We start from the raw sequence: 443,937 nt of genomic DNA, 5'->3' as shown, positions 1-443,937 counted from the left end.
TCATGCAAAACCCAGCTTCCTAAAGACATTAAGGCTTCAGGAGCTGCGGTCAATAAAAGAACTCTTAAACAAACAAAACACCCTTCACTATTTGTTGTTAGGAACAGGCCTTTCTGTTTATCTGGGGTTTTAACACACACTTTTCTATAGTATCTGAATGCCTCACAAGATTTTAAATATCAAAATAGCAGTCGCTCTTACTTCCTCCCAGGATGGGAGCTAATCCCTTACTTTGCCTGTAACAGTGTTACCAACTCTCATGATTTTATCCCAAGCCTCATACTATTTGGTGTTTTTCTTTGTCTCAGCACCTGGAGTTCTGTGATGTTATGAAAATCACAGTTTTTTGTTGTTGTTGTTTTGAAGAAAAGGCTAGCCCTCATGGCTGCTGAGAAAAATGTGACCTGGGTGCATCCTAATGGTTCAAAAGCCAGAAAGCAAAAAGGGCTCAACATTTTAAATCTCATTATTTTGAAGCCACTCTTCAAAATTTAGTGATTTTTGGAGAGACCTGACTCAAGATTTTTGGATGTTTGGGATTGGCAACACTGCAAAATAGCATAGGGTAGCCAAGCCAAAGAAATGTTAGTTTTGCATTTAGTTCTTCTACTTCCCCAAGTATAGGGATTGCTAGGCCCAAATCCTCAAAGATATATAGGCTCTTGAATACTCTGGGCCAATGTGACCCAAAGCATTTTGCTCCCAGTCTGCCCTTATGAGGCAGAGAAAGGGGTTATGCTGAGAACTGATCCGAGGAGAATTTCTTGGAATATTCCATTACCCATAAAGAGAGGGGGAGAATTTTCAATAAAGATAATTTAATTAACAAAACATTTGCAAACAAAGGCTCCAGTCCTACTACAATCACAGTAACAGTTCACAAGGGTGAGATCCGTGCATTAAAATGAGAAAACCTGAGGTAAAATCCTAAGGGGAACTTTCCAATCTGAGGACTGGAAGCAGATGGGTCGGCCTGCCCATCTTTGCTATCAGTGCTAAGCCTGACCTCAGTAGGTACCTGTGGCAATGGCAACAAAGAGCTGTGAGGTGCTGAGTGCCCGTAATTCCCACTGACTTCTGTGGAAGCTGCAGTCATTCTTTTAGCAGTGACCATGAAGCTCAAGTAAATTGCATCCCCCATCGTGTAGCCAAAAGCAGAATTTGGCCTCTATCAAGATCCCTTTCACACATTTAAATTCCTTCTCCCTCCATAATTGTCATTCATATAGGGCCCTATTCTGCAGTCCTTGTCAAGCACAAATCCTATTGGCAGTAGAATCTGGGCCCATGTTAATTATGACAATGATTTTAAAACCAAAGACAGGCAGTGTGATTATAGAGGTCAGTTTTATGAGTTCTGTAAGGATCAACTAAGTTTAACCATGCTGGAGATCCCTCATTGGGCATTCATTATACGTCTCCCTCACTCAAGTTAAAAGGGTTTCCCTGAGTGTGTTTCAATGAGTTTTACAATTTCTCTCAGGATTTGATTTTTTCAATCACCCTCATCCCAGCCTGAAAGCCCTAGTCTTACAGTAACTTTTTTAATGGACCAGGTTTTAAGATGAGTTTCTTGAGTAATAAATTATATTTAGGGTTGGCAGAATTTTTTTTTAAATAATTTCATCAGCTAATGATGTTTATTTCTAAGCATTTTTTTGATATTTATCAATTTGAATTTTCACAGTTGTGGGAAATTATGGGAGGTTGGTCAGACAATTATTTAATGACAATAGATGCAAAAAGTTAAAATTTTATAAACCCATTAAAACACATTGTCCACATCACATTGTAAAATATACTAAGTAAACATCCTTACATCAATAAATTATACTTGTTTTTACTATTCACTAATCCATTTGTAACACTCCTAATTCAAAAATCTAAATCACTGGATTTTGATTTTATTTTCAAGCAGCATTTTTCTTACTTTCATAGAATCATAGAATATCAGGGTTGGAAGGGACCTCAGGAGGTCATCTAGTCCAACCCCCTGCTCAAAGCTGGACCAATTCCCAACTAAATCATCCCAGCCAGGGCTTTGTCAAGCCTGACCTTAAAAACCTCTAAGGAAGGAGATTCCACCACCTCCTTAGGTAACCCATTCCAGTGTTTCACCACTCTCTGAGTGAAAAAGTTTTTCCTAATATCCAACCTAAACCTCCCCCACTGCAACTTGAGACCATTACTCCTTGTTCTGTCATCAGGTACCACTGAGAACAGTCTAGATCCATCCTCTTTGGAACCCCCTTTGAGGTAGTTGAAAGCACCTATCAAATCCCCCCTCATTCTTCTCTTCTGTAGACTAAACAATCCCAGTTCCTTCAGCCTCCCCTCATAAGTCATGTGCTCCAGCCCCCTAATCATTTTTGTTGCCCTCTGCTGGACTCTTTCCAATTTTTCCACATCCTTCTTGTAGTGTGGGGCCCAAAACTGGACACAGTACTCCAGATGAGGCCTCACCAATGTCGAATAGAGGGGAATGATCACATCCCTTGATCTGCTGGCAATGTCCCTACTTATACAGCCCAAAAATGCCATTAGCCTTCTTGGCAACAAGGGCACACTGTTGACTCATATCCAGCTTCTCGTCCACTGTAACCCCTAGGTCCTTTTCTGCAGAACTGCTTCCTAGCCATTCGGTCCCTAGTCTGTAACAGTGAAGGGGATTCTTCCGTCCTAAGTACAGGACTCTGCACTTGGCCTTGTTGAACCTCATCAGGTTTCTTTTGGCCCAGTCCTCTAATTTGTCTAGGTCCCTCTGTATCCTATCTCTACCCTCCAGCGTATCTACCACTCCTCCAAGTTTAGTGTCATCTGCAAACTTGCTGAGAGTGCAGTCCACGCCATCCTCCAGATCATTAATGAAGATATTGAACAAAACCGGCCCCAGGACCGACCCTTGGGGCACTCCACTTGAAACCGGCTGCCAACTAGACATGGAGCCGTTGATCACTACCCGTTGAGCCTGACAATCTAGCCAGCTTTCTATCCACCTTATAGTCCAATCATCCAGCCCATACTTCTTTAACTTGCTGGCAAGAATATTATGGGAGACCGTATCAAAAGCTTTGCTAAAGTAAAGGAATAACACATCCACTGCTTTCCCCTCATCCACAGACCCAGTTATCTCCTCATAGAAGGCAATTAGGTTAGTCAGGCATGACTTGCCCTTGGTGAATCCATGTTGACTGTTCCTGATCACTTTCCTCTCTTCTAAGTGCTTCAGAATTGATTCTTTGAGGACCTGCTCCATGATTTTTCCAGGGACTGAGGTGAGGCTGACTGGCCTGTAGTTCCCCAGATCCTCCTTCTTCCCTTTTTTAAAGATGGGCACTACATTAGCCTTTTTCCAGTCATCCAGGACCTCCCCCATTCGCCATGAGTTTTCAAAGATACTGGCCAATGGCTCTGCAATCACATCTGCCAACTCCTTTAGCACCCTTGGATGCAGCGCATCTGGCCCCATGGACTTGTGCTCGTCCAGTTTTTCTAAATAGTCCTGAACCACTTCTTTCTCCACAGAGGGCTGGTCACCTTCTCCCCATACCGTGCTGTCCAGTGCAGCAGTCTGGGAGCTGACCTTGTTTGTGAAGACAGAGGCAAAAAAATCATTGAGTACATTAGCTTTTTGCACATCCTCTGTCACTATGTTGCCTCCCTCATTCAGTAAGGGGCCCACATTTTCCTTGACTTTCTTCTTGTTGCTAACATACCTGAAGAAACCCTTCTTGTTACTCTTAACATCTCTTGCTAGCGGCAACTCCAAGTGTGATTTGGCCTTCCTGATTTCACTCCTGCATGCCTGAGCAATATTTTTATACTCCTTCCTGGTCATTTGTCCAATCTTCCACTTCTTGTAAGCTTCTTTTTTGCATTTAAGATCAGCAAGGATTTCACTGTTAAGCCAAGCTGGTTGTCTGCCATATTTACTATTCTTCCTACACATCAGGATGGTTTTTTCCTGCAACCTCAATAAGGATTCTTTAAAATACAGCCAGCTCTTCTGGACTCCTTTCCCCATCATGTTATACCTTTGCCCAGGTATAAATTTTTATTATTATCAATTAAAATATTTGTGATGGTTTATGTGTGTGGTAAAATTGATGCTTACTGATGTTTCCCAATAAAAATCTAATCCTTCCAAACCTAATTATAATGTAGTGTATATTCTAATATCCATTATCTACCATGAGTCTGCCTGCTTCTGTCCTAGCACTATTTCATAACACTAATTATTGGAATTATTTAGGGTGATTCAAGGGTATATGATCAGCAGTGATACTAATACTCTTACTAGTGTAAGAAAGGGACAATTTAGGCAGAATAGCAGGAAGGTTTCCTGCCAATGAAATGTATTAAGCTTTGGAGCAGTCTCCTAAGAAAGGTGGTGAAAGCCTCATTATTGAGCACATTTGAAACAAGACTAGACAAAACACTAGAAAACATACTGCTGAGAACAAATCCTACCCTGGTAGCAGGTGGGACTCAATGACCTAGTACGATTTTCCATTTCTGCACTTCTAAGGTTCTTTCATTTGCTGAGTCTGATTCACTGATGAGGCCACTGTGTCCTTTCAATGCTCACACACAGAATTGGGCAGGAGAAAAATGTATGCAAAAAGACAACTATTACAGTAATCGTTCACTGTTCTGCTCTGTTTAGGGGTACCCAGGCTCATGGAAGGCATGGTATTATTTGGCCCTCAGTAAATAATTTACTTACTCTAAAAATTGCCCAGTAACACCACTACTTAATCAATTATACTCCAGACAGCCTTCATTAAGGGCCAGTTCCAAGCTCCTTCTCTGTGGCTGTGGAGGGCCCCTCAGTGGTAGATTGGAGGGATAGTTTGATTGGAAGATGCAGGATGAGGCGGTGCCTCCATATGGAGTCTCCTGTTCTCTGCTCCTGCAGGGTGCTGCGTAAGAAACTGTGAATGCAACTTCAGCCATTGGGCTGAAGCCGCTCAGGCTGGTTGCTGGGCTCTGGATTTTGGCCTTAGTAATATTAAAATAAATATTTTAGTGGGCAAAAACAATACTCGGGTAATATTAACTACACATTGGTATTGTCCAAACAAAGAGTGAAAGATCGGGAAGACAGTGAGAGCAATGAAAGTAGCAAAGAAAGAGAAATAGACTAAAATCCACCTGAAGTGCATGTGTGGGCTAGTTGATTCTCTCTGCACTGAGGGAGCATGAAGGGTAGCTCCTGACCTTAATTTGTTTTAATGTTAAACACAATGTCCAAAATTTTCAAACTTGGATGCTGAACGTCAGGCAGCTGCAAACAAGTGGCCTGACTTTCTGATGTGCTGAGCACCCCCAGTTCCCACTGAAAATCTTTATTTTTCTCTAATTTTTAAATTTGTTTAACTGAGGGCTGGCCATATTCTGACCTCTAAGTGAAAATCTTCTTTAATGCAATGCAAGCTCTGTATGTAACTAATAGAACTCTTCAGCTTTCGGACAATGATTAGTTATGGAGAAGGACAAATGAGCTCAGGATGCAATTCTAGTACTAACAATGTGGGGGAAGGGCAATGGAGTGTTGAGGGTTGTAGTCATATGTCCCAAACAGGAGACTGAATCCAGCTCATCCATTCCTAGCTCTAAATACAGTGCTGAACTTCAACTAAATGTAATGTTACACTAACTAGAAAGATAGGGCACACCTTGCTCTAAAGGAAATCCATACCTTCAGCCTGAGGAATGGCAAGCAACCACTCTTTGATGGCTTCAAGCTGCGATATGCTGAGAAAGAACCTGCTGGGTTCCACTAATGCAGCAGCCAAGTGATGAAGAAGGTAATTTCATCAGCCCTTTCCTCTGGACCTCTGCACTTTGCTATTAAAGTTCTGTAGCTCCAGTGTTAACCCCACGAGGAGCTGAAAAATGTCTCTGGAGTTCTTGTGTGTAAAACCGGAGAAGCCAGACATATAATAGAACCAGCAATTTCACAGGAGGGTGTCCAATCCATGCACTGTACAACTAACCCGGCTGGGGATGGAGAATGAATGCTTTATTAGAAGCCAGCTAAATTATGAGCCATGCTGGGAAGTTTCCTTTAGGAGTTCCTTTCTATCTAAGGAAAGGTTATTCTGATAGCAAGATGTAAAGGTGTCGGCATTACCTGTAATGCAGTCATGGCTAGAGCTGTATGGTAATTTGCACTAAGACAGTGTCAAAAGTTGTATTTCAGAAGTTTTAGAAAAACAAATATCTAATCCTTTTATGATTTGTATTATGCTCTTGGCCTTAATGATAGCATGTATCAATGGGTGCCAGTTATGCATTGTGTAAAATACAGTAGTATTTTCCTTTTTCAGTTTTAAATTTACTAGCTTTCAATTTAATTGTGTCCCCTTATTCTTGTATTATGTGGAGAGGGTAAATAGGAGCATGTGATTTACCTTCACTAGTCATTATTTTGTATGTCTCTCGATCATATTCCTTCTTATTCGTGCCCCACCACCCTCAGCCACAGAAGTTTTTGGATGATAGTGCTTGCCTGAAAAACTTGTTCTGTTCTCATAGAATCATAGAATAGAATCACAGAATATCAGGACTGGAAAGGACCTCAGGAGGTCACCTAGTCCAAACCCCTGCTCAAAGCAGGACCAGTCCCCAACTAAATCATCCCAGCCAGGGCTTTGTCAAGCCTGACCTTAAAAACCTCTAAGGAAGAAGATTCCACCATCTTCTAGGTAACCCATTCCAGTGCTTCACCACCCTCCTAGTGAAAAAGTTTTTCCTAATATCCAACCTAAACCTCCCCCACAGCAACTTGAGACCATTACTCCTTGTTCTGTCATCTGGTACCATTGAGAACAGTCTAGATGCCAGATGATGATGATGATGATCCTGCTATAAAATGACAGAAAGAAAACTAATATTTCTAAATTAAAACACTGAAGCGCTCATTTCCTGTTTGGAGACAGGGAACATGATCAGTTAGGCCAGGGGTTCTCAATCTCTTTCTTTCTGGGCTTCGCCTCCCACAACATGCTATAAAAACTCCATGTCCCACCTGTGCCACAACAGCTGTTTTTCTGTGATAGATTAAAAGTTTTATTAAACTGATGGTTATACAGTTAAACACACATATATAATATAAAAAAGAAAAGGATAATAGGTACAAAAATAAAAAAAACCTGAATATTATCTTCAAGTATTAATATGCTCGAGCCCCACCAAGTGGGTCTGAAGCCGAAACACAACCCCCGCCCCCCGGGGCTGAAGCCAAATCCTCAGCTCTGCCATGTGGGGCTGAAGCCGAAACCCGGCTGGCTGCTGCGCAGGGCACCCTGTGGTGTGGGGCAGGCAATTGCCCTGCTTGCTACCCCCTAACACCAGCCCTAATGAAGACAACAGGCTTCAATATATCATGCAGGAAAATTAACACACACTGTGGTAAAAAAATAAATAAAAAAGCAATGTGTGAGGCGAAATGGCTTTTACTTTTTGTATGCTGTTTGCTGTATTTTGGCGGATCCCCTGAAACCTGCTGAGGGGCCATGGACTCCCAGCTGAGAACTGCAGTTAGGCACCAGCCAAGTGAGAATCATGTTTGGTCCACCCAAAGATTAAGGATAGATGGCAGTATCTGCCTGAGCACCTCATCCTGTTTATAAGGTTTGAGCCTTCTGGAAAATATTAACCATATTTTTCTGACTTGCTAATGCAGCTGGATATTTAGCCCACCCAGTTATAAGGGAGATGAGTGTGACTCTAAAAGACAAAAGGAGGAGAATGAGAGAAAATATCTGAGAAGGAATCAGAGTGAACAACATCAACTGGCTATCACATATTGTCTTTCACTGCACTGAAGGTGTTGAAGAGGGTTTTGTTTTGTTTTCCTGGCAATCCTTAGTTATTTTTTAATGTGAAAATATAAACTCTAGCTCCAAATGTAAGGCATCTCACTGAAGAAGCTTTTCCCCCCAGGAATTGTGCCAGTAAATACAACACAAAATATCTCAGGCATTTCAGTTCTGATTATGCTGAGAGAGAGAGAGAGAGACAGACCATTTTTATTAGACTCTTGCTTTTGTGTGGCCTTGAGTAACAAGGCATTAGGTGCCTTATAAGTATCTTAGACAGTTCTCTTTCCTATAGTAAAGTATTTTGCCTCCAAGGCTACTTAGTGCTAGTGAGGTGTGAATAAGTTCAGAGGGAAAGGCTGCAAATACTGAGGTACAATATTAATACACCATGGAATAGAGATTTGTAAACACAGCCATGCCTGTAGCAGAATGAGGCCTCTTGCTTTCACACTCCTTATACGCAGCCATTTTGTAAAGAGTAATTGCAAGCATTAATAAATCTAAAGCTGTACTTATTTCTGAGGCATTTTCAATTGATTTAGCAGAAAGAGCGATGGTGCTCGCAGAATCAAACACCACCATGAAAAGGGATAGCACCGGGGTGCTAAGTGAAGTGGGAGAGTAGCATCTGGCCAATCTTTGATTTGGATTATCATAACTGGTTGTCTGTGTCAAACTTTCAGAAGCAGACCTGTCCTCAAAGTGGTAGGTAGGAGTGGCAGCACACGGGCCTGTAGACCCATCCCTGGTGTGGGGTTCAGGCAGAAATACTTTGTATTCATGGCATGCGGATCTGATCACCTGAATGTTGCTAAGCATTCTCTCCTCCTCTCCCGCAAAAAAGTAAAAATAAAATAAAAATAAAAGCTATATCAGGGTGTGACAGGTTGAAAGAGGTAGGGACTCCAAAGAAAAGGTTAGACGGATTAGTGCAAGGGAGATTCAAGTTCAACACAGCTACAAACTTTGAAAGTCTGATGAAAAAATTAAATATTATGGCTGCATTGTTGATCACAGCTGCATCAAATGATGAGATGCCTACAAACCTCCATCATCTGGCATTGGTTAGGCTCGTGGCCACCTGTCACTATGATGATCACTTAGACTGCTAGTTTATGCAAATATATTAAGCTTGTACTATCTTGTTCTTCTCCTGTTTGTCTATTTATCCACCTTGTCATAATCCTAGAACATGAGCTGTCTGTAGTATTCGTACAGTACCTGGAATAACAGGACTTTGCTTAGGACCTCTAGGTACTACTGGAATATGAATAATTAAAAGCTTTTATTCAGTGCTTATGTCTCAGCTGGCTACAGATCTCATGGGAGGCCCTGGTTTAAGCCAAGTAGTTTTACTTGCTTCAGAAATAAAACAGCAGTCTTTGTGTCCACAGACTTGATTTGTCAAAATGGGACTAAAACAGTCACCTTTACTGAAATAATTAAACAGAATATCTTCTGTTACCTATTTGTACATTCATCAGTAGTGACACATGCTGTACTGCCATGCTTTGAAGGTTTTCCCCCCTATTCACAGCAGTACCTGTGCCCCAAGTTAACAATGAGAATACAAATAATATGATATTAATAACTTAATTATTGAGCTACCTATTTTACACTTATTACTGTTCAGTACAGCCCATTTCATAAAAGATGCTTATTCATAGTCCTTCACATAAAGGAATTCAAAGCTTCTGCTTTGTTAAAAAACAAAAAAACCCTCCATCATTTACTCACATTTAATGCAAATTGACCATTTAATTAATTAACCCATTTGAATAAACAAAAATGATTCCTGAAATCATGTTTGTTAATTTAACCAAATAGACACACCAGAACAGAATGGGTCATGATACCTACACTAAATTTCCCAGAATGCCTCAGGCTTAGGACCAGTGTTTACAATCCCTTGCAAGGTATAAAAGAAGTAGTTCGGGGGGAATACTTCCACCATAAGTTGTAAATAGTATAAAGAAGACATCTGAAGCTGGCCACTGTATTCTACGCTTCCACTGGTCCTCCCCAAACAATGTGTCTTCAAACACCTCAATAAGGTATGACTTGACAATTCAACAGTTTGGGTTTTTCTGTACAGCTTTAAAAGTGGCCCCTTAATTAGTATTTTTTTTCCCAGAGAGAGCTCTTTAACTCCTCTGATACTCACACATCCCTAAGGCAGACCTTTTCAATATATTTTTCCTAAACGTACATCCCAGACCACTTCAAAGCAAAAAGGGGTAAAAAATGACTAGCCAGCAAAAGGCAGGTAGGGAATTGCGCACTTTATATACACCACATATGCATACAAGCAGTCTCCCATATTTCTTGTCTCAGATATTTCTGTTGCTTGATCTAGGCAGTTATTGGACATTATAATTCTAGCAAACCTTTAAATCCCAATACATGTTACTTGGTTAGCTAAATATGGGCTCCAGTGCCTCTCAAGCCTTAATTATTATTTACTGCAAGTGATCACTAGTGAGGAGTACTACTCTCTTGCACTGAAGTTTAATTAAATTAGTGTTGCCAGTGCCAGTCAACAATCATGAGTCAGGCCTAAAAAAAGCAGCAACAACCACAAAAACATGTGATTTTAAAAATATTTTGAGTTCTTTTCATTTGCCCTCTGGCTTTTGAGTCTTTAGGGTTCACATAATAAGGGCTCAAAATTGATTGGTTTATTTTTAATGACAGCTTAGTTTCTGTTGTAGTCACAGTGACTCTAGTACTTTGTTTTTTTTAAAAACCCACTAAATATTGCAAGCGCTGACAACACTAACAGCTTTTAGTGCTTTCTGCTGGGCTGGTTTTATTACCATGGCACTCTTCTATTTCAATCAGGCAGCTGCCATCGTGTTCCTTCACATAATAAATGGCTCTGTTGTTTTCAGCTTGGTTAGACCCTTTTCAGAGATTTCAGCTATGATACATATTTAGCTGCGACTGTTTACATGGTGAAAACTGTACAAAAGATCTCATTAGGCAAACTATTTTAAAAAACTACCAGAGTATCTCCAGATGTGTCAAGGACAAACCTGCCCCCACCTTTATTAAACTGTCACATTAGTTAGACAGCCAACTTTTGCGAATCCCTTGAATGACCACAACAAACAGGATTCACTGTATTTATATGTACTAAATATTATGTGTAAATGTCTAATGATGTGTTTAAGTTTCTTGTACTTAATGCTACTTGAGTAGCACTGGGTGAAGTTATTTATCACTTTCTTTTAAAAAACCAATTTCCAATGATGACTAGCAGCAGAGCAGTAAATGTGACCAAGCAGCCCTGGCGATAGCAGCCCTGACTGGATTTCTTTGCTCATGTAAATTAATGTCTTGGCACTAATGCTATCTGAATGGACACTTTCTGTGTTTAATTTATTATAGTGGTGGGAAGAGGGATAGTACTGCACAGGGTGAAGCAAAAAGTCCCAAAGTAATTTTCCATGAATCCCAAAGAGCCAGAATCCTGCCTGACCATACAATGGCTTCACAGCAACTGCCTAACCTTACAGCTGAGTCATGTGGAAACACAGTAAGAATGACAGTCTTCCTGCACAAAATCCACTACACAGTAACTCCCATATCCCTTGCCCGCTTCTTTTCCACAATAGTTTAGTTTAGACTCCTAGCTGATTCCATTCACTTTACCTCATCACAACCTGCATCCAAAATATTTGGGCTGAATGCTTACTCTTCAATCCAGTTGCACCCTTAACTGATCACTCCTCATCAGTGACTATTCCCCACCTTCTGCTATGCCTGCCTTGTGTAGGATGAGTTACAAATAGCCTCTGTGCCAAGGTCAGGTTGCCCCTATGAGCCTCTGCCTCACAGTCCTATGTATGCCCCTTCCCTACCCCACCCAGATTTTTTTTACTCTTTAGTTCTGCTGTACCAACAGATCAAAGAGATGCAGCACCCACCCCCTTTTTTTATTATCAAGCAGGTTAATTCTCTTTGGCCAGCTTGCTGAACCTCTCACAGTTCTCTGTAGTTGCAGTTACAACCTGAACCAGGCTTGCCTAGTTCTAGCTGCTTACGCTAAGCCAGCCAGCTAACCATCAATACCTTAGTCTCCCTGTCTGGATTCCCCCTACGGCTATTCTTACCACCCTGGCCTGCCCCGCCCCTCTGCCAAAATAAAACAAAGCAAAAACAAGGCTATGTCTACACTACACAGGTGACTGGCACTTGTGTTAGCCAAGCCCTGGTGTGAGCATCCCCACTGCAAAACCTAACATATAGTGTTACTGTGTCCTCACGGCTTCTGCAATTGCCTGTGTCTCTGGGGGCATAGCCCACAGCTTTTTGTGCTGAGATGCTTTAGAATTCTTTCCTAGTCAATGGTGGGAGGATTTTTATGTCCTTTGGACAGAATTGTGGGAACAGCACTAGAGGACTATCAGCACGCAAGTGTTTTAGCCTGGATCCTCGCTATAAAGTGGGTGGGTGCCAGCCAGAGTTAAAGCAGAACTTCAGTTCTAATCCATACACCCCACCCCCCTCAGGTCAGCTAGCCTGGCTTTTAAAACACCTCCAAACCTGGGTCAGAGGTTTTTGTCTGTGGCCTATAGGGGCGTTGAGGCTAAAAAACTGAGTAAAAGCCCAGGTTAACTGTAGTGTAGACACGTGCAAAACAAAAAAAAGAAAATCACTGTACAGACCTTGGGAGCATTTAGGTCAATACCTCCTCTTATTGGTTTAAGGACACATACCTGTAGAGAGACGAATTAAAGAGGCCCAAATTGAATTTCTAATGATTCAGGGTTGTTTCAGATGATGCTTAGCAAACCGCAAGGGTCCCTAGGTCATACAGACTCCACCCAGGGAGAGGTGTGATGTTTGCTGGTTATATGTCCTTCCTGTGTGGCTGGAAGATGAGCTGCTTTCTGCTGACTGAGAACTCTGTGGTGATAGAAATGTGACACACCTGGCAAACTAGGATTCTTCCCTTTTAAGCACTGTCATGCTTAGATTACCTTACCGGTTTCATGTCTTCCTGTCTGGGAACAGGACAGTCTCATCTGCTATTCCCGAACTATCTCAAACACACACTACTATCTGCCCACTCACCCCCAGCATTGTTACAGGAGTTCTGTATAAAAAGTGATATCTGTATGCAGTCAGTATATAGAAAGTGTACCATTTACTGCAGTGGTCCCAAAACGGTGGGGTGTGTGCCCCCTAGGGGGGGCTCTGAGGAACATTCGGGGGAGCACAGTAGGCCCCAGGCCAGCCTCTACAGGGGGTGGAGAGGGAGCGCCACCTAGCCCCGTTCTGTCCCCTGCTCCTCTCCAAGCCCCTGTCCCCGCTCTGCACCCGGTCCCAGCTCCCGACTGATGCTCTAGCCCTGGCTCCTGACCGAGGCTCCTGAGGGGGTGCGGACCACGACTGAAAAAGTTTGGGGACCACTGATTTACTATATACTATACTATTACTAATATACTAAATATTCTTGTTTTATTGTTCATGTTTGTAGGTTCAATCAAGTTGTCCTTACACTGCAGATGACTTCCTGACTGCAGCTCTTTCCTCCAGGGCAGGTTGGCAGAGGCCCTGGGGTTTTTTCATCTTCCTTTGCAGCGTGGGGCATGGGTCACTTGCTGGAGGATTCTCTGCACTTTGAAGTCTTTAAACCACGATTTGAGAACTTCAATAGCTCAGACATAGGTTAGGGGTTTGATACAGGAATGGGTGTGTCATGAATAGTTAGTTAAGGGTTGAGTTTCCACCTGTAAAGGGTTAACACATAATATCTGGTGAACACCTGACCTGAGGACCAATCAGGGAAGAGAATTTAAAATTCCTAGGAGGGAACTTTTTCTCTCTTTTTCTGTGTGTGTTGTTCTTAGCCGTTTGGAGTTACAAGGGTCCAGATGCTTAATCAAGTCTTCTACAAGTTTCCATCTTTCTGAACTAATTTCTTCTAGTCAAGATAGTGAGTATTAGAAGGGTACTTTGTGTCCTCATCTAGTAATCCTATGTTTGCAATTCTGTGTGTTTGTTACTGATTATTCTTAATTCTGCCTGTATTGTTTGTACTGAGAAGGAGAGAAGATTCTCTCCAGAACTTAGCAAGGTTATACCCTATGAGTGTCCAGCTTGGACTCATAGAGATTGTGTAATTTCTTGTTTTTCTTTTAATAAATTCTTTCTATAAAGATTTGATTAAATCCCTCTACTGTGGATACAGGGGGAGGGGGCTAAGAAACTCTCTCTCGGTGGTGAGACAAGCTTATCTCCGGGCAGAGAGGGGAGGGGGGAGGTTTCTCTCTCTGTGAGTTGATCTGTGTTTCCCCAGGGAACGTCTTTGGAAAGAGGATGGGGGGAAAACAGGGGTGTCCCGGCCCACGTATTCGACCGGGTGGTGGCAGCAAAAAGGGGACCTACCCTAGGATTTTAGGGTGGGGGGATAAATGCGGGTCCCCACATTGGAACCCAACAGTTCCAAGTGGGGGTGAGACCTATGACAGGGTGGGTGAGATTCTGTGGCCTGTGTTGAGCAGGAGGTCAGACTAGATGATCATAACGGTCCCTTTTGACCTTAAAGTCTATGATTCTATTATGTTAGTGTTAAGATATAAGCAGCACATACATACTGTTGCTCTCCAGAGACAATGCTGAGGAAAGAAGCCAAAACCCTGGCAGGTGTCAAACAACCATTAACAGCCGTTGTCCAGCAAGGGAGCTACAATTCAGTGACTTGCCTGCATAAAGCCACATCAGGGGAATTGCTCAATCTTGCCTGGGGACTCAGCAATGCTCACCAGACATGCATGGACTTGTGTTCTCCAAGCACATGGGACTGAGGGTATAAAACAGAACACAGGGGCCCCATGCTTGGCCTTTCTTCTGCCCCCACCTATGCTGCAAGCAACAAAGACACTCAGAAGACTGAAGACTCCAACAGAGGAGTTTAAGTTTAAGGGACAAACCTGTAAATTAAGGACTGCAATATTCAGTGGCACAGACGCCAACTTTCCTTGGCGACAGTGAGTGCTCGTGCCCCCCCGACCCCAACTCCACCCCGTCCCTGCCCCTATTGGACCCCTCCCTAAATCCCCGCCCTGGCCTCGCCTCTTCTCCAAGCGCACCATGTTCCTCCTCCTCTTCCCCACTCCCTCCCAGCGCTTGCCACGTGAAACAGCTGTTTCATGAAGCAAGTGCTGGCGGCGGGGAGAAGCAGGATGTGGCGGCGCACTCAGGGGAGGAGGCAGAGGTGAGCTGGGGTGGGGAGGCGGGGCGGGGAGCTGCCGGTGGGTGCAGAGCACTCACCAATTTTTCCCCGTGGGTGCTCCAGCCCCGGAGCACCCCCGGAGTCGGCACTTATATCCAGTGGGGTGAGAAAAACTGCTTAATCTAGATGTTGCCCAGTGTAATAGGTTTGAGAGTTTAGACTGCATGCTTATATATTTTATTGTATTTTGGTAACTAACTCTGATTTTTTGCCTATCACTTATAATCACTTAAAATCGATCATTTATAGTCAATACATTTATTTAACTGTTTATCTTTACCAGTCAGTTTGCCTGAAGTGTCTGGTGAATCTGCTCAGGTTTGCAAAGGCTGGTGTATATCCACTTTCTATTGATGAAGTGGGGAACCAATTAATACATTTGCATTGCTCATCTTGAGCAGTGCAATACAGAATATTCCTGAGGTACGGTGGTGGGAGTTGGGGGGATTTGGCTGGGGCATTTCTCTGTGTGATTCATGAGTGGCTTTGGGAGCATTCATGTAATCTCGCTGGGTGTGGGGCTCCTCATGCGGGTGTGCTGAGTGACAACAGTGCCCAGAGGGGCTTGCTGCTTGTCACTAGAAAAGCATTGTGAGAGACAGCCCCAGCTGGAGCGTTAAGAGGGCACAGCAGTCCCACAGTCCCAGGCTGCACCCCTGGGGTCCCATCACATATAGTTCAATTCTTCTCCTGATAATCCCATGTTTGTTTTATACACACCTAGCCTGTAGGCACTCAGCTAGTAATGGATCCCATAGAAAATAGGTAGGAGATAAAGGGTTAACCTTATTTAATAAAGCCCAAGTATTGAATACCAATTACCATGGTAACAAGAGCTGTTGAGGTTTAGAAGTGCAGTTTCCCCAAGACTCTCATTTACACAGAAGTCTTATTTGACTGAATATATTAGTATCAGCTGAAGCATGGTGACGCAATCCTATTTATGAAGGTATTGCTTTTTAATTGGTCTCGACAAAGTGCTTCAGCAACTCAAAAGTTGGAGCTGGGGGTCTGAATTGAACTTGGGATCAGCAGCGGCTCCAGGCACCAGTGCTCCAAGCGCATGCCTGGGGCGGCAAGCCGTGGGGGGCCCCATGCCAGTCCCTGCGAGGGCGGCAGTCAGGCAGCCTTCAGTGGCGCAACTGTGGGAGGTCCGCCGGTCCTGTGGATTCAGCAGCAATTCGGTGGTGGGTACACCGAAGCTGTGGGACTGGCAGACCTCCCACAGGCATGCCGCCAAATCCGTGGGACCGGGGACCTCCTGCAGGCATGCCACCGAAGGCAGCCTGACTGCTGTGCTTGAGGCGGCAAAAAAGCTAGAGCTGCCCCTGCTTGGGATTGTGAGTCACTTACTGGCCTGCCGCTTGCCTCAATATACAGTGACTTAATTGTGTCATTGTTAGAGACTGGGTCTCTTTTCTTGATTCACTGTTATTGTGACAACTGGGTTATGTAATCTGGATGGAAAAGAAACTTCCCATGATCACCACTAACCTCTAGGACACAAGAATTTGTGATCTGTGTTTTGGTTTCTTATAGCTGAGCTGACAGAGCAATCCTAAATAAAGATACTTTAAAAAAAAAAGTGTATTTAGCCCTTGAGAGAGCATCCTCCAGCAAACACCCTTTCCTCCTACTCCACACTGAACCCCATTTTCTTCAAGACAAGCCCTCAGTACCTTGCACCAAGGATACTGCTCTGCAGTGTTATTGGAACCACAGTTACTAAGTGTACTATGCAGATCAAATATGATATACTTTTTGAGTTGGTCGTCTGTCCATCACTGATGTTCCAGATAGGGGTCAAAGGTCAATCTCTCCTAAGAGACAACAGATATTGTAACTGGAGGTTGTGGAAGCTGCTCCTGGTGAAGCCTAGAACAGATCGTACAAACTAGCGATGTTCCTTTAACATTTATTGCCTCAGTCTGTGAAACTAATAAAGGGGGATTCAGATAATCCACAGATGTTCACTTTGGTGCTGACATAACTGCATTAGTTGACAAAATACACCAGAGCAATATTCTTTCTGCAAATCTTCTCTGAATTGTTTTGCTGCCATTGGTTAGACTTTCATTTAAATTGTAACCTCTTGGTCTCAGCCTTTTGCTCTTCTAACTTACATCCCAGCTCCTACATGATCCCTTTGAGGAGCTAACCTTTTAAAATGAAGGTTAGATCACTGATGGATTCTGTCTTCTATTCCTTTAAAGCCATATACAATACAAAAGTGGGGGTCAATCCTGCTCCCATTGAAGTCTGGAGCAAAACTACCATTCATTCACTGGAAGACAGAATGGGGCTTCACACTTTGGAATGCGTTGCATTGAGAACTACATTTGTTCAAACCCTTTGCTATTATTTATACAAATACCATAGCCATGCATGATGCTTTTGCATGCAAATAAGGCAACAAGGTCTCTGCCCCGAACAATCTTAGAGTCTGAATTGTCACAGAGCAAGAGATGAGAAAACACTGTTTGGTGGGAGGAAGTAACTAAGATGGCAACCGAAACCAGCTTAAAGCTAACCTGAGGATTTTTCTTCATTGTATTTGTCTTGTAGAGGAACACTTGCAATGCTGATTCAGGAATGTTTTGCACTTTGTGTAGCAGAAGAGGACAGGACAGGCTGCTTAATTTCAATACTGGAGGTAGAAGATTATTCTGTCTTTTTTTCATGAGTACAAAAAGATGCAATGAGCAAGACATTTAAAGGAATGCAAATATTCAGCTCTATTGCTTTACATATCTAGTTTATTTTTCTTTTAGTTTTGACCTGGCACATAATCATAGCATTACTGCAAACTAGTTAGTTATACTTACAGATTTTGTTGCTAAAAGAGACAAACTGGACACACATGTCTTGGTGTTAGCTGGAAACCTTAGTTAGTATAATTTCAGTATTACCGACTTTTGGAAAGGGGCTGAGCTTTATATATAATTGCTCCACTACTTCTGATGTTGTGATAGAAAAGCGAACATGGGACAAGTTAGCTGATGGTTGACTGAATCTCTGGCATTTACTAAAAACCTTCTTTATACAGGTGCCCAGTAAAGTCTGTTTAATATTTTGTTCTGGAGTAGTCAAAGACAATTAATTGGACTGTACCATTTGAGATATGGATGTACATTTGCAGAAAGGAAGGCTTTCATATGGAAGAAACTTTCTGGCATAGTTCTTAAGGACCAGCTATTTAATTATATAGCGTTTTGGCCTTTTAAAGAGGGAAAGATTCTATTTCTGCAGTAGACTTTGGGACAGTGGCACAAACCACTCTCATATATTCCAGTTAAGGTGCAGATAAATTGGGAAAAATCACCTTCTTCTGGGCTCATTTTTTCAGTGAATAAGTCACAGCATTTAACAGACCTCATACAGACCTGGAAGAGCCGTGTAAATTGCATTTATATTGATGTGTTTAATACAGTGTGTCTTTTGGACAGGTCACAGTTGCAAAACTGCAATTCAGCTGAGGGGTTCTGATAATGTAATCATACATTATTGCAAAGCTTCAGTGGAGTGGTTATATGTTCTCAGAATCCTGAGAATAGACTTTTATAATGTAATTAATGTGCTGAATATAATATACCAGACCTAATCTAGATAGCACAGAATGGGTTCTTATGGGTGGGTTCAATAATTCAAGAACAGGTATCAAAGTAAATCAGTCTTAATATTCTCTAGTTGTCATAACGAGCTTTTCCCAGTGGGATTCTTTCCACAACTGGGCAAGTGAGAAATGACTTCTTTCCAGAGGAACAGTGCTCTTCCTTTTACTTGTAAGATGCACGCAAACGTCATTTCAAATCTTTCTAACTCTGTCTACAGATTGGAGTAAGCAAGTTTTGGAATCCATGTAAATGCGTGCTTTTTTTTTTCTGTAAAACTTTTTCAACCTTTTTGGTGACCTGTGACCGATACAGTTGTTCTCTTAAGGCAGAAACATATTGGGGTCAGTTTGTATAAGCTGTTAGGTTCTTGTCCAGTAGAGCTCTAACAATAGAATTTTATAGCTATGCCAATTTACACCAGCTGGGGATCTGGCCCAATATGTTTATACTTTCATAGAATCATAGAATATCAGGGTTGGAAGGGACCTCATCTAGTCCAACCCCCTGCTCAAAGCAGGACCAATCCCCAACTAAGTAAAAAAAAAAAAATACAAACAACTTGATCACAAGAGGATGAAATAATATAATATATAAAAAGGCATTCCCATGGACTCCAAAATTTGTCAATGCCAAGGGATCTGCGTCTAGATGGCTGATTAATTTCTTTGTTTATCAGCCACATAGGCTTCAGAGAAGTTAAATTTGAGATTAGCTAGTCAAAACCCCAAGTACAAGCCCCTAAGAGTCTTGACTTAGGTTACAACTAGCAAGAAACACCACTGATTTAAGACAGACTTCGTTATTGTGATTAGAAGCAGCTCTATTCACCACCTGGAAGTGGTCCACGGGCCTCTGTATGAAAACCACATCTCAAGTGGTAGAATTGCAACCATAGCTTAGAATCAGATTTTAGTTGAACCTAAAATAGCAGCTAGCTTAGATGACAACTGTGCTACTAGCAGGATATCCTGATTTGATAGCTATAGAAGAAAAATTTAAATATAGATTTTACTTTTTTATTTTTGTATTCCCTATATGAAAATCTCAGATGGTTTGATGACACTAAGGATTTGCAGGATAGAACCCAGTTTGATCCCTGGCAAGAGAACACTTTTAGAAGTTGAAAGTTTCCTTTCAGTCTTTTGTAAACAAATTAATCTATCCTGCTGTTAACTCCTTCAATTATAAGAGTTTAAAAAAAAACAATTTACTTGTAGCTATTTACACTCTGCTGACGTTTTACATTTCTCTGCTCAAACAATGCAACTCAGTGTTTCCCTTTGATTTTGTGAGGTTTTTTTTTTTTTGGCAGAGATATGATGTTTGGGTTTCAAACACTGCTAGGCAATGTTTTATTTAAAAAAAACCCAATCTTTTTAATTAAAAATAAGTGTGTGGAAACATGGCTATTGATCTTTACAATTTTATAAAAGCTTGAATTTATAAAATAATTGAGCCACATATGATTTAGCACATCCTTCTAGGGCAAAAGGAATATTTTTTACACTTTTAGAATAATTTGCACACCACCAACCTTAATAAAAGGAACTGGCATATACACAGAGAAGTCAAGTGGACATTTAATTACCTGCTTCTTAGTTAGGAGAGGCAGTTACAAAAGGGGTCATACTTAATAGGCTCCTGGCAATAGCTTGCTTCTGGGACAGCTGAAGAGTGTCCGCTTCCCAGGATTTGCCGAATAGGTGATAATGGTGTGGGAACTGGTTGTTGGAAGGTATAGCTCAGAGTTCCATTGCAAGTAGATGACTGGGCTGCTGCAATCATCTGTCTTGTGGTGCAACTGAATGCAAGAAGCCACAGAAGCATTCTTTATACAAAAATAGTCTCAAGAAGCCAGTCTGCCATCAGTACTTAATGATCAAAGTTTTTTACTTTAAAAGAACCAATAGGCTTTTTCAAACAGGAAAGCCTTTACCTATATGTCTGTAACAGGCAATAGGGTACCATCTCAGTTCCTCTTTTCCTGCAGCCATTCTTCAGTACTGAAAGATGATCCGCAGGCTCTACCCTTTCCCAATATGCCCTCCTAAAAGGAAATTAAGAGATGACCCTCCCAACCCTTCCCCAACTTTTCCCATGAGACAGGGCTGTTCCTTCCATTGCCTGAAGCTATCTCTGAGGGAGAGAGACACTGTTTTTCCTGACAGAAAAGTCAGGTAATGTTGGGGGGGGGGGGATACCTGTGGCTTAGTTGCTTTTAATGCTATTAAGCAGTTAGAAATAATACATCAAATATGATTGCAGATGCGACAATAGGTGTCCATGAGATTAACTCTGTGTGATGTCCATGCTTGTGAAAAAGGTTAAGAGCTCCTGGGAGAAGCCTCCCACCACCTGTGAATTGGGAGTTTATTGTCCTTGTTTTACAAATAAGGAAATTGAGGGAGCAGAGGGGTTAAGTGACATTCCCAAAGTGCTACCATGAATCAGTCAGTGCCAGAGCTGGAAATAGAACCCAGGTGTCTGTGCTCCTAGACCCATGCTGCAAGAACTACACCACACACTATAGTGTGCACCTGACTTTTTCAGTTGGACTAATGTGTATTCTGAGCACAAGTCCTGCTGTTCAAAATAGCACTTTGAATGATGAAGTTAATGTTGTCAACCTTTTCCTAGCATTTTATGTAGTGAGAACACCAGAAGCCAGCAAATGGAATGCTGCAGCATGCCCATGCATGAGAACGCTACACCATATTGCATCATAATAGTTCCCGAGGAAGAGTTCTGATGGCCCCAGTTACATTATTCTCTCTCTCTCTCTCTCTTTCTCATAGACTGTGGAAATTAAATAAAGGAAGAAAAACTATACTGTTAAGGATTTAAATTGACAAATACAAAACTGTGACAAGCCAAATATTCCATCATTTTATCACATTATTCTTTTAGCCTCACCATGTGTTTGTGGGTCAAATAAATGAGGCTTCATGCTTCTTGTTCATGTACATAATGATGTAGACTACCAGATCGCTATCCCTAAGGGCTTACAGTCTAAAAGCCCATCTATTATTTATATTGTATATAGAATCATAAATGTGTGTGGTATTTTACAGACACATTAAAGACCCAAAGAATTTAAAAGCTGATCCTTCAAAGGGATCCACAGGGATGGACCCTTATACCCAAGAGAACTCTATGCAGGCATAAGTGTCTGCCCATGTATATCCCTTTCCAGGATTTGGACTTAGCTTACACTTTCTAGGAAAAGTGGTAAATATATGTTATTGGTGGATGGAGAATGAAGGGCAAGAGCAGCAGCAATAAGATCATGCAGGAGTTTTATTTGGTGATGCAGTTGCTATGTGACAATGGTAAAGAATAATTTTCTTCTAACGCTGAACAATCTTTTGTAATCAGTAGGTGAATATTTTCCTTTGGCTGATTACAAAAGAACTGATTTGTCTCGGGAGATATTCAACAATTCTTGGTGTATATGAAAACAAATTAAATACTCAGTCTGCGGATGTCAAAATATCATCCAAGTCTCTTGATGCCCTCTACTGGCCAAAATGCTGTGTACATGAAAGAACAGGTGTAGTGGTTTGTTGTGCTCCTAGTTCTGCAGGACAGGCAACAGGGTATTATCCCGGTTTGTCCTACTCTTCAATGACTAGACACCATTATAATTACACATTACTGGTCTAATGTGACACTAGCCACTTATTAAATCCACATTCCATTGATTCACACCACATATCAGATAAACTGGAGTTTAGAACATGGCAATTTAGCAGGGAAAAGTCCAAAAAGGACATGATGGTTTTGAAAGAATGTATAGTACTCTGTTGAAATAAGAACAGGAGTACTTGTGGCACCTTAGAGACTAATAAATTTATCTGAGCATAAGCTTTGGTGGGCTACAGCCCACTTCATCAGATGCAGACTGGCGCATATAGTAAGGAGATATATATACACACATACAGAGAACATGAAAAGGTGGGAGTTGTCCTACCAGCTCTAAGAGGCTAATTAATTAAGAGAAAAAACTTTTTAGTGATAATCAAGATAGCCCATTACAGACAGTTTGACGAGGTGTGAGAATACTTAACATGGGGAAATAGATTCAGTGTGTGTAGTGGCTCAGCCAGTCTCTATTCAAGCCTAAGTTGATGGTGTCTAATTTGCAAATTAATTCAAGTTCAGCAGTTTCTCGTTGGAGTCTGTTTTTGAAGCTTTTCTGTTTCAAAATTGCCACCTTTAAGTCTGTTACTGAGTGGCCAGAGAGGTTGAAGTGTTCTCCTAATGGTTTTTTAATGTTATGATTCCTGATGTCAGATTTGTGCCCATTTATTCTTTTGCCTAGAGACTGTCCGGTCTGGCCAATGTACATGGCAGAGGGGTATTGCTGGCACATGGCATATATCACATTGGTAGATGTGCAGGTGAACGAGTCCCTGATAGCGTGGCTGATGTGATTAGGTCCTATGATGGTGTCACTTGAATAGATATGTGGACAGAGTTGGCAACAGGCTTTGTTGCAAGGACAGGTTCCTGGGTTAGTGTTTTTGTTCAGCGGTGTGTGGTTGCTGGTATTTGCTTCAGGTTGGGGGGCTGTCTGTAAGCAAGGACAGGTCTGTCTCCCAAGATCTGTGAGAGTGAGGGATCATCTTTCAGGATAGGTTGTAGATCTTTGATGATGCACTAGAGAGGTTTTAGTTAGGGGCTGAAGGTGACGGCTAGTGGCGTTATTTTCTTTGTTGGGCCTGAATTGTAGTAGTTGACTTCTGGGTACTCTTCTGGCTCTGTCAATCTGTTTTTTCACTTCAGCAGGTGGCTATTGTAGTTTTAAGAATGCTTGATAGAGATCTTGTAGGTGCTTGTCTCTGTCTGAGGGATTGGAGCAAATACGGTTGTATCTTAGAGGTTGGCTGTAGACAATGGATCGTGTGTGTCCTGGATGGAAGCTGGAGGCATGTAGGTAAGTATAGCGGTCAGTAGGTTTCTGGTATAGGGTGGTATTTATGTGACCATCGCTTATTAGCACAGTGGTGTCCAGGAAATGGACCGCTTGTGTGGATTGGTCTAGGCTGAGGTTGATGGTGGGATGGAAATTGTTGAAATCATGGTGGAAAAGAGGCCCTTGAGGAATTCCAGCCGTGAATTATTAATGTACAAAAGAAATACAATTTGTCTATAGTGTAATAGCATGCAAGACTTCTCTCTATGCCAGGAACTACATCAACCCAATTTAATTAATAATGGAAATAAAGCTGTACGCTTTGATACGTTTGGTGAGCATATAATGGTCCTCAGTACTTTGCATATTCATGCCAACATGTACAACACTCCTTCTGCATACTGTGCCTATTGTAGTCTGAGAATCCACATTGCCTATTACAACTGATAGGAAGTAGTGAAGTGTTTCAAATGTATCTTTATTGCAGAGAAAGGTAAAATATATACAGTCTGCATAAGGTTACATGTAGAAATGTATCTCCTGCAAACTTCCCAAAAACGTTAACATTCTGGCTGGGTTTTTTTAACATTGTTTCACTTAAAAGAAGAGAACATTCTGTAACCTGATAAAATAGATGGACAACAAACCTCTCAGGTCTATCTGAGGACACAACTTTATATTAGTAAGGAGTTTGGATGACCCAGTAAACCAACCACCTTTAGCAGGGTTAAACCCCATGATTGATTTATTTTTTAATCTATTTGAATGTGTTTGTGCACAAAATTCAAGATACCCATTGTTTGTGAGGTTAAAATCATAGTAAAGTGCAGTTAAAGTTAGAGTGTTTTGCTTTTCTTATCCAGCTTGAAGAATATGTATTTGGTGAACAGCTTTAAAACCCACCATTATAGAGTATCTATAAAAGGTACTCATTTTATCCCAAGCCAGTCCCTATCCTCAGCACTATTTATCATTATATTACTCAAAACATCATCCTTGTTTTTAAAAAAGTAATCCCTCCTTAGTCCATGGGATATTTAAGGAAGGATCCACTCCTTGGGGAAATGCTGACATTACTAGCAATGAATGATAAACACTATCAGTCTCATTTGGGGAGGGGGGGGTGTCTTCACCTACCACTCCCTGTCCCCACATGGACTTTTTTTTTATTTCTTACTATAAAAAAATCAACGTAATTGTTGATTATGCTATAGCTCCTGTTTTATGGACCTATTTAAATAAGCACACAGTAGATTTGTAAGGCTCAGAAAGGAGCTTTTAATTGTACCCTGAAGAAAAGATGGTATCTGTATTCTTCATCTCCTGCCTTGCCAAATGTCTGTATTACTGTACTCCTACTATTGACATCCACATGTTTACTTAATTTTATATTTAAATTACCAATTTAATTTTTTTGTCCTGCAGTAGATTTCCAATTAACATTCACTGTTGTTCAGAATGAAAACTAAACTCCCTTGGGGCTGTCTGACAAAACAATATCCACAGATTTGTTGTTGTCATATTGCTGAAAAAAATTGCATTAGCAATGAAGATTTTTGAATGAGATTTTTCTAGCACAGTAACAGTAAATTGCATCACACTATCTTATGAGTTATTGGAATGTTTATTTACTTGTCACTTAAATCACACTCTTAATAGAAGAATACGGTAAAAGGATGCAAGTTCTACAAAGTGACAGATGAATGACTTTTCATAAACTGGCATGTTTAGTTCAAAGTATGGGCCGTAGCCTTTGCAGTTTGGGGGAAGAAAAAGTTGTGTTTAACTATGTACTTTATTTATAAAAGACAGCCTAAGCTGCATCTTAAAAACTAATCTGCTTATTCAGTATCTGTTCCTAATCCTCTAACTATAGTTTTAGCTGCAGCCATACAGTAGCACAGAAGCTTACTACATGTAAGAATGAGTAGTGGGGAAATGAACACTCAGATTTTACTGATAAAAAAATGCAGATAAATAAACAATGTTTTAAGTATATATACAAAATGAGTCTCTAAATAAGATACTTTACAATGATTTCCATTAGAAAATCTTTAGGTGTTATTTAATGCACGTTAGTTCACACAAAGACTAGCGTTAAACATTAAAAGTTAACGTCTTTGGCCAAATTTTCAGATGTGGACACTGACTTTGGGTGCCCAAGGTGAGTCACAAAATGTCACACTGGGCTCACAAAATCAGTGGACACTTCAAATTTGTTGACCTGTTCTTTGAGCATATTGAGCTGATCCAGAAATCCTCAGGTATTTGACAAATTTCATAGATTAGCATAGAATATTTCATAGAATATTTCATAGTATAGTTTCAGAATGCATTGAAAAAATATATTTTGTCACTTTATGTATAATTTTTAAGTAGCTCTCAAGTTATACAGAAGTTAAACATCGTTCAAGCAAGTATCTTTTAAAAAGTAAGGAAGTTTTGCCCCTGTAAAAGTTAAGCTTCTTTTTACTGTACTAATATGCAAATAAGGGCTGATCCAAAAGGCACTGAAGTCAATGAAAAGATTCACATTTATTTTGATGGATTGTGCAACAAGTCCATATAAAGTAAGCTTAATTCAAGGACCTCAAAGGACTTCACAAATATTAATCAGTCCTCACAACACCCATGTAAGGTAGGTGAGTATATCCATTGTATAGCTAGGCAAACTAAGTTTTGCTTTTAGCAAGAGTCACACAATGTATAATGCTGTGCTGACACTACAATAAATACTATGGTGCAAGAAAACTTTCAAAGCAGTCCAGAGTCTTGAGTTATTCTGCTGTAGCTCATATCTGTCTCTTATCAGACACAGCACTGTACAGTGTGCACCTCCTGCTCAGAGCAAAACTAACTATTCGTTTGCAAAATTGGTATAATCACCTACTGTACATAGGTTTGTGACTACTGATTAATATTTGTGAAATACTCCCACTAGAAACAGGAAAGATCCAGGCCCTCTGTCCTGTCTTTGTTAACTCCTTCAGCATATCAACCAATTTTTTTTTTTTTAAATACTGGAAGTAATAACTAACCCCTCCGTTTTAGAAACCACTCACCATTGTCTAGATTAATTCCAACTCCAACATTTATAAATGTATTTCTCCTCAAGGCCTAAGTTTTACTATGATGTCACATGCTTACATTTCTAAATGGAACATTTCAATACTGACAAGTCTTGACTTCCAAAAAATAGTTTAAGATTAAAATGCTTCTAACCTATTGTACATTAAAGAAAAAGCTTCCTATCTACTAAGGTTGCTTAAATGAACTAGTGCAGAGAATTGAAGTCTTCATTACAATGCACTTATTTTGCATCTGCACTTCTACCATTCAGACAATTCATTTAGACATTCTTCAGGGGGTATAATTATTTACTTAAAGAAATATCTATGCAGTATTTATAGAATTCAGGAGGGGAAAATGATGGTTTGCCAGAATATTGCACTCACCAGCTTTCAGTCAAAACCTGGTATGGCAAGGAAGAGGGGGCAAAACCCCCAAAACTTTATATACAAATGCTTCTGGAGAGATCCTCAAAAAATGTATTGTGACAAAAGTATTGTCTTATTGGTTTCTCTGCTGCCCTTTCAGTACTTCCTTTACACTACATGGAGATTACTATTTTGCAATCTTTTGTTTTTCTTTTCAACTTCCTTTAGTATATCTTGCAGTTTCTTAGCCGTTTGCGTCAAGAATGCAAAGCTTTCCTTTAAATTGCTAGTCCCGTGCTCTCTGCATATGTTCTCAAGCCCATCAAACCACTGGAGGGTCTTCTCAAGTTCTGCCTGAACCATTTTCTGTTCTTCTAATTCTGCTAAAAGGGTCTGTCCAGCAGACACTTCAACCTTGTATTGTTTCTGTAGTTGATCAATTTCACCGTGAAGAGTTTGAAACTGTTCCTTACTGTAGGGGTACTGCTCATGGACCTTGTCTTCAGGAAGTAAAACATTTTTAGGGATGTTTAACACCAACTGCAAAAGCATTTGTTCCATTTTGCTGAAGAGGTGATCAAAGCGCTCCTTCATGAAGAGAAGAAATTTCTCTGTGCTCTTACGGATTTGGAATGGACTGATCTTAGAGTCAGGACAACCTTCTAGTTTCTTCAGAATGACTCTTTCCACAACCAGCATCATTTCAAACAGGTAGTCTTGAAATGCAATGTAGACCCTAAGCATACATGTCTGAGGGGTAAAACCAAAGAACTGGGCTTCATATGCCATAGGATTCACTGACATCTTGGCTAAAAGAAGTCAACCGTAGACAATGTGGAAATCTGTAAAGGAAAAAAGGAACATAAGTACAAATCTGTATTTTGGAAAGGGTGAGTTGTATTAGCAGTCTATTACAGCATTAACCTCACTTAGGAAGAGCAGAGGTCAAGTTTGAATTTAGGGGAATTTAAAGAATTTGGTTCTTAATCTAGTCCTTTCTCTGCCCAGCAGGACATAGTTTGCCAGTCTTTGACTCAGAGGAAACTACATCCTATTCAATTACCAGTGCTAACTAGGACCAGAACCTTACATTAAAATCTAAATTCTATTGTCATTAGGCCCAAGGAGGGATTCTGTAGAATGTAAATTGAACCTTCTTTTGTAGTGTTTGAATGCACAAGTGATGCGTTGTGTCAACAGTTGTAGACCTCTCTGAACATATTACACTGTGTTATAGATAAATATGTCAATATCTTAACTGTTTGGAAAAGCCCTGCAGCCATAACTATCAATACAACTGTCACACGGTGTATAAAAGCAGTTTCCCTGTCACACTGGAGCTGAAGGCTCTGGGCTGCAGGTATTCCAACAGAAGTCTTCTCCGGCATTTGTGTTGACACGGTAGGACCAAGACCCCAATTAGTCCATTATAATAGGATGAGCTCCCCCTTTAAGCAGTTTACCAGCCTTTATCCCACTAACAGTCACAGACCCCTACTGTGTACAAGCCTTTTCAAATCAGACCAAGGGCCAGGCTGACACCTTGGGAAGGTTTTCAGTGACTGACATTGGTCATAATTAAGGGGGAGGGGAGATCCCCCTGGATAATTAGCCACAGCATTAGGCGCTCAGGAAATTCAACGCAGGGTGAGAGCCGATGACAGCAGGCAGCTCTCACTGGGAGCTTTTCCTCAGCAGATCTCAAAGCGCCTTACCAAGCAGGTCAGGCTCTTTAGCCCCATTGTACAGATGGGGAAACTGAGGCACGGGGCAGGGCAATGACTTGCCCTAGCTCCCCCAGCAGGCACAGCGCCAACCCGCAGCCTGGTGCTCTATCCCCGCGGCCCTACCGCTGCCCAGGCCCAATGGGTGGGGGCCGCTGGGGCCCTCAGGCCCCGGCTGCCTCTTGCCGCGGTAGGAACCATCGCCTGGGCCCAGGCTCCCGAGGCCTTGGGGACTGGGGCGCCACCGTCCCCGGCTCCCAAGTGCGAGGGGCCCGCAGGCGTGGGGAAGCCTCCCCGCCCACTGCCCGCGGCCTCTCACCGGGCGGACGGCGCCTCTCGAGCGAGCCCGGACGCCGCTTCCCGCCTCATTCGAACGCCCGCCCCCGGGAAGAGCCCCACCACTCAGCGCCCACCTCCCAAACCAATCGGAGCGCCGCCTGGGGCGGGGAGACAATACCCCGCCCAATCACAAAGCACGTCTGACGGGGGACGTCAGAGCGCCCGGGAAGAAGCGCATTCCCCCCTTCAAACCGCTGAGATAAAAGAAAGCGAAGGATTGGCCGGCTTTGGATGCCGGAGGCAGCGCTGATTGGTTGTGTAGCGTGCGGAGGGGAGGGGAATGAGGCCGGCCGTCGCGCGGGCGGAAGCGGAAGCGGAGCCTTAAGATGGCGTACCAGACCTTCCGGCAGGAGTACCTGCAGGTGCCGCCCGTTACCCGGGCCTACGCCACCGCCTGCGTCCTCACCACCGCCGCCGTGGTGAGCCAGGAGGGTGCGGGGCAGCGGGGTGGGCCTGGGGGCAGCGCCGGCAGCCTCGTTCTCTCCCTCCGCTGGGTGTGAGCCGGGGCGCCCGCCCGCCCTTGCGGGGAGGGACGAGGGCTACGTCCTGGTTCGCCCCCGCTTGTGAGGCGTGGCCGAGCGGAGCAAGGGCCAGGCTCGGTTCCGGTTTGGCCTCACTCCCTCCCCCCGCGGCTGTGCGGGTTCCGAACCGTGCGGCTGGGTCGGGTCCGGTCCGTTGCAGAGACGCCGAACGGCGATCCTGGTTGAAACGGCCCTGCAGCCTGGGGGGTCGGTTACCTGCTTGATTGGGCTCCGGTGGCTCTGTCGCTCCCTTATCCTGTAGGACCAGGGCGCTCCCCTTCTCCAGACTGTTGTGCCCCTTTCCATACTCTGACTTGTCTTGTGTACCTCCAAGTGTCTCCTCACTTAAAAACTACCTGCCTACAAAATCAGATGTACAAATACAAAAATGTCACAGCACACACTACCACAGAAAAATTGCTGACTTGCTCATGTTGTTTTTATGAAATTTACGTTGTACTACTTCTATAGTGCTTTTTATGTAGCCTTATGGGGTTGTAAAACTAGGCAAATATCTAGATGTGTTGATGTACCCCTTGGAAGATCTCTGCATCCCCCTAGTTGAGGATCTTTTCTGTAGGACCCTCTGGAGGTGTACTCACAGCCTGTGCTGAATGCACAAACAAAATCCAAACCCACCAGCACTTGAAATGGGTGAGGGTAGCAAGACATTTAACAGTTGCACCACAGATAAGGACAGGAACTGAAAAGGAATCAGGCATCCACATGAGATGCTGTGTGTGTGTGTGTTTTTTGGGGGAAGGGGAGAATTAGACAGTTCTCCAAGACTCGTTCTCTGGTAGCTATATTACAGAGCCACTGTATTCTGAGGCGTAGGGTGTTTCACCGCAGAATCATTAAGCACCCAGCCCAATGGTGTCCCATTCCTTGGCAGCCTTTTGCTAGACTTAGTAAATTTCTTATTAATGAGGCCTCTAGAGAAGTGTGGAAAATATGGCAGAGCCCTTTCATAAAATGGTGGTTATAGTAATGACAGCTATTAAAGTGATGGCCAAGCAAATACATGGAAAATTGGTTGCTAGTGTTGCCCACATTCAAGTGACTGGACACAAGCAATCTAAAAACATGCTCATTTAAGATGAATGTGTCCGTTTAAAAAATATAATGTAATATATCAGTTTTTGAAGCCATGTGAGCTCTTGGGGTATGTAAAAGTAGATACATTCATGGAGGATAGGTCCATCAATGGCTATTAGCCAGGATGGCAGGGATGGTGTCCCTAGCCTCTATTTGCCAGAAGCTGGGAATGGGCAACGGGATGGATCACTTGATGATTCCCTGTTCTGTTCATTCCCTCTGGGGCACCTGGCATTGGCCACTGTTGGAAGACAGGAGACTGGGCTAGATGGACCTTTGGCCTGGCCCAGTGTATCTGTTCTTATGTTCTAGACACACATGCATAATGTGCAACATAAACATTCCATTAGTGGCACCATACATATATGTTGGATGTAGTCTTTGAAGAAGATTTTGTGTCCTGGGAATGCCGTGAAACCTCTTTTATTTTGAAAGGAATGTAGAGAAGGAAAAACTTTGCCAAGATTAAATTCTTCTGAAAACTCAGTGTTTTTGGGTGAAACTAGGGTGAGCTTTCAGTAGTTGTTTCTCAGATTAAAGGGGGGAATATGCTTTTATGTGATGGAAAAAATATAAGATGACATTCCTTAAAGCAGAAAGATCATTCTTTTTTGCCTTATATAATAATGATATAGTCATAGTAGTGGTCAGAGACCCCATCAAGACTATTCTGTTTCATGGCTCTACAGATCCCTGCATGTGAAATGAAACTTTTACAGATGTAAAATGAGCCAAATCCAGATCTCTGGACCAAAACCTTACTATCTTTTGCGCTTTACAAATATAAAATGGAAGATAGCCACTAAACCAAAGAGCTTGAAATCTAAACAGGACTAAGATGTGATAAGTAGGCACGGGACAAAATGGGGGAGGCAGAGGAGGAGGGCAAGCATGACTGTAAAAGGAACATAAGGTTGAATATGTTGGCTGAATTTAGGCTTTGCACATAATTTTTAAAATAAGAGAACATGAGATGATATTGTACCACTGACAGGTTCTTTGTGTCTCTACAGTAAATGAAGTGGAATGTAATGGATTGATCCTGTCACATATTTTCTCTTGTATTTCAGCAACTAGAACTAATCACACCATTTCAACTGTATTTTAACCCCGAATTAATATTTAAACACTTTCAAGTAAGTATTTTTTTCTGAATGTTAAATGTTGTCATCCCTGTAAGAAAATTATTAAACTTGCAACACTTGTTTTCCCAACTGCACATTGAGAATATTAGAATATCTTTTTTTCCCTGGAAGGTTTCTAATAACATTCAAGTGAAGGTAAGTAGTGGTAAAAACTCATTGCTTTGATAGGTCACATTGTTCAAACAGTAGCTAAGAAACTGAATTTGCTTGCAGACACATTTGTGGAGCTATCTTTTACTCCTGAGGGCATTCTGCGCCAGAAAAATTAAAATTCTGTGCACAATATTTTAAAATTCTGCAAATTTTATTTGTCAAATAAATATGGAGGCTCCAGCATGGCACTGGGGAGCACAGAGGTGGGAGATAACTGTGCAGCTCCCCACCGGGACATGGACTCAGCAGTGAGGCTGCACCCAACCCTGACACAGAACAAGGACCCAACCTGCCCCCAGAAACACCCAGTGCCCTGTCCCTCCGTGTGGGCAGGCAGGCTCAGCAAGGCAGGATCCAAGTGTGGGGGGATCTGGGTGTGGGTTGAGAGAGTTCTGTGTTGGGTGATCAGCTCAGTAGGAGATCTGGGTGTGGAGGGGATCTGGATGTACAGGGGCCTGTTGGGGGACTCTGTAGGGGGATCTAGATGAAGGTGGTTGGGGCTCAGCAGTGCGAGGGATAGAGCTTGGCAGGGTGTCTAGGTGTGGGGGGCTCAATGGGGGGTTGAGATGCTGTGGGAGTTTGGGCTCGGTGGTGTGGGGATCCTGGTGCATGTGGTTCATCTCGGTGGTTCAAGTGCAGTGGGAATGGGGCTCATTGGGAGGGGGTGGGGTTCTGAGTTCGGGAGGAGAGTGAGGCTTGGCAGGAGGGTCTGGGTATGAGGGGGTCTGGATGCACCAGGGTTGGGTGGATGGGGGAGCAGCTCCCTGTACAGGAATCTCTCCCCCTGCAGCAGAGGAGCAATGGATGCAGGAACTCTGTGTGTGGGGAGTTTGCAGAGCTTCCTACAGCCAGGGGAGAAATCTGGGGGTGGGTCTGACATGGCTCTGGATGCTGTGCCAGAGAAGAGGAAGTCCTGTCCTGCCCAGCCAGGACTAGCAGCTGAGCCCGGCACAGTGTAGGAGCCACCAGGCAGGTCTTCCCCAGTCCCGCCCCCTGCCCCACAGTGATTTACCTCTCTGCTGGATGCCCTGAGCACCTGAAACATACTGTTGGGGAGGGTCACGTGACTGCTTTTGTGGCTTCCTTTTGCTTCCCCATCAGAAAGTCATTTTTTCTGCAGCGAAGCAAATAAATCTGCCGGGGACATCAATTCTGCGCATGTGTAGTGGCACAGAATTCCTCCAGGAGTAATCTTTCTTTTTACATGTTTTCATTCTAACTTGCCGAGTAATTTTCCTTCCATTTTGCAGTGTGCGTGTTTTGTGTGATGGTGCTCTTCTGTCTTATTATGGGGACATAATGTCAGATGCTGTACTCTAGGTAGTATTGTCGTATTACACAGAATGCTCATACTAAAACAGTGTTAAAAGTCAAATAAACTTGATAAAACTTTGGGCAGTCTTCACATGGATTAAAAGTTAGATTGCCAAGTGCTTAGCCGCTCTTTCTGCTTGCTAGCTCTTCTCAGGTGAGCAGACATCCAAAGGAGCAATGCCTCCTATCAAACTAAGGATTCTTCTGAAAGATTGTTTCAAGGGGCCAAGATGTTTCTGATTGATTCAGCTCAACTGTTAACACAATAACAAAGCCAAAAAATTGCTTACTATGAAAGCTTGTTGGTTCTGAAATACAGCTGATTTGTCAAACTGACAAGATGTCCTTACTCCTACTTCATTCAGAATTATGTTTCTAAGTAATCATACTGACCTCCGACAGATAGAATTCAAAAAAATTAATCTGACCACACATTTTACTTAGGGTAACGAAACATTGCTTTAGCTTTCCTATAGATGAACTAATCTTGCTTCAATCCAAGTCTATATTTCATTGTGGAGAGGAATTTTGATATGGTAGAATTGAAGATGCATCACTCACCTAGCCTGCAAACCCAGTAATTGTCATACAAAATTTAGGGTTTCAATTTTCTTCTCTGCAAAAAATTAAAAGGAAGTGCTGTCATGAAGTCTTATAAGACCAAGATTTTGTTTTTACAAAATATGTTACCTTTATATTTACTAATACTGTATACTATTAAGTATTGCATATAATTAAAACTAAACTGCTGTCAGGATGAACAAAATATATTTGTTATGGTATACTTTGTTTTTAAATATGCCTTTGTTTACTTGGAAAATGAGTATAGCAATGTATTCCCAAGTCTTTAATGCAAAGTAGTACGGTTTACTGAATTTTAGAGTCTGACTATTGAAAAAGATCATTAAATTGGCTTACTACAATGTTCAAAAACCATTTTCATAAAGTTATTTTAGCTTGTGTGGATTAAACAAACTTCTTTCTGTATTCTCTATGTAGAGAATTTAAATACGTGAGATGGGTACCATTTATATTTAAGTTGTCTTATCTGTTTTCCTCTTATTCTGACAGGTATGGCGGTTGATTACAAACTACTTATTCTTTGGGCCAGTTGGATTTAATTTTTTATTTAATATGATTTTTTTGTATCCTTTATAAAAAGTGTATCTCACCTCTTTAGAATGCAAAACTGTGTGTCAGTGTTACTGTATAAGGGTCCAGTTCTGCACCACATTGTGAACTCAGTGTGAGTCCTGCGCCACTGATTTCAGTGGAGCCAGGATTTCATCCTAAATAACTAATTCAGTAATTCTTTTTCAGTGAGCTTTCATTGTTTCAATCTTGATTTGGAACGCACACTACTAGGAGTGAGAATTCATTCTGTAGTACCAGACTTTTCTGCTAAATAGCCAGTAAGACGGCTAATTGGGCAGGTATTTTTTCTGTGGTGTGAATACTTGTCCACTAACTCAGAACTGGACTGAGACTATCAAATTTACTTTATGTAATTTCAATACTTGCTTGATAATCTACTATAAAAATCCTTCGATTGTGAAGGATGTTTGGGAATTCTGTATGTAAAACCTATGTGAATGTATGTAAACAGCTATTTTTTTTCTTACTCTTTCTGCTGAATGTGATTAGTATCAGACTTTCCTGACCTACACCTTCAGATATCGTTACTGCCGAATGCTTGAGGAGGGGTCTTTCCGAGGTCGGACGGCAGACTTTGTATTTATGTTCCTTTTTGGTGGACTTTTAATGACTGTATCCTTTTTTACTGTTTTAATACAGCTGTGATTAACACGGAGGACACAGACCCTGTGCTTTGAAAGTCAATGAATAGAGAAATACTTTTTTTTGTATAATGAGATCTGAATGACACTATTTTAAGTGGGCTTCAAAACTTTCCAGATCTTGTGGTTACTATTAAATGTGGAATTGATCTTTTGCACTTAAATATTTCAGTTAAAGCTATAAAGATGAGATCCTAGATTGAAAGATGCTATTTAACTGTACAGTTATCATGAGGATTGAAGGAAATGTTATTGTCCAGGTGAATTTACACTCCCCCCCCCCCCCCCAATATAGACACTGTGTGTAAAATAGCTTCTGTAATAACAAACCCCTCATAGTGTATTTGCAGCATGGAGTATTTAAGGGGGATTAAACTATAGGTGTCTTGTTTGACTGAGGGAATATTTAAGTTTGTTTGGAAAACCATAGACTCAAAGGCCAGGTGTGTCTATTTTTGTTGATGGCCACGATTGGCCTCCAAAAACGATTTTTTTTTCTGAAGCCCATAGGTTCCCGTCTCCCCCATATTCATATTTCAGTTTTCTTCAAGTAGGTCATGTGCACTGATATTTTCTTTAACTGTTTGTGCCAGGTTTTTGGCTTGTTTGTGAACTTGGTTTTCCTGGGTCAGGCCTTTACTATAATGCTCGTGTATGTGTGGAGCCGCAGGAATCCCTACGTCCGTATGAACTTTTTTGGTCTTCTCATCTTCCAGGCCCCATTTCTGCCCTGGGTACTCATGGGCTTTTCATTGCTATTGGGGAACTCCATCATTGTGGATCTTTTGGGTAAGAAGCTATGAAAAATGAAATCCTTAGACTTTTTGGCCACTCTGTCATAAACTACTGGTAGGTAAAGTCTCTTTTCCCCCTACTTAGTAACTCTTCCTGCAAAGAGAAAGGGGTTATCAAGCCATGTTGGCTATTTATGCTTTGATGCACTACTAGAGAGGTAAGTAGATATCCATAAGCTTCCAGTGACAGGGTTGATTATGGTTTCAGGATTAGCCTGGATGGTTTAGGTGATGGATCTCTTATCTTTTCTCTCTCACGAGCAGTTCCCCCTTTGTGCTGCTTCCTCTGAGAGTCACTTCTAATCAGGTGTGCGTTTTGGGAATCTTTAGTTTCCACACACATTAATAATCCTTTGTACTGGTATTTCAAAAGAAAGTGCTGTGACTGCCAGGACAAGGATTTTCGGAATTATCTCAGATCCAGAAGTGCTCACTGCACACAGCTGAGCAGAAATTGGGCCACCCTTCTAGAGAAGAAACTGGATTGGGGAAGTCTTCAGAGCTGGAGCGATGGTCTGGGATTGGCTTATTGCACAAGTGATTGTATCAGAGCCAATACTCTTCCTGGTATCTGAGAGATCTTACTGCATAACCCTGTTCCAAAGGCCACCTCTACCTGTCTTGCTCAGTTTATCTTGGTACAAATCTGACAAGTATTTGTAACTTTGATATTTCAACTTTTTTTAAAAAGACTTGTTTTCCAAAGCGCTTTGAACAACTTATTGTCTGATACATTCTATATTTCTTTTGGAAGAGGAAACAGTCCTCCGCATTAAAGACTTCTGAAAAAGTTTTCATTCTGAAATGGGACCTTAGCTGAATAGTGAGTTTTATACTCTGAGGGATTAAGGTGACAAACCTTTAACTAAAGGAGTCAGCTCATTCAATTGGTAGTGTGTCTATTAACCTGTTCCATATAGGGAAAAAAAATTAAAAGCAGCAAGGAAGCACATGATTATTTTTTGTTGTGACCTAATTGTTTACATGCTCTGATGTACAGAGTACTGTATTCTACCAGTTTTCATTGTTCTTGTACGTGGTGGCGTACTCTGTGTTGTAACGTCTCCAAGTAGTGCAGTGTTTTGCTTCTGCATTACCTGGAGAGAGCCAGATATCCATGGCTGACTATGGAGATGAGACTTAATTGTGTAAGGCAGCTTGCATTCTGACATTTTCGTCAGTACAAATGAAACCATACCACCAAAGTGTTTAGACAGTTGTGACAGACTTTTACTTGTATTTATATGTCTCACTATGCTATAGATCTCTTCTAGTATGGCACTTAATTCTAGTGAGTATGTACCATGCTACTTCAGTTCCTTTTAACATCATGCTATTTACAAAGGGTATCAAAACACACAACTTGTCTTTTTTTTATTTCATGAAAAATCTAGTGAAACATTTAAAGGTGGTATAATGGCAATATTGAAAGTCACCAGTTCAACTTCAGCTTTCTTTTTCATTGATTCTAGGGATCGCAGTTGGACACATATATTTTTTCTTAGAGGATATCTTTCCTAATCAGCCTGGTGGTGGACGGCTTCTGAAAACACCATCTATTTTGTAAGTGTTACTTTCTAATTTGGAGCACATAGACAAATGTGTTTGTACACAATATTTTTTTTAAACTAATTCAAATACAAGTAAATTTGGAAATTTGATATAAATGGCACTGAGTTCATCATACTGTTCCATTTGTCATATGGGTGTTACAATTGCCAGAGGGGGAGAGGATCCAAGAGACACTCTTAAGACATGGTCTAACTTCTGAAAAGGTCCAAGAACTCCTATGCTAACTAAAATCGATAATATAGTTTGCCTGTTGGTGGCACCAAATATATTTGAATCTGTTAAAAGAAACCCATTTTAGGACAAAGTGTCAGTATGAGTTCAGAGTGCAAAATTCACAAAATGAGTGAGAAGCTTAATGTGGCTAATATTTTACACTTGGGTAGCTACTTCCTTCCCTCCCCACCATCCAAAAGGATCACAGAACACATAATAGACTATGTTCTGTTCACACAGTGCCATTCATATTCTTTCATCTCTTGGGCAGAGAATAGCAACCAACTGGAATGCTGCACACTAGAATGGATATGGGGAACTTTCCTGAAGGACGGGGTAAACCTCTTGAAAATTCTCTGAGTAGAAAAGACCTCAGTTTTTAAGACCGCAAACTGTCTGGCATTCTTGCCTTCAGAATGATGTGTAGTGCTGAGTTGATCCTGTCTAGATTTGATTTCTAAACCTGATATTTTAAACAAATTGACTGGCATAGCTGTTGAGAATAAGTGTCCCATGTGGTTACTCTTCTAGAATAAAAGTGATTTTTATTCTGGACTAATTACTTTGCTTTGGAATAAAATCACCTATTCCAGAATAGAGTGCTAACACAAAGGAGTTATTGCAGAATAACTAAATTATACTGGAATAGCTATAATGGAATAGTTATTCTGCAATAGCTATAGCTATGCTGGTCAATTCCCCCTGTATAGATGGGGTCTAAGCTATCAGCCATTGAGAGGTTCCCTTTGGCTCACCTGGTAGAGTATGCCTGTGAACCAAGTGGGGGACAGTTCTTGTTCTATGATTTCATCCACAGAGCTTCACTTAAGATCCAGTCTAGTGTCTGATCACCAATATTTTGGGACTACTTGAGTCACTTTGTTCAGAAGACTGGTTATGAATCCTGTCATGTCCTAAATTTGTGAATGTTCAGACTTAGCAATCTTCTTAAATGTGTCTGCAGTAGACTTGTCTTCAACTCGGTATTTTCCATCCTCCCTTTTGAAAATATTTCTGAGTGTCCTGTCACTCCTTTTGTGAACATAACATCATATAATTTCTTTAGCTATTTTAGTGTCAGCCAGGATTTGCCTTACATAACAGCACAAACTTTTATACTACTGCCAAAGACTGAAAGTTAAATTTACTCTCACTTCCTTTGCTCAAGTTTTGATCTTGGGTATAATTTTTTATATCCAGTCTAATTCCTTATGTTTGTAAATTACTTTTTTGGGCACTTGGTAAACAGATATCCACAGAGGTGAAATCTCTCAAACTGGTTTGATTGGCAGCATAATCAACAGGATTAAGTATGATTTTGGGAATTGGGAAATCCTGAATTGTAATTCTGACTCAGCTACAAAGTTATCTGTTGATTTTTAACAAGTCAACCTCTCTGTACCTTAGCCTTTCAACTGTGAAATGGAGACACTTGCCTATCACCGATATATTATGAAGATCAGCTAATGTTTCCACAGCTCTCCATAGATATGAAGAGATATTTAGTACTATACTGACCTATTATTTCTTCTCTGAATACTGTTCTTTAAACGTTAGCTGTAAGAAATTCATCCTTACATCTTTTAATAATGCTAATTGGAAGCCGTAACTATTCTATCCCGTCATTCTTAACTGCTTCATTTATATGCACAACTTCTCTGCTTCCAAATAGTCTCTAGTGCCACCCTACAATAATTTAATTCTAAATAATAATAGACATGTATGGCTGGAAGGGATCTCAAGAGGTCCTCTAGTCCATCCCTCTGCACTGATGCAGGGCCAGATATACCTAGGCCATCTCTGACAGGTGTTTGTGTAATCTGTTCTTAAAAACCTCCAGTGATGGGGATTCTACAGCTTCCCTTGGTAACCTATTCCAGTATTTAACTGTTTTACTAGTTAGAAAGTTTTTCCTGATATCGAACCTAAATCTCCCTTGCTGCAGATTAAGCCCATTACTTCTTGTCGTACCTTCCGTGACTATGGAGGACAGTTAATCATCCTCTTCATAACAGACCTTGACATATTTGAAGACTGTTACCAGGCCCCCCATCATCTTCTTTTCTGAAGACTAAACGTGCCCAGTTTTTTAACCTTTCCTTGTATGTCAGGTTTTCTTAACCTTTTATCATTTTTATTGTTCTTCTCTTGACTTTCTCCAATTTGTCCACATCTTTCTTAAAATATGGCGCCCAGAACTGGACACAATACTCCAGCTGAGGCCTCATCAGTGCTGAGTAGAGTGGAACAATTACTTCCCGTGTCTTACATATGACACTCCTGTTAATATGCCCCAGAATTATATTAGTTTTTTTGCAACTGCATCACTTTGGCTTAGTTCAATTTGTGATCCACTATAACTCCTAGATTTTTTGTTAGCAGTACCTGCTGCGTAGTCTGTTGTTTCCTGTTTTGTATTCAAAGAAGGAAATTAGGTTAGTCTGGCATGATTTGTTCTTGACAAATTCATGTTGCCTATTGCTTATCATTTATTCATGTTTCAGACAATCCCATGAAATTGAAATCCCCTCATTCTCTATATATTTTTGTCTGACTTTCTGTGTTTGTATACCTCTCCCAAAGGACTTCCTCTGACTGTAGGATGTTGATAAATTGTATAGTTAATTGTTTGGTTCGTTATGAAATATATTCAGGACACCAAATAAACCTTTATCAGTCAGATTTATTGCCATAATCCCATAATAATATAGTAAAGGAAAAAGGTTCAATACAATACCAATATCTGGGAAGCCATCTCATGCAGCATTGTTACATTCAGCGTACACAGAAGATGTGCTTCCAAAGTTACACTCCTAAAGCTATATTTTTATACCCATCTGTTTATAAGTAATAGATATTGAGTACATAATCTGAAATTAGATTTAACCAATCATCTTTCTTTCTATCTTTTTCTGGTAACATGGTGCGCCTCTTATCTTTGTTCTGAAGATGTGCATGCCACATACCAAAGGGGTGTGAAGGCACCTAGGTTGGTACCAGGGTAGAACAATCATACATCTTGTCCTTTTCCTTTGGGGCATTCCAGTAATGGCTTGTAAGAATAACTCCCTACCTGTTTTTCTATGGTAACACACTCATATGTCCTGATACTGACATTTTCCCTATTTACTTAAGCCAAAGCTTACTTCAGCTAATGCAAGGTGTTATAGGATACTTGACACGGGTGAACAGAATTATGAGGAGAGCATAATACACAGTTAACATAACTTCTCAACACTTCGTATTAATACGCTGCTTAACCTATGTATTGGCTAATGGGGGAGTTTTGCCCTGTTTTTCCAATGGCTAGTTTGAAGTCTCTCCATGTTTTTCTTCTTTTCCTCCATGTCCTCTTGTTTCATTGCTCAGTACTGTTCCCTCATCAGTTTCCATGCAGCTGACTGATATGAAGACTCCTTTTCTTTGGCTGCCACTTCCTGTTCACTAGTTGAAAATTTCCCCCTCAAACCAGCAAGTACAGTATGCCCCTTTGTGCTTAGCTGTAGCTTAGATGAATTTGGAGCCTATTTTTGCCCTTGTTCCCTGAGCTGCCTGTACTTGGCTTAGAGGAGAGTGCCTCTGCAATTTGAAACTGCTTTTAAGGTTAGCTCATATGAAAAGTACTAAGTTTCTCCTTACCTGTCTTGAGTCTTGTTGTTTCAACCACTGAGCATGTCCGTTTCAGATTCATGCATATATCTTTACTTCAAATTCCTTCAATTCAGTTGTGCTGTTCATATAATTTTCAGTAGAGCGAATTAACTGTGGCTTTGGTTCACTTGATCAGCATGAAACTAGGTGTCAAGGAAGACAGTTTTTAAATGACAAGAAATTCATAATTAGCTGTTACTTCAAGAGAACTCTCTGCTGTGTATCACATAGGAACACCAGAGGTTGACATAAATGTGGCTTTTTTTTCTGGTAGCCACCTCAGAACCAGGAAACAACGGTGGTTCTTAAAATATGGTGTTCGTGTAGATCCCACTCTAAGTGCACATGTGTGAAATGAGAATATTTTTGAATAGCAGTATCCATTGGCTACCATTTGTGCCATGTGTGTCCTTTTGTCCACACTGAAAGGAGCCACAACCATCCTTCAGTTCCATTGCTAAGTCAGAATCCCAGATAAAGAGAACGGCAAAAAAACAGGGTTGCAGGGTGGGGTGTGGAATCTATATGGGCAACAACGGTAACTAAGAACTATAGTTGCTAAAGGTAAGTAACCACTCCATTTTGGTAGTAATGTAATGATAACGATAAAATTGTTAGTTGACCAAACTAAAATGTGTGGCAGACTGAGATGTTTTTATCTCAGGAGTATAAAGAGCCATTATAGAATATCAGGGGTGGAAGGGACCTCAGGAGATCATCTACTCCAATCCCCCTGCCCAAAGTAGAGCAAATCCCCAGACAATTTTTTTACCCCAGTTCCCTAAATGGCCCCCTCAGGGATTGAACTCTCAACCCTGGGTTTAGCAGGCTGAGGCTCAAACCACTGAGCTATCCCTCCCCCTATACATAAACCTGTTCCCTTGACAACTGATTTAACACATGGCACTGAGTGAGCTAGGAGTTTGTGTCTTCCAGTTGTTAGGGCAATAGCATTGTAATAGTGAATCATGTATGGAACTCAGACTTGAAAGTCAGGCTCTTTCCTCCAATCAACATGCCTACCGCTCCCTCCCTCACAAATATTCATCCTCCATCTTTTCATTGACAGCATAGCACCCTTGCTGACTAGCATGTTAAATAATTTAACTGTACTCAAAACTTCTTAGTTTGTTGTTTGCCTAGCTTAATACTTACTCTTCATCCCAACCAGCATGGAAACCAGCAAGAAACCTTAGAGCTTCAAATTGGTTCCAGGCACCAGTCAAAAAGAAGGCATGTTGGGATTGCTTTAGAATCTTTCTGCCTGGTGACCTGAACCCTAGGGCTTGTCTACACTAGAAATGTTAGGTCAGCTTACAACCACTGCAGTAATTATTCTGATGGTTCATGTCCACACTACCCTCGTTCTGTAGGTTATGCATGTCCTCATGAGGAGCACTTCCACCGACATAAGAGGGCAGTATGGAGGGCTGAGAGCCCGGGCTCTCAGCTCCACATGCAGCTCCCCACCGGAAGCCCAGCTTCCCCTCCCCACTCCTTGGGCTCTTGGCTCTCCGCCGCCATGAGCCTGGCTGCCCCCCTTAGCTCCCCAGGCTTCCAGCAGGGAGTTCTGCATCCTGGTGCGGGAGCCAGAAGCCTCAGGGCAGCCAGTGGGGGCCGAGAAATTGTCAAGAATGACAGCCTGCAGCCGATGATAGTAATGCAGTGTCTACCGGGACACTGCATCGCCCTAACTGCACCGACATAAGCCCTTCACCTCTCCTGGAGGTGGAGTTATGTCAGTGTAGTCGGGTACTTACATAGGTGGGAGCAAGGCTGTAGCGTGTACACTGACATAATTAGGTTGACGTAAACTGCCTTGCGTCGACCTAACTCTGTAATGTAGACCAAGCCTTAGACTCATTAGTCAGAAAGTTTTACATTTTCTCTTTATAGGATTCTTGCCAAAAGGGTGATAATATGGCTCAGTGACTAGAATTGCCGTGGCTGAACTGTGCTGTTAACTAGGTTACAAAACTATATTTATAGAGGCTGCTAGTGAAAGGATACTGAAGGTTTTTGAGGTAAATCAAGGACTTGACTAATTATTCCAGCCTCATTGGTGGTCCCTTACTTCACCCAATATCTTGGTCCCACCTAGTCTGTACATGTTCCTGTAAATTGGTTTAAGTTGGGTCGTGTCTCCACCGGCTAAGAAAACTGTTAATCCTGTTCTTTTAAGTACGTTTAAATATATTTTGCTAGAGATGTGCTAATGTGTCTTCTGTAGCTGCTGTAGACAAGGCTACCGATTCAACTTCACTGACCCTGTTGTCAGGGGTAAGGCATATTTGAACTTGAGTCCTATATGATCTTATTTAAACTTTTAATTCTGAAGGGCTTGCATCATATGAGCTGACTGGATCTCAACTAGAGGACAAATGTGACTTGGATTTAAATGATTGACACTATTGCATACTGTATCTTGTAGTGAGAATGTGACATTGACTGCTTGCCTCAAGTGTGAACTGTGTATTTACATATAACTTCTGCTTTACAGGAAAGCAATGTTTGATACACCAGAAGATGATCCCAATTACAATCCGCTGCCCGAAGAGCGACCAGGAGGATTTGCATGGGGTGAAGGTCAGCGCCTCGGAGGCTAATAAATGGCTGTGCCAATACCCAGACATAACTGGAAGGAACTAAACTGAAGTACCATATTGGGAATTCTCTTTCTCCTTGTTGCAGAAAGGACACTTGACAGCTTTATGGTTCTGAATACAAGAAGCACTTTATGATATGGCAGTCTAACTAATCCAAGACATTTCCAGGAGACTACCAGTGTCTCTCTACACCAGGGGTTTTGTTGTATTGGTACTGAAAGCATAATCTAGTGGAGCCAAAAAAAACCCAACTGGAAACCATTTCCTGTTAACTTCAGTTAACAAGACCATGCGTACTCATTTAAAAATGTTTCTAAGGCATTTTTTTCCAAGTTATTTGATACAGGAAACTGTGTATGGGAAACTTTGAGGGACAAAATAAAACTTTGGCTTTAACTTTTTTCTCATTGGATAAAAAGCAGACGTGTGAGATCTTTTAAAGTGATTCCCTATTCTCATTGTCGAAGGCTGGTATGAAGCAAAATACACTAAATTTCCAAGCCTGTTTTCTTTTGAGTCAGACAGGATTTTAATTTTGGATGGTGCAAATTTTACCTTGCTAATTCTATGAAAGTAGACTGCTGCAGTTCCAGTATGAGCCCTATTATGAACCTAGCTTGCAGGCTGAGAATACATCTTGATCCAGATTATTTTGAACTACATGTGGCCAGGTATGAATCTCACTGACATGCTTATACATGCGGTAGCAAATGCAAATATGCATGTATAGTTCTGAAAAATCTAACTTTTTTTTTTTCAAAGTGGTCAGCAAATTATTCAGAATGCTGTGAAAGATTTTCCCATATAATTTAGAGTAGTAGCTCCTAGACTGGGATACGCATAGCTCTGAGATAGTGAGTGAATAAAATAAAATGTCTTGTGACTGCTTGTTACCTTCTTGCATAATCTGTTGATTTGAGGGAAATGATAGAAAAGAAGACAAGGCTAGAGAAAGTTTAACAGATGCTTGCTGCAAACATGAAAGCTCCCTGATGTGTATTTTGGTGTTAATGAAAGGTTCCAGTGACAGCCCTGGAGACATGGCAAAAATCCTAGGTTTCCTCACCAACATGCCTCAGCCATGACCTGTAGAGAAGAGGGTTGTTAATGCTGTGTGCTAAATTCAGTCCCTGAACTCTGCAAGACTGCTAACGAGAGGGCTGTGAGTGATATGGACATCTAGCCAACAAGAATTGGAGTGACATCAACTCATTCACATAGGCCACTGAACAGCTATCACAGAATGGACCAGCTAACCTGGATTGGATTTGAACTAGTGACTTGTCTGAGAGGTTTTGTATCCCACTTCTCATCACTGAAGGTATCCATCCATCGTAATCATTAATTTCAAAAATTGAGTGGGATGTGTGTTCTCTGAGGTTTTGGTGGGGGTTGATGGTGAGTTGTGGACCTCATGTCTCAACTGAGTGGTATTCCGTAGTCTTGCGTCTGAGACTTACAGAAATCTCTTCGTCTAGAAAACGGCTTGGCCTGTGTTTTAAATCCTACTTTTATCCTTTTGAGAGGTAAGAATGTATTTGGGTCTAATTTTGGAGGGGGAGGGGGCAATTTGATTAGATTCATGTTCCAATTTTTTGTATAGAGACTCTTGTTAATCTGCAGGTGGACTGTTAGCAGGCTAAAGGACAATTCTGTAGCTAGGACCAAAGTCTGTCTGTAAAAGGGAGGTCTGTTTCTCACCACTGTAACAAGAAGCATATGCATATATTCATAAGGATCAAGACCCAGGCTCGTCTACTGAAACTACTTGCTACTTTTTGCAGTATATTTGTTAATTTGTACTCAAAGTCAAGTTTTAAAGAGCATATTAATAGAAGTGTGGTGCTAGAGGCATCCTCAAAGATGAGGGAATGACATATAGGCTATCCTGAAATACCTCATAATGTAGTTGTCTTCAGATGCTGTCTCGTCTTTATGCCGTGCATCTTCCCATATTTTAATACTTTCAGAAACTTGTACTGTTTGCAATTGAAACCACTTATGTTGCTGGGGAGCAAGACCAGTTCCTTAATCTCCAGACCATAGAATTTTATGCAGCTAACGTTGTTTCAGGGCAGTGAGTTCGATCTCCTGCCACCCAGACTCCTGCCTTCACTTAACATAAAGGGGAGGCAGGCTTGTCAGGCTAAGTACCAGCAAGCTGCAGGCCAGGTCAGTGGCTGACGGGCCTACTGCTCCATTAAAGAAGATGTTGAAGTAAATCTGCTTGGGATATTGAGATGTGCCTATCATAAAGAAATAGGAAGTATAGGAGGAGACTGCTTGCCTGAGTTATGTGGCTAGAGAGACAACTGCTGGCTTGTTATAGTATAAAATGGCTTTTCATGGCCTGTTGTTTCCTAGCTCTGTTTACTTGTTACACTCTTTTCTGGCATTTCTTTTAAATTTCTTTTAAGCTTTTTTACACCCATGTGAGGGAAGACATAGATTATATGCTGCTCTCCTTCCCAGAATTTGTCCTGGATGGCCGGGAGGTGGGGGGGAAGGAAGCTATGCCCCATCCCACTCTACACTACAAGGCTCCTGGTCCTGGTTTCTTCCAGACACTATTATTCTGGGACCATCTGTTTCTTCCAGTATCTGCCTCTGCTGTTCCCTAGGCCTTTGTCTGCTCTGGGACTCCTGGAACAGGGTAGCCTGGCTTCCCAGACTTCCCTCTCTGACCTCAAATGGTCAGTATTCCCCATTGTAGTTCTATAATAACTCAAGCATTTACTTTAGAGAGAGACAAATCATGTGTTGAACTTAAAATAGGAAGAGGCCACTTTTTTGTGTCTATCTTAGGTACTTATATGGCTTTAAACGACTGTTACCCTTTTAAATTTCACTAAAAGCTGAACTACCTCTACAACTTCCATTGGTTATAGCCACTAATAATAGTGTTGAGAAATTATAAACAGTTTATGACAGGACATACAGCCACTTCAAGTAGCAGTAAAATTTTATGGAGGTGGAATGCAGTTATCCAAATATGTAATAACCTTATTGTTGTGGAAAAATGCCAACCGGTCTTTCATGACTGTAAGTGAACACTGCTTCCCGAAACGCCATCCTGTACTATTGGTGAGAGTGCTGTGCGTCAAATTGCCAACGGCACTTTCTACAGCATTCTTCTTTCCTTGAAGATCATTCAAGGAGCGTAGGTGGCTACAGGTGATGGGACAGACTGCGTGTTCATAAGACATTTTATAGGCCAGCTAAGTGCTTAACAGATGTGTGAAGAATTTTGGTCATAGGCTAAAAACAAAGCTGCTCATCCTCTGAACCGCTTGTCAAAGTTTAAATGAAGAAAAGTATTGTACTTCATAAATTGCATGCATCAAATATTTAACAGTAGCAAGAACCACAGAAGAACACACTCTTAGTCTAATTAGATTCCCAATACGTGGCAGTGATTGTTCCACATCAGAGCCTTTGTATTGTACTTTAGTTTGGAAAGCTGTCTCTCAAACTCTCTTAAGCTTCATCTCTTTGAAACCTCAGACACTCACACTTTATTGAAGTAAATATTCGTTACACAAATGATGTAGGAGATGGTGTGGTGGCTACTGCTAAGGAGCCAGCCATAGTTATTTTCAGGTGTTTCATTTGTGATTCTAAAATGGTAGCTTTGGTTGAGACTCTCCCACCTTCAGATTCCAAAGTCAACATTATCCCAAACTGAAGTTGGAGTATTTTTCTAAAGCAGCTAGTTAATTTTGTGTTCTTTCAGTGCAGCCAGGTAAGCTTATTTGCTGCAGTGTGCTGGGAAGCATGGTAGCAAGCAACTAAGCAAGAGACAAAAAGTAATTTTTCTGTTCTACACCACATTGATTAGGCCTGAACTGGACAGTTGTGTCCAGTTCTGGGTGCCACATTTCAGGAAAGATTTAGACAAATTGGAGAAAGTCCACAGAAGAGCAACACAAATGATTCAAGGGCTAGAAAACATGATCTGTGAGGGAAGATTGAAAAAACTGAGTTTGTTTAGTCTAGAGGAGAGAAGACGTTGAGGGGACATGATAACATAGGGGTTGGCAACCTTTCAGAAGTGCTGTGCCGAGTCTTCATTTATTCACTCTAATGTAAGGTTTCGTGTGCCAGTCATACATTTTAACATTTTGAGAAGGTCTCTTTCTATGTCTATAATATATAACTAAACTATTGTTGTATGTAAAGTAAATAAGGTTTTTTAAATGTTTAAGAAGCTTCATTTAAAATTAAATTAAAATGCAGAGCCCCTGGACCAGTGGCCAGGACCTGGGCAGTGTGAGTGCCACTGAAAATCAGCTCACGTGTCGCCTTTGGCACTCGTGCGATAGGTTGCCTACCCCTGTGATAACATAAGTACATAAAAGATTTTTGCAAGGAAGAGAGAAAAATTGTTCTCATTAACCTCTCAGGCTAGGCCAAGAAGCAATGGGCTGAAATTGCAGGAAGGATGGTTTAGGATGGACATTAGGAAAAGCTTCCTACCTATTAGGGTAGTTAAGCACTGGAATAAATTGCCTATGGAGGTTGTGGAATCTCTGTCACTGGAGATTTTTAAGAGCAGGTTAGACACACACCTGTCAGGGATTGTCTAAATAACACTTAGTCCTGCCTTGAGTTCAGGGGACTGGATTAGAAGACCTCTCGAATTCCCTTCCAGTCCTATGAGTCTATGGCGACTGTCCAATACTGGTGAAATAATAGGGAGGGGACAAGTAATTGACCCATATGTTGTCATATTTGGGCCTAAAATTCAGAAGTAGGACTCCAGAATTCTTATGCTTAAGCTGCTGCTTGTACACTTTTAAAAATAAAAATAAACTGCCCATTTCCCCCATATCCTGTGACACTAATTTTTTAAGAAAGTAATTAGTTAATTCCAAGGGGAAGTGAACTGCAGAAGATGATACTGCTAGTAGTGAGATATTTAACAGGGTGACCTTATTTCCATTAGGCTAGGTGACTCCGTCCTCACAGTTAAATACACTATCTTTTGCCTTCTTCCCTCTCTGAAGAAAGGAGATAGATAATTTCCACATTTCAGTTGGACCTTCCATCAGAACAGAGAAAAGAAGTGTTAGCCCTAGGCCCAGTCTCCCATGAGGACTTCTGGTAGAAATGTTCCCAAAGAACGGTACTGTAGCCACTCAGGTTGAAAAGTGGCAAGTCAAATTTCAGGGCCTGGGGATGTTCCAGTTGGAAGCAGAAATTGATGGAGTCTGCTATTTTCTTTGCGGTCTTGTTTGTTTCTAAGGAAAGGTACAAAGCCCTGCTTCTCCAAATGCAGGAGGAACCAGAAATAAAAAGGGGCAGTTTCTTAGCTTACAGCTCAAAGCCTCTTTAGCCAGCACGAGACCCAAAAGCTCTAGTTTTTTCCATGGTCACACCATGCTCACAAGCTATTGCTTGGCTTCCTTACTTTTTGCCTGTGCCTCTCTGTGTTCTGTTCTACCCCAAACAATACTTAGCTAAACAAACAATACTCAGCCAAAAAACCTCAAAAAACTTGTGTGTGGATTCACAACCCTTCCTTTGTCTTGGGGAGTCAGGGATGCAGGTTTTTTTTAAAATTTAATTAATCCTGACAGTTATGTTACATTAATTGCAGGGTACATTCATACCTAGTCTCAAAGAGGTTTGTGATTGTCACCAGTATCTCTCAGCATAACAGTGGGGTAGTGGATGTCTTTAGCAAAAAAGGCCAGAAACAGTATTTAAAAGGGACATTTAAAGCCTATTTCTGTGCTAAATGTTTGTGTGTTTAATCCACTTTTCAGTGTATTTTTGAATGTGGTGACCATGGACTGTCAAATGCCCTCGGTGGAGGGACACCAGCAGAAACTCTAGGCCTGGGAGCCATTTGGAACTGCTTGGCACATTTCTTTCATCTATATATCCCTCTAATGTTCTTTCTTTTCTAATCCAAGATTTCAGATCCTCTTCATTTTGACTCCTAAGCGTAGATCTTTGTCCTCTTTCGACCTACCCCACCCCCTTTCTTTTGTGCTGGAAGGCTCTGACTTCCCCAGTGCCCCTCTCTGTTGTCCCCTTTTCCATCATCCTTTGTATGGTTGAAGGCTTGAGCACACACTTGCCAGTGCTCTGTCTCCATGCACTTTTCCTTCTCACACTCCTCAGGTGATTGAAGACAAGATGCTGAACACCGGGTGAATATGCCTATGGCAATAGGCCGGGTAAGTGGATGCTTTACTATGGGATATGTTAGAAGCCTTAAAACCATCCTTACACACAGGGTTTTATCAGTAAAAAGTTGAGACAGCAAAGGTGGGGGTGCACACGGCTGACTCTTTACCTGCGTCTGTGCGCTCTACACACACATTCTCACACTTTTCTTAACAAGTAGCTGGCAGCCTGGGGAAAAGGGGGGTAGAGTAAGGGGTTGACCATAAATTACATAACATTTTGGGGGGATTTTTTCAAGACCCCCCCCACTCCTTGTAACAGTGACACAGCCCCTACAATTAAGGATCCACCCCCTAATACCTTATGTAATTGATGGACGGCCCCTAGCCAGGGTACGGTCCGCAGGCCCGGCCCACCCTGTAGCACGCTAAGGTGGGACGCAGACCAGCCTCACGTGTGGGCTGTGGGGACTACAGCTCCCAGCCTGCTCCGCTCTGGGCCAGTGGGACGCAGGCCGCGGGAGCGGGGCAGGCCGGGAGTTGTAGTCCCAGGGGGGGTGTCGCGGAGCCGGGCGGTAACCCCTGTGCGCGGCCGGCAGCGGGAACACGTGGGCGAGGGGCGGGGCGGGGCGGCCGCATGTCCCCCCGCGGGAGCTGATCCCGGCCCGGCCGCGGCCCGGGGGCGATGCCTCAGGAGGGCGAGCTGCCCCCGGCCAAGAGACTGAAGCTGGCGCCGCCTCCCCGCAGAGCCATGCAGCTGGCGCCGCCCGGAGCCAAGCGCCCGCCGCCGGCTCCCAGCGCCGGGGAGACCCAGCGCCGGAGCCTCCCCATCTTCCAGGCACGGGGGCCGCTGCTCAGCCAGCTCCGGAGCCTGGACAGCGCCATCCTCATCGGTGAGCGCGGGCCGGGAGCGACCTTCCCGGCGGGGCCGGACTGGGAGAGACCCCCCCCCGCCCCTTCTCCGCTCCGCCATGCAGCCCCCACTCTGCCTCCTGCTTCCTCAGCCCCCCGCTGTCTCCCAGGGCGCACTCAGCGTCCCATCCCCCTGGCAGGAGCTCCCCTGGGCTAACGAGCCCCATGGAATAGCCCTGTTCCCCCACCCGGACGGGGCAGCCAGGCCTCTTCCTCCCAGGGCAGACAAGTAACTTGTTCCTCCTCTGCCCGGGAGTCCGGTCCCACAGCTATTGCTGAGACACTGGGTTAGTGAAAAGGGATGTGGGTTTGGCCCATCGTTGAGCTTTGTATAGCAGAGCAGGACAGTAGTGAGGGCCCTAGCCTAGGACTTGAGAGTTCCGGGTTCAATTTCCCAGCTCTGCCACAGACTTCCTATGTGACCTTGGGCTAATCACTTACTTGCTCCGTGCCTCAGTTTCCCCCTCTGTAAAGATGGAGTAAATAGCACTGTCCAGGCTCATGGGAATGCTTCAAGGATAAATATACTGGAGACTGTGAGATGCTCAGATACTGTGGTGATGGGGGTCATATAAGTACTTTTGATAGATACAATTAAGTATTTACAAAGTCTGTGTGGATTCTTTCTTCAGTTCCGAAAGAAACTGCTGTGTCCAAACAAACATTTTCCTACAATGTTCATAACCCAAACCTTCTGTGCTGGGAAGTGAAGCTGATTGTGTCATGGGAATGCTCACAGGCTCCAGTAGGTATGAAGCCCCATTGTACTGGACAGAGTAAAAGACAGTCCTTATCCCAGAGAGTTTACAGTCTTGCTCATTTTTCAAATGGAGAACCACATGAATGTATGACCTATAATGAAAAGCTTTTTCTCAAACTGTTTGAGTGTTAATAATCTAAAGTGCTGTTAGTAATTAGGTACAATGTGCCCTTAGTATAGAATCATAGACTTTAAGGTCAGAAGGGACCATTATGATTGCCTAGTCTGACCTTCTGCACAACGCAGGCCACAGAATCTCATCCACTCACTCCTGTAACAAACCCCTAACCTATGTCTGAGCTATTGAAGTCCTCAAATCGTGGTTTAAAGAATTCAAGGTGCAGACAATCCTCCAGCAAGTGACCTGTGCCCCACGCTGCAGAGGAAGGCGAAAAACTCCAAGGGCCTCTGCTAGTCTGCCCTGGAGGAAAATTCCTTCCCGACCCCAAATATGGCTATCAGCTAAACCCTGAGCATGTGGGCAAGACTCACCAGCCAGACACTCAGGAAAGAATTCTCTGTAGTAACTCAGATCCCACCCCATCTAACATCCCATCACCGGCCACTGGGCATATTTACCGCTAATAGTCAAAGACCAATTAATTGCCAAAATTAGGCTATCCCATCACACCATCCCCTCCATAAACTTATTAAGCTTAGTCTTGAAGCCAGATATGTCTTTTGCCCCCACTGCTCCCCTTGGAAAGATGTTCCAGAACTTCACTCCTGTGATGGTTAGAAACCTTCATCTAATTTCAAGTCTAAACTTCCTGATGGACAGTTTATATCCATTTGTTCTTGTGTCCACATTGGTACTGAGTTTAAATAATTCCTTTCCCTCCCTGATATTTATTCTTCTGATATATTTATAGAGCGCAATCATACCTCCCCATAGCTTTCTTTTGGTTAGGCTAAACAAGCCAAGCTCTTTGAGTCTCCTTTCATAAGACAGGTTTTCCATTCCTCGGATCATCCTAGGAGCCCTTCTCTGTACCTGTTCCAGTTTGAATTCATCCTTCTTAAACATGGGAGACCAACTGCACACACTATTCCAGATAAGGGCTTACCAGTGCCTTGTATAACGGTACTAACACCTCCTTATCTCTACTTTGCCTCATGCATCCCAAGACCGTGTTAGCTTTTTTCAGTAGTTAGATACAAATTGTTTGTTCATACTATATGGTGTCTGACTTTGAGTTGCAAGGTTCTCAGTTAAGACTTGCAGTGACTTAATTGTATGGGGAAAGCCAGGAAGTTTATTGCTGCTTTCTATCCCTCCCTTAATCCTTTTCCTACTACTCAGAGAGTAATTATTATAATGCAGGGTGGCCAAACTGGCTCCGCTCTTCAGAAGTTAATATGCGGCTCCTTGTATAGGCACCGACTCTGGGGCTGGAGCTACAGGCGCCAACTTTCCAATGTGCCAGTGGGGTGCTCACTGTTCACCCCCTGGCTCTGCCTCCACTCCACCCCTTCCTGCCCCCTCTCCTGAGCCTGCAGTGCCCTCGCTCCTCCCCACTCCCTCCCAGAGCCTCCTGCACGCCATGAAACAGCTGATCAGGAGGTGCGGGGAGGGAGCGGGAGGCGCTGATGAGCAGGGCTGCTGATGAGTGGGAGGCGGTGGGAGCGCGGTATGGAGGGGAAGTTGATGAGGGGGCTGCTGACGTATTACGTATTGGCAATGTAATTGGTAAATTCTGGCTCCTTCTCAGGCTGGCCACCCCTGTTATAATGGTTCACAGTCAAGCTGGAAGGGCATATTGAGTGGACAGGGATCTGTCCTAGGTCTGGTTCTATTCAGTATTTTCATAAATGGTTTGGATAGTGGCATTGATATGACACTTACAAAGTTTGTGGGCAATACCAAACTGGAAGGGGTTGCAAGTGCTTTGGACCACGGGATTAGAATTCAAAATGATGTTGACAAACTGGAGAAATCATCTAAAATAAATAGGATGAAATTTCAGTAAGAGAAATGCAAAGTACTACACTTAGGAATAACCAACTGCACAAATACACAATGGGAAATGACTGCCTGGGAAGGAATACTGCAGGAAAAGGATGTGGGAGCAATAGTGAATCACAAACTAAATATGAATCAACAATGTAATACTGTTGCAAAGAAAAAAGAAAAAGCAAACATTCTGGGATGTATTAGCAGGAGTGTTGATAAGAAGCAAGTCTTATTCTCTACTCAGTACTGATAAGAAGCAAGTCTTATTCTCTACTCAGTACTGATAAGGCCTCAGCTGGAGTAATGTGTCCAGTTCTGGGCACCATACTTAGGGAAAGATATGGACAAACTGGAGAAAGTCCAGAGAAGAGCAACAAAAATGATTAAAGGTCTAGAAAACATGACCTATGATTGAAAAAACTGGGTTTGTTTAGTCTGGGGAAGAGAAGACTGAGAGGGGACCTGATAAGCCTTTAAGGATGTAAAGGGTTGTTATATAGAGGAGTGTAATAAATTGTTCTCCTTAACCACTGAGGACTGGACAAGAAGTAATAGGTTTAAATTCATCCAGGTAGATCTTTAATTTGACAGGAGGAAAAACTTCGTAACTGTAAAGGTAGCTAAACACTGGAACAAATTACCTAGGGAGGTTGTGGAATCTGTCATTGGAGGTTTTTAAGAAGGAGTTAAACAAACAACGGTCAGGATGGTAGATAATACTTAATCCTACCTCAGTGCAGAGAACTGACCTAGGTGGCCTCATGAGGTTCCTTCCAGTCCTGCATTTCTATGATCCTATAGTTCCTTCCCTCTCCCCCTGGCCAAAAAAATCCGAAAATGGAAAAACCCTCTGTTCCTTGGGAAAAGCACCACCTTAGTCGAATTTTCAGAAATGTTCACTAATGATTCCTCTGTTTTTATGAGCCCAGCTTGAGACACCTTATGTGTGACTTTTAGCAGCTGAAGAGTCGCAGATCCCATTGACTCCAGCTGGAAACGTAGGGGCTCAGCACTTGTTAAAATTAGGCATGAAGTGCCTCAAATTTCACACATGCAATGAGCGAACACTTCAAAAAAATGTTGACCACAATAATTTTCTAGTCAAGGAATGCACAGTACTTTTCTCATTTCCCTTCTATAGTTGTATGGTTTGCATTATCACATGCTAAATATGTATTACAATAGGCCACTTGTAAGGTTCTGCAGCTGAGTGCGGTAAATAGTTCCTCCCTCTGCCCCAGTCTGCAGCTGGGCGGCTTACATTTGGCTTTCTGCTTCCCATCTGTCTAGGAATCACAATTGTATCACACAGTAATGGAACTGACAGTTCCAGCTGTGAATAGTCACCCATGGCAAATTGTGGAAGCTCTGTTGCCTGGAACTTTTAAGACTAAACTGCACAGAACACTAAGAAGCCAGACTGGATGACTGAATGGGTCTCATCTGTCTCTTGCTCCCAGGATTTTATGGGATCATAACTTCAAAAGCTTTGAAACCCAGGCCACAAACTAGTGCCATATATGCTGAAAAGAAACCACTTATCTGAGCCTCACGAGCCAGCTCCATGCCCTAGCAGGGGTTTCCTAGGAAGGTGTGATCCATCCAGGGGTCTGAGTGCGGTAGGTTGCTGTGATGCTGGGGGAAATCAAAAAGGAAGAATCGTAGGCTTTGTGCTGTGCTGAATGTTCTCGGGAACGCTTCTGTAGCGTACAGAACTCTGCTTCTATTTACTTGCGGTTTGCCTTTAAAATTCTGTACCAGGGACCAACCATGGGGAATGAGATGAGCGTTATCAAGTGAAGTGCTGTATCTAGTGGTTAGAGCTGGGGTACTTGGGTGCTGTTCCCATAGGCTAAATCACCCTAATTCTTTCTTCCTCAGCTTTCCCATTGGCAAAATGGGAACAACACCTGCCTCCCGGAGGGATGAGACTTAATTAACAAATGTTTGCAAAATGGCTTGAGAGCCTCTCATTAGAGATGCTACAGAAATAACAGCTGTTTGTTCATATATTGCTGTATAGGGGAAACAGGCTCAGGGAAGACGACTCAGATCCCACAGTACCTCTATGAAGCAGGAATCGGCCGCCAAGGCATCATTGCGGTGACCCAGCCTCGTAGAGTAGCTGCTATATCCTTAGCTACTAGAGTCTCGGATGAGAAGAAAACAGAGCTGGGAAAACTGGTATGTGAGGTGGCCTCAAATAAAGTGGTTGAGATGCAAGGTGGTGTTGGGTAGGTGAGGACAGCAGGTGGTCAGAGCAGTTGTATGGCTCCTAGAACCACAAGGGATAAAGTGCTGTCTACATTTAATAGTATACAAGAATAAAAACACTCTCTTCCATCCAGACCAGTGACTGAGCCCCGCTTGGCTTTTCTCTCACCATGTGGGGGCCAGCGATGTTGCTTTTATTTAAAAAAAAATGCTGGCTAATGAATAAAAATTAGTGTACCTGCTTATGGGCTTAACAGACTGAATTCAAGTTGTGTTAGTCAACGTGCATCACTTATCCACATCTCCCTATAATTTCAGTAAACGCTTGTATTTGCAGTCACAATTAAATTCTATTAGTAGCTCCTGAAACTGAGCGTGTGAACTGTGGGCAGTATTTGACCTTCACTCTACTTTAATTTCTTGTATGTATGAATGCTAACAAATTGTGATCCAGTTCACCGGCTTCTGGGAAAGGGGGTTATATCGTCTGTGTTTATTATATTTTACAGTGAATTCTTCAGGTTTTCTTAGGGGTGAACTTCCTCTGTCAGTGCCAGAAAATAGTGATTATGCTAAGACTTTGGCAGCTCTGTTTGGGGTAGGTTAGAATCTTGGGGCTTGTGACTCACAGAATGAAAATACATGCAGCCTCCTTAAATTGCACTTGCCGTTCTAACTGGATGTGGGTGAAGGGATGGCTGTAAGGATAGTCTGGATGCTTTGGGATCCTTTAGTGTGAATCTCAGCTGCTGTAAATGTACGTGATTTGGTGTCTGTGCCTTGTCCTGCATGACTATTTCCTTAGGTCGGCTACACAGTGCGCTTTGAAGATTTCACCTCCGAAGAGACGCGAATCAAGTTCCTAACGGATGGGATGCTTCTCCGCGAAGCCATTGGCGATCCCCTGCTGCGCAAATACAGTGTCGTCATTCTGGATGAAGCTCATGAGAGGACAATACACACAGACGTGCTCTTTGGGGTGGTGAAAGCGGCGCTAAAGAAACGGAAGGATTTGGGCAAATTCCCACTCAAAGTGAGTGCAGAGTCCCCGCCTGGCCCCCAAGCGGAATGCAATATGCTGATGGAGAGTGGGGGTTCTACACTGAAATGGTTAGCTTGAGTTCGATACACTCCAGTTAGTGCGCTAGAGAGAGCCTAGCTCCAGTCACTTCAGAAGAACACTGGAGTGATGCAGAGTGATTTGGTTAGCAGCAGAGTGATTGGATTTGCTGCTGCTGTGTTCTAATTCCAGCTTTTACATCCTCCCTGCATTACTAGCTGCAGCTTCAAGAGCACTCGAGTGTCAACCCATCCGCACCAGCTAATTTAAAGCATGCAAGCTAGAGATTTTTTTTGTGTGTGGACAGGAGTTGAGTTTGGTGTAACACACAAGCTAACTGTTGTGAAGACCCACCCTAAGGGCGGGGTCCTCGTCATGTTTGACTTTTCTAGCTTGAACCACGTTCCCTTGAAAGCCATCTCTTAAGTCTGAATGTTCTAACCAGTCGTAGCTGTTTTTAGTAAACGTCTGGAGCCCTTTAAGCTCGCTTCTCCACTCCTGCTGTAGCGTATGGGGTGATATGTGTATAACACATGTTGGGGTGTCACACAGTGGGAGTGGATGGCTGTAGACTTGAGGGCCCGGAAGAAAAAAAATTTGCTCTCTTCTGCACTAAATGCCTTTCTTACCTTTTGGTGGTTTGGGTGCTCGTCCTAGCAGTCTAAGGAGGCTGGGTTTTGTAGGCCTGTTGGCAAATGTCTCACGCTTGACTCCCATTGATAGCACCTTCCTTGCTCCCATTTTGTAGGTGGTGATCATGTCAGCTACTATGGATGTAGACCAGTTCTCTCAGTACTTCAACGGAGCCCCAGTTCTCTATCTAGAAGGTCGGCAACATCCAATCCAGATCTTTTACACCAAACAGCCTCAGAGTGATTACCTCCAAGCAGCACTGGTGTCGGTCTTCCAAATCCATCAGGTACCACGGGTGTGTTGGGAGCATGCATTGCTCCTGCGATGCTACAGTTGAATATTTCATCGGTTATCATTCGGCCAGTTCAGATCCAAGTGGTAGTTACAAGCATTGAGGCTTCTTTTAGTGTCACCCCTGAAGTCTGAATGAGCTATATTAATGTGAGACTTTGGCTAGATTCATTAACTTCAAATATCCCATGGCTTGAAATTGCACCTTGTATCGTTAGTAGAACTTGGCAATCGTTTTGTATGTTGTTGTATTCTCATCTTTAGCTTTCATACTTCAGTGTGGGCCAGCTGGCCCTATATTCTTTTAAAATCTACTTCTCAGGTAGATGATGCTGATGGTGTGACTGAGTTAGATGAGGACTCCCATTATTGGAAAATATTGCACTCCAGGGAATAATTTATTTGCACCCCATTACTTACAGAATTGTGGAATCCACAAAGAGCACCAAAATGAAAAAATGCCAATCTTCGATTATCATTAAGATCGCCTCCCTGAGGTAGTTGTTAAGAGAAAATGGAAATCTAATGAATTAAAAGCTCATCAATATTTTATGACTAGCACTAAGTGTTTCAACGAGAAACTGCCAGATGGTTAGTCTTGGGTTTTTGAAAGAGGTGCCTGCGGTTCTCGTCTTTGGAAATATATCCAGCGTGTCTCCTCTCCATTGGAGCACACGGTGACATGGTGCTTTCGGAGCTGTATGTAAACAGTGGCTTTTAAGGGGAGTGACTGCTGGAAAGCTGTTAAATAAACCATTAATATCCTGCATCTGCCGCTGGTAAAATACTTATTGTTGCTGTGCTTGTAGGAATTGAACCCTAGTCTGGAGGTGAAAGGAGACTGCTAAGCAAAGTATGCAGCCCAGCTTTCCTAACTATTCTTCTAGAGGTTTTCATGTGATTACTGGCCAGCTGTACTGCCACTGGGAGGGAGACTAGCTTGTTCGTTCGGGTGCACTGGAAAGTTGTTGAACAAAGCAGAAACATCAGTTTCTCTAGGGTTTTTTTCTTCTCCATCTTGGTGGTCCTACAAAGTGCTGAGCCCCCTTCCGTCTCAGTGAACGCAGCGGGAGCCGGGGGTGCTCAGCACCTCACTCTGTATGCACACGTTCAGCTTTGCTCCCCAGCTGCTCCAACTCTTCTGCTGTTGGTGGGAGAGCTCAGGAGATTTGCTGCCACTGATAACTGCTGTTTTATTTCTGCTTGAGTCTTCTTCCCCCCACTAGCTTACACTCGTTTCTAATTCCCCAACCCCCAAGGAAGCACCTTCTTCTCAGGACATCCTGGTGTTTCTAACTGGTCAGGAAGAGATCGAAGCGATGACCAAGACCTGCCGAGACATCGCCAAGCAGCTTCCCGATGGCTGCCCCCAGATGGCGGTGATGCCCCTCTATGCTTCGCTGCCATACACACAGCAGCTCCGAGTCTTTCAGGCTGCACCCAAGGTAAGCCAGGCTGGGGGACACCTGGGGGAGCTGATGCATCCACATCACTGTCCATTTCCCTGCACAGGAAGGGCTGTACGTCTCGTGGGTTAAAAGCAATCCTCATTTATGACCATGGCTGACTACTGCCTGGAGACAGGAGGGTACATGTTTTCAGTGCGATAGGTGGGGTGTCACCTCTATGAGTCTCTCCTCAACATTAGCCCCAATATGGGAATAACTGCCCTGGATATAGAAAAGGTAGCGGAATGAGGGCCCAAGGGCTTGGTAATGAGATGCAGAGCCTTTGGAACGTGCTCTATAAGGATCCTTGTGGACTAAGAGCCTCATCACAGAAAGCACCATTCCAGCTGGTCAGCCTCACTGGGCAGTTTCCAGGTCATACTGAAATTCCAAGAAGACCAGCTTCCAGGGTGTAGCAGACTCGGCAGCACTGTGTGTATGTGCACAGAGGAATTTGCATTGCTTCAGCCTGTGTTGTTCCTAGTCAGTGGATAAATAAGAACTCAGGTCTTCAGGGATCCTAATCTCATGCCTTTCAGCAGAAGCAAAAACGTTTAAAGGCTACACTGCAAACAGAAATCTGCCCAGTAGCTAGAGTTTTAAGGTAGCCATACACACTGGTCACACTGACACAATACTCTAAAGTGTAACCAAGTCAAAGCACACCAATAAGGATGTGTGAATCTTGGGACACTGAGGTGGGAAAGTGGGAGCTGGGACTCCGGCAAGTGTGGCCTGCTGGATGCAGCCCTGGACTGGCACTTGGGAGAGCCTGAGTTCTATTCCTGGCTCTGCCGCTGGCTTGCTGGGTGACCTTGGGCAAAGTCACCGCTGCCTCAGTTTCCCCAACTGTCAAATGGGGGTAATGCTACTGACCTCCTTTGTAAAACTCTCTGAGATGTACTGCTGCAAAGTGTTGGATAAGAGCTAGGTGATAGTCTTTTGTTTGCTCTTCTTCCTAGGGCTATCGCAAAGTGATCCTTTCAACCAACATTGCGGAAACCTCCATCACCATTGCGGGAATAAAATACGTTGTGGACACAGGCATGGTTAAAGCAAAGAAGTTCAGCCCTGGTGAGGAGTTGAGATGAGCGATATGGAAATAATTTTTAATTCTTGATACATACGTTGAGGCACTAAACCCTGATAGCAGCTGATTTAAAACTCCCCTCTGCCTCAGTCTTTAACACATTGTATTTCAGGTATTTTTTTGTGCGTGTGTTCTTCCTGTCAACTGAATGTGCTTTCTTCCCGAGTGCTCATCTGATCTTGGTATAGGGTGTACACAGGGAGAGTCAGCTAAGTGTGGAATTCTACCGGGCCTCCTGGGGTATGTCTACACTACAATTAAAAACCGGTGGCTGGCCCCTGCCAGCTGACTCAGGCTGCGGGGCTGTTTATTGCAGTGTAGATGTCTGGGCAAGGTGGAAGGGTCTCAGAGTTCAGGCTGCAGTCTAAGCCAGAACATATACACCCTAAATAGCCTCTTAGCCCGAGTCTGTTGGTACGGGCCAGCCGTGAGTGTCTACGTGCAGTGCAAAAATACCCCTGGAGCTGTGACATGCCACCAAGTGGGTGGAGCATGTAGCTGTCTTCAGGTCTTGTATGCCAAGCAAGAACAGGCCTGGTTAGTGTTTGGATGGGAGATTACCTTTAAGTGGTGTTGTTTCAGTAGGTGGTGCTCTTTCTTCCCCTAGGATCAGTACTCAGCCACTGTGCGAATTGGATCTAGCTGCATTTCCAAAGCCCCGCATATGTGAATATTCACTAATGTGGACTCTTTCCCTTTCCCAGAGAGTGGCCTGGAGGTGTTGGCTGTGCAGCGGGTGTCAAAGGCCCAGGCATGGCAACGTACAGGGCGAGCGGGACGAGAGGACAGTGGAATCTGTTACCGGCTCTACACAGAGGATGAGTTTGAGAAGTTTGATAAGATGACGATACCTGAGATACAGAGGTGAGAACAGAATCCACTTCCCCGAACACAGAGCCTTGCCCTCCCTTAGCCAGACCCTGCTACGTAGCCAGAATCTGCGACTCCGAAGGGAGGCCTGTGAGCGCTGTGGATGGATATGGAGCCCCATGAGCAGCATTGGCTGAGGAAGGCCATTCAGAGCCTGGAGACAGAACTGTCTCTCTGCTGGCTTCCTGTTTTCACAGCTTGGGTGTGTTTTGTGACCGGGGCGCCTGGAGCTGTCAGAGCTCAGGCTTTGGCTCCGTCTCACCAGCAGCCCCGTTGCTAGGAGGAAGGTGTCAGAAACGAGAAGAACCGGGTATTTTATTCCCCCTCCTCCATCAGTCCGGACTTGTAGCTTTTTCTCCCCATCCCTTTGAAGCGTGTACTGTCCCATTGCATGTGACATAACTGGCAGCAGGCTGATGAGGCTACAAGGGACAGCTGAAGTGACTGGTTTACCCATTGTGTCTTGCTCAGCCCTCAGGGATGGGGGCTCAGAATCCAAGAAGTTCTGTGCCAAATACCATCGGCTGTTCTGGGGAGATTCCAGCTTCCAGTGTCACCTTGGTTGTTGCCCTTTGTATTATACTCCTTTCCCTTATTATGCTTCTCCCCCGTTCCTGACCAAAATGAGTGTGTCAAGGCTCCCTCTGCTGCTCTTTCCTTCCCTCTGCTGTGTGACTGCAGGGGCTGCTGGAAGAAGCAGCCACTCTGCAGGAGTGCTGAAGCCAGGGGAGCGCGGCAGCCACTCTTGGGCTGGTCTTCCTCAGCGTGCAGGATTTCAGAGGTGCCAGTCGGGCAGGTCTGCCTGACTTGCCTCAACAGAGGCAGGTGGTTGAGGTTGTTCTTATATTTTTTTTTCTCTCCCTTTGCAGGTGTAACCTGGCCAGTGTGATGCTACAGCTCCTGGCTCTGAGAATTCCCAACGTTCTCACCTTCGACTTTATGTCCAAGCCATCCCCAGGTAAGTGGGTGTGAAGGTGGCGTTGGAAGGAGTGGGTAACAGGTCGCTGAGAATTTATCTGAAAATAAATGTTTTGGCTGAACTGATAATGGAGAGCGGAGGGGAGCCTGTATCATAAGGAGTGTAACACTTCCTGGACTGTTGCCACCTCTCCCGATGGGTCTAGCTGACAAGTGAACTCATCGAAATCTTCTGCCATCTGGGTGGACTGGATTCCCTTAAGATGCAAAGAATCTGAAGAAATCTTGGTGGGAGGCTTTTAGAGAAGGAGAGCAGCCTGCAGGGGTCCTGACAGGGCTGCTGCCAAAGGCTTGGCAACCTAACCTTTGCTTCTATTTAAAATATAATTTGTGAGTGTTGGGTCAGTGGAACGTGCCTGGTGGACAGCCCTGGAGGCTTGAGCAGTTTAATCATAACAGGCACAGCAGTGCCATGTCGTTGTCCTTCACTCTGACCCGGAGACACTGCCTCTGATGGTGCTAGGGGGAGTCCTCCTAACCTCTGCTGATATTGCCAACAATGAAGCCAACTGGCTGTACCATTCTGTCTTGATAGATGCCATCCAGGCAGCCATTGAGCAACTGGATCTGCTGGGCGCTGTGGACCGGAAGGAGGATCAGGTTATTCTGACCCCACTGGGAAGGAAGATGGCAGCATTTCCTCTGGAACCCAAATTCTCTAAAGTACAAATGATAGGCAACAAGTTTTTTATTTTTAGCTGGCTATATTTTTGCATAGTTATCAGTCTCTTATTCTCAAGCTCCTTAAACGACTTCCTTTTGATTTGCTAATGAGTTAAGAGCTTTGTTTTGACTGAATTTCCCACATTAACCTTCTGATTCCATGTAAGATTTCCACATATGGTGGAATGACAAGGTAGCTTTCATATAGCTGTTACCATGATACATACCTAACAATACACACGTTACTCCTGGGGGAATTCTGCGCCACTGCACATGCGCAGACTTTATAGCCCCCACAGATTTCTTTGCTTCCCCGCAGAAAAATGACTTTCTGACGGGGAAGCAAAGGGAAGCCACAAGAACGGTCGTGCAACCCTCCTCAGCAGTATGTTTCGGGTGCCCAGGGCAGCCGGCAGAGAGGTAAATCACTGTGGGGCAGGGAGGCGGGACTGGGGATGACCTGGTTGGTGGCTCCTACCCTGTGCCGGGCTCAGCTGGGCTGGGGAGGATGGGACTTCCTCTTCCCATGCATGGCATCCAGACCCACCCTCAGATTTCTCCCCTGGCTGTAGGAAGCTCTGCAAACTGCCCCCCCCCCCCCACTTCTTGCACCCAGCGCTCCTCTGCTGCAGGGGGAGGGATTCCTGTACAGGGAGCTGCTCCCTCATCCCCAACCCCAGTGCATCCAGACCCCCTCGCACCCAGACCCTCCTGCTGAGCCTCACCCCCTCGCACCCAGAACCCCCCTGATGAGCCCCACAGTGATCTCCCACCTCTGTGCTGGCAGTGGCCTCTGCTTCCCAATGCCAAGCTGGAACTTCCACATTTATTTGACAAATACAATTTTCAGAATTTTTAATGTTTTGGCGCAGAATGCCCTCAGGAGTAATGTGAGGAGAATGAGTGCCTGATTGGGCTCTGCTTACCAGCAGCTCCTATTAATATCTGTGAGCGTTGCTGCTATTCAGTAGATGTGGAACTTGGCCCTGAGTAGCTGTAGCCTCGCATGCGCTGAAAATCCTGGTAGATTAGAGAGGCACAGTTTTCCTTTACAGAAACTGTACTGGTTTGTCCCTGTCATATCCTGCTCATCTAGTGGGTGCTTTATAATCCTGTTTACCTCAGCCATTTCCTCTGGTACTGAAGTGAGGCTCACTGGTTTGGAATTCACCTTTAGTGCCTCTTGTTGATAGGTAGGACATTTGCTTTCCTCTAGCACACTAGTTGATTTTAATGAGGCAAGTTAGAGTTGAAACCAAAGTTTCCAAAAGAGCTGACTTTGTCTTACAATTTTCATCTGAATGAGCAGTGTTATATTGAAATTTCCTTAAAATGATCAGCTCTCCCAGTAGTGTGCATATGTTTAGCAAAAGTGTGTAATTCAAGGTTTGTGAGTAGTTTAGCTCATTCAAATGAGGACAGCTTAAAAGAATAATCCTTAATGATAGTTATTATTGCCAGTGCCTCCGTGATACTGCATTGGCATGAGGATGGACAAGCTGTGTCCCCTAGTACGTCTCTTCCCTCTGTCTTCTATGATTTTAAGAATAAACCAGAGCAGGGCCGCCCAGAGGATTCCGGGGGCCCGGGGTCTTCGGCGGCGGGGGGCCCTTCCATTCCGGGACCCGCCGCCGAAGTGCCCCAAGACCCGCGACGGGAGCCCCCCACCACCGAATTACCGCCGAAGCGGGACCCGCCGCTGTAGTGCAGCCCGGTCTTCGGCGGTAATTCGGCGGGGGGGGTCCTGGAACGGGAGGGGGCCCCCCGCCGCCAAAGACCGGGCTGCGCTTCGGCGGCAGGTCCCGCTTCCCCCCGGCCCCAGCCTCTTACCCCCGGCTCCCTCCTCACCCGGAGTCTCAGCGCCTCGCCGGAACAGCCGCAGCGTGTGTCCGGCGGGGCCTGAGCTCCGTCCCGCTCAGAGCCGCGTGGGGAGGGGGCGGGGCTGGGAGCTCCACGCCGAGCGGAGGGAGCCGAGCTCAGCCTGGAGCTCCCGGCCCCGCCCCCTGACCACGCGGCTCTGAGCGGGGCGGGGCTCAGGGGTCCCGCCGGAGACTCGGCGCTTGATGCGCTGAGGCTCCAGGAGAGGAGCGGAGGCGGGAACCTCCGCTGTTCTCTTGGGGGCCCCTGCGGGGCCCGGGGCAAATTGCCCCCTTTGCCCCCCCCTCTGGGCGGCCCTGAACCAGAGTTCCCCTCTCTTTTATATCTGAGCCTATTGAGCCAGGAGTTAGTTTAACATGGAGAAGGTATCTTTTAACGTTTACATTCCCCACCAAGATTACTGTGCTGTCGAAATCTGCCAGCTTTCTAGCTGGTGAAACCCTGAAAGCAGCTCTGTGCCTTGCAGACTATCCTCATGTCCCCCAAGTTCCACTGCACGGAGGAGATCCTGACCATCGTGTCCCTGCTTTCGGTGGACAGCATCCTCTACAACCCCCCATCCCGGCGGGATGAAGTGCAGTCTGTCCGGAAGAAGTTCATTTCCAGCGAGGGGGATCACCTCACCCTGCTCAACGTATACAGAGCCTTTAAAAATGTCAGCGGCAATAAGGTAGGTGGGGATGGAGCCTCTGGAGATGGTACAATAACTCGTCCGCTGGGGATCTGACGTCTCTCCATGTACCTGCACTTTGCTTTGCATCTGAGTGCCTCCTACTCAATATATTTATCCTCACTATGCTTCTGTGAGATGGGAAAGGGCTAACCTCATTTTACAGGCTGAATAAGTGACTTAATGAAGGTCACACAGGAACTCTGCAGCAGAGCTGGGAACCGAACCCATCTTTCGAGTCCCAGGTGAGCACGTTAACCTCAAGGTCATCATTCCTCCTTGTATTGTTCCAGGTGGGTGGGATTGTGTTTCAGCTGACCACCAGGAAATGCCTGGCAATGCTCTTCATCATTTCAGAACTCCTTACAAAGAGATTGGGCCTTTCTGCAAGTTTTGTAGATGAGATTTGGATTTAATCCACAAATCAAACTCTCCAGTCTGATTTCTAAATATGTTGAGTAGCATCCTGAGCTTCCTAGCGTGCTTTTCCTCCTCAGGGCTCCCAGTGTGATTTACAAACTTGGTGCTTCTAGGAATCACTTTCACCATCTCTGGGGAGGAAGCGCAGAAGCTGTTTCATGGCACATGGCAAACCCACAAAACAGTTTAGGACTGTGGGTGAGGAATACTGTGTTTACTTGGAACTGTAGGAGGGAATTTAGGTAGATTGAGTAACTATCCATATTGCGAATCTGGCCAGAAGGGTAGCAGCTCTCTTTTGAATGGCTATGTGATTTAGGGACTCTGTTTTACATCTGATCCAAAGACAATGTCCCTAACATCCTTGATAAAGAAGTGAATTGTTCTGGCTTCCACTTGCTCTGCTGCAGGAATGGTGCAGAGAGAACTTTGTGAACAACAGGAACATGATGCTGGTGTCGGACGTCAGAGCTCAGCTCAGGGACATTTGCCTAAAGGTAACTAGTTGCTGTAAAATTCTTCCATTGCCTTATTGTTTTACCTCCCCTGTACCCCCGAATGGCTTCCCTGTACCAGATCCTAGCAGAGGGAAACACTGTGCCTTCAGTTCCTGGTTTGAATATGGTTGGACTAAAACTAAGTCCTCTAACGGGCAGCTTGGACCCGTCTCTGGGCAAGCATCCCACAAACTCACAATAATGGCAGCTGTCCAAGCTTGAATTGGAATTCCCATTCCTTTTGAGCTTTTGGTCGTACCATATTTGCTCAGTTATTGGAAGGGATGCCAGAAAGTGATAGGTGATGTGGGCTTTTGTGTTGTGCTAGAAGCCACCTGATTCCAGTCTCACTCCCACCGTGTGGTATGACTGTGTGGTGATTGTGAGACTTTTCCAGGCTTGTTTTATGAGACTTGATGTTAGTTGGGTGTCTGATCCTGAGCTGCAGGGCACCAAACACAAGGGATTGCCATCTCTCTCTCTCTCTCTCTCTCTCTCGTTACTAACCAGCTATCATTACCGATTGAGTCCTCCCGATCAGACACGGGGAATATCCGCCGCTGCCTGGCTCACAGCCTCTTCATGAACACTGCAGAGTTGCAGCCGGATGGCACCTATGCCACTGTAGACTCCCACCAGCTGGTGGCAATCCATCCCTCCTCCGTCCTCTTCCACTGCAAGCCAGCCTGCGTAATGTACAACGAGCTGCTTCACACCAACAAGTGCTACATGAGGGACCTATGTGTAGTGGATGCAGATTGGCTGTATGATGCTGCACCCGACTACTTCCGCAGGAAGCTAAGAGCAGCCAAGAACTGACCCACCCTTGGTGCCACCAAGCTAATTGTGGGGGATTCCTTGGGTCATGGGATCAGATTTTTGTAAGGAATGTACAGGAACAATAGAGCTTTGCCTTGCCAATCCGGTAGGACTGTACAGGAAATGGCTTCTCCGCAAGAGCCATACCTCATGCACTGTTGCTGCACTGGCTTAGAACAATCATCTTTTATGACAGTTAATAGATAAGAGGGAAATAGTATGTTTGTGAATATATATATATATGTATATATTTGGGAACTGGGGGTGATGGTCTTGGATTTCAGTTTTTAAAACAGAAGTATAATGGGGTTGTGTATGAAGAAATGAGAGTCCCAAGGGGATTCTTTTGAGCAGATCTGGTATTTTTTGACAATTGCCCTTGTATCCCTCGCAGGTTTTATCAGCAAAAAGTTTTAAATCTTTATGTATAATTATATTAACAGGACAAAAATACCTTTTTTAAATGTACATTTTTCGGAGGGAGGTGCTAATGTATTTTACCTCATCAGACATCTTTCTGCCTGATGTCACTTTCATCACCTTGTTTGACCCATTTGAAAGCCAGTAAAGAGTTATCTGAATTGACAGCTCTTCATCACCTGTGCCTGTTTGTTAGACAAATCTTGTGGGGCTGATAGAGGTGAAGAGCCATTAAGAGAGGATGATCAGTAGCAGAGAGACTGCAGGCATGTCTTTCAAATGCTTTGTTAGTTTCTCATTCCTGCATCACCAGCCCAGCTCTGTCTTTTTAAACAAAATTCGTCTCCATCATCCGGTTGGTTTTCATGTAGCTGTGTAGCGAACCGGGTGCCATGCAAGTAAAATGTTTCCAGGGCTGCCCCTGTATGGCCACACCAAAGTGCCAATATTCCTATGGAACGCTGGCACTTCCCCACAGAAGTCGATGTCAGCTCTGAAGAGGTTAGTTCTCCTAGGCTGGTAGGAGGCCAATCTCTGAACCTTATACACACAGTTTTTCTTGAATACGGATGCAGAATCTGAAGCCAGTTGCAAAGCCAAACTAGGGAAAGCAATGGATTGGCACTTAGTCCTCCTAACTCTATGTTTATCTGTAGCGCTCTGTTGTTCACAGCAGTGATCTGTGGCTCTGGCTTCGAGAGCTAGTGCTGAAAATCATTGACTCTCAAGCAAGAGAAATTGATGTACATTGCCTGGTGGTTGTGATCACCTGATATTAATACGTAACATGCACACATGCTGCAGCAATAAGGGAATGCTGGGCTCACCACCACCAAAGAGTTAAATCTAAGGAAAGGATCAGCCACTGCAGAGCTCTTATAGGTAGTATGTATTGTTAAAGAAGTTGGGTAACATTTCCCCAGTGAGTTGGATGCTTCTGTTAATTGGCAACAAGCTATCATCTGTGAGATCTAAGTTTTGCTTGGGCAGGCGTGGCTAGTTATATTTTTCTAGAAGTTTATAACCATGTAATCCATAGAAGAATCATAAAAGTGCAGATGGTAAAGAAGTTAAGTATAAAGATCCCAGGCTCTTTACATGGCAGACGGTCTAACGAATTAGCAAAAACTGTTATCTTCCATACTTGCTTTTTAGCATTCCCACAAAGCACCGATCTTTAAAGAAATCTCTGCTTCTTACTTAGGAATCCAATCAGACTGTTGAGTTTGGCAATGGTCTATTATGCATCCCCTCTCTCCAAATGCCACTTGACTTTATAACCAGCAAAGAAATAGCCCTCCACCATGGACTGTGTCATCTCTCTTCCCCCCTCCCATCCCCCCAACCTTTGTTCATCCTTCCTTCTTGGCTAGGTTAAAACGTCCAAGTTCACTGCTTGGAGATAGCAGATCACTGTAAGTCTTATCCTTTGCAATAGCTCATCAGGTTATTTTGTGGCAAACTTTCCAGGAAAAAAAAATGAAGATGTAATTTGGAGTCAGACTTCCTTCAAAAGCTCTTTAATCATCAGATATTTATTCCCCCCCACTACAGTTTTACACCAGTATTTTTCTGCTTTTCTTGATTATTTTTGTCCTTCATTAGACATTTGTAGCATGGCAACATTGGCTAGGAACGCTGCACCTGTTTTCGGCATTTTGGGCTTCATCCAGCATCTCGTGGTCAGATTCTTCTCTGAAGGAAAATGCAATAAGAACCAATCTTATTTTTTAATCCTGTGTTTTATACAGGGACTAAGGCAGGTTCAGCCAGTCTAACTGCTTGATTGTCCAAGTATTACTTGCCCAGTAATGTCTTAAATGAATGGAATGGTCTGTTCTATTATGTCTGAATGGGGACGGAGAAAAATTGTAAGAAGTTTTTAAATTCTATCCTTATGAGTACTTCTAAAATAACTTCTCTGGGAGAGGCAACTTCTAGTTTCAGCAGAAATCTCTTTGCACAGTTTGAGTTGTTCAGTTTTAGGATGAGATAAACCAGATTAGATTTCTAAAAGGGGAAGATGAGAAACTTTTATTAATGAATGGGATTAGTTAACATGAGCTGCCCTGGGATATCCCAGTTTGACTAAAATGGTGTTTAGTCCACTCTTGTATTTTTCAAACATCTATTTTATTTTATTTTTTAAATGTTTTAATGGTACTGCTCAGGGATAGAATCATATTGGAAAACCCATTATCCTTGTGAACAGATAAACTGCTGACTTCACTGTGTGATCTGCAGGAGAAGTTATGCTTTCTATCTTGAAATTTTTTTTCTGGTTAAATGCTTCACAATTACACGGTATGTTGCAATATGCCTTCTTGACAGGCTACTATTATTCTGACTACCTTGGTCCTCATCCAGTGAAATCTCTGACAAATACCTCTCTGTAGAACCTGAATTACACTCTTAAATATCTGCAAATCACAGATTCCTAAGAGCAGCATTAGTGTAAATAGATGCACTCCAGTTACACAGTATGTCTAGAATATCTTCCCTTCTGCTTCCAGGAATAGTGAAGTGTATCAATCTATTTCCAGACAGGGTGACACTGAATTTTTTACAGAGGTCTAGAGGAAATGTATAAATGTATTAGTTGTGCCTCTCACTGTATGCTTGCTGGTAAGAAACATGCTGAGGGGTTGGGGGCAAAGTTGCCTCCTTTCTATGTATGACCAGCTGCAACTCTGGATGGCATTTCAACAGTATGCTGCTACTTTGGTGGTTATAACTCATACAAACTGCAGGGAATTATTAAAACACTGTATATCATTATTCCTGTGTTTATACAAAAACTCTGCATCTGTAGGGGAAAGTGGAAGAAAAGCACACTTTGTTTGGACAGCCTATTATTGATATGTATGGGGATTGGGTGGGGGGAGATCCATTCAGAAGCAACTAATTTGTACATTTGACTTTCCCATAATAAAGAGATGGCTAAACTCCAGGTTCAAGAAGCTGTTGTCTTATGTTCTATACATAGCTCAGGCTTTGACGTGAGGAAGCTAAGTGGCTATTAAAAGTACCTCATAGTATGTTTAGGTACAATTTCTAATTTTACATAGTGATTTTTCTTTTTTGTACTTTGGATTCTCGTAACATGATGTTTTGTTCTAAGCATAGCTTTGCTGTTATGACCTAAAGTCCTTTTGTGCATGTGTTTTCCTGGAGTCTTTTTGAGAGAGCTGGTCACTAGAGAGTAACATCACTAACTGATACAAAAGGTCAGTGTGTTATGCCAGGGTACATGTCCTTCTTTTAAAATTAATATTAGTATATTAGTACTAGGTTATTGTTTGACAGTTACTTCTATTTTCAAATAAATTAATGGGGACTTGCAAAAATGAATGAAAAGCTGAATGCTGTTATCTTGTAAAGGGTGGGAGAGAGAATATTGAGATAAAGTTTAATACATTTACAATACTTTTATTTCTAGCCCATGAGTTTTCAGTGCCCTGTACAATTTTCATTGGCCTCTATACAATTATTAAAAAATTAGATTCTATAAGCCTTAAAAAATCAGTGTTCAGGGAAAAATTGTAAATACTGATGTCTTGAGAACTTGGACTCACTATCCTATTCCCGGATGCAGTTTTTGAGGGTTTTTTTTGAGCTTCTTGGTTCATAGTGTGATTTAGCATATCTGCAGAAAGAATATGGAAATCTAAACAGTGAGAAATTAGCAGCTGCTCCCTTGATGCAATGTCATGAGTGGCACAGGAGAAAAGAAAAATAATGTTATACGGCAGGGGTGGCCTCCAACTATACTCTAGCAGAAGAGCTGGCTTCTATTGCCAGCTTTGCAACTGATGTGGGCAAGTAACTTCCCCTTGCTGGGCCCCCAGCAGCACCACGACATGCTGCATGGGCACGGCCTGGGGCTGCTCCCAACTACTGGGCTTGGCTGCAAAGGTGCAGCTGTGCAAATGGAGCCAAGAGTCCCTGCCCCAGAGGCCATTTAAAAGCACCTGGCAGCCTGGATTTGGCCCATGTTCTACCTATTGAGTATTTCTGCCTTAAAGGCTTCAGGATGCCCAGCTGTGTCCTAGGGTTACCAGCTTTGGTTGGATGTATTCCTGGAGGTTTCATCACATTACATAATCTTTAATTAAAGATTAATCTTTAATTCTTGGAGACTCCAGGACAATCCTGGAGGGTTGGCAACCCTACTGCATCCTTGCAGCACCACAAGCCCAGGAAAGCAGCAGACATTATAATCCCCTCCCCTTGTCTCCCTTTTGGCCTTTGCTCCCACAGGGGATAGCCACGGAGCTTTGTTCCCACTGCCACTGTACTGCGGGGGTGTGAAGGCTGAGCCATCAGAATTTTTCTTCCACTGAAAAGCCAACACCCGATTTCAGCACAAAGCAAGTGTGCTGCAGCCGAGAGTAACCATAGCCCACAATTTTCAAAAGTGACTAGTGATTGTGGATGCCAACTTGAGACAGCTTCAAGTAGAGGTAGTCAGTTATTTTGGTCAAGGTCCAGACTCCAGAGAAAATAATGACGATAAATAGAAGGATGTAAGGGTCCACTTAAAAGCCTCTAGCAGGCTGGATTGGGCCCACACTCTATCTGTTGAGTATCTCTGCCTTAAAGGCTTCCGGTAGTTGAGCAGCCACTGAAAATTACGACTCTTTAATGCGCCTCAAGCTGGACACCCGACATCCCTACTCACTACTGAAGATCTTGCCCACAATGATTTAAGTCCCAATCAAGCAGGCTCCCTCTCCCCCACCCAAGCCAGCTTTGAAAGCAGATCACTGCGGAGGTGGCAACCACTGAACATCAGGCTGTTACAATAGCGATTCGTGTTCACACCGCAGTGACCAAACGGCTCGTGTCTCCCCCGCGTAGGTATGTGCGGGAACATGCAGCTAAACCCCGCCCCCCCGATCGGCCCTGGAGCCCTTCTCGCCCACAGACGTTGGTCTGTTCCCTCCCCCCCGGCGTGTGCAACTTCCATAGAGCAGGAAACCAGGACGGTGGGTCCAGGGGGGAGAAGTGGGCCCGGGCCCCCGCTGAGGCCTAGCCGGGAACAGAGGAACCGCAGTCCCGGAAGGCGGGAGAAACGCTTCCGGGTGGCGGCTTGCACTTCCGGGTGACGGCTTTCACTTCCGGGTGAGAGGCCGGTCCCTGTCCTCTGCTCCCGCACGTGCCGCGGCCCCGCCTCACTCGGCCTCGCTCTCCTGGCAGGATGCTGCTCGCCCGGGCTCTGCGCTCCGCCGCCGCCGCCGCCCTCCGCCCGCTGCCTCAGCGGCTCCCGCCCTCCCCGCTGCTGCGGCCCGCGGCCCTGCTCTGCGACGCCCGCCCCTTCACCCGCAGCCTCTGGCTGCTCAGCGGGGACGCCGCCGGCACGCAGCGGCCGGGCCTCCTGCGGCCTCCGCGAGCCTCCCCCGCCGGCGTGTCCTGCGGCTGCGGCGGCCTCCACACCGAGGGTGAGAGCGGGCGGGGGGGGGGGGTGTGTGGAAGGAGGCGGGGCCGGGGGGTGTCCCCCATGGGGGGGGGCGAGGCGAGGCGGGAGTCCCGGGAGAAGAGCGGGGTTTCCTGGGCGCGGGGAGCCCCGTCCCCCCTTGTTCCCAGCAGAAGCGCGTTGCTGGCCTGGGCGGTCAGTGTGCGGGTAACAGGCCCAGGTGGACGCTCCGCTTCTGGGGCTGGCGCCTTGTCCGGGATGGGGAAGGGGCCGGGAGCTCTCGGTCTGAACAGAACTAAGAGCGGCCGTACCGGGCTAGAGCAAAGGTCCATCCAGCCCAGTATCCTGTCCGCCGACAGTGGCCAATGCCAGGTACCACATGGGGAGTGAACCTAACAGGCAATGATCAAGTGATCTCTCTCCTGCTGCCATCCCTCTCCATCCTCTGACGAACAGAGGCTAGGGACACCATTCCTTACCCATCCTGGCTAATAGCCATTAACGGACTTAACTGGATAAATTCATGGAGGTTCTCTTTTAAACCCTGTTATAGTCCCAGCCTTCACAACCGCCTCAGGCAAGGAGTTCCACAAGCTGACTGCGCTGCGTGAAGAAGAATTTCCTTTTATTTGTTTTAAACCTACTGCCCATTAATTTCATTTGGTGGCCCCTAGTTCTTGTATTATGGGAATAAGTAAATAACTTTTCCTTATCTACTTTCTCTGGGCTCCTTCCCTCAGAAGATTTGTAGCTGTAAACTGCTTCTCTCTGTGCTCCTGATGTTCCCTGTGTGGCGGATGGGGGGGGGGGGTGCTGCACTTTCCTCCTGGCGGCTTGCTCAGTCACATTATGCAAGTTAAAGTGTGGTATGTGCCCTTGGGGTGTGAACTGTGTTCATAGGCTCCTATGTTCTCTGCATCTCAACAATCGCTAGGCACAGAGTCTCTTGTGCATTGAGATGCTGGGTGGGGATAGATTAAAGATGTCTGACTATAGCAGAACTGGGAATTGTGTCTGTGGGAGTCTGTTCCTATCTTTGTCACTGACAAAATGTGTGACCTTGGGCAAGTCACTTAACCTTCCTGTTATGTGTCAGTCCCATGTCGTTCTCTTCCCACCCCCCACATCTTAACTTCAGCAAACCCAGTGGTGAAATATAGATAATTCACCAACCTTATGGAAAGGGGTGGTGATACATGTTTGTGAAGCAGTGTGAGCTCCTTAGCTAGATGGTTAAACAGGTATTTATCTGTATTGTAATCTAGTTTCAGTCATGGAGGTACATTGGGATTGTCACCCTCTGACTTCACTCCTAGGCCGTACAGGGCAGATTCTGATGCCTGAGGTCCGTTGTAGTCACTGGGAACCCTGCTTAAGACTCTCCAGTGATTCTATCCAAGTTGATTCCATCCAAATTCTTGTGCTCACTTCATTAATAATTTAGGTGCTTTTTTCTCGTGTATTGTACCTGTATCAATACTTGTATGTATTGAAAGAACAGTTTTTAGTAATGACTTAACTCTTCATCCAGAACTTCAGGCCCCTTGGCAAATTAAGGGCTCTCACACGTCATCACTCTGCACACACTTTAATTCTTTGCCCTCTTCAATATAGTGCTTTTCAGCTGAACATTGCAAAACTCTTTATGAACGAGTAGGCCTTGTAATCTTAGTATAAGGTATGTGGTATTACCTCCCACCATCACCACTTTATACCAGGATAAACTGAGGTACACAGATTGGTCAAGTCAGTGGCTAAGCTAGAAATAGAATCCTGGAGGCCTAACTTCATTTTCTCTTCTAGCCACAAGGGAACAATATTTCTCTAACTCAGGTGTTTTAATGTCTTCATCTCTTTTTATTCCTCCCAGGGGACAAAGCATTTGCAGTGTTTCTGACAGATGAAATTAAAGAGGAGAAGAAGATCCAGAAACATAAATCCCTGCCCAAGATGTCTGGAGGGTGGGAGCTAGAAGTGCATGGCACTGAAGCGAAATTGTTGCGGAAAATAGCTGGTGAGAGGTAAGTGTGAGATGGGTTTTTTGCTGAGCTGATATTTGATCTTGTCAGTGAATATAAGGACTTAGTATAAATACCAGTGAAGGAGGATAAGCATGTCTTGTCCGTGATAGATGTTGTGTTAATGAAAAGCTGTTAACTTAGAACTGCTTCCCAGTGACACTTGGTGCTGCCATCCAGGCCAAGTGGAGATTACAAGTTTTGTAGTCTCTTTATTTTTCCATCCTGTAGAGCAATGGGATATACTTTGCCATTGTATCTTGTCCTGTGTCTTCTAAGGATCCATGGCATCATTTCACCCTTGGGGGCAATAGGAAACATGAATTTAACCTAGTAAACTGAAAATGCGTTAGTTCATAAGTACAGGGAACTTATGGGGTTTAAGCTTGTGCAGTGATCTTATCTGAACATTTATCCTTGAGAGTAGCACACCATACAAAGTGCAGGGCAAATTAGGTGAAGTGCACAATATACTTCAGGCCCTGTTATTGACATTCCAGACTGAATAAGCTGCTGAAACTTTGCGAGCAGGAATAGAGCTGTGAATATCAGTTCAACTAATGTGGCTTTTATCTGGTATTTAATCTCCTCCTCTTGTTACATTGTGTTGAAGGATTACAGTTACATTCAACATTAACAACAGCATTCCACCAACATTTGATGAAGAACCACAAGAAGGACAGAAAGCTGATGAACAGGAGGTAAATTTACAGCCTTTATGTACCCTTTCAATAAGTACAGTGTAGTAGAGGAGGAGGTTAGGCATTTGCCTGGTCTACAATTAAACTATCCTCTCCTTCTTATTGCAATATCAAAGGAAGGAAAGACACCTGGTAGGCATAAAATGTGCCCCTACAAGAGGATCCTTTGTAGCTAAAATGTTCGAATTTGTGGCTACCGTTGCAACTTGCTGTGATGAAGTACAGTTTAAAAAAAAAACTTAATCCATAAATATAGTCACACACCCCTTGATCTTTTATAAGGTCATCTATATTTATGGTGATGGTGGGATTTAATCAGCCGGTATTACAATAGTTAGTAAATAGTATCTCTTACCACTTTTAAAGTGAGTAATGTGATGGTTTTGAGGCAAAAACTTGCTTTGCTGTGAACACCAATATTAGACATATTCAAGGAATCTCTGTAGTGTCTAAAAACAAACCAGTTTGAGGTTTGTAGCAGTTGGCTTATGTACTGCCTGTTTTCCCCACTGGTCTTTGTATAGAAGGTAGTTACCTAGCATAGGTGGAGTCCAATGCTAACGTGATCTTCCTCTTGCTTTTCATAGCCTGAACTTACATCAACTCCTAACTTTGTTATAGAAGTAACAAAAGATGACCCCAAACAGACTCTTGTGCTTGACTGCCACTATCCTGAGGATGAGGTAGGTATCATGAATTAGAGGAAATGAACCACTGGTAATTGTGGGTTGAGTGGGGCAATGCACTCTGATTCTGTGCACATTATCCTCCTGGCTGTGGCATGATTTTGCCATCATCTTATTCCTCTTGTCTGATCAGGCAAGATTTTGCTGTACAACATATATCTGCTTCCATAGACAGCCCTATTACCATCTTGTTCAGTGTGACACAATAAAAGGTTTTAAATGTTTGCAGAGCTGGGAAGTTCTACTCCACTCTGAATATTGTGATCTTGCTTCCCTAACAATAGCTGCTTGCTTTCCTCTGTTCTAATAGCTTCCCCTGAACAGAGTAGGCAGAAGGAAGTGAGCAGCAATTTTTAGCAGTGTACCGTAACTTGAAAGACAGCAATTTAAAACTTATAAAAGGAAATATATTTCTACAGAACACATAATTGACCTGTGGAATTCATTGTCACTAGATGTCATTGAGACCAAGAGTAGCAGAATTCCAAAATAAATTAGACATTTTTTCTGTTGAGAACATTGCAGTTGCATTTGACTCTTTTTTTTTTTTTAAACCTTAATAAAATCCTTAGAAGGGATAGAAATCTTAATGCTTAATAGTATAAACCAAACTCTAGTTGACAACGTTTAGGAGGAAACAACTTCTTGGGTTATTCCAGAATTGTCCATTAGAAGATTTTGTACATCTTCCTTTGAAGCAATTGGTACTGGCCACTGTCAGAGACAGGATAATGGGCAACAAATAATGGTGGATTGATCCATTATGGCAACTTGTGTGTTTTTGTGCTTATGTGCAAGTGTCCTTACCACCTGTACACAGCAAGAGGAGAACTAGGGACTCCTAAGTATGTTAATAAGCGAAAACTGCAAGTGTACATAGCTTTACCATGTGTCAGTCATATGGTGGTGAGCTCCATAGCTTTTGCCAGCTGAATAATGTTCCTGATCCAGAATGTAATGGCTGAAGGTGCTCTCCAGTTAGGGCGGTTCTTCCTCACAGATCTCATTTCTTGTCTCAGATTGGACATGGGGAAGAGGAGGAGAGTGACATTTTCTCAATTCGGGAGGTCAGCTTTCAGCCCACTGGAGAATCAGACTGGAAGGACACCAACTACACTCTCAGCACAGACTCTCTTGACTGGGTAGGTGCCGCTAAAGCCTGTGTAGCACACTAGACTGCATAGATCTTAGCTCAACTCATCCCACTTGGTTTTCTCTCTAGATGTTGATCTAGTCACCAGCAGCCCTGTCCTGGGATCGCTTCTTGGTGAGCGCTCATTGAGAAGGAGAGTCCAGTGGTTAGGGTGCTTGCCTAGGACTTGATATTCCCTACTCTGCCCCAGGCTTCCTGTGTGATTTTAGGCAATTCTTTGCCTCAGTTCTCCATCTGTAAAATGGGGATAATAGCACTGCTGTTCCTTATAGGGGTGCTGTGAAGAGGAACATAGATCTGTGAGGTGCTCAGATACTACTGTGATGAGGGCCATATGTACCTAAGATTAATTGAAGTCAGGCTGATCTGTAGAATGGACCAAGTAGAATACTGACCAAGTATTAGTTAGTGAAATTATCCCAGTTGTGTGAAAAATTGACAGATGATTTAAGGTAAAATTAGCAGACACTCATGCATGTTCTTCTGTCTGTGTGTTACGGGCACATTTTATTATGCATATTTTGTGTGTATTTACCAAAAACCTCACCAGGCACCTGCTGATCCCCTCAAAATGCCAGTGATTTAACTGGAAATCCATGTGGGAGGAAGGATTGATATGTGCAAGTCCTTTTGCAGGCTCAAGCCAGTATCAAGAAGTTTGAGACTCACTAGTTGGAACAGTACTGCTGATAATGCCAGAGGTTGAGATGCTGATGGTGGTTTGTTTAAAAAAAACAACAATCATCAAATTGGGCAAAGGGGAAGGTCTTCTACATCCCTGGTTCACATTTACTGCTTAGTGCAAAATGTCTACTTGCAACTCTAAAAATACATGAATATGAAAAAATGCAATGTGTGATTTGGAAAGGAACTGAATCTTAATTGAACAGCTCTGTATCTCTGGTACCAATCTTCTCACCATGCTGGCCAGACAGTATTGAAAATAACCTATGTCCAAACTTCAGATACACAGCATTACAAAGAGAATCTTGGATGGGCTAAAAGGCTTTTTAGTGATGCAGATGGTCTTCAACAGACTTGATTTACTAGCTTGCATTGTTATTAGACCATCTCAGTATTACAGTTGGGTGCAGTTTAGTAGAAAACAACAGTATGTGATCCATCCAGTAGAGGGGGGAGGGATAGCTCAATGGTTTGAGCATTGGCCTGCTAAACCCAGGGTTGTGAGTTCAGTCCTTGAGGGGCCCGCTTAGGGATCTGGGGCAAAATCAGTACTTGGTCCTGCTAGTGAAGGCAGGGGGCTGGACTCGATGGCCTTTCAGGGTCCCTTCCAGTTCTAGGCGAGAGGTATATCTCCATATATTATTATTTTATCATTCCTGTATTAGTCTCCTGTAAATCTTGCTCCTAGTTCAGGCCTGCTGTGAGGAAGGGAACAGATTCTATCCATTTTGGGAAAATACATCCACTTCTTCCCCATGTAAAGTGAAATACAGAGGGGCATTTAAAAGCAATGCTTATCTATAATTCTTTAATAATAATAATAATCATTTCTTGCAGGCTCTGTATGACCACTTAATGGATTTCTTGGCTGACCGAGGAGTGGACAACACATTTGCTGATGAGTTAATTGAGCTCAGCACTGCACTAGAGCACCAGGAGTACATTAGATTCCTTGAAGACCTTAAAAGCTTTGTCAAATGTCAGTAGATTAGGAAATTAAAAGTCAAAGCCTGCAAATGTGGATATCCTGTAGCAGTGCTCCTACCTGCAGCTGATACCACCAGTAAGTTTAAAACTTCAAAGTGGGATAAACACATCATGGAAAACAAAATGATTCTCAGTGATTGCATTTCAAATTTAATTTATGTTGCAGCTTGGATTTTAAGTTTTGTGTCATGCTCACACCTCCCACCAGTTTGGGTATTTTTGTACAATTAAGAAAGATGATATGACATGAAGAATAAAATCCACTCAAGAAAAAACCTTTCTTTTGGCTTTACTGTTGCTGGTTAAGAAGTGCTGTAGATTGGTCAGAGGCAAATACTTAGGTGGAAGTCATAGCTGCCTTTCTGTGGGTCATGGGGAAGTTGAGTTCTTAAAATTCAGACTGCATTTTATTTATGGTAGTATGTAAGATATTAGACTGTTAAACTAATTTGCCTTAACACAGAAGGTGATTAGAGACAGGAGCGGAAGCATCTTGTTTCTAGGTGAATAGTTCAGATCTTATCCAGACTGATGACAGAGCTGCCAACACTGACTTTCATCTTGTAGGAGTTGGTTTCTCAGGCCACTTCCTAATGGTTAGATACCTGCCTGACAAATCTTGCAGGCAGACTTATGCACTGTGAAAATGCCGCTCCCTTGCCCTTATTCCTCATATTTGGATATTTAGAATCCACTGATGCCAACTATGATATAGTAAAACTAGGCTCGCTGGATTAATTTGACTGCACCCTTGAAAGGAAATTCTGATCACAGGAACTAGATTGAGTTCCTGACAACTTGGAAGGCCCAGCTCATATTGGTTAGTTAAGCATGCATGGACTAACTTTTGTAGTATTTCAGAGGAGCACTACCCTTTCTATCAGTTTTTCTTTCACATGTTAAAATTGAAATGTAACATTTCTAGTATCTAATCTTTCAACTACATTGTTGAATACAAGTTAAATAAACATAGGAATCTACTATCATGGGGTTGGGCTTTGGCTTTTCATAATCCTGTTGGCCACTCAGTCAGCTGTACCAGTATGAGTTCTTATATACACCAGCTGTTTAGCTCACTCATGCAAAACTCAAAGCTACAGTGATCTTTATTTGGAATGGTTAGGGCTGATGTGCTGTAACTGAAGCATTTGAGATGTAGAATGCATCTAGGTTTTAGTTTACCCTCATCACAGCCCTGTTGAAAGCCACCAGACATATTCCCCAGCAGCATGTATCTATCACATCAGTGATTCTGAAAAAAGATGAGCTGTAACTGCCCTACTCTGATAAACAGCTCAGTCTGATTTAAAGGGCACTACTGTATCATAACTTATTTCAAACTACTACCTCTGCAGTCAAAAGGAAGTGATGGATGAGTTTTTACATTATTTCACATTTGTCACTGCATGCTAGTCATAGCTTGTGTCTGGCTCAAGGTTGCAATTAAAGATGCACTGTATCACACTTCCTATTCACTGGCACATACGCTTTTACTGTTTAGACTGGGTATGTATTAGTCTTTCCTATGATAAAGGTCAGGGGTTAAGCTGTACTAGCAAGGATAGGGACATTAGATCCAGTGAGAGGGAAGACTTTAGTGTAATTTTTTTTTATAAGTGCCACTTTGTTTAAAATGGTACCTTTGGCCTTGGTGTATGTTCACTTACATTTCACATCAACCCTGGACCAGAAACCTCCTGCTCTAGAGTAAGTCACATGTAACTTACACAAGCTGAGACAGGCAGAGCCCTGTCTGTTCTTGCTACAGAACAGGAAATGAATGAAAAGCCAGAGGCACAGCAGTAAGTTAGGAGAAGGCTTGTGCTGAATTCAAGATTCTGGGGAGGCTTGTCTCATTTATGTGAATAGCCACATCTCATTTCAAATATTTATTTAGCTATCAAAAGTGCAGATTAAGCCAATATTGCTTGATATCCCGTATTAAAGTACAAAAACATTATATACAGTTAGATTATAAAAAGAAAAGCTGTGCAGGATGCCATCCAAGTTGCTTAGAGGCTGAAGGAAGGATCTTACTAGTGTATTCTTTCCATGGAGAAACCCCAGCAGGGTTGTAGTTATATGAGAATGGTCCAAGAGTCACAGACCTTTAGAAAAGAAAGTGCCCAGTCACTTACAGGTATAGATTATGCAACAGTAATTATAACACTAGAACAAGGTCAAGCCTCATGGGCATTAATGCTAAGAGGCACCTCCTAAGCTTTGGTTTGGTCTATTCACGGAGAAACTCAAGAGGGGACCATGCTATGTCTAAACGTTATGTTGATTTCAGCGCAACATTTGGGACTTCTATAAACAAGCTTTCAGTACGCTTAAATCAAAATGGTTTCACAGCTTGTTACTGAAATGAAAAGAGTGGTCTTGTGGATTTAAGCATTCCCTGCAGCATTTGCAATCCAAACTTTGCAGCAGTGTGCTAGTGCAGGAGAGCCAGAAAGTAAAACACATGAGTCAGTTTCACTAGGTTGTTTAAGTGAAGACAACTAGAAAAAAGGAAACAAAGATGAAGAGTAACTTATATTTTAAAGACATCTTTGGTTTCAGTAAAATAGCCTGTTTGTTTAGGATATAGATAATTACTTAGCCCAATAGTTCCATTTGTGTTACATGGCATGGGAATACATACTGCATATCATACATGTAAAGGACAAGTAGCCAAATTAGACAATGGAATGAAACCCTACTGTCATGTTCCTCATAGAAATGCCACGTTTTTGCAAACCCAGAAGCTTCCCAAAAGGGGAGTGTTGGGGGGGTGGGTTTGTAGGATAGCAGCACAACCTTTTAAGTTGAATAGGTTGATTTGTTTTTGCCTACTACATGGAGAAGCACACGTGAATGGGGATGCTTCCCCGAGACTCCCGTGGCAATTTAGACTCACCGGACAGCTCATGAGAAGATTGTCTTCTCCCTCCATTCCACTAGTGATGGAGAACTCGGGATTGTGAAGACACTGATTACCATGTTCTGTTACACTGTCTTCTAGAAGTGACCGGAGCTTCTGTTCTGTCATACCCTGAGACAGAAATAGATTTAAAAAACTCATCTTGTGCTTTTAAGAGGATTTTCTTAGGAGTTGCTTTGCAGCAAATTTACTTAACTCTAAGAACTAGCATTTCTGACTCCACATGCTGGACGATTCACTTCAGACGCAAGCTACTACACTGGGTTTCTTCAGCTTTTTTTTGTTCTTAGTAGGAGAGAGAATGTATAGGCCCATATTTTCTCCCAGGCCCCTGCTGCTTGGTTCTCCAGTCATTCCATTCAGTGGACTTCTGGGATGGGCTCTACAGACCACAGTTTGAGAACCACAACTCTGCGTAGCCACTTTCCCCTCAAACTTGTATGGGTGCAAAAGAGGACCAAGACAGAGGGCACAAAAACATGAACACACCATGTCAGCATCATTCAAAACAGAGAGGCAACTTTGCCCAGAATTCTCAGCTGCTACAACACTTAAATGCTAGTTTACCTGTGTGCTGATGTATAATCCACACTGGCATAAAACCAAATGACTCATCACAGTCAGGCTATTCCTAGAAATAGAACACAATGTGAGAGCCTTGACAGAAAAGAGAAAACACTGAATTCCAGCAAGACTGAAGTTAGATTTTAGAAGCATCTCACACAGGATTTGTGCCTTCTGAGTAACTAACAATCAAACCCTTACTAGAGAAAGAGGTTTGCTTCCCCCCTCCCATGCAAGAGGCCAAACTGCATCTGCAGCCAGAGAGAATGACTATTTATCAACTCATTGCAGAATGCCCTGTGCCACTTATGGCTATTTTGATCATCAACGTACTCCAGTGGTCGCCAGCCGAAGGACCACTGTGGCGGTGAAGCACCCGCCGAAATGCCGCCGAATTTCGGCGGCAACGCCTCTCGATGACGTCGCTTGTCGACCACAAGTAGTGTCAGCGAGAGGCGTTGCTGCCAAAATTCAGGGGCAACGCCTCTCGATGACGTCGCTTGCCATCGCCAAGCGACGTCATCGAGAGGCGTCCCTGCCAAAATGCCGCTGCGGCGTTTTCGCGGGTGCTCTCCCGGGGGCCAGGACTTGGGTGCATTAAGATGCGCCCGCGGGCACTGCGTTGGGGACCCTGGCGTACTCTATAGTATGCTTCATGCAACGAATGGTACGGAAGAGAGGCATAAAGCTGAGGTGTTCAAGTCACGTTACACACAAAATATGAAGTTTGGTCTTAACTTCTTATGGCATATTGCTGTTAAAGGCCTACTTAATTCCACAGCTGGCTGCATTCCAGTGATAAGTGAAGAGCTCCATATATCTCTTTTATTACAGCAAGAATGAATGAAGCCAGACTTAATCAGCCAATCACCAGTTGTTAGAAAACATGCATAAAAAGATGTTTAAGCTTTGACAACATCATCACGTACTTGGGTGAATTCAGGTCTACTGGCTGGTGAGGTAGTTAACATATAGCATTTGATGGCAGAAACACACCTCACCTTTTGCACACTGGACAGATAATCTTGTTGCCTGCGTCCAAGCTGTCAAGCATTGCATTGAGGCAGTCCTGGTCAAACTGCAGACTCCGTTCATATTCTTCTATTGTCAACTGTTCTATTAAAAAACAACAAAAACCAGTTGCCATTGGCTACGGACCTAAGACAAATGTCAAGATGAAATTGCTATGGCTGTGCAGAAAGAAATCTGGGTTAGTCACTATTTCTAACTTGTCTTTCTTTGGATCAGCTGCAAAAGCATTAGGGGATTCTGACAAATCTTTACTCATGATGCACACTGAAAACCTTTAGATGATCCTAATCTAACTGCCTACTACACCTTCCATCCAAAGATCTCAAAAGTACTTTACAAGCATTGATCAACTGCACCTCACATCTTCCTATTTTATAGATAGGGAAACAGAGATTGTAATTTGTTCAAAGAGTGTCAGAGCCCAAAACTCCTGGATCCCAGCTCTGTGCTCAGACTACTCCCATTTCAGATAATACAAAAGGAGATTTGTTGTGTGCCATTATGACGGTCATTTGGTCGTTGACTACTCACGGGAAAGTCAAATTAGGGTGAGACAGGCAAAAAAAATAAATAGTTTATATATTATCAGGTTTCAGAACACTTGTTCTGTATTAAAGATAATAGAAAACATGAAGGTTAATGGAAATACTGGGACATTTTTTAACATTTTTACTTATCCAGCAATGAATCTTCCAACCCTTCAGAAGGGAACTAAAGCTCTCGCGAACAGTCCAAGCTCATGTTCTTCACTGGCCTCTCACACATCCCATGATTTAACTCCCAACTCTTGGAGTTGTAACAACGCAATGCTACCAATCACATCCAACCACCTTCCAGGATCCCAAAGCATCTGAGATCATGGATTTTTTTTTTTTTTTTTTAAGAGAGTCCTTTGGAAATCACATGATTTCCAAGCCAAGAAGAAAGTCCAGCCTCGAATAAATGGATGACTAGGATTTCAGGAAGGTTAAAAATGGCTCACGGAAGGTATTTGTATGTGTCAGCATCAAGAATATGTTTTTTGAAAAGCTACCTTGTGAGATCAACTCTTGTTGGATTTCCTCCAGTACTGCTAGTTCATCAGGGTACTCCAACATCTGAAACATACATCAATCAGTATTCCTCTCTTTAAGGCAAGTGGGGGAGCATTATTTCATAACCTCAGCTGGACAGTACTGCATTAAAACAATCCAGTGTTATCAAACAAGTGACTCTGCTGCCTTTGCAACTATATAGTGGGAGTTTCCTGAACTTTCATGGTGTGTTTGCAGTTAGCAAGCAGAGGTTTCCAGACTCTTTTAAAGCTAAATAGAAGTTTCAAGGAAATACAGCCCCACTCCCCTTTAACATCAAACCTTAACATTTTATACCCATTTGTAGATGTGTCATTCTAAGAAATTGGACAAACAACACATCTTTAAAAACCAGGCACAAAAACAAAAAAACCATCCAGAATCACAAGATTCACATGCAACTGGTGCTGAAGGGAACTTCCCATTCCTAGCTACAAGGGACTGAGTGGCAATAGCTCCTGATGTTGGATCCTCCACTTATATGGCTGAAGCAACTCAAAGCTTTTCAGCTGTGCAAATCTTGACCAGCCAGAGGCATGAGATCCTTAAAGCAGGGCATTACAGCTAGATCCCTACTACCCAGAAAAGGTGAGAAGGGTACTCGATATAAATAACAATAGATGTACATTATCTTGAGATGAGAAGATGGAGGGCTGTGCATATCTGCAACCCTGAGATAGCACCTGATTAGCAGAGAGAAGCCCGGGAAGTTTAAAGATGATCCCCAAAGCAAACAGGCTTTTGAAAGTGTAAGGGCCTGCACGTAACAGGAATGATCAGGCCCTTTAGAGAGACTGAAGTGCTATAAAGGTTTAGTCTCTTAATAAACATTTCTCTGGTTGAGGACGGAGATGCAGTTTGTAACATCGTTCGATGGGGAACCCATGTATACGGCAGCTCCAAGATGACGTGCAAGAATCCGGCTCACTGACCTGTGATAGCGCTTCCTTTCTCCTGAGGGAGGGCAGGCTTGCATTCACTGACTGCAAGGCCTGCCACTCCACCTCCATCACCTCCTGCACGAGAAGAGCGGCCCTCGCATTGCAGTGCACGTTCTCTCCAGCCTGGCGGTATCTATCCAGCAGCTTGGCACGACTGTTTTTAAGTCTCTCCACACAGCGCTTTGAGAGAAGAGAAAAGAGATGATGCAGGATTCATTAGTGTCATGCCTCTTCTTTTGGCTGGACAACAGGGCAACCAGACACTAGTTTTATAGCTCAGGGATGTAACTGAAGAAAACTGAGAAACTACAGGACTATAATAGCAACATGTTTTTTGGAAATCCAACCTGCCAGCTGGAGCAGGTGGATAGAACCAGAGACCAGTCAGGCTCCTACACCATTAGCAGACAGGAGGGCCAGAGCTTAGGTTCAATCCAGTTTGGCTAGGATCTCTCTCCAGTCAGAAGGTGTGTCAAGGGAAACAGCTGTATTTTCTGCCCAGTCTCCAATACACAGGGACCAAATTTTTATGGTGCTGCTATGATAACCCCATGTGTGTTGCCAGGTCTCAACTCAGATACATACTTGGCTAGCAATTCTCTGGCTTCTTCTGGCTAGCAATTACTTGTTCTGCCATCAGCCAGCTGTATATACTGTTCCCACTCCCTTCTCTCTCTCTCTTAAAAATAATCTGGAGTTGGTGGTAAGGGGATAGGAGAATTGACCTGAAATCAGAGCCTGACAATATTTATTTCCTAAGGTTGTCCTACTGGCAGTAGAAACCTAGGAAACTCAGAACCCTCTTCCCCCACTGCCACTAAAGCACACAGAAGGTGAACATTCAACTCTTCCTTCTAGGTAGCTTTCAGGGTGCCATTGAAAACAAAGCAGTGGCCAACTTATATCTGTTTGAAAATGGTCCTACTGGGTTCCAGGAGGTGGGCTGGCACAACCCCACCCATGGCTAAAGGGCCCTCCCCCAGCCTACGGGGGGGAGCCACTGAGCCCGGGACTCAAATGATTATGGGGACAATAGAAAAAAACAAAGGCAGGTGTGAAGGTCAAAGGGTCAAAACAAGGGGACACTGAGCAGAGAACCCCGGACCACACTCACTGCTCCTCTAAGGTGTCAAGGGAGCCAGCAGATGCTGCCAGAGGCACTCTGCCTGGATGTGTGAATGGCGAGAGGATCGGAAATAGGCCCCACAGTCACAGGATACCCCCTGAGCCAACATCCCCTCCCTGGTGTTGTAGACAGCCACTTTGGCCATCGCTCGGAGGAGGTTGCCGGGGAGGTACTGTGACTGTGGGGCTATGGATAGGGTGTGCACGTATGAGGTCAGGGGAGATGTGCAGGAGGAGCCGGAAAAGGGGCTGCAATCCGATGCGCTCAAGGTAAACAGGTGCCAGGGTCTCCCTCACGCCACAAAAGGGACAGGCATAGGGACTGGGGTGAACCGCGAAAATGGTGTTAGGGAGACAGCCCGGCCCAGTGCATAAACACTGGCCTGGTGAGTGAGAAGACCTGGGTTCTAGTCCTACATTTGATCACGTAAGCCTTCCATGCCTCAGTTTCCCAGGGTGGAAGATGGTGCAAATGGGACTCTACCCGCACCACTACAGTGTCTATTACTACGAACAGGTCTCCCCCCCCCCCCGGGCCACCCAGCCTGTGGGCGGGGGAATCCCGCCACCTGGATCTCTCACCCCAACACCGGGCCAGGCCGAGTGCAGGGACCCCTTCCCACTTCTTTCCTGCCCCCCCCCTTCAGCTGCAGCCGGCCCGGGGCAGGGGCCGGAGGGACCCAGGCGCGGGGGGCAGCCCGCAGAGCCGCCCGGCGCGGGATGGGGGAATCGTTACAATGTATCCAGTGCCCGAACGCCGGGCTCCCCCGCGTTCTACGGACCGGGGGGGGGGGCACCCTTCCCTCACCCGGCGGTAGGTCTCCTTCCAGGGCGGGGCTGCGGCCCCCTTGTAGAGAGCGCGATGCCGCTGCCCCAGCGCCTCCATGTCACCCGCACAGCCCAGCCCAGACGGGGCCCCCGTGCTGCGCGCTGAGACTTGTAGTCCCGCCCTGCGCCCCCCGCCCGGTGCACTCTGGGACGTGTAGTCCCGCCCTGCGCCGCCCGCCCGGTGCACGCTGGGAATTGTAGTCCCGCTCTGCGCCTCCCGTCCGCTGCACGCTGGGACGTGTAGTCCCGCCCTGCGCCGCCCGCCCGGTGCACGCTGGGAATTGTAGTCCCGCCCTGCGCCGCCCGCCCGGTGCACGCTGGGAGCGGTAGTTCTGAGGCGCCAGCCGGCCCCTGCGCGCTGAGTGGCGAGCGGAGCCCGGCGCAGTTCCGGGGCGGGCGGGCGATGGCGGCCGAGGGGGAGCCGGCGGACGAGTGGCGGGCGGCGCTGCCGCACCATGCCGTGCTGTGCCGGCTACGGGAGCAGAGCGCGGAGAGACCCAGCCCCGCCGGGCCCACCCGCAGCCTCATCTTCGGGCTGGACGCGGACCTGTTCCTGTGGGACGCGGAGCGCGGCGCCTTCTACACCCTCAGCCTGCGGGGCCTGAGGGGCGCGGAGCCCGGGGGGCTGGGCCGGTACCAGGTACCGGCCCGGGGGTGCCTGAGGGGCGCGGGGGGCTGGGCCGGTACCAGGTACCGGGGGCGGGGCCGGGGGTGTCTGAGGGGCGCGGAGCCCGGGGGGCTGGGCCGGTACCAGGTGGCGGGGCCGGGGCCGGGGGTGTCTGAGGGGCGCGGAGCCCGGGGGGCTGGGCCGGTACCAGGTACCGGGGGCGGGGCCGGGGCCGGAGGTGTCTAAGGGGCGCGGGGGGCTGGGCCGGTACCAGGTACCGGGGGCGGGGCCGGGGCCGGGGGTGTCTGAGGGGCGCGGGGGGCTGGGCCGGTAACAGGTACCGGGTTGTGTGTGGCCCTGTCCCATCCGCTTACAAGTCAGTGAATGTTTCCAGAATACTTCGTGTAATGTTCACTCCTGGCTCTGTAGTACTTTTTAGTGACCTATGTATTAGTATTAATGTTTCACTGTAACTTTTTAATTTTCAGACCCTGGTTTGCATAAATCCACCCCTTTTTGAGGTCTATGAAACCCTGTTAAGTCCCACACAGCATCATGTGGCGCTCATAGGCATTAAAGGGCTGATGGTACTGGAGTTGCCTAAACGCTGGGGAAAGAACTCAGAATTTGAAGGTGGAAAACCAACAGTTAATTGTAGGTAGGTTATATTTCAGTCAGATGTTTAACCACATTGTGTTTGGACACTCTTCATGTGTGAGTCTCTGGGCTTTCCCAATCAAATAAAGTGGTGCAAAAAAGATCTAACACATGTGCTGAGTGTAAGATACAGAGCAGAAAATAGGAAAGAAGAGTTTCATAAATAAGGAGCAGAGTATTTTGAAGATTTCCATTTGAACTTGGTCTGATGCGGGGGTACGGTACTTGTTCCGAGCTGAGTCAAAGGCTAGTTGGGATTATGGGGCTAAGAGCCTTCACAAATTCAACGAGCATTGTCACAGAGGACCTTCTAAGACACAGTTTTCAAGTTGTCCAGTGTGCCTCACAGGCAAATTGGGATACCAGAGAAATGGTGTGATGGAAATAGGTTCTCATCCTCATTCCTAATGGACAAAATATTCACATTGCATGAGAATATAGGCGGTGGTCCAGTTAGTCTACTCTCCTGTCTCTGATAGTGGCCAATAATAGATCGTTTAAGGAGAGGCGCAAGAAACCCGGTGGGGGAGGTAATTATGGGATAACCTGCCCCTGGGGAAAGTTTTTTGTGACTTGGGATTTGTATCACTTGAACTATCATACTATCCTCATCACTTTTGTTGGCAGTCTTGGAAGAGTCTAAGGACTGAATAGACAGGGAAACTTGACCTCCTTAATGCTGCTTCCTTTGGCTCAGGAACGTTAGCTTGCCCTACTGCTTCACATGTTAATTATTTTGTGTGTTGTAAATGGAGAACTTCAGCCTGAATAAGTGAAATAGAATGGCACCTTCTACTTGTACCAAATTAGCAACGGGAAAACTGAGTGTGAAAGGGGGATCATAAGTCCTTCATGTATTTGTATTTAGAGTGTAAAAAACAGTGTCACTCGGTGTGGGATGTTTTGACCCATGGCCACATGGATCCCAGAGACTGAGCCTAGCTTCTACCATTGCTGCTTTGTGTTGCTCAGGCTGCTGATTCTTCTCATCTCTGTTTGGGTTAAACATGTCATTGTTTCTGCCTATGTTTTGTGACCATGGTAATATGACCACAATAATTTAGGATTTTTGAGTTGTTGCATTTCCCTTCAAACACTTGTGGAAGTGATCATACAATGAAACTATTCTGTTCCTGATTTATAAATAGGTGTGATAGATATCTGGGTCCAAACATCTGTTAGAATAGAAGCAGCACTCTCACAAGTACATCTAATAGAATGATTTCAAGGGTCAGCACACTTGTTTCGTCCACTCAGTAGTTATTTGAACGGATAGGGAGAGAACCCATTCTTCATGCTAACACGTATTTTACTCAGGATTCAAACGTCGATCTATGGTGCTGGTTATAAATGCTTATAAGGATTTACCTTTAATCACAGATACATATGAAGTGACTTATTTCAAGAGACTTCAGATTCTATCTGGACTGCTGATAGAATTTAGTTTCCCATTAAAGGGACATTGCCATCTTGAAACCTAAATCAGTTTAAAACATGAGTTAAAAGGGGCTTTAAGATCCTACACCTGTATCCCTGAGCATCTGCCAATTTTTGTTTCTGGTTGTTTCCTATGTCTTGGAAATTTTTCACTCCCTGCTCTTGTGTGAGGGGATGAGGAGGAAAAACCAGGTGAAACTTACTAGTGATACAGTCTAGTCAGACAGTGCTATCAAACATACAAAATAAACTGGAAAAAATATTCTCATCTTTGTTATAATAATCTTAGATATTGTAACAGTAAAAGAAATTTTCAGACAGAAGGGTCATGTGACTGTAAGTTAAAGATTGCCCTTAAACTTTAAATACAAGCAAAAACCATTTTGAGACTTAAATCAGGCTATTCCCCCACAAGTTAAAAGCAGTCTGTTTTGATGGTGTGCCTTTAATAACAGGATTATAAATTTGTTATTGTAGCACCATTCCTGTTGCCGAAAGGTTCTTCACTAGTTCGACATCCCTGACCCTAAAACATGTGGCCTGGTATCCCAGTGAGACATTAGAACCACATGTAGTGCTGTTGACTTCGGATAACACTATAAGGTAAACCTATTTCTGTTTGCTCTTCTGAATGTTTTTTCTAGTACAAGAACTAGTTGTTTACTGTCTTATGTGTAAGCATGCTTATGGAATTAGTGGAATTACCACATAAAAATAGCATAGAAAGAAGTTCAGGATGGTAACTACTGATGTACTGCAGGGAGTCGTCATGTATGAAGTTAATGACTAATGAAAGTATTTATTGTTTGTTCTTCTAGGATTTACAGTCTGAAGGTGCCGCAGACACCTGTGAAGGTGATTGCTCTTTCAGATGCTGAGGAGGAGAGTTTAATGCTCAATAAAGGGTTTGTGCAGTTTTTAGATTTTGAAATGCTCTCAACAGGATAAACTTGCTGATGTACCAAATTTTTTTTTGTAGAGATGGAGAAGTGCCTGGAGAGAGAGGATGGCGTAAAGTGTTGTGATAAATTTGCCAGTGGGGAATCTTATTTCCTTCTTTTCCATAGCCTCTTCCCAGCAAAGTAGCTGAACTTCTTTCCCTGCCTCACCATTTTAGAGGGAGCAGGGGAGTAGCTGTCTGCAACAAAAGCATAATACTTTGAAGTTACTATAATGTCTTAAAGGTTAAAAAGGGACTTTTTGGAAGAGAATGTAACAGGTGGAGCTTAGCGTCCTATCTTGTCTCTGACCTAGTTGAAATGGAGACACCTGTTGCTCTCCAACAGCCAAGCCATGGCTTAATATATTGCACTGAAAATACCACTACATCCTCACCTCTCCGAGTGTCACATATTTGGGGTGGCTGGCAGTTCAGTTTCAGAAATGGAGTAAGAAATCAGTAGGTTCAGTGGAGGGGAGAGGAAAGATGCTATATGCAGTGTTCTCTTCAAACAGCCCATCAGTCAGAGTCCCTGGAGCCAGGAAATGAGACTGTAGCATATGCATTTAATTGAAGAGAGGGCCAGTACCTGTCTTTAGGTTTCTATTGCAGAAAATACTGTTGGCTAAAGGACCGATCCATAATTGTAAAACCTTAATCACATTTATCTAATGTAACAGTAAATGCTACTTGAAATGAGGCCAATAACCGTGTGCAGTCAGTCATCACTAACTGTAATTGTTGGTCTGTCTCTCTTCCTTCCCCAGGAGAGCGTACACAGCATCACTAGGAGAGACTGCAGTGGCATTTGATTTTGGGCCTCTGGTATCTGTTCCGAAGAACATAGCTGGGCAGCGAGGGAGAGAGGAAGTATTGGCATATCCACTATACATATTATATGAAAACGGAGAGACCTTTCTCACATATATTAGCCTCTTACAAAGGTAGGGACTTAAAGTACAATGACCAATTTTGTTTATAATGCGATTCATGTAACACTTCTATTTCATTTCTGTGCAGATTGATCTATATTTTATATCAAGATTTGTGCCAGATTCAGGAGCAGATGCTATATTGAATTCCATCATTTTATATTGTAACCCAGGCTTATTCAGTGTCGGTCTTTGTGTCTGTCTAATGGTTGGACCACATAGAGCTTTCAGTCTCTAGTCTTTGAGCTAATAGACCTGGACCTTGAGCCCAGGCAGTAGAGGCTCATTGTTTTAGATCCAGAGGTCCTGGGTTCAGTCCCCACTGCTGATAACCCACTTTTGTGTCACAGTACTTAAAAGGGATACTCTCAGATCAAATTTGGATGGAAAACTAGGGTTTGGTTAAAAATCAGCTGTTCTAAAGGTACCATATTGACTCTTGGGGTTTTTGGCTCCTAGTGTGTGACAAGCAGGAGCGCCCATAGCTCAGAGTGAGGCTGTGCTTCAAAGAACCTTTTGAGATCTTAGGGACTTCCAGTCTGGGTCTCATTAGGAAGGTGCTAGAATAGGATTCCAGTCAAGTGATAGGTTGAGAGATGACAAATTAGGTTATATGAAAGAGATATGCACCTTTAAGACCTATAGAAAGGACACCTAAAAATTGCAATCTAGATTTAATTAGATATGCAAATTAAAATTAAAAAAAGTGTTATATTTAGGTTACAAACACTGCAGTACGCATCCTCCTAGTGAGTGAGAAATAATGTGAAATTGACGAGAAACTGCCTATAAACAAAGGTGAAGCTGCCTAGTCCTGTTCATAGCCCAACCTGAGAGCAATACAATTAAAAAAAAACCCAAAACACTGAAAAATAAATTCTTAGGTATTGACATTTGTTCATAGAAAATTAACTTGACTGTCTCTTTAAGCACGTTGTACAGCCCTTCGTAAAGGGGTGTGGCACTGTTTATTGACACCATTGTCTGATAAGTGTGTTAGTCTGAGACAATAAAAGATTATTACTAAGATTCATTCCTTTGTGTGAGAGCACCATGCAGTGCATGTAGCCCAGGACCTTTAATTTTCATTAGGTTGGATTTCAGATTGCCAGACTTGAGCAAGAAAAACTAGTAAACGTTTTTTTTGAGTGTTATGATTCCTGACGTCAGGAATCATAACACTCAAAAACCAGTAGGAGAACACTTTAACCTGTCTGGTCATTCAATGACAGACCTGCGGGTGGCAGTTTTGCAACAGAAAAGCTTCAAAAATAGACTCCAAGGAGAAACTGCTGAGCTGGAATTGATATGCAAACTAGATACAATCAATTTAGGCTTAAATAGGGACTGGGAATGGCTGAGCCATTACAAACATTGAATCTCTCTCCCCTTGTAAGTATTCTCACACTTCTTATCAAACTGTCTGTACTGGGCTATCTTGATTATCACTTCAAAAGTTTTTTTTCTCTTACTTAATTGGCCTCTCAGAGTTGGTAAGACAACTCCCACCTTTTCATGCTCTCTGTATGTGTATATATATCTCCTCAATATATGTTCCATTCTATGTATCCGAAGAAGTGAGCTGTAGCCCATGAAAGCTTATGCTCAAATAAATTTGTTAGTCTCTAAGGTGCCACAAGTACTCCCGTTCTTTTAGTAAACGTATGTGTTCCCTAGCTGTTGTCCTTGGTTTTTATTCTTTCCCAGGAGATTACTGGAGACAATTTTGGAAACTTTGGGTCTTAGTCTTCCAGTAAACACTTCTTTGTTTCTTCATTGCAGCACTGGAAAACTTGGCAAGCTGTTGGGCCCATTGCCCATGCACCCCACAGCTGAAGATAACTATGGCTATGATGCTTGTGCTGTTCTGTGCCTGCCCTGTGTTCCCAACATCTTGGTGATTGCCACCGAGTCAGGAATGCTTTATCACTGTGTGGTACTGGAGGGAGAAGAGGATGATGAGCAAACGGTAGGGTGGTGTTTCCTAGGAACTATCATGTCATTTGTTCCAGTGGTGGTCTCTTCTTTGTGTCTCACATCCTCATTTCCTGAATGGAAACATTCAAAAGAAATGTTCATGTTGGTTCCTTGCTAATCCGACCAACATTTTAAGTTAAAATAATACCTAATTATTCTATTTTAGCCAAAGTGGTGGTCTGATTAGCAAGGGGCCAACATGAACATTTATTCTGAATATTCAGTTTAAACTAAACCAAACTATAGCTTGATGCTTATTTATTTTCTCAGAAATGTGGCACGTTTCTTTTAAAAATATCTCCTTTAAAATTATTAACTCTGATGAGAAACTGACATCACTAGCTGCAGAGGTGACACTAAAGATAGAAGAGCATCATAAATTCATGGGGACTGGGCAGGGACCACCTTGCTTGATTTATGAAAAGAGCAGCTGCTCTGGAAAGCCTCTTCAGCACCTCCCTGCAGGCTGTAAGTAGTGACTGCTAGGGGCTGCCATTCAGGAAAAAATGCTGGAAAGACCCTTCCCAGGCTAAGTAACATTTTCTTCTTGCTATTATAATGGTATTGTTACTAGAAAGATGTTTTACTGATGCATTCAAATACTTTTTACAGTCAGAAAAGTCTTGGGACCCAAGATCTGACCTCATCCCTTCTCTGTATGTGTTTGAATGTGTTGAATTGGAACTTGCACTGAAACTGGCATCAGGAGAAGAGGAAGAGCCTTTAGAATCTGACTTCTCTTGCCCAATTAAACTGCACAGAGGTAAAAGTGAAATTAATCAATTCTATTGCTGTTTTAATTCACTTTATTTCAAAATTTAAGTAGTGTAGACCTTATCGCTGTACTCGGAGCAGTGTTTTGAAAACAGTTCCTTAGAGTCTCTTGAAGCTACCTCATCTGTTAACAGGTTTCAGATAACATTTGTGGTTTTTTTTCTTTTATTGCTAATTTTAAAAAGGAAGTCTCATGAGAACACAATGATGCTGCTGTAATTGATTTTTAAATGAATCTAAGCATTCAGTACCTGCTATCGCTACACAGCACCGGGGTAGGAGTTGCAGCTCTTTTGACTTAAAAAGAACATAAGAAAGGCCATACTGGGTCAGACCAGTGACCCATCTAGCCCAGTATCCTGTTAGTAGCCAGTGTCAGATGCTTCAGAGGGAATGAACAGGACAATTTTGAGTTATCCATCCCCTGTCGTCTAGTTCGAGGTTTAGTGATACCCGCAGCATGGGATTGCATCCCTGACCATCTTGGGTAATAACCACTGATGGACCAGAGATGTCCTTGCACTTGTTGTTCTGATGGCTACCATTATAAAGGATACGGTGAAGATATCTAATGTTTTCTTCCTCTTCAGTCAGGTTGTGCTGAGTGTGAGTTTAAAGCCTTCTGCTACTAAATATAGAACTACAGGGTGCACATGCATTTCTGCAGACTTGCTGAATGCATGCTGCTAAAGCATGAGGACAAATGACAAGCTGCAAGGCTTGTGTTATGTAGCTGAGATCTTGGAAATTGGGTGGGCATAAAGTATAGCCAGGCTTTATTTGTTTAATAAAGTTAGGAGTAAACTGGCACATGTTGCACTAAGATTCCATATGTTGTTTATAAAGGGTTAAGAAATGGTTGTTGTAAAGTCCAATAGGCCAGTAGTTAGCTTAAAATTACCTGTAACCTCTACTAAGCATATCTGTAACATGCTTATAACACCTATTTTATTAACTCTTCATGATCTGGTTATAAATGAAACTAATTTAAAAAAAAAGGCACCGATTCAGTTGGTTGGACTGAGTGCAGGAAAGGGACTGGGTAGCTCTTGCAGTGTATTAATGCAAAATAGATGAAGGGCCAATCCGAGTAGAGTGCTGAACCTTCAGCACTCGCTGAATATAGACATACAGGAATGATTGTGTTGTTTTTTTGTCCTAATAATATAAACTGTTTCATTTTCAGATCCTAAATGTCCCTCTAGATATCACTGTATACACGAAGCTGGTGTGCACAGTGTTGGACTAACATGGATCCACAAACTTCACAAATTCCTTGGGTCAGGTGAGTAGTGAAATTGTCTTCCACACGAGGGGAAGTGTGTTCGTTTATCAGACTACTTCCTTCTGTGGAAGGTAATTGTTTATCAGCGACTGGTATCTGGTCGTGGTATTATCCAGAATGTGTAGACCTCCCCCCTGTAAAGTGGTTTGTAATTTCAAGGATCTTGAACATAATGCATTTGAAACAGTCTCCTGTCTTTGTAGATGAGGAAGATAAGGACAGTTTACAAGAACTTGGAGCAGAACAGAAGTGCTTTGTGGAACACATTCTTTGTACAAAGCCATTGCCATGCAGGTAGGAACCGAATGTCCTCCATTTCCTTTGAGTGAATAAATGTTCTGTTATGTGTATTAACTCTCAATATTCCTTCTGAATTAATTAATTTGTTGGCTGAGCTGACAGAATCCAAATAATCACAAATGATTAAACTGTGAGCACCAAGGGTTGGTATCTTAGGGTTGAGTGTTTACCCCAAATGCATTCTAATACAGAATTAAGCCTGAAATTCCCACTTTGGTAGTATCTGAACCCCACCCATCCAACCAACAAAAATTGAGAGATTATCACCAACATTAGCTGTCCTAGTGCAAGACTTAGGGGTTTAATGGGACTTTCTATCATACCTGAACACTAAAACACAGACTGCTTTTAGACTCTCCCTCATAGTATATTTATGGAGTGTTAAAACTCGGACACAGCCAATAAAAATAACTAACTTCAAGCCAGCAAAGCATCCCTAATTTGGTGTGATGTATTACCTGCTGGTAAAGAGCCAGTTATGCTCTATGATGTCATGTATTTGGATGTGTCCACAAGCTGGTTTTATTTCATATCTTATATAATTTGCATGAGAAAATGGTGATTACTTACAAGATGGTTATCTGAGGGAGTGCAAGTATGCTTTAACTGTAAGTGTTTTGTGCACCTTATTTAAGAAAGATGTCCTAAGTCAATGAAACATTTGGCCTCTAAGTTGATTGATGTAGATAGATACAACTTTCTGGATATATTCTTACTGCACTGACAAAAGGTGTTTTGAATTATAATCTATTTATTTCCCCAGGCAGCCTGCTCCAATTAGAGGATTTTGGATAGTCTCTGACATCTTAGGGCCCACAATGATCTGCATCACCAGCACCTATGAATGTATCACAAGGCCTCTTCTGTATGTAGTTTTCTTACATAATTGATTTAAAATTCGTGCTTTTCCCTTGTCTTTAGCTCTGTTCTTCAGTTAGTGCTTCAGTGTCTCAAAACTTGTTTTCTGTTCCTCTTGCCAGTTTAACTCTGACTTCTGCTCTTCTTTTTCATATTTATCATTTTTTATTTCTTTTCAAATAGAACAAATATACCAAAGTGCAAGTGTTCTAATATACAAAGTAAGGAGGGTTAGGATAGAGAGAAAGGAGAGGAAGTAACATGTCTGCATTAATCATAGACCTCTAACATCAGCCCAAATTGCTTTTAATTTTTCAGGCATTCCCCTTCTGTGGAATGTCAGTTGTTTGTTAGCTGTGAGGTCACCCTTAGCAGTGAACCAGGTATCAATGTTGGGTGGGGATCCACGTCTCCATTTTTTTGCAGGATTAATCTTTTTAGTGACCAAAGCTGCACATTGGAACCTTGTTACCAGGTAACCTGCAGGTGACTACAGTACTTCTAAAACAGACTTGAGCATGACAGCTTATTTCTTTTTAAATAACTCTTATGCTAAGAAAATGCCAGCTCAGCCAGAAAACAGTCCAATTGACCAAGTTTTATGGGGCATTTTGAGGAATAATATAACAAACCTGGAACCACCTTCAATGCATAGGACACCATAGAATCAGTCTTTGTGTTGGCCTAAGAAGCATTAGCAAAGGATTCTTGAAATACTGCTATACTTTCCACCTGGTGATTTCAAAGTGCTTTACAAACATTAGGACCAGCACCTGGAACTAAATACATTTGAGGCAGTATACACAATTGTCAGACTGCGTTTAGGGGCTTAATCTTTCCACTGGGTTTGTGAAGTCTACAGGTTATGTGTGCATGAAGAAGAGAATAGAAGTCCTTAGAAAATCACTATCAAGGTGTGGGGATTTTGGTATTTTCTTTAAACATAAGGGAAAAATAAAATGGCTCAAGCTAAATAATTCTTAGAGATTTTTTTTTTTTGGTAGTTTGTATCCAGATCTTGTTCAAATACCAAACTAATATTCTGCTTAGAAAAAAAAAGCTAGTTCCATGACTTTCTCATTTACATTTTCTAAAGTGTTTTTCACTGGGATATCCAAGTACTGTCTAGCAATCAAAGATAATCCTGGCTGTGACTAACATGGCAATCTGGCAGCTTGCTGTCTCTGGCCCTGTGTAGAGACAAGTAGCATTTTAGGTTTTCACTCTGCCATGTTTGACTTCAATTGGAATTGCCATAGAGTTGAAACAATTCCATGAATGTGCCTGTCAGACCCTTTGGATCTAGTGCTCTGCTACTGCGTGTTGCACAGGTCTTGGTTCATAGCAGTTCTGTTAATACCACAGTAGATGGAAGCTTTTCCCTAATGTGTCTCAAACTGATGTCATTTAAGGATTTTTAAATTCCATTGATATTTTAAAGAAAAATATACTGGAAACCAAGTTCTGTGTCATTAGGTATCACTTAGATGTGTGTTTTGTTTTGGCAGAACAACAGTCCATCCAGCATCCCCTCCGCTCCTGTGTACGAGAGAGGACACTGAAATTACGGTCTCACCTCTTCGTATCCTAGCTAAATCACAGCATTCATTTGAGAAGCACATCCGAAGCATCCTGCAGCGCAGCTCTGCTAATCCATTGCTTTTGAAGTATGAGATTTTTCTATATGGGACTGGAAAGGAGGGAGGAGACTATGTTATAGAAGGAATGTGCACCCTAGAACCTTTTACCTGTGTCTTGGGACACTGATATGGGGGGAGGGTTGGTATAGACTTCAGTTTGCTATGCCTAGTGTCTCCCACCCCAAACAGATTTCTGAGAGGACTTCCCAGGTTAGCAGAGAATTTAACTTTTAAAAAACACTTGCTAGTGGGATTGCATGTACACAAATAGCTTGTTCTGTGTGTTTTAAGGTCTGCTGACAAAGATGCATCTCCTCCCCCAGAGGAATGTCTTCAGCTCCTAAGCAGAGCCACACAGGTGTTCAGGGAAGAATATATTCTGAAACAGGATCTGGCAAAAGAGGAGATCCAGCAAAGGTAATGTGGTTTTTATAAACATGTGGCATATTTAATCTTGTCCTTTGTTTTTAATAACATCAGGATATGCCCAGATGAGGGATGCCACCACATATAGACATTAAAAGAAATGTTGCAGTTAACTCTAGATCCCCATCAAATATAGTATTAAGGACCTAACAGGATTGTCAGACAGCTGGGCATCTGCAAATAATCATAATGTAATGTAGCTAAATCTATTTCTGATCCTCAGTCGTGTTTATCTGAGACTAGTGATATTCCAGAAATGATAGATTCAAGTTATAGGACAGGAGTACCACACAAATGTCAGCATAATGCTTGTACTTTTACAGAAGATGATAGGTTGAAAGGAAGCATTAGGGGGGAGCCCTGCTCTAAATACCTGAAACCTACTAGCCAAACATTTCCTATTGGATGTAGTTGTACAGAATCAACCTGCCTCCAAGCCTGGGATCTAGAGACATTCACCATGGTAAAAGCTTTGCCACAAGTACTAAAAATGAGAAATTACAATGAACAACTCTTTCCTGTCCCCTCTTCCTCTTTGGAGACATCCCTTCTCTTCTCTCCTGACCTCTCCAGAGTGTCCAAGTTTTGTTGGCTTTTTTGTTCTACATGTCTCTGGAGACTATTAATCATTACATTGCCTTGTGAATGGACTGGCCTCTGACTCAACTATCATTTTAGAGTGAAATTGCTGAGGGCACAGAAAAATAAGCAACTGGAAGATCTTAAGTACTGTCAAGTGGAAAGGTGAGTTGGACCTGTTTAATTGGCTCTGTCAGTTTTTAGCTAAATCATGGAATGTTAATTGCTTTCATGTGTATAGGAATTGAATGGTTCAGAAAAGTCTTAACTAATTAGCTGGTTAGGTTTTCAGTGGGACTAACTCCATTTAGGTAACTTCACTGTTGTAGAGAACCCATAGAAGAGTTAGACTAGGTCACAGGTTTAACATCCAGCCCAGCTTTCAAAGCTTCACTAGCCCCTTTTTAAACAAGTACGTTAAATGTTTTTTTCCATAATTCGGAAGTAATGTTGACTGTTTCCCACTTGTTTAAAGGAACAGTCTGCGGGAAATGGCTGAGCGCTTGGCTGAGAAGTATGAGGAAGCTAAAGAAAAACAAGAAGATATTATGAATAGGTGAGTACAGAGATTGAAGCCTGTTGCCTCCTCAGTGCTGGATGCGACTGAGGTTCAGAACAGTGTGTGGCGGGAGGGAGAAGAGTCAGTTTGACTTTTCCACAGTACCTGCAAAGTCAATGTAACCAGACGATGCCAAATGTATTTGGCTGTGTATTGTGGGTTTCAGACCCAGTAATGAACCTTTTAGTGTTATGGCCACACCTTTTACTGGTGAAGTTCAGCAATGTTAATGATTCCAGTGGGCACAGAAGAAGCCTCAAGCCAGCAGAGAATAACGGACTTGCAGAAAGATTACATCCTTCTAGCAGGAAGGAGAAACTGGACATTAAGTATCTAAGAAATGCTTTAGCTAATGGAAAACACAGGGACATCCCAAAAGAATTCTTCACAGTAAGGGGGACCAGCAGTTACAAATAATAAACAGCCTAGTACATAAAGGGTGGTGTACAGAAGTTTTAAAAGCAGCAGAGTCCTGTGGCACCTTATAGACTAACAGACGTATTGGAGCATGAGCTTTCGTGGGTGAATACCCATTTCATTGGATGCATGTAGTGGAAATTTCCAGAGGCAGGTGTATATATGCAAGCAAGAATCAGGCTGGAGATAAAGAGCTTAGTTCAATCAGGGAGGATGAGGCCCTGTTCTGGCAGTTGAGGTGTGAACACCAAGGGAGGAGAAACTGCTTTTGTAATTGGCAAGCCATTCACAGGCTTTGTTTAATCCTGAGCTGATGGTGTCAAATTTGCAGATGAACTGAAGCTCAGCAGTTTCTCTTTGAAGTCTGGTCCTGAAGTTTTTTTTGCTGCAGGATGGCCACCTTTAAATCTGCTATTGTGTTTTAAAGTTACCTTTCACTTTTTTTTTTTTGTGTATAAAGGATGAAGAAAGTGCTTCGCAGTTTTCATTCTCAGCTTCCAGTTCTGTCAGATAGCGAGAGAGACATGAAGAAAGAATTACAGACGATACATGATCAACTGCAGCACTTAGGAAATGCTATCAAACAGGTGAGCATGGGGTGGCACTGAAACTTGAAGATAGGTTTTCAGCAGTTATGGGCAAATTGACACACTTCATCTGCTGCTGCTCAATTCCTATTCTCTGTCATATGCAATGAAACAGTGAACTCTTGAATGTTTCATAAGATTTCTAATGAGTCCATTATTCCTGCTACTTCTAGGTGAAAATGAAAAAGGATTATCAGCAGAGAAAGATGGAAAAGGGGATCAGTCCACGAAAACCTACCATAACCCTCAGTGCCTACCAGAGCAAGTGCATCCAGACAGTTCTGAAAGAAGAGTAAGTTAACTTTTTTCCAAGCTGGGTTCTTTGTGCTTTGGGTTGAGTTTGTGAGTGTATTCAACTCCCAGTCATTGAAAGATGTCTATCACAGGTTTAAACGCCAAACACTGCCATTAGGCTAGACACACTGATACTTAGGGGTTTCTCTTCAAAGCTGGCAGCTACTTTATTACCAATAGCTGGTAACTTATGTCATCTTATTCTGTAGCTAGCTGTAGAAACCTTGACGATTTGACCAGAAGTAGATGGGTCTGAGCTTACTTTAGAGAGCGCTATTTATCTGAAGCTTCCCCATAGTGCTGTCTTGTGTTCCTACTGAAGCACAGCTGCTGTGGCATTTAAACATATGTCAATTGTAGAGAGTTTGGAAAAGAATAGACTCTAGAAAACAAGTTTTCTAAAACTCCTGCAAAATCAAGGAATAATGGTCCCTAAGCAAGTTCAGTATTTACTTGTAGTTAACATGCTGCAGCCCATGAACCTTAGATTTAGTAAGCTGGATTCTATTCCATCTTGCACAGCAACCCTACTGGAAAATTTTAGGATTGTCACCATGGCTGGCCTCACAGTTAACCAACCAGTTTTATGAGATGCTAGCCAGCCAAATTGTTCAAGAATTACCTTTAGCATGAGCTTTTTAAAGCACTTTGTAAGCCCTTACCTTTAATACCACCACCTCCCTCTTTCAGTGAAGAATGGTTTTTAGTTTCAGGAGCAGTGGCTTCCAACCAAGGCAAGTCCTGCCACATCCACCCCGTCAGAATTACAGCATTGTACAATTCACTTCATGTCTACTTTCTTGCAGGGGAGAACACATAAGGGAAATGGTGACACAGATCAATGACATCAGAAGCCATGTGAACTTCTAACAAGCCACTGATTAAGTCCCCACAATAGAGAGGTTGAAATGCTTTTGACATTGCAGCAAGGAATATTTTAAGGGGGAGAACACACAACCCACATCTATTTATCAGTAACAACTGTTTGTGCTACATAATATGCTTTTTATTTCATATTTTGTAAAGACTCAGTATTGAATAAAACACTTTTGATAAGAAAAGATCCTTTTTACAAGCTCAGTTTGTCTCCTTAATGGGAAGGGAACTTAACATTAAGCTCAGTTTTACAGAGAGGATAGCTGTAAGTATTAAATCAGTCTAGAAAAAAGGTAAGATTTAAGAAGGGAATTTTTACTTCAGCAAAGAAAACTCTAGGGTCCATAGCCCCCTCTGGCAGAAAGCAGATTAGAAAAACCAGAAAAGCACACACTTCAGCAGCTTTTGTTTAATTTGGACCACTTTCTTCATAAGGACACACCTTCAATACAGTTAACAAATGGTTACATTTGAATTCTGTAGACAACAGAGTTCTACATCCACAGTTGCACAGGACAGCAATGGCTTGGTTCACTGAAATGCAGTATTCACTTCCAAACACTCAGTTTGCCTTTATCAAAAGAGAATTTAGAGGCCAGTTGTATTTTTACTGTAGGATGATTTCAAGGGATTGAGTATGGATGCTTGACTTCTGCTAAAAGTTTTAAGAAGAGGTAATGCACTGCTTGACCATGGTATGTGCAGAAAATAAAGCCTTTAAGGAAAGGAGGGGTACTAGACAATCTGTGCAACTAGAACCTTCTTTTTGCAGCATAAGACTACACAAGTGTTGGGAATACTTCATGAAACTCACTGAATAGTTTTCAGTTTACAGTCTACAGTGAACAGTCCATTTTCTAAATTACATGTTTTTGCTGTATAGTAGGTAACATGTTACAGCTAGTGCATGTTAGCTAGAACTGTAAAACTAACCACCCTCCCATCAAATTGATCCCAGGAGCTTCTATGATAGAGGGATAATTTTCCTGCTACAGTCTTATGGATACATGCCAAAATTAAGATGCTTTATTTGCACTTAAGGGAATTTAATCACCACATTTGGCAGACAGCTCTCCAGAGGGCACCTGAGTTTTCTGTGTTTGACTTTTCCTGAAGAAATCTTAGTTCCTCATACCTTTGGGCCCTTCTAGCTAACCCAGCACTAGCCCCACAGTCTAACAGCAGCTCAGCTATAGGGCCTCATTTATGTTTGACAATCTAGTTCTCTAATCTTAGTTGTTGGCACTGCAGTCAACTACTTCATCTTCACCAAGCTGCCTAGGGCCATATTTTCAACAAAAGCTAGAAGCCTTTTGTTTTTTTGGACTCTATCCTGCACACAGCTAGGGGCCCTGGGAGCTCAGATTAGCAGCTGAAGGGCCTCATGTCCATACTACACTCTACCTTTAAACATTGCTACTCCATGTTCCCTCTTCATTCAATTCAGCTTTTAACTATTAGGTACCAAAGTGAGACTGGAGAATACAACATCAATATTCATAGCTGTCTGTGAATATTACAAAGGTTGGGAAACTTCCACAAAAAACTGAAGTGAGGTTGCTGCACTGAATCAATCAATACACTCTGTAAAAGCAAAAGATATAATCATCTAGTTCCCCTTCTCAACTACGTTCCTTCCAGAGCCTGTGTACCCCTACTCTCATCCTAATTATACATGCAGCCACCTATCCAGGCTATAACAATTTAGTACACCAACATGCATGCACATTTCCATTCTGTAATTTCTATATTAGTTTACGAATGCTCACTAAGCTCACGCACTCACTTTTCCTGAAGACTGCAGCAAGACATCACAGCCAGCATCTGCACCCAAACACCACAGCTACGTGAAATGCAGTACATGGAAGCCATACTACTGAAAACAAACTGAGCAGAGTTGAGGCTGACCTGTGGTGGTAGAAGGGAGGCTGAGAAGAGGAAGTGACTCAGTGCAGAAAAGATGTTGAATGATTATTTCCTTGCTTTCTTCCAGTTTGGGATATACAGCCCAGCAACCTCACCTCAAAGTTAATTTTTGGGCCAGGCTACTAGGTTGTTTCCTCAAATAGGTGCTACAAAGAATTTAATGTTAGATTTATTTCAGCTCTCATAAAAGAGCCATCTTCCTTAAAGCACTGCTACCAGGTTTAAGTACCAGCAGAACATTAGCAACATAAGGTGGGTGAGGTAATATCTTTTAGTGGAAACAAGCTCTCACCAACAGACAGACATTGGTTCAATAAAAGAATATTACCTCACCCACCTTGTCTCTCTAATATCTTGGGACCGACACAATAACAGCCCTGCAATGTAGAATGTTAGCTAATTTCAGAGCCTAAGAGGATCTATAGGCTGAAAACAGTTGCTTTTCCTGTGCCTCCTGCTGCCAAACACAGGCCCAAATTTTCAAGTGTGTACATACAATATAGTGCATGTGCTCACTTAAGAATTGTGGATGCTTAATGTTAATATTCAGAAAGTATATTCCTACTAACCTTTCCATTAGTAAAGGCTGAAATACTGATCCAATGACAACTTCCATTCCTCTCAAAGGCCAGAACTAGTTCAGTTATCACAGGGGCCAGTTCAAATATTCAGAATTTGCAACACTTAATATAGTACAGTGGCAGATAAGCCATCATCATCTGAGAACCTGTATGGAATTCTAATTTTTTTTTTAAAAGTCTGTTATAATACTGTTTTGTATGAAAAGAAACCCAAACCTAGCACTTGTAGAATATCACAGTCTTGTTGCATAGTGTTACCTTAATGTCTAGTTAAGGGTCAGAGTAGGATTTGAGTTATTCCCTGTGTTTTAAGCAATATCTGGACACCATATTTGAGATGCATTGCACTTGAACAAAACCTGCAGCATAATGCTTTTGTGGACTGTGATGCAGGTTGCATGTACCAACCTATATTTGGCATTGGTGTGAGACTTTGAATTTTTCCTTAATTCAGAATCATCTTCCTTTTTCAACTACAAATTATACAGGGTAAAAGCTAGTTCACACAGAACGACATTCACCCCAGCAGAGATGATGTGCAAATGCCCGATATGTTGCTTAAATGGTGCACAGAGTTTTGTTAACAGTCTTAACACAAATATGGGACTAGCAACACCTCAGTTCTAAAACTGAGAAAGTATAAGTTATGGTTCCATTTTTTAAATTAAACCTGTGAAGAAGAGGTTATAAATAGTGCATTTCTTTAACCCCGGAATTTTAATCTGAAGTCCATTCTTTACTGATCAATTCATTTTTTTGGATTAACTTGTATCAGCTCCTGAGATGCACAGCTCACTCATATCCATTACATTTCAACCACATTCAGATTGTTCAACAAAAACTAAAACGGTTTAAAAAAAAGCACTGAGTTAGGAAATAAGATCAATATCCAGTGTCCTGCTAATAAATTCATATTTTAATATAAAATATTCATACAGCACACTACACCTCAGGCTGTCTGCTAGCTGAATACTGTTACTGACTATTCAAAACAGAAAAACTTCAATCACTTTGCTCTTCAATGTGTTTTGAGGGATGATATGATTTCCAGCAGCTACTTTGATTACAGTATGTAGGGGGAAATGTTCCAGATATCTATATTAGGTTAAGAAGTTGGCCAAAAGGAAAAAAAATATTTTTCAGAACGTAAAGGACTGTTTCCACTTACCGTGGAAAACAACACTGCACCCATTAGTGTTCCCATTAGAAAATGCTCTTCTACACTGCAAGGCTCCCTGGTGCTCTCTTCCTGCCCTGTGCAAAACCTTCTCCCCTCTGTCATCGTCTGCTCTTTCAGTTAGAGTTAAATAATAATTAATGTTGCTATAAAGATGAGTTAAAAACCCCAAAGGCAGCCTTGGAGCCCTGCCCATCAGGGTGTCATGTTTCAGGAAGCTGATTAATGTCTGTCAGTTTTGTGTCGTTCAGGATTGCACGGATTCTCTCCAAGGAATCTGCCTGCCGGATCCGTTCCAACTGCACCTAGAAAAAGCAACGAATACAATGAGCTGGTAAAATGTGTGTAATACTTCTCAAACCGGAAGATATGGCATTAGTGTGGATGCTATCTGCTCTGACATGCTACGTCAGCATATCCACACTGCTCACTTCTGCACATAAAACAGTGGTACTGTACTCTCAGCTGAGAAACAGTGGGCCAGCTCTGTGGTCTGCAAAGGTCTAATTCAGTTAGCAAACAGATCAGTTACTGTTATCTCTGAAAAGCCCATGCAACTTAGCTTGTAAGCATCTAGTTAGTGATGGCATGAGTTGATGCAAACCCCTACAGAGAATCTGAAATTGTTTCCTCTCTCATTTATGCAATGGTTTTAGAGTTCTTCCTTTAGGATATTCAGTATTACCCAATAGTGCTTTCTTATGCCACGCACGCGTAATGAGAGGGTTCAAGTATGTTCATTCAGGATCAAGGGGAAAAAGCATGTACAGTTACTTTACCGTTCAACTGTTATATGAAACTACTTCTTCACTGAGCCAATTCACATACCTCCACCCCCCATTAAATGTTAAATCTTAACGATGCAAGTGCAGTACTTCGAATGAGTGGTAAAGATGGACATCATTTGATGGACTTCAAAACATGAGAAAGGAGATCTCGTCTACACTGAATTTACAAAATTACTCCAAACATCAGCATGTCATATCTTTGATATACATCTTGATGCAATCATTAACAAAATGATAGATAATTAAAGTGTTTAAACAGGGTAAATATTTTTTGGGGAAAACTGAGTAGTGGCGGTAGGGATCTAATCTTGTTTAAATCCCATCAACCCACAGGAAAATAAAATACAGATAGCCTATTTAGGTGTCGGAAATCAGAGAAGAGAACTCTGCTAAGAGCTAGACATGTGGAAAAGGCAAGTCATCCCAATACACTGCAGAGAGTGTGTATTTTAGGTTTAAAAAGCCACTACTTTAGCACTTTTCTAACTAGGTGATTCATTGCTGCCACATATCAAGCACAGTAACCTGGTGGTTATCAATGTACCACTCAGTGACATACTGGCAAGGAGGAGTAGAGAGGAGTCAAATTCAAAAGGTGATGTGAAAGATGGTGTGACCCTTCCATGAGTGTGTGTAATAAGTGTCTGATTTTGTGCAATTTCACACAGAGGTCAGATGGTGTAAGTTAAACTGCTAGGGGGAGCTACTTTAAAAACATCCACGTTTGCACACACACTGGCTGACTGCTTTTCCTGATACACCTTTGCCTTCCAGCCCTGTGTGTGTTAGGAGAAGCAATCAGCAGAAGTGTGTGCCCACAGATGGATATTTTTAAAGTAGCTTCCCTATCTCACTCCCCAGCATTTTATCTTACACCTCTAAGCAGCTTGGTGTGAAAGTTAAACCAACTCAGGCCTAGTATACACTTAACACTTAGGTTGACGTAACTAAGGTGTTCAGGAGTGTGAAAAATCCACAGCCCCGAGTGCCTCAGCTATACTGACCTAACCCCCAGTGTACATGCAGCTACATCCATGGAAGAATGTGTCCACTGACCTAGCTACTGTTGCTTGGGGAGGAGGAATTCCTACAGCAATGGAAAAATCCCTTCTGCTGCTGTACTCTGAGTCTATGCTATGATGTTATGCCAGTTTAGTTATGGCACCACAGCTATACTGCAATAGTGCCCATAGTGTAGATGTGGCCTCAGACACTTTAACTCCAGCTTGCTAACATGTAACTTAAGCCACCTTAACACATCTGAATTTGACTGTTTTTCAAAAGAGTGTGTATGTATATATCTCCTTACTATATGTTCCATTCTATGCATCTGAAGAAGTGGGCTGTAGCCCACGAAAGCTTATGCTCAAATAAATGTGTTAGTCTAAGGTGCCACAAGTACTCCTGTTCTTTTTTCAAAAGAGTGGTTTTTGTAAAGAGAAATCACGCCTCACCAATCTACTAGAATTCTTTGGGGGTCATCAAGCATATGGACAAGGGGAATCCAGTGGATACAGTGTATTTAGATTTTCAGAAAGCCTTTGACAAGGTCCCTCACCAAAGGCTCTTAAGCGCAAAGTAAGCTGTCACAGGAGAAGAGGGAAGGTCCTCTCACAGACTGGTAACTGGTTAAAAGATAGGGAAAAAAGGGTAGGACTAAATGGACAAGTTTTCAGAATGGAGAGAGGTAAATGGTGGTGTCCCCCAGGGGTCTGGGACCAGTCCTATTCAACATATTCATAAATGATCTGGGGAAAGGGGTAAACAGTGAGGTGACAAAATTTGCAGATGATACAAAACTACTCAAGGTAGTTAAGTCTCAGGCAGACTGCGAAGAGCTACAAAAGGATCTCTCAAAACTGTGTGACTGGGCAACAAAATGGCAGATGAAATTCAATGTTGATAAATCCAAAGTAATGCACATTGGAAAACATAATCCCAACTATACATATAAAATGATGGAGTCTAAATTAGCTGTTACCACTCAAGAAAGAGATCTTGGCATCATTGTGGATAATTCTCTGAAAACATCCACTCAGTGGGCAGTCAAAAAAGTGAACAAAATGTTGGGCATCATTAAGAAAGGGATAGATAAGAAGACAGAAAACATATTGCCACTATATAAATCCATGGTACACCCACATACTGTGTGCAGATGTGGTTGCCACATCCCAAAAAAGATATGTTGGAATAGGAAAAGGTTCAGAAAAGAGCAACAAAAAATGATTAGGGCTATGGAATAGCTGCCATATAAGGAGCGATTAAGAAGACTGGGACTTTTCAGCTTGGAAAAAAGATAACTAAGGGGGGATATGATAGAGGTCTATAAAATCATGACTAGGGTGGAAGTAAATAAGGAAGTGTTATTTATTCCTTGTAACACAAGGACTAGGGGTCACCAAATGACATTAATAGGCAGCAGGTTTTAAACAAACAAAAGGAAGTATATTTTCTATACAACGCACAGTCAACTTGTGGAACTCTTTGCCAGAGAATGTTGTGAAGGCCAAGACTATAACAGGATTAAAAAAAGAACTAGATAAGTTCATGGAGGATAGGTCCATCAATGGCTATTAGCCAGGATGGGCAGGGATGCTATCCCTAACCTCTGTTTGCCAGAAGCTGGGAATGGGTGACAAGGAATGGATCGCTTGATGATTACCTGTTCTGTTCATTCCCTCTGGGGCACCTGGCACTGGCCACTGTCAGTAGACAGGACACTGGGCTAGATGGACCTTTAGTCTAACCCAGTATGGCTGTTCTTATGTAGAGTGAAAATAGGGAAGTTAATTATGGCAGCAGCTCTAGGCCTTCTAACTGAGTATAAAGCAAGCAAGCGGATAACTAACCCCTATTTATTAATTAAATCAATAAATGTGTTTATTCATTGAATAAGGTTTTTCTGGTCTCTAGACTAGGCCTTGTGATCCCAAGCTAGTGTAACTAATGAGCTATTAAATAATTAAGTTGTGTGTGTGTGTATATATAGATAGATAGATAGATCTCTCTCTCTCTCTCTCTCTCATAGAACTGGAAGCAACCCTGAAAGGTCACTGAGTCCAGCCCCCTGCCTTCACTAGCAGGACCAAGTACTGATTTTGCCCCAGATCCCCAGGTGGCCCCCTCAAGGATTGAACTCACAACCCTGGGTTTAGCAGGCCAATGCTCAAACCACTGAGCTATCCCTCTCACCAAATAAATACATAAGGACATCTATCAGACCCCTGCCTTGACCATTTTTAATATTTAATATGTTTTCTGCATATCAAATTACTCTCTGGAATTTGGATTCAGGGCTACCTGTTATCAAGAGGTCTTTGCATTAAGATCATGGTTCTTAGCATCAGGAACTTCAGGCAACTAGTGTCTAGTTGATTTAGATATACAATAATCAGCCACAGGAAACACAGGCAGAAGCCTGTGACAAACCTAACCTTACAAACAAAGCTGGAATCAGGAAAACAGTGGCAAGTGACATAGTAACAGTAACTACCTTTTCCCATAGCTCTTTGGAGCCACATGAATATTTTGAGACAAGAACTGTGTAAATTTTCATTATGGAAGCTGAGCCAATGCAGTTTCAAAGCAGTACGTGGATTTGTAAGAGGACGACAGCAAGTAAAAAGCAGTTTTACAGAGGATGTTAGCTTGATTGTCTCATATTTGTACTGCGTAGTACTACAGAAACAAGTAGGAGAAAGAGTTAACAACCCACTCTGCCAATCCATGGGGACCACCTCCAGCAAGCAACACACTGAATTCTTTTATTGGGCGCGCAAAGATTCTTCATTTTGTTTACTAGCTAAACTAGGAAATGTGAATTACAATTTATATTTCTAAGTGACTCTTTACTGAACAGCTGATACAAGAAGTTAAAGGATACAGGACTGAACCTTAGTATACCCCTGATGAGAGATCTGGCTGGCTGGATAAGAAACTGCAATGCAAAATGAACCATATTCCACTGCATGAAAGATTACCCAAAAATCCATAAGTATTAAAATCTCTTCCTTCTGCTGACTTGTGATCTCTTGAGCCCAACTATAGCTTCTTCCTTTTAGGATCAAACACAGGACTCAGTGATAGGGATAAAAAATTGTCATGTGCTATAGCTTAAAGAGCAGCAAATACACAGCCCAGGAGTGATTAGTGCAAATTCCTGACATTGCACTTGAATATTTACATCATGATGAATCACTATGACTAAATTATACACTGAGGGAACATCCTGAGGTGGTCTCTGCAATGTTAGGGAATCATGGAGTTCCGTACAACTCCATTTAATGCACTAACTCCCTACTGGCTGCTGGGAGGGAGTTGCGGGGCAGGCAGTCAGATCCAGGCTAAATAAGAGCCCAGCAAGGCGCTAAAACAAGTTGGATTCCTGGCTTAGACTAATAATTCTTTACTGCTCACAGTACTATTCGTTGGTTTGTGGTCCCAGTTTTTATGTCACACCGCACCCCAACTACAGAGGGGACAGAATATGTATGGGCATGAACAAACGTCATACTCGGGATCGACTGATTGCACATCTCTTACCTGAAGGGTTTGAGAAAGCTTTACAAAGTCTCTCTGTACTTGCTCACTGACATCTAATTCAGTCTGCAGTCGCTGAGCTTTGTTCTTTTCTTCAAACATCAGCTGCTCAAGGTTAGTCTGGAAAGAGACAAGTTATTGATGTGCTTAAACTATGTACAAAAGGGGCATGGATGGACTTCTGATTAAGCATGGCTCTGGGAATCAGGTGATCTGGGTATATTCCAGTCTTTCTGCCTGAAGTTGGACCAGCCATTTACCCTCTCCATGCCTCAGTTTCCCTATATGGGGAAAAAAGGGTTAATACCCAGTTTCCAAGAGTATGGGGATGGTGACGATTAATTCATTAATGTAGGAAAAAGCCCTTCCCTAGCACCTTATTTCCACAGGTCTCCAAGTGGAACTGCAAGTTTCTGACAATGAAATCAGACAGTAAATGGAGGATCATGATTCTCTCATAGGTAGATTACTGTATTTTTTGTCTGGGTTTTGATCAAAGTGGTATAAAAATCAGACCAGAATTAATTCATTCCTCTGCCAGTGCAGTACTGTTCCCCACAGTGACCACTGAAATGTCAAATATTCAGAGTCTCAGGGGACCCAAACTGGTTAATCCAGTTTTAAAATGTCTGGGAATGGAGCTTTCAACAACTTCCCTAAGGAGACTTGCACAGTCAGGGCATCTCCTGAGATCCACTCTTCCCTTTCTGTTTCATCCTTACTGTTAGCAATACCCATTTTGACCAGCAGTGTGAGCTTTCAGAAAACTATGCTTGACAAAACCCAAGTGTCTGTACAAATTCAAAACTTGCTTTCATACAGAGCCACCATCATAACAGTTACCTTCGCAGTGGTCTCCTTCTTTAGCTGTTCTTCAAGAGTGTTTTTCATTTCCTGAAGACTCTCCAGCTGCTGCTGTTTTTCCTGCAAGGTGCACTCCAACTGTGAAATCAGAGAAAATCAATTACTTGAAACCCTCTAAAATTTTCATTTTCCACAGATGCCTGGCATTCAAAACATTACATAGAAAGATCAGTGTAACTGCCTTTGTAGAGAAACCCCAAGATAAACATGCCATCACCCCTTTCTTTCCTGAAACTGAAGGGAATGCCTGTAGCGAATAACATTTCACCTATTAAGATTAGTATAAAAAGTATATACAATTTTAAGCATTAGAGAGCCTCTGTTAAGGTTGCAAAAAACCTGCACTGTTTCCCATGTTATAATTTTGTCCTTCAGAGTTCCAAACGTCTATTTATTTGTTCCTTTCAAATGACAGTGCTGCTCTTCAAAATCCAGAAGCATACAAGTTCTCAACTTGCAACAATCTGGCAATGTACACCGTGGTCAGAGAACTCTCCTACACAGAATAAGCACTCCTTCCTTTTTATGGAAGGAAGTAAATTCTCTATTACTTCACAGCCACAGTGACATGAAGGCCACAACATGGTAAGTATCAGGGGGGTAGTCGTGTTAGTCTGGATCTGTAAAAAGCGACAGAGTCCTGTGGCACCTTATAGACTAACAGACGTATTGGAGCATAAGCTTTCGTGGGTGAATACCCACTTCGTCAGACGCATGTAGTGGAAATCATTCCAAACTATCTTGCTTGTATCTCCCTAGACACGAGTGACTTGTCAGATAATGTCCTCATTCAGAGTCATTTTACAAAATACATATTTTGGTTAGTAACAACTAAGCAGAGCCAGCAAGGAAAGTTAGCTTATTTTCTCTGACATGAGAGGGGTTGATATTGACACAGAGATTCTAGAAGAACAGGAATGAATCACCTTGTTGGGATTCTCCTTCCTGCCCCTATTATCAGGTTAAATTTTCTACATTTAAGTTTGCAAAATTCTTAAAATGATCTTCAAATTGAACTCTTACCCGTTCCTTTTCCACTTTTATTCTTTCCAATTCAGTTTTTAGGCTAGAAATGGAAGCTGCAAAACAGAGGAAAAACAAACTTTTCACTTCATCAAGGCACTAGCTTTGCCAGATTGTACACCTCCCTTTCATCAACCCATTTAAAAAAAGGATCTAAATGTTGTATCATGGTAAATGTATCTGAAGCTCTTTACACTATATGGAATGGTTTACCTCCAGCCAGAGTTCTCTGCAAGGCTAACGTGTAATCCAACAGATCCCACCAAGGATGAGTTCTGAAGATTTCTCTTCATTCATTCTGGGAGTTACCATTCCCCCCCCTTATAACTCTCATCTCTCAATAGCTTATGATCATGGCAATCTTCCTCTGGCAGGTAAATGATCTCCTTTAAGGCGGCTGCCAACATAGCCCTATGGTCACTGGGTGGTATTAACAGAGGCAGGGGCAATCATCTTCTCCTCAGCCCAACCTATTTTATCCATATTCTTGTGCCACACCCATCACTATTGTGTCTGGAACACACAGAAGGGTCGGAGAGTGACACCCCCTCCTTGGTTAAACTTAGGTCTCCCAGAGCATGTAGCACTGTTATTAAGGCACCATTAATATTATGAAGTTAACTTATTGTGAATTTGCAAAAATGTGTGCTTTTTCTGAAGACTTAGAGCTTTGTTTTGTAACACTGGTCTGCTATGCTGTCTCTTGTACACACTTTCTTTAAATGTCCTGACTAGAGCCTTGAAATAAGTAAACATGTTAATAATGCAGAGTCCTGGACAGAACTGTAAGTGTGAGTTACACTGACTGTGACAATGGGTCAAGAGAGGGACTTAAATATGTACCTGATGTAACAGTCAGTGCAGGTTACATGCATCTCTAATGGGCATCAAACACAGTTCATTATTTTTATCATGTTAGCACCAGGAGAAGGATTTCTGAGATTAAGAACAAATGCTAAATTTTAGTTGATAGAAAGGAATCTTGACCCCGCAAGAGCTATGGATTAAGGAGGGAAACTGAATTGCAACATAAAAAAAAAGAAAAAAAAAGGAAAGTCATGCCCACTTGAAGAACACTTAGAAAAAGGCAACAGGCCCTAAAAACTGGGCTAAGTGTCTCCAAGAAGCCCAAGTTACTTCCTGCTCTCCTGGAGTAGCATATATCACTTCCCATCTGGTTACTCAGGTGCCTATTGTCTTAGTTGAATTTTAGTATGGTACAGAACTGTCCTTTGATCCCCTTTACTTTTTAAACATTTGAGGAGAAAGAAACCATTTCATTTTAAGAGCTACGCCTTAGGGAAGCTTTTAACCTCCTCTCTAACAGCAGGGAAGGCAAAACTAATCTCACGCTAAACAAAAATGTTGTGTTGCACCCTTTTCCCTGTACCTACATTTCGACTTACACCAAAAAGGCTCCAGCAAGGGGACCTGCATGAACACACTTTGGATGCTATATCAATATAAACAATTACTTCTCTCTTCTGTGTTTTGGGTTTATTTCTGTAAGTTACCTGCACCCTAATAACATTTTTAAAATGCACTGATTCACTTAAACATAACTCTTTTATTCTTTTCATCATCATCATCTCCTCCTCATTTTTACTCATCTAGCTGCAAGATTCTGCTTCCCCTCTAGCAGAGGGCTGATGCTCTGTTTTCTGAGAGTTAAGTAAAAGAGGCTAGGTTTCAGCAATAATGAGATAGAACAAGCATCTCCCACTAAAACCAAGCCCCACTAGTAGTATTCCCCATCAAAAAAACCTCACGGTGAACTATTCCAATACATCTCTCATGTCTGCCTTAGATTCACATTTACAGATATCACAATGGTTCCTTCTGACATTATAGTCTGACCTCCTGCATAAGCACAGGCTGAGGAATTGTTACTGATATCTGTCTGTGATATCAAAGTCAACAAAGATATCAGTCAAAAAAACAGCACAAAATTAGACAGCAAACAGTAATCTTACCCTTAAAACTTGGTAACAATTCCATTTTATCTCCTTTTTTCATTTACACTTCCACTTTTAATATTGAGTTACATGCTATATCAAAAGGCATATTTAGCCATATTTCACCACAGAAACTGCATCTTCTTGAGGATTTAGGATTATATTCAGATGCACAATTTGTCAAATGCAGTCTGACTGTCACAACTGTTATAAATAAAAGCTATTTTTTAGGGCTGTTAAGCGAGTAAAAAAAAATAATTGTGATTAATCGCTCGATTAATCGCACTGTTAAAACTATAATAGAATACCATTTGTGTTTTTGTATGTTTTCTACATTTTAAAATATATTGATTTCAATTACAGCACAGAATATGAAGTGCATAGTGCTCACATTATATTTATTTTTTATTACAAACATTTGTACTGTAAAAAACAAAAATAGTATTTTTCAATTCACCTCATACAAGTACTGTAATACAATCTCTTTATCATGAAAGTTGAACTTATAAATGTAGAATTATGTACAAAAAATAACTGCATTCAAAAATAAAAATGTAAAACTTTAGAGCCTCCAAGTCCACTCAGTCCTACTTCTTGCTCAGCCAGTCACTCAGACAAACAAGTTTGTTTACATTTGCAGGAGCTAATGCTGCCTGCTTCTTGTTTACAATGTCACCTGAAATGCTGGCTACAAGTGTGCCATGCAAATGCCTGTTCTCAATTTCAGGTGACATTGTAAATAAACCGGCAGCTTTATCTCCCGTAAATGTAAACACACTTGGTTGTCTTAGCGATTGGCTGAATAAGAAGTAGGACTGAATGGACTCGTAGGCTCTAAAGTTTTACATTGTTTTGTTTTTGAGTGCAGGTATGTAACAAAAACAAAAAATCTACATTTGTAAGTTGCACTTTCATTGCACTATGGTACTTGTATGAGGTGAATTGAAAAATACTGTTTCTTCTGTTTATCATTTTTATAGTGCAAATATTGTAATAAAAATAATATAAAGTGAGCACTGTACACTGTATTCTGTTTAACTGAAATTGATATATTTGAAAATGTAGAAAAACACCCAAAGTATTTAATAAATTTCAATTGGTATTCTATTGTTTAACAGTGCAATTAAAACTGCGATGAATCGCAATTAATTTTAAAAAATGTGATTTATTTTTTTGAGTTAATCGTGTGAGTTAACTGAGATTAATCGACTGCCCTACTATTTTTGTGCGTTTTCCACAAACATGTCAAACGGGACACTGGACTTCTGATGATGATAATGTGGATACATTTGACTTAAGTTACCCCAAAACAAGTCCTCCAGAATCTGTTTTCCAACACAGGTTTCTCTTTCTAGATTATTTTGCCCCTTCTCACCTATTTCTTCTTTGCAATTTTCTATTTCCAGCTGTAGAGTTTCTTCTAAATTTTCCTTTAGACACTGTTCAGCTTGAATCTGTTCTTTTAAGAATAAAATTTCTGCCTTCAGTTTTTCTTCAAGGTGATCTGCTGCAGTCCGTACACTAATGATGTCCTCACGGTATTTTAATACCAGCTCACGGAGTTCCTGAATTGAAGATTAGCAAGAAATTTCAGTTACAACATTTTCACATACATAGAAAGCAATGTACACTGATACTATCACCAATAGGAAGTCAAATTACCAGTGTTTTTTTGCTCTGTCTCAGAATCTCAGGCCCTGTCCCCAAAAAGGTTTTAAAGAAGTACAACAAAATTTGCCTGGTAAATTAAGATCTTGCAAAATCTCTCTCTCTTCACACACATTAATGCTCTTCATGCACCAATCCACTATTTACCTGCTATGCTTGCGCGTAAGGGAGTGGACATGTAGGGGTGTTGAGATTTACTATAGCTCAGTACGAAGGATTATGTCAGTTCTTAACCTTCACTGCTCCTACACAAAGCCACCTCTCACACTTGGGATGAAAAACAACTAATCTGTGCACCTCTCTGCCACCCCACACAATCCCTTGCAGAGTCAAGACCTTAAATTTAGAATCCGTTTGTTTCTGCAGTTTTACCAGACCAGTATGTAACTTCTTCCACTTAGTTCTACTGTTACATTTTGTTCATTTAAATATTCTAATCAATCATTTCAAAATTTTACCTCCATGGATTCTGGCAGATTGAAATCTTCAGCTTGCTGTAAAGACACATGCAAGCTATGCTTTCCCTGAAGGCTTTCATTATCTTTTTGTAGTCTCACCAACTCTTCTGAGACCTGCTCCCTTGACTGCATCAGGACAGCCTCCAATATAAGGAGAAAATGCAAAATTATAGTTATGCTCAGGTCTATTCAGAGCCAATTTGTCACAGTGCTTCCAAAGCTAGTGGAACCCACGGCAAAATGTATAGTGTCTGTGAAGGAGGATGGCAGTATGGACCAACTCCCCCTGGTTAGCCTTGGTTATTCCAGTACTAGTAAAAAATAAAACCAAAACACCCACAAAGATTAACACTTACATTTAATTTAGTTTATCTTTTATGTAGGCAATTGGTAACAGTTTTACTGCAGTCAGTCAGAAGTAAAAGAGCAGGCCATACATACAGCCCCTTTATGTATCTTCCAATTTTCTTGTAGCCAGTGGACAAGGTGGTGTGTGTGGCACACGTGTGTTGTGTTTATTTTTTTTCTGTCTACCTAATTAATTGTATAAATAACCGAGACCAAGTTCCGTCTTTGAATATGTTGCGTCGCTATGAAGCCACGTGATGGAAATTATTATTTCATTTGCTTTTTTAAAAAATAGGAAGTTATATATTAGAAGAACAATCAAGTTGCAAAGCCAAGCACTCAAAAGGTAGGAAATGTTAGAATTTCGGTTGCCTGTGCAACCTCAGTGCATATGCACAAGTGAGCCAAATTATGATACCATCTAGTTACATGATAATACAATGTTTTTCTTACAGGACCCCCGTCTCATTCATTGCTCTGGAGATAAATCAGGGTTGTTAGCAAAGGAGACTCATCTGGAAGACCTCTGTTTCATTTGCTGAGGAAGCTGGGTAGGATGAATTCAAACTGGAACAGGTACAGAGAAGGGCTACTAGGATGATCCGAGGAATGGAAAACCTGTCTTATGAAAGGAGACTCAAAAGAGCTTGGCTTGTTTAGCCTAACCAAAAGAAGGCTGAGGGGGGGATATGATTGCTCTTTATAAATATATCAGACGGATAAATATTAGGGAGAGAGAGGAATTATTTAAGCTTTGTACCAATGTGGACACAAGAACAAATGGATATAAACTGGACACTAGGAAGTTTAGACTTGAAATTAGACGAAGGTTTCTAACCATCAGAGGAGTGAAGTTCTGGAACAGCCTTCCAAGGGGAGTAGTGGGGGCAAAAGACATATCTGGCTTTAAGACTAAGCTTGATAAGTTTATGGAGGGGATGGCATGATGGGATAGCCTAATTTTGGCAATTCATTTGGCAATTGATATTTGATGATCAGCAGGTAAGTATGTCCAGTGGTCTGTGATGGGATGTTAGATGGGATGGGATCTGAGTTACTACAGAGAATTCTTTCCTGGGTGCTGGCTAGTGAGTCTTGCCCACATGCTCAGGGTTTAACTGATCGCCATATTTGGGGTCGGGAAGGAATTTTCCTCCAGGGCAGATTGGCAGAGGCTCTGGAGGTTTTTCGCCTTCCTCTGCAGCATGGGGCACGGGTCACTTGCTGGAGGATTCTCTGCAGCTTGAGGTCTTCAAACCACGACTTGAGGACTTCAATAACTCAGACATAGGCTAAGGGTTTGCTACAGGAGTGGATGGGTGAGATTCTGTGGCCTGCATTGTGCAAGAGGTCAGACTAGATGATCATAATGGTCCCTTCTGACCTTAAAGTCTATGAGTCTATGATTGAGGCAGGGGACTGCATGAAGAGAGAGGATGGTCTCATGATTAAGGCAGCTGAATGATGCCCTGTGGAATTTGGGTCTATCCCTGCCTCTGTCACAGACTTCCTATGTGAGCCACGCACATCTCTTATGCCAAAGTTTTCACAGGTGGGCACGAATGTGTTCTTCAATTTCTTGGTGCCTGACTTGAGACCCTAGAGTCTGATCTGCACAAGTGATGAGCACTCACAGCTGCAACTGTGATGTTACAGCAGCTTGCTCAAACATATAAAATGTCATATAATGCTATGCTCTGAAGGAAAAAAAACCAGGGCCTTAGGCATCTCAAATTGGGCACTGAAAGTTGGTGGAATTTTTGGATCTTAATCTCTGTGTCACAATTTCCCATCTGTAAAATTGGGCTAATACCCCTTCATCAGGAGTGTTGTGAAAATAAATTCATTAATATCCGTGAAGCACTCGGCTCCTATGAGTGATTAGCATCATAGAAGAGCCCAGGAGGAAATTATTATTTTTACCTTCAGAGTGGCAGGGTGTGAATAGTGTGCAGTACATAAGGCCGGGTACCACCCACAGAACAACAAAGAGTGCACAAAATATTAAACAGCTGCTTATTAAATGAGCACCATCCATTCTGTGCACTGAAGGAAGCTGGGGTCCTGTGGAAAAAGTAGTATGAGCTCATGTAATTAGAGACTATTGTAATGCAGATACATAAGGGGGCCAAATTAAGGTTGCACATGCAACCTGAATTCTGGCATTTCCTAACCTCTGAGCGCTTGACTTTGCAACTTCAATTTTTTTTAAACATATATGTACACACACCAAAAGGTATGAGACACAGATAAGGCGGCTATATTTAAAGACCAAACTTGGTCTCTTTCTGGAAAAGAAGCTTCATCATGCCGCTGCAGGGTTGTGGGTCTTTCCTCCTTACAAGTGCTGAGAGCAACAGGGAGCAAGATCCATTCATCAGCCAAAAGAGGGATGAGGAGGCGGCCCCTGGCTCCACCACATCAGAAACCTAAATTCCTGGGCTTTCCTGTGCAGGGGAGAATGAGAGACCAGAGAGTCCTGAGCCAGAACTTCTCCCAGAAGAGCTTCAACCACAGCAGATTTCTGCAATGGTGGTGAAGACTAGTGTCAGTGAGGGGACAGTCTGTGCAAGTATGGAAGAGACCTTGGTGAGAGAAGTGTGCAGACCGTGACATTACAAACTGCTTCAGGTTCAGCACTACAGGATTCATAAATATCCTTATGCTAAATGCAGGGCTGTCTTCTCCCAGCTGACATGGTTAGACAGCAAGATAAACACACACACACACCCATTAATTTTCATTTATATGTTTAAAAATAGTGTATCAGTAATACTGAGCATACAATATTATTGAAAAGGTATTTAAAAGTGAAGTTTCTTTACCATTTGCTCCTGAACACTTCTCTTTGCTTGGGAAAATGCCTGCTGTAATTCACTGAGTAAGGTCTCAGACTCCTGAGATCTAACAATAAGTGAAGATATCTTCCAAAAAACAAAAACAAAGAAAGATATAGTTAAGTGTCTGAAACAAATTAAGCAGGTTTTGAGAGAGTATTGAATATTTATTCATTCCCCTCACATGTATTTCAGATATTACAGCTTTATATTCATTCAGACCAGGTTTTGTTTTATTGGCTCGTGGATCTCAAGCTCGTTATTTGAAAGTCTAACTCTAACTCATACAGACAGAATTAGGATGTGTTTTTGTTTTTTTTTTTTTTTTTTTGCAAACAGTACATTAATTCTACTGAAAACTAACAACGAAATAGTAGTTAATTCTGATCATACCCAAATGTAGAAACTTCAGAGCAAATTAAGGGAGAAAAAAAAACAGATCTATTTTTCCAGGTTAGAAAGATAATGCTTTATTTTTTTTAAATGTTTTCAGTGGAAATACAGTACTTTTTGAAATATAAAACAAGAGATTCAGAATTCTGACTATAAAAAAAAATCTTATTCCATGGCTTGTAAAGAAAAAGTGCTCATTATTTAGATTTGATATTCCCTTAAACATAGAGTGAACTGTACTGAAAGCCAGAGTACAAATTATCTAAATTTAATTCCATGCCCAGAAGACTTTGTCTACTGGTTGTCATTTTATTAGTAGGATAAAAAACAAAAAAATCCGATTGGTTCCAGGTAAGTAGCACCCAAAATTATGCACACTTTGTTTCTCCATTATTGTACCACATAAATCAACTGGTTTGTGGCCCTGAGTTTACAGTACTGTACATTATAGGCACAGGAAAAAAAAAGTTAAAAAGTCTATAAATACCAGACTTATTTACTATTTACTACTATTACTATTTGTATTGTGATAGCACCTAAGTGTCCATCAGAGACCAAGTCCCGATTGTGCTAGGGGCTATACAAATAGAGCAAAAATAATAAACGTGGAATTTCAGATTGGAAACTTCCCAATTCAGGTTCTCATGGTAAGACTCAGAAGAGACTGGTGTGTATTCAACTGCAGTCATTCCCTGTCCAAACAGATAAGCATTAAATGGGTGTCTCCTTCTCGATTGCATTAGCTACCTATCAAGTGCTGATAAGGTTAATTGGTATGATGGGCTAGATTCACAAACGGATTTACACTCCTAAAACCCAGACTCAGGCCTCACTGGGATTCACAAAACTCTTGCTCAGCTGCCTCTGAGCCTTGTTGGTGCTTAAACTCACTCAGCACCTCCATTTTTGCCTATGTTTCTGTCTCTGAGTCATCTGGACACCAAAGCCCAGTGCGATGCACAAACTAGGGGACGACAGGTGTTCCTCTGCCCAACTCACCTGTGGGGCCCAATAGAGTAAGCCTGCTCAGAGCTTGCCTACTGGATCAAGCCCCACAGATAAGCTTACACAAAATTTCCAAGAGGTGGGAAAAATCTCCCTCATAGCTTTTAGCCCGGTGGTTAGGGTACTCACGTGGGTACTCCTCTGTGCAAAATTGGCATAGGCATCTAATGCTAAGAGAGGGTTTGCAGCTGAGAATCCCAAACAGAGGGAGGCATCCCCCTCTACCTCAAACTTAAGTGCTTATCTCCAAGAGAGGGGTGGGTCTTAGCAGACATCCCTTGGCTTGGCACGTCCCATTGGCTAGCTTAGGAGAGGAGCTATCTAGCATGCTGGCTTTTGTGAATCCCATTCTGAGGTATCCATCTCCCCCCACTCATTATGTAGGGAGCTCAGGCGCTGAACTCAGGCTTTGCGAATCACATTGACTTTCTAGGCGCCTATAAGTTAGATGTGGCAATGCCCAGTGTCACCACGCCCAAGCTTCTCTGTGAATCTAGCTGGAAGTGTATATCCACAAAAGAGATTTAGAAAAGACTAGGTGCACAGAACCGTACATTCTTATTTTTTGGATCTTCTACAATGACTCCCTACTTTTAAGAGACTTACATGCTTCTCATTGGGTCAAGGATCTCATCTAAAATAAATTTTTGCAAGCGACCAATGCTAGGTCACCTGTTCCCCACAGTGCTCCAGAGTCTAGAAAGTACTACTTATTAGAGGTACAAAGGGAATTCTAGGTCTCTGCCTATATATATATATATATATATATATATATATATATACACACACACACACACATATATGTGTGTGTGTGTGTGTGTGTATATATATATATATATACACACACACAGCTTACGTCAAAGAAGCAGCCACATCCCTAGTGGAATGGCTCTCAAGCCCCCTCTTGAATAGAATATTTGATAAGCTTGTAACAGATTCATCTTATTGATGTATTAAAAAGTCTTTGCTGAAAGAAGAAATCTATATTTTATGGTCTAAAATCTGATAACAAAACAAGTTCATTTTGCAAGTAAACTTAAAGTGACAGCTGACTTTTTGGCATCCAGTTTGTGGAATATAACCTGAAAGTTGAATTAACATGGCTTTAGAAGGACTAACAAAATGCTTCAAGAACAAGAGGGGGTGACAGAAAGAAGTCAGCGATAACTAAGTGAACTCAACAGAAGTAACATTAAATCTAATATGGGCAACAGAGGAGATACAGATATATGCCAGATGCTTGTATAAGATCATCCTGACAAGGTATCTGTATTCTGTAGTACAAGCAATCCTGGACATTTTGAGTAGCTCCTAGAGTAGGGAGTCTGCACAGATCCTCACAATTAAGACAACTATTTGAAAATTAAGAAATGGAATACAAAAACATTCCTTTTGAAGAATCCACTTCTTTGCTACAGTGAAGTTTTTTTTTTTTTTTTTTTTTTTTTTTACCTGTGTGGCGGAGTCTTCACTGCTTTGCTTCATGTAATCTTCCAGCTCCTGTTTATCTTTCATTGTTTTTTCCAGCTGGTCATTAGCCTGCCTTAGCATCACCTGCAGCTTTTTCACCTACATGGTTAGACCAAAAGATTGGAAGCAACCTTTCTTTAAAGGGCAAATCTGTTTCCCCAAAACATAAATGTAATGTAAAAGCATTCTGAATTTAGAATTGAGAGTCATAAGAGTTCCTTTTGCTGTTTTTCTGCAAAACAGCATGCCTTATTGATTAGATCCATAATGAAATACAGAAAGCTATATTCCAGTGGATCTCTACTACTCAAGACAAGAAAAAGATCCAGTCTTCAGAATCATTAAAGGGTTTCATTCAGACCCAGAATGAAGTCAGAGGGAAGGTTTGAAGTCTTAAATTCTTCAGTGCACAGACAGGGGGGACTCATTATAGATGCTTTAGAATTATTTTATGCTGTTGGCACAAAAATTACGTATCATCTACTTTTGCCTTTGCTGCAGCAATTCTCATGGCGTCAGTAAATACAATAGAATTTATAAAGTGAAAAGCACTTAAAGAATTATTCAGTTCAGTCCAAAAAATCATTACAAGGATATTTCATTCAGGATGACTGCATAATGCATTTTTACTTTTTGGAAGAACACAGGGTCTTTCATTGCATGACAACGTAGTACTAAGTAATGTGGCATACTAGTTGGCAAATATCTAAGTGGTATGCATATGTAAGCGTGCATGATTTCATACACAAATTGCAGCAAATTGGATTACAGCACTAAATTGGCATGAGCTTCCCAGAATTTGAAGTAGCTTAACTAAAATCCCTGAAAATAAAGTAAATAAGATAAAATGGCAGATAGTTAACAGCTACATTCTTGGCCATTTCTATACCTGTAATATCTCTGTACAGCCCAGGAAAAAAACCCTCACCTGATCTCTTGTCTCAGCCTCCTGAATCTGGATTCCCTGTAACTGCTTCTCATAATTTGAACACATATCACAGCGTCTTCCCAGCTTGTTTCCTGCATTCTGCACCTGGAGGACACAAAGTTATTACTTGCCATAAAGACTTTAAAAAGAATGTCCGAGTTTATATAGACTCACTCATGTTGTGCAATCATATGTTGCTGCAGGTAAGAGCTATGGGTGTGGAAAATTTCTGGAAGAGAGACAGTAGCAGAAGTCACGTAGCAGCAGGATTAAATTATTTTATACCCAAAGAGCAATATAAACAGAAGGGAACCAAAGACAAGTGATCTAAATGGTCAGAGATGGAAAGACTTCGACATGGAGATCACAAAGACTGGGACTGTTAAAGCTTAGAGAGGAGACTAATAAGAGGGGATGTGAAAGAGATATACTTGATAAAGAATGGTAGAGAATGAAATAGGAACACTGATTTACTCTTACATAACATCAGGGGTAGTCAATAAAAACAAGAGACAAGTAAAAAACACTTGCATAGTTAACCTGTGAAACACACTTCCACCAGGTAGCACTGAGGCCAAAAGCTTAGCAGGATTAAAAAAATTAAATTTTTACATGGATAAGAATATCCATTTTTTTTTTATATTTTACAGAAATTGTAAGAAGTATAAACACTTATCCTTCTGGGCATAAGCCTGTGGTCAGGAAGAAACTTCCCCTATGAACAGATTCCATAATTCCAAGGTTTTCATAAAAAATAATACAGGCAAGATTCCCAGCTGGTGTAAATTAGCATAGCACCCTTGTTGGAGCTACACCAGTTTACGCCAGGTGAGGATCTGGCCCCATGATTTTTAGGGTGCTTTCATAGCAAGACAACATCCTGACACTGAAGAAGTTCATGGGAGTGTTGCCATTGACTTCATTGGGGCCAAGATTCCACATGTGGTCGTTGTAACTCTCGGCAAAACACTGAGTCAAGGCTCCATCATGTTTTTTAATAGGCTTGGCTCTATATATGTCCAGCAAAGTGAAATATGGAAAAATGTCCTATTTTCTGAATGGCTTAAAAAAATTGCAAAATAAATATTTTTTCCAAAAGAATACAAGACTTTTGTCATTTTTCTTGTAGATTTGTGATTTCCTTCCCCCCCCAAGCTCCCCATAACTTTCCCCGCTTTTTGCTATGACAACCAACCAGCTTTAATTAGGGGGGTTTCTGTCACTTTCCTCTGCTGCTCCTGTTACTGCCCAGTGTCAGCTAGGATACTCAACTAGATGGACCTATGTTGCCATTTTTATATTTTAATGGTTTTATTAGGGATTCAGACTAGTGTTTTATCAAAGCAATAGCTGCAAGTCAGTGCTGTGAATTGGAATCTCATATGTATTTCTCACTCCCCTCACCGCCCACCCAGAGCTGCCTGAAGTGTGGACTATATTCCTGCCTCCAGAATTAAGTGGAAACCGTATTTCTCTCGGAATTCCAAGAAAGGGCTGGAGTAAAATATCATCCAAATGCCAAGGGAGCAAGACTATGTTCAGAAGGCTATAGAGGACTGGATTCACCCATGAAATCATTATAATGTAGGGTCTCCCTCTACACCACAGATTAGGTGTTAAACAAAAAGATAAATTGCTTTATTGTCTGTGTAGAGAGGTTCTCTTAAGCATGTTATGAATAGCCCTTCTGATTTCTAGTGTCCCAGTAATTCTCACAGGGCGATACCAGGATCGCCAGTGTAACAATCACTACTGCATCTGCCCTGTTTCTTTCTTCTTATCCTCCTTTCAGCATTCATCTCTTCACTTCTGGCAATCCTTCCTCCTGTGTTTGCTTCGATCTTGCCTTTTCTTCTCCCCTTTTTGTACTTGCATTTTTACCTTCCTTTCTTCCACTTTATTCTCTCCCATTTCCTCCATTTTAGAGTTTCTTCTTAGCCCCCCCTTCCTTTACATTTAGTCTCTGTGGAGGTGGTGGGCATAGCTGTTGAGCACAACTGTATTCCTCGACAGGAGAATGAGCCTGGGCTTTCAATTTGTCACCATATACAGTTATTAAAAGGAACTGACAGATAGAACTCCCCAAAGTGGCACTTGCCTTGGTCAGCTCACAGTGAAACTAACTAGAACTGTAATGTATCAATTTCAATCTGCTGCATGGGGTCCAGGGAAATCTGTTCCTTACAGGAGCAAGTCCCTGAAAAATGTCTGAAGTTGATTATATTGTAGCCTAACTGGCTACAACCATTTTGGTCACTCACCTCTAAACTTTGTTTCCTGCATAACCCTTGGTGGATAAGTGGATCAGTGTTAGGCCCACCACTGTTTCCTGTTAGACTTCTTCATCCTGTCCTGCACCACATTTGGCTCTCCCCTCTCCCACATCTCACAGTTGCTTTATATTTTCTTCTCTCCTTTTCATTTCTCATCTTTTCTCTATATCTTTTTCCTTACTGCAGGGTCAAAACCACCTTTGAAGCAACAGTCAGATTCCTAAATCAGATCCCCTCTGCAGCAATTCCAAGTGTAATACACTTCAGGGTTTCATGAAAAGGAAGTGGACTCTGACTGTTCCTACTCAGGGGAGTCTCCATCTACATCAAGCAGGCTTGATGCACAGAACTATCTTCAAATAGAAACTAACCAGGATTACATGAAGCTAGTCAATTTCCTTCTCCAGTTCCTTTGTAGCTGCTGAATTACTACTGCTCCAGAGCAATTCAGAAGCACTGAACACAGAAGCTATACTAAGGAGGGAAGACAAAAGACAGGCTACTTACCTCCTTCTGAAGCAGATTCCATTCTGTCTCACTAACTAAGCGGTAACCACTAGGAGACACATAAGCACTCTCTACAACCTGTGTAACGCTGGAGAGAAGGGAAGCAGTTTCTTCTTGCTCTGGTGTCATTGCTTTGATTGCTTTTTCCTGATCTTTGGTTAACATGAATCCACTTGGCATTTGCAGAGACCCAAGGGAGGCAGTATCAAAGTTCTCAGACACTGAATCTGCTCCAACTAGTGGTCCAAAATCAGATTCATCCAGATTCCCAGCAGATTTTGCTTTGTGGTTGTATCCTAAAGTTTTGGACTGTAAAGATCCCGATGTTCCCAGGCTGTCTGTAGACTGTGCTCTCCGAAGTCCATCTTTAAACAGATCATTGTCTGATTTATTGAAAGATTCACCAGAAGATAACAACAAGTCTGTGTCTAATGAATGGACTGATCCATGAGCACTATTTAAATGTACCTGAAATTGAAAAAAGAGAAGGTAAGCCAAATTCCTGTCTTTGCACTGGAAGTAACAGCAAAACAAATCAAATACTGGGTGCCAAACATCCGACATAATAGCTACTGATTTAAATTAGCTTTGGTGAGAACATTTGTGACAGCTGAAATTAAGAGTGAAGACTAAAGATTCAGAACCAAAATGGTATACGTAGCTACAGAGTTTTCCCAACAATGTTCTGCTAACATAGCTCCACTTCCCTAGGAAGTGCACCTCTCTGCCAGCTCACTTAGCAGTGAAGAACAAGCTACACAACATACTACCATATTGATTATTTACAAAATTCTGCTTATTAGTGAAAGCAAAATTCCACTGCCAGCTAGCACAAACATCTCCTTTTCTAGAGCAAAACTGGGCTTGGTATCAACATCACTAACATTTAAAACAATTATTGTGAAATGATTATCAACTAAAGTCAACTGTATAATAACAGGTGTATGTTTTTTGACCTTTGCTTGTAAAAAAATGGACTGTCTAAATGGAGGAACCTGTTCCTTCTAACAGTCTGTAAAAGTCTGACTTTTGGTAGTATTCAGGGTTCAGTATAAAGCATACTATCTAAATTGGATTTTTATTTAGTAACCCTTAAGGCAAAGGTACACGTGTGCAGATAAAGAACAGTAATTTTTCAGAATCGTCCATGGAGTGTCTCTCATATTCAGTTCTTCAAAATAGGACAGAATAAGGCATTGTGTAAATAAGTAGAACTAACCACTGTCATTTAATTCAAATTCTGATTAAAGGAATTTGTATCTGAACAGAATTTGTAACATGCAAGCTTTAGCTCTAATGCAAATTTGAAATGAAGTTATTGATGGAAACTAAACAGCTTCTTAAATAAAATGGGCATGGTAGGCACCACTATTATGGAACAAAATATGCCATAGCATGAATTATGTTGTAGAGACTCAAGTCCATGTGTTAGGCGTGAAGTATTCTGCTCATGCCATTAACATAAAACTAGGCAGGAGTTGTCAGGATGTAAATCAGCGTAATGTTATTACAACTATTAGAGGAAAACATTTTGTCACCACATTTTTAAACACGAAATTAATCAGTAGTATTCTTAAAGTTGTAATGCAACATGGTATATATCTTTAAAACAAAGAACCTCTAAAAAGCACTCTTGGATAAGGCTCAAATTCTGATCAATGACTTGTGCTCCATCTGTTTTTTTCCTAGTCATTTTCTTCAGTAGCTGTACAAGCTCAAGAGAAAAGTCTGTTTGACAGTGAACTGCATCCCTATATGCAAGTTTTTGGAGAACTTCTAACAGACAAAGGTTTGTTTTACTGATTGATGTTTAAGAATATCTTTCTTTTTAAATGTTTTTAAAAATTCCATTTTGAATAATCATCCAAGGGAGTAAAGCTAAAACACTTTAAACTGACTAGTAAAGTTATTGTTTACCCTTCGTTTTTTTTCTGCAAGGACCCTTGTAATAGAGAAAACCTTCAATATAATTTTACATTTCACACATTTAAAAAAATGTCTAATGCTGGCTTTTTTTGCATGTATTGATTCATTATTTAAAGCTTGTCTAAGACTTCCTGAAAAATAGCACCTTCCGTTTTTACATGTTACATTTTGTAGGAAATGCAACACAACACATGCTTAAAATGGATGGAGGATGACATGCCTCAAAAGCATGCCTGAATAGTTTGTGCTGTAACCAAGAGGTGGAATTATGTGTAGATTACATGTCATTTTTAAAAGATACAGAGAAGGTAACTAGGCTGATGCTACAGTTTGTGCACACACACAAATGATCCATGACTTGTAAAGCCTATTAAATGTTCTATAGAAGAGAGCTTACAGCTGAAGTATATCAAATTGTGTGAATTACATGACTGATTTGTAGGAGTCATTACCTTCTGTATATATCCAAGCAAGCCATACTCTCTACTCAGAGCATAAAATATTTAAGATATTCCGGCAGGCATGATTGCTAATGCTAAATAAATGCAGCTGTTTAAAACAAAACAAACAAACAGTAGCAAATACTGTGTCCCAGGGAATTAAATTAAAATAAAGTGTTCATAGACTGAATGTTCTTTTCTCTGGTTCCCAGATTCTTTATTGAGGCACACAAATACTGATGGCTTGCTGTACAGTCTAGAAAACAAAGACTGTGAAAGCTAGCACTCTTATTGGAAGATGTAGAATAAAGTTAAGTCTCAATGATTAGGTTATAGTTGATTTCTCAACCAAATTTCCAAGGCATCATTACACAATTTGAAGAAACTGAAAAAAAAAAAAATCACTGACTCTCTCTCTTACTAAACAGTCTTCTAGAACCCATGCCTTGTAGCATCCAATAGAGAAAGGCATTCAAGCCAGCACACAAGGGGGAGAGCAGATTAAGGACCTACATTCAATTTTAGACAGACCAATACAAGGACATTCAATTTTAATTTTTTTTATCCTTACCTCATCACATCAAACCTAGGCCTTGCAAGTAATCTGAGAACAGTAATGATCTCAAACCATGTGCGCACTACAGTGTTTATTCATAACAATCTGGTTTAAGGCAAAGTGAATTTGATGATTCTGTAGTTTAAAGTCAATTCTTTAAAGTACATTTTTATATATGTTTATTTTTAATTATTTTAAAAACAAGTTTGTTAACAGCAAAAAGGGCTACTGCATTGCTGGAGAATAGCAATACTTCTGTGATGGAAAAAAGTGCAAATTATCAAATACTACTGACAATTTGAAAAAGAAAGATAATTTTGAGACTTCATTATGACAGCCCTGGGTGTTTTGCATGGCAGAAAGATCTGGAACATCTGTCTGCATTTTAGACTAGTTTGGGATGTGTATTTTACATTTTGTATATGGTTATCAAAGCAGCAGATAGTTTAATATACCTCTGTGGTGTTTAACTAACTAACTAACTCTCTCTCTCAAAATTCTCTGGCCTACTTTCTCTCAAAGCATGTGCAAGGCCATGCAAAGTTCCAATCCATTTTTTAGGGCTTACACATAAGCTTTTACAGCATGGAACAAAGGTTTTTTTAAACAAAAATGTGTCCCGACTGAGCTGCACATCCAAAAAATGAATGGTCAGAGATTCATTAGAGAGACTAAAGAAACACTTAAAGAAAAAATGTATTTCAACTAGCCAAGTTTCATATTGTTTCTAAATTTCAGGGTGTGTATTCAATTTTACTTGCTTTTCACAAATGAACAGTTGAGGCAATTTCAAATATTATAATTTCACTCTACACAAAATACACAGTAATAGTATAATTTACACAGTATACACCAAATAAACTGATTGTTGTCAATGGTCTCTCTCTTCTTTGGCAGTTTAACAGGGGCTACTTAATACTGGGATACCCAGCTCGAAAAGACGCAACGAAACTTCAGTGCAGAGTCCTAGCTTCTGGATTGGATAGAGCAGCTTCCCTTTGGCTGCTAAACACATGGGAACAGATCCTCAACTTGGGAAAATTGTTGTAGCTCAACTGAAGTTAATGGAGCCATGACATTTTACACCAGCTCAAGATCTGTCCCAATGATTAGTTTGTGGCCAAAGACAAATTTGACTGATACAAAATTAGCATAAAATTCACCAGGTACCAGTTAGCATGGCAGAGAGAGGAAAATCTCACGTCATAATTTTGCTGGGTTTTAATGCAGGAGACCTTAGGCAGAGGTTGGTCAAAAGTACAGGTTCTGATGCACACTTTCTAATTTAAAAAAATGTAATACAGCTCTGTTATACTGAAAATACAAAAAGTTATCATTCTAAAAAGCTTATCCATTGGAAGAGTTGTAGTTCAGTATTTATTCAAACAAACGCTATTCAAAAATAGTCACCATTTAGTAGGAATTATAGCCAGCAGAGGATAAACAAATACATACTTATCAAGGGTGTTTACTGAACACCTTGGGAAATGCATACTGTACAAAGTTGTTTTGAACTACTCATTTGTTTTACCTCTTCATTAAGGAATGGCATAAGGGATACTTCATGGGCGAGAGAGCATACTTTTGTTTCATCATCTGGATCTTGTTGTTTCTGTTTCTTCCCTTTGCTAAGTCGCTGCTGTTCATCATCTTCCTAGAAGCAAGTTGTAAACAAAAAAGCATTTAAACAGGATTCATTTCTGGCTTATTCCACAGGAATTTGAACTTGGTGGTCATCACATGAACTCCCCTAATAAATCAAACTGCAGAGGGAAGGTAACTGGGAGGGATACTGATGGGAGAAAAACAAGTATCACTTTTACAAGAGAAAGCTTCTACTTTAGCTCAATGTAGCAGGATATACCTCTCTCACTACTGGTGGCTGATTCATGGATCCATAGTGAGCTTTGTTCCAAAAGGAATTGCTTGCTTACTTCCCTTCGTATTCAAGTACCATGAAACAGGTGAAAACCCAGAACTGTTTAAGCTGGTTATCCTATGGAACTTGCTAGCGACATGCCTGTACACACTGAATGGTCCCAACTCCATTAACAAAAGCATGGAAATCAGAACAAAACTAGATGAAATTAACTGCCTTAGGCACATTGAAAAATGCAAAGAAACCATACAAGATGACAAACATCAAGGACATTTAAAAAAAAATTGTGATCTTGAAGCACACACAAAATCCTCAGAATAAGAAAATTTAACCTTTCTTTCTAGTAGCACTTGCAACAAAGTCCTTTTAATTTATTCAGGGGCAAATCACTGTTTAGAAAAAATACAAGGCAGTCAAAACTTGCCATTCTAATTTCCTTGACCCAGTCCTTGGACACTGGAGGTGACTTCCAAGCTTAATCTCTAGCCACTCTTACATTTCCATGTAATGAACTTGGCAGCACTGCCACACAACTATACCTGTATACTGGTATGCCAGTATTTATCTATCAGTTTTTCAGAAACTTAGAACCTTTTAATAATTTCTTAGAAGGTGTAACTAATACATTTTACAAAGTATAGCCTAAATTAAGAGCCAAAATGATGTGTTCTCCTGTCCACAGATTGTACATTTAATAACTATTATACCATATTAACTCAACAATGTCACACTATAAATAAAGTGAAGACACAAGAAACCTGATCCTTCTTTTTCAGTTCTTCAACTTGTCGGAGCTGTTCAGAGGTCAGAACGATTTCCATACGTTGCATGTCCCTCATCAACAAACGCTGAGACTCCAAGAACTGGTCATTGGCCCTCTGCCACGTATGTTTCAGTTGGTTATGCTGTTGTCGCTCTTGGTCTAACAGATGGCAGACTATTCAGGAAGCAAAAAGTGTTACTCTTAATTGGATAGTAATGGTTGATCATTTTACTTTTCTCCAGACAGTCTTATGAATTAAAGTAACTCTTAGGACTCTATGCAGAAAATAAATTAACCTGAGTTTAATAATTTAAACATATTAGGCTTTCTTAAGTCCCAAGAGTTGATAAGGTTACAGGCATGAGTTAACTAACAATAATATTCTTAAATTAGGACACATTATTTCAATGCCCAGAAGCTGAAGAATGATAGGAATTTATCATAAGCAAAATTACGAATGCAATCTGTTGTCTCATATTACTATTACTAATAATTCTACCCAGGGAGACCAGAAAAATCAGGATAACAATGAGAGCAAAGGCTGTGATACCATCAGAGCCTAGTACAAGTTCAACAAGTTCTTTGGTGAAAATAAGTTGATCACCCACTGCAAATATATGGAGCAGTACTAGAATCATTTGTTGGGTAGAAACTTCAAGTCCCTTAGTGTTTAAAATATTTGGTCAGTAAGCCAAGATAAGAAACCAAGAGAAAAAGCGTTGTTTACATTGTTTTCCAAATCTTTAGCGTAGACAAAAGTCAGACTGACTGCTGTTATGTAGTTACCTTCATGAAGTTCTTTCCGTAATTTCTCAGCATCTTCTTGCAAGACTGATTTCTGAGTATTCAGAACAGCCACATACATCTCTAAATCTGTCCTACATGACTTCTCAGCTTCCAGGTAATGGTTCAGTTCTTTAACCTGAGGAAGGTAAGTGAAGCGGGGGGGACATAAAAATGTAGGGTTACAATTATACAGATTCCATTTTTGTTATATATTACTATACTGACTGTTGTGATTATGTGTAGTTGATGAGCTCAACTTTATTTATAGGAATAACAAATAACTGACAATCTATTGTGCAAGGACAATACATATTTAGATCATTATGTAAACTAGTTCCTCATTTATGTTCAGAGTACATAAGTAAATAGTTAGAGATTTGGCAAGTAAGCACTGAACCATGATGGCAACTTTGAGTATTTACATGCTGACTATAGTGACTCCAGAGTATCCCTACTAAAATCATGTACTGGGTCCTTGTAAATAGCAAAAGCAAGCAGATCATTAACAGTTTAAATGCTTGCCAATAACACTGTTTTGGCAGCCAGGAGTAGGAACATATTAAACTGATCTGGAACATCTCATGCTGCATTTAAATTCATAATGCTAAGGGCATACTGGGAGCATACCTAGAGCCAGAAGGCTACATGTGCATATAAGTATATATAAATGCTATAATAAGAAATATATGCAGCCATATTATAAAGCTTGTCCTTATTTGCTACATATAGACAATAGAAATTGAGTACAATGGCAAAATCCTGCAGTTACGCAGAAAGGGCAGCTGGCGGCCACCTTTCATGATCTTGCCGTTTGCATTTGGTCCCAAAGCCACGCCCTGTCCATAGCTGCAGTAGTAGTGGCAGAGTTACCATCTGGCAATAACTCTCCAAAACAGCTGAAATTCAAAAGGGGACAAGTTCTCCGAACGTATTTTGAAATAAAAATAATAATAGCTAAAAGGTTCTCTAGTAAAGAATAAAATGGTCAGACACATAGATAGATGAACATAATTTGTTGAAGAAGAGTCAACATGGTTTTTGTAAAGGGAAATCATGTCTCACCAATCTACTAGAATTCTTTGAGGGGGTCAACAAGCATGTGGACAAGGGGGATTCAGTGACTATAGTGTACTTAGATTTTCAGAAAGCCTTTGACAAGGTCCCTCACAAAAAGCTCTTAAGAAAAGTAAGCTGTCATGGGAAGGTCCTCTCATGGATTGGTAACTGGTTAAAAGATAGGAAACAAAGGGTAGGAATAAATGATCAGTTTTCAGAATGGAGAGGGGTAAATAGTGGTGTCCCGCAGGGGTCTGTACTGGGGGCCCAGTCCTATTCAACATATTCATAAATGATCTGGAAAAAGGGGTAAATAGTGAATGGCAAAATTTGCAGATGATACAAAACTACTCAAGATAGTCAAGTCCCAAGCAGACTGTGAAGAGCTACAAAAGGATCTCAAAAAACTGGGTGACTGGGCAACAAAATGACAGATGAAATTCAATGCTGATAAATGCAAAGTAATGCACATTGGAAAACATAATCCCAACTATACATACAAAATGATGGGGTGTAAATTAGCTGTTACCACTCAAGAAAGATCTTGGAGTCATTTTGGATAGTTCTCTGAAAACATCCACTCAACGTGCAGCGGCAGTCATAAAAGTGAACAGAATGTTGGGAATCATTAAGAAAGGGATAGATAATAAGACAGAAAATATCATATTGCCTCTATATAAATCCATGGTACACCCACATCTTGAATACTGCGTGCAGATGTGGTCATCCCATCTCAAAAAAAGATATATTGAATTGGAAAAGATTCAGAAAAGGGCAACAAAAATTATTAGGGGTATGGAATGTCTTCCATATGAGGAGTGATTAACAAGACTGGGACTTTTCAGCTCGAAAAAGAGATGACTAAGGGAGGATATGATAGAGGTCTATAAAACCATAACTGGTGTGGAGAAAGTATAAATAAGGAAGTGTTATTTACTCCTCATAACACAAGAACTTGGGTCATCAAATAAAATTTAAATCTGCTGCTTATTAAACAAACAAAAGGAAGTATTTTTTCCACACAACACACAGTCAACCTGAGGAACTCCTTGCCAGAGGATATTGTGAAGGCCAAGACTATAACAGGGTTCAAAAAACAACTTGATAAATTCATGGAGGATAGGTCCAGCAATGGCTATTAGCCAGGATGGGTAGGGATGATGCCCCTGGCCTCTGTTTGCCAGAAGCTGGGAATGGGCAACAGGGGATGGATCACTTGATTACCTGTTCTGTTCATTCCCTCAGTGGCCAATGCCAGGTGCCCCAGTCGGAATACAGGATACTGGGCTAGATGGACCTTAAGAATGGCCATACTGGGTCAGACTAATGTTCTGTGCTGTGGCATACGAGAAGGGTCTCGTGGTCACTTAGTCTGTGCCTCCACACACCCCCACCCCCAAACAACCTACAAAATAAGGAAAAATTTGTACTTCCCTAACTCACAGGACATATTGTATTAATATAGGTGGAATATATGGGTCAAAGGTGTTAATATAACCCAGTCACTGTTTAACATTAAACAGTGTTAAGCAAGGTTCTGGGTCTGGTATACAGTTTGCTTAGTACCATGGCATATACACCATTAGAATAATAAATTATTACAACTGTAGTTTAAATTCATCAGGATTTGTGAGGCAAGCAGATACCAAGGGTGGGACCATGTGTAAAAAAATACCTAAGAATGGCAGGCAGTGAACTGAGCCGTCATAAGTCTTTGATTTCTTATGAAAACTATAGCATCCTAACACAACAACATGAAATCAAAACTACCAGACAACTCTGGAGGGGCTCCCAGGAGCTTACCCCGATCGTCCACAACATTAGCGGTAACATCATGACATGAGATGGAAGTCATGACAGATGCCCAGAAGTACAGTTCCAAGATCACCTTCCTGCTGCAACATACCATAAATGTTGGAGCCACATTTTCGCACAATAGGATGCAAATAATTCCCACTGACTTTGGTAAGGGTTACTCATTCTGCGGGTGGGAAATCGAACCCCGGAAGATTGACATGGGGAAGCGTGGAAAAGCAGGAGACAGAGACTGCTCTCACTGACTCCTGCCTGAAAAGCATACAAATTTGGGAAAACAGTTGTGTGAGCTCCCAGATAGATCTGAGGGCCAAAAAAACAAAACTAAACAATCACTCGTTATATACCATCTGCCAAGGCTCAGGCCAACCTAGCGCCTAAATAATACTTTGCACCTTATGAACAATAGAAATTGTTGAAATTGAAACTAAAACTTCAACATATTTGTGAGGCAGGTAAGTGGAGGCAAGGGATCAGAAAGTCAGAAGTATGTCTGGCAAGGACTTACTTGCTATGCAAGACAAACTGCAATCCTTCCTGATGGTGCAAGAAGGATGACTGGAGCATCCAATATGAGAATTTTAGATAGACAAAATGATGGAGCTGAACAACAGCATTAATGGTGTTAACTATCACCTCTTTTGGTAGGAAATACTTTACAAAATGAAGCCCATCATAAAAAAAAAAACAGTTACAAGTTTTACAAAATTCAGGCTCGTGTACCTATTTTGTGGGTATCCCACTAGGAGAGAGACCCGATTCCTGTAACACTGATGAAGTTGCTACCAAAACTGCTCATCCTGAATAATGTAGATGATCAATTGTGTTTAGACAGAAGCTACTGAATACTTGTAAAAGAACAGGATGAAAAGAATAATTCTAGATGCTACTATCATAATCTTTATGAAGAAAGTCCTGACTACTTTGGAAAACAAGAATTTATAAGAGGGAGAGGAATGGGTTCACGTTTTCCCTGACCTCAGTCTAGCAATGCAAATCAAGAGTGAGGTACTAAGGGAAAAAGCAGAATCTTATTCCCAGACAAAATCTGGGCTATTCGAAAAACAAAAATCATTTCCCGGATAATAAGCCTGCAAACTGGAAAGAATCCACGAGGAACATGAGGAAGAGAAACACAAATCACTGATGAATATGGTCTGCCAGTCAGACTGGTGTGCTTTTTCCCCACTCTTCAAGGAAAAAAAAATGTATATTGTTCTGTATGTGAGGAACATCCATTAGCCTTTTAAATAGACGTATACTGTAATTTTGCAAGGCAGGCTAATACTTTACTTACCTTTCTTGTAGCTCCTGAATACTCTGGATCTTTTGGGAATTTCAGTATATTTGATTTCTAAGATGGAAAAACAGATGCTTCAATTGCTACCTTCCCCTCCCCATAAACAGTAGACAAAATGTAGCTAATCTGTGGCAATATAGTGCTCGTTTCTTTATTCCCTTTGGTTGATTTTTTTAAAGAAAATTGGGTTAAACATGTCTTCTAGCCTAATAGATGGAACAAAAATTTTGGATAAGTAAAGCTTTATAGAAAAAATGCTAGAAGCTGCTGCTATGAGATCAATGTAAGATGCAACAAAAGTCTGCAGATAATGCCTTAGTTTTATACATAGGATAAGAAAGTGAATCTAGCAACCTCTGGAGGGGAAGCCCCAGTTCTAGAAGATTAAAAACACTGCCGATTACAAAACTTCCTTTGTGGCTTTAAATGGCCTATAATGTAGTGACACCTAATTGCTTGAGAGGACAGACTATATCCACCTGTATGGAGCTTTATTACTGATATTTCTGATCATCTAAACTATATGAGCTCAGGTTTAAGCATGAATAATTTTTATATGTTACCAGATCCTCAAAAGAGGAACACAGCTTAATATGTATAGTCTAGAATATTTTATTTGCAAGACAAGGGCAGACACAAATTGTTCATTTCCCACTTCACATTACATCTTTATTGGTGTATCTGCCGCAAAGTTTGCAATCCGTTGTTTGTATCAATAAAACTGCCATAATGCAAGATGCACATTCTCTCTGCAGATATAGATTAAAATAGTTAGAATTTCACCTCACCTTTGAAGCCTCCAGTTCTTTTATCTTTTCTTCAGCTTCTGTTAGTTTTTCCTTTAAAACTGCAATCTCTTTCTCCATAGGCATCACGACTGAACGAAGCTTCTCCGCATCCTCTTGGGCCTGAAATCAGTTGGTAATGTGTTAACGCAACATATTACTTTGCAATAAAAACAAAGTCTTCTTCCACACGAGAAATGAACAAAATTGATATGCCAAAAATCAAACCACACTTTTGCTTATAATACTAGTTATATTACTTATATATTTAGCTAGTCCCAAGTGTTCTCTAGGATAAAATAAAATTTTTCCCATTCGCTGAAAGCAATGGAATTGTACATCCATGACTGAATTTGGCCATGTGTCTGCTTTTACAGGAGAAAGCTAGTACATCTTTCCCCTTCCTAACTAGAACAATCATGAGTTTTAAAACATGTACATAGAGTTATTCTGTATTTAAAAAGCATAGCCTTTTCACCAAGATGATGCTAGGTAGCATACAGAGAGAAAGGGACAAAGATCATGCAATTGCAACACAAAGTTAGTTAAGTATCAGAGGGGTAGCCGTGTTAGTCTGGATCTGTAAAAGCACCAAAGAATCCTGTGGCACCTTATAGACTAACAGACGTTTTGCAGCATGAGCTTTCGTGGGTGAATACCCACTTCTTCAGATGCAAGTTAGTTACTGACTCTTGAAGTTCAAAAGGTGCAGGTAACATACAGTAATACTGTATCACTGTTTCATGGGCTTTGGAAGGCTACTTTTAGATTTAAAGAATTATTGATAAAGCATCAAGCAATTTTCAGTGTTACAGTACTATGCATTTCAAAATCGTATAAACAAAGCTGTCAAAAACATGGCTTTTTTTCAGTTAGTGCTGAAAACATTAAAAAATTGGATGAGAGAATGAGAAGACTCCTATGAGAAAGCAGGAAGGAGGAGGAAAAAGAGAGCCAGGTAAAAAAATAGTAAGAATTAAAATAGGACAATGCAGTAAGTAAGTATGTAGGTTGGAAGCTGGCCTTGATATCCCAATATCTGACATTTTTTTCAAGTGTTGTTCTGGAACCTTTCCAAGTTACAAAGTGACTGCTCCAGCAGAATCAGCAGCAATTATTCAATGGAATTCTTCAGACTCAAAAATTCATAAGTAACAATATAGAGCTATTGTTTAAGCTGGAAAAAAAATCTAGATGCACCATTTATTTTTGGTTTCTGTTTATGGACTGGAGGACTGGAACCTCATTTTTCCCTCTAGCTTCTGTTGGAGGAGGTTGGCATAAGGATAAATGAGAACTGCAATTCAAAAGAAAAGCTTCAAAGAGAACGTTTCATGTAGAAGTAGATGTTACCAGCCAAGGCAGCACTAGCACTGACCAAATTCCTGTTTTCTGGTCAATTTGCTGACCAACACTGGTTTTGAACACAACTTCCAATTATGAAGCTAGCTAATGAAATATCCTAATTGTTTTAAAATATGTTTTGGCATGCTCTCTTTTGAAAGAAGATTCCAATTTCTTCATGCTTCGCTCATTTCTAATGCACCTTGCCACTGCCATTTCTGCCTGTCTAAACAAACAAATCTGTAAGAATGAGAAACCACCTCCACAAAGCATAGTAAGTTCACTGCCTACAAGGAGGAACTGGCAACGTGTAGTAGATATGCCTCACTGGCACACAACAGTCAGCCTAGCAATTAAGTTCTTCATACACCAGAAGCTGGAGTTGAAACTCCAAAGCTGCTTTGCTGAACATTTCTCTCAATTGTACTGTTCAGTGGATCTGAAACCCCCATAGCTGCTCACTACAGCCTATATTAAGAGACAATCTAAATTTTTTCAGGACTTTAATAACTTCTCTAATAATCTCTTTTCCAACTACTACTGGCATCTCCAACAGCTTTTCATTGCAAGTTTTAATTTCTCATGGCTGAGCCCTGAACACAAAGTAAAGGACGATTTTAATCTCTACTGCTGTACCTGGTGAGTTCAGTGAAAGTGCAAGGGAGGTCAGCAAAGGCAAAATTGGACTGTTCAGCAGCAATCAAGTGGAAAGATGGAAAGTGATATGTAAATTTCAATGGGACTGATTTTGCTACAGTTTTTCCCTTCTTTGTGGTTAGAAATAAGCATTTAGGCTCAGAATTAAAGTGTGCGTAAGTGTGACTGTTGTATAAAGGTCAGTTCAACACTAATACTGAACTGGGCATTCCAGGATTGTCTAACTTGCTTGGTCATAGGTCTCCTTTTCAATCTCACATCTGCAACTACTATAAACTGAGGCAAAGCCTAATCCTGGGTGTCCTAGAGAAGGTTAAAGGTCTTACTCAATTCTTACTAAAGATACAGTACCTAGCCTGTGGAAGAAGTTTGCTTTCAGGGAGTGCATTCTGTTCTTCAGTATTTATTAGACACCATGAGAAAGAACGCTCTGCAAGGCTCATGCAGGTATAACTTCACAGAGTTTAAGGCCAGAAGGGACCATTAGATCTAGTCTGACCTTCCGTACAAAACAGGTCATTAAATTTCACCCAGCTATCTCTGTATTGAGCCAAATAACTTGTGCTTGGCTAGAGCATATCTTCCAGAAAGGCATTCAGTCTTGATTTGAGGACACTGAGACATGGAAAATCTACCATTTCCCTTGGCTGTTTGTTAAAAATTTGGGACTAATTTCTAACGTGACTTTCACTCCAGCTTCCAACCACTGGTTTTTATTATATTTTTCTCTGCTAGACCGATGAACCCATTAGTACCTGGTATTTTCTCCCCAAAAGAGTATTTTTACAAAAGAGTAATCAAGCCACCACTCGATCTTCATTTTGATAAGCTAAACAGACTGAGCTCTTTAAGTCTCCCACTACCAGACATTTTTCCCAGCCCTTGAAACATTTTTGTGGGTTTTTTTCTGCACCATCTCAACTTTTTGAACATCTTTTTAAAAATGTTGATACCAGAACAGGATGCAGTATTCCAATATTGGTCTCATCAATGCCATATACATAGGTATATGCCACAGCATTGCACTGGGATCCCATGTTCAGTTGCTATGACACTCCATTTCTTTCCAGAGTCACTGCTTTCTAGGATACAGCCCACCATTCTCTGGAGGTAAGGACTACATTCCTTGTTCCTAATGAATAACTTTGCATGTGGCTGTATAAACACATTTTATTTGAATGGGTCCAGTTTACCAAGTGATCCATGTTGTTCTGTATGACTGTTCTATCCTCCTCATTATCATTCCACCAATCTTTATCTTTATTTATTTTATCAGCAGTGATTTTACACTGACTTCCAGATCATTGATGAAACGTTGGGCCTAGTACTGATTTTACACTTAATGTAAAATAATGGCAAAGCTGATATGGGGATTCAATTAATAAAAAAAGAAAATTTAAGGATGGAATATAATTAATACCAGTGAACTTGGTTGGAATGGTCCTTCGTTTGGCCACACTGAATATAAACCAGGTCATGGTCACTGGTCCCTAGGCAACCATGAATTTACAGTCCAGTGATGGATTCATCTTTATCTGTCATAACGAGGTCCAAACTAGAGTTACCTCAGGTTGGTGCAATATGTTTGTGTTAGAAAATGTATACTTTTTAGAAACTCTAATTATGTTTTACTATTAGCTGGATGAGACCTCAAGCATAGCTCCAAAACTGAAGTCCCCCATACCATCACACATTTTTCTTTCCATATATTAGAGACAAATTCTGAAGGAGTAACTAACTCATCTTGTCCTCCAGTTTGATTTGGTGTTCTGTAGCAGATCCCCACCAATATCCCCTACTGCAGGGGTCGGCAACCTTTCAGAAGCGGTGTGCTGAGTCTTCATTTATTCATTCTAATTTAAGGTTTTGCGTGCCAGTCATACATTTTAACATTTTTAGAAGTTTCTATAAGTCTATAATATGTAACTAAACTATTGTTGTTGTTTGTAAAGTAAATAAGGTTTTAAAAATGTTTAAGAAGCTTCATTTAAAAATAAATCAAAATGCAGAGCCCCCCCCCAGACCGGTGGCCAGGACCCAGGCAGCATGAGTGCCACTGAAAATCAGCTCGCATGCCATCTTCGGCACAGGTGCCATAGGTTGCCTACTCCTGCCCTACTGGGTTTTATTAGCACATTGATCCTATTGTTCTGAGTTATTAATTACTCTAAAACAAGTAATGGTGTCTTTAATGTAGAGTACCAAGCCATCACAATCTCTTTTTACCCACTCTATCCTTCCTACCCACATTACAACAAGTGACCCCAATCGAGCACTGCTACCGAAAATCTCCGATCTGCGGCGCAGGGACACACCGACACCTGAAGTGGAGCACCCAAAGTGACACACATCTCGAAGAACCCTCGTTACTACATAAGGTGAGTAACTTCCTCTTTTAACATTCTAATCGTGCAAGTTATCCCAGCAGGTTTTAGTAATGTCAATTACATCAAATTTCTTAATGATAATTTTTGAATTCCCGTGCTTGTTACTCAGACTCTTTAGTGCTGACATATAAGCAACTGAAAAATTTCTTCTCTTCACAACATAGGTTCAATTTATTCGCAAAATGCTGAGTTTGAATCACACCAACTGTTCTTCAGATGGTGAATAAGCGATGTGAGATGATAATCTTAGGGAAAAATATCTTGTGGTGAAATCTCCCACTCGCTTAAATGGTCCCAAAATTTCACCCCAGGCTTTTTATGACATCTATTTAAGAGAAGAAAAAGAATGAACCCTTTCAAATTTCTGACACAGTCTGAATTATTTCTAATACTTTTCCCCCTCCCAAAAAAGGTTTTCCATCAGATATCAGCTACTTTTTTTAAAAAAGGGAAAAGTTTGAAAGACCTCACACAAACAGAAGGGAATAGGAAAAATGTATCTGTGCTTGCCTGAAAATTTCCTTGGGAGTAATAAGGCCATTACAATTGGCACTGAAACATATTTGCAGCTTGGGGCAGAATAAGACCTGTCAGGTACTGGCAGCAGGGGAATGCCCCGCTTTCTGAAATTCCCTCCACCTGAGAACTTCCACAGCCAAGATCACTCATATTTATGTTCCTAAATTACAGATTTTGTTAACTATACTTCGGAGGGGTGGGGAAGAAAACAGCTTCCTTTACTGCAAAGCATGGTAACTACTACTCCTTGGATGTCAATTTCCATCTCTATTCTGGATGATTGTTTATCTCCAAAGTGAGCTGGATCTGTGGATCTTATTACTTATAGTAAGGAACATTTTCAGGGAAGCACAGATTTTTCCCATTCTTCTCTAGGCTAAAGTCCTCAGAACCATTACAAGAGGATTTTCATAGCAGTGTGCCCTGAACATGAGAAGCAGGATTATCCTTTAAATATGGACATCCAAAAGGAAGTAGACAATCTTCCTCCATCCCTCCCTGGGCACAAAGGCATGGAGAAGACCCTCTGCCAAAAGAAAGGAAGTGGCATTGGCTAAATTTAGATGACCAATAGACAGAATTTGGTTAACTAATGGCCATCTAAGACATCTCAGTATGGGAGACATGACTACTCTGCCATGAGATTTTCAGAGCTCCTAAGGACTGGTCTTGAATATTTAACCAGAGTATTTCTTGAATTTACATAGGGAATGAATGCCTACCTGTCTTAATTCGAAGTATAATACTGGGTCTTGTTAGAGAGGGCACCACTAAAAATTATACAAACTTGCCGCCCCTGCCTAGAAACTCTACCCTTTTTTATTGCATGGGAGCCACTTGGACCAGATAGGTCTGCATTTTCCCTGAAGTTCTCAGCCTGGGATATGAGAAAGGACCACCAGGAGTGGGGGACCATTAGAGGTGGCAGCAAAAACCCTTTACCGCACTTTTGGAGGAGGCAGCAGTGGCTGAGCTCTGCAGTCAGAGATGTGGTTGCTGGTGTGAGCGATAAGGGCTCAGTAGTGATCTTCCATCTAGCACACTGCCCTATGGCTTCACTCCTGTCATGGAGATGGGGGAGATCCTGAGCCATTTCTTTTCCATTATGCCTGACTCCTATCCTGCTCAGGAAGGGGGCCAAGAAAACCCCACCCAAACCGGGCTGTGAAGGAAACTGCACTCTGCCCACAGAGCCAGCCAAGCGCCCCAGTGAGACACTCGAGAGTGAGCCAGGAGGGAGAAGTGCAGAACACAGACCTCTGCTCTTGCCTTTGGCTGTTCTCGGACTAACTCTCTCCCTGAATCCTGCAGAGGCACCAATTGCTGCAAGCACCTCAAAAATCAAATGCAACCCTGCAACCCAATCACACTAACAAGCCAAGTTATTCATCTAAAATTTAAAATAAAGTTTGGAACGTCCCTCAGAAAACTCTACAGCTGGGAGTTATGGTGGAGCCACCTGCTGCAGGGGAGGCAGAAAAAACTGGAAGGAAAGAACTTCAGGCAGCAAGGCTGGCAGTGAATGACAGATGTGATTTTACTCACAAGCTGCAAGTAGGCCAAAGCACGTATTGTAATGGATCTGTGGACCTCAGCATGAAGAAGAAACTGCCTCTCTAGAAGAAACCTTAAAATTAATTACACACGAAGCCAAGTCCACAACACATAGAAAACTTAAAAAATATTCACTAAGCTTTCAGTTGTTTGCACATTCTGTTTTTACCATCTAGGGAAAAAATAATGACCACACTGCCACCAAGGATAGTTAGTAAACACATGCTTACAGTACGTTTCATGGATTCACTTGTTTTCATTATTTTTATAGTCAAATTAAGCAGCAAGATTCAACTGTGATACAACAAACAAGAGAGCCAAACAATTTAAATTCTGGCTGACAAATATGCCATTGTCCTTTCACCACTTCACTGTCCATTTCCCCACCCACTACAGTGTAAGCTGGACGATGTTATACTTATTTTGAACTTCCTGTTTTTGTTTCCGTCTTTAATATTATGGCTATTCTGTATCTTATGCTGGGGCTGGGCCTATTTACAATCCTGGCAGGATTATTATATTTTGTTGGTTGCAAGATGAAAAGAACCTGTTTCGGAAGGATGAGGGGGCCACTTTTCAGGGAAATCTGAAGAATAATGCTGAGAAGTCTAGGCTTTTCATTTTTAAAGACGTCTGTCCTGAGAATGGAACTTATGAACTCAGTGGACGAACAAACCCTACTCCAGCTCCTCTGCAAGATGGAAGATAAAGTGTTATTTTGAAAATGGAGCCAGACACGTAAAGTATCAAATATCTGAGCCAAAGCAACAAAGGAGATTAAGGGTGCCTCCTTTGGGGGTTATAGGCCTTATGCTGGAGTTGAATGAACGTTCAGTTCTTTCATTCACATGTGATTCACCATTCTCTCTTTGCAGGCCAGCCATTTCCTTCTTTTTCCTAAAAAGAGTCCATTTCACCTTATTTTTGTTTTAAGCATTAATTAAACCTCCAGTAAAAAATCTGAAACTTCTATGATGAGGAACAAAAAGTTCTCTCTTGTCCAGGAAAAGCTCATGCCTTAAAAGTGCAGCTAAAACACCCTGCTTAAACTATGTCATTGGGCTCATTTACCAGCTTTTCCTTTTTAAAAAAAAAATACAAGTTTTCCCTCCTTTGATTTGAGTTTGGAGATCTTTTTTAAAGGTTCCCCAAGATACTCAGAGTTTCCATTTTAGGATAATTGTTCATGTTTATTTTCTTTTTTTACAAAGCTGAGTTTACAAATGCTGCAATATTTACTTACTATCCTAGGAGCTCTGGATAGGAACTGGCTGGTACTGAGGCCAATTCCTAGTTTAGGTTAGTTGCTGTGCAACAACCTGAGTAAACTGCAAGCTCAAACTCTGTTAATACAAAGCATAAATGTAGCAGAGCGAAAGGTTTTTGGCACTATGAACAATTGGTTGGATCGCCCTCTTTGTATTTTTAAGGGAATTTTGTTGAGAACATTGGCGTTTATGGCAATTTGTTAATTTACTTGTGCAACAAGCTGTGGAACTACATCTTTTCAACTGTAAGCTCTGCAGGGCAGGGACTGTCTCCTTATTTGGTTTGTTCAGCACTCAGCACACAGGCAGTCCAATCCTGCCTGGGGACTTTGGGTACTACCATAATAAATGTATAATACTAAAGAAGCTATTAAGTAGCAGTTAACTACAGCTTCAGCTCAGCAGCAATCAAACCAAAAAACCCAAGCAGACCAGCTAGTTTCTATTTTTTCCCCCCATTTTTGAATGACATGCAGATAAACAGGTCAGCTCTGTCAGCCCACATTTATTCAATTCCTTATTGAATTTTACTTTTATGGAAATCCTAGACTCATTTGTGATTCAGATGGCTTCCTTCTAAAGGATTGTTTCAACTAAAATTTTCATTAATTTGCTAAAAGCTCACGGTTCTTATCTAACCAATCCTGATGCCTGACATCTTAAATTACAAAGTTTTTGTTTTTTGTTTTTTGTTTTTTTTTTAAACAGAGAGAATTTAGACAAAACAGGATGTTTTACACTCAGGACCTGTTATTCAAAACAAAAACAGAAGTGTTCACATTTAAGGCAGCCATAGTGATTACAGGAAGAAAAGAAAAAAGAAAAAAAAAGCGTTCAACCAAAACCAGTGAGATTCTAATGACTAGCATGGGCAATTTTTAGGCTTCAGAAAATTTCAGAGCTCAAAATCCACTCTATCATTTACAGTGCCAATCTCTCGCCATAATATAGCAACAAGAGGGCAAAGATGCCATTTTTCCTCATCTCTGCTTGCTTTAAACATAAAACTGCTATCAAAGGAGGAAAAATATTACAATCTGACTCTCACAGGCATTCAGACTAAGGATAAAGTGGCAGGTTTCCTGTTATGCAAATCTTATCTTGTATTTGATTTAGAAAAAAGAGTCACTATGATGATAGGCAGTGCTATTTAAAGCAAGATTAATCTAGTCTTTAAAAGATGCCTTGAAGTCTGGCACCTTTGGTCATCTCCAGCAGAGGTTTATATAATATATTTTAAGATTCCAAATCATTGATATATGACAAAGACTAAATCTATTATCTGAAACAATATTTTTTTTAAAAATGAAAACAGTTCCTAGTTTACTTATCTGACAGTTTTTTGTGAAGATTTCCACAGAATCTAATGCAAGGGCTCCCCCAAATCTTAAAATTCCCCCAAAAGATTTCCAATAGTCCTAGTTACAAGTTCAGGGTTGAGAATAAAATAGTAATACTTTGCATGTACAACTGCAGAATCAGGTTTTATTGACTTCAATGGGAACAAATAAATAAGGGTTTGCAGGAATAGACCTTACTGCTCTAATTACTCTGAAAGAGTAGAAACGTTCTCATTAACAGATGTATATCACCTCACTTTACATTTAGAGCTTTATTTCGGCATACCTTTTTCATTTCATTTTCTAGATTTTCCTCTTCTTGACCTTCAGATAGCCGCCTTCTCAACTCTGCTATTTCCCTTTCAACATTTTCCCGGTATTGGCCCCACTGAGCTCGCTCTTGCTCCAGCCTGTGATGAAACTGGAGCTCATAGTCACGAACAGTTTCTATAAAGCAATGTCAGAGAAACTTTCATTATCAGGTAAGTTATAAAGTGTAAGACTACAAATTATGCAGTTCCAAAGAAAGTCTCAATCTTACATACAGAATGTTTGTGCAAAGCTTGCTGTTTGCATTGTACAATCCTTTCAATTCTATGTGACACTCAAGGCTGTATCTTTTTCATGTTTTGTCTTCTTCCTGTTCCCCAGAGCCCTGTATAATAGATACAGCTCTTCTGGCTGAGGACTGTCTGAAACTCCACTTATAGGAATAGTAAAATATTCTTATTGGCCAAGAGCATCTCTATGAAGTGATTCAAATGATTCCCTTTCCCTCCAGAGGCTGAGTACACTGTCTTTGCAGTACTGCAACCTCACGAAGAGCAGGGAGATCTAGAAATAAGCTACATCTCGTACATGTATCTTGAGATATGTCACATGTTATAGACTTGACCTTGTCCTCAGAGTGTGTTAGATTCCATTCCCAGAAACAGTTACAGGGACACAAAAACATGATTCAACAGAACTTCTGAACCTTTGCAGATCATGCAGCATTCTGCTAGTGAAAAATCAGTAAAACTACAGAATTTTTACCACTACTTAAACAGGTCTACAGGCAACTTTCTATCATCCTAAAATTTAATATAGAATTCAGGATTTTGTTTTTGTTTTTAAATAAAACAAGTAAACGGTCCACATTTTTAAAGGATCTCTATTCTGAGAAAAAAAAAAGTCAGACAATGATCTTCTAAACGAAATTATGTAAAGAAAATTTTTACAAGATATATCTATTTAAAAATAACTATTTAAGGGCCTATAAACTCGGCACAGGCAATCCAAGACAGCAACGGTAGTATTTAGTGTGCACTATGATATGCTATAGGCTTCTGTAGATTGCAGTGGAGACCTGTCATACCTTTTAGCTGATCACATTGAACAAAGAACTAACCACAACTGCAATGAACTGCACCTTGCCAAGAAAGCTACCAATAACTCAACAGATCCAAGGGAACTAAAATTTAGTCTAGATTAACATCATTAATTTAAATAACCTCCTATATTCATGCCAAGAGTCACGTTGCTCAAATATGCTATTTCTATTTTGATTTACAAAATCTACCCACAGCAATCTAAACACTATGCAAATAACCAAAATCCCCTTAAAAAAAAGGAACAACAAAAAACGAACTTCCACATCCCCAAAACACAGAAAGGACGAAACCTTCTCAGGTAACTCTGCTTATCTATTTAGACTGTAAATTATTCAAGGCAGGTAATACTTGTATGTATGGCACTTAACACAATGGAGCCTTGATCTTGGTTGGGGACTCCAGGGTCTTCTATAGTAGTCTAGTTCAGTGGTTCTCAACCTTTCCAGACTATTGTACCCCTTTCAAGAGTCTGATCTGTCTTGAGTACCTCAAGTTTCACCTCACTTGAAAACTTACAAAATCAGAACTAAAAATACAGTTTGACACTTGAGCCTGTGTTTCATTTGTGAGCCTTGTCTAAACCCTGAGCTGGGGTTGAAACACGTAACTTAGCTTTGCAGAGCCCCTTGTGGCGTGGGGCTCCAGGCAACTACCCTGCTTGCTACCCCCTAACACCGGTCCTGCATTTGCAACCTGCCTAAACCTGTTGCAACCCCCAGGTTTAGAAATACTGATCTAGATGAGTTGAGTACCCCTGGAACACCTCTGCGTACCTTCAGGAGTACCTGTACTCCTGGTTGAGAACAACTGGTCTAGTTCTGATATTTGTGTATTAACAAGCCAAATTATGTTTACTTGCCAACTGTGACAGAGTATCAGATCCTCTCTACTCCCTACAGCAGGCATCAGAGCCCCGACATTCTCTGCTCAAGGAAAATCCACTCAGACTATGCTACCAACAAGACATTCCTCCACAGGCCTGCAGGAAATACTGATCAATCAAGAGCCAGCAGTCCAGTTAAGAAGGCTTGCCCACTTGTCGTCAGTGGCAGAACTGGGGAAGATTGGAAGGCCTTCTCAATATTAACCCAGTAGGTCAGAGCCTTGCCTTCAAGTGCTACAACAAAGTGCCTGCATGTGAGGTTTTCTTTCTTTAATTAAGAGGCACAGACAGCCGAATCCTGAGTTGTCATTTCACTGTTGAAAGACTGATGTCAAGCTTACTGCATGGGTTTCCTGGTCTCGGCAGGCAGCCAAAACGTTCAGACTAAAGCAGTGAATGCCTAATGCACCAGACTGATCCCACAAGGAGGCGCTGCAGAGCAGCCCCACCTGCCACACCAAAATACATGAAAAGCTGTATCCTCTAGAGTAAATATGTAACGAGGCAGGTTTCTGCAATACATACACCCAGCAGGTGAGACTCAGACTACTGTGATCACTTTGTGTACTCCTAGCAAAAATAATAATCACAATAGCGGTTATGTCCTAAATTACTGTCTGCATGTTCCTCCTTACAGGTAGTTTGTATCAAGAGTAATTCAGTGTGCGGCATGCTAGAATGTGATCTATATGAAATATTCTGTATTGTTGCAGGAGAAAAAAGAAAGTATGATGACATATTTAGCCACAAGATATGTCAAGAGCCAATGTGTTGGCAATGAAGGGACATTTAAATGTTTGGCGAAGACAATTTTGCATGCCAAAGCAGAGAAACAAGTCATCCTGAAGCTGCTGTCAAACTAACCAGGTCACATATACCATTACTTGTCTTTGTGAAGGAGGAATGGCTATATTCTCAGTACCTGAAGAATGGTTCATACAAGCTAAGAATTTCCCAGTACATATTGCAAGACTTGGAATTGGTCAGCTGAAGACTGAAATCACCATTCTGCTTAATGTAACTTTGTCAAACAGATAGTTAAGGGTTAATGTCTCTTTTACCTGTAAAGGGTTAAGAAGCTCAGTAAACCTGGCTGACACCTGACTAGAGGACCAATAAGGGGACAAGATACTTTCAAATCTTGGTGGAGGGAAGTCTTTGTTTGTGCTCTTTGTTTTGGGGGTTGTTCGTTCTCAGGACTGAGAGGGACCAGACATCAATCCAGGCTCTCCAAATCTTTCTGAATCAGTCTTTCATGTTTAAAACTTGTAAGTAACTAGCCAGACAAGGCATGTTAGTCTTATTTTTGTTTTCTCAACCTGTAAATGTTTCTTTTTGCTGGAAGGATTTTTACCTCTGTTTGCTGTAACTTTGAACCTGAGGCTAGAGGGGGTTTCCTCTGGGCTATATGAATCTAAGTACCCTGTAAAGCATTTTCCATCCTGATTTTACAGAGATAATTTTTACCTTTTCTTCCTTTAATTAAAAGCTTTCTTTTTTAAGAACCTGATTGATTTCTCCTTGTTTTAAGATCCAAGGGGATTGGGTCTGAACTCACCAGGGATTGGTGAGGGGGGATGGTTAATTTCTCCTTGTTTTAAGATCCAAGGGGTTTGGATCTGTGTTCCCCAGGGAAGGTTTTGGGGGGACAGAAAGTGTGCCAGACACTGATTTCTGGCTGGTGGCAGTGTTACCAGATCTAAGCTAGTAATTAAGCTTAGAAGTGTTCATGCAGGTCCCCACATTTGTACTCTAAAGTTCAAAGTGGGGAAAGAAACCTTGACAAACTTCCACAGCACAAACTGCACATTCTGTAGAGCAGTGGTTCTCAGCCTTTCCAGACTACTGTTCTCCCTCTCAGGAGTCTGATTTGTCTTGCATGCCCCAAGTTTCATCTCACTTAAAAACTACCTGATTACAAAAATCAGACATAAAAATACAAAAATATCACAGCACACTACTACTGAAAAATGCTTACTTTCTCATTTTTACCATAGAACTATAAAATAAATCAATTGGAATATACGGTACTTATATTTCAGTGCGATACCTGAGCCTTTGTTTCGCTTGTGAGCCTTGTCTGAAGCCCAAGCCCTACTGCTCGGGGCTGAAGCATGTCACTTAGCTTTGAAGGGCCTCCTGTGGCATGTGGCCCCAGGCAACTGCCTTGCTTGTGACCCCCCTAAACCCATCCGGCAACCTCCAGGTTGAGAAACACTGATCTAGATGAGTTGAGTAAACCCTGGAAGATGTCTGCCTACCCCTAGGGGTATGTGTACCCCTGGCTGAGAACCACTGCTGTACAGCATCAAGAACAATAACATCACCTATTAAATATGGTACTTTGCCTTGCTGTAACTGAAGTAGTTAGCTAGCATCCTCTGGCCTTACCTTTCATAATTGCTTGGAGTGAAGCGACTTCTTCTTGCCACTGCCTCTTCACCTCATCAATAGCTTCCTGCTTCGTATTCTCAGATACTGTAGCTATGGCTTTGATGTTCTCCATTTCAGCCTGGGCTTCCAACAGTTGTGTCCGCAGATGTCCTAGATCATCTTGTGCTGCTTGCAGTATTGCATTTTGCCTTTTCAGGTCCTCTGAAATCAAGTGTTCATAGAATCACAGAATATCAGGATTGGAAGGGACCTCAGGAGGCATCTAATCCAACCCCCTGCTCAAAGCAGGACCCGACTAAATCATCCCAGCCAGGGCTTTGTCAAGCCTGACCTTAAAAACCTCTAAGGAAGGAGATTCCACCACCTCCCTAGGTAACCCATTCCAGTGCTTCACCACACGCCTAGTGAAAAAGTTTTTCCTAATATCCAACCTAAACCTCCCCCACTGCAACTTGAGACCACTGCTCCTTGTTCTGTCATCTGCTACCACTGAGAACAGTCTAGATCCATCCTCTTTGGAACCCCCTTTAAGGTAGCTGAAAGCAGCTATCAAATCCCCCCTCATTCTTCTCTTCCGCAGACTAAACAATCTCCTCAGCCTCTCCTCATAAGTCATGTGCTCCAGCCCCCTAATCATTTTTGTTGCCCTCCGCTTCCATTTAATTTAGTTAACAAATTCAGTTTGAAGTGCAGCTCTATCTGCTACAACAGAAATTGGTGTTTTAGTAAAGGAAAACAAGAGTGAGTCTGAAATTTAAAACTTTATCCATGATAGTTAAAGAAAATCTTTAAGTAACATTCCAGGTTTCTCTACTCATCAAGTTCCTTTTTTATTTGTTTCTCATTCATGCAGTGTAGAGACTGAAGACACTACTACAAAGCAGACACTGTAAATACCACTTATCAATCAATATGCCAATTTAGCTAATTTAACTACTTCACTGTCATGTAACTCACATACTGGGAATACTTGCTAGGAAGTATACATACTGGGAATGAGCATGATCTGGAAGTCAGAGGATAGGACTGAAGTCAGGAAGATTGCTTGGTTTTGCTTTGTAACCTTGGATATGTCACTTACATAAACTGAAATACAGAAGTTATCTGTAAAACAGGGACACTACCTTATTGCCTCATGGGAGCCTTAGGAGATGCTTACACTCTGTACAGCACTTTGTGATCCCCTTATTACGGGCACTACAGAATTGCAAAATATTATTACCCGAACCCCAATTATGCTACAATCTTGCAATCTGCAGAAAAACTGACCCTTTATCACAACTGTGCTAAGAATCTAAGCTTTCATTAAAAACACATTCCTCGCCCTTACAAATATAACAGAGCATAAAACAAATTACATATTATCTTCCAGAGTCTGCAGACAACCTGAAACAATAGCTCTGCAAGATGTAAGCTATGCCATTCATCTCACTGGAGGATTAAGTTTAAATCCTAAAGATAAGAATTTATATGTCACGCATTAACTATTTCACCTATGATAATTTGAGCAGAAGCATGTAGCTAGTGTACTGATCCCACAATACCAAACTGTTTCCCGTGCTTCTCTAGTGCAAAAAGGCTCACCCTGCCCAACTGTAGAACTGACATTTCCCCTTCCCACTGCTGATGCAGTTGAGGTGTTGTCAGTACAAAAAAAAATCTGGCGTATTGAAAACTGCGGATGTTAAAAAAAAAAAAAAAGTATAAAATGAACTAAACAGACACAGAGGACTACTTGCTGATATTATTTGTTTTCATACTTAATTCATAAAAACCTCCATTTTTATTTAAAGGAAACTGTTGCAGAAGCCTGCTATACCAAACTGCCACAGAATCCAAGGATTTTGCCACAAAATGCATCCTGTGTTCTGCAAAGTACAAGGCACCTTGACTATTACTATTATGACGACTTCCTTTCCCCAATAACGTTTGTGTAGTTATTTCCAGCTTTTATAGCAATATTTAGTTTATCAGCTTTATGTTTATAGTTCTACTGCTTTCAAATCAATCTCTTTTTCCTTTCACACCTCATAATACTCTAGTCTCAACCCCTGCTCTATTTAAACAAAAACTCTTTACATTACTAAATTCCTGACCTTGCATGCTTTATTGAAATGTCTCATGGAACTAGGTAGACCAGACTAAGGTGTTTCACATAAAAATATTTTTAGTGTGCTTTTTTTAAGTGCACATTTTGTATTCTTAAATGTAATGCATACATCATTGTAGTCTGCTGCAGAAATATTTTCCTCAAGAGACACCCCAATGATGATAAGCTAATAAAACAAGTTAAATATCCGTTCACACTTTGGGCTGGTGTTCACTGAACGTGACAATACAGCCTTAAGGAGTCACGTTAACTAATGTGATGTTAAACGCGACTTTGCAGTCAGTGTAGAGAGGGACACCGAGTCACATTCATAGAGTTTAAGGTCAGACGAGACAATGAGATCATTTAGTCTGACCTCCTGTATATCACAGGCCATCACCACCACCAGCCGGCACCTATACACAAAACGCAACAACTGAAATTAGACCAAAGTATTAGAGCCCACAGAAGATGCTTATGGTTCCAGAAGAGTTTTACCCACAACCAGCTGACATGTTAAATAAGATGTGTCCCCACCTACGCTGACTTATGGTTTTTAATATCATGTTAGTTAAAATGACTTCTCAAGGTTATGTTGTAACACACTAATTTTCTACTGAAAACAAGTCCATTAGGGGTAATTGCTGTTACTATGCTTTGATATTTGTTTGCCCACACCACCACCCACACCACCACCACTATGGCCTAATTACCAAAATGGACATTGTAAAGAAGCCAGTCACCTGGCAGGAAGTTGCAATACAGGACTGGGAACTAGTCGATCTGTATTCTGTTTCTGACTCTACTACATACTGCCTGTGTGACCTCAAATAATAGTTTAATCTCTCTGCCTCAATTTCCCTATCCATAAAATGGTGGTGGGAGTAGTTGTCTACTTCAAAGGGATGTTACTAACAGTCATCAGTTAAGCCTTGTAAAAAGCTTTAAGATTTTTATTCTTTAATATTCTTTAATATTTGTATTAAAGGCCAACTCAAGGTCAGGGTTCTTTATCCAAGGCAATGCACAAACACAACAGAAGGGATATTCTACCCACAATTCTTCAAGGCAGGGAAAGTGCCTTGAAAAGGCAAAGTACTTATGTTAGGGTTTTCAATAGCACGCCTTTCACGTTGGTGTCTGTGCACCTCAGTGAAGAAAATGTCAAGAGGAAAAGTGATTTAGTTTGGGGAGGGAGGTTGCTGTTGCTGACCACAGTCCAGCAGTGTCTTGTCTTTACATTTTCATTTCCCTTGTACCAATAGCTAGAAAAACACTCTATGCTCTAGTCTTCAATATGTCAGCTGTACACGCGTATGAGAGCGGAAAAATAAGCAAGCTGTAGTTTTAATGAAATCTTTCTTGGCTTTACTTTCTTTTATATTTTTAGGACAAGAAAGCGGTTAGGATTAAAAGGAGTCAGTAAATCAACCCTGCACTTAAATAGAAGATAGCTGCTTTTCTCCATTCTTCTACAGCAGGTACATGAGCTAGTGGGGTTCGCATTTTCCTCAGTGTTATTAAAAATAAATACTTTTAGCTGTCAAATTTAAGCTATGTAAGTTTGGCTGCTTACATTACAATTAATCAGACTGATCAATCAGTCAAGATATAAAACACAATTACATACCATGTAATAAGCTGACCACAACTGACAGAGCACACGGAAAATGTCTCTCTAAGTGTCCCTGTTAGTTACTGGTCAAAGAGGATGAAAACACTTTTACTTCAGTAGGTTTATATTAACTCAGTGGTTTCCAAACTGTTGTCTGAGAAGCATTTAATGGTGGTCAGTGGAAAGCTGGCAGGTCACATGGTGCTTGGCACCACCTCCTTGCTTCCAGCTACTGCTTCTACTGTAGTCAAGAGCCTAAATGACTATAAAAATAGCTGGAAACAAGAAGGAACCAGCCTGTCCCCACTAGTGTCATTGCTGTAAAAACAGAATAATGGCAACGACCAGAGCCATCAGCAGAAGTTTAAAATTAATCAAACAATTTCCTAAGATTCCTTTTCCATATAAGCAATTACTGTAATTGCCCCAAGGATATTACACAATTGTGAATTGGAGGGGGGTGGTGTCCAGCAGATGCTATCACAGTGTGGTCTATGCTATGAGAGTTTGAGAACTCCCACATTATTTTAAAAAGCAGGATACTGTGGAATTTTATGTGCATTTCAAGATGATTTGCTGACTCATATCAGTATGGGTATATACTTTAAAGTCAAACAAATTAAATTTTTCTTTTTTCACCTTACGTTAACTCTCAATTTCAAGATTTCTACATAGAAGGAGAACTGTTGTGTGATAATTACAGAAAACAACATCTTCATAAATTAGATTACAAAGAAAGGTGGCTGATACATTCTGAAACTCTAATTATGTAACCAGATAACTGTTAGGGTTTTTCTCTTTGCATCTTTATATTGGCCTTTAAAAAAAGTTTGGCAGGAAAACTCACATTTTCTGTTGGCTAATAAGAGACTTTAACAGTGTCTTACCACCTGTCAACCAGGATATCCCACCAACCGACTGCCAACGCAAGAAAACCTTTGCTTTAAACCCTATTTCTTTAAAAAAAGGTTAGCACTACCAAGATTGTTCTCTAACCAGGGATTATTCAAGGTTTAGCATAAAAATAGGCTTTAAAATAATTCAGAGAACCTAGAACTTACCTTCCTTAGCCAAGTATAACTCTTTAAATTTTGCCCTCTTTTGATTAAATTCTTGCTCAAGCTGCTGGTTTGTACGCAGAAATTCTGCATTGACTTTTTCCAATTCTGCTAGCCGTTGCAGAAGAGCAGCTAGAACAAAAACAAAAAAAGTAAGGTATGTCACTAACAGTTAAGGAATCCCACACAATCACATATTGCAACCTTAAGATTTAGGGTTTATGATTTTAAAATATTTTTCACTCATTAGCTCAAGTGTTGTTATCCTATGACAAACCACTATGGCTGGTCAGAGTTTTGGTTTTTTTGTTTGTTTTGTTTTTAAACCAGCAAGTGTCAGCAGTTCTAGTCATTACAACACTGAGTTCTGGCATACATCAACTGCAGCTAGGAATAACTCTTAGGGTTGACTCCTGAGTCATACTGAATCCTTCTTGAAAGGAGAATTCACCACATACAAGGAAGGGACAAGTTACAAGAACTATGTTTAGTAATTGTATGACCACCAGGGATTTTATTCTGACATTATTAGGGAATCTGGTTGCATTCTTACTTTCTCCCTGTACACACACACCCTCACTCCTGTGTATGAAGTCACAAAGCACTTATTACATATCAGGGGTTAAAATTAAAACAACAGGTTACTGGCTACGGGTTTAGTAACTAGTGAAGGAAAACTGTAGCCTGTATACAACAGTTACGTAAATCAGGTACTAAATGAAAAGGTGAAACCTATCCCTCAACCATGTCATACTCTTCCCTGTCTCCACTGCTTCCTCCCTGCTAGAGCAGAGTTTGTCAAACTCTAGTCCATGGACTACTGGTGATCCTCAGAGCATTTATTAAATGGTATGCAGAGAAATGACCACTCATGTGGCAATTTCTCCTTATTTCAAGCTGCTCAACTGCCTTAAGACAGCTAAAAATACATTAAGTACTTTCTAAAAAAAAAAAAAAAATTCCATGCAAGCAATTACTATAGTTGCCTTAAGGGTGTCATTATTAGAAATAGTAGGGGAGGTGGTCCACAAAATACCAAAACACTCTATAAAAATACAATGCACAAAGAAAAAAAGAACCTCTGTGATAGAGAATTCAGAATCTCAACAAAAAGTACCATATGTTGCTATAAAGCAAGAATTTTTGCTATAATTGCCTCCCGGGTACTGGTCATGAGGCAAGATATAAACTTCATTAGTTTCCCAGGAAGTATGGTGACACCTTAAGAAACAGAAGGTTTCATATTACACACTTTAGGTCAGTCTTTAAAAACTCAAATAGAAAACAGCAAAAAAAAATTATAAAACCCACAGACATGCTAAATACTTCTCACCCTAATTCCACCAAGCAAATGAAGTTCTGTTAAGTATTTCTCTTTCAATTCTACAACAGCATTTTACAAAGACGTTTCGCTTCCACCATGTAGACAATCTGAGTCACTGCTTGAAATAATAGCCTCTTCATAGCACAAGCTAGTTAAATCGATACCCTACCTAATATATTAAAATTGCTTACATGTCACACAGACACTAACATACTCTCCACCAAAAAGAAAAAAGTGTTAAAAATAGCACATTATACAATAAGATGCACTACTCTCTGCAACATCAAGTATCTTTAAGCAGCACAGGAGGTGTAATGAGAACTAGGTAGTGGTAAAAAGCCAGAGAGGAAACAATGATCAATTTGCCATTGAAATTTTGTGAATTCAAGGATAATGCTCATTTCTGTTAATTTTTGGCCACCTAGGAAGAGATTAATTTTTGGTTACCTAGACCTAAGAAAGATATGAATAGAGGGATTCTTTAGAAGTAAGAATACATGTTTGTAGACTTCAGGGTATAACATAAAACTAAAATATTTAACTGAAAAAATATGTTCTTTGACTATGCCTCTAATCTAATACAGGTAGCAGAGGGAAATTAAGTTAGACAAAAATTGTGTAATGTTTGTCTATCTAATTCCAATAACTACTAAATCTCTAAGGCAGCAGAACCCACACTGCTGTGAACACAGATTAGCATGGGGAAATCTATTATACACAAGTAAGCCACTCCTAGGTTAAGAAAGAGCCTATGAAATTTCAACCCAAAAGGTAGTTGTATAGAAAAATACTGAAAACTGAGATGGCATTTATTTTCTAAACCTCTATCACAACTATAGCATTTCTATTATGATGCTATCACACAGAGAAGTAAGTTTTAAGAAGGGTGGTTTTCCTTCTGTGGATGCTATTTGCATCCATAATTAAACTCTGAGCCCAAATTTGAGTAGCTATATATCTGACTGACTACGCGTAAAATTATTCTGATTGGCCCAGATCTGAAATCCAATTAAATTAATGGCAAGAATCGAACAGATATCAATGTGCTTTGGATCAGGCTCCTTGGCATGTAACTTGAATCTGTAATTCAACAGTTACAGGTGCAAATTGCATCTGGTCCTTAGCTCAATTGAATGTTCACTTTAAAATCTATCTATTTATATACAACTCATACTTCTATTTCTCAGACAATTTTTCAAATGGAAAAGATGATGTATGTCATTCCTGCTGAGCTCCCGTTTCCACACACAGAAATCCAATCTTCAGTGTTTAATAACCCTGATGAAGTAAATAGTAAACAAAACCTGATGGATTGGTAGCCCTTGCAGAACTCCGCCTGACTGAAACAGGATCTCCTGTTACAAACAAGAGATCAGAACAAGGCACAGAACATACAAAATTTTATAATAGCATTGGTATGAAATTCTTCTGAAGCAGCAGAACCCACACTGCTGTGAGCACAGATTAGAATGGGGAAGTCTAATTTATCAAAAAGAATAAGTTACCCCACTCTATTTTAAGGGCTATTTTTAAATTAACTTGACATGTCAAACTGAAAGAGGAAATAAAAAAAAATCGTCTCTTTGGTCAACCATTTCTTATCTATAAGCAAAGCATATTCCAGAATATCCATTGCAAACAGATATGTTATTGAAGAGATGGCTAGAGAGTCCTTATTCAACATACAATAAAGCTGATGATTTTATAACTATGTGATTTTGGACTGCATATGTCATGTCATGAACAGGAGGTAGTAGACTCTCCCTACACTGAGGAGACTATACCTAAGAATACTGTATTCTGTTCTGGACATACCAACATTAGAAAAGACTCAACAAATTAGAGGGAATATAGAGACTGGGCAGCAAAAACAAAATCACTTTATTTTTTGGGGGATTCATTTATGAGAGAAAACTAAAAATTAAATGAAGGGATCCTTTGTGCATGGAGGAACCACTTGTTGGAAGATAAGAATCTCTTAATACAACACGAATAAAACTTGTGATATAAACAAACCATAAGGACAATAAAAAATTCTCTCATTGACTTGTCACTCTAAAGCTGTTTGATAGAACACTTCCCAAATGGGCTAAAATATTATCTATACTAAAATTACCAGTTATGCAAATATATAGCAATCACGCCAGAACTAAGACAGGAAGCCGATTATCAATAAGATTATTTTTGAGCACACTGCGTCTATTTACAATTTAACAACACAAAACTTTCCACTCAATATTCTCAGTGTAGAGGGAGGCATCAAGATTTCAGACCTACAAAACCATAGCTGAACCATGAAAACTGGATCATAAATATATTTTTAAAGATCTGAGAAATATTTTATTTATAGACAATGTCATGTGTGTCATTTTCCGAGGGTCTTCATGCTGATGTCCCTATAACAAAAACAGGGGAAGAAAATGAAAATAATGTCCAGCCCCCCCGTGCTTATTCCCCAAACCAAGACACTCATCTGCTGTGACTTCACATTTGCCTGAGAGTGACATAAGTGTGTGATATTTTGGCTCAGAAAGCAAGAAATTAGCAGCAAGAAGAGAAACTCTCAAAAAAAATAAAGAGCAATCTTTTCCCATAAGGCAGTGGTGGTACGGCCCGTGGGCCACAGGCTGCCCAACACTGCCATAAGGTGTCAGCAGAGGTCTTTAAAAGTTTGGAAAAGTCAATTCTTGCATGCAGATATTTTGGAAAACAGGCTCCTGGAATTTCATTTAAGTCTATACATTTTTAAAACTTACACCCCACTGCATCCTCCAAAAAAGTAAAAAAATATTCCATGTATGTATCTCTAGAATGAGTTACAAAATCCACTAGTGTCCTTGCTGAAAAGCAAGTAAGACGCAAGCAATTCCTACTCTGAAGTTAAAATGGTTCAAATCACAGGAAACAAAACTTATATTGAATCTTTGAGAGCAAGGTTAACTGCCAAAAACGCTGGAAGGAAGCGAGAACCTTGATTAAAGTTACTGGGGTCTCTCAGATACACATGCAATCACAAACATTAGGCATTTTAATTACTGGACCTGAACAAATAACTAGAGTATGTTCATTAGTCTAGCTACTTTTTCTAGTTTTATTTGAGGACAGATATTTGTATCACAGATTTTTCAGTTGATATCTCTGTTTTTAGAATGGAATTTTTTTAAATAGTTGAGCTCTTCATTATAATAACTGAATTTTATTTCCTGGGCAGATTATTGCATACAAAGTGAATTAAGACCCAGGAAAATGTAACCTGCAGCTGTGCAACAGAACACATGGGGTTGGTAGTGTTACAGAAAGTAGTTCTGCAGTAGTAACATTCTGAGTATGTAATTAGAGTATATTTAAAGAGTGAGATTTTTAGAAACATACCACTTTTCTTAGCAATCTTCTGGAAGTACAACTTACTTTATCACACAGGTGCAGGTTACTCACAGGAAGTTATCCAGCTGTCCTTCACCTGGAAATTTGATCAACTTGCCCTTCTGCACATAGAGACTAACACTTAAACACTCCGACACTTCTGTATGAACAATGCTACACAGAAAAAGTTATATGCTATTGATAAATGTGCCTACTGTTTAACACTCAGAATTTTGAGTGTTTCTGTAATGCCTGCAAGCAGTCATGCTACAATGCTAACATTAAAACAAAGCACTGCATGTTCAAAAAGTCAAATTGGAACAGGCTGTATTATACAAGTAATATATAAACTTTTCATAAGTCTGAAATCAGTGAAATGCATTTCCTCCTAGAAGATACAAAGAAAGAAGTGTTCAAAGACTGTATTTATCCCCATTCATAGAATCATAGGACTGGAATGGACCTCGAGAGGTGTTCTAGTTCAATCTCCTGCACTCAATGCAGGACTAAGTTGTAGACCAGACCATCCCTGATGGGTATTTGTCTAACCTGCTCTTAAATATCTCCAGTGACAGAGATTCCACAACCTCCCTAGGCAATTTATTCCAGTGCTTAACTCCCCTGACAGTGAAGAAGTTTTTCCTAATGTCCAACGTAAACTGCACTTGGTGCAATTTAAGTCCACTGCTTCTCATCTTAGCCACAGAGGTTAATGAGAACATTTTTTCTACCTTCCTCCTTGTACTTGAACAGTTGAACTGTTTTATGAAATTGAAAACTTATGTCTTCCCTCGGTCTTCTCTTATCTGGACTAAACGAACCCAATTTTTTCAATCTTCCCTCAGAGGTCATGTTTTCTAGACCTTTAATCGTTTTTGTTGCTCTTCATTGGACTTTCTCCAATTTGTCCACATCTTTCCTGAAATGTGGTGTCCAGAACTGGACACAATACTATAGCTGAGGCCTAATCAGCATGCAGTACAGCAGAAGAATTACTTCGTGTCTTGCTTATAACTCTCTTGCTAATACATCCCAGACAGTTTCTTTTTTTTGCAACAGTGTTACAATCTTGATTCATTCTTAATTTTCCTTTTCTACTTGTGTATGGATTTATACTACAGGAAGGTTTTGAGTAGAAAAAAGTGAGAGGGTGGGAGAATAACCCAAGGGAAAGAGGAAAGGTAGTTAAACAGATGGGAAGAGTATTGGGGAGGGACAGAGATGAAGCAGAAAAAAGTTTGGCAGTAAAGGGAGAAGTATGGAAAAACGTGAGGATTGGCTAGGGTTAAACAAATACAGTTTAAATAAATTAATCCTGCATGAATGTATACTTTAACACTAATAAATAAAATGTTGCAATATTTATAAAGTACCAGTACAGAATGCTACATAAATGTTTTTACTAGTGATTTCATAATCTTAAAACATTTTAAACTGTATTTTATGCTGTATATTGGCACTTTACAGGTGCATTTAGTAAAACACCTTTATCTGCTTTGTGTAGCTGACATTGTTATTCAACAACATAGAAAACGTATGAGATCTTCATTTTTTATGTGGCAATGTGGCTATAATGCAACCCATACGTGTGCAAGAGACCCAAAATGAAGGAGAGTTCTCGGTTCTAGTCATGAGCATTGATGGTTAGTTGAAATGTCCTCTAGCATTACTAAACCTGTTGTCTATTAAGTATCTTGAAACGGCACATTTTATTTTCTTATATCTTTGGTGTCCAACTGACCATATTTTAAATTTTTAGTAAAATAATTTTAGAACATATTTTACTTGTCAAGTGGTTTATGCAGATTTTGAAAAGAATAATCAACTTAACTATTTCTGGTCCTAGCCTTTCACCATTCCTCCCCCCACTTTATTTCCCTTTCTTTTTGGGTGTTTTGGCCACTTCATTTCTAGCTTATTCCCACCTGTTCCATCCAACCTCCATCTCCAGCCTCTTTTGCTGTTTTGGACCTCAAATCTCCTCCTCAACTGCTCCAATCTAGCCCCAGATACAGATCCTACTCATTTTTTTCCTCCCAGTTCTGATAACCCACTTCATGTTCTGACTAATACTCCCCATATATTTAAATAAAAAAACAAGCTAAGACCTAAAATATCTCTCAAGCTTTTCTCTACTTAAAGGGTCTGAATTTTACTTTTCATGTGTAAAAGGAATTAATTCAGATAAAAGCATCTTTGTCTATCTTATAATACCATCCTTTTAGCCACTCTGGACTCCGGTTAAACTTAGCTAAACTTTACAATTTAATTGGCATCTACTTAAACATTGATGTTTAACTTAATGCAAGTGAGTAATGTTCCATTGAGTTCAATGGGTCACGTGCATAAAATTAATCATATGTACAGAATTTTGCAGAATTGGGCCTTAATTATTTTCTAGTTCTTTATCTTTTATTTTCCTTGCAAAAGCACCTTTGTTTTTACAGGCAGTTCAGTAATGCATTCATGGGTTTCACCTCCTTTAATTATTAATTAACCTATTTTATCTTTGGTATTTCTTTTTCTAATATACATGTAAATTCCTTTTTATTGCTTCCCTCTTTAACAAGCAGTAAAATCAGTGGGGGCACACATTCCATGTCTTTTGTCTGTGGACATGTTAAACTTGATTTTATATATTTCTTTAATTCGCCTCTAGTTCATTTCTACAGCAAGTGCTTTTGTTAAAAACAAAACCAACCAACCAACCAAAAAAAATACAACCCAAAACAACCCCGACATCACACAGATCCTTATGAAACCACATTGGAAACTTCTTATTCCTGACGCATCTTTTTCCAAGAACTTTCATCCATTACTGCTCCAGCCTTCTTCCTCACAGGATTCTAATACTCCTTCTGCCGAACCATGTTCACCAAAGTCCTGTCTACATGAGCTTTTTTCAGAAAGTCACCCACTTTTTCTGCTCCATCAGTGAAGTGCTTGTGTAGACAGGGTACTAGTGTTTTTTAACTACAGCGCAGTTGTGCAAACCAGTGCAAGGCAGGCACAGGTGGCACTGTAATAAAAATACAAGTGGCCTGCATGAACTAGCACTCAAACCATTGCTACCACCAGTGAAAGACTTCCCCAAAAACGTAGTGTAGAAAGGCCTGGATTATTTTTTTTTAATGCCTATCAAAATAAGCCAGCTATGCATGATGTTTCTATATTTCAACTTCTATTTTCAGGAAGCTAATCAGTTGGTGGTGATTGGAATAATTAATTCCTTCATTTCCTATCTGATTAAAGAATCACCATTATTTCCCCCTACTCCACTGTATGTCAACGCCTGCAGTCAACCCTCCTTCCTTAGATATTAACATTGCTTCTGATTTAACAGACGGCTGCCGTAGACTAGAGGTTCAAATTAATGTGGTTTTTTTTTTAAAGTTTGCACACACAAAAAACCTGACTGCATTTTTCCTGTATTACTGAGACTGAATAGATTTCCTTAGCCAAGCTTTTCAATATTCGTTTAATGCGAGTCCTAAAGAGTGTGTTCACCACTCCCTTTATTCTGTCAGACTGGTCTACCTCACTAACAGGTAAACAAAACATTTGAGTAGAAAAACATTCTAAACAGATATGCAGAATAAGCTCTCTTCTAAGCCAAGTCTCATCAAGATCACCAAATGTACAAACTTTCTCTACCTCACCCAATATTTTAAACTGAACCCTATTAAATGGTCAGGTGGTATAATGCTTCACAACTAAGGTCTCATCTACACTGGTGGCGACAGGTTGGGTATGTGTAGCTACAACCGCAGTAAAAAAAGCAGACTGTAGCTACACCCAGAAACGAAAGTCTCTGGCAGGGGGGAGGCAACAGGGAAAGGTTCCAACAGTGAGAAGCTACCAGAGACTTTCCCTAGTGCCCCCTGCTAGACCTTTTCTCCAATTCCAGAGCCTTTCTTGGAGGCAGGGAAAAGCTCTGACAGCGGGACACTACACCGCTGAAAACAGCAGTGTAGAGGTTGGAGGCACAATCTATAGCCTAAAGTTCTGGTGTTTCTGTACTCTACTCACCTGAGCAGTGCCTGTCTACACTGCTGTTCATCCCATGGCTAGGGTGTGTGTGCAATGTGTGTACTCCACATCCCATCATAAGTGTATACATAGCCTAAGGTAATACTAAACTCATAAGTTTGTATTTCATGGATCATTCACATGAGTATAAATGTCTTCAACTAAATTTTCACTATACTACCAGATCTCATCGTTTATATCAACTAACCACAGAACCCAGAAGAGGATTAACTATCTTAACTTCAAATTTACACACTTAATGACTTCTATCACCTTCTATATGCAATCTATTTCTTCTATAAAACAGAACACTTTAAAGTTTCAACAAAGATTACAGTTTATTCTGTTTAATCAAATATTGCCAATATCTGGTGATTTAATGTCCTTCAGATCCATACGCACTGAAAATCAGCTTGTGTGCCGCCTTTGGCACACGTGCCATAGGTTGCCTACCCCTGATGTAGACAGAAGTAGTAGGAAAGGGTATAAGCAAAAGGAAGAGAGTAAAATGCAAAGAAAGTAGAAAAAGAAGGAACGGGGAGAATAACAATCTAGCAAGATAGTGAGGTGACAGGATAAGACCAGAGAGATAAGGAGAAAGAAGACTGGAGTCAACATTTGGGAAGAATGCTGGGTAGTTGCCTCCCCTTCCCTTACATATCTGTAATAACGTAAAACACGAGCAGTTAAACCAAACTGGCATCTGCCCCAGGCATTTAAAAAAATTTTTTGACACAGCAGTCATGAGATCAACAACAGGATGCACATCAATTTACAGGTGCACAGCTGCCAGATGTTATTACCTCAGGATAACTTAATAAAATGGTCTGGGAAACTCATCTGGCAAATGCAGGTGCAGACTCCATGATGATGATGAGTGCAGTATAAGAACCTATGTAGAATAATATACATCTTCCTGCAAGTTTTCTATATTTGATAAGAAACAGGATGAAGTCCCATGTCCTACTCTTCTGAACGGTCAAGAGGAGAAAAATTCTCCTCTGACTAGGGAAATTTTATTTATTCAGATTTTTACTGCATGCCTATATGCTAAGCACATGTATTTTTAAAACAAATCTTGAAAACAAAGCTCTCAAGACCTTTCCAACTCTGCAGACTCCCTTACAACCATGATTTATGAAATCCTTAATGACCTCTATCATAATGAAGATGGGTTTAGGGTGTGTCTTTCTGGGAGAAACCTGTGAACAGTTAAGTCCTGTAACATGGAGCAAATGCCAAAGCTCAGACCCACCTCACGCTTTTTGTACCAATATCGTTAAACTGGTGCACTCCTTTAGCGTGGCCACAGTTATACTGGTGTAAAGGTGCTTATCAGAAAAACTTATTTCCATAGATGTAAACCATACCAATATAAGCACCTTTTATTCCAGTATAACTGTCTCCACACTAAGGTGTTGCATCAATTTAGCTATATATTTTTAAACAGATATAATTAAATTTGTACAAAATTATGTGTAGACCAGCTCCAAGAATATCCTACCACCAGCCCCTTCCTGGGTATATCAGGGGAATGTTTACTTAAGTGACTCAGATGATCATAACTTTCGCAGTATCAGGGGACTCTAAGTACCCAAGTAACCTAGTCATTGAGTGTTTATCTTGAGTTTCATCTGGAATTCAATTGGCAGCCAAAGCAAAAATCACAGAGCAGATGTAATATGCTCACAGTGGAAAACCCCATGAAAGCCAGCCCAGCATTCTGCACTGATTCAACATATAGCCCCATGTACAGCACAATGCAGAAATCTAAACTATTTTTTTTAATTGACAGTTTAATATACTTCCCCTGAAGATTAATTTAAACATGTACTCACCTAACTAATAACTGGCTTTACAAAGTTACTAAGAAGAACATACATTATACCATATAAGATACTAGATAATCAGATCACTTTTAAGCTGACTATGCCAAATTTATCCCTGGTATTACTCTATTTATTTCAACATAGTAAGACCACAGTTACATTCGACCCATTTTTTACAAAGCTACTGATTGGTAAATTAATGTATAAAAAAAACAAAATACCACACTGCTAGTTTAGGGCCTCGTCCAAAACCCTTTGAAGTTAATAGGAGTTTTTTGGCTGAGTTCAATGGGCCTTAGGCGATTTTTTTTTTTTAAACTCAGATACAGTTTAGTTAGTATAACAAATATAGGATTATTTAACATAATTAAATATTACTGTTGTGAGACTGCAATTTTCCAGCTTCCTTACTTTACGGATAAAGTGATATAGGAAATACAAATACCAGATGATGTTTTATATTTATGCTCTGTGGTCAATTCCAAAGTATTGTTTGTTTCCTACATTTTTTTTTTAATTACAGAATTCTTAAGCTACCAGTGTGCGTATGATTTTGCTATGGCACACACAAACATAAGATTTCTAAGGAGACAGTGTTTCTCTTAATGATTTCCACCTATACAAATAATACAAATTTACCCTATCAAGACTCATGTTGGGAAAAATAGTTATAGATAGAAATATTTCAGTCAAAATTAAAGTGAAAGCTAGTTAATTTGGAAAGAATGACTTTTTTCAGGGGGCGGGGGGTAATTTTACATATCCTCAGCTCTCTTTTGCCACCACAGTAGGTAGTATCTTAACACTTGTTAAAAAGGTCAGCAAACTCAAGCATACAAGGAAGGGCATCATCATCATCCCTAAGCTAGTCTGTTCAGACCACCTTGTAAAAAGTATCTGTAAAATGGCTATAAATCACCAAAGCTGATCAGCTCAAAATTTTCTTTTACCCTTTCACCCATAAGCTATCAAAACTTTCTTCTACTGAATACTATCCATTAAAAAGGCTCCACCGTCTTTCAACAATTTATTTTGTTTCTCTTTGTCTTATTTATACTTATGCACCATTCTTTTTCACTTATTCCCCCTCTGCAATGAGGTGTGTACTAATTCCACATATCCAATACTGTATGCTTTCTTAAGACATTAAGACATCTTTAGTATTTTTCATGCATAATTTAAGTTTTCACAAACTTGTCATCACACAGAGATAAAACTGCTCTGTCTACTATTTGACATGACATTAAAAACACCGAACCCCGTAACTTTTGAAGTTAAGAAAAGCTCCTACAATTTAGTTGTCAATGTTATTGATCCAGCACTGAAAAATAAAATTCAGTGTGTCCACAGAACAAGAGGAGCATAAGCAGCCGAGCAAGATTCCTGCACCCTGTCCTAACAATGTTCCAAAGTAAGCATTGCCTCAATTTACGGATTAAAAAATTGAAGTAGGGATATTAGTGACTTGCTCAAAAACCAACAAAGAATTCAGAGTTCAAATTAGGAGTTCCAGTCTTCCAAACTGGGTGCTCAGACCACCATCCCTCTCCCATTCTATGTGAAATGTTTATTAGAACACAGTCTACCAACTTATTTAATATGGGACACCAAACTACCACCAGGTGCTAGTGTCTTTTGGTCAATCCCTAGGACTGAAATTTAAGCCTTAGGAGTGAAAGACTTAATATATCCCCTGAGCTCTCCAGTTTGAATCTCTCCCAACTTCGTTGTTTTTTACATCTTAAATAACTTTGTCCCAATGAAATCCTGAAAAGTTATTACAAAAAGAAATTATTGAACATGAATGCCAACCTTACTATATGCATGTGACTGGACTGCAGTCAAACATCAGTGAAATACTGTAATCTGTATTGATAAAAACAACCAGCTCCTGAAGACATATGAAGCAGGGGAACTGGAAAGGCAACAAATGACCTTACTATCAGCGAGAGAGGAGAATGATGTGAAGAAGGGGGAGGGATAGCTCAGTGGTTTGAGCATTGGCCTGCTAAACCCAGGGTTGTGAGTTCAATCCTTGAGGAGGTCACTTAGGGTTCTAGGGCAAAAATTGGTCCTGCTAGTGAAGGCAGGGGACTGGAATCGATGACCTTTCGAGGTCCCTTCCAGTTCTAGGAGATTGGTATATCTCCAATTATTATTACCTAAGATACTGTAGGGAGATGATAGCAGATCCTGTCAATTTTTTTCATTAAGAGTTTGTGAGAACTTACATAGACAGGCGGGAGGCAATCAAAAGTAACAAATAAGCAGCTGAGAACCAAATGAAGCTAGAGAAGCAGGGCTGTTTGGAAACATTTTTAAAAAAATGCGCAGCAGAGGAAGTTTGTGTGGTCATGGGATTTTATCCAAAGGAACAGAAATGGAAGAAGCAGAAGTTGAGGATGTGCCAGCGTTAGAAAGACAGGCCTTGTCATAATGAGAATGGGGCGAAGTGGAAGGGATGGGGAAACAAGAGGGGAGGAATTCTACAAAAGAGTCAATGGAGGAGAAAGCAGGAGACACAGGAGCTATGGACTGCACTGGAGGTTGCAAGAGGGCTGGGAAACAGCAGTTGCACTGTTTGAAGGAGATGAAGCAGTGGTTGGAGAGAGAGAATGAGGAAATGAAGGTCAAAGTGACTGGTCATTTGGTCAGTGAGAGTAGATCCAGGACTGAAGGTCACACGAGGTGGGGTGAAGCTGAGCTAACAGGTCTGACAGGACATTAATATGGAATCTGAAGTTGCCAAGGGTAAAGGTGAGAAATTGTGAAGAGTGGAAACTGATAGCCAAGAGTCTATGGCTATGTTTACGTTGGCCCGCAGTTTGGACTACAGGGGTGCAAATAGCAGTGAGCGATGCACTGTAACTCCCCCGTGTAGATGATGTGGGTGAGAACTAAAAGGTTCCTACTTAATGTAGCCCTCTTCAAACAGGACTACACTAAAGTCTGTCAGTGACAAAGCTAGATTTTGAGGAACTGCCTTGTGTACCTGGAATAATGGCTACTGAGCTAATAGTACTAGTCTCTGCAAGTTTCTCTTTGTATAAATAGCATATGTGTCATATAACCTTAGTCTTGGTATGGTCAGTAAAGCATGATGGTGAATTATGACTGGAAGCAGCATAAGTGGCAGCGCAAAGAAGACAGTGGGAAAAGACAATAAGAGTCAGAATATTGTTCAAAGGAGAAGACTGGGGCTGGAAGTGGCTGGACAAGGAGAGAAGCTGTGAAGATGTGACCCACCTTATGTAGATGGCAAACTTTTTGGAGAAGGAAGCAGGTCTTAATGAAACTTGTGAAATTACTATGCAAACTAGCAAAACCATACAAATATAGATAATAAATGTGGCACTTCATGTATATTTTCTCTGTGTATATTGATCAACAGTAGACTTCAGTTTCCAGGGCTGACAAGAATTAAATATACGTTTTAAAGGTGAAGTAATATATACCTTTTTTGCTTTTTCTTTTTTTTTTACTGAAAGATAAGAACTGAATGTCCATAGTTTGTTGGTTCTTTTGACATCAAAATCAATGAAGAAACAGGTTTCCAAGGACTCAATTCTGCTTCCAGTCATAATTCACCATCATGCTTTACTGACCATACCAAGACTAAGGTTATATGACACATATGCTATTTATACAAAGAGAAACTTGCAGAGACTAGTACTATTAGCTCAGTAGCCATTATTTCAGGTACTCAAGGCAGTTCTCTAATTGTGTTTCATAATTCTTGTTCACAGAAATACTAGACCTTTGGATTCCAAGATACCCTCCTTAAATATAGAGTTCAGTATTTATAGTGTCTGTTATTTCAACTTTATTATCTTAGATTGATTAGAAGACTGCATACTACTCAAGTTCTGCTTATCAATGCTATCAGCCTTATGCTTGAGGATTTCAGTAACTGCAAAATCAAATACAATTTTGTAATAGAATTGTAACATTAGTTTTCTTGATTCATATTATTCTATTAAAGAAACCTGAATGTAGTACAAATAAGTAAAACCATTATTGTAACTTAAGAAATCACTTAATGTTTTTAAAAACGTATTTAAAAGCAAATAAATAAAATAAATAAATAAATACAGGAAACCATCACCTAGGCAGTCAGAAGAGACAGAATAAGCCAGCATGTTTGTTTGTTTTAAATTCTCCACTGTTCACAATAGCTATTAGAAGTTTAAAAATAAGATTCCTTTCAGCAGCAAATCTGGTTTTAGCTATATAAAAACATCAATTCCACACTGGTAGGGTAAGATGGCAAAATTTGCACTGTTGCTACCCATACTGTACCTTTCCGGTGAATCCACTGTAGTCTATGGGTATGTCCGCGGAGCCCAAACAGACCCCCCGCAAACCCTCACACCGCAGCAGTGAGTCTCAGAGCCCAGTCAACTGACTTGGGCTTGTGCTAATGTGATAAAAACAGCAGTATAGATATCCGGGCTCAGGCTAGAGCCCAGGCTCTGAGACCCACCTCACCGCATTTCAGAGCCCGGAGTTCAGCCCAAGTCACAACATCTACATAGGTATTTTTAAGCTCCATAGTGCAGGCCCCATGAGCCCAAATAAGTTGACTCAGGCTCTGAGACTTGTTGCCACATTGTGTTTTTGCTGTATAGACATACCCTACAAATTAAAAAATGCACATAAAACCCATTAATTTCCAGAAGCAGGATTTTTTTATTGGCAATGAAGCATTAGGTTTAAAATCAGACCTGGACTGAGGACACTCCCATTCAGGTTAGAGACTCAGGTTTAGGTGCTCAATAGGTTGACCATGTTCTCTTAAATTAGATAAGTTGATACTTTGTGAGAAAAATATGGTGGCTTCACTCACAATACAAAAAACTGGTATACAAACAGAATTACCTGGTATTCTCAATACTGCACATACACCACTACCTCAATATAATGCCACCCAATCTAACACGAATTTGGATATAACGCGGTAAAGCAGTGCTCCAGGAGGGCAGGGCGGCGCACTCCAGTGGATCAAAGCAACTTCAATATAACATGGTTTCACCTATAACACGGTAAGATTTTTTGGCTCCCAAGGACAGCGTTATATCGAGGTAGAGGTGTACCTTATTCCTACAAGAGAAAGACTAGAAGCCAAATCATTCCCTTTGCAAGTGGAGGGGATTAATCTGGAAGATCCTGAAAGGTGCCAAGAAAGAGGTCAGTAATGGCACTTCTGCAGCAACATCTTTCACCTTCTTCTGATGCCACTGAAGCCACTCTGACTGGTCTTTCATAGGGATCTGATCCTGTGGGTAGAAGGATGTGGAGGCTGGCTGCTCTCCACAGTTCTGTACCTTCCTCCAATTCCATTGTGAATTAGCTAGATCATTCTGATTCTGTCAACATTACTTATCCACTTTCTCCCTTTGTGCTGAGAATCCACCCCACCTAATGGGGAAAGGACCAGCATCTTGGGACACCAGCCAACAGGGAAGCAGAATACCTACTAAAGCTGTGCTGCTGTCAGAGGTAGTTAGGGAAGGGGTAGCCAGGAAGCAGTATAGAACAAAAGAATATCTGTATTTAGAAGTTTTCTAAGGGTAAAAGAGAGATTCAATCTATGTGGTGGGTCAACGCATACTGTATTTTGCCTTCAGGCCACCAGACAAGCTAATTATTAAGAATTTAAAGAACAGGGTCACACTGTCTTACAAAATAAAGATAGGTTTGCCTAAGAATTCTAGAGCTGGCAATATGCATATTCAGGGTGTTTACTTCTCTTCAAAGAACAATAGATTCCCTTTTAGCAGCTAAACACAAAGCCTATGTACTGCATTGATCAAAGAAGTGTACAGCTATTAAAAGACACATGCACTTTAGAACTTTTTATGTTATTATGCAAAAAATACTTGATCACTTCAGTCTATTACACTATATCATGAAAAGTGGAAAGATTTTTTTCAAGAAAATCCCAATCATTCGGAAATTACTGTCCAACAAAAGGAAAAGGTTTAAAACTGACAAGGTTGTTCTGTTATCTCTCTAACTCAGAATTATTCTTTAGAATCCAAACTCAGGCTCCTGTCCTTTATCCCATTTGAGCGACACCAAAGTGTCAGTGCTAATCTCACCTCTCATTTTTAAAAGGTTGGTTTCTAGCTCTTTTCCTTTAAGTGACAGCCTTGAAAATGTAACCGATTATTAGGGCTTAAAGTATTGCACTGATTTTTCCATGGGTTATTCAGAGATCCCCACTTTCAGTGACTTATGTCCGGCCTTTGGGATCTGTGGAAGCTATAGCCACAAGTTTCTAATTTTTTTGAGGGGGGGGGGGCCCAAATTGGTTTGTCAGTGTGGAGGACAGCACTGCTACTGATGGTACTAATGTCACTACAGCAAGATCTCTCACAACCTACATCCTGCAGCTGAGCAGGTTCCTCTAACCAGAGTCAATGTAATCTCAGTCTGGCCACAAGGAAAGAGACAGTGTATCTAGCGGATTAAGCACAGAAGCAAGTGATTCCACTCCTGCATTCTAATCCTGGCTGCTGAAATTACAATTTCAGTCAGTCATACTGAATGGAAAGTTTTCCCTTATCAGGGAATACTATCAACAGAAGCAGTCTGAGAAACATCAATTTCATTTGCTGTTGAACTTAAAAAAAAAAAGTGTAAGGCATTTATACAAATAATTAAAACACTAACATTAAGCAGTCTTAAAGGGGACTCCTATGTATCAATATTCTATATAATAGTACAGTTGAACCCTGTTATGTCGCCGGCCTAGGGGTTTGCCAAAAAGCGTCGAGATAACCGATGATCGAGATAAACCCCTATCCACCCCCCCACCCCTGAACTCTCCTGCCTTCTCTCCAACACCCCCTCCCTGCCCCCTTACCGCGGTGCTTGCACGTGGCAGGATCCGGCGAAGCGGGACGGGGAAGCGGGGCCGGGCGGCCGTGGACGGGGACCCGGAGCCGGGCAGCCAAAGAAGCGGGACCCGGTAAGCGGGCCGGGCGGCAGGCGAAGCGGGACCGGGTAAGCGGGGCGGGCGGCAGGCGAAGCGGGGACCAGGTATGCGGGGCCGGGCGGGCGGGGCCGGGCAGGGACCGGGTATGCGGGGCCGGGCGGGCGGCGAAGCAGAGCCGGGCGGGCGGCGAAGCGGGGACCGGCGAAGCGGAGCCGGGCGGGCGGGCGGCAGGCGAAGCGGGGACCAGGTATGCGGGGCCGGGCGGGGCCGGGCAGGGACCGGGTATGCGGGGCCGGGCGGGCGGGGACGGGCAGGGACCGGGTATGCGGGGCCGGGCGGGCGGGGACGGGCAGGGACCGGGTATGCGGAGCCGGGCAGGCGGGGTGGGGCAGGGACCGGGTATGCGGGGCCGGGCGGGCGGCGAAGCGGAGCCGGGCGGACGGCGAAGCGGGGACCGGCGAAGCGGAGCCGGGCGGGCGGGCGGCAGGCGAAGCGGGGACCAGGGCTGCGGGGCCGGGCGGGCGGGGACGGGCAGGGACCGGGTATGCGGGGGCGCTCGGGCGGCGAAGCGCGGACGGGCGGGCGGCGAAGCAGAGCCGGGCGGGCGGCGAAGCGGGGACCGGCGAAGCGGAGCCGGGCGGGCGGGCGGCAGGCGAAGCGGGGACCAGGTATGCGGGGCCGGGCAGGGCCGGGCAGGGACCGGGTATGCGGGGACGGGCGGGCGGGGACGGGCAGGGACCGGGTATGCGGGGCTGGGCGGGCGGGGACGGGCAGGGACCGGGTATGCGGGGCCGGGCGGGCGGCGAAGCGGAGCCGGGCGGACGGCGAAGCGGGGACCGGCGAAGCGGAGCCGGGTGGGCGGGCGGCAGGCGAAGCGGGGACCAGGTATGCGGGGCCGGGCGGGGCCGGGCAGGGACCGGGTATGCGTGGCCGGGCGGGCGGGGATGGGCAGGGACCGGGTCTGCGGGGGCGGGCGGGCGGCGAAGCGGAGCCGGGCGGACGGGCGGGCGGCGAAGCGGGGACCAGCGAAGCGGAGCCGGGCGGGCGGGCGGCAGGCGAAGCGGGGACCAGGTATGCGGGGCCGGGCGGGGCCGGGCAGGGACCGGGTATGGGGGGCTGGGCGGCTGGGGACACGGTGGGTCGGGGACGCGGGGAGCCGGGCGGCTGGGGACGCGGGGAGCGGGCGGCTGGGGACGCGGGGAGCGGGCGGCTGGGGACGCGGGGAGCGGGCGGCTGGGGAACCGCGCGGCTGGAGAGCCGGGGAGCGGGTGGCTGGGGACATGGTGGGTCGGGGACGCGGGGAGCCGGGCTCGAGATATTAGGGTTCGGCGAATCGACATAACGGATGAGAAACCCATAAGACAAAGAGGGAGTTTGGCGGTTCCACTTGTAAAACGTCGACTTAATAGGATTGGCAAGTTAACCGAGGTTGAGATAAATGGGTTCGACTGTACTTTCTTCAAAGCATCTTACAGACATGAATATTGTTAGAGCCTAAGTATTCAAACAGAAAAAAAGCTATTTCTGAAATTTTTGTTTAGTGACTGGTAGCCTGCTTTTCAGAGGTGATCAGCATCTGAATGAAGTCAAAATGAGTGCTGGATGCTCAAACAAATAACAAACCAACAAGGCATTGATTTATTATCATTCCTGTCACACAGTTCAACAATCTATACAGCAGTACAGACATTCATTAATACTTCACAATACCTTGACCAAGAAAAGCACAAACCTACCTGTAGAGCAGGTTCAAATCATTAACTAAAGACTCACCTGACAGCACACTGCACAAAGCAACACTGGCAGCCAATTTAGCCTTTTTGTGATTGCTATCACATGGAAACTTTATTAGCCTGCACAAAAGAATTAAAGAGGTAATTCAACTTCTCTGCTAAGACAAATTACAAAGAGCAGAGATTTGACATCCACTCTTTTCTTATTTACCCTTTTCTTCTAGCTATTCAACTTGTCTTCTTCTTGGACGCATTTCTTTATCCCACAATATTCTCTGAACTCGTAAACAAACTACTCATATGTTGCCCCTAAATACGGTTTTTAAAATGCAGTTTCCAAGAGAGTCTTTAGACTTTTCTGAACGCCACAACATGAGTGTCTTTCTTTTGTGTGTACAAAAGATGTAAAACAGCCGCTTGCAAAGAATATTACTAAGGATCAAAAGCTGGGAATTTTCCCTGAAAGAAAAAAAAATACACTTCTCCTGTATTGTCAAATACACCAAAGCATTAAGCTATCTTAGACCAATAAAGTTTGACAGCCCTTCCAAACAGCACATTCAATGTAACTGAATAAAATACTAAATAATTCCTTCCTCCAACATTTTTCCTCATGTTAAAAAATAATGGAGAAGTTGTACGTGACTCATCTTTCAGTGGACTATTTAAAAATAAAACAGGCAAGTTGTTGAGACCAACAGCATAGCAATCAGAGTGGAGAAAATATAGGGAATGATCCTTCTGTTGCTAAAGAATGAAGAGGGAGAGCAAGCCTGTTTTCCAGCTCTGACTACTACAGTACAAAGCAATCACTTCTAGGATCTATCCATCTAGCCACAGCTTTTTCTTACAAGTGCTTAGTTTTTACCTGTCCTCATCTTCCAGCAGTTGGAGAAAAACAAAGGAGACAAGTTTGCATCTCATAAGAGTGAGCACTGATCAAATTATCAAATCACCAAAGCTTCATACACCTTTATTGTCACCACAGATTAATATTGCTCAGAAGCAACACAACAGTAGATATAGGACTGACACACCACCACCTTTCCTCATACAGAAGCAGCAAGCATTTGCACAGAGCATAGGTCTGCTGAACACCCCCAACAGGCCACTCTGAAAAAGCAAAAACAGCAATCATAATAATGAGTTGGTAGATCTTATAATAAAAGGAAAGACTTAAGAGAAACACTGCCGCTTTTCATCCCCAGAGAATACACAGTGAAACCCGTACTAACAGCCACCTCTAACTGGAAATATCCCTAGTCTTCAACCACTTAAAAAAATCCCCATTAATTTTATATATCATTTTACACTCACACACACACACACACACAACATTACTGTTATTATGTAACAGATTTTGAAAGGGCCCAATAATGCAGGTTTCAAACTGTTTTTCTTGATTATTTACACACAAGGAATGTGAGAATGTTAGTATCTACCCATTTTCACAAGCACTCCTAGGACAGCAACTTGACTGCAGAAAATGTAGCCCACCCCACACAACTCAAGAACAGATAAAATAATTTTGCCACACAACTCCGCCTGAATAGGTAAACACCCACACCCACCCCTCACAAGAACAAAAATCCTGAAGTATGCCATTCACCTTGAAGAGGGGGAAAATGCAAATACTCTCATCTTACACATATCTTCCTCCAGAGTCTGCCACATTAGTTAAACTTTGACCAGGTAAACTGACCCACCCCTCCCCACAGGATAAGGTCCTTCTTGCATAAGCAGACACCCACCCCCACCCCCAGTAAAATATAATCCCCTAGATACACACCACCATAAATTGGTAGTTACTCTCTTCTGTGAAAATCCTTGCACAGGTTAAGTGCCCTGCTGCCAAGATAAGTGGCTCCCTATGGTGTCTGTCCATCCATAAATCCCACCAAATATCCACCCTTCAGAACAATGTCCACACAGTCTTTTATTCCTCCCCCATAACCCTCCTGTCCAGTTAAACTGATAACCAACCTCAAGATAGCCATCTCCATACAGGGTCTCTCCCATTCCACTCCATGCTTTTCCTGCACAGAAAGACATTTCCCTGAAATGTCTGTCACTCCCTCTCCCAAACCAGACACATAACCCACTCCACGTAAATTTCCAGACAAAGTCTATCACAAATTCTCAATTCTCCAGGCAATTCTTCCTGTTCCCATGTCCAGGTAAATACCGCCCTGTCTCCCTGCAGTAAGTGTCATTCCCCACCCGGAAATGCCTGCCCAAGTAACCTGCTTCCCACCTTTGCCCCTCCGTATAACACAAGAACTAGGGATCACCCAATGGAAACTAATAGGCAGCAGGTTTAAAATAAACATAAAGAAGTACTTCTTCACACAGCAGTGTCAACCTGTGGAACTCATTGCAATGGGATGTTGTGAAGGCCAAGAGTTTAACTGGGTTCAAAAAAGAAGTTGACCAGTTCACGGAGAATAGGCCTTATCAATAGTTATTAGCCAAGGTGGTCAGTGACGCAACCTCATGCTCTGGGTGCCCTTCCTACAGAGTTGGTCATCCACACATACACTATCCCCTTGGCAACGTAAATGCCCCACACAGAATAAGCATCATCCTGCAGGGTCTGTGATTAACTAGGCAGGGGTTCCTGATTGGTAAACAACCCTTTGCTGGACAAGCATCATCCTGTGGTGTGCTGTCACTTCCCCTATACATTCTTGCCCTGGTAAGCATCTCCCTGCAAGACCTGGCACCTCCTACCCCCATGTCCAGGTACATCACCCCTTTCCCTTGATAAGCATCACCCTGAAAGGTCTCTTACTCTTACCTCATGCACAAGTATGCAGGCGAGAGTAGATCACCTCTTCATCAGAATAAACAGCCTCCATACACAGCCCTGCCCAGGTAACCTTGCTCTCAGAATAAATATCTCCATGCACAGCTTGTCACACTCCTCCCCCAGGTAAATGTTCTCCCCTCTCGACCAGCTCTCTCAGGGCCTGTTGCCTCTGACACCACAGGGAAATGCCCCCTCCCCTCACTAGCATCTCCCTAGGACCTGTCACCCCTCATCCCAGGGAAATGCCCCCCCGCACTAGCCTGTCACCCTCTCCCGTCCCCTGCATTAGCATCTCCCTAGGCCCTGTCACCCCCCATTCCAGGAAATGCCCCCCCCCGCACTAGCCTGTCACCCTCTCCCCTCTCCTGCACTAGCATCTCCCTAGGCCCTGTCACCCCCCATTCTGGGAAATGCCCCCCCACACACTAGCATCTCCCCAGGGCCTGTCACCCCCCATCCCGGGAAATGCCCCCCCACTAGCCTGCTTCCCCCCCCCCGCACTAGCCTCTCTCCAGGGCCTGTCACCCCCCCCCGGGAAATGCCCCCCCACTAGCCTGCTTCCCCCCCCCCCGCACTAGCCTCTCCCCAGGGCTTGTCACTCGAGCCCCGACACACCCCCCCCCGCTGCTCGGCCCCTGCCCCCACTCTCCACGCCCCCTTGGCCGGTGCGGCTCCCCAGGCAAGCCCGGGGCTCCGCAGGCCGCGCCCGCCCCACCCCGCCTCGGGAGCGCGGCCGGCCGAGAGGTTCCTTTACCGTCTGCGTGCGGCGCAGCCCCGGGCTGGGCCATGGCTCCGCCGGCGTCCCCCGCTCCCCTCAGGCAGCGGCGCTGGGGCTGAAACCGCTACGCCAGGAGCCGCTGCGAAAGACGGGAGCTGCCGGGCTGGGCCTCCGCCTCCTCCGCCTCATCCTGACAGCGGGCAGGGGGCGGGCGGAGCGGCGCGCAGGCGCCGGCCCGGGAGACCACGGGACCCGCGCGGGGCTGGGCCGGGGCGGTGGGCCGAGGCCGAGCGGCGGCTGGAGGGGAGGGAGAAGAGGGGATACGGGCCCCCCCGCCCCGGGATCAAGTGGAGGAAGGGCGCTTGGGGAAGAGCGACAGCAGGAAGGGGAGATGGGGCAGCTGCTGGGGTGGAGCTGAGACCATCAGGCTGCGGGGCCCTTGTCCAATTCTGTGACCATCAGTAATATTCTGGGATCCTGGTCTGTGGCCTCACTTGAAGGGCCGCGGGTGAGGAAGCCCCTCCAATGAGCCCATTCCACCGCATCCTACCCTTGGCACCATTCTCCTGAAGTATCAGGTGCTGGGTACTTCAAGGATACGACAGGATTTGATGGCCTGATCCTGGGCCCTGTACTTCACCTGCCAAATTTCCACTAGCTTTTGCCTTTGTCATTCATTTATGATGTAGGTTTCTCACTTTGTCAAGCAACAAAATTAAAATAAACCCAAACATTCTAACATGTACTAATATACAATCTGACCTATTAGTTCTGGTATCACTAGAGAATCAAGTGTCTGGGATTTATTTGAAATCCAAAATGGAGTCACGATATAAATCCCTGTTACTCCTTTAAAACTTGCCCTAGACACCCAGGGCCAAAGTACTGCTAGCATAAGTGGGCACAACTCAAAAGGGTTCTGCCAAAAGGATTGCCTTTACTAATACATTAGACTTCATTGCAGTCCCGTCAATTACACCCAGGCTGAATTTGGCCTAAATACTTGATGCATCGACTTTGGCAAGCCATGTCCTGCCAATAAAGTGATCGAAAATTTAATTGAATTTCAAAATCCCAAAAAGAGGAGAAACACCCTCATAGATCCCACAGCTTTGGACTGAGGACATGGGGAAGACAGAGAGGGGAAAACCATATGAAGGTCCTGAACTGCAGACGAAGGTGAATAGTGCAGCATACTGTATTCAGCAAATTATGGAAACCACAAAAAATATGTAGAGGAAGAGAAGGAAAACACATTCTAAATGCTAGGAAGTTATTTTAAAAGAATATTGTGATCAAACAGAACAAACTAACCTATTCTATAGTATGACACAAGGTCTGGTGCTCAGAGGACATGGATTGGGACTATATAACTTCATTTCTTTTCTGCATCTCCACATTAACATATTTTATACTATTCACTGCCTAGAGTGGGCTATTCCACATATATGTATACTGGCCACTAATCCAGCTTCACAAACAGATGTGAAAATATACCTACTGAAACCACCCATCCCTTTGGCAACCTACTCCTGCCTCACCTTTAGCAACTCTTTCTTCCCACAGCAAGTTTTGTCCCAGAATGCTTCTTTCTGCCCTTCCTCTCCCATTTGATCATGAGCTCCTTTCACCTTACCTTATTGAAGACAGGAGAATGCAGCCCGCACAAATAGAACCATATTTTCAAAATTGCTCAGCTGTTGTTTAGGCACCTAAATAAAAGGCCAGATTTTACAAATATTTGACACAGTGAGCACTGAGTTCTTTTGAAAATCTGGACCTGATTGTGGGTGCTGAGCACTTTAAAATTTGGTCTCACATATCTCAAGGTAGGCACCCAAAAATGGCATAATTCCCATTGACTTAATTGGTGTAGGCTCAGACTCTTAAGGAATCACTCAAATTTCTGCTGCAAACAGAAATTCAGATGATCTCCAGCTTGTATCCTTATTTATCTGCAGGTGCTTAATAAGGGATGAGTGTAAACTCCCTCTAACCATTCAGATCATCAAAACACCCAGTGGGGTCTTATGACATTCCAAAAATCTACATCAAAGCTCAAGAACAGTGCTTATATATTAAAGGGTTTAATACTGTAGCTGGGAGAAGAGGAAGGGTTGAAACTTTGTTTTTCCTGTTCTCCTATCTAGAGCTTGACTAACTTTATAAGTAAGTTTCATACCTGAGCTTTGTTGTCTGCTTTTGGAGGGTGATAGGACCTGTCAGATGTAAAGATTTACACAGTATATAATAGCAATATCTTGGAATTTAGAACAATCAGATCACTCCCCCAGTTCCTTCCCAAATGTCCCATTTAATTATGATAATTTGCAGTTCTGTTGCACTGAAGATCTCAAAGGGTTTTACAGACATGAATCGGCTAAGTCTTACAAGAGCTCTGTGAGGTAGGTAAATATTAATAGCAGGCTGAAGACATGAAAACAGGCCCAGAGTGATTCAGTGGCAGAACCAGGAGTAGAGCTTGAGTCCTGAGGCCCAATCCTACACTTTTAGTTCTAGACAACACTACCAATATTAATGAACCAATCAGATTGCTGCAGGAGGTCACTGACTATTTCCACCACTCAAGAAGATAAGATGAAGGTTCCCACAGAATCAATCACTGTCTGGCAGATTTTCATGGCAGAAACTGCAGTTTTGACAAACCTGTTTAGCTTCAGAGCCTAACACTGATATTTCAGCATCCATAGAACATGCAGTAGACACAAGATAAATGAAGACATGGTTGACTTGAAAAAGTGAACTCTGAAAATTAATACAGATTAGAGATGAGGCTAACACCTCAGACCCTCCCAGCCTGAAATCTGAACTAACCAAAAGTATTAGTTTGTAGCTCTTGGTGAAACAATAGTGATATCCAGTGACTAGCTAAGCTAAACCAAAGTGTAGTCCCTGTGGATGTCTACAGGCGAGGCTCAGATTGGAGGGAAGCAAGGAAAGGAGTTTAGAAAAGTCATTCACTCAGCTACGTTTTGCAGGGGTGTGAAAAATCCGCACCCCTGAGCAATGCAGTTAAGCCGACCTAACTCTCAGTGTAGACAGTGCTAGGTTGATGGAAGAATTCTTCTATCAACCTAGCTATCACCTCTTCGGGGGGTGGATTATCTACATGTAGATAGTGTCTATACTGCAGTGCTGCAACTGTGCCACTGTAGCATTTCCAAAGTAGACAAGCTCTAAGACAGAGAAGTGGGATTTTCTTTTGGCTCTATAAAGAAATAAAAGCATCAATAAAAAGCAGAATAATTTTTTAATATTTTTATTTCTTTATTCTTTGATAGGTACAGGGCACCCATCATAGATGTGCTGGGTGCGCAAAACAGAATGACATTTCAAAACACAAACTAGAGTAGTCATCCAGACATACAAGGTGAAGTCCCTAACTAGTTTAAATTAATGTAGCTTCACTGATTTCAATGCAGATAGGCTGATTTATGCCAGCTGAGAATCTAGCCTACACATAGCATCAAAACTCACATAAAAAAGAGCTCCCAAAGCCAGTATTTATTATCATTTAACATTTTAAAAGTCGTAGTGCCTATAAGGCACAATCAAGTTGGATTCTATTATGCTAGGCACTGTAAAAACATAGAATCAATGACAGTTCCTGCCCCTTTGATAAAGGAACACCCACATCTTAGTTCATCCCATCTCAGAGAAAGGCTGAGTTACAAAACAGATTTTGCAATCTGCCTGCAGGGTCAACAAACTTGGATTCTGTTGCACCAAGGGGGAAGTAAATTCCAGAGTTGAGGTCCTTCCTTGAGAATGCTGTATTCCCAGATACCAGATGAACAAATCCAAAGAGTGTCATCTCATGCATCCCAGATGATTTCATATGTAACTTGTGAAGATCCAGGTGATAATCTCTTTCACTAGACTAACCACGAATAGAGCTCCGCGAGCTGTCATGTTTTATCTTTACACACATGAAACAAAGAAAAGACTTATAACCTGAACATATAGGGGACAAGGCATCACGGAGGAGGAGCTATATATCCTCAACTCGAAATGAAGCCAAAGGGAGCATTCAAAAAAGGCACTCAGCAGCTTAAATTCTGTCAAGTAGCAGTCAATGGAGTTCTCTCATGTCCAGAAGGAGAGGACATGAGAGACCGAGGAAAGGAACAGCACAGAAGTTGGTTCTAGTACCTTTACTGAATATTTCTAGACTTTAGATCTTAGATCTGAACTAGCCAATATTTTACCTTTCAAATTTCATTTTTTTAACCATAATTCAGAATTACCTGACTTTCAAACATTTGTTTCCTCAATAACTACAATGTTCTAATAATGTGGTAAATTAATGGTCTATTTACAACATGAGGACTGAATCCTGCAAAATTTACTCATCTGAGTAACATATGTGAATGTTTGCAGGATTGGGCCTTAACTCTCTCTTCTACACAAAATGTTATTTGGGAATATAGATTGGTCTAAGGTTGCCTTTGCCATGCAGGGATTGGTTAAAATTCCCAAATCATCAACTCTTTCCTGCAAAAATGTTAGGAATTCAGTATTGAACAATTATATTACTTGCAACTGTAACTTCTTAGAGAATTCTAGAATATTTTATGTAGTTAAAATCTTTTTCAAGAGCAATTGAAAAATTATGTTATTTCCTCCTTATTGTTTAAAGGGTTCCACGTGGTACAATTCTTTGAATATATGGAAAGCAGATGAAGCCAAAAATGACATTTGGCAGGCAAAAATCTAGGCTGCTTGCATTGGCTCCAAATCTAGATACACTCATATTTATGATCTCATTTGAAAGCTGTGTATATTAAGATTCTAAAGCTCTTTTAGTTCCCATGGGGTTACTTCACTGGACACTCCGATGTACCATGTACCTAAACAATTTTTCTTGTTGCAAAATAACCACAGAATCAGAAACTCATAATGGGCCCATAACAAAGTACACATTAATAACATATACTTTTGGATAACCTTGTACAGCAACATTTAGTTAGAATCTTAACTTTTAAGAGACTCAAAAATAACAGTACCCCTCTAATATAGGTATGTATTTATCTTCCTCAGTTTAAAGGTTGGGAAACTGAGGCTCAGAGCAAGGCAAAATGACCTACTCAGGGTAGGTGTACTGAATTAGACACAGAGTAAATAACAGAACTTCAGAGTTCCAACTCCCGAATAGTCCCCTCTGACCATTATATACATCCTCTCATTAAAAAAAATAACACGATCATTGAAGTTAATGGCAGTGGGTTACGTTTTGAGGATGCATACAAGATGGGTATTTTGCAATCAGAGACACTCCGAGTAAATTGGAAGATTTGGTACATATTACGTGCAGTAGTATCTTTCAAAACAATAGATCAAATTAGCTGAAGTTTCCAGTGCATTCATTTCCCCAGTGTATTAGGGTGACCAGATAGCATGTGTAAAAATCAGGATGGAGGGGTGGGGGGTAATAGGTGACTATAAAAGAGAAAGCCCACACTATCAGGACTGTACCTATAAAATCAGGACATCTGGTCACCCTAGTGGATCTTGTTTTGGACCCAATGCTATAGCCCTTGTTCAAGTGAACAGTCAATTAATATCAGTGAGATTACTCATGTAAGGATTACAGGATTAGGCCCTTTATTTGTGGCAAATTTTCAGATCTAATCTCCCTATGAGGCACATGCAGATCAGATATCATGTTAATTCTAGTGCTAACAATGCCCACTTGCCAAGAGGAAGAGGGATTATTGCAAGCACCATGAAATTTGGTGTCCCAAGTGTGTTGTATTAAACTGTGTAGCCGCTAGACTTTCATTTTAAGACTATGAAGGCTTTTGTTTTGAAGGGTTGATAGTTTTTTGTTAATCCATGCAATGGTAACTCCCACTGCGTCCCTTCCACAACTGACAAGGGATAGCTTAAGCCAGAGGTGGTCAAACCGTGGCTCGCAAGCTGCATGTGGCTCTTTTATAGTTAAAGTGCAGCTCGCGGAGCCCCCTAGGTTCCCCCCTCCTCCCATTATTCACTGAGTGGGGGAAGCTCAGGGTTTCAGCCACACAGCAGCGTGGAGGGGTTAGGAGCTTCTGCCCAGTGGGGAGAGGGGGTCTTGGGGCTTTAGCCCTGCAGGAGGCACCTGCTGGGGCACCGGGCTTCAACAGGAGCGGGGCAGAAGTGCCGAGCCTCGGAAGGCACCTCCCACAAGAGCCTTTCTTGAGTAATCCTAAGGTTTGTCTACCTACCTCTTTATTTTCCTGGAGCTGTTCTCTGTGCCTACGTCTCTCAGACACACTCACACAAAATATCTTGTATTTCAATAGCACCTTCCATCTGAGGAAGAGCTTCACAAACATAATTGGACTTAAACCCCCCAATACTCCCTGTGAGGCAAGTATTATTTCAGTTTTACAGAGTGGGAAACTGAGGCACAGAGAGAGATAAAGTGACTTGCCCAAAGTTACACAGAAAGTCAGTGGCAGAGATGGAAACAGAATCCAGATCTCCTGGCTCCCAGTCCTGTATTTTTGCCATAAAACCATCTTTCCCCGCTTTGCTTATTTATTACAGCTTCAAATAGCTTCAAACCTCCCTTGAAAAATGCACAAAGGCAAACATACCTTGTAAAATTAATACTCGGCTACAAAGCACAAAGATTAAAATGACTCATATTTTATATAACATCAGAGCATGCAGGAAATGTTTAAAACTGGGACACTCTTGACTTCATGCTACATCCTCCCCAATAAAGCAACACTAAGGAGGACTGTTTCTCCATTGACACCAAGAAAGATTTCACAGTACATGTTTTAGCCTCTGTCAGATCTTCTCCTACAGACATATTGCAATCTGTCCTATATTTTCTTGCAGACTTAATGTCACTCAGCCCATTTATATGCCACCTCCACTGCTCTTGTTACTATGGAGAAGATTGATAAACAACCAGTTAGCAAATAAAATATTTCAGGAGGAAATGTGAAAACCACTACCTAGGGAATTTTCACATACTGCGCAGTGACAACATTTTATGCAGCATTTGTTGTAACTTAGCAGAGCCTCTCTCACTGCAGCGTCAGCCACATGCTGTGTAGTCAAAACATGCTCTTCCCACAGGACTTAGAAACTTAGATGTGTAACTGTATCTTACCCTGGTGGAATCCCTATAGTTCTCATAGAGGAGAATTCTTACTTTAAAAGTAATGTAGCTGGAATGAAATGCAAAGAGCACCCTCAAGTGTCTAAGCAGAGTAACTGCAGAAAATATCAGCGGCATGATTTATTGCTACATAGCATTTATACTGAGGTGTCTCATTGCATTTCACAGCAAAGTTACAGGCAAGATATCCCATGAAGATGCAAGATATGTAAGCTACAATATATTTAGAGATAACACTTATAGATAAGACAGGGTGGGAGTGAAAAATGACAACGTGACCACATTTCAGTAAGCATTACTGAACATTGAGACAATTTGGAGGCACAGGGAGTAACGTTAGATTGTTTTTTATAAGAAGGAGGTCTAAAAGTCATAGACTGGGGAAAGAGTTGCATCATAAGATGGAGTTTTCAAAGAATCAAGGAACCAACTAGACACCAAGAGGCAGGGAGTTTGTTCTCAATGGAAGTGACAGTGTGGGAGAAGGTCCTTACTCCCACTGCAGAGAGAAAACAAGGGGAGACGTGTGGCAAAAAGAAGTGTGGTATTGAAGTCATGTAGAAAGTGGTCTTGATAATTAAAAGAAGTAACGTTGTAAAGAAAGGTCTAGATCCTTGGCCTCTGGTCCATCCCCTTTGCATTGTGGAGCAGCACAAGTCTGGAAAGCTGCCCTAAGTGGGCATCTGGGAAAATGGGGGAGTGCAAACTGACTTTAAACCACCTTGTTCACCCCCTCAGGCCCTGAATCAAACATAGCTTGGCTGGACCCAAGGATGTGGCTCTCGGTTTCATAGAATAGAATCATAGAATATCAGGGTTGGAAGGGACCTCAGGAGGTATCTAGTCCAAACCCCTGCTCAAAGCAGGACCAATCCCCAACTAAATCGTCCCAGCCAGGGCTTTGTCAAGCCTGGCCTTAAAAACCTCTAAGGAAGGAGATTCCACCACTTCCCTAGGTAACCCATTCCAGTGCTTCACCACCCTACTAGTGAAATAGTTTTTCCTAATATCCAACCTAAACCTCCCCCACTGCAACTTGAGAGCATTACTCCTTGTTCTGTCATCTTCTACCACTGAGAACAGTCTAGATCCATCCTCTTTGGAACCCCCTTTGAGGTAGTTGAAAGCAGCTATCAAATCCCCCCTCATTCTTCTCTTCTGCAGGCTAAACAATCCCAGTTCCCTCAGCCTCTCCTCATAAGTCATGTGTTCCAGCCCCCTAATCATTTTTGTTGCCCTCCGCTGGACTCTTTCCAATTTTTCCACATCCTTCTTGTAGTGTGGGGCCCAAAACTGGACACAGTACTCCAGATGAGATCTCACCAATGCTGAATAGAGGGGAATGATCATGTCCCTTGATCTGCTGGCAATGCTCCTACTTATACAGCCCAAAATGCCGTTAGCCTTCGTGGCAACAAGGGCACACTGTTGACTCATGTCCAGCTTCTCGTCCACCATAACCCCTACGCCCTTTTCTGCAGAACTGCTGCCTAGCCACTCAGTCCCTAGTCCGTAGCAGTTCCTGGGATTCTTCCGTCCTAAGTGCAGCACTCTGCACTTGTCCTTGTTGAACTTCATCAGATTTCTTTTGGTCCAGTCCTATAATTTGTCTAGGTCCCTCATTATCCTATCCCTACCCTCCAGCGTATCTACCACTCCTCCCAGTTTAATGTCATCTGCAAACTTGCTGAGGGTGCAATCCATGACATCCTCCAGGTCATTAATGAAGATATTGAACAAAACCAACCCTCAAGAAAGGAAAAGAATAGGAAGAAGAGTTTGCACAGAGTTCTGCAATATGTTTATGATTGGGTGAGAAGAAGGAAGTTATGGGAGAACTCAGAATGCATGACATTGAGAAAAGGGCAAAAATCTACAGAAAGGACCAAAAAAAAAAAAAAAAGATGGTGAAATAGGTTTGGGGAGCCTCTGCAGAGAAGCAAACCCAAACAGGTGTCTGAGCGGATACACCTTCCTGTTGCCAACAGATATGCAAAGCGCTGGAAAATTGCTAGTTGGATACAGAACCATAAATGCTTGGTGGATAACCAATGGGGTTATTATTAATCAAAGACAAACAGAGCGTTCCACTTCAGCACGATGTTCAAACTAAAATAGCACAAACGTATTCTGCCTAGAACCAGACATATGATGGGCTGGCATAAATTATAAAGGCTATAATCCAAGACAGCTCGTCTCTTTGTTGTGTTCAGCAATCCCAGGAATGTTTACGCGTGTGTTCCTTCTTATTCTCTTTACAATGGACTTGCAAAGCAGAATGCAGCTCTTTGATTAATGCTAAGGAATGCTGTGCCCTGTGGCTGCAGTACCCAGATGTAGTGGTGAGAGCACTGAAAATGTAGGAAACCTTTAATCTCCTGTGGAACTTGGTTAAATTGTCTGAATTGAGCATATAGACCTTCCTCTTCAGATATATCAGTTATATTAAGTCTGTGGGCCAGCCCTCATTTGTGCCACTGCTACACCAAACACAGCTGAGGTGGGGCAAATGTGGATTTATGCCACACACAGTTTTCCCCAGTCACATCTCCAATGCATCCCCCATTTCAGCAATGGAGAAATAGATATATATAGCTTGTATAGCCATGGTAAGAGGCAGAACGAACATAGCTTGAGTTCCATACCCAGGATGGAATCTGTGGCACTGTGTAGCTGAGATCAGGATTTGACTTTACCCAAGAAAGAGATTAGATACTGGCTGTTAGTTGGCAAGATTGCTCATGTAGCACGTACTCAATAAAATAAACTACACCGAACTAGTTATATCTGCTCTAGAAGGCAATGGGCTGAATCAATTCTGCTCTGATTCAAACCAAGGATTTTAGGTATTTCAAACCTTAGACAAAAAGCACTAAACCAGGATAAGAATACACATTAGTAGGAAGGGAAACTGTGTGCCTATAATTTTATATGAGTGATAGGGGAATGATTTTATAAATGACTTTTTGGGAAACATGCTCTGTGCTGGAGAGGCCATGTTTACCAGTTATACACATTGGCATGGTTGGCAGGATAGATGCAAACCAGGTAGGGGCTTAGAAATTGTTTGGGTTGGAAAAATATATAATCACTTTGAAATCTATGGGCTGAATTGAAAACGCTGGCCTGGGGCATCTCGGAGGCACTCAGCATCAGTATTCAGGGTGGTGGAAGAAAAAGGAATCCATTAAAGCCGAAAGTGCTTGGAGAGGTACATCCAAAGTCTCCTAGAAGAGCTCACTCTGTTGATGGAAGACTTAGGTTCTGTGAGGGAGAATGTGGGTAAGCAGTATTGCTGGAGAAACTGTGTCCAGAAGGTGCAGCAGGATCACAAAGAATCAAGACAGTTAAGAAGAAGGATGATCCTGTGGTTAAGGCATTAGCATGGGAATCAGGAAATTTAGGTCAGCTTTTTCAGCTTTGACACTGACTTCCTGTGTGACCTTGGGCATGTCACTTAACAAAATCTCTGTGCCTCAGTTTCCCCACCCTGTAAACAAGGTAACATTTCCCTAATTCACAGGGTGTCACTCAAATAAAACGGCAATGAGTGCTGTGGAAAAGCCTTTACATACATAAACTCCCTGTGAATCTGGGGAAAGAATTGCAAAGTAAAGAAAACTTTCAAAATAAATGTATGTTCTCAACATACAGTCTGAACATTTAAATATATACATTGAGGTATTGCGATGATCTGCACAGGAAACGCAAGTGGGAAGTTCCTTGACTACAGTGAAGTATTAATATTATTCTCACTGAGTTAACAGCAATAGGTACTATTTTTCTTTTAACTGAGCTCATGGAAGGATACAAACCCATTTGTTCTTATTTTGCTGCTCACTTTCCCCCTACAAACTACACACAAAGGTTTAGAGTAGGTGGGTCTCGTGGAGTTACATGCCATCCACAAAATCTTTGACTATGAACCATCAATGTGATGCGGCTGTGAAAAAGGCAAATGCAATCCAGTGTGCAGTGTTCATTAAAGGTGTGGATTGCAATTTTAATATAACTGAAGAAATGCTAGACTTAATGCCACTGAAGGGTACCACAACAGGACGTGATATATTTCAAGGACTGGAAGAGTGCATTGAAAAAGCTGCACTGCCATGGAACAAACTCATATCTTTGGCTACAGATGGTGCGTCATCAACGTGCTCTCAAAATGTTGGTGTGGTTGGATTATTGAAGACCAAACTGAACAGCCTCAATATATCAGGAATTAGCTTCACCAGTATACATTGTATTTTGCACCAAGAAGCCCTGTGTAGTAAAAGTCTACAAATGAAGGAAGTTATGGATGTAGTTAAAACTGTTAATTTTATACATGCACGAGGGCTGAATCACAGACAGTTCACTTTTCTAGCAAGTATGGACAGTGAATATGGGGAACTTCTGTATCACACTCAAGTTAGATGGCTGAGTCGTGGAAATGTTTTGAAGCTTTTTTTTTTTTTTTACACTTAGAGAGGAGATTGATTCCTTCATGAAAATGAAAAACAAGGAGGTTCCACAGCTTGCTGATTCCACTTTTATCTGCAACCTTGCTTTTCTAACAGAGTAACTGATCACCTGAAATCACTGAACTTGAAACTTCAGGGTAGAAAACAGGTGATAACACAGATGTATGACAGTGTTAAGTCATTCAAAGTCAAGCTTACTTTGTGGGGGAAACAGCTGACTGCTGGCAATTTGGTCCATTTCTCAACTCTGAATTCCTTAGGAAAAGTTGAACCCAAATCCTTGAAGAATATGCAGAGATCATTTCTAACTTACACAAACATTTTGATGTGCGGTTTAAAGATTTCAAGGCACTTGAACCACATTTTCAACTTTTTTCCACAACATTTGCTGTTGAAATAGACAATATTGCAGAGGAAATGCAGATGGAGTTAGTGGAGCTTCAGTGTGACACCATTTTGAAGCAGAAGTATACAGATGTTGGAATTCCAGAATTCTACAGGTTTCTTTCACGAGAAAGATTTCCCATGTTATTCTCTGCTTCTGCAAGGATAATGGCAATGTTTGGAAGTACATATATATGTGAACAGTTTTTCTCTTACATGAAGATTAACAAATATGTGTTAAGGTCAAGGCTTACCAATGAACATTTGAAAGCAACACTAAGATTGGTTTTGTCTCAGGATATCAAACCTAATATTGATGCTCTGGTTGATGCAAAACGCTGCCAGCTAAGTGGCCAAAAATGAAATGACTGTCAAAATTAGCACTGACTTTTCACATTACAGTTAAAGAAGTTAATAAAAAAGTTAATAAATTGACTTTTAATAGCATACTATATTTTAATACTATACTACTGTATTAGTATATTACTCTTCTTTTTTTTCTGCCTACCTCCAGATGCTTCCCACCGCCAAGCTGCCAAACAGCTATTGGTGGCACTTAGCACTTTCCAGGAGGGAGGGAGGGATGAGCAGGGAACCGCATGCTCAGGGAAGGAGGTGGAGAAGATATGAGGCAGGGGTGGGGCCTCGTGGAAGGAGTGGTGTGGGGACGGGGATGTGGGCAGCGAGGGGTGTGTGTCAGTGATGCGGCCCTCAGGCCAATACACTAGTCCTCATGTGGCCCTCGTGGTCATTTGAGTTTGAGACCCCTGGGCTAGAGTGTCTGTGTACCCTTTAATGGCTGGAATCAGAACTTTTCTATTTTGTGTCATAGGCCACCTAAGTTAATAGGGAATGGAGATTCTCCGTGAGGAGCTGTGATTATGGAATTGCAGGATTTGGCTTCTCTCCTTACTGTTTCTGTAAAGTGGCCATAGTGTGCAGCATAGCATGAATTGTGAAGTCCCAGGCGATCAGAGATGCGTGGATACAATAATACTGCAACAAATATCCGTACTGACTCCCAAATGTGACATGAAACAAAAGAATTAAAGGTCCAAAACTCAGCTTCACACTAACTTAACCAAATACATCCCTGGTGTAACACCACTGAAGTCAACGGAGTTATACCAGGAATTGAAGTGTCCCATTAGATTGTGAAGGTATCAGCATTCTTTGCAGCAAAATTTCCATGCAACCCTTGGAGAAAAAAAATTCAGAGCACATGTTCTATGGAAACATAATGGTGTTTTGATTTAATATTGCTTTTAATGATCTGCAAAGGAGCAGCAGAAGGGCCTCCTAAGAGCTTTGTTTTTTTCGTACCAGCCTCATTACCTCAGATTAAGATAGAATTTAAGGATCTTTGTGTCTTTAGGAGCCACAATTGATCCCCTCCTTTGTTATCACACATCCCCAAAAAGACACACATGATTTTTGCACCTCAGTAGTTTTTTCTATATGCCATATAATTATTTTATCTTTCATATTTATTACTACAGATACAGTGATGGATTGTTCACTTTCCCTAGTATTAGTGTTTGCCCTAAAGACTGGGCAACAATCATTTGAATAGTGACTGGTGCAGAGCTCACGACTTGCTAGGGGTTTGATTCTCCTCTCACCGTTGGTGGTTTTACATCAATGTAACTCCACTGTCTGGTTTCTGTGGGGCCTAAGTGGAAGTCTACAAGACTTCCAGCCTCATGTTGCAAAGATGAACTTAACTATCGGTGCTCGTAGGTACAAAATTTTATTTTAATGACTAAAGAACAATTCAGTTCCAGGGTTCTGGGAATAGATGGTTACTGTCACCAATCAATTCTTTGTCTGGAACTCATGGAACAGTAACATAGCAATGGAGAGTGTATCTGTGTCTTTTACTCCCTCTGAATAAACTCTCAGAATCCTCGGATGGATGTCACGAAATTTGTAAAGAAACAGGCTTTTAATTTCTCTAAAGAAGGAAGGGACAGTGGAACTCAACAAAACAGAGGATTTTGTATTATGCTCCTGGTTGGGATTTATGCAAGCCAAATCCCCTACCTGTCCTCAGACAATGCTCTATTAAATGTGAGGCACACTTGAGAGAGTTCACATTACCTTTTTTCTGTGCTGAGTTGATGGAATTTATCTGCTTTCATGGAGTAAGTAGAACCTAACTACTGGCGTTGGACTCCAGTTATAAATTTTGGATCTGGATTAGAATTTCCCAAAGTTCAAAGAGTCTTGGAACTGATGTTCTGGTTCAGGCCCATCTTTACTGACAACACCTAAGTGCAATCAAGAAAAGAAATTATGGGCCATGTTTTCATGTGTTAAAAATATCATGTGTCCCTGAAAACTAGGAATGCCCCTCTTGTGAGGGCCGGTTCCAGTGCCCCAGTTTTTTGCCTCCCATTCTGAAAGAGACCTCAACCTAACTTACCCACTAAACACAGAATCAAGAAGCTTAGCAGCATTGCTTAGGCCGCTGCTCCCGCTCAAAACTGTCCTCTCTGTGATTGGTATGATCTGTGTTCTGGTGTTTCACTTTGAAAATCTGGTCATTCTAGTAAAATGCACTTACATTTATGTCCACCTCACTTATGTGTACATGCAAATCAGGCATTTGCACACGTACAAAGCCAGGCTATTAGAAGAGGAGTGAAGATGTTTCTAGATACTGTTACTTTTGAAGAGTGTCAATTTAAATGGATCTCCAAGTTATTTAAATTTCCAGATCTAGGTTTTCAAAGCTGAGCATATGCAGTTGCATGTGCCCAACTTTGTGTGTGCAAATACCTATTTTGTGTACACAAATCTGGTATCCACACACATAAATCAGAACATAATACCAACAGCCTACTACTACTCAGTGAGAACCATCAGAGCCCTCATCCCAGTTACCTTATGCTGAACTTACTGACATTCCATGACATTCCTGTTCATTAGCATTCTCCCTCTCAGGAGTAAGGGATGTTAAAGAGGCTTTCTGTTAAAAGTTGAAGGGCTGTTGTATTTTTAATGTGCCTAGAGTGCAAACAAACTGGGGGAAAAAACAAAAACCAGCATAATAGCATGAAGCATACAAAATTTCTTGTAGAAATAGTGATGTATGCACGATAAGATACAGCTCTCATAAGCAATGGATTTTAAAAAGCAGAGGTGGCAAAAGAAGTTAGATCTGCAACCATGGGACACACTAAAGACAATGTAGATAAAGCCTCTGTTTTCTGCAGTTCCTGTTCCATGCTATGACACTAACTCTTCTTTTTAAAAGTCTCTTCTAAAAAGTTATTGTCTATGTTTATTTGTCTCTCTTTTCTCTCTTCCTTTGCTATGTATCTCTGTGGTAATATCACTTAACTAACCAGAGCATTCTGGTTTTGGACAGTTCGTATGAAATACGTTATAACTTGCTAATTCATTTGACTAGGAGTAAAGAAATTCAAATGGTGGAGTTCAATGAGGGTGACAATCCGTTCTTAGCTTTCCCTTTCAAAACAAGATGCGCACTTTAAAAAACAAAAAAAGGTTTTCAGTCTGCAGCATGCCAGCATCTATAAGTTGCTGATAAATAGAGGGCTGTCTATCACTACAAATGCACTGAATTGAATGCAAGCAAAACAAATCAAACAGTAAATTCTCGAAGGGAAAATAATATACATTTGATAAATATCTTTCCCTTGGCAAGACAATACAATAATCTTTGCCTTTCGTAGCCCCTGGATTTGAGCAAGGTGAGCTACTGGATGAGATACCAAAGCCGCTCAAAATAAGCAGAAATTGGGCTTGCCAACTCAGCATAAAACTTGTGTGTTGCGTATTGGCTAGTTTTTTGGGCTTGTTAGGGTTTTTAAAGTAGCTTGTAGCTTCTTCCTTTTTTAAATTGGCTCCCAGGCCTGGCCAATCAGAAAGCTAAAATGGTGGTGATTGGCATTTGGCTCCTCCAACTGCTGCACTGCCTGCAACGCCCTCTCTGCACACACTCTTCTCACTCCTACAACTAGACTTAGCACTGTCACCAGCAATATCTTAGTTTTTTGGAACTGGATAGAAAGACTTGTCAGGATAAAGACTGGAATTTTTGTTATCTTACCAGAACACAAATCTATAAAATTATATTTGTTTCCCATGTTGGAGAAAAAAAGATAGGGGACACTAAATACAGATTCCATAAGTGAACTACTTCACAGATCCCGGTTCCCACTACTTTCTAATGATTTCCAAAAGCATGTCTTATCCATGTAACAACACAGCCGACACTGACACATCATGCAAGTGCTTCACAGATTCATAAACTTTATGTGCAGGCTGGGGCTCTTTTTTAAAGCTCTTTATAGAAAAGAGTAAGAATATTTTAAAATGAGTGAATTAAAAAAAAAGTGACCACTCCCTTAATCTCTGCACCAAAAATTATGATTAAATACAGTTAGATCCAGATCAATGTTTTATTAGAAAGTATGTTCTTGTTCTCTTCATCTAATACCAGGAGGCAGCTAAAGTTACCCAAATTCCTAGATTTACAGGCAATTCTTTGGGATAGCAGTTCATCAGAAGTAAGTAGTAGGTTCTCATAAAGAGTCTTAAATTGTGCATCTACTTGCTTTTGGGAAAATATACTCATTAAATGTTTGTGGACTGTCATTTGCCAGAGATGAAGATTAATTCCTGTTTCCTGGATTGGGCAGATTCCATAATGAAAGAAGTACTGTATCTCTCTTACTTCAGTATTTCTCCCAGGATTAGGTAATAATTGACATCTCTTCCCTGTCTCTGCTCTCATTTAGCAAGTTGATAATGCTTTTGAAGTATTTCACAAATTCCATGCGGACATCCTCAGGATCTTCTTCCAGGCTGGAGTGTATTAGTTTCAGTTTGCTCAGTGGTGAAGCTTTGAAGTTGCACAAAAATTTTTTTAAAATAAAGGTTACTATATTAATTTTAATACAAATGCATTTACAGTTTTCTTGCGTTCACAGGACTGTTTATGCTACATAAAGCATTTGGAAATCCAGATGCATTAAGATACTGCTGTCCAGCATAACATGTAACCTTTAAAAAGTGATGTATCATCACCATCAGTAATACAATGAACTAAGTTCATCGATGGATAAATCCTCTGAAAAACTGAAAGGATATATTTTGCAATCACATATTTAGACACAAAGTGAAATCCAGCCAATATGTAGGAATTGTAATCAATTAATTTAAGATATTATTTAATCACTTTGAAATTATAACGCATTTTTACATTTAAATCTTAAAAATGTTCGGAACAAGTAGATCTACCCATTGTGATTCAACTATTCAAATTAAAAATCACTTATGCACTATCAAATTCAGAAAAATCTTATATAAGCAGCAATCAGGGGAAAGTAAACACAAAGTGTATAGTACACGTTAATGGAGGTTTAATCTGCTATAATGTGGGAATGGTTCTTGAAGCTTTACCTTTCCAATCTGATTATTCTATATGTTTTTTATTATGGACACACGCATCACTTTCCAGAATTGCTTTTTAGTTTTTACTGTGCAGTACACACTTACAGCCTCTCCTTACAAGTTCTGATACTGTCTAGTTCTATTATCTTTTATTTAGATGTCATTTTCTGAAATATGTTTTCCTCCATATTAACCATTTCTAGATGGCTTCTTTGAAACTCCTGCTGAAAGCCAAATTAAAACAGGACCTTTTGATAGAATATCTGTCTCATGGATGCAGTCAGCTTCTTCCATCAAAAGATCTGGGGACTGAGTTTCTTCTTACTTACACTGGTGTATGTCACAGCACTGCCTCTGAAGTCAATTATACTGGTGTAATGCAATATAACTGAAAAGCACATGAGGTCCCTAACTTTTTAAATCCATCTTTGTTTCCATCTTCACTAGTGACATAGCAGTTTACTCTTGTTTGGACTAGATGGCTTCAATTTAGATGCATGTAATTGAGTTTTTAGACACCTTTGTACAAGGAAGATAATCCCTTATTTCATTGAGCTACTCCTGGGGTGTTTATAAAATGGCGATTTAAAATGCCTCAACAAATGGTTGCTAAATAGACAAAACTACAGAGGGACGATATTAAAGTAAGAAACCCTCATGCAAGTGATGACGTGTTATTTAGGACTTGCTATCAGGAGATCTATTCCTGGCTCAGCCATAGACTCTCTGAAAAACCTTGTTTTCCCATCCGTGAAACGGGGATATATTTACCTATCTACCAGCTACATTCTGAGATTTAATTAATTCATGGTTACACTTTGAGATCCTCAGATAGAAGAAATTATAGAAATGCAGAAAGTCATAAAGAGTCACCAGCTTTGAAAGTTAAGCAGATAATTAAAAACCTCTGTTTCATTTTCTTACCCAAGGACAGGTTTTCTGTGTCCCCTGCACTGCCTGGTTTGTGGTGTGCAATCAGGAGACACTGGCTATCTAGTAACTGCTGTTGCTGCACAAAGCAGGAGTACCACATTTCAATTTCCTTCAGGTGACTGGGCAGTTCTGGGTTGAAGACTATTACAACACCATGGGAGTCTTTCATCAGAGCTGGCCAGCAAGTTTCAAACCTTGAAAAGCAGGTAAATGGAAAATGGTAAGGTTGGTAGACCCAAAAATGGCAACTGTTTTTACTTAATAGTTACTTAAAACTCCACATAGTTTTTGTATTTTGTTTCTCCTCAAACACAGATGCTTCAGTGTTTTTCCCTATAAAATTAGGAAGCTCGCTGTCAATATGGCAAACTTCAAACATATTTTTGTCCTAGACAAACACCAATAAGCCTCCTAATTTAGTCAGAGTCAGATGCCAGAAGAGACCACTAAAATCATCAAGTCTGGCCACCTGTATATCACAGGCCATCCACCTCACCTAGCACCCACACACTAACCCATCACAAGCAACCCCATCATAAATTTGTCCAGCTCTCTTAAAACTAATTAAGTTGTTTCTCCCCCCCAACTTCTACAGGAAGGCTGTTGCAGAATCTCACTGCTCAGGTGGTTAAAACCTTCTAATTTCCAGCATGAATTTGTTGATGGCCAGTTTACATCCATTTGTTCTTGTGTCAACACTGTCCTTTATCTTAAATCGCTAAATTTGTTCTACTGCACAATGTAACATTTGGTGAAAGATGTGTTTAAATCCTTCTCCTAAAGACCTGACTTGTGGAGTGGTCCATGTCCTACAAATTGATCAGCTTAGACATGACTCTTCCACTCACAGCGATCCCCATTGACTTCAACAAGTATAGTGTCTGGCCAGGTGGATCAGTTTAAGGGATTGGGGTCCCCCAAATCATCGAGGTCCCAATCCCATATTCCTTGTCCACCTAGAACTCCTGCTGAGCTCTTAAGAGTGTAGCGCCTGCTAAGCTCTCAAAGATCACCACCAACTTGATCTGGTAACAGTTCAAAAAGTGAGTTCGAAGTAGTTTCAGAGTCTATACCTGCCCTTGAATCCCCCTGACAATTTGTGGTTTTACAATCAAGTTTTCTTTTTTTTTTAATGTTTTCCATTCCCCGGTGTTGTGAACCTACTCCCTCACATTTCCTCCACCACAACAGAGCAAAAAGACTGACTTAAAACAATTTTATTAGCAATGTGGGTCCCAATCAAGACTGGGGCTCAACTGTACTTAGCGCTGCAGAAATATGTACAAAGCTACTCCCACAAAGGACTTAATCTAAGAGTTGTCAAATGCAGAAAGCAAGTAAACTGAAAAATATCAAAACATTTTTCATCTAACCTCTTTCAGTTACTCAGTGGTGAGTAAAAGAGACTTCAGAGAAAAAAGTGTGATTTTTAAGTTGATGCTGTCCAACTATTTCAGTACTTTAAGAGACAGGGAGTGACCTTGTCTCAAGGTTCATCTTCACTACCATGCTAAATTGGCACCGCTGTCATTATGGTGTCTGATTTAGACACATTACCACATTACATTGCTCTCCTGTCTATGTAATTACTCTACCTCAGTGAGAGGCGGAAGCTATATCGGTGGGACAAAGTAAATAAGGAAGTGTTATTTATTCCTTCTCATAATACAAGAACCAGGGGTCACCAAAAGAAATTAATAGGCAGCAGGTTTAAAACAAACATAAGGAAGTATTTATTCACACAACACACGGTCAATTTGTGGAACTCTTTGCCAGTGGATGTTGTGTAGGCCAAGACTAAAACAGGGTTCAAAAAAGAACTAGATAAATTCATGGAGGATAGGTCCATCAATGAAGCTGGGAATGAGCAACAGGGAATAGATCACTTGATGATCACCTGTTCTGTTCATTCCCTCAGGGGCACCTGGCATTGGCCACTGTTGAAAGACAGGATACTGGGCTAGATGGACGTTTGGTCTGACCCAGTTTGGCTGTTCTTATGATATTAGGGAGACAAGGTGGGTGAAGAAGAGCTCTGTGTAAGCTCAAAAGCTTGTCTCTCTCACCAACAGAAGTTAGTCCAATAAATTATATTACCTCACCCACCTTGTTAAAATAATGCGAAGTGTCAAGAACACTAAAACCCACTTACTTTTGATCACCGCCACAATCCCACAGCTCAAATCGACACCCCGCCCCTTTACTGTTGCCATTCATATTTGGTTTCTCATATTCCAGGATCCTAAAAACAGAAGTGGATTGAGGGTATGATAAGATTCTACAACAAGGCCACCCCGGAAAGAGCAGGCCATCCCCTGGGGGAGCCCTTTGTAAGGGTCTCCTTTCAGTAAGCACGGTGCCTGGCTTCACTCACCTCACTCCCTGAGTGGGGACGTAGCTGCTAATGCCTTCTGTGCTCTCGGACAGGAAGTTTGCCAAGACGGATTTTCCAGACTGTCAGAAACGGGAGCAAAAGGCACTTGTGTTAATAAAACAACAACACCCACCCAGTCTGCGGCAGGGCTCGGGGGGAAGCGCTGCATGTCCCAGTTTGGAGCATGACTTGTGCTGTTGGGGGTGGGGTGGGGGGCTACTTCCATGTGCACAGAGGTGGGGCCCACCCGATCTGTGTGGGCTTGGATCCAGAACCTGCTGGGCTCCCCGCTGGGCTGTTCATGTTGATGGGGGAGGGGGAGGGACACACACACAAGACCCTGGAGCCCCAGTTCGGGATCGAGGAGGCTCCCCGGGGCCCCTACTCCACCGCCGGGCCGGGCCTCGCACTCACCTCACTGGGGCCCACGAACAGGATCTTGGCCTTCAGCATCCCGCGCGCTCCCCCCACGGCCTGGGACGGGCCGCGCCGCCCCGGACTCTCCTGCCAGCCAGCCCCGAGCCCAACGGCGCTGCTGCCGGGCGGCGCCCTAGCAACGCGGCGTCGTTGTCAAGGGCGCAGGGAAGCCGCCCGGCGATTGGAGCGGAGCGCGGCCCGCGAGGTCACGTGCTGCAGGAAGCTCCCTGCTCCACGTGACTGCTCCCCCAGGTTCTCCCCCCTCCCTTTCTCCAGCCCCACTGGCACTTATCTCAGTCCAGCCCCTTTCTCTCCCCCTGACCCTCCTTTCCTTGTGTTCAGCTGCCCTCCCTTCTTATCTCCCCCCAGCCCCTTAGTTCCTGCTCTAGTTATTACTGTCCCAGGGCAGCTCTGCCCAGAAACATGCACTGCAACAAGGCCCTGGGGTGCAGTTCACCGGGCCGTGTTGTTAGTTCTGCGCTGCTCTGTGTTGGGCACGCTTAGCTGGGAATAAAACATATCCCATTTTGATTTAGCTTCAGGTTTGGCCTTGTTGTTTAAAAAAACAACTAAAGCAAAAATGGAAATGTTTTCATCCGGAAGTGTCCCCAGGGGTATGCACCAGCACAATAAAAGGTTGTGAATTACAACCTGTACCCTTCTTTTGGTGCACATTTGTGTCTAGAGCAGGCCTTATGATGAGGTCAGGAAATTGGCTATCTTTCTTCACAAGGTTATTCAACATTTTCCTGGCTTTATAGAGGTAGACTCTTATCACAGAGTCTGAAAAGGTGGCTCAGTGGTAAGGGTACTAGCCAGGGACTCAAGAACCCAGGTTTCAGTTTCCTGGTCTGTCACAGACTTCCTGTGTTACCTTGCACAAGTCAATTAGGACCAAATCCACAAAGGCTCCTAACTTCCATAGAAATCAAAGGAAATTAGGAGCCTAAACCTAAACACCTTTGTGGATCTGAGCCTAGTCCACTGTAGAAGTGAGGCTAGCAGTACTTCTCTGAGGATAAATATATTAGAAGATTATGAATCACTCAGTGGCTACTTCTCTGAGCCATACGTGTACCTAAAATATAGATGGGCTGTGAGAAATGCCATTTTCTGGTGTAGTTTTCAGAACACATGGATCTTGTGATACTAATTTCCTCAAGCCACCAGCATGAGCACTGAAGAGGCAAAGTTTCTTATTAAGGCTTTTCTGAGGGAGCAGGAAGTATTTTAAAGGCCCAGCATATAGGTAAAAACATCTGGCAACCAGATGCGTTGCTTCAAAGCTGTTTAGAGCCCAGGTACAGTAACAGTTTAAGACAAGCTTTCAAATGGGGCCTTTAGGTGCAACCATAATGCAAATGTTTAGTAGTGCTACTACTAAATGTGAAACAGGATTGTTTTGTTTCCAGTGAGAGGATTACAGTGTTTCCAGCAGCCTGCAGACCTATTTGCTGTCTAACTCACTACATAAAGTGATTTAGGATGGTTTAGTGTCCCAGGAGCATGGGTGTCATTTATGCCACGTTTAAAGGATCAGAAATAATCCATTGTTTCCAGGGCAAGTTATGAGAGAGAAAAGTAATGCAAGAAAGCCAGCTGCACTTAGCCTCAGCCAGATATTTGATTCTGTTTTAGCAAATTGGGATGCAGGCCTGGTGCACCACATCTACTGGGAGATCTCCGAGAAAGCGGCCAGGGCAAAGGCAGAGGGAAAACCTGTGCCTCGTTCCCTGACTAAGCGGTGGAGATAGCCCCTCATCCTGCGCTTGTGATAGCGGCTCGTCACCCAGTGCTAGTGGCAGCGAAGGGGGAGGCTAGTCCCGGCTGCCTCTCGGCAAACTTAGGGTGGCTCGACTGGGTGGCTGAAATTGCTGGCTTGGGTTTGGCGAGGAGCTGCAGCCCTGGGGGAGGAAATCGGGTAGCGCAGAGGGAACTTGTTCCTTTTTAAAGTCTCCCTGTCCTCAGCCCCACAGCTGGAAAGCCAGCACGGCAGGCACCGCGGCTCCCGAGCAGCCAGAGGAGGCAGCAAGCTCCGCGGTTCCCAGGCTGCTGTTGCTAACGCTCTGCCAGACTGCCAGACCAGCAGGGTGCAGCAGCGCGCTGGCAAGCTGTTACTGTCACAATGAGGGATGGCGCTCTGTACAGAGTAGCAGGAAACCAGAGGTCTTTTTTTTTTAATCTTAATTTTTATTTAAAAAATACATATCTGTCCCATCCCCCAAGCCATCTTAAATTGCTGGGCCCATGGGCAATTGACCCCTTTGCCCCCCCCCCTCCCTCCTTGGTGGTCCTGAATGTGCACAACAGTGCAGAAGAGCCAAAAATCTGAGCAAGAGGTAACAATAAAACCTAAACACTGGTTAAAGGAAAGAGGGTTGTTTTCACATCTACCCGAAAAGCAATTGTGATCTTTATAATCAAATGAGTTGTCAGATGATATAAAGTCCGTGTGGTTTTTTTAATCAATCACTAAGGGTACGTCCATACTACCCGCCCGGATCGGCGGGTAGCAATCGACTTCTCGGAGTTCGATATATCGCGTCTCATCTAGACGCGATATATCGAACTCCGAACACGCTCCCGTTGACTCCGGAACTCCACCACCGCAAACGGCGGTGGCGGAGTCAACGGGGGAGCCGCGGACGTCGATCCCGCACCATGAAGACGGGTAAGTAGTTCGAACTAAGGTAGTTCGACTTCAGCTACGTGAAAAGTTGCGTACCTTAGTTCGACCCCCCTCCCCCTAGTGTAGACCAGGCCTAAGGAGTAAGAGGATCATATCTTATAAGTTTTCAGAAGTACCTATGTGATTTAAACTCTTACCTACCTAAATCACTTTTGAAAATAGAAGGTAGGCTCCCAATTCACATAGGTGCTTTTGAAAATTGTATCCTAAATCAATCTAATGATTTTTAACAATTTAAGCCATTCAACTATTTTGTTTTTCAGATTGATTACTGATATATTTTCCCCTGTAATCCATATTCTCTTAAATTGCTGGTTCAAAAGCATTATACTTGGCTCTGGCCTTTATCCTGAGCCTCACTCTTTAGTGTAAAGGGGGACAAAGAAGAGACTAGCAGTCAGTTAATGGTTTGTTTTCAGCAAACATTAGTAAAGCAGTAGTGTTTGAAATCTGAACAGATTTACCTTAAAAAACAACAAAACACCTGTTACTTTGTTCCATTCCTCACATTTAAACAGACTGCATCCCTTGCCTCAGCAGGGCCAGATTTACACCTTATGTGCCCGTAGGCACAGCATCTCCAGCCACTCCCGACCCCCGCCTACAGCTGACCTCCGTGTTTTCCAGAAAAAATTAAACTTTAACCCACTTTTAACTTTTAGGTTCTCCTAGAACACTGGCGCCCTCAGGCATGCGCCTTCTGTGCCTAATTGGAAATCAGGCCCTGTGCCTCACTGTAAGCTTTGGCAGAGAAATCCAAGTGGTCAGAGAATTTCTGTTTAATGCAGTGAATTAGAAGCAGAAACACTATGGCAAAATCTGCATCCCAGCTACACACTGCAGACACAATCACTTCTGTGGGTTGCAATATCAGATTGGGCAAGAATTTGGCTGGCAGAGTTTAATTTTAAGTTAAAGCTGCAAAGTCTACAAATGAAATAGACATTAGTAGTTCTTTTTGCAAAGCGATTGCTGAGATCACATTAGTTCCATGGAGCAATAGTAACACCTAGTGGCTAAACGTGCCCATTCATTCACTCATTTGTTTCCTCTCTCAAATATGTGTGTCGCACAGGACTTCGCATGATTGACAGTTTTGACTTGAGAGGCCAGCACTTACATTCTCTAGGGATTTGCCTCTTTTCCCTCCACCCTGTTCTGTTTTCTGTTAGAAGTGGTAGGTGAAATATGAAACTTCATTCCTCTCTCCCCCCCAACCCTCCTTTCACATTTCTGGCTAACGTGGGTGGTTGTTTCAGTCCATCTAGGTCTGTAAGTGGGTGGGCCATGCTCTGCATGGCCTACTGCTTCCAGCTGAGAGAACTCCAATCTCCTCTAGGAATCCATAATTTTAAAGGATCAGCCTGATCATCTGGTGGAGGTTGGTGACCTTGGTGCATTTGATAAAGGCGTGTTAACTTGCCTGTGTTAAGGCAGTGCAACCTGATATGTTCCAAAAAGTAACATTTGTGAAGATCAGTAAGATGTGGTGTACACAGTTATTGACCATAGCCTTCTGGGGCAGCTAATTCATCAAAAAGGCTCCCCTGACAAACTGGCATTTAAGAGGAAAATAACCTTAAATTTTTACTGTGTTAGCAGAGGCGCTGCTTGGAAAGTGTTTTTAACCCCCTCTGCCCCCTCCTCCCAAAAGTTGGAATTTTTTTTATATATAAAATTTCAGCCAAAACACAGTTTTGCAAATACAGCCATGATGCCTCATAGGAGTTGTACCTCAGCTGCCTCTTGTGCCCATTCTCTTCTGCAGACTGGACAGATTGCATCTACCATGATGCACAATGGTCTCCCTTCTTGGTCAGCTGCGTGGTGCACCATTGGAGGTGAAGTCTGGTTGGGGAACCTAGCCTGAAGAAGAGAATGGGGAAATGAGGCAAGGTGGTGACATTTCCAAAGCAAAATATTTTGGTTTTTGATTGTTCTCCAAAAGTTCAAGGTTTTCATGGAAATCAGATTGGGTTAATTAACTATCTCCCATCAAAAGACAGTTTTGGTGGAAAATTGTCAGCTAGTCCTAATTAAGCAGTTCCTCATGGTCTGATTCTATGACCCTGGATTGCGATCTCACTAGTGTAAATCCAGCGTAACGCCATTTATTTCAATGGTACTGGTGTGAGAGGAGACTCGGGAGCTATGAGACCAGGGAGAAAAAAGAGCTTGGTCACAAGAGGGCTGTGCATTTCCTGGAAGGTGTTGAGGAACCTCAGTTTCCACAGAGGCTCATAGCATGTCACAGGATTGGGCTAAAAGTTGGCAGCATTTGTTCAGTATACTTTATTTTATAAGCAGCAGAACTACAAAATGCTGCACGTGTTAAACAAATCAACTACCATGTAAACAACAGAACCAGGCAAAAATGTAGTGACTCTGATACACAAGGCTTCATGCAACCTCTTCCATTAGAGCCGCATGGTTTTGTTTTGAGTTTTGGTAATCTCAGAGTGAAACACTGACAGCTCTGAAGTTTACCAGCCTGAGAGCACCCAAGTTTACTAAACTGACAATGTACCATGAAGATTATTTATTTGGGTGGGGTGGGGGGAAATCCTGAATGACTACACTGAAGTTAAGGGAAAAAATTTCCATTAATGTCAGTTGGACCAGGGCTTAGTCCAAAGGCTTTTGTTTGCGAAATGGATTGCTGGCAGGAAGGAGGGTTTGTCTTGTAGATTGGAAGGTTTTTTTTCCTTTGTTTTCTTGAGTTATCATTGTATCACTTCGGTATTTAGCACCAAACAAGAGTTTCTAAATCCTGCATGCCTTCCAAACATCACACTTCCACTAAGGTACCTGGGCCTAGTTGCATCTCTTCTTGGGTGTTCCAGTCATCTTAAACTATTCCATTGAAAACAATGGAGTGACACCCGCAATTAATATGGCTCAGAGTCCAAAGCCAAGTTATTTTCCTTCCCTCCTTCCTTTTTCTCTATTACGATCAACAGTTCCACCAAACTAATGCTGAGCAACAAAAGGAGACACTTTTCCCTACCCCCTCCATAACCTCAGCTTTTATTTAAAAAGCACATTTCTAGCCTTTTTCATAACATAGAACTTTCAAAACAACTATGTAGCTATGGAGAAAAGTTTATTATTTTTCCTAAAATCACCAGGGAGATCATATCAGCTCCTTAGAAGTAAGAAAGGGAAAACACAACAGGAACTACAGGCACTTACTAGATGAAAACAAGAAGGCTGCAGCAAATAATCAACTACAAAATGACTACTTTAGAGTGACAGCTGTGTGTGTGTGTGTGTTTGTCTTTGTATCTAATTTAGAGGACTAGCCACACCACCTTCCTGCTGTGAAAGGTGTTCTGGGATAAAAAGTCACGTAAGAGTATACTCTACAACAGGAAGATTTAGGAGGAGTTGGGCTGTTACTAAGTGCTGCTGTGATCAGGTTTCTACTGTTACTGTATCCTACAACTAACTTGGGTTATAGCTGTTTAAATGTAGCCTTTGGGGCCTACAAAGTCCATAGTTATAGGTATCTCAATTTTTGTAGTGTCCCCTTTCTCCTTTCTGATGCTGTACTCACCCTCCCCCGCCTTGCCTCAACTCGTAGCTGCATGGGGGCCGCTACCTGAGCTAGGGACACCATAAGCTTCTTGTTTGCTATCAGCTGGCTAATTAGCTGAGGTGCTAATGTGGTTTCCAAACATGAGTGGGACAATTTGGTTGATGGCAGTCAGCAAAAAGGATGCAAAAGGAGAGACCATGGCTTCCTAACTCTACCCTTATCCCCTTCAAAGGCAACAATAGTACTTTTAGAGGAGGAGAAAATGGAGATGATGTGGAAAGCAGGCAAATCAGTACAGTATCTAGACACCTCCCAACCTCAGAGGAAAAGAAGAAACAGAAAATATGAGTGATAAGACACCAAAATGGGGATCAGTGCAGAGCAGCAATAGGCAAAGAGAGATGGGAGGACCAGGCAGAAACAATGGAATGCCAAGGGGATGGAGAAATAAGAATTTGGAGATCAAAGGGTATTTCAAGAACGGAACAAAAGGAAAACAAGGCAAAGTATCATGAAAAGTGTAGACAAAAGAGAAGGGTTAAATAACAAAGACAAAGAATGAGAATCACAGAATTGTAGGGCTGGAGGGGACCTTGAGAGGTCATCTAGTCCAGTCCCCTGCACTCATAGCAGGACTAAGGCCATGTCTACACTTACCTACGCTGCTGTGATCAATGCACCAGTGTTGATTTAGTGGGTCTGGTGAAGACCCGCTAAGTCGATGGCAGAGCGCTCTCCCATCAACTCCAGTACTCAGATCCCCGAGAAGAGTAAGTCAAGTCGGCGGGAGAGCGTCTCCCATTGACACAGCGCGGTGTAGACACCGCTATAAATTGACCTAATCTACGTTGAGTTCAGTTACATTATTCATGTAACCAAAGTAGCGTAACTTGGGTCGATTTACCGCAGTAGTGTAGACCAGCACTAAGTATTATGTAGACCATCTCTGCCAGGTGTTTGACTAACCTGCTCTTAAAAATCTCCAATGATGGAGATTCCACAACCTCCCTAGGCAATTTATTCCAGTGCTTAACCACCCTGGCACTTAGGAAGCTTTTCCTAATATCCAATCTAAGCCACCCTTGCTGCAATTTAAGCCCGTTGCTTCTTGTCCTAGCCTCAGATGTTAAGGAGACCAATTTTTCTCCCTCCTCCTTATAACAATCTTTTATGTACTTGAAGGGAGATGATGCTTCTGAAAGAGAGAAAAAAGAAACTGAGGCAAGGAGGATTAGAAAAATGAGAGACAAAATGGCATACAGAAGAGCAGAATAAATCAGAGAAGAGAAGAAGGGGAGAAAGCAATGCAAGAAGGGGAAAAGGTAAGAAAAGATGATAACTTGTCAGTTATATCAGGAATATGAAAGAACTTGATTCAGTTATAAATTAACACCCAATACTAAAAGTGTAGAATACATATATATGTGTGTATGTTCTCCCAGAATGGGTTTTATTTTATAGTTCACTTCCATCTAAGAGGAGGGATGGTATCATGGGTAAAGCACAGGACTGGGAACCAGGAGTGAGAGTCTTTACTCTGCCTCTAAGGGTAAGTCCATACTTACCTGCGGGGTCGATGCGGAGAGTTCGACTTCTCGGAGTTCGAACTATCGCGTCTAATCTAGACGCGATAGTTCGAACTCCGAACGCGCTCCCGTCGACTCCGGAACTCCACCACCGCAAATGGCGGTGGCGGAGTCGACGGGGGAGCCCCGGAGTTCGATCCCGCGGCGTCTGGACAGGTAGGAAATTCGAACTAAGGTAGTTCGACTTCAGCTACGCTATTCGCGTAGCTGAAGTCGTGTACCTTAGTTCGGCCACCCACCCCGTAGTGTAGACCAGGCCTAAGAGGTTTAGCACAGAACTCACAGCTGTAGGAGGGAGACTAATGTTGCTTTACACTCTCTTGGCCATGGACTGCTCTGAGGGTCTAAGTTATGGCAACCTTCCATGACCACCCTGTGGGCTGCAGCACTGCCTAGACTCTCCACACTGCTGCATGCTATCACTCTGGTGCTCAGCCCTGCCCTAGCCTGCTTCCCTAAGCCAGGGTTTGTGAGGGGGTCCTCAGAAGAAAGACAGCTGTCTTCCACAGTTCCTACGTGCGGGGAATCTTCCTCTCCAGCAGCCAGAACTGGGATTTTAGGATCCTTTTATGCTGCTCCAGCCCTTCTACCCTGCATAAAGGGGCTTGAGCAATGGTGCAGTTCTGTTCTCTGGCTGGGCTGTAGAATCCCTGCCCGCCCTTGGATGAGTCATTTAGGCCAAAACTTTGCAAATTTGGGGGTCTTAACGAAGGCATTTACTAGCTTAAGCCACCCATTTAGGTACCTAAATATGGATGTAAGGGCTTAGTTTGAAAATGCTGCCTTAACCTCTTTTTGCTTTGCCTTTCCCCTTGAAAAATGGGGATAATAATACTCTTAGCTCCCCAGGAGCTTGGTTCATTTGTAAATTGAGTTGGGTGCCTCATCTAGAAAGTATTACATAACGTGAAGTAGTTACATATTCATATACTGCACTTACATGCTCACATACCATCAAGGTTCACAATGTTTTCATAGTTTAATATAAGGAGCCTGCCTGGCTAAGGATCCTTTTGCCTATTTTTTTTTCATATTCGGTATGTGAGCCTTGCATTTCTGTGCGGGCAGCGATACAAGCAAGCATGTAGAGCTCTGCATTTTGAAACATGATGAGGAATGTCCTGGAAATTTAAAAAAAAAAAAGAAAAGAAATGGAGAGCTATTAAGAAAAAGGTTACTTTTACTGCAGACTGATGATTGCATAATATTAAGTGGTATGCTAGTCAATTTTTCTTCACTAATTTGAAATCCTACATCTCTTTCCCCCTTGGCTTGTCTAGTTCTGTCATCTTGAGCTATACTATACTTTACTGAAATGCTACATTTTTAGTTTTCATTTTAATTAGCACAGCCCCAGCTTTAGATGGATTGCTACAATTACTCTCTCTTTTTCCCTTCTAAGTTCAGAAATATTATCTGTCACTTGTAAGAACATAAAGAATTGAATTGGAAGCGTTCCAAATTCTTACTTTAAGTGTTCAAAGATTAAATGGAGTCCTTGGTCATAAAATCTTTAATTTGAACCTGGTCCTTTCAATTCCCAGTTCTTCAATTCACTATTTTTACATCCAGGGATTTCCTATTATCCAAATATGAACAGAGGCATGTTATTTTTCTAAGTACATATGTATGTATGCTGTGTAGACATCATCAGTGGATTATCCTTAACCTCCTTTGGTTGATATTTTCAGTTTAATTGTATTAAATTTTAAAGATGAATGGCATCTGCCTAGTTCTGTTTAATAGCTAACAAAGTCTTACTGATGAATGCAGTGTTGTTGTAGCTGTGTATGTCCCAGGATATTAGAGAGACATGGTGGGGGAGGTAATATCTTTTAATGGACCAACTTCTGTTGGTGCGAGAGACAAGTTTTTGAGCGACACGGAGCTCTTTTTTAGCCAGACCTGAAGAAGAGCTCTGTGTGGCTCGAAAGCTTGTCTCTCTCACCAGCAGAAGTTGGTCCATTAAAAGATATTACCTCCCCCACCTCGTCTCGCTAAAGTTTTAATGAAGCTGCTGTCTTCTGTGTGTATATATATCAGTCTCCAATAAATGTTATTGGGATTTTACAAAATGTCAGATTTATTAAGTAGGTTCGTTCATAGAAATTTGTGTCAGCTGCTGCAGGCAAATGCTATGGTATGTCTGTTAAGGTGACCCCATATCTAACACACAACCTAAAAATCAAGGAAATAAAAAGTTGAAACTTCCCACACAACTTGTACATACCCTACGCTCCTCCACCCAGAGACAAGTACTTCACCCACTAACACTATACACCACAAAAAAAACCATGCCACAATCTTAACTTTGCCTTTGGAAATGGAGAGAATAGGGAGATGGAGAGGAGGATCTGCAATTCTGCAAAGAGAAATCCTGGAAGCAATCAGTTTGGGGACTGGATGCTCAGACTAAAGTTTGCTTGGTGTTCCTTAAATCAAGAAAAAATAAAAAACCAGAACCCCAAGGGGCGGGTCAGTAGGTGGGGGAAATGTCCTGGACCAGGGGTGGGCAATAATTTTTGCTCGGGGGCCACTCCTCAAATTTTGGTAAGTTGTCATGGGCCGCACATTTCTACTATATTAACCGAGGGGGCGCAGGGTCTGGGAGGGAGTTTGGGTGCAGGAGGGATTTCCGGGCTGGTGCAGAGTGTTGGGGTGCAGGAGAGGGTGAGGGGTGTGGCCTCTGGGAGGGAGTTGGGTGCAGGAGGAGGCTCCGGGCTGGGGCAGGGGATTTGGGTGCAGGAGGGGGTTCTGACCTGGGGCAGCGGGTTGGGGTGTGGGAGGGGGTGCGAGGTGCAGGCTCTGGCTGTGAGGCGCTTACCACAGGCGGCTCCCAGCTGGTGGTGCAGCAGGGCGTAGGCAGGCTGCCTGCCTGCTGTGGCCCCACGCTGCTCCCGGAAGCAGCTGGCTGCTGCTGGCATGTGTCTGCGTGCCCCTTGTGGGAGGAGGGCAGCGGGTCTCTGTGCACTGCCCCTGCCTGCAAGCACCGCCTCCGCAGCTCCCATTGGCTGGTTTCTGGCTAATGGGAGCTATGAGGATGGGGCAGGGGCAGCACACGGAGCTGCCTCCCCCCCACCAGGGGCGCATGGAGATGTGCAAGCAGCGGCCAGCCGCTTCTGGGAGCGGCGTGGGGCCACGGCAGGCAGGCAGACTGTCTGAGCGCCCCACTGTGCTGCGGGACTTTTAGAAGCCCGGAGATTGCGAGGGGGCAAAGGAGGCCAGACAGAAATGTTAGACGGGCCGGATCTGGCCCACAGGCTGTATCTTGCCCACCCCTGTTCTGGACACTGACCAATTGTGTAAGCTGTGTTTGAGAGCAGGGTGGGAATTAACTGAACAGTAATCAAGGTGTTATTAATACTGTATATGTAACTTGAGAAATACCTGGCTCCAGTTGTAATAGGTGTAGTATTTAATACCTCCAATGACTCTTACTGTATTTGGCACCTCAATTGTCATTTTATCACTTCCATGTATTATCTGGATAGTGTTAAAGAAAGGGAGGTTTATAATATGGAAGCTGGAGAGCCAGATAGTGAGATATGATGCACTCAGCATTAAAGAGAGATTAGTTAAATGCCTGCTCTACAAAGGGTCAATGCAGTAAAATGCATATAAAGGTAAATTACTAAATCTGGAAAAAATATTCTTTTAAAAACATCTCCAAAGCTTTCAGCCTAATACACAGCTGTAGTGAAAAAACTGAACAGGATGCTGGGTTGCATTACTCGTAGGAACAGAATATAAATCAAATGAGGTGGTATTATTCCATAAGACACTGGTGAGCTCTCATTCAGAGTACTCTGTATGGGACCAACCCCTGTGTTTTAGAGGGTTACACTTGCCCTTGAGGGGATAAAGCAGAGAGAATGAGAATAATACCAGGTCTTTCAGCTGTAAGTTATGAAGCTAGACTGGGGAGATTTGGCATATTCTTGTTTGAAATGAGATCTTGCTGTGACTCAGCCAGTGGTTTTAGAATAACGAAGAGGATTAATCAGGATTAATCAAATTGATTCAGATGAAGGCCATGAAAACAAGAGAGCTTAATTTGAAAATTAGGAGCATGGGAAAGGAGGCGGGGGGAGAAGCTCTGGCTAAACGATTTCAAAATCCATATGGAATAAGTTACCAAAAGGGTCCTGTGAATGAAGGAGCACAAATGTCTTAGGCTTCAGCTAGATAGAATTGCACTGGGAATGGGAGCATGATATTTGACTAGCGGCTGGCTGTGTTTGTCAAGAACACACATGAATGCTCATAGCCACTGTGTTGGGGATGGAGGCTGGGTGTTTGACAGCAGGAGATGGAGAGAAAACAGGGGTGGCTGGAGCCTAGGACATATGGTGGAAGGAAGATAGGCTAATCTATGTGGGATTGGGGTCTGCCGCGGAAAAGGACCAGCTGGCAAAGGGGTGGCGCTGTGGGAGGAAACCAGCTTTCAGGGAAGACAGGAAGGGATGTCAGGAACTGAGGGGAGGAAGGAGAGAAAGAGCCTGTGGGTGGGTGAAGGAGTTCGGTGCTGGAGTCTCTGAGGGACAGGTGGCTGGTCTCCACACTTCCCTCATTCAAATCCCTGCCCAATAACAACAAGACTACTTCTGCGAGGCCTACAAAGAGAAAACACTGATGATTAAAACTGGGACTTTCAAGGAGCCTGCAGGAGTTAGGCACTCAGCTTCCAAATGAATTTGTGTGCCGAATTCCCTTTGGCCCCTTTGACAGTTCCAGCCTAATGCATTATCTATGGTATTTCCTTAAGATTTTCTAAGGCACTTTGTCTTATTTGTACATCTTCTAGACTGTCCATGCCTTGGAGAGTTTACAAGTTTCGTGTTTGTGCCTTGCACAACACTAACCACATGGTCAGAACTTCACAATTAAATAATAATATTATTTAATGAATAACTGATGACGGGGCATGTGGTTCTTATCTGGGATATGTAATAAGGCATAAAGTCAAAGGCCAAATACATTGGCACTAGAGAATTCAGATTATTTCTAGTTGCTGCACTCTGGGAAAAGTTATTCCATTTGGAGAATGGTATAAATGATTTTTTGCGTGGCACAAAAATACTAAGAAGTCATATAGATTCAACTGCACACTGGTATTGTCCTAAAAAATCACATGGCTTGGCTGTTAACAAACATCCCCTTGATCTCTTGAGCCAGCCAGTATTCCATTTGCTGAATTATGCTTCAGCATGAATCTTGTTGTCCATTTTTTTACCTTTACTACTGGTAGCTCTCACACGGGTGCACTTTTTGAAGTGAAAATGGCTGAGAACATAAAAATTGGATGGCAACAGATGGCAAATCCCAGTGAAGATTGAACCTGGTAATATTCTAAAAAAATAAAATAAAAAGAAGTTCTCATCCATGCTTGTAGATGTTTCCTTTGCTTCACACTGACTCAATAGACATTCTAGGCTTCAAAGTGACACATGGACAGAGTGACAATCCTGTTATATAGATTGCTCAGATAGAAGGCCTGACATGAAACTCCTCATTCAAGCAGAACTCCCCAGTGAGGTCAATACGAGTTTTGTCTGAGAAATGACTTCAAGATCAAGCCCACAATATGCTATGTACAGTAAGAGTAGTAGGAAATAACACACTACACTAAGTGCACTGTAATAACCCTGGTAATCTTATATCAGAGGGGGAGCTGTGTTAGTCTGGATCTGTAAAAAGCGACAAAGAGTCCTGTGGCACCTTATAGACTAACAGACGTATTGGAGCATGAGCTTTTGTGGAAACGAAAGCTCATGCTCCAATACGTCTGTTAGTCTATAAGGTGCCACAGGACTCTTTTTTGTCGCTTTTTCCTGGTAATCTTGCAGCCTAATTTACCATAGAGATCTTCCTAAAATCTTACTGCTACCAAACCTTCATCTATCTACTTTAACTGTCAGATGATACTTGAGTGGACCATTTTTGTCATTTAATGATATCATCTGGAAGGGCTTTATTCTAAGCATTCTCGTTTTTAGATTGGCTTCTTATCTGACTCCTTTCTAACTTCAAAAGGACGGTTCATAATTCTAAATCTCCATAAGGTTTTATCAAGGCTGTTTTTTGCTTTGCTGTCTTTCTAGTATCTACATGGAAAAGCTCACTGACGCGATCCAAGGGGCAGCGGCTATCAAGCTTATTCACGATGCTTTCCATGGTCTCCAGTGAAATTCAGCTGACCCCCAAGTAGTTAGTGACTTTTACAATCATAGGAAAGATAGAAAAGATCTGTGTGTAACTCCTGAAATTCTGAGGCCATATTCTGCTCTCACAGCATTGTAAATGAGGAATAACTCCACTGAAGTCAATAGACTTGGAGGGGACAATTAGTTCAGAATCTGGCCTTTTCTTTCCATTCTGTTCTGACTGTTCTTCTCTCAGTCTTCTGTACTATTTTTCCCAGTATGCATCACTCTCCACTTCTTGAACAGAGGTAGTTAAATATTTCCAAAAAATATATGTAGCCCTGGTTGCATAAGCATATGTTTCATCTATATGTTTAATACTCTTCAAAAATGTGTAGCTTTATCTCTTGTAATATAGTGTGTCTGGTTTGTAAGAACAGGGCTGTTCATATTTCAGGGCTTCTCTTCTCAAATTTAGTCTCCCTGATAAATTGAATGAATTATATTTTTGTTGGCTGTCTTCATTGCCTCCATCACTGTGTTTCCAATTTATCAACATAGTTTTGAGAAATTGTTAGGATATGTAGCACTCGTCAGCACCATGGGGAGAAAAAATATTCATTTATTACTGCTATTGCATGTGATTACATTACGCATATCCAAAGGACTAAACATGAAATGTCATATTCAATTCTCCCCATACAGTAGATGATATTACTCTTTCTCCTTCTTTCCAAAAACATCCTGGAAGCTAATTCTTCAGTCTCATCTTAGATCAGCCACACAGCAAAGAGGGCAAATATAATTTAAAGATTAGTGCAAGAATAATAGGAGTCAGGCCATCCAAGTTCTACTCTTCCTTCTGCCTCTAACTCTTGGTGACCTTGGGCAAAGTCACTTGACTTCTCTGTCTCAGTTTCTCAATCGGTAAAATGGAGATAATACTAGCTTACTTCAGAGGGCTAATGTCATAATTTGCCAGACTCCTGCCTTCTGGAATACTTATCATGGCACAGCAAGGAGAGGGGACGTCCTCAGATCCTGTACTAAGACCACTGTTTAATATATTCATTCATGATCTTGAAAAGTCAGTGAAGACTGAGGTGGCCAAATATGCAATGACAAAAAATTGTTTAGTATAGTAAAGACTAGAAGACTGTGAGGAACTCCACAGGCATCTAGCAAAGCTAGTTGAGTGGGCAACACAATGGCAGATGAAGTTCAATGTTGGACAAGTGCACGTTGAAAGGAACAATATGAACTATTTATCCACATTGCTGATGTCTGACTACTTGGAAAAGAGAATTAAGTTTATTTGTGGCTAATGGAATGAAAACACCTACTCATAGTATAGCGCTGTTATGAAAAAGACAAGGTAAATGTTAGGATGTATAAACAATGGAATATAAAACAATGAGATGATCGTTCATTTATATAAAGCAATAAAACACCTCCACTCTGAATACTGTGGTGTTTGATTTTGGATGACCAGAACTGTCTATAGCTGGTATAAATGAAAGGACAGTCAGGCCCTGGGAACTTCAAATTCAAGAGCTGCCAATCTGGTATCTTTCGTGAACAGTAAAACCATTTTTTTAAATGGTTGTTAACTTGTTTCTAGCAACCTAAATAGTTTATCTGTGGCCAATACACCTCTTCTATCAAAACATAAACTTCTAAAGCCATCTTGAGGACTTGCTCATTCATGGAAAGGGTTAATTATGGCAGCCATGAGTAACATATGGTGATTCTAATGGGCTGCAAAAAAAATCTTGCCCATGTATCCACCATTAAGCTAATGTTCCCAAGTTTAGTTCTCTGGACAGCATTGTTTCAATTGATCATAAGAAATTCAGTAGTAGATGCTAAGCAGATACTGTCTTCAGTCTGCAGTATGATTTATTGACCTGAAAAAATACTAACCAAATCAGTGCCAAAGTCTATATGTAATACATTTTTAAGGTCAGAAGGGAACATGGTGATCTAGTCTTCACCCAGTGATTCCTGCATCAAGCCCATAACTTCTGGTTGAACTAGAGCAGATTTTTTAGAAAAACAACCAGTCTTGAATTTAAAGATTTCAAGTGAGAGAATAGGCAACATCCCTAGATAAATTATTCCAGTGTTTAATTACATTCAGTGTTAAAAACATATGCTTTATTTGTAGTCTGAATTTGTCCAATTTCAGTTTCCAGCCATTGGATATTTACCTTCAGGTATAAAGAATCTTAATATTAATGAGCGAGAAGAATGCAATACAGCACTACAGTATTATAAGAAAGTTTAGTATGGTAACACAGCAGGTAATCTTATTTTAAAAGAATGGGAACACTGAAATTGCCACACCCGATGAGACCAGTCATCTTTCTAGTTCAGTATCCTCTCTGACAGTGGCTGGTATCATATACTTCAAACAAAGGTGGCTGGATTCCTGCAGTGGACAACTATGGAACAATTTACCCATAACAGAAGTTTCTTCCTAATTGTAGAGAGACAAGGCAGGGGAGGTAATATATTTTATTGGAGCCACTGCTATTTGGTGAAAGAGACAAGCTTTGGAGCTCCTGAGTGCTCCTATTCTCTCAGTCCTGATCCTGAAAGGAAACCTGCACAACACCTTCAAAAGATGAGTTTAGGAGCTTAAGTATATAACTCTGCTAGACACCAGAAATCATGGACCCTGGTTTTAGTGGGTTACAGATTGTTGTAATGAGACCTAACTCTCCTGTGCCCTATGACTGCAGAGGTATCAATTGCCTACTTCATTTTGAACAATTCCTTGCAATGTGTCAACTCCTTATTCTTAACAATCTCTTCCTCCTTGTTTTTAGCGGTTGCGCTCTGAGTACCCTTTCCAGACCTGAAGAAGAGTGCTGTAGATTTTGAAAGCTTGTCTCTCTCACCAACAGAATTGGGTCCAATAAAAGATATTATCTCACCCACCACATAACTCTCACCTCCTGAGACCAACAGAGCTACAACAACATTCCTCATTCCACACAGTTAGTGGCTGGTTTATGACCTGAAACATTAGTTTATAACTTGGGTGGTTGTGCTGCTGAGTTTATGCTGGGAATTGAGAGGGGAAAATTATCCCTAATATACAGCCACAGAAATGCTGAAGTCATTGGGACACTTGGGTGTAAGCATTATGCTCTGTTAGTTCACATTTGCAGCATTTGATTTTGGCTGTAAGGTTTTTGGGACAGAGACCTCTTGTTCATGTCTACACAAATAATAAATACTCAGAAGAGAGGCTATTTAGTACCAGATTCTTAGTCTTAACACAAAGGCCAGTTCCACTGTGCTGCAGCTGAGGTAGATTTCAACAGGCAATATTCTGAGGGTTTTTTTTCAACCAGTGGAAGGAAGTTTATTGAGACTCGCACTTAACAGCCTTCTCAATGTGCAATAAAATCGCAAGGCGCTTGATCAGAAGCAAATTGTGAAGGGGGTTCACAAAAATCTCTATTTTAAACAGGAAAGGACTGTAGAGAAGAAACGTTCCAAGTTTCTCAGGCCCTTAGATTTCGAAGTAGTGCTTCCCTACCCCAAAACACAAAAGACACGTGAGGTACAAATGAGCACATCCACCTGAAAAAACTCACAGACGGGCATTCATCTCACAATTATTTGATATGTGGATGGAAGGGGCCTGACACCCTGGGACTGGGGCACCTGAGGCAGTGAAACTGAGACAGCAGGTCTGGATGAAAGCTGGGTTCTCCCAAGCTCTCAAATCTCGCTGCCTACGTGGAGACCAAGTTGAACTACTCCAGCTTCACCTAAAAAGCCCAGATCCCAAGGCATCCTGGTACAACAGTGCTGCAAAAACCTTGTTTGATCCCCTGCCTCTAGCAGGTTCCTTGCACCATGATTCATGGGGATTTGGATTATCCTGGTGTGGAGGATGAAAAGAATGTTATGGGCGGGGGGGGGGGGGGGGGCTTGCATTCAGAAATTAGCTGGATCCAGCAGGGTGCAGATACCAAATCTGAGATCTTGCAGTCTCCTTGGATCCGGGTGTGCTTGGGGGGGGTCTCTGGAGGAATATTAGAAGCAACACTTGCTCTGTACTCTGAGGGCACAAGCTGGGTTTTCAGCTAAAACTCGGCAGGATCCAGGTTCCGAATCAGCGAGATGTGTTTGTGTTTGCTGTGCTGGGGAGCGTTACAGTCCAGGAGTGGGTACCCAAACAGAAGTTTGGACGAAGGGCGGTGATCGCACATTGTTGGGATCAAGGTGCCAGACCCAGAGTTTTGTGGTTTGCTGTGTGTGTGCGCCCGCGCACTTGTCCTCTGTTTAAGCACCAGAATTTGGGTACTTGGGGACACAAGTTAGCCGGATCTGGGTTTTTGTGATACTGTTGCCGGGGGGGGGGGGGTTCGGTGCAACGGGGCTAGCTGGGCTTGTTCTCCGCGTAGGCAGTGAAAATGTGAGGGGTCGGGTACAAAGATCATCAGGCTCTGGCCAGGTCCAAGTGGATCCATCTGTTCCCTCTTTCCCTTGCAAGGCTCAATTTCACCGCGATCCTCAGCACGTGTGTGCGTGTGGAGCCCCGCCGCCGCCTCTCACACGGGAAGCGCCGGAGCAGGGGAGGGGGGGTCTCTGGCCGCGTCTTCGAAGGGTTAATGGAGAAACCCCACGCCCCCTTTGACGGAACTGAACCAACCTCACCAAATTTGAAAAGGCATCCGGAGCTGCGTGTGCGCCCCGGGCCAGCGCCGGACACGGGGTGCCCCTTGCTATGGGAGCAGCCGCCGCCAGGGCTTAGCTTGCAGGGAGGACTCGACTCCCCTTTAAAAGCCAGGGGCAGAAAGCGCTCGGTGCCCCGCGGGAAGATCCTGCCCCTAGAATCCCCAAGTCTCTCCTCTAGTCGCATGTCACCGTGCCTCCAGCCAGCCTCCTGGCGCGGGGTGGTTTCCGCGCGAGTGTAAAGATGAAACGGGCTCTTTTCTCGCTCTGGTGCTGCTGTCTCTATGGATGTACAGTGGGGACCGGTTTCCTCTACCAATTCCCAGCCTCAACTCTGCAGCACAACTACCCCGAGCAGAGCTCAGCATCTCCGGGCAGCGGATTCGCAAACCGCCGGTGAGTAAAATCCCGCCGGTCTCTTCCAGCATCCGGCCCGGTGGCTTTTGCCTCGTCCCCTACTCAGCAGCAGGGCTGTAGCAATGGCCACTGCCACAGGGGGTGCAGCGGCCCCCTTATCGCTACCCGTGAAATGTGAGCCCCGTTGAATGGAAACTTTCCCCGGGAACTGTAACCACTACAGCGGGGAAGCGCTACAGCGGGGATTTGTATAAGGCTGGCACAAGTGTCCCATTGACATCAGCATGTCTGTGGCTGTACCTAAGGGATTATCTTCCCCTCCTGCTGGTCAGTTAAAAAAAAAACCAAACGCTGCTTTTGGTGGCTTCCCCAGCAAGCTGATGAATTGGAAGTAGAGAGTAGAAACTCTGGTGTTTTAAAAAAAACGTTTCCCCGCCCATCCCAGAGGGAGCCCACGAGGTTCCTCTCCTAGTCACCGGAGACCCGAGAAGCGGAGCATGTAGTTGATCTGATCAACGTCATTCAACATGTACCAGAAAAGCCAAGTTCTTGTTAAAATCAGCCCTGCTAAACGGCCCAAAGAGACAAGGTTTAAATGGCCAAGGAAAACAGGAGATCCTCTAGGGCTAACTTCACTCATCCTGTCCTGCAAAAGCGCATTGTGCATTTTTATGCAACCTAAGCAGTGTCATATCTGTGGGAATCCATTAGCCTTTGTTTACGAAGCCCTAATTAAATTGAGGACTTGATCACTGTCAATAAGACTCCCTGCCTTCCTCAAACCGGGTATTGGGGGATTCCGAATGAAACCATAACCCCGAAAGGGTTTGGACCCAACCACAATCTTCTGATCTCCCCAGACTGCGTCCACTAGGCTACGCAGAACCTTAGCTTTGAAAATGACTGAAATGTAACATGCTTTGCCAGTAGAGGGAACCATTATAGTCCAGGGAATGCAACTAAAGGTTGTTCAGCTCAACAAAGAAAAAAACCGAATTACAGGATTTATTCAAGGGCTACAGCGTTCAAAAGGGAACCGGGCTCCGGTAAAAATCAGTTTCACACGAATTTAATGTAAATCACCCTTAATTTATGACGAGTTGCTGCTTTCACAGAGAAAACAATTTAGATTTGTGTGCCCCCTCCCCCTTTCTCCCTGAACTCCTCTAGACGTAAAACAGCTGCTCAAATGAATGAGGGGCTCTGCACAGTAACACAAAGGGGCTTAGGAGTCTTTCAAAAGTACCTTGATTTTTAAATCGCTTTTTAAAATTCACTGTTGTATCTATTAACCCCTTAAAATCAGAGCGTGAGTGGTAAACATTCAGCAATTGTGAACGCTGCTTTTCTCTCTGCTGTGCCAGTGCAAATCCCTAGTGGATGAGTTAACACCGGTGTCGAAAGGAGCTCATACCAGTGTTAAAGAATCCTGTGGCACCTTATAGACTAACAAGGTGCCACAGGATTCTTTGCTGCTTCTACAGAACCAGACTAACCCCTCTGATACATACCAGTGTTGTTTATCCTGGTTTTAAAGCAGGGTAGACTGCACCAGTGCAACAGTGTCTCTATATATTATAGGTTTGCATCAGTGCCCCCCCCCCACCTCCAAAAGTGTTAACACGCATGACTGTCAGCATGTCAGGGCAGGGAACACGTCTTACTCTGTGTTTGTAAATGTAAAATTACAGGACTAATATAAGAGACATGTTGTTGCTCCACAACATGACTCTCTAATATCCTAGGACCAACACAACTGTAACTACACTGCATAGAACTAATATACATGTTTCTTAATAATGTTATGTGGGACTTTCCAGAAATGGAAATTTTTACACTTCAAAACTTGTTCCTGTTGGAAATAGGAACAGAGAGTCACAATATCAAACCGTTTCATGCATTAAAAAAGTTTCAAATCTGAAATGTCAATTCATTTTGATCGGGGAAAAAAAGTGGGATTTTTTTCTTGACACTTTGAAATTAGACTTCTCATTTAGCATCTCCCTTTGGAAAATAACTCTCTTGTTGAAATTGACATTGTACTATGGAAAGCATCTGCTCAGACAAAACTAACTTTTCCAGTGGGAAAAATTCGAATGATCTCTAATGTTGGAGTTGTTTTGGGAGATGGTTTCTTAATGTGAAATTTAGGTTGGGATAGCTGTGGTCTAGTGGATCAACATGTTGTGGGGACTTGTGATGTAGGTTCATTCCTGATTGTCAACCCATCTATCTGGGTTTTTATAGTGTCCCCATTGCTGTGTTGTCTGAGACCCCCCGAGTCATTCAGCAGTTGGGGTCTCTACTAAGACTGCTACATTTGTGGTGATGTGTTTGTAGTCTGAATGTACAGCCACTCAGGGACTGGAGTATAGCCCCCAAGAGCCTTGTGCTGAGCAACTGCAGATCCCAGGGACTGCATCTCTCAGGAGTTGGCAAATATCCATCATGTAGCAAGAACTGTTGGCCACAAACTACTTGGTTTATATTCAAACAGGTAACCAAGCGGTAAAAGGGATCTTTAGCTTATTGCCAAGCAATTGACCCCTCTTGTGCTAGTTTCCTGTATCAGTACAACATAACACGGCAACTGTATCCTTCCTCTGACTTTTGTATTCTGTGCTGGGGCTTTGTTATGTGGAAGATGACTAAAATGGTCTAATAAATGTAACTGCGAGAGCATGGAGATATAGGAAGGGCATGGAAATTCCAGACATTGTTTTTCCTTTTGTTATTCCACTAAATCATGTTCATTTAGGAAAACTCCTACTGTCTTGGCTTTCTAATTGTTTGATGAATAACTTCCTTCCGTGTACATTTCATTCTCCAGCACTAAGGAAAAGGCGTTGGAGCGGCAGAAACACGTATGGGCAGGGGGGAGGAGATGGGGCACTCTTGCTTTTCTGAACTAAAATAATAGGCCTGTCTTGCCTTTTGAATCACCTTTATTTGTTCGTTTTCTGAGAACTGCATTTGTTGGTATTTGAAGCCCACAAATACCAACAAACGGCATTAGCGATTTAAAAACAGTGGTGATAAGAGTAGTGCTGAGTCACTAGATCATAGCCTAAAATAAAGAACAGTACAACATTTAAATAATGTGACTGATGCATTGCTCCAGGATTAGATGTGTGCAAAAGTGCATGGGAGAAAAGATATATTTAGGTTTCGGTTCGACAGCCATTCAAGCATTTGTCCAGGTCTATCCCTCTTCAGTAAAGCACTCAGGCATGTATGCAATCTGTTCAGTTGGGCCTTGCTAGGGCAAAGAAAAAGATAAGATGACTCTTTGGGTCAAACGATCCTTTCAGAATAGGCAATGGAAAGGTGTCATAAGTGAGTATGGTTTATTAGTTGGTGGTGGGGTTTAGTGGTTAGAGTAGGACACCGGGTTCTGGGACTCCTGGGTTCTAGTCCAAGCTCTAGACACATTGTGTGTCTTGGCAAAGACACTTCAACCTTTTTGTTCCTCAGTTTCCCCCATCTGTCAAATGGCCCTTACCTCACGCACAGGGTGTTGTGACAATTAAGGGACTTCTCTTGAGAGGTGATGAAATCCCCCAACTCTCACTTTTATGTGAGTGGATGACACTTAGAGCCTCTTCCGCTCAGGCCTGCTGTTTGGGTTGAGCTTCTGGGATAAAGGTGCTAGGCAGTGTGTATCTGGATCGTATGAAGCGTCTAACTATCAATACAGCACTAAATTTTACAACACACAACTAGGCCTTGGTTGCTAGTTTTATCTCTAAAATCTCAAATCTGATCTAATAAGCAGGAACTATGTTTTACTACAAATTTACACAGTGCCTTGCACAGTGGAGCCATCATCTGATTTAGGGCCTTTAGGTGCTACTATAAACGGAAGATGATGGTTGTGGTTGTTGAATAATGTACTTGAAGTTCTGGCTTGACTGGCATTTTTTTTCTGCTATTAAAATGAACATACACATAGAAGCAAAGGAATAGAACTAGATGAAGGTGTAACTTGTGCAGTGATCTAGGCCTGAATATCTGAAAGTGGCCACTGATTTTTAGGTGCCTAATGTGAAACACCTTTTGAGCCTACCTTTCAGAGGTGTCAAGCATCCCCCAGCTTTAGAAACGAAGGGAAACAATTATTTTCCTTCAAGAAGGACTGTTCCCGCAGAGGACCACAGGATGGATGGTGCGGAGTCATCTGTCGGGGCAGCTGTGCGATATTTGGGATAAGAGGATCTCTTTTCCATGTCCTCAGGGTTAGCATTAGACTCTCTGGGGCATAGGGCAGAAACTTAGGAGCCAGAGCCCAATCATATAACAGTTTGCAGGCCTCCTGTCACGTGGGGAGCCAGGCAGTTGCCCTGCTTGCTACCCGCTAATGCCAGCCCTGCATGTCCCATAAACTAGTGAATGAAACCACGGGGCGTTAGTTGAAAAGGTTTGGGAAGGTCAGTTTGAACATCCTAACTAAGCCAGCTTTCAAAACTCATAGTATTCTACCCCTCAGCAAACTCTGAGGGAGGGACGAGCAGATAATCTATAGGCTGAGCACTACTCTTACCATCTATAGGCTGCAGCCGGTGTGTGCGTTCTGAGAGAGCTAGGCATGACTCAGTTTTGCTGGGGGCAAAGGAATATAGCTGAATAACTAATTTATATATAATTTTAAATGTTAGTGTAAAGTACCCTGGGGCTGCTACATGCTATCGTATGGAAATGTATATATTCAGTTCTAATCTTGGCTATGCACCATCAGGGCTCCAGTGTGTGTGTAACCAGTTCTTAGCTTCTCCTGCCTCCAGGAGACTGGGTCGAGGGAGTTATTTCTTTGCGATATTCATACCTGATGCTTCTCTACAGAGCCAGCCTTTCATCAGGCTCTCCAAGCATGTCATGAACATTAACAGACTGACTATTGCCTCATGCTGTGAAGTAGGTGAGTAGTACTGGGCATGCATAGAGATTGCATAACCTTCCTTGTAACACGATCACCTGGTGACTCTGTGGCAGGGCCTGGGGTAGAACCCAGATCTTCAGAGTCCCATTCTTGTGCGCTTCAGCCCTTGAGCTGTTCTTTCACATGCAGGCAGGGAGAGGGAAACCTTGGGCTTGGTGTCTTTCTTTCTGAATGGGGTCACAAGAATGTCACAAGAAGGATACTATAGAAATGAGCCATTAATAAGAGGGAAACAGAACTAACCAAGTTACAGGAGCAGCAGAATTAATAACTTTGAGAATGGCTATAGTGTAAGATATTATGATGTTTCAATAACCCTAAAATAGCTGCTAAATACACATCTGTACAAAATAACTTGCATCTTTGTTGCTGGTATGATATTTTCACCTGTTTTGGACATCTTTTTGGGGACTGAATAGATAATGTTGAAGTTTACTTGATCCTGGGGTGTCTGTGATTGTTCATCCCTGGTCCAAACCCATGGCAGTCCATGTCATTACACTAGGAAGGAACTTGGTTCATTGTTTCTTCTCATGTGAAGAAACTGTAGGCTGGATTCTGTGAACAGGGAGAGGGAGGTATAAGAACAGGGCATACAGAGCTGCTCCACACCATAGGGGTGGTAGGTGATGGTCTACTCCAAGCATCTGGTTATCTGTGGGGATAGCACACTGGCTTTACTTCATCTTGGGCAGTAGGAACTGACTCCCCTCTCACTTCATAAAATGGCCCCATGGAGTCTTATTTAGGTTCTGAAACTAGATGCTGAGCCCCTCAGTAGTTGCTCAGTCTTTTCTTTACCTCCAGTCCTGTCTCTTGCATCGCCCTTGTGAGGTGCAGGGATGGAGTCATTTGGTCAGAGTGTGACACAGGAACCCATCTGCTGTCCTTTGCTCATAATACCATCTGCTGCTTCTCTCTGCCCCCTCCCAGTGAGTGCTGAGCACTCTTCAGGATTGTGTTCCTATGTCTGTTCAAGGAGCTGGTGCTGAGATTCTTCAGCTTGGTTGAATTGCTTTTCTTAATCATGAAAAAGGCTAACGAGCAAGACAGCTGCTTGTGGAAGCAGCTAACAATGTCATTTGCCCAAGGAATCCGTTCTGGTGACATAATGTCTCTAAGCTGGGTTTTCCATTGGTCTGGTGTCATGTTGCTTGGTAGCCTGGTTGGATGTAGTGACTCTGAAAGGCAGGGCAGAAGTTGGTCTTCGTTGCATGCTATTCAGTCCTTATTAAACTCAGATGTTTCTAACTCTTTCCTCTCGTTGTTCTAAATGCAGCAGGGTCATGACCCTGATCCAGGTCAGTTTAGCTCTTCTGTGTGAAAATCCAAACTTTTTTGAAGGTTTAGTTGGTGACAATGCTGCTGGGTTCTACTTCTTGGGAGTGGATGTGTGATGGACTCCCAGCTGTGCCTGTCTCTCTCTTTGGGGAAGATGGTTCCTTTCCTGTTTGGCACAGGTGATCTTGACTTTTTTCAGTGCATATCAGCTGCTGAGACTCTTGTTCAGTTTCTTCTGGAATCGCAGTCCCCCTTCCCTGCTCTCCAAGAGTTGTTCTGCTCTAGGTCTTTCTTAAGGCCAGTTGTCTTGGTTGCTTGTGCTTGGCTTGGCTTCATTCAAGGTATAGTTTGAGTCTTAGTCAGTTATTTTAACTCTTATAGTTAGCTTAGATAGAGGAAAGCTAAGAATATGGTCTCCATCTGTGTGTTAAGGTGGCTATGGCACAGTAGTTCTGATCTCTTGAGAATCTGCCCCTTAAAGAATGCTTGGCACTCAAGAACATTGGAGAGCTCTTGTCACCCAGTACTGCATATCTCTGGGCAAACTTTGCTTAGCTGGCGGTCACTGCGGCTTCCTTGAGGGAATCTTTACACTGTTTTAACAAATTTAAGGCTGACATTGCAGGGACCCTGTGAACTGAGCTGTCAGCTTGTCTGACACTGACAACGCAGGGGGAAAATCTGGTACACTTAGGCGTCAGTGTTTCAACATGGAAAACTCCACTAACCTAGACACTAAGGAGGAGGGAGTTAAATTCCTTGGTTAACCTAATCTCAAATACATTTTTTAGTCTCTAAGGTGCCACAAGTATTCCTGTTCTTTTTGCTAATCTCAGTATTTTGTTTTAACATGCAGTACTGCTAAAATCTAAGAACACGGCTTAATTTGTGCCAGAGTTGAGCCCTGGAACCTCTAGGCTTGGCAGTTCTTAGCCCTGGACCTCTGGACTTGATGCATCCGTTGTGAAAGTTAAAAAAAATTGCTTGAGCCCTGGCCTCGGCACCTCTTTCATTACAAATGAAGCACTGTCTAAGAGGCATTGTGACAATGTCTAGTTGGCCAAATTACCTTGGCTTCTGTGAACAGCAAAGGAGTTTGGATTTTCACACAGAAGAGCTAAACTGACCTGAGTCTTTTTTGCCATTTATCCAGTCAACTAGGTTGTAGCAATGAATGAAGCCAAGTCCGTCAGTCTGTTCCCGTGGAGCGCCCCAAGCGGGGGTTTTCCACGTCCTTTTATTATAATGGTTACATAAATCATCCTATTATGCGCATGTACTAACACAAGCCAGCTCCTCGCCCCCTCTCCTGATTGGTGCTTTATGCACTGCGTACTCCAGTGGTATGCACCTGGTCGGCGCTTAATCAGGGTGTCTCCTGACCGGAAGTGTGGGGGGGGTGGGAACCACTTCAGCCGCTCTAAATGCGGGGGCGGTTTTCCAACCCCCTTAGTGCTTGAGAAGTGTAACATTCCTACACTAGGTGATCAATGAGACTTCACTTTTTTTTTTCTACCCATTGGTGGATAATGGGCTCCCATAAATATCCAACACAGTGGCTGTCACAGAAGTCTGGGAATCAGGATTTCCCCTCAGTCTTGGTTACCCCATATATACAATTGGAATCCTTCACTCTAGGCATGGCTACGAGGGTTAGTTCATTTAGGTATCTAAGATTGTTGGCTGGAAGCCACTAGGCCCTAGTGTGTGTGTGTGTGTGTATAATAAATAAATTCTATGGTATAATATATTAAACTGTTTCTAGAATAGGTGTCGGCATACTCCTTGTTCCCTTTCCTCCATCTGTGCCTGGCAAACTGGAGGACTTGTGGGGGAACCTCTTTTTCTTTCCTCCCCAGTCTCTTGATGTGGTTTATATTGTGGGAGTTAATCTTTCCATCTGACCTATGCACAGAAGGCTTCAGTTAGCAGGTCAAGCAGAGAGATCCAGCGGAGAAAGAGGAGAAAAACCAGGAGATGCTGACTGGGAAGGACTCTGGCTGGAGTGATCCAGGGAAGCGGATGGCATAGTGGAATTTCTCCCAGCTGCGGAAGTGGTACAGAAGCATGAGAACCAGTGTGAGTTGTGGCAATTCTTCTAAAGTCTATCATGCACCTGGGAAACATCTGTGTGTTACATGCTGATGGAAGCTGACTCTTGGCAGCAGAGTGCTGAGTGAAAGGGTATCACCTTTGCATTAAAGTGTGCCACAAAATGATACGCAGTCCTGCATTGGCTGCCTTAGTTGAATCTGGAACAAACGAGAATTAGTTTTGGTATGTGGAGCCATGTGAAGTCAAGCATATTTTTGCAAACTTCCCTTGTGTTGTAACTTTTTTTTTTGGGGGGGGGGAATGAGCACATATGGGGCAATTTGGTCTGGCAGGACGTTAGAGTACTTGGCCCCGTGCTGCTGTAAATTAACATAACTTTCAACAAAATATAGTCTCACCATAATGTATTGCAGTATGCGGCCTGGCATTGCAGCCAATCAGGTTAAACGGAATTGCAATGCATTGTCTCACTGTCTTGTGGGCTCATGTTACTGTAAATCACTAATGTATATCAAACAGTGCTTCTCTATAACTCTAAGTGCAAATCCATTAGACTTGTAACCCTACAGATATATTTCGCAATGAATATACAGCCCAAATATTTTGGTTCTGTTAGTATAATTAAAAAGCCTGCTAAAATCTCTTCTGAAGATCTGCAAAGGGCAGACCCGTTGGAAGTTGTCACAAAAACTACAGCAACATATCGATTACTTGGGTAAAACCCTTTGCAACAATCAATGACTCTATAATTACAACTGTGAGCCCATTCCAAGTGGTTATTGGCATCTGTGAGGCTTTCAAAGCAGCTCCTAGATATGACCATACAATTTGGCTGAAGTTTGATTTCCATCTCAAAGGTGACTGTCGAAGAGCTGACTTTCCTAATGGGAAGGTGGAAATGCTGTAGGAAAAGAACTTGGATACGTCCTAGCTTCTCTCTGAATGCCAGTCCATGAGCTGAAAGCAACCAGAAGCCAAGCTGCTAGGTACCAAACGCTTCTGCTAACTTGTAGATTAGGCCAGCCTGAGAATTTGATGTCTTTAATTTAGTGCACTTTGGTTTATGTATTTGCTCTGCATCTGAGTTTTCATCCTGTGGGCTCAGGAACCAAAATCCACTTTGAGGCGGGGCATTTACATTAGCTGTGCTGTACCTGATGTTGGAAATTAAACACTAGCATTTGGTTTGAATTCCATGTTCCCCACATTGTTTATGAGGCTAGTGCTAACAGAGAGCCACAGGAACTGATTATGTTAAAAGAAAGAAAAACCTCTTTCAGCCTGCACCTGTTCTCAGATTTTGTTTGGCCAAGCTTTATTCTATTATGCTTCTACGTATGGGGTCTGCACTATATGATGGGGGCCAGGGAAGAGACGTTTCCCATTTAAGTTCATCGCATTTGTTACAGCATAGGCTGTGTTACAGCCTAATCACAACCACTAATTTATGTTCAACACTAATATTCCTTAGTGACAAATACTAACTTGGGTGTTCTGCAGTTTCAGTTGGGTATGGCAGGCTTACTCTTTTTTTCCTTTCCTAAACTGCTTGTAGTATTGCTTTGAGCTGTTAAACGGCTGCTCTGTTTGCCACAGAGGTTGCTGCATTTTGCTTCACTCACTACTGATGTATATATTCCATGCAAAAAACAACCTCCAAACACCTACATGAAAAGACTATTAAGCTTTTTAAGTGAAGTATTCAAAAGTCAGCAAACAGCATGGCTAAGTTTTCATGTGCAACCTTATCAAAATCATAGACTATCATAGAATTTAAAGGTTGGAAGGGACCTCAGGAGGTCATCTAGTCCAACCCCCTGCTCAAAGCAGGACCAAACCCAGCTAAATCAAATCTCTGGCCTTGTGCAGCATAGTCTTTAACATGATAGCATGTTATTTCAGAAGGGCCCTGGCTCATTCAGCATGTTGAATGGATCATGCACAGTAAACAGGGCCGGCACCAGCACAGCAAGCAGGTGCTTGGGGCGGCCAATGGAAAGAGGTGGCACGTCCGGCTCTTCGGCGGTGGGTCCCTCAGTCCCGCTCAGAGGGAAGGACCTGCTGCTGAAAAAAGGATCTGCAGCCGAATTGCTGCAGATCATGGCTTCCCCCCACCCACCCCCCGCTGCTTGGGGCAGCAAAAACACAGGAGTAAATGAGGCAAGGGTGTGACATTTTAAAAACAAACCAGTGGCAAGGCAAAGTGAAGTGGAAGGGTGCACAAAGAAAAATGACTACTTGGCAATCAATGTTAAAATCCAAACTAACTTATTAAAATTCTGTTCTCCTCGCTGTTAAATGAGAGCCCTCATCTCACACACTGTGCACTATCAAGGCTATTCACTGAAGACTGAATTCTGATTTCAGATACATCCAACTTGGAATAAATCCACTGACTTGAATGGATTTACTTTAGATTTACAACAGGTGCGATTGCAACTAGTATTTGGCCCAGAATGAGACCTGGATCTCACCCTGCCTCTTACGTTGTGTCCAGCCAGCCCACAGACCGAGATGGTTTTCTGTGGCAATAACTGTATATGATCGTACAGCTGCACCGAGAGGCAGAGCTGAGGGTTGTCTCTGCAGCCTTTATTTGGACACGTCCTGCAATTTGAATGCTTCACTTTGCAACCTTAATCTTTTAACTTAGTTGTTTTATATGGAATTGCCTGCTGTTTTTTTAAAAAAAAACATGCAAACTTGAATTCATTATTTGCTAACACAAAAAAGCAGCCTAAAAATCAAAAAATGTAAAGGGTTTTGTTCCACCTTACAATAGCCCACTGAGTAAGGCAGGGATTCTCTGCTCCACTGCCCTACCTCAACCACTGGTGCCACCTCTTTGGCTCCTTGTTTTTTCCCCTCCCCATCCAGCTGATCACATGAACAATCGGGAGATGTTTCAAAACAGTGTTTAAAAAAAAAAATCTTCTGTGCATGCAGTGGCTACATATTTTTCAACTGTTATCACTTGGCCAAATGAAACTCCATTTCCACCGGATCTCCTTCCTAAAGACTGACTTCCTCACGCAAACCACTGAGGAACTCGAGCTGTTTACAAAATTATTCCCCCCCCACCCCTTAAAATAGTGGAAAAGGTGGGATTTTTGTTTTTTTACTCTCTTTCCTTTCTCAAATGTCTGAACTGGGTTTGCTGCTTTTTGTATTTTTTTTTTGTTTTTTTTTTTTTAAATCACCATTGACCAGAAACCTGGGCTGGAAAATTTCATCCCAATAGGTTGAAAGTTTTTGGAAGCCTATAATCTGACAAGGCTCGCTAAGAGCTGCAATTAAAGGCCTTATCTGTAACTATCCCAACACCCTCCAGCTATAGGGGATGGATTCTATTTTATTCCCATTCACACCAGGGTAAGGGAGTCCACGGATGTCAAGCGTTATGTTGGTATAAATGAAAAGAGACTCAAGCCCTTAATATACAGTACAACTCTGAATCTGATAGCGTGGTAGAAGGGTTTTACTGGCTTGAGTTTGAGACTGCTGCAGGTCAGCCCCTCTGAATGCAATTTTGGGTGGAATTCTAACTAATGCAGTATCCAAACAGGAGAGCAGGACTATGCTGTACACAGAGAGGTGAGAAGTGGGCGGCTGGTGAGGTACAGTCACACATGCATCTAATTACTGACCAGTACAAAGGAAGTTGTCGTAATTGCATTACAGTTACACGGCGTTTTGATTGAGGGTTTTTTTTTCCTCGCTGTAGATAAAGGGCTAAATCTTTATTAAAATCACATTCGTAACTCGGTGGCTACTAAACCGCAGCGCTTTATTAAAACGGGGTCCTGGAATGAAGTACTCGTGTGAGAAAGAGATGGAGTCTCCTAGCCTTCCTCACTGGAGCGGGGACACAGCTGCAAAGGGTGTTGCCGTGATTACTGCAGTAATGCTGCTGCGGTTTGAAAGCATCCGCTCTTGCCACTAGAAATGGCTTAACCTCAGTTACAGAAACCGCCGTCCCGTTCTTTATAGCCACTCCCCCACTCTGAGCTCTCTGAGTACTCTGCAGAATGTGGCCCTTGACTTGGTTCAAAACGACGACCGTTCTGTCAGAGGGCAAAACTCTGCTCTGTGGTCCTACAACAGATTGCAACTCTGATACTCCTGTTTCCCTGCACATGAAACTCCCCTGGGTGTGAGTGGAACAAAACTTGGTTTTTTTCCAAATTATTACTGTAGCACCTACGATCCCCACTCATGCACTAGGACCCCACTGTGCTGGATGCTGCACAAGCACAGAATAAAAAGATGGTCCCTGCCTGCAATGATGATTAAGCTAAGTAGCTCTTGCTAGCTCTAGCGTCTCAAGAGTGGCTAGTGATTTTGGGTGCCCAATTTAAGATGCCTACAGGGTATTGTTCAGAGGGGGTGTTCAGCTCTTACTTCACAGGGTCCAATGTTAGAATCTGAAGTTAAGCACCGACAACACTAGTCACTTCTGGAAAATTTAGGTAACATTGTCCGCTGACAAGAGCGGGAGACTGGGTGTCAGAGCTGGGTTCCATTCCTGGCTGTGCAGCAAATTTACTGTGCTGTTTGGGCAAGTTAATTCCCTGCCTCAGTTTTCACCGCCTGGAGAAAAGTACTTCACATGACTTTTGCAGGGCTTAATTTATTAACATATGTAAGCCACACCCACCCAAAGATGGTGCTCTGTGTCCTCTTGCTGTTTCTTCTACATATAGAGAGAGACTCAGCTTGTTACAGTCTTGGCTAAGAGAGCTTGGCAGTCTTTTTGCTTGGCAGTAGAGGCTCATGCTTTTAGATTCAAAAGTCACAGGTTCAGTCCCTTCTGCTGACGGTTGACTCAGGGGTGCTGTATTTGTCTCCATGCTTTATTAATCTTATAGCAATGCAAAGTATTAATTGTTATAGTCATCACAGCAACTGGCAGGTCACTGAAGTGTCCCGTGCACTAGTTTGGGATCTGGCTACGGTTTAGGCCATCTGAACTTTGTAAGCAGGGAGCATTATGACAAAGGTTCTGAATATTCATTTGAATTTACAATACATCCTTGCTGGAGATTATTAATTTTCCCTCTTCGCTTGACTCATTGCAAGGATTGCACTCTAGGTCATGTCTTGTTTATGAACATGTGCTCAGCCTTCTCCTATAATCAAGACCTTATGATACATTGTAACTAGAGCCGGGTGAACTATGTGTAGCAAACAAAGTATTTGTCGAATGCAGCATTTTTCTGGTTGTGAATTGTCCAGGAGCAGATCTCTGTGTCAATAGACTTGTTTGCTGTTCACTGTTGTTGAACTGTTTTGACGTGACTCTTTGACACGAGCTTTTGATATTCATAAACTAAAATTCCAACTGGTCTGATCAGACACATTGGTCACATGGTATATTTTGTCTGCCCTGATTGGACCAGTGAGGGATTTGGCTAGCCCATGCAATGGGTGCCTGCTCCCTGGGCACCTCAGAAACTAGGGATGTGGGGTGGAGAAGGTGGATCTAGCACTCTGTGGTTTGACTGGCCATTCACCCTTTGTGGTGGCATGGGTGGATGTAGGTGCTGCAGACGCTGCTTGAGGCTTGAGTGGCACCATGGAACAATACACTGCTCTGCAACCTGGAAGGAGAATTCCTCCCTCCCTTGGTCCCTGAGGAATCCCCCAATCTGCAGCTTGGGGTAGCATTTGGGCTTAATGGCAAATGTAACCCCCTTGTGTGTGTGTGCGTTTCTGTCCATCTGTCCCCATCCTTTGGTGCCTGACCCAAAGAGGGTTCTGGGTCTCTGTTACAGCTTTTACTTACCAAGCCTGGATCCCTAACTCAAGCTATGGAGACTCATGGTTTTAGTTCTGGAGGTCCCTCATTCAGCCATCATTTTGGCCAATCCCAGGGACTATCATACAAGCGCTGCATATTGATGTGGTTTTAAAGTAGATTGAAACAGCCAGGAAGCTCTCCCTGGTCAAGTGAGGAAGAGGAGCTGTAGGGGAGCATTGCTACTCAAGCCAGGAAGAGGAGTTACCCTCTCTGCTTTTAGCAGAAGAAAGAGCTGGGGGTCTACCTCCCCTTTCTGGCTATTTGTAAAAGTGAGTGTGAATCCTACATAGATCCTCACTCACATTGCTCAATTTCTCTTTGGTAAGATATGGCCCCACCTCCATCTTGGACTGTTATGCCACCTGATACAAACCAAACACTATACTGAGTGCTCAACTAAGGTGGCAATGTTTCAAAAGAGGCTGATCATCAGGAATGGTAGAATGAATGGGATTTGAAGCCATTTGTCTTTTGTTAATGCCACCCTGTTTAGGAGAACTGGATTGTACGCACGGACTCACTTTGACATGGAAACTAACCAGTTATTGGTTTCACCAAGCTTCTGAAAGTACTGTCAGGATTTGGCAAATCAATGTGGTGGTAAACTTAATTTAGAGTTAATCTTTATTGCAGCAGCTTAACATAATGTCATGGTCAAAATGAAATAGACAATGGATCTTGCCTGAGGTCTTGCTGCTTTTATTTTGAACCCAAGATGCATGACCTTAAAACAAACAAACACACACACTTGGCTCCTATATGTAGCTCAGTGATGCATTTTCCCCTTCCTTTTGCATCTAGCCTTATTTATTGGGTACCAATATTAGGTGACTCTTGTAAGCTCTCTAAAACTACACACGGAACAGATGCTGCATTTCTTTCAGCAGCAGCCATCTTTAGCCAGGGCTTTTCTGGACCTCAGACCGAGGGCTAATTGGACTCTAATTGCCATGCTAAATGCTTCTGGGTAAGTCACTACATAAAAAGGTGAAAGATCACTTGTTCGTTAATCAGCACACGATAAAGTGGATGGAATCCGTCTGGAGGCTGGAGATGGACTTTGTTTTCAGTGTTTAATTTTCTAGCTGTGGTGCAACAGCCCAGAGCTTTCAATATACAATGCCACTAAATGTCTGCCATCTGGTGGGATAATTAGCTCCTTGAAGAATGCAGGTGTGTATGTGAATGCAGGGTGGATGAGATGTATCATTTGGCTGGTGCTATGAAAAACACGAGTGTATTAAGTGCTGGTTAGAAGGCAGCAGGGTTCTCTGTACCACTTGTATTTGATCAAAAGGCCACAATTAAAATGCTTCCTTACATATTTCATATGTACTTTGGAACACTTAAAGATCCTGGTGACATACAAGGTATTACTAGACTATTCTCCCAAAGCACAGAAAAGGCACTGAATTACTGTGTGGTCAACATTGTTTCTGATGGTGTTAGCAGTGGTGGGAACATTTGTCATATTTGGAAATCAGGCTTTTCGAATGATCGGGTCATCTCAAGTGCGACACTGTATGCCGAGAATAAAGATTCTTCACCCCAAGCCCTGAGGACTCAATGTGGAGGAGGAAACCCCACAAACGAGGTCTTGCAATGGGTTTTGCATAGCAAAATGCCCTTTAATGATGTTGCATGGGGACTAGAGGTTACTATTGTGGCCAGTGTCATCTTTGTCCACAGTACGAATCTGTAAAACACGGCTCAGTATCTTACATTAACACCAAGAACAAGCTGTGTGTATTCTCTAAAGTAGATGTGATATTCTGCCCTTGGGATTTCTATTCTTGGAGCCAGAGCTTTCAAAGCTGAAATACTGTGTGTGTGTGTGTGTGTGTGTAAATGGCTCTAACTAGTAGAAACTAGTGAGGTGGTGCTGCTTCTTAGAAGACCAAACAACTGGGGAGTCCCAATGCAAATGACTGAATTTTGTTCATTGGGTCAGTTTGTTTACTTGCCCATGAGCTTGGGGGAAGCAATGATTTTACTTTTGTTTCTTTCACTATTGTAGTCTAGTTTCTATTCAGAGGTACTTCGTGAATAGGAGGGTGTATGCTGTAGGGCATCTTGATGCCATTCCAGTTACAACCTCACAACAGAGCTCAGCGGTTTTAAACCTCTGCTAAGAAATGGGGAAGAGTCCAATAGTTTTGTGTCTTGCTGATAGGAGAAGCTCTGGCAGGACTCTCCAGTGTAACCTTTCAAGAGGGTTGTGCCAAATGCAATAGCAAAAACTTTAAAATGGGGGCCTAAAGTTTGGTTCCTAGGGCCATATTTAGGCGCTCAAATATGTGACCTGATTTTAGTGGGTGGTTTTATTTAAAAAAAGTCCAGAGCACCTCATAGCTGCCACTGAGTTTAAGGGTAGTATTCAGGATAATTTTTCTGCATATGCAGGCAAAATATATTCCATAAAATCATACAGCTCCCTTCCAGGGTAAAGTTCCACCACTGAACATGATCTCGATTGGCATAAACAGAGGCATAAGCAGGGGCGGCTCTATGTATTTTGCAGCCCCAAGCACGGCAGGCAGGCGGCTTTCGGCGGCGTGCCTGCGGGAGGTCCCCTGGGAACGTAGATTCGGCGGCGCACCTGCGGGAGGTCCGCTGGTAATGCGGATTCGGCAGCTTGCCTGCAGGAGGTCTGCCGTTCCCATGCCTTTGGTGTACCCGCCGCCGAAACCGCAGGACTGACGGACCTCCCGCAGGCAAGCCGCCAAAGGCAGCCTGACTTCTGCCCTCACAGCGACCTGCAGGCCACCCCCCTGTGGCTTGCTGCTCCAGGCACATGCTTGGTGCGCTGGTGCCTGGAGCCGCCCCTGGGCATAAGCCTTGCATCAGAAGGCAGAACCTTAGTCTCAGTGCTACGTTAGCCTGTGGGGCTGCTTGTGTGAGGAAAGGGGCTGCAGGAATAGGCCCTGTATCCTTAATGACTATCTCTTAAGGCATACAAATGCAAACCATGTGTTGTAGAGTACCAGGTGCCAGATCCTGATCTGAGGGAGGCTATCTTACCAGAATCTAATTAAATTCCATTTTAGGATGTTTATACTCCGAGGATTGTGTGCATAGGTAACTGATTAGCAATTCCTGTTTTCAGAGGTTAAAGAAATTGCTTTGCTTAGTCTTATTAGTGCTTTATTGCAGGAGATGTATTTATACGTTGGAGAACAAGTTATTTCTATTTATAATATCAAATACTGCACAGTACTGTTTACATTTATATAGCCTGATTCTGATCTCGGTTGCTCTCTTGTTAAGTCAGGAGTAAGTCCACTGAAATCAATAGCTACCCTGGTATAAAACTGGTGTGAGATGGAATTGGGCTCCTTGCATTTAGTTTCAACAGTTCTCGATCCTGGATTCTAGAGCAGGAACAAACAGCCAAGTTCAGAGGCCAGTTTTTGATTGTGTTTGTCAGAAACAAAAGTATATTTTAAACAAATACTTAAATGGCGTTTTGCCGTCCAGTTCCAGTCCTGCAGCTTTAGTGGGTGTCTCTCTAGAAAATCTGACCTTGAAATGAAAAGGGAAAACTATATAAAGGAACAACCCAGTCCTGTGAATGTACTGGAAATATGAAGACCGGAGACTAGTCTGCAAGTGAGTATCCAACTGTGCAAAAATGTCTAGGCTCAGGGTTTTTCTTTCTTTTTAAATGGAGAGTTATCGGGTTTGCAAAAATGACATACTTGTAATTGTGCACGATTTCCATACTGCATGGATATCAAATGCCAAATTCCAGCCAGTCGGTCAACTTCAGCAAAGTTGAATTCCATGGATATTTTTGTGTTTTCTTCCCTTCCCTCTGCCCCCAAAGTGAACGCCGGAAACCACTGTCCCCTCATTGATTACAACTCTCCCATATTACTGCAAAGCACTAGAATACTTATAACAATAACATTGTCCGCTTTGGAGAACTTAAAGCCATGGAATAGCTCCCTTCATTTTCATGATGATGGACCTGGTTCAGGCAGACAATTGATAGGCTTTGATTCAATCATAACATGTCACTGGCAAGATGAGGGGAATCCGACATCCTATAGATAAATAACAATAACTCACCCCCTCCATGTCTAATATCTAATACCCCACGCACAAAGCTGCCTTAAACAGAATGTTATTAAGGTTGCAAAATCAAGCACTAAAAATGTAGGCAATGCCAGATTTATTCAGCCCTTTTGTGGGTATGCATTATGATAGTCTTTAATTACATGATCGCATACAATTTTTTTTCTCCACACAGAACCCCTGCCTCATTCACTGCACAGAAGGGACAGTGCTCACACAACCTTAATTCTGGCATTTCTTAACTTTTGAGTGCATGACTTTTGCAACCTTAAGGTCCTTTAACATATTTTGTGTATCATTTTCTAGGGCTTTTAAAAAAGCAAACTGAAAATAGAAATGCCAACCAGTGGCATCATATTGACACCTACATGGCTTATTAGCAGGGTCGAACTCTTCAGATGCACCCCACAGACCACTGCCACCTGAGCTAACTGAGCACATGATAGCAGTAGTAGGTTGGCATCCTCTATGTGGACCAGCACTGAAAGGGGATGAGACCCTTTGCAAGTGGGTTTCTCAGATTTTTTTTCTGACATCAGAGGAATGGTGAGATGATAATCTTGGGTTCCATTCCAGGCTCTGGATGGCAGGGGCAGCTCTAGCCATTTCGCCGCCCCAAGCATGGCGGCACGCCGCAGGGGGCGCTCTGCCGGTCGCTTGTCCCGCGGCTCCGGTGGACCTACTGCAGATGTGCCTGCAGAGGGTCCGCTGGTCCCGTGGCTTCAGTGGAGCCACGGGACCAGCGGACCCTCCACAGGCACGGCTGCGGGAGGTCCACCGGAGCCGCCTGCCGCCCTCCCGGTGACCGGCAGAGCGCCCCCTGCGGCATGCCGCCCCAAGCATGCGCTTGGCATGCTGGGTCCTGGAGCCGCCCCTGCTGGATGGGAGTATTTGGCAAAGTTTTCACCCCTTGCTCTTTATCCCAGTCCCATTCGTTTCACCTAGCCCATCCAGTCTCTGCTCCCAGGCTTCTCATCTCAATCCCAGTTTCTCCCATCCCCACAGCCCAGCTCCTCATCAGATCTGTCTGCCCTCCAGTCCCAGGCTTCCCTCTGGTTATCCTCAAATCTCAGTCTCCCTCACCTTTTGTTTTCCATCCTGGCTCCCAGTCTCTTCCCCTAGGTCTGACTCTTGTCTCTTGGGCAGTCAGTTCAAGCAATGTTGTCCTCCATGATGCATTGACCTAATAGATGGGGCATTGAGAGCACAGGAGAGGCAAGCTCCCTGCTCTAAGTTCTGGTGCCCAGACCTGGATGCAGTATGGCCTGGTGCAGCTGGGAGATGAAATTGCAGGGAAAGGCCTGCTCATCCCCCTGCAGCCCTGAGCTCGAACCTGCTCCGTGCAGGTGGAATCTTCAGGAAACTGCTGCAAAGCTAAGCATGTCTCTGCTGAGCATGTGCAAACAGCAGCTCTTCCCAAGGCTTAGAACTTGACCAAATTTGGGCAGACTTTCACAGGGAGGGCTCAGGCTATAGCTTTGAAACTAAAGCCACCCACCTGCCAAAGTTCAAGTCCCAACCCCAAGGCACAGAGGTGCTAGAGCGTCTCAACGGAAAGGTTTCTGGACTCTGTTAACGTGGGCAATACAATGTTTGTCCTTGGCCTTGTTCCTGTAACCGTTCCCTGAACTGTTTTGGCTGAAATTTTCCAAAAAGAGCTCAGCCTGAGGGAGAGAGACATCCAGCATGGAAAACTTTAGCCTAAATGGTTAGCTTGGCAATGGTACAAGCAGGGAAGTGTAAGGCAACCCTAATAATAGATGTGACCAGCTCTGCCTATAAATTGAGGCTTCTTGTGGATACGTCTGAGCTACTTATGTGCTACTCTTGCTTATTATAACATCCAGAGGTTGAACATCTATTGAACCAAAGATAAGCTGTCTTCTGCCTTTACAGTAGAGCAGTTCTATTTTGTCCATAGAGTGGACTCCTACTTACTTATTGAGGACCACCTGCCACTCCCTCTGCCTCTCTGATTTGTTTTCAGTGCATTTATTCTGTGCTCCTTAGTGTCTGGCATGTGGGGTTTATGCTGTGGAGAACATTCTATATCCAGGTCACATGGAGCAGGAGCAGCTGCAGAATAAAGCTATTGTGGAGACTGTTACCAGATCCTGGCCCACTTTTTGTTTAGCTAGTTAATGTACAGAAGGAATTTGGAACATAATTGGTCAAAACTTGCATCAAATACTCAATTTACACCATTTTTAATGCCATCATGAAGTTCTCTCTACTGCTGTGTTTCTATACAGAAACTTTTGTCCTCCAAGCAGATACATTCTGGTGGGATGAAGTAAGTCTCTGTACAACTGTAGATGCCAACGTCTAAACTTTGCTGGTGGTGGTAATACCAAAACTTGTTATTTAAGGGAGATTAGATCCATTATTCTTAACATGGTTCTTATTACCCAGGGGCTCAGTTCTATCCTCACTGCTAAAGACTGTGCTGTTTCTAGGCTCTTAAAAACGTTATAGTAATTTCCTCAACTAGGTAATTTCATTTATTGCAGGGGAGTAAGGTGCAACTTTGTGTCACTTCTTATGAATGTTAATGAGTTCAACCCTGGGAGTAATGGCATAGGAAAGTCAGCTGCCACATTACAAACCCAGCAAATCACAGTTCAGAACACTTGGCCTCAGGAGCAGCTGAAGCGTACAGCCAGTGTGGAGACCAAGTTAATTTTCCACCGCTAAAGTAGAGGATTCCCTTAGGAGTAATGGCCTGTGCCAAATGTTCTTAATTCTCTGATTGACAAAACAGAGAGAGAGAGAGCGTTGAAATCCCTCACTCCTTTCCTATCCAGATGGCTCCATTCCTTTACCTGGATAAATAATGCTGCTCATCTTCCAAAGGTTTCCTACCGCTCTCGCAATGCCTGGGCAGCGATTGACTGTTCTGAAGATCTTCTGCCACTTTTCCTTCCTCCAGAGCTAATATCCATGATCGCAACAGCCTTTTTCTGGGTATAAATAATAGCTATTGTCTCCCTTGGCCTTGCCCACCCCAAATGCTAATGTCTAAAGATTTAGTTTTTCCACCTTTGCCTTCTGTAAAACAGTTTCATGGTTCCAGTACCCCCAAGGACGGAACTGGTTGTTTTTGCCTTTCTGGCTTTCCAATGCACCCATCACTGTAGTTTCTAGGCATAGAGTTATGTGAGCTTCATATGTCATTATGAACAGGACAGCGTGTTGCAAGTCTTTACGAAGGTTAGGAAGTATAAACTAGCGGGTAGGTCACTGGAACTGGGGTGATCTGGGTTCAGTGCCTTCGCTCAGCCATGTACTTCATTGGTGACCTTGGGTGGATAATGGATCTAATCTCCCTTAAATCACAAGTTTTGGTATTAACCCTTAATTTACTCCGTGCTTCAGTATCTCATCTGTAAAAATGGTGACCCTGTTTCCTTAATCACAGGAGTGAAGATACAATCCATTAATGAGTGTGAGGTGCTGGGATGTTGTGGTTGTGATGCTGGCAGACCAAGGCCACGGGCTCACTCGATGCGTAGCTGGAAACCAGTCTTGCTTACCCGTGTCTTTGCATTATCAAAATAGATATTAGACCTTAAGCTGATAAGAATGTGTTTCATAAAATGCTTGTGGGAGGCTGCATGTATTGTGTTATGTCCTAGGGGCAGCCGGTGTAGGAAGCAATCACTTGAGGCCAGAGAGCAGACAGCTAACCAAAACCTCCATTTTATTTACAGAAACAGAGAGCTCACTCAGCCGGTTGAAACCGGCTGAGCTATCCCTTAATAGTCTAACTCAGTTGCCATAGTAACAAAACCCATGACAACCAAATACACAACATATTGTTCTCCCTCAACAATACTCAATGTTCTAAACCGAGAGCAAGCATTTGTGTTGTAAACCTCTGACTATGTAACTCATGAAACTGGGGTAACAAGCCTTGTGGAATGCAAATGATGGTCTCTAACAAGAAGATGTTAAATCCTGTTAATTAAATGCAAACAAGCCATTGTGCGAGATCAAGGATTAAAGCCTTTAAGTGCATTCCTCCCCAATCCCATGAAGGAGGGACCTGCATGGAAACTTGCTATCAGCTTGATTTCTGAGGGAAGAACATATAAAAATGATCATCTCTTTGCTGTTAGAACTCTCTGAGCCAGAGACTCTAAACTAAAGTGAGACCTCCACCCCCCCAGGGATATCCCTGGGTTTGCCCTCAAAGACATTTTGAATTGACAGATCACTACAACTCTGTCACTTTTTTAAGATTTAGATTGACGCTCATTTGTGTTTATATGCTTGCTTGCTTTAACCTGTAAATAAGACTTTTTCTTAACTAATAAACCTTTAATTAGTTTTTATTGCAGAATTGGTTACAGATATTGTCTATGAGATCTAAGATAATTGATCTGGGGTAAATGATTGGTCTCTTGGGCCTGGGAACAACCTGAATATTTTGTGGTTTTTGGTGGAAGTGGCCATTTATTGCCAAGTCTAGCTTGCCTGGGTATCAAGATAGACTGGAGCCTGAGGAGACTGACTCCATGGTAAGACTGTTGTATTTCAGGAGTTCACATTTCTTACTGGGTTGGTGAACACACTACCAGTCTGGGGTGTCTGCCCTGTTTTGACAGTCTGCCTTGAGGCAGGCATTCAAACTCGCGAGCCACTCCAGATAGCGTGACTGTGGTGATAAGGGCCAGGTACATATCTACATGCTAGACATGGACCTAAACAACCCCCCAAATCTGAGCATCCCTGAACTTTGGACAAATTGGCACCTGGTTCTGACCTTTCCTTGAAACAGCTGAACTGTAACCCTGGATCTGGACACCTCTCCACTTGGGGGAAAGTTCAGCTCTGTCTTGTGAAATGTTTAAAGAGGGGATCAAGCTCATCGCTATCCAGCTTAGAACCATTCTCGCCGGCAGAACACGTTGAACTCTTTTCAGTCAGGTCACAGCATTAAAGACAGCAAGTCAGGCACGGCCTAATGATGGAGGGTAGGGTGAAAGTATGTTTATGTGAATAAGAGGGGAATAGTGTGTGGCTATGTGTGAAGAGAAATTCTAGGTGCCTGGCAGCCTTCAGATCGGCGATTTCTTGGCATGCACAGGAGCAGCTTCTGCTGCCAGTCTCGGATATATAAATAACTGACTCCTTCCAACTGTAGGCTTTGCAGTGCAATGTATGGATGGCTGTTCTGGCAAGGCATGTAGGACACTGTGCTATTTACAAAGAGCATGGGCATGGTTTACTTTCGTTGGAGTCAATCAGCATCTTTTTCTCACTAAAAGTCAGCGACCTTTGATTTTTATTGAAATTCCTTTCCAGTATTGCAGGGAAATTGATCGCGCCAGTGAAAAATGTTATGAGGAAACGCAGGAAAGTCTCTCTACTTCTCAAAACACTCCTACTGTTTTCTGCGCCCTAAATGTTGCTCTATGCTAAGTATAACATACAGTCTGTTATCCTTATGAAAACAAAAAGATAATTCAGTGCAGTTGTTTACACAGCTAAAAGCTATAGGGCAACTTTCAAGCAACAGAAACACCAACTTTGTAGCAGAGGCTCAGTAGGGTGCAATCAACTTTTGTCCAAATTCACAAGACAGGTGCTGGTAAAAACCATCTTTCTAGAACAGATACAATTACAAGATATTTTGCTGCTTTCCTCTGTCTCAGCCCAGTTCAGTCTAGCTGACTGATCAGTAGTGCCTGACTTCTTGTATTGCATGTACCATGTATACAATGTATACATTGGATACATGTATGTGCTGCTTGTGGGTGGGTGGCACAGAAGCCGTGATATCTCCTTTCACTTGGCTCTGCACCAAGATAAATGGTCTAGCTTCTAGGACTGTTTGAAAGTGCAGTGCATTGGACTAGTGTGAACTTGTCACATTGTTTAAGGGTGTTATCCAGTTGTCACTGGTACTTGTATCTACATTATCCAGTTTGCTGAGTACATGAGACAGGAGGTCCTGCATACTGTAGTCTTCCTTTTTTTTTTTTTTTTAAGGGACATGGTACCATTTCAGTTTCCAATTATGAAATTGAAGCATGGTCCCCCAGCGAAAAGGGGGACTAAGTAAGAATGGAACTGCTTTCAGTTCTAAGCTGTAGCCTTTTGACTAAAACCTGAGGCTGGATTAAACTCGGAGGCTGAGCTCGTATTGTTTCATAGACTAAACCAATCTACATTTGCTGCTGTGGACGGGACTTCTTGTTTGCTTTAGCCGTACAGTCTTTAGTTGTGCTTAAAATGGAAAAAGTTAAGTATTTGCAAATATTTATTCTAGGGCAGTGGGTTTAAAAAACTGTCTATTTGCAAACCTCCTTGCTTTTTTTGTATTGTTCATTTGTCTCTCTCCTATCTGTCTTCACTCCCTTTCCCTCAGTGAAATAGCTTTTTGGTTACTCCAAGCCAACACAATTAAACTAGTCGTTAATTTGCTGTGGAGAGCTGGGTATATGGCCTCTTTTGGAGGTCAGAATGTCTTAGACAGCTGCACTTGTGTTACCTCTGATTCTCCCTCCCTCTGTTGTCCCTTCTGTTCTCTCTTATTGCAGGATTGCTGGCTGTGCAGAAATTTTAGGAAGGAATATGACCCTAGAGACTCTTGCCTGAGGTTTTTCATCCAAACAGGGGTTCTAAAGAGATGGCTTTCCCAACCTGCTCTATGCCACGGTCAAAAGCTTTACCTCCTTCCGTGTGTCTGGCTTTATTAATACAGACATTGACAAGAATGAAGTGCAGCTCAAGCCTTCTGTCCAGGGTTGGCTGCTCTTTGAGTTCCTCCCTCAGGACTGCTCAGCCCACACCCTAGATAGTCAGTCAGCCTCTCTGTCATCTCCCTTATGTCCAGGTGGGGTAATGAGTCATCTGCCTTAGTGAGACAACAGAATCCATTTAACCCTTTCTGGGCATCTGCTAACAGGGTGTGTTAGGCAAAAGCCTCCAGCCTGTTAACACTATCGAACCTCCTAACAGGTCTCTGCCCAAACAGGCTTGAACAGAGTTGAGTTTGCTACCACTTGACATCCTGGAGCGTCTGAGCTACCATGTTTGTAGCCCTCCCTCATCTTCCCACTCGGATACTTAGGAGATTTACGGTGTAGCCGTGTTAGTCTGTAGCCAATGAGGAGTCCGGTGGCACCTTAAAGACTAACAGATTTATTTGGGCCATAAGCTTTCGTGGGTAAAAAACCCACTTCTTCAGATGCATGGAGTGAAAATTAGATACCGGCATAGATGCTGGCACACTTGTAGAACACGTCAATCTCCCTGGACATTCAATAGCAGATTTAAAAGCAGCCATCCTTCAACCAAAAAAACCTTCAAAAATAGATTTCAAAGAGCAACTGCAGAGCTACAATTCATTTGGAAACTGGACACCATTGATTTGGGCTTGAATAGGGTCTGGGAGTGGCTGGCTCACTACAAAAGCAATTCTACCCCTCTGGGTATTGACACCTCCTCATCAATTATTGGGAGTGGATCACATCCACCCTGACTGAATTGGCCTTGTCACCACTGGTTCTCCACTTGTAAGGCAACTCCTTTCTCTTCATGTGCTAGTATATCTATGCCTGTATCTGTAATCTTCACTCCATGCAGCTGAAGAAGTGAGGTTTTTTTTTTCCCATGTAAGTTCATGCCCAAATAAATGTTAAGTCTTTTTAAGATGTCACCGTGCTCCTGGTTGTTTTTGTAAATCTCCTAGGATGTCTAATGGCGTCTCTCTAATGTTGTCGGCTAGGATTGAGAAACAACATACTCTACTCTATGGCCCCAAGCTTGAGTTTTCTAAATCAATGGCTAACAAACTACAGTCTACAGTTCCCCCAGCAGTCCATGGAAGCCTTCCTGGTGGTCTGCAGAATGGAACATTTTTCAAGAATTAAATTAGGGTGGGTGGAGAGTGTTTCTCATGAAGTGGCGTCCAGAATGGAAAAGCTGGAGAGCCACTTCTCTAAACTATTCGGTGGAGTATAAATTCTGTAAGGCATTTTGCTAAACATATCAACGATGGACACATTTAAGATCTAGCAGCTCCATCCTTAAAGGAGCTGTAATTTGGGTCATTACATTTACTTGGCTTGAGTCTCCTCTTTGCATAAGCAATAACACGTTCTCTGTCATCCTGGACCTCTGCCAGTAAAACTCCTAAACCTTTCTTACTAGCATCTGTCTATAATGTAAAGGGTCATTTATCGTCTGTGTGTAAGCAAAGACTGAGGTCTTTCATCACTTTTAGTCTGAGGCACTGCAATGCCTGCTCACACTCTGGGGACTGTTCCTACTGAGACTGTGGCTTTGAAAGGAGAAATCTCTCCTTAGGTCTTAAAGTCATTGCACTATTATAGCACATGGCCCCTAAATTCTAGATGTTATCATTCTGGTTGGCCCGACAGTGATCTAGATGGGTTCTTGTCATTTTATCGTGACTCTCTTCTTCTAGTCTATGGTAAAATACTCAGGGATAAACATTTTCTCTTTAACTGATACGCTTGAGCCCACATAGATCAACTTACTTAATGGGAAAATAATTCTTAATTGAAAAGCTTTTCCAGGCACCAATCCACTTTGTAGTAAGCTAATGCAAGTGATCCTATTCCAATTCCCATGAAAGCGCAGGCCTTTACCCCTGGAGTTCAAGGACTAAGCTGTAAGCAGTGTCAGGCTACTCTCCCTTTGTGTGGTCGGGTCATCCTAAACACCCTTGCCCAGGTTTTCATGGGCACCAGTGATGATTCAAAGCCAAATTCCCATTGACCTGGGTAAGTACCAAGCTGCCATTCATGCCTGAAAATCTCCCCCGAAAAGCAGGCCCGCGCTCACACGCTATTCTCTCGTGTGGGTGCATGCATGTGTGGGTGCATGCATGTGTGGGAAATGCACTCTCATTGCAGCCATTTTTGACTAATCCACAAGAAGTGCCCTGAATACAGACTGGGGTTCCTCACTGTATTCTTAAAGACATGGCCCATAGAAAACAGCTTTACTTCACAATACACGTCTACAATCCATCCATTGCCACCTAGCTGTGCTAAATAGTTTGGTTCCTAAAGTAAGGGGACAATATTCCTTACGGGGGCCCAAAATGCAGTGTTTGGGTCTGGCTGTAAACTAGCCAAAGGCAGAAGGCAATATTGGTTGGTCTTTAATCTTTTTTTAAATGACAGATCCAAATGGCTGCTGTTGCTTTTTGCACCAAGGTGGCCTAGTACCACCTCCTCTCTAGCATGTTACGCATCCATTTCCAGAGTCTGCATTTTTCTCCACCCATGTTGTGCCCTTGGGAATACCAAGATCCCATGCTGTCATCCGATGTATTGGATTTCAGTCTCCATGAAGTCATGAGCTTCTCTGGTGGGCTACAGAGAAACCCTTTGTCCAGGCAAGTGAAAAAGAAACACAAAAGGGAGTTGGATTTGTTTCTCTCAGAGTGAAACAGGAGTAAGTCCACTGAAGTCAGAGTTATAGTAACATAAAAGCCGTGTGGGGAGAATCAAACTCACTGTCATTTCAGTTAAACACCTCTGCAGTGTAACAGAAGCATTTTTTCTCTACCAGTCTGTTCTCCTGGGCCCATTGAAATCAATAGAAGAAAGTTCAGAGGGAGTTGGGGGGGAGGTTTATAATTATAGGGATATTGCCTGTAACGAAGAGTAGTCAATTCAACGAGCCTTTATTGGAAGGGCAAACCAGAAAAGTGTGGTCAAGTCTAAGGAGAAACCCTGAGCTATGGGAGGTATGTGATAAAGAAGATCTGCCCAGGATAAGGCTACATAGTGTGTTTTTTGGTTTGTTCCCTTGTGTCCATTTGTCAGTAATGTTCAGTCTTCATCTGTTGCAGATTGCTGCGTAGTGCAATGTCTCCTTTCTCCCAGGGCTAGGAACAATTTTTCCTTGTTGAATATTAATGAGAAGCCTTTTATGGTGCCTGATGATTTGGGGAAATGTATTTTTTTTTCTTTCGCTCCCTCCTTCTATTTTGCACACTTGGCACTTGCTTTGCATGACATGAAGCGTGTGTTCATATGGTGGTTTGGACAGCCGTGTGTGGGGATTGTACGATTAACTGCAAGTGCCGTGCTAAACACGTACATGGGGGAAGCACTACACAGCCATACCTTTCTTGCACTCAAATGGAAACTCTTGGTGCTTTGCTGTACATGTGGTGATAATGCCCCAGAACAGAGAACCCTGTCCTGCAGTCCTTTAGCAAATCCTGCCATTAAGGCGGAGAGCTGAAATGGAGCTAACCACAGTATAATGTGTATTTTCTAGTCCAATCTGAAACCAACTCCTTTCTCCAGTCCTCTCCCCACCCCATCTTTGTTACATGCTCCCTCTCTCTTTCTCCTTAATCTTAACTCATGGAAGCTGTTCACAGCCCATTAAAGGATCAAATATCTTCAGAGGATGATTGGAGCTTTCATTAACATTTTTCCATCTTGCAGTTCAATTCCCTATGTAGGAAACCCTGACTTAAAGCATGATTCAGAGGGTAGCAATGCCATTTGGATATTATGGAGTTTGGATCCAGAGCCCAGATATTAGTATTATGTATTTGTACGAAGCAGGCTGTCTCTTCTCCCCAGACATTCACTGGAATTCAGTTGGAACATCATCTTTGCAAGCTACATGCTTTGTATCTTTAAACATTACAGCCCGATGTGGTCAAAGCTGAGTTGCTCCTATAAAAGAGATCTGGGCATATGAATAAATGACGCAGCACTGATAATCTTGCTTGTTTTACGGCCATCAAAATCTTCATCCTGTGATGTGGGATTGTACCGCATATGGCAATGCAAACAAGTATTATCTCTTAATTTAAATCTTTAACATAGTTTCCTACTTAGGTTCTCCTGATTCCTCTGCCCAAGGTTGCTTGGCAAGAATCCCCCAAAGTGACAGCTGGAGCGGTGAAACTATTGTAGGCCTTTTCCCACAGTGGAGTCCTGCAGCGTCAACTGTTTTCCAGCCTCTAGAGAGAGGGCCCAATGGCATGAGGTCACATTAATACCCATCTGAATCAAGCGATAAAAATAGGCCTGAAAAATACTGCAGAATACTAATAAAACTCTGAGAGAAATGGCTCTCCAATTCCCACACATCACTTACAAGCCTGGGAAATACTTGGGATGTGACTGTAACACGTGGGTGTGATGGGTTGGACCCCTTAAGGTGCCACCTGATGTGTTGGGATATCACTGAGCTCACCTGTTCTGCCAGCCAGGCCCCCCTTTTTACCTCTCTTGCTGAGCCAGGCTATCAAGCCTCCTCCAGCACACATGCAGGCAGGGCCACACCCAGCTGCAGAACGACCCAGATCAGCTCTGGGAAGCCTCAGTTTAAGGGACTTGCCCCAGCATTTAGGTGTCCACCTCCCTTGGAGTGCAGACCCAATGGTAAATTATGAAATCTGCCTCCCCCCTCAATGTGGAGGAAGGTATTCACAGCCTCTTACCCTCCCCCACAATTATGACTTGCACAAATGGGGTTATACTATAAACAAGAAATAAGTTTAACTACAAAAGGTGAATTTTAAGTGTCTAAAGAGAGAGCAAACAGAACAAAGCAAATTACTAAGCAAATAAAACAAAACACGCATCCTAAGCTTGTTTCACTAAAGAAATTGGTTACAAACAGTAATTGCTCACCCTAAATATTGTCACAGGTAGATTATAGAAAGTCTTGAAAGGCAGCTGCACTGGCCTGCAGCTGGAGGTTTCAGGTATTTCCACTCACAGACTGGATGCCCTCCCAGCCTGGGTTCAACCCTTCTCCCCTCAGTGCAGTTCTTGCTTCCAGGTGTTTTTCAGTGTCTCTTTGGGTGGGGAGGCAGAAGAGAACCACGATGATGTCACTCCCCTGCCTTCTTGTGTAGGGCGGGAACCCTTTGTCTCCCAGTGGAAGAACACTGGCATTCCAGGGGGTTGGTCCAGTCCCAGGTGACTCAGGCCCATGTCTCTGCAGGGCTGTGGCAGCCATTACTCGTAGGCTGTCTGGAGCGTCCACAGGAAGATTAAGCTCTTTCACAGTCCATTGTCTTTGCTAATGGGCTGGTTGGGGGTGACACCCAAAGTAGCATAGTTGAAATACAAATGCATAGTCAATATGCTTAACTTCAGATACAGAAATGCCACAGGCATACAAAGTGGATAATCATAGAATCTCAGGGTTGGAAGGGACCTCAGGAGGTCATCTAGTCCAACCCCCAATCACATTCAGTAACTGATAACCTTTCCAATGATATTTTACATGAGCCATCTTGCATAAAGTACATCTCAGTTATGTCATATTCATATCATAAGCATATTTTCATAAAGAATATGGAGTGAAATGTCACAGTGGGTTCCCTTGAGGTGCGGGGAGGGTGACCAGACAGCAAGTGTGAAAAATTGGGACGGGGATGGAGGGGAGTAATAGGTGCCTATATAAGGGTATGTCTACACTACAAGAGTAGTTCGATTTAACTTAGGTCGAATTTGTGGATTCGACCTGATGAATTCGAATGTGTGTATCCACACTAAGGACACTAATTCGACTTTGTGAGTCCACACTAACGGGGCAAGCGTCGACATTGGAAGCGGTGCATTCTGGGCAGCTATCCCACAGTTCCCGCAGTCCCCGCTGCCCATTGGAATGCTGGGTAGAGCCCCCAATGCCTTCTGGGGGAAAAATGTGTCGAGGGTGGTTTTGGGTAACTGTCGTCATTCAACCGTCACTCCCGCCCTCTCTCCTTGAAAGCGCCGGCGGGAACTCTGTTCGTGCACTTTTCTGGTCAGTGACAGCGCGGACGCCACAGCACTGCGAGCATGGAGCCCGCTGCGATCATCACTGCACTTATGGCCGTTGTCAACTCCTCGCACCTTATCGAACACCTCTTCCACAGTCAGCTGCTGAGAAATTGGGCGAGGAGGCTCCGGCAGCGCGGTGAGGACGTGAAGTGTGAGAGTGGCACAGACCTCTCACAAAGCACGGTACGCCGCGCCGTGGAGATTATGGTGGCAATGGGTCACGTTCATGCTATGGGACGGCGATTCTGGGCCCGGGAAACAAGCACGGACTGGTGGGACCGCATAGTGCTGCAGGTCTGGGATGAATCACAGTGGCTGCGAAACTTCAGGATGCGTAAGGGCACTTTCCTTGAACTGTGTGACTTGCTGGCCCCTGCCCTGAAGTGCCAGGACACCCGGATGCGAGCAGCCCTGAGTGTGCAGAAGCGAGTGGCCATAGCCCTCTGGAAACTTGCAACGCCAGACAGCTACCGGTCAGTAGCGAACCACTTTGGCGTGGGCAAATCTACCGTGGGGGTTGCTGTGATGCAAGTAGCCCACGCAATCGTTGACCTACTGCTCTCAAAGGTGGTGACCCTGGGAAACGTCCAGGCCGTCATAGATGGCTTCGCCGCGATGGGATTCCCAAACTGCGGTGGGGCTATAGATGGCACTCACATCCCTATCCTGGGACTGGCCCACCAGGCCAGCCAGTATATTAACCGAAAGGGCTACTTTTCAATGGTGCTGCAAGCACTGGTGGACCATAGGGGATGTTTTACCAACATCTACGTCGGGTGGCCGGGCAAGGTTCATGACGCGCGTGTGTTCAGGAACTCTGGTCTGTTTAGACGCCTGCAGGAAGGTAGTTTCTTCCCAGACCACAAAGTAAGTGTTGGGGATGTGGAGATGCCTACAGTGATCCTCGGGGACCCAGCCTACCCGCTAATGCCCTGGCTCATGAAGCCCTATACAGGTGCCCTGGACAGTGACAAGGAGCTCTTCAACTACCGGCTGAGCAAGTGCAGAATGGTGGTGGAGTGTGCTTTCGGACGTCTCAAGGGGAGATGGAGGAGCTTACTCACTCGCTCGGATCTCAGCGAAACCAATATCCCCATTGTTATTGCAGCTTGCTGTGTGCTCCACAATCTCTGTGAGAGCAAGGGGGAGACCTTTATGGCGGGATGGGAGGTTGAGGCAAATAGCATGGCTGCTGATTACGCTCAGCCAGACACCCGTGCGATTAGAAGAGCCCAGCGGGAAGCGCTGTGCATCCGGAAAGCTTTGAAAGCTAGGTTCCTCAGAGAGCAGGGTAACCTATGACTGTCCAGTCTCTTTACAGAGAAGCTGAACCTGCCCCTGTTTCAGTTACTATTGACTTTTTTCAGCGGTTACATACCCCGTTCACCAGGTTTCCCCCCTTCCAACACACGTTTAAAAATAAAGTTATTGGAACATTTTTAATTAACAAAGTTTTCTTTACTAACGAATTCTCGTTCAAGGGTTCCAACAGGGACGCAGACTGTGGTGGGTACGGTGTGCAGTGATGTACATACCGCTTCTACACTCGAGGACTGACAGGCTCCTGCTCCTACAGCGGTCTCTGGGGGGAGGACGGTTACCGGAGGGTGTGCAGGAAGGGGTGGGTTTGCAGGAAGGGGTGAGGGGTGTGTGGGAAGGGTGAGTAGGTGTGGGGGGATGATGGCTCTGGCTGGGGCTCAGGGCATCGGAGAGGTTCATGGCTAGGGTGGAAGGGCATGGTAAGGGCAGCCTGCCTTGCCATTTGTGGATGCCAGGCGCTCGGACCCTGGGGCAACATACACCTCCCAGACTGATCTGTGGCAGCAGACCCCTCGCAGAGTGACCCGGGTGCCTAGTGACTGCACTCTGTGTGTGACCTGCTGTTGATCCTGCCCCCATGTCTGTACCCTGGTAATGGTGGCTGTCCTATGCAATTAACAAACCCCTCCCCCCCCCTTCACACAAAGTCTTCTGCAAAGAAACATGACGGAAACAGTAATGAACAGCAAACTATTTTTAATACTCAACTACACAGTTGGGGGATGAAACTGGGATTTGGGATCGGGTGAGCCAGGAAGGCAAGCAATTCTCATACTTTAGGGAATGAGAGCTGTTTGGTACATGAGCGCTCTGCTGGGGTGGAGTGACAGTTTTCACGGCCCCTAGCGCCCCTCCTTCTTGTGATTTTGGGTGAGGGGGGGACAGGACTTTGTGGCGGGGGAGGGCGGTTGCAGATACACTGCAGGGGGGCTCTCTGCTCCTGCCTGCGGTCCTGCAGAACATCCACAAGGCGCCGGAGCGTGTCCATTTGCTCCCTCATTAGCCCAAGCAGCGTTTGAGTCGCCTGCTGGTCTTCCTGCCGCCACCTGTCCTCCCGTTCGCTGTGTGAGCGCTGCTGCTGAGAGAGGGTCTCCCTCCACTGGCTCTGCTGGGCCGCCTCGGCTCTGGAGCAGGCCATCACTTCAGCGAACATCTCGTCCCGAGTCTTTTTCTTTCGCCATCTAATCTGCGCCAGCCTCTGTGAGGGGGATGCCGGGGCAGTTCGGGAAAGAGCCGCAGCTGTGTGATGGGAAAAAGGAAGTGATTTCCTTCCAAAGATACATGTTTGCGAACACTGAACACAGTCTACTCAGTTTCTGTGAACAAGACCATACAGGGCACCTAATCTCATGTGCTCTCAGGACAAGTTCGAATTTTCGGCATTCGCTTTCATTGCCTGGGGTCTTGCACTGGAGATCGGACAAGCGGGGCAGGACAGCAGAATCCGTGTAGCAGCCAGGCCTGGTAAGCCGGAAACTTTAGGCTGCTTAACAGTTAATGGATAGCAGTGCCCTCCTGCTGCAGGCAATCTGGAAAGCATAAAGTCTGACCCTGTTCCAGCCCCTCGCGGCTGTCCCCGTGAAAGATCCCTGTATGCTTTTCCTCTGCAGCCTACAACACGTGGCTGTTAAACGACGGTCATTGTTATGCAAAGGAAAAGTCAAGCATTCACAATAGTAACATTAAAGTAATTCCCCTAATTAGATGCAGCAATCGCCGAGCGAGATCACCCTGAGGTGGGTCTCCAGGAGAAACAGCGCATGCTGCGTGAATCCCTGCACAGACCAGGGCCCTATGCTGCCATGCTGGTCGAGGCGATGCTCCCATTATACCTCCTGATGGCCTGGCGCGGAAGAGTGTGCTTCCACGGAGCACCCAACAAGGCACCTCTCCCCAGGAACCTCCTAAGGAGGCTTTTCGAGTACCTCTCAGAGAGCTTCGTTGAACTGTCCCAAGAGGATTTTTGTTCGATACCTATATGCATTGACCTTCTTTTTATATAGTTTTTATTCCTGTTTTGTTAAGAAATAAATGTTTACATGTTTATAGCACTTACCGACTGATCCTTCCCCTGATTTGGAGTCCGGGTTAACGGCCGGGGAGGGTTGGTAGGGGATCTCTGTGAGGGTGATGAAGAGATCCTGGCTGTCGGGGAAAGCAGTATTGTAACCGCTGTTGCCTGCCTCGTCCTCCACAAACCCTTCCTCATCTTCCCCATCGGCGAACATCGCCGAGAAACTGCCCCTCGACACTATCCCATCCTCAGAGTCCACGGTCACTGGTGGGGCAGTGGTGGCAGACCCACCGAGAATGGCATGCAGTGCCTCGTAGAAGCGGCATGTCTGGGGCTGGGCTCCGGAGCGTCCGTTTGCCGCTTTGATTTTTTGGTAGCCTTGTCTCAGGTCCTTGATTTTCACGCGGCACTGCGTTGCATCCCGGCTGTATCCTCTGAGTGCCATGGCTTTGGAGACCTTCTTTGGAGACAGACTCATCGCCCCACACAGCGATCAGATCCAAGACTTCCCGGTCAGTCCATGCTGGGGCCCTCTTTCTACTCTGAGATTGCATGGACTCCTCTGCTGGAGAGCTCTGCATCGCTGCCAGTGCTGCTGAGCTCGCCATGACGTCCACACAGGAAATGAGATTCAAACTGGCCAGACAGGAAAAGGAATTCAAATTTTCCCGGTGCTTTTCCTGTATGGCTGATCAGAACATCTGAGCTCGGCCTGCTGTCCAGAGCGTCAACAGAGTGGTTCAGTGTGGGATAGCTCCCGGAGCTAGTAAGTTCGATTTGCATCCACACCTAGCCTAATTCGACATAGCCATGTCGAATTTAGCGCTACTCCCCTCGTCGGGGTGGAGTACCGAATTTGAACTAAAGAGCCCTCTAGGTCGAATTAAATGGCTTCCTGGTGTGGACGGGTGCACGGTTAATTTGAATTAACGCTGCTAAATTCGAATTAAAGTCCTAGTGTGGACCAGGCCTAAGACACAGCCCTGAATATCAGGACTGTCCCTATAAAATCAGGACATCTGGTCACCCTAAGGGGGGGTGTGGCATGCTAGCCCAGAGTCAAAGGGAGCAACGTCGGCAAGACAAGCTGCGTGGGTTTTGGATCGCCGCTGTTTATGGGCTCCCATGGCTGCAGGTGAAGCAGTGGCAGCTGTTTGAAAGCCACTCCCTCCCTTCCCTGTTCCCGCAGCAGCTGCCAGCCCTGTTTGTAGCTGTGGGGTCGGACGACTGACTCTCTGCTCTGATCCTGCAGCACTTGATGTAGCTCTTCGAATGCATTCATCCCAGCCCTGTGGAGCTACAGGGGCGAGTCTCCCCCTCGCTTTGAAGATCATGGAGCCTCCTGGAGAGATGGCAGGAGGATCAACAATAGGAAATAAATTAGAAAGCAGAGGAGGGAGGAAAGAACAGAAGCTGAAAAGGACAAAGGAAAGGCAGGCGAGAGAGACTGGCCAGAGAATGGGAACAGGGAAGAGTAGGTTGCAGGAGGGAGTGCACCTATGTGCATGGGGGTAGGGCAATTCAAGCAAACGAGGTTGGGGACCCTTGTCGTACCTATAGAAGGAAGGATTGGCTACACTGGGTGCTTCGCTCTGGTGTAGCTGTACAGGTGCTGATCCTGCACTAGAGTTTGAAACCTGGGTAAGCCATGCTGGAAGAAGTCTCGCTTAATATCAGTGGAGCACATCTACTTTAAGTGTTTGCATCAGTACAACTATGTTGGTGTAGTGACAACACTGCAATCCCCCCAGGGTAAAACATCTGAAGGCACCATCTTTCTTGTTCCTCAAAATCTGATGGCCGTGAACAATACTTTTTTTTTTTTTTTTTTTTTTGAAGGGCACCTGCTATCTTAAATACTGAGGCCCAGGATCCTTTTGTGGGCGTCTTGTGCCTGCAAAGCTCCCTCCTGTATTTTGAGCATGCAGGTTACCCTTAGGCTCAATTTGGATGCCTCCCACTGCTCTCCCTGATTTTTGCACTCCGGTCAGGTAGGAATGCCAGGACTCCTCCGCTGCCTCTGTTCAGATACAAGAGCAAAAATGTGGGCATGGGTTTGGCAAGTGTAGATTGTGCTTGCAAAAGGGAGGCTGCCTGGCTGGATCTAAACACCCCTTAATGAGATTTGTTTTTTCTTTGAGTGGGGAACAGCTGAATAACAATTATATTCACTAAGATTAAAAGCAATTATCTAGAGGACAGGAAGGATGCTCTTGTCAAACCACTGGACTGGGACTTGGGAGCCCCAGTTTCAATTCCTGGCTATGCCACAGGCTTTCTGTATGACTTAATCGCTCTCTGCCTCAGTTTCCCATCTTTAAAGTGGTATCATGCTACCTTTGTCTTGCCTCTTTAGATTGTACACTCTTTGGGGTCAGCAACGGTGTCTGTGCAGCACCTTGCAGAAAGTTAATAGTAAACACACAACTATCTGAAAATGTTAAACACCCAAAGTGCAAGGAATTGTTCGGAGTGGAAGGGAGTCGCGGGGAATAATGCCTTAATTTCATCCCATTACTTCTGGCAAGTAAAATTTAAGCTGGATCTTTGGGAGACTATTGGAAAGACTGAAATGTCTGAAAGGAGACCAGATAATGCACTGTAGGAGATTCTGGCCTCTGGGGAACAGACAAAATGTCGTATTAGGTTTCTTCTGTCTTTAATTTCTTTGATTAGCTGACGCAGAAGATCTCCTTGAGACGACATTTTGAGGATTGCAAATATTTGAGTAAACATAGCTGGCAGCAGACTGATGTATGTTACTCAGCTCGCTGCACTACGGGGATTTAAAGTGTCCTTTTTCTTTGCAGGCACTGGTGTCACTACACAGTTACGCGGACAGTTTCCTGCCAAGTGCAGAATGGCTCGGAGACTGTGATCCAGAGGGTTTATCAGAGCTGCCGGTGGCCAGGACCTTGTGCCAACTTAGTGAGGTAAAAGCCCTTAATATCTTGTGTTGTTGTATATTCAAACTGCAGACTGGGCCCTGAACTTCTGATTCAGTTAATGGGTATCTGGACTGGGCTAAGCAAAACATGTAGGATTAGGCCGTATGGGACTGGATTCTGATCTTAGTTGACCCAGTATAAATTGAAAGTAACTCATTGAAGTTAAAGGAGTTGCTCTTGATTTATGCTGGTATAACTGAAATCGGTACCCTACCCTATGTCTGTAGCTTTGCTCTGTGTGGCATTTAGCTGTGCGAGCTTCCTCATACAGTTTTATTGAGTCACCTGGCATTACTGACCTGAAATACCACTACTCTGGCTCTCCAAGAACCCCAAGTGCACTGACCTACGGCAGGGCTTTTTGATGTGCACCAGAGCCAATGAGGGACTAAGATAAGGCCGCCAAACTCATTGTCATGTCAAACCTGTGCCAGGATTGGATTTCATCCTGGTGGGTTCCCAGAGATTATGGGCTAATAATGTAAGTACTTGATGCTGGGAGCCAGATCTTGCAAGGTGCTCAGAGCTCGTAATTCCCATTGACTTCAGAGCACCTTACAAATTTGAGCTCTCATAAGGTACTCTTCATCCGCAGGTCTCAGGGACCTTTACAGAGGTGTGGTGTCCAATATCCCCACTTCACAGATCAGAAACCTCAGCACAGAGGCCGTGACTTGCATAAGGCTTCTTGACTTCCAGGTCTTTGTCCTACCTGCTAGACAATTCTAGTAATCTATTGTGCTGCCTGGCTGTCCGCAGCATTAAATTAGCCAACAAAGTGAATGGGATTATTTATCGCCCCTTTGTTACCAACAACTACAGAACAGGGATTGAGATAATCTCAAACTTAGTAAAGAAATGTCTCAATGGTAATGTAGGCAGAATATAGTTCCACCCTCTTCGAAAAGCATCCATCAAATACTGAGCTTCATCTATGATAGTATTCATTGGGAATTTTAATTTTTCACCTTGCTGTTAATGCTCTTGGTTCTCCGTTTTCATTTGGCCACTGGTCAGTCTTACTCAATTTTCATTTATGTGGTTTGGTGTTTGTTTGGTCTTATTTCAATGACTGCCTTACGTGGGACATCTTATATTTTACATTCTTGTGACCAAACTTCTGCTGAGGTTTTTAAATTTCCCAGACCTGCCTCATTTTTTTGTGTGTGCTCCATTCCTCTTAAGAGTGCATGTTAACCTCCTTTAAATACAGTTTTTAAAAAGAACTTGCCAAATTCTTGCCCATTCTTCCTCTTAAAAATGTGAATGAAGGTGCACTGCTAACAAATAATCCATCATGTTATTGGATCAACATCCTATCTACATACTTGTAAAGCTACTAATTAACTAGGCATATTCACTGAAAAGAAAAATGGTATAAAATTGATGTTTATCTATGAAAATTCTAGCAAATATAAACCCAGAGTGTGTGTGTGTGGTGGGTTTTTTTTTTTTTTTTGCATTCAGTTTTGTGACATTCTATCTTGGCTGGATGGTTTTCTGTCTTAAATAATTTTTCTAATAGCCTGAAGACTATTAGCCTGAATTGTTCTGGCTGCATATTTGAGGAAAGTGCAGAATAGCACTGGAATGATTGGCAAGAGAAAAGCTTAAATTAAAAATGCATAAATTTTAAAAATGAGAGACAAGGTGGGTGAGGTAATACCCTTTATTGGACCAACTTCTGTTGGTGAGAGAGACAAGCTTTTGAGCTTACACAGAGGTCTTCAGGTCTCTTCAGTCTTTAGTGACATGAAGAGCTCTGTGTAAGCTCAAAAGCTTATCTCTCTCACCAACAGAAGTTGGTCCAATGTTACCTCACCCACTTTCTGTCTCTAATGTCCTGGGACCCACACCACTACAGCACTAAATTTAAAAATGTCAGAAACCTTGGCACTGAAATGGTTTGTGGTTACTGACACTTAAGATCTCAGTTAGGAGCTGCCTCTCTGGGAAGTAACCGCCCAATAGGATTGCCAGGCATCTGGTTTTTGATTGGAAGGCCTGGTTGAAAAGGTTAGCACCGCTGACCAGGCCGTTAAAAGTCCGGTCGGCGGTGCATCAGGGCTAAGGCAGGCTCCATGTGTGGCCTGGCTCCACGCAGCTCCCAGAAGCAGCCCCTAGGCGCAGGGGTGACCAACAAAGCTCTGTGCGCTGCCCCCACCCTGAGCACTGGCTCCTGGTTCCCATTGGCCGGGAACCGTAGACAATGGGAGCTGCAGGGGTGGCGCCTGTGGGCTCAGACAGCATGCACCATGCAGAGCTACCTGGCCGCCCCTGTGCCTAGGAGCTGGACATGCTGCCCGCTTCCAAGAGCCGTGCGGAGCCAGGTCAGTCAGGGAGCCTGCCTTATCCACGTTGCGCTGTGGACCGGGAGGTGCCTGAGGTAAGCGCTGCCTGGCTGGAGTCTGAACCCCTGCTGGCTGACATCTCCTCCTTGGTCTTTTGGCTTCTTCCCAGTGATCCCTGGCTTCAGCCTTGTGCAGTACACCTTAATGGCAGGGACACCTCTGTCCATGCCCTCTCTGAGACCGTGAGGCTGGAATGAGGCTCCAGAAACTCTGTGTCCTTTAGTACCATTCTCCAGAGGTTGAGGGATTCTTGTCTCTTTTGGGATGCTCTGTGCAAAATTATCCAATACAGCAGGAGTCGTCTTAAACAGAAAACAGTAAAGAAACTGTCTGTATATCACACTCTTGTGACTACTAGGCAAAGCCCAATGAGGTAGGCTCCTCTTAGTTTAGTTGCAGAGGAAAAACAAAGAAAATCTAGAAATAAATCCCCTCTGTTTCCTGGTCACTCTGACCGCCTCTCTCTGCTGCGTAGAGAAGTCTCTTTATCCCTCCTCTGATCTGCTTATCCAATTCTAGTTGTCAGAGCTTGTGACCCTATCAGTGAGAAGTTGCATCATTTCCATGGGAGAGTTTGATCAAGAATACCATCTGGGGCAAAGCCCACAGTCTTTGTGCCGCATACAAAGACTATTGTCTCCCGTTACCCCTGGGAGGTTTCCCCACCTTCTGGTCTCCAGCATCTAGCATTTCAGAAGCCATTTTTACCTCCACCTCTCTAGACACGTGTTGCCAGTCAAGGTGACTTGACTCCTGATTTGCATGTACATTGGTTTTGGCTGTAGGCGTTTAGATGGTGCCCTCATGCTGAATTGTATTTCTGTCTCAGTGGCCACAGAGGTAGCATGGATTTATCCATTTTCCCTTGCCATGAATATTAAATCAATGTAAAAGGAGTGTAACAGCAGCCCAAGCAGTGATGGGGGCCCATCTCGTTATAAGGAGGAAGCATGGCTAGATTTGATTGGAGTGGTGGTAGGGGAATGGAGAAAACCATTAGGCAGATAGCAGCACAGCTCTGGCTTTTTTTCCTATTTCTCAGAGCTGTGTCTTGATACAACCATTTCATCTTCTTGTTTACAAGTAATGAGCCAAATCTGGCCAAGCTTTCATTCCTCCCATGTTCACGATGGGAGGTTCACTAGCAAAAGCAACTCCCTGCCAAAGAAGAAGGCGTCTCTCAATTCTTCAGTGACAGCTGAGGGGGGCATTTCATTAGCGATCCTGCTTCCAGACAGATGTCAGTGTGGCCAGACGGAGGTTTCATCCGTTTCCTGTCACCCGTTCAGATGCTACGTTTCTTTTCCTTCTTGTACAAGTTTTGGACCAGTGCCCAGGATTTGACAGGGAAGTATCTGTATAGCAGCTTGGGGCGTGTTGCTTCTTGCTATCGACTCGCTCGCTCCTGGGAAGCTGGCAGCTGTGTTTCTTTTGTGTGAGCGTTGTCATCTTGGCTCGGATGGGATGAGCTACTCTGTTCCCACCTCTACCCTAGACTCTCTATTTAGCTTGGAGGCCTGCATTGCTTTGGTGCTGTCTTTGCTGTTGGCTTTTCTCTCAGCAGAGCTCTCTGCTATAACCGTTCTCCATCTGAGCCATGCCATTTGCATCTTATGCGTGTCACTGCGGGTGCCTAGATGTTGTGACACCAAAGGACAGATGGGCCTGGTGGGCGCACCTGATGTGCGTATCCATTAATATCCCATGCATCTCTCTTTAAGTGAATAAAGTCGCCCGTTTGGGTTGCATCAGTAAACGATTCCCTGGGGTCCAGCCATCCCATCAGCTGAGCGCAACTCCCATCGAAGCTGGTGGCACCTGACGTTTGGCCCTCCCCCTGTGTGATGAATGTGTTAAGGCGCCAAGGGCTGCACTAGGTTTATCACTTCAGAGCAGTCAGTGCCCTAACTAGGACAGGCTTTCCCCAAAGGCTGGTAGAGAAAGATGGTCTCATGGGTAAGACACTGGATGGAGACTTGGGAGATCCTGGTTCTGGCACTGACTTCCTGTGTGACCTTGGGCAAATGGCTTTAACCTCAGATACTCCATGGTAAAATGGAGTAATACTTCCTGGGTCTTGTTTATGTTGCAAGTAAGAGACCGTCCCAAATCACTATGTGCATGTACAGTGCCTAGTGCAGCAGGGTCCGGATCTTGAATAGGGCCTCCATGGGTATATCTACACTGCACTGTAAACCCTGGTGCTGACTCCGGTTTTAGCCTAAGCCCCTTCCATCCACATAGAAAATAGTTTGACTTGGGCCAAGAACTCTCTGGATTTGGGCCTGCTAAGGAGGAGATTCTGAGCCGGGTCAGAACCCAGGCATTTTGCAGTATGGATACAGCTCAACTCTGGGTCGCTAGACTCGGGTCTGGAGAGTTGGCCAATGCTATCCCACAATCCCTTGGGGCTGTTTCCTAACCTTTCAATTCCAGGACTTGCCACTCACTTCCCAGGATCCGGAAGCAAACAGTGGTGCTAGAACAATGTTTGTAGAGGGGAAGGGGAGCTGAAGGCGGAAAGCATGTACTTGGGCTGTTATCGCTACTTCAAGTGGAGGGGTGCTGCTGCACCCCTCGTTCCAGCACCTATGGAAGCAATCTCCTGGTTCAAATGCAGCTGCTCATTATTTAGCGCTTCATTTCAACTGGAAACACAGATGCCACAGTACTGCCACTGCTAAAGCCAAGTGCTTGCAAGGTGGCGAGTGGCACAGAGCAAGTCAAATGACCTCGAAGGCCTGGGCAAATACTAGCAAGGCTGGTGTTTGCTATTGTGCGTTCAGCAAGGGATACATGGGACATTCAAGCTCTCGAGTAGCACAGTGTATCGTTGTCAAGTGCACAGCAGATACTGGGGGTATAGTGCATCTGGGAAGCCCAGAGGTTTTAGACAGTGGCCAGGACAATCTGCCTTTCCGACAGCTACTTCACCGTCCCAGCAAATGTTTCCAAAATGTAGTCTAGTCCTACTAGTCCCTCTCCCAATGACTGAGCAGCAGCCTCTCTCGGGTGTCCTGCTTCTGGGGAATGCAGGCGCAACAGCATTGCATGGCAGCAGACAGCATAGCTCAGGCTGAGAAGATGGGTCCTTTGACACTGCAGGGGGCATTTAAGTGCCAGAATGAAAGTACCTGATTTTTTTTAGAACTCGGCAAGGACAGTGGGGCCCAAGCCCTTGTGAAAAGTGCTGTTAACCCATTGGCGAGAGCTTAACTTCTACCTCGGCCCCCCTGCACCGCACCCAACCCTGGGGGCAGGGAAGCGCCGATTCCAACACGATGTCTGGTGATGCCATGCTGGGGCATTATTTCAGACTGAGCTCTATTGATGCCCTTTCTGTACCACTTCAGGGGGTTTGTGGGATGTCAAGAACAAATCCTGTCAGACCAACCTAATATCCTTTTTTGACAAGGTAACAAGCCTTGTGGATGGGGGTGGGGGAAGTGATAGATGTGATGTATCTCGACTTTAATAAGACTTTTGATACTATCTCATGTGGCCTTCCCATAAACAAACTAGAAAAATATAGCCTAGATGAACCTACTATGAGGCGGGTGGACCACTGGTTGGAAAAGCATACTCAGACTAGTTATCAATGGTTCACAATCAAGCTGGAAGGGTATATTGAGCAGGGTCCTGCAGGGAGCTGTCGTGGGTCCGATTTGATTCAATACCTTCATAAATGATTTGGATAATGGCAGAGTACGCTTATAAAGTTTGTAGATGATTCCAAGCTGGGAGGGGTTGCTCATACTTGGCAGAACAGGATTAGAATTCAAAAAGTTTTTTGACAAACTGGAGACAATGCAAAGTACTGTACTTAAGAGGGAATAATCAACTGCACAAACTGCAGAAAAGGATGTGGGGGTTATAGTGGACCACAAACTTAGTGAGTCAATGGTGTAATGCTGTTGTGGGGAAAAAGCGAACGTCATTCGGTGATGTATTAGCAAGAGTATTGTAAGCAAGACATGAGAAGTAATTCTTCCACTCTACTCAGCACTGGTAAGGCCTCAACTGAAGTATTGTGTCCAGTTCTGCGTGCCACGCTTCTGGAAAGATGTGGAGAAATTGGGAAAAAGTCCAGAGGAGAGCAAAGGTCCAGAAAACATGACCTATGAATAAAGACTGAAAAAATTGAGTTTGCTTAGTCTGGAGAAGAGAAGACTGAGGGGAGGCCGATGACAGACCTCAAGTATGTAAAAGGTTGTTACAAAGAGGAGGGTGATACATTTCTCCTTAACCACTGTGGACAGGACAAGAAGTAATAGGCTTAAATAGCAGCTAGGGAGATTTAGGTTTGACATCACGAAAAACTTCCTAACTGTTAAGGTAGTTAAGCCATGGAACAAATTACCTAGGGAGGTTGTGGAATCTTCATTGTTGGGTTTTTTTTTAAGAACAGGTTAGATGAGAGCTTGTCAAGGTGGGTCTAGGTAATAGTGAGTCCTGCCCCAATGCAGGGAACTGGACTAGATGACCTCTCGAGGTTCCTTCCAGTCTTATGATTCTATAATTCTGTGTCTTCTATACAGATACAGACCAGACCTGATTCTGCTTGTCCCATTGTACATGACATGACCACAGACCTAGGCGGTATCTTCAATATCTTACTTTAAATGTAACTTCCAGAGCTTGCTGATCAATGCAGATCATTCTTGCTGTTCAGTATTCTTGAACTCATGCATTTTTTTTTAAATGTAGCAACTTCTTTTCCACCCAAAATGGGGGACACCATCTTGGTGAATAACAAAACTATATCTATTTTAGATATGTGTGTGTAGCATGTCCCTCAGTTTCTCCATCTGTAAAATGGTGATGATGACACTGACCTCCCTTTGTAAATAAAGTGCTTTCCGCTCTATTGATTAAGAGCTATAGAACAGCTAGGTATCTATCATTTATTTTCTATATCAAGAATCTGTTGCTACGTGATCAATAGAGTTGTGGGGTGTACATCACCAAAGAATATGACCCATACTTTAGTGCTTATGCTCAGTCAACAATGTTTCTCTAGCTGGCATTGCCTCTTCTGAAACTGGGAACCCCTCTATCTCTTTGCCCGTTCAACTGAATAACTCCTATGGACTGACTCAGTTCTTAGAATTGCTATTTGAAGTCCCTTTAGACAGGAAACGCTGATTATGTGTTAGTCTCATTATTTCTCTGGAGGCTGTTAGGTCACATACTTGGAAATAGACCCCCCTTCTTTCCCCTCCACATACATGTTACAGCAGGATGAGCGTTCCCCAGAGAGCGCGCTCAAGGCTTTGAGTGTCTAAGTGATAGAGCCCGGATGTGAAGGCGTATCCCTGGGTTTGTGAAGGAGGCAGGCTGCCGTGCATTCGCAGGGGAATTAGTCTGTGTATTACCATGTGCAGTGCTGGTGAGCTGTTTTCAGAGTGAAAGGGCCAGCTGTTACCCCTGTGAAAAGCACATAACTATGTAGACCAGCAATTGAGCAAATTATCTTGGGGTCTGAGCTGGAGTCTGACTGGGATAGATCTTTTGGCCAACAACTGTGAAGAGAAAAGCTTATATACTGTTGCTCCTGGTTTAATTCTAGTCTGAATCTTGCTACTGAGCAGAGAGGAGCTGTGGGAAAGAGCAGATTTTGGGAGCTGGCTGACTTCTCTCTGGGTCTTCGAATGCTTGAGTCCCTTTTTCCTGGGGCTAATGGATATTAAATCCCATCCAGATGGGTCCCCTACAGAGACTCATCAATGTAGAGATCCTCATTCCGTGGTCTCAGGCCTTCGCTGTGTGGTGCAAGCCAGACAAGCTCAGCAGGTTAAATCCAGCCCTTGCTAGACTCCTTTGGGGAAGGCAGAGCACGTGCCCGTCTTTCAGGAGAGCCTCTCCCAGCTCCAGCTTTGTTTTGCCTAGCGCCAGAGGAAGCAGACACAAAGCTTTTCATGACTGGGAATTGTTTGGCCTTTGTGCTAGGTCAGCTGGAGTAAACAGGGGATAGTGAAGCTTGAATGGCGTGTGGAGGGGTGGTTTGTTTTCCAGAAGAGGAGATGAAAACAAAAATGTCCAGCTAGCCCCTGACACGTTCATTAGTGGAAAAACCACCATCGCAGACTCTTTGACTGGTGTCTGGGGAGGGGGCAGCTCGTTGATGATCCTTCATATAGGGCAGGCTGCCAGGTGGCAATGCTGGCTGTCTGGGTGGGGGTGGGGGTTAAACGCATGCTGGGTAGCTCCTGTGGGAAGGGTGACCAGTCATTCCCAAACAAGACCTTCCAATAGCCTGATTTTTCTCTTCAGTCTCCTTTCCCTATCCCACCCATCACCATCCTAGCCAAGCTCTGAAGGCCAACCTTGTTTTTTGGGTGTGGCACATCTGAAAATTTAGCCCGACTTTTTTTCTTTTCCTCTAATACTTAGCTGAACACTAGTTGTTATAACTAAGAGAGCCAATCATCTCCCAAGTATATCTGATGCAGCTTAATGAGATGGACCAATCGTATCTCAGAAATATGAATGATTGGCAGTCTGATTTGAGTGTTTGATTGTTTCCTAGCGCTTTGCTATGCTCCCAGGAGAAGCTGGACACTAGGAAAACACAACAGCTCCCACAGAGCACATCTGCTTGCTGCACATGGTGGGGTCTTACAAAGCTACTGACTCTTTCATAAAACACCTGTTTCTGAGCTTGTGGGTTCATCACTGAATTGCTGACTGACTTTTTGCCTTCTTGAACTGGGAGGTTGCAGGGAAGCAGTTTTAAAGAAACAAATGCAAAGGGAAAGTTCCATTGGAAACGACAGTAGAACCTCAGAATTACAAACACCAGAGTTACGAACTGACCAGTCCACGACACACCTCAGTGTGTACTTCCAGTTCCCAATCAGGCAGCAGCAGAGCCAACAAAAAAACCCCATAAGCTACCAAAAAAATAAAGGGAAAGCAGCATTTTTCTTCTCCATAATGAAATTTCAAAGCTGTATTAAGTCAATGTTCAGTTGTAAACTTTTGAAAGAACAATGATAATGTTTTGTTCAGAGTTATGAACATTACAGAGCTGCAAACAATCTCCATTCCCGAGGTGTTCATAACTCTGAAGGTTCTATTGTATTGCTCAATGAGCGTCTAATTCTGCCAAGAGCTGAGTCCAATCCACTATGGACTTTTCAGACATTCAGCTCCATGGAGAATCGGGCCCTATATTTGGTTACTGGAACTTGCAGCTAATCTGTTGGGTCACACTTGGCTCTTTTGACATTTACTATAGGTCCTTATTTTTCATTCTCTGTTCTCCTTCCTGATCTACCAATTTCCCTGGCTGGCTGGCGTTAGTGCTGCTGTCTGGTGCATTTGACCATGATCCCCATTGATCCTTCTCTGTTGATAAAGATTTGGCTCTTCCTTGTAGCTTTTGCCCAAAATTTTCAAAAGTGACTAGTGAATTTTGATTTTTCAGCAAGTGTAGAGCACCCACCTCTGAAAATCAGGCCCCTTCAATCACTAGTCTCTTCTGAAAATGTAGGCCTCTACTCTTAAACCACACTGGGAAGCAGCCTGCTGGAAGGGTTCGTTGAAGTGAGGAAAGGATTTCTACTTAGTGCTTGTCAGGGTATTCTAGGGAGAAGGGGCAGTTACCGTGTGGCCATGTTGCCACTGACTGGTGCACGGGGCGGCTCTACCTTTTTGGCCGCCCCAAGCAGTCATGCGCGGGAGGCGCCCCGGAGCCACGGGAGCAGCGGACCTCCCGCGGGCATGATTGCGGAGGGTCCGCTGGTTGCTCGGCTGGACCTCCCGCAGCTGCGGACGGTTCGCAGGTCCGGCGGCTCCCAGTGGAGCTTCCGCAGTCATGCCTGCGGGAGGCCCACTGGAGCCGCGGGACGAGCGCCCCCTCCGCAGTCATGCCTGCGGTAGGTCCAGCCGAGCCGTGGGACCAGCGAACCGTCCGCAGTCATGCCTGCGGCAGGTCCGGTCGTCCCAGGGCTCCGGTGGACCTCCTGCAGGCATGACTGCGGCGGGTCCGCCGGCCCAGCCTGCCGCCCCCCCGGGAAAGGGCCGCCCCACGCGCGTGCTTGCCGCGCTGGGGTCTGGAGCCGGCCCTGCTGGTGCATGTGTGCTAGCCAAGAGCATGTGCTGCTCTTTATTGCAACAGTGTGTAGTCCCCTGAGCATTCCTCTCCTCCCGGTTCAATCCTGCCTGGGATCATAGAATATTAGGGTTGGAAGGGACCTCAAGAGATCATGTAGTCCAACCCCCTGCTCAAAGCAGGACCAATCCCCAAATGGCCCCCTCAATGATTGAACTCACAACCCTGGGTTTAGCAGGCCAATGCTCAAACCACTGAGCTATCCCTCCCCCCCAGGACATACCAGGCACCGTCTGAAGATATAAATGTCTTCTCCTGCTAATAGTGACTTGCTCCTGCCCCTAATCATCCCCTAGGGTGCCGAGAGAGGCAAAGAGCAAAATTTGCTATGGTGTGCTCCATGGATTACAATGCTACGTGGATCTAATGTACCTGTTAGCAGTTGAATACGACAATAACTCTGATAGACTAATGCTAGGCAGGTCTCTGCTTCATCTCCCAGCACTTGCTGCACTAGAATTTGGCTCATCCCTTCTGTATATAATATCTGCTACACCTTCATAATGCTGGCAGTCTGGGAGACGTCAATGTTTAAAAGGGTTATGCTTGCCTGTGGCTGACTCTTTCTAAAAACCATCCCCATCCTTCTACTCCATCATAACTGTTTTGGCCTCTCAGTCCCATACACCAACTGCTTTGCCCGCCTTAAGTTTTCAAGTTACTTCACATGCTTCCAGCTTCTTCACAGTTCTTGCTTGCAATTCTGTTGTAGGCTAGATTCTGACCTCGGCTAATGTGGTATAAACCAAGAAAAACTGCACTGACTTCATGGGAGTGACCCTGGATTTTCACCAGTGGGACTAAGCAATTTGGGGTACGGACTGTCCATTGCCGTGCGTCTGTACAGGGCTTAGCACAATGGGGCTCTGACCTGGTTGAAACTTATTGGCCCTACCGCAATGTAGATGTAATGCTAAAGAGAACGGAGTCCTGGATTTCTTGTTTTTTCAGGTAGTTTGCTAGTTTGAGAAGCTAAATTAGTTCCACATCATTACTTTGAAGCTGTCCAGTAAGTGACATTGGAGCCTTTTAGTTTTGGGACTTGAAGATGAATGAATTAGTCCTTGAAGGATTTCTGAGCTCTCCTTTGGCACGACTCAGAATGGCTGAGAGAGTAATGCTAACAAAGACTGCTTATCTTGTGATGTGGAAGCAAGCTTGACCTCCCCACCTCCCCGCCGGTTAGGCCAGTTATGTACAAACAGTTTTTTGTTTATATGTGTAAAAAATAAATCAATCCAAACAAACGGGAAAGGTATTTCCTGTGTGTGAAAGGCTGTTCTGTTTATGCCACAGCAGAGACGGTCACTCCTCTTTGACCCGATTGCTGAGGATCGGATTCAAGCAAGTTACACACTTTACCTTTCTTGTGTCATGACTGGTTGTTGTACTCAGCAACGCTTCTTTATGAGCAAGAGGAATGTGCCTGTACTGGGACATGAGACCTGCTGTGTGAATACTCCACTCGGATCCTCTTAATAGCTTGACCCTCCAGTATTAAGAGTTCCGCTACCCACAGCCAATTGGGGATACAGGGAGGATGATCAATCAATCATTTTCTGTACAGTCTCTTCAGATTCTCTTACTCATGTATCCAGATCCACTGGTTCCCAAACCTCCTTCTGGGAAGCACTGTGGTCTATTAGTTAGAGGTTGATACTGGCCACTCTTGGAGACAAGACAGCGGGCTAGATAGACCACAGGTTTGATCTAGTCTTCCAATTGCTAGGATTGTTAGTCTCTGGGTTCTCTTCCAAATTCTGCCACTAACTTGTTTACCCTACTATAAGTTACTTGCACCCGTTGCAGGTGAGTTGTGAAGCTTGGTAACTGATTATCTGTAAAGTGCTCTGAGAGCCTTCACTTAAAGGAGTTATGCAAGTGCCATGTTACCGTTTTGATGTTCTCTTGTGTTGGCAGACTTGAGTTGGCATTGAACTGGTGAGCTAGAGAGGAAAGGCTCCCTAGACAATTACCAGCCCCTTGAGCCCTATTGCACTTTTCCCCCATTTCTCCAACTGATGTTTCTCCGCTATTTTCCTCCTCGTCCAACTGGTAAGTAGCCTCCAAGAGTGAAAACTATTCTTCTGTGTCAATTGGATAGTGAGTGTTGTAAAGTGATCATTCCCCTCTATTCAACATTGGTGAGGCCTCATCTGGAGTACTGTGTCCAGTTTTGGGCCCCACGCTACAAGAAGGATGTGGAAAAATTGGAAAGAGTCCAGCAGAGGGCAACAAAAATGATTAGGGGGCTGGAGCACATGACCTATGAGGAGAGGCTGAGGGAACTGGAATTGTTTACTCTGCAGAAGAGAAGAATGAGGGGGGATTTGATATCTGCTTTCAACTACCTGAATGAGGGGTTCCAAAGAGGATGGATCTAGACTGTTTAGTGGTACCTGATGACAGAACAAGGAGTAATGGTCTCAAGTTGCAGTGGGGGAGGTTTAGAGTAGATATTAGGAAAAACTTTTTCACTCGGAGAGTGGTGAAGCACTGGAATGGGTTACCTAGGGAGGTGGTGGAATCTCCTTCCTTAGAGGTTTTTAAGGTCAGGCTTGATGAAGCCCCGGCTGGGATGATTTAGTTGGGATTGGTCCTGCTTTGAGCAGGGGGTTGGACTAGATGACCTCCTGAGGTCTCTTCCAACCCTGATGTTCTATGTTTCTATGAAAGTACTCTGACAATGGGTCCACAGCCCTCTCATTCATTACTCTAGGCACTACTGTAGTCTTCACCATCTTGTGATGTAGTGATATAACATCACGTTGTGTGGTACATCAGGCTCTGATGCAGTGTCATGTGATGAAGTTGCAATGTTGTCCTGTGACACTGTGCAAAGTCAGAGCAAACTGAGGTCTCCCATCTGTCCAAGGCTTGCTAGCAAGAAACTGGACAGTGCCATGAGCATCTGATTCCTTCCAGGAAATTCAGGATGCATGGTAATGCCAACTGAACCTCAAATCGGTCATGTCCCAAGAAGTACCTGACTCCTCTTGCTATGAGGAGTAAACCTACAGCTAATTCCTGAGTACTGTGGTGACTGCCAAGATTCCAGCGTGGCTTAAGCCATTCTCCGCACTTCATAATGAAGTTTGAGAGAGTTTTAACGTCTTGGTGTTGGCAAGAACCACGATTTGAAATTGCTCTGTACTTGGAGACGAGCTGGCTCTGAGCACTGATAATGGGACAGAGGCTTTCATCTCCAGGTCAAATACAGCTGAGTTGTTAGTGACGAAGTCATGATCTTCTGACTGCTGGTTGAGGGCTTAAGCCAGGCAAGATGGGCTTTGGGCTGCCAGTACAGGACTCTGAGTCAGGAGGCCTCGGTTCTGTTCCTGACTCTGCAAAGGATGTTTTATGAGACTCTTAACAAGGCATTTCATGTCTCTGTGCCTTAATTTTGCCATAGGACTGCGGGCCTATCTATAGGTTAGGCTTGGTGAGAGGCTTATCTCCTTATTGACCTCCAGGTTCTTTGATACCTGTGGATGGGAAGCGCTGTAGAAGTGCGAAGAACTAGGTGAAGTGATTTGCCTCTGTTCAGCCCTGAGTAGAGAAACGTCTCGCTCCTAGGTGGCACGCTTGCTGGCAGTTCAGCGCCGAGGCCAAGGACTGACTGGTCCAGGGAGACTGAATTATTCTCCCAGGTCAGGGTTGTGGCATGTTGTGAGGGAGCTTGCGCCACTGCTGCTGACGCAGTACCTGTCCTGTGGATAAATGGAGAAAACTTGTCCGTCTCCCGAGTGGGCAATCGGCATAAATATCGCTTACATGCTTATAGTAGCGGAGGCCCCCACTTGTGTTCAGTGCACGAGGGGGCACCCCTTGCTGGTATGCTTGCATTACCGCTGCTGCTAACAAATTAACCTTACCATTTGTATTGCAAGACCTTTTCTGATATGATCCCACACTGAGACCTCTAGGAATCAAGGTTGGTTCTCCTTATTTAGTGCTCCATTTGGTGACATAAGCTCTTCTTGGTTCACCTTTCTTCCACGCTCAAGCATACAGTTCATCCTCTGATCATGATCACACCAAAAGTGCGAGGGACTTGCTTCCAATGCCGGACTGCCTGTTTACTCTTGTTCTAAGGCAGAGATCCCCCTCATCCCAGCAGAGGGCAGCCCATGCCAATAGAGGGAGACTGCGCATCCCTTCTGAGAATCACTTTCTCTGTAACTGGCCCTGGGTATTGCAGTACACTAGAGTAATACTGGGCTTGGTGACAGAGCTCCACCTACTGGCGTTTCTAGATATTGCAAGTCACAGGCGGTTCCTGCTGGAATGCTGTACGTTTTAAGTCTGTCACATGGTGTAAGTTTCCCTACAAGAATCCATAAAGCCACAATGCAGAGTTCCTTAGTCCCCCTCACCCCTTCAGTCTCTCCTCCTCCTGGCCACGCCCCAGTTCATTGTATCTGAGTATAAATGTGAGAGCACGTTTATAGAATATAACTTACACATTTTAAAACCTTCCACTGCGTTCTCCTGAAGTTTCTTAGTGACAACAATTACTCCAGCTAATGCAGGGAAACCTAATTTGCTGTTTGTTTTTTTTGTTTGTTTTTGGACAGGGCCAAATTTTCAAAAAAGAAGCTCAGGATGTGCATGTAGTTGCATATATAAATTTGCCTGTGGCAATAACATGATTGCACACGTGTCAGGCGATGGTGTGTGCAAATCGCTAGTTCTGATGGCTATCGAGACTATCACCAGATATGTTCACTATGATTTGCATTGTAATAGAGCCTAGATGTCCCTACTGAGATTAAGGCCCTGTTTTGTTAGGTGCTGTGAGGGAGAACCTGCCCCAAAGAGCTGCTTATAGATAAGACAAAGAAAGGAGGAGTTATCTCAATTTAACAGAAGAGAAACTGAGGCATAGATTAAATGAGGTCACAAAGGGAGTCAATGGCAGAGCCAGGAATTGAGCCCAAATCTCCTGGATCGCATTCTGGTGTTCTAACCACAAGATGATCCTTGCTCATTTTGGTGTGTACAGTCATGCTAATTGTATGTCCCAGTGTCGATACACAACTTGTATGTCCTGTGTTTGGCCTCCCTTGTTGCAAACTGATCCTCTGATATTATGGTATGGAGAAATGTAATGTATATGTGGGACTGTGTTTAGTGAATATCTACCAAAAAAAGGAAGAGGAGTTCTGGGAAATACTGGGTTTGGCACGTGGAGAGTTAAATACACGCACGCTTCTCTTAATCCCGCACCCATTCACGAGCAAAGCCATTGAGTTCAGCAGTGAGTAAGCACAGCAGGATCAAACCCACAACGTGCCGATTCCCTCACCCAAACCCACCTGGCAACCTTGTATTTTGTTGGGCAGTTGGATGTTGGGATTGTCCTCTCTGTACAGAATGGGTCAAACTGGCAGTGATGCTCTGCAGGATGGAGAGATGCAGTTTGCTGACTTCTCGTTTCTGTTAGTTACAGGACTCTTATCAGGCCCACGTACAAAATGTCTTACCGAACGGTGACCACCCTGGAATGGAGGTGCTGTCCTGGGTTCACAGGGAGTAACTGCGAAGAGGGTAAGTCAACTAGAAATCTGTATCTCTTCCCACAGAGTCTTGGTGGGACAGGAGGAATTGGGTTTGGGTGAGTTTATTTTGGCTGAGTTGCTTTTCATTTCCTTAGTTCACCATATGTGGGTTTTTTTTCTTTTCTCTTCCAAAAAAACTCCATTAACGTTAATATGAAACCCAAACACAAATTTTTGTATTGCAAGCCAAGTTCTAAAAGGAGAGCATGGCAGGTGAGTCTGGAAGCCATGTGTATGCCAACTGTGCTTTCAGAAACCTGCAGTGGGTAGCAGAGTACCCAGCCGTGACTTGAGCATGGAAGTTTGCCGCTGGTGGATGGCAGTGATGAATTTTTGGTTTGATGCTCCCATTGTGCTCTCCTTCAGAAAACATGAATCCTGCATGCAAGCATGTCTCATTAGAGGAAATGTCCTTCATGTTAAATGCAGGCCTCTTTCCCCCCACGTCCCACATGTATTTTGAGATGTAGCTCCATTTTATTACCATCGATTACGGAGGTCAATGAAATTGAATCGTGAACCACTACTTATAGGCTATTAAGTTTATGCTAAAGAAATTGAATCATTCATCTTCTAGAGCTTCTTTATTACTGTGTCCCATATTTAAGCCTGGGAAGGTTACAAAGTAGACCTACGTCTATCCAAAACAAAGCTGTGTCCCCAGAGATTTAGTAACTGAAATTACTCACTGTCCTCACTACATGTGGATAATTTTTAGTTTATACCATACACAGCACAATTCAGAGTTTCTGCATTTGACAGCAGATCTGTCACATTCAAGAAAATGAGTTCCATTTTTTTTCCAAAGGAAGAAAGGAAAAGGGTTTTCCTTTTTCTCACCTCAGCTGAAGATGAGTGTGATTTTTTTTTCTCCTTCACTTTTTCTTTAGCTTATCTGCAGTCTCCAGGGTTTATGAATGTGCTGAGCTTACGCATGTCATATCTCTGATACAGGATCATCAAGACTCGAGTCTTGCTATGAATGTTGTGTGGTTACAAGTGGGGGAAGGCAGACTGGGGTAATCTGGGCCCTGGATTGACATGTAATTAAGGTTGGGATCGGCATGAGAGCCATTGGCTGTTAAACAAGGAGTTATCCAGGAGTGTTCAACTTATCTCATACCAGGCATTCTGTGACCATGTCCCGCCACAGGCAGCCCTGGTTTGTTTGTGCCATTAGGTCATGGCATTAAGCACACCACAGACAACTCAAGTGAATCTGTAAACTATAAATTGTCCTGTGAAGGTTGCAGTAAACGGAGAGCATGGTCCTAAGCTGGTCACTTTATGTTGCTGTGGAAATAGTAGCCTCCCAAACCTCATGGAAATCTAAACCTAGTAAAGCTACCACAAAGCAAGCCCTGCAGCTCAGCTTCTCATTTTAGCAAGGTACTGAAGAGAATGAATCAGAAAGAGAGAAGGCCTGGAATGCAGTGAAATAATGGCCAAAGGTCAGCTTGGTTTAACTCACAGCATTGAATGGTGGCATGGAAGTTTATGATAGATGTGGCAAAGGACCAGTTATTGGCAACACACCCAGCAATGAAGGTTCAGCCTGGTACAGAGTTCAAATTGAGCTGAGCAGCCCCTCAGTAGATCTGCACAGATGTAAGTGATTACAGCTTAGTAAGCAATTCCATAGATGTAAAAAAGAATCCTTCTCCATCCCTGTATCTGCCTCGGGAGAGTAATGGGAGTAGAAAGCCATAGACATTTGCGGACTTTCTCAAACAAGCAAGACTGAATACTTATGGGTGTAGGTCTGTTGAATGAGGTGACAATTTTATGGAGCCACTTCTCAGTGTAGAATTAAGCCGGCGTGACTTCGCACACCCATAAGGCTGAAGTGACTTGTAAACTTCCCCTGTTGGACTTTATCCCCTGAGCCCTGAACCAACCAAACTGAACTCTGCCCTGTGAGGGTCATCCTATCATCATTACCCAGTCCGCTCAATTATTCATGCCCACAACTATCCATAACCTGTTTGTATGAGTGAGGTACCCTCACTGCTTGCTGGCTGTACCCTGAACTCACCCACCGTAGACCCCGCATTGGGGACATGACAGACTGTGTATATGTATATGCTGTCCAATACCAAAACACTAACATCCCCCTACAACCTGTATGCTACCCCCAATGACACAATAACTGACGCTTCAAACACTTTGTATCGTTTATTTTTAAATATTCTCTAATAAACTTTAAGGCTGTGGCTACACTTAGCGCTTCAAAGCGCTGCCGCGGCAGCGCTTTGAAGCGCTAAGTGTAGTCAAAGTGCCAGCGCTGGGAGAGAGCTCTCCCAGCGCTGTCCGTACTCCACCTCCCTGTGGGGAATAACGGACAGCGCTGGGAGCCGCACTCCCAGCGCTGGGGCTTTGACCACACTGGCGCTTTGCAGCGCCGCAATTTGCAGCGCTGGAGAGGGTGTGTTGTCACACCCTGCTGCAGCGCTGCAAATTTGTAAGTGTAGCCAAGCCCTAAATCTGTCCCTTTCAGGCTTAGATACAGTGTTCCAGAGTGTTGACAAGGGGAAAGTCAGTAGCAGCCCCATGTTCACACTCCTTTCAAAACATCTGGAGCAATTGATAATCCCAGCTCCTGAAAAACGAACCCCTATCAGTAGAACTGAGAGTTGCTACTTCCTTTCTAGCAAGGGTGTTGACCCTAGTGGCTTGTACTGGGAGGAAAAAAAAGAGTGAAAATCATCTGCTAAAAGGGACATAAAGAGAAATGAATTTAAATTGATCTGCTATTGTTCCAGTAATGTTAGGTGTTAGTCTCACTAATCTTTCAGTTGCAACTTTCTCTGTATTTTCGATTTTTGCTTAGTACATTTGACAGCACTTGATAGAGGATCGGTTTCACAGTTTCCCGTATATGGTCAGTTTCCTATGGGAGGTATATGTGTGTGGGGAACAGCAATCAGGGACAGAGAACAAAAAAAAGTGATTAGGAAACTGCATGCATAAAAAAACAATTTGAAAAAGTAGTAATTTGATGTTCTTCCCCTTCTCCTAATTCTCTTTTGCTTTTATTTTTTAACTGTCTCTTTAAATCTGTGAATGCATTTTGTGCTGAAAAGTTAGTGTGGCTGCATGAGTATAATTGGGGTCAGAATTTGCTTTGTTTTTAAGGTACATTCTGACCACAATATGAAAGTCCTGTCCCTTAGATAACTACACTGTACTGCTCCCTTTGGTCTTATTTAATGTGGATGGTGAACAACAGTGACCACAACTGATGGCCCCAGCCTTCCACTTGCTTAAGAGGAGCCTTGTTTTCTTTCTGTGTCTGGAGGCTGCGGTCTCCTTTCCAAGTGGCACTGCCTTTTCACGCCTAGAGCTGATTACAACTATAGAAAATTTAGGGTAGAGCACAATAATTGTGAGGCAGTTTGGGGAATGAGAGATGGTGAAGCAGCATGTTTTTAGGGACCTCTCTTTAGGCCACATTTTGTGGTGTGAGGCTCCGAAAGCCCAGTCTCTCACTCCTGCCTTAATCCACAGCAAACAGCTACAATGCCAATCCTGCTTTTTATGATTCCTGAGTGGTGTTTCTGGAGGAGCCAATGTGGCCTCTCCGGGGAATGGATCTTTATTAGCTTCCTTTGTAAAAGGATTTTGTCTTTTTATTTCTTTCCCATTTAAAGGATGGGAGGACCCAACTTCAGTAATGTCTGCAGCACCGCCACCCCCCACAAACCCAGGACATGTAGGGGAGCAGTGATGGTTTGTCCTTGTTCTCCCATGGCTGGGCCTGGGTTTCTCTAGCGATGGGGGAGTGTGGGATGGAAGGCTGGTTCAGCTGCACTCTGAATTTCTTGAGGTGCTCTGGCTGTCACAGCCTTCTCTCATTGGATGTCTGTCCTCCCCCAGGGCACTCCCTCTCCCTTCAGTAATGTACTGCACATTGAGGGAATGAACAATTGTTAAACTCCGTAGAGTATTACCAAGTGTCTTGACCTTTAGCTAATAGGTTCAGTTTGAGAAAGTAACCACTTAACTATCACCAGCTGGCGGGCACCAACTTAATGCTGATGGCTGCAGATTGTTTGGATTAAAATTTATCTCTGGAATTTAACTCTTGCATTGCAGCTGACAAAGAAGAATCTCAGCTTTAGGGACTCTTGTGTGTGTGTGGGGGGGTTGCTTTACTCCTTCATCTGCTGAATAGGGGACAGCTGCTTTAATTATCCTCTTTAAATCACTCTGCCCTTAGAGGGAAGCTGCCCTATGCACACCCCACCTCTTTCTCCTCAGAACATGTCAACATTTGAAAAGGCCCAGCTAATTCCTGCACTATATTTCTGCAGATCTCTGAACAGCTAGTTGATTAGGTGGTTCGCTAGATGGGTCCCCAGATTGCACCAGACCTTAAACTGCTTCTTGCAACAAACTGCTTGCTCTGCATTGGACAAAGAGGGAGACTTGACAGAAACGAGTCTGGTGAGCTTAACTGTTGGTGGATAATTTTTATTTTTCCTTCTTTTTTTTAAAAACTGGAGCCCTCGCTAGGACAGGAAATGAATCCACTGAGCCACCCAGTCTGCTGTATGCTGATATAAAGAACATATGGAAGAGGGCAGTGCAGAGGTGAAGTGGTTTCGCTATTGCAATCATGCATCAAGCTGATTGATTTGAATCCAAGATGATGCTGACATTTCAACTCAAGCTTTTTTCTATTCCCCCCCTCCCTTGAAGGCTGAAAGTTCAAAGCCAAGAAGAATCTCCTGGGAGAGGAAAAGGATCCCTGGTCTATTCAGGGGGGTCAGCACTGCATTACCATTAGCCAGCTAGTGAAGACCTTGTTTTACTTTACAAATAAGACATAGATTTTTTTTTTTTAAACTCAGATTTAGGATAGTATCCAATAAGCTATTTACCCTTCAAACAAAGTGATGACAGAGTATTTGGGACTGCTCCCTGCCTAGACTAACCCTCCACTGTTAAGGTGACACTATTGTGTCTTTAAAGGTATGTTTTTAAAAAATATATATATTTTTTTTGTGTGGTGGGTTTTTTTTTTTTTTTTAAAATAGGATTAGGAAGTCAGTGATCCTGGTTCCAGTAATAGTCTGAATGATAATTAACTCTCTCTGGTCCTTTGCATTCTTTTAAATGCTCTTGAGATGAGCATATAACAATTTAATAGTAAAATGATTTGTGTGTGAAGGATTCAAAACATTTATTAGTGTTTGTGTTATAGTACCCAGGAGCAAACAGCCAACCAACATGGAGTAGAGAACATGGTAGAGGGGTGTATGGAAGTGAGTGATAGTTTGGTGTGCCTGGGATTTCTAAAAGAGCCCGAGGAAGTTAGGCTCCCAACTCCCTGAATGTATCTGAGAAAAAGGAAAACTCACTGTTGAAACAAAAAAAAAACAGGAGTACTTGTGGCACCTTAAAGACTAACAAATTTATTTTAGCATGAGCTTTCGTGAGCTAAAGCTCACTTCTTCGGATGCATAGAATGGAACACACAGACAGGAGATATTTATACATACAGAGAACATGAAAAGGTGGAAGTATGCATACCAACAGGCAGAGTCTAATCAATTGAGATGAGCTATCGTTAGCAGGAGGAAAAAAAACTTTTTGAAGTGATAATTAAGATGGCCCATAGAAGGTGTGAGGAGAACTTAACATAGGGAAATAGATTCAATTGGTGTAATGACCCAACCATTCCCAGTCTTTGTTTAAACCACAGTTAATTGTATCTAGTTTGCATATTAATTCAAGTTCAGCAGTCTCTCTTTGGAGTCTGTTTTTGAAGTTTTTTTGTTGCAAAATTGCCACCTTCAAGTCTGTCACTGAGTGGTTAGAAAGGTTGAAGTGTTCTCTCACTGGTTTTTGAATGTTATGATTCCTGATGTCAGATTTGTGTCCATTAATTCAAGTTCAGACTGCTGAACTTGAATTAATATGCAAACTAGATACAATTAACTGTGGTTTAAACAAAGACTGGGAATGGTTGGGTCATTACACCAATTGAATCTATTTCCCTATGTTAAGTTCTCCTCACACCTTCTATGGGCCATCTTAATTATCACTTCAAAAAGTTTTTTTTCCTCCTGCTAACGATAGCTCATCTCAATTGATTAGACTCTTCCTGTTGGTATGCATACTTCCACCTTTTCATGTTCTCTGTATGTATAAATATCTCCTGTCTGTGTGTTCCATTCTATGCATCCAAAGAAGTGAGCTTTAGCTCACGAAAGCTCATGCTAAAATAAATTTGTTAGTCTTTAAGGTGCCACAAGTACTCCTGTTTTTTTTGCGGATACAGACTAACACGGCTGCTACTCTGAAACCTGTTGAAACAAAGGCACTGCTGGGCTGGAATGTGAGAACCAATCTGCATCAGCAATGCTGCACAGTGGTTCTCACTAGGTGAAGGGAAGACGGATTTATAATTAAACTGGAGGGAGAATTTTAAGCAGGCAGGATATAGTTACATAGGCAGGATTTGGTTAGGACACCAGGATTATTACTCCTTCCCTCCCAGAAAGCTTTGAGATACGGGGTCAATATTTCATTTTTGCGTCTCTTCTGTAAAAACACAGATGATTTTTAAAATGCTATGTCTGGGGTTTTTCTCTAATTTCTTCAATTTTGATCTTGGTTTATATGAACCCAGGGCAGTTCCTTAATCTGTGCCTCAGTTCCCCATCAGTCAAATGGGGGTAAGAGCACTTTCCTATCTCACAAGTATTGCGAGGATAAATACAGTAAAGGTTGTGAGGTACTTTGAGATCTACGGATGAAACATGCTATATAAGAGCTAGGGCCAGTTCTATACCAACAATATATTTTACTTAATAATGGTGTATGTAGATCACAAATTGCTTTAACATATGTGGGTAAGCATCATTAGCCACTGAATCACATTGCCTCCTTCCTATGTGCTTTCCTGTGACAATATTTCTAATGCTCCAATTAATTTGTGTTTCTCCACATCATTAGTGCACAATGCTTTGGAAATAATCAGATACACCATGTTAACTTACCTATTAATGTGGGCAAGATTTTTTGCCAGCGGTATATAATTGCTGCTATTTCACATTTTTCTTCATGCACTTGGAAGATTTACAGCAGTACCCAAAATCTCTGAGAATAGTGTGGCTAGGTAAAGGCATGGCCCTGCGTATTCTGTCTTATTCACTTCTAATACTCTGTTTCCCAGTTTGATAAAAAAAGAATCCAACCGCTGTGTGCATCAAGCAAGCCTTCCTTTAGGACAGGGAAACCCTTTCACAGATGTAGACATCTGAACACTGATTCAGGATCAAGGAAGTTTCACACTACAACTTCTGGACCTGATGCTGATTTTGAATTCACCGGTCTAAATTGGGAGAAATTCAACAGATGTAAAAGGTGTGTGTGTGTGTGAGAGAGAGAGATATCAAAATTGTCTTTCTTTCACAACAGAATGAGCACCACAACCTATAACAGTTGTAGGCTAAGGAGGTTAAAGGGTGACTTTTCTTGTGGCTAAATCAGCGCACTGAGTGTTAACACCTTGGCTTCTATACTCACTGTTGCTGCTTTCACACCATGTGACTTCAGGTGAGTCAGTGAACATTACTGTCTTGGTGAATTGTGTAAATACATGATATATCTGCCTACCGTGCAGCGATGTTATGGAGCTTCATTGATGTGTTTGTATCGTACCATGGGGGTCCCGGTTCGTGACTGGGGTTTCTAGGTGTTACTGCAGTACAAATTGTTTTGAGAATCCTGTGTGTCTTAATTTACCTTAAATGGCCCCTTCCAATGTGCTTTAAATTCTGAAGCATCTCAACCAATATTTTATAAGGATTATTTAACATCTCCTTCAAATATACAAAGTGAGCAGCTGACCCCATTACAGTGAGAACTCAAGATCCTCTTAAAATTATCCATACAGCACATGTAGCTGAGTAACGAGGGAAATGGAGGGGATGCCAGGACTAAGTGACCAATAAAAATGTTGATTTTCTTCAGTTACAGTAAGTTTAGTTGTAAATTACTCTAAATATTTCACTTAGCTGGTGAGACTCGGTCTTGTCCATTTTCCTAAGTGATGCGCTGTGTCTGAGTAACACCCTACAAAACTGAAATGCATTGTACTTACAATTGTGTCCCAATAAAAGGAACATTGAAATTTGATCTTGTTTTCCTCAATCTAATTTTTGTCTTTTTGATGATTCATAGATTCTTTTTAAGGTGAGCAGGGACTTTTAAGATTTTAGTCTCACTTTCTGCATAACACAGGCCAAAGAAGCTTACCCAGTAATTCCTGCATCAAGCCCGTAACTTCTATTTGAGCAACATCATATCTTCTCAAGTGATGGAGAATCCATTACATCATTTGATAAGTGGTTCTAATAGTTAATTACCCTCACTATTAAAAATGTTCACCTTATTTGATCAGGGGGCTGGGGCACATGACTTTTATGAGGAGAGGCTGAGGGAACTGGGCTTGTTTAGTCTGCAGAAAAGAGTGAGGGGGGATTTGATAGCAGCCTTCAACTACCTGAAGCGGGGTTCCAAAGAGGATGGAGCTCGGCTCTTCTCAATGGTGGCAGATGACAGAACAACGCACAATGGTTTTCAAGTTGCAGTGGAGGAGGTCTAGGTTGGATATTAGGAAACACTATTTCACTAGGAGGGTGGTGAAGCACTGGAATGAGTTACCTAGGGAGGTGATGGAATCTCCATCCTTAGAGGTTTTTAAGGCCTGGCTTGACAAATCCCTAGCTGGGATGATTTTGTTGGTGTTGGCCCTGCTTTGGACTAGATGACCTTCTGAGGTCTCCCAATCCTAATCTTCTTTGATTCCATGCTTCTATTTCTAGCCTGGGTTTCTCTCTCTTCATTTTCCAGCTATTAGTTCTCACTCTGTCTGCTTCTATTTATGAGGAATCTTTTCTAGATAGTTATCATGTTGCCTCTTAACTTCTCTTTGGTAAGCTAAGTTGAAAAGATTCCTTAGGATGGTTGAAAACTTTTTATAACAACATTGGTGTTTTCGGACACTGTCAGATTCTCAATGGCAGAGACTTCTAATGTTAGAGCAATGGACTTGAACTCCTACTTCTAGGGCTTGACTCTGAAAAATGCAGATCCGCTATGAGTTCTGCTGAAGTCAGTGGAAGTTCTGGATGCTCAGCTCACTTGAAAATGAGACTCTGGAGCAGGGGATGGCAACCTTTCAGAAGTGGTGTTCCGAGTCTTCATTTATTCACTCTAATTTAAGGTTTTGTGTGCCAGTAATACATTTTAATGTTTTTAGACGGTCTCTTTCTATAAGTCTATAATATATAACTAAACTATTGTATGAATGTAAAGTAAATAAGGTTTTAAAAATGTTTAAGAAGCTTCATTTAAAATTAAATTAAAATGCAGAGCCCCCCGGACCGGTGGCCAGGACTCGGGCAGTGTGAGTGCCACTGAAAATCAGCACATGTGCCATAGGTTGCCTACCCCTGCTCTGGATTTTCTCCATGGCTCTGCCACTCATTTTGCTGTGCAAGCAAATTAACCACTCAGCCTTAGTAAAATCGGGTTATCTCTCTACCTTGTGTGAATGTTGGGGCTTAACATTTGCAAAGCACTTGGTCCTACTAATACCCTGCAAAGTTTTATCAACAACCATAAATTGGGAGGATGGGTATAAATCATTCGCTCATCCCATAGATAAAGAAGGCATTTCTAGGTTTGCATTACTCATAGGATGAGGCGCCAGAGAATAAGTATAAATTTGGACCTTGGTTTTTAAAAGGGAATCAAGGCCTTTTAAAATCTGGTGAGACAAGTTTGTCAATGGTGTAGAAAGACTCTATAGCCTAACTCGTAGTAGTAATGCTGTACTTGCTAGGGGAATGATGATGAAGCTGGAATAGCAGCAGTCCTCAAAGTTTATTGAACTAATGGGTGGCGGGAGGGAGTGTTTTGTGGTTATAATAGGGATTGGAATCAGGACACACGGATTCTGTTTCTGGCCATTATGGGCTCACTGAGAGACCTCGAACAAATCACTTCTGTACCTCAGTTTCACTATCTTTGTAATGGAGATAATACTTCAAAAATATTGACTCTCAATTCAGAATGTTTAAGCACTGTGAGTTCTTACGGTGAAAGAAAATATGGATTCTTGTTGCCATTGTACTCTTTCTAAAAGCTTCCATAGGATTTAGGGGATCACTCGAACAAATAGGGACTAGATGATTTCAACAGTTCTTAAATGACCTCTTGCTATGAAAAGTATTCCTCCAAACTATTTGACTACTTCCAACCTCTGAAGAAAACTGGCACTGGTTTAGGGTTAAATCTGTAATCCAGAGTTTGCCCAGATCTAATTAAATCTAAATTGATCATTTGAAGGAGTAAAGAAGGGCATGAACAGCAATGCTCAGCTAGCTGGCTGCATTAGCAAAGATTAATTAGCGTCCTGGAGGGCATCCGGCATTTGACTACTGCTGTTGTCTTCCTGGGCTACATTTTCAAAGCTCTCAGGACCTATAACTGTGGCCAGCTTTTTTTTTACCCCCTGTGACCAGCAATTCTCTTATTTAGGCACCTACATGAATAGGCTTCCAAGGGAAGTTGGGGAATCTCCATCACTGGAGGTTTTTAAGAACAGGTTCGAGAAACCCCTGTTGGGGATATTCTATGTTTACTAGCCCTTCTCTCGCCTCTTACCATCCACCCCCATTTATACCCCTCCCTATGAAGCCCTCCCCGCACTGCAGCCCCACACGCCTCTCCCTGTATTCCCCCCACTTCTTCTTCTTCTCTCCCAGAAGCATTCACATATCTAATTTCCTACCCCTCCCCATACCTTGATTACATTCTCCCCAAAATAAAATTGCCACCCAGGATTCTCAAATTATAGCGACCTCCAGCCAATCAGTCCAAAACTCCTTTTTTCTTCTTCTGTGAGGGCTTGTGATTAATGTTAATTGTTGGCTGTGAATTCACCTTCAATCTCAGTGAGGTCTGTGATTCATCCAGTTATTAGCACACCAGGACATTTGAGAGGGGGTTCCAAAGAGGATGGAGCTTGGCTGTTCTCAGTGGTGGCAGATGACAGAACAAGGAGCAATGGTCTTAAGTTGCAGTGGGGGAGGTCTAGGTTGGATATTAGGAAAAACTTTTTCACTAGGAGGGCGGTGAAGCACTGGAATGGGTTCCCTAGGGAGGTGGTGGAATTTCCCTCCTTAGAGGTTTTTAAGGTCAGGCTTGACCAGGGCTGGCTCTAGGTTTTTTTACCACCCCAAGCAAAAATTTTTTTTGGCTGCAGTGCCCTCCCCCACCCACACCCCCTGCTGCCCCAGCCCTGGGCTCCCCCCGACCAGTGCTGACTCCACCCGTGCTCCCCTCACCTCCAGCTGGTCCAGCACTGGCAGGGTCGGGGTAAGCAGCAGGGCTCCCGGGCCGCACCTCAGCCCAGGGTCCCTCCAGGACGGGCTGGGACCCGGGAGGGCAGAGCCGGGGGACTGCCCTGGCAGGGGGCTGAGGCGCTGGGGCAGGGTAGCCCCAGAGGGAGCAGAGCCTCGGAGAGCGGGACGTGGGCCCCGCCCTCTATAGCCGCCCTTACGCTGCTTCTGTCCGCCCCGCCGCAGTCCCTGGGCGGTTCAGGCTGCTTTGCCCTGCCCCGGCTGTGGCACTGGGGGGCAGCCGCCCTGTGGCACCTGCAGGTGGCTTTGTGTGCCCTCCGGGGTGGCCCCCAGCCCGAGTGTCCCCTGCTTGGAGCCTGCCCGGCCCAGCCACAAGGTGCGGGCGCTGCTCCCCCATGGCTCGAACTGCAGTGGCCTCAGGGTGCCTCCCGCGCACGATGCGCTGCTGCTGCCAGGGCCGGCTCTACGCTTTTGCTGCCCAAAGCGCGCGCGCAAAAAAAAAAAAAAAAGAGAAGATGGCCGGAATGCCGCCCCTGAAAATGTGCCACCCCAAGCACGTGCTTGGTTTGCTGGTGCCTAGAGCCGGCCCTTGGCTGAACAAAGCCCTGGCTGGGATGATTTAGTTGGGTTTGGTCCTGCTTTGAGCAGGGGGTTGGACTAGATACCTCCTGAGGTCCCTTCCAACCCTGATATTCTGTGATCTCCCAAGCTATTTAAAGGGATAATACTCAATTCCTATACCCAGGTCTCAACTCTGACCGGCCATGCTCACGGCTTGGCAAACTCTGCTTTCAGGCAGTGTGTTGCCCGAATCGGCTCTGCTGTGGAGTTCCTGGAGTGTGTGGTAACTGTTTGGAAGGGGGCGCAGCCTGATGAGAGAGCTTTCTCGCATCTGTGCCTCATGACTACTTAGCCAGGCTCAAAAACTAGCTAGGGAATGTGTCAAAATCCCTCTGTCAGGTTTCCAAAGATGTTGACGCTGTATTCCATCCAGCATCTGAGTTGTTTCATTTTTATTGGACACTTTTTAATCTGGTCCGAGGGAACTTGATTCAGCACCTAATGTTAAAATATTTGGAATGCTAAATATCTACAGATGTTATCTTAAAGTAATAATAATTAAAAAGCTGCCTAGTGTTCTATGGCCTTGTCCACTTTTTTTTTTTTTTTAAGCGGCATTCAAATTGAACCGGTATTTGCAGAATCTTTATTTTTGGTAGGTTGTTTGCTGCTTCTTGTTTGAGAGGCATTTCTTGTTTTTGAAATGTTTGAGAGCCTCGTGTTTCCCCTGTACTATTTTCAAAACTCTTAAATGACCAAACCTCCGACCTACAATGGATGGGTTTCCTATGCATTGCCTTATTCTTTGTATTGCATTGTGCTAAACCCTGTTGAAACAGAGCAAGATATGGCCCCAAAGAGTGTACAGTCTAGTAGATGAGAGGGATAAAGGGTGGGAGGGGGAAACTGGCTGGGAGAGGAAGTGAGTTGCCCATGGTTGTACAACCGATCCGGGAAAGAGCTGGGTCCAGTGCCTAGCGGAGTCTTGTCGACTAGAACACACTGTTTCCCTATAGGTACAGACATCTCGGCAGAGCTCTCTTTGAACTTCTGAAATTTTCTTTTGTCTTTGCAATGTATTCCGCTCCTTTCTCATGAGGGTTTGCTCTGCCTCTGGTCCTGTAGTTACGGTCTGAGAGGTGCTGAGCACCTTGGCCTCACCAAGTTCTGTCTGTCCAGGGACATTTTTTATGGCTCGTCATTGGGACATGGGAAAGGATTTAAAATAAGATTTTCCTGGGGCAGTTGGCACCCTGCAGGAACAGTCCTTGAGGAAGCAATCTGGATCCCAGGAGCAGAGCACAGAAAAGGTGCCAGGGCTCGAATGGCACCATAGTCTTGCAGCCCAGCAGACATGCCTCCCTTTGGCTGTCTTGTAGCTTTCTCTGATGTATGAAGGGCAGGAGAGCAGTAGTCGTGATCATGTAACCCTCGTGGCTGAAGAATTGCAGAGGACTCAAAGGCAAGGCCTACGAGATAAAGATGAATTGCTGCTATAGGTCTTGGTAAAATGCATTAGGAGAGGCTCCTGCCAAGCATATACTTTGTCAGTGTCTGAAGCTATTATCAGCAATAGTAGTTTCCCTGAGGCTTGTCCTAATTGCATATTTGCTTGTATAGAACTTTAAAGAGTTGACTAGAGTGAATAAAGACCAGTCAGAGAAGCCAACAGAGAGAACTGGGTGCAAAGGTTTATTCTGCAAGAAGGTTCCTACACAGATCATGGACAAGCAGGCACATTTTAATCTGTGGAATTCTCTCGCCTATGCTATGCAGGAGATCAGGCCAGATGATCACGGTGGTCCTTTTTGGCCTTAAATTGTATGAATCGTTAAGGCGCCCACTCAGGTCAGAGCAGACACTGGGCTTTGATGGTGGAAGCTCTTTGGTCAGCAGCAAATGCTGTCATTGTGGCTCTGATATAACCCTTATGTGTTTCTACTGATGTGTTTTACAGCTCATCTGCCTGAGGGAGAATATTGACCATGAGAATGGGGCTGAGTAGAGGGAGAAATAGAATGTTTGATGTTAAATTCCTTTTATTTTGACCAAGAACATTTCCATTAAATTAATTAAAGGTGGGTTTGAGTCACTTTAAAAAAAAAAGTAAAAGCCTGAATGTAGGTTGTGGTGCTAAGTATTGGTTGTCGGGTGTGTTTAAAAAGCTAGGAGCATGTAAATGTCTTGGGCAACTTCCTATGTCTGATGCCAAACTTTTTACACAGATGTCTACATCTAGGAGTCAAAATAAAACTAACATATTTGGAAGATTAAGAGGAGAATCTTGAGCTAAGTTTTTAATAGCCTAAAAAGTTATCTTGGGCGTGGCTTTTCCTTGCTTACCTTCATAGCATGTCCCACTAGATCCTTATACGCTGAATAGGTTATTTTTTACACATTACATTCCCTGCAGGGCTTCTGCAACTCCCTGTTAGTGTCCCAAGTTTCTCAATGGTTTCCTCCCACCCAGTTTAAAAACTATTGGCTGACTGGTCTTTCCTGACCATGTGTGGTTTTGTCCACTTCCAATAACTAGTTTTTGGTTCAAATCCTGCTTCCTTGATCCATTTCTGGTACAGCTCAAAGTAAGAACATGCATCTTGTCGTGTGAGCTTTCAGAGTACTGCACTGAGCAGCATAGGCTGGATTTTATTAGCAAGGCTTTCACTTTGTGTGGGTGATGGAGGAACCCCATGGTGCTGAGGTCTAAAGAAATAACAATAAATGAAACTGTTCAAGACAGGAGGAGACTTCACTGCCCAGTTTTCAAAGATGTCAGCTGGAGAAGACTTGCTAGATACAGGAGCGGCTCTAGGCATTTCGCCGCCCTAAGCACGGCAGGCAGGCTGCGTTCGGCGGCTTGCCTGTGAGAGGTCCGCTGGTCCCGCGGCTTCGGCGGACCTCCCGCAGCCATGCCCCCCGCGACTTGCCGCCCCAAGCACGCGTTTGGCGTGCTGGGCCTGGAGCTGCCCCTGGCTAGATAATCCAGTCTGTCCCTCACATTCTACCTAGTCTGTTTACTAATAAAAAAGGTATGAAGTTCTGCAAGATAAGGGAAAAAACAGATTGAGGCAGGCCTGTGTGTTCTGCAGCAAGCTGGACCTAAGGTTCATGGCAAGATGTTTATATTCTATGCTGAGGCTGATGGAAATCTTGTTGCATCTTCACTGGAAAATTCATAAAATGTAGGTTTTTAATTAAATAGAATAATGCATTTGGTGCACTAGCATCTGTGTCTGTATAAGAGCAAATACAAATTATTTGATGCTTGTGATGGCACGTATGGTCTGGCAAAAAGAATATGGGGGGCAGGGGTAGGCGAGGATCTGATAATCCTCTTCAAATATGTTAAGAGCTATTATAAAGAGGACGGTGATGAATTGTTCTCTATCCAATGAAGGTAGGACAAGAAGCAATGGTCTTAATCTGCAGCAAGAGAGATTTAGGTTAGATATTAGGAAAAACTTTAACTAGAAGGATAGTTAAGTTCTGGAATAAGCTTCCAAGGGAGGTTGTGGAATCCCTGTCACGGGAAGCTTTTAAGAACAAGTTGGAGTGATGCCTGTCAGAACCGGCTTCTAAGTTTACATAGTTCTGCCTCAGTGCAGGGGGGCTGAACTTGGTGACTTCTTGAGATCCCTTCCAGCCCTACATTTCTATAATCCTCTGAATTCTGAGCTATTGTTACAGGCTTAGGGAGAGGGCCCTGCACCATTTTATATTTCAAAAGGGTTGTTTTTTTTTTTTTTTTTTTTTTGCACTGGTAAGAGCTAGGAACATAATTTTAGAAACGAAAGTTCAGATTCTGAAACAGTCCTGTGACAAGGAGTGCAAGCCACAGTGAATTCCTTAACTGCAGAATGCACAGGGTGTTCAGTAGAGGTTATGGGGTACAAGCAGTATGCATGCTATTATAAATTATACATCAAAGACTTTTGGGATCAGTTGATTTTATTTTATTTTTTTTACCTAGTTCCTTGCTTCAAATAGTTCAGCTCTTTGAGCAGGACTGAGGCAAGCAGTAAGTTTTCCTCTGAGCTGACATCTTTATTGGCCTGGAGAGCATTGTCATTTCAGAAGATTACACTCCCATCAATTTGTTTTTACTTGAGATAGACAGTTCTTCCTTTAGGTATTTGTTCATCCTGCCAAAAACCAGAGAGTTGTGCCATTCAGCTAAGCACAGCTTTAAATGTAAGAAAACAGATCCCTCTCAGATGTAACGGGAAACTCCTGAACAAACCTTGGAAGTCTTACAAATAAAGTCAGCCTTTCTCAAAGGGAATCATGGTGCGAACCATTTCCACATCCTCTGAAAATAAATCTGGTGTTACTGTACAAAACCCCAAAATGTTCTGAACTTGGCAGGTTAGTATTTTTGCTTACAGCTGTGGAGGGTTTCTAAAAGAGCAGCGAGAAAGCAGATGCTTTAAAAGGCCTGGAAATGGAATCCATTTTAGAATGGAGGGGAAAAAATAGCATGATGAGGTAGAGTAGTGGGAGTTGTATGGTAGTCTGGGAGAATGAACTTAGTCCATTAAGTCAGAGTTTGACGTATCTAGTGTAGACTCACAACTTCAAATCTCAGTAGGGTCTGCTCAGCCCTTCATCATTCTAAGGTACTGAATACTATGTAGTTTACCAAGTATGGTGCTTTCAGATAAGACTTTGATATCAATGTATTAAATTGATATTAAAGATCCAGTGACCCTTTTCATAGGGGTTGGACCCAGTGATCTGACTCCAGTTTTCCCATTCCCCGTGTTGTGTACCTGTTGGCTGTTGCTCTCTATCCCAGAAGTGGCTACCTTTCAGTGGTGGTGTACATACATAGTTTAGGAAATGCTTTGAAAAGTCTTTTTTGTTCTATTTGTACAGCGCCTAACACCATGGGATCCTGGCCCACGATTAGGGCTACTAAGTGCTACAGTATTACAAATAAATATTTGCATAGTATGTTGCACCTTAAAACATTTAACTAATCCCCCGAATACCCACACAAGTTAAATATGCTCTCCATTTTAAAGCTGGGGAAAACAAGATAGAGAGGGTAAATTAATACATTAATTCAAATTTTTAAAAGTTATGGCACCAATTCCATAGGTTAAAATCACACCCTAAACAAAAGGACTGCCCCTAAATATATCTATCTTGAACAAAGGGGAGAAAGATGGGCTTTGCAGCATACACAAAGATTAACAAATCTAGTGCAAGGAGCGGGAAGCAAGTTCTAAAGTTAAGGATCCCTCTCAGTGAACGCTCTGCCAACATCTCCCTCCTATTTTATATAGAGGGAGCTCCAACTTGAGTGTCTGCTGATCTCAACTGTGATGGTCTATCACGGGGGGCACTCTTCCAGGTAACCAGATCTCGAACCATTTAGGGCTTTGTAAATGACTTGCTTGAGTTTAGAGGAAAAGTCAGTAGCAAAGCTAGCAATCAAATTCAGGAGTTACTGACTGGCTTTTGCCAGTCCTAGCTCCGAAGCCGCTATTTATAAATATGGAAAAAATGTAAGCCAAGAAATCCTAGATTATGAAGTTTAATGTCAGTTCAATACCAGGCAAACTGCTGAGTGCTATTAGTCAATGGTTTTATTAAACATGCTGATTTAGTATCTTCTCTAACTAGTTTAGTGGATAATGGAAATACAGCAAACCTAGTATATTTCAACTTCAGGAAAGCAATTGTTATGGTTTCACAGGGTTTTCTCATGTGGGAAGCTAGAGGAATGTGTATTAGATGAACTACGTCAAAATACACACACAGTTTGCTGAAAAGAAACCCTGCAGTATAATTAGTAAGGGTTCAGTTTGGGTGGAGGTGTCAAGCAGAGTTCCACAGGGGATTGTTCTGGGTCCCCTGCTCTTTGATATTTTCATTTACAAGTTGGTGGAAGGGATGGAGAGCATGCTAATCAGAGTGGTGCATGATACATTGCTGAGTAGTGCTGGGAATACTGGGTAGGCTAGGATTAAAATGCAGTCGGATGTTGATTAAATTGGAGAATTGGGCAGAAATCCATAAACTTAAGATTCAATCAAGGACACATGTCCAGTAGCTCACAGAGGAAGGAATAATCAAATGCACAAGTCTAGAATGGAGGGTAACTCGCAAGGCAGCAGAACTGCAGGGAAGAGATGGGCTTCAGGGAGGACGACTGAATACATGAAAAAAGAACAGGAGTACTTGTGGCACCTTAGGCCTGGTCTACACTGGGAGTGAGGCGGAGAGAATCGATCTAAGATACGCAACTTCAGCTATGAGAATAGCATAGCTTTAGAATCACTTACTTCGTGTCCTCGTAGTGCGGGATTGATGGCCGCCGCTCCCCCATCGACTTTGCTTCCGCCTTTCGCCGAGCTGGAGTTTAGCAGTTGATGGGAGAGCGATCAGGGATTGATTTTTATCATGTCTACACTACATGCGATAAATTGATCCCTGATCGATTGCTACCCGCCGATCCAGCGAGTAGTGTAGACGTACCCTTAGACTAACAAATTTATTTGGGCATAAACTTTCGTGGGCTAAAACTCAGTTCATCAGATGTATGCAGTGGAAAATACAGTAGGAAGATGTATATACACGCGTGCGCGCACACACAGCAGGAAAAAGAGTGTTGCCATACCAACTATAATGAGACTAATCAATTAAGGTGGGCTATTATCAGCAGGAGAATAATAACCCACCTTAATTGATTAGTCTTGTTATAGTTGGTATGGCAACACTCATTTTGTGTGTGTGTGTGTGTGTGTAATCTTTCTACTATATTTTTCCACTGCATGCATCTGATGAACTGGGTTTTAGCCCACGAAAGCTTATGTCCAAATAAATTTTGTTCGTCTCTAAGGTGCCACAAGGACTCCTCATTCTTTTTGCTGATACAGACTAACACAGCTACCACTCTGAAACCTGAATAAATGAAGCTGCTGTGGAGGGGAATGATACTGGAACCTGATCCAGCAAACACTTACTGCCAGGTATAGTGCTTACCACTGACTAGCCAATGGGGGTGCTCAGGGTAATTAATATTACAAGGCCTGATGTTCAGAGCAACAGTTCCCACAAACATCAGCTGGAGTTGTTAGCGCTCAACACCTCTGAAAATCAGGCCTGATTAGCGTTTGCAAAGTGGGGTCCTAGGATTCTAAATAGTATAGGAAGGGTGTGTATGAGATTAATTATTTTTAATGAAAATACTGTTGGTGTATATCTTTTAGTAACTAAGTGTCTGCACCTACAGGATGTGGTCAATGCATTTTATAACTGTGTGTTCAAAGGGGCAATAGCACAAATTGGCTTTCTTAAAAATTATTTTATACTTGGTAGTCATGAATGGTTAACTGTTGGTTTGCAAGAGGCAGGTAAGAAAGAGGCCCACAGGCTCACTGTAACTGTTCTGCATAATATGATGTGATTGAGGGTCCACACCAGAGTAATAAACACCTCTAACTCCAAGACAAGTATAAATATTATAAGACAGCTTTGCTATAGGTATGTCAAAAAGGGTATTAGTTGGACTAGTTTAGTAGCATCCTTATGTTTGCTAAAACCCCAACAATATCTGGAAAAACTTGATTGGTAAACTTTTTTTTCCCTGGACATCTGGTGCAATAGTGAGGTCTGGTTGCAAATAATATTCAAAGGACTTCAACAATGTGGAGGAGAACAAAAAGGGAAGGGCAGAGATAAGAATATCATTGTTCTGAAGTGTCTTCTTAGGTTCCCCAGCTGCGTGAGCAAGAAGTAGCTTAAAGAATGGCTCTGAAATCTCCTGGGCTGAAGTGCTTTAATGTCCACTTGTATGGTAAATTTGTTCTGGCTCTCCTAGAGTTTGTGTCTAGCCTGATCTCCTGATTTGTCTCTTTCAGATAAAACATCCAAGTGCTCCAAATATTCAGGTTTGCTTTTCATTTTGGGCCCAGCAGGCATAAAGCAATGAGTTTACAGGGCTTTCCAAGTGAGCCTGAAGGGACTTCTTGGCTAGAGTTTGGACTCCTGGCAAGCAACTTGCTCCAGCTCTTTTCTGTTATAGACTCAGGCTTCAATCCCTGGCCTCTTATAGATACTGAGCACTGCTGCGTGTCTCTGGCTGATCTGCTGCTGGAAAAGCACAGATGTTTCAAGATGCGTAACAATGGGCGCAGCATATCAGAAAGGCAGGATCAAGGTCAGGCTACAGATGCAGCAGCTGCTACATGTGCAGCTCTATCTTGATCGGCAAACGCGATAACATTTTTTTCATTGGTTGCAAATGTCCCCAAGTGAGGAATGCTAGAGCCACTAATGCCAGTGAAAATAACTTTCTTTTTTTGCTGATTTCCTAAAGCCTTCAAATGTTACCCAGGGGTAATGCCTCTACTGTGACCAAATCCAATGGCAGAGCATTGCAGTAGGTTTTGTCCTCACCGAGTACTTGTGAGGTGGGACTGAGCGGCGAGAAAACCGTAGCCTGTATGGAGATTTGAACTACTGTGGATCTGAGACATTCAGTACAAACTTCCTCTATTGGGGACTGTGCAACATGTTGGCTAAATGTGTTGTGCTCTTGTCTAGTGGCTGATTCACGTGGAGAATAAGAGCCTAGGATTGCTATCAGCTAATGTGCTCCTCCTCTACCTTGAGTGGTAGAAGTCCGTGCTTTGGTAATAAAGGTCTCACTGACCACTTGTGGAGGGGGTTGTCTCATGTCCGATGGACATAGCTCCAAATGCTAAAGCTAACTGTAAAAAGCAACAAAGAGTCCTGTGGCACCTTAAAGACTAACAGACATATTGGAGCATGAGCTTTCGTGGGTGAATACCCACTTCATCAGACACATGTAATGGGAATTTCCAGAGGCAGGTATAAATATGCAGGCAAGAATCAGTCTGGAGATAACGAGGTTAGTTCAATCAGGGAGGATGAGGCCATCTTCTAGCAGTTGAGGTGTGAACACCAAGGGAGGAGAAAGTGCTTTTGTAGTTGGCTAGTCTTTGTTTAATCCTGAGCTGATGGTGTCAAATTTGCAAATGAACAGAACCTAACTGTGTTGCTGCCGGGCTTCCAGCAGTTGCTATAAAATACTTTTGGTTCTTTAAATAAGGGGAAGAACTTCTCCCTCGACTGGTTTATTGATCACTTCAAACTTGTACAGACAACCTCAAACTATTAAGCAAAGCAAGGCCGCCCAGAGGATTCCGGGGGCCCGGGGTCTTCGGCGGCGGGGGGCCCTTCCGTTCCGGGACCCGCCGCCGAAGTGCCCTGAAGACCCACGGCGGGGACCCCCCGCCGCCGAATTACCGCCGAAGCGGGACCCGCCGCTGAAGTGCAGCCCGGTCTTTGGCGGTAATTCGGCGGGGGGGAGTCCCCGCCGCGGGTCTTCGGGGCACTTCGGCGGCGGGTCCCGGAACAGAAGGGGCCCCCCGCCGCCGAAGACCGGGCTGCGCTTCGGCGGCGGGTCCTGCTTCCCCCCCGCCCTGGCCCCAGCCTCTTACCCCCGGCTCCCTCCTCACCCGGAGTCTCAGCGCCTCGCTGGAACAGCTGCAGCGTGTGGCCGGCGGGGCCTGAGCTCCGTCCCGCTCAGAACCGCATGGGGAGGGGGCGGGGCTGGGAGCTCCACGCCGAGCGGAGGGAGCCGAGCTCAGCCTGGAGTTCCCGGCCCCGCCCCCTGACCACGCGGCTCTGAGCGGGGCGGGGCTCAGGGGCCCCGGCGGAGACTCGGCGCTTGATGCGCTGAGGCTCCAGGAGAGGTGCGGAGGCGGGAGCCTCCGCTGTTCTCTTGGGGGCCCCTGCAGAGCCCGGGGCCCAGGGCAAATTGCCCCCTTTGCCCCCCCCTCTGGGCGGCCCTGAAGCAAAGAATGAGTATTCCAGCAATCGCCATACTCCTTCATGGCCATCCATGTGTCCAGTTGTGGGCCCCACACTACAAGAAGGATGTGGATAAATTGGAGAGAGTCCAGCGGAGGGCAACAAAAATGATTAGGGGGCTGGAACACATGACTTATGAGGAGAGGCTGAGGGAACTGGGATTGTTTAGTCTGCAGAGGAGAAGAATGAGGGGGGATTTGATAGCTGCTTTCAACTACCTGAAAGGGGGTTCCAAAGAGGATGGATCTAGACTGTTCTCAGTGGTAGAAGATGACAGAACAAGGAGTAATGGTCTCAAGTTGCAGAGGGGGAGGTTTAGGTTGGATATTAGGAAAAACTTTTTCATTAGTAGGGTGGTGAAGAACTGGAATGGGTTACCTAGGGAGGTAGTGGAATCTCCTTCCTTAGAGGTTTTTAAGGTCAGGCTTGACAAAGCCCTGTCTGGGATGATTTAGTTGGGTTTGGTCCTGCTTTGAGCAGGGGGTTGGACTAGATGACCTCCTGAGGTCCCTTCCAACCCTGAGATTCTATGATTCTATGATCCAATTCTATTGTTTGTCTGAACAAATCTCCCAAGGTAATTCGCCAAAGCTTCCTTTCAACATTCTCTCTCCGTCTTGAAAAATACAAGTGAAAACATAAATAAGCAGTCCTTTCCTTTCTAATGCTCCTAACCTGTTGGGATGAGAGGGAGAGAATTGATGTTGGTTTATAAATATAAATGTATGTTTCTCACTTGTGTTGTCTTGCTATTTGATTCCTAAGATTACAACAATTTTTTATTAGCCACAAAGGAAAATAAGCTCCACTCAGTATCATGTGAGTAGCTCAAATTCTCTTCCAGCACAATGTACAAAGGTGGCTTTTTTTGCTGTGTGTTTCCTTAGAAAGTGGTATAAGGGATACCAACCACTAATGTAGTGTTTTTTATCCATAGAACTCAGCGATTTACAAAGGTACATATGTATCATCCATTTTATACTTATGAGGAAACTGAGTCAATTTAAATGGCTTGTTTAAAATCTCATGGTGAGCCAGTGGTAGAATCTGGATTAGAGCCCATGTCTCCCATCACCTACTTCCAAGTTCTACCCACTGGACAACGGTGAAAGCCTTGCAACGTGAAATAGTTACAGGAAATGTAGTAGTTTATTGGAGTTATAGCAGTGCAATTCTTTAAAAAAACAAACAAACAAGTTTTTAGGATATGAATCTGATTGCTATAGGTATAACAGACCAAAAGACTGCTGCCCTCTTCATGTGTGTGAATTACTGGTCAGAGATGGAAAGATGCATTTTTAAAGTACGACAAAAACCTGGTATTACATCCCCTGTCTTCTAACTCCACACTGTGGTGGCTACAGTGGAGTAAATAATTGGTGTTTCCTGTCCCTTTTTTTTTTTTTTTTAATCGAATGGAAAAATCAGAAAAGAAATTAAACCGAAACAGAATTTTGTTGTTTTTTTTTTCTTGCCAAAATGAAAAACTAAAAAGAATATTGGGGGGTTGAATTAAACATTCAACCCGGCTTTTGAAATTAAATGTCCCACTTAAGTTTTTCCAAAAAAAACTCCTAATTTTTATTGGGCTGACAGGATTTGCTGAATTCAACCGTAACCTGCATTTTTGACGAATTTACTATTTGACTGAAAAATTTCTTCCAGCTCGAGTGATGGCTATGTTTTTCAGGAGTTACCTTGTAGGTTTTTGGGGGGTATTTTGGGGGCTTTGTGTGGTTTTGTTTTCTGTTTTTTGTCTAACATGGTTTTTCACCTCCGTGACTTTCACTTTAAACATTGGGTTTAAGTAAATCTCAAAACTCAGCAGAAACTCTCGGGCTTTACCTGCCTTTACAAATGAAAGTCTGTGTAACAGCAAAATTGAACTTGAGCCGACATTCAACCTGAATTCTGCCTCAGGTCACTGGAAGCTGGGATGGTTTGTAAACCTTAGTGACCCTTTGGCCAAACCCAGGCTGAGTTTGGAGTTTGTAACAAAACCTTGCATCAGGAAAGCTTCATGAGGCTTCAATTTTTATTGGCAACATTACACTGAGCTTTACCTAAAGCAACGTTGGGATGGCAGTGTGGAATGATTGTTGTGCCATTCAGTTAATAGCTTGTTCACTCATTTGGGGCTTGATCCTAGCATCCTACTGACTTAAATAGGTGCTGAGGACAGTCAGCACCTCACAGAATTGGGCCCTTATAGCATCACTTTCTGCAGTACTGCTCATGGGTATTCCACAGATGGGGAACTGAAACGGAGCGAATCTATTGAGGCATTTATACAGAGCTCATTCCTATGGTATCTGAGGGACCAAGTCTGTTGAACTAGCTCCTCTGAGACCACTGATTCCCTGTTCCTGATTCCCTTTCCTCTCCCACTTGTATCACATGTGATGTGCTATTCAGCATGAGGGAGCCAGCAGGAGAGTTCAGAGGCTCTTCTGGGCTCAAGGATCTGACCATGTCGACCTGACTGGAAGGATTAGGTCCGAAGTCTACAGAAGACTTAAAGGAAGGGAAGGCTCAGTGATTAGAATTCAGGAGACTTTGGTTCAGTTCCTTGCTCTGCCACAGACTTTCCTGTGTGATCTTGGGCAAGTCACTGAGCTTCTCTGTGCCTCGGTCCCCATGTGTAAAGTGGGGCTATCACAAGGGTCTTACGAGGATAAATACATTAGAGTATGAGCTTCTGTTACTGTAGTAGATTAGATAGTCCATGCGCCAAACAGCTGACAGTTGTCCATTTGCTGTTTGTACAGTAGCCAGCACAATGGGCCCCTGCTCCTGACGGGGGCCTCTGAATGCTACTGTAATATAAATAATCACGGAGCTTCTCCTGACTCGACCGAGGGGAGAGGAGAATTAGGCCGTGTGTGTGTGTGTGTGTGTGTGTGTGTGTGTGTGTGTGTGTGTGTGTACACATGGCCTTTAGAAATAATATACACTGAGAACAAAACTCCAATTCAGATGTCACATTAGTGAATCCTCAGTTCTCTCTAGAAACCTCTCAGACTGATGATCCTTTGAGCGCTGCTTCTAGCTGAAGCATTGTGGTTGGCTGTCAGTGATGCTGTGTCCTTGCCCAGAATGCCTGGGGTGGGGGGGCGAGGGGGAGTTTTAATGGACAGGTTGAGCTCCCCCCCATTTTTATGTATAAATTCCACTTCATCAACACAATAAGACACTCCAGGCCATGCACTCCAGGGCAATTATCGTAACCCCTCATGTGATTAAACTCACTTGGCCATCAGCCCTTATCACCGCGGGGTTCATTTCTCTTGTAATAGCTGCTGGTGCATGTTTAAATACATTTAATGGATCCAGAATTCATGGCACAGAACTTGCATCTCAATAGCTAGAAGACTGTAATATTAATGTCCACCTGCGACCCAGGCCCTCATCACACTGTGTGTTGGGATAACTGGTATATCATATGGACATGCTGCTGGATCCCCGTGCCTCTAGCTGTCTGTCTCCATGCACACTCACAGTAGATATTTACATTGCCTTTGCATATCTGGCAGTCCTTCACCGTTTAATATGAACCATACCAAATAAAGCTGCCTGAGAATTGAAGATTATCTATGGTATTCATCACTTTTAGTAAGGGGTGTTGGTTTAACATTGTTTTTTAGCATTTGTTAGGCCTTGTCTCCTTGACAGAGAGCAACAGACTAAAATGATTACCCAGAACAGCTGCTTAGAAGGGGCTGAGGATATTCCCCCCCTCCCCCTCTTTTGCTGACCTGAACCATTGTAAGTAGAAGTTCTGGTTTTTGTAAACTTACCACAAAACACAAGGCATACCTTAAAATGATGTCATGTCTAGACACTTGATTCAGGTATAAATTATAGAGACAAAGTAGCCTGTTCAGTGGTTAAATTGTAAAAAAAATAATAAAAATAAAATAAAATAAAAAACCCCAGATATTTCTGTGTCTCTAGCATTCCCTCTTGAGTATGCATTTCTTTGTCTCTTACTTGGAGAGTTCTGTGACTGCCTCTTAATTTTTGGGACGGTGGATGGAATTTCCTCACCCATTTTTCATTTCCTATTTCTGACTTGCTGTATCTCTAGGGAAGGAATGTTGTCCTCTGGTTAGAGGAGGAGGCTTGCAGGGAGGACTTCCATTCTGGACTCGGCCAGCGTCACACAGTGGGTGACGTATGGCCATGTTTTCAAACATTGGCCTGTAGTTTTGGATGACTGTTTTTGGGGACTCCTTTTGAGATGTCCAAGAGGCTGATTTTCAGACGTGCTGAGGACCAGCTGCTGCCAGAGACCTCACTGGGAGTTTGCATCCTAGGGATAAGGGTGAGTCAGTCCCTGCTTACTACAGGGGTCAATACTTGATTAGACTTAATGAGATTCCTTAAGAGATTCTACAAGCCTGCCCTGCACAGGAATAATTGGGTATAGCCCACACACCACTGAGCAGGTTGTGCTTGGTGACTGAGGTCTTGCAAGATGAAAGGATGCAGGTGTTGCCAAGAATAGAACCTGCAGCTCCCACACACTTTTTAGGTAAGCAGCTTAAAATCCTTCCTTCTGTTCTCTGTTACTTGGGCATAACTCCCTTAGGAAATATACCCCTGCATATTCAGGCAGAATTGGGCTCGTAGTTTACGCTTGTGTATATACACTTCCACCGCACTTGCTGATTGATTAAATTAAACCCAAAGCACATGAAAATCACAGGTTTACCTACACAATGTCATCTCTATATAAAGGTTTCATGCCATGAAACAGACATCAGAGATGGAAAAGGCCTGTTGAGTTATCGAGCACATCTCTTGGGTACCAATGCAGGACTGTTCTCTACAGCATATCTTCTGGTGTTTTGGCCAGTCTCACTAGGAAGTCTCAAGACAAGGGTTCTGGGAGACTCTCTTCTACCACTTCACTTGCTATTCACACTTATTGTTTCCCTTAATAACTTTATCCTGCCACTCCCACTTGTATCTTTGTACCACCCTGGAGAATTCCTTCCTTCTCAGTGCTTGTAGACAGTTGGCATTACTTTCATTCCTCAGGGCCCAATTCTGGCACCTTTGTTCACATGGAGTAGTACTTTATAAATAGTCCCACTGAAATCAAGTGGTAAGGCACTATTCAGTAAAAACGACAAGAGTCCCGTGGCACCTTAAAGACTAACAGAAGTATTGGCGCATGGGCTTTCGTGGGTGAATACCCACTTCGTCAGATGAAGTGGGTATTCACCCCCGAAAGCTCATGCGCCAATACTTCTGTTAGTCTTTAAGGTGCCACGGGACTCTTGTCGTTTTTTACAGTTCCAGACTAACACGGCTACCCCTCTGATACTTGGCACTATTCAGTGTAAGTGTATCCGAGTCTGGCCCTTAGCCAACCTCTGCAACTTTTTAAAAATCTTTCCTCCTATTTTAGTCTCTCTGGCGTGGTTTCATTTTACTCTGGATTACTTCCACTTGTCTATTGTTCTGGTAACAAAGTGCCCAGATCTGATTTGCTGTCCTCCAAGTGAGATTACCCCAGAGCCATACAGAGGGACTGTGCCCATGATGCTTTTCCATATGTATCCCAAACTTGGGCTGGCACTCCTGGCTGCCACATTTTGCAAGCTCCTGTGTGAACGGGCTATCTAGTATTGCCCCCATGTCTCTTTCAGCGCTAACACTTATCTCTGGTTTTGGATGGTTTTCCCTCAGCTGCATCAGCGTCAGGCATTTTTTCCTGGCCCCTCTACCTTTGTACCTCTTCCCCTCCAGCATCACCACGTAGGGCAGAATTTAACCCAGATTCTATGAGTTATACCTGCAACCTGTTTGGACTCCTGTGCTTGCAGTATGTAATGTACGGTGCAGACTGCCATCAGCAGGAAGCCTGTTGATACTAACTAATGAATGGCAGTCTGTCATGTATAACCTCTTCAGGGGTTAATAAACGAACTGAGATTGTGCACAGCCATGCTAGAAAGTGGGCATTTCTCATCCAAATAGACTTTGTTGTAATAAAACTACCTTGTCAACTGAAACCTCTAGGCTGAACCGCCAATCCACCATAAATGCTGAGGTGACCTTAGGGGCCCTCTTCAGTTTTATGGCACGATTGTATTTTACATGGTCACTTTTTTGTTAAGTATAGAAGTGCTGCGTTAATATAGCTCCAAAAGGCTCTTTGTAGCCGGAGGTTTTTGTCCTAGGTCCCATATCTCAGCTGTCCACTTGGAAATGTCTGATCTTCCCCCTCCCCTCTTTTCACGGTGCGTGGAGCCGCTTTGTCCTCAAGGAGAATCAGTGCAGTCAGGTTGGGCGGGTGTGGAAGGGGGCGTGGAGCAGCCCTACAGGATTTGAAGTGGGTTGGGGAGTTCCATCTTATGGGTGGGTGCACAGGCAGTGGAGTTGTAGTCAAGAATGATGGGGCCCAGAACAGATGTTGTTGTAAACTCCTCCCGCCTCCTCTCTTGGCCCAGGCAAAGGGAAGAAGGCTGCAATCTCGACTCTTCTCTCGGGTTGCCTGCCACCAGCCCTTCCCTGTGCTGTCCAGCAAGGGAGGGGAGGTAACAGAGTCTGCAGGGGCTAGAGGTAGCATGTGCATGTGTTGCAGGCAGCTTTTAAACAAGCTACCACACTGGCTGATGGGGAATGGATCCTGGGGGCCCTGCTAAAGTGGGGCCAGAAACACCATCCACAGCCCCCTCTCTCGAGTCGACAGCCCTGAGGGAGAATGTGCTCGACTCTAGTGCAGATGCAGCCAAGACACAAGTTGAGGGTAGTATTTGCAGAAGATGGCTCTCCACTATCAACCTGCCAAATCTTTTATTCATCCCCAGCACCGCCAGTGGAAATGCAGACTTAATGCTGCCCGGTTAATTGGCATGAATCCTGCAGTGGAGGGCCCATTTTCCAGACCTATTCCTTGATCTCTCTGCCTTTCTCACCCTCTGTCTCTCAAGGAAGGCTACTGACAAAGGCCAGCAATAGTCCTGGTTCTTGTGCTGTGACCTGTCCACTAGTTGGAAGTGTCAAGACCACCAGTACAACAGGCCACCTACAGCCATCCCGTAACTTTCTGGCACTGCCCACAGGAGCCTCACTCAAACCAGTGACCTAAATCTCAGCATCTTTGTAGCCCATTACCAATCACAGGCCAAAATCAACCAGCCCCAAGTACTGACGTGATGCAGAAAGCTGCTTCTGACCCTAAGCTCTTGCATGGTATTTCTCTCTGTGTATGTTAGCGCTCATCTGCTTCCAATCCATACTGAGTAACTTACTTTGTCAGCACCCTAAGGCATTCGTGTACATCGAGGGAATGGAAACTGGTAGAAGTACAAAAAAATGAAAATCCAAACCAGAGACCATGCAGCGACTCTGTCCCAAATACCAGATTCTGTTCTGCCCCAAATTCTGCAGCATGTAATATTTCAAGCATGGGGAGTGGGCTGGAAAAGGCATCCTCATCCCCAAGGAAAATATGCAGCCCAGACCCTTTGAGTCAGAAGGCAAATGGTGGTGATGGTCCAGAAAACCTATTAAAATAGAGCTTTAGATGTTCTATTTGTAAAGCTCACTCCACCAGGCTCTCTGGACATCCGTTATAAATACAGACACTGAGTAATTAATGGAAACAGATACTTATAGGAAGAAAAGTTTGGGATGCCGCAAGGTTAGCTGTTTGTTGCTTTTATTGCAGTCAGGTGTAGAGACCTCAGCCAGCTCCAGTCTCTGACTGGGCTAGACACTATATGAACTTAATATGTGCTAGACACCATGTAGATTTTAGAGCCGGTGCTATTATCTACTAATGGTGCTGCTCCTAGATAGTCTCTTGGGTCACTTAAAAAGAAAAGAAAAAAATCCTGATACTCAGTGGTTGAATGTACTGTAGGCTAGTGTGGTTTTGTATAGATAGCAGTGTAACTTTTGCTGTGTATCTACGGTACGTCTTACACAAGTTCTCTTGGGCAGGGACTATCATGTGATATGTCTGTGTAATGCCTAGCACAGTGGAGCTCTGATCTGGGTAAAGCCTAAACATTTTTGAGATTGGCCCATCAGTAGTTGCACAACACTATATCACCGCTAGTGGGGCCAACCTCGTGTGTCTTGCCTCAGCTGCTTATATCAATAAATAAAGCTGTGAAGCCTTTGCAAACAGAACAGTCAAATTCTGTGCTACTTCCATTGGGCCAAAATGGTGCTTTCAGTCCCACCTCTTTAATACATTTGGAAGCAAATGTAATTTATTTAATCCACTGTTGTCATCTTCCTTCTAAAGCACTAGCAAATATTCCTTAGGGAACACTCTTGCATTAGGCCAGGAGGTTGGATTAAATGTAACCTAATCTTCTCATCTTGCCACCTTCGTGTTTTGCTTCTTTTTTTTTTCTGTTTTCCTGGATCCATTTTTCTTCTTTCACTATGCTTAAGGGCTGTTGCCACCTGACTCTCCAGAGTCTGTTTGGATGTTTTCAGAAAGCTCTGAATGAACTCTAATGAATGACATTTCTTGAGCTGTCCCTTCATCTTTTAGCAAGTAGCCTTCGATAGCTATCAAATTGCAAAGTCAACAACGGAATGGTGCCCGCAGTTGTTCAGTGGCTCTAATTATAATCCCCCTCCAGTTGTTCCTTGTGGGAAGGAACTGGTAGGTAAATCTCTGGGTTTCTCCTCTCCCTTTCCTCAGCCCCATCTTTAGTGCTTTCTGCAGCTGCCTTGCCTGGAGGACTTTATGTAAATACAAGAAACCGCTCTGCAGGATGCACCAATGGCTCCTGAGACGGAATCTGATACTTTTGTAGCTATAGGCTACAGGGACTAACACTCCAGCTCCCAGAGTTCAAAAGCACCGGTTACCTTTCCTGCCATGTACCCTACAACTGGTTGCCCAGCTGCAGCTGAGAGGTTGATGGGCAGAACTCACTTGGTCCACTACAGAGAGGAGTTTGGCAGCACACACAGCTGCTCTGTGTTTGAGGATTTCTAGGAAATCCTGGTTGTGTAGCTGTGAGTGCGAAGGGACCATGCTGCCAGGCCTGTAGTGATCCGAAAGGCAAGAGCATGGATCAAAGTCCTAAAAGGGTGAACTCTTTGCTGTCGTGAGTCACTCTGGTTCCCGCTGAGAATCCTTTTCCTAAGCTTGGCAGCCTCGTTGGGTCTGGAATGGGGGTTGTAGTGACAGAATTACTGTCTGCAACAGCATGGCAGTTGTTTTAGATTAGTGTACAAATGGACATTGGTGTAATACATCTGTTGTTAATCCACATCTTGGTGCAAGAGAAATGGCAACACCTCGTTTATTAGCCACGTCAATCCTATAACGTCCTTTCGTTCACTTCTCTTCTATCTGAGGGTGTAATGGGTTCCAGCATGTCTTTTATTTCATGGTAGACCACATTTCGTCTTGTCTAACATAGCTGGACATAATGGGTTCCAGGATGTAATTTATGGCCTTTTGGAATTGGACACTAGACTATGAATTCTAAATCTTTCTGACAGTTCTCAGTGAGTCTGTTGTCTTGCTCTGCTCTGTGATTACTCTTCTCTGATCTGACTGGCAGCGTGGAAATGATACAGGTATTCAGTGACACCAGGGAGACCGAGTGGCTGTTCGGTTCTTGACACCACTAGTGAGACAGGCTGCACCGATTACTCACTTAGTCTATCTGGGAAAGGTGAGTCTTAGCCTGGCCCAAGGGCCCCTCCTTGCCTCCCAGAGGATCCACTGCATGGGAAAGGGATCATGATACCGTCCTTGCTGGGTGAGGAGTGGAGACCACACTGAAAACAGGAGAACCAAGGAAGTAGTTGGGGTGGGGGGGTGAGTGGAACAGAGCATCTGTCATTGGCGAAAAACCAAACAACCTCTCCTCCAAACTTTAACTCAAGACGATCCACCTTACCTTCAGTCATTGCCTTGCTAGGCAGAACTATACGGTTAACAGGCACTTGGTTGGAAGGGTGAGGAGGCCACATGAGCACTGAGTGAGAGCAGCAGAAAAATGCATTCCTCCTAAAAGTGGCATATTGAAAACTGTTAAAATTGCAAGCTACCACTTTAAATTTTCAGGGGGTTCCTAGTCCTGCATGCAGTCATGGGAGCTCTGTTGGGAAGCATGCAGTCTGCAAAGGGCCAGCCTGTAGCAAGGTGGGGTAAGTTACCCCTCGCTGCCTTAGGGAGCAGCCTGCTTTGTGTGTCTGTTTTTGGTTCTTGTGTGTTAGGGTTCTGGACTGTAAGAAACAACACAATGTTACATTGCAACCTTCCAGGAAGATAAATATAAAATACTTCAACTTCTCTTGTGTATGCTGTGACCATAACACTCAATGTGCTGAGTTTATTGCAGAAACTGACAGACAGCAGCCATTGTCTGCCTCTCCCTGAGCAATCATTTCAAGAACGCTACAGCTCCCCTCCCACGGCTGGGGAAACCACTGATTCGTTTTTCTACTACTCAATTCGTCATGTTCATCCTTTGGATGCTCTGGCATGAATTCATACTTAGACTTTGAAGTGATCCAATGAAACATCACATTCTGACACATCTATTTTTTTTAAATAAATTCTTTCTTTCATCCCAAGATTTCCCAGGGAGACAGGAAGGTGAATTTACTCCACACTGTCCTCCAATGCCTCTCCCTGCTGCTCCAGACATGTGTCTGGGTTCTGATGCTTTGAGAGATCCAGGATGAGATGGCAGGATGCGGAGGGTCGGCAATACGGGATGCTAAGAATATTCATTCAGTTCCTTGGTCTATCAGAACTTTTCCATACTCCTTTTAAAAATTTAATTTTAAGCAGACAAAAAAAATCTTTCTGTGGCGTTTGTGAAGTGGTTGCTAACAGTAACAAAGATCTTAGAGCAAAGAGAATAGTGTTGATAAAACTGTGACTCCAGGCAACCTGCTAACTCAGACTGGTGCGTTATTAGGTTTGACATCATGTATTCCCCGCTCCCTCTCTCCCCCGGTGTTCAGCTGTCTCCTGCTTGTAGGCTGTGGTCCTGTGAAAGAGAGTTGAGTTAAATTCAATACCATGTCATGCCACTAGCACACTGGTCTCCTACGCTGGGGACCTCTGTTCATAGGCCTCCAAAGAACTGAATATGAAAACGTATAAAGGCACGCTGTTCTAGTAATGAAAAGCGTGTTGAAGGGAACAGTACTATATGGCGATGTCTAACAGGAGACACGATAGAAGTGTATATAAAACTGCACATATAGAGGATGTCAGTCAAGCACATCTAGTTACCCTGTCTCACCATACTGGCCCGGTGGGATGATGATTTGTATTTCAGTAGCACATAGGTATTGTACAAGCACAGATTAAAAAGATGGTCCATGCCCCAAAGCGCTTACAATCTGCTTGCTGAAATTAAAAGTTCACCGATGTAAAACTGCTATAAGGAAATACCTTTGTATCTAAATAATTAACCTGTGAGACTTCCTGTCTCAAGATGCTGTTGAGGCCAAAAGCTTTGTGGGACCAGAGGACTGAACGTTTATAGGGTGCACCTTAGTTCTCCTATTCTGTCTGTGGCATGTAATAGTCTAGGACTAGATAATGATACCGTGCTCGTAACTGCACCTTCCATCACAAGAGCTCCGCATTCTTTGCAAACTTTCCTTAGCCCTGTGGGGGGCGGGTTAGCATTCCAATATGGAGACACTGAGGCATCGACACGAAGTGACCTGTCTAAGGTCCTACGGCAAGTCTGTGTCAGAGCTGGGAATAGAGCCCTGTGCTGCCTTTCCCTAAAACAATCTTTAAAAACGCTGTCGGGTTTGTTAACTTTGTAGGGATAACTGAAGTGGTCCCTTCCCTCTCCAGCACCATCCACTTCTTGAGCTTCACTGTCTCCTACAGGACCCTCATGGACAGAAGGTTGTAGCGGTTTCTGCTGCTGCTGCTTGCCTCTTCCCCCAAAGATTTCCTGATCGCAGGGCTCTTTACGCTCACTCCTGAACGTGGTAGTTAATCTAAATTATTCCATTATTGATCAATGAATCTCTGAAGGGTTTGGTGGCTTGGTTTGAATAGGCAATAGTTGCAGCCATTCATAAGTTAAAGTAGCCCTGGACAAAGATGCTATAATGCCTCCTCTGCCCTCACTCCTGTAGTTCTGAAATACACAAAGATCCGTCCCAACAACTTAAAAAATGGGAGGGAATAGAGAGCGATTTAGTTTCTGCTGTAAATGTAATGCTTCAAATTCTACCCTGCTATGAATGTACAACGGCCATGGAACTCTCTGGGCCAAAGTCAGCTGTGCCGTAACAACGGCATAAATTCCATGCCTGTTGTAAATTGGTTAGGGAATGAGTGTAAGCTGGTGCAGTGTGCACTGGCTTGGCATTAGAAAGCAGGAGGAGTGTGATTTAATGCAAAAGGGCAGAGCAATGTGTTTGCACGGGTGGGGTGGCTAATAGGAAGGAAAGAGAGTGTGTGTGTGTGGGGGGGGGCAGCTTTATCGCTGTCCATTGATTTTTCCTGCTCTAACCCCTCAGCATGTAAATTGGCCCTTTCAGAGCCAAATTGAAGCAAGTTATCCTCCTTTTCCGCTGGCACCGCCCTTGACACCCATGCTAGTTTTGGTCCAGTGTCAAGTTTTGCTCTCCACTGCATATGTACATCCCTGTTGTAGTCAAGGAATGGTGCATCGAATCAGGAGGAACTCCATTCAAGTCTATGGAGTTACTCTGGTTTTATACCAGTGCAACTGACATCAGAATCTGACTTGACACGACACTGGCATGCAGTGCATTCAGTCCTAATTTCTGGGGGTGACGGGCATAACTGCAAATCTGTATGCTTCGGCAATTCTAGAGGTGGTCATTTAATAGGATTTGGAATAAGTTGTATGATGCACAGTTTGGGCACTGTTCAGTTATTTTGCTTAATAATTCAAAGATTTAATCTGAGATAATTAAATTGAAGGTGTCATTTCAAAAGCTAACACTGTCTGTATCAGCTTTGTTAGGCTTGGCAAGAACTGTGTCTTGTTCGATACAAAATGGATTTTCTTGCATGGGGGCAGGCGGAGGGCAGGCAGACAAGCCTAATTTGATCGTATTTACTTCCACCATTTCTTGTTACAAAATACATTGACATAATGCAGAGCAAAAAGAAACCCGAATGACCTTCGGTGGATGAGAGCAAAATACTCCTCTGGAGTTGAATGCCTGACAGGAAAGCCTCTTGCATCAAATTCCATCCCTCTGCCCACTCATCTCACCTTCGGAAGGGGACAAACTGTGCTATTAAAATGGAACCTTTGCGCTTCTCCACACTTGAAAGTCTTTTCTGATTGGGGGGTGTGTGGTCTGTGACTTTATAGTGTAATAGCTATTCTGGAATAACTCCATGTGTGGCCATTCCTCTTTTGGAATAAATGTTAGCTCCATGCATGGACCAGGAACAGCTCCAAGTGTTAGACACCTCTTGAGCAAGAGGTGGTGAGGAAATGCATACTTCTGGGGAAATTCTGCCAGGGATTTTGCCTCAGGAGACCCAAATAATCCCAAAACACTGGGAGACTGTGAATGTTGGCACATTCTGTTAGCAGAGCACAGTGAGTTCTCCTCTCTGTGGCTGCCCTCCTAAACAGCCCCCCTTGGGTTGGTTTGCACATCACTGGCTGGCACAGTGTCTGTTTGGTCTTCTCCCCGCTCCTTCAGTAAAGAAGCAGAGGAGCACATTCATGGATCCTTATCAGCTGATGTCCAGTAACTCTGAAGGGGAAAATTCTCCATCCAGCCATCGGGCTTCCTAAGCAGAGTTTTCTCTGCTAGATAGCATTAATCATGCACCCTGCAACTGTCTGTTCCAAAACAACATGTGACACAGTGGAGTTAATTGGCTTAATTTGAGCATTTACCCTTCTGGTATGTAACCTATAGGTGGCTGAAACACGTGTGCCAAAAAACAGATGCTGGCTTGAAACACTCTTTCCATTTGACTACAGTACAGTGAACTAGGAACAGCATAAGCTGCATCTGCTTGTTCTTGTAATAAAACGTTGCTGTGTTCTCATTTTTTAAACGAAATTATAAATACAGACATGGGTAACCCCCCGACATCGCCACCTTCACCGTTTTTCATGGATGACTGTATGATGGACACGCACGCACAAGGAGACATGCGGGATGAAATGCAGCAAACTTGTGTCTTGGAGCTGTATTAGGTTAGATTATGCTCTTCCTCTTGCTGTGTTTACCATTGCCGCACCCAATGCCCATAGACATCAATGGTAAGACTCCAGCCCTGATCCTCCACTATCTATGAGCCCCCCCGGATGTTGTGGACAGGGGTGTGTGTGTTTGTGCCTCCCTCTTTCAGTGGTAGCAAAATGAGAACAATTCAGCAATTACGGTTCATGGGGGGAAAGAGGGCTGAGGGGAAATGACTTTTTTTTTGGTCCTGTCCACACAGATTTGAAACCATGTTAGCACCTTTCTGGAGTACTGTTTTGTTTTATAAACACTGTTCTCACCAGAAAGGTGCTAATATGGTTTCAAATCTCCATGTAGACAGCCTGCAGATTTCTGCTCCTGTCTCGAATTTAACCCTTGGATGAGATTTTAAGATTTCTAGAAGTCTTTGGCGTCACTGTTCCTTTAGTCCACAAAGGAGAATTATTGAGCTGATGGATTTATTGGAATCACCAAGCCTAATTTTTTCCCTCTCCTTATCACTTTTAGGAACAACTGGTGAGTTTAATTAAACTTCTTAGTCTGAAACATACCTTCTCAATAGTTCCTGCCTAAACCAGAAGCATTTTATTTCGATCGACTGAAATCAGCTAAATCGGAAGTGCTGTTTACTGAACCGCTGATATGGAGCATTGTATAAAATATGGAGTAATGTATCCATTCCTGTCCCCAAGATCATACAATGTGAATTTTCTTTGTTTTAAATCAGAAGTAGACTCTGGGACTACCTCAGTGCAAAACTGGGGCAAGTGAAAGTAGCATGGAAACCCAGGGTGCGCCTCTCAGCTCATACCGTCAGGCCTTCCTGAGAAATAATTGAAAAGCTCACTCCCCTCCTTTCCCATTCCCTCCCCACTATAGTGAGGTAAAATAAACAAACACGGTAACTTTCCATTCAGTGATAACAGACACGAGAGTCCCCCTCTTCCTGGAGATTCTATCAATTTCCACTTGTCAGCAGGTTGTAAATAAAATTATGGCTAGATTTATTTTGCAAGCTCAGGAATTGAGCCTGCCGCAGAGCGAATGTATGGGTTTGGTTACACGTGTGAGGTGTGCTTCCAACTATGGCAGGCCCAGAAGGGAACAGCCCAGTATTCTTAAAATTAAAGTTTAGTTGAGAACCGCGACGTGCACTGTTGTAACACTCTCACTTAAGACTTTTGAATTTGCAATAGTTTTATTAACACAGTTCGTTAGCAAAGTTACAAACACCCCCGTCCAGCTAGGTACAGGGAGGTACTACAGAATGTGTGTCTGACCATCTCTATACTAGGCATCCTCACCGTTTTCACCACCAGTGGTTGTCTTACTGACATCTGCCAAGAGTTACATCTCCCAGTTCGCACAGGCCAGGATATAACTTTTATAGTGTGATATGCTGATGCCACTATGTCTAATGCATGTTCAGTAGGAGTCTCTCCCTTTTCCATGTTTGTATTTCCTCACCCTACTAATGCTGGGGTGCCCTTCTCCCATAGGTCTCTAGCCCATTTACCTCAAGCTTATTAGCATATACTTAAATTAGTTACCATGGCACTCTTGTAGACATCTGCTGATGTTCATAAGTTAAAATATCCCAAGCTGGTATTAAACTAGCATATTGTGGTTACTTATAAGCAGTTCAGTCATTACGGAATTCTCTCTTCTGATATCTTACGATCTAGGGTTATTCCTGGTTAGCTGCTTATGCTGAGGCTTTGGGGCCTTATGCCTTGTTTAGCTAAGCTATTGTCTTCAGGCATTGTAGGATCATTATATTACTGCCTTAATTTATACCCATGTCTTACCTAGCAAATACCTATACCAGGGGGTGGCCAACCTGTGGCTCTGGAGCTGCATGCGGCTCTTCAGGGGTTAATATGCGGCTCCTTGCATAGGCGCTGACTCCAGGGCTGGAGCTACAGGCGCCAGCTTTCCAATGTGCCGGGGGGGGGGTGCTCACTGCTCAAACCCCGGCTCTGCCTCAGGTCCTGCCACCACTTCACCCCTTCCCCCAAGGCCCCTGCCCCTTCCTCCGAGCCTGCCACGCCCTTGCTCCTCCCACCTCCCCACCAGAGCCTCCTGCGTGCTGCAAAACAGCTGATTGTGGTGGGCGGGAGGTGTGGGGAGGGAGGGGGAGGCGCTGATTGCCAGGGCCACTGGTGGGTGGGAGGCGCTCGAGGTTGGAGTTGGGTAGCGGATGGGGGGCTGCTGACATATTACTGTGGCTCTTTGGCAATGTTCATTGGTAAATTCCGGCTCCTTCTCAAGCTCAGGTTGGCCACCCCTGACTGTGCTGTGAGGACTAACTACTGAAATTTGCTTGTAAAAGGAGTCTGGTATATCTGGTTTCCAAGACTGGCTATTGCCCTCTCTGTCTAGAGGACAAAGGTGTCCTGTGACTGTCTGACCTAGGCCAACTTAAAACCTGACTTGTCAGCTGGTCATATAAGAGAGATACGCCAAAGAGCTAAACTGAAGTTACCTTTTAGTGCTGAATGCATCCAGGGTGGTTAGTTGTAGCAGTAATTTCCACAGTATGGCTCTGACTCTTGTGAGTTCTGTCCTCTATGGATCTGGGAAGCCCTGTTGATCGACAGTTGTATTCTAGCGGAGTGGAGCTACACGTGAGGTCCTCATTGCAGAAGGTGCTGATCTCTCAGGGGAGTTAGGGTTCGTACCAAGCAGGGCTCTGAATATCAATGTAATGCCTTGAACTGGACTGTGTTCACTGGTGAATCGGGGTGATGTGTTCCCAGGAACCTGTGGTGTTCATTGGGATGAAATGGCAACCTGAAGTTACCCCCAAAAATGACACGCAGGACAGAGATTATTTTTTTTTTCAGACAGCTCAGGGATTTTGCTACCCAATTCCTATTCATTTTAATGGGGGTTGTGTATCCAGTTCTTAGGTGACTTTGAACATAGCCTAGATTTAGAGAATGCAAATAAAAATGCAAATCATATGAATTGTGGTAAATCACAGGGTATTGTTGTCGTCTCTTGCCCAGAGGACTATTGATTTGGCTCTGTAACTGTAGCTGTTTGGTGTCTAGTCAATTACACAACACTTAAAGAGAAGGAAGCCCAGAGGTAGCCTTTCCGGGTCTGTCTGTAATTGATCTGTGAGAGTCTTAACTGGCACTTTTGATGGGAGCTTTATGACTTCCCCCCTGAAAGTTTGGTGCATGTTCTTGTTTTCTTTGGAGCCCGAGTTGGCTTCTCCTGCCTTTCGTTTGGAGGCTCCAATGATCAATGCCTTTAGTTGTGGGAATTGTTGCAGAAAGGCGAGTTCCGTCATCATTTATGGGGCACGGCAAAAACAGACGAAGTAGAGAGAAAATGTATTGTATGCCAAACCGCGTCCTCAGAGCTCTTCTTATCTGATATCTACAGCTGTACTTGCTTAGTGTTAATATTCTTTTGCTTAGCTTGACCTTTTGATATAGAAAAACAAAATGTATGGGGTCCTCTGAATGGAATTAGACATCTTTGTTTGGCAACCAGAATTATCTCTAATGGTATTTATAATGGCTCTGCCCAAGAATATGTTTGATTCATTTTTATTGTATCAGGACCAAGTCTATAATACTAATCAACTGGCTTTTCCAAAACCACCTCCTGGTGAAAGCCATCTGAAGGCGTTTTTGTGGCTTTGGAAACTAATTGGACTGTCTTTCTTGGTTGCCTCCATAAAAGGTATCAAATATTCTTGAAGCCAGCATTACTCTATCGGTTTAGAATGTAAGCCCATCAGGGGAGTGTACCCTTGAAAAGGAGAATAACAAAACATAGACGATAACACGGAATATGAATGCAGGGGGTAGATCCTGAGCTGGGATAGATCTTCAAGTCAATGGGGTTTGACAATCTATCCCAAATATGTAAGGTTAGCTGGATAATTCTTTCGGGGCTGAGTGTTCATCCAATGAAGACCTATGGTCACTTTTGGATCGGTCTCTTAATAGAGCTCAATATCAGGCAGTGGGTTCAGTATAAATCCCAAGATAGATGAAGTGTGCGACACTAGGACTGTCTTACTGTAGGACTAACCTATTCTGCATAGAGCATCAATGGGGTATGCACGTTCACACACCTCTCTCTCTAAGGGAATTGGCTATTCTGCTGGTAGCACAGCCTGACATTTCAACCTTACCACCTAGTGCTGCCCTGTAATGGAACAGCATAAGACTGAGAGGGCAGTGGAGTCTCTTAAACACACAGGACCAAGATGCAAATAGTGCTTATTTAAATGATGATAAAAAAAGGGGGGGGGAGTGAAAAGCTTGAATAATTTCCTCAGAAAGCCAGTTTGTAACTTAAGCCTTCCTAGGCTACTCAATGTGCAGTCTAATCATTTTATGTGACTGTTTAATCTTCTGTTTCACAAACAAAAATACTTCCAGTACCATAGCAACTACTGCATGGTTTGGTGCCTGTGGAGGACAGAGCAGTTTCTTGATCCAAAGCAAACCTGCCTGCTTCATGCATTAATGTACATTTTTAAGGTAGCCTTGCAAAATGTTCAGTCCAGGCACACAAATAGACTCACCTGCCTTTTTAATGTGATGACTGAGGAGAATGGGAAGATTAGAAGATGGTTTTACTCACCAGTCCAAAAACATTCCTGGCCCCGGGCAAGTGGATGAGTTGTATTTTGTAAGTCTTCATGGATACAAAGGTGTCTTTTTCAGTATGCAGCTGAGCTAGAGGCAGAGTTGGCATCATGTGTGTGAAGCCTGTGCATGTCAGGAGGAGAAATGGCCCATAGGGAGTCTGGGCCGTCTTGACATTTTGTACTGCCACTCATCACTGCTGGAATTCTCAGCTACATGTAAAAATACATTGACAACAGTGAATTCCCTGATCACCTCTCCCATTTCAAGATGTAAAAACCTCTTTGGGGTAGATGGTTTTAGGGAAAAGACAAGGGTTGATGTGTCTCTCATTCTGGTTATGGTGGAAAAGATTTATAAAAGAGGAAGGTTTTCCTGTGTTTTCCTAAAGCTCTGTATTTTGGCTCCTCAGGCTCCTGACTCTGGATTGATCTCATCTCCTCCTCTTGAAGTTTGGTCCACAGCTGGATTTCCTCAACTGAGAATGCTTTTGTCCCTAGCTCTCACAGGCTTCATTCTGGGCTTTGTGATTGGTGCTGCTCCAAAGGAGTTTAGCTGTCTTGACTGCAGTGCCACTTTGAAAATACAGTCCGTGGGTGGTTAAAGTCTGCTGCCAGTTACTCATGCCACCCCACTGGCCTCTCTTTGATTTCAGTGGATTTGCACAGTGGGCAGAATTTGGCCATTTTTCAGTGTAGCGTAGGACTTTCTTGTTCCGGTATTTGTGAACAGTTCCTAATTTCGATCACCGTCTTTGTCATTAGAGCTGGTTGAAAATTTTCTGATGGAACAGTTTCCTGTTGGAAATGCTGACTTGATAGCATGGAAACATTTTGTTGGGAACATGCTGATTCGTCGAAACTTTCTATGGAAACCAAATAAGCAGGCTAGTTGGCTTGTCTTCTGCCTGGTTTGCGGGTGGGCTTCCCAGCTTCCTAGCCCGCTCATCTGCGGGTGTTAAAGCAGCTCGTTCCGTTGTGCTGGAAATTCCACCACTTCAACATTTCTTTCCAACGTAGAACAAAACAAAATGTCGGCAACCCAGAGTTTCCCACAAAATGGAAAGTCTCTTCTCCGGCCAGCTCTCTTCTTTATCTGTAAGCATTTGAGTAGCAGTTCATCTGAATAAACTGCCAAACTGTGGGCTATTCACAACCGTTCAGTGTGTCTATTTGCCACTTGCTAGTTGTGATTGCTGACATGGTCTGTTTTCTGCTCTCTGATTGGGTGACAAATATTTAAATAGAAGAACAACTTCTATCTAGGAAAAACTGAAATGTTTGTGATTTACTAGTGTTTTTATGAATGTTTAGTGGACACGGGAGTATTTGTGAATAACAGACCATGTGAACCTCCAGGTATAGTAGTGTATTGAATGAGTCATTTATTCACAGAGTGTCAAATCTTAATTTTTTTTCTATCATCAGCAGTCAACTCTTGTTCCTGCTTTACTCATCTTTTGAGGGTTCCTCCCTGCCCCCCCGAAAGAAAGCTGTTGAATGTTGCCCTAAGAGAAGTGCATGTATAAAGTTTGGGAACCTTTTTGCTTTGAGAACATCAGTAAAATGTTAAGTAACCGCAGTTCCTAAAACAATATACTGTACTTCATCTAAAAAGAATCTGTTCCACATTGCAAGATCTCTGGGCACTCTATGTAAAATGATACCCCACAAAGAAATAGAACTTATTAATGAAAGTTTTGACAGAGAAGATTTCATTTTGAAAATAACGTTCCCCATAGCTTTTATAATAATTAGGTTTGAAACCAGGCCATGCAGACACAATAATTTCCAGATTGGGCAATCAGATATCGTCCCACCCCCAGCCTTTTTTTCTTTTTCCAGTGGAGTACGGGACTCACAGGGCACTTTATACTGGAAGCAGCTGATGTTGTCTTACATGGACAAATGGGAAGAAAAGAAAAAAGATGTTACTACTGCCCCTCCCTGCTCCAAAACGGCTCTAGGGCCAAATTCTGCTCTCATTGATGCTTTTGTAACCCCAATAAACTTTGTTCAGGGCCCTTCACTCACTGATTCCCTCCATCGTATCTATGTTCTTCTACAGCGCTCCTCACTGTAGCATCTGAGTGCTGTCCATCTCCTTTATCTTTCCCATCTCACAGTGTACCCCTCAGTTGCTAAAAATAGTGGTAGTTACTAATGTGGGTGTAGTGTATATATTTAATACATCCACAGGAACCCCTAAGGACTTGAAGCATGTACAGCCAGAAAAAGCAACCACATGCTGCATAGGGCTTGCTAATCAGCATCTGACCGTCGTTCATTTAGTTTAACATCCTGTTTCCAACAGTGGCTGGTACCAGCAACTTTAGAGGAAGCTGCAAGAAACCCTGCACCCAGCAGTTAATCTTCCCACAGTACTGTTTTTTCCTTACCCTCAATAGCTAGAGATTGGTTTATGTTCTGAAGCGTGGAAGCTTATAGATCTTTCAAAAACCTTTTTTTTTTTTTAAATTCCCTACTGTTGTAACTCAGGTTATCTGTTCTGTATAGCTCCAGAAAGGTCAAAATCCTTGCTGCAGGGGTTTGAGCTTCCTTCTAATTCTGGATCACCAGCATGTACTCTGTGAACCAGTGATGGTATGCTAACCCATGCTGCAGTTGCACCTTCGTTTGCGGTGTAGACTTACCCAGTATTTTTGTAGTGTTCTACAAGGTTTCATGCATGTGGCTCTCATTGGTTCTAGAGGCTGCCTTGCGTCACACCCACCTCCCCTTCTTGGCTTTGGAATGGTGGGTAGGAGATGCAGGTAGGGTCCTGCTTTAGAAAAAGCAAGATGTTTGCATATTTTAAAACCATTTGATAGGGTCTTGTCCTGTCTGGATGCAACGAAGCCAAAATGAGGCCCCAAATTCTGTTCCCTTGTTACTTGCATTCATGACCTGGAAGAAGGGGTGCCAGAAATCTTATGCCAAAGCATTTACCACAGTTTTTGTGTTGCCTTGACACATTGGCTTGCAGTGACTGGAGGGTATTGACCTGGGAAGAAACAATTGGTAACCCAAGGTCAATGGAAAATGTTTGTTTTTACTCCTTTACCTACATGTTGTCACTGTCTGCATTAAGGACATCAAACTAGCCAGCTACTAATTCAGACCTGCAGCAAAGTGGAGCTAGCATCAGTGCTGCTTGACCCAGTGATGTACAAAGATACACCAACGGGAAGCCTGCTTTGCACCAGTGCAACACATCAACATTGGAGATTTGCACTGGTGTAGTGACATGGATGAAAATATCCTTAATGTAGACAGGTTCATTATCTAATAATTTTCTAGGGACACAGGTAACATCCCTCTACAGGGGATTCTGCCATAGATATGCTCAGTGAGGGCTATATAGCTAGACCCACCTTTATTTAAAAAAGAAGGGGCAGCTGGCATGCTGCTCTGTATGAAGGGCCCTCGACTTTGGAATTAATCCTTAACTTCGTCTAAAATAGCATGAATGTATTGCTCTTACACAGAGCATGGTGAAATATTCCAGCAAGAATGTTCTAATTTAGACAGTGTCCAACTTTCATTTTTTTAGTACTTCACTTTGCTTTTTTCTGAGAGACTAACTCAGTTAAGTATCTTTTTTTGGAATTAGGTATAAATCTCTATCTAAGGTGAAGCCTATAAAGTCTTACTCTCTTTTGTTGGTGTTCTAATAAATAAGTGCTTTAAAATATTTGACCATTTTTAATATTGTCTGACAAAACTTGACTAGTCAGTTGATCAGTTATTTTTGGACTGGTCAAATGCCTAACCCTAATTTTCAGTTGTTTGGCTGGAGGTCCCTTCCAACCCTGATATTCTGTGATTTAATTGTGCTGTGAATTTGATTTGACCTGAGTGATTTGGTTTTTATTGCATAGTTTGTCTCAAAATTTTTCAAAGTGCCTGGGTCCGAGGATAAGTTCCTTCTTATATACATATATCAAAATAAATTGAGAACACCTTATATTTAAGGATCCCAAAGTTCTTTACAAACATTAGCTTCCTAACATGCAGGACAGGCAATAGGAGTAGTAATAATTGAAAAGAGGGGTAAATTGAGCCACAGATAAGTGACTTCAAGATCCCACAGTCTTATCAGTGGCCGAGTCAGGAATACAAGTCTAGATCTGACTCTTAGACCACTGCTCTCCTCACAGACCACCCTTCCCTACTATGCACATGCGTTTCAGAACTCGTCTCTTTGCACACACTCACAATTAGTAATTTGCAGTGTTCCTATTATCAACAACATCTCTCTTTAATTTATTATCATGCAGAAGATCTAAGCTTTTACAAAGCTGTGCTCTGGCTGTGCTCCTTCATGCATTATTTACGGTAGTATTTCTGGTCCTCAGTCATCCAGTTCTGGCGAAACTATTCTTCCTCCAGTTTCCTGCTATTTATCCTTCAAGCCCTAAGCCAAATGCCTAGATGTTCCAGTTACCACACCTCGGGCACTATCATTAACCTCTGCCTTGGAACTAGGAACATTTGTCAAGTATATTTTCTCAGCATAGTTTAGGGTGAGGGTAACAGATCCCTTTTTTTAAAGGAGCAGTGTCAGATTAAAAATGATGTGTATTTAAAAAAAAATCCTTCCTTGTAATACAAATGCCCCTTAAACTTATAAAGTTGAAAGAAATTTTAAACAGTTGAAATTTTCTGTATTTATTTTGTTGCTGTGTTTGCACTTCTCTCAGTTTGGACAAGGAAAATATTCTAGTCCATTGTAGCTAAATCTAGTAAGCCAAACACAGCCCCTCCTCAAGCAAAATTTTAACTTTTAATCCTGAGTAAGGGTGGCAAAGGATCCAATCCTTTCTTTCTACTCCAATTTCACTTTCAAGTTCTTGTGCTGTGATGTCTGAGTTAAATAATGAACATTTGCTGGGGGAGCATTTTTTGTTTTTAATAAAGCGCCATAAAAAATTTTCAAATAGAATTGAAATAAATAAAAGCCCCAGATTTCTATTGGTTTTAAGTTTTTGGGGGAAAACCTGACTCATGTCCCTTTTAATTATGGTGATGACAAAGAGCAGCTGGACTCAGGGGAAGACAGGGAGAAGAGTCTTCTACTGTTCTACAGTTGTAGTTAAATTTTTGACCTGCTGCTTGATATGGTGATGGATGCTTTTTGAAGACAAGAGAGAGAAACCACCTAATCTAATGTGCAGATTTACTGTGGATGCATGGTTCCAGATTCAGAAGTCACTAAGTGGGAATGTTGAACTGAGTGCAGGAGAATCTGAATCTCATTTACACTTTAAGGGCTGGGAAGAGAAGGTCTGAGAAGGTGGGGGGGGTGTGTGCGCGCACACAACTTTACTTATGCAATCTTTTGTGTTTCAGCAAACAAGTTGCATCAACTTAGATTCCCTTGTATCTATTTAGTGTAAGCTGAATTCTTACTTCATGCATCATCTCTGCATTTGTCTCTGGGGCGGCAGCATCATTACAAATGATGGATTGTAGTGCATGTTCTCTATCATCTTAAGAGCCAAAGAATGGAAATCTTTCTTAGGAATTGGTTTCCTGCAATATAGTGTCGTTTCTCTCTCCTCCTCCTCGTCGTCCTGCAATTGCTAAGGATGAGAAAATTTGTTTGACAACAAGATCTTTGTTTCTTAGGAGTTTATCTGCTCCTGCTGTCTGTTCCCTCGCTTGGAGCCATAATATTTGACCTGTGACGACATACTAGGGTGACCAGATGTCCCGATTTTATAGGGACAGTCACGATTTTGGCATCTTTTTCTTATATAGGTTCCTATTACTCCCACCCCCCCCCACCCCCAACCTGATTTTTCACATTTGCTGTCTGGTCACCCTACATCATACAGTTGCATCCATGGTAACCATCTGTCATATCCTGTGGATTAGAACGTCAGGTGTGGGGGAGTACGCAGCAGAAGAGGGGCTTTTGGGAGACTAGAAAATCCTGTCTTCCTGCAAACATCCTTGCTAATGAAGAGCCAGGGAACAGAACTGAAATATGAGAGATGGCCTCTGAGCCACAAGCAGATTCCCAGTGTTCTGTAAACAGGGCTAAGAATGTGCTTTCGAAATCAAATGTGTCCACATTTTCCGTGAGGCCCGCTATGCTCCTTACACAGCACAAATAGGGTTTCTCAGCCTTATTCCCCTTATGGACTACACTTTACTTGTAGATGAACTCTCCTTCTCTTTCCCTTCTGTCCCATTCCCATTTCCACACCTCTTTTGTGCAAGCTAGTGTGCTTGGTTACATTAAGTAACAGTGGGAGATTATAAAGGAGACCAGGTGAAAATGAGCTTTTTAGTGAGAAGTCTAGCTGCTCAGTTATGTCCAAGGTGTTTATTTCCTCTTCCTGCGTTTAATGTCTTATGTTTACCACCATAACATCTCATCTTGGTGAGCTGAATATTCCAGCCCCTAACTGAGCAAAACTCCCATTGACTTCAAAGTGAGCTTTACTCAACTGATGGCCAAAGAATCCAGCTCATTTTCTTCTGTTATAGCCCCAGGTCGCTTTTGTGGTTTCATTTTGTCCTCCTGCGTGTCTTGCTGCCCTCTGTGTCACTGGCAAATTGATCATCGTTGAATTTACACCAAATAAACACCCAGCAAAGAAAGAGCCTTGTTAATGGACTTTATGTGCAGCAAGCCAAATGGGAAGATGTACATGTATGTGTGAGGAGGCGTGGGTGTGCTACTCTGAAGCCGAGGGTGTAGGCATATACTATTGAAACTTTCAAGGAAGAAGAAGAAACTCTTGTCTTAATTGTGTGCGCTTTATTGCTTTGGTAAAACCACTGCATAGACCTCTAGTGGTCCATGGATCACAGCCTGTGAACCACTGGCAAGGCATCATACGTGGCTATAATGGATCGCAGAAGTTCTCAGGCAGTGTTGTAAATAAGAACATTTTTATATAAGTAATCTTACTGGTGGAATGTTCTATTCTGCTTTATGAGGTTTGTATTTAAAATGTCTAAAGCTGAGCTAATTTTAAAAGGCCAACCAAAAAAAAATTACCTGGCCAAAAGAGGGGGGGGAAAAATTCTGAAAATGAAATACAGACCTACGGTAACATTGTCAGGTCAAATTTCACCCCATATTTAGTTCTTATGTTTTTTAAAAACAATCGTGAAGCATTTCTCTGTCTTATGTTTGGTAAAAGTGTCTTTTTTTTTAAATATTAAGAAAAGTTTGTATGTATATGGTGGGGGTGTGTGTAATATAAAACCTTGCATCCTTTGCAACCCAAACACTACAGCGTTGTGCTCATACATTAACAACTGGTCTGTGAAACTGGCTAGAAGCTGGCAGCTGAAATTAACAACTCCTTTTAAATTGTCCTAACAGAGAAGCAAAAACTAAAAACAAACAGCATAATAAATGGTGAAGAGTGAATCATTTTAAAAGTTCTTTCAGCGTTAATAGTCTCAGGTGATCTGAAATAGTTGTTTGCAATATTATTTTAAATGATAACATCTCTGTACAATTTCAGTGGTGCTGGGGAGAAATATGCAGTCTGTGTACCATCGAGTCTGCACTTTGCTTCTTGTGCTTGCTTAGAGACAGACAAAATGTTAGGAGACCTTTAGGGAGCAGAACCACTTGTATTTTACAGTGCACCGTCCCAAATAGTTAATAAAACAAAACTCTTTCAAAAAAGGCAAGTCAGTCGCGACACAAGGTCCTTGTGTAGCAAATGACCTCTTATTTGTGTGTGTGGTGTTTAAGACAGTAGCGTGTGTTTGGTTTTTATTACTACGGTTACTACAGAACACCACAAAGCATTCAGACAAATGGAAAGAGACTTTTTTGCAATTCGTATGTGCCACAGCTAGGAAGGGGGGAAATTCAGTTAATTCTGCACTGAAATACCTGCTGCAGGTAAAGGAAATGCAGCAAGGACATCTGCCAGCAACACCATTATTGAGGTCTGGGCCTAGATCATGTGCCATTGTGGTAACTTTGGGAAGGTGCAAAGGCAACCATCAGTCAGAACTATGCAGTACAAACTTTCAAATTATGATGTTATGGTTGACTGATCCCCTGTTAAAAAGAATCCAACTACACAGTATTTCTTTTTATTTACCTTCTTATCTTTAAGGCTTTAGGGTTCACATGAGGAGGGGCGACACCCCCACCCCAGGGAGAGGTCACACACAACTCTGTCACGTGAGGGGGTGACCAACCCACCTGACCCTCCCTGCCCTGTGCTCTCATAGACTTTAAGGTCAGAAGGGACCACTATGGTCATCTAGTCTGGCTTCCTGCACAATGCAGGCCACAGAATCTCACCCACCCACTCCTGGAACAAACCACTAACCTATGTCTGAGTTATTGAAGTCCTCAAATCGTGGTTTAAAGACCCTCCGTACCTGACTGGGCCCCTGGGACAGACCCGCCTCTCCTGGTATCTGGCGCTGCGTCTTCCCGAGGCAACATGGGGGGTGGCACTCAGAGTCACATGCTTCTCCCCCCCCGCCCATAGATTTCTGCCAGGGTTCACACCATAAGGTGGCCGGCAAGCAGCCATTTGGCACTGTGCGGGAGGGAAGGGATGGGAGCTGCTTCCAGCTGTGGGCCAGAGGTGGGGGGGCCCGAGATGATCTGGCCTGTGTCTTTGTGGAACTCATCTCTTCTCCCCTTCCTTCCCCCCCCCACCCCTCCGTGTGGCTTGTCCCTTCCTGCCCGCACTGTGTCAAAAGGCAGCTAACACCTCCAGGCTGCTGCTGGCTACTGACATAACCACCCAGCTGCCTCAGGCTTGGTCTACACTAAGGGCAGGGGTCGAACTAGGGTACGCAAGTTCAGCTACGTGAATAGCATAGCTGAACTCGAAGTACCCTAGTTCGACTGACTTACCCGCCCAGACGCGGCGGGGTCGAACTCCGCGGCTCCAAGGTCGACTCCGCCACCGCCGTTCGCGATGGTGGAGTTCCGGAGTCGACCGGAGCGTCTTGATTAGACGCGATAGTTCGAACTCGGAGAAGTCGAACTCACCGCGTCGACCCGCGCGGTGAGTATAGACCTGCCCTCAGCTACAGCACGGGCAGGAAGGAGTTAAGCCCTTAGGATGCATTGTGCACCAGGGCCCAGGGAACCTGACTGCAGGGGCTTCAGCGGACTGGCCAGAGAGGTGGCTCAGCAGGGGAGGGTTCCTAGGGGACGGAGCAGCCCGGCGCTCCCTGGGGACAAGGGGGGTGTGTGTGGAGTGCTGAGCCCCTGTCCTGAGGGCTGCTATGGAGCCTGCAGGTTTGGGGCGGGAACAGGCTGGAAATCGCTTCCCTCCTCCCACCACCACTCCAGAGCTTAGCTGAGGGGCGGAGAGGCTTCCACGTGCCAGTGCTGTGCGGGGCTTTGGCACATGCGGGGCTTGGCGCCTCCTGGCCAATGCCCCGGGGCCGAATCCACCAGGGAGCAGTGTGCTCCCCATTATAGGCCCATCTCTAGTTTTGTGGCTTAATGTTTCTTGGCTAAGTGGTTTGCCATTAAGTGAGAGGTTGGTGTGGGATTGACAGGATGAGCTGAGTGGTAAGGTGCCACTCTGTAATTTAAAAAAAAAAAAATCTAACTTGGGAATTATTTCCACTAGGAGAGTGGGCCTTTGCCTGTGGGACAGTTTTATGGGCATAAAGCCCATCGTGCACATTTTGAGCAGCCATTTTAGCAAATGAGCTCATTTCTCCTGAAATCCGAATGCTCTGGGAATATTATTGCTAAGGACTAATGCAATTCATTTCCCCCTCTTTCTGACTGATTCATGGGGTGTTTTCTTGCCATTTGCAAAAGCACCTCGTGAATCGCTTAAGCAGAAATTATAAAATTAAACGTGCGTGTATTCTTTTATGACTCTAGCCCTTGGAGCCGGACAATCTGGGGGAGGTGTCAGAAAGGGGCATGCGAATGTGTGCACGGTAGAACGTACGCTTCCGTAGTTGTGTTGCCAACAGTTCTTTCCCCGACTGCTTAGTCCAGGACTTTGGGGACACTACATGGCGAAATCAAGCCATGCAGGCTGTGCTTAGTTAAATTCATGCATGTTGGAGAAGGTTGAATTTTGCCCTGAAGGTCTGTAGCCTATACAAGATGGTGTCCATTTCATATCATCTTCTCTACTGTTTGTGGTTGATTACTATGCCATGTATCACCTGGTTGGGGCTGCTGACGTTTCCTGCCAGCTTTTGAACCAAACTAAAGACTGATTACAGCTACATTTCCAGAATTATTCACTCATTTTGTGTGCCGTGATTTTTTTTTTTTGGAGGGGGAGGGGGTGCCCAGCTTGGGCTAGATATTTCAGAAGTGCCAAACACACACAGCTCCTGTTGAGGCCAGTGGGAGCTGGGGCTACTCCGTACCATGGAAGGGATGCTCAATACCTTGTTCTAACATTCCATCTGGATTACATCAGGGGCTATTTTGGATCCAGAGACCCCATCTATGTTCAGTCCAACTCCCTCCCGCCTTCATGTGTGTCTTAAGAATTCCTTATTGGCTGCCTTCAAGGTATCATGCAAAGTTAGTTTATTTTTACCATTGTTTTTCTTCCTCTGGGCTTGATCCTCCACCACTGGAGTCAACAGAGAGTTTTACTTTACCATTGACTTCAGTGGCAACAGGATCAGACCCTTTGCCACTAGCTCATATGTGTAGCAAGTTACTTTTTCTTTGCTCTTCTTGTCCCTTGCTCTTCCTGTCTGGGCCATTGATCCCTGTTTAAATTTAGTACATTGTTTCTAACTTTTGTCCAGCTCTGAAATTATTTTGTGATGGGTGTTACAGATTGGGTCCCTGTAAAGTGCTGCGTGTCCTAGCTGGCATCAGAGGAGTGAACAGGAAAAATAATTAGAAAATGTTTAATACACAAGTTTTTATTTAGAGTTTGTGAACGGGCAGCTTTCCTAATCTGCTGTGAAATCACAGCCCATGTACGATGTAAAGGACAAACTTACCCCTTCCCTGAGTCGGGATTCGGCTTTATTAACCCCAAACAGCAGTAAGATGACATGCATCAGCTCACACTTTCTCCTCAGGCGTTGCTGTTCCAAGGGTTCCTCCCTCAGGACTGCTCAGCCTCACCCTGGATCCTCTCAGCCTAGTGGACCACTTTCATCTTCATTGTATCCAAGTAGGTTAAAGAGAGACATACCTCAGTGAGTCAGCAAAACACTTCACGCTTTCACAGCAGGATTGGCACCTGGTAACAGGGTGTTTGTTTCTGGTGGAGTTGGATAGGAATAGGTTTTCTGGCATGCAAAGACTTTCAAGATTTCAAAAATTTGCCCATTACAGATCAGGGAGAAACCGAGTCCTTTCAATGTTTTTTTGGGGATGGGGGAGACCCCAATCTGGGGTGTGGGAGACCCAGATTGAAATCCTTGCTCTGCCTGATTCAGAGAGATTTGAACCTGGAATGTACCACTCTGAAGGCACAACACTCCAAGAAACCCTGGTGGAAGTCAGTAGCCCTTCAGGATTTGCCAGAGCCCATTACTGTGTGACACAGTTGTTCAGGGCTCTGCCTGATTCAGAGGGCTTGAACTTCAGTCACCCACATCCCAGGTGTGTGTGTGTGTGTGGGGGGGGTCTCTGTCACACACAGACACCCCCCTCTCCCAAATTCCATCCTGGTGCTAAGAAATCTTTCCCATTGAAACCAGCGCAAGTCAATATTTTCAGATGAAGAACCGTTTTTGTCAGTAACTTTGACAAGCTGTAGTTTAAAAACAAAATTTCAACCTGTTAGAGTTGCAGTGCTTCTACTTTTCTAACCTAAGATTTTGTGTAATGCCAAGAAATAGAGTAGTTAGGTGAATTTGGTCAATGAATAGCTCCACCTGAGAAGTCAACATAGCTGCCGTAGAGAGCTCAGGAGAGATGGGGAACATCAATGATACTCTAGGTAAGGTTCTCTTTTTCTTTCAAGGGCACACTGTATCTTTAACGTTCTGAGCTTTAAACATATTGCAGGCATATGCTCTCCATGCAGAAAACCACGTAACAATAAACCTAATGCTGAAAACCACATTAAAATGAGGAAAAATCACTTTGCTAATGTTTTGTTTTATTCAATTTCTTTTCGACTTGGAACAGAGTACAGTCTGCTTTTTGGCTGCTTACCAGAGAGCTGGCATGCTCTGCATGGCAGAAATGTAAACTTCAGGGGGGACATTGCTTTTTCTTTCAATGTTCTCTTCAGACAGTGTTTTTTTAGGTTAAAAAATGTTAGCCAATTGCAGCCTTATGGGGAAGCCAGTATGATTTGGTGTCTGAGTAGCTGACTTTTCTGTCCTGTTGGGAATAATGTCATTGACCTGGAGTCATTTAGATCTTGTTAGCCCAATGATCAGGGCTGTTGAGTTTTCAGCATGTCATCATTTTTGTAACCTTTTAAGGAAATAAACAGTATTTACAAAGGGAAATAAATGAGCGTGGAGTCTGCATTTATTTGCAGTCACGTCTCCCTAAATCAAGATGCTTTATTTGAAATTGCAGGAGAGCTGCAGTGCTTGTCAAAGGCTGATTGATTTGGAATTTTCTGTGCCCTCATCTGGGTCGTATTCCCTATCAGATTGACTAACAGCAGAAGCAGCTGTTAAAAGGGTTTTTTTTTTTTTTGCATGGAGTCCATCGTATCTTTATTTGTAAATTATAGGCTGAGTTTGAATAGGGGAAGGTGATTTAGTAAAAGGTACTTTGACCAATAAACTCCATGCTTCCTAATTTTAGCTGAACCTTGCCTGATTACTTTAACGTGAATGACATTGTATATTATCTCTCTCTATTCATAAACATGTCTGCCAGCCTCTGGAGCTCAATTGCATTGCTTGCTTTCATCACCATATTTATCTGTCTTCTACGCAGGGCCGGCCCACAACATTTTGGTACCTGAGGCAGGGAGCTCAAATGATGCCCCCATGCTCCCTCACTTGGGCCAAAACTTTGAAAGGTCTCAATTCTGCCTTCTTCCTGTTCTACTCCTCTCATGGTACTGCCCTGCTACCTACCCCAATAAAGGAGAATTAACAACTTAAAATGCCTTGTTCAAAATTTTTAAGTAACATACAACATCCCAAATATACTGCTGTGTTCCTTGAGCTGCATGAAATGTTCTTCAACTGACTGTATTGCACAATCTAGCACCTGGTTAAAGAATTCAACTTTTGAATTGTTGTTTGGGATCTCTTATGGGATTATCCCATGCCTCGTAATCAAAATGTTGTCTTCTTCGGTGACTCTTGTATTCTTGAATGGGTGGTAAAATAGCTTCAGTGTGATGTTCCTCTGCCAACTTCTGTGCACGATTCAGAATGTTTTGAAATCCCTCAGCTGACCAGTAAGACTGTAGGTATGACTTTGCTTTGTCAAGTTGTTCCATTGCTCCAGCTATATCAAGGTCAGTACCTTGGAGTCTCTTGCTTACCACATTTATTTCAAACAGTATGTCATGCATAACACTAAGCCACATAGAAATTTGAAGTTTATGTATGTTTCTGTTGATTCCATTTCCCTCTGTCACTGTTCTCCCACAAACAGTTCCTGTCATAGCATTATCCTCCATAATGGCAACTATGGAATCATCTATCTTCCCAAGTTGGTGTTTGATAGGCTTTATCGCCTCCACTCGACTTTCCCATTGTGTGGCACTCAGTGGTTTCAGTGTCAGAGAGGATGTTCCCAGATGTTGCTTCAAAATTTGCCATCAATGAGTTGATGCAGAGAAAAATGCATAGATGCTTTGAATTACATTTAAAAAATTCAGCAGCCTCACTAGAAGCTGAGTTGAAGCCATTTCACATGCTGCACACCTGCATATGTTCCCTCGCCCTGGTATTGTGTCTCCAGTGTTCTCTCAATGCATTCTCTTATTCTCTTGGTAGCTCTTCTCTGTGGCGAAATCTGATCACTCCCTTCGGCAATCCCCCTTTTGGGTACCAGCAAAAGCAAAATAAATGAGCACACACATCTTCCATTTCCTTGTCTTCAATTCTGTCTCTTGTGTTACCAAATACCATGCTTTCTCCCTTCCATCTCGCCTGCTGCAACATTTGACGAACACTGTGCTGAAGATCAGTTCTATAACAAATGCTGAATAACTTTCATCTCCTGGTATTATTCTTTACAAATTCTCCTGCTTATTTTATAGATCTCCCAGTCCTCCCCACTCTCAGATTATACCTAATAGATCTGTAATAATATACATATGTGGTTTTTTTTTAATTTGCTTTTTGATTTCTTGTGGAGCTCTTTCTTCCTTTTTCGACTTTCATTTTCAGCCACTCCTGCGGTTCCGTAAATATCTCCCACTTCTCTGTTGCTGATTTCCTACACCCACTATAGAATCCCAGTCAAACTTCCTGAGGGTGTGTTGCACCTAGATCTCCGTAACGAAATAATGTGTGTGCGCCTTTCTGTAGCACGTGCAGTACTCTCAAGCGCTCTTCAGCTCTACTGGTAAGGTCACAAGCCCTTCAGTGCTCCGAAGCATTTGATGTATGGAATCCTGTGTAGCACAGTTTTTAAGATGGGGAGCAACCCACTGCGTTTGTTCATGCTAGCTATTCAGCAAACCACATGAGAGAGGTTCTCCTCTCCTAGACACATGTTCACCCCCTGCCTCACTTCGTGTAAATATTATACCAACCACCAGCTGAGTCATTTGGAATTCCTGATTGATCTGATGCCTGGATTTTGCCTCTATTTACTCTGGAGATCTGCAGTGACCTCCAGAATCCTTTCCCTAACTTACTGAATCTCTGCCTCCAACAAATGTCAGACAAATCTTTAGGTAATTTTCTTCTTTCTGCAAACTCTATTATATCATCTCCCCCTGCACCCCTAGTGATCCCTCTGTTCTTAGGTGCCCACCCATCAATATGGGGAAAGTCCAGTCAGTGTTGGGATGTTACTGCTGCCTTTCAGTGCATGCATTCAGCTGGTATGCAGCAGTATGGCATGCTGGCACCTCTCTCAAACTATCTTACTCTGCAAAATCTCAGTTGTCACTAAAAACCACAATAAAAAAAGCTACAGATGTTTATAAAGAAACCTTCAAAGAGTGAACCGTGTGTAACTACCACCGAGATGTCCCTGGGACTCTGCAGCGAACCTGGAACAATGGTTCAGAGATGTTTTTATAGCCTCTTTCATCTTAGTGAGGTGTTAACTCAGATGCCCAATGATGATTTAAATGTGAAAGGTGTTAATTGTTTTTCACTGTGCAATACAGGAGAGGGAGGATCACAGAGCTGCACAATTTATTGCGAGTGACCTCTCATTTTGGTGCCACGGTTCGGTAGGCGTCATCATTTATTTTCCCTAGTCAAGTAGGGAAACTGGCTAGCAGTGGCCCGATCATCTTAAAGCCCCACTGCGCGGAGCCAAGCTCAATGACCTGAGTGGAGCTCAGAGAGCCTACTCCATCCTATTTTGAACATCTGCACAATCTGCTGTGAACAGGGTCTCACTTTTGACTCACATGGGCGGAGCTTATTTTGTGGGTGGTGTTTGGAAAAGTACTTGGTCCCAGGTAATACAAACAACAGCATAAAGCACTAGGGACACCCACATCACTGCAAGAGCAAAACAAAACCTCTCCAAAGGGCCGTCTCCAACATACAGAGTACTTGGTAAGAACACCAGCACGTCACAGGCGACCCACAAAGCGACCTTACCTAGGAGGAGAGGGACATTAGGAGAGTCGTAATGCTGCAGGAACAGATACCAAATAGCAGAGGGGCTGATCAGAGGTGACAGACAGTGGCCGAAGGAAACGGCAAGAGTTTAAATGAGTAACAAGGATGAATCCTGGCCCTGTGATCATAGAATCTCAGGGTTGGAAGGGACCTCAGGAGGTCATCTAGTCCAATGCATCAGAGAAGAAAAGATGCATTTTCACTGGCCCGTGGAGGTGGGAGAACAAAGACTCGCAAGAGAACAGAGTAACACGAAACGTGTGAATGAAATTCAATCCAGAAATCAGTCAAAACAGCTGCAGCCTGTAAAGAGAGACCAGGGCTCAGGCCAGAAACTAGCTGCAGTGGTGAAAGAGCTGCCAGGAATGGAACACCCTTAATTCATTTATTGTGGCATTTAGACAAGAACTATTTGACAATGGCCATTGATCTATTTTGGCTAGATAGGCATTCCCCTGCTGTCATTATTATCACCTCTCTCTGGAGCTCACTGCTTACACAGTGATATCCCATCCTTAAGCCCCTTCGTTTTCAGTTTAAACTGATTTTTACGAAAAAAATTCCGGGTTTTGCAAAAAGTATTATTCATTTCTCCCCCCCCCCCGATTTTCAGCCTACTTTTGTATCATTCAAATAGATAAATAAATGTATTAGGAAAAAACAATACATTGCATGAGATATATCTAGTACGATAACACATTTGTCTGTGTATATATGCAAAGCTGCCTGTGGAAGGAAAGCTATGTATTAGTCCAGAAGATACACACAATAAACTAACAGGAGTGCGCGCAAGCTCTGAAGTGTGTGTGCATCTGAATGTACGAATGAATCTCATGCCCATCACGTACATATTTCAAGCTGCTAGCAGATAACCGTTTAAAGATTTGACACCCTAAAATGGGAAAACAAAAGTCTGTTTCAGAATATGGTTCAGAACACGAGGAATTATTCAAAAGTTTTTTTTAAAAAAAAAACAAAAACAGGAATAAAGGATGAAGCTGAGTGTATGCACTGCAAATGGTGTGGCCCAATTATTAAATGTAAATATTTATAGGCTAATAGTTCTAAGTCTACAACAATAAACTGTTTATTCAAATGAAAAGTTTTATTTGGGGATTAGAGAGAGATTGTTTTCTTAAACTCAGAGGTGGCAGCATTGTGTTTTCAGTTCTGTTTTAGTTCTGCAGCAAACCACGTTGAATTCCATTCATCAAAGCATTAATCTACTAAATACTATTTTCCCTGTCCTTCCATCCACCAAAATAATTTTTCTGGGTAAATATCGGGGTTTAATAGTATTTTTTCCACCAGTTTTCACCTGTTTTTGTTGTAGGAATAAACACCAATAAATTCCTGGGGAAAAAATTAAACAAAATAAAAACCAAAAACGAAAGCCCTACCCATCCTGCCACCAGCCAATTCGAAGGCAAATCATCATCTATATACACACACACACACACACACACACACACACACACACACACACACACACACACACACACTTCCTTCACAAAGAAATTATTGTAATTTGTGGTAAAATTAATTTGACCAAATGTCTGTCTTTCCATAAAAAGTCCTGTGATATGGATTCACTTAAGATTCTGCCCCCTTATTCACTGTTGAAATCAATGGAGCTACTTAGCGAGAGCAGACATATTAGAACTGGGACTTAATCATATCCCTTGTGTTATTTTCCATTGATTTTTTTGGGGGAGCTCTTTCCTCTCTAAGAACTATAACTTTTTTTTTAAACATAAAACTACACTTCAGCAGAACAGTGACCAGGAGCAATTCATCTTTTGGAAGTAGTTAATTGCCAGACCTGGAAATCAAAATAAATTAAGACTACCTTCAATAAACTTCCCGGTAAGAGGAACGTGTCACTCACAGGCAAGACTAACAGGGAATCTTGGAGTGTAATTTTTCCCATCGCTGTTTCTATTCTATGCAGATACAACTTAAACATACAAACAAACCTTGAAGAAAGGAGACAAACCTGAAGGAGACATAAAAGGAATAAGCAAAATAACTACAGAGATTAGGATTCTCTATACTAAGTTATTCCGATGTGTTACAAAAGGCATGATGTACTGTATCCAGCTCATCCAATAAAGTGGCTTCAAAACGTACCTACAATCAAGTGCCTGGATAATACAGACTAATTGAAGTGAATGAAACTGCATATACTTAGCATTATCTGTGTAGCAACTGGGCACATTGGTGACTATCCCGCTATCTACACATCTCAACGGACAGGACCACAGGATCCTCACTGAATACGATTTAACAGATTTGAAATGGAAGGAATGCCAACAAACATTTCCAACTCCAGCCACTCAATTTGGAAACATACGCAGAAATTACAGATTTTAAAAAAAATCTAAAGAGACTTTAGGGAATTTTCTCCTTTTTGTCCAAAAAGCAATAAATGTGACACAAGTAACAAATCATCCAAGACAAAGTAGCTTACCACGCATATTGTCAAGGCGAAGATGCTGAGGTCACTCCAACAATTTGATGATGTTTTGGAAATGAGGGGCTTAAAAAAAAAACCCCTCAAGAAGTGCAAGTGGATAAATTGCCCTTTCTCCTTTGCTAACAATGGGCATGACTCTCAGCCAGGGTAAATCTGCTTAGCTCCACTGAAACCGATCCCATTATTTTATGTTTTGCTTTGTTTCATTTTGTTCCTTTCCCAGTATAGTGAAGGTCTGGCATTCCTCAAGCTTAAGCCTTCCCCTGCAATCATGGGCGCCAACTTATATGGGCTCGTGGAGCTAAAGCCCCAGGAATATTCAAAATCGGGCTCTGCTCCACCAATATTTGGAGCTAGGTTTTGCCCCTTTAAATCCCAGCTGTGGACGGGAATCAGAGGGCTCTGGGCTGCCCGCTGCGGCGGGGAGCCCAGAGCCCTTTAAATCCCAGCCGCGGCCGGGAATCAGAGGGCTCTGGGCTGCCTGCAACCGCGGGGAGCCCAGAGCCCTTTAAATCCCAGCTGCGGCTAGGAATCAGAGGGCTCTGGGCTGCCGGCAGCAGCGGGGAGCCCAGAGCCCTTTAAATCCCAGCCGCGGCTGGGAATCAGAGGGCTCTGGGCTGCCCGGTGCGGCGGGGAGCCCAGAGCCTTTTAAATCCCAGCCGCAGCTGGGAATCAGAGGGCTTTGGGCTGCCTGCAACCACGGGGAGCCCAGAGCCCTTTAAATCCCAGCCGCGGCCGGGAATCAGAGGGCTCTGGGCTGCCTGCAACCGCAGGGAGCCCAGAGCCCTTTAAATCTCAGCCGCGGCCGGGAATCAGAGGGCTCTGGGCTGCCCGCTGCGGCAGGGAGCCCAGAGCCCTTTAAATCCCAGCCGCGGCCGGGAATCAGAGGGCTCTGGGCTGCTCGCTGCTGCGGGGAGCCCAGAGCCTTTTAAATCCCAGCCGCGGCCGGGAATCAGAGGACTCTGGGCTGCCTGCAACCACGGGGAGCCCAGAGCCCTTTAAATCCCAGCCGCGGCCGGGAATCAGAGGGCTCTGGGCTGCCTGCAACCGCAGGGAGCCCAGAGCCCTTTAAATCCCAGCCGCGGCCGGGAATCAGAGGGCTCTGGGCTGCCTGCAACCGCAGGGAGCCCAGAGCCCTTTAAATCCCAGCCGCGGCCGGGAATCAGAGGGCTCTGGGCTGCCTGCAACCGCAGGGAGCCCAGAGCCCTTTAAATCTCAGCCGCGGCTGGGAATCAGAGGGCTCTGGGCTGCCCGCAAGGGCAGAGAGCCCAGTGCCCTCTGAATCCCAGCCGCCGCGGCTGGGATTTAAAGGGCTCAGGGCTCTCTGCCCCTGCGGGCAGCCCAGAGCCCTCTGATTCCCAGCCCCTGGCCGCTGATTGCCCCCTCCCCAGAACCCTGCCCCCCAGGACCCCCACCCCCTATCTAAGCACCACTGGTCCTTGTCCCCCGTTACCCACTCCTGAGACAACTGCCCCTAACTGCCCCTTGGGACCCCAGCCCCTATCTAAGCCTCCCTTCTCCTTGTCCCCAACTGCCCCCTCCTGAGACCCCACCCAACTTCCCCCCAGGACCCCACCCCCTACCTGTCCCCTGATAAACCTCCTGGACTCCCATGCCTATCCAATTGCTGCCTGTCCCCTGACTGCCCCTCCGAACCTCTGCCCCATCCAACCCCCCCTGCTCCTTGTCCCTTGACTGGCCCCTGGAACCCTCTACCCCTTCTCCAACCTTGTAATCTTGTGGCACTGACGTGTTGTAGCTTCATTTTATATCGGCTTACAGGGCGGGAGTGGGGGGGGGCACCATTTTGGGCCCCACCAAAAATTTTACAAACCTGCCGCCTATGCCTGCAATCCATTAAGATAGCCAAATGAGCTTAGGCTGGCATGGCTTGGCTTACAGAGGTTCTGAGTGTCTGTGTCTGTCACTGAATTCAATGGGAGTTCTGGGTGCTCAACAATCTCTGAAAATAGAAGTCACCAAAGCCACACTTCAACAGGCACTCCGGGTGCCCAGCTCTTCTCGACTATTAGGCCACTTATTTAGGAGCCTAATTACGATTTTAGATTCTTACACTTTAGGTACCCACAATAGAAGATTTTGGCTTGACTGTTTTTAATCATTCGGAGAAGAAAAATTAGCAAAGAAAGTCACATCTTGAAATGTCAGATGGAGAAGGTATTGTACATCAATCAGCAACTCAAACGGACTGCCTGACAGGGTAGGAGGGGCTGCTGTTGTTCTGTACAGTACAGTTACAAGATATAAAGAGTACCCTTACAGCTGCTTCCAATGGCTATGACAGCATCTACTTACTTATTTCCCATTCATCTGTCCAGGAACCCAGGGCAGGCAGTGGGGGAGCTGGAAAGGAGGCGGGACGCCATACTGTATCCTGCACATGTGTGGACATTATACACAGCTGGGATGGTAATTCAAGTGCTTTCTATAAAGTATTGTGATGGGAAGCTAATTGTTTTTCCTGCTAAGCCAGCTGAAGGTCTGAGCCTCATCTGGAACATGCTGAGTCAGTGCAGAATATGACAATGGGGCTATATACTGTCCAGGCTTCTACAAGGGATTTCCTTGTACTTGGGAGGGGAACTAGCAGAATGCTGGCCTGCTGTCCAATTTGTGCAATGTCTATTCATTTCAGACATCTGGATTCTGGGTTATAGACTTGGATACACCTCTGGAGAGAGAGGCGCTCCAACAAGCAGGAGAGAGTGGAATTAAAGGACCTGACCCAAACCAGCAACAATGGGAAAATTCACTGTATGGAAAATGTCCAACTCTTTCTACATGCCTGGTGCGCAAGTTACAGCTAAAGACGAGCTTAAGCTCCACCATTTGGATCAGGCTCTGAACTCCCATAAAGTTCAAGATGTTTAGGTCAGCAAGCTGGGTTCAGGTCAATCTCATGTCCTAGCCAACATATCCAGAAGCGTGACATTAATGTGTCCATAAGGATGAACTGTTGTTAAACAATTTCTCCAATATATATCTAAGGCACTTTCCTTTAGTCATCTGATTTGGCACCTAAGTCATCCCCTTCTGAACAAATGTGTTGTGAGCAACACAAATATAGTCGCACATTTCATTTATACTTGGGTTACCGGGTGTCCTGCGTATTACCCCTGGGCAATGATATAGTACGTGATCCCTTCTGCGCCAATACGCTATAACTCTGTTATAAGGAGCCCCAGTTAAATGAAAATCTTACTTTTAACCAAAAGCAGGGGTCAAAATGGGGAAAAGGGGACCAGAAAATGGACCAGGACCGCATTGCACGTGGTGCTGTACAAACCGAACAAAAAGATATTCTCTGCCCTAAGGAGTTTACAATCCAAGTATAAGACAAGACCACAGCTGGATACAGACTGATTTGGGGGCATTATATTGGTTTATGGCTTCGTCCCTTCCTGTGTAATTGAAAATATCACCCCAGTGGGTTCACCTGAAAGAACTGGAATCCATTGCCTGTGCAAACCCCTGTATATACATAGGCAAATGGGCATTGGTGCATGCACACTGAGGAATTGTGCACCTCTATTAGTCAATCTCCAGGGGTGCACAAGGAGTTGTGAAATGCAGAATTGCGCCCTTGTAGTCCCCTCATATACACTTTGATTGTTAGCATAGCATTGGATTATGGCTATGCTATGTTAGCCATGTTCTGAAATTAATAAAATACTTATCTGCAGCCTTCAGTACTCTTCAAAGCTTTCAAAATTGTTCATCTTCTGGTATTACAAAAATTAGCATCAATTTGCAATACTCACAACTGAAGCAGGAATAACTTTGTTCCACCAAAACAAAACATTATATATTTTATTTAGGGCTGTCAAGCGGTTAACAAAATTAATCGATTAATCGCACTCTTAATAACAAAATACCGTTTATTTAAATATTTTGGATGTTTTCTACATTTTCAAATGTATTGATTTAAATTACAACACAATGCAAAGTGTACAGTGCTCACTTTATTTATTTTTTATTACAAATATTTGCACTGTAAAAAAACAAAAGAAACAGTATTTTTCAATTTATCTAATACAAGTACTGTAGTGCAATCTCTTTATAATGAAAGTTGAACTTACAAATGTAGAATTACGTACAAAAAATAACTGCATTAAAAAAAAAACCAATGTAAAACTTTAGAACCTACAAGTCCACTCAGTCCTACTTCAGCCAATCACTCAGACAAGCAAGGCTGGTTACAATTTGCAGGAGATAATGCTGCCCACATCTTGTTTACAATGTCACCTGAAAGTGAGAACAGGCGTTTGCATGGCACTGTTGTAGCCAGCTTTGCAAGATATTTACTTGCCAGATGCGCTAAAGATTCCTATGTCCTTTCATGCTTCAACCACCATTCCAGAGGACATGCTTCCATGCTGATGACAGGTACTCCTCCATAACGATCCAAAGCAGAGCGGACCGATGCATGTTCATTTTCATCATCTGAGTCAGATGCCACCAGCAGATGGTTAATTTTCTTTTTTGGTGGTTCGGGTTCTGTAGTTTCTGCACCAGAATGTTGCTTTTTTAAGACATCTGAAAGCATGCTCCACACTTCATCCCTCTGATTTTGGTAGGCACTTCAGATTCTCAGGGCCGGCTTTAAGCCGATTCACTCAATTCCCCGGATTCGGGCCCTGCGCCTTAGGGGCCCCCGCTCTGGGGGTCTTTGGCGGCATTTCGGCGGCGGGGGTTCTTTGGTGCCACGGAAAACCCGGAGCGGACCCCCCCATCGCCAAAGTGCTACTGAAGCCCTGGACCGCCGCCAAGTATTCCAGTCAGGCTCCGCGGGTTATAAAGCCGGCCCTGTAGATTCTTAAATCTTAGGTCGAGTGCTTTATCTATCCTTAGAAATCTCACATTGGTATCTTCTTTGCGTTTTGTCAAATCTGCTGTGAAAGTATTCTTAAAATGAACATGTGCTGGGTCATCATCTGAGACTGCAATAACATGAAATATATGGCAGAATGCAGGTAAAACAGAACAGGAGACATACAATTCTCCCCCAAGAAGTTCAGTCACAAATTTAATTAATGCATTTTTTTTTTTAACAAGCAGCATCAGCATGGAAGCATGTCCTCTGGAATGGTGGCTGAAGCATGAAGGGGCATACGAACGTTTAGCATATCTGGCATGTAAATACCTTGCAACGCTGGCTACATAAGTGCCTTGTGAATGCCTGTTCTCATTTTCGGGTGACATTGTAAATAAGCAGTCAGCGGTATCTCCCCTAAATGTAAACAAACTTGTTTGTCTTAGCGATTGGCTGAACAAGAAGTAGGACTGAGTGAACTTGTAGGCTCTAAAGTTTTACATTGTTTTGTTTTTGAGTGCAGTTATGTAACCAAATAAAATCTACATTTGTAAATTACACTTTCACGATAGAGATTGCACTGCAGTACTTGTATGAGGTGAATTAGAAAAATACTATTGCAAATATTTGTAATCAAAATATAAAGTGAGCACTGTACGCTTTGTATTCTATGTTGTAATAGAAATCAAAATATTTGAAAATGTAGAAAAACATCCAAAAATATGTATTATATAGCGGTACTAGGTACACTCCAGAACACAATAAGAGAAATATATATATGGTGAGGCATTTTTCTCTCATGGGACACACAAATGTCTGGAACTTGGTGACTGAAAATTTTGCATAAATTTCCAGTTAAGGGATTACAAAATCCTGCAGGGAAAATTAAAGAAGGATGGTCTTGTGGCTAAAACACTGGACTGTGAAAATGTGATGTTAATCCCAGGCTCTGCCACAGACTTCCTAAATGACCACAGGCAAGTCACTTCATCTCTTTGTATCTCAGTTCCTAGTCTTCAAAATGGAGCTAATACTTCCCTACTGCACAAGACACATGCTGGGTTTTATGGATCCTTCTCTTACTTAGCCCTGCTGTCTTACATCGAACAAATCCTTCCACTCAGCATTTGCTTATTTTTTCAGGCTATGGTGTTTAAGAAAAAAATATTACTTGAACACTCCATTTTTTGGGAGTAAGAACTTCCAGTCTGAGACTGAGTGGAGTGTCTTGGGTCTGGTCGAAATCAGGAAATTAGGTTGTTGTAACAGCATCACTCAGGGGTGTGAAAAATCCACACTCCTGAGCGATGCAATTAAATCAACCTAACCCCCAGGAGAATGCTCCCGGTAACCTAGCTACAGCCTCTTGGGGAGGTTGATTACCTACACTGATGGGAGAACTGCTCCCATCAGAGTAGATAGCGTCTTCACTGAAGCATTACGGTGGTGCAGCTGTTGCGCCTCAGCGGTGTTTTAAGTGTAGACAAGCCCTTAGTGCAAAACGCAGGACCAGCCGTTCTGTGTTTACTGGCTTGTGCCATACTGAACTGATTGAGCCTTTTTAACCTTCAAAATAATTATATAAAACCCTCAAAATAAAAAGTGCTTAGAAATGGTTTTTAATCACTGACCTGGAAACAAGAAGGTAGGTAAGTCATTAGCCACAGTAGTGTTCAAAATAAGACGACACAAAAACCAAACGCAGACATGAAAGGACAAATCAGGTTTGCCTTCTGCTGAGCTATCAAATGAAATGTAAGCCCATAACAGCTTCCTTGTGCAGAGTCCTTTATCCCAGTTGTGTTCCCAAAGCTGCTTTTGATCTAAATATTAGAGAAACCAGTGTTGTAAGTAGTATGGTCTGTTGTGGAGGAGTGTGGCCCAGGCATCAAGACTCCTGGGTTCTTTGTTCGGCTCCATCATTGACTCCGTGTATCTCCCTTGGCAAGTCACTGAGCTTCTCTTTATTTCAGTGTCATCCAATAACAAAATGAGGAAAATGCTACTTCCTTACCTTACAGGAGAGTTTTGAGGCTTATGGTAATTTTGTTACTGTAACTGAATCCTGGCAAGAAAGACGCTGCGATGCCTGATAGGGCCAGAATTTTCATTTAAGGCTCCTTGCTTGCAGTTAGGGCTAAATTTTTGAAAGAGCTCAGCTCCCATTCAGGCATCCCGGAGGTCAGATCTGCAAAAGAGTTTAGTCTGCTGGGTGATGAGATGTCTTGACAACCTGGCCCCAGCTGTAGGTGCTGAGTGATTGAAAACTTGGCCATCTCGTCAGCGATGTTAATTGTTTACTTATTGCTAGTAAAGTAGTAGTAAACATTTTCCCACTGAACCTCAGCCTATTGCACCTCTAGATGCCACTGTCATATTTAGGATCTTCAGGTTAAAAGTGAACTAAAGTTCAAATGGATTAAACACTTGCGAAAAGATGGTACTGGCAGAAGGATGCAGCTAGGTCTATTTCATCTCTAATTTTTATGTTTCTGTGATCTCTTGAACATGCCTCTCCTTGACTGCATTCCCATACGTTAAATTTTGCTCTTCGATGCACTATAAGGTGGAATGACGACTCTGGTTAACTTGGTTTTGGGGATGTCTCTTCCCCAATCTTTCCTATATGCCTTATGTCCGGAATATGAATAAGACTGGGGTAGACAAAATGTATCAGACACTGGAGGTTTGGCCAGGTCTGGAAGTCTTGGTCCAAAATATTGAACATCTGCTTTAAAAAAAATTGTTCTGTTGAGGAGGAAAGAAGAGGGGATTAAAGCATTACTTCCATTTATGGCCCAACACTATATTTCCGTTGGAAACATAACTAGATAAACATTCTTTTCTTCCTCTTCCTCTAGGCTGGATGTTCTGCTTTGCATTTACCAACGGTAATAAGAATAACAAAGCTTCTTCAAGCAGACATCAGTAAAAAGCTGTTGCAAAGTTCTTTGCTTGGTTAATTTCATTGCAGTGTTTGTGTGTGTGCTCTGTTCTTGTATGGATTTGTCTCTTGCTCTGTGAACAGCATGAGGAGGGACTTTGGATGGAGCATGCCCATCGTGTCTGGTATTTTTCTTAACCACCAGTGGCTTTGTGAATTTTGCAGTCTTTGACGATGGCATCATGAAGTGAGTGGTCTGTTTCATCATCACCATTAAGTGGCTGAATGATGCGGGGAAATGCAAAGCCACTGAGGTTAAGAATCCCACAATTTATAAATAGTTTTGGATGAGGGTAGGCATTAAAGTGAATGCAGATGGGTCTGTGGACTATTGCAAATTGCTCGCTTAAGAATGTCTGCACCGTACATCAACCATTCATTCATCTTGGTTACAGCTTCAGTGATTTTTAGCAGGGCTGGATTAAGGCAGTCTGGGGTCCTTGGAACACTTCAAAACAGAGCCCTTCCCACTCCATTGTCCACTTCCCACTAGCAGTGATGGTGGAAAGGGCTCCCTCCCCATCCAGAGATACATGGGCTGTCCCCTAAGGAATGACAACAAGGGCCCACTTCCTCTCAGGACTGGCAACAGGAGGGTCCTCTCTCCTTCCACTCCCAAACCCGAGAGTCAGGGATGGCAGCAGGGGCACTCCCCAATACCTAGAGATTCATGGGAAAGTTCACACATCTCAGAGATTTCGGGCTCTCCGTATAAAATATCTACCATGCAAGTTGCTTGAGTTTAACATTCCCCTGTGGTTAGCAGCAAAGTTTATTCAAAAAAAGCTAAGGACTTTTTTTTTTAAATATACCTTTGGTCTTGTGGCTTGCTCTAAAGTCTTTTATGGAAGTCTTAAGTACCAATTTTCATTTTCAGTATATTTCCATATGGTGTAATTTTTATGGCTAAACTAGAATTACTTGTGTTTGTACTTACTAAGTTATTTAAATATCCTGGTGACGCAGCCCAAAACACACAATCTCTATCTCTCTCTGCCTGCTACTCACACAGAATTTACTTGTGGTATATACTGCAAAGCGGTTTTAAAGTAGACAAGCTGAGAAGAGAGGTTTAGCCTGAGTGACTAATATAAATTACAAAAGTTGTTATTTCTCAGCCTACATACAGGAAACTCTGAAGTCAGTGAACCCTAGAAAAGAACAACAAATCCAATATGCTCTTTGTAATTTGCTTTGCATTTTTTCCCCAGTATTTTGTTTTCCTATTTGTTCTTTTATTTTTTGGGGGGGGAGAGTTGCTTTTCTTTGCCCCTTTTTTAGCTGCGTCTCTTCACTCTTCAGAGGCAACAGCCAAGCAAGCACTATTGTGAGGTCATATCTGCAGATATAAGGCTGGGGTGAGACTGTGCAGAATTTTCATTGACACTGTTCTTTCTAGTCCTCTTTATTTCATGTCTGCAGACACTAGTTCTATTAAGTAGGCGCACATGAACAATCTCTCCTAAAAACAGAAACCGAGTAATCTTTTGATGTAACAGAGGAGTGTTGATTTATGCATCACAGGGTGGCTGGCCCTTTAAGGAGAGATGAGCTCAGCCTCACTTGTGACTGATCAGCTACCAGATGAAACTGATTAAGTGATTATAAAAGCCAGCCAGTGGCTCAGTTGAAGAGGGAGCTGTGGGAACTAGATGGGCTTCTGTCGCAGGCCCTAGAGGGAAGGGAGAGAGATGCAAGGGGAAAGGCCGCTGGGCCTGTGCCGCCCGCTTTGTTCAGGGAAATGGCTTTATTTTGGTTTTGTGTTGAGTTTTATATGTGAAGAATAAAACCGTGCCCTGAAGGAAGGGCCTGAGCAGACTTTGAACCTGGCTTTGTCCTTTCTGAGCTGTTGGAGTCAGGCTGGCACCCTAGGCAGGGGTTATGAACCTCCCTCAAGAAAAAAGGGAGTGTTAGCGATTCTCAGCAATGCCAATGTTTTTAATTAACGTAGAGATGCAAGAGTCCTGTGTCCACTTTAGTGCTTAGAACTCCTGCATGGGAGCCCACAGATTCCTTACTAGAGGGAAAGGGTCAAATTATCCACAATGATGCAGAAAAGGCAGAAGTGTTGAATAAACATTTCTGTTCTGTATCTGGGGAAAAACGGATGATATCTCATCCTATGGTGGTGATCTATAGTACTTGGGTCCCTTATTTATTTTGAATGTTTTGTATTACAAGCTCAGACTTGCAGTAGCAATTGTGTTGACAAATGCAACTTAAATATGTGCAACTAACAGAGCTAGATGAGAAATCTGTCCCTTTCTTTCATTGACAAACTTATACATTCAAAAAAATTTCAGCCAGCTCTAATAAAGATATATTGTAATAAGTGACCGCCTAATGGCACTGGGAAACATTGCTTTTCAATTTCATTTGATACAGGATATCACTTCTGTTAAGAGAGGGACGTGGCTAATACCTGTGACTTTTTTGCAGGAGAAGCCAGGGGAATGTCATGCTACAGCTGGGATTTTCAAAGAAGCCTAAGGAACTTTGAACCCTGGACTCTCGGTTTAAAGGTGCTCACCAGCCGAGCCAGTCCACAGGGATATTTTCCCGTGGTGCAGTAGTTTGTGTCAATATTGCATTAGATTTCACCTTCCAAACCCACTGTGATGAAGCTGCTCTCCAGTACTGAACTTTTTCCAGGGTGCATCTGCACTACATACAACTCCCTTTAGTTTTTGATAGCTGCTTATCTGGAAACCAGTGACTGTGGGTGAGAGAGCATTAAAAAATAAATCAGTATCTTCTCTTAGAGTCAGAGGAATCCCGGACTAATCTATTAAGCCGTTCGGCCCTTAGAACTTGACCCCTCGCCTGGAAGCTTGTTAAACAGAATTCTTTCCCAGTGAAATGTTGATGGGAGAGTAAATTTACAACTTGCTCAGGAACAAGGAGACTTTACAAGTTATGTTTGGTGTCATCTTTCACCATAAGAAGCCTCTCCATGCCTGACCGTGCTGGACCATCTCATTATATTTATGATTTTTTGTTTTGGATGAGGGGAAGGGATAACATATATCTCCAAACAATAATTTAAACTTAACAGCATGAAACTGAAAACGCAGCCTAAGAAAAATGGCTGAAGTTACTGAACCTTTAAAGACAAAACATTTGTAGGGCTAATCTCCCTTGTATTCTCTGTCTTCCTAACTGCAACTGAAACAGTACCCCTGCTTTCTGTTACAGCGAAATTCTCTGGAATTCCTAAACAGCCTTCCTGGAAGACTGGTAATCCCTTAACTGGAGCAAATTATAACATTTTCCCTTGACCAAACATCTGAACCTTCTCTGTTTCGTTGTGGTGCGCGCTCTCTCTCTCTCTCTCTCTCTCTCTCTCTCTGTTTAGGAAAAGGAGTGTGTTAGGTCATAAAGTCATCCAAAAACCATTAAAATAGCTAATGTCTTTGAAAGCCTTGTCCATAATAACCACATTTCATGCACACCTGAATGTATAGCACATTTTGTTGTGGCGTTACTACAAATAACTTTAGTAATGCAAACAATCAATGTATAATATAGACTCATACGGTGTCTTTCATCTGGAAAGTTCCTTATGTGCTTTGCAAATTCGTGTTTAGAACCTCAGTTTTACAAAGTGATATGTGAGGTGCACCTGTAATTGTGAACCTCCATTATGGCATCTAATGACCATGGATTGCATATGCAGTTGTGGTAACTGCGCGGGCAAATCTAGGCACTCTCATGCTACATTTGTTTTGTATGTCGGACCCTAGCCTCCCTATTTCTAAGTCTGATCCTCAGAAGGGATCAATCGCTACTGAAAAACAGCAGCCATGCTGTTAGCAACACTCTAAAAATATATTTTTAAGGATGGTAGAAACTACAAGGTGAAGGTTTTCTGTAGATCAGCATAACATTAATGACTGCAGTTGGTATTTGGGTAGGACATCGTCGTGATGAAGAGGATGGCCTTGTGGCCAAAGTATAGGCATGGGAGTTGGGAGATCTGAATTGTACACTTAATCCTGCCACCGTCAGTCTGTCTGTGACCTATGAGCAAGTCATATAAACTCAGTGCTTTGGTTTCCAGTTTCCTAAACTGGAATGAAAATACTGAACTACTTTGCAGGAGAGTTGTGAGGATTAATTCAGTGATGTTTGTCCAATGCTTAGGTGGAAGGTGATATAGAAATGCAAAGTATTATTGTTTGTTGTTGTTACTTCTGCAAACATCACTATGGGATCTTTATTGACCACAAATGCTGAAGGCCTTCAAACTATTGCTTACCAGAAATATGGAACCACTACCCTTGCAAGATACCTGGATCTTATATTGAGCATTTGTTCAGTACTGACTTGGAGGGAAGAATGAGATGTTAAACAAAATCAGAATGATCTTTTGGCCTACAAAAGACAAGTTGGTCCAAGGAGAGAATAGACCAGGGAAAAGGCATTCACTTTTGTGACACATCAAGGAAGTTTTATACCCTTGCACCACGTTTTCCTTAACGGATTGCTTCAATTTCTCTATCACGGTGATTTTTCTCCTCCTCCTCCTTCATGTAATTTAGCCTGGTCATGAACAAACTACTAATACCCACTTCATGAATGACCCGTCCAAGTGGTGACTCTCATCTTGGTGAGGAGAATCAGTGAGTTGCCATGATGTTGCAATCTCTGTGCACTCATTTCTATCTGCGCTCTCTATCAAAAGTGTTTTCAGATTGGCTCATCAACCAGATGGATTCCTCAGCCATGTACCGGTACTAGGCTCTTTATGGAGACTACGTTCTGGCTGCTTCAAAACAAAACTACCACCTCCCCTCCATCTGAATCTTCATATGATGCCCAAATATATTCGTAAACCTGATGATTTTCTGTATGGCCTAAGAGGTGAGTTCCAGGGGTCATCTGCTGTCTAGGAAGCACTTGTCTAACTGGATCAGGAGATGTATTGCAATGTTCAGAGTTGGCTCTGATCCCAGTCTCTTTAAGCCCATCTGACCAGAACAGCTGCACTTGCAGCTTCCACTGGGTGTCTAGATTTGAAATTTGTCATATTGCCACTTGGCAATCAGGCCATATCATTCACAAATGTTCTAGCCTAGATAAAGCAGCCAAGGCAGACTCTTGCTATTACAGAGAGACTTTCCAGGTTCTCTTTCCTTTATTCCTCAGTCTGTCTTCCCTATCCCATGGAATGGGGAAACTATGATAAAAGTCTAATGGGAAAACATTGGCTTGTTTACTGTAGCTGCGTGTGAATTCCTTGCAACCATTTCTTCAAAATATACAGGCTCACCAGCAATCCTTAGTTTTAGAGGTCAAGGTTGAGGTGCAGTGGCCATGGAGGGAACTCATGTGTCACCACTCTCCATGCTGTGTCTTCTTGTTGGGCACATGAGGACTCCCATCTCCAAAGCTGTCAGCCTGGCTCTTTTCATAAGCACTGAATTCTTCTTCTTTTGTTTTTTTTAAGTGGGCTAAACAACACACACGCATTTCAAAGAAGAAGGGTCTTGTGGTTAAAGCGCCGGAGTAGATGTCAGCAGATCTGGGTGGACTTGAGTCTTGGCTCTCCCATAGGCTGTGTGACCGTGGTCAAGTCAGTTAAGGTAATTCTGCCTTGAATCTTCCTGTTTGTAAAATGGGGATAATATACCGCTCCTTCACAGGGGCATTGTGAGGGATTATGTTTGTGAGATGCTCAGATACTATAGGGATGAGTTCCATAGAAATGTCTATCATAAATTCAAGCAAAACACTGGTTAAAGAGCCATATTGAAATGCAGTTGGAGTCCTACGCTGGTCTCCCTCTGTCCCCAGTAGACACAGCCTTGGAAAAATTGGTGCCTTTGCATTTTAGCTTCCCTCTTCTCACATAGACTAGAAAGTACAGATGAAAAAGACCTCTATGTCTTGCTTATCTCCCCAGTCGTCCATGCAGAATGTACTCTCTAAACTATAAAAAATGAGGACTCCTTGTGGCACCTTAGAGACTAACAAAAGCTTATGCCCAAATAAATGTTAGTCTCTAAGCTTTTGTTAGTCTCTAAAGTGCCGCAAAGACTTCTCGTGTTTGTTTGTTTTTTTGCTGATACAGACTAACACGGCTACCACTGAAACCTCTCTACAGTATATTCTCCAGTATTTTGTATAATCTAGTTCTTAAATGTAAACCATTGCTGTGGCATCAATGTGAACTGCAGCAGAATGCTGAATTCCAGCCATGGGAAAGGGAACAGAGCCTGACAACCACTGAGTAGCCCTTCACACAATGCCATCATTTTGAAGTGACCTGAATGTTTAGTAGAAAGTATGTTAGCCAAAGAGCATCCGCTCTCCTTAATGAAAGAAATCATCCACCTGAGAATTCCCGCAGTTCAAGAAGAATCTCTAGAGACACACTCCATACAGAGAGAGAGAGAAAGATCCTGTCAATTTCAACAGAAGATTCCATTATAATGAGGCTAAATAAAAATAAAAGAAGAATACTGGTGTTCTACTATTTGGAAAGTGTGGCAAGTAAAACTGTGCACACTAGATTCAGCCTGCGATATTTGCTTCAAGCACAGAATGGAAGGAGAGGAGATGGAGAAGGAAAGCTGCTCTGTGCTGCAACTGACCAAATATTCACTGGCGTAAATGAAACTTGAGCGAAAGGGTTAAAAATGGGGCAACAGCTTGACTCATTCCACTGGATTTTTAATAATGCTTCAGTCTTCAAACCTCCGAGAGGGGGAGCCGTTGCCTAGTTTTCCCTCCTCTTCCGCTACTGGAAACCCTGTAAACTGGAGAAAAGTCTTTCATGCTTACTATTTTGTTGTTTGTTTCTTCAAAAAAAAAAAATTGCTGCTGAGATGCTGCAAAATGCCAGTGGGGTCCTGCCAGTTCTTGGGCAAAATTTCCATGATGCCAAACCCTGAAGCAGTGTCTGTGGCAGAACTGAGAAGATGCTTATACACCAGTTACCTCCGCACGCACTAATATGCGGTGTCTTGGACGAGTAGATTGAGCTGTGGTCTAGCTCATGTGGTGAGCAGCCATAGGCATTGTACTGTCTCTCTTATTTCCCTTATTATTTTTATCTGCCCATAGTGCTATGGTAGGTTGCAGCTTTCGGGATAATTGCTGTAGAACAATGATGCTGTGGTTGATGGAACAGTTAAGGTAATGATAGAATATCAAGGTTGGAAGGGACCTCAGGAGGTATCTAGTCCAACCCCCTGCTCAGAGCAGGACCAATCCCCAACTAAATCATCCTGTAATCCTGGAAGCTGCTTTTGTCTGTGGTGAAGTGGCACTAATGCTAGGTCTACACTGGAGGAGGAGTCGACCTAAGATTTGCCGACTTCAGCTATGCGAATAGCATAGCTGAAGTCGGCGTATCTTAGGTTGATCTACCTGGCCGTGAGGGCGGTGAGTCGACCGCTGCCGCTCCCCCGTCGACTCCTCTTCCGCCTCTCGATGCAGTGGAGTTCTGGAGTCGACGGCAGAGCGATCGGGGATCAATTTTATCACATCTACACTAGACACGATAAATCGATCCCCAATAGATCGATCACTACCCGCCGATCTGGGTGGTTTTGCTGGTTTGCGTTACCATTACCAATTAGATCTTGCTTGCCAATTTCTAAATAAAGTCCAGTGTATTATCATTATCCTCATACGCAAAACCCAAACCCTTAAGTTATTAATTCCCTCTTCCCACTGCCTCTGCTCCCTGTAAAGCTCAGGCTTGGAATCTTTATTCTTGTCTCCATCCTCTTTTTCTGTTTTACTCTTTTAAATTAAACACATTCCAGAGAGGGGCCAGTGGTTGACAGGACGCTCCGGACTGATGGTGTTTCCTTGGGACTAGTGCAGACTGGACACCCATCCTCCCTTCCTGTCAGCCTACTAAGACCTGCAGAGAAGTGTAAGGTGAGATTTTTGCAATGCAGGCTCTATTGGAGAGCTGTGTCTTGTGCATTATTAAGAACAGGTCAGCAGGCTCACTAGAAGGCAGTAAGTAACTGAATGTCACTTGCCCAGACAGGGGTTTTTGCTTGTCCCTCATCTGCTAGCCAGAAGGAATTTTGATTAGCCTGCTCAACACATTCAGGCCACTCTCTCTGCTCTGGCTCTGCACTCAGGATCTTTAATTAGCTTTAGTGAGTATCTAAATTTCATTCATGCTGTAGCTAGAAAAGGGTTTCTCTTGTTGGTGAGAGCCGTTTCTGGGGTGGGGAGATAGAGGCCTGATCTGATCATGTAGATGCTGGCTGGACAATGGTTGTAAGGGAGGTCGCAGCTGTTGTAAACCCATTCCACTTAGAGAGACATGGAAAACCTTGCGCTGGAGTAGCAAAGAGCCTGGAAAATATTTAGTCACCAGGAGGCCCATTAGAAATATATTGACCTATGATCTGAGGACTTATCTTATAAACTGATATGTTTATATTGTCTTGTACAATGAATTGCTCTCCAGACGTGCCCTGAGCTTGTCACGTGATTGTAAACCAAAAAAAAAGTGAGGTAGTGATGTGTGCGCAGAGGTTCGGGGCTTTCTATTTCAACTAACACTGAGAAATGAAACTTGGATCAGCCTGGTGGTTGAGGGGCAGAGCTGAGAACGGTTGCATTTGGAGACCCATTTGCTACAATGGCCTTGGAGACCTTTTCCCTTCATCAGTGGTGCTCAGGTGAAAGGTGCATGATGCAGTGTCTTCCCTGCATCATAGATCAATGGTTATTCTCTTGTATCTCTATCTGTCCAGATGCACACGAAGACCCCCCGAAACACTGCATTATCACAGAGGAGACTTGGCCAGTACTGTAGATAGGGCAGAAGGCTGAGGGTTCAGAGACCTGGGTTCTATTCCTCGCTCTGTCACTGACTTGCTGTGTTATTCTTAGGAAGCAGCCTGCTTTGTCCAGGTGGGTTGAGCAGCCGCAGTTCCCACTACGAGCTTCCTTGGGAGTTGTGGGTGCTCAGCAATGCGAAAAACCAGACTTTCAACTTCCTTCTGCCTCCATTTCTTCCTCTGTACAAGGATGATGATGGTGATGCTTGTTCATTCTGGTAAGGTGTAAATCTATGGATGAAAACAGCGAAGTGTTGTAGCTTGCAGTGCTTTGGAACCATGGGCAGCAGGTATCATAGGCTGGGGGAGGCTGAGCCTCCCCAAACAGCCAGCGTGGCCCCACCAATGCACCGCCCCCCCCAGCACTCCGGGGATGGGGGTGCTCCGGCTTCACCCCCCCCAGCTCAGATGGCTTGGTGTTGGGGCGGGGGAGCCGGCAGCTGCAGTGGGGGTGCTCTGGGCTCCCTTGGGGGAGGTGGGGCAGAAGGGAAGGTGGAGGGGCGGGTGGTGCCTCCCCCAAGGGCCGCCCATGTTTGGAACGTAACTGTAGAACAAGGTAGCACTATTTATTGTAACGACTAGAATGAGTCGTGTATCCTCTCAGCCAGAGGTAGGGATAATTTGCCATAAATGAGTGATCATTAGAGGTTGTCCTGTGATAAATGTGCCCATTGGATGATATGTTCTGACTTCAGTGGAAGCCTTGATCTCTCATTAGCAGGAAGGAAGGAGTTGGGAAATTTGGTCTGACTTCTAACTCGACTGTGCTCCTCCGTTACTGTGTCATGTTTGAATGTGATGCTCTGTGGTAAGATGGAAACAAATATGGAAACATTTAAATTTAAATTTACATTTTATATCTCTTGGCATCACCCTGGCGACATCCCATACACCCAGCTCTATCAGCGGACAGGGTGGAAGCCAACTTTTCATTCCTTGCAAATCACGAACGAAGGAGCCTGGGAATGGGGAAGGAGACTCTCGAGGGCAATGATTGAAGTTGGGCCAGGCATGGCAAAGGAGAGGTCCTAGGTTATATCCACTGGGGGCCCACTCAGCAATAACACTGCGAATCAGCGGATATCCTCCTTATTAATTTCGTGCTTAATGTTTGGGTTTAGTGGATTCTTTTTACTGCATTGCTTTAGAACAATAGTGGATGCAGAACGTATTAACTTTCTCAAACTGATCCAAATACTTTTACCAGATGACTTGATCTCTCATGCCAAAGTGCACTACACTTGCAACTCGTTGCTGTAGGCAATTTCCCTTTGAAAAAATGCCCAGTCCTTCACGATAGTGGCTGAAGATGCAAAATAATTTGATAAAAATTCCCAGACATCTCGAGGGATCTGAGATTGTCCCACCAAGAAAGAAAAGATCCGTTTGTTGCCCCCTCCCCAACCAAACAACTAATTATCCCCATTTAGAAACTGAACGTTCCTTTCAAAATCCTTTCTGTCCCAGCCAAATCCGAAACCCAAGCTAACAGCTGAAAGTTGTACCATCGATTTCCATGTAAACGTTCTTCAGATAATTACCTGAGGGAGCGTGTTCCAAACCACAGTGCGTGGCATGCTGCCAGAATGATAAAGATCTGGCATCGTCTGGGAAGCAGGGTCAGTGCAAATCAAACACAAGCCCCATTTCCAAAAGAAAAGGAAATAAAACCTCCACATGCAGGCATGTATATAGGCCAGTCATCAAACATAACTGAGCAGGAAAAATAATTCTGGCAAGAAAAGGCAAGTATGTTTATTAGCCATTCAGGCCACAGACTCTCCAGCACTGCATTTTTGTTAGTGTTGCACTGGAAGAATTCAGATTGCTCATCCATTTTCAGATCTGGAAATATTGTTACATGCCTGGTGGCCTGGCTAGACAGCTAGTGGCAATGGACCATAATAGAATAAGGGTCCTGCAGATAATACTACCTAAGGCTGTGATCTCTTCATGTCCCAGATTAAGCATAGTCAAGAGCAGATGGCACAACTCGGAATGGCCTTAAGGGGGATTGTGCTACTGGAAGTGTCCTCTTTTGTCCAAGATGTAAAACCCAGGTCCTGACTACCTGTGGTCATTAAAAACCCTATGTTTTATTTCTGCCAGAACAAAGGTGTAAACCCAGTTTTCTTGCATCCCTTCCAATGTTGATGTTTACATCCTGATTTGATAGTATCCCCTGGAGTTTCAGTTCATGTCCTGCCCTAAATTCTTCTATAGTGGGCAGCTCTTCGCAGAGCACAGTCACTGTTCTGCCAAGAAGAGGTCACATATCAGTGGATGTGGAGTAGTTCTTCAGTATATCTGAAGCCTGCAGGTCTGGCTGTAGACATGAGAATGTGTTCAAAGAGTGCAGGAGAGATGGAGCTTGAGAGAGAGGCTGCTTCCCGTGGCATACTGTCCATGTATGGTACATTCAGATTTCCAGGAAGCGGAGTTATGGATTCTAACTTAGCAGAGGATCCATAAGAGTGAGGTGAGAATTCATCTCAGGAGAGGGGATAGGGAAGGGGAAAATGCTTCTCTCAGATAAAAATCCCAGACTATTTATTTAATCTAAATCGATCCCATTAGATTTCACTGAATGCCCCAGGTGAACAAAAGGAGTGTGGTGAAGTAGCACAATATTTATGCTACTTGGGAACAGAATAACTGTCATCACCAATATCTTGACCTACTTTCTCTGCTGGTCCTTTCCCCCCTTAGAGAATCAATGATCAGATGGATTTACTGTCTGAGTTAAATTTCTTGAATGGAGATTTAAACTGGCCGGAAAAATATTCCATGTCATGAAAAATTGAGTTTTTTTTGTTTTTGTTTTAATGCGGAATGAAATTTTGAAAAAAATTTGGCTGAAAAATGAGATTTAGTAGTATTAGTATTTTATTAGACTAGGTTTTTTATTTATCTATCTATCTATCTTAGTGGCCGAAAGGTCACACTGAAATAACGATCTTGGTTCCAAAATTCCATGCCAGGCAAAAAAGCTCTTTCCTTTGGAGTGATTTGTATTCTTACTCATAAATGCTGCTTGTCTGGCCTTTAGTTCGGTGTTATCTGTTTAATCCCTTTGGGGAATGATTAAATCAATTGGATGTTTAGTGAATTTAGTAACTGCCAATTTTATCTGTGGCATGCGCTCACCACTCCCTCTATTTCATTCGTTGCCGAAGTTCTATGCGCCCGAATCTATCCTCACTTAGAAACTTTAGGTCATTTTTGTTCTGCACTATGTCCTATAGGGGACAGCATCACAAGAGTCAAATTGCCAGCTATTTGTAGTAGTGCTAGAATGTTTTAGCGGGTTAGTTCTATTGTGCTCTGCTGCTTTTGTGAATGTGTACAATGGGCACAGGTGTGTTCCGGTAGTTACAGTGCTGGGAAAGGAATCAGGACTCCTGGGTTCTCTTTTGGCCTTTGCTACTTTCTTGTGTAGACTGACGAGTCACATAGGCCAACATTCTCTGACCTGTTTTTGAGATACCAAGACTCTGATTTTTTTTCAGAGGTGCTGAACACCCATAACTACACACTGAAGACAGCAGGCACCGCAGCTGCTCAGCCACCTTGGAAAATCAGGCCTCTGATCAGTGGACACTTCCTGTCTTCCCTGTGCCTAAATTTTCCTTTCAGTAAAATAATAATAATAATACTTGCCTCTCTCATAAAAGCTCTGTGGGACTGAGTATTTGGTGCTTTGAGAACCTTGGATGGCAGGCCCAGCTGAATTGAAAATTATTACATTGCCTGTTTAATACTTGTTTTCATTCAGTAGCCCATCTAGCAGACTCTTTGCTCAGAGCCTTTGTTGTTGTTCCGTGTATGCTCAACACGTCAAGTCATGAGAGGTTTTCTAATACTGGCTATTGAGCTGAGGTTGCCCATTCTAGGGTAAAATTCAGATTGTGAGGTCCTGTGGATAGAGCATGGAAGTGGGATTGGGAGTCCAGGGTTCTGTTCCTGATTTCTGCCACTGCCCTGCTGGGTCACTTCCACTTTCTGCCTCCATTTCTCTCCCACCTACTGTTTTTTTCCTATTTATTTAAATAGTAAACTTTTCAGAGCAGGAACTCTGTTTTACAGTGCCCATATCTCATCTGGGGCCTCCTAGGCATTATTGTACTATTTACTCTTCAGTAGATTTTTTTTCCCTCTTTTTCAGATACCAGTGATAAGTCTCAGCTGTAAAATTCCACAGGCTTTTACGCTGCATCTTAGTAGCACAGCCAAGTTACTATTATCCTTAATGGGCAGAGACTCCCATGATCTGCAGAGCCTTTTTTGGTCACTGATAAATCACAGCTCTTGTAATAACAGACAGAAGAGCTCTTAATTTTTTATTTTAAAAATTTTAATTCTTTGCTGACTGCAGAAAACATGATTAATTTCAGGTGCAGATTTTTTGGAAATATTTTCTCCCCCCTTCCCATGTGTTTCATGAAAAATTCACTTACGGAGGGAGATGCTCATGAGCTCTTCCGAGATAAGAACTTAATTTATTTACACTTCATCATTCCAGAGATGGCCTAGAGACTGGCTGGGAATTGGCTGTTCCAGCTTTAACAGGTCACAACCTGGAGAGAAGCAGCTGGATTTTCCTCAAGCGCAGCCGTCAGCTGTTGGAAATCTCTTGAGACTTCCCTGGCTTCTCCAGATTCAGCATTTAACTTTTCTATCCTGTAATGGGAATTATGTTACATGCTGAAGACTCTTTTACAAAAAGGAGTAAAGTGTAGATTGCCGTTTTCCAGTGTTTCTGGAGCTTATAGAGAACGAGTAATTGGTTTGATCCTACCTTATTTTCACAAAGACAGAGTAAAGGAAAAGGACCATTTCCTACTCCAGTGTGACTTAAAGAAAAAGCATCTTGATATATTTTGTAAAGGATCTTTTGGCTTCTGAGGCTCAGGCAAATAGCAGAAGCAGTGAATTCAAAGTCACGTCTCTTTCCCCCCATCGTGTCTCTTTTTCTTCCCCTATCTCCTTTCTTTAAGAAACACTTTTACATTGGCTGAATGTAGATGCTTTAATGTTATATCATTAAAATACGAGGTCAGCCGGCCTGGCTCTCCTCTTATACTGATTTTACAGTTGTGTAACTCCGTTGACTTTAGTGGAGTTACTCTTGATTTACACTCATCTCACAGAGCCAGGTTAAAGATATACTATAAAATATTCAGGATGGGCAATATCGCAAAGGAGCATCGCAGTAAAAACGTTTAACATCTGCATTTCCTGACCCTCTTTTTAATATACAACTCTGCAAACCTGGCATTGTATTAAGTGATGTTTACTTAATACTAATAGGTATCTAAATAAGGAACTTGGGTCCCTTAGCTCTTTGATCAAGCCGTCCTGCTAAGGTCTAATTCAGATTTCAGTGACTTGCCCCTTTACTGGCAGATGTTGAGTTTACTCCTGTATTTCTAATGGGTACAATAGTGATCACTGAAATTTCCCCCTTTGAATGGGGGAAAAAATGTAATACTGATTACCTGTTGTATCTTTCAAGTCCTTCTGATTTAGAACACTCAGCTTAGTGCTGTCCACTGTAAACTCCACATTACATGATGTTGCCCATGAGCTTTGTGGGTAAGACCACAAAACTTTAACCACAAAAAGCCAGAATGTCCCCAGGACATACCACTGTAGAACATCATTAATTTATCATGGGTGGATTGCACTGTAGCTTGAACCGTGGGCATTTTGGATATAAGGTTAATTAATTTTTTCCCATGCAGAACAACTAAAACTCTCTGGGAGAAGGAGAGGAAAGTGGGAGGGAGAAATAGAAAGAAAAAAAAATTAACAATGCTGTTGAGTGGCATTTAAAATGTATGGTCTGTGAAAAGCATAGAGAAATAATTGAATTAGGAGGGAAGAGTTACTAGCCAGGACATAATTAACCCAGTTAATATAAGGCTTCATGTTACACCTTCACAATGGGAGGACTGCCCATTTAATCATGGCAGGAAGGGGCAGCTCTTCAGCTGGGGTTAATCGCCACAGCTCAAGTCAATGGATCTGCTCTGGAACACTTGTTTCCTCTTGGAGGTATTGATATATTTTCATGTATGTGGGTGTGCCACGGTTAGGTAAGCCTTGGTTGAGTGCTGACCCTGTCCAGTCCTCACGGTTGAGATGTGAGAGCCACACCACATAATCTGTTGCAAGCAATCTCAACAAGCTTCAGAGATCTCTAGATGCATCATTGACCGTGTCATTGAGCACTCCAAGGGTTACTTTAGTTCCTCAGGCTAATCAGCCCCCCTTGCCTTAATGCACACTTAAGCAGCGCATTAAAAAATCAATTTCTTCTAGTTATGGTGCTTAATCATATTTCCAAAAGTACGCCAATAGTATCAGAACTTAAGTGATGCATTTTCCTAAATTGTTTATTAGGGGACCTTTGCTCACACATGTAGCTTCCATTATCAATGGGATTATCTGAGGGAAAGACTCTTGTGCATCTGTGGAAGTAGGACTATGATTCTTCTGCCTATGGTATTAGGCTCCACTTCCTTCACAAAAGAAAACAGCTGAACTAAAATGCGAGGGGACGAGGTTTTCTATAGTGAAAGTATTAAACCTTTCTAGCAAACTGCTGACAGTTTGGGCAGCGATTCATGGTTTGTCTTTTGAGTCTGATGTATTGTTGGTCCCCGTTTTGTCATGAAAATTGTTTTGAAGAATCTTGCCTTTAAGATTTATGTTGCCAGCAGCCGTGTGACCTGCGATGCCGTGGTACGAGTTCCCTGTCTGAGTATTACGCAGAATGCTGAGACGGTCCCATTTTTCTGGTCAATGCTAAATGTAATAACTCATTAATTGAAAAATGCAGAGGGAAATTAGTAGTTTCTCCACAGAATTAAATGCACGTACATCTGGAGTCAGATACGTATTTCCAAGGGGTGGGGAATGGCAGAGCAATGTTCCATGCTCTCAAGAGACTGTAATGCTGTAAGGATTATTTCTTACCCTGAGAAACTGGCAAACGGAAGGGTGCTTGGACTTCTCTCTCTAAATGTACCGACAATACTAATGCTACATAAGTATTTGAATGGATTCCTGTGCCTACCCTGAGAGCAAACGAGGTTGAAGCCAAATTATCTTGCTCAAAGGAAATTATAACAGTGAAATGTCTCCTGTCCAAATTTAACAGGAGATGCCTGGACAGATGTCTCAGCCACTGACTAAATGCAACATCAGCAGAGCTTTGGAGATTAGAAAAATGTAATTTTACCTTCTATTAAGCAGAATGAGAAATCCATATGCCTTCCCATCCTATGATTTTGAATTAATCTTCCACAAGGCTTGTCATTTCTGGTGAGCTATAGATTGAATCCAGGCATGTTCGCTCCCTGAGCCTAATTTACAAGTCATTAGTTAAAAAAAAAAAAAAAAATTCCTTCAATACCAAAGGACACAAACGGATTCTCAACAGCTATTTTAAAAAAAAATAAATATAATAAAGAAAAAAACAACCTAGACTGTGTTTTAGCTGCCAAAAGTTGAGAATCAGGAACAATGAAAGATGAAACTTTCTTGGCAACCTACTTGGCAAATGTGATAGAGGCAAATATTCTAAAGGTCACTTGTCTCGCGTCAATTTGAAATTTGCTTCCTTGGAGATTCTGCTGTGGTAAAGTTTGCCTTCTAGATGTTATCAAGGAAACAGTGGAATTTCTTAGTAATTGAAATTAAAGAATTTTAGGATGTGTGATCTGGATAGCAAAGCTGGGTTCCTTCTCACCCATCTCCTGCTGTTCTCATTAGCTTCATTAGTCGTACTGGTGTTTACTGTTAACTTTTTAATTCTAATGTTTCTCAATTTTACGTGAAACACTGCGAGTTCAAAATAATTAAATTGCCTCCCGTTCTCTGATAATATTATAGACAGAATTGCGCCCTTTTATGTTTGGGGCGCCCATCACTACTTGACCACGCTTGTAAAGTAAAACATCTACTTTTCCTGTGCAATAACTGATTTTACAAGATGTCTGGTGATCTGGTGGTGGTTGTTTAATAGCTATATTTCAGTAGCGCCTCAAGACCAATCAGATTGAGCCTCCATTGAACAAGAAGATGAACAAATGTTTTGTTATGGTAGGAATCAGCAGATGGCACTGTTGCAGTCTTAAAGTTTTTTTTCTTAATGTATAAGCAGTGGACAGCTCTGGATGAAATGCTTTGTCATCAGTTTCATGATGTAGTTTTTTATGGGTGGAACTGTTGCAAATAGCAGAAGTTTGCTCACTACCTTACTTAGTCTTTCTAACTAGAGGTCATTTTTGGGGCAGAGTTGCTCCTTGGGGTAACTGGGCATTTGTGTTATGAAGCAATTCCCTAAAGAAGGCATTGCCTATATACTCTTTGACCACCAATGCTCAAGGACTGGTGTATATATTGTTAATCAAACTAATTACACTAAGAAAATACACAGACTCTGTTACTGCTTTCTCCTTTAATGGGAAACGGACTAGCCAGGCCCCAAAATCTGCTTCCACTCATCAAAGGGGCAACAGTATAGAAAATAGTCTCTGCCCCAAGAGCGTACTGTCCATCTTTAGGGTAAGATGAGGCTCTATTAATGGTATAGAATAACCTGTTAACAGAGCAAACCTGTTGCCACTCTTTAGTTGTAACCAAGGAACAGTTAAATGGTTCCAACCATATTCACTGGATCTAACGTAGGTTTGTGTGTGGAGAAAGGATTTGAAGCACTGATTAGTAGGAATTCTATTTAGACTTTGTGCAACGACTTTGAACTCCACCATCTTTTGTGGGAGGCAGTTTCACGAGACCTTTTCTGGGTTAGTGTGCAACGCTACTGCATTTCCCTCTCTCCCCACTGGGGGACATTGTGTCTTTCTGAGGGAAAATGTTCTTTCCACAAAAATGGAGTCTTCGTGACACAGGCTACCCCGGCGAAGAGAGGGCCTCTGTGAGAGTTTTATCCCAAATGGTGGTCATTTGCAGCAGTCAATGAGTGAGACTACTGCACGGTGGCTGTTTGCAATAGCTGTTTAGCAGATAATAACTTATACGTTAGGATGGAGACCATACGTTCCTCTGACCACATGAAAGTAACTGGAACCACGTTGATGGCCAACTTCACAGAGAGCTGAATGCATCTTTTCTTAGACCTTCTAGAACCCTGGGTCACCATGTTCTCATGTAATCATGGCACAGATAGGGGAGCCCAGCGTACTAAACTGCAAGCAAGTTTCCATTGTGACTTTGATACAAAGAATTTTAGGGCACTGGCCTCCGTTTTTTATGCCTGCAGTTTCTGGAGGCAAACAATTGTCGGTAGACTTTAGGACAACAACCTGATTTGCAGGTAGTTAGACCTTCAGATAGCTTAAATGCCCCGCTCGTTAGTAACAAATGCATAAATAGAGGCCTGGCTGAAAATGGAGCCGATGATGTTTAAAAGTTAAGTGTTTGCTTAAATTTTTGATCCAGTTTAAAACCAGTTTCTTGTCTCTCCAAACTGCAGTCTCCCTTTTCAGCAAGGTGACACTAGGAAGTCAGGTAGAAATCTCCTGGTTTGAGACTTTTAAACTAGGTTGGAAAGAGTATTAGAACATGTACAGGGATTAGATGATCTAATACAACTTTTCCATCTGTGGCTTTTACATGAATCAGAGTGAAAAGAGGTTCTAGGGTCTGGATGAATGGTCATTTGTTGAATGGTCCTATTAATGTGCCAGAGAGAGGAGAACAATAATAGTGTGGTGGGATGTTAGATATTTTACCTTGCCTTGTAGCGTCTTTCTTGTTTAAGAAAGGGACGTGTGGGAGGAGTTTCACCTTACCCAGAAACTGTCAGACTCACTAAGAAGATATTTGACTAGTATTTAAAAGAAAACAACAATTTGCAATAATGGTTACTGCCAGGTGTACCATTCTTGTTACAGTTTGACTCCTTTGTACTTAAGTGTATATGGCAAATCTCTGAAGTCCACAAGCTGATTGGTACTTGCAGTGCATCCTCTCAAGAGTTAAACATGGGTTCAGGAAGCAACATGGGACTCTTGCTTCCCTCACAGCTGGAAGCTAATGAAAACTGTAGAAGAAGCTGCTGATTTTAATCTGGAAAACCAAGTCAGCGATAGCCTAAGCACAGCCTCTATACTCCATTTAGTTGACTTAGGAGTTGGCGTCAGTGAAAACCAAAAGGAATTAGATGGAAACAGAACAGCCGGAAAGAATGGAGCATGGGAAAGGTGGAGGTTTAAAGGCGACTCCATCATCTGATAAACTATTGATGATTCATCCTTGGAATATTCCACAGTATAGGGTGGTACTTTAAGAAAAAAATCAAAAGTGAAGCATGGGCCAGAGACACTTTTGAGAGACTTTTCTAAACTGTTTGAAGAGAGAAAAATATTTATGCAGGAAGGTCTTTTATTCTCTGTGTGTGTGAGAGTGCGTACACCATGCCCATGTGTGGGAGCACTTAGTCCCGATTTCAGTCTGAACTACACTTGCAAATCAGCTTGACAGGACAGTGACAGCACGTCAGCCTTTGAAACAGACGCGTTCTGCTGCAGGAGACAGACAAAAAAGGTGTTTTGGATATGCCACATTGTCATGATGAAAACTTACCTTTGTGCCAAAAATTAAACTTCCCTTCCCCACTTTTTTTTTTAAATTCGTGTCACATTTTACACACTTGCAGTTTCCTGCTTGTGTGTTTTGGCTTTTTACCCACACTCAAGCCTGTGTGTGATCATATGGTTTTGATAAAACATTGAACTTAGACAATACATCTTCTTGGACATGTCTTCCTGTTAGATTCAAGTGTGATACAAAGCAACCAGTGTTTGATCGGTAGCAGATTCTATTTGTATCAAGCGCTATTAGACATTCATTAGCCATGAAAGTGTTGTAGATATAACATGCTACAACACAGGCCACCGCAGGTAAAGTGGTGTTTTCTTTTCCGGTCTCCTCTTGTTGCTACTTTACCAAGGAAAGGATCACTGTACTCTTGACAGCTGAGCTGGATATTCTTTGATGACTTCATTTAAATATTAGTGAAGGAGCTAAAGCTAGTGCACCTAAGCTATACGGATGGAGTTTATCTGGCTTCTTTCATAGGCTCATTAGTCTGGTAACAGAGAGAAAATGATGGTGAGACATTGAATAGTGGCGGTATGAATGGGGATAGGAAATCCATTTATAATCTACTAATGCTGACATTTTAGATTTCCATTTTTTTTTAAAATGAGTTGTACAAAGCGCAAAAAGTATGTTGTCTGGTTAAACAGCTGGATAAAATTTGCATTTCCCATAATCTGAGGGACTTGCATGGCCCCAAATGCTGTAGTATCTGACTGCACCCAACTCTTTGAATCTATTCTCCTAACATCCCTGTGAGGCAGGGAAATACTTTTATCCTCATTATACAGCTGGAGAACTAAGATAGACTCAGGCCTTGTCTACGCTACGGGGAGAGATTGATCTAAGTTACGCAACTTCAACTACATGAATAATGAATCTGAAGTCAACATACTTGGATCTACTTACTGTGGGGTCCACGCTGCGCTATGTCGATGGGAGACGCTCTCTCATTGACTCCCCTTGCGCTTCTTGTTCTGGTGGACTACAGGAGTCGATGGGAGAGCGATCTGCAGTCGATTTGGGTGGTCTTTACTAACCTGCTAAATGGACTGCCGATGCATTGATGGCCACATGTTGATTCCCTGGTACGTGTAGACAAGCCCTAAATGACTTGCCCAAGGACACAAAGGAAGGTCTGTGGCAGATCAGGGAACTGAACTCAGGTCTCTAACCGCAGGAAGTCCTTTCTCTTGGCAGATACGTTACCCATGTAAGACTTCAATGGTGCAACCCTCGCTCAAACTGTAACCATTTACTCAGTTCATCCTGCTGACTTCAAAGGAATGATTTGTGGAAGCATGCATCAGTGGGTGAAATAAACTGCTTTGTATGATTAAGAACACTTAAATCATATTTTTAGGGCCTGAGAGGTGCATTTCATCCCAACATGCAGGAAGGTTACACCACTGGGCCAGCACTATATAAAATATACAGCAGTACAACAATATATACAGCCTACTGAAACACTACATGATTGTCCAGACTACAAGCAATGGCCCGACACCAGCTTTAATTTAAATGTATTTAACTATAATTATTGCTTTTAAGCTAGCTGTAAGTCTTTCCAAGGGAGCTGCATAATAATTTATAACATTTACAGACACTTCTTATACAGCCCAAGGAACATGGAATAAAAATGGAATGTGCAGAAACTACACTGGATTTGTTCAATTAGGCTTTTTCTTGTACTATTGGATGGCTGAGTTTCAGAGAAAGATAAGACGTTAGAACTTGCAGAACTCTGTTGCCGGAGGTGCTAGCCTGACTTCCGTTTTTAGGATCTGACAGGCATGCGTGCGGGCCCCTTTCTTCTTAGCTTTTATCTTGTTATGCTTAGACCCTCTTCCTTCATCGGGAGGACTGAGATGAAGATTGCCTGCATCCCTCCCTCTGTATTATTCCTGATAGTTCCAATTAAAATACATTGTTGTTAAAGCTTATGTGAGTGTTGAGGTTGCTTGGGGAGCTTGCATCGTAGGTCTGTCTCTGTGCTGGTGCTGCGATAACAAATGACTGATGCTGAGGTTAGTCAACCTTTATGGAAAGGTCCAATAGAATTTAATAGACAATAACCTTTCTATAGATTTTTTTTAAACCATTATATGGAATTTATTCTCTCGACTGGCTTAAAAGCATATAGAGAAAGTTAATGTTGTCTATTAAATTGTAAAGATTTTCAGAGTAATATGTACAGAATTCCAGTATGTTTTTATTGGTTGCATCCCTATAAAATTGTCTAGCACCTAGCTTATTTGCGCCAGTTGACAAGCCAAAAGGTGACTCTTCTGTCTTGCCTGCTGGGCTAACTCAACCTTGGTTCTGAAAACACAAAATCGTGTTGTGCATTTTCTCTCTCTTACAACGTTACCAGTAATAAAGATTCTGTGACTGGAAGGCAGTTGACAATTTTGTTAGTGATGCACGGGGCAGAACAGAATCCTGCTCACTCTACTCACATTGTGTTGACTGAAACATTTACGGTATTTGATGGTAAAATACGTACATGTGGCTTGATGAAACAGTGCAGATCTACTGAGTGAGTTGGTGCCATTTTTACATAGTCACTCTTTTAACTACACCTGCAGCTTAAAAACTGAAGTCGTGCTTACAGGAACTATACGAAAAAGCTTGTGTGAAATACTGCAGTGTCCTGATAGCATCTTAGAAATCTTCTTGGTATCCTGAAGCCTAAAATCAGGAAAGAGCTTTGAAATCCACCTTCAGTTTTAGGGCAAAAAGCAAAACATGTGGCTCTGTTTAGGAGCTATTTTTGTTAAAACTTGACAATGAAGGATGATAAGATGCAGCTGCGTTTTTTAAACTTTGTTTAATTTCTGGTTTGGAGCCAGCCTGTTTCATTAATATGGCACCATTTGTTTCAAAAAAACATCTTTGCAGAGTCCCCCTTATTCATATTATTGATCAAAAGCGCCAAAGTGCCAAAATATAATCATCAGTTTTCTGGCCGGTTTTGTATAATTTTGATAGTGTGGTGGGGTTTTTTGTTTTTGTTTTTTGTTTTTGTTTTAATAGTTGTCAAATTTACAATCTGGGTAACTTTCCACAACAATTTGCCAAAGTTTTGGTTGCCATGCCATTCAAACTAACTAGTGCTTGAGTTTTCAGGACACAATAGACGTGCAAAGAAAACACATACACGTCATCAGGGATGAAATAGCCATTTGACTACAATACCTTCTGCAGTTCACGTTCACCAAAACACACACATCCCTTAGAGAACATAAGAATGGCCGTACTGGGTGAGACCAAAGGTCCATCTAGCCCAGTATCCTGTCTACCGACAGTGGTCAATGCCTGGTGCCCCAGAGGGAATGAACCCAACAGGCAATGATCAAGTGATCTCTCTCCTGCCATCCATCTCCACCCTCTGACAAACAGGCTAGGGACACCATTCGTTACCCATCCTGGCTAATAGCCATTAACGGACTTAACCTCTATGAATTTATCCAGTTCTCTTTTAAACGCTGTTATAGTCCTAGCCTTCACAACCTCCTCAGGCAAGGAGTTCCACGAGTTCACTGTGCGCTGTGTGAAGAAGAACTTCCTTTTATTTGTTTTAAATCTGCTGCCCATTAATTTCATTTGATGGCCCCTAGTTCTTGTATTATGGGAATAAATAAATAACTTTTCCTTATTCACTTTCTCTAAATCACTCATGATTTTATATACCTCTATCATATCCCCCCTTAGTCTCCTCTTTTCCGAGCTGAAAAGTCCTAGCCTCTTTAATCTCTCCTCATATGGGATCCGTTCCAAACCCCTAATCATTTTAGTTGCCCTTCTCTGAACCTTTTCTAATGCTAGTATATCTTTTTTGAGATGAGGAGACCACGTCTGTATGCAGTATTCAAGATGTGGGTGTACCATGGATTTATACAAGGGCAATAAGATACTCTCCGTCTTATTTTCTATCCCCTTTTTAAAGATTCCTAACATCCTGTTTGCTTTTTTGACCGCCTCTGCACACTGTATGGACGTCTTCAGAGAACTATCCATGATGACTCCAAGATCTTTTTCCTGATTTGTTGTAGCTAAATTACCCCCATCATATTGTATGTATAGTCGGGGTTATTTCTTCCAATGTGCATTACTTTACATTTATCCACATTAAATTTCATTTGCCATTTTGTTGCCCAATCACTTAGTTTTGTGAGATCTTTCTGAAGTTCTTCACAGTCTGCTTTGGTCTTAACGATCTTGAGCAGTTTAGTATCATCTGCAAACTTTGCTACCTCACTTTTTACCCCTTTCTCCAGATCATTTATGAATAAGTTGAATAGGATTGGTCCTAGGACTGAAACTTGGGGGACACCAGTTGTTACCCCTCTCCATTCTGAGAATTTACCATTTATTCCTACCCTTTGTTCCCTGTCTTTTAACCAGTTCTCAATCCATGAAAGGACCTTCCCTCTTATCCCATGCTGCAGCTACTTTGGGGTGCTGTATTGCTGCTAAGCTCTCTGCTGTTAATTCAATAAATAGCATTGTAATTGCACTGCCTTGTGGCAAACACGTTCAGGAGCCACTTGTGAAACATTAACAAACTGCATAAGAAAAATGAATCCTCGAATAATTCACCAGAGGTCTGTTTAATTAGAGCCCTTAATGAGAAGACTGTAAAATTACTAACTTTTTTCCCTTCACTGGTGTTTTGAAACCTTTAAAATGGGCTGAATCATTTTTAAATGTCTACATAACCTGACTAGAGAGAGAACCTCTCATCATTCTAATAATCTAGACCCTGATTCAATATAGCCCTTAAGAATATGCCTAAGTCCCTTTTTTGGTCTGTCTTGGTTTTTAAAGTTTAAGTATGTGTTGAAGATTGCTGAGTCAAGGCAATCTTCTCTTCTTAGACAATAACCTGGAAACCAACGTAGAGCTGGGGAAAGTTACAGCTCCTTTGAAAAAACTGATAAGACCTTTTAAAGGGATCGTACCTACTTTTAGATTGATGTGTTCAAATCACTAAGTGCATGATCCTTAGCTCATTGAAATCAGTGAGAGAGATTTTTTTTTCTATTGACTTCAGTAAGCTTTATATCAGACCCTAACTATAAGGTGGCTACTTCTAAAATTATAGATGGGTTTCAGAGGTGCTGCATACATCTTGGGTTCAGTCTGAGATTCCAGAGCCTGCCACTTCATATGGAAATGTACGGGGTGTGTGTGTGTGTGTGTGTGTGTGTCCATACTGACACACGTACGCATTCCACAAAACAGATATGAAACAAGGCTTCGTTGATACTGAATCCAAGTGCTCCAGAGCCCCAGTCTTGCAGAAGAATTTCCCTTGGGAAAAACTTTTATAACTGATTCTGTTTCAATTAAATCGACTTAAATTAATTGGCAGCTAATAAAAGAATGCTGTCCAGCTCATAAAATATAAATCAAGATTACAAAAGTAGTTGCCATGAACAGGTGGTAACTCTGTTTCCAAGTCAGACCACATTCCTTCTTTGGCACGGATTCCCCAAGAATACCTCATATTCCAGTTAAAAAATATTTATGAAACTTATAAAATGTAGGGCTTGTTTTACAACCCATTTTCTGTCTCACCTGCCAAGTGCAGTGGGGGTTGAGCCAGAGCATAGTGGATGCAGGAGGTTAGGAAGCTTTCCAGAAATGGGTTCTCTGTGCCGGTCTGTGGAATACATTTCTTCCTTTGATCCAACTCTCTTTTGCAATTAGAGTGCTTTTCCGTTCCATAAAAGACACTGTAAACATTTTTGTTTTGTGATCTTTTAGCTGGGCTGGCTTTGGTTGTGCCACAGAGGAGATTAACCATGTATTCAGACTCGGGGCAGGTCTCTAGTTAATAACAGTCTCTTTGGATTCAGCCATTGGTATTGCTGACTCTGCGGATCTCAAATCCTTTTTCTTTCTCGGGGCAGGGAATGGGGAGATGGACTAGGCTGGAATTTTTGCCGAGTCCCAGCATGGGATGCAGAATTAAGGCTTGAGTGAGGGGTTTCTGGCTGCTGCAAAAGCTGGAATAATCCAAGGTAATTCATTAGATCATAGCGGTATTTTATTATTCAGTTGATGTTACAGAATGTACTTTTGGGCCGTCTAATTCCGAGACTGTTCCACCAAATTGTAAGTCTCAAAAATTCTGTATTAGCCCATTTTGCACTGATAAAATGTTGGCTGGGTTAGAGAGGCCTTGTGCAGAGAATGGACTTGTTGCATTAGCCGTGAGTTAATTTTAGGCCCACTCATTCCCACAGACCCTGGATGGATTCCTTTGACCTCATCCTACGTTGTCCCTCCCTGCACTGCACACAGGAATAATTCCCTTAAACTTGAGCTGTCTTAATTTTTTTTTTTAATGAAGCCCTTTCTGTAACGAGGAGCTTGTCTTTATAGGGAAGTCCTGGGGGCAAAACCCATTCATCAGCCCAGGGCCATCCCTAGGGGAGTGTGGGGCCCGGGACAAATCAGCCTGTATTGTCCTCCTTAACATGTGAAATCTGGTTACAGTGAACTTCAAGGGCAGCTACAGGTTAAATATTGGTAGCGCCCAGCCTCTCACAGGCTCCCGAGGCCTTCCTGTGACCCTGCTGCTGGCAGGCTGGTCCGGGGACCCCAGGAGGGCAGCACTGACCCCAGCGAGATGGGGCTGGGAGGTCCCGCCTGTGGGATGCCCCCTCCCGGCTGCGGACCCCCACCCCAGCCCCGCACTTACCCCACCCCCCGTGCCGCCTCCTGCCTCTGATCCCGGGCAACACACAGGCACTCTCTGATGGGTGCGTGCCAAGTATTGCATCCAACACTGTGATGCTGAAGCGCAGGGTCCCCCAAAGCACGGGGTCCGGAGCAGTCGCCCCGATTCGCCCTACCCAAGGGATGGCTCTGCATGAGCCATTGGAACCACCACAGGGAGAACACAGAAGGGAGTCCAGAGTTCTTCACTGGTGATCCCATGAGATCTGCAGGTCCCAGGCTGCTTCTGTACTTGACAGATTGTCTGCCCGGCTGGTCCACTATGGAAAGAGCAACGTTCCTCTAAGAAAATATGAAGCTTTGCAGCAACATTTTCCATTGTCAGTTTAAACGCAGCTCATTGGCTGACATTTGCTTTAATGACAAAAGGAGAAGTCAGAGCTGCTATATAAAGAGAGCTAAATATAAACAAAACAACTCCCCCCCACCCCACCCGCCCCTAGCTGTTTCTATATAGTCCCGCCTAGAAATAATAATACCCAGAAGAGGGTGTTGAAAGTCGCATCCAAGTTATTCTTGTTGCAAAGAGCCTTTAGGGCTCATTCTGCCTTTGTTCCATATATAGAATTCCCGCTGAGGTAATTAGGAGAAGAATGTGGGCTTCTGTCTTAGCAGTCCTTCTAAAGCAGGAAAGGGGACTTCCACCTTATATGGTGGGTAGTCGCTGTGGCCACTCTGTGAACCCATTTCCCCAAAATTTGAATGCATCTAGTTGGGATAAGGAACGTCTCAGTTGAAAGGAATCATTCACTTCGCTTATTGAAGCCAGTTAGGTGCGTATATTGCAGCGGAGGCAGGCACTGAAGATGGATTCCTTTGGTCTCTTCCTCAAGTGTCACTCTGCATTGTCCTGTGCTAGAGGGTCAGGCCAGCAGATGATTAAAGCACAATATTCTCCAAGCGAGAAACCGAGCCCTGAGGTGGTTTTTCTGTGTTCCAAACCATGTATCCGGTTTGGCATTGGATCCTGCTTTGCTCTGGGAAACGGGGCAGCGTCCACAGCTGCTAAAACAAGGATTGAAGCAAATGGCCCTAGACGTGGCTTGACCCTGTTAAGGTGCCCAGTTCAACGCTGTATGGTAGTCATGGCAGTATTTCTCCATGCCGAATTTTTGGGGGTGGGGAAGAGGCTCTGATAGCTCTTGGAAGGCAGCGGCAACGGTTTTAAAGTATTCGGATCTGCATTTTTTTTATATAGTCCATTTCAGGATTTGTATTGTATTTATTTTTGAGCCTGACTCATGATTTGTGGGGGTGTGGTAATATTGAAATTGGGCCTTTGGGCTAGATGCATCAGGAGAACAGGCTTCCTGATGAGACCTTGTTACTGCTGGTTGTTGGCTGGAGATGCTGTCAGAACAGCCACTGTGGTGACCGTTCGGTGCTTTCCCCTTCCAAAACCTGGCCCGAACTTGGAAGCAAAGAGGCTATTGAAACTATTAAGAGGTTATTTTGCCAGTCTGTTCCCAAACTCCTGTCTGCAGTGTCCTATGCAAAACCCAGCTTTGCTGTAGCTTATGAGGTTCCCCCTATGCACCAGCTCTGCAGTCACCTTCCTCTTTACAAGTAGGATCTTCTTGCTTTCCCTGCTTGGACCTGCACAAATCATACCACTTGTGCAACAGAAAGTGAATCCAGCAAGACCAAGTGCCATTCCTGCTAGGGTCGTCTTCGTCCCAACAATATCTGACCTGCACAACAGCAGCCAACCTTTATATTTAGCTCCGCTGAAGGCTATACGTAGACGGAATGGAAGAACGTAAAACATGGGACTAGTGCTGACCCCTTATCAGTGGTTTTTTTTTGGTTTTGAAAATACAAGATGACTCCAAATGTAGCAATGTACAACCATGTCCGTCATCCACCCCGATTACTCCAGTGCAGTTTGTGTTTAATGTGCAATGGGCTTGTTTCTGATCTTGCTTGCACAGGATTCCATTGACTTCCACAGTTACTTACAGTGGTGTAAATTAAGAGCACTAGGAGAATTCACACCCACTGCGGGTGTGTGTGTGTGTGTGTGTGTGTGTGTAAAAACATCTAAGGTCCTAAACTAACAGAAACCATATTCAAAGTGGTTACAGAACCTTGTTTTTAAAAAAGAAAAAAAAAGTTTCTAGACAAGGATAAAACAAACACAGGGTAAAATCTGAATCTTGTTTGTCTTGAGTGATCTGGAAGTTGCCATTATGTACACAGTTTGGGTTTATTCTGTCAGCTAAATCTGGTCCTCATCCCTTCGTAGTTGGAAGTTTCTGGTCCCAAGATGGTTGTGTCCTCAGACTGTTTGGCTACATTTTTAACCTTATGTGAGAGAGAATGATAATAATGAATGATATGTGCGTCCATTGTGCCTTCCAACTAAGTGTCTAAGGAATGTACAATTATTAATTAATTAATTAATACCTATGACTTATCTAGTGCTTATCAGCAGATCTCGAGAGCTTTACAAAGGAGGTCAGTATCATTATCCCCATTGTACAGATGGGGAAAGTGAGGCACAGAGAGGGGAAATGACTTGTCCATGGTTACCTAGCAGGTCAATGGCAGAGCCAGCAATAGAACCCAGGTTGCCAAGTCCCAGCATAGTGCTCTACCTACTAGGCCAGGCTGCCTCTCATTCGCACACTGCTCTCTTTGTGACAGGACAATATTAACCTTTCTGTGTCACAGTTTTGGGGATTTAGGTGGAGCATAGGCCTTGTACTGCAGTAACCTACTGGTGAATGTGTGTTACAGGTCCTCCCAGGTGCTCGATCCACAGAGGAGAGGAGTCTGTTACACCCCAAGCTAAGGCGCCTTCACTCCAGCTCAAGCTGTAGCAGCTCATGCTTTCAGCTCTGGAGTTCCCCAGTTTAATCCCCGATGTGTCAGCCAAAAGGGCGTCCATCATGCTGCAGTGCTGCACATCCCCCAATGCCTCACCTATCTAGAATTCATTCCATGGCGATAATTCCCCATAGAACATCCATTGCATTGGACCAAAATAGAATTGCCCAACCTTGTCTATTGAATATATTTTTCTCTGGTTGTATGGGTCAGATACAGCATTTTGAATGGACACACCTAGGCTTTGACAGGCATTATTAGCGTTTTGCAAGTATGTCGGGGGCTGTATATCTCAGGGGAAAACTGGCAAGTGTACCACAGAAACAAGAGGGGAGACTGACAGTGCTTTAATTCAGTTCTAAATATTGTGCCACAAGCTGAGCGACTTCCTGTTGAACAAGTTCTGTGAGAGGCAAAGATTTTAATGTTTTGCTGTGAAACAATCCCGGTGACGATTGCCCCTGTCCCCCTCATTCTCAGCTGGCAGGCAGCAAAGTTACATTTCCAACCATCCTCTTAAGTGGGCAACTAAATAAAATAAACTCCAGTAAATGCATCTCACATCCTCAGGCTCTAGAAAAAAGTTGAGCTGAACTTCCGAGAACAAATTCAGAGAAGAGTTTATAAATTCGGGGAGGGGGGGGAGAGAAATGTATAGTTCAAACTGTACAGCTGGTACTAGTGTCTTCATTAAAGGCAAGGTCTAATTCTCCTCTTGGACAGGTATAAATCAGAAGTAATTCCACTGGAGCTAGTGGGCCCCACTGTCGATTTAAGCCAAGCTCTGAAATGGAAATGGGATGTGCCTTTAGGATTATAGCTGAGGAAGAGAGAGTTTTGGCACAGGCAACCTCCATGTCTAACTTCAGCTGTTTTGTTTTGTGAATGCCCAGCTGAAGCCCCCAGGCAGACTTCTGCAACTTGCGTCACATGTAGCGGGAGGGAGGGTTGACAGCTGGGGACTGGGCACTTGCCATCACTGTGGAGGGGTTTGTCAGGAGGGCTTTAGTAGCCTAGAGGGGATGGTCATCCAGGGGGCCGGGGGAAGGGGCTGGGGTGGTAGGTGCAGCCCGGGAGGGTCTCCCAAAAGCAAGCAGGGCCTTTGGTTGCTGAATACCTGACATGTGCACAAGACCAGCACAGGTGACTTTTGATGCTGGGCACGTGCTGTGTTTGAAATGGTAGAAATCCTGCTCCAGGAAAGGCTAACCCTTTTCTCGCTGGGCTTGAAGGGAGTGAAGGTAGTGGCGTACATTGCGTACCCTGCAGCTCTTGCTCTTTCTAGTGGAGACGACCGCTCTTGCCTGCATAGGCTTACAAGACAGCAGTGCAATGAAACGGAAAGGGTCTGGCTCTGGCTGGTTCTTCCAGTGTCTTTCCCTGTGATCAGATTTCCTTTAATGGACTTTTAAATGCCCACTAGGTGGCGAAATTTCTCTTTCAGCAACACCAGGTCTGGCATCGGACAACTTTACTTCTGTTGTAATGGGAAAAAGTTCATGAAACTACCTGACCCCAAACATGGGGGTGAGGGTAGGAAGGGGGAGTAGCTGCAAAAAAATTTTGATGAATGAGGGCGTGGGGGCAATGACATTCCCCCGCTTCCCCTACCCCCCTTTGTAAAAGCTTCTGGAAAATGATTTCTACAGATCTGAGGGGGGGGGGGGATTTGAGAAGTTATTAGGGGAGAACATTTGGGGGGACGAGCCAGAGAAGGGAGAGGCATGAGGAAAGGGATCTTTTCCAAAGCCCAGCTGGCTTGTTTTTGTATTAGAAAGGAGGAAAGCTAGACAGAGACAAGGTCCAATTTTGCAGCCCTCCCTTAGCTCCATGTCCATTGGCGCCAATGGCACATCCAGGCTGACAGAGGGCTTATAACTGTGGTGGGCACATTGATGTGGGCTTTGGGTTTGGCTAAACACCCAAAAGTTCTCTGCTGCAAGCCGTGGCTTCCAGGGGCTCCCCAGGTTGAGTGCTTGGTGTGTTATCTAGAGGACGTACAAAACCAAAACCCAGTAAATGCAGCAGGCCAGGCTCGAAGCTGGGTACTGATGGGCCCAGGCACAACCCCCTGATGTAAACACCCCACTCTTTGGAGGCATTTGGATCCAGAACAGAATGTAATAGCTGGGACTTCATCTTGAGTGGGCTGGTCTGAACCCTCGGATCCTATCCCCCAGGCGTCTAAATCTGAACTTTTGCAGCTCAGACTAGGGTGACCAGATAGCAAGTGTGAAACATCGGGAGATGGGGTGAGGGGCAATAGACAACAAAGCCCCCAATATCAGACTGTTCCTATAAAATCGGGACATCTGGTCACCTGACCTCAGACCCATCTTTAATTTGTGGCAAGGAGAGGGTCAGCGTGTAGGACTCAATTAAGAACCATTTGATGGTTCAGCCTGCAGTCAAACCGCACTTTGTGAGCGTTTGGGTCACTTTATTAGAACAGTATTTGTTTCCCATTGGAGCAGCACTCTGCGCTTCTGGCTGCGACTGCAAGCAGAACACCCCAATGGCAAGTTTGCCTGAACCAACATGTTCCCAACACTGGCTGGGACCTGTGTATGTCATGGGCCAGCTGTAGATAAAAGCCGATTTGGAATCCAGAGACTTGTGGTCTGTATCTGGTTCTGACCTCTTATGTGACCGTGGGCAAGTCACTTTTCCCTCTCTGTGCCTCAGGTTCCCCATTGGTACAATGTGGATAATGATTCTTGATCACTTGTGAAGCACTTTGAGATCTACTAATAAGAAGTGCTATAGTTCTGTAATTAGAACCATTTCCCAGAAAATGGTACTTACCTCCTTTGTAAAGTGCTTTAAGATCTGCTGATGAAGTGCACTACATAAGAGCTATATATTGTTATAAGTACCAAACATTATGAATTGAATGAGCTGGGTTCCTGTGTAGAAAATACTTGTGATTTTGTTTGTAATTGAAGAGTGTATCCTCATGAGCCAGGGGGCGGAATTGAGATTGCACGGACAACCTGAATTCTAGCAATCCCTAATATTTGAGTGCTTGACTTTGCAACCTCAATGTTGTTTTGTGTGTGTGTGTTCGATAAAGTAATTTAGCATGTGTGTAATTGTTGATATTTTTTACAGGGTGAAGCAGCACAATTTGTTTCCCTAGTCTGGGCATGAGCTGTACTGTTTCCAAGCTGGTGTTTAACAGCTCGAAAGCACTTTGGTGCATGTACAGAAGCCCAGCTTAGGTTTTAGAGGAAATCGTATGTCTCCGACGATGGCTAATTAGTAAACACTAGGGATTTACAGTGGTGGGAAGGGCTGCTTAGGAAGAGCCTTTGTACCTGATAGCCATCTGCAGATTTGCTGTAAATGAAAAACTTGGGACTCTGGAAGCAGCACATCTGCTGAGCAGATGAGCTCCCCAAACAGAGTGGTTTTGTAAAAGCTGTGGCAGAACAGGCAGGGCTCTGCCGGGTTTGCATTGGGATGCCTGTTTGCCATCCTTACGGGAAGCAAACTCAGCAGAAAAATAACCCCATGTCTCTGGAGCCCAAAAGCCTCTGATGAAGTGTTGAACCAGGAGGTGCCTCTGTTTATCTGCCTCTCTCTCATTTCTATAGGACAGAAGCATTTTCCTCTTGTTGTAGCTCATGGTCTCCTTGAGGGATGCTCATGTGAGTTAGAGAATTTATCTCTGGGGTGTAACTTGCATAGAATCCTTACACATGGTTATCCAGTTCACAATGGGAGATTTGTCTCATGCACAGCTGGAACGGGTACTAGCCAAATGGGGGCCGGGGGATGGAGGGAAGAGAGGAATAGCTCCAGATCGTGATACCAATCCCCGTTGTGCAGCAGGTTCTGCTCCCAGCACCGGTCATCCCGGCACAAGTCAGCATCCCCGCACAGATCGTGATCTTGGTACCGCTCCCCAGCCTTGCGGCACTGCCCCCGTCTTCAGACTTAGAGACGGGGTCCAGATACTCCGAGTGGGGCTGGCACTCTTTCTCTGCATTGGAGCTCCCCACCAGTATCACCCCTTGCCTATGCTCCCCTCCGCAGACCACTGCCACCAAAACTGTCTGCAAGTTGGTACAGACACTTCTACCGAGTCCCACTATGCTTAAAGGGGCAGTATTTTATTTCTGAAAATGGATCTTTAGCACCGTCTGAAGTGTTATTTTTCCCAAAGTAAGAGCCAAGGGCTTCATTGACTTACACCAACTGAGGTGTAAAGTAGGAGCGTCCCTACTCTTTTTATTGCAATTTCTACTTCCCTTTTCTTGTGGGTGAGGCACTGGACTGGGAATCAGAGATTGCGGCCGGTGTCAGTTCTGCCACTCACTGGCTCTATGGCCTTGGCCAAGTCACTTTCCCACTCTGTGGCTTAGTGTTCCCACATTAAAATGAGATGATCCTCCCTCACCTTTGTAACATGCTTTGAGATCCAGGGAGGTAATGTGTTATATGAATGCTGAGTATTGCTGGGTTTTGTTGCTCACACACTAGTTTCAGATTTCTGGCATCCAAAGGACACTGGCATTCTTCTGACACTCACGGACTCCCATTCAGCTTCTCTTGCTTCTCTCCTTCCAGGTTCCCTCTCTCATAATGTGTGCTGTGGTAACCAGGTTGGCATCACCCCTAAAAAGTGGTGCTGTGTCTGTCTCAGAGTTGTGAGCTTCATTTGCTAGGCTTTCTCACTGGCGAATGATTGACTGTAATGGCAATAAGTTGCCAAAAGTCAGGTTAGTCCCTGCGTCTAGTTGTCTTTTTTTTTTTAATATTAAGAATCAGCATTGCCTAATCCAAAGGCATTTTCTATAAGTATGATCCTCTAGATGTCATTACCCTGAATTATACTGTAATTGGCAAGATCTGACACATTCAGATAGTTTGCATAGATAAGTGTTTTTCCTTCACACTGGAAACCAAAGCTGAGAATAATTTGATTAATATGAGTCCAGCAGCCCCTGTAATTGCCTCTGTGCATGGTTTTAGCATGACCGTTCCCCAGTCAATGGGCAACTCGTGCTGAGATAGTATAGGGAGTATGTGTCCTCGCATACTGCACAGCTGCTGCTGCTGGAATGGACCTTGCCACAGCCCATCCAACAGCACACGAGTCGCACCTCTGCTCCCGGGACATGCTTTCACTCTGATCCTTCCTCTCTTTGCACCATCACTGCTGTGCTGGTCATCTGCCTCCTAATCCCCACCCTCCTCTACACTTGCTTCTCCCCTCCTCTCTGTTAGTACAGAGGGAAAGATTTGCTCCGGTCGTGTGAGCTCTCTGGAACAGAGCTCCTTCTTTCCCTTCCTCAGTCCCTCCCCATCTTGATCGCTATTGAGGACTCCGCTCCTCTCGCCCATCTCCATTTTTCATCTGCCTCTGAACATCTCGGACAGGCTGCTGGACTGGATCGGTCTGGTTCCTATGGTAATTCCTATCAAAGGAGGTGTGTGGTTTCCCACATGGCTTATTTTCCTCGGGCAACTCAAGTCCAGCAATAAAGGCAAAGGAATAGATTTCTGCTTTTAATTTAACGTATTGAACGAGCACATTCTCCCAGTTCAGAATAACTTGTAGCACCTGCAGGTCCTTTTCTGTTCCCAGGGCTGCCAAGCGTGTGTTTTCCCCCTTTGGTTCCCACTTAGTTATGGTTAATGTTATAGTTTCTGCCAGCTGGTGGTCAGACATTAGAAGAGGCTTAACTATTGGAGTCTTCCATCCTGGGCTGCATCCTGCAAACAGCTGTGGCCAAGCCTCAGACAAGGACCACTGTGGTCCATAGGCAAAAGGGAAGTCTCTGATTTACCTGGAGAATATAGACTACGTCTTCTAAATCCATGTAGCACCATTGAAGTCAATGAAGCTCTGACAACTTACAACAGCAAAGACCCTGGCCCTTCCTCTTGAAGTGTCATTCATTAAGGAGCCTTGCTTCTTGAGGACACCATGGGAGTTTTCATAATAGCAGGGGTGTTAATCTTTGTCTTCCTTGCCAGTTTGGTAACTACCACCTCCCTTAAATTCACCCTGCAGTTTCTACAGGATGCAGAGTTGGCTGGATTTGGTTTTTCACTTCATGTTCTAATCTGGTGTGTGCTGTCACTCTGCCCTGTTGAATAGCTATCACATTCCTGCCCCACTCCATTTTCATTTAGGAGCAGAAGCAGTTCCTCGTCTTGCTCGTTTTGGGATCCTTGGGGAAGATGGCTATTAAATGAATGTAAAGTGGGTCGGGCACCACTCGCTCACTTACATCCTTTGGACATCAATGGGGTGTATAATGCAACCAAGGACAGAATGTGGCTCAGAGGATATTAGTTCGTCAGGGTTTTTTTTGGGCCTGAGAAAGGAATCCACCTTATCGAGGATTCAGTCTAGGATTTGGTATCTCCCCAGCTATCTGAGGTTTAAAGACATTTCCTTCTATGGTTGCACTTCGCCTCTAATTGACACATTGTTTTCTAGGCTGTAGACTAAACTATCTGGAAATATAGACAGCTAGCAAGGCACACATGGTGCTGCTGTTGCTGCAGATTGGAGTCTTATCTCAGATATGTGTGAAGAGAGATTTAAGTGGGAACAGGAGACAGAGATTAACTCCTTAAATGAGTATTGAAATGTGCTGGAGCAATGCCACGGCTTCTCCTGAGACTTGGTAAATAGATTTGGGCAGTATAGGATGTAGACTTGGTCCTGCGCTCTCGAGAGATTTTTTTTTCTTTTTTAAAAGGAAAGGCACCAGATGCACTAGAGAACAGGTACCATTGGGGCAGCAGCATTGCCAATTTAACTCCCCATCAGTTCTGACGTGGTAAATACCAAAGTGGGGAAGTGAGATCTGTCTTACACAGGAACACGTCTGCCTACAAATGCTCTGCGCTCCCACGTCAAGCTGAAGATGTTAGAGTTCTAGAGTGGAGGTGTTTGAATTGCTTGAGTTTTGTAACTCACATTTCTCATTGAGGATTTGTATCCGAAGCCTTGAGAGAAGTGTGCTTGGCAGCTGATGATACAATCTTGGGCAAGACATTGTGAAGGTAACATCACGGGTATAAGTTGCTCATAAGTGTGGACTGCTGCTGGAATAGGCTGGCCGTTCTCCATGATACTGTGATGTTCAGTACAGAATTCTAAGCATTGTAATGTATGGAAATGAACAGACACTTTTGAAGTGACACAATGTTGTATTAAAAAGACTGACGCTTTGAAAAAGTTCAGCTTTAGGGATGTCGTGAGTATTGCTGGGGGAAGATGGTTTTTCCATTGCTTGAAAATTTTCAAGATTTTGAAAATGTTCCCATTCCACATGGCGGGGGACCCAAGACCTTTTGAAAACTTTCATGAGAAAAATGGACAAAGAAAGAGAGACCCATCCCAGAATAACCAGGAGATTCACCTGGTATATGGGAGACCCAGAAAGAGCAGGGATTTAATCTATGTCTTCCGTATATCAGGTGAGTGCCCTAACCACTGGGCTATAGGATATTCTGGGATGGGTTTCAATATAGGCATTTTCCAATGAAAAATCATTTCATCGGAAAATTCCTCATCAGCTGTAGTCATGAGGGCCAGCGGAGAAGGGACTTCCTTGGGGGACCTAGGTGGGACTAGTGGGTTATGTAAATGATGTGGAACTAAAAGACCTGGGTGACCGGTTCTATTCAGAAAGCTGTTCTGGAAAGGGTCTTGTCCAAACAAACAAGGAGATGTGGAGTGCTACTGGAAAACAAACAATAATCCTTTCTTCAGCTGTAACTGATCCATTGTCTAACCTTAAGCAAATTACTTAACCTCTCCAGGCCTCACTTTCCCCATCTGTACAACCTGGCTAATGGCACCCACTGTTTGTAAACTGCTGTGAGAGCTGCAGAGGAAGTGCATTATAGGTACTAATTGTTTGTTATTCCATAGTGTACTATAGTGTAATGTAAAATGGATGCACAACAGAGAAGAGCAGATAATGTCGTTATCTAGCAGATTCGACTATCTTCATCTGCAAGTTTGCAAAGCCCAAACTGGATAGTCTGGAGCAGTACTATTTGTGCCAACATAAGGTATTGTTGGACTGATAAGCTGTCACTATTAAAGTCCTCATTCACTTGTGGATATCCTATAGTGATATCTGAGAGATCGCCATTCTTGCTTATTGAAAATATAGAGAGAGATTGTATTGTCTTATATCTTTAATATGGCATTTTATAGCCAAAGCTGACATTTTTTATCGTGCTTTCTGAACTCACACTTGTGGGAAGGGAATGTTCCCTTTTTCCTTTGTTCTTTTAAATGTGCATTTTGTTTATACCCTGATAACGTTTAACTTTTTTGTGCTTGGAATTTTTTGAGTATGTTCTCCTCTCAGTGCGGAGTAATTCCCATGACCATTAGTGGGTGTTACATACACAGAAATCCCCATTCGTTGATGAGAGAACCGTTGCCATTACTGAAGTGGTATTTGACAGCTCAATATTTCTAAGTTTAAAAGGGTGTGGGTTGGGTGATTTACTTGTTTGACATGAGTGGCAATGCCTTTCAGAATATATTTTATAGGAACGGTGAACCTGAAAAAGCTCAGTGGTTAGGTGTGTTCCGGGGCACTTACTTTCACCCTGTCACTTGAACACTGATAGTTTTCTGGTTGTATAGTCTGGGCCAGAAACTTCACCTGGTATAAATCAACAAAGCTCCATTGACATGGGGGGAATTATGATAATTGATACCAGCTGAAACCTGGACCTGGAAGTGTGTACAAGTGAAAGGTGCCCTGTTGACAGTCTCCTAGAAGCCACAGAGATGTGGGCAATGTGCCTGCCACTCATGTGCTTGCTTCTGACCTGGAGAGACCGTTTCTGGTTAGTTCAGCCTTTGCACCCGCTCTGTAGCCACATGGTTTTAAAGCCCTGGGCTGGGCTTATTTCATTTCCACCAACCTTTTGCTTGTTATTGTCCATTGTTCAGAACTACCTAGTGGGGATGTGGAGTGGGATTCCTACCTCCAAATTCTGCCTGGTTTATGGCAGATAAGCGGCACTGCTGGGCTGTATTATTTCATTTTGGACCCATACGCCTCTGGCTACTCTCCCCACTCCTCATCAATGCACAGAGCTCAGAGGAAGGGTAAAAATTCATTGACAAACCCTCCACAGCTGTAACAGTAACATAATATCAGAGCTGAGCACATCAGGCAACTGCCCAAGGGGTTGGGTTGGCTGAGGTGCAGCCATACCCTATTCTTGCCCCATTCCAAGGGAAATTCCTGGTGCTGCAATAAATTTTGCTGAAGCCCTGTTTAAAGAGGATGCTAAGTCTTTTTTTAAAGACATGAGGATTTCAGTAATGAAGCAGCTGTAACCTTGGAATAAATCCCTCATATGACCACTCATGCAGTGTCCATTGGGATGCTGTTCCTAGACAGTGCTCTGTCATAAATCAGAGGAAGTATTTGCTTTGAGAAAATGCTGCTGTTTAAACTAGCGAGTAAGGGCCAGATCCTCAGCTAATGTAAATGGGCTTAACTGCAGTGCACTGTGTTATTTGTGTGGTAGTAGCACCCAGGAGCCACAGTGATGGACGAGGACCCAGCTGTGTTAGGCAAACACAGAACAAAAAAAGGGTCTCTGCCCCCAAAGAACATGCAGTGTAAGTAACCAAGGGAATGATGCCCATTTACACCAGTTGGAGTTTTGGCCCTATATCTATACAATTGAATTAAAGAAAGCAAGATGGCTTGCACGTTAAGACAGATTTGTTATAATCTAAGATGATTGACTGTGCTCCCTTGTTCTTTATGACTCGGATGAAATCCTAGTACCTCAGGAGTACCTTAAACACAGATCAGAGATAATGCTGGGAATTATAGACCGAGGATTTGTCTACATGGAGAAATAGCCTGGAATAGGTACTGCAGAATGGCTGTTCCACGCTAGCTCCCTGTGTGCGCACGCTTATTCTGCACTGAGAGTGTCCACACGGAGCTAGACCACTTTAAATGTAACACCCTCACTTAGTTTGCAATAGCTTCGGCATCTCAATAGGCCTGATTCATTACTGCTGTACCTGTTGCCTTATGTCTTAGTTTACTGGGGAGTCCATTGACTTCGTGGAGAAGGGCCCCAGGGATGATACGGAGTCTGAATAGAGACCACTGTCTCTTGTGTACCTTTTAGTTTCTTGTCTGAGGGTGCATGGACACAACTGAACACTTGTAACCGAGAGCATTTTGCAGAGAGAATAGGACAAAGCATTGTCCTGGCTTTTACAAGGGGGTTGGGGAAACGGACACAGCTGTTCGTAGGTGTCTGGGGAAGAACGTTTGAGGAGTAGGCACTTTATGGCAGCGCCGAGTGCTGTCATATTAAAATCTGAAGATGAGATTGTCAAGGGCAGCTAGGTGCCTCACTCCCAGTGAAAATCAGTGGAAGAGAGGCCCCCTTCTCTCATCTGTGTCTCACCCTGAATCTCAAGAGACTTACACCTCCAAGCATCCAGTCCCACTGGGTCCTTCTCAGGGCAGCCTGGGTTTGGAACTGGCAACGTTATGTTATGCCTTTTTAGCTGCTGCTGAAAACTGGCCCTGAGCATGCACCGGTGCCTACCTGCCTTTCCGATGTCACCCACAAGCCTCCACTGACGTTTACTTTGCCGTAAGCCATATCTGCAGTGCCCTGGGGAAATCTCCTCTGGCACTTCCGAACAGCCAGATGTTGGTTACAGTTAAATCATCAAAAATATTAACCACTGCAGTAGACAATAGTATTATGTAGTTCACCTCTGTGACAGTTACAGATGGGTGGATCTCGTTGGAACCTTGCAACAAACCTGCAAACTACATGGGGCGGGGGAGGGGGGGAGGGAAGGGGTGTAAAAATTCTTTTGAATTCCCAGATTTCCTCCTTCCCACCAGTAATGTAAACCCTTATTTTCCCCACAAGTCATTCCACCAATTTTTTCCCCAGCTACAGGGAAGCCTGTTCTATGTGTTCTGGAGGAAGAATCCTCAAAGCTAGACCGTGTTCACCTTATGTAGAAAGATAAGGTGGGTGAGGTAATACCTTTTATTGTACCAACTTCTGTTGGTCAGAGAGACAAGCTTTTGAGCCACACAGAGCTCTTCTTCCGGTCTGGGAAAGGAACTCTGAGCATCACAGCTAAATACAAGGTGGAACAGATTGTTCAGCATGAGTAGTTAGCTTGTCTCTCTCACCAACCTCATGTTGATGCCTAAATAACTAGGGAAGTTCTTGAGAACCGGAAAAAAGCTAACGTTCTGAAATCCTTGGCTGGACAGTGCAATAGAAGGGAAAAGCATGCTAGGTACGTGATAAATTAGAACAATAATACTCTGTCCCAAGGAAAGAGGCAAGCTAACAGCTTCTAGATTCAGCATTTGTAATGTGCTACTATACAAGGGACCAGGGGCGGCTCTACGTTTTTGGCCGCCCCAAGCAGTCATGCGCGGGAGGCGCCACGGAGTCGCGGGAGCAGCGGACCTCCCGCGGGCATGACTGCAGAGGGACCGCTGGTCCCGCGTGGCTTGGCTGGACCTCCCGCGGCTGCGGACGGTTCGCGGGTCCGGCGGCTCCGCCTGAACTGCCGCAGTCATGCCTGCGGGAGGTCCAGCCGAGCCGCGGGACGAGCGCCCCCTCCGCAGTCATGCCTGCGGCAGGTCCAGTCGTCCCGGGGCTCCGGTGGACCTCCCGCAGGCATGACTGCGGCAGGTCCACCGGCCCAGCCTGCCGCCCCCCCCGGCCGCAGGGGACGCCCCCTCGATTTTGCCGCCCTAGGCACCAGCTTGTTTTGCTGGTGCCTAGAGCCGCCCCTACAAGGGACCCTCAAGTGATACACAGCCAGCAACTTCCTTTTTGGAAGGCTGTGTGTCTCACCTCTGCATTGCATCTTCACATTCAGTGGTCCGGAGAACATGACTCCAAAATTATCCAAGACCTGTTTTTCTCAGCCCAGCAGCCCAAAGCAGTAAGGCCCAGATTTTTTTTTTTTAAATATATTCAGGTGCCTAATAGGATTTTCAAAAGCATGTAGGCACCTAGTTCCCATTGGGTGTTAGGCATCTAGGTGCTTCTGGAAATCCTGTTAGGTGTCTAAATATGTTTAAACATCTGGGCCCTAAGTCATAAAAACAAACAAAGAAACCCCCCCAGAATAACAAAACCCCACACCCCTGCAACTACTCAGATTCATTTGGAAAGAGGTGAAGCAGTATCCTGCTTTGTTCCAGCCCACCACAGCCCCTGGTGCAAATCAAGAATATTCTTTGTGCACCTTTTTCCCCTGCTCGGAAAGATCTTGCTCTGTTAACAAATCTGTACTTTCCCTGTTTAAAAACGGCATCTATTCCTGTGCAATTATTTTGGCTAGTCTCCACTGACGTTTCTGTTTATCAAACACAGGATTTCTGTAAACTGTTTGCATTTTTTAAAACGTAATTCAATAAAAGCAGAATCTGCTTAGAAAAGGGTTTTTTTTTGTCCTTTAATTATACTGTCGGGTGTCTGTCTTCAAACCACCATGCAACCAAGAGCTCTAGACTCTGTAGTTTCTTATTCTGACCTTTGTCATGGACTCCTTGTGTGATGGGCAAATCAGTAAAGGCGAAATGCTGCTGTCCTCACACAGGTTTTATTCCATCTTGCTATGGGAGTTTGCCTGAGTAAAGAGGAGTAACAATTTAAAGACTTGAGGAATCGTTCCTTAATTTCTCTGGGCCTCCGTCTTCTTACCTGCAAAACACCTTAGTTATAATGATACTTAGGTGGGGAGAGAAGTTGTGAGGCATCATTAATATGTGTAATTAGCTCCTATTGATTTTCAGAGCAATTTAGGTGCCTTTTGAAAGTCTATCCTACTATGACTTTTTTTTTATTTGAAAACCCTTTGGTCATCTTGGTCCCTTTAGTGTGTGGCTTTACTAAAGGCTGAAAATCTGACACAAAATAGTAAACCTAGCCCACCGCCAGGTAGCTAATTGCATGTCTTAAAAATAAAGAGCATTTAGCAGTGTAGTCTTGATAATATCAAACTAAAAGGAAATTGCATTCAACAACAACCCCCCAAATAAATGTTCGAGATCCTTAGTGTGGAACGCTCCTCACTGAAATCTACCAGGTTCTTGTCTTACTCTTGGAGTGTCTTATGTTTATTAGAGTGGGCTCTCTAGTCCCTTCCCCCGTTCCTCTGACCTCTTAGCTGCTGATTATTTTTTCTTTTTTTGAGACAACCAGACGAGGCCAGCTCTGTAGCACTCCTACCCACTGACGCTGTCAGCCCTTCACCTTTCACATGCTCAGGCTCCATTACAGAGCTAGAGACATGACTGATATTAAATAACAAGCATCATTAATAAAGTCGATGTAGCCAACATCTGACTCTCGTTAAGGGGAAAGTGTTGAAAAAACACATCCCAGGTTGGTCATGATTTATAGCCTGGGTCTGCTATTCTTCATGAGCACTGGGGAAAGCTTTTGAGAAGGACCAGACCACGAACTACTTAAGGAAACTGTGTATGGACACACACAAGCTGAAAGGGTCAAATCAGACAAATTAAAAGGAGATGGGGAAGGGCCCTTTATTCATCTACTCCCTGTTGTAGGCCACCTAGGCAGGCATGGTGGGGATACATGTTTATATTCCCATTGAAACTGTTGACTGTGTCTGAAAAAGCATGACTGGGAATGCTATTGGCTAGACAGTGGGAAAACATATTATATTAAGGAGGTTTATGTCCCAGTAGTTTGTCTTAAGGGAGATCTGGCATTTTTAGATCTAGTAGGTTTCAGGCTGGAGGTGATAATAGAAGGCAATAACTCACCAAAGAGCTATGGTTTAGCAGAGAGATGACAAAGGTACCATTGTTACCTCAAGGAATAATCTAGCGGTTTGCCACTGGACTGTAGCAGATGTGGGGATCTCTTTCAGTTCTCCTTCCCCATTCACTCGCCCTCCCTCCCTCCCTGGTAACATGTATGTATGTCCATTCTAATGGAGTACGTTCTGCTCTCACATCACTTTGCTGCTGCAAATTTTAATAATGGGACTTTCAGGCTTACACATATTAAAAGGGTTGCTTCTGCTTCCAGAAGAGTCTGGTTCCAGTTTCCAATGTCTTTTACACCAGTGTACGCACTTGAGTGACTTGACTGGAGTCCCTCCAGATTTGTACCAGTGTAACTGTGTTCAGGAGCTGTTCCATATTCTTTCTGGAGATTTGAAGAAAGGAGTTTGTCCTGTGGACTAACAGGAGCATTATTTCTTCCATTTCATTTGGAAATGGAAATCCTCTTAATAATGGGCATTGATATTTTATCTTTTACTACCATCTTTATAAATCCCAATGCCCCAAATAAGAACAGGAGTATTTGTTGAAAGTGTAAGACTATTAAGGCTGATCACACACCAGTTGTAGTCTGAATCAAAGCAGTTAATAATCATTTCATACTGTAGTAAAAGCCAGTGGAGTCCTGGTTCTATTCCCAGGCCTGTTCACACTGACATTCTGGGGCCTTCCAGTGGCTCAGGCTTGACATCTCTAAATTGGGGATAATTATTCTTTCCATCCTTTGAAGAGCACTGTGAGATCTATGAGAAGCACGGTGTACATGGTGAGTATAATTATCTAGAGACGGCTCCTTACTCCTGGAAGTAGTACAACTGAAGCCAAGAGACTAATTATGTGAACAGGAATGCTTTGCACTTGTAGAGCACTTTCCATCCGCAGGTTTTAAAGCACTTTAGAAGAGTGGTCAGTATTGTTACCCTGATTTTACAGATGGTGACACTGAGGCACAGAGATGGGAAGTGACTTGGCCAGGGCCCTACAACAGATTGGAGACAGGTTGAGAACCGCCTAGGTCTCCTGGCACCCCCTTCCCATCAGCCGTTCCCCTGACTGGTGTGCAATGCACTGGACCGTACTGAAATTTTGGAAACTGAGGACTGCAACTTTGGAGCTGCTGGTTGTTGAGAGATAGAATCCTCTTATTTCCTGTTCTCTCAAGACCATTTGTGTTAAATGAAGAGTCCATGGCTCTGGAATTTTCTCACCCTCCATTTACTGTATCCCAAATACATCTCTACCCCAATATAACATGACCCGATATAACACAAATTCAGATATAACGCGGTAAAGCAGCGCTCCGGGTGGGGGTGGGGGGCAGGGCTGTGCACTCCGGTAGATCAAAGCAAGTTCGCTAAAATGCAGTTTCACCTGTAACACGGTAAGATTTTTTTGGCTCCCGAGGACAGCATTATATCGGGGTAGACGTGTATCAGCTTTGGAGTAATCCTTCAGGGCAGAAACCCAGAGCCTTGATCCACTGACTTCAAAGGACTTATGCCGATTTGCACTTGGCCTTTAGTTTCCCTTCTGTTTTTGAATTTAGATTCTCTCTGTGTCCTGTACCTGTCTGTCTGTGCATGTGCGCACGCTGTAGGGACCGAAAAGTGGGCAGAGACATTGGGAAGTTTTTCTTTTTGCAGAATTTGTGGTTTATTGGTGACATGTGACCCTTGTATAAACACTGGCCTGACTGTCCTCTCACTTCCACTGGTGTAAACCATGGGTTTAAACCGGTCGTAACCGAGAGGGGAGAATCATGTCCACTGTGTTTGCTTTTAGTGAGGTGATGAGGAGCTCTCAGATTTGAGAGGCTGGAAGCACTGAACAGGTAAAATTCATATATTTTAAAATAATCATTATACAATTATGCTGATACTTAAGCCGTCTGAGGTGTGTAAAGAGGGAATAACTTCACAAGGCATAGCTCCACTGAAATTGAGAGAGCCCCCAATCTACACTAGCTAAAAGGGTGTGGGCCAGACCTTCAATCTATGATCAAGTATAGCAATCTTTTAGATCAAAACCAGCAGGCTTATATCTTGCCCCAGGGATACAGACTCTGTGATCTGTTACATTTCCGTTTCTTGAGAAACGCTGATCCTATCCCGCATCTGATATGTCATGTCATTTCTTTCCATCGTGTAGCATTATTTTGCACGGCACACATACGGCGAGAGGGGGGAGAGAATGGTGCATAAGGAGTGGTAGTGGGATAATCATGTTGAGACATTATGGAGACAGACTGGGTGCCATGTGATACTCTGGTACAGTATAATGGTCATTATCTCAATTATTTATCCTCCCTCCTGGAATATTTCTAAAACAAATCCAACCATGTGTTTTGAAGTTGGATTTTGTAGAGTAAAATCACAACTCCTTACTCAAAATGTAGTTGGAAACCCCCCCCCCCCACCTAACGCACCGACTAGGAATACAAGAGAAATAAACGATGGTGCCACGCTGCAACAGATGATGAATGTATGCAGACCTGGAAGGAGTCTCTTCAGGAATTCCAGTTCAGAGAGCATGTAAGATTTGCCACAATGAATTCAGTGTTGAATGTGAAATGATGATGTGAGATCCTCCTAGCTGGCTTTAATAATGCAAAAGGCATTCTCCTTGATCGGAAAACTCGACCTTATGGGCTCCATTTTTTGATTCAATGAGGTTTTTTTGGATCAGACTCTCTAAATACTTAATTTCATAGTAAGTGGATACAGAAAATATGTATTTGCTTGATTCCTCCCATTCCCCCACCCCACCCTAAGTACTGGATACAGTCCCCTGGTAGTAAACAGATTCAACATTAGACTAGAGTTCTAGAAGCTGTCTTGCTGTTTTGTTTAATCTAAGTATGTTTTGAGTGTACATATAGTAATAATACTTAGCGTTTATCTAGCCCAGGGATCGGCAACCTTTGGCGAGCGGCCCGCCAAGGTCAGCACCTTCGTGGGCCGGGCCGGTTTGTTTACCTGCTGCATCCACAGGTTCGGCCAATTCCGGCTCCCACTGGCCGTGGTTCACCGCCCCAGGCCAACGGGGGCTGCGGGAAGTGACATGGGCCAAGGGATGTACTGGCCACCGCTTCCTGCAGCCCCCATTGGCCTGGAGCGGCGAAACGCAGCCAGTGGGAGCCGCGATCGGCTGAACCTGCGGACGCGGCAGGGAAACAAACCAGCCCGGCCCGCCAGGGTGCTTACCCGGGTGGGCCGCGGGCCAAAGGTTGCCGATCCCTGATCTAGCACTTCATTTTTTGAAAGCGCGGTCTGTAGGTTGCTTAGGTTAAGTTATAACGCAAGGGTTTGCCATTTTGCATTTGTAGAACAATTTGCCTTTGCAGCATAGGCGGCTGCTTTGTGCATCCTGAGAAGTGGGTCGGATGTAAAAAGTTCGCACGTAGTTCTGAACTTTCATACAGTTCAGGGGGGGTTCAGACCCATGTCGAGCTCCCTCTCAGCAACCTATGACCTAAGAGTTGCTGACCTTCCCTTGCTCCTTTGTAAGAACAGCTCAAGATCCTCTAGTCTGCGCCAAAATAAAGTAACTATTAAGTTTAACAAATAAGACCGTATTCTTTGAGCACTATATATTGTACTTTAAATCTTTCTTGATTTGTCCTTGTTTTCATTAATTAACATTACATTTCTTTGGTGGGTGCGTCGGTGGACGCAAACCATAACCAAATGCCTGCATGAGCTTATTACTGCGACTCTTCTGCTTCTTCATCCCCATCCCACGTTATCCTTAATTATCATCACTCCTTGTGTCAGTTTGAAAATGAACCTCATGCCCTGCAAATAGACGTGCTCATGTGGAGTCAGAGAGGCTCCGTGAGCGCGTAGGGCTCTGCACGAACATAGTTAATTGCAGAATCAGGACCATAGTTTGTAAACTCCTTCTGGCACAGGTTGTAGGCCTGATTCTCCCCCGTCAATTTGGTGAAATTGAACCATGCGCAGAGGGGCAGTACGAGCCCCATGTACCAGATGAGTTCTCAGGTGGTACATCCATCTCCTGCTCTGCACAGGAGTGAATTTCAGACAGAACAAGTCAGTCCCACTGAAATCAATGGGAGTTAATAGTATCTTTGGACAGGGAAAGGGGAGAACAGGGCTCCTTATTTTATTTGTTCTGTAATGCATCTGGTACCCGTTTTGGCTCTGTGAAATGATGGGTTTGTTCAATCTTTTCTTCCTGGGCGGATGAGCAAGATCAAAAGCATGTAGCCAATCTACACACAGATCGTTCCTGCTTTACACGCCACAAACAGTTCCGAACCAAACAAGCCTCACCCCTTCTGTTCCATTTTGTGATAACACACTTAAGGCATTCGCATATGCATGAGCCAGTTTGTGCCGGGGGAAAATAAAATGTTGCCCAGTACTTGGAATGAAATTCTTGAAACCAAATCTGCCTGAGGAGTCAGATGTTCAGTTTGCAGGTGGCCATTAGAAATTTAGGGGCCAAGGGGAGTTTAAGCAGCTTTAAAAAAAAATCCCTCTGCAGAATTTCAGTGGCATTGATAGACTGAAGAGGAAGAACTTCCTAGGACGCTTTGTGTGCGTTTGGAGACTCGTTGCTGTTAGGGCCTGATGCATCTGCTTAGATTGTAAGCTCTCTGGAGCAGGGACCAGTTTTTGTTCTGTGTAGTATACAGCACCTGGCACTGTGGGGTTCTGCCCTGTAACTGAGGTTTCTCCATGCTACCGCAATACACGTAATAAATAATAATAATAATCCAGTGGACGTCAATGGAGCCGAAAACTCCAGATTTATTTCTGGATCTGTTTTGGAATGAGGGATATGAGAGTAGCAACCGATTCATAACAATCAACCGGTTACTGTATTATATTATATTATTATATTATTATCTATAATATTCCATGTTGCTCAGCTCACTTTTTTTTCCTTTTAAAACTGCTGCATTGTAGAAGCTGAATGAGCTAATCTGTTCTCCAGAGGGATTGGGAGACTTTCTGGTAGCCTGTAATGTAAAACAAAGAGTTGCTCCCAACCTGTGGGGAAAATGGGTGACAGAGGATAAAACACTGACCAAAGACATTCTCAGCTGAAGAAGAGAACCCCGTGGATACAGTCTGAAACAATAGCTCCGAGAGGTGTGAACTGCTTTGTTCATCTCAGTGGGTGTTCTCATTTGCCCCTCATCCCATTTAGTACACCCACTCGCACACAGGATCAGGGAGGAGAGGGGCTGAGACCTGCCCCATTCCCTACCCTTTAGGGGCAGAGTCTCCCCAGATCCCAGCCCGCCCAGAGGCGGGAAGGAGAGCCGTAGAGCACTTAAAATAGTCACCATTTCAACAGAAAGCATTGCTCAGCAAACCAAACCCACAAATTCTAAGAAACCGTTGAAATGAAAACCAGGGGTAAATGCAGTCACGGCGTTTAGATAAGTGATGTTCTTTATATCGGGCGATCATTATAAACCACACTCGCAGCCCCTTACGTTTCTGTTTGTTCTTTAGAGTGGACGCGGCAGAAAATCTGGTGACCGTCATCCAGTGTCTAGTGGCTCCTGTATAGTAAAGTGAGAGATGAATTGCTTTGTGAATGATACCTAGGGCTGCTTCAGATCTGGTGCCTGACCCAGCACCTGCTGAAGGCAATGAGTATTTCCACTGGCTTCATGGACATTGCAGTAGGCCCAGATGTGTGTGTGTGTGTGTGTGTGTGTGTGTACGTGTACATACAGTGGTCTCACTTTTTCATGGAATCCTAGAAATGAGGCTGGATTTCTTCCAGGTGGAGGAGGATTCCCTGTACTTAAAATGGGGAATGCCCCTAAAATCATCAATCTCTCTCAAAACAGAAGCAACTTCTGAAGTGTGAGCAGTGTCTGCCGCAACGCTGCAGATATTTAATAGCTGCAGGTGGTATAAGTAGTCTATGTGCTGGTGCCAGCCATGTAAATACATTGTGAAACCAGGTGACTATTTATCATGCACCATAGACCTCCTCATCTACAGTCTGCCTATTTCTACATCTCAGGAGCTAATTTGAACCTTCCAAACCTCTTAGCAGCTTCAGATCTTATGGAGATTTCATTTACGTTTAGCATGGCTGTGGCCACTAACTTGTGCAATGGCATTTAATATTTAATTTTTTTGGTCTATAATTGCCCCATAAGCATTATTTCTTAGTCTTGTGAAATCAATGTTTGCATGGACACAGAGTGACAGGAGACTGCAGATTAAGAGCTGTTCAAATAAATTAATAAAACACTTGTACCCCTTCTCTTTTCTAGAATGCATGAATTGCACAAGACTAGCTGATATGACTGAGAGGCTAAACACTCTGGAAGCCAAGGTAAGCACATGGAACGTGTTTTAAAGGGGAAAAAAATAGTGACTTTAGTGCTGGGGAAGAGGTGCTGAAAAGACAATCCACCAAACAGGTGCAGAATGAGCAAAAACAACATACATTACTTCACCACACTGCCCCACTCCTATCACGCAACCCTGTTTTGTAATGACCACCTCTTAGAGCAGAGGTGGGCAAACTATGGCCTGCAGGCCACATCCAGCCCGCGGGACCCTCCTGCCCAGCCCCTGAGCTCTGGCCCTGGGAGGCTCGCCGCTGGCCCCTCCTTCGCCTCAGCTTGCTCCGCCACTAGTGCAGTGCTGTGGGCGGCGAGCTCCTGGAGCAGTGCAGCTGCAGAGCTGGGGCCTGGGCTGGTCTCTGTGCTGCGTGGTGGCGGTGTGGCCCAACTTCAGCCGGGCAGCGCCGCCAGCCACCGGTGCTCCAGGCAGTGCGGTAAGGGGGCAGGGAGCAGGTGGGGTTGGATAGAGGGCAGGGGAGTTCGGGGTGGTGGATAGGGGTCGGGGCAGTCAGATGGCAGGGAACAGGGGGGTTGAAGGGGGCAGTCAGGAAGGAGTGGGGGTTGGATGGGGCAGCGGTAGGCAGTCAGGGCAGGGGTTCTGGGGCGGTCAGGGAGAAGGGGTGGTTGGATGGGGCAGGGGTCCGGGGGGGCAGTCAGGAATGAGAGGAAGGGATGGATGGGGTGGCAGGGGGCCAGCAGGGGTGGGGGTTCCGGGGGTGGTCAAGGGACAGGGAGCAGTGGGGGGTAGATGGGGCAGGGGTCTGGGGGGGGCATCAGGGCAGGGATAGGGGGCGGGGGCCGGGCCACGCCTGGCTGTTTGAGGACACACAGCCTCCCCTAACCGGCCCTCCATACAACTTCCGAAACCCGATGTGGCCCTCAGGCCAAAAAGTTTGCCCACCCCTGTCTTACAGTATGTCTACACTGCAATTGGGACAGCATGTGTATGCAGACCTGAGCTAGCTCACTAGAAATATGTGTAGCTGCAGCACTGTTGTTTTCAGCAAGAAGCTTGATCGACGCTAGTTTGGGGATGCCTACCCATGCTGCAGTTGTACCTCCCAATTGCTGTGTAGATGTACCTGCAGATGGGAGGTTAGGTCAGTTTCCATTGTTTAGCATCTCTGCTGAGGCTGATAACACTTGCCACTAGAACAGAACCAAAGATCAGCAGATGTAATCAGACTGTATGTGATACCCTTAAGGACAAAAAGCCTAAAGCAAATGTCCACATTCAACCCACAGTTGGACTGTGGTTCTATTTGTAAACGATGGTTAATGTTAATGGAAATAACGGCTCATTACTCTTGATGAGAAAGTGTCCATCTGAACCCCTAGGGTTTTATTCTTTGCATTCAAGAAATACGAGGGCAAATTTATACTGGATTCAGCTCTATAACAATGGGATGTAAATCAGCAGAGAATTAAACCTCTGAAAGCAAATAGGTTCTGAGTGTGAGCTCCAATATTAAAAAACGCAGAAGAAACTCCATCCATACAGTCAGTAGACAAGATGGAGGAACAGCTTGTGTATTTCCTGTGTTATAAAATCTAAATCAGAGGCAATCCAACTCAGTGAAAAAGGGCAGCGATCTGAGCTTTGAGGCTGTCCTTTTGTGATTGTCTCCCATCATTCTTCTCTTTAGTCTTTCAACTCTTTTTACTGCTTCTCTGCTGCTCCCGTCTCTCCAAATCCCTCTTTCACTTCGCTGCTTCAACAGCAGCAAATAAGAGTGTATGGGCTTTTCCAGTTAGAACGTACACATCTCTTACTCAGGTATGGAGGCCCTTCGTAAGGTCTAGGCACCATATATGTGTCTCGCTGCACAATAGTGATGAGTGGCAGCTTCTGTTTGCAGATTTGCCTATTAGGGATTGTCGACACTTGAAGGTAATTCAGATTAAGGTAGTGTGTGAATTTGAAGTGCACTTGCTATTCCAGAATAACGCCATGTAATAGCAAGCCCTAAGTCTCGCATTATATTTGTTGATGTAACTGCAACAGTGTTAGGATCTTCACCTACTTTGCATTGATTTGGTGTTCCATATTTTTCATCCACTGTGCTAATGCACAATTATTTGTGCACGTGTTCAAATCTGCATTCCTCCTTTTATCCTTTTCCAAAATGTTAGGAGGATTTGATGCACCACACACTGTTGAAAACCTTTCACAGGTGGAATTCAGTATTGTGTTTTTTTGTTAAATTGTTTTAATGTGTACCCACCAAGCGTCATAAAGATAGCTCCCATAAGCAGAGTCAGTTAATTCCCTTTGATCTTCGGTTCCTTCTGTGACAGTCCATTCCTGTTTGTCAGATATAGCGCTCGGATCTCCTTAATGCGTGTGCAGCTAATGGTTATCAGTGATCTGTCATAGGAATTCAGGGAATCTCCTGGGGGGTGGGGGAGGAGGATGGGATGTGGGATGGTTTTACAGACAATACATGATTTGCTGATAATTGGGGAATTGTGTCTGACGTGAAGTGAAATGAGTGACGCTTTCTGGAACTCCCTCAGAGACATGTGGGGTTGTATTTCACCATGAGAAAAATAAGAAAAACATTCCAGGGAGTTGAATTCCTCAAATGAAAACAATGGTCATGGTGTAAGGGAAGATTCTGTTTTCAATTCAAAGATGAGCTGAATATTTTTTTTTGATGCAGTAAGTACAGGCAGGCTGTGTTCCTTGGCAGTGAAGAGCAGGAGGTGTTATAAGAGGAAAGATGACTCTCCTCTTTTAACTACCCACAATGGGTGTGATCCAAAGCTCAAAGAAACCAAATGACAGACGCCCACTGACGTCATCTGGCTTTTGCATCCGTTGCAGCCCCAGCACTGTCAGGAGTTTGTATACCTCACTCCCCAGAAAATAAAAAATCTAGGACTCACTTAAGGCCCTTGCACCGAAAGCACCATTAGATTAGTAAGGAAGGTGCAGTGCCTGAGCAGAGGTGGTTTGTGCCGTTATGCTAACGGACTGAATGAGCTGGGTGCTGGGCTCAGTTAAACTACTGTAAATCAAGGCTGGGATTGTCAAAGGAGGAGTTGGGTGCCTAACTCCCTTAGGATCCGTTGACTGTCCCTGCCCAAGAGTGAAACTGCAGTGGAGTCTGTTGATAGGCAGATGTGAAACTGGATTAAGACAGAGGAAATTTTCAGTGCCTTCGTGGACAAAGGTGGCAGTGAGTTCACATGTAGCAACACTAACAGCTCAGCACACAGATGTTTAGTAAGTGCTGGCAGCAACATTGTATTTGCCTACTGCATGAAAGCACTAGTGAGAGAAGGAGCTGCCAGGGTCCCTTTCCACCCCTTGTAAGCTTGGCTGTAATTTGTCTATAGATGGACAAAACTATCATGCTGTCCCATTAGAGAATTCTTGGACTTGAAGCCTTCAGGCTGTGACCTGAACTGAAGTTAAGAGAGAGGAGTTGAGATTTCAGCCAAAGTACATAGCATGCTAATGGCTAGCCCTGTGGATCGTCTGACATTGTTAGCATGGAGGTGGATGCATGAGAAGTCCAGTGCCAAGGTGTAGCCTGCTGTCCCATTTAGAAGGTATTCAAAGGATTTTGGTAATATCTGAGTCCCAACCAAAGCCATCAGAACAACACCTTCCTTCCCCTTTCCTTTCGAGTGCTGAGTTTTGGATAGTTCAGAGTAGATAGATAATAGTTTCCTGCCAAAAGAACTGCATTCTTGTTTTGGAATCTTGAGGAAAGCTGTGACCTTCCAAGTAGCTGGACAGTCTGTTGAATAAACAGAAAGAACAAAACCCTTGACTAGCTGGGGGAGTCGGTGACATTTCAGCAGCGTTGATTCGTCTCTGCTCAGTTGATCTTGGGCATCACACATTGCATCTTTGTGTATTTTGGTGCTACTGTGTTTTGCAGTCCCAGGCACCTTGTAATGCTGAGCAAGCTCTGCCTTTCAAGGCTTGTCTAGCCTGGAGGAGGAGCGCGGTGATTCTCTATTTTAGCTACATGGTTTTAAAATGAGCATTTGTGTGTGACATCTCTTCACGTTGGTTGGAAGACTTGAGTTTTCAGCACAGTGCTCCTGTAACTAGATCTTAACTCAGTTATATTTTACTGGATTGTGAAAGCAAAAGAAACCTGGGTAATTAGACAGTTTGGAGAGACTATTTATTTTATGTGAATGGCTTCTTTCAGATTTTTCACCATTTCACCACAATGACAGCTTGAAGCGACATCACCACGTATTGATGTAACACAATGGCCTTGTCTTAAAATATTACATTCCATCATGACATTGTGACACAACAGGAAAATGGCTGAAGGAAACTCCATCCCAATGGCAAAGGGAGACCGAGAAATGGGGAATAACCCCTGATTTTGGTTAATCTCTGTGAATGTTATTCCTTTGCTCTTTGCGTCTGTTCACTCTCCAGGAGTGGTGACTTGGCACCTAATCCACCTACCATGGGCCTGATGCTGCTTTTACTTATGCTGATTTTACACCAGTTTAACTTCATTGGTTTCAGTAGTGTTATTCCAGATTTACACTGCTAGGAGAGCAGAATCAGGTCGCATACGAGGGGCCTCTTGAAGCCAGTGGATGGGTCCCCATCGAGTCCAGCACTAGATGGAAGAAGAAGTTGATGAGAAACTATTCTGGAGACAAGCCAAGAGATGCTGTGTGTCAACATGGACAGCACTGCAACAGGTCACTTGCCCAGCACTGCAAAAAGTAGAAGTCTTTTGGCAGCAGGCGTTTAAGAGTGGAATGATGTAGAAGTCTGAGCTAGTCTGAGTTTTGCTATGTACTCCTGAAAAGGGTTTGCAAAAGATGAGGCGGCTTTTTATACTCCTATGAATAGGGCTCAGCCAGTTATCTTCCTGGACTTGGCCTCGCTCTTCCTTTTAGAGATGGCAGAACTGAATCGGAAGAAGTAAAAACCTCTCTGAACCTCCATTCCCTGCTGAATCTGAAATGAACTTCTGTTGCGGTTCAGAAAAATGGGGGTTAACTGTTTATTTTTGTGTCCCTCTGAACTTGGTTTTGGCCAGAAACAGAAGCACCCAAGTACTACAAAAGAGGCTGGTGTCACTGTATTTTTTGCTAGTGCAGAGGCAGAGATAACAGGACATCTCTCAAAAGGCTGTTCTGAGATTTTTAGCGTGATTTGAATGATCTTTTGGGCTTGGGTGGCTTGGCACGGGAGCCAGACTTCTGCTTTAGCCTCAGGCTTAAGGGAGATTAGCTCAGTGCTCGGGGTGGGGGGGACTGTCCGGAACTGGCTGAGATCTGGAATTTATCTGCTGCTTTGCTTTCCCCTGTATTCTGCCCAGATCTTCTCTTCCTCACCCTTGACTCTGCCTGCAGCGTAGGAGAGCTGCTTATTGCCAATATGCCTGTCTCACCCATGATTAGTGCTCCCTTCCCTGTCTGACGTGTGGCCAGAGGTGGGTATGGGGTGGGGGTGTGTGTGTGTGTGTAACAGAGAGCGCTCCCCTGGCCAGCATTTGGCTCCCTTCTCTAGCCATGTGTCCCTGGCAGAGAAGAGCAAGGAGGATCCAAGTGACTAATGGAGAGGAGCGGACTGGTGATGTGGAACCACTGACAGGACCTGGAGGAACTGCAGACAGCAGTTCCTCTATCACTCACACCTCCTTCTCTTTCCTTTACTTCCCACCGTGCTTCACCATGGCCATCTCTCACTTCATCTTTATCTTTCCCCACTTCCCTTGGGTTCTCAGAAATCTCCTTTCACCAGCATTGGCTTTAGGGAGCTCCCTCTGATGCTCTGATTTCTTCTCTTCCCTCGCTTTTTCACTGCCTGCATAGCATGTGAAACATACTGAGTGGAAGCACAGCTGGGTGCCAGGCAAAGCAAAACTCACCAACGTAGGAAGTTTTGCTTTACAACTGAACTATGCAAGAAAATCTGAGCTGGAAAGCAGAGGGAGTTGCCAGAGCCAGTGTGGGAGAGATGACACACGTTGGGCAGCAAAAAGGTCACTTTGACCTGACTCCTCTCTTTCAGACTTACCTGGAACAAATGGGGAAAAAGTCTTAACTCTTTGGGAGTCACTTATCGCTCACTGCAGCATTCGCAAGGTGGGCGACATCTCCTTGGGAGGAGGAATCGCTGTTCACGGCCTTTAATCTTATATGGAAGATGGCTAGATCTCCAAGCAGCTTTAGAAGTTACTCCATTGCTGTGTTTATGCTATAGCTGAAGGACTATTTGTGTGTGTGTGTGTGTGTGTGTGTGTGTGTTGAAAACTTTGGGATAATTAATTAGGTTATTTGTTACAAACCAAAACCAACAAATATGTGGGTGTTGCATTGGCACAAGGGAGACACTTGCAATGAAGCAATGACTGTAAATCAAGTAAAGGTCACTCATGAATAGCTGCTGATAGAGTTTCAGCACAGCATGGCTGCCGTGAGCTCATGGAATGGGAATGGATAAGATCAGCTGTCTCAAACTGGCCGGTGCTTCAGAGACCGACCCAAAGGGGTGAGGCCCCTGACCTCTACTGTTTCTAATTTGCGTAACTGGCCAAGATGCACAGAGCCAAGGTCAAGTGGCAGAGCTAGTGTGCAGCTATCTGGCTTTGAATGTTTTGTGTACTTGGGTGGATGCTTCTTGGATGGGCTGTGATCACCACTAATGTGCTAGTCACATGAGCAAACGACCGCTTTCTTTAGCATGTCCAGGTAATGGGGAGAAGCCACAAAAAAGCCCAACAGAGCATTAAGGGTACAGAAAGATGGTTTATTCCCCATTCCATTTATCGGACAGTAAGTGAGGGGACTTGGGGTCAGCAGTAGAGCAAAGTTCTGTGGGTCTGCGGAACCTATAGAAGTAACTAAAGTTTATACCATCGTTCACTTTGTAAGAGATGCCTTCAGTTCACCCCGCATGTTGGATTGATGTTAGAGGTAGCAAAAATATCCCACTGATTCTGTAATGAGGGATGTGTGGATTGTCACCAGGTGTAAATAACCAAGAAACAAACATGGGAGTCATTAAGGCAAAATGGTTAGATGCTATCTGAGGGTGAGAGCGAGCATGAGGTAGACTTCGCTCATTTTCTCAAAATGCCTTATCAGTGGCACTGGTCCAGAATGGTCACGTTTAGCATCGTGACCATGCAGAGGAAGAGTTGTGTAAAATGATGTCAGGTTAGGTTGCTTTCCTCGCTTCCTACTTCAGCTCGGATTTATGCTGTGCGTGGTCTAGAGATGGGTGACCACCTCACTTTGCTAACTCTTAGCCCACTCAAATGGAAGACTGTAAGGCTGAGAGTATTAGAACTCTGGATTGGAACTCAGCACACCTGGGTTCTATTTCGTGTCTCTGCCATTGGCCTGTTGGATGACCTTGGGCAAGTCATTTCCTCATCTGTAAAATGGGGATAATGATACTTCCCTTCCTTTGTAAAGCACTTTGTGTTCTACTGATGACAAACACTATATGCGAGGTAGGTGGTATTCCTTTTTTTATGTGTTGTAGGTTTGAAAGTTTGACTCATGCTCGGGTATCGTGTTCCCGATCTGTTTAGTGCAGATTAAAGAAAGGATCCAAGGAAGAGGAGAAAAAACAGGGTGCAGGAGAATCAAAACGGGGCAAGGTGTATAATTGCAGAATGGGTGGTGAAAGGAAGCAGAGAGCGGAGAAAATTCTAAAACTAACAGATGCAGTAGGCCTGGCTTAACTCACACTTAATCTGGTTTTACACCATTGTGGGACCATTTGACCTCAGCGGAGGTACTCCTACTTTACATCTGTAGGAGACCAGATTCCAATTGTGCCAGACCAGCCTTTTGGGAGTGGGGTTTCTTTTACCCCTAACACATAGTACAGGCTTTCCACTAGCTAGAAGAACATTGAGCCGGAATGCTGCCGTCAACTGCACCAGTGTAAATTTTGATTAAATCCCTTAAGTCTAAAGGGTGTAAAACTGGATTGAGTGAGAGCAGAATCCAGCTCTATGCAGGTTTATTGCCTCCTTTGAATTCAGTATTCTCTTTTTGTAAGGCATGCAGACAACTTACATCTGTATTATCACATAAAAAGGTCCCATTTGTTTTATTCTGCTATACACCCATATCTTTTCACAAACTCTATCCAAGGGTTATGGATCGTGTGATATTAATCTCATCTTTTGGTAATTGTTCAAATGCAATATTTGATCTGAGTCGATATAACCCATTCTTATCTCCTGACACTACTTTTAAGAAATCTGTGGCGTTTCACAGTGATTTAAATGCAAAGAGATACGTTACAAATCCTGTGTCTGACTGATTCATTGTGTGATTGATAAATGATCTGCATATTTTCTGCATGAAAACAGTCCTCGTAAGGCGATACCCTGCCCAGAAGTCTGCGAAAGGTTAAAGGAAATTTTTTAAACATGTATAGACTTTAGACCAATACACTGTTGTTTTTTCTCTGCTACATGAAATCCACCCTATTTATTTAGAATAGAATATCACACTCCACTTTTATAACCCAATCTTTTTTTAATTACTAGGTACAATTATGTGGAGCCATAGTAACAAAAAACAATGACAATTACACTACAGATGTTAAAGTGCTCTTGACCTGTTCCGAGGGGGGATAGATTTAAGAAATGCATACAACAGTTATGTTTTATGGGCTTCACCTCTTCCCTTGAAGGATATAAAATGAAACTAGCTCCCACTGTAACGGAGCAGTAGTCATAAATACTAGAGATTGAATATCCCCATATAGTACTATAACAGTGCTCACAAGTCCTCTAGAATGGAAAATCCTGTTCCTCTGTTGTATGGCAATGCTGCTTACAGGTACTGTAGATTGGGTGCTATTGTTATTAAGTACTGATGTTCCACGGATATTCCAGGTCTTGTGTGTCGCTCACACTGGTGGTGAACATTTCATCATGTACCTGGTATGCCACCCCACAAAGAGGTGGTTAAGTAAATCCCTCAGATTCCTGTTGCCTGGGTCTGGGTCCAGATACCACATTTCTATTTCTAACAATGCCGTGACTTTTAAGAACGTTTTAGGCAACATGCCAGTCAGCGGTTCATTTAATATCTTGCCGATTGCTACTCACAAGAATGAAAATCAGGATGGGGTTTGAAGCATCTTTGTACAAATCTTAAAACAGGAGCTTCTGAGGTTTCTGCAGCTCATTTAATGTAAAACAAATGACCAGGAGGGTAAAGAACAATTTCATGACTAATTTTAACTAGGGAGGGCCTGAACCAAAACCCAGTTCTGAACAACCCAAACTTTGGATCAAGAGTCATGTGTGAATGTCACAATTGGCTCCTGTGGTGTTGCTAATGAGCAGAATTTATCGTCCAGATCAGGACACTTGGGGAAGTTCAGATCTGGCCTACTTCTCATTCTTACATACTACTATAATTAAGAATGACAATTAAAAACCTCTCATCCTACAGCCTAATAATTCCCAGCCCTCACTTCTTATAGATATCAGGCTTGATGAGAAATCCTTTCCCTGAGCCTGTGACCCTCAGACTGTCCCACGTGGCTGGCAAATGTTGCGATTCACCTTCTGTAACCAGTCTTGCACTGTAAAATATCCCCCTGCCCTCCTCCTCCCCAAATATATATATATTTTTAAATTTATCTAAAGTAACCTTGACCATTTCTATTCACCCACAACATGCAACTTATTTTTGCCAAGGAAATTCTGTGCCTAGGATCCTTTTGCAAGCCTGTTATGTGGGAATGATAAATACACAACAAATTTTTTTTAAGGCAGAGGAATATTTTCACTGACAAATTCCAGCTTGATTTAGGTAAAAGGTGCCATGGGAGCGATTTCTGAAGGCAGTTAGAGGAGTTAGGCACCCAGATCCTTTGACTATCCCAGCCCATGTGTGCAGGTATTCACTCTAATCCCTGGGGTGAAATTCCAATGGAATTTCTCCTGATTTACATTGCTGTAAGAGGAAAATCAGGCCCATTGACTTCAATGAAGTTATTCCTGAGCTACATCATGCTAAGTAAGAGATGAATCAGGTTCTTATTTTGGCTCTGTTGTGTAGCTTTCCTCTTAGTGACGGAGGATAAAGGGACACAAGGCAGTATGTCCATTGACAGTACTGACACGACCTGCCCAGCCTCACTTACCTGGTGTCAAATGTCATAGTGCAGACCTGACCACAAGCAGATATCTAAGGTCAGAGCCATTGTTGAGATCAGATGTTGCTTTCACACGTCTGACATCATCTCACGGTGGCAGAGCTTGGGCACTGTTACTTCCTCGACGGGTGATGCTAAATTGGGCAAAGAAGAATGTTGTGACTGGGGAGGTGGAAGCGAGATTATAGCTCTGGTATATTTTTATTGGGTGTTTTAAAGTTATTGAGGCAAATCTGATTTCACTCTGAGCTCTGCTGTGTACTTTACAGGCTGCAGTGAACTCTCAGCATGGCATCTGAAGGATTACTGGATCCTTTCCACATGCAGTAGTTTAATGGCTCCAGTACCTGGGTGCTGGGACTGTGGCAGCACCCCCGGCTTGAAGTGGTTTCCATCATATACAGGGTTTATAGTTTGGTTCATTGGCTTTCAGCATCCTCACTATGCAAATTGTTCCAACGTCTCTGGACAGAGTTATGTGAGATGTGGTGCTTTAGATTCATAGGGGTTAAGAGTCTCAATCTAAACATAGCTAGTTTCTTACCCCACCGAGTTTTGTCTGGTTTTGCACCCAAACCAGCTCATTAGCCCAGGTTTTATTCTGTTCTGACTTCCCCCATGCGATACCATTGATTTTGTAATAAATGGTTTCCTTTCTGCAAGTCTTTTTTTTGAACCAGCCTATAGAATTTAATAGAGAATTATCCCCTTGCTATAGAAGTTATAAAGTTAACCATATGCTTAAGTGCTTTGCTGAACAGGGATAGACTTTATCTCATAGTTTGCCTGCAACCTGAGTTCAGGGTTCTGTCCCCCAAGAACAGCTAACGAGATTGCAAATAATTGATGGGCAAGAAACCTCTTTCTTCAGAGCTGCCTTGGGTCAAAAGTTGCCATCAACTATTGTTCACAAAAGTAATTCATATTTTAAAACTGTAATGAAATCTCTGAAATTATTTGTGATCATACTAATTATGTTGTCCCCTCAGGGGAAAGTCCTCTGGAACTTAATAGGCACGAACCCAATAGGGTCCTATAGAAGTCACTCTGGGCATCTACAGAATTAAGTCATTGATTTTCTTTAGGATTTTGAAACTGAGCTATGGAACTGAACAGAGAACTGTATCCTTGCTATAGAATTCCACAGGTTGGTTTCAAAATTCCGTAGCAAGGACGCTATTCTCCATCAGATTCTGTACGACTGCCAGCTCAGCCCTATAGCTGGATGAAAGATTTTTGTATAGATTACTACACCAAATAATCTGCTCAGAGAATATGATACAATCTGTCCAAGTTATTCAAAGAGTACCATTCAACTGGCTCAAGTCTTTGCTATCCAACTTTGCAACTTCCTGGGACTTCTGAGCTGTTGAGTCCTCTGAGCCCAAACCAGTTTTGGAAAATGTACTTAGAACTACAATGCGCATCTTAGTGACTGTTAAATATAGGCAGTCAATGTGGAACAGTGTGTTCTGGATTATTGTGCTACGCACCTTTAAATCCTTTACAGCATTTATCAGCAGGGCACTCATTTAAAACATGTTGTTTTAATGCAAAAGACTCCATTGCCACTGTTCTGTGTTGATTATGTGGTAACACGCTTTTATGATCACCCACAAAAATGACTCGGAACTGTTCTATTCCAGACGTGGACTTTGGAACTCCATCAGCTCCGCTAGTAATGCAATGGTACAGGGCCCTAGATGCCTGCATTTCGCTGTGTTCTGCATACCCCCCTAAAACTGTTGCTCTCCTTGATGAAATGTGTTCCTTTAACATAGCACCCCTAACAAGCATCAGAGCACTTAGTTCGTGTAGAGATCGCATCATTTCCCTCAATGCTGAAATGCAGCCTCCTTGGCGTTGAGAGGCAGAAACGGTTATAATTCAACATTATCCAACAGTTTTAGAAGGGAAGTACTAGGATAAACGCTGATTCAGGAAAGCACTTAAGCACGTACTTAAGTCACAAGTCAACGGGACTTGTGTGTGCTCAAGTGTTTTTGTTCTAAATTGAGACCATAGTTCCGTCAAAACTGGAACAAGAAAATAATTGGATGGAAGGAAAAGAGTGCAACAGGCTCATTGAACTAAATTCACCCCAGGGCTAACATAACTGCAGGCATTGGAGTTAAATTAGGGGTCAGTGTGGCCTCGTTTCTTGATGGTGGTTTCCTGCCTCCCTCTTCATCAACCTAATGTTCAGAAAGCAAGACACCAGGCCCTGTGAATAATGACCATGAAGTCAAGGAGGGAGTTCTGCTAGTTCATGCCAGCAGAGGTTCAGTTCCTTCGCACTTAACCTAGCTCCCAGTTTAATCAGTCTCTGCTGTGCCCTTGTCAGACTAATGCGTTCTGCAGAACATTCGTCACTTCTGGCTTTGTCGCATTATTGGCTCCCGCCATGCATTGTACTAAATAAATTATACACGTCATAATTTTTGTAAGTATTTTTTTTAAAAAAAACTTCATTCTCATTTATAATTACACCGTGACTTTATTATGTAAAAATCAATGCTGCAGGTAAAAGCTCAAAAATTAATGATTTCAAGGCTAGTTTTGAGTCAAGTACTCCTTTTAATTTTCTTGAGCTCTAAATCAGTATGGGTACGTCTCTCCAACCCAGGTCAACACACGTGGGCTGGCAGAGCTCGTACTGGTGCTCTAAATATAGCTGTGAAGCCAGTGCTTTGAAACATTGTGGCTCGGGCTGGAGCTTACGCTCTGAAGCCTCGGGATGCGGGGGTGGCTTCGGCCGCAACTTTTCAAAGCGCTGTCTCTGCAGCTATTTTCAGAGCACTAGCGCAAGCCCAGCTAGCCAAGTCTGGGAGGCTTGCTGTCATGGGCTGTGTAGAAATACCCTATATGGTTAGGAGACTTACAAGGGGAAAATGTGGTGCTATAGGGAAGGGCACTTGCGTTGCTTTGCGGGACTTTTCTCAGGTCAACACTGAGCCATTGCCTCAACATGGTATTTCAAGAGAGAATTCTGCTGGAGCTATTATCTTGTGGATTGACACTCTCTCCCTCGTCCCCACTCTGTTTTTATGGGAAATTAGGCCCTGATTCTGCCAGATGCTAAGTGCTCAGAATTCCCACTGATTGTGTGGCCCTCCTCTTGGCCTCTGTTTATAGTGCCCTAGAGGAATAGTAGTAATATTGTATTTACAGTGATGTCAGTGTACTTGGCACTGTGTGATGCACAGAGGGAGATGCGGTCCCCTGTTCCAAGGAGCCTACATTCTCAATAGCCCAAACAGTTCAAACCCAGAAACCATCAGATTGTTAATTATTTGGAAGTGGTACAGCTGGCATTTGGAGTAATATGGCTTACTATTGAGCAGAGCTGTGTGGAGAAAAGAGGGAAAATTGCCACCATTTAAAAAATTATTTGTTCTCCTCCCCTCCCCTGCACCCCCGCCCTTTTTTTTTTTTAATTCCAAAATTGAGCTGAAAATCAGGGGAAATGTTGTCCAAATTCCCCTCTTCACATTTCAAAATTTTGTTAGAATTTTGAAAATTGCAACCGGTGCCAGTTCTCAGGCCCCAAAATTCATTTCACGCCGGCTGCCAAGCTTCCCCTTCAGCAAGTTGTTACTGACCTGAGCTGCGTTTATACACGTGACCTAGAGAGGTGAAAGGCTCTGTCCCCTCATACTAATGCTGCTCACTGGGAGCATTGTGGGGCCCAATCCTGCATGATGCTCAGCACCTCCCTGCAAACACCTCAATACGCTGAAGCCCATTGGGGTTCAGGACAGACAGTAAAGTCCCTGGAGTGCAGTAATTGGAACTAGTCACTTATAGACTCGACCCTGAGAGGTTCGATTGCCCATCGTCTCTCATTGACTTCAATGGGAGCTTCCAGGGCTGAGTTCCTCTTGGAATCCAGCATTATGGAGTATGGAGCCATCTTGCTCAATTACATTTTTCTTCCTGTGACTTGTCTAGATTCTTCTGCTCGAGTCTGCAGAGCGTGCCCCCACTTCAGAGAATGACCTGCCAATCGCCAGGACGACAGCCACGTGGTATGACGACTTGCTCCCAGATGCTATTCCCCTGGTAAATCCTGGGACTGTGTTGAGGAAGCCGGTGGGACCAGCTGGTAAGCATATAGCCAGGCATTCGCTCCGACTGCCTTCTGTAGTGTCAGATTCCCAGTACAAATCCAAACGTGAGTTACGTGTGATAACTAATGAATGAGCTGCTTCAGTGCAACTTGGTCTTAGAAACTGCCTTGGGTTTGAGCACATCCATGACTCGGAGTGAAATAGTTCCTGTTCTTTCTAGCTATTGGGTCAGAGAGTGGGAATTGTAGGAGAAGGTTTTCAGATGGGCAGAGGTAAGTTGCACCCATGACATCTGTGCCCATGTTTTTGAGCCTACAGGGAACTGCATGTACCAGTCCCAGCACTTGTGCCTCCAGCTACCTTAGGGCATTTGCAAACTGGGGGGTTATTGGCCCAGGTCCTCAGATTTGCCTCTGCAGTTATCTCTGCACCTGCAGCAAAGCGGTGGGAGCTTCAGCCTGGCTGACAATATACATTACAAAGAGAAAACAAACCCCCCCAGAGATGTGTTTTCAGAAGTCTTAGCCTAACTTGGAGGGATGGAGTAGAACCAACGATGGTCAGATTTGGAGCCAGACTTCCCCACAGCTGGAGGCTATTCAAATCTGGGAGTTTGATTTGACCTGTCATAGCTGTTCCCCAGAGCTCAGGGTCTCTCTCTGCTAAATTGTGAACACAGATCTCGTGTTCACACACCCAAAAGGGTATACTTGGGTGCAGCTACCTGTCACTCTAGTAGAACATGGGATTTACGTGCACAGTTTAGGCGGTTTGTTGGTGCAGCACAGCTCTGTGGACTGCATTTTTTCTTCTCTCTGAAAGAAGAGATCTATGAGTTACAGATGAACTGCATAACATAAAAATGAAACTAAATCCTGTACCGTTTTCTGGAACGTTGCAGGATCACCTCCTATTTCTCCTCTTTAATCCTCCTCCCAAGCCATCCTTCCAGCCAAGGGGAGCTGGATATGATTTCCTCAAAGCCCATTATTGCTGTTCTTGCATTGGTGAGGATGCTATTATATAAAGTGAGGAGCTTTTTGCTTCTTTTCATGCTCCTCAGCCTCTGCAGGGTAGAGCAGCTGCATCCCAGGAAGAAAGCGGCCAACCTTGGGGGAAGGGGGGAACATTCCAGCCCCATTTTGCCAGCCTTACTGGTCTGGGTCTTAAACTGTTTGTTTGTGTTGGCCCAAGAAATCTCTAAGAGCTGACGCCTGGTTCCATTGACGCTAAGCTCCCATTAGGAGCAGATTCCTGCGTCTTGTAAATAAAATGTTTACACCCAATGGATGGGGATTTTCACTGTGAAACATTCCTGAAAAATGGAGACACCCTGGGGGTACTCTAGAAAGGACATTTAATGCTCATCTATTGTATTCAGAATGTAGCACTTCTCTGGCAGCGAGCCCTGGGCTGGAAGGCTATTGATGTATTAACAGGAGAGATGTTCGGTTAATGATAAATTAGTGTCACTATGCAATATATTTTTTTTTAATTGAGCATAAGCAGATTTGGACTGTTTTGTGATCCCTCCTGTGGAGTGCAAAAAAAATAAATAAAAAGTTGCAACAAATCTTCAGCTCAGCCATCTTGGCTAGACAGATCTCCTACCTAGCATGTATTTCTTTGACCTTGGCACACTCACTTCAAGATCCTCACTTTCTGCTTCCAAGGCCCTGTCTGACAATTGCTTTCCTGGCTCCCAGCATTCTTCCTGATCTTCCACGGGGCCTAGTGTTGGTTTTTTTTGTTGCCAGAGCAGTTTATTATGGCAGCCCTGCATGATTGCAGCAGACTCGCTGCGCGGCTGCAGCCAACACAGACCAGATGTGATCCTTGTTTATAATTGGACAGGATGCCACAACAGGGAAGGGAGGCTTGCTAACGATATGTTCTGCAAAGTATTTTTAGCACAGCAACTATGGTTGCCAATAACTGAATTAAAGCAGTGTTTCCCCAAGCGTCCATTAGATGCTCATTCCTTCTTCCTCATGTCATTTATTTTTGCTCTTGGGGTCTCTCTGCACCTGCACTTCATCTCATCAATGTCTGTCCAGGAACAAGATTGAAGACTCCACCCATCTGACTTAAATTTCCTTCAGGGTCCATGGGCATGATATTTTCCCTTGTTCTCTCGCAGTGTTGAGAAGTTATCTCCTGCTTAGGCCACTGCCATTGTTGTTCCAAGGGTGGTTCCCATTAGAAGTGGGTTTGAGTTTGATGCTTTGAACAGTGGGAATGGTTCAGAATGCCCTTATAGCGTTGACTGGCTGAGACCTTTCCAGGCTAAGATCCAGAAAAACTTGCTACTGTTTACTAGGGTTGATATTTCTTCCCTGACTGACGGGAGTTAGAATAGACAGTCCTTTAAAAGCAATTAGAACTGTTGAGACAGCTGCATCACTGGCCTTTCTGATCAGCTCGTTAATCAACAGGCCTGTATTTAACTGAGGATTAAAAAAAAAGACTCAGATTTTAGCTAGTGGGTAATGGGAGACGTATTTTTCATCTGCATTTCCTCTCCACCCTCCCGCTCTTTTAATTAGAATCGAAGGCGTCTGAGCAGCCAGTACCACAGAGAAAGTGATTGGTGTATCTATTTTTCCTCTTTCAAAGCACAAAATGTTGTTCGTTTCTGTATATACGGTGCCTACAGGAATGCAGTACAGCCCAGATCCTGAGCCTCAGATGAGAGTCCTCCTATAATTTGGGGTGGGGGAAGCACCGGAGAGGGATGTGTGGGGATGTGGTGCCTTGTAGGTGCAGAGAAGTTGGGTTTCTTCTTTGGGTTTCACCTCTCTCGTTCTGGCATGGCCTTGACTCCCCAGGGCAGACATTCCTCTGTCCTCAGATGCTGGGGAATTTAGAATACCAGCTGCACAAGGAGGGATAAAATTGCTGCTCCAGATGGATAGTTGGAGGCAAAAGGGGCTGGCAAATGTGTTACTGAGTGAAAAAAGAAACTCACATCTGATGATTATTATTTACCTGTATTACAAATAGCTAAGTACCTAGAAATGCTGAGACCAGGGCATTGTTGTTCTAGGCACCGTACAAACACACACCTTGTGAGAGACAGTCCCTGTCCCAATCAAAATAGACAAGCCAGACAAAGGATGGGAAAGGAAAGAGGCACAGAGAGTTGGCCAAGGTCACATGGCAGAACCATAAGTAGAACTCAGATCTTCTAAGTCATAGTCTGGTGCTCTAGCCAATATGCCACCACGTTCCTCTCCCTCACCCTTCCTTCTCTGGCTCTCATCATTTTCAAGGATATATACATTGAGCCAGATTCTCAGCTGGTGTAAATCAACACTGAGAGATTTCACTGGAGCTAGGCTGACTTATACTAGCTCTACAGACCTAACCCACCAGTTTTGTTTTCTCTTGTATCCTATTTTTTTTCTGCATTTGTCTCTCTTGAGCCGGTAACACCATTTGTCACCAGTCTGAGCATTTGTCTGACACATTACTCGGTGTTGCAGCTACTGGTCCTTCCATTAGCACTTTCTACCTGCAGGGAAATACGTGCCATCTCCTTTAAATCTCTTCTGTAACAGCACGATTGAGGCTGTTGGCAGCAAATGATGACTCTTAGTCTGTAAAAGTTAACAGGGTCGAATTATAAGGGTTGAACTTGATCATATAAAATGGCCTCAATCACCAATGGCATATTTTGACCCAAGCTCAGTGCGTTGTGCCTGAAAACAGTCAATATTTTTTTTTATTCCTTCCTCTGTGCAGGAAAGAATTCTCAGTGACAACAATTCGTGTGTGTGTGTGCGCGCGCGCTAGCTTTGGACCAAGCCACACCTACCTGAGCTTGCCGAATCTATCCTCTTGTCACGTTAGATGACTCCCATACCAGCTCCACGAGGCTTAGGGTGACCAGATGTCCCAATAAAATCGGGACTGTCCTGATTTTGAGGAGTTTGTCCCGCGTCCCGACCAGAGTGCGGTCAGGACACCATTTGTCCCAATATTTTGTTTCCTGGTCTTCGGTGGCAATTCGGCAGAGAGTCCTTCAGGCTCCGGTCTTTGGCGGTATTTCGGTGGCGGGTGCTTCTGTCTTTGGCGGCAAGGTTTATTACTCCCCGCCGAAATACTGCCAAAGACCATCCGCGACTGAAGGCCTCTCCACCGAACTCCTGGACAGGTGAGTGTAGGGAGCGGGGGAAGCCCCCCTGCGGCGGTCTCGATATTTTTCCCTTAACATCTGGTCACCCTAACGAGGCTGGCCCTGTTAGACATTGAAAAGCCTTTGTGTTCTGTGGACGAACACTCTTGTTTGTGGGGAACATGAAAAACCTTTCACCAATCTTTTCTCTGCTCTCAAATCAAATCAGAACTCTGTTTGATGGCATAAAATAGTTAAATTTTAAAAAAACCTTTAAAAGCCGATCCGATCGTTTTGCTTCCAGATCCAGCTGGGATAAGCAGTGGAAGTTCCAAAACGCTGTGAGAAAAATACTTGTCAATATTTGCAAACCAGATAAAAGAAGGAAGGATGGGGGATCTTTTTGAAAGCCTGTTCTCTTGTGGTTAACATCTCCAAGATATGCAGATAGTTTGGATGAGCATTTGGGGCTTGCGCTCTGTACCCCAAGTATGCTCTGCGTACCCAGAATGGGAATCAGATCCACACCTGCCGAAAAGGTAACTCAGGCTTGGTCTACACTTAAACATTAGGTCAACATAGCTATGTCGGTCAGGTGTGTGAAAAAAACCACTTCCCCAGCCGACCCAACCACCAACGTAGATGCAGCTATTCAACTGAAAAATGCTTCCCTTGACCACTGGGGGAGGTGGTGTATCTTCACCCACAGAAAAAACCCTTTTGTCAGGGTAGGCTGCATCTACCCTATGGGGTTGTGTCAATATAGCTACAGCAACTTAGCTATGATGTTCTAGTCTCCATAGTGTAGACATAAGCACTGGAGACCAAATCCTTAGGGTATCTGAAGCTCTTGGAGCTGCAGATCTCATGTGTTCAGCATTTATTGCAAGATCTTCAATCCATTGCGCACAGGCCATGAAGCTGCTACCTGGCCAGCCAATGTAGCCCACCCCTCCAGAAGCAGCTGGGAGTGATGTCAGAGGCTGGTGCCTCTCCTGATATCTAGCTGTGGTGGAGAGGAGAGAGAGGGTGGGATTTCCCTATCTGACAGTTTAGAAGCGTATGAAAATGAAACCTGCCCTCTGTGTGTTTGAGAGTTACATTGTTCCATTTGCTACATTTACAAGTTAAGTTGGGCCCCAAATCTGAACATACGGAACTAAACTTCCCCAGAGTTGTGGCTTGCATCTCTCTCTCTTTCTGAGCATTCTAAAGCCCCTGGTAGCACAGATCTAGGAGCCAGGAATTCCTGAGTTCTTCTAACCCTGTATCTGACACTGACTTGCTCAGTGCCCTTAGGCAAGTCACTTTTCACTGGGGCCAAAACCATTTACCTACCTTTCAGGATTAAGCAGTGTCTGGTCAGTGCTTTATATTTATTTATATAAAAGTGGGGGGGGAGAGACACTGACTGATTACCTTAGTGTGTAAGAACAGTCATAGTGTTTAAAGCACTAGGCTGTATGAGTGATAAACATTATTATTAATTTATTATTTGTCAGCCCAAAGGAAACAGCAGAGATGTTTAAACCATTCAACCTTTCCTCAACTTAGAGCCCACAGGAAGAGCTGCCTTCCTGCTTGCGTACAATGTACACCCTGCTCTCTGTGCCTTCTGTCTGCTTACCCAGGGTTTCAGAGGAATTGCTGTGTAACTCACTTAACTGGGGTCACTGTGTTACAAGTATCTCCATGTATTTTTGTTCAGCACGCTTCTCAGTGGTAGAAATGGGTAACATCTACCCAGCTGCCACGCTGGGTTTGGTTCAGTCACGTGTGTTTCTTGACGTGGGCAATGTTTGTATTAACTGGGACGTATATTAGATGTAATGAAATACTAAGTGCATGGAGGAGACATGCCACGCTATTGATGTGCAATAGACCATCTCTTTGTGGTAGTGGAAGTCAGTGTAGTACCTGCTTTCACATAGGTACCAGCTGGATCATGTCATATTAGGCTTGTATGGGACTAAAGTCTGAGTCTGGGTCTGGGTTAAGCAGGCGAAGGAGGGAGTGGGGACTTCTGTAAACCCCTGCCTTGTGCCATGTCGATGTGCTGGTTTGGGAAAGGGGCCACTGCAAGTTTAGATTAACACAAGGATGGAGGCAGTGGCTAGTGTGCCGCCCTGTGAATCAACACTCCAATGGGCATGATCTGCTGACGAGCATAGATGCTGCTGTCTGCAGCGTGTGATCTGTGAGCGGAACTCTCCTGCCCAGTGTTCTGGTAGGCTGGCACTCATGGGGCCAACACCACTCTCCTCTGCTCCAGCCAAACAGAGCAGGAACTCCCCCTGAGCCAGCTGTACTTCTCAAAATCTCTTTGGGTTGCTTTCGGGTGTGTAAGCAGGTAGAACGTGTTACTCCAGTGTTCTAAGCTCCAACTAGTTTCCTATTTGAATGTTTGCAGGGCTCCCAGGGCAGATTGGGCCCCCAGGCCCGATTGGACCAGTTGGACTTCCAGGACCACCGGGACCAAAAGGAGACAGGGGACAAACTGGCGAGAGAGGGCCAGCAGGTGAGTCTCCGCAAGGAACTCATCTTACTCTGGACAAACTCCTCTGCACATAAAGGGCCTGATCACATGATGTGCTGAGCATCAGGTCCCATTGAATCAACTCCCACTGATCAGTGAGTGCTGAGGGCACTCAGCCCCTCCCAGGACTGGGCCCAAAGTTTTAAATTAACGTAGACACCCCTTAGCCCCTCCATGTAGCTGAAGAGTGATTATTCTGGGATGCCAGCAGCATCCAATAGGAGATGTAAAACCAGTCACTGTCCAGCTAGTAAGCAGAGAAGAGCTTTTTTTCCTGTTTAGCCCGTTCGTCGCTGCGTCCTGCTATAGGGGAGCATGCCTAGTTCATGGGAGGAATTTTGCTTCTCTCATCAGGTACATCAAGCAATCGGATGGTTAACAGTGAAACAATAATGTTACATTAAAATAAAGTGTCATAGATAGGGCCCTCCCCTCTGAGTACAACCTATTCCTGAGCTAGGAGACTTAACTCATCCCCAGAATGTTACTAAATCTTGTGATGGAGAGAATGCTACGCCAAGCGGCGTGTGTGTTTCATACGTACTGATTAGCAGTGCTTCATAAATCTTCAAGCCAGGGAAACATTTGAAACCCGGAGTGTGCCTTAAATGTGAGAGTGGCCCCAGAGACATCTTGGCATTTGCTGCAGTCCTGAAAATGGCTGAGGTCTGACTCTGGTTCCACAGAAACGAGAGAGCCCTCCAACCCCAAAGAGAGCAGCATTAATCTGCCCATTGCACGGTTGGGTTCCCGACCTGCTTGAGAGGGTTGCTCAGAATAATACTTTGCATTTCTTCGCTGCCTTCCATCTGAGGAACTCAGAGCCATTTGAACATTAGGGTGACTTCGCCCCCCCCCCGCGCGCAGAATTGAAGCATGAGACCTATGTAGAACTCCAGCCCGTGTGCGGACCCTCTGCACGGGGTGAGTTTCATCCTTAAGTTTTTAAACTTCACAATGCTCTTGAGCCAGACAGTCCTTATGATCTTTGTTTTGCAGATGGGGAAACTGAAGCAAAATCGGCTCAGCCCCAAATTATACATATTTAGGACAGCTAAATAAGAGTGAGCTGACTTTCAGAGGTGATGAATGCCCTCTAACCACTCTAACAAAAGTTAAAAATCCTCTGCATTTTGCTAATAGGGACAGGATGGGACTGTATTGCTGTCATTGTCAGGTGCCTGATGAAATGTCAAGCCAAGTGAAAGGGCTTTTATTTCACTTAGCAGATGTGGTTCTGAGACAAAACTACTGCTTTTCATTCTCTTTCTCTCTCCTTCCTCCCCCTCCCCCCCGCCCATTTCCCACCAGTTCGGTCGATAATGAATACTCTCCTGCGCATCCTCTGCAGTCTCCTGTGGAGTTTATTGAAAAGAATCACTCATTTAAAACTAATAAATGAAGATTTTTTCAGTGGAAAATTGTTTTTTTTTTTGCCACAAGTGTCTGATTTCCAAAGACAATTTGATTTTCACCAAACACCCAAAAATTGGAATATTTTCACTGAAAACCAAAATTTTTTAGTATTCAAGTTTCTGTTAAAAAATGAAAAATGTCCATACAAAATTTTTTTTGGACCAGCTCTATTAATAACTGCCTGTTTGATTCCTGCCAGGGCAGAGGTGGAATGTGTGATGGGCTCAGCAAAAGGCTGGGAGCCAGGCAGTGCTAAACTGGGATGCCAGGTCTGCCCTTGGTTTGCTTTGTGGCTTTGGGAAAATCATTTTAATCTTTCCGTACCTCAGTTTCCCCATCTATAAAAGCGGGGAGAGGGAGATAATGACGTGGACTTAGCTGCCTCTCTCGGGTGTCATGGAAGTTTCCTGAAGGCTTGTGTGGTGCTCTGAAAATGGAAGCTGCAAAGTATTACTATTAATATTAACCCTTTTTCTGTGTAGCTTCCACTGCTCCATTCCACACTGAATAGCAGGAGCTTCTAGAATCATTTTAAATGGAACACTTCATCCCTCACCAGCAGCAGAAGCCCAGAACATTCCATCCTCCAAGAGCAGAGACTTTTTTTCTTTTACTGGGATTTTTGCCAATGTAAGGGTTGTGACGGGCCACAGACTTCACTGGCACGGCCCGAGCCCTGCAACTGGATCCAAGGGTGGGGGAGATGCTCATCTCAGCCCTTCTGACGGCTCCTGTTATTGGGCAACAGCATTTCTAGACCTAGAATAAATTCTTTCCAGCAGCTAGGTGGGCTTTGTACTTACTCTTCGGCCCGGTGCATCTGCTAATGTGTCTCCAACTTGACAGACCTCTCCTCTCCTATTTCTTTGCAGGGCTTCTGGGACCTCCAGGACCAAGAGGACTTCCAGGAGAAACTGGGATCCCAGGACCCCCAGGACCTCCGGGGCCACCTGCCACCCCAGGCCTTCCGCTCACTGTCCAACAAGGGGTTCTCTACTCGCTGCAGCCCACAGCTGAAAAAGAAAGTAGGTTTCCTTCATTGTCCACATCTTTCCGGGTGCATTCTTCCCCTCCCTGCCCAGTGCTACCATGTCCCAGCTTTCACTGGAGGAGACCAGATGACCTGCAGCTCTTAGGGATCCTGCTGGGTATTTAAGCAGAGGAACAAGTTTTGGGGGAGGAAAGAAGTCAGATTGTCCCATCTCTCCCTGCTGATGAACCTGAACTCGTCATTCAGGCTGTTACTTGAGTCTGGATTAAGAAGCACAGCGGGGTAGTTTATGGGACAGGAGTTATGGGGGAGGGTTTACGGTTGCCACATGTCCTAGTTTTTCTGGGATTGCCCCAATTTTAAAGAGGCAACTACGTCACGCAAACCTAGTTTGCTGGACATTCATCGGGTTCCAAATCAAACTGAGGCTGCATCATGATGACGCCACCCGCGTGGCGTTAGGTGATAACATGATGATGGGGCACTACAATGAGCTGAGAGCGTGACATCACAGAGCAACGGTCCCAATGTCAGGATGCTCGTGTTTGACCTGCCAAACTACCTCTCAAAAGTGGCAGCCCTAGAATAATCTAGTTGTAAGGGTGGAAAGTTGCAATGAGAACCTCAGGGGTTTAGTACAAGTTGGAACAACAAAGGAGCATGCTTCTTGAGTGGCGTCCCTGTACCCCTCAGAACCTGACAGTATCATCTGCTTGTTTCTTTCGTTGTGTCACCTGTCAGTGCTCCTGCCATGTTTTGTAGACTCTTTATCCCGCAAATGGCTCCCCCTGCTGACTCTGCTTCGCTAGTTTTGCATTGGGATTGCCTTCTACATCAGGGGTAGGGGAGATGCTGTGTTGCCTAGTGGCTAGAGCACTGAACTGGGATTCAGGAGACCTGGGTCCTGTTCCCAGCTCAGCCACAGGCCTATTGGGTGACCTTTGTGCTAGTCACTTCACCTCTCTGTGCCTCAAATTAGCCCCATCAGTACATCTAGTTTGTGATCTACTGATAAGAGGGTGGTGGTGGTATTGTGGTGTCAAAACTGACCCTTCTTTTCTCCAGTCATCTTAATCAGGGAAAGGGAAAATCTTCCTGTTTGAACCATAATGCTCTGAGCCAAATTCTGTTCTGAAATATGCTTTGGGATTTCAGTGGGGCACGTGGGATAACTGAAAGCAAAGTCAGGACATGGGGCTACAGAACTAATGCAACTATGCTTAAAACAAAGGCACACAATAAATACAGATCCAGTTTCCTGCTGCCCCTCCCTGCCCCCATCTGTCTGTCTAGCAGTTGCTTTTACATAGCACCTATTACCATGGATGCTTTAATATACTCTAGTTCAAACAGGAATTAATTCGGGGAAGTCTTATGGCTTGTATTACACAGGTCAGAGTAGATGATCCCGATGGTCCCTTCCGGCTTTATAAACTGTGAATCTATAAACCCTAGCATCTATGTACTGCACAGAATTAAAAAACCTGACAGCCCAGGACAAGAAAGCGTTTTGCTCCTTCCCTTCCTGTAGGCGGAGAGGCACGGATTTTGGTGCACTGGCCGGCTTTTTAAAATATTGTACCTGTTTGTTTAGTTATATATTTAAGAGCATGGAAAGGCATTCTAGTAAAGGTACATTTTACACACCAGTCTGCGCACTGTCAGGTTTGGGCTTGTTCTGGCAGGGAGTTCTACTACTCGGGTCCAATAGTGATACTTTGAAACTCAGCAATATCTTCCCTTTGGCTAGTAAAGTGCTGGAAAACTCTTGCAATACCCACCCTACCCTTAACAGTGCCAGCTGTTCTCCTCACCTCCGGCTTCAGAGACAAAATATTGTAATTACAGCCACAGGATTAGTGTCTTTGTGTCTGATAATGATCTATGGATTCCCTTCCCCTCCACCTACCTCCCACTTCATACACCTTTTCCTGAAGGAGAGTGGATGTATTTTTAATTTGTTAAAGATTTTAGCAGCATCGCTCTGTCTTAAATTATTTAGAGTGTAAATTATTTAGAGTGTAATTCATTGTGGTTCAGTACCCAGGCTTTTAGCAAAATGTAGCGGGAACTACTGTATTCACTATCACTAGGAGATTTTGCATTAAATTCACACCGGCTTCTTAGAGGATCATATCAATTACTGTGTGCTGATGCAATAGTAACATTGTGTATTTCCATAGAGCCTTTCATCCCAAAGCACTTTGAAAATGACATAGATACAGAACCACTAAAACACCGCCTGTTCTTGGAGGGCAGCAATCAGCCAGCATGAAAGAGTGGTAGGGAAAGAAATAACTTTGGCGAACCTATGTACTTGTGAAAAGTGCCATGCTCTCCTGGGTAGCCCAGAAAAGCAGCCAGGACCCTAGTCTCATGAAAGAGACAGACTGCATGGGACCCAAGTTCTCTGCCTTGGAAGAATGATTTTACCCAGTCATTCCTTCCAGGAATGTCTCAAAGCTGAGGCCTACTCCTGTACTCAGTGATGCCAACGGGAGTATTGCCACTGACTTCAAATTGGCATAGAAACTGGCCTGGATGCCTGGCCCATTGAGCAATCTCCTCTTGAATTCTAGACTCTACCCTTTTATTTTAAAAAAAGTTATAAAATCACTGGCATTTCCTACTAATATGAGTACTTTGATCAGACAGAACAATGGCAATTTTAAAATCAAGACTGGATGTTTTTCTAAAAAAATCTGTTCTGGTTCAACCATGAATTTTCTCTGGCTTCTGTTATGCAGGAGGTCAGACTAGATGATCACTGTGGCCCCTTCTGGCTTTGAATCTATGAATGTGTCACTTCAGATTGATTCAAGATGATAGTCTGTACGCCTAAACTAAATGTGTGGGGACCTGAGCAGAAGAGTGCTCGTGGGAACCCCAACGTAGTCATGGTATGCGAACTTGAACAGAATTGATAGCATCGAATGTTTCACCTAGTTTCACAGTATGTTTTGAAGACCATTTACTGCTTTATCTTGACTTTTTGTCTTGGTCTCACAATATTAGAATTCCCTCTCTCCATCCCCATAATCCTCAAAAGGAAAATTGTTACTCACTTATGTAGGGGACTACGTTGTATGAGAAATTTTGTGTCCTCAACTTTTTCAGTCAGATGAAATCTTTCAGACTGGAAATTGGCAAGAATCATGGCATTCGGTTGATTCCTATAGATACACATTCAGTATACGTGTTGGTCTAGTTTCCACAAATGTTCAGTAGCAGTGAAATTCAATCCAGCGTATGGCCTTGCAAGATTTCTACCCACGGTTGAAATCCTGGCTCTACTCATGTTAATAAGTTTAGAATCTCACCTAGGTGCCGAGAGTGATGCTAAGCATTTTAGAGTTTTGGTCTATATCTGATCCAGACCCTATCTGTCTAATATAGATTTTCGTAGAGCCTCCATCATTGTTGTAGCTAAGTGTTAAACTCTAAACAATCCCTACTTATTTTTAATTCTTGTGATTAATACAAGGCTCACTAATAGGATAGGTCACTAATATGGCATTATGATCTTACTGTAAGCATCCTATATGATGTGCCCTTTCACTCTTGTTAGCTGATTTGTGCTGCCATGGATTGGTGGAAAGCTAATTCTCAACAGGCAGTAGAAGCTGGCTCTATAAATCCCAGACAGGATTTTTTTTTTTTAATGGAGCACATCTGAAAACCATAACCATAAGATCCCATCTGCTGACAGCAGAGGGAAGCATACCCCAGCTAATGAGCATGTGTACCCACATTGTGGGAGAAAGCTGTATCTGATTATTATTAACCAGTGTTCGGGTTCTGCCTGATCATGGTTAATGTCAGTGTTTTATTAATCACAACAAGTTCCTGTTGGCAGCATTTATCAGCAGGCAAAAGCCAAAAAGCAGGGAGACAAGCATTTTCTCACAGTTTCGTTGCACTGCGGTAGAGAAATTGGTCCCAGTTGTGTCCCTCCAGATCAGGTAGCGGGCAGAAATTAAGACAGGATTACTTCATTTCCATCCTGTCTCAACAAATCAAGCCTTTAATGGGGAGAATTTATCCTTAACACGGAATCATTTGAGAGGGGCCAGATTCTAAACAAGACCTGGTATTGCCACCGTCTGTAGGTGAATGGGCACCTTATGTGCTCTGGCACTTAGAGATGGGAGGGGCAGGCTTTGGGTACATTTATCTTAGAGCCCCCATCAAAAGGGCTATGAAATGAAAGGAGTCTTTTCTGGGGAAAGGGAGGGGGAAATAATACCTTGCTGTGGTCAGAGGGTGTTACACTGTCTTATATCTGTTGTGAGTTGCTTTAAGATAGAAACCCATCGTGGTACAGAGCAAGGAAGGGACATGCCAGAGGTCAACCAACAGTTCAGTGGCAGGGTAGGAAACAGAACGCAGATCTCCTGGCTCCCCATCCAGTGCTTGATCCACTGACCTTTCTGAAAAGAGTGAAGAATGGGAGGGAACAGAGCAGGAGGAATAAGAGCGAGAGATGGGAAGGGGAAAGCGAGGAGAGAGACTGAGGCTGGCATTTAGAAAACTGTTCCAGCGGCTCTGAAAATTGTACACATCCAGATACCTGGGATGCCTGTGGCTGCTACACAGGTGAACAAGCTTCACTGTCTCTCAGGATAGATTTCAGCCTCTTTTTAAGTTTCCCCCCTTTCTACGTGCTCAAATCCCTGGCCCTGCCCATATCGAACAGAGTGGCTTGTTAGAGCACTTTGGGGCCAGCTGGGAGTTTTGAAAGGTCTGGAGCAACTTCTACGTCAGGGTGGTTTAAATGGGAAAGATACTCCCCTGCCTCCAAGGGCAGAATTTGGCCTGTTACATCGACAAGCCAGGGTAGCAGGACTTGCTGCAGGCAGCTCAGTGAGAGCCACATTGAGGGGGAGGGGATCCGCCATCTCTTTGCTGTTGAATGACCCTGAAGCTACTCTGTGGTTGCTACTGTAGCCCTGAGCTGCATAAGTCCCAGGGTCTCCTTTGACCCCAGTGTATATGGAGAGGGAATGACCGGAGGATTCAGGTAGGCACTGGATCTCCTAGATTGACCTGTTGCTTTGTGGGGCTATAGAGAGACTGCAGGGGGGATGTGGACTCCCCAAATCCCACCCCCGTGTATGGTGGATGTGCACTAGGTGTGTTGTAATTGGAGCCCTATATGACAAGGGAGGAGAGAGGCAGGATTCTCCCCATAGAAGGAATTTAGGAAACATTGTGCTGGTCCTCTTGAGCCAGCCAGTACTTTGGTGAGTTTTCCGTGGCTGCGCTACAAGGGAAGGAGCGACGACAGCGTCTCACCCCAGCATGCTGCACGGCCCAAATGCTGAGCTATTGAGCTCGAGGGCTCCCAAGCAGAGTCTTTCCCTCCCCCCCCGTGTGTCACAATTAGAGAAGCACCTTTCATAAATAGCTTTGAGTCGAATTGATCTAATGTCAAGATGGGTGGATTTGTGAGGAGTAACTCTGTTTGTCATCATCCTAATATCCTCTTTGCCTGGAATTTTCTGCAACACACATTCACTCCCCTCAGCAATAATTAAATCCCAGTAGTTTGCAACCCTACTACCCCATCCCAGCTCCCCTAAGGATGTTTAATTTTGTTGACTGCTTGTTCTTTAAAAAAAAAAAAATCCCCTGAAATTGTTAATGCAGTCTCTGCTGTTCGATGCTCGTTTTCCGATTCCGTCTCACTCACAATCCCTGATGGATTTTGACATGGTCAAATAAAACTCAGATTAATTGGATTACACACTTCACTTGGGTACCTTTCCCTTTGAACATGAAAGCATTCTCAGACGTTTTGTTTCTGGGCCGCAAAGAAGGAAAGATGGCTACGGTCAAAAACGTCGGTCAAGGAAATACCTGTTTGAGTTCATCCCTGGTGTGTTTGACTCTGCCCCAGGAGAGACCTAGGTTCAGTGTTTGAGGCATGCTGGTTCCCTTCCTGGACTCCAGTGCAGAGATGCCCTGTCCCTGAGGGCATCTGGAGTTATGGCTGTTTTCCAGCGTTCCATAGCATATGTCACACTGGATCAGATCACTGATCTATCATCACAGTTGTACCTCTATCTGTGACCAACATCCATTGCTTCACCAAAGGTGAAAAATCCTCCAAAATGTCTATACTGGCCTCATCTCCTTTTCTTGGGCCAAATTCTGCTCTCATTTATGCCGGTGCAGAGTACGCAACATCACCAGTGATCTTTGATGTAAATATAGAGCAACCCCTCTATGTACCACAGTAGAATTTGCCCCTCTATGCCTGGACAGAATCCCATCTAATGCTGGCCCAGTGAGCTAAAAATCTGGAGGGAAAGGACGTGTGGAGGTTTGAGATCACAGGCATAGATCGTGCGGGGCAGTAGCTGGGGAAAATCTGGCTTTTCAGAAGGCCTTCTGTCCAGGGCCGGCTCTACATATTCGGCCGCCCCAAGCAGTCATGCGCGGGAGATGCCCGGGAGCAGCGGACCTTCTGCTGGCTAGTCGCGCGGCTCGGCTAGACCTCCCGCAGCTGCGGACGGTTGGCTGATCCGGCGGCTCTGGTTGAGCTGCCGCAGGCATGCCTGCGGGAGGTCCAGCCGAGCCGCGCGACCAGCGAACCGTCCGCAGTCATGCCTGCGGCAGGTCCACTGGAGCCGCGGGAGGAGCGCCCCCTCCGCAGTCATGCCTGCGGCAAGTCCGGTCGTCCCGGGGCTCCGGTGGACCTCCCGCAGGCGTGACTGCGGCAGGTCCGCCGGCCCAATCTGCCGCCACTGAGGACAACTGCCGCCCCACGCGCCTGCTTGTCGCGCTGGGGTCTGGAGCCGGCCCTGCTTCTGTCATGGGTAACTGCTATGCAGTATCCATTGACCAGACCCTGGTAGAGTCCCATGGTTGGGGAGGCTGCAGAAAAGATACAGTTACTTTTTTAGTGACAGATTATATTTTATATATAAATTGTTTCTTCAGGCAATAGTTAGCACTTCCATTCCATTTCCCCTGAAAGGAACTGCTGAAGTAGCATGGCTTGTATTTTTGCAGTGTTTAATTGAAGGGTTTTGTTACATTTTTCTTTTCAAGTTTTGAAGATGCCTGTGAGTCTCTTCTCACCTTGTCCTTCACTGTCCCTGCTTATGAATCCAAAGGAAGGTCAGGAGACTAGAGAAATGTTGATTGCAGTTAAGGCCAACAGCAACAAAGCCGGCAGAGGAATACATTCTTGAGGCTATGGAATTGGTTAGGATCAAGTGGCTAGAGCAGTGAACTGTGAATCTTCACTTAAGTCAGGATACCTGGATTCTATCTATGTGGCATTGGGCAAGTGACTTAACTTCTGTGTCTTAGTCCCTCCATCTGTAAAGTTACATATTGTCTACAGCGCTCTTGTATCTTCAGATGAAAGGTGCTACCCTAATAGACTGCAAAATATTTGTATCATAGCATATGGGTCCATAGCTAGTGTGTTGGGCTGATATGCTGGACCCAGACATTTGACCTGGTGGCTGCATATTGGCTACCACATAGGTTTGGTGGCAGTGCTTTGGGCTCCTATAATGGTGCAGCAGCAGCTCAGCAGCATGGGCACCAATGCATTGGGCAGCCCCAGGGAGACCCAGTGTTCATACATGACTTCTTGGATCATTGGAAACCAGATGTCTTAGAGTGACATCTCTAGGCTTTCAAAAAAAAACAAAACAACCCTATTGCTATACCATGCAGTAGCAGCCGTTTATTACTCGGCTCCCTGAAGGGGGCGCTATCCAGTCTGCTTTGGTGACTGGCAGCAGGATTCAGTAATTAAGCAAGAACACTGATTTGGAACGAGGGAAAACCTCTTTGGGGCAATTGGAAGAAACAGGGTGGAGGGATGAACAAGAGGCATGTCTGGGACTGAGACACTAAATGCAAGCGCACTTGATCCAGAGCCAGTCTGTGCACATGATGGCCTAATGTATAGAGCCTGAAGAATGAGATGATTGCATTGGAGTCTCTGGTAGAAAATCACAGCTTTTTATTTTCCAATGAGCTTCTGGATGAGTTCCCCTCAGAACGGTCAGGGAAATTGTTCTAATGGTCAGAATTCCACCTAATTAAACACACACTCTCTCCTTGGCCAACAGCTAGCTCGAGCTTTCAAACAGCCCAGTGTGAAATCCTGACTGACTGGACGCTGCAGTTGATAAATTTTCTCAATCATTAATTCCTCTGCTCTTTACCCCAGATGGAGAATCCCAGCTGGCTTCCACCATCATCGACACGATCCTGGCTGGCTTGCCAGGCCCGCGCGGCGCACCAGGGCCTGTTGGGCCACCAGGTAACAGACTCAATCGAACTGGACAGCTTTAATGAGGGGAAACCCAACCAAAGATTCTTCTGGGGGTGTGTGTGTGAGTGTGTGAGAGAGAAAGATCTAGTGGCATTGTTTACGCTGACGGGATGCCTGCCAGGAAAAGCAAGTGGGCCTGGCTGCAAGAGTTTGGGCTCACAGGCCTTGGATTAGTAGAGGCAAAGCTTTGTTAAGGGGATATGCGGTCTTCAGAGCAAGGGAGAAGCCAATCTGTAACTGTTTGCCAAAGCAGAGTTGCGAAGAGGCATTTTATATAGTCATGTCAACCCCTCCATTTCAGCTGTGGCTAAATACAACCCCCTTTCTGCAGTCATGTATCCTCAGAATACTGTGGGTGCCACGTGAGGCCCAGCTATCTCTCCACTCAGTATTGCACTCATTCTCTTTCAGAAACCCCCGGTGCAGTACCTCACTTGGGTACAGTCACTTTGTGGATCCTGATCTAAGATTTCTCTTAGGACCAAGGAAGAATAATCATTTAAAAGGAGACTGAAATTTTGCTGCATTTCTTACTACTTACATTATTTAAATGCTGTATATAGCTCTAAAGTAATTCCAGTATGGAAGGATGTTTTACATCAGAATGTGCATCTATCTTCTCTTTGATACCAGTGCTTAAGCCATGTCCCGATGATCAAGTGAGATTTTTGTAAAGAGAGTGAGAAACACGCTAATCAGGAGTAATGAAAGGAAATGAGTGTGATTGAAATTGAGGTTCCTTCTTTCTAAATGTCTCTAAAACTGTCTCAGATTATGATTTTATCGCCAGGACCCCCAGGCACTTCAGGACCCAAAGGACCCCCAGGACCTATTGGAGTTCCTGGATCACAAGTAAGTAATTTTATCCCATTCCTTGGCAGGGGCAGAAGTGGGGATGGGGGAAGGAGAGGAGTGGAGCATGTTGTTAAATGCAAAGCAACTTATTTCTGTAGAAAGGAGATGAAATGTTTAATTAGCAGAGGTGAGTGGAAATTGGAATTTGCATCCAACAAGAAATTCCAATATTTCAATACTTTGTTTTTATCTCAAATCAGGACAAAAAGCTGAAATAGTGAAATTTTTCTCAGAACAAAATGTTCTGAACATTTTTGTTTTGGAAATGGCAAAATGCTTCATTTTGGTGTTCTTAATCTAAACAAAAACATTTTGATATTCCCAGGCAAAACATTAACATGAAATGTTTTGGGTCAGTTCAATAAACCAAAACTTGAGTCAGATCAATATTAAACTGCATCTCCCTAGGGGGTTGCATTGCCTCTTGGGAGTTTTAGTTTGGGTGCCTGATGCCCCCTCGCTCCTAGGCTCCCTGGGCCAGGCTGGCTGGTTGGACTAAATCTCCCATGATGCATCATGCGGTTCAGTCAAAGGGGAGACGGTGTTGTATCATGAGATATGTAGTCTGGCTAGGGATGCTAGCCCATATGAGAAAATGGGCCCAGGAGAGATCTGAACTATTGCTCCCATGAGGCAATGCAGCATCATAGGGAAATGCAGTTCAACAAACCAAAATATTTTTATGTGGATTGATCCAAGCTGTGACAAAATATTTAATTGCATTTTTCAGAATGGAAAAATCAAAAAAGCTTTGGGGAAAATCAGAATTTCCCCCAAACTGCATTTTCAGTCAAAAAACATTTGGATGGAATTAATTATCAATTAATTATATGTGGATAAAAAAAATTCTTGTAATTGGGTAGATCATACATTTTTAACAAGGTCCCTCGTAAAAGGTTATTCTGGAAAACCACAGAGAGAGGGGCTAAATCTGTTCACAGATTGAAAATTGGGTAAAGAAAAAAATTAAGTGATGACTGAATAATTGACTAGTCAAAGTGGTAATTAGTTAATAGTGGGGAAGCCCAGGAGACCTATTTTTGGAACAGAGTTACAGAATGTGTAGTCCAGCTGCCAATCCAAACTCTTTCAAGGACATAAAATATGGATAAAATGATGATAGAGAATTAGGAAAATTGGGGGATATATATGGGTAAGTGATTTATGTTAAGGGACATAACCTCAATTCGGATAATGAGGATGTTGGGATTGCAGGGAATTGGAGAAATGGGATTTTACTGTGTATTTATTAATCACTTGGAAGAAGAAATGGACAGGAAGTTGGTGAACTTTGCCAGGGATGCAGAATTGTTTCAATTATCAAATGGCATGGAGAACTGTGGGAAATTTCAGATGAATATAAACACACTGGGAGATTTGGCCGCAAAATGATGGATGCAATTTCACATGATTAAATGTAAAGTAATGCACAAGGGCAAAACAAACAGAAGCTTCTCTTAAACTCTGGCCTGTGAACTTGCAGGATGTACGCAGAGGGGAAAAAAAGCCTTAGTCATGGTAGGTAGTTTGTAAAGATGGACTGAAACCTCAGCTGGTGGAAACTTGTCTAATTCTATTGTTTTCAAGGGAGCTATGCCGATTTCCCTCCACTGAAGGACTGCCCCATCTTTACTAACTACAGAAGTGCAGCCTATACTTTTTTTTTAAAGTGCTAATGTAATGTTACAAATCTCACTGCTCAGAGTCAAACATGCAAAAAGTTAAGGATGCCCATCTGCTCTTATGAATTATGAGTCTTCTAATTACATGATCTCATGATTTCTTGCTTCCCCCTCTCCTCACGTGGAGCTTCTGAGCTGTGCACAAGAGAGTCTTCCAATTCCTGTGGAGCAATTTAGCTGCACATGAGTGAGACTCCCTCCTACAGCAGAGCTTAAATCCACAGAAGCATCAAGGTTTCAGTGCAGCGCTCCAGCAACAGAGAAGGAGCATTACAGTCTATGTTGAGAAGATAGAGTACGCTGCCAGCTAGGCTACATGAAAAAATTAAACACATTAGGACAAAACTTTAACAAACGTTGTCTGAGGAACCCTGCCTCTTGCCCATCTTTCCATATGCCTCAGGTGCTGCACTCTTTCCCCACTTTTTTAAGCTGCTACCTCTTCTCCCATGTCTTTCTCCCACAAGGTCTCCAAACTTTGTAAGGAAATGGGAGAACTGGATTATGGATAGGTAGCCTAGATTTATATTGTTTCATATAGCTCAAAAGACGAGACTATTTAGTTTGCTATTAAGTACCAAATGAGTATTTCACCCTGTTTAATTATGAACGTCCTTACCCAGATGACTAATGAGGGCCTAGTCATGCACTACGGCTAAAATTTTCATAAGTGATGGGAGTGTGCCTCACTTTTGGGGTGCAATTTGAGACCCCCTAAGAAGGCTTGATTTTCAGAAAGTGCTGAAACTTCCAACCGCTGATAACTGGGTCCCTCCCTTTGAGGCCTCTCAATTTGTGCCTCCAAAATCAAGCATCACTTCTGACAGTCGTGGGGTATCTGTTTAGCTAGGATAGCTTCAAACTACCATCTTTCTTTAGATTCTGGAGGCTACTGTAAAAACGTTTGCTGAAGCTTTGCAGCACCCCATAGAAGTTTGGCAAAGGCCATCCCTAAGGTATGAAAGCATCCCAGCAGGATGGCCAGGGTGAGCATACAGACCTAACATTAATTGGATTGTACATTTGAAACCATTTTGATGAGATTCACTCACCCAAATAAACAATTTTCAAATTAAGCCCAATGTGTGCTATAATTTTGCTCCCTGGGTTGAATAAATCTATAAAACAGTCACCAATCGAGAAGAATGGCTTTGTCTCAAGACTTCTGGTAATTAAACTCCTTTGCAGATATTGATCTTAACCCTTTAAGTGCCAAACAAAGCCATGATAGTGTTGCAAACAAGATAGGAAGAGAAGAATGTTTGTTGATACTCTTCAGTTCTATCCTCCAACTCTCTGTAACTATTTGTGAGGTGTCAGTACCCACCCTAATGACTACTGCAAGGGACTGCTGCAAACAAGGGGTATGTCTACACTACCTGCCGGATTAGTGGGTAGTGATCGATCTATCGCGGATCGATGTATCGCGTCTCAGCTAGACGCGATACGTCGATCCCTGAACGCGCTCCCTGTCGACTTCGGAACTCCACCAGGGTGAGAGGCAGAAGTGGAGTTGAGCGGTGGCGGCGGCCGTCGAGCCCATGCCCCGAGGACGTGAAGTCAATCTAAGTTGATCTAAGATGCATCGACTTCAGCTACATGATGCATCCGACGAAGTGGGTATTCACCCACGAAAGCTCATGCTGCAAAACGTCTGTTAGTCTATAAGGTGCCACAGGATTCTTTGCTGCTTTTACAGATCCAGACTAACATGGCTACCCCTCTGATACTTGACTTCAGCTATGTTATTCTTGTAGCTGAAGTTGCGTATCTTAGATTGATTTCCCTCCCCCCCGCCCCACCAGTGTAGACCAGGCCAAGGTCTAAAGACATCTTGGTCTGTTATTTCTTTGCATAGTTAACTGTGCAGGATAACATAAGAACCCAGCCCTGTGAAAGTATCTCACTCCTAATGTGCCAGGACTATTTCTAGGATCTTTAAGTCCCCATTCCCATTCAGTCGTTGGCCTTCTGCAGAGGCTGACAACAAGGCAGCCAGTAATAACTGCAATATGCACCACTGTCCATCATGAACTGCACTGAGTCCATGGTCTATTTCAAAGAACCCATGCCGAACAGCTATCAGCACTAAGTTTACTACCAATCTGGGCCAGACGTGAACCAGTAACCTAGAGGTTAATCCTATTTTTCAATATCCCATTACCAGTGCCCTCGAGACAACTGCCCCCCACCCAGTCTTTGCAGCCCTGAATACCTCATCGTCAGCTTTTAGCAACAAATACCAGTTGTTATAGTTCAATCTGTTTACAAATGAAAAACATAGGCACATCTAAAAGAGCCTAGCATGAGGGGTCCTGGCCCATGATGAGGGCTCGTAGATGCTATGGTAATACAACTAATAAAGAAGAAGAATATATGTGCATATGCACTGGGATCCAGCTGAGAGGTCTGTAAGTGCACAAAACTGCTGAAGGCCCTTTATGATGCATCTTTTCCTTGATTCCCTGCAAGACTGTAATTGACTTCATAAATCAGCCCCTGCAGGCCTTGTTATTCAGATGCACCATTTCCTTAAAAGGGCCATGTGACAGGCTACTCCCCACGTTCAACTATCCTGGATGTGCAAAATGTAATTGTAGAGATCCCCAGACCATTGGAAGCTGGGTGTGTTGTATCTGTGTGGTCCATGATGGCTGACCGTTCCTGCCTTGAACCTTGTGAAGTCATTTACACCTGTGCAAAGAGTGTGCAAAATGCTATCATCTGATGCTTTGCCACATACTTCCAGTGTGACCTTGGGCAAGTCACTTATCTTCTGTGCCTCAGTTTCCCATCTGTACAATAGGGATAATAGCACTGCCTTGCCTCACAGGGTTGTTATGAGGATAAGTGCGTTAAAGATGCTATGATGATCAGGGCCACAGAAGTACCTTATGAGATAGAAAGACAAAGTCACATTTTACACTCACATCACCTGGGGTAAGTCACTACGCAGGCTCTCAGGCCGCAGAGAATCTAGCCCAGCATCTTTAACAATAACAGCAAGATGTTAAATGGAAACTAATGTCCTCTTATCCTGCATCTGTCCTTTAGGGTGTACCAGGCTCTCCAGGACAACCTGGACCTAAAGGTTCCAAAGGAGATCGAGGAGAAAGAGTAAGTTAAAAACTTTATTACATGTAAAGATTCACAACCAATTCTGGGCCAGCTCCTCAGATGGTGGAAATCAACATAGGTCCACTGAAGTCCGTGGACCATCTCTGACTAGGTGCACATAAGTTCGGAATATTATGCAAGAATCAGTAAGGGAGACCATTGCACAGGCAGAGCGGACATGTTGTTTTCACAGGGTATAAGTTATCTCTGAAAGTTTCAGAGTAGTGAACATTTGATCCCTAATGTCTATTGGGAACAGATTTTACTATAAACCCTTTAGTACCTAGCATTTTAGATGGTTTAGCTCAGTTATGTTGTGACTGGAAAAGAAGGGCAAAGCATGTTAGAGAGAATAAGAACTATTCTGAAACGGAGCCATTTTTCAGGGTCAAATAATCTTCTTAAAATGTTTGCTTTTACTTCACATTTCGTCATGTAATCGCTATCGTTGCTTATTTTGTCAAGGACATAGAAGTGTTTAATGCCCAAAATACAGCAAGAAGAGTTTGCTGAGTGTTGTTTCCAAGCTGGCCAAGATTAGGAAATACCAAAAAAAACAACAACCCCAAAACCACATGCGAGAGCCTCTTCTCACCAGGTTACCAGCCCAGTGTCTAGGCAGACTAAAGAGGTTCAGAGCAGTATTTAAACTTTTGGATACCTCTGCTATCCCAGTCCTCCAAAACTCTTCAGGACTCCCCGTCACTTACTGTGCCAGACTATGGCCTGTGGACCATTGGTGGCTTGTGGAGACCCTTCTAGGAGGGGCTGTAGAATGAAATCTTTTAAGAACTTAGCACTGGGGGAACTGGATCGATGAGAGAGAATCCTTGTGAGGAGATTTTGTCCATAAAGCGGAGCTACAGAATGAAAAAGTTACCATTAGTGGCGTTTGCAGCATGTTCTGGAAAGGAAAGACAGCTGCATAAAAGTTTTTTAGTGCTAATTTTCCAGTATTTGCCCATAGCAGGAGTCAAGTGGCTGCAGCCTTAATGTATTTCCTTTCTTTAAAGAGGAATTACCTGCATATAGATTTAGGTGGAGCTCATTACCTGCAAATCAGGTAAACAAATCATCTGCATTTGGCAATTTCTCTCCCATCTTCCCCCTTCTGTTTGCTTTTTTCAGTCTGAAGGGCAGAACAATGTTTGTGAGGGCTTAGAAAGGCAAATGCCAAATGCAGTTTGATTAGTTTCAGATGAACTTGGAGACTCTCCAAGCCCATGAGCATAACTAGTGACAGGCTTAACCTGCATTGCTCCAGATTTTACATTAGGGCAACAACAACAATTCAGACTAGATTGTATGATACACACACTGAAAGCAAATAAGACACAGAGGTGGCTGATAAATGTAGTGGTCTTTCAGACCTAGCTACCAAATACTGCTCATCTCTATTAGATGTTAATTTCAGTTTTCAGTGAAGGACACTTATTTATGAAGAGAGCTCTGTATGTAATTAGACATTTGACTCTAAGGTGGCTTAATTCCATAGTTTACACCATTGCTAAATATTACAGATTAGAGCTGGCTGAAAAATTCAGTGGAACAGTTGTGTTGAAACTGAAATATTTGACGTGAAAATGTCTATTTTGATGAAGTTTGATGGGAAAACATCTAAAAAATTCTTTTAGACTCATTTAATTTGGCAAATATCAGACATTTTGTCTGATTTCATTTTGACTATTTATATATAATAAATATAACATTTCAACATTAGAAAAAAACTGTTTAGTTTTGATAAATAGAAATTGTTTAATTTCCATTCTATAAGTTAGCTTGAAATTTCTACTTTTTGTTGTGTTTTGGAACAAAAACAAAATATTGGAATTTCCTGGGGAATGGGAACTCCATTTTCCAACCAGCTGTTATAGATGAATGGCAAAGCAGTAGTTAAAGCTTTCATTGGCAGAAGAAAATAACATTTCTATATAGGATGGTGTGTATGACATGGTATTAAGAAAGTAAATAGGAAAGTGTTATTTCCCCTTTCACACAGCACAAGAATTAGGGGTTACCTGATGAAATTAATAGGTAGCAGGTTTAAAACAAACAAAAGGAACTATTTCTTCACACAATGCACAGTCAACCTGTGCAACTTGTTGCCATGGGATGTTGTGAAGGCCAGAAGTATAAATGGGTTCAAAAGAGAATTAGATGAGTTCATGGAGAATAGGACTATCAATGGCTATTAGCCAAGATGGTCAGGGATGCTACCCCATGCTCTGGGTGACCCTAAACCTCCAACTGCTAGAAGCTGGGCCTTTATGACTGGGGCTGGATCACTCAAAATTACCCTGTTCTGTTCATTCCCTCTGAAGCATCTGGCACTAGGCAGTCAGAAGACAGGACTCTGGGCTAGATGGACCATTGGTTTGAACCAGTATGGCCATTTTTATGTTCTTCCCTTTTTGTTCTTTCCAACCAATGAAAGATCAATCTAGACATTGTGCAGGCTTTTAAATACAGATAATATCTGCTGGCTTATGGTCATGAAATCCCTGGCCACCCACTCTGCTTTTATCATCAATCTGTAGGGGGAAGTGCATGCTGCACTTTTGAATTAGTGTTGGCATCACATGGACAAAGTGCAGAGACTGTGTAAGCTGATGAAGGCCAGAGCAGAACAACAGGGAGGGGCCCATTTTACTATCAATATCTGAGGATAAACAAGATGTCTTGATTCATAGATTCCAAGGCCAGGAGGGACCATTGTGATCATCTAGTCTGACCTCTATAACGCAGACCGTACAACTTCCCCAACATAATGACTAGAGCAGAACTGTTAGAAGAAACCTCCAATCTCAATTTAAAAATTGTCAACGATGGAAAATCCACAATGACCCTTGGTAAATTGTTCCAACAATGTACCTCCTGCCACCTTAGTTCAGTGAATTGCTGCTTGCTTAAACTATTGCATGGGCCTGATTCACCCAGTGCAGGATCTAAGCAACTCATATCCGTTCAGTGGGGTCATTTGGGTTTATATTTTCTCCTTCTCATCAGTATATAGTTCTGCCAGCAGTTGTCACCAAGTGTCGCACAGGTCTCTCTAATGCAGTATTTTTGATATAGTATCTTGTTCCGAATTGGTTCTTCATATAAAACCGCTGGAAGGTTCATAACAGCAAAAAAATAAAAGGCATGTGGAAGGGGTGGCTATAGCAGGTCAGAAAATGGAAATTATATTCTGCACAATATTTAGAATGAAATGAAAGGTTTTTTCAATTTTGTTTGAAAATTTTCAGATTTTCTTGAAAATAATTTTGAGCCAATTTAAAATCAATCTAAATTTAAAAAAAATTCATGTTAGGGGTACTTCCCCCTTTTCCAGAGGGGAAAAAGAGGGGGAATGGAGGAAAAGGCAGTAGAGGAAAGGAAACACAAAAATGGCCATTTTGATTCCTTTTTATTTGAATCAAAACAAATATTTTTCAAATGGGTTTGAAACTGTTGTTTTGAATCGTTTCACCCAAAACTGCCCCAGAAAACTTGGAATATGAAAATTTATGAAAAAAATTGTATAATTCAAAAAACCCTTTTTCAGCAAAAAAATCTATGCAGGGAAATTGAGTAGTTCTAGTTGTGGATAAGAGGGTGAGCATGTGTGCAGAAGATGACTAAAAGGGTACATGATGGAGTTTTAAGGAAAAATCATAATTGGATATTGCGGTCTTTTGTTCAATGGCGAAGGCTGAGCAGTCTTCGCCTATCCATTATACTGTATGGAAGAATGTTGTATTTGCGGGGAAAACTCTAGGGCCAAATTTCTCCCCACTTGAACTTCAGAGAAGTCAACTAAGTTAAAGAGGATGCAAATCCATTTTACAAAGATCGGCCTGAGATCCTGAACCAAACTTCCCCACATGTTGAGAGGATTCAGAACTAGCGCTTGAGAGAGATTACCCATTTTGCTGCCTGCTTGAATGCTGAAAGCGGTAAAATTGAGAGGAAAGAACTTCCGTGCCATCTCATGAGTTTATTTGTTAAGCCATTTTAATTCTGCTGGTAAAATTACATTTTGTTCTCATCAAATGGCGGGGAAAAATGACACTTGCTTTATTTCCAACAGGGGCAAGCAGGTCTGTCTGGAGAGAGAGGCAATAAGGGACTGCCTGTAAGTGTTGTACGTGTGTGTGTGAGAGAGACAGAGACAGACACACACACGGAGATGGGGTGTGGGTGTATGTCATGTCCAGCACCTTAAATACCACCTGGCTGGACTGTGACTGGTACTACAAGTTCTCTCTGGATGCTAATACGACATTCAGGTCAGGAGACAGCATCTCTGAGATCTGTGCCAATGAAACACTGCATTTCAGTGCTGCGCTTTATCGTCAAGTGGACAAAGCAGTAGAAAATGCCCTGTACCTGCCTGGGGTTGAGGAGCTCGACTGCGTGATCTCATAAGTCTTCTCTCTCTCTTTGCTGGATCTAGGAGTGGGGCTAGTAGTCTGTTGAGAAGAGAAGTGCTCCACCAACCGTAGTTCTTCCCTCAGGAGTGAGAAATTGGTAGCAAAAGATTTGTGCAGAACATAGATCTGAGGTACCGCCTCTGCTTTACCTCGATGAGGCCAGATTTGCTCTAGCATCTATACTGTCTGTATTGTGGAAGTGGACCCAGTCATGGATCACAACTCTGTGTTAGGTGCTGTACGAACAGTCTTTTTGTTCTGTCTCTGCTGCAAAGTGCTTACAGGCTGAGCAGAAGCCAGCCTGGTAACATTCTGCTGGCATGAAGAGGGTTGAGAGGGGCTGTGGCAGGGTGGGTGAAACCTTCCTATTGCCAGGGAGGGGACACAGGTGGGCAGCAATGCTCATGAAGGGGTCATGGCCAGTGAAGCAGGAAGGACATGCTAATTCAGCGCAGCCCCACAGGAGCTGCCTCCTACCAGGTCTCCTGTTGACAGAACTATAAAGCTGCCTCCCACGTTGGAACTCTGGACAGACCATGTGCCCTGTGGCTAAGCCATCGCAATTCCACCAGCAAGCCTGAACTCTCCAAACCTCCTTTATCCGCGAGGCTGAGCAGGAAATCTCTTGAGAACAGGCTTTCTCCCACTAGTTTTGAGACTACCAGCTTCTGGCCAGGCTGGGAATCCTCTGGAACAACGTCTCTCAGGCTAAGACCGCAGTTACATGTGCAGTTCTGGTGAAAACAAAAAATATTAGGGAGCGAATCCAACCAAGAGTTGGGTTCAGTTTGAGTTTGGGTGGAAATGTTGTGGGGTGGGGGAGGTCAGAGGGCTCTTGTTTTGCCTGACATGGTTCTCTCCCATCTCTGCTACTATCTTGCTCTGCTTTAAATGTCTCTGCAAGGCCCAATGTTGCTGAGGAGCCAAGTTCTCATCCCAGCCACCTTACTCAGCAGTTCGTGGACCTTTCCATTGCTCTTTATTTAGCTTGTGGTTTACTCTGTGTGTGCCATCTGCTGCTTGGGAAATGCAGACACTTCCTGATTAGATGAGTGGGCAGCAGGGGAATGTCAGACAAACTGTCGCAATAACTAGGGATCTTTCTTCAGTAAAGATGTAATGAGCATCTTGCAGAGAGGTGGAGGGTGATGTGGCTAATTAACGGGACTCTTGCTTGGTGGATATGGATTTTTCTGGAAAAAGAAATGTAGAGGTGATTATAGTGAACCCCCTACTGCTTTTCGTGTAAGCGTTGCTTACGGGGAAAGCCTCACGCTTCACACATGGTTGTGGTCGAGGTCCCTGGCCGCAGCAATCAGACAATGGTTCATTGCAATGCAAACATCATATAGCTCAAGTCGCTCTGGGCCAAGTTCAGCTGTGGTGTAAATGGGTAGACACTCTCTTCCCCTCCCTTGCCAAGCCAGCAGGAGCTGAATTTGGCCCCGTCTAAATGAACAGATGACATACATTGTGATTTCAATTTGCTTTCTGCTGACGGGGCTTTTTTGAGGGAGGGGATTTGAATGACTTTGGATGGCAAATCGCCTCGTTTACATGGAAATTTGTTTGTCTCATCTTAGGGTGAACCAGGCAAGAAGGGTGAAGAAGGAGATAAAGGGGCTGACGTAAGAAAACACTTTTACTGCTGCCTGGTTGGTCTATTGGTAAAAAGAGCATTCACTCCCCTTGGGACCATACCCTGTCCTTGTTCTGTGTGCAGGACGCCCGGTAAAGTAATGGAGAAGTGGGGGGATTGCAAAGATAAAAGGGCAGATGATGCAGGTGGCATTAACCTCAGCTGCAAATATCCATGGGCACGGGCATGTTCAAAATCTGGATCCAAATGTTTTTGGCTTGCTCAGTGTCTGAGTGGCACCCAATTGTTAATGGTATATATCCTTACAGCACCCCTGTGAGATAGGGCAGTTTTACAGATGGGGAACAGTGGCCCAGGGTAGATTCAGACCAGCAAGGTAGATTCAGACCAAGGTGACCAGCAATGCAGTGACTGAGCTGCAACTGAGTCATTGCCCAGTGCCTTGTCAACTAGACCATCCTTCCTACCGAGCTGATCCCAGATCTAGTAGAATATGGCCCCTTGACAAGGTCTGATTTTGTTTTTTCAACAGCAGGCGCCTGCTGATCCCTTGCTTTGCCATTAAATAATCAAGAGTAAGATATTTGGGACCCAGCCAAGAAAGAGACAACACTCTTCCCCAAACCCACGCCACTACCGAGATAATTTCACAAAATAGCAGCGAAAGGGTTTCTTGTGACATTGTTCAGTTTGGTGGTACAAGATCAGTGCAGGGAAAGCCAGGCCCACCCAAGTGATGCTCAGAACAAATGTTAGATCTGCTTAGCAAGGAATACTTTAACTGTACAATAACTAGTGCAGTTGACTGTGGAAATGGGCACAAGCCACGTAGTTTGAATCCAAGCCTCACAGTTTGACAATGTTCAGATTTGCATGGCTATTGGTTTGGCCCATTATGCAAATAGGAGCCAGCTGAAAATTTTGGATCTGGCTCCAACCCTCTCCAAAATTTTAGAGATGCCAGAATTTGGGTTTATAATGGAGGCTTTGTGCCTTTCCTTTGGATGTTTATAGAGACATCGCCCTATTCTCCACAGATTTGCAACCTGGTTTTGCTTTATGAAATCATTAGCAGTTTCAGGGGCTACGTTAGTATTGTAGCCTTGGAGGATTGCATTATAAACTTAAATAATATACCTATGCTGTAGACACATACAGAGGTTTTGTTTTTTCCTTCTTGCAGGGAGAAGGAGTTCAACAACTTCGAGAAGCCCTGAAGATTTTAGCTGAGAGAGTGTTAATTCTAGAGCATATGATAGGAATTCATGGTGAGTGTCTCACAGCCTGGGGCTAAACATTGCTTTTCTGGAGAAGTTAGTGTGAGAACAGAGTGACATCCCTCTAACAGTTCTAGAATTGGCTAGTTCTAGACTCCTAGAATATATGACTCTTCTTTTCACCTGCTCTCTCTCAATAAGCTGCTGGATGCTAGGGCTCAGTGCTGGTTCAGCACAGTAGCTGATTTTTAAAAGTAGGTGCCTAAAGTTAGGCTCCTAAATCCATAATGAGGTGACTAAAATGGCTGAGTTTTACACACTGAGCACCTGCAGCTATCAGCACTACAGACCTAGCTCAGCAGCAGATCAAGCCGTGTTGTGTTCTGCTTCATGTAACCACTACAAAAATGTTCTCATTGCAGTCTTTGACAGCAGCTGAGGCTCTGGTCCAATCGCCATAGTCCACTGACATCAGCTGAGGAGCTGGCCTTTTTAGTATTCATCATGTCTGATGGCCCCTAGAATGGGTCAGGCCTGCAAATCCATAATCCAGGCAACTCCCCTGATTAAAATTCAGAAAACACTGATTTGTGGAAACATGACTTAGTGGCTCATGTGTTCCTACTATTTAAAATGAAGCACTCAATATTTTGAGTGATTCAGTTGGAGCCATTTCCCTCCCCACCAGTCCTCTGACAACAGGCCTGTGGCAAAGCGGGTTTTCTGATTCTCACACATCAGAGTTTTCTCTGCTGCTGATGTAACAAAGAGAAATCACTTGGTTTGGAGCTGGGGCTCAATGCCTTGACAGATGCATAGCTTGCTCTGCATAATTTTTTCCTACAGAAATGGTCAGAGCAAGGGGAAAATGTTTTGAATCTGTTCACGATTATGTTCTCTCTGTGCCTTTGAGAGGTTGGTTGGGGCTTTTGGCACCAACACAAATGCTTCTTGGCTAAGCACCATTTACTTCCTTCAGTGCTGCTGGCACCCTTGTCGTCGCCTCGTCCATAAAGCACGGCACTGCTTTGCCCTCTTTCAAATCTCTCTGCAAGATCCACTCCCACGGGGCCGTCTGTGTGAAACTGGCAACGGATAACAGCCAGGGAGGACTTCTGATAGTTATATGGCTTCTGTGAAATTTTCAAATGTACCAAAGTGACTTAGGCGCTTAAAGCATATGTCTTATTGAAAGTCAATGAAAGTCAGGCTGCTAAATCCCTGTCACTTTGTAAAATAGGACTTAAGCACTTTGGGAAATTTAACATGTGAATGTATTCATTGACCTTGTCCTTCCCACCCCTATTCCTACTGACTTGTTACTCACATTTTTGGCAACTTGTCTTCGATTGTAAACTCTTCTGGGCCGGGACTGTTTGTCACCCTGTGTTTGAATAGCACAGTCAGGGCCCTGTAATTAGAACCTCTAGGTGCAACCATAGTACAAAGAACTAAGAAAAGGGGGGAAGGGGAATGTAGGGTTCAATCACCAGGGAGGTGAGCCAGAAATTGTGGGAGGAAATCCGCTGTCTCGACGTTCATGCTCTTCCTGGGGCCACAAAACATCAAGAAGGTAGCCAGAAAATTTAGGGCTTTATATAGGCTTGTTCTCTCAACATCATAAGATTTAAAATTAATTTGATACACAACTGCCTTAAAGTGGAGAACATTAAGATGTTTTAAGCCAATCCGACAGCAGGAATAGTTACTCTCCCTCCCAACTGGTGAGCGCCCTGGGAAATGTACTTGATAGTTCAGTGAGAGAAGGAGTTTGCAAAATATTTACAGCGTGGCTAGAACCTGAGCACTTGACAACCTCAGCATTACCAGTGATAGCATCACCTCCTGACTTGCATAGGCCTGCACTAGCAAAATCCAGCATGCTTTGTACGGCCACTTTCCTTTTGAAGAATACGCAGGCACTCTAAAGCTCCAAGCGCTTTGCATTGGGTGTGACTCTCCGGTGCCCTTTACCTTGTGCATCCATTTATACTAGCGTAAAGTACTATCAAAGGGGAATGGCAGCATTAACATGCACTTGGCATTGGTGTAAATGACTTGAAGGTGCAGGACAGTGGAAAACCAGGCATAGCGAGTTGAGTCAATTGATTCACTTTTTGGCTTCGTCTACTACACACAGATTTTATAGCAGTGTAATAGGGTCGGTTTAGGGGTGATTTACCAATATAGGAATTGTATTTCTATTTGAACTTTGTCTCAGTCTCTGTTTATGTACAATTTAAAAACACAAATACATCACAAAATAGATCCTGCATCAATTAAAGGCTGCCACCCTCCTCCTCTGAGCCAACTCAATGGGAGAAGCCTCCGCAAACAGGCTCCGGCATACAGGCTGTCTGATCGGAGAGGGGAAAAGCCAGCTCTAGAGTTGAGGGTCACTCAGAGGATGCTCTGCTCCCAGACATTTAAATTAATTAGCTCGAGCACCTCCATTGAGCTCAACTGCTGGGAGACAGTTAAGGTAAGTAGGACCTAGAGCAACGTAGGCTTTATAGATTAAGACCATTAATGTAAATTGCACGCAAAACTGGACTGGAAGCCAGATCTGGTTATTGCACAGAATTTGCCATTCATGCTGCAATACAAAGCTGTGTGTTACAGTGACAAAGGGATTTAATTTGTCTTAGATTAGTTAGTTGGGAAATTTATTTTAATAAATAATTGGTATTATAGACCCTTCTTGTCCACTCTTTCAGGCCAAAGGAAAGGTTGAATCAGGAGCAGCTCTTGGCACCAGCAAACCAAGCATGTGCTTGAGGTGGCACAATTCCAGGGGTGGCATTCCAGGAGGTTTTTTGTTTTTGTTTGGGGTGGCAAAAACTCTAGATCCGGCCCTGGGTTGAATGTTGAAGCTGCTTAGGCTCAAAACCAGAGTCTTCATTAAACTAGTACAACCGCAGAGTGCAAAGAAAGCTGTTTGCATGCAGCGGTTCCATGTAGTGAAACTGATTTTTATTGAGCAGAGACAACTCCCAAGCTGTGAGGCCACCCCACATTTTAATCAGCTGCCGCTAAGGATCTGACCCTGCTCCCGCTATGGGCACTGAGATTTTTGCCATGACTTCTGTGCAGGAGACCCAAGCCGAAATGCCAATTGCATGCTATCATTGTCAGACAAAGCGCCAGAATCCACGTGGTTTTGGAAACCAAAACCACCACCCAAGCAACAAAGCAAAACCTACCAACAAAAACCTTTCCCCACACAACAGGATGGAAGCTTAAGATAATCAGAGCGTATTAACCAGCCCTACAGAACAGAACAGCAGGACACAGGAAAAGCCCAATTTTGGCAATGCTTATTTCCAACTAGCGCAGCACAAATCCCTATGCACTGGGGTACTCACTTGAATTAGAAATAGTTCCGGCTGTGAGCAGACCAGTGCTGGAGGTCTGGCTAGGAAGGCTGGGCTCTTGGCAGTGGAACAAACAAGTGTCCATTACTGAGTGCAAAAGGAAAAGAAACAGGGGCATTAACATTGAAGAGTCAGCATTATGGGTTTGCGTGCCTAAGCACCTGAAGAGGACTGTGGCCCTAGCTTTATGGGGCAGGATCATTGTAGAAAGGCTCCTCACCATAAGAGGAAGCCTGGGAGACCAGACTGCTGGGATTTATTGCCAGTGGTTGCTAATGAGCTGTGTGACCTGGGGCGAGTCACATAGAATATCAGGGTTGGAAGGGCCCTCAGGAGGTCATCTAGTCCATCACCACTCTGTGCTTGTTTCCCCACCTATAATGTGTGTAGTGATACTTAGTAACTCCTCAGGAGTGTTGAATCTTAATGTTTGCTCAATTAATGTTTAAATGACCTTTGGCACTTCTATAACTGCTGACAACTAAGGACCACAAGGCACTGCTGTTATGATTAATCGTGTTGATTATGGATCAGCTGAGAACAGACCCATTGTGCGAGGTGCTGTACAAAGAGTAGTAGGCAGTCCCTTCCCCAAAGAGCTTGCAATCTACAAAGAAACAGGGGAAGGGGTGTGCTAAACAAGCCATGGGAGCAAGGGGGTAGTGGCAAAGGCCATGTTAGTTCCCTTTTATTGTTTTGGGAAGGGAGGAGTTAGGTAGGAGTGCACCAGCTACGTGGAAAGAAAAGTGAAGGGAGAGGGGACATTGAAGGGAAGGGGAGAAGTGTAAGAAGGGTCGGGACTTTGTTTTCTCTTTAATAGGTACCACTCAGGCCTTCAGCACTGTACAGTGGCTCCTTACCCTGCCCCTCCTATTCAATAAACTCTCCCTTGGCTTGATCTCCTTTCAGATTCTTTATCGTCCATGGAACCGGGCTCAGGGCAGGAAGTGATCCTAGGCTCCTCTCTACGAACGAGCATCAAGATCAAACGTGGTGGTCCTGAGCAGCGGCGCAAGCCCTATCAGATCCTCGCTTCGCTGCTGGAGGACGCCAAAGCCAAAGGGAAAAGCAACGGAATGAAATAGGAGCATTTGTGCATTCTAAAGGCCATTCACTGATTAAAGATACAGTATCCTAGTGCTTAATCACGGTGTGCAGAAGGAAGTGGGTAGGAGGCTGCAGGCTTAGCAGTAGGGCTTCCTTGCCTGGACACTGCTAAACCATTACTGCAGGGAATGTCTTAACTGTAACTCAAAGATTCTTATGAAGAGCAATTCCTCTCCCCTGCCCCAACTCCAGCATACACCAAATGGCAGGTATTCTTAAAAACTATCCCTGGAAATGGATACCCTCCCCCAGCCCTCTTCAAAGGGCTTGATCCTCCCCCTCACAAATTACTTGTTTAAAAGACCGCATAGCTGGCTCAGACATCATTCAGTTCTACCCTAGCTCAAAGCAAAAGCCCGGAGCAACATTATACTATTATGTTTAAAAATAACCAAATGCCACCAAGTTTTTTGTTTTCATGCTATAATTTCTAGTTGAAGATACCCCTTTCAGAACTCCACAGAAGCCATGGAAATGTTTCTTTTTAAAGAGTAGAGTGAAAAATTAAGAACTAATAATTTATTTGACAAATTTCATCTCTCTTTGTGGCGTGTCTTTCAACAGATCATGATTTGTCTCAGATGTGCTGGCTATTCAAAATCTTTAGCAAATTTCATGTACTCTTGGGCTTTCTGATTGAAATTTAAAATCAGGGAGTTGAGCTGTGTTGACTGGTTGTGTGAATGGTGTCATATAGACCTTCTGGTATTCCTTCTGTTCCCTGATTGCACGAACAGCTTACTATCAGGTTTCTGGTATAAATAATTACAGAATGTAAAATTTGCTCTTCATGCATATTCAAGATCAACATTCTTTTTGCAAACATTCATAGCAAGCAAGACAAAATTGTATGAAAGTTTGCATAAAGTGAACACAAAATAGGTATAAACATAGCCGAGAAACATTACTCTTATTAGGAACAAATATGCACTGAAAATGTTCTGCAGTATTGACCCAGCTTTAGATCATAAGCTGGAACTATTGATAAAGCTTTCTTTATTGTGGATACTTTTAAAAATACCCACACTATCTCCTACTGGTTTAAATCTGGGGGCGGCCCGTTGGCAAAACACAGTAGAAGGATTAGACTCTTGCCAGTGGTTTGTCTTGTGATCTTGCAGTGAAATGCTCAATCATTTTACTTTTTGCAATAACTCTTATTGTTGGGGAAACAGACTTCCACTGTTAAGAGGCTGAACAGAAATTTCACATCTGCTGTCCAATCAAATTGGATGAGGTAATGTTAGACAATTAATTTACTTTTTTACTTAATTTTTTTTTAATAGCAGGATTGAATGAGCAAAGCAACTGACAGTAGGTTACAGAATTTTTCACTTTTCAGTCACTGGTTCAACTCCTCTCCAGGGCACTAGTGAACAAATGTTGTTGTCTCTCTATTTGGTGGCTTAAGTAAATTCATAGCATCATGCAGGCTCGTTCCTAATACAAACTATCTACATAAAAAAGCCACCATTGAAATTGATTAGCACCGTTGTTGGCAACCTCAGAGAGAGCTGAATGGCCCATGGAGACAGGTCAGGATGGAGGCATGTGGCATGCTGAAAACTGGAATCTTACACTGCCCGTGGATGTAGGCTGTGAAAGCACCAGAGCCTGAACCCTTTATTCTAGGCAGTCTGACTTAGCCTAACACTAATTTTAAAAAGTGTGAGATATTTATGTATGTACATGTGCACACACAATCTCTCTGTCTACAAAGATACCGAACTATATCAAAACATCCATCTCAGGCCTCTAGACAGTATTGCATCATTAACCACAACTAGTTCAAAACCCACCCCAAGTGAATGGATTTACATCTTTCAACTGCCACCATTTTACAAACCCTAGGTGAAGGGGAAGGCTGATATCATAAGTTCCTAACAAACAAAAAGCAACATCTTCAGCTGATAACGTGGTCCTCTCAGAGAAATCACCCCATGCTGTACAGTTAAACAATATAAACAGCCACTGAAGGACCAAAAGCTGCAGAAAATTTATTTCCTTAACATACTTTTGAATTCAGGCACAGTCTAGGAACTGGGGATAACAACTAAGTCTGCATTCCATAGACAAGGGGTATAGTTATGTCCTTGCTTGGATCCATTTAAGGTAGTCATTGGGCAAGTCAAATCAGCCCAAAATGTGGAGGACTGCTGGGGAGGCAAAGCAAAATACAATCAGGTGCTATTCCCCATTAGCCATGAGAGACTTCAAAGAACTTTAAAGTCAATGCAACACTTCAGGAGATGCAACCATAAAGAGCAGATGTTTCAGTCTCCTGTGGTACATTACATTCTGGGGGAGCTGTGTCGTTGATGTGATACAGGTAAACAGGGAGCAATAACCCAGCCTGGAGAGAATAAAATGGTTTGTCAATATCAGTAAGGCATTGAGCGAGAGCAATGGTCACATCCTGGTATGACTTCTAGGACAATAAAATAAGGCCTTCAGAAGAGATGCTAGTTGCAAGCCCAAGGCTACATCCAGTGACCATGTGTATATAAACAATTCTGAATGTGATCAGTATCTTTTAGAAATAGCTGGCAGCCATCTCTCAGTCTAAATACAAAGAGCACAACTATACCAAGACATCTGGTAGACAAACAACAAAAGCTCTGTGAACATTTTCTTCCATTCACTAACAGAGGTGGAATGAAGTTGTATAAAGGGAATTTAGACCATGAAGTCTTGTTGAGGGACAGCTGTTTTATAACACAGCCATGCCACATTTGCACTAGTTTTGTTCTTAAACTGGTCTCCTGTTTCCTTTTAGAAAAACTTGATGACTACAACATGCTTTTATAAGCCAGCTAGTGGTTAGAAATTTGCAAGAGGTTCCTGGTTACTTCTGTTGATAGATAATCTGGGGTCCCATCCTGCACATATTACCAGGCAGAATGCTAATTACCCTCCTGTCTAGTAGTAAGTCTTCAGGAAATTGGTTCCTGAGACATGATGAGAAATCACAGTTTGGTCAAAAGATTTATGCTGGTTTGAGCTGCATTTCATCTGATCACTAGGAAAGAGTTTTGCCATAGCAGGACCCAGAGGCAAAACCAAACAACCCTCCAACCAGATATTTTAAAAGGGAAATATCAATATTCCGTTTTGACGATCCCATGATTGTTGCATGTAATTTGGGAAGGGGGAGAGATATTATGCAGTGTGGGTCCAATTAGTAGTTCCTTGAGATTTCGGAGTCCCCCAAATGAGTTAAAGGGGACAGTTTTTGTTCCCACGACTTAGTATTTGGGAATTAAAAAACAATTGCATTCGCCTGATGAGTAATCCCTTTAGTTGGTTTGCATTTGACTAGTGTGCTGGGTTTTAATTAAATTATTCAGAACAACTTAGCGGTAAAATGAAAAAAAGTTAATTGAAATGGTGTGCAATTAATCCTAGCAGATTGATTGTCAGAAGGCAGGTTTAGGTTCAGATTGCAACATCATTTTAATTACCAACTTTCACAGATTTCTATGAAGACCTATGTAATTCTTTGCTCCCAACACTCCTTGTTTTGCTAAGGGCTTGTCTACACTACCCGCCGCATGGCAGGCAGCGATCGATCCAGCGGGGGTCGATTTATCGTGTCTAGTCTAGATGCGATAAATCCTCTCCCGGGTGCTCTCCTGTCAACTCCTGTACTCCAGCACCGTGAGAGGCTCAGGCAGAGTCGAAGGGGGAGCAGCAGCAGACTCACCGCAGTGAAGACACCGCGGTCCCGTCCCCACCACCAGTGAAGACCAGGCCTTAGCTACATCTCTCTCTTAATGTGGTACTGTATCTTTAATCTGGGTAACGATAGGACCATATAGTGTGGACATTGTCACTGGACTAGGGTTTAATTCCTCACTAGTAAATCAATTAGACCACATTGTGGTGCAGTCTTAGTTAAAAAAAAAAGTTATAAAGGTGAACATAACCTCATATGTTGACATTAATGATATTTGTGACTAAATAAACCACTCCAACCACATTTTCCATCTTAGGCGGGATACTAAGATTCGTTTTAGCCTGGGCATATGCATTTTACCATCTCTGTGTAATTTAGGGGGTGGACATATTTCAAATGCGTGCTCATTTAGAAGTATACTTTAATTGAAATGTTAGTGCTTTATCTTACATACATACTGTGCAATACCATAGTGTGTTCTTTTGCCTTTGTTAAGAATTCTTTGGGATTTTTAAAGTACTTCTCTAAACTCCAATACTTTTCAACTTGGATTGGTTCTGTTAGTAGAAAAACAAATTTTCCTTGCCTTGAGCTAACCAAAAGCAATGGCTGCATATTGCACAGTATAATACGTTATAGTTTATGCACCCCAACTTTCACTAGTGCTCTGGTATCCTCTTGAGAAATAGAGGATGTTTCACTCCAGAGTATCCAATATGCATTGGTTCTAAAGACTTGACAGCAATGCAGAAAAATAGGAATAAGTTAGAGATAAGGGTCATATCCTGCTTCCACTGATGTCCACAGAGCTCTTGCCATTAATAGGAGCAAGAATAGGCCACATGTTCAGATCCAGATCTTCAGTTAGTGTAAATTGGGACAGGTCCAGTGATGTCAGTGGAACTATGACTATTTACACTAGATCTGGCTCACAAACTTTGGCACTGAACCGAAATCCCAGATCCAATCTATAGAATAAACTTTGTCAAAGCAGAAACCCATCCACTACACCTATGGCTTCAGGAAGACAGACAGACACACTAATTCTAGGATTACATGAAGGTAGGTTCTTGATTGACTAATTGGAAATCCCTTCTAGTCCACAATTATAACCTCTGTATTATTCAAGATTATAGTCCATTCTGCTCCAGCACTGTGGGGGTGGGGGGTGGGGATTAAACTACTTATTCTGAAATCAAGTGAATCAAAGGTGCTATAAATGTCCATGAAACACATTCCCAATCATAGAAGAAAATGTTAACTCTTTTCACATTATTTTACACTATTTTTTTTATTTATAGCCGTGTGTTGTGTGCGCGTAAGGGGTCCCAGCTTCCCTAATTGTAATAAGTTCTACAATCATTTGATCTTTTAGAGTGAAGTTAGATACAGTCTCTTGTAATTGTGTGTAATTTTTAACAGAACAATAACCAATCTCCTCTGACATGATGAACTCATTCCTGACAGGCTCCAACGTTTGTCATCAGACTTCACTAAAGGACAAAATAAAAAATAAAATAAAAAACCCAACCTGTTAGCTCCAGATCTTGCATGGTTACGTTTCTGTTTTCATCTTGCTATATTCTTGTTCCTGGTATCTATTTCTCTGTATTTGCTATGGGGTTTGTTACTGTATATGGAATGTTTTGTATTCAGCATTTTTTTTTTAAACAGAGCAGAGTGGGAACAATATTTAAGAACCCACAAATACCAAAGACCTTTCATGTAATGCACTGAGAAATAAACATACTGTAAGTGAACATGGCATGTTGTAGCCTGTATTTCGAGGTCTTTGGCTGATTCAGACAGATTCTCTTCCCAAAGGCCTAAATCGTTCTTTCTTGCCACCTTCACTTTCTTTCACTGCCTTTAGTAGTATTGTACAAGGTTGCAAGAACCTCTGTCTCCTTGTAACAGAGACATGAATGAGGGACTCAGCCCAGTTCTCAGTTTCTTGACTGGAATCAAGATGACAAATTT

The 443,937-nt window shown here is 43.3% G+C and overlaps 9 protein-coding genes and 1 long non-coding RNA gene across 25 annotated transcripts; 5 read left to right on the top strand and 5 right to left on the bottom strand.

The window, feature by feature from the left end:
• Positions 1-24,061: 24,061 nt before the first annotated feature.
• MIS12 (MIS12 kinetochore complex component) lies at positions 24,062-29,314 on the bottom strand. 3 transcript variants are annotated; one of them, XR_006574412.1, is made up of 3 exons: positions 28,889-29,075; positions 27,137-27,880; positions 24,062-27,094 (listed from the first exon to the last, which is right to left on the bottom strand). XR_006574412.1 is itself a non-coding variant. In XM_044994061.1 (2 exons), exon 2 carries the CDS (start codon positions 27,840-27,842, stop codon positions 27,207-27,209), a length of 636 nt encoding a protein of 211 aa, XP_044849996.1. In that variant the 5' UTR covers positions 27,843-27,880; positions 29,176-29,314; the 3' UTR covers positions 24,062-27,206. The 3 variants fall into 3 exon arrangements, 2 of the variants coding, with proteins under 2 accessions (XP_044849996.1, XP_044849995.1); XM_044994061.1 differs by lacking the exon at positions 28,889-29,075 and adding an exon at positions 29,176-29,314 and having other exon boundaries at positions 24,062-27,880; XM_044994060.1 differs by lacking the exon at positions 28,889-29,075 and adding an exon at positions 29,082-29,143 and having other exon boundaries at positions 24,062-27,880.
• A 15-nt stretch (positions 29,315-29,329) lies between these two features.
• Positions 29,330-45,402, top strand: DERL2 (derlin 2). 2 transcript variants are annotated; one of them, XM_044994058.1, is made up of 7 exons: positions 29,331-29,520; positions 31,791-31,856; positions 34,404-34,477; positions 35,006-35,099; positions 35,722-35,917; positions 37,395-37,485; positions 43,859-45,396. In XM_044994058.1, exons 1-7 carry the CDS (start codon positions 29,428-29,430, stop codon positions 43,962-43,964), a joined length of 720 nt encoding a protein of 239 aa, XP_044849993.1. In that variant the 5' UTR covers positions 29,331-29,427; the 3' UTR covers positions 43,965-45,396. The 2 variants fall into 2 exon arrangements, with proteins under 2 accessions (XP_044849994.1, XP_044849993.1); XM_044994059.1 differs by lacking the exon at positions 34,404-34,477 and having other exon boundaries at positions 29,330-29,520; positions 34,977-35,099; positions 43,859-45,402.
• A 5,327-nt stretch (positions 45,403-50,729) lies between these two features.
• Positions 50,730-70,850, top strand: DHX33 (DEAH-box helicase 33). Its single transcript, XM_044994105.1, has 12 exons — positions 50,730-50,991; positions 55,748-55,908; positions 56,744-56,971; positions 57,747-57,917; positions 59,182-59,367; positions 60,333-60,444; positions 61,165-61,324; positions 62,200-62,288; positions 62,844-62,971; positions 65,316-65,519; positions 66,350-66,436; positions 66,947-70,850. The coding sequence occupies exons 1-12, from the start codon at positions 50,784-50,786 to the stop codon at positions 67,253-67,255; spliced, it is 2,043 nt and encodes a 680-aa protein (XP_044850040.1). The 5' UTR covers positions 50,730-50,783; the 3' UTR covers positions 67,256-70,850.
• Positions 70,851-72,796: 1,946 nt separating this feature from the next.
• LOC123353203 (complement C1q binding protein) lies at positions 72,797-80,231 on the top strand. The gene is made up of 6 exons (XM_044994143.1): positions 72,797-73,116; positions 74,962-75,112; positions 75,723-75,810; positions 76,398-76,493; positions 77,516-77,638; positions 79,171-80,231. The coding sequence occupies exons 1-6, from the start codon at positions 72,876-72,878 to the stop codon at positions 79,318-79,320; spliced, it is 849 nt and encodes a 282-aa protein (XP_044850078.1). The 5' UTR covers positions 72,797-72,875; the 3' UTR covers positions 79,321-80,231.
• Positions 80,232-80,329: 98 nt separating this feature from the next.
• Positions 80,330-87,925, bottom strand: RPAIN (RPA interacting protein). 4 transcript variants are annotated; one of them, XM_044994146.1, is made up of 7 exons: positions 87,790-87,925; positions 85,848-86,036; positions 84,876-84,939; positions 83,812-83,929; positions 82,814-82,877; positions 82,223-82,357; positions 80,330-81,428 (listed from the first exon to the last, which is right to left on the bottom strand). In XM_044994146.1, exons 1-7 carry the CDS (start codon positions 87,865-87,867, stop codon positions 81,399-81,401), a joined length of 678 nt encoding a protein of 225 aa, XP_044850081.1. In that variant the 5' UTR covers positions 87,868-87,925; the 3' UTR covers positions 80,330-81,398. The 4 variants fall into 4 exon arrangements, with proteins under 4 accessions (XP_044850081.1, XP_044850082.1, XP_044850079.1 ...); XM_044994147.1 differs by having other exon boundaries at positions 80,331-81,428; positions 83,812-83,926; XM_044994144.1 differs by lacking the exons at positions 80,330-81,428; positions 82,223-82,357 and adding an exon at positions 82,374-82,681.
• Positions 87,926-88,197: 272 nt separating this feature from the next.
• NUP88 (nucleoporin 88) lies at positions 88,198-103,139 on the top strand. Of its 2 annotated transcripts, none has more exons than XM_044993340.1 (17): positions 88,198-88,449; positions 88,905-89,074; positions 90,988-91,113; positions 91,329-91,415; positions 92,218-92,394; positions 94,165-94,351; positions 94,972-95,122; positions 96,320-96,418; positions 96,622-96,712; positions 97,482-97,583; positions 99,085-99,243; positions 99,508-99,633; positions 100,321-100,386; positions 100,697-100,777; positions 101,658-101,784; positions 101,958-102,076; positions 102,885-103,139. In XM_044993340.1, the coding sequence occupies exons 1-17, from the start codon at positions 88,213-88,215 to the stop codon at positions 102,946-102,948; spliced, it is 2,169 nt and encodes a 722-aa protein (XP_044849275.1). In that variant the 5' UTR covers positions 88,198-88,212; the 3' UTR covers positions 102,949-103,139. The 2 variants fall into 2 exon arrangements, with proteins under 2 accessions (XP_044849275.1, XP_044849276.1); XM_044993341.1 differs by lacking the exon at positions 88,198-88,449 and adding an exon at positions 88,603-88,627.
• A 208-nt stretch (positions 103,140-103,347) lies between these two features.
• On the bottom strand, positions 103,348-181,878 carry RABEP1 (rabaptin, RAB GTPase binding effector protein 1). Of its 5 annotated transcripts, none has more exons than XM_044993338.1 (19): positions 181,863-181,878; positions 157,485-157,613; positions 152,717-152,920; positions 148,356-148,516; positions 139,004-139,123; positions 138,213-138,269; positions 134,045-134,180; positions 133,254-133,432; positions 132,148-132,270; positions 127,695-128,162; positions 124,915-125,019; positions 123,969-124,085; positions 121,107-121,205; positions 117,934-118,074; positions 117,183-117,372; positions 113,853-113,908; positions 112,809-112,907; positions 111,969-112,085; positions 103,348-106,943 (listed from the first exon to the last, which is right to left on the bottom strand). In XM_044993338.1, exons 3-19 carry the CDS (start codon positions 152,829-152,831, stop codon positions 106,842-106,844), a joined length of 2,385 nt encoding a protein of 794 aa, XP_044849273.1. In that variant the 5' UTR covers positions 152,832-152,920; positions 157,485-157,613; positions 181,863-181,878; the 3' UTR covers positions 103,348-106,841. The 5 variants fall into 5 exon arrangements, with proteins under 5 accessions (XP_044849273.1, XP_044849269.1, XP_044849274.1 ...); XM_044993334.1 differs by lacking the exon at positions 181,863-181,878 and adding an exon at positions 180,263-180,471; XM_044993339.1 differs by lacking the exon at positions 181,863-181,878 and adding an exon at positions 179,497-179,512.
• Positions 181,879-195,266: 13,388 nt separating this feature from the next.
• Positions 195,267-201,523, bottom strand: IFT22 (intraflagellar transport 22). Its single transcript, XM_044993342.1, has 5 exons — positions 201,357-201,523; positions 200,943-201,022; positions 200,721-200,810; positions 198,560-198,762; positions 195,267-197,084 (listed from the first exon to the last, which is right to left on the bottom strand). The coding sequence occupies exons 1-5, from the start codon at positions 201,393-201,395 to the stop codon at positions 196,936-196,938; spliced, it is 561 nt and encodes a 186-aa protein (XP_044849277.1). The 5' UTR covers positions 201,396-201,523; the 3' UTR covers positions 195,267-196,935.
• A 17,449-nt stretch (positions 201,524-218,972) lies between these two features.
• Positions 218,973-443,717, top strand: COL26A1 (collagen type XXVI alpha 1 chain). 5 transcript variants are annotated; one of them, XM_044993587.1, is made up of 14 exons: positions 218,973-219,129; positions 257,446-257,568; positions 273,497-273,600; positions 389,276-389,337; positions 403,434-403,587; positions 410,080-410,187; positions 412,494-412,646; positions 420,810-420,902; positions 421,705-421,766; positions 426,506-426,568; positions 430,641-430,685; positions 432,567-432,611; positions 433,767-433,851; positions 438,084-443,717. In XM_044993587.1, exons 1-14 carry the CDS (start codon positions 219,026-219,028, stop codon positions 438,257-438,259), a joined length of 1,377 nt encoding a protein of 458 aa, XP_044849522.1. In that variant the 5' UTR covers positions 218,973-219,025; the 3' UTR covers positions 438,260-443,717. The 5 variants fall into 5 exon arrangements, with proteins under 5 accessions (XP_044849522.1, XP_044849520.1, XP_044849523.1 ...); XM_044993585.1 differs by lacking the exon at positions 218,973-219,129 and adding an exon at positions 219,847-220,406 and having other exon boundaries at positions 273,503-273,600; XM_044993588.1 differs by lacking the exons at positions 218,973-219,129; positions 438,084-443,717 and adding exons at positions 219,847-220,406; positions 436,785-437,184.
• On the bottom strand, positions 433,826-438,211 carry LOC123352962. Its single transcript, XR_006574338.1, has 4 exons — positions 438,035-438,211; positions 437,166-437,261; positions 435,128-435,184; positions 433,826-434,933 (listed from the first exon to the last, which is right to left on the bottom strand). It is a non-coding gene; the product is annotated as an uncharacterized LOC123352962 (long non-coding RNA).
• Positions 443,718-443,937: the final 220 nt, after the last annotated feature.

Source organism: Mauremys mutica, chromosome 19 (assembly GCF_020497125.1).
Source record: "Mauremys mutica isolate MM-2020 ecotype Southern chromosome 19, ASM2049712v1, whole genome shotgun sequence".
NCBI classification, from domain to species: domain Eukaryota; kingdom Metazoa; phylum Chordata; order Testudines; family Geoemydidae; genus Mauremys; species Mauremys mutica.
This window is presented reverse-complemented; position numbering and strand designations above follow the sequence as displayed.

Coding starts and splice junctions, on each gene's coding strand:
- DHX33 (XM_044994105.1), top strand. CDS start 50,784: ATGCCTCAGGAGGGCGAGCTGCCCCCGGCCAAGAGACTGAAGCTGGCG. Junction 56,972..57,746: donor TGGGCAAATTCCCACTCAAA/GTGAGTGCAGAG, acceptor CCCATTTTGTAG/GTGGTGATCATGTCAGCTAC. Junction 60,445..61,164: donor AGCAAAGAAGTTCAGCCCTG/GTGAGGAGTTGA, acceptor TCCCTTTCCCAG/AGAGTGGCCTGGAGGTGTTG.
- MIS12 (XM_044994061.1), bottom strand. CDS start 27,842: ATGTCAGTGAATCCTATGGCATATGAAGCCCAGTTCTTTGGTTTTACC.
- COL26A1 (XM_044993584.1), top strand. CDS start 220,255: ATGAAACGGGCTCTTTTCTCGCTCTGGTGCTGCTGTCTCTATGGATGT. Junction 412,647..420,809: donor GCCCACAGCTGAAAAAGAAA/GTAGGTTTCCTT, acceptor TCTTTACCCCAG/ATGGAGAATCCCAGCTGGCT. Junction 433,852..438,083: donor GCATATGATAGGAATTCATG/GTGAGTGTCTCA, acceptor ATCTCCTTTCAG/ATTCTTTATCGTCCATGGAA.
- NUP88 (XM_044993340.1), top strand. CDS start 88,213: ATGGCGGCCGAGGGGGAGCCGGCGGACGAGTGGCGGGCGGCGCTGCCG. Junction 91,416..92,217: donor AGTTTAATGCTCAATAAAGG/GTTTGTGCAGTT, acceptor TTCCTTCCCCAG/GAGAGCGTACACAGCATCAC. Junction 102,077..102,884: donor CAGACAGTTCTGAAAGAAGA/GTAAGTTAACTT, acceptor ACTTTCTTGCAG/GGGAGAACACATAAGGGAAA.
- LOC123353203 (XM_044994143.1), top strand. CDS start 72,876: ATGCTGCTCGCCCGGGCTCTGCGCTCCGCCGCCGCCGCCGCCCTCCGC. Junction 73,117..74,961: donor CGGCGGCCTCCACACCGAGG/GTGAGAGCGGGC, acceptor TATTCCTCCCAG/GGGACAAAGCATTTGCAGTG. Junction 77,639..79,170: donor GCACAGACTCTCTTGACTGG/GTAGGTGCCGCT, acceptor CATTTCTTGCAG/GCTCTGTATGACCACTTAAT.
- RPAIN (XM_044994144.1), bottom strand. CDS start 87,867: ATGGAGGCGCTGGGGCAGCGGCATCGCGCTCTCTACAAGGGGGCCGCA. Junction 84,940..85,847: donor GAAAGGAAGCGCTATCACAG/GTCAGTGAGCCG, acceptor TGTATGTTTCAG/ATGTTGGAGTACCCTGATGA. Junction 83,930..84,875: donor ACAAGAGTTGATCTCACAAG/GTAGCTTTTCAA, acceptor GTTGTTTTTTAA/TAGAACAGTTGACAATAGAA.
- DERL2 (XM_044994058.1), top strand. CDS start 29,428: ATGGCGTACCAGACCTTCCGGCAGGAGTACCTGCAGGTGCCGCCCGTT. Junction 31,857..34,403: donor TAATATTTAAACACTTTCAA/GTAAGTATTTTT, acceptor TTATTCTGACAG/GTATGGCGGTTGATTACAAA. Junction 34,478..35,005: donor TTATTTAATATGATTTTTTT/GTATCCTTTATA, acceptor CTACACCTTCAG/ATATCGTTACTGCCGAATGC.
- IFT22 (XM_044993342.1), bottom strand. CDS start 201,395: ATGCTGAAGGCCAAGATCCTGTTCGTGGGCCCCAGTGAG. Junction 200,811..200,942: donor GTCCCCACTCAGGGAGTGAG/GTGAGTGAAGCC, acceptor TTCTGTTTTTAG/GATCCTGGAATATGAGAAAC. Junction 198,763..200,720: donor GATTGTGGCGGTGATCAAAA/GTAAGTGGGTTT, acceptor CTGCTTTTCAAG/GTTTGAAACTTGCTGGCCAG.
- RABEP1 (XM_044993334.1), bottom strand. CDS start 180,296: ATGGCCCAGCCCGGGGCTGCGCCGCACGCAGACG. Junction 157,614..180,262: donor GGCTGCGCCGCACGCAGACG/GTAAAGGAACCT, acceptor TTTTTGTTCTAG/CTGCTCTTCTGCAACGGCTA. Junction 148,517..152,716: donor ACTCCAAGCAATTATGAAAG/GTAAGGCCAGAG, acceptor ATTGCTTTATAG/AAACTGTTCGTGACTATGAG.